We start from the raw sequence: 576,716 nt of genomic DNA on the forward strand, positions 1-576,716 counted from the left end.
TCAGTCGAAAAGTCCGTCAGAGTTCCTTCTGACGGAAAGTCTGCTCGTGTGTACACGGAATTAGTCGTGCACTCCACAAATCTGACCTTTATGGAAGAATGGAAAGAAGAAAGCCATTGTTAAATAAAGCCAGAAGTTCTATTTGCAGTTTTGTCGAGAAGCCATGTGGGGGACACAGCAAACATGTGGAAGAAGGTGCTCTGGTCAGATGAGACCAAAATTTAACTTTGGCCTAAAAGCAAAATGCTATGTGTGGCGGAAAATGAACACAGCACATCAACCTGAACACACCACCCCCACTGTGAAACATGGTGGTGGCAGCATCATGTTGTGGGGATGCCTTTCTTCAGCAGGGACAGGAAAGCTGGTCAGAGTTGATAGGAAGATGGATGGAGCCAAATACATGGCAATCTTAGATGATAACCTGTTATGCCGCGTACACACGACCGGACTTTCCGGCAGACTAGGTCCGACGGTCTTCCCGACTGACTTTTCAGCAGCGTTCCGACAGACTTCCAAATGAATGGACTTGGCCACACACAAACAGACTAAGTCCATTCGAAAGTTAGTTCGTTTTGAATGTGATGATGTAAGACGGGACTAAAAAAGGAAGTTCAGTAGCCAGTAGCCAATAGCTTCCCTTGCGCCGTATTTGGTCTGTCGGACCAGCATATAGACGAACAGTTTTCCCGATAGGAATTGAGTCCATCGGACAGATTTGAAACATGTTCTATTTCTAGGTCTGTCAGTTTTTTATAACAAAAAATGATCAGATTAGCCCACACACTATCGGATTGTCTGACGGACTGATCCCATCAGACCTAGTCTGCCGGAAAATCCGGTCGTGTGTATGCGGCATTAGAGTCTGCAAAAGACTTGGGACTGGGGTGGATTTTCACCTTCCAGCAGGACAACGACCCTAAACATACAGCCAGAGCTACAATGGAATGGTTTAGATCAAAGCATATTCATGTGTTAGAATGGCCCAGTCAAAGCTCAGACCTAAATCCAATTGAGAATCTGTGGCAAGACTTGCAAATTGCTGTTCAGACGCTCTCCATCCATTCTGACAGAGCTTGAGTTATTTTGCAAAGTAGAATGGGCAAAAATATCACTCTCTAGATGTGCAAAGCTAGTAGAGATATCCCCAAAAGACTTGCAGCTGGAATTGCAGCGAAAGGTGGTTCTACAAGGTATTGACTCAGGGGGGCTGAAGACAAATGCACGTCACACTTTTCAGATATTTATTTGTAAAAAATGTTGAAAACCATTTATCACGTTCCTTCCACTTCACAACTATGTGCCACTTTGTGTTGGTCTATCACATAAAATCCCAATAAAATACATTTATGTTTTTGGTTGTAACATGACAAAATGTGGAAAATATCAAGGGCATGAATACTTTTTCAAGGCATAAATCAAAAATGAAAGAAGAAAAAGTAAATTAAAATCATAATGCAAAATAATGGTGAAGTGATTAGAGGGGTTTAATCCATTTTACCTTTGCCAGCAAACATTGCTGGCGCAGTTTACTTTCACTTATAGCTAAATATAATCAGATTGGATACCTGTTTTCTGATTTCATCATGTTCTTGTGACCATCTGATATGATTTTTCAATTATGGTAAAATATCACTTTGGGTCCACATCACAATCACTTATTTTGCCAAGTACCAGTTCTTAAAGCATTTGTCAAGCCAAAAATACTTTTTTTAGAGCTCTCACAAATGAAGCTGGAAATACAGTCAATTAGGCACCACATTGCCTTATTCATATGAAAAAAAGGTTAAAAGGCAAGAAAAAAGAGTAGGACTTTTTCGATGCTGAACCTCTCAGGAGCGAATCACCAAATTAGCTAAAAAAGGATTTTTCATTATTTATTAAACAATAAAAACCTGAGATATAAAACCACACCCCATGCATAAATAGTATGTTGACATAGAGAACACAGTTGTGTATGCCAAAAAACTCATATATATATTCTCCCTGTTCTATAAATAATATTACAGGGGTTACAAGTATATAGCAGTTGTAATCATCTAGGTGTATACCAGGTATAACCAAGCTGTATACCCAGGTATAGTGATGAAATGCTATAGCCAAGCTGTCTAGTCAACCATGTATACTGATGAAATACTATAACCAAGCTGTATAACCAGGTATACTGATGAAATACTATAACCAATCTGTATGACTAGGTATACTGATGAAATACTATAACCAAGCTGTATAACCATGTATACTGATGAAATACTAAAACCAAGCTGTTTAAGTAACCATGTATACCAGGGGTCAAGTCCTGGGGATAAAAGTGTGGGAACTCCCACCCAAGATCCACTCCCCCACCAAAAAATAAATAAAAATGATACGCTCAGATGCACGAAAGTGGTATTTTTCATCCAATTTTCGTATTGTGTGTATGAAGCTTAACTGTTAGTACATAGTTAGTAAAAAACAATCCTCAATAAACATAAATACGGTAATTCTCTGAATAATCAGCATTCATTCAATTGTGCTTCCATGCAAATGTGAACATCATGTTCTGATCTGAGTGTTTATGTGGTGCGTTTTCACTTTTCATTGAACAGAGTTTGGATAACACAGGGTTAAATGGAAAGGTCATAAATTAACTGCACATTATCTGGACAGAATGCTTGGGGACATAGTGATGTGTTCCTACTTAGGAGATGTATGTTAGCTTGGGGGGCTGCAAACTCTGCAGGGCTCAAACACACACTCGCTGCTATTCCAACCCTTCACATATTTCCACATAAACTTCCCTCCTGGCATTAAACTTTGCCAGGTATTGTGCTCAGCTTACCACCCCAAACTGATGTTCCTCCCTCGGGTTACCTGTCTCCCTGCATGCCCTGTGAGCAGAATAGCTGTGCTCCTCCTCTGGCCTCTCTCATCATATGGATCATATGGCACTGAAGATAGAGGGGGGGGGGATTCAGTGGGACACACAGAGCAAGTATGCAGGAGACTGGGGGGGGGGGGAGATTAGGAGACAGAAAATCAGGAGAGGCTGGCAGGGAGGAGAGGTCTGACTAAATACAATCTCTTAGCAGCAGGGACCTGATCTACCCATCGGCTAGCTGTGATTGACAGGGAGATCGAAGCAGAAGCTGTCATGGGGCCCCCCTACTATGCCTGAATGGTCAGGTGTGTGGCACTTACTATTGCGAGCTGTGTCGGCAGCTGCTGGTGTAGCACCTGCCACACAGCTCGCATACTTCAAAGTCTTGCAGGACATGGCTGCTAACGGGAACTGAGTTTCTGTTGTGAAAAAAGTACAGGAACTCCGTTCCCATGCGTTCCCACAGGACTTGAGCCCTGATGTATACTGATTAAATATTATAGCCAAGCTGTCTAACCATGTATACTGATGAAATACTATAACCAAACTTTAAGGCAGGGCAAAAAGGACAGTTGCCCTGGGCCCTGTCATTGTTGTGGATTTCAAAGCTGCTGCCTCATATTTTCCATTTATACTGATGAAATACTATAACCAAGCTATATAACCAGGTATACTGATGAATTACTATAACCGAGCTGTATAACCAGGTATACTGATGATATACTATAACCAAGCTGTATGACCAGGTACATGGATGAAATACTATAATCAACCTGTATAACCAGGTATACTGATGAAATACTATAACCAAGCTGTCTAACCATGTATACTGATGAAATACTATAACCAAGCTGTCTAACCATGTATACTGAAGAAATGCTATAATCAAGCTGAATAACCAGGTAGACACAGGGCCATCTTTAAGGCAGTGCAAAAAGGGTCACTGGGCCCTGTCATTATTGTGGGATTCAAAGCAACTGCCTCATATTTTCCAACTATCCTGGTTTAAATTCCCTTGACCCTTGGAGCTTTAGCCCTGTGCTGTGTCCCGATACCTCAGTGTGAAGTGCTGCTACTAATGCTGCCCAGCTCTACCCTATTGTTGTGTACAGATGACTCACGTGTAGACCATGTGTTTACATGTAAATAATTTGGCATGTATATGTAAATAGTGTCTGCATTCATACAAAAGTCCTGCCTGCATGACCAGAGGAAGCAGGTAGAATTAATGGGGTGGACAGGGTTGAAGTGGAGAGGATGGGGGAGGTTTAGGGTGCTGAGATTAGCAGGAGTTTTAGGATGCAAAGGTGTACTGACAGGGTGGGTAAAGATGTAGGTCGTGTGTAGGGCAGCCCATTAATTTGAATGGCCTGCCCTATGTGCTAGAAATGCGTACGAAAGTCCCTAACCCTTTTTCAAAATCACACTGTGCTACAGCACATGTCAGCAGATGCCTGAGGGTTTTATTAACAATTGATGGTCCTGCTGTGTATCTGCTAAAGGGCAGCATATTTCTGTGGTGTCAAGAAAGCGATTTTCCATGCGTTCCAGACATACACAAATGTGAACACATGCTAAATGTCTCAGTTACATTGGTGGTCAGTGTAAATCTTCTCATTATAATGGGGCTTGGTGTAGAATCCTTTCATCCACACTAGAACTTTCATTCAATTAGAATCAGTGTCCTTAATTAACACCACTCCAGACTAGCAAGCAACAGGTTTCCTAATCATCGCCACACCTGTCCTAGTGTCACCAGACCAGTGTATGCCAGCAACAATGTTCCTTATCACCGCCACACCACTTGCAGAGTCACCACACCAGTGTAAGGCACCAACAGTATCCCTGATAATCATCACACTGGTCCCAGTGTCACTTGACCAGTACAAGTCAGCTGCAGTGTTTTTTGATTGCTGCCACACTAACCCCCAGTGTCACCAGACCAGTGTAAGCAAGCAACAGTGTTCTTGATCACTGCTATACCAGTGAAGTGTTGCCTCTGCCTGCTGCGTTTACTGACACTGGACTATTTATTGACCATGTTTCTGCCTGATGCCTGGGCTGATCATTTGCCTATTTGGTGACCATGTTTCAGCCTGCTCTCTGAACTGACCCATCTGCAGTTCCAACTGACTATGTTCCTGTGAGACACCAGTGCCAGCCATTTTCTCTGGATAACTGCCCTCCTGGAACCACAGTAACTCTTTGTTCTTCCTTCCTTTAGCCTCCAATGCTTCCTGGTCAGTGAACACTGCATTCTTGGTAGCAGCCATGTACCTGTAGGCTAGGCTTGATTTGCTTATAACAACTGGGACTGCTATAGGTGATACTACACTAAGCTCTCGTACAGAGGCTTTTGACCCAATAAGTTGATCTGTGTGATATACAAGATACAATGTCCTATTCAAAAATTAGTCCAGAGAGTGAAAAAGTCTCACAAATGTTGTATCACCATACTTAGGAGCAGTAGACAAATGCGTTTTGGGTTGTAATTCTAAATATTCACATGCTTTATGTACGAAATCGCTAAAGAAATTAACAATTTTGTGTTAAAAAAAAAAAATTTACATTTTCTTTTTGCATTACTTGTGGCAAAAAATTATATTTTCAAAAGACTCACCATGCCTCTTAAAGCATACCTTGAGTTATTTAGCCTTCAAAGTGTGGTAATTCTGTAGGTATTTCCACTGTTCTGGTGCTTCAGGACCTTCAAAAATGTGATAAGTAGACAAATTAGATGTGTAATTTATGCCCCTAGAAAGGCCCCTGAAGGCACTCCTTAGGTTTTGGGCCTCTGCCAGTTTAACGCCATATCGTTTTGTGTGCGTTACTGCCAGTTTAATGCCAGATAGTTTTTTGCATTACTGACAGTTTAACGACATTTACTTCTGTGTGCGTTACTGCCAGTTTAACATCATATTGTTTTGTGTGCGTTACTGCCAGCCAGTTTAACACCATATCATTTTGTGTGTGTTACTGCCAGTTTAATGCCATATAGTTTTGTGCATTACTGACAGTTTAACGCCACATAGTTCTGTGTGCGTTACTGCCAGTTTAACGGCATATAGTTTTGTGTGTGTTACTGCCAGTTTAACTCCATATAGTTCTATGTGCATTACTGCCAGTTTAACGCCATATCATTTTGTGTGCATTACTGGGAGTTTAATGCCATATAGTTCTGTGTGTGTTACTGCCAGTTTAACGCCATATAGTTTTGTGTGCGTCACTGCCAGTTTAACGCCATATAGTTCTGTGTGCATTACTGACAGTTTAACACTATATAGTTTTGTGTGCGTCACTGCCAGTTTAACGAAGAAGAAGATACAATCTCTTGAGGACATGTTAAAGAGGATTTTATTGAACATTTTTCCTGACTCCAGTAGGTTACAGTGTGGTGGAAAACATTGTTTTGAGTCTTCTGTTGGTCAAGAAAGGAACGTTGGAGAAGGTGTCCACCTAAGTGAGGCATTTCAGAATTTTTTTAATCCTCGCTGCCCAGAGCTGTCAGCTTCCACATCCCATCGGCATTGCCTGCATCACATGGTGGACAATTACCTCGGGGGCCAAAACAGAGATGGGGAGCTTTCCAGCTGATGATCCACTGATTTACCGGTCCATAAATGAGAATAGACCACTGGCCATAACTTGTCCAGTATGCTATTGAGTTGTTGGGCTGCCCTGCATCCAGCGTGCTTTCAGAATGGGCATTCAGTGCTGCAGGAGGTTTTGTTACTGATCATAGAACATGTCTGTCCACAGACTCCGTGGACCGTTTGACTTTTACAAAAATGAATCAGTCCTGGATTATCATCTATGAAGCCCCTGATGCCAATGTCACTGATTAAGTCTTTTGGGAATTTGGAATCTCTGCAGGACTTCCAGCCTGTCAAGCTTTGAGGGTGTTCAATGATTTCACCTGAAATAATGTTTTTGGTATAGGTTTCATGGGCACAATTAGACCAATTTTCTGCACCTGTTTGACAGGTGCATATCATTGCAATTTTTTACAGCAAGGCCAATTCTTGCTTTCATCAAGAGTACCTCTAATGGATCATGGTGGGAAGGCACCACCAATGTCAAAAGACCAATTTTTCTGCACCTGTTTGACAGGTTCATATCATTGCAATTTTTTACAGCAAGGCAAATTCTTGCTTTCATCAAGATTACCTCTATAGTGTTACGGTGGGAAGGCACCGCAACACCCAAAGACCATTTTTTACGCACCCATTACTTCTATCCAAAGTCAAACTGACACCAGAATGTATCCAAAAACTTGTTCCCAGTGCACTACATTGTGGCCCCATCACACACACTGACTCCCCAGCTTTTGCTGAGCAAAATAAAGGCAGCTTGCAGGGAAAATGTCATTTTTTGGGGATTTATAAATGCAATTATTGCTGCAGCAGATTCTAGATATGGTACAGATCTGCCATTTTACAGGTAGACTAAGCAGACCGCCCAGGCACTATATTGGAAAGGATTTTTTTATGTTTAAGCTTTCACTTTAAAATCAAAAAATCACTGCTCATTTAAAAATTATGTTTTTTACAAACGTTTTTTTTTATTGATACATGTCCCCCAGGGCAGGACCCGGACCCCAATGTATGCCCAATTACTTGCATACAAGCCTTCACAATTGGCACTTTTGATTTTTGACGTTCGGGTCTCATTGACTTTAATGGGATTCATTATTCGGGTCCGAACTTTCACACTGTTCAGAAGTTCTGGTGCGAACCAACAGGGGTCTGTTCGGCCCATCCATATACACAAGCCATACAGGGCCTGCACCCTCCCTGCAGCCCTAGCACACACACGCACACACATGGCTCCCAGTGGTGGTGGAGGGAAAGCAGTAAGGACAGTCACCTCATCATCCACCCATTTTTCATCATTGAAACCCAATTTGTAGTAAGCTGTAGCTGATGAAACATCACTGCCTCTTGCTGCTTCCTGCCTGATGTCCACTGACTGCTATGTGTGATCAAATATTTCCACTGATTGCTCATAGCCAGCTTGCAGGGCTATGGCAGGATGAGCAGAAGAAAAGCCAATAACACACCATGGGGAAAGGGGATGTGTGTCATTGTTACTGATGTGGAATAAAATGGGAGGCCACTCACAAATTTGCCTCTGCCTACCTGGTAGCCATGGAACACATGTATCAATGGAACATTTGAATCTTAAATACTTGTAAATTAATTAATTAATAGCTGCAAAATACTGTAATTATGAATATATTTAATTTAGCTTGTATCTATGGAGGGCGTGTAAAATAGCTTCACAGAAGTGTCTGTTAGACAGACAATTCGGGGCCTAAGCTTGTCTATACAAACAATGGGACCCAAACCTCATTGTTCTACACATACTCACTTCAAAGGATCCAATGTTTGAATATGCAATGAGGGGTGAATATGTAATCTACTTACAAGATTAAGTTTCCTGCTCAAAATAGTCTGGGACAAGAATTTGCATTAAAGGGGGTTGACTTATGTAAAGTATAGGGATTGGAGATGTAGCCAGTCCTTACCCAGGATTAGAGAGGCCCACCAATCAGAGCAATGCCATGCCAACCAATGAGGCATCAGGCTGTAATGATATACACAGACTAGATAGGAGGGAAACACACACTCTCTGGTGGAGTGGTCACCCGGATGGAATCTTTCTGGGTCATAGCCTGGTAACTATTGGAACTAAATATGTTTATCTTATGTCCTTTCTTTCCTACTGTTGGAAGATTAAGGTTTTAAGGAATATACTGTGTATTCCTTCATGTAATCCATGATTTATACCCTTTTCCTGTGTAATTAGATAGATTGCTGTGTATTTGTCTAGGTCTACTTTACTATATCTAAAATATATTATACAGTGCATTTCTTGGCCTTCTTCCACTTTCTCAGCGCTTGAATATATATCACAGGTTTCAGACAATCTTAAATCTTTCACAGTAGTAAACACTAAAATGTTAGAACTATATAATATTAATAAAAACAATGTAATATTAATGAAGAAAGCTGCCGCTTAAAATGCAAACACACAGAAACATCAAACAATTAGTAATAATAAAATTGCACAAGTCCAGACATCCAGACATAGTGCCTAAAATTATCATTATAGCAGCGCTACTGTCACAAAGTTTATGATCAGCTTTCATTTGAATAAGGTGCACACGAGTAATAAGAATAATCAAGTGATATTTCCACCCAGAAACCTCAGGTGGAAGAAAATATTTCTATGTAGTATCTCTTAAACACCCAACACTGCAGTCTGTGTATCACACTCCCCTTCATGGTTCAAACTCACCAAAGGGTTGAAAATATCAAGCATGGATAGATAATCCACAGCTCTCCTTAGCAGGGCAGCAGGTATCACAGCAAGATCCACTGGTTCTCAGGACAAGAAGAGAAACTCCAAATAGTGAAATTCAGTTTTTTCTCTACTGTAATGGAAGCAGCATTCACCACTCACTTCTTGGTGTGTCTTCCTAATAGTCGCGTAACGCACGCGTCATATCGGGTCATTAAGCCATGCCCTGACTAATTTCGTCCGAAGGTCTAGGAGGAAGTAGCAATGATGAAACTATACTTGACATTTTCAACCCTTTGGTGCGTTTGAACCCCGATGGGGAGTATGACATACAGACTGCAGTGTTGGGTGTTTAAGAGATACTACATAGCAATATTTGTTTCCACCTGAGGTTACTGCGACTCTCCTCACATCACTCGATTATTATTATTACTCGTGTGCACATTCACATGAAAGCTGATCATGAACTTTGTGACTTTACTATATAACAATATATTTTTGTTATTGTATTAAAACTTTCATTCATGGTCAAAGATCTCTCATTTAACCCAAATCATATCTGAGAGATATTACATGTCAAATATAATTGGTGATCACAAGGCAGTTGAGAATTTGAGACTCGGCCACAAGACCGCCAAGCAGGGTGATGGGGTAAGTGCTACTACCGACTGGGGGGGGGGGCGTCCCCCAAAAAAAATCAGCTGCCACTGCTTGTTATAATAACCCCCTTGTTGATATACGTGGAGAGCAGAAAATGGGATAGTGAATTTATTGAGATCTACATAGAGATTATATTATGCCATTCTGCAATATGATCTCTCACTAATTACCCCTTTTATGTTATATTATACTTTTAGATTTGTGATTAACTTAGAGGGAATCCTTCCAGGGCAATTTAGGTGTGGAAGGAAGGCTACTTACAGTCTGTTATACAGTGTTTTTCCCTTGCTCTATCAAAGGTGGACACTGATACATAAGGGTAACATTAAAGCAATATGCAGTTGAAACACACACACAACACACAACACACATGGTGAGGTAAGAACCAGGAGGTTTTATATACACTATATTACCAAAAGTATTGGGACACCTGCCTTTAAACAGACATGAACTTTAATGACATCCCAGTCTTAATCCATAGGGTTCAATATTTAGTTGGCCCACCCTTTGCAGCTATAACAGCTTCAACTCTTCTGGCAAGGTTGTCCACAAGGTTTAGGAGTGTGTCTATGGGAATATTTGACCATTCTTCCAGAAGCACATTTGTGAGGTCAGGCACTGATGTGGACGAAAAGGCCTGGCTTGCAGTCTCTGCTCTAATTCATCCCAAAGGTGTTCTATCTGGTTTAGGTCAGGACCTCACCTCACAAATGTGCTTCTGGAAGAATGGTCAAACATTCCCATAGGCACACTCCTAAACCTTCTAGACAGCCTTTCCAGAAGAGTTGATGCTATTATAGCTGCAAAGGGTGGGCCAAATTTATTTTGAATCCTACGGACTAAGACTGGGATGCGTATATATTTGAATTTCATATATGTACTTGGTTTTAATGTGTATTTTGTATAATAAAATTGTGGTTTTAATGAAACCTGTTTGATTAAGTTCTGCTTACAAGATTGATTAATAGATGTCCATATATGCACTGATAATTCATCACTATAAAGCCCTGGATACAGCCGTGTCTTTTTTTTTTTTTTAAACTGTTAAATGCAGAAACATTACGCTGCCAGACACAGCTGTGTAAATGGGTCCATGGCCTATACTGCAGCATACAGATGTATGCAAAACTATATGCTGTAAGCATCTGCGCGTCTTGAGTCATTAGGGTTTCGATTAATCTACAATCTCAAATACATATGTTTGGGACAACTAACATGCAAATCTGAAAAAGAAACCATAAAACAATACAAAATGTTGTATCTCCTAATTCTGATGATAACCTTTTATTGACTAGTCTGACAATAACAATACATATCTGTGGTCCTATTATCATTGGTTATGTCACTGTATATCCCGAAACATGATTAATTATGATTGAATCTGGAGCATACACAATTAACACAGTGAGCGTGTGCATACTCTTCACAGTTGCTTATGATGTATTAGACTTGTCACCCTAAGTGCCTTATTGTCCTGTAGCCCGTGACCTTACTGATCCTCTGTTACTTCTAATTAATTGCATTTCTTTAACTAACAAACAAACAAGAAGCTTCATTTAAATCTTTTAAACTAAAATGAAAACGGAAGAAAAAGACATAGGGCCTAAAGAGATTTTGTGCCACACACATTGATTTTGCATCTGTTGAAATTCTGATTGTAATTTTCTGTATTGTTTAGTGCTCGAAAGGCAAAAAGTAAAAAACAGAGATACATTTGTTTAACCACTACAATACAGGGCACTTTCGCCCCCTTCCTTCCCAGCCCAATTTTCAGCTTTCAGCGCTCTAGCGCTTTCAGTGACAATTGCGCGGTCATGCTACACTGTACCCAAATGAAATTGTTATCATTTTGTTCGCACAAATAGAGCTTTATTTTGGTGTTATTTATTCACGACTCCGTTTTTTTTTTTTTGCGATATAAGCGCAAAAATAGCGGAAATTTGGAAAAAAAACAATATTTTCTTTTTTCTATTTGAAAAGAAATCCAATAAAATCAAATTTTGTCATAAATTTAAGCCAAAATGTATTCTGCTACATGTTTTTGGTAAAAAAAATTCCATTAAGTGTATAATAATTGGTTTGTGTGATCACGGACATATGTACGCAAATGATCATGTACATATGTGTGCAGGTGATCACATACATATGTGTGCAGATAATCATTGGGACATGTGATTTTAGTGGGACATATGTGGGGGACATGTTTTTATTATTAGGGACATGTGTTTTTATTATTTGGGGACATGTATGTTTTGGGGACATGTGTGTTTTGGGGACATGTGTGGGGACTGTGAGTAAAAAGCTGTAAAAAACAGCCCATACTCACTGATCATCAACCGGCTGCAGCGTTCTGCTCTCCTCTCCTCAGCGGTGACTTCCGTGTGAGGAGAGGAGAGCCGATTGCCTAGCAACCGGCTGTTTGTTTACATCACATGACGGCCGTGATTGGACACGGCCGTCATGTGATCAGGAGGGCCAATCACAGAGCCCTCCTGCCGATCTGAGATGTGCCGTGTCCGGGTGACACGAGCACATCGGGATCGCGCCGCTGCGCGGGCGCGCGCGCGCGATCCCGCTACTCCTGAATGACGTTCCTGAACGTCCTATCAGGAGTAGACGGCTCCCACCCGGCCGTATATATGCATTGGCCGGGTGGGAAGTGGTTAAAAACATATGAAAAAAAAATATAAATAACACAATGAAAATGGAACCAATATTCAGTATACTGTATATACAATTATAAAATATATATATGTACAGCAGTGGTGTAATGGTGTAGGGGATATGTTCTTGGCATACTTTGGGCCCCTTAGTACTAATTGAGCATCGTTTACACTACAGCCTACCTGAGTTTTGTTGCTGACCATGGTCATCCCTTTATGACTACAGTGTACCCATCTTCTGATGGCTAGCTTCAGCAGGTTAATGCACCATGTCACAAAGCTCAGATCATCTCAAACTGGTTTCTTGAACATGACAATGAGGTCACTGTACTCCAATGGCCTCCACATTTACTACAGCCCAATCCAAAAGAGCACCTTTGGGATAAGGTTGAATGGAAAATTTGCATCATGAATGTGCAGCCGACAAATCTGCAGCAACTGAGTGATGCTATCATGTCAATATGGACCAAAATGGAGGAATGTTTCGAATACCTTGTTGAATCTATGCCATGAAGAATTAAGTTACCCATTTATTACTGGGATATTTTTCAGTTTCCCGTGTTGTGATAGTGCTAAATTCTCCACCATGCAACATTGTACCCAAATTCATTTTTTATCATTTTTCGAGACAAATAGAGCCTTCTTTTGGTGCTATTGCATAACCGTGTATAGTTTTAAAATTATTATTATTATTTTTATTATTATATAAAGAGAAAAGACAAAAAATGTGGAAAAAAAGTTTTCCCTTTCAGTTCCAAATAAAAATTTAACAAAAACGGGAGGGCAGTACAGCGGGGGGCTGTTAATTTTAAAACTATACACGGTTATGCAATAGCACCAAAAGAAGGCTCTATTTGTCTCGAAAAATGATAAAAAATGCATTTGAGTACAATGTTGCATGGTGGAGAATTTAGCACTATCACAACACGGGAAACTGAAAAATATCCCAGTAATAAATGGGTAACTTAATTCTTCATGGCATAATTCATCACCACCCCTGCCTCCTTTTTAGAAAGTAGACTCATAAAAATGTCCTCGATGTATGCCACAATTTTTTGGAACTGAAGAAATGTGCTGGTATTGAGGGGTTTATAACACTGCTTGGTAATGTGCACTAGATTCCGGGCATACAGGGGAAGGTGTAAATGTACAGGTCATATACAGACTGCTCTGTAAAAATATACGCTTGGCTCAGCTGGGCATATGTATAGACAGCTGCAGTCCTAGCTCATCTGCATGGTAATGAGAGCAATTAGACGCAGTCTTCAAACCTGTCTATATTACCCACTACAGAGAGGGCTGGGACTTTATACAGCACCTCACATGTGAGATGATTTGCAAATCATCAAAAAACAACCAGATCAATAGACGCCAATCTCATGTCTATGACCAGGTTAAGGTACAGGGAATAACTTCAGAGAAGCATAAATATCACCCATTCTTTATTTCAGTCTCCCAGTAAGTCTGTTTAGTTTTTAACACATTCGATTAAAAATGACAAAGATGGCAACAGTGGAAAGCCTCGCATGTTACATTCTTATTCCTGGCATCTGAGCAGTGATGGTGTGACTGAGAGGTGAGCAAGTAAATCTGCCAGCAGTGGGAATGTAATGAGGTCAGGCCCTTTCCGCTAGGAGGAAATTATCTGTAATCTCCAAAACTGAGGAAAGGGGGGATTCATTTTTAATAAGTAAAAGGTTTCATTTTCCAGCACCTAACAGAAATAGCTCAGTTATAATATTCAAGCAGATTGCATTTTATCGAGGTTAGGGGTCATTATGGAATGGCCCTGTACAGATTTTTTTTCATTTTGTTTCATTTTTGTTGAGATCCCGTATTTTACTGTACAAAATCACCAATGAGTTAAATGGCCATCATCTATGTTGTAAAGAGAACATTACCCATGTTTTTAAATTCCTGATTCCAACTTTCTAACACATCTGATAATACAAAGCTGCACATTGAAATTATACTGTTTGTATTGCCTGCATTGTTCCTTTATGCCTTTTCTGTTATGTTATTCCCAAAAAACAAACATGTAATATATTGCAGCTTATCAGTCTTCAATTTGGCATTTACATTTGTTTCCTTTTATTTGTTTCCCATTACTTTCATCTGGTGATCCTGCTAGTAACTGACTGATTCTGTTTACATCCTGGTGTATTTCCATTTGGTTATCAGTGAACCAGGTTCAGGACCTGACTTCATATTTAACTAGTCATGGAGTCTCCACGGGGAATCATCAGCTATAATTCTACTCATCAGATACCAATGACCTCAAGCTCCTGCTCACAGTGTCTACACATACAACTTGTGCCTCCCATTCACACCTACAGACCCTGCCTCAATATCAAGGGGTGCTTGGACTGGAACTGGGCAATAGGCCACCCTTGTCATCTATGTATGTTTTGCTTTCACAGTGTAACTGCTATGTCTGTGGATGTCTGCTTTTACAGCACAAGTCTTCTGCAAACAGAACAGAAAGTCTTCAGGACCATGGACAGCTTCTCATAAAAGCTAACGTTAGAAGCTGTTTTGTTACTATGCACAGTTGCACTAGATTCTGTGTGCACCCATTTTAGCATATCTCCCCCCAGTATGTGTCAACATTTTTCTTAAAAAGTGCATGAAGTATATACTAGACTAGACATTGCCACTGTGGATATATCTGTATTTGAGAACTGTGATACCACTGCCATTATTTATATCAGTATACACTTGTGTTTTGTTTCCTACATGAAATGCACATAAAAAATATCCCCTCGGGAGGTGCATGCGTGGTAGCTCAAGAGATGGCTGCATAATCTCGGAGCTCCATCCCGCTCTGGCCACATCTGACCCACTGAGGCTCTCAGATTGAGTGACTCCACTCCCATTATAGAGCAATTGATCCCTGGAGGGACCTAGGATCACCCCTATGTCAAGGGGATCAGCATGAAGGGTCTTAGCCCAGCAGCTTAGCTCCGGCTTTCCACCCCAGGAGAAATCCAAGATGGCGGCCACACAGCAGCACATGACCTGCACAGGAGGGGAGGAACATAGACCAACATGGACTCCTCAACTCCAGCAACCACAGCACCAATATATCCTGCAGTGAGTACCCTCCCCACAGCAATGGTGTCACCAGCCTCGACCAAAACTCTCATTGAGAGAACATTAGAGGACATTTGGCTTATTCCATTGAGGGAATTGGAAGCCTCACCAACAACCCTTGGTACCCAGGCCCAGCTTTCCCCGGCTAATCCCCTAGACTTTTCCTTTACGATGGCAACTTTTTCCAAGATGTTCTATCTATGATCTAGGGGCTTGGCACAAACAGTCACACAAATGAAATCTATCATACGTGGAGATTTACAAAACTTGGGCACTAGAATTGAAACAATAGAACTTGGATCAAACTGTGGATCAAACTGGACCAATCAGAACACTGCACACATACAGGATCTACAAGACCAGTTGGAAACTACCCTCTTCAAAATTGATGACCTGGAAGACAGGTCTAGGAGATATAATTTTCATATCAGGAGTTTGAAAGAATCCATTAAAGATGTCCACACAGTGGTACGCTCCTTTATAAAAGATCTATTCACAGATATCCCCGAACATCGCCTGGAGCTAGACAGAGCTCATAGAGCCCTCCAACTAGCCCGTTCTGATGGTCTTCCCAGGGATATAGTGGTAAAACCCCACTACTACCAGCTGCAAGAGGACATCATGCACATCTCTAGAGACAAAGATCAACTCACTATCCAGGGGCATCAGATCCAAGTGTTCACAGATTTTTCGCCTTCTACCATACAGAAGAGGCGCTCTCTTAAACCGTTATTGCTGGTCCTGTCACAGAAATCCATCAAATATTGGTGGACTTTTCCATTTCGTCAATCTTTCCTCTTCAAGAAGACACACAGATTTTCCTCCCTCCATGAGGGAGAATGCCTGATGCTCCAGTTGGGTTTTATCTCCCATGACTCATCCTCCTTATCATCCCACAAATCTCTTTGCTCCTCCAAAAGGCTGTCCCCAATGAGCCTGCTCACCAGTCTGCCAAAAAACAGCCCAAGAGATCTTGAGGCTCCCATCCTCCCTAATACTTGAGCTTTTTCTTTACTGGTTGGAGCCAACTATTTCTGTTTCACCATTATTGGTTTAAGGTGTGGGGTTCTCTTTGTGGATCCATCTGTTCATTCTACAGTCAAACTTATCTCCCTCACAAGTTTGCTATTTTATCCAAGTTTTTCAGAAACCATAGTTCCCCTCCCTCCCCAAATGTTGTTTCAGTCCTTCAGGCACTTTGAGGGGATAAATGACTAACTTTTTTAACACGTTTTTGGGCCTTATCTTTTAGGATCTCTAGAGTGCTTAATAGGGACCTTGTTTGTCCACCTCAGGACCGTGCCCTTTAATAAGTTACTCTATTATGTACTATGATTGTATTCCTCATGACCAGGAAAGTTTTGTTCTGGAGGTGCCAGCCGGTTCTATAGTAGCCTTCCAAGTTAGTTTGGCATTTCATGGTCTGGCTCTCGAGAGAATGGAATTCTTAAATCTTTGGGATCAAAAAGACTCTGGGGGGGCAATTTAGATGGTTATTAGACTGGAACGGATGCCATGCCCCTCCATCTGCCTTCACATTGTCGATGTTCCCTAATGCTGAGACAGATTTTTGTCCTCCTATCTGGTGGACATTTTTGTTACTCTGTAATGAAGTAGGAGTTGGCAAGTCCACTCCTACTTTAATGGGAGGAAAGCCGTATTTAATAATGATGTTTAACAGTTATCACTAGTTTCTCTCCCCTACAATTCTCTCTCTCATTCTTATCTCTCTCTTCCTCTTTTTTCTCTTCTCAAACACTGAGTCTCCTATGCCAATCAACACTCTCCAGATCATGTGTCATGGTTATGCAGTGATCTTCCTGTGTTTGCTTACCTCCCCTCATGTGTTCAGACTAAGAGGCCATCCACTTCCACCTGGTGGTTTTTATAACCTCTCCTCTAAGCATGGCTCCACCCTAGGCCCTATCAGGGAACCCTATATTAACCTGTGCACTGCAAGCCATCAGGGCTGATCAACCATTGTGTATTCATTGTGTGTTTGGCTTCCTGGTTCCTGCTTGCCGTGTGCTCTTCGTTTGTCTCTGTTACCGACCTTGGCGTGTTCTCAGCGATTCCTGTCTGCTTGTGACCTTGACCTTTTGGCATGTCCCTGACCATCCATGTCTGCCTGTGACCCTGAACCTTTGGCGTGTACTCTGTTGTTCCTGTCTGCTAGTTGCCCTGACCTCTGCCTTATCCTCTTACTATTCTTGTTGTTCCAGCCTGCTGCTTCCTTCTCCTGTAGTCTACTGTGAGTGTGAGCTGTGAGACCCTAGGGGCCGCGACCTGGAGCCAGACTGCAGCCAAGTCCATCCTCACCACTGGAGGCGCTGGTGAACACCTACTGGCTCTTAGACTCCGCACCCTGGGGAATCTATGCTCTAGCTCCTACTGAGATCTGTGTTAGTGATCCAGTAGACCTGTGTCCTGAATCTCCCTGGGTACAATCTGCAGCAGTCAGTCCTAAGGTCCACTACCTAGCGGTGCACTTCCGACTCCTACGGAGTGCATCTGTCACCTGGTCTCAGGTGACCTGACATCATGGTTGTCCAACTGTCCAGTTCATGTTCTATTTACGCCCTCCTGCTCTGAGATGGGTAAATTGTTGCTGTTACATGCGTTTGAACACCTCTCTGATTCACGACTCCACATAATGTTAACTCCCCTCCCTCCACGTAGTATCTAATAATGTTCAGGGAATGAACTCCCCCTTAAAGCAAACCTTTTTCAACATTACAGCTCCCAAAAAGCTGATGTGGTTCTCTTTCAGGAGATATATTTCCCCAGACAATACAACCCTTAATTTATTCATCATTTATTCATCAGAAACCCCCCCCATTGTATTTAGCAAATGCTGAGAACAAGATATATAGGGATATTTCTTTCAAAACAGACCTCTTTATCACTATCTAGAGAAATAAAAGACCCAGAGAGCAGATACCAACTTTTTTCAGACATGATTGATGGCTCACTTTACACGTTTGTCTCCTATTATGCTCTGAACAAGGGTCAAGCTTCCTTTTTTGACTCTATGTTGAGAAGCCTATCTTCAGATTTGGTAGGTACGGTGATCCTGGGAGGGGACTTCAACATTGCTTTGGATTAACTCATAGATATGTCAAAGGTTGGGAGATCCCGTCTCCTATACCCCCCTAAGCAAAGCCTTTGCATAGCTAAGATTCTACACTCTCATAGCCTGGTGGGTGTTTGGAGGGAATTTAACCCATCCTCTAGAGACTATACCCACTTTTTTCCCCCTCATCAAACCCATGCCAGAATAGATCATATCCTTACCACGCCCAGTGTTCTTCCTCTAGTCACAAAATCCTGTATTAACGACACGCAGATGTCAGACCACGCCATGGTTCTAATGACCCTCACTTGTCCTAGGGGACCGAAAGGACTCTTTAGGTGGCATATTATTAAAGCTCTACTTAGCGACCCAGTGCAGTGTACATGATTGGAAACAACACTTCGGGAATACCTTATGATAAATGACACAGGAGAAATTTCCATAGATAAATGCTCTGGGCAGCTCACAAGACAGTGAACAGGAGTAAGCTTCTCCAAATCGCCTCTCAACGTAAAAAAAACGTCAGGCAGAAATCACCAAACTTGAAGGAGAATTTCAAAAGCTCGCCAAAAAACATAAAAGGATTCCTACGGTCACTTCTCTCGTCAAATTGGATTAGACTAAACTGTCACTGAATCTCACCCTCACCACGGAGGCTGAAAAAGCCTTTGTTGGTCCAACATGTGATTTTACGTATACAAAGATAAAATAGGCCCCCAGGCTGACAGCCAGGTCGACTCCCAAACCATGCTAATTTTCCTACCCTAAAGTTTGCACATCTGATGGCTCCCTAACTCAGAATCCCCTTCACATTATGAAGAAGTTTCATAACTTCTCTTCCAATCTTTATAAAGGAGACAATTGGTCTCATCCCCCAATTTCTCTCAGAATTTCTGAATAACATCTCTCTTGCTCAATTATCACAATCTCATTGTTCTAATCTTGAGAAGTCTTTCTCTGATGTGGAGGGGATCAAAAATTGTAAAAGAGGCTCTAATCTGGGTCCAGATGGTCTTTTGAATTGTTATTACAAATCTTTTGGCTCCTTCCTATCTCCATATCTGACATGTTTCTTTAATTTAATTTGTAAGGGTACACCCATTGATAGCACATCAAATTTAGCCTTTATGTCAGTCATTCCCAAGCCAGGGAAAGAACCTGCAGAGGTTAGCAATTACAGACCCATTTCCTTGATCAACAACGACCTCAAGATCTTGACAAAAATATTAGCCAATAGAATGTTCACATTTATAAGTTCCTATGTGCATAATGATCAGGTGGGGTTTATCCCAGGTAGACAAGGTCCGGACCAGATCAGGAAGGCAATAGATGTGATTTCACACCTGCCCTCTTGATGTGATGGTAATACTTCTCAGGAAGGATTTTTACTTTCTGTTGATTTACAGAATGCTTTCGACACAGTAGAACGGCCATATCTATTTGAAGTTTTACAGAGGTGGGGCATTGGCCCCAACGTTCTGGGGACACTGCATGCTCTATACACTAATTCGAGCACATAGGTAAGGTTGCAGGGGTGCTACTTGGACCCCTTCCCCATTACTAAGGGGAAAAGTCAAGGGTGCCACCTCTCTCCCCTGATCTTTGCAATCGCAATTGAGACCCTATCAGAAATAACCCAGATATACATGGTGTAAGTTGTGGCCCCCAAAACCACAGGTGTGCCCTCTTCGTTGATCATTTCCTTCTTTTTGTCACATCTCCATTAATATCTACTCCCAATATTGTCAAAATCTTACAACATCTTGGGAAAGCATTGGGACTTCAGGTGAACATGTCCAAGTCAATAGCGCTGAATATCACCCCACCCCCAATCTGGTGGAGACGATAAAATCCAATTTCCCATTTGCATGGAGGTCATCTACAATCCCGATCTGGAGGTTAACCTGGCTTCCAATATAGACCAACTCCATATGGCTAATTAACCCCCACTGTATAAGAAGCTGACAGAGGACTTAGAACGAAGTGATATCTCATGGCTGGGCAGGGTCAACTCTATCAAAACAACCCTTCTGCCTAGATTATTGTACCTCTTTCGCTCACTACCTATACCAATCTTGAAAACATATCTAAATAAATTACAATCAAAAATCAGATGCTTTGGGCGACCAGAGGACACTGATGTCCAAAAAGTACACTTAATAGATTATGTATGCATGGAGGCGTCGTTACTTCCAAACCTATGGAAATATTATCAGGCCACTCAACTGTCACAGATTTCTATGGTTTACTCCTAAGGGGGTAAGCCAGACTGGGTCACCAGTCAGTACAACAATACACTTTTGATTTTCTTCTTTGTAGCCCTCCCAAGAATAGACCCCCGATCTTAGCTCCCACTATTTTTCACTCTATGACCTCTCACTGATAAACTTTATAAACTAGTATCAGTACTCAGACCATTAAGTCATATTTTTAACAACCCCCAATTCAATCCAGGGCTTAATATAGTATCTTTCAAATTGTGCCTGAACAATGGCCTATTTAGGATTGGGCACTTTCTTTTCTTCCAGTGGGCCACTTTCTGTGAGCCATTGCACAAGTTAGTTGGAAATACCCTCTTCTGAAAAGTTCAGACTCAAATTAGGCACTTTTTGTTCTCTATAAGAAAAAATAAGTTGGACCCCCCAGAGTTCCCTGCAAGCGGTGGCGTTCACAGATCATGGATCAGAGAGGAGTGATTTGTATTATATACACCTCTCTCATAGAAACTTCAGAGAAACCTTCCTATGCAGAGGGCTGGGAGCATGAACTGGACAATACCTGGGATCTGGATGAGTGGTACCAGGGCTTTCATAGATTCTTTAAAGAAATCACAAATATTTTGCTAATTGAAGCCAGTGTCAAAGTCATTACACGATGGTATCGTTTACCCTATTCGCCTTGCGGAGATCTACCCAGACACGTCTCCTCTATGCTTTAGAGGTTGCAACCACTTAGGTTCTCTCTTGCATACATGGTGGACCTGCCCCGCATAAGAGGTTATTGGAATAAATTCTTTTAGCACCTACACAGGGTCATAGGGTCTGCTATCCCCATAATACCACAGGTCACTTTGCTGAACGTTAGCTTTCCAAAAATACGCAGAAATTAGTACATTTTATTTTACTCAGCGCTAAGATCTCTGTTGCGTGTACTTGGAAGCATCCCTGTGTCTCCCTAACTACAGCTAAACAAAAGATATCATGGATAATGTGACATGAAAAGATGGCGAGCATTCTACAGGACACTGCTAAACAGTTTGAAGCAGTCTGGGATCCATGGTCCACCTACATCCACCTCCCCTGTAATTCACTGATGCAACACCAAAACAAATTCTCACCCCGGTGTTCGGTTTCTGACTGTTCTGACTCTAACTCTTTCCTTCCACTGCCATTCCTCTCTAGTTCTCTCTCTAGACTTGCCTTCTTAACCTGAATGTTACAAGACCTACTCGGTAGGCTATACTTAACTAGCAATGTGTTGATTTCAACTGTACTTGTTGCCCTCTAATATATGGTGGAGTTTGTCCCATCATCTCAGAGGCGTTTGTTGGGCCTCTGAGTGTCTCACACTACGGACCCTATCAATGGAATTTGTTACCCTGACTACAAAGGTGATGACAAATAAATAACACCACCTTTCTTCTTCAGAAGGGTGACCTCAGTCTCTCTGGTTCTCAAAAGGGTTATACCATGAGACTGCATTTGATGTTGGATAATGCTCCTCTGTATTTTGTTTCTAATGTAACTCCATGTGGGTTACTGTCCCAGTTTTAACTTTTTATTTGAAAATGAATAAACAGATTGAAAGTAAAAAAATCCCAACCCCAGTCAGACTGATCCAAAACCATTATAGAAAATCACATTTTTGTATCAGGCAAGTCGCCACTTGGTTTGCCTTGTCTACATACACTCCATAGCAAACATCACTTGTTAGTAAGTTCAGTATATAGGCTGTAGTCTGTGTGTGTGTGTCCCTGGACATTATGGGAATATAATGTGTAAGGGTAGGGTCCACAGATGAGAGAGTGTGGTGTATAAATGGGCACTTTATTAAATAAGGTCCTCTAAGTTTTAAGTGGAATCCAGACAAATATTAACTATACTTAAACCTGCCCCCACCCCAATTCTAAGCCCTATTCTAACCCTGGATAGGAGAGATGTCTATACTTATTTATTCTGATGGTGCTCTTGTCTGATCACATGATTGGCTCCCATGGCTGGCTTCAGTATAAAGAAGGGACAGGACAGAGGCAGCCTACAACAAATGCCCCATAGCAAGTCTATGGGTGTCACATTTAACCCAAATGCAGCTGGTCAGTCATCATTGCTGGCTACTGTGTTCTTCACCTATAGCAGCCTCCTTTTCCATAAGGCAAACAGGCCTACCTATACTCGGTTGCCCCCAGAACTTATACACATTGCGATAGTGCCTAGCTACAACTCCAGGGCATGCGGGAACTGAGCAAAGCAAACAGGTACTTGCAGTTGGCAGATAGGCAGAGTTCAAAGAATTGTCATTATCTGATTCAAGGTCATACACAGGGAAATTCAATCTAGCTGAGCAGACAAACAGGGAGCTTAGAAAACCTGTTACAAATCCTTATGGGTAGGGCTCCAAAGGGATGAAGCTAAGGGTAAAATAATACTAGGAGTATGCTATAGACCCCCTAACCTGAGAGAGGAAGGGGAGACATATCTCCTATCACAATTTGGATTAGCGACAAGGAAGAGAAGTGTTATCATAATGGGGGATTTTAATTATCCAGACACAGACTGGGCGGAGGGAACTGCGCATTCATCTAAGGCTCGCCAGTTCCTATCACGGATGTGGAAATACGGGGAAATTTATAGAACAGTGATCACAGGTCAATTGGCTTCAGTATAAATCACACAAATAGGAAAACATAAGGGGAATATAAAGACACTGAATTTCAAAAGAGCCAACTTCCCTAAACTACGAACCTTACTGGAAGGCATAAATTGGGATAAAATCTTAGGAACAAAGAATGCAGAGGAGAGATGAGTTTTAAGAGCATATTAAATAAGGGCATTAGCTAATGCATCCCATTGGGTAATACAAAAGAGTGAACAAAAGTCCTGGATGGCTTAACTCCAATGTAAAAGTGCATATAAAAGCAAAGGAGAAGTCCTTCAAAAAATACAAGGTTGAGGGATCATCATCAGCATTCAGACTTTATAAAGAATGCAACAAGATATGTAAGGGTGCAATAAGGACGGCTAAGATAGAACATGAAAGACACACAGCGGAGGAGAGCAAAAAAAATCCCAAGAAATTCTTTAAATATGTAAACAGTAAAAAAGGGAGGACAGGCCATATTGGCCCCATAAAGAATGAGGAAGGACATCTGGTTACAATGGATGGGGAGATGGCAAAGGTATTGAATTAATTCTTATCCTCAGTCTTCACGAGGGAATCGGGGGGCTTCAGTAACCAAAACAGCAATGTTTATCCTCATGACACATCACAAGAAGCACCTCCATGGTTAGCAGAGGACAGAATTAAAATTAGACTTGGGAAACTTAACATTAATAAATCACTGGGACCAGATGGCTTGCACCCGAGGGTACTTAGGGAACTCAGTTAAGTAATTGTCAGACCATTGTTCCTAATTTTTACTGACAGTCTACTATCTGGAATGGTACCAGCTGATTGGAGAAAAGCCAATGTAGCACCAATATTTAAAAAGGGCCCAAAATACATCCCTGGGAATTACAGACCAGTTAGCCTAACATCAAAAGTATGTAAACTCTTGGGGGGGTGATAAGGGACTATATACAAGATGTTAGTAATCGGTTAACACTTAGTTAGTAACGGTATCATTAGCACTAATCAGCATAGATTCATGAAGAATCGTTCTTGCCAAACCAATCTACTAACCTTCTATGAGGAAGTGAGTTGCCAGCTAGATAAAGGAAGGCCCATAGATGTGGTGTATCTGGATTTGCAAAAGCAGTTGACACAGTTCCCCATAAACATTTACTGTACAAAATAAGGTCCATTGGCATCTACCATAGGGTGAGTACATGGATTGAAAACTGGCTACAAAGGCGAGTGCAGAGGGTGGTGATAAATGGGGTGTACTCGGAATGGTCAGGGGTGGGTAGTGGGGTCCCCCAGGGTTCTGTGCTGGGACCAATCCTTTTTCATTTGTTCAGAAATGACCTGGAGGATGGGGATAACAGTTCATTCTCTGTATTTGCGGATGATACTAAGCTAAGCAGGTCAATAACTTCTCCGCAGGATGTGGAAACCTTGCAAAATGATCTGAACAAATTAATGGGGTGGGCAACTACATGGGAGATGAGGTTCAATGTAGAAAAAATTTAAATAATGCATTTGGGTGGCAAAAATATGAATGTAATCTATACACTGGGGGGAGAACCTCTGGGGGAATCTAGGATGGAAAAGGACCTGGGGGTCCTAGTAGATGATAGGCTAAGTAATGTCATGCAATGCCAAGCTGCTGCTAACAAAGCAAACAGAATATTGGCATGCATTAAAAAGGGGATCAACTCCAGAGATAAAACGATAATTCTCCCGCTCTACAATACTCTGGTCCGACCGCACCTAGAGTATACTGTCCAGTTCTGGGCCCCAGCACTCAGGAAGGATGTACTGGAAATAGCAGCGAGTACAAAGAAGGGCAACAAAGCTAATAAAGGGTCTGGAGGATATTAGTTATGAGGAAAGGTTGCAAGCACTGAACTTATTCTCTCGGGAGAAGAGACGCTTGAGAGGGGATATGATTTCAATTTACAAATACCATACTGGTGACCCCACAATAGAGATAAAAAAAATTCACAAATGGGAGTTTAACAAGACTCGTGGCCACTCATTAAAATTAGAAGAAAGGAGGTTTAACCTTAAACTACGTGGAGGGTTCTTTACTGTAAGAGCAGCAAGGATGTGGAATTGCCTTCCACAGGTGGTGGTCTCAGTGCAGGGGGGGGGGCATTGATAGTTTCTAGAAACTATTAGATAAGTACCTGAATGGCCACAACATACAGGGATATACAATGTAATACTGACATATAATCACACACATAGGTAGGACTTGATGGACTTGTGTCTTTTTTCAACCTCACCTACTATCTAACTATGCTATGTAACTCCAAAGTCAACATAATTTCCATCTGAGGAAGTTGTAACAGGAACTGGTGTCCCCACTGGATTTTTCCCATCACCTCTTACTCTGGTGACCATTTAAACTCTTTGGATTTCACTCACTTATTGTTTCAATGACAATGGTCACCTCAACAAATAGAAGGGTGTACCTTCCCTGCAGGGACACAACTGACAAGAGGGCCTAACCCTTTCACACTGTATCCAAAACTAAAAATATGTTTTCCTTTATTTAGACTTTATATTTGTAAACTAAATGCCAATGCCATATACTTTATTCATTATATATACATTTGTGCTCATAAGTTTACATATCCTGGCAGAATTTATGATTTCTTGGCCATTCTTCAGAGAATATGAATGATAACACAAAAGCTTTTCTTTCACTCATGGTTAGTGTTTGGCTGAAGCCATTTGTTATCAATGAACTGTGTTTACTCTTTTTAAATAATAATCAGCTGTATTTGTGAAATAATGTCAGCATAGCTAAAGAGACCATTTATTATAAAACCATCTGTTAAAAAAAACATAAAAAAATCCATTGTATTCTTGAATGTCATATAGATGTGCATTCTGTTATTGTGTCTCATCTCCAGATTATGTGTTTCTCCTCTTTAGTTTTATCTTGGTTGAGAAAATACCAAAGCATGAGATAAAATCTTCTTGATAAGGCCCAGGATTATCCTAAAATTAAAAACCTTTATCAAAAGAATCATATCTTATACTCTAAACGTACGGATCATTGAGAAATGCTACATGTGAAATGTATCTTAAAGCATAAATATAGGCAAATATGAAAGACTTAATTTAATAAAGTAAAATTAAATTTAAAGGCTACATTAACCTTTAGCAACATGTTACATGTTACACCCATATTTAGGGTGTAACACAAAACATGTTACTAGGCAGTACCCCCATCTCCCTCCCCAATCCCACACTGTGACAGCAGAGAGGGGTCCTTCTCTCTGTATCCTCTTTCACAATTTCAGCCAATGCAGCGGCATCATTCATTCACAGGAAACTGAGGAAAATGCAAGTCCCGTCTGTCCCCGCGGCAGATGGACTTACATAGTTACATAGTAGGTGAGGTTGAAAAAAGACACACGTCCATCAAGTCCAACCTATGTGTGTGATTATCTGTCAATATTATATTGTATATCCCTGTATGTTGTGAACCTTCAGGTGAGCATCTAATAGTTTTTTGAAACTATCAATGCTCCCCACTGAGACCACCACCTGTGGAAGGGAATGCCACATCCTTGCCGCTCTTACAGTAAAGAACCCTCTATGTAGTTTAAGGTTAAACCTCTTTTCTTCTCATTTTAATGAGTGGCCACGAGTCTTGTTAAACTCTCTTCAGCAAACATTTTATCCCTATTGTGGGGTCACCAGTATGGTATTTGTAAATTGAAATCATATCCCCTCTCAAGCGTCTCTTCTCCAGAGAGAATAAGTTCAGGGTTCGCAACATTCCTAATATCCTCCAGACCCTGTATTAGCTTTGTTGCCCTGCTTTGTACTCGCTCCATTTCCAGTACATCCTTCCTGAGGGCCGGTGCCCAGAACTGGACAGCATACTCTAGGTGCGGCCGGACCAGAGTCTTGTATCTCTGGAGTTGATCCCCTTTTTTGTTTACAAACATTTTTTTTTTTTTTTAATAATAATTTTTATTGAAAGGCTGGCATGGTACATAGAAGAAACTTACAGACAAACAACAGTCACAAGTAATTCCTTTACATCTTATAGTCTCCAACTAATTAGTACGAGTACATAAATCAACCCACTGAGATCCAGAGGGTTTGCAAGCCTCACATTTTACCTATATTAATACATTTGCATAAAAAGAATATAATAAATGAACACACACATTTGACGGTGATGTCAATTACACCGTAGCAGAACAAGAACCGAATGTATGAAAAACAGCTTAGAATATTTTCCTGAAGTCAGTCCAAGGGGCCCACTGTGCACCGAAACGCAAGTATCTACCTTCCATGTTGGCCATAATTTGCTCGTATTTGAAAGTCTCATCAACTCTTCTGACCAATTCACCTACATTAGGGGTACAAGAAGATTTCCAATGTTTAGCTACCATAAGCCTGGCTGTGGACAGTATCTGAACCACTATCATTCTAAAGTGGGGCGGGTACTGATCTATGTCCAAATTTAAAATTGCCGTTGCAGGTGAACCTGTTCTAAGAATGCCAGTAACTCTAGCAATCAGGGCAAATACCCCCCGCCAGAAGCTCCTGAGGTGAGGGCATTCCCATAACATGTGAAGAAGTGTCCCAACTCTTCCACATCCTCTCCAGCATGTATTGGAACTACCTTGGGCAAACTTTGCTGTAATAAAGGGCGTGTAGTACCATCTAAGTAATATTTTTTGGGAAACTTCCCATTGTGTAACTGATCTGATATATCTACTGTTGTTTCTGATGGCCTTTCCCCATTGCATGTCTGAAAACCGATTACACAATTCAGTCTCCCATTTGTGCAGGGGGGAAAGTTTCTTGAATACATTTTTGCTTTGTAAAAGACTGTAGAAGAGCGAAATTCCCCCTTTGATTTTCGAGTTGTCCCACCAGAACGCCCATGCTTGATGAGGGATTGCCACAAAAGTACCCCTATATTGAGATAAAAAGGACTGAATTCTCAGATAAGTGAAGTATTCCGAACTAGGAACACCAAATTTATCCACTATCGATGCAAATGAAATAAGTCTCCCGTTCTCCACTATGCTTGAGAACGTTAAAATTCCCTTCTCCACCCAAATATCCAAATCCAGGTCTTGAATACAAGAACTTATAGAAGTAAGTGGGATATCTATGTCAATAGAGTGACGTGACACTTCGACACTATTTAAGAAATATCTCCAAGTATTTAGTACGAGCTGTATGATAGGAAAGTCTGTTTTAGAGGTCTGTTTGACAAAGGTCGCGGCTAATAAGGTGGAAAGTGGCGTTCCAGGCAAAAGCCATGAGCTCTCAATTAGAGCCCACTGCTTCTCCACTGGAGGATTTATCCAATATTTCATTTGGTCCAACAAACTCGCCACATAGTAGTCTTTAAGAATAGGAAGACCCATGCCACCTATGTCCTTCTTTCTAAATAAATATGAATGAGAACATCTGGGTTTTTTATCCCCCCACACAAACCTATTTAACTGTGCTTGGGCAGATTTAAAAAATGACATAGGGATATGAATAGGTAGGGCCCTAAAATGGTATAACAACTTTGGAAGAATTAGCATTTTGTATGCTGCCAATCTGCCCATCCAAGACAAATAAAACTTCGCCAGTCTATTAAGTTCCTGTTGTAGCGAGGATAGAAGGGGCAAAAAATTGATTTTGAAGATATTAGCGCTTGGAGAAGCCAGAAAGATTCCTAGATATTGGATGGGTTTGTCAGACCAAGGGTAGGGAAATCGGGAGGCTAAGAGCGACCTAATGTTGTCACTAACTTTAATTGCTAAGATGTTGGATTTGGATGAGTTCACCTTGTAGTATGAAATTTTATTGAATTCTCCAAGGGTGTCGTGCACTGCTTGTAAGGAGGAGGTAGGGTTTTTTAAGGTTAAAATAACATCATCTGCAAATAGTGTAATGGAGTGTGAATGTTTAGGCGTCGAAATGCCGGAAATGCGAGGGTGGGTACGGATCGTTTCTGCCAGAGGTTCCATGAGGAGAGCAAAAATCAGGGGTGACATCGGGCACCCCTGGCGAGTGCCATTGGTGATGTGGAATGAATCAGAGAACATACCGTCGGTATAAACCATAGCCGAGGGATTGGAATAGAGAGCTGAAATGGCTGATTTAATGGTCCCCAAGAGACCGAATTTGGTAAGCACCTGATCCAGGTATCCCCAATGGACCCTATCAAAAGCCTTCTCTGCATCTAACGTGAGAAGCAGAGAAGGCTCCCCACATACTTCTGCCGCATGAATCAGATTTATAATCCTCCTAGTTGCATCGGGTGCCTGACGCCCCGGTATAAATCCCACTTGATCGTTTCCGACCAAGGAGGACATAACTTTCGACAATCTGTTAGCCAGAATTTTTGCAAAGACCCTTCAGGTCCACATTCAGTAACGAGATGGGCCTGAAGTTCTGCGGTCTGTCTGGAGGTTTGCCTGGCTTTGGTAGTGTAACTATGGTGGCAGCTAGCATTTCAGCTGGAAAAGAAGAGTCTGCTGTGGCTTTGTTAAAGGTTTCAAGGAGGTATTGACCTATATTTGGGTAGAATGCTCGATAATATTCCACCGAGAAACCGTCAGGACCCAGTGATTTGTTCAACGGCATAGCTAATATTGTTTTAGACAGTTCACTTAAGGAAATAGGAACATTTAGGGTGTCCAATTGGTCTTGGGAGATCCTGGGGAGGGAGATCTTTTCCAAAAATGAGCGAATCACATCTGCAGACGGTTGTGAAATATTTGAGTCATCTTTTAAATTGTAAAGGGCACTATAATAATCCCGGAAGGCATTAGCAATATCTCTAGGGTTGGACAATTTAGAGCCCGTAATTGGATGATAAATAAAGGGAATTCTCTGTTGGACAGATCTTTCCTTTATTTGTCTGGCTAGAAGTTTTCCCGCACGATTCCCCTGGTAGTAAAGTCGAGCTTTCCACTTTTTAAGTGCTCGATCTTGTTGTGATATCAGTAATAAACGCAGTTCGTGACGCAAATTGTCAAGTTTAGAGCTCGTGGCAGGATCGGGTAACGTTTTATTCGCTGACTCTAACTGATCTATTTGGGAAAGAAGCGTTTGAATCTTCAATGTAGACTGTTTTCTAGCCAAGCTACTCATTTTAATAAGAATGCCTCGTACAAAAGCTTTATGGGAGTTCCAAAGGGTGAAGGGGTCCGACACAGAACGGGCATTAATCTCAAAAAAACCTTTCAATTCAGAGGCAACTTCTTTACTAAATTTCGGGTTTGAAAAAAGAAAAGTGTCGTTTTTCCATCGATTGGCCCTGGTTTCCGTGCGCCACCCCTCCACCACGATGGAAATTGGTGCATGGTCTGACCATGATATGTTGTGAATAACTGAAGAGCTAATTTTTTGAAGCAGGAATTTATCAGTTAGAAAGACATCTATTCTCGAGTAGGAATTGTGCACTTTCAAATAATATGAGTAATCACGTTCTGTGGAGTGTTGACATCTCCACACGTCGAACAGATTTTCAGAGGACATGAAGCGCGCAAGGGTGACCCTGTCCCTGAATGCATTAGGACTCGGTGATACGTCTAAGGATTGGTTAGGTATGGCATTAAAATCGCCACACAATACCAGGTACCCCCTGCGCACCGCAACGACCCTCTTCCACAGCTTATGCAAAAAGGAAAGTTGCTTAGTATTAGGCAAGTAAAGATTTACAAAGGTGTATACAGTGTTATTGATTTCCCCTACCAGAATAATAAACCTTCCTGCCTGATCATTTTCAACATGAATGCAGTTAAATGAGATCGATTTCCCAAACAAAATAGCCACTCCTCTATGCTTCTTCTGTGCGTTTGAATAATAAACAGTAGGGAAATGGCTATTCTGAAGTTGAGGGTGTTTAGAAGCACAAAGATGAGTTTCTTGTAGACATAAGATGTCACTTTGCAATTTTTTCGCTTCTCTAAAAAGAAGACCACGTTTTTGTGGGCTATTTAGCCCTCTAACATTAAATGAGGTAATTTTAAAACCCATTATGCAAGTCACTAGGATAGAGTACTGTCCAATTGATCTGCTTTGAGACTAGAGATATCAAGACCAGTCTACTTACACCGTAGCAATTGTGGACAGGAAAATACCAATGTGGTATCAAACAGAAACAAAATAAAAAGTCAACAAGAAAAGAGGAAAAAAAAACAGTCCACCGATCAAACTGGACTCCACTGGTTGTGCCCGATAGACCTGTGTGAGTAGATTGTCCATCCCCTATCGATGCTCTTCTTAGTGGGGATCAATATTGTGCACGTGGGAGTGCGCAACAAAAGAGAAACAAAAACAGGAAACAAAAAACAAAACACGAAGAAAGAAAAAAATCGTAAAAACAGGCGATTCGATAGAATCTGTAGGGAATTGACCCTTAAATAATGGAGGGCTTAGAGAGAGCAAAGCATGTTCCACCATATCCCGGAGCTCTAAGAATAAGCAAAAAAATGATTACCTGGGCAGTCATTCTGAAATGGGTCTCGGCCAGGTATGGGAACCTGGAGGTGGAGATGAATCGGAAGAGTGCGCATTTTCTTCCCCGGCAAGAATGTTCCAGTCACGCAGAAGACGAATACCTTCTTCCACTGTCTTGATGGTGATTGTTCTCCCTTCTTTAGAAACCAGAAGTTTAGCTGGGTATGCCCATTTGTAGGGGATACGATGATTCCTCAAAGGCTTCGTAATAGTCGCCATGCTCCTTCTCCTCTACATCGTGAATGCCGATAAATCAGGGAAAAAGGACAAATTATGGGCTGACTCAGGTATGGATTCCGAATTCCTCATCTGGAGAAGGAACTTTTCTTTGGTTTGGAAAAAATGAATCCGCACAATAGTGTCTCTCGGCAGATGTTCAGGGATGTGCCTAGGTTTAGGCAATCTATGGATCCGGTCAATAGCAAGATCGGTTTCCGAGGCGTCAGGCAAAGCATCCTGCATGATTTTCTGAAAGTAAACTTGTAAGTCTGGAATTTTGACCGATTCTGGAATCCCTCTGATCTTTATATTATTTCTCCTCGAGCGGTCTTCAAGGTCTGCTAATTTTTCTTTCATGAAAGATACCTCATCGTCTCTTTCATTATGCGCGTCAATGACTTCATTAATGGTGCCTGCAAACTCGGACATTTTATGTTCTATATGAGAAACTCTGTCCCTTACTGCTTTGACTTCTTCTTTAAAGTTATTGGCAAGTGACATTATATCAGCATGCAACGTGCTGCGGAGGGACACCAGCATGTCCTTTAGAGTGGAATCAATCACTGGCTGGTTGCTAGTGGGGAAATCTAAAATGGAGTCCTGGAGCTCTCTGGTATCGTTCAGAGATGTATTGCTGAGGTCTGCCTCCTCTCCCCCTTGCAGATGTGGCTGCTTAGCCTTCACAGGACTAGAGGTGGAGGACGCTGTGGGAGACAGAAGCTTATTCTCTGGGGAGGAACCTGACCGGGGAAACGTGCGGTCGATATTAGGGGAATGTCTCTCTGTGTGCCCGCCAGGCTCCCTGACGTGTCCCTTACCAGCGCCATCTTGGGCCTGCATGCTGCGAGGTTGGCGGTAGAAATCCGTCATTTTATTCAGCCGCTTAGCTTCTTTCCTGCGGCGGGACATGTCCTCCACTGCTGCCCGACCTTGTTGAGGGAAAAACCGCCGAGATCTACCGCCCAGGTACGTCGTTATAAGCTCCGGTAACTCGCGGTGGACGGAGCTCCCTTACAACGCGGCCATTCTCCTCGGCTGCCGGCCACGCCCCCCTTTACAAACATTTTTTATTAGAGTTAAACATGAAAATAACAGAATATACCAGCATTAGAGAACATTAATTCGTACAAAACCTTTTGGTAATAGTACAGTTAGGGTTGAGTCAAGGTACACGCACAACTCTCAGACTTATTTATATTACAGTTGAACAGGTAGTGCATCCAAATAAACATGTGGTACATAAAGGTCCATAAAGAGACCACAATGAGGTAACTCTAAGAAAACCCGGAAAAAAAGTGTAAATAACAAGAACAAAGAAAAATCAAAACCTTTGATGCGTAAGCTTGATAACGTACCCCAGCAGTTATTGTGTCTATATTGCAGGAGAGCTAAGCCTTTAGGGCCAACTCTCCTCTCAACTGTGGAAGGAAACCCAATTCAGTGCTCCATATCGTCGTAGCAATTCCCAGGCTGAGTCAGTGCCCATTCACACTACCGCGACTTGTCAGGCGACTTGTCAGGCGACTTGTCAGGCGACTTAGCCGACTGACAAATCGCGTTCCGCTCTGTACTATGGAACCGTTCTAATAGGAGCGACTCAAGTCGCTCTGACTTAGAAAAAGGTTCCTGTACTATTTTTGGGGCAACTTAAGGCGACTTGCATTGACTTCTATACAGTAGTCGTTTTGCAAGTCGCTGCTGAAGTCGTGTGCAGGTCGCGTCTGTGAGACGCGCTGCAAGTCGTGTCGCCCCTGTGTGAACGGGCACTTAGGGATTTTCCAGCCCTGAGGTAAGCAAGAGGGCAATCCAACCACTCCACTTTCTATCATATATGTGCATGGAGTCCAGGAGAGTATGGTGAATTTGTTCCATTAGTCTGATGGACTCCATGCGGAGAAGAACCTGTGACCAGGGCACCGAAGGGCCCTTCCAGTTCAGTGCTATCGCCCACTGAATGGCACTGAAGAGGGTATGGATCAGCCTTTGTTGTGGGGAGATAACCTCTGGGAGTTCAGCATAAAAAATACACACTTTGTACGTAAGCATGACGGAGATAAGTGTGATCTTAATGATCAATGCGGAAGTGTTAGCCCAGATATGTGCTAAAGCTTTGCACTCCCAGAAGGTGTGTAGGAGTGTGCCCCTGTCCCGACATCCTCTATAACATGTGTCAGGAACCAGAGGGAACATCCTGTGCAGGCGGTCCAGGGTGTAATACCACCTAGTATGAAGCTTGAGGACCGTTTCTTTAGTGGATATGGCGTGCGTGCATTTATGCATATTGTCAACCATAGCCCTCCAATCTTCTGCTGGGAATACCTGAGCTACTTCTGCCTCCCAGCCCACCATTTCCACTGATTTGGGGGAAGTGTTGTAGTCGTTAAGGTACTTGTATAGGGTTGAAATAGTACCTTTATCCCGAGATGCCTCCTAACACAAACCCTCAAACAGCATCTTCCCACCCCCCATCAGTTCATGGAATGTGGTGGCATAGAAATTTCTTATCTGAAGAAACTGATAGTGTGCTGATCTATCTGGGTCATGTGTTTGCTGTAGGTATGCGAATGAGCAAAAAGAAGTGTTCTGTAGCAAGGATTCTAGGTTTGTTAGACCACGTTCTGTCCATCCCCGGAAGGATGTGCCCGAGTGAAAGGCCGGGGGGAAATGGGGCTCCCCTATAAATGAGGATAGGAGAGGAACATTAGATTTCAGCTGAAATTTCTGCCCATAGAGAGACCAAATTTAAAGGGACTGTCCCACTATGCCATTCAATGGGGCAATCTGATAGATGAGGAAGCTACAGGAGGTCCAACCAAGATTGTGGAGGAATGGGGGGGGGGGGGGAAGTGTGGGGCAGAGTATAACTTTTGATAGAAAGAGGTAAAGATTTGCAGAACTTCCCTAGGGTGAGAGGTATGGATTTGCTGTTTTAACTTACGGGCAAATAGAGTGGAGGCAGAATTGCTGTGCAGGGGGAAACGCGCTTTAGCCCATCTGAGGGATTTTTCAGCGTTTTCTGACAGAATGGTGTCAAGGGCTTTTCTTTTTTCATTTATCTGGTTCAACAGGTATGGGGATGGGGAGTGGCTATGTTTATGGTAGAGTTTACTAAGAGCAGAGGTGAGTTGCTGGGCTTCTTGTGTCTTTTGTCGCTTTCTATCGGTGGAAATCTCAATCAAGTAACCCCTCATGACAGCCTTATGGGACATCCAGAAGGTAGTCGGGGAGACATCCTCTATGTCATTGAGTCTGAAATATTCTGTGAGGCATTCAGTCAATTGTGTGTGCACTACTGGGTCTGTAAGGAGAGAGGCATTAATGCGCCAGGTTCTGTTGGCATAAGGTAAGCCTATGCAAGAGAGACGACAGGATACAATGTGATGATCCAACCATGGGCAAATGTGTATGTTGGAAGAAGTAGAGTTTGCAAGTAGAGTAGGCGTGCAAAATAGGTAATCTAGGCGGGAGTAGTTGTTATGGGGGTGGGAATAAAAGGTATATTCCCTGGAGCCTATATTGTGCGCCCTCCAAACGTCAGACAGTTGTTGTGTCTTAAGGGAATACTGGAGGGATTTGGGGAATGCATTGCAGGTCAGGTGAGTCACTAAATTGAAATCCCCCCTATTAACATGTTAGACGAGTGAAATTTTTCCAGGGTTTGGAAAAAAACTCTTTAAAAAGGTAGCCTGAGAGGCATTTGGGGCATACACTGAGGCTAGGGTCAGGGTTTTATCTTGTATAGAGCCCTGCACTATTACAAATCTGCTGTGCGGGTCAATGTAAGTTTGTCGTACCTGGAATAACACAGAGTTTTTTATGAATATGGCAGCCCCTCTAGACCTGGACTCAAAAGTAGAGTAAAAGCATTGTTTGTATGATTTATCAAAGTAGGAAGGATGGTTATTAGAGGAGAAATGTGTCTCCTGTAAAAGAAGAATCTCCGCTCCTAAGGACTTATACGTTCTAAACGCCTTCCTCCTCTTTTGTGGGGAGTTAAATCCCTTAACATTGTGTGTTATAATTTTAAGGCCCATGATCCATCAAGAGAGGAAAGCCGTAGGGTTGGGGAGAGTCCAAGCCAAGAGGGGCGCCCAGGTAACAAATCAGCAAGGTGGCCCAAAAGCATACAATGTAATTGGTATGGCTAGGTACAGCAAAATCTAAGTATGCATTCAGTGACAGTATAAGCTCTGCATTAGTATCATCTCTGAAGAAAGGCATCAAGGCATCAGAAACAGAAAAAGTAAAGAAATATAAACATAAGGAAAGTAGAAAACAATACACAAACAGCAATCTGTTAAATTGGCCAAAAAATGGCATTGTGAAAATATGGCTGAAAAACAACAGCTAGTAAACTCCGCGCCACTTATAAAAATGTGAAAAAAAGGAATAAACTAATAATCAGTGAATCAAATATACCAAGTGAAAACACTAATAGCTGCTCCCTAGAAACAAGAGAAAAAACTTGTAGTGCTGAAAATAGAGTGATAGTAGGGGCGCTGAAAAATTGTAAATATAAACGTCAATTTACAAATGTGAAAATTAGTAATCATAAAACACCTCAAGTGATAGTCACTATCACCATGAATTAAAAAACAAATATTTACAACGAAATGAATAATAATATAAAAAATAAAGTCCCACTTAGATACTAGAAAAACAAAAATATCCACAGTCCAAGACAGTGATTCATTCAGTGGAAAACTCCATCTAAATCCATATGCCAGAAGGTGGCTGAAATCTTCTACAAAGTTGTGACACGTCCCTTCACCAAACTTTTTTTGGACACAGAAAAACACACCAACTGTGAAGATAAAGTTGTCTTCTTACCAGATGCTGTTGACTACTTTACTTAAAAAGATAGTCAAATAGGCTTATGCAGGTGAATTCCCTGCTCACATGGAATATGCTGGACCTCTTATGGAAAAAACCTTCTCCTCATAGATTCAGACAGGTCATAAAAAAAGGAGAGCAAACAGAATCCATAGTGTGACACTGTTTAATAATAAAATAAATTAAAAAACATAAGGCCAAATGGCTGCTTACATATGCCGGTGCCTGACCTGGCACTGGGGCTGCTCGCTTAAAACAATCGTTTCGTAATTGATGCGTAGTTCCTCGTTGTGTAGGGCGTGCGTTCCACCAAGAAACAGCCGACAACCAAAAACGTCCGGAACTGTACGTGTACGAACGTGACTAGGTACCGCCTCGACGTACGTTTCGTTTGACACGTCATCAGGTAGCGTACCTAGTCACAGAGTCAACGTTCTTTATGGTGTCTCGATCGATCGAAGAGACCAATAGAGAAACACTTAATTTAGTACGCAGCCTCAGTCCCACTCAAAAAATGGCATTGCATAGTCTTGGGGTCAGGAGAGAAGAGCTCCCCTCAACCCAAAGAACAGATGTAATACGGACCATAGGATCCAAAACTCCTACCCCGCGAGTCCAGCAGTGCAACATCTTAGGCCGCGTACACACGCGGGGACTGTTCGCTCAACTTTGTTCATCAAACAGTTTCAGCGGACAGTCCGCTCAAAATTAGCATGGACGGACTTGCCCACACACGACGAACGAACAGTCCGCTGAAACCGTGCGCGATGAGGTGAACGGCATGTACGACGGGACTAGAAAACGACGTCCTATACACTGCAATGCAACCTTCGGCGTGTAAATTCTTTCTGAGCATGCGCGAGACTTAGTTTGACGAACAAGCCTACACACGGGCGGACTGTCCGCTCAAACCAAGTTTCAGCGGACAGTTTTTCGGAATTTCCGAAAAACTTTGTTCGTCACACTGTCCGCTGAAACTGTCCGCTGAAGCCCACACACGAGCGGACTGTCCGCCGAAACACTGTTCAGCGGACAAAGTTGAGCGAACAGTCCCCGCGTGTGTACGCGGCCTTAGTCAAGTCTCTATGAGATGTTACCTGCCAAAGGCCTTGCAGCCCTAACAGCGAAGAGCCTTGGGGAAGCCTGCAGGGCTCAACGGGTGTGGAGTCGGGGGGACAAGCTAGTGAGCGGAGCTGGGATTCGGCTTCCAGGCAGGAGACTTCCAGAGCTTGCAAGCATGGCGGGAGGGTCCATAGAGCAACAACCCGGAGGCCGACCAGGACCTAAGCGAGAAGGGAGAAAAGAAGAGAAAAAAAAGGGGGGCAAGCTTAGATCCATCTTCAGGTCCGGCGGTCCCTACTGGGAGGTGGGGTGACCCAGATGGCAGAGTGGCGTGGAGTAGATGGCATTCTCGGCAGTGCGGCAGCATCCAGGAGGCCCAACTTGACTAGGAGTTCTTTCCCTTAGGTAAGTGTGGTCACGGTGTAAGTTGTGCCCTTGTGAGGGATTTGTAGCTTAAAGGGGAACCCCCACCTATAGCAGACTGGAGCACGGTGGTGACCTCCTTCATTCTCCTGCGTTTATCCAACGTAGTGGGGGAGATATCCGGGTATATTTGGATAGGTGTATTTTCCAGTCGTAAGTTTGGGGTGTTTCTGGAGGCCCGAAGTACATCTTCCTTTACCAGAAAGTCCTTTAGGCATAGTACGATGTCCCTCAGAGGCTTCTCCGGGGGAGCGCAGGGCCCTGTGGATCCTGTCACAGGCAAAGGCCGTAAGCGGGGCCTCAGGAAGGAGAGATTGAAACAGCTTCTGGATAGTCGGCAACAGGTCCGTCACTGATTCGGGACCCCCCTCACCCTAAGATTGTTGCGCCTATAACTGTTGTCTAAATCTTTGATATGTGCCTGGAGTTGTGACACCGTCTCTGATAATGCCTCATGATCCTTTCGGAGGTCAGAACAAGCCAGGGTCAGTTCATCGTGCTTGGTCTCAATTAAATCCGTTCTGTTGCCCAGAGCCGCAATCTCCAGGGACAGAGTGTTCGTGGATTTGTGCAGCTCAGATTGAAATTTCTGGGCTAGTTTATCATACATCAGGGTGAGACTCTCATCTAAATTAGCCTTAGTCAATTGCAAAGAGTACTCACTGTCTGCCATGGAGTGTGCTGGGGAGGCAGCTGCAGCATGTGGAGGTGTCAGTGCCTGTTTCTTCTGGGGGCCATCTTGAGCCATCCCGCTCTGTTCCCTCACCCTCAGTAGGTAGGTCGTCAGGGACTTTTGGGCCGGTGTGCTACAGCGATGTTTAGGTCCCGGCATGCTCTGAGTGTTCCGCCGTGGGTGTGGAGTAAAATCAGGGGGAAAAACTGCGGTTATAGCCCCGGAGAAGTGCTTTTCGTCTCCGCTCTTCACGGACCTCTCAGCCTGTGTGTCCTACCTCGTTCGCGCCGCGCATGCGCCCCCTTGATCCCCTTTTTAATGCATGCCAATATTATGTTTGCTTTGTTAGCAGCAGCTTGGTGAGCCTATCATCTACTAGGACCCCCAGGTCCTTTTTCATCCTAGATTCCCCCAGAGGGTCTCCCCCCAGTGTATAGATTGCATTCATATTTTTGCCACCCAAATGCATTATTTTACATTTTTCTACATTAAACCTCATTTGCCTTGTAGTTGCCCACCCCATTAATTTGTTCAGATCTTTTGGAAGTTATTACCCTGCTTAGCTTAGTATTGCCCGCAAATACAGAGAATGAACTGTTTACGGTTGTTTATGAGCAAATTAAATAGGATTGGTCCCAGCACAGAACCTTGGGGGACCTGACTACCCACCCCTGACCATTCTGAGTGCTCCCCATTTATCACCACCTTCTGAAATCGCCCTTGTAGCCAGTTTTCAATCCATATACTCACCCTATGTTCCATGCCAATGGACCTTATTTTGTACAGTAAAAATTTATGGAGAACTGTGTCAAATGCTTTTGCAAAATCCAGATACACCACATCTATGGGCCTTCCTTTATCTAGCTGGCAACTCACCTCCTCATAGAAGGTTAGTAAATTGATTTGGTCTGTAATTCTCAGGGATGTATTTTGGGCCCTTTTTAAATATTGGTGCTACATTGGCTTTTTTCCAATCAACTGGTACCATTCCAGTCAGTAGACTGTCAGTAAAAATTAGGAACAATGGTCTGGCAATTACTTGACTGAGTAAGTACCCTCGGATGCAAGCCCTCTGGTCCCAGTGATTTATTAATGTTAAGTTTTCAAAGTCTAATTTTAATTCTGTCCTCCATTAACCATGGAGGTGCTTTCTGTGATGTGTCATGAGGATAAACACTGTAGTTTTGGTTACTGAAGCCCCCAGATTCCCTTGTGAAGACTGAGGAGAAGAATAAATTCAATACCTAGGCCATCTCCCCTTCCTTTGTAACCAGATGTTCTTCCTCATTCTTTATGGGGCCAATATGGTCTGTCCTCCCTTTTTTACTGTTTACATACTTCAAGAATTAATAGGGATTTATTTTGCTCTGCTCTGCTATGTGTCTTTCATGTTCTATCTTAGCCGCCCTAATTGCACCCTTACATTTCTTGTTGCTTTCTTTATAAAGTCTGAATGCTGAGGATAATCACTCAACCTTGCATTTTTTGAAGGCCTTCTCCTTAACTTTTATATGCATTTTTACACTGAAGTTAAGCCATCCAGGACTTTTTTTCCGCTCTTTTAAATTTATTACCCAATGGGATGCATTGGCTAATGCCCTTATTTAATATGCTTTTAAAGCAAACCCATCTCTCCTACATGTTCTTTGTTCCTAAGATTTTATCCCAATTTATGCCTTCTAGCAAGGTTAGTAGTTTAGGGAAGTTGGCTCTTTTGAAATTCAGTGTCTTTGTATTCCCCTTATGTTTTCTATTTGTGTGATTTATACTGAAGCCCATGGACCTGTGATCACTGTTTCCTAAATTGCCCCATATTTCCACATCCATAATCAGGTCTGTATTGTTGGTAATCAGTAGATGCAGTAATGCTTTATTTCTAGTTGCTGCATCTACCATCTGAACCATGAGATTGTCTTGCAAGACATTTAGGAACTGGCAAGCCTTATGCCCCATACACACGATCGGACTTTCCGCCAAGAAAACCATGGATTTTTTTTTGAAGGTTGTTGGCTCAAACTTGTCTTGCATACACACGGTCACACAAATGTTGGCCAACAATTACAAACGTGGGAAGGCGGTGACGTACAAGACATATGACGAGCCGAGAAAAAGGAAGTTCAATGGCCAGTGTGGCTCCTTCTGCTTGATTCTGAGCATGCGTGAACTTTTGTGCGCCGGACTTATGTACACACGATCTGGCTTTCCGACAACAAAGTCTTGTTGTTTGAAAATTTGAGAACCTGCTCTCAAACATTTGTTGGTGGAAAGTCCCACAGCAAATGTTCGATGGAGCATACACATGGTTGAACTTTCCGACCACAAGCTCACATCCAACATTTCCTGTTGACAAGTCCTACCGTGTGTATGTGGCATTAGACAAATGTGTGGATCCCTCCACCCAGTCTATATCTGGATAATTAAAATCCCCCATTATGATAACACTTCCCATCCTTGCTGCTAATCCAACTTGGGATAGGAGATCCGTCTCCCCCTCCTCCCTCAGGTTAAGGGGCCTATAGCATACTCCCAGTATTATTTTCCCCTTAGCTTCATCCCTCTTGAGCTCTACCCATAAGGATTCCACCTCCTCCTCCCTAGCTCCCTTAGTGATGTGATCTCTAACATTTACTTGTTCATTATTTTTGATATATAGGCATACCCCTCCCCCTTTTTTACCCTCTCTATCTCTGCGATAAAGGGTATACCCTTGAATGGTTGCCAGCCAATCATAAGAGCTGTTGAACCAGGTCTCTGAAATTCCCACAAAATCCAAATCCTCCTCCTACAACAGTATCCCTAGTTCACCCATCTTGTCCGCCAGGCTCCTGGCATTGGTGAACATGCCACGTAGTTTAGACCGGTTACATACTATCCTCTTATGGGTGTTCCGAGATTACAACTAGGACTTGTTACTATACTTACCTTGGGTTTATGTGCTTTAGTCAACCTACCACTAATGCCCCAATACTACTCTCTGGAATATGTTCTGCTCTGACTATATTTACCTCTGAGCCCTCCCCCGTCACCTAGTTTAAAAACCCATCTATCTTTTCGGCCATCTTCACTCCCAGCAGATCTGCACCCTCCCCATTTAGGTGCAGTCCGTCCCTTCTATAGTACAGGTGACTGACTGAGAAGTCGGCCCAGTCCCCCAGGAACCCAAACCCCTCCTTACTACACCAGCTCCTCAGCCACCTGTTTATGTCCCTAATCTCCGTCTGCCTTTCTGGTGTGGCTCAAGGTACCGGTAGTATTCCTGAGAATACTACCTTGGAGGTCCTTTTCCTCAATGAACTGCAAGTGTGCTGATCAGCATGATTGTAGTTAATTTACACTGTTTACAGCTCAGGAACTTTCTGCCTGTACAGAGGTACAGGCAGGGAGTTTTAGGCAGTGTGTGCAGGAGCATGATATTGCACCAACATTCCACTGATTAATAAAAATAAATTCACAATTTGTACCTGAAAAAATAAGTCCATTTCTTTTTTTCAAAAGCTGAATTTAGTCTTTAAATCGCACATTAGGCTGGCTTTGCACCAGCCTCCTGTAGTTCCCTGCACCCCGCACAACAACATTGAGATAAGGAGGTTGCAGATGGCAGGTGTGGGATGACATCACTCCCACACATGTGAAGGAGTCATTGTCCTGGAAATGTAAAAGCTGTGCATACATTTTGCAGAAGACTACAAGCAAGCAGATACAATTATTGCATGTCTCTTCTGCAATAAAGAGCCTGCATGTTCACAATTTGTTTTTGTTTTTTTTGTTTTGTTTTTAAAGGATAATGAGCCATTACATTCATTGACAGTGATCTGTGAATGTATGAACTACAATTCCTATCTTCCACCATGGAAGACAGCTTGTAGTTCTCAATGAACTATGAGGGCTCTGATCAGAACCCTTTTAGTTATTTGACTCTTCCTGCAGCTCATATAACTGTCTACCCGCATAGAGGTACAAGCAGATACCTATGAAGTGTCTGCAGCAGCCTAACATTGCATCTGCTATCCACTGATAGTTGGTGCAATACTTTGCAGCCTCCAGTAAAAATAATAATGATAATAATAATACCTGCATATTTTTACATGCAAAATCCCATGCATTTATTATTATTATTATTATTTTAAGGTGAACTGAGCCTTTAAATTATAAGTGGCATTCAGCAAACAGTGCAAGGTGCTAAAAACTAAGAGCTCATCCAGTTGTGCTGCAGCATCCATGTTTTGAGTTGATGCAGGTTGTGTTAGGCAGTCCATTCATTTAAAAAAAACTGTTAACGTGCTTAATTCATGAGAAATAGGTCCTGAACAATTTCTGTGCGTACTGTTAATATGTATTGGGTTGTTATTAACTTTAAATGGCAGTGCACCAGAATGCAAATCTACAGTGCATTGTGGTGTTACATCTTAGTGCTAAATGTAAGGTAAATTCACCCACAGCAGCCAACCAGAATGTATTTTGCTGCATTTAGCCCAAAAGAAGATGAAATCTAACTGGTGGCTATGATTACTGCCACTTGCATGTAATTTTCTTGATTTTATTGAATAAGACTAATAGTGACAATGGTTAAAAATAAATAGAAATAATAGATATAGATAAATAGAAATAAATAGAATTAATATCAAAAGTTTAGACACATTGTCGAAATGTCAGCTTTTGTTCATGCTGAAATGAAGGGAAAAAGGACAGACCGTATAACATTAAACAACATTTCAACAGACATTATTTAAGGGTGTTTTCAACAGGAAAACTGAAAACCTTTTCCATCATACCTTCTTATTTTGATCAACAGGAGTGCCTTAAGGCATACTGTGCAATTGTTGCAGAATTTTAAAAAGGTATGTAAAGGCTACTGGAGCACTCAGAGTTGAAATCTTTTGCTTTTGATGAGCTTTCGAACTGGAGCTGTGCTAAGCTGAAAAGTCTGAGTTGTTCAAAGACCTTTATCACATTTATATCTGGGTTTTTTATAACTTCAATTCAAATAAAGGTTTTTTTTGTTACATCTCTCAGGGCGTTTGGCGAGATCACCGCACATCTTTCCAGATCTGCACTCCATTAGGAAGGGTATTACTCTCCCCATTGAATTTACAATTTATTTTAGATTAAAGAGAATACAAAAGGAGAAACTGAAACACATGAATAAGAATACCCAGCACCCCAAGGTGAGCTGGAACAGTAAAGAGGAGATCCTCCAAATAGTATATCAAGAGATATAAGAAACCCTTTAGACTGGGTTCACACTATTGCGAATTGGATGCAGGTCTCACCGCATCCAATTCGCTTGTCAGGAGATTGTGACTCAAGTCTCAATGGAGCCGGTTCACACATCTCTGGAGTGGCTCCAGGACGAATTGCATGGGAGTTCTGTGTGTCTTCTGGTCCATTTCGGGTCCAAATTCACCCAAAAATGTGGACCGAAATCGGACCTGAACTGGCGAACAAGGATGCAGTGGACCCCTGTTGTAAGTTGGTCCGTACGGGAATGTGATCCCAGCCTTAAGAATTTATTCTCCTAGGCTTCAACAGCAAAATTTTAGTTTCAGGTAGACTGACCCTCTAAAATGTACCTGTGCCCAGACTATGAAAGTATTAACATATTTTACAGATTCTCAAAAGGCATTAAAAGTGCTTTAACACATTTAATGACCAGCATTTTTGAAGTTTTGGTGCCTAGACCAAGCAGCATCAGTAAGTATCATGTAACTTGACAAATTAGTCACTTGACTAATTTGTTTGACAGTGGGTCTTGGAACCTGCTGTAAGGCTGGCTTTGGGGATTTTCAGGCTGGATTGTGGGTTCCTCAGGAGACCCGGTTATTTATCGTTTTAGGTTCCCTACATGTAGGATGTACTGCCATTTTCTTCTTTGTACATGAGATGCTCTGACCCCTTGTCTGTTTTTTTGTCTGGGAGGTACCTCTCAATATTGAATAAGGAGTCCCGGTTGGTTGAGCCACTCGATGTTATGCACTTGGTGCAGAGACTGTATAATTACCAGTAGGATTCTGAGTGATTCACCATATCCAGATGTGAGGGCGCGCATTAAGTGTTCCCTGACTCAGCTGGGGGTCTTTCCCCTGTTTGTTGGTTGCCGAGAAGACGGTCTATCACTGGTCTCCCCTTAGCTAGAACATGCCAGACAATTTGAGCATACGTCTGAAGCCAGATTCTATGGAATGAAGCCCTGAAGAAGCGGCCTTTGTGTCAGAAAAAAATGTAGGCACGCTCCATATGAAACCCTCTGATGTTATGCTCTGACAAGCTTCATATAACACCTTTTTGATGTTATGTTGCCCATTTTGTGATTTTATCTATGTATGGGCTTTTTTTGGTAGCCCTTTTTCATTATACGTGTGTTTGTTTTTTGTATATACCTTAATAAACGTTTGTTTTAATGAATATATGTGTACGCTACATCATCAGGGAATCACCACTTAACGCCCATCCTTTCATATTCCTCCTTTTGTGCAATTATCTATTATTTAGGGCTGGTGTTCCCTGGTAGCCAACAAGCTGTTTGAGCTAAAGGCCTTGACTATATAATTTTACAGTACCTCATTTCAAGATTATTAACATTCTTTGGACATTCTGACCTAATAGACATATTGTGGTCACAAATCGGTTGAAACAAGCCCTCACGGATTTCCATAGCAGCAAATACTATGGAGTAACTAATCCTCAAGTATCACAACAGAGACTCTAAAGATGGTTTTCAGTCCTTTTCCAACAGCTTGTTTACATTAGAAGGCTAACAGGCTGTCATGACTTTGCTGCCAGAGAAAATAAGGGAGTAAGAGCTGTGGTTTCAGTGCCTCTATTATGAATGATTGAAGGATAAATTCTTAATAGTACCCATAGTTACAGAGGTCAACAAGGGCTTCTTTTAAGGTTAATTTTTTTTTAATTATCTGAGCACCTGGGCAGTGAACAAAATGAAAAGCTCAGGTGACAATACTCACCTTTACTTCAGAGCTGTCCCTTGCAGTATCTATTTTATGCCACAAGATGTCCTCAGCCTTTCAGGTTGAGAGATGTCCAATGTAATTCAACTCAGAAGACAAAGGACATACTATAAATGCAGGGCATCATGGACTATGGGGGCATCACCATATGATCCTTTCGTTGTTAGTGTAAAGCAGAGAGCAGCACTGACACTGTCAACTCTAAAGTCTGCCCCCAATGGAGCAGAGCGGGAAAGGTACGGGGACTTGCCATGTTACCAACCAGAAAACATTATGGGAAGGTAAGTCTTTGAAAAAATACTGGGGGCCTTGGTTTGCTTTGGAAGGAGAGAGCACAGAGCCTGAAGTTGGGCTTTAAGAATATCGAAATATATAAATTTTATAGGTGCACTTTATATTCTGGACAGCACAGATTCCAGCTGGGATAACCCATGATTTCACAATGGCCCATATTATAAGGATGAAGGTTTTTCCCAATTCTGGTTGAATTACAGAACCCCTTTAAGTAAAACTATTTTTTAATACTGTCAAACGATAAAATATAAACATAAAGTAATATGCCCTAAAACTACATCAGCTGAAATGGTTGTAATTGTGAGTGATGTCAGATAAGTGCTTCTATCTTCAGTTTTATCACTTTAATTATAGCTATTGTAAACTTTCACCAGAGTTCACCAAGTGTCTTATCTGGTATTGTGTCAGCATTTTAGTGACAATATCAGTTTAATTACCTCTCTCACTAACAGAAGCCATAATTTTATTGCTGTATCTCTGCAGAATATTCCTGTGTGGTTTTTGGTGCTGAGGTATCAAGGTCCCGTAAGGATCGAATAAAATATCTTCAATCTCATTGTTAAAATTTGCAGTTCAAGGCAGTGGTGAAATTCAAAGTCAGTACATGAATCCTTGGGAAAGAAAGCCATTCTTGGGGGAAAAGGGAGGGACACAGGTAGCAACTTGGTGATCAGATTATTTGTGGAAGCCTTCTATGCAAGGTCTTCTAATTAGTAAAAATAAAATTTTTGTAGAGTTAGAGACCCTGTCACCAACTTAAAAAATTGCAGGTAAAAGCACTGACATTTTTAATATTTGAAGTACTTATTTCTGGAATCTTTCCCTTTAATAAATTATTTTTTATTCAATTACAATATGCCATTGAACTCGCTAAAAAATGTTGACTACTCCAGGAAAGTCTATTCCCTAGCACAACCCTCTCCCTCCTTCCATGTCAGAGCCGTCTTCTCTTCTAGTGTCTAAGTACTCTTTGTGCTGTCCCACCATCTCCATTCATCTCTTCACTGTATTACAAAACCTTATACACTATTTAGTCAAAAGTATTGGGATGCCTACCTTTACACGCACATGAGCTTTAATGGCATCCCAGTCTGTAGTGTTTGATATTGAGTTTGCCCACCCTTTGAAGCTATAGCAGCTTCAACTCTTCTGGGAAGGCTGTCCACAAGGTTTAGGAGTGTGTCTATGGGAATGATTGACCATTCTTCCAGAAGCGCACTTGTGAGGTAAGGCACTAATGTTGGACAAGAAGGCCTGGCTCACAGTCTCCGCTCTAATTTATCTCAAAGGTGTTCTATGGGGTTGAGTTCAGGATGGTCAAGTTCCTCCACCCCAATCTCACTCATCCATGTCTTTATGGACCTTGCTTTGTGCACTCATTCGCAGTCATGTTGGAATAGAACGGGGACATCCCTAAACTGGTCCCACAAAGTTGAGATCATGAAATTGTCCAAAATGTTTTGGTATGCTGATGCCTTAAGTGTTCCCTTTACTGGAACTAAGACCAACCCCTGTAAAACAACCCCACACCATGATCCCCCTTCAGCAAATGATTTGGATCTCCCAGAAGAGTTGAAGCTGTTTTAACTGCAAAGGGTGGGCCAACTCAATAATGAACCCTTCAGACTAAGTCTGGGATGCCATTAAAGTTCATGTGCGCGTGAAGGCAGGTGTTCCAATACTTTTGACAATATAGTGTAAGTTGCTGCTAGGGAGGAGTGAAGGGGAATACTGTGGAGTGTCACTTGAATGACAGCTCTAAAGCTGGCCATTGATAAATCAAAATTTGGCTTGTCAGCAAGGTCTGGCCAAGTTTCAATCAGTGTGTGGCCACCCCTGTTCAACATAAGTTAATTTTTAGATTGAATTTTTGTTGAATGGACAAGTGGGAAAACCTTTTTTGATCAGATGCTGCAGTCAATTGGCTGAAGCCAGTAAGCAGTGTATTTTAATGCTGGCTGAACAAAGGAAAAATTATTCATCTATTGTCAGTTTAAGTCTGCTGACATCACATCCAAGATGGTGATGCCCAGCTTCAGCCTCTGTGCCTATTGATGTCTACGCAAGGTTTTTACAGGTTAATTAAATATACTAAATATGTTAAATGCACATGTGTTCTTATGTAACATTTTTGTTGAGATTAATGGTCAGAAGTCAACACATCATGTATACTAAACTAAAAACTCTACAATGTTATATTGGGGATTTTAATGCTGTTCTTGATCCTGTCATGGACCGCTTTAGGAGTGGGGGTAGACCCTACCCCTCTTTTAATTGACTGGACCCAGGTGTATGGTCTTACTGAGCTGTGGCGGTGGCAGCACCCAAAGAAGCGACATTGTTCTTACCACTCTAACTCATTCCACGCTATGTCACGTATAGATGTGGCATTCTCTACTGTTGAAGTACTCCCTATTGTGCTGGCGGCTTCCTTCCTTCCACCGAGGGGTGTCTGATCATGCTCCCCTTTCTGTGGATCTCTTCCTCCTGTCAAACTCGACCACTTTTGTCTGGAGTTTAACTCCCATTGGTTGGAGGATGAGATAGTACAGAATGACTGCAGGAAGAACATTGCAGATTATTGGCGTATGAATCAGGGCACTGCTGGTTCCTCAACTGTGCCCTCAACTGCCTGGAACACCCAGCAGTGCACTGATGATCTAGAAAATAAGATGGTAGCTGCAGAAGCAGCATATGCAGTGAATCTTGACCTGGCTACCAGGACTTCATGGCTACATAGTCATAGAGAATATGAGCTCCGCCTTTTGGACCTCACTAAAAAAAGTATGCTCTATGTCACTCAGAAGTCGTTTGAGCATGGCAATAAGGCGGGTCGTCTACTTGCATATTTAACTGGGCCGGACCGTACTCCCATCTCTATTCCTAGGATTCTAACTTCTCAGTATAGGGTTAGTGATGTCCCTCAGGAGATAACAGACGCCTCCCTTGCCTTCTATCCTGATTTATACACTACTAGGGCCCACTACTCATATGCCCAATTGGATGACTACTTGACCCAGACAGTGCTTCCCTGACTTCCTGACCAAGACTGGACTGAATTGGAAGAACCTTTCTCTGTTGAGGAGCTCTCCCTGGCAATTTCGCAGCTCCCAACCCATAAGACGCCAGGCTTGGATGGCTTTCCAGCTGAATGGTATGCACAATTTCAACACCTTTTGAGTCCCACCTTACTCAATACATATAATGAGGACATGAAAGATGGAGTGCTCCCCTCCTTCAATGAGAGAGGCTTTAATTATTTTGATACTCAAACCATGGAAAGATCCGCTCAAATGTGACTCTTATAGACCTATCTCTTTCATTAATGTGGATATTAAAATTCTGGCCAAGATCCTGGCCAATCGTCTGAATGGGGTTGTTGCGAAATTGGTTGGGATTGATCAAGGGGGATTCATACCAGGCCGTTCAACCAGAATGAATATTGGTAGATTGTTCCACAATTTGACCTATCCCCATGACTGTACCTCTACCCGTGTGATTGTGTCACTAGACACTTGTAAAGCATTCGACAGTGTAGAGTGGCCTTATCTATTTTGGGTATTGCAACTGTATGGGTTTGGCCCTCGAGTCATAACGTGGATACGGCTACTTTACACATCACTGCTTGCCCAACTGAGAATTAACTCTCAGGTCACTGAGCCCTTACAAATTACTAGAGGCATCAGGCAGGGGTGTCCCTTATCGCCCCTCCTGTTTGCTTTGGATATGGAGCCCCTTGCTGTAAGGATCCATAGCTCTCCCATTATTAAGGGTCTTCCTAAAAATCACATTGAATAGTGTATATCTCTCTATGCTGACGATACTATAGTCTATCTAGCAGACCCTCATACATCCCTTGATAAACTCTTGTCTGAAGTTAACACGTTTGGGGACTATTCTGGATTGTGGGTGAAATGGAATAAATCTCTCCAATTTTCACTACATCAAACTGTACTCCCGCTGATTCACTCAAATTCTAAACTGAAAGTCACTACCTCTTTTAGATATCTAGAGGTTATAGTTCAGTTATCACTGTCCTTGTATATTTCCAATAATCTATGCCCCCTACTTCTACAACTATAGACACAGACCAAACAATAGAAAGATCTGCCACTGGACCTCATGGGGAGAGCCAATGTCCTTAAAATTTGTTACTTACCTAAACTACTGTATGTTATGACTAATTCATCTTGCAAAATTCCAAAATCCATTTTTAAAAGCATTGACTCCATCTGTGTCAGGGATCCATCCGTTCTGTGCGAGCGGATCGCCGCACGCGCATGCGCACTCGCGCCGCGGGTTGGCGCGTGCACGCTCGCCGCCAGGCGCCTCAGGCGCACGCGGGTGCACGCCGTTCGCGCGCGCGGCACACCGTTCCCGCGCACGTGTGCGCGCTAGCGCGATTGGCGCCAGTGGCCCTTTTTAAAGGTACAGCTGCAGATGTTATGTGCTGTTCGTCTGCAGCTAGTACCTGAAGCAACCTGTTTTCCTGCCTGAAGTTTACCTGATTACCCGACCCGGCTCCTGTCTGACTCTGCTGCTCTCTCCTGCCCCGACCTCGGCTTGTTTGACCTATCTCGGACTGATTACCATTGCTGAACCTCTGCCTGTTGACGTTTCTTCTGCCTCTCCCCTGCTGGTTCCTGCTTGTTGTCGGTCCTGTTTATTCTCCTGCTCAGAGACCTTCCTGAACCTGCTACTGCCTCTCAAGGCCCGTGGACTGCCCATTCAGTCGCCACAGTCAGCTTGCCAACCATCATTGGCTGCCATCTGCTGCTGAAGTTCCTGCATCTGGAAGATCCCCATCTCATCAGCATCCGCTGCTGCATCTGGCCAGACGCTCCTACCCCGCTGTGCTCTTGTCCCTCTGTTCCCATTTCAGGGGGACTTGAACCAGAGCCGTATGAGAGGTCTCCTTCCACCAAGTCAGGCTCACCACCCAGGTACCTAACAATCTGTATTGTGTTCCTTTTGAATGGGCAGTCCCCTAGAGTTCATGAAATGAATATCCACGTATTACTCCACTCTCATGACAGGCACTAACCCTAGGTTTCGGAGGGTTCAAGAGGGGTGGGCCTCCTTTGATATCTCTATCACAGAAGAGGATTGGTCTGAGTTTGGTGATACGTTCAAAACCTCTGTTATCTCTTCGAGGGACAAGGTGACTCAACTAAAAATTTTCCATTAATCACACCTCACCCTTGCTAGACTGTATAAAATGGGACTTTCCCCCTCTGTTGACTGCTTCCGCGGTTGTGGACAAACTGCTGATTTTTTTCCACTGCTTTTGGACTTGTCTACTGGTACACAACTTCTGAGCTGACATAGGCTCCTTCATATCTTCTGCACTGGGTTTGCCAAATATAGTGCACCCTAAAAACTGTCTGCTGGGCATATTTGGTGACCTCGCTGTCCAGCCTGAGGCTAAGAAACTACTTTGCATCCTCTATTTCTATGTGGGGAATTCCCTCCTGCTGACATGGAAAGGGTCAGAGACCCCAACGCGTGATATGTGGCTGAAACTTGTCAATGATTCTCTGCCTCTATATAAACTTACCTTTCACATCCATCAGAGGACTAAAACATTCCACAAAATATGGGGCAGATGGCTGGCAAGCCCACTGACCCTCTCCCCTGTACTACCATGACAGGGATTCACCTTGTGAGTGTTGTATTAAACAGGAACTTCTGTTATGCCCAGGATGTTTAAAAACCATATCGCTTACTGCTCTGTTGAAGTTTATATCCACTGGCAAATGTAATATTTACTTTATTGTTGCACACTGCCCGGATTTTCATGATGTGCTGGGTTAGGAGCATTCTGTTATTGGTGTTGTAGTTTTTGTTTGTGCATTTTGTTTTATGTGTGTATGTCGTAAAACTGCAATAAAAATATCTTTAAATAAAAAAATAAAAACTCTATAATGTGATTCTTACATTTATCCCAAAGGGAAGAAAAATTATTGCTGCAACTGTTTAAAGGTAAGCTAAACCCTCCTATCTTTTACAGCCAAGGAAGCTGCCATCTTAGCCTTTCTTTGATCTGCAGTGGTCATGGTGCTGCACATGTGATCTGTTATGAAACCACCCGTGGCTTGACAGTTTGGCTAAACACACAAGCAGCTGTGATAGTTATCATTCATAGCATGTCTTGAATGTAACTGCTTTTGGAAAACATTAAATCAATGGGTTTAGTTCTGCTTTAAAAAATGTTATCTGGCATTCCACTTTAATTTAAGCAAGCCATACATTGTACAATATTCTTTCTTTCAACCACAGGTTGAAGAAAAGGAGATTGCTTGATTCCCCCATCAACACTAATGGTGTATTAATCCCTCCCGCTGAACTATTGTGTTCTGGGAAGTTTCATAGTCATCATAATACAATGATCACTGCTGGCAGCTATAGCTGGTGGCAGTGATCCCACAGAAACAATCCGACAGGCTGGTTGTACTGAAGTTGATCGATGGATCAACTTCGGTAAACCAGCCTGCCCAAAGAATGATCGAAATTCTCCCTCTTCCTGCTAAACTGGACACATTTTGATCGGTCTATAACTGACCTTAGTCAAGTCCACCTAAATCTGCTATTCATCCACACCACTCTCTCCCAGACTTGCAAATGCTGCTATCCAGAGGAGTCTCCATTACTTCCCAATTCAGTGGAAACACCCTAACAAAGAAAGTGTGTTACTGGTGAAAGTAAAGGAAAAAAAAAGCCTAAAAACAATCATTTTTAACAACATTTAGGGCCAATTCACACTGCAACGCACAGTAGCAGGAGCGATTCACTGTTCTGGCCACTCAGCATTGTCGACTGTGCTAGGGGGCAGTGTAGTGCACGATTTATCACATCAAACTGCTCCTTTTTTGTTTTGTATAAGCTTTATTTGAAGTGTACAAAATGTACACTTCATTCAGTACACTGTTCAGCAGCGCGCTGTGCTGCCTGACATCGCAGTGTGATTTGGGCCAGCATGCTGCAGCTCAGCGCTAGGCTGTGTTGTAGTGAATGGGACACATAGGAAATGAAAATTCCTGTGGGTCCGTGCAGTGACAGAAGTTTTACATTGTGAATTAACATTTAGGGATTGGTAAATTGCAATATATTATGTTTTATTTTTGGATTTAATACCTATTTATAAAATACAAATTCACATAGACAGGTAATTGCAGTTTGTCTTTTGTCTGGTGCTTCCCTTTAGTGTGAGAACATTTTAGCAAAGAACAAAGTAATAAGGATGTCTTGTTGTCATAGTGAGGAACCTGACAAAAAATCAAAGAATTTTCCTATACGTAGACACTAAAATGAATTACCCATCAGAAAAAAATCTACCTGAGGCTTTTATTTTCATTAAAAATTTATGTTGGTTTAGTTATTTTCGGCACATAAATAATGAACCCTTCGTTTACTGTGTTATATGGTTCTGTTGTTTTATTAACATTCAAAAGAAATGTATATACATATTTACAATATATAGAGATTTATACATAAAACAGCCCACATTGGTATAGTTTTGTGGTTTGTACAAGTTGTTCTCGTTCTATCAGGTGAACATTTCAGCTCTGTAGACATGACACCAAGCAGTGGGAGGAGCTTGATACAGAACCAGCCCCTCCTTTGGATGGGGGAAAAAATTCATCAATTGCATCACATATTGAGAAGTCCCCTCCCTGGTAATGAAAAGGGCCTAACATTTAATTATGGCACACAGAATGAACACATCATTGTGTACAAACCCAACAAAGCAGAGTTGTGCTACAATGTGTTTGCTTTACAAAATTTCTTGACAGCTATATACATCTCAGAACTCTTTTCACGAACAAGATGGAGTCACAAACACTATGTCACCGCAGCTGTGTCACAAAATATGTTGTTGTTTTCACACACAAACTCTGACATCTTTTCTATGAAAGAAAAGTGATTTTGTCACAACGATAAAACCCGGTAACATTCTTGTGTCATGGCTGCACCTATGGAATGAAAGAATGAATGAAAGAGACATTTCAAATAGGCTGAATTCCATTTCCATGTGAGTGGGTAGAAAACGCAACCTCTTAGGCATTGAACTTCAGACAACGAAGCACAGAGGCTTAGCTAAGAGCGAAGATATCCTTGAGCTTGATTAAAAATAAAAACCTTACGCAAATGCTTTAAAATGGGAGTAGTTCTGATCACGTGCTCTGTGGTTCTTATATTAAAAGACACGACTATCAATGCAGAATACAAATGCTAGATGGATTTATTGAATTTCTTGACAATATGGAGTGAAGGAGCAGTAGACTGAAGACTACAAGTCTCAGATGTGAGAACGAGGGGCAGTGCATTGTTTATTCAGAATTATGCAGAAATATTATGTATTCTAAGCTATTCATCGCGGTAGATGGGATCATTTAGTAGAAATAATTATTAGTAAAGGTATATGAATGGTTTAAAGGTGTGAAGTTCCATCTGTCAACTACTCATAGAAAAGTTGTGATGTACACCACTCCATAGATGATAAATATAGTTGTTGCTTAGGAATACCATAAAGTACTATCGTTGACTGTGTCCAACAATAATGATGGATGTTCTTTATGAGACAATGTGGGACAAGATCCTATGCACTAATCAGTCCAATACCATTTCCCGTAACATAGAAACACTTCGTCACTTGAAACCATTGTTGTTTACACAGACACATTCCACTACATTGTACCATCAAGAGTAATTCAGTTTAAAGAACTCTAACAGTGTGTAATGTGGCTTTGAGTTCACACTGATTTTATTTGTCCAAACACCTGTCCAAAGGCACCGTAGTCAGAAATCTAGACGTTTTTCCCACTGATATACATTGGGAAGAGATTATTATTCCCTGCAGTAGTTGTGTTATTGGAAGGTCAGCTGCAATCACAGCGTATACTGCTTCTGGTACAGCTCAGTACATCTCCTGCAGAGTATCAAGGACATGGTAAACTCCAAGCTGCTGTCAGATTTGCACATGAGTCCCTAGTGCCTGGAGATTCTGTATGCTGGAGAGGATTTTCTTCTGATGGCCAGCTAAGTTGATGCCAATTTTGCTGAGTTCACTGAAAGAACATAAGACAAGAAAAGTGAGTGTACATAAATCAAGCAAGAGGATCACTTTTTACATAGACGCATTTCACTATGTTCTACCCTAAAGTATGATAAAGATAACTTCAACTGAACAAGCCACAATGGAAAGACAGAGAGTGGTGTGTCGTCAAGCTGTGCATTTACGCAATATGGCCATCACACCTATATACGTTTATTGGGCATCCAATTCCAAAACCATAGATATTAATATTAAGTGCTCCTTTTGCAGCTATAAGAGCTTTTTTTTTTCTGAGAAAGGTTTTTACAATATATTGGAGTATGTGTGGAATTTGTGCCCATTCCTTTGAAAGAGCATTTTACCCAGTTATTGGACTCATCGGTGTTAAAACTAAACTTAACGACAGTGTTGAGGTCGAGGCTCTGTAAAGGCCATTCAAGTTCCAAAATTATCAAACACAATCAAACAAAATTGCTCATGGCTTTGTGCACAGAGCTCAGTCAAATAGCAAAAAAAAAAAAACAGACAGTTGTCTGAGGACCATTTGCATTGGCCTGCACTATCTATCTATCTATCTATCTATCTATCTATCTATCTATCTATCTATCTATCTATCTATCTATCTATCTATCTATCTATCTATCTAGCTATCTATCTATCTATCTATATATATATATATATATATATATATATACACATTATCTCATGAAAGTGAGTACACCCCTCACATTTCTGTAAATATTTTATTATATCCATTCATGTGACAACACTGAAGACATTACACTTTGCTACAATGTAAATTAATGAGTGTACAGCTTGTATAACAGTGCACATTTGCTTTCCCCTCAAAATAACTCAACACACACCCATTAATGTCTAAACCACTGGCAGCAAAAGTGAGTACACCCCTTCCCCTAACCCCTAAGTGTAAATGTTTAAATTGGGCCCAAAGTCTCAACATTTTGTGTGACCACCATTATTTTCTAACACTGTCCTAACCCTCTTGGGCATGGAATTCACCAGAGCTTCACAGGTTGCCACTGGATTCCTCTTCCACTCCTCTGACATCACATAGCGACCATGCGCTGCTCCACCTTCTCTTTGAAGATGCCCCACAGATGCTCAAATAGGTTTATGGTCTGGAGACCTGTTTGGATAGTCCATCACCTTTAATCTCAGCTTCTTTAGCAAGGCAGTGGTTGTCATGGAGATGTGTTTGGGGTTGTTATGTTGAAATACTGCCCTAAAGCCCAATCTCTGAAGGGAGGGGTTCATGCTCTGCTTCAGTATGTCACAGTACATGTTGGCATTCATGGTTCCCCCAATGAACTGTAGCTCCCCAGTGCTGGCAGCACTCATGCAGCCCCAGACCATGACACTCCCACCACCATGTTTGACTATAGGCAAGATACACTTGTCTTTGTACTCTGAGCTGGTTCTCGCCACACACGCTTCACACCTTCTGAACATAATACGTTTATCTTGGTCTTATCAGACCACAGGACATGGTTCCATTAATCCATGTCCTCAGTCTGCTTGTCTTCAGCAAACTGTTTGTGGGCTTTTTTGTGCATCATCTTTAGAAGAGGCTTCCTTCTGGGATGACAGCCATGCAGACCAATTTAATGCAGTGTGCGGCGTATGGTCTGAGCACTGACAGGCTGACCCCCCACCCCTTCAACCTCTGCAGCAATGCTGGCAGCACTCATACGTCTATTTCCCAAAGACAGCCTCTGGATATGATGCTGAGCATGTGCACTCAACTTCTTTGGTCGCCCATGGAGAGGCCTGTTCTGAGTGGAACATGTCCTGTTAAATCACTGTACAGTCTTTACCACCATGCTGCAGATCAGTTTCAGGGTCTTGGCAATCTTCCTATAGCCTATGCCATCTTTATGTAGAGCAACAATTCTTTTTTTCACATCCTCAGGGAGTCCTTTGCCATGAGGTGTCATGTTGAACTTCCAGTGACCAGTATGAGAGAGTGAGAGCTATAACACAGAATTTAACACACCTGTTCCCCATTCACACCTGAGACCTTGTAATACTAATGACTCACACGACACTAAAGAGGAAAAGTGGCTAATTTGGCCCAATTTGGACATTTTCACTTAGGGGTATACTCACTTTTGTTGCCAGTAGTTTAGACATTAATGGCTTTGTGTTGAGTTATTTTGAGCGGGCAGCAAATTTACATTGTTATACCAGCTGTACACTAACTACTTTACATTGTAGCAACGTGTAATTTCTTCAGTGTTGTCACATGAAAATATATAATAAAATATTTACAAAAATGTGGGGAGTTGTAATCACTTTTGTGAGATACTTTATATGTGACAAAGTAACACAATAGTGGGCCATTATTAGTTTACAAGCTTAAAGATGTAGATGCTGTATTTGTTTTATTTGGGGAAATTACATCAATTATAGGGTATTATGTATCCATCAATGCTTATATTACAGCAGCAATACATTAGATTGGCTCTTACCTGTTGCTTAGATATAGCACAGAGTCTAGGGTAACATATCCTGCCATTGTGAAGTGTTCTATATATTGGTTCATCTTGATGGCTTCTAACCACTCCTCCACACTGGTGACTGTAAATGAGTCAGTCATGCTTGGGTCCTGCCTGCAAAAAAGTCAACTGAAGTAAATCGATTGAATACATTTTAGAAGCTACAGTTTAAAGTAGAACTATAGGCAATTTTTTCCATTTTAGATAGATTAAGGGAGTGCTATATTCTGTCATTTTTTTTTGCCCATTCGTGTCCAATTGTGGAGATTTACCCTCACATACTGTCACATAGCCAAAACAGGAAGTGAGAGGAAATCCCTTGAGGCTTCCTAGGTCATCAGAACTAGTGCCCCTTTGGATAGTGAATGTAGCAGAATCTCTAATCTCTTCCAGTCTAATGAGAACCTTTGAGGCCACAGACTGTTGATATCCTTCAATATGTAGTGGGTTGTGAGGCTTAGTGGGTGCAAAGGTAGTAGAAGTCATTGGGCGCCAGACATTTCTTGGATGCAAAAGAAGTTTTATTTCTTTTAACAGTCCTTTTATATTTTGCAAGGGAAAGAGGGTTGGGGCCAGGACACCCTTTAAGTAGTTTCAATTTCAATAGGCAGGCACCAAGGCTTCAATAGGAGGACAGCCATACAGGGATAGGCCCCAGCAAGGTGCCACTTCTGCATGTGCAGGTTTGCTGTCCCCCATGGCTACAGTACTTAACAGTTCCTAATTCAAATGTAACAATTCTCTCAGCTTTACTACAACTTCTACTTGTAGTTCTTCAGCCCCTTGAGCTCCTGGTCTCTCACTGGACCCACTGATTCACTATGAATCCCATGAGCTCCTCAAGGCTTTTGCAGTGGTATCTCCTTCAAGCATCTCCCACACTTCCCTGCTGGGTCCCTAGCTTGGCACTTTCGATACCTTCAAGCTTCACCCCTGCTGATCGGCTCAGTCCCTAGCTTGACACACAAGGCTGCTCTGCAAGTTTCACCTTTGCTGGTTGGGTCCCTGACTTGATCACAGAATGATGTTTCCTGATTCTCCACCATGCCTGTTCAGTGAGAATGTTGCTCCAGTACTTGCTTCAGTTACTCACTGTGGTCCCTGGTAAAGGTGGTTGGTCCCTTAGTGGCAACAGCTTCCCTTCTACCCTTAACCATGACAGGTTCTCCGGCTGGCAGAACTGTCACCTACAACTGGACTGCAAGCCACAGTCCCAATTCCCCACCGCCCTCTTACTTCTGGATAGGCCCTCACACAGCCTGGCAGCCAGATGCCCCCCCGGGATAGGCCCAATCTCTGGCCTAGTAGCCTGAGGCAGACGACACATGTCCACCCAGATAGCAGTCCGAGTGGCACAGAACATAGATCACCTGACTCCACCCAAATATATAGCCTCTCCCAGCAGGCCGAAGGGATTCAAGAAAACCCCTGCCCATTAGATGAAATACCCCATATACCCATAACGTGACCTTGAGCTGTACTTCTCATATCTAGTACAACCAAGTGCCTGGTCCCCCAGTGAAGAGAAAAGTACAACAACGCCAAACTTAATTTAACTATGGTAGCTACCCGTGACAAGGAATTAGGTGAGGAGCTCCCTGATTAAACCCCAGGGCTCTTCATGAATGTAAAAGATTTTCTTTCACTTTCAATGACAAAGGTAAACAGGACAAATAGAGAGGGTGAATCTCCCTAATGGGGTCACAGACAGCAAAAAAAACAAAAAACAAAAAACATTACAGGTATTCTAGTCCAGCTCTACTCTATCCTAAACTATTAAAAAGCGTTTTCTTTAGTTATACTTTAGGAAATACATATATACTATATGCTATGTTTATCTAACACTTTTTTTATCATCAATGCTCATTCAACTTCAGTTGTAACGCCACCATACCCTAAAATGAAGAATCTTTCAGATTGTACCAAGTAAAAAAGAAGGGACATTATAGTTTGAACTGATTTCACCTCAAATTTAGGTACAGCTATACCTTTCTTCACCACTATAGGTCCAGTAGTGCTGCACACCACCTAATCCCTTTTAGTTACATATAAAAAATAACATAAAGGGGATTTCACAAGGGCATGTGATCTGCACCCTCCCTCCTATTGGGAAACTATAAAGTCAAAGCAGAGACAAATTAAGACAGAATGAGGCTAATGCCTTGTACACACGATTGGACTTTCCGACAATAAAACCGTGGAATTTTGTCTGGAGGGTGTTGGCTCAAACTTGTCTTGCATACACACATTCTTGCATGCACACAGTCACACAAATGTTGGCCAACAATTACGAACGTATTACTAGATGTACTACATGTTTTTTCAGCTCTTTAGCACCAGCCTTTGGGCTCCTGCTAATTTTGTGTTAGTAGAAGTTTGGTGAGTGTTGATTCGCGCTTTTCTTTTCGCGCTTTTCATTTTGACGTTTTCAGTTAGTTTCTGAACGGCCGTTCGTCAACCAGACATGTTGCGGAATCAGAGGAGATAACATGTTATTTATTATTGGCCTTGGAATTATTGCTTTGACAATATTTTTTTAGTTGAATAATGATTTAATTTGGTATATTTTCTATATTTTTGGATGCATAGAATGCACTTTTTGGTTAAGTTCTTTTGGCAGATAGCATGTCTATTTTTTATTTTTTATAATGCACAATAAAAAAAAGAATAATACTTGACTATGTGTTTTACTTCAAATGACAGTTTGGGAGTAGGCAGTTACATTTAAAAAAATACAATGTAAAATTGACAAGGGACACCAACATAGTTGTATCTTTAATCTTAAAAAATACGGGATAACGGTGTTGTGGTAACTTGCACAAAAAAACAACAACATAATAATATTCTTCTTGATACCAATAGAAAAAAAAAGACTTTGAAAATTTGTTTGCAATAACTTCATCAGTATCACCAGCAAAGCAGCTTCATTATTATCCCATTAAAGAAGAAGAGAAATGTGTGAGCTTTGCCCCCCATTCCTTTGACTAACATTGATAAGGACTCCAATAGGCACAGAGAAGCTTAGTTGCATTTTCTGTACTGCCCTGGCCATCTTATCGGACACTGATTGCCTACAAATGCATCCTTCCTTGCGAAGTGACAGGCAGGTACTCAGCTTTGCCCAACTGCACTATTCTCTTGGTTTTCTGCAGCATGAAGATTGAGGCTGGGCCTTGTTGATAACTATCAGTAGGGTTAAGGGGTCAATGCACCAAAACTGGAGCAGAAATTAAGCCATTACCCATAGCAGTCACATTTTATCATTCATTCATAAATTGTACCATTCTGTCACTGCAGAATGAAGAAATAGAAAATGAAGCAATTCAATACAGAAAGCAGTTTTCACTTGTGTGCCAGTTTTCTCCAGTTAAAGTGCTAGGTTAATATTGTCTTCAGGCCTTTCCCACAGTGAGTGGGTTTCTGCTAAGAAATACAAATGAATTTAACTAAGTGACACATTTGCATGTGCCCTTGTGAGGATATCTATAAAATGTGCATCGCTAGTGAAGCTCGAGGACAAGTTTGAATATCTATGTTACAAAAAATGGATTCTCAACACTTGCTTCAGTGACTTCCTACAGTGCAGTGCTTTCCATATCTCTTTATGGAATTACAGGGGAAATACTCAGTAGGCCTATTTTAAGGAATAAGTGTTTTGTATATATTTTCACTGGGACCAAAACAGGAAAATATATGTTTTCATTTGTTTAATTCAGAAAGTATCAAATATTGCATACGAACTGTTAAATGCATCTTTTGTAGCCAAAAATGAACTCTAAGCCACTTTTCCCTTTCTTACCAGGTTGCCTTTACAGGCTTGCTGTAAATTGCCTGTTTTGTTAACAGGTCCCAGCAGCAGAAGGTCAAATTACATATACAGCTCAAGGGTCAGAGGAAAGCCAATCAACTCCTCTGCTAATAACCATTCTCTGGATTTATAGTTACACTTGAAAATGAATGTGAATGGCTAGTGCCAGGCTTAAGAACACTCAGAATTAGTTAGGAAAAAAAATGGCCAGACTACGTACATTCTAATATTTACATATTATTAACAAACAGCAAATGCACTTTAAAAAAAATTCCTCATTGTAGCTGCAAGCACTGTTGAGGTATTCATTCTCAAGTTCACAACAGAAGCATAGATGTTCATCTCCCACTTCCGCCTCTCTGACAGAAGGGAATTGGCAGTCGGACAGCCTTCTCATATAAACAAACAGCAGGTGTTCACAAACTGACTGCAAGCTAATTTAAAAATGTCTGTGGTAATCTTTGAGGATAATTTACTCCACAGTGGCTGTAGCGATAGAAGCCAGTGAGAACTCTAAATCTCTTTTACTGCTTGTTAAGAAGAATATAGAAATGCTTAAGTCTAAGTTCATATCCCTGCAGATTGTGCCGCTGCAGAATCCGCACAAATACCATCAACCGCACCCACCCACACAGGGAAACGTGGGGCCCGTGGGCAGGTTCTGTTAATCTTCATGACACGCCGCCTGCACTGGAAATTGAAATCCTACTGGAAACCAAGATTCCTGTGCGGGCTGCAAATTCAAAAATAGTGTAGGGACTTTCCTGTGTGTCTCAGGGTATGGCAGCCCATTCAAATGAATGGGCCCTCATGCCCGCACAAACCAGGGCCCATGCAGCCACACAGGTGTGAACTTACTGTAAATATCCATAGTCAGGTCACAGGTACACTTTAAGAAAAAATGCTGTGTGACATTCAAAATAACAGAAGTTGTTTAAAATAAATCACCTAAATGGCAGTTATATTATTCATAAATGGTATTGTTTGCTTAGTTTTGCACAATGTGATCAGATAACTACTGTAGGTGCACAAAATCAGAATGACCCACTAGGGATTCTATTTTTGCATTGTGTATATACTTCTCTGTGACAATACCAGCAGTGGATAGTAGCAGTATAGTGAACAGTAATTAAATCTTACCATGTGGAGCTGTTGGCTAGCTCAGTCAGGCTACTTGGGTTGCGTATGAATTTGTCCAGAATGTTTACAATTTGTCCAAACTTAGGCCGGTCACTTCTACACTTCTGCCAGCAGTCCAGCATGAGCTGATGTAGCACTACAGGACAGTCCATAGGAGGGGGCAGGCGGTACCCTTCATCTATTGCTTTAATTACCTAGAAAAAAATACCAAATCCATTATTGTTCAGCCAGACTCATTAATTTCTCCTAGTATACAGAAGGCTTTAAATAGAGGGGATAATGCTCTTTCATGTTCATTTTCATGAAAGGGTGCAAACCTTTGAAGTGATTAGTAATTGTGCTGATGAATATAAACCTTTTTCTATACTGATTACAGATTTTCCCTGCATGTAAAATATAAATAGGAAACTACTTGACATGAAACATAAATATCCAAGCTCATTCTTTCATATAGAAAAAATAATAATAATATGCAATATCCCAATGAACCATTCCAAAATAATAATAAAGCTAATAATTATATAAGTGCAAGTTATTTATTAATACCAGCTTGTTTTATATGTGCTAATTCTTTATTTGAAATATTCCTTACTGTGGATGTAGATAATATCACAGAGTCAGTCTACGGGTGACGTTAGACGAATGATCCTGTCACCAGGTCAAACCCACAAATGTAAATTCAGTTCTTGTTTATTAGAAGGAGAATAGCAATCAGCAAATATAAGCAGGCTATGGTCATGGGCAAAACATGGGTTGCCTTTAAAGCCTATTTCCATGTTTCTTAAACAATATTAAAAGATAGAGCAGGAACAGAGTTTGTCTATTGGTCTAGTAAGGCAAAAGTATATGAGTATGTGTATGAACACAGTCGATCTGGAGTTCTGTAGCACTCAACCCCCCTATCAGTCCACCATCTTAAATTTATATTTTGGAAAATATATGACGATTGCACAAGTTTACTTCTAAGCACTTTGAAATGCATTGTCGCACTGGAAAGTTCATCTAGATTGCTGTATATTGTCAGAGATAATAACTACAAAGTAACTTGCAATGTGATCACACATTACTGCATGTAGCAGTTTTATTCCAGTTCTTGAAGGGTGCAGTAGAAGTAAGCAACATAGAAAAACAGATTGAGAGTTGCTAAACAACATGAGAGTTGTTTTTTCTATTTTTTCCTCAATTAAAAAAATAAATTGTAATATAGTATATTTAATTACATAACTCACATCTTGGTTAGACATTTCCCAGTAAGGTCTTTCTCCATACGATATCACCTCCCACATCACAATACCATAGCTCCATACATCACTCGCTGATGTAAATTTCCTGTAGGCAATGGCTTCTGGGGCTGTCCATCTGATGGGGATTTTACCTCCCTTTTGGAAAACAACATGAACCATCAATATAATACATAAACAAATAACCACATAACCAGATACCTATCACTTGTTCCTCCAATAATTTCTTATCTCCAGTATATTCCACAGTATTATACAGTCAGGAAACGGTACAGAATACAACAAACCAGTGCACCTGAACATAATTAGAATAACAAACAATAGGAAATGTAATACAGATTGCTAACAGTGGTTAGATAAGAATTCAAAACTCAACTAATACAGTTTATTTTATTTTATTTTATTTTTGTACTGGGAACAGCCAATATTTGAAACCCAACACTCTCTAGGCAGAACAGGAAAATCAGCTATTGAATAATGGGTGCTGCTTCAAAACAGCTAACCTATTGAATAATATAAGGGAGCGATGTTCATATACAGGGAAAAAAAATCTCAGCAAATGTAGATGAGTCAGTAGCATGATAAAACCAACCAAAATAATAATTTTTCTAATGTACTAACATGTTGCATTATGTAACTATTTTACACAGAAATACAGTTTAGCAGTATGCATGTACGAACAAAGAGGATCCGTATGTGAAATACAGTGTATACTATATAAATGAGCGCCATTCAGGAAGGAAGCAAGGGCATAACTATAGCCCAGGGAGGAAATGTGACTACCAGAACATACTGCTCTAAATACTTAATGACTTATTATGGGGAAAGAATTTGGGAAACACGTTAAGTATAATGAATATATCATGTAGGGCCTTATGCTTGAATTAGCAATCTGGAGCTACATTTCATAAGTGGGGGCAGGGGCTAAAGTGACTTTGCTACATGACTCATTGGCTTCCAATTTTACACATGAGGGGGCGATTAACTAAAACTGGTGCACTCAAAATCTGGCACAGCTGTGCATGGTAGCCAATCAGCTTCTAACTTGAGCTTGTTCGATTAAGCTTTGACAAAGAAAACCTGGAAGCTGATTGGTTTCTGCACAGCTGCACCAGATTCTTAGCGTACCAGTTTTTGTAAACCCCCCCCCAACCCCCCATGGTGAATTTGTATATATATATATATATATATATATATATATATATATATATATATATATATATATATATATATATATATACATATATATACATATATATTATAAATACTGTAGTGCTTAGCATAAATAAAACAATCAATTAATTATGTGTGCCTATAGACAAACTTAAATCATATGCATCATATATGTATCGCTCACATTTGTCTTTGCCACAACTGTGGTAGTCAAGGAAAATTGATTGCTGAGCCCTCGGGTGGCAATCAGAACACCCTACATAATAAATGTGCCACATCCTATATATAGATTTGAAATGTGGAAAAAGAAATGGACTTTCAGGGCACATATAAAAAACTATATAAATATTTTAATAATTCACAATGCTATTTATACAAACACACATTAAAGATAATGCAAATAAATTGGACTATACAAAAACAGAACACACAATAAAGAAAGAACAAAAACAGAAGGACCTATTATTCCGCCCAAACTGAGAGCACAACCACTAATGTACTTCCTGTGGGGTATTAATATCTGGATCAGATCACCTCCACTAAGATGTGGCATATGTTGATGGGGTTTTCATAGGTCCTGATAGTTAAAAAACTGAATGCTTAGGAATTACCCTTACAGCTAGAATAGACAGCCTATATTCGGCCAGAGACTAGAATCAGAGCTGAAGACCTGGGCCAACAAAGACCTATCCTGGCTGGTTAGGATCCACTCCATAAAAAATGACATTACTCCCCAGACTCTTATACCTATTTAGAGCTATTCTGATCAACCTTAGGAAAGACCACTTGCAGTCACTCCAAAGGAAAATTGTTAGGTTTATCTGGGGGGGGAGCGAGACACAGGTTGCCTAGAAACACTCTATTCTGACAGCGTAAACAGGGAGGACTAGGACTGCCAAGACTATTTTGGTACTACCAGGCGGTGAGACTTGCTCAGCTTTCTACAATATATTCCAGATCTGAAAAACCTGATTGGATCCAAATAGAGAGGCAGGCGGGACTCAACTATACCCCTGACTATTTACTATGGATCCCTCCAAGGAAAGACCCCCCATTCTCACTCCAATCCTTTCACAACCCCTATCCCTCTGGAATACTTTGAAACCAATACCTCCATATCCTCTGAATGCCATCCCTTGGCACACATTTTCAACAATCCTGACTTCGTTCCCGGCCTGGACATAAAATCCTTTAAGTGGTGGCTGGACAAGGGACTGTATCGGATCGGTCACATCTTCACTGCTACAGGCCCAATAACTACAAAATTCTGTGAGCAACAACTGGATATCCCGAGGGACGAGAAATTCAGATTTCACCAAATACAACACTTTCTTCACAAAATATGGAAAGGGAAACCAGTCCCACCTAGGTTCACTCCCTAAGAGTTATGGGCAGGACAAGCCGTGGATCAGGGGGGTAGAATCTCTGTCATATACCAAGCTCTAGCCCAGCAGGCAGACAAAACTCCTTAAATGTCAGCATGGGAAACTGATCTTCAAATTCAATGGGATCTGGATAAATGGCAGACATTCTTCTCCAGAGCCTATAAGGGGATAAAGAATATTTCCCTAGAATCTTAAGGTGTTGACTCGATGGTATCTCACACCTTCTAAATGAACCCTTATGTATCCTTCCGCAAACCATTTTCAGGGGATGCAAATTGAATGGTTCCATGGCACATATATGGTGGGAATGCCCCAAAATCAGGCCTTACTGGAGGAGGATGTTTAAACTAATCCAAAAAGTTACGGACTTCCAGATCCCAAGAGCCCCCACAGTAGCCCTTCTGAACGATAACATCCCAGGGGCTCCTAGGTGGAATTGCAAACTAATCCACTTTAATCTACTGGGTGCTAAGCTAACAAATGCCAAGGCCTGGAAACAGCCAGGAGTCTCTTTCTCAGCTGCCAAGCGTAAAATATCATGGCTGATGTCACAAGAGAAATTGACCAGTATTCTACTAGATTGCAAAGCACAGTTTGAGTCCACCTGGGAGCCTTGGGCCAAACATGTGGTTATTTCCCTCATCCCCGGGATATAAGCATAACAAGTAAGTCTCATCAATACCCCCTAACCGACTACCTGCTGGGCGGCTCCTAACTCCCCCCCCCCCCTTCCCCCCCTTTCTTCTCCCTCTCTCTCCCACTTATTTTTGCTTCCTAATTTGTAATTTTTTACTTACCTTCTCATGTTTTGTCAGACCTCCCTTACTTAGGCATTATGGGGTCCTTTACTATATATTACTTATTAGAAAAATACACATGCCTGCAGGCTTTTCAGTAGAGGAGCCCCCCATAGAAGACCTGTGGATGGGAGCTCATACCACCTCATCACAAGCGATGCTCGTTGCCCTACACTATAGGTAGCTACAACCTGGAGGTCCCGGGGAGGCTACCCCAGCACAGTCAGATACCTTTAGGGGTGCCAGGGGAGCTCCCTGAGTCAACTGGAACCAGACATATGACATTGTCTAACCCGCCTCAGATCTCGCTCGCAGAGCGATAGTTATTTGCTTTCCATAGTTATAAATGAGTCTGCCCATTCCAAGCGTTTGGGAGGTATTTAACGTTATGTTGCATTATACCTTTGTATGGATGTATAACCTGTAACTGATTCTTTTGAAAAATAAAAATGTTTGAAAGTAAAAAAAATGGAATACTTGACATGTTTCGCGATTTTCATATTATCGCTTCCTCAGGAGCTTCTGTTTAATTAAAAAAGAGATTTTTTTTTAGACAACATAAGAAGAATACAGTATACGATTGGAATGTATGTCTATATATATGCATCGATTGTAAACTCACCACACTTAGTATTTAAAAGTCTCAAGCCTGCCCAGCCCAGCCTGCCCCTGCCCAGCCGAAAAAGCAACACTGCTGCCACACCACAAGGCCCTCCTGATGGAAATGGGAGGGGGAGGGGGTGACGTAGAAAATCTGTGAGGTCCCCCAAAAAGGAACGAAATGGAGATCAAAGTGCAGATTGCAAGAACGGGGGAGCATCCAGTAACTAAAAAATAATAATAGAAATGCACATCATGTGTACATTTAAGCATCATATGTACATATATATGATTATTTTTTAGTTACCGGATGCACCCCCGTTCTTGCAATCTGCACTTTGATCTCCATTTCATTCCTTTTGGGGGGACTTCACAGATTTTTGAGGTCGCCCCCTCCCCTTTCCCATTTCCATCAGAAGGGCCTTGTGGTGTGGCAGCAGTGTTGCATTTTCAGCTGGGCAGGCTTGAGTCTTTTAAATACTAAGTGTGGTGAGTTTACACTTTGATGCATATATAGACACACATTCTAATTGTAAATTGTATTCTTCAAACTGTCAATTCTTATGTAGTCTAAAAAAATCTCTTTTTTAATTAAACAGAAGCTCCTGAGGAAGCGATAATATGAAAATCGTGAAACATGTCGAGCATTCCATTTTTTAATTTTCAGGATCTATGAACACCCCATCAACATATACCCCACAGGAAGTACATTATTGGTTGTGCTCTCAGTTTGGGCTGAATAATAGGTCCTTCTGTTTTTATTCTTTCTTTATTCTGTGTTCTGTTTTTGTATAGTCCAATTTATTTGCATTATCTTTATTGTGTGTTTGTATAAATAGCATTGTGAATTATTCAAATTTTGATATAGTTTTTTATATGTGCCTGGAAAGTCCATTTCTTTTTCCACATTTCACAGCTGTGGTAGTCACAGGTAAAATAATGAATTACGTAATTAATGCTAAGTGCTACAGTGATTAAAGTAATCTTTGCTACAAGTGTATATTGAGTTGGGGAAATTTTATGGAACAGTTGCATTAAGGGTTTTTGTTGACACTAATTAGTATACAGTTTTTAAGTATACAAATGGAATGAAGAAAGGAACTGTAAATTGAATGATAAATTATAAAGAAGTGAAAACAACACGTCTCATGTACATGAATGGTGAGAGGCTGAAAAATGCACTAGTGCGCCACCCAGAGAGCTGCAGCTGGCAGGAACAGCTGCCAATGTTTCTGTACATAAACAGGAATACCAATGTTTCTGCACATAACCGTTTGCATGCTTGTATAATGTATTTCCTACATTTTCCTACATTTTCCAGCCTATCACAAGATGTTTGCAACATGGAGCTCAGAGGCAAGCTTCCTTTGACCCTTTAGGTTTTGGCCTCCAAACAAGATACCAGAGAACCACTTTTATGGTATTTGCATGTTATTCTTTTTTTTTATTTATTGATTTTTGTTTCTTGGTGGGGGGTAGTTATGTCTATCGCAATTCAGAAACAGATCAAGGTTTGCTGTCTTCCCCCAACAATTTTACCTGGTCTTTACATGTGTGTGTGTGTGTGTGACAGTATGAGCAAAAAAAGAAAAGTTGGGGAAACCCTCAGATGGGGAGGTCCCAAAAAAACAAAGAGACTACCAAGGCAGCCAAAGGCAATACTTGGGTCTGAAAATATCATACAAAAATGTTTTATTTAATAAATACTCAGGTAAAATTGAATAGAATACACTGAAAAAAACAATTAATGTGTACACTGATAATTGTGTGTTAAGTTGCACACTGCAATATAGAAGTGTGCAGCTAACACAATGGACAAACAAACAAAGAGGTGCTAACAAAACATGAATAACAAGGTCCAGACACCAAATAATTGCACACAGGGACCGCCAGTGGTAAGAACCACATAAAAAAGGTGAAGCAAAATATGCAAAGGATCCTATTAGGCGGACTGTGTGTGCATGACCCCCACAGGGGTATTGAAGTGCAAGAAATATAGAATGTTAGTGAGTCTACTAAATGCTAAATGAAAATTGGCAAATACCGGAACTTGCGGTAAAGGATCTCATTCGGAAGTTCATTGCATGAATGTCCATATCTTCCAATACTGCAGAACGGTATGTCTGAGGAGCAGAGCGAATCTATATTTAAGAATGGCAGCTGTCACATGAAAAGATCCTACAGGGCAAAATTGTGAAAATAAATAGTAGTGGATGAACCCGAAAGGCTGCTGTTATAATCCACTGCTTATGTGAGCTAATGATGTACTGTAAACCTTCCACTGTATATTTTGGACAGGCTAATGGCTCTTAGAATGCATGTGGTGGTAGGTTTCAACATAGGATGTATTCACATATACAGTTCACCCAAGACAATTTTCCATTTGAATGGCTGCATTTGTCCATTGTGTTAGCTGCACACTTCTTTCTTGCAATGTGTAACTTAACACACAATTAACAGTGTGCACATTAATTGTTTTTTCAGTGTATGCTATTCAATTTTACCTGATTATTTATTAAATAGAACATTTTTGTATGATATTTCCAGACCCAAGTATTGCCTTTGGTCACTTGGTAGCCACTTTGTTTTTTTGGGACCTTCCTAGTTGAGGGTTTCCCCAACTTTTCTTTTTCTGTTTGGTATGCTTGGCTACGGCAGCAACACCCTCCATGGTTGAATGGCACGTGGTCTATATCAATTATTTATATGATAGAGGTGTTATTAGTGGACCCGTCACCTTCTTGTGTTGTGACAGTATGAGACCTATTCAAAGTCTTTCGGAACAGAGGCGGATTTGCATAGATTTTTCATTATCCAGAATGCTTTGTAATTTATATAATGGCATACGAATAAGAATGGAACAGTATAGTTAAAGCATAATCTGGAGATGTTAGAATTTATCAATTATTTGCGAACCAATCTGATTTAATAGTATGGTCATGAGGTTTTTGTATAACTTACCCTTGTGGTATACGCTGCTTCAGGGTCATCCTCGAGGACTCTGGAAAGACCAAAATCGGAGACTTTGCAGACTAAGTTGCTGTTGACTAATATGTTTCTGGCTGCCAAGTCTCTGTGGACGTAGTTCATATCTGATAAATATTTCATTCCAGAAGCTATGCCTCTCAGCATTCCTACTAACTGTATCACTGTGAACTGGCCATCATGTTTCTAGAAGATAGAAAATTGACATTGTTCTCAGTTCTTGGGGATAACCAACTCACACACCAAAAGGTTTTTACAACTTTAAAGATTTCAGGCACAATGTGTTTGTGGTCTGTAAGCCAAGTAACCTCATTTTTATTCCCTTTCCTCTTCTAGCGTTTATGGCTTGACTACACCTGAGTTTTTAAAGGAATGCATTATGGGTCTTAAAAGACTCTTTTACATATTAAAGACAGGTAGAGACAGCATGGTCAAAGATGCATGAACGGAAAAAAGGTAGGATCAGTTTTACCAATATACAAAATGTTATGGTTACATGTTTTAGAAAACCACATATATTATTAAGGAAAATTAGGATAACGAAGAATGCAGCTGTAGGCACATTAGTAAAGAAAAATGAAAATCATTTTTCATGGGACTTTAAATGAGGTACAACATTTGCATAATAATATGGAATATATTAAGGGGCAAGTAGAGGCAGTTTTTTCTCTTCCCCGTCCTGTTGGATCTGAAGTCATGTCTGGGATGATTACTCACTCACACATGTCAGCACTTGGTAACTACTCTTTTATGCATATTCCTGATTATTGTTTCACACGCTACCTATGGTATAAGCTTTATATTTTATCTGTGGTGGTTTACGCATGGTGTCCGCTGATTTGTTAGTGTCTTTATTAAATACTATACATTTTTCCTTATGGGTCACTGGTGATAGACACTATACCTCTGCTCTTTTTTCTTTTATTTTGGGGTAGATATAATATAATATAATATAATATAACATAATTATTTTTAGCAAGTAATTCCATTTGCTGATGCACATGGACATCATTTTCACTAGGAAAACACATTCTGGCACTCTCCCTCTTTTTTGCTGTGGGTTGCACTTTTTGGTCACTTTGTCTATGTTTAGTAGGCACTTGTTTTTGATGGGTAATAGGCTTTCTAATCCCATGCATACAGTTTCAGGTACTGCTCCTCAGTTATCCCATTCGGGTGCCATGTCTTCCCCCACAACTCCCAAGCCAGACATCTAGCGGTGGTTTCCATTTGGAGGTGTTATCTTAGATTGCTATATAGCTGATTTGTATGTATTGTTCTATTACATCTATATATATATATAAATATCACATCATCTCTACCCTCCCCCCTGTTTTGAGGGAATGTTTAAACATGTTCTATGAAGCTGTTCTTTAGTTTGAAGATTTTACAATGGGCATCTTCTCCTGAAGAAGTGAGTTTATTGTCGCGAAATGCACTGAGCTAGAGGATGTACCCATTATTATGTTTTGTGAAAAACTTGGAAGAGCGGAATTTGTATATTATTATATGAATAATATGTTGACTGTGTGGCAATACACGTTAGTATTTACAACAAACTTGCTGTTTTAAAAATCTTCTTACATGAAAGATTTTCATCTTTGCTCAATAAATATTTTTATGCAAATGTTATACTTCATTTAAAGTCCCACGAAAAATGATTTTTATATCTGCAAATTAGACATGTGCAGAGTAAAATATTTCGTTTCGGAATTTCGTTTTCGTCTGAAAACTTAATTTATTTAGTTACTCCCGAAATTCGTTTTTATTTATTTCATTTTTCGTTCAAAAATTGCATTCGTCCGAAAATCCACATGAATCACGGTCGAATCTGTCTTTGAAGGCTTATGGTGTCTGTCGAATGTATAAAGAAGATTCGACGGAGCTAGTATATAGCATACTTTAGAACCCTATTAAAATCTATGGGACTCCAACGTTCAAAATCTAAAGTGCTCATTTTAAAGGCTAATTTGCAAGTTACTGTCCTAAAAAGTGTTTGGGGACCTGGGTCCTGCCCCAGGGGACATGGATCAATGCAAAAAAAAGTTTTAAAAACGGCCGTTTTTTCGGGAGCAGTGATTTTAATAATGATTAAAGTGAAACAATAAAAGTGTAATATTCCTTTAAATTTCGTAGGGGGGGGTTGTCTATAGTATGCCTGTGAAGGGGCGCATGTTTCCCGTGCTTAGAATTGTCCCTGCACAAAGTGTCATTTATGCAGGAAAAAAAGTCCTTTAAAATCACTCGCAGCTATAATGAATTGTCGGCTCCCGTAATACAGAGAACACTCATTGAAAGTCATTGATAAAAAAATAAATAAATAAATAAATAAAAAAGCGTGGGGGTCCCCCAAATTCAATTACCAGGCCCTTCAGGTCTGGTATGGATATTAAGGGGAACCCTGCCTCAAATTTAAGAAAAAATTTGACGTGGGGTTCCCCCTAAATATCCATAACCAGACCCTTCAGGTCTGGTATGGATATTAAGGGGAACCCCGCGTCAAATTTAAAAAAAAATTGACGTGGGGTTCCCCCTAAAAATCCATACCAGACCCTTTATCCGAGCACGCAACCTGGCAGGCCGCAGGAAAAGAGGGGGGGACGAGAGAGCGGCCCCCCCTCCCTCCTGAACCGTACCAGGCCACATGCCCTCAACATTGGGAGGATGCTTTGGGGGTCTGTGACCCCTCAAAGCACCTTGTCCCCATGTTGATGAGGACAAGGGCCTCATCCCCACAACCCTGGCCGGTGGTTGTGGAGGTCTGCGGGCGGGGGGCTTATCAGAATCTGGAAGCCCCCTTTAACAAGGGGACCCCCAGATCCCGGCCCCCCCCCCTGTTTGAAATGGTAAGGGGGTACAAAAGTACCCCTACCATTTCACAAAGAAAGTGTAAAAAATGTTTAAATAAAACAAACACACTTTTGAAAAATTCCTTTATTAAAAATAAAAAAATAAAAAAAAGATTCCAGCGGCGGTAATCCACTCTTGCTATCCATCGACGGACGGTCATATCTCCAGCGATGTCTAATATCATCCAGCGCAGCGCAGCATCCTTCTTCTGTCTCCGTGGAGGAGACACTACAGACATTCCGGCGGCTGACGTTTGTTATATACGGAGGGCGGGGCCACCCGTCACCTGACCCCGCCCCCCTCTGACGCAAGGGGAAACCCGGGGTTCCCCGTGACGTAGGGGTGACCCCGCCCCCCTCTGATGTAACGGAAACCTGCCTGTGTTACATCAGAGGGGTGCGGGTCACCCCTACGTCACGGGGAACCCCGGGTTTCCCCTTGCGTCAGAGGGGGGCGGGGTCAGGTGACGGGTGGCCCCGCCCTCCGTATATAACAAACGTCAGCCGCCGGAATGCCTGTAGTGTCTCCTCCACGGAGACAGAAGAAGGATGCTGCGCTGCGCTGGATGATATTAGACATCGCTGGAGATATGACCGTCCGTCGATGGATAGCAAGAGTGGATTACCGCCGCTGGAATCTTTTTTTTATTTTTTTATTTTTAATAAAGGAATTTTTCAAAAGTGTGTTTGTTTTATTTAAACATTTTTTACACTTTCTTTGTGAAATGGTAGGGGTACTTTTGTACCCCCTTACCATTTCAAACAGGGGGGGGGGCCGGGATCTGGGGGTCCCCTTGTTAAAGGGGGCTTCCAGATTCTGATAAGCCCCCCGCCCGCAGACCTCCACAACCACCGGCCAGGGTTGTGGGGATGAGGCCCTTGTCTTCATCAACATGGGGACAAGGTGCTTTGAGGGGTCACAGACCCCCAAAGCATCCTCCCAATGTTGAGGGCATGTGGCCTGGTACGGTTCAGGAGGGAGGGGGGGCCGCTCTCTCGTCCCCCCCTCTTTTCCTGCGGCCTGCCAGGTTGCGTGCTCGGATAAAGGGTCTGGTATGGATTTTTAGGGGGAACCCCACGTCAATTTTTTTTTAAATTTGACGCGGGGTTCCCCTTAATATCCATACCAGACCTGAAGGGTCTGGTTATGGATATTTAGGGGGAACCCCACGTCAAATTTTTTCTTAAATTTGAGGCAGGGTTCCCCTTAATATCCATACCAGACCTGAAGGGCCTGGTAATTGAATTTGGGGGACCCCCACGCTTTTTTTTTTATTTATTTATTTATTTTTTTATCAATGACTTTCAATGAGTGTTCTCTGTATTACGGGAGCCGACAATTCATTATAGCTGCGAGTGATTTTAAAGGACTTTTTTTCCTGCATAAATGACACTTTGTGCAGGGACAGTTCTAAGCACGGGAAACATGCGCCCCTTCACAGGCATACTATAGACAACCCCCCCCCTACGAAATTTAAAGGAATATTACACTTTTATTGTTTCACTTTAATCATTATTAAAATCACTGCTCCCGAAAAAACGGCCGTTTTTAAAACTTTTTTTTGCATTGATACATGTCCCCTGGGGCAGGACCCGGGTCCCCAAACACTTTTTAGGACAGTATCTTGCAGAATCTTTTCTCTCTGTCAAATCTTTTTTCTCTGTCGAATATTTTCTCTATATAATCTTGGACTAATAGAGGTAAGGTTAGGCACATTCGAACACAGGTTCTATAGACACGTTGTCAGAGTCACGTCGAATCTCCTATTCTATATCGAACTGTTGTAACAATGAAAACGAAAATAAAGCATTTATTTATGTCGGATCTTTCGTTTTTCGGATTTTGTGCTTTCGTTATCGTTTGGCAAAACGAAAACGAAAATAGCTGAAATTCGGACGAAAATGCATTCGGACGAAAACGAATGCACATGTCTACTGCAAATAGGGGATGGAAGCATGACATTATAAGACACCAGCACACATTATTATTTATATGACACATTAATAAAAGCATAAAGAAAAGTTAAATTACTTTAATTAGTATTAGTGAGTGATGCCACCTCTTGCACTGTTTCTTTGAATTAAATTAAAGAGGAAAACCATTCACAGCAAAACGTCTGCCAGGAACTGACTCGTTTATATACAGGAGTCAATCTGGAAATACTTTTTTTGGTTAATGCTCTGATACCATGGCCTGCTCCTTTCAACCTAAAATTGGAACAATGGTTAAAAAAAAAATACATATTATACAATCTGACAATAGCATTAACATATTTCAATAAGCCTCCGGATCAGTAAGTAGCACCAGTGTGTCCCTATTTTATTAAGGCACTGCAGAGCAGGGTGACGCCAACCATACAGACCTGTTCAGGTATATCTTGCAAGACATATACTTACTGGAAATAGGAACACACTAGTGCTACTTACTGATCCGGAGCCTTATTGAAAGCTCTGACCAGCTACCTACCTTATTTCCCATACAGTGAACACTGTTCAGCTAAATTACTGGAATTCTTCTGCTGCTGTTCATCAGATTACCCACATACTGGGAACTTTTTGTTCCAAGATTTTACTACTGCTTGGTTAGTGTCCATCTACACCCCCACTGGCACAGTTGCTTCACCCATTTTCTTTATGGAATCATTTTGCATGAATAAAAACAAATTATGACTATATTTACCCTTATCCTATACTCCTGATGAAGGTGTATAACCAGAAATGTGACGGGTATTGGGGATTACTATTTCCAGGAGAGTATTATTATCTCTTTGTCATGTTATTCATGAAAATTGTTGTGTTTTGTTTTAGTTGTTTTGTCATATGTATGTATATTTTGTACAAACTTTGATGTTTTTTAACATCGATCATTCAGTTTGATCGTAGATTATTATGCATATCTAATAAACTATTTTTCATACCGCATCAGTGTATGTTGCCTTCAAAAGTTCCTTTGAAGGGGCAACTACATTGTTTCAACCTGATATGGTGAAATCTCTTTTTGCTATCCATTTCCTATAACAAGCCAAGCTGTTCAGGAAAAGTATCAATTTGTAGTTTGAACAAACCATATTACACTGGTGGGGAGTACTTACAATGGTCATCCTTTGTTGCTCCCCCCCCCCCCCAAAAAAATGCTGATACATCTGCTTAAAGCTAAATTGAAGGCATTGTTTCTATTGCATACTGTAGGTGCATTGGTCCAGCTTGGAACATGAAAGTATGCATATTCCATACCTGTGGAAACTGGAAATGACTGTAGTAGTCACTGCTACTACAATAAACTCCAAAGTCCTTTTAGTCACATGCTACCCTGCTGCACAATAACCCCAGGATGTTGTTTGTTCTCAATACAAAGCATTTTCTAAACAGACCAGCGGCAGATCCAGGGGGGGCAAAGGGGAAATTGCCCCCTCCGAGAATATGGCAGCGGGTGCCAACGCAGCTGGTTCCACGGCCGGTTCTACGGGTGCCAGCGTGGCCGGTTCCGCGGGTGCCAGTGCGTCCGGTTCCGCGGGTACCCGCGACCGGTTCTGCGGGTGCCAGCGCAGCCAGTTCCATGGGTGGGGGCAGCTGGGCGGCTTAGGAGGGCTGCTGGCCAATCAGGAAGACAGCGGGCAGGGGAGCAGGGAGATGACATCATCTCTCACTGCCCTGCATCCCTCTAGTTCCACCCTCACTGTGCGGGAAGCTGTGTGCAGCAGAGAGATTACATCATCTCTCTGCTGCCTATCTTCAATCTGGGACTCAACAAAAGAACACCTTAGCAGAAAAGTGACACAGTTGGTGACAATCCGCAATGTGTGGCAGGCTACATGGCAAGTGGCAATCCGCAATGTGTGGCAGGTGACGTGGCAAGTGACAATCCGCAATGTGTGGCAGGTGACGTGGCAAGTGACAATCAGCAATGTGTGGCAGGTGACGTGGCAAGTGGCTATCCGCAATGTGTGGCAGGCGATGTGGCAAGTGACAATCCGCAATGTGTGGCAGGCTACGTGGCAAGTGACAATCCACAATGTGTGGCAGGTGACGTGGCAATCCGCAATGTGTGGCAGGCGACGTGGCAAGTGACAACCCGCAATGTGTGGCAGGCTATGTGGCAATCCACATCTGGTGGCAGGTGACGTGGCAATCCGCAATGTGTGGCAGGTGAAGTGGAAAGTGACAATCCGCAATGTTTGGCAGGTTACGTGGCAAGTAACAATCCGCATTTGGTGACAAGTGGTGTGGCAAGTGACAATCCGCGTTTGGTGGCAGGCGACATGGTGAAAGACACCCTCAGGGCTCCCATTGATTCTGCATTATGGTGAGTTGAACCATTTAATTTTATATTACAATGTATTAATAGAAATAACACGCTTCAATCATCCTGACACCATAACAGCCATGGTGCCGTAATGATTGAAGTGCCAATACCAGCCATTTCCCATATAAATTGCCCCCCAAAAAACATATTTTATAGAAGTGCCCCTCCCGAGACTAGACTCTGGATCCACCCCTGAAACAGACAAGGTGGAGAGATGGGGTGGTGATGTCATGATCTCTGCGTTGATCATTTAGAAGCACTTTGCATTAAATGAGAAAATTATAAGGTCTCTGAATGGTGCCAGTGCAGTTACTTTGCAGCAGGGCAGCCATGTTTCACAGGTCCTGGATGACCAGGCAATTACTGTAGTAGCAGTGACAATTACAGTTATTTCCAACTTCCAGAGGGATCCCATAAGTATGGAATATGTATAATTGCATTGATCCAAGCTGGACCAATGTAGCTATACAATACAAACCATACCTAGAATTGAGTTTTAAAAGGTCTTACTTGAACTTGCTCTTTAACTTTTTACACTTACTTAAAGTCACCTTAAAGCCACATGTCCATTTAAGACTACCTTGTCCACAGGGTGACAATGCTGCTGTGTGATTTCATGAACAATGTTGTCTCCTCCTCAAAGAAGTGACAACATTATGGATTTGCTGGCAGTATCAATAGGCAATAACAGGTAGCAACTGGCCAAATAATATCAAGCACAGTGAGTAACTCAAGTTAAAGCCTTAAAAGAGAACTCCAGCCAAAAGCAAAGATATAGTTTAAGATAAAGTTCAAATTAAAAAGCAGCTTTTGTTTCATTATTTACTTTCAAACCTAAGCTCTTCCCTGTCATACTTCTCTTCCTCCACAATATGCCCTTTTTCTGCAACAGTGAACCTACTTCCTCTGAGCCCAGACTGTCCTTGGCTCCTGTTTCTTACTTCCACATTACAGCTCTGCTGTACATGGACTGCAAAAAGGCTCACAACAGGACGATATCCAGTATGTACTCTCCTTCATTGTGTAAATAATAATATATTTCAGAATATATTAATGATTACAGAGCTACATTAATTTGTATCTATGATTTCTGCATAGAGTTTAGCTTTAAGACAATATTTCTTCATTATATTTTAATTAATATTCAATTACAGCAACAGTGACCATGTATGTCAGTTTTATGGAAAATCATCTTGAAATGTGTTAATATTTTGTAGTTTTATCAAAATGTGCATGCTTTCCAAATCATCACCTATGCTTTTAAAAAAGCTAAAACAGTGAAGACACGTGGATTTATATAAGATGTGCTTGTTAGTTTAATTGTTGGGGAGGGGTATCTGAATCTGAGGGAAGTAACCCTTGGGATACATTAATCACAATTTCAGAAACCCTGCATCAATTTGTTTGCACAGCATTAGTGCTGCACAAACTTCACATTCAGATTTTTATTTAATAATAGAAAAGCCTCCTTGAAATCTAAGCCACATCATGATATGTTGATGTTTTGGATGGCACACGATGTTCTCCTCAGACCCTGACACTCTTGTCACTTATTCTCCATCTCACTAAGGAATCATTACCATCAGGCTCTGCGCACAGTACATTGATGGTATTATGAAAATATACAATGCATGAACTCCGAGCATAAAAGAATCTGCAGAGACCTAGCTCTGGGGGGAGAACAAAACTACGCACGAATAGAGCATGAATAGAGCATGAAGTCACAAAGTCAAGCTTTGTAACAAAGCAAAATGAGAACGGCACAAAGTAATATAGGGAATGAAGCAGTAAAAATGAATGCACCACATTGGGGAATAGACCCAATGTACAGAAAAATAACCAACCAAGTAGGTAGGGTGAATGATGCAATCTTTTTTTATAATGAATAGTAGTAAGAAACTGGTTATCTCATACCCTCGGCAGGTTTATCTTGCTCTGCCTTGTTGTATCGTGTAATATTAAATGCAAAAAGTAATAAACTGAACTGAAAACTGCTGATATAAGTAAATATCCCAAACACATTTGCTAAGATCAGTATCACATGAGGACAAAGCCAGATAACCTATCAGTACATTTTTGAGGATTGGACAAAAATTAAAGAGTGGCGTCTTGGCTCAGGCAAAATTATACCATGCAGTGTTAGAAGCTTGTATACCTTAGGGACAGCAACCATACTTAGACAAACAATCTCACATCTCTGCAGGGGCAGGTCCAGATGTGGTTAACCCCATGCCACCTTGTGCCAGGGGGTACAGTCATGTATGACAGTGGCACCAACCTGCTGCCTGCTTATCGAAAAGGAAAGTTTATGCATGCACTGTATTGTCATTGTTTGAGGAGGAAGCTGGAAAAATGACAATACAGGTATCAAAGTAAAAATTCCTCTGGTCTTCCTACTTGAGCAGACACTGTAAAAACTGTAGACAGGGCACTGGAGGCACATAAAAGGAGGAAGAGGAGAACTTCCTGGTGTCTCAAGGCCTGCTATATCCTGACACCATCCCTGTGATGCCTCAGCAGGTACAGAAGAAGCTTGAGGAGGAGGATATTTTCCACTGCAGTATTCAGGAGGAGGAGAAAGACATACAACAGACTTCCAGGGGTGGGTTTCATCCCTCATAAACCTCCCGATAGTTATAAGTGACTGAGGGGGAGGTAGCTGAAGACAATGTCATCCTCAATAACACCAAGGACTTAAGTTTCTCCCTCTCCGGTAACTTGTGGTGGATGAACAAGATGAGATTCTGTGCCTCAGATGTGTACAATGTTTACAATGTGGGGCTGATTGACTAAAACTGGAAAATGCAAAATCTGGTGAAGCCCTACAGAGAAACCAATCAGTTTCCAGTTTTTGTTTTGTTAAATCTTAACTGAAAAAGCTAAAGTTAGAAACAAATTGGCTACCATGCTACAACTGTATCAAATGTTGCACTCTCCCATTTCAGTAAATCAACCCTAGTGTCTCTGGACATAAAAAATATGCTCACTCTCTGCCTCCAAAACTCCATCATATCCTAAACAAAGTGATTCAGGTAACCAAATAATTCTGTTAAGCGAATCCATACAAATGATGTGGTGTCTTAAAAATATATATTTCGCACAAAATCTGTACAATGTTTATATTATGTCTATGCCAAGAATCTGTCTGATTGTATATTTATTGAAGAACTCTGTCTGCTCTATCTCTCAGAAATAAAGGTCTGATCCAAACAGGCGTTACAGCTGCATGTGAAATCACTTACATTTTTGTTTAAATAAAAAAAAATTGAATACATTTTCATGAGCTGTAAGCAGCCTGCTTACTACCTCAACAATATCTGCCTGTCCAAAAGGAGTGTTGAAAACTGTATATTGTTTCTCCTTTTTTGTCTGGGAATAAATATCAATTTTAAGAAGGTGCAATCTGCTTGTTGTGTTTTACTCTGTCAACATGCACTGGCTTAAAGCGGAGGTCCACCCTAAAGTGGACCTTCCGCTCATTGGATTCCTCCCCCCCTCCGGCGCCACAATTGGCACCTTTCAGGGGGGAGGGGGGTGCAGGTACCTGTACAGTACAGGTATCTGCACCCACTTCCGGGATAGCTCTCTGCGGAAAGGGGCGTAGATCCCAGAGGCAGCGGGTCCATCCTTATTGCGCAGCGCGACTCGCGCATGCACAGTAGGGAACCGGGAAATGAAGCCGAAAGGCTCCACTTCCTGATTCCCACACCCAAGATGGCGGCGGCAGCACCCGAGAGACGATCGAGAGATCAGCTCCGGGTGCCGACATCGCGGGATGTGCTGGACAGGTAAGTGTCACTATTTTAAAAGTCAGCAGCTGCAGTATTTGTAGCTGCTGGCTTTTAAAAAAAAAAAAAACGCGGACTCCCGGCGGACTCCCGCTTTAAATCATTCTTGGAAAAAAAAAATGCTTATTTCTAGCTGCATTTACTTGCTCTCTCCATCAGAAAATTCAGTTTGCCAGTAAAGGAGCACAAGCTTAGCAGCAAACCTGTTCATTTTTCTTTATTTTATCTGTAAAAAAGGAAGTCAATTTTTCTCTGGTGGATGCAGTCTGCTTACTCCTTCCCCCAGAGATTGTGGCCTTTTTCAATGAAGATTTGAAGTGTGGTGCAATTGTTCAGTGTTTATGTTTTCAATTGTACACAAAAAGAAAATACCAGTACTTTTTTTTGGTGCACACACAGCCGCTCAAAGATTTCAGCCTGCTTATACAGGATTGATATATGTGGTGTAAATCTCTAGCCTTTCCTATTTTCAGTCTCCAAAATAACACACAATTTTTTTTATCCTGATGTAATATGCTTGCCCTCTCCTTCAGAAATTGTGGCCTATCCAATAAAGGCTTGGTGCAAACTGCTTCATGTTTTATAGATTCAATATGGCACAAAACCACACTGATGTTTAAATTGAAGATGCAATATGCCAGCTCGGTCACTCAGAATCTGCAGCCTGACTATAAAAGCAGTGAAAATCTTTTTTCCTCTTTAGTGTCTCAAACAAATTTTGGTAATTCTACATTCAATGTGCCTGTCATCCCTCTCTCAGAAATTGTAGACTAAAAAATATATACTGTATATAGTGGCCTACAAAAAGACACATTTTTTTTTCTGGATACAATCAGTCTGTAAGAAATTGCGGCCTGTCCAAAATGACTTATAAAAGTAAACCTTTTCCCTCTTCAGTCCCTGAATCAAGACACACATTTTTTGTTTCCAGATACTGCCCGACACATCAGTTACTCTAATTTAGCTACGTACAACACCTGCCAAGTCTCTCCATCTTTCTTTGTGGCCTAATAAAAACACCTAAATGGTGTACAGAATATGCTGAATGTGACATAATGAAGTGATTTTTTTTTCAGAATCACATATGACTTATCTCTTTTTTTAACTTAGCTGCCAATTACAAATGCTTACTTAAAGTGTAGTAAGTCTATTATGGCTGCTGTCTTTGAAATTTCATACTCTGTTATTTCAAAGTATATACTTTGAAATTTAGCTGTATTGTAGCTGTATTGTGCCTGCTACGTTTAGTGCTCATTTATGGTCAATCACTGTAACACCAAACAATTATTGTCTTTTAAAATTATACTTATTAAAGCCCTTTCTTTAAATCAAACATATTGTGTTGCTACTGCTTTATGTAAGCCAATACATTCTTTTTTAAATAAACTAAAATATTACACATGCAATTTATGTGCTGCGAGTGTCACTAGTCTATTGCTGTCCTGGGAATCATAATGTTCTTGTAAAACCATGTACAGCTTTAAGCTATCCCCCCAAAATGTCATTTGATTTTTATATTTTCAATTTTGCTTTTTAACCACTTCCCACCAGGCCACTGCACATAAACGGCTGGGTGGGAGCTACTTCCTTCTGAGTGGACGTTCTTGAACGTCCTTCAGGAGTAGGATCATGAGGGTGTGCTCCCTCGCAGACACGAGATCTCGATGTGCGCGTGTCCCCCGCACACACCACATCTTGGAACGGCAGAAGGGCAATGTGATTTGCCCTCCTGATCCGCACGATGGCTGTGTCTAATAACAGCCATCGTAATGTAAACAGAGGGGGAGGGGTGGCATCTGACATGGGATCGCGCCTCTACGTGCCCGCGGAGTGGAATAATCCTGATCTGCCTGTTCCCCCCAGAGACAGGAGTGGTGTACAACACAGGAGGGCTCTGTGATTGGCCCTCCTCATCACATTATGACTGTGTCCAATCACAATTGTCATGTAATGTAAATAGAGAGCGGTTGTAACTGCTTTCATCTCTTCCTCTCCTCGCACAGAGCCTGTCAGTGAGGAGAGGAAGAGACAATCTGTGCTGCAGCTGGGAGATCAGTGTGTTTTATAGCTGTTTGTCTGCTGTTTACCCACTGATCACTCAGCTAGTGTCCCCAAAACAGTGAAAACACCTGTCATACAGTGAATATCTGCCCGTCAACAACTGGTACATCTGTCCGCCAACAGCTGGCACATCTGTCCACCAGCAGTGGGCACATCAGTCCGCCAACATCAGGCATATTTGCCACCCACCATCAGGCACATCTGCCGCCCACCATCATGCACATCTGCCACCCACCATCAGGCACATCTGACACCCACCATCAGGCACATCTGACACCCACCATCTGACACATCTGCCATCCACCAACATCAGGCACAGCTGCCCGCCAACATCAGGCACGGCCACCCAACATCTGGCACATCTGCCGCCTGCCATCTGGCACATCTGCCGCCTGCAATCTGACATCTGCCCGCCATCAGGCACATCTGCCCGCCAACATCAGACACATCTAGCCACCAACATCAGGAACATCTAGCTGCCCATCATCTGGCACATCGACCCACCATCTGGCACAGCCACCCACCATCTGGCACATCTGCTGCCCGCCACCTGACACAACTGCCGCCCGCCACCTGGCACATCTGCCTGCCAACATGACTAAAGATCACACAGTGCAGAGGAGGCTCTCCAGATACTCCAGAGTATGCTGTAAGAGAGTAACGGGGAACTCTCTCTGTCAGACTCGGATAGAGACTATGAGCCAGTGCCTCCAAGATGCAAACCGAGGAAGATAGAATCCCAACAAGGAGAATCATGAAAAATGAGCAGGCACAGACATCCACCAGCAGCGCAGTACTCCAGGGCATCCACCAGCAGCGTAGCACTCCAGGATGATATGCAGGCACCACCAGCAGTGCAGCACTCTAGGGCATCCACCAGCAGGCATCCACCAGAAGTGCAGCACTCCGGGATTGGCAAGCATCCACCAGCAGTTCTGCAACCTTCCTAGAGGATAAGCCAGATGCTAGAAACGGAGCATCCCATCAACGAGGGAGTGTCCATACTAGCCTCCCAGATATTCTACTGTATCCAACATGGCTGCCCCATATGTCAGCAGAACCTGTAATTCCTCTTTTACAGACCAGCCAGGCCCTCAGATACAGACGGAAAATGTAACCCCACTTTATTATTCTCACTTATTTTTTACCAATGATCGCCTAACCTACATTGTGGAGCAATGTAATCTATACGCCAGCCAACATATAGCCAACAATCCAAGTTCTATATGCCAGTCCTTTTGTTTGCAAACCCCTCACCGTGGAAGAATTAAAAATCTTCCTTGGCCTAACCCTCAACATGGGGCTGACAAAAAAAAAACTCCATTCCTACTGGTCTACCCAACCTATCCACCACATGCTGCTCTATTCGTCACTGATGCCCAGAACCCGTTAGGAGATGATTATGAGATCTTTACATTTCAACAACAATGCAAAATGCCTCCCTCAAAATCATCCCAGTTACGATAAATTATTCAAAATTCAGCCCCTAATCAATTTTTTTTGCACCAGCTTCAAGCAGATGTTTACCCCTGATATAAATATTTGTGTAGATGAATCCCTAATGCACTAGAATAAAGCAATACCTCCCCAGTAAAAGAGCCAGACGTGGGGTAAAATTTTATAAGGCGTGTGACAGGGCACGGGTTACACATATGACTTTATCATTTATGAGGGAAAAGACAGACAGCTAAGCCCCCCTGGATGCCCTACCTACATGGGAACAAGTGGCAAAAAAAAACATCAAATTGGTCTGAATGGCTTTGCATCATCTGAAAATCCAAAATAATTAAGGTCGAATCTGTCATTGAAGGCTTATGGTGTCTGTCGAATGTTCTAAAAAGATTGGACGGAGCAGCTAAACTGTATGACGCCGCACTCGTACATTTCCAGTTGAATGTTCCGCCTACAAGCTATAGTAGAATTCTAATGTTGTATGACACTAGTAATAATATATATATATATATATATATATATATATTTATTAATTATTATTACTAGTCAACCAACAGTAGAATTCTTCTATAGCCTATGGGCAGAGTATTTGACCATAAATGTCAGGTCACGGCGACTGTTTCGTCGAATCTTCATGTTGAATCTTTTCTCTCTATGTCGAATAATCTTGGACTAATAGAGTTAGGTTAGGCACATTTGAAATTTTTTGCTATTGTCTCTATAATGTTGAATCTTTTCTCTCTATATTGAATCTTTTCTCTCTATGTAGAATAATCTTGGACTAATAGAGCTAAGGTTAGGCACATTCGACCACAGGTTCGATGGACACAGATCGCTATTGTCACCGTCATGTCGAATCTCCTATCTATATCGAACTGTTGTCGCAATGAAGACAAAATAAAGCATTTGTTTATGTCGTATCTTTCGGTTTTTGGATTCTGCACGTTCGTTATCACTTGTTAAAATGATAACGAAAATACCCGAAATTCGGACGAAAATGCATTCGGACGAAAATGAATGCACATGTCTAGATGAGACCAATATAAACTTATATGGTTCAGATGGTGTCAAGCGTGTGTGGTGGCAACCAGGTACAAAGACAAGTGTGTCTTGCCTGCAGTCAAGCATGGAGGCGGGAGTGTCATGGTCTGGGGCTGCATGAGTGCTGCCGGCACTGGGAAGCTACAGTTCATTGAGGGAACCATGAATGCCAACATGCACTGTGACATATTGAAGCAGAGCATGAACCCCTCCCTTCGAGGACTGGGCCACAGAGCAGTATTCCAACATGATAATGACCCCAAGCACACCTCCAAAACAACCACTGCCTTGTTAAAGATGCTGAGGATAAAGGTGGTGGACTGGCCAAGCATGTCTCCAGACCTAAAATCTATTGAGCATCTGTGGGGCATCCTCAAGTGTAAGGTGGGTGAGCGCAAGGTCTCTAACATCCACCAGGTCCATGATGTCATCACAGAGGAGTGGAAGAGGATTCCAGTAGCAACCTGTGAAGCTCTGGTGAACTTCATGCCCAAGAGGGTTAAGGCAGTGCTGGAAAATAATATTGGCCACACAAAATATTGACACTTTGGGCCCAATTTGGACATTTTCACTTAGAGGTGTACTCACTTTTGATGCCAGCAGTACAGACATTAATGGCTGCGTGTTGAGCTATTTTGAGAGGACAGCAAATTTACATTGTTATACAAGCTGTACACTCACTAGTTTACATTGTAGCAAAGTGTAATTTCTTCAGTGTTGTGTAGAAATAATAAAATATTTTAAAAAATGTGAGGGTGAGATACTGTACATATATATATATATATGCGCACCATAAAAACATGAAACAGCCACTGTAGAATAATATCCCTGGCAAACATTAGAGCTGCCGCTCTGTTGATTTAATGCAAGAAGTGATAATCTACTATGACTGGGTGTTCAGCAGGAAAGAAGAATGAGGATGTGAGAGACTGAGGTCAGCAACACACAATTTATTTGCGCTGGCTTCTTTCAATGTCTTCTTGTAAATGCACAAAAAATAAAGTGTTGTATTCTGTGCTCATCCATGAATGAATGTTGTCTCTTCTCATAGTTTTATATGTTAAGAAGGATGAAGTATACAAAAGAAATGTAAGTAAAATTATTAACTTAACATATCATATATTATGATTCAGTTGTTCCAGATCACAACTTATGTGTATTGTATACTTATAAAGCTTTGAATGCCACCACTGAAAAAAGACCAGTTAGGTAAATTGGACGTTTTCCTCTGATCAATGTTAATTATACAGTATGTGCTCTGCTGGTGTAGCTTAGATGGGATGGCTCCCTAGTGCATTTGCAGGAACTCACCAATGTATGTGAATGCTATATGGAAAAAAAAAAGTCTTTGGATATGATCACATCACCTTGAATATGATCAGCCTTAGTCTGTGCCTTTAAATATCAGTGTCAGGACCATCATCACGTTTTACTGAATGCAAGAATTTTTTTTATCGTGCTCAGATACAGCCTGTCTGCAGTGACAGGTAAGCTCCCATGCCTGTCATTGTAATTTTTGAGGAATACCTGCTGATAATATTACAGCCTTTTATGTTTGCTCTTTAATTACAGTGACAGACAAGGTACCTAGCTTATCATTGTTCCTAGCTACTGTACAACATGAGATGAAGATGGCAGGAAACTAAGTTTTTCATTACCCATCTAGCCACAGAAAGTATAACCTTGACAATGAATTTAGGAAGTGCAAAATACTACTCTTCACTACAGAGAATAAAGGAAGGTCATTATCTGTCCGTTTCTTATGTGTATCCTAAAACCGCCAATGTACAAAAATAAGAAGAATCTTAAATTATTAGTTGCCAAACAGCTATTATTAACATTAACAAAAGTGTAAACGTTTGTTAGATAACTGCAGCAGCCTCCCTTAAATACCAAAGACACACAGGACGCACATATCCTAATACATACCTGCATCCTTGTGACATATATGGTAGCTTAGATTACGGCATTCTGCCTCCTGACATTTTCCCATGCATTGGACAAAGAATGTGGACATGGAGGCCAGGTATGATCCGTGGACCTGATGTATTTAAATAGGCTGTTGAAGGACCATAGTCAAGACCATGAGTAAACATGAGTAAGGTTATTTCTCAGACTTTACACGGATTTCAAATCTATTTACTCAGCTTGCTACACAATGCTCACCCTCAGCCCACAGATTCTACCCTGCTGCGTCTAAGTGTTCTGGATTGCCAGGTTGAAAATTGTTCTATACCTTCAAATGTTGGTGTGGATTGTCATCATCCCTAATGTATCAATGTATCAATATTTTTTTACAACCCTCTTGGGACTTTGTCGGCAACCATGCATTTAGAAATCTAAACACTTCCTTAAAAAGTACAAAAATAGTTTTCTTGTTTCTAGAAAACTACAGAAAACTACCGTATATACTCGAGTATAGGCCGACCCGAATATAAGCCGAGGCCCCCAATTTACCCCCAAAAAAACTGGCAAACTTATTGACTCGTGTATAAGCCGAGGGTGAGACATGCCTGTCCATCCCTGTGTGTGTGTCCGTCCATCCCTGTGTGTCCGTCCATCCCTGTGTGTCCGTCCATCCCTGTGTGTCCGTCCATCCATCCCTGTGTGTGTGTGTGTCCATCCATCCATCCATCCCTGTGTGTGTGTGTCTCCATCCATCCATCCATCCATCCCTGTGTGTGTGTGTCTCCATCCATCCATCCATCCATCCCTGTGTGTGTGTGTCTCCATCCATCCATCCATCCATCCATCCCTGTGTGTGTGTGTGTCTCCATCCATCCATCCATCCGTGTGTGTGTGTCTCCATCCGTGTGTGTGTGTGTGTGTGTGTGTGTGTGTGTGTGTGTGTGTGTGTGTGTGTGTGTGTGTCCAGCCTACCTGTGTCCCGAGCCTTTGTCCCGAGCCTCCGTCCCGTGTCGTGCCTTGCCTTCGTCCCGTCCCGTCCCGTCCCGTGCCGTGCCTTGCCTTGCCTCCGTCCCGTGCCCTCTTCGTCGGCGGCCATTGTAAAATTCAAAAGCCGCGCCTCCTCCTTCGCCTGTGATAGGCGGAACACTGAATTTCCCAGCAGCCTGTGTTCCGCCTATCACGGACGTCGTATCATCCTCGTCCGTAGTACGAGGATGAGCGGATGCCCGTGATAGGCGGAACACAGGCTGCTGGGAAATTCAGTGTTCCGCCTATCACAGGCGAAGGCGGAGCCGGAGGCGCGGCTTTTGAATCAGAATGGCCGCTGTCTGTCTGCTCGACACGCTGATCGAGCGGGCAGACAGCGATGACTCGAGTATAAGCCGAGGGGGGCACTTTCAGCCTCAAAAAAGAGGCTGAAAATCTCGGCTTATACTCGAGTATATACGGTATGTTTTTTTTTTAAGGAAGTGTTTATATTTTGATATGCATAGTTGCTGATAAAGTCCTAAGAGAGGTGTAAAAATTATGGATTGCCAGGTTAGCTTGTCCAGCCAATATTTGCTGATGAAAGCACCTATAAAAATATAGATAAGTGCATATCCCATTTTATTTTGATATTTGTTCTTGAGTTGGATTAATTATTGGGAAAAGAAACCCTGAAAATATACTCAGAAAGGTACTGAAGATGAAATGGGGGGGGGTTCTGGGAGAGACTATAGGGGAGATGAAGCATTGTGTGTCTATTGGAAGTTGAGGTAGGTCTCTAGCACAGTTGGGCCTGTGGCAAAATTGTTCTTGTTACATGTTAATGTATTATTTCGAAACTATTTATTTTGTTCAAGCAGTTTGCTTCAGTCAATCATTCCAAGAGCAATATATATATATATTTTTGTACTGAGGCTACTTCACTTTTCCATCTTAGTCTTGTTGTTCTCAGTACATTGACTGACTCCAAGGATATTCTTTCATTTTCTTAACTCCAGGTTCTCACCCTTCCCTAAACTTATATTACTAAGAGCCTTTCTCAGTCATCTTGCAAGAGCATTCAATCAATTAGAGCCCTGTTATTGTGCTGCGACTTCTGTTCTGGATCTCTCTTGAGTTCTTTTTTCAGCTTGTTGAGTATACATTAGCACAGTTATTTTTGTTCTGAGAGAAGCTCCTGCTGTGGATTCCATGGACTTTCATTGAATATAATGTGCCTCTTACTTTTTCTACACTGGATGTGAGTTTATTGGGCCGGTCACATAAAAAAACATGAGACAGCATCTTGAGAATTACACTTTCCTCATAACCCCATGGTTTTCACTACATTCTGCTGACACATTTTGACTTTCCTTCTAAACCCTTTCAATATGGACCAAAAAAATCTATCTGAAACAAAGAAAAAATCTGCATTATACTTTGCAGCCAGATTTTTTTTTTTTCTTCCATTTGTCTATTGCAGCTTAGAAAATGTATGGATAGCAAGAAATATATGATTGGCAGTTATTGGTAATAGGCTTTGTCTATTATATTTTTCAGTGAATGAAACTGCGGTGAAACTGCCATCAACCGTTATACTTTTTTACTTCTGCTATTAAAATCATATGTAAAAAAGATGAATGAAAAAAACTGTACTGGGAATTTAACAAACTGGAGCAGCATGATAACCAGTCAGCTTCTATCTTTCATTTTTAAAGTGTTTGTAAAGTTTCAGCTTTGTCATACTTGCCTGCTCTGTGCAATGGCTTTACAGAGAGCAGTCTCGATCTTCCTCTTCTCAGGTCCCCTGATGGACTCCAGCTTCCCCCCTTTCTGCTGAGTGCCCCCATATGAGACACATAGAACGGGGCTTGGCCCTGTCCCTTTCCTCACTGGCTGGGATTGAGAACAGCAATGCCAAAGGCTCCCGCTGCTGTGTCTCAACCAATGAGGAGGCAGAAACCCAGGAGAGCTTCTGCTCTTGTGCACATCGCTGGATTGGGATCAGGCTCATGTGTGTATAAAGGGGTACTGAGAGGGGAGCTGTACACTGAAGACTTTTTACCTTTATGCATAGAAACGTTCAGCCTTTAGAACCCCTTTAACGCTTAACTGAACAGACTGCAGATAAAAGCTGATTGGTTGTCATGTACAGCTGCTGTAGATTCTGTCCGCTCCAGTTTTAATATTGGTATTCTGTATTTTAAATGAAGTGTATTGAGATTCTTCTGATTTGCTTTGTTTTGTGTAGGTGGCTTTACAGTGTACCTGTGCTTATCCGTGCAGGGCACATCAACAGGGCCACTTTAAAGTCGGCCCTTTAGCATCCCATACTCACCTATGAATCTTCGTGTCGAAGTGTTTTAAAGCTTATTTATTGCTTGTTAAGAATATATTATATTTGAGTGTATATATGCCCACAGTTGTACTTAAAATCTGCAGCTCTCCTTCTGTTACTCTTTTACGGCAGACCTTACATTTAATGTGACCCCTTGTTTAAACATTGTATTAAAGTGAAAAAGGTTAGATATTATAGTTAGTTATACTGACTTTTTTTTTGGACTTCCATACCGTAGGGGGTGACAACATCTCCTGCCAATGAGATTCAATGGGAATGCTGAGTAGCAAAGTGCAGGATTGATGTTTGGAATACTTAACATCTTCTGAGATCAATGGGCAGAAACGAGGGAAAATATGTTTTCTAGCACCCCCTAACCGCTCGAGCACCCCCCCGCCGTGCGCACACACACACACCCACACACATATTTTGGGGAGGGAAAACACTTCCAATAAGCTTACCTTGTTACTAAACTTGCAATTACCCATCATAGCAAAGACTTCCAACCAGTTCTCTAGGTTGTCATTGCTAGACACCAAGAAGTAGCCACTGTGATCAGTATTGTTTTAGCTGTTCCTATATGTTTTTTTAAGGGCCCATTCCCATCTATGCCTTGCAGTACTTCATGCTGAAGCATGGTGTGGTATGTTAAGTTTCCATTTATTGCAAATAGCACCCCAACACACTAATATAGTAGTGGTCAATGCACATGTACTGAAATGTACCACAATGCATATGTCATATGTTGAGGTGGCTCAATTAAAAAAATGGTCATATATATTTTTGGTTGTCTTGTGGTGCATTGGCATCCATTAAAAATAAATAAATGCACCATACTACAACTCTAAGGTATAAATTGATCCCATAAGTACACCAAGCTACTGGACATAGCAAGATTTCAAGCAGCACATAGTTATGGCTAGTGGTACCTTCACTTATAGGAATTCTAACAATATACACACAGTTTCATTACAGCTGCAAAGTCAATAAACAACTTTATTTGGAGCTATCCTGGAGGAGAGTATTTAAGAACAAATAATTGTCTGGGCAGCTTGAGATTTACACCTATAATGGGTTTTTGGTTCTATCAGTAACAAGATGACCAGAACGCCCTCTTCGTAATTCCTATTTTCATTTCTATTTGATTAACCACCTGTAGCAAACACTTCTATTATTTTGCTATCTCTAAATCTTAAGCTGCCGGGAGTAACACAGGGGATTTTACAAACCCGACATCTTTCTTCTGCAGGAAATTTAAGGGGAGGACGTGAGCGAATGGTGAACTAATTACCAGGAATTGATTTTAGCATTAACCTGGATTTCAATCCCCGCTAGAGGAGGATAAGAGGGAAAAAAAAATCAAATGTTATTAAAAACACACAATAAAAAAGGAACAAGATGAAACACATCTTTAGGGTTCTGAGATTGCTAAACCTGACAATGGAAACAAAGGGAAGGTGAATGATATAGATACAGGCAATACTGAGGAAATCTGAGATATGGACATCTGAACACAAATAGTGAAGACAGTTATTTATTACAGTCCAGTGTCCAAAGTTTTGATGCATTTAAGTTAGAGATTTAACAAGACTGGGCTGATTTTGTAGTGAATCCTAAAGACCAAACACATTTCAAATGAGAGGTCCTTGTCTCAAAAGGTAAATGGATAGATTATTAACAAGTACATGTATTTCATTGGAAAGGCTTCAAAGGAGTCTAGACTTCGAACTGTAAAAAGTCACAGCTGTCTAATTATATCATGTCTAATCATATCAGAGCTTTCAGCTTCATCTTTGAGTTTTATAAACAGCCACTGAGGTTACCATAGAGCAGTGGTTCTCCACTCCTGTCCTCAGGACCCACTAACAGGCCAGATTTTAGGTATTACCTTGGGGAGATGCAGACTAGACTACTGCAATCACTGAGAAGCAAATGACATCACCTGTGATCAGGGGTCAAGTCCTGGAAAAAAAAGTGAGGGAACTCACCCAAGATTCCCCCACTCAGACTGCAAAAAAAGTACCTAAAATGGCTGTATTTGTTTTTTTTTCGTCCCGCAAGTGCACCGCCCCAGTGCGAAAGCACTTGGGCTTTCACACCAGGGTGGCACGACACAGGCGCTCTACAGGGGTGATTTATAGTGCTGAAATGCCTGAAGACTGTCTCGGTGTGAAAGGGGCCTTAAGCATGTTTCCAGAGATTGTGAGCTCTGAGGTGGAGAATGCATCAAAGGAATCCTCAGCAGGCTGTGATGCAGGAGCTGTAAGCTTCTGTGACCCTGTCTCCATATGTAGCGAATCTAGTGCTTCATCCTGGGAGTCCCTGTGTGGTCTGGATTTAGCAGGGCTCCTGATGAAAGGCGTAGAGGCTCCTGATAGCAATGGTCTGGTGTGTGGAGGGACTTGGAATCCTCTCTGTATGGGCTTGCCTGCTCCTCTCTTGCGGCCATCGCCATTTTGGTTAAGACCAGTAGAGGGACTGGAGAAAAATTCGGCCAGCTTACCCGGCCCCGGCTGGACCCAGCTCCTTTGTGGCAAAGTGTGGAGGAGCCCGCAGCTTGGGGGACCAAAAATGTCACGCTGTCGTGTGTAGGGGCTCTGTGGGAAGCAGAGATCCCCAGTGGCCAAGCGGCGCTCCTTCAAAGAGTGGCCATATCACAGCATGGTCGCCACGCCCCCAAGGAGGAATGCTGAGACATCGCTCTTTGGTGACATCACTTTTTGCTAGACGCCATGCGCCAGGCGCCTAGTAACCAGTTAGGGCGGTGAGCTAGCTGGTGCTGGATTCACGTAAAACCGTTCTCAGCCAGCCACGGAGTCCACTAGGACAAGAGACAGTGGCGATGTAGCGCTTATTTAGGTGGCATCAGGTCACGGCTGCTAACGGGAACAACGTTCCTGCTGTGGAAAAAGTGCAGGAACGTCGTTCCCATGCGTTCCCGCAGGACTCGAGCCCTGCCTGTGATTTATTTCAGTTATCTTGAAATCCTTGCCTGTTAGTGGGTCCTGAGGACAGGAGTCCTGCCATAGCGGTTTACTGACCCCTTATCTAATTAAGACACAAACCAAGTGTTTTGGGTCTTGATAACAGCGACAGTACCTGACTGTGAGATTGTGTTTCCAGCGTGATCTCATCATGCTGGTTCTCGGCGACAGGACATTGTACATGTCGCGCTGGCTGCAATAGGAAAATGCCACATTTTCCTATTGCAGCGAGCGCGAGAGAGAAGCAACAATGTCACCTCTCTAACAGAGCATGGCTTCCCCTCCAGGGGCATACCAGGTCCTTAGGTCTGGTATGGATTTTAAGGGGAACCCCCTATGCCAAAAAAATGCCATGGGTGTCCCCCCAGAATCCATACCAGACCGATATCTGAGCACGCAGCCCAGCCGGTCAGGAAAGGGGGTGGGGACAAGCGCTCTCTCCTTTCCTGACTGGCCGGGCTGCTCGGATAGGGGTCTGGTATGGATTTTGGGGGGACCCCTCACCATTTTTTCGGCATAGGGGGGTTCCCCTTTAAATCCATAAAAGACCTAAGGGCCTGGTATGCTCCTGAAGGGGAACCCATGCCGGTTTTTTATTTAAAATTTGGCGTGGAGTTCTCCCTAAAGATTCATACCAAACACAGTGCCTGGTATTGGCAGGAATACAAGTCAGATCCCCACACCAGTGTGAACCCAGCCTCAATGCTTGTCGCTCATTGGGAAAGGAAAATAAACATTTTTCCTTTCCCGAAACGGCTCTCCGCTGGCTCCCGCGACGGGGCTCGCAGGGTGTCAATCTCTCGCGTCGAGATTGACACAATATTGCGGTCACCTACTCTATATATAATGCAGCTGTAATGCAAGGAGCAACAAATAATGGAAGTTATACTCCCTCCAGAGGTGGTTCTGGCCTGCTCAGTAGATTGCTTTAAGAAAAGCCTAGATTCTTTCCGAAATGTACATAATATAACTGGCTACTGATATTTATAGGTAAAGTTGATCCAGGGAAAATCTGATTGCCTGTCGGGGGGTCAGCAAGGAATTTTCTACCCTGCTGTAGCAATTGGATCATGCTTTGCTGGAGTTTTTTGCCTTCCTCTGGGTCATTTGTGGGTATAGGATTGGGTATATGGGATTGTATGATATTATTTTTATTTATTTAATTTTATGGTTGAATTAGATGGACTTGTTTCTTTTTTCAACCTGAATAACTATGTAACTATGTGAAATGCAGGAGCCATGACATAGTATTAGCAATACAAAAGAAAAAGCCTTGGATGGTTGCTTAGTGGTTGGGGTTTTTGCTTTGCAGCACTGGGGTCCTGACTTAAAGTGGACACAGGAGCAAAATCAAAAATGACATACAGCAGTCAAAATAAGTATTGAACAAGTCACCATTTTTCTAGGTAAATATATTTCTAAATGTGCTATTGGCATGACATTTTCACCATATGTCAGTGACAACCCATGAAATCCATACATACAAACAAACCAAAACAAATAAATTCAGCAATTAAGTTGTGTTTAATAAAATGGCATCACACAGGGAAAAAGTATTGAACACATGAAGAAAGGGACCTCACTACGCAATAGTCTATTGCTGAAGAAAAGAGATGCTGAAGCTTGTTTAAAGTTTACTGCACAACATTTAGACAAGCCTGTGAAATACTGGGATAATATAGTCTGGTCAGATGAGACCAAAATTGAACTCTTTGGATGCCATAATACACACCATGTTTGGAGGTCAAATTGCACTGCACATTACCCCAAAAACACCATACCAACAGTGGAGTTTGGAGAGATCATTGTCTTGCTGCAATGTCCACCATCTTTTCATCTTCATCAAGGTGGAATATCATGGAACATCATGGTGTGGAGCTGTTTTCAGTATATGGCAAACTTCATATAACTGAAGGAAGGATGAATAGAAAAATGTACCAAGACATTCTTGATAAAAATCTGCTGCCAGGATGATGAAGATGAACATTGCAGCAAGACAATGATCCAAAAACACAAAGCCAATGAAACTCTCAATTGGTTCGAAAGAAAGACAATAAAACTGCTAGATTGGCCCAGACAATCACCTGGCTTGAATCTAATAGAAATTTTTCTAGAAGAAACTAAAGATTTATGGCATTTTTATTTTTTATTTTTACTAGTAATCGTTGCGATCTGCGATTTTTATCATGACTGCAACATTGCAGTGGACAGATCGGACACTTTTGACACTATTTTGGGACTATTGACATTTATACAGCCATCAGAGCTAAAAAATAGCCACTGATTACTGTATAGATGTGACTGGCATCTAAAGATCAGAATTCATAGAAGAGGCCCACGGAACCTTCAAGATTTGAAGAATGGACCAAAATCACACCTGAGTAATGAATTTCTCCACACATGAGGCGTCTTGAAGCTGTCATTACCAACAAATGTTTTTGTATGAAGTATTAAATAAATTTCAGTTAGCATGCTCAATACTTTTTCCCTGTGTCATTCCATTTTATTACACATCATTTAATTTCTGAACTGAAATTGAAACTTTTGGTTTCTTTGTATGTATGGATTGCATGGGTCGTTACCAACATGAGGTTAAAATGGCATGTCAATAGCACCTTAAGAAATATATTTACCTAGAAAAAGTGTGACATATTCAATAATTATGATACAAACTGTCAACACCAACACTGCAATGTTTTATTACCTGTTCATCCTACTGGGGCAGCTGATATTGAGCTGCCTAGTAGCAATGGCATCTGCCCAATGCCATCCACTGACAATCACAAGGGAGACATCCTAGTGACTCATTTTTAGGCTCATTCCTCTGCACAGCTCACTTCCTCAACCATGACAGGCACATCGGCCTGGTAGAGAGTTATGTTAGGTGGAGCCTAAGGTGAGCTTCACTGAGGAAGGAGAGTCCAGCCTTGGTGCTGGCCTCTATACAACAAATGCTTGTACTCGAATCTCTCGCATGCACCAACATGAACAAAACACACTTCTAAAGAGTGTCTATAACAGTCTTTATGAATTCCAGTGTTTGTATGATATCAAAAGAATAATATATATGATCTTTATTATACATAGGCATATACAGGTATATAATATTTGTACAAGGTTGAATCACTATAATCCGCACGTCTCTGTTGAATTAGCAAATAATATTTTGAATAGTATGTATTTAGGTATGTGATATCCTTGAAGAAAGTATTAATAATCTCCCTTTGTGTAATGTACAATGAAAACAATAATGAACTGTGAACAAAATAATAAAGTGTAAATGGCATACACAGTTAAGCACATACTCCCTAACATATATAGGCTGTAGTACAATATGGTGATACAAAAATGATGCAAAGTGAACGAGCATAAGTTGTGTAAAACCTGAAGAACTGGGATTCCCCCTTAAAAGAGCATTAAAATAAACATGTTAATTTGATGTATGGAGCATAAGATACATGTACCTTCTGCTCACTTTAACTCCACTGACAGAACACCTGGGAAAGACGCAATACTTCCTGTTTTTTAGAAAGGCATGAAAGTCCCTCTTTCTCCAGGTCTAAAAGCTATCATATGCGGGCGGGAACAATAATAATAATGTAAATGTATTTTATTGGGATTTTATGTGATAGACCAACACAAAGTGGCACATAATTGTTAAGTGGAAGGAAAATGATAAATGATTTTCAAGATGTTTTACAAATAAATATCTGAAAAGTGTGGTGTGCATTTGTATTCAGCATAAAGTTTCTTCCACAGTTTAGGCTGATATGTATGTATAAAATCGCAATAAGTGTATATTGATTGGTTTACACAAAAGTTATAGCTTCTACAAAATAGGGGATAGATTTATGGCATTTTTATTTTTATTTTTTATTTTTTTACTAGTAATGGTGGCGATCTGCGATTTTTATCATGACTGCGACATTTCAGTGGACAGATCGGACACTTTTGACACTATTTTGGGACTATTGACATTTATACAGCCATCAGAGCTAAAAAATAGCCACTGATTACTGTATAGATGTGACTGGCAGAGAAGGGGTTAAACACTAGAGGGCAATCAAGGAATTAAATGTGTTCCCTCAGTGTGTTCTAGCCATAGGGGGGATGGGCTCACTAGAACATGACAGAGGTCACTGCTCCCAATCACTGGGAGCAGTAGATCCCTGTCATGTTGCTAGGCAGACCAGGGAAATACCTTGTTTGCATCTCCCTGTTCTGCCTCTCCTCCTTGCAATCGTTGGCCACTAGCAAACATCGAGTCTGTGGGAATATGAAAAGGACGTACAGGTACGCCCTTTTCCGCACCCGTGCCATTCTGCCAGCATAAATTGGTGTACGGTAGTCGGCAAGTGGTTAAGCAGGGACAGGGAAGCTGGTCAGAGTTGATTAGAAGATGGATGGAGACAAATACAGGGCAATCTTAGAAGAAAACCTGTTAGGTTCTGCAAAAGGCTTGAGACTGGGGTGGAGGTTCACCTTCCAGCAGGACAACAAGCCTAAACATACAGCCAGAGCTACAATAGAATGGTTTAGATCAGACTTTCACAACCCAATTAACACGGCAACATGGGGGAACCCTTGAAATAACCTTTTGGTTTCAGAGAACCCCTGTTAAAAATGGCTATATTTACAATGCACGATACATTGGTGTAATGGTGAGTGGAAGAGTGCCCCTTACATCTGTGGTCTTGGGGAAGAATTTCCCCCTTACAGATAGCTAAAAAGATCATTGGTGTCACAGGGAACTTATCTGAGAGGCAAAATTGGTCATTGCTCAAGGAACACCTAGCAACCATTGGAGGAACCCTTGGATTCCACAGAAGCCTGGTTGAGAAACCCTGGTTTAGATCAAAGCATGTTCACATGTTAGAATGGCCCAGTCAAAGTCCAGACCTAAATTCAATTGAGAATCTGTGGCAAGACTTGATAATTGCTGTTCACAGATGCTATCCATCCAATCTGACAGAGTTTGAGCTATTTTGCAAAGAACAGTGGGCAGAAATGTCACTCTCTTGATTTGGAAAGCTAGTAGAGACAAACCCAAAAAGACTTGCAGCTCTAATTGCAGTGAAAGGTGGTGCTACAAAGGTATTGACTGAATACAAATGCACACTGTAACAATATCACGTACTGGATACAAAAAAATCTGTAGCTAGTGGCCATATTGTTTGAGAACCTTAGGGCAGCCATGACAACTTGGCTAACAGTTTAACATTGCAGTAGAAATCTGAACCCCCTCCCTCCTCTCTTATGTTCAGGAATTCATAGGCTTTATACTTTAAAAGGTGTTACCTTAACAGAGAAAGCAGAACCAGGCTAGGTCTGTAAAAACAGCTAATGTCGGCCTGGCAGGATGTCCAGTCGTAAATACCTTAGTGCACATAAAGCTTAAATAGTGGAATAATTATGACATTTCAGCATGTTCCAATAACTTCCAAAGAAATAATAGCACAGCCATAATATGGACAGATTTAGTTTCCTCAGATAATTTGTAACGTTTCAAGTCCAGACATCCCTATGTCAGGTCATATGGGAAACCACTGGCACCCCTTATGCCTTCTAGGTAAACTAGGCCTTGGAGACCTGGCATGTGTGGCACGCTGAACAATAATATGGATATTCACAATCTGTAAACAGTAAAGATGCAGAGATATGAATATGTATCACAAAGTGTACCTGGGACATGGTCAGGAGTGTAGACACCTCCCAGCAACCAACCCCTAAACAAGATGACCAGACAATTGATCACTGGTCACTATCAACACCTCTTTGAACTGACAGAAAAGAGGAGATGCCAAGACAATGGTCAGTTCTCCTTTTACCATCCAAGCAGGAACATCTGCTAAGTTTGAGAACCAATTACCCAGCTCATCAAACCCTCGGACATTAATTGCAAGTATTCTTCCTCCCCAATTCTACCTTATTTCTTTGTGGCTCTATATTGTCTTTATCTTTTTGAAACATCTTTCTGTAAATATTTTATGTGCACCAACTTTGACCTTTTCATATTAAACCCTTATGTTGAAAACTGTTAACCTTGTCTCTAAAGCTCTTAATGCAAGCTATAAACTAACCTGCCTCTCGAAGAGCGCGTCACACACAGCACACTTTTCAGATATTTATTTGTAAAAAATTGGAAAACTGTTTATCATTTTCCTTCCACTTCACAATTATTTGACACTTTGTGTTGGTCTATCACATAAAATCCCAATAAAGTACATAATGCATTTGGTTGTAACATGACAAAATGTGGAAAATTTCAAGGGGTGTGAATACTTTTTCAAGGCTCTGTATTAGGAAAGTACAGGCTCGCTTTAACATAAAGCTTCTTCTTTCAATTACTTTTTTGAGAGAATTAGCCTGCTTTTCAGCCTGAGCATGTGTTTTAGAACTGAGGGGGTTTTATAAATCTAGTCTTCCAGTCTAGTCTTTCTACAGATTTGAAAATATTCTGCCTTGTATTTACAATCCAACAACCCAAAAAGTGCAGCGCTACCATAAACTACAAAATAATAACACATAATACAACATGCAATGTAATCAATAAACGCAAATAAAATTAAATATCAGTAGTTGCATATAAATAAGTGGACCCAAACATAAAGTCCCATTTAAAGGAGAAGTATAGGCAAAGCTCGTTTGGCTGTACTTCTCCTATGTGACCCGTTTTCAGCAGAGAGCAGGCTCAATTCCGCTCTCTGCTGACATCACAGAAGACAGTCCAGGCTCCGCTTCATCACGAAAATAGAATCTGGATCCACCAGATCCCTGGACCTACACCCGGCTCAGCCTCTCAGCGAGCCGCTGAGAGCCTAAGCCGGCTGCTCCAGCCCCCTCCAAAACCCAGAGCTCCAATGAACGAGAAGGGAGCAGAGCAGAGAGCTGTGACTGACAGTCACCAGCTCTTGTCCCCAGCTCTCTGCTCGGGGAACTGTGAGAACCAAGCAATCGTTAGTATTCATTCGCTCGGTTCTCAGTGTAGAGGCGCCAGGGGCAAGGCCAATCAGCACTCTCCAGACAGTGGTCAGGGGTCATACAGCCTCATAGGACAGTCTGAGGAGAATGAAAACTCATTCTCGAAGCTTTAACCGATGCTCGGCCAGACACTGATAGAAGTCACAAGACTGTTATATACTGCTGATGAGAAAGGTATTTGGCAGTTTATGTTTGATCACTCTTCCAGAAGCATGTTTGTGAGGTCAGGCACTGATGAGAAGGCCTGGCTGACAGTCTCTAATTCATCCCAAAGGTGTTCTGTCGGGTTGAGGTCAGGAGCAAGCGCGTGTCTTCTGCAAAGCGGTTAAAATGGAGGTGGCTGAATGTCGGTCACTCCGAGCCATTCTGAGTCACCATCCCCATTAGCTGAGGTGGACAGGTCAACGGAGGCAACCCACAATGCGTCATCCGGCCTGCATTAACTCACGAGGCAAATGAGGCAAAAAAACTCACGAGGCAAAAATCCAGTGTGTTGGGAGCCTCGAGGCTCCCAACACACTGGATGCTCTATTTGCTTGATGATGACACTCTCCCTCTTTCGTGTTTATTTTTTTCACTAGATTTTCACTAGATTTGCCTCCTGAGTTCATGCTGACCGGATGATGCATTGTGTGTTGCTTCCGCTGACCTGTCCACCTCAGCTCCCGGGGGTGCCTCTGAATGGCTGGTGGCGACCGACATTCAGCCACCTCCATTTTAACCACTTTGCAGAAGACACGCACTTGCTCCTGACGAGTGGTACCTCAGCCACGAAACGCGTTGAGATACCAAATGTTGTGTTCATTACCAATTCTATGTAACTTTCCATATTTTTCATTAATGTTTTCTCTACTGGCTATCTGAGCTATTTGTCAGGCAGGCACTACTTTATATTTATGGTTTTACATCAATATCAATGTACTGTGGAAATGTCTTTGTGTTCATATCATTATGTATAGTTGTTTCATTATTTCTACTTTATTGTACATATCTATTCTCCTATGTAATTAATAATATTGTATGTATACTGTCTGTTTATTATTTAATTTATATGAACCAATCAATACATTTTCTCAATTGTTCACCAAGTTCTACTTTATTGCACTCACGCACTTCATGTAAAGTCCCACCCTTGTTGCTCTCCCCAATTGATCAATATAGAATCATATCATTACAAGTAGAAAGTAAAGTACTGCTGTTTTATGATTTTGGATTGCAACCCACTAGTTTGCAAAGTGCAGTGTATCCTGCTGATCCGTCAGCCTATTCTTATCATGCGATTAGTGATAATAAAATACATTTTGTATCAAGCGACAAAATATATTAATAAATTGTGGCATACTGTACATGTATCTACTGTTTTTAAAAGAGTTAATTCACCTTTATCAAAAATTGCTTCTATAGGTAAGGGTACTAAGGGGCCATTTAAGTACCATTCCATCATGCCTAGTTGCTAGGATGTTGCTAATCACAGGAGCAAACCGTCAAACCCTTTCATATGTGTGATCCATTATTTCCTCCATCGCAGCATCGCTGAGCTTAGAGTGACTGCAGCAGGAGACAGAGCACAAGTCAGGGGGTTGAACCGGCTGGAAGTGTTGGAAGTTCAGCTTTAAAAAAAAGTCCTTTTCATGTGTATGTATATGACTGTGAAACTGAAATTAGAATGTACTGTCCTGTGGGGCTGAGGCTAATTTTAAATAGATCTATGTACTTTGCTAAATTCTGCAGAATATGTCAGCAGGATACAAAATTAATATTTCAATTACGAATATAAGGATAAAATATTTGAATAAATTAACATAAATAAATTCAGTTCAATTATGGTTTCTATGTGAATACTGTTTAGTTAAAATAGAAACAGAAAAACAGAAAATAAAAGGCGGAAGTGATTAAAAAAACATTCAGCTCAAAATTATAGATTTGTTAAAGAGTATCTATCCTTTAGCCTGCAAATGCTCTCATTTCTTTTATAGATTAGTAATGCCTTTATCTGGTGTATAAGACAAGTATTTAGTGTATATATAATGCAAATTTTATGCAACTGTGATCAGTGATCCATGAGGCGCAAAGATAAAAATGGAAAGGGATCACCCATCTTTTAAAATGCAAACGATGTAACCAGACTTTATCATAAAGAACATCTAAAATAGGTGTGTAATTAAGCACTCATTTCGGGCATACTTAGCATTATGAAGCCTCTGCTGAAATGCTGACGCAGCAGCTTTCAGTCATTTTTTTTGTCCTTCAAAACTGTAATTGTTCCTGATTAAAACCGAGTTCTGCTCTCCCTTTTAGTACATGATGAATAATAGAGCTATACTTATGTTGTGTAACATTCATTCCACTTTTAAGGGCGCATTTAGCAAGGCTGCATAAAAAAAGAGTAACCCATAACAGCCAATCAGATATGATTAAAGTGGTTGTAAACTTCTGAATAGAAAAATGAACAAAGCATATCTTTCCATATTTTGTACTAACCTCAATCCCAAGCACCAAGTGTAATTTCTCTCTTCTGGCTAGTTCCTCTGTTTGCATGGCTCACCACTAAAAGGTTTTCCTGATTCCAGGAGATGGAGAGGGAAGAGGAGGGGAGTTCCAATACACAACCTGTGAGTGACAGCCTTAGCTGTGCATGTTTCCCTGTGTGCTGTGTTAAGGGGGATGTGTCTCCTCACTCCAACCAGGTCCCACCTTAAACAGAGCTCTCCTCTCTGAGCTGTACAGTGTGTGTGAGACATCAGCTCCCCACCCCCTGCCTCCTAGTGCTAAGAAATGATGTGTAAACTGTACAATTTAAATGGCTGTAGAGAAGGCGAACGGTTCGGCCCAAGCATAAGTTTGAGTCGAACTTTCGCTGTTCGGATGCTCGGTGAGCAGCCGATCAAACGGGACGTTTGAGCCTCTATTCAGCCCCCCCAACCGACCACAATGCATTGCGGCGCTGAGTAGTGCATTGCAAGCCCTGATTGGCTGAAGCAGTGAAAGCTTCAGCCAATCAGGGCACAGAGCACTATCAGAGTCATGACTGGACACTGTTATTATGACTTTATCCAATCATGGCTCATTCCCACCCCACAGTATAAAAGTGTTCTTTCAATGGCAGCCATTTTCAGTGTGATTTTGGCATAGAGAGAGATAGAACAGGGCTCTGTTCAGTGCTTTTAGTTATTTAGTGTGCTATAATGTGCTATTTTTCTTCAATCGGCAGTGTAGAATATTCGTTTTGTGTCAGTCTAGGGATAGTGTAGTGAGGAGGACCATCATTCAGCTTTGCATAGTGTGTAAGGGGGCCAGCAACAAATGTGTCCACAGGTAAAGGTGGACGTGGTGGTCAGTCCTCAGACAGGGCATCACTTCCACTGTTTAGTGAGTTTGCCCGTGCTATTCAGCCACAGCATGCAGAGGAGGTGGTGGACTGGCTTACTAAACCTTCCTCATCCTCCTCATCTTCTGTTATACAAGCAGAGATAAGTGTGCAGTCCCCTGCAGTTGCCAGAGGGGATAAATCTGCCTCCTTGTCCACATCTATTCCTGCCACAGCCCCAACATCAGCCATAGAGGAGTTATTTGACCACAGCGTCAGTCACTTGCTCCTTGACGATGCCCAGCCATTGCTGGATTCAGATGTTGGTTCTGAGGTTCATGTTCCCCAAGCCGCAGTGTATTGCCAAGTTGTCTCTAGTGGTAATGATGAAGATGGAGGTGATGGAGATGATGATGATGAGGTCACTGATGCGATTTGGGTGCCAGCAGAGCAGAGGAGGAAACTGAAGTTGATGCGGCACAACCCCAAGGAGGCTGACATCAGGAGAGTAGAGAGCAGCCACCCTATTCCATCACATTCTGCAGCTGTTATCTCCCAGCCCACTCCCCAAAGCTCAGCTGTCTGGGCCTTTTTCAACACATCTGCAGCAGATCCCACTGTTGCTATCTGCAAAATGTGTCTCAGGCACATCAAAGGTAGCAAAAACACCAATCATTTGGGTACCACGTGCTTAACAAGGCATTTAATGTCCAAGGTTAACTTCAGCCCGTTGGCAAGAGCATCTAAAAGCCACACAAAAAGAGCACAAATCTGTTTTTCCTCCTCATCCTCCCCCTTATCCACTACCCACTTCAGTCTGCCCCTCCTATACCGAGTCATTAACTCTCAGCAGCATCCACTGACAGAGATGATGGTATAGCACAGGGTGTCCTAGCAGCACATCTGCCAGTAGCACACCACCAGCTGTAGACGGTAGCCAGCAAATTTCGCTGCCCCATCTGCTGCAGCGGAAAAAAAAATATATAGTCCCTGCCACCTACATGTCCAGCGTCTAAATGCAAGCTTGTCAAAGCTGTTGGCTCTCCAACTACTGCCTTTCAGCCTGGTGGATTCTGCCCCCTTCCGTGAATTCCGACAATGTGCTGTACAACAATGGCAGGTTCCCAGCCACTACTACATTTCACAAAAGGCCATTCCATCTCTCTACCATCACGTGGAAGGGAATGTTCTGGCATCATTGGGAAAGACAGTCAGCCATAAAATCCACCTTACTGCTGACACGTGGTCCAACAAGCATGGACAGGGATAATATATTTCGTTCACAGCACACTGGGTAATGCTTCTTGCAACTTGAAAGGATGCAGGACTAAGCTCAGTGCTGCAGCTTGTTGTGCCCCCCATGTCTCCATACAGTTGGTGGGGATGATGCCAGACTTGTGAGCTCTACCCCTCCTTCTCCTCTTCCTCCTCTGCCACCTCCATGCCCTCCTCTGCAGAATTGTCCTATGAACATCAGGTACCCCCTAAGCATTTAAAGAGCTATTCCCATTGTCAGGCTAAAAGGTGTCATGCAGTGCCTCAGCTAGTGTGTTTAGGGAACAGGAACCACCCCGGAGCAGAGATTCTTGCAGCTCTGCAGGGACAGGCCTAGAGGTGGTTCACACCACACCAGCTGGAGCCAGGAATGGTGGTGTGCGATAATGGCTCAAACCTCCTGTCCACCCTTAGACAGGGAGAGTTCACACATGTGCCATGCCTGGCACATGTCCTTAATTTAGTGGTGCAGCTTTTCCTAAATACGAACCCAGGGTTGCAAGATGTGTTAAAGGTGGCCAGAAGAGTCTGTAGCCACTTTAGGCGGTCATGGGCAGCCAGTGCTCGGTTGGCTGAAATTCAGTGGGAAGTCCACCTGCCTGTAAACTGCCTGATTTGTGACATGCCCACCAGGTTATACTCAACTTTATCAATGCTGCATTGGCTATATATGCAGCAGAGGGCTATCAACGAGTACCTGTGTGAATATGAATATGGCACAACGACAGGCTCAGGTCACCTCTGCTTTTTTTCCCATGCCAATGGCTGATAATTAAGAATGCATGCACTGTCACCATTTGAGGAGGCCACAAGTATGGTGAGCCATGACAGTGCATGCATCAGTGACACAATCCCTGTTGTGTTCCTGCTGGAGCAGACTCTGCGTGGCATTATGGACAGGGCACTAGAGGCAGAGCAGCAGGGGGAAGAGGAGGACTGCCTTTCCTCTTAAGGCCCACTTTATCCAGACACCATCATTTCTATATCACAGAACACACAGGAGGGGAGAGAGGGGAGGAGGATGGAGTAGGAGGATTCTGGCACTTTCATAGGCTTCGAAGAAGAGGAAGACATGCGTCAATCTGTAAGCGATGGCTTACCAACCCCAGGACCCTTGAAAGTAGCACATGGCTGAGAGGAGGAAGTTCCAGATGCTGTCATCCTGAATGACCCCGAGGACTCTGCTTCCCCAGCCTCTGCAAATTTGAGGCGCATGGGCAACCTCATACTTCAAAGCCTGCGAAAGGACCCAAGAATACGTGGCATAAAGGAGAAGAATGATTACTGGATGGCCACCCTCCTTGACCACCGTTATGAGGGGAAGCTCTCAGAACTCATCCCATCCCCACAGAGAGTGCAGAAGATAAAATATCTTGAGAACGTCTTAAAGAGGATTGTATTGAATGTTTTTCCTGACTCCAGTAGGTTAAAGTGTCATGGAAAACATTATTTTGACTCTTCTGTTAGGCGTCTGCCTAAGTGAGGCATTTTGGAATTTTTTTAGTCCTCGCCGCCCAGGGCTGTGTCAGGGCTGGGCTCAGCCCTTCCTTCTCTGAGCTGGCCGCTCAGCTGTCGGCTAATTGCCAGTTCCTATCTCTCCACAGTGACTCACCTGTTCATGATATCCTGCTTGTCAGTCCTGTCTACTTAAGCCATCCAGCCAGGATGATCTCTGCCTTCGCCTTGGTCAACATCACAGAGACTATCTCCTGCGTTCCTGTTAAAGACTTGCTTGGCTGACATTCCTTCTGGCTCCAGATCTTGCTTGCTGTTCCACTATGCTGTTCCCTGGCTTCCTGACTTTCTGGCTTGTCTGACTATCTGTTCCTGTTACTGAATTTTGGCTATGTTTTCACTACATTTGTTCTATTTAATTTTATTACTAAACAAGTGTGACTTAACTGTAATTCTGACTCGGTCTGATTTATTGTTTCTGACAGGCTGTCAGCTTCCACATCCCATCGGCAGAGTCTGCATCCCATGGTGGACGATTAGCTTGGGGGCCAAAACAGAGATGGAGAGCTGATGATCCACTGACTTACTGGGTCATGAGAACAGACCACTGGACAGAACTTGCCCAGTATGCTATTGAGTTGTGGCTGCCCTGCATCCAGCGTGCTTTCAGAACGTTCATTCAGTGCTGCAGGAGGTTTCGTTACTGATCATAGAACGCGTCTGTCCTCAGACTCTGTGGACCGTTTGACTTTTATAAAAATGAATCAGTCATGGATTACCAGCTTTGAAGCCCCTGATGCCAATATCACTGATTAAGTCTGTGGAATTTCTGCAGGATTTCGAGGCTGCCTAGCTTTGAGGGTGTTCAATCATTTCATCTGGAAGAATGTTTTTGGTATAGGTTTCATGGGCACAATTAACACCCAAAGTCCAGATTTTCAGCACCTGTTTGACAGGTGCATATCATTTCAATTTTTTTTGCCTTTATCAAGAGGACCTCTATAGGGTTATGGTGGTAAGGCGCCCGGACACCCAAAAGAGTAATTTTTCTGCACCTGTTTGCAATTTTTTACAGCAAGGCCAATTCTTGCTTTCATCAAAAGTACCTCTATAGCAGTGATAGCAAACCTTGGCACCCCAGATGTTTTGGAACTACATTTCCCATGATGCTCATGTACTCTGCAGTGTAGTTGAGCATCATGAGAAATGTAGTTCCAAAAAATCTGGGGTGCCAAGGTTTGCCATCACTGCTCTATAGGGTTATGGTGGGAAGGCACCACTGACACCAGAATGTATCAAAAAAATCTTGTTCCCAGTGCACTACATTCTGGCCTCATCATACACACTGGCTCCCCAGCTGTTACTGAGCAAAATAAAGGTAGCCTGCAGGGAAAATGTATTTTTTTTTGGCTTTATAAATGCAATTATTGCTGCTGCAGATTCTAGACATGGTACAGATCTGACACTTTACAGGTAGACTAAGGGGACCCCCAGGCACTATATTGAATTTTTAATTTTTATGCTTATACTTTAAGTAAGAAAAATCACTGCTCATTTAAAAATTACGTCTTTCACAAACTTTTTTTTTTTATATTGATACATGTCCCCCAGGGCAGGACCCAGAGCCCTTTAACCATTGTATTCCCAATCACTTGCATATAAGCCTTCAAAATGGAATGTATTTTTGACGGCTTTTTGTCCCATTGATATTAATGGGGTTCGTTATTCGGGTCCAAACATTTGCGGTGTTCAAAAGTTCTGGTGCGAACTGAACAGGGGTCCATTTGGCCCATCCTTAAGTGTAAGTTCACCTTTACAAAAAACCTGTAAGGTGAACTTACATTGCATGGGTTGTCACTAACAATCAATGGCACTGCCACGCATCTTGTAAATGGCAGTGTATTTTTCTGAGTGTCAGGAAAGCGTGCAATTTTGCATACATTCCTGACATGCAAAGATCTGAACCTAGGTTAAAATGAAATCAATGTATTTTGTAACAAATGATTGAATTATTTAACATAATATGTATTTATTTTTGTGGCTCATGAGGCAGTTTTTCTTTGAGGGCAATGAATGAAGAATGGCTAGCTTATATTAGGGCCAGTCACTACAGCAATTTGCTATACCATCACTCATTTACTGCCATTTAAGCAGCAGCTAAAGCTGGTTACTACAAAGGATTATCTGTGATGCAAACTGAAATATCTGTAACCACAGATTTCTTGGCCATAATTGGAGAGCTTTGCCTGGCTGGGTACAGGCTCTGTTACTTTATGACTAGAACAGACTTGGAAGAGTAAATGCTCCACAAAAAGGTCTTCAATATCCACGTGTGCAGCACAATGAAATAAACCTGTCATTTTGTTGAGATGTAGAAGTAGACATGAGTGGAGTTCAGTACCCATGGACATAACTAAAAATCACATAAACTGTATTTGCGTCTTACCTTTAGAAAGGAATCTAAGGAACCGTTTTCCATGTATTCTGTAATTATCATGACCGGTTTGCCTGTAAAGTATAAGATAAATATTCAAATGGTTGTTATGTTACTATCTCTGCACCATACAACATAATTTTCTATCCAGACTAATGGCATCAGTCTAAATGGTTTGGAAGGTAAAGTGGTTACATTTTAAAGTGGTATTAAAGGTTTGGCTTAAAACAAATTTTTTTTTATACTTACCTGCTCTGTACAATGGTTTTGCACAGAGCAGCCCCGATCCTCTTATTCTCAGGTCCCCTGCCACCCCTTCCCCTTGACCAGTACCCCCAATAGCAAACTGCTTGTTATGGGGTCACTGGTGTGTGTGCCTGCTCCCGAGACCTGCCTTAAGCGTCCATAACACACATAGAGCCCCAGCTCTCTCCTCATTGGTGCACTGACTGTAAATGACAGCAGAGAGAGCCAATCACTCCAGCTACTGTCTCAGCCAATGAGGAGAAGGAGTCCAGGGACAGCTGAGGCTCTTGTGCACATCGCTGGATTGAGAGGGGGTTCAGGTGAGTATTATGGAGGGCTGTGGGGGGAGCAGCACACAGAAGATTTTTTACCTTCATGTATAGAATGCATAAGGTAAACAACTTTCAGCCTTTATAACATGGCTGCAACAGAACACATAAAATACATCACATCACAGCACACTCCAAGAAATATGGCAGTATATATATTTTAGAAACATATAAAGTGATTTCAAGAAAAAAATAACAGGTGGTCTATTGAGTCTGCCCCATTATTTATTTATTTTTTGCCTGAATATAGATCGATGTTTGTCCCAGGCACATTTGAACCTACTTTACTGTTGACTGACTCGCTACCTCTGCTGGAAGTCTATTCTCAGCATCAACTACTGTTTCAGTCAAATAATACATTTTTAAAATTAGTTTTGAACTTTCCTCCTGCTAGCCGGAGGCCATGTCCCTGTGTTCTTGATTTTGCTTTCATATTGAGAATCCGGCCCTCCTGAACCTTAGTCACACCCTTGATGTATTTAAAGGTTTCACTCATGTCTCACCTTTCCTTTCTTTCCTCCAGACTGTAGATATTAAGTTCATGAAGTCTCTCCTGATATGTTTTATACCCCAAACCATTCACCATTTGTGTTGTCTGTCTCTGGACCCCTTTTATTTTACCAATAAGTGAGATATCCAGAACTGGACACGGTATTCTAAATGAGGTTTCACTAAAGAACTATATACGGTAGGAGAATCAGAACCTCCTTTCTCCTGCTGGTGATCCCACTAGTGATGCATCCTAGGACACTGAGGTTTTACTACACAATTTCACCACTCTTTGCCTGTATTTTGTAGGATCCTCACAGTTCTGTTGAACATGCATGATTGGTGCAGGTGCATGTGTTCAGGATTCTTTGTGACTGTATCATTTAGATTATTTTATTTGCCAGCCACTATTCAGTTGTCAACCAATCTAGTAGATCTCTGGACTCTGATGAATGGGCATGACCCTGAAACTGTGGTATGTATTCAATCAAGCACAGTCCACAGAGAGCAGTTTCAAGCCATTGCTCCTCACCTTCCTGGAATGCTGGTTTAAGGTTTTAATACAATAATTTTCTACTCTTTGCCAGCATTTTGTAGGATCCTCTAGGATATGTTGGTCATGGATGATTGTTTCATGCAAATTTGTGTTCATGATTCTTTGTGAGTGTATCATTTAGATTATTTTATTTGCCTTTTGAATAAACAGTGTGATCTATGCAATGTGGTGTGCCTGTGTTTTGTGACTTGTGATGAGGAATGTAGCTGTTACTGTATGTCAGCATAGAAAAAATTGAGTGGGAGCACAGACAGCAGCATTATTAGTGTCATAAAAAAGTAATTTAAGGCATTTCTAAGAAAAAAAGGCACAACTTATAACATGTGGAGATATAGGACTATACAGGGATAAAAGATGTAAGACTTAATTTGGGCTTTTTAAGTTAGCCATAAACTTGAGATGATGTTTGGACATGATCGGAGTTCTAAATGGGTAATTTTTGTCTGCTAACTTTTGAGAATGCAGGAGAGTAGCAGGAATAAGGATGAGCTCAGGCGTGTTCGAATGGTCCACGTGCAGAGCCCGCCAGGAAGTCGGCACAGCGCTGCGCTAATCACAGGCAGTGAGACATTGCCCCAATGCGCGACTGCAGAGATCGGGCAATGTCTCACTGCCTGTGATTAGCGCAGCGCTGCGCCCACTTCCTGGCGGGCTCTGCACGTGGACCATGCAAACACGCCTGAGCTCATCCTTAAGCAGGAATGTGATCACTCTAAAATACTAAATCATACATCAACCCAATCCCTAGAAATAATTGGGTCAGGGGTGTCTGCTGCTAGCAGAGCAGTTATCAAGGGGTAGGGGAGGGTCATAAAATGTGCTTCACCCTAACATGCCTTTCATATAGCATTTCCTATGACTGATTTCATAACAAGGTTGCCAATCCATTATTGTCACAATGCCTTCTTGTATGGACAGTATCTGGTGCAAGTTATGACTGCTGCCCATAAATCATACAAATCCGTGCCCAGTCAAACTGATTGACAGGAAAATAGCCATCTAATTTCTATGGGCACTTTAAACACATCTGTGCGACAAGAGGCGATTCAGTTCGCATTGTGTGCTATACAAGTGTTTCATTCATTCATTCATTCAACCATAAAATGTCAAAATATACACAATATTTCCTTGTGGCTAAGGTATAATAACAGCTGGGCAATATCCTTTACATAATTTAAATCAACCCTATTGTCCACAAAGTGTATGACACTAAGCAGGGTTGTGCAATGGCTAAATTTCTTGCACTGGAAGATTCATCTGCATGGACAAAAGCAAGGCATTTGCTAGCTTATAGGCAACACTGTATGTGCGAAAGTAGCAATACCTGTTAATTGATCAGCCACTTCCCAGCAGCGTCCCGAACAGATGGAAAGATGGCTAATGGTTATGTGCTTTGTGTGAATAACGCTTAAGATTTTAGTAGCACATCAGCTCTGCAGTAAGATGCTTCTTTTAATGATTCCCATCAAGCTGAGGGTCTAATTACTGACATTAGGTTCAGACAATCATTGGGTATAGATTTCCCCCACTAATTGTAAAACAGATACCAAGATAGACACCCTCATTAGTCTGTGCAATCACTGTGCATGATAAAGGTTCATTTACATATCCAATTACCTAACCCTTCATCAAACTGTTAACCTGGATATGTACTTTTACATTTAAAGAATGCTGAAGTTTTAAAATTAGCAAACCTTTTAAAGGGAACATGTAGTGAAGTATAGAGACTGCTAGAGTTGACAGTTGATTCTGTAAATACTAGATCCATATCTGCCATAGTGACCTAGTGGCTTCAGGACTTGATGTGAAACAAGAATGAAACATTGCACTGATGTTCTGATGTTATTTACTAAAGTAAATAGGCTTTTCACTTTGCAAGGGAAGTTGCATTTTTCAAGAGAATGTCTTCCAGAGCTTAGTGAAAGCGGTGTCATTTCATGTTGCGAAGAATAGACAATCACGTGCAGGGAAAATAAAAAATACAGCATCTTTATTTGCACGTAATTGGATGATGGATGTTCGGAGAGCTTCACCAAATTCACCAAATTCACTAAAATGCTCTGAAGCAAATTCTTACAAAGTGCAACTTCCCTTGCAAAGTGAACAATCTTATTTGTCTTTAGTAAATCATCCCCCTCATATTGAAGGCAAAGGAAGTAGGCAACTATAGCATTTTTAGAATGAGGAAGGGAAAGGCATTCCTTGTTTTCCTCACTGCAGCTTTTTAATACAAAAATGTTGTGATGAAAAGAAGTTGTTCATATTTAAAGCATTATAAAAGGCACTAAAATTCAAATAACATGTTATACTCACCTGTCCGGGGCAATAGTATTGCACAGAGTGACCCCGAACCTCCTTTTCCCTGGTCCCCCACTGGTGCTCTTGGCTCTTCCTTTTCTGTGTCTACCCTCATACCAAGCGTTTGCTATGTGGGCATACTTGTGGGCTCATTTCCAAGCCAGGCTCTGTGTGAGTCAGCCAACCCCCTGCTCCCTCCCCACAGGATTTGATTGACAGCAGCAGGAGCCAATGGCTCGTGTTGCTGCCTTTGAGTCCTGTGAGGAGAGAGAGAATGGGAGCAGTGATGCTGCTTTTGGGCACAGTTCTGGATTGAAAGAGGAGCAAGGTAAGTATTTGGTGGAGGTGGGGGGTGCTGGTGGGAGTTGATACTGGCATGTTTTTTTTAATCTAAAGCATAGCATGTAAACGTTGAACCTTTAGAACTACTAGATCAAGAAGTCTTCCTGCTTAAATCTCCTTTTTTTAGACAGCAACAATTTTTGGACATATTTGTATAAGCAGGACTGCACAACGGAGAAGCACCACTCCTGTGGCAGCAAAAGCTTCATGTGAGGTGATATAAGGGCTTATTCACATCATTGTGGTTTTCTTCACACGCTGAAAAGCGATTTTTCACATTGCATTTTTATTCACTTAAATATACTTTATTTCGTTTTAGTTTTCATTTGATGTAACAGTTAACACGCTCTGCATTGTGTTGACAGGCATTAACATCAGCATTGATTGTGCTCAAAAAAAGTAGAGCATGTTGTGCTTTTTTCAGTGCAAATAAAAATGGTGCATGATATGAACTAACTTATTTGTGAAGCACAAAATTTCTAGTATCCAAGCTGTGGGAATGCATTAAACAATGCATCCCAATATATATGATGTGAATGGGCCCTAAGGGTTTTGTTTTGCATAACTTCCCAGTTTACAAATAGTACTGTCAGAAAATGTTCTTAGTCCCCCAGATTTTAACTTAAAGGGGTTGTAAAGGTAAATGTTTTTTCACCTTAATGCATTCTATGCATTAAGGTTACATAGTTACATAGTTAGTCAGGTTGAAAAAAGACACAAGTCCATCCAGTTTAACCAAAAAAGTGAAAAGGTGAAAAAACATCTGACAGTGCCGCCCCCCCCCCCCCGTTTTACTTACCTCACCCCTCGAAAGTCCTGCGCTCGTCCCCCAACGTCCTTTCCACCGTTCAGCCTGGCCGCTGATTGGCTGGAGTGGATGGATGGAAAGCAGCGCAGCCATTGGCTCGCGCTGCTGTCAATCACATCCACTGACACGGAGCACTGGGGGGCGGGGCCGTGCGATACAGCGAGCGGCTATAGCCGCCGGCTGTTTCACGGGAGCGCGCCCGCAGATGCTTCTCACCATGCGAGGGAGCTCGCATGAACGTGAGAAGCACCTGCGGGAGGAAGCAGAGACAGCCGCCGAGGGACCCCAGAAGAGCAGGTTCGGGGCCACTCTGTGCAAAATGAGCTGCACAGTGGAGGTAAGTATAACATGTTTGTTATTTAAAAAAAAAAAAATTCACTTTACAATCCCTTTAACCTCCCTAGCGGTAATCCCGAGTCTGGCTCGGGTTGGGATTTTCATTACAATAGCGGTAACCCCGAGCCAGACTCGGGTTTGCACCGCTCGATGCAGGGGAGGACACAGGGATCGTTACTTACCTTGTCCCCTGGATCCAGCGATGTCCGCCGCGCTGTGTGATCGAGCCGTCCTGCGCTCGATTCACAGTGCCGAACGCCACCGAGCTCCGTTCCCTGCGACGTTACGACGCACGGGAGCGGAGATCGGCGCCAAATTCAAAAAAGTAAAAACACACAAAACACACACAGCACTGTAATCTTACAGATTACAGTGCTGTAGTAAAAAATACACACCCCCTTTGTCCCTAGTGGTTTGTGCAATGCCCTGCATGCACTTTTATATTATAAATACTGTTTTTTACTGCTTGGAAATTGGAGATTGTCCATAGCAACCAAAACATGTCCCTTTTTCAGTTTTTTTTGGATTTGATTACATTATTGAATAATTTTTATTATTCTTTATTATATTATAAACTTTATCATACCCGGGATGTCCGCTAGACTCTGGTTTGAAGAGATTTCAGAGCGTTATTCCTAAGAATTACAGGACTACAAAATAAAAGCCAGATTTCCATGCAAAATAATTGTACCGCTTTCAGCACCTTATTCCAGACTGAATCATACCGCCAGGGAGGCTAAAGGAGAAGTCCGGCCTAAGCTTTTTAGGCTGGGCATCTCCTAAGGGTCACAGGAGTGCAATTTGTTTTGCACTCCTGTGACTCGTTTTTAGCGGAGAGCAGTCTGAAGTCTGAAGTCCGCTCTCCGCTGATGTCACTGCTATCAGTTGAGGCCGTGCGTCATCATGACTTCCAAGTCTGGATCCCCCAGCTGCCTTGACTGATGGCTGTCTCAGCCTCTCAGTGAGCTGCAGAGACACTGAGACGTCCACTCCCTGCCCCTCCACCGCTCATCGCTCCAATGAGCATGGAGGAGCAGTGCAGGAGAGATGCTGACTGACAGTCAGCATCTCTCTGCTCGGGGTGGTGAGAGAACCGAGCCATCATTCAGTTCTCAGTGCAGAGACGCCAGGGACAGATGCAGCATCAGACCGATAGGTGTCCCTTCCTGTTCTGTACAGGTCGGTACTGAGTTTAAGTTAACCACTTAAGCCCCGAACCATTTGGCTTGCCAAAGACCAGACCAGTTTTTGCGATTTGGCACTGCGTCGCTTTAACTGACAATTGCGCAGTCGTGCGACGTGGCTCCCAAACAAAATTGACATCCTTTTTCCCACAAATAGAGCTTTATTTTGGTGGTAATTGATAATCTCTGCGGTTTTTATTTTTTGCGCTATAAACAAAAAAAGAGCGTCAATTTTGAAAAAAAACGCATTTTTAACTTTTTGCTACAATAAATATCCCCCAAAAATATATAAAAAAAAGATCTGTCTGTTCACTGCTCAGAGAACCAGAAACTGTGTGTTTACACATACAGCTGCCGGTTCTCAGTGTGCCCCAAGCGATTGCGCGAGCCCGGCAGCGATCGAGACCGCAGGGCACTTACATCGGCTCAGGGAGCGAGGGGGGTCGCGTGCATGCCTCTGGTGGCCGTTTATGCTACCGATGTAGCATAACGGTGATTCGCGCAGCCGAGCCATGCTGCCTCAGTACAACTGTGGTGGCTGGTCGGCATGTGGTTAAAGAGATGCATTCTGAAAGCTACTGTTGTGCTCTCTGTTTAGGAAACCCAGAGTAATTTACCAAACGCAGTGGCAGCTGGTGCTCGATAATTTGGGGGGGGGGGGAACCAACACCACTCCCCCTCCTCAGCAGGAGACAGACATCAACTCCGGGAACAGCAGGAACTACCACTGCAGGGGGCCCTTTTTTATTTTTGTGGCGGTTTAGTACAGCTTTAAACATTTATTTTTGCTATTGCTGCTGTACTTGTGAAGAGGAAGGTTTGATTGCCTGAGACACAGCAGCAGCGCCATTGGATCCTGTGTCTGTCAATAAAAGTCAGTCTGCCAATCAGGGGATAAAGGAGGCGGGGTCAGGTTGGTTCTCCGTGTCAGAATGGACACACAGAGCTGTGACTCAGGTTCAGTGCCCCCATATGAAGCTGCTGACTGTAGGGGCACTCGATAGGATAGAGGGGCCAGGAGCAGCCAAGAGGGACCTGAGAAGAGGAGGATCTGGGCTGCTCTGTGCAAAACCAACTGCACAGAAGTGGTAAGTATAACATGTTTGTTATTTTTTATTTTTTTAAACAAGACTGTACAATCACTTTAAATATAAAAAAGTCTATTAAATCTGGATATACACTTGTGCGATGCGGGAACCAGCGTAATTTCTGTGCGGGTTCCCACATCGCACCTGCAAACAGCTGCGGGTGTCAATGTAAAGTTATTGACACCCCCAGATCGGTTCGTAGATTGCAGTAAACTGTAAAATGGTGCAGGAATCGGATTGCATAGGTTGTGAACACCCATGCGGTCCGATTCCAGTGCACGCCAAAAAAAGGCTCTTGCACCATTTTGTGGCGAATAAGTTTGCGATTTCAGCCATACAGTTTGTATGGCTGAATTGTCATTGCACAACATTGCATGTGATCTGCACAGCAATGCAGTGCGAATCACATGCAATGTCTGTGATCGCACTAGTGTGATCCCAGCCTAAAATATTAAAAAAAAACAGCTTTTGCTCTAATATAATATTCATTTTCGATTACTGTCAAAAAAAAAAAAAGTTTGGCTTTAGATTCAGGGGTCTGAAACTGGCGGCCCTCCAGCTTTTGCGAATCTACAAGTCTCATCATGCCTCTGGCCTGTAGGAGTCATGATTGTACCTGTCAGCATTGCAATACCTAATGAGACTTGTAGTTTTGCAACAGCTGGAGGGCCGTCAGTTTCAGACCCCTGCTTTAAGGGTTGCGTTAAGCGTAAAGGTTAACTGTTAAGGTGCATGATATATGGTAATTTACAGGGTTTGGTTAAGTGTTAGATTTTGGCTGACGGTTACTAATAAACAGGGGCAAGCAGTTCCATGGACTTATCTTTAAATTCTTGCATAGTCTCCATAAATTAGGGACCGCCGATAGCATTAAAAAGCATAAGAGGAATTTCATATGGCATTGCTGTAATTTTCTCACTTGCAGACTGTGCTCTGAAAGTGTGTTATAAGCTAATTTCATTCATTGCCAGCTCGTAATGAATTTTTACACTTACAGGAAAGATTAGCCATTTTATAACACTGCAGTTACATTTTTTTAACTTATAACAAAGACATAAGATTGCTAACCCATAAAAGAATAGGAACCTGACTACAATATACTGTACATAGGCATAAGCCAGGAACAGATATCACTTTAAAGTGGTTGTAAACCCTCACAGACCACTTTTTGCTACAAGCAAGCCTATAATTAGGCTTACCCATAGCTACCCAGAATATCTCCTAAACCTGCACAGTTTAGGAGATATCCCCTGTATTTGCATGTGCCAACGTCATTGGCACATGCGCACTGAAGCAAACTGAAGCAATGGCACGTACATGCCGCTTGATTCAGTGAGGGCGCTGTTACCGGCGGCTCCCGCACGCATGTGCGGGAGTGACGTCATCAACGGTCTGGCCAATTACAACACCGGAGCTGCGATACCCAGAAGTAACCTCCGGAAGTGATGCCCCCGCCCTGTGCTGTGTACAGGCAATGCAGCAAGGGCTTCGATCTCATGTGAGTTTTACATAATGAGCTAGTATGCTATGCCTTTGTTAAGCAGGTGTTAGTTTTTTTGTTTTGTTTTTTCAAAGTGGGTTTACAACCACTTTAAATGCTGTTAAATCACATACTGTATATTCTGATTGCCAGTTTGTTATACACAAACGTTTGGTAAAACTACATTGGAAATCCAGCTGAACATAAACTGTGTATCCAGTGATCAACAAAGGCCAATTTAGCGAGAAAGTACGGTGATATTGTAGAGATGTATAATGGATAGTGAGCTAACAGAACAACTTCATTAGTCTAAAAGCTTCAATCAGACTTCAATTCACGACCCTTTTAAATTTGTTTCCATAAAAAAAATAGCCCAGCTAAAACCTTGATTTATTTTTTTTGTCAAATAAGTAATAGCCCTCTAAAAGTGCAAACTGCCAGAAAAAAAGCAATCATTTGCTGTTTTCCGGTTCTATCTTTCTTTCAGGTTGCCTCTCGCCTCTTAGTAGAGACTGTTGGGCTAAGTAGGGGGCTTTATCATTTTACTTTTAGGTAAGCTGTCCCAAGAACTTCATTTGCCATGAACACCGGTAGGGATGTGTTTTTAAGAGCTTGGACCCAGCTAGCCTAATTCATTTGAAGAAGAAGCCAGTTGATGGCAGGAATTAGCAATGACAATGCTGCAAGGCACGTCTATGCTTTATGTCCTTAGCAGTCCAAGCAGTGGCTGGAAGGTGACAACATTGAAGTTATTTTACTTGACAGGTTAAAGTGACCTGAAAAGTCCCAGTATAATACTAACATATTCAGGAATTTGAGCAATAACAGCAAAGGATTTGGTTCCATTACACAACCCAACTCCAGGATTAAAAAAAAAAATCCAATCTTGAGGTGTGTGGGGGAGGGAAGGGTGGGGGAGAATAGAGTCTTTCACTTACCTGTTTCCAGGAACAGGTAAGTGAAAGACTCTATTCTTTCTGTGACCATAATCATTAAAACATATGCAGGCGCTGTGGGGAACCAGTCAGTGCTGGAAGATGCCAGATGAAGCAAGGAATTAGGTAAAGTTGGGTACACACAGATTTCAATTCAGTTTAGCAGGGAAACAACCAAATTCTGATCTCTGTGTAACCCTCAGTGTAGACAGAAGCCAATCATTAGACCAGCTTAGTATATTCATGCCATCCCACATACTGACTCCTACCACCTTGATTACTTCAAATCACTGAAGTGGTCATGGTGGTTAGAGTGTTCCTTTAATATCTCTCAGAAGAATGAAACCTGTGTAATCTGATTCCATTTCATTCGATCATCCTCTAGATGTGTTAAATGGAGGGGGGGGGGGGGGGGGGAACGGCATGAAGTGCTGTGCCACCTCCCTGAAATTAGTTTGTCACCACCCTGAAATGAGTTTTGTCAGGTTAGGATGTCTAAAGTGTTGCCACACTTTATTTGATTATTGTTGTAAATTGTGTTCTAATCATATTCATTTCTTCTTGCAATGTTTCTCTACCTTGATAATCTGCCTGATCAATAAAACTTTATGAAACAAAAAAAGTGCCAATCAGTGCCCACAGACACTGCCTACCACTGCCAGTGCCACCAGGGATGCCCATCAGTGCCTCATATCAGTGCAGTGTATCAGTGCCCATCAGTGCCATGTATCAATGCCCATTAGTGCCCAGCAGTGCTGCCTATCAGTGCCCAGCAGTGCCGCCTATTAGTGCCCAGCAGTGCCGCCTATCAGTGGCACCCATAAGTACCTATCTTTTCAGCCTTTCAGTGCCCATCAGTGTCACCTATCAGTGCCCATCAGTGCTCACCTGTGCCATCCATGAGTGCCCACCAGTGCCACCTATCAATGCCCATCAGTGCTGCATATCAGTGCCACCCATCAGTGCCACCTACCAGTGCCCATCAGTGCCGCATATCAGTGCCCGCTCATTGGTGCCACCTCATCGGTGCCACTTTGACAGTGCCCATCAGTGCCGCCTTATCAGTGCCCATCAGTGAAAGAGAAAACTTACTTATTTACACAATTTTATACCTGAAACAAAAGCAAAATCAATTTTTTTCAAAATTGTTGGTCTTTTTTTATTTGTAGCAAAAAATAAAAACGGCATTTTTTTTTGCAAAAAATAAAAACGGCAGAGGTGATCAAATACCACCAAAAGAAAGCTCTATTTGTGGGAACAAAATGATAAAAATTTTGTTTGTTAAAAGTTAATTTAGCACAATTGTCATTCAAAGTGTGACAGCGATGAAAGCTCAAAATTGTCCTGGGCAGGAAGGTGTATAGGTGCCCTGTATTTAATTGGTTAACCACTCTTTACAAACAATACATAGTCTAATAGCACACAATTGCCGATTACTTGACTTTTTTTCTAACTTTGACAAATTTTGTCTATCAGGATAAGGAGGCACCATCTTCAGTATGGTTTTCTCAGCCCATGTAGAATATAATTTCTGCCCTTTCATGTTTTCCTTCAACGTAACCTTGCGCATACGCAATGTGACATTACTGCGGTAACCGAGCACCGCCACCTGGTGCATTATTTATGTGCTTTATTAACAGGTAAATACCCGTTCTGGGTATATGCATGCCTGTTTGTTTTGCTGCAGCTGATCGCCGTGCTAGGATACAGAAGGTTTACTCCCCATGTGACGTCACGCGGTCACACGGGGAGTTCCAGGATGCTGGGAAACACTCTGCAGTGTCACGTGGTTTAACAGCTATGGTGCTGGAAGAGGAAATCCAATTCACAGGACCCTCTCAATAGATGAACTACACACAGAGTGTGCCGTGAATTAAGGGAAGGGAAGCGCCTGTGATGTCATTAAACAAAATGGGATGGATTACAGCAAAATGAAACAGGTAAGGAGACAGCTACAAGCAGTAATGATTTGTGTTTTTATGAGGATTTCAATACAGTAAAGTTGTGTGGGAGGGTTTACAACCACTTTAATCGCTTGCCGACTGCCTCATGGCAATATACGTTGGCAGAAGGTCTTGTAGAGGCAGAATCACATATCTGTACGTGGCCCTTTAAGAGGTGGCCAGCGGTTGTGCACGCACACCCGTGGCAAGCTCCGTGAGTCGTGTCGTGGGTCCCGCGGACTTGATCGCCGCAGGGATAACCGCAATCGCTTCACGGGGAGGAAGAATGTGAGATGCTAATGTAAACAAGTGACATGTCACATGTAGTCACGCCCCACCACAGTTAGAAACACACCCCAGGACACACTTAACCCTTACACTGCCCCCTAGTGGTTAACCCCTTCACTGCCAGTGTCATTTACACAGGAATCAGTGCATTTGTATAGCACTGATTGCTGTATAAATGACAATGGTCCCAAAAATGTGTCAAAAATTTCCGATGTGTCCACCATAATGTCGTAGTCATGATAAAAATTGCTGATCGCCGCCATTACTAGTAAAAAAAAAATAATAAAAATGCCATAAAACTATCCCCTATATTGTAAACGCTATAATGTTTGCGCAAACTAATCAATAAATGCTTATTGTGATTTTTTTGTAACCAAAAATATGTAGAAGAATACGTATCAGCCTAAACTGAGGAAAACTATTTTTTTTATATATATATTTTTGGAGGATATTTATTATTGCAAAATGTAAACAAATAATGTGTTTTTTTTCCAAAATTGTCGCCCTTTTTTTTTATAGCGCAAAAAATGCAGGGTTGATCAAATACCACCAAAAGAAAGCTGTATTTGTGGGGAAAAAAAGGACGTCAATTTTGTTTGGGAGCCACGTCACACGACCGCGCAATTGGCAGTTAAAGCGACGCAGTGCCGAATCGCAAAAAGTGCTCTGGTCAGGAAGGGGGTAAATTCTTCTGGGGCTGAAGTGGTTAAAGTCTGTATCACATTTGCATTTTTATGCTTTGCCCACTGATATATTTCCAGAAAAACATGTCAGAAGTATTACAAAAATGTATAGTATAATATAGAAAATTAACAATAATAGTAAATACTTAGCATTCACTGTTTTTGTTTATAATGAATAACCCTTATGTTGTGGTTTTAAATGGCATTTACAGATAATTTTAACATGACATTCAATAACATGATGAAATAGAATGTTGTAGCAATTAGCAATGTAATCAGGGCACTGACTTTAGCTTTATAGAGATTTTTCACATTAAGTGGCTGGATTTCAGGCATGTTTCTGAGGGAATAAGAATAATTCAGTCTTTGCTTCCTCCAGGTTAGTTTAATTTTAGTTTTATCTTGCAATTACTGCTCTTCCATCCTTTAGGTTTTACTAACAATTGCAAATGGAATGGAAAAGGTAAACATCTGTCTATTTCAGTAGAGGATTCGAACAGCATATTTACAGCATCTCAGTAAACACTGTGGACCAGGCTGTAGATGTATAGAAGCACGTGCATACTACCTACATACAGTATATAACTATGATTAATATGAGCGGTAATGTTAATGCAACATGCCTTGACGTCCACAGACCGCCCAGATCTGCATACACTGGACTGCACTGTGCAGAATGCATATGAGGAATTCCAAGCTATGAGCTGCAAAGTACACGTCAGATTTCCACATGCACAAACAGTGGTGGCCCGTCCATTAGTGGCATACAGGCGTGTCTCCCCATCCATGCATCTGGCCCCCTGATCTACATTCAAGGAGGTGGGCTTTGGAAGCAGAGCACTGTGTTTCGAGCCCACCCAGTTGTATGAAAATAGCGAATAAAAATTCGCTATTCTCACACTGATCCTCCTTCCGGCCAATTAGGAAGGACCCGTCACCCGATTGGCTGAAAGGACAGGTGATCCTATTGGATGCCTAGGAGGAGGAGGGAGGAGATGCGCGACGGTAGCCGTAATGATGCTGAGGAGGAGGGGCTGCCTGCCCGCCACCTGTCCGCCGCCTGTAGGAGCGCTACCCACCAGTAACATAGATGGGGTAATCCCGGGCAGGATGACCGACCGTCTGTGAGACCCCTGGTGGTGGGGGGGTGGGGGTGACTCGAATAAGCGGGAGCGTATTTTAGGGGGTTTGCTACCAGCCAACTTGGGGGGGTTGTTTGCCGCCTTCCTAAAAAAACACCAGCCGCTACTGTGCACAAACATATACCGACTTCTGCAGATAAACATTATCATCATCTTAATATAATGGTGCTGTCCAAAGGTTGTCCCCTGTGCTCATTCTTCCAGAGTGAGGGCACCCTAGTACAGGAAACGTGTTACTAGCCAGATCACTAAGTGAAAACAGAGGGAAAAATAAGAAAAAAGGAAACTGATGATGCCACCACATATAATAATTGGTAAGCTGCAATATATTACATTTTTTATTTTGGGTTTAATACCGCATAAAGAGAGCACATAAAAAAGGCTTGAGTTGCTTCTCCTTTCACAGTACAACCACAGGCTGGGTGAGGGGCAAGACATGCAAGTGTTACTTAACTGTAGCAGAAAAGATTTAGATCTTCTGCCCTTCCAGATGGAGCTATACTGTGTGGTAGAGATGTGTAAATCTCAGAACTGGGTGGACAGCAATACAAATCTTTTGGCAGGTAAAAAAAGAAACAAATTTATACAGTATGTATTTAGCCGTGTGCCTGGAGTTCAGCTTTCAAGTCAACTATACCATGAACAACCAAATGATGTGAACCTAAATGTATACACAAATGAAATTAATGCATGAATCTATCTGCAATAAATGATGATAAATATATTAAATTACAATAAAATAATATATATATATATATATATATATATTAGGGTTGCACCCCAAATGCTTGTACTCATGCAAATGTTCTGATACCTAAAACCGATACCTTTTTCGTCCGGAGCCCATGAAAAATGAATGGGCTGGCAGTCAACATACACTATTTGTTATAATTGCAAATGTTGGATTTATTTACTTTCTTTGAAATATTGCATAAAAATTATTGAAAAGGAAAATGAATGGGCTCAAATTGCATTGTAAAGAATCACATGTGATTTGAACAGGAATGCAGTGTGACTCCTGTCTGAATCACATGCAATTTCCCACACCACTTTTGTGTGAACCCAGGCCTGTCATAGTGACTTCAGCTGGAGTCCATACAGTAGAGGTGCATGAAAACCACATGTGATTCGGACAGGAGTCACACCGCATTCCTGTTCAAATCACATGCTATTCTTTGCAGTGCAATTTGAGCCCATGCATTTTGCATGGGCTCAAATCGCACCGCAGCAAAAATACAGGTATCATTAATTTGTATTGGGAAATACCTGAGGAAAAGTATCGGTACTCGTACTGAAAAAACAGGTATATATATATATATATATATATATATATATATATATATATATATATATATATATATATATATATATATATATATATATATATATATATATACATACTCTGCTCAGCATAAATGAATACAACCCAACAGATTTGGCAGAAAACCTTTAATTTCCTTTCAGAATCAACATTTTCTATGGGACACACTACTACAAAATACTCCCACATACGTGGGCCATAGATTGCAACCAGGATTTGTTCATTTGCACACACCAAAAAAAAGCTGTTTATAAAAGGGTGCTGCTTAACCGCTTTCTGACTGCTGCCTGTATATATACGTTGGCAGAATGGCACGGCCGGGCAAAGCAACGTACCCATACGTTACTTTGAATTTCCCGCTGTGCGCGCACACCTGTCGCGATCTCCATGACCGTGCCCACGGGACTCGCGGACTCGATGTCCGTGGGGATACCCATGATCGTGTCATGGAGCTGAAGAACGGGGAGATGCCAATGTAAACACAGCATCTCCCCGTTCTGCTTAGTGACACAACACTGATCGTCTGCTCCCTGTCATCGGGAGCAGCGATCAGTGTAGTGTCACTGCTTGCCTATCCCCCAGACAGTTAGAAACATGTCCCAGGACACACTTAACCGCTCCTCGCCTCCTAGTGGTTAACCCCTTCACTGCCAGTGACATTTTTACAGTAATCAATGCAATTTTATAGCATTGATCATTGTGTTAATGCTAATGGTCTCAAAAATGTGTCAAAATTGTCCGATGTGTCCGCCATAATGTTGCAGTCATGATAAAAATCGCTGATCATCGCCATTACTAGTAAAAAAAAAAATATTAATAAAAATTGCATAAATCTATCCCCTATTTTGTAGACGTTATAACTTTTGCGCAAACCAATCAATAAACGCTTATTGTGATTTTTGTTACCAAAAATATGTAGAAGAATACGTATCGGCCTAAACTGAGGCAAAAAAAAATGTTTTTTATATATTTTTGGGGGATTTATTATAGCAAAAAGTAAAAAATAATGCGTTTTTTTCAAAATTGGCGCTTTTTTTTGTTTATAGCTCAAAAAAATAAAAACCGCAGAGGTGATCAAATACCACTAAAAGAAATCTCTATTTTTGGGAAAAAAAGTACGACAATTTTGTTTGGGTACAACATCGCATGACCACACAATTGTCAGTTAAAACTATGCAGTGCCGAATCTATTTTACACAAGAAAGGTGAAGGCTACAAGAAGATCAGAAAAGCTTTACTTATTAGTCAGAATACTGTAGAAAAAGTGATACTAAAATTTAGCAAAGATGGAACTGCAACCATCTCACAGATACGTCCAGGCCATCCACAGAAGTTAACACCTCAATAGGAGTGTCTTCTGATGACAAGGGTTGAAGAAAATCGCCTTGCAAGTTCACTGCAGTTAGCTGAAGAAGTAGAAACTGAGGTGATTGTTTCCCATAATATGGCGTATACTGCAGAGGAATGGCATGCATGGGTGTCGTCCATGAAGGAAGTCTCTCCTACAGCCCTTGCACAAAAAAGCTCCCCTAGAATTTGCCAGGGTGCATGCTGAAATAAAGACTACTGCTACTCTGTACTCTGAAATGGTGAGACAAAGATAAATGTTTTTGTAACTGATGGCTTCAAAACTATATGGCTTCACAAAGGTGAGGAGTACAAAGAAAATTGCACGGTGCCTACAGTGAAACATGGTGGTGGCAGTGACATATACAGAATGGGAAAAAAATTTTGGTTTGCTTTCGGCTAGATTTGTTATGTTTCTAATTTTGTTATGGCGTTTGTTTAGTTTGGTTTCAGAATTTGTTTCGTTTCGCATTGTTTTCATAAAATTTTGTTGTGTTTATTAATTTTCTAATGTATTCCAACTTTTCAGAATGATTAGATTTCAGATCGGTCGAAAAACTATCGACCAATCCAAATTCTGTGTGAAGAATAGCTGGTTGTTAACAGCAGGCCAGGACCCATCATCTGTCAGCGGGCTGTCCCACTGACAGATGAATGTAAAGAAAACAATGCTGGCATCCCCACAACCATGGCCGGTGGATGTGGGGGTCTGTGGGCAGGGGCCTTATTGGAATCTGGAAGCCCCGTTCCCCACAAGTGCCCCCCCAGATCTCAGCCTCCCATGCGAATGAGTAAGGAGTGCCTAGTACCCCTACCCATTCACCAAAAAAGTATCAAAAAGTAAAAAAAACAAAAAACACTGAGACAGTTTTTGACAATTCCTTTATTAAAAACTAAATAATAGCAAACAGTGTCCCCCGATGTAAATCCATAATCCATTACGCCGCCCACCGCACCCGAAAAAGAGAAAAGGCTCCCGTCGACATGGGGTCGTCTGCCTACGGCAGGCTCCTCTGTTTGACAGTTCTTTTATAGGGAAGGGCAGGGCCACCTGTTGACGTCACCTGGTGACACTGCACCCCCCTTGCGACAACACGGACCGGTGCATGCTGGGTTGGCAACATCAAAAAGGGGCTGTGCCCCATGTCATACGTTTTTGTTTTTTTCAATTTTTGTATTTCCGGCATTCTTTTCTTTACATTCATGATGACTATTAAGGAAGCTTCCTGGCCCGCTGCTTAACAGCCAGCTATTCTTCACACAGAATTCAAATTGGTCGATCAATTTATGGCCGATTCCAATTCTAATCATTTTGAAAAGTTGGAATTTGTTAGAAAACTAATAAACAAAAAGAAGAAGAAAACCTATTTTGAAATGCGTTGGATGTCCTCCATCGTTACTCTCTGGTGATTTCTGTCTTGAGTACACCATATCTAGACAAATTACCCAACTCATTTTTAATACGTATTGTAATTTTTTGTACAGTTTTGTAATAATAATAATAAAGAGTTTGTAAACTTTTAAAACCTTTTCAACCTTTTTCTATTCACTTATATAATAACCTAGTGCCATTAAAGTAGCATCATGAGGGTTTCGTTCATGTACAAAACACCCATCTAAGACCACTGTTGCACTTCTGAAGAAGAACAGGGTGAAAGGGATTCAGTGGCCAAGTATGTCTTCTGATCTGAACCCAATGGAACACCAATGGGGGATTCTGAAGAGACAAATTGAGCATCACTCTCCATTCAGCATCCAGGCTCTAAAAGGAGTCGTTCTTGAAGAATGGATAAAGATAGATGGTGCAAAAAAATACTAGATGTAGTAGTTTTTGTTTTGGGGGTGTATTCATTTTTGCTTCAACTAATTTGAGCTAAACAGATGTTCTATACAACTCAGTTTTGTCAAAATTTTGGAAATTGTTCTTGTGTTCATTGAGGTATTGATTAAAATCTTACTTTTCAAAAGGGGTGTACTCATTTATGCTGAGAAATGTGTGTGTATATATATATATATATATATATATATATTTTTTTTTTTTTTTTTTTTTGCTTATTTTTAATTTAAGGCAATACTGTCTTGAATTCTTTTTGGGAGGAAAGGTCTTGTCTTAGTGTACGATTTTCTGAATGATACAGTAAATGAAGTGACTTTTTATGATTATTTGTTTTTTTAATTTTCGGCAGCAAGGCAAAGTCATTGTGTACTAGTAGTGATGATATCACCACTACAGGAAGCCCCAGCAAAGGAGTTCTTCAGGGAAACAGCAGATACATCCTTGAATACTGATATTATCAAAATCCTCTCATAATGACAGTTTATCTTGCAGCTACACAGGCTGACCTACTCAATACAGATACGCCTGTTAGATGTAATCTGTCCAGAAACTCAAATGAAAATCGATAATTAAAAGCTAAAAGGTTCCTTGTATGTCAATACAAACACAAAATAAAGATCTAGAGACTCTGGAGGGGATTCTACTCACAGCCTCTAATATAGCTGTGATTTTAAGTAACAACCAAAATCAAGGATACAGCTGTGGTTCTGGCGTGGCTCTAGTAGTTGAGCTCCGCGTAACTCCAGGAACCCCAGCTCTAGCTATAGCTACAGAGCTTCTCCATAAAAGACTGCTCCAGCTCAGTTACAGCTGGCAAAATATCAATGTACTACCTTACTTTTTCTTAACCACTTGCAGACCGGACCATTTTGCTGGTCAAAGACCAGACCACTTTTTGCGATTCGGCACTGCGTCGCTTTAACTGACAATTGCGCGGTCGTGCGACGTGGCTCCCAAACAAAATTGACGTCCTTTTTTTCCCACAAATAGAGCTTTCTTTTGGTGGTATTTGATCACCCCTGCGGTTTTTATTTTTTGCGCTATAAACAAAAATAGAGCGACAATTTTGAAAAAAACGCATAATTTTTTACTTTTTGTTATAATAAATATCCCCCAAAAATATATAAAAAAACATATTTTTCCCTCAATTTAGGCCGATACGTATTCTTCTACATATTTTTGGTAAAAAAAATCGCAATAAGCGATTATTGATTGGTTTGCGCAAAAGTTATAGCGTTTACAAAATAGGGATAGTTTTATAGCATTTTTATTAATAATTTTTTATTATTTTTTTTTTTACTAGTAATGGCGGCGATCTGCGATTTTTATTGTGACTGCGACATTGTCGGGGACCCATCGGACATTTTTGACACATTTTTGGGACCATTGTCATTTATACAGTAATCACTGCTATATAAATGCAGTGATTCCTGTGTAAATGACACTGGCAGTGAAAGGGTTAACCTGTGGGTGGCAGTGTAGGGGTTAAGTGTTCCTAGGGGCGTGTTACTAACTGTGGGGGGGTTGGGCTTTCATTTAGTGTACACTGATCTCTGCTCCAATCACATGGAGCAGAGATCAGCGTCACTAGTTGCTAGGCAGAATGAGAAAATGTTGTTTATACAGCATTTCCTCCATTCCGCCGCTCCGTGAGACGATCGCGGGGATGCCCGCGGCGATCGAGTCCGCGGGTCCCGCGACCGGACTCACGGAGGTCCCGACCAGCGCGGGAGCGCGCCGCCGGCGGCGCGCTCCCGATGGCACGGCGGCAACGAATATTGGACGTACATGTACGCCAATATGCCTGCCCGTGCCATGCTGTCGACGTACATCGTCGTGCGCTGGTCGGGAAGTGGTTAATTCTTAAAATAAAATCAAAATATTCATAGGTGCTTTGACGGCACTCTATGGATTATCATATACCATTACCATTTACCATTACTATTTTGGTGTTGAGTTATTCACTTTATGGTCATCACAGAGGTCAAGGGGGCCCTCTTTATGTCTGGAGGAAAAGAGATTTAATCTCCAAACATGTAAAGGCTTCTTCACAGTAAAAGTTGTGAAAATATGGTATAGACTCTCTCAAGAGCTAGTTCTGGCCAGCTCAGTAGATTGCTTTATGAAAGGCCTGGATTCTTTCCTAAATGTACATAATAAAACTGGATACTAATATTTATAGGTAAAGTTGATCCAGGGAACATCCGATTGCCTCTTGGGGGATCAGAAAGGAATTCTTCCCCCTGCTGGAGCAAATTGGATCATGCTTTATTGAAGTTTTTTTTTTTTTTATGCCTTCCTCTTGGTCAACTGTGGGGATAGGATTGTATATATAGGATTGTATCATTTTTCCCCTCTTCTGTTGGTTGGCCTGGATGGACTTATGTCTTTTTTCAACCCGACGAACTATGTAACAATATAAAAGCAAAGGTTATTTATAACTTCACTACAGGTTTACCTTTTTTAAACAAAAATCCTTTAAATCTGATTCAGATCAGCAACCAACGTTGCATAGATGTGAACCTGCATCATTTAAAACAATTGCTCACCTATTAACTTTTATTGTTGTGTGTTAAAACGTGTGCAACTGTGCATTAAAATGCGTACATTTGAATGGGTCCTAAAGGAATAGCAGTATTGATGCCAATCAAAACCATGCCCATCATATCCATCATTTCCTTAGTAAGATAATATCTGGATTGTAACTAGCAAACATGCATAATATGATAACTTCAAAATGCATCAATGTAACACAATAAAACCAGTGAAATGCAAATTAGCATAAATGACACAATAAATATGATAAAGTGCAGATGTGCTAAACAGGTGATTAAGGTGGAATATAAATAATATCTAAAATAATATAAAAAAAAATCATATTTATTGTGTTATTTATGTTAATGTACACTTCACTGGTTTTATTGTGCTAATTGATGCATTTTGAAGTTATCATTATATGCATTTGCAACTTATCGTATTCAAAAACTATTTTTTTTTTAGGAGCGCAACACCAACTATTGATTTATCTCTACTCTTTAGTGGGTAGTCTTTGACCCTCACGGCGTTTGCAGCACCTTTGGCTTTTTCATTTTATTTCCTAAAGTAACGCGGGAATATTTATTTTCTACAACTAGCAAACACAGACATCATCACTATCCTCATAAAGGAGCTCTAATATTTTGTTTAGTAAAAGTCATTGTGCTGCAAATGACAACATGTGCAACAAACATGATGGCTATTGAACTTGATAATTATGCCACAAATGTTTTTAGATCAAAAGATGTTTTTGATATTGGACAACAGGAAAATGTGTCCCAGATGAACAGTATTTCACATAATAAAACTGCACAATAGAAAAAGTGCCTCCGCTCTCCGCTTAGTGCTCAAACATTGCTCCAAGCTCTGTCTCTATTATGAAGTGAAAGGCAGCAGGTGTCTACAATACAAGCTTTTACGAGTTTTCCATTTATATTGCCAGATTAGACTGGGATTTACACAGCTAGATAAAAAGCTGTCAGGCATGATGAATGGTTCTCTTTACTGTGTGCTACACGTGCTGCTGTTTTCTGCAGGGCTGCTGGGTTCAGTGACCACTGCCTTAGTGAATCCAAAGTTACCTATGATTACCGTAGCCAGTACTGTTTTTATATGTAATACCAAAATTTGATGAAATGTATTTTACTGTTAAGGTGATGTCAGAACAACAATCCGATATGTTATTTCTGTCTTAATAGCAAAAATGTAGCTTTTCTAACCTTTAACCGACACAAAGCAGGTCAGCATAGGAATGAAAAGAGACATTCCTCCAAAAGCACAAGTATTGGGAAGGTAGGTTTATTCACAAAAATGCTAAATGCAATATTTATGGGAGCCATATCTCCCTGTCTCCAGGTTTGTCTTAGGCTGGATTCACACCTATGCAGTTTTGGTGCTTTTTGCATTTTGCAGATTTACAGTACATAATGTGTTCCATGGAAAACTATCTTAAATGGACTGTAGTGCAAATCTTCAAAATGCAAAAAGCACTAAAACTGCATAGGTGTGAATCCAGCCTTACTGAAAAGAGAAATATTTTTTAATAACTAGTCAGACAGAGCAGAAACAAAATGTAGTAGTTTTTTTTTTCAAAAAGTCATTTGCTGGGGGCCTGGCTGACTGCCATCCAAGATGACCACATAATGAGAGAGCTCCCTATTCTGATATTACTTTCTCTACTTACCTTTCAAACGTTACAATACAAGCTAGGAACAAAACTCCTAGCCATCACACAACAGCAACATATCATTGGTGTGAATACCCCGTCAAAAAAATTATTAATAGAAATGGTAATACCTATATGTAAATTCAATTGAAGTTGGTTAAATAGGAACTGCAGTCTGCTCACCTAATTTGTAATAAAAACATCTTTGCCATTCTGACGCTTCCCTCCAACCACTTGCATATTATTTTTATATATACTGTGATTCTGTACTTGCCAAATATGCTGCAGAGATCTCCTTCCACTAAATCTGGCTGTATCCATTTTAACTGTGGGCAGCTGAAGCTGCTGCCTGTTCACTTCCTGGATTTACACAGAGGCACACACACACACACACACACATATATATATATATATATATATATATATATATATATATATATATATATATATATATATATATATATATACAGGCAGACAGACTCACACCACTGCTCAATCAATACACATGGATCTCAATCACATGGATTAGTTTAGGCTAATGACCAGACAAGTGGGCTGTATAAGGTATTTACTGGCAGAAAAAAAAGTTCTACTATCCAAAGTTAAAACAACAAGAGCAGAATATTTAAAAGATGGAAAGATCCAAAAATTACTGAAGGTCCGCTTTAGGACTTAACAGCATCAGACCAGAGCAAAGACAATTCAGCCCCACTTGGCGAAATTTAAAAACAAATAGTAATAGTAAAAATAGTCATTTATATTCAGTGGTCTCTGAACATTTGGACTTTGCCATTGATGGGAGAATGTACATCTGGTGGATCTAAAGCTTACCATACAGGTTACAATCTGACCATACAAATACTTTCAACTATGAACTTTAGATTTACCAAAACTATGTAATATGAAGTCCATCTGTATCCAGTTAGTTATGCCCTTGCACTACATCAATTTTTGGTAGCTCTAAAGGAGAAGGTAACATGAGTCAGATTGTAAGATGTGTGTTATGCTTAAAGTAGAACTGAGCGCAAACTTTTTTCATTTATAGAGTAAGGGAGGATTATAACTTTTAGCCAAGGTGTGAACTGCTTGATAATACAAGCATATATATTATGAGGCTGATTTACTAAAAGAGTTGCAAATGTTCATACAATAAATTATTCACTTCAGTTATGCAAATCATGTTAAAATCCTTGCTTATGTATTGTACAATTGGATAATTGAAGTACATATTTAAACAATTCATTGTATAAAGATTGGCAAATTAGCTTAAATGTCTTCACCATACTGACACATACAGTTGATCATGGAACCTAATTCTATTTTTTCATTAAAACACCTTAAACAAGAAGCCTTCATTCCATTTTTACTGATGTGTTCTGTTTCTGGTAGACCAAGTACAGGTAGTATTTCATCCCATCTTCTTATGGGATCCCTAAGATTGGCTGAGAGATCAAACAGGGCACCCCTTCTCCCTCCATGCCCAACCAACAACTCAGCTAGCAAGGAGAAGGTTGCTTTGACAGATGGCTCTTTTCTCCATTTCCAAGCAAATGACAGAGAGAGGCATCTTACTACAAACTTGGGGGAGGAGAGTATTATGGCTAGATGTTTCAGGTATGTGGACAACTGCTTGGAGATAGATAAAGTGCCATCTGTTAAAGCAGCCATACCTTTGCCAGATGCGTTGTTGGACAGCTATGGAGGGAAGAAGGATGTCCCGTCTGACCTATGCCTCATCTGATCTGACAGCCAGCTCAAGACAGAACAAGATGGAACAAAGTACTACACATGCTTTGTTCCCTGGGGAACAGAACACATTAATAAAAAAGGAGTGAGATTTCTACAAATTCCAGACATGATTACTTTATCAGGTTTACAGCAGCAAAACATTCATTTCGCTCAGCAACAAATCCAGATGATGCAGGTATACTTCTACGTCCTTCAAATCAGTTTTAGGATTAGTACTGCTGTAGTATTTACTACTTAAGATCTAGGCACAGCAAGTCTTATAGAACTCAGCGTCGTGATCGTGTTTCCAGCTCTTCTCCTGGCTAATCACAAAACAAAGCCTGGGGTCCTGTGTTTTGTGACTGGTCAGTTGGAGAGGGAGGGGGGTGCAGATGCAGAGACAAAACCACAGTGCTGGGGTCCTTTAGACCTGCAGTGCTTACAACCCGGAGCAGTTTGGAATAGTCTGGGAGCTGTACTAATCCTGGTTTTTAAACAAACTGATTTGTATGACTTATAAGTACCGGTATGTCTGCACAATGTGGATGTGTAGCTATGAAGGAGTGTTTTGGTGCAGTACATACTGTATGCTATGGTAATCACGCCCGGAGTTGGAATTTAAGGCTGGTGTCACAATTATACCTATATTATGTTCATTTAGGAAAAAATAATTTATGCCCCGTACACATGAGCAGATTTTCCGTCGGAAAAAACTTGGATGGTTTTTCCGACGGAATTCAGCTCAAGCTTGGCTTGCATACATACGGTCACACAAAAGTTCACTGAACTTTCGACTGCCAAGAACGCAGTGATGTACAACACTACGACGAGCTGAGAAAATGAAGTTCAATGCTTCCAAGCATGTATCTAATTGTTTCCGAGCATGCATAGGAATTTTGCATGTCGGAATTTGTACAGACGATCGGAATTTCCGATCGGAACTTTTTTAGACCAAAAAATAGAGAACCTGCTCTCAATCTTTTGCTGCCTGGAATTCTGCCAGCAAAAGTCCGATGGAGCATACACACGGTCGAAATTTCTGACCAAAAGCTCACATCCGACTTTTGCTGGCTGAATTTCTGATCGTGTGTATGAGGCTTTAGTGATAGTCAGTCTGTTGGTTTGATTTAACAATATTTTGCACAATTCAAATGAACAGGAGTCAAATTTTCAGTAATTTGCTTGGTATTTAGCAGCATTTGAGAAATACAAAAATACAGCTAATCTTTTACTTGATGACATTGTAGCCCATAAGTGTGTTAATGTTTGGTATCCCTCAGCAGTTCTATGACTTCCATCAGTGAGGAATAAGCCCCTTGTTATGTTGTATAATTGATAAAAGTGAGTGACCACACATATTGTAAAATCTTTTTTGTTAATTTTTATAAAAATAGTAATGGCACACAAAGTGAAAATCCAGGCAAAATGTTTTGTCCATTTTGGACGGAATTGGTTAGAGCCCCTTTCAGGCCCTACTACTACTAATGTCATGTGAAATCACGTGAGTTACATAAAAAGCATATCCCTGTTCATTCTAAATACCCAACCATGTACAGATGAAATATGCTTTTCACATGATTGGATGAGTGATGTAAATACTCACAAAGTGCATTTTCTGAAAGTTCCCAACCCTTAGTAAATCATCCTTTATAAATTGTACATATTTCACATGAATTGTTTGAAGTGCCAGCAGTTATCCAAAGAGTTGTTATAAACAGACTTTTGGCCTTGGCATATTCAACAAAGAGGGACAAACAGCTAAACACTTTTTTCAGTTGTTCTGTCTGTAACCCAAGTGTCAGATAAACATTGATTTTGTAATATGCTTTCTAAGTACCTGGCATTATGCCATAGTGGTGAAGTATCTGAAGAGCTGTGTCCCTGCGTCTGAATGTGGATATTAGACAAATCACAGTTCTCTCCAATAATATGACAAAATCCTTGTTATAACAATATGCCAGAATTCCATGGTCATTAAAGCAGAACTACGTTGCACCTGAGCACTGCAAACCAAAAATGCTATTTCATTTTATTTTAATATTCAAGGCAAACTCATCAATCCATCCATGTCTCCATGCTTTATTTTGCTGGAAAATCAATTAAAAAACACCCCCCTAGCATTTCTGGCTGCGGACATTTTGAGTTAAGCCCCGTACATACGATTCCGACAACAAAACTGTGGAATTTTGTCTGAAGAGTGTTGGCTTAAACTTGTCTTGTTTACACACGGTCACACAAATGTTGGCCAACAATTACAAATGTAATATAAATGTACTAGACGTACTACGTGGTTTTCCAGCTCTTTAGTGCCACCCTTTGGGCTCCTTCTGCTAATTTCGTGTTAGTAGAAGTTTGGTGAGCATTGATTCGTACCTTTTCTTTTCGCGTTTTTCATTTAGTGCTTTTTAGTTCACGCTTTTTATTTCGTGCTTTTCAAAACGGCCATTCGTCAACCAGCCATGTTGGAGGAGATAACGTGTTATTTATTATTGGCCTCAGAGTTATTGATTTGGTTGAATAATGATTTGATTAGGTATATTTTCTATATTTTTGGATGTATAAAATGCACTTTTTGGTTAATTTCTATTGGCAGATAGCATGTCTAATTTTTTTTTTATTAGCTTTTTTTATCGCACAATAAAACAAATTGTGGAGAATAATACTTGGCTATGTGTTTTACTTCAAATGACAGTTTGGGAGTAGGCAGTTACATTTAAAAAAAATATAATGTAAAATTGACAAGGGACACCAACATAGTTGTGTCTTTGTTCTTATAAACTATGGAATTATTAATTTTGTTGTGGTAACTTGCACAAATAAAAAATAAATAAAAAAAATAATAATATTATTCTTGATATCACTAGAAAAAGAAAAGCCTTAGAAAATTTGTTTGCAATAACTCCATCAGTATCACCAGCAAAGCAGCTTCATTATTATCCCATTAAAGAAGAAGAGAATGTGCGCTGCATTTGGAGATTTCATAATTTGCCACATCACGAATGTTAATTCTCCATTACGAATGCTTTACAAGACCGACCGCTTCTGCTTCCGAGCATGTGTGTTTGTACTTTAGACTTTTGACCAACAGACTTGTGTACACACGATCGGAAAATCCGACAACACGCATTTGTTGGCGGAAAATTTGAAGACATGCTAGCCAACATTTGTTGGCAGAAAGTCCGACAACAAATGTCCAATGGAACAGGGTTTCAGGGAAGATCACTTATGTAGCGTTTGCTTTCTGGAATCCATTTGCCCTTAGCTCAAGCATGCAGGCAGGAGGGTGTGCTTAGCTAACAAAACCCCTTGTTCCCTCCTGATTATTTCTGGAATGTATGACATCATTTGCCTAGGCCTGGAAACCAGGAAGTAACTGAAGAAATAGGAAAAAAGTTTAAAATAAGTGCATATGGTATACTTTCCTATCTATTTACTAATGCTAGCAGCATAAGGATTATAAATAGTCAAAGTTGATTTAGAGAGTGAAGTTTAGCTTTAACCACTTGCCAACCTGCTCAGATATACTGCGGCAGCTAATCATGTTGATATAGGATTAAAGTGCAAACAACACGAGGATGTTTATAAAAACAAAACAAAAACAAAAAAAATGCTAGAACTCTGCTTAAAGCGGAGCTCCACCCTCCCCCTCCGGCGCCACAATTGGCACCTTTCAGGGGGGAGGGGGGTGCAGGTACCTGTACAGTACAGGTATCTGCACCCACTTCCGGCATAGATATCCGCAGAATCTGTGGATATTTAAGCCCCTTTCCGCAGGTCCCCCGCTGTCTGCTGGGAAACACACGGGACCATCCTTATTGCACAGCGCGACTCGCGCATTCGCAGTAGGGAACCGGGAAATGAAGCCGTAAGGCTCCACTTCCTGATTCCCATACCCAAGATGGCGGTGGCAGAACCCGAGAGACGATCGAGAGATCGGCTTCGGGTGCCGACATCGCGGGCACGCTGGGCAGGTAAGTGTCCTTATTTTAAAAGTCAGCAGCTGCAGTATTTGTAGCTGCTGGCTTTTTTTTTTTAAACGGCGGAACTCCCGCTTTAATGGCTTGAGCTACATAGGAGATTTTGGCTGCACAGTTGCAGGATCACAATTTAAAATGAACCTTTGCTGAGATCATGCACACTATAATATTTACATATTCTGAACATGCAGTAAAAGCACCTAACTAGTCCTTGTAAATCTCTATCTATAAGCATTGTGGAGAACAGGATGTTCAACGTTAACAACACAAGCACTGTGTTCTGTAAAAACAGATTTTGTCAGCTCTCTAATGTAAACACACAAGCTATTAGGCCTCTTTCATAGGGGTGATCTGATCAGGTCCATCTTCAATTCGAAGTTCAATGTTAGTCTATGAGCGTCCAAGTGTAAAATGACCTAGCTTTGTCCATTTAAAATCAATTAACTCCATGTCCATCTAGACACAAAAAAAAAAAACATAGAAAGTCTGCATCTTTTTCCATATTTTCAGATCTAAATATGACACATCTGAGGTAGTCTGATGTAAGTGAAAAAAACTACATCCATTCCATCTGACCACCCATAGATCTAAAATGGATCTAGAAAGCCTTGGGTTTGAAATGCAGCAAATGCAGCACAAAAGTGACATTGATTCAGTTCTGCTCTGATTCAGGAGGTAATCTTAGTGGATCCCCTTCTGATCTGACTTGACGGTGCCTTATAAGGGGCCTTACAAAAAAAATACTAAGATTGGACTCTGGAGTCTTTGTCTTGATCTTTGTTTTAAAGCTCTTGTACTCCTTGTTAGGAATCTGTATATAGTTTAAAGCGGTACTAAACCCAAAACTAAAAACATAAAAATTCCAGCTTACCAATCATTAGATGTGGTGGCTGCATTTGTTTTCTTTTTTTTAGGCTTTTTTTTCCCCTCTCTCTTACCCTGGTGATCTGGCCAGTAACACACCTCCTGTATAAGGCTAAGTTCACATTGGTGTGGGCCATGCATCCTGCATTTGCTCAGGCATGGCAGCCCATTAATTTGAATGGGCTGCTGTGCCACATGAACCGGACATAAAAGAGGCCGCAGGTAAACCACATAGTCTTTTGACCATGCAGGTTTCCCTGCAGTTCCCGCACTCATGATTGCGCTCTGATCTGACTTGACTGCGCTCTTTTTTAAGGGGCCTTACAAAAAAATACTAAGATTGGACTCTGGAGTCTTTGTCTTGATCTTTGAGAATCTAAAGAGGGTTTGTTTTAAAGCTCTTGTACTCCTTGTTAGGAATCTGTATATAGATATTTTGGTAAGCTGCAATTTTTAAATTTTTCGATTTGGGTTTAGTACAGCTTTAAACTATAACCTTGGCCTCTGTTTAATCTTCAACTGCCATGATGCTGCACATGTGATCAGTTATGACACCAGCCATTGGATGGTTTGACAGTTTGGTTGAGAGCACAACCAATGTGACAGTTAGCATTGCCAGCATGCCAGGAATATAACAGTTTTTTTCAACTATAATGCCCCATACACACAATCGAACATTCCGACCACAAAATCCGTCTGTATTTTTACAGACGGGTTATGGCCAAAATTTGCCTTGCATACACACGGTTGCACAAAGTTGTCGGAAAATCCGATCATTCAGAAGAAGGTGACGTAAACCACGTACGACGGGACTATAAAGAGGCCAGTAGCCAATAACTTTCGTCTCCAAATTTTTTCTGAGCACGCGTGGCACTTTGTGCGTCGGAATTCACTTGACACGATCATGAAAATTTTGATCGGATTTTGTTGTCGAAAAATTTTAGATCCAGTTCTCAAACTTTTTCCATCAGAAATTCCGACAGAAAAAGTCCGATAGAGCCTGCACACGATTGGATTTTCCGACAACATAATCCGATCAGACTTTTTCCGTCGGAATTTCCGACTGTGTGTATGGGGCATTAGATTGATGGGTTTCCTTCCGCTTTAATAAACAGACTTACTTGGCAGAAAATAAAGAAAAGAAAGTCCAAAAAAGAAAATGAAAAAAGAAGGCGCAGCCATCACATATAAGATTTTGTAAGCTGCAATATAAGAAATGCTGGCTTTTGGGTTTAATATGACTTTAATGTCTTTAGTCTGGGCTCAAGAGAACTTTAAGCAAGACTGTTACAGAATGCTGGCTAATTTACAATTAAGGTTTTTTTTTTTCAAAGGGGAAATTTAAACACTTAATTTCAACAAGTTCTTCTCTTCTTAGATTGTTATTTAATTCCTAAATTAATACAGGTTTATAAAACACACTGTAATGGTCATAGAGCAATATACTATTCCCAAAGGGGCATGCAATGCAGCCACTGCTCTCTCTTGTTCTGGGTCACTGCAACCTGATTCAGAATAACTTGTACGTGTGAGAAAACGTGTTAGCCGTCACAGGAGACTAGGGAATAATTGTAACAATAATACACTCACCCACATAAAAACTGTCATAATGACTATTTTTTTTTTTGCTCAGACAGACTCTGCTAGATTCACAGTTAGAAGCATAAAAGGTTCAGTAGAGCATTGAAGGGAGAGGCAGAGGAGCTTGGCCAGCATTAACAGTTGAGAACAGAAGACAGAAGAGGAGAGGTGCAAGAAGGAAGTTGGCTAGGTTAGCGAAATCACTTGTCCTTGAGTAGTCAAATTTTCTAGCAAAGGCACATTGAAAGTGAATAAAAATAACGTATATAATGAAAAACACTGCAAGTAAGCATTTTAAAGGAACACAGTCAGGCCCCTGACTTAAAATGATGTATTTTTCAATAATAAATTCTTTCCAAAAACACCTTTTATTGCAGCGTCGTTTGCTAAGAGTAGCTTTTTTTAGTTTTTGCATTACAGACTTCTCTCTCCTAAACATGATGTTGCCCCACTTGCCAATAAGAGTGGCGGTTCTTGATTAACAGTAAGTGGTTTGAATGACACTGGGCATTATTTAACTTAGGGGTAGGATAGTCACTGTATTACATAAGTGATTCAGTGGGGGACAGTGCTGGAGATACTGCAGTAAGAGCTGCTTTTTTTTTTTTTCCAAAGCTGAGGTTGAGCTTTAAAGTATATTGATTGATTGATTGATTGATTGGTGAAGGAATTCACTGGGCATTTTTCTACAATAAAGCTGAATTTTACAATAACCAAATTGTCCTACCTAAGTGACTAGCTTGAAAGGTTCTTTCCCTCCCCCTCTGTCATATGCTTGGTTCAGTCATGTGGACAACCCCAGATACGGCTATGTATTATATGTTGATGGGCTTATACAGTAAATACAGTATCAGTTAATAAATGTCTGTTATCTACCAAGCAGTTGATCCAGGTTGTATATTTTTATTTTTTATTTTTACCCGGTATAAGCTGGAATCACCTTTTAACATGGAAACAAACACCCAACAACCTATTTAATCCATTATTAACCACTTCATGTCCACACTATAGCTGAAAGATGGCTACAGAGTGGTTCTCTCATTTTGGGACCTCCTCCCAGAACCACATCCACTCCCTGCGTGCCCTCTGGGCCAATCACAGCGGCCCTTTACCATGTGATCAGCTGTGTCCTGTTTTCCACTTTTGTCTTCTAACAAATTCTAATTGGTATTTGGTTGTAGGTAGCAATGTAAAACCTTGTTTACTTCAAGTTACTCAACTGTGATCATTTCTCCACAACAAACACAACAACAAACAAACTAAGGGCTCATTCATTATTTAGGTCTTACTGCCAGCGATCTGCGGGGATCACTTTGCAAAGGGCCTTTGACAGGCAAAGAGATGGTGATATGTTGCCCTTCTCCCTGCCCTCTTTAACCCTCAAAATTCTTAACCATTGTGCCACTACCGCATGGTGATACTACCACCTGCGAAAAAAGTGACATGCTGTTTCATTTTTGCAGCTGCATTGCAGCAAAGCATTTTGGATACAGCCCTGAGCACCTGAAAACCCTAGTTTAGGTGAGGGATCGGGAGGGGGTAAAACCACTGCAAAACCACCTGATTTCAGTGCCCCCCAGCTGCCTGTGTGTATGAGCCCTCTAATCACACCTTTCAAGTTCAATTTGCTCTTTAAAAAAAAACCTCTTGGAATCTGAATACCTGCAATGCTTTACTCCTCAATTTCTCTGTTCTAGCATGTCTGAATGAGCCCTGGTTTATTATAACTAGTACATTTATACACCCTTCATGTAAATTCATATTTCCACCCTACTGCCAACAGCAAATGCAGTAGCCATCGGCAATGTAAAAGTGCACACTGCTCATCTGGCTAAGTTTGTATAAAATATTGTTCCTTGGAATTTTCTACCATGTTAGCGTAGCTTAGTTCTGCATCCCTCTAGGTTCTGAATGTCACAAGCCACTTTAAAGCCTAAGGGAGAAAAACATGGCGTCCCCTCCCATACAGAAGCATACAATTATATCTCTGCAATAAATTGTTGGAATGTATTTTCTCAAAGCAATAGCAGATCACTTTGTACATGACATGTTTTTGTTTTCTGGTTATACTGCATTAAAGAACAACTTCAGGCAACAAGTACAAAAAGTCAGTAAACTGCTAATGCAATCTAGGAAACAGTGAAAAATCAGATTGTCCATTTGATTAACCTTTAACAGAGTTTACGGGTTCTGTGCCATGTAACTGGCACTCTGATAGATGAAGAGAGGTTGTGTTCAGAGCCTGGGAATAACTAGCTTGCATTTTTGGAGGCTTCGAGTTAGAGCTATTCAGGAAATAAAGACACTGGTAGTAATTACTGATAGTGGCAGAAAGTTAAGGTGTAGTGCAAATTGCAGCATTGCGGCAGCTGTTTCTTGTAAATGTAAAATGTTCATGTCTCAATGTAGGCATAGTGCACTTTTTAGACCATGTTTCATATTGCATCCATATCTAAGACATTATTGCAATGGTAGTCAATGCACATCTTCCTCTAGCCATGTAACAGATGGCTTGTACCTCTATTGGGACCTGGGACTGGGAGTAAACAATGCTAGAGTCTGTGCACTGCACCTGTTCTGTAGGCCTGAATGCAAAAATGTAATAAATGCACTCTTTTCATTGTATTATTATTATTTAGTTATTTATTTTTAAGATGGTCTATGCCTTTAAGCTCTGTAGAAGATGTCAGTATACTACTATGAACAGTCAGGTGTAGCTATGCTCAGGAAATAAAATGTAGCTCTCTGGATGCATCTGTCTCTTTTCATAGTTCTAATATAACTAACCATCCTCTTCATTATTCTGCAGAGCATCTCTAGTTCTGTGGATTGCTCTAATCATAAAAACATCAATAAAGTGATACGATAAGGATGCTTTTAGACTTTCATGCGATGTGGAGGTGTCTATGATCAGAGACATTCACAGAGCTTATAGGTGGGAAATTGTTTCAATGATTACTGTAGTTGTGTAATGGCTGGCAATAACCGTAATCCAACCTTAGACAGATGTTTCTCCAGGAATTATGGCTGTTTGACACCTGCCCATTCTCAAAAGCATCCTCATGTCATTGCTACTTGTAACAATCATCTCTAAGACTTATCCTAAATTCCTTTTTGTCCTTAGAAAATCCATTTGCATCACTACTTATACCCTTAAAGGTTTTTCTAACAAGTTAGAAAGGCTTTGGATCAGGGGAAGGCTGGGGCGAGGAGCATTTCCCCTTGGGCCAGTGTTTATAATAACTGTTGGGCTGCAGAGCCCTAAAGGGATATACTTGACATTGCTCAGAGTGAAACGCACAGTCACACTTGGTGGGCCTTATATAACTAACCCACATTCAGATCTGCAATACCAGCCCCAGGCAGAGGGTGAGCCCTTGTACACACGGTCGGAGATTCCGACAGAATGTGTCCTATCAGACCATTTTGTCGGATAATCCGACTGTGTGTGGTCTCCATCGGACTGTTTCCGTCGGAGTATCCCACGGACCAAGTTTTCCAACTTGTCCGTAAAATTTTCCGACAAAATGCTCCGATCGGACATACTCCGATCATGTGTAGCCTACTCCGACGGAAAAAGTGCCACGCATGCTCAGATCAAATTCCTAGAGCAAAGCTATTGGCTACTAGCCTGAACATAGTCCCGTCGTAATGAAATAACGTCATCACATTATGTACAATCAGATTTTCCGCCAACTTTGTCTGACCGTGTGTATGCAACAGTTTCGGAAAAAAATCCGTTGGACAAAATCCAACGGATTTGGTTCTCAGAATGTCCGACCGTGTGTACAAGGGCTAATATTCCAACACAAACTTTCAGCTCTGAGATGTCATGTGACCTAATGCAGAGTCCTGCAAGGGAAGCAGATGCTGGATGATTAAAGCTGTGTGTTCCAATAATCCATGATCTTTACTAACACCCACCTTTCACCATGTCCACCAATTACTTTGACATTTTGGCACACTTTTCATGGTACACATTCTTAAGCCTTCAAAAATCCATCCTACCATGAAAAGGCCATTTTGTTGCATTTGTCCTCTATCTGTGTTAAAGGTTCCCTTGGTTGCTTTTGGTGAAATAAGTGATATATAATATCCTACATTCCACAATAAAAGAAAGTCACCCAGGGTCCGACCCTCACTTATCTCTTGTCATATATGTGTTCCAGGTAGATTTCATTATTTAAAAAGGTAACAAGCCATTGTGGAAGCCTGTGCTATCAGCATGTGCATACACTATTTCATTATCAAAAACTGCACTTACATTTGGTGACGACTCCTTCCAGTCGGATGATATTCGGGTGATCGAATTGCCCCATGATACTGGCTTCCCCTAAAAAGTCTCTCCTCTGTCTTTCAGCATAGCCAACTTTAAGGCTCTTAATTGCCACACAGATCTCCCTCTTGCTGGGTAATTTCAGCCATCCACTGCACACCTCTCCAAACTCACCTGTACAATAAAAAAGAGATAAAAGTCCATTACTTTTGAAACACATATGGCCTCACAATAAATGCATTGGTGTATGTAGATCTGATCTCAGCCATGTTTCTGCATACATTATGTGAAACCGGCATTTGAAAATCTGCATTAATGCATTATTGTACAACAATTAGCACAGGTACAATGGAAGAGGACAGAGAATGAATGGTATTCACTAAGCATATTATTTCACTGCCTTATAATGGCCATAAATGGCCCATTCTATTCAATCTTTACCTTCCTGCTTCTCACTTGCTGTTCCATTCATTGGTTCCTGCCCTGGATGCAAGTTCCTCAGAGAATTCAGTTTTAACTTTAACGTACAATTATCTCTGTCATTCTGCTCTTTTATATACTTCCCTGCTAATTGACAAATGTTGTCCCAATACCACATAATTTCTCCACATGACCTTCTCCTGTCCTCCACACTTAATCACTTTCATAAGCCGGTCATAAATGGTACAATTTGCTTTCCTGTCTTTACTTTCACAGCCAGTGTTGGTGAGGGAGTGCCTCCCATGGAGCTGTCATGTTCTGTCGGAGGAAAGGGGGGTGCTGGGAGAACATAGTAAATACTTCTAGTGGCTAAAGCCTCTGGCAGTAACTGTATTCTACAAATCTGACAAGCTGGTTGTACCCAAGTCAATCAATGGATCAACTTGGGTGCAATCATCTTGCCCTTACATGGTTCAAATCTTGACCCGTCCCTGCTGAACCGGTAGAGATTTCAGCTGTCTATGGCCAGCTTTATACAGCTGCATCCTGGACATCTCATCTGTCTCTGCCTTCTCTGGCATTGCCTCCCATGGCACTATCCACCCCTGAAACCGTTAGGTTCATTGTATTATCTACAGTAAAAGTTCAATCACTGCTTTTTCATTTGGCAAGATACACGCTGTTATTTCATATATAGCTTACTCACCTCCCCTACCTTTCAACCCCTTATCCCTTAAGAATAGGGCCCTCTCTTCTATTGTTTCATGTTATTGCTACATCTTAATAAACAACTGTACGCAATTCTCTTTGGAACGTGTTATGCACTACATTATATGTGAAACCACTTATTTTATATATTACAGAAGAGCAGTAGATGATATATTTAAAAGAATTATAGCATATGGGCAGACAATTCATGGTATTTATAGACAACAGATTAGCACCTCCTGATCCAGCTAGTATATTCCATGTCTATGGGCAGAAGAAGACCTTCACATTGTATATGATAATGTAGTAATGATAATAAACATAGTGCTGCCCTCATTTCTCATTTCATTTTATAATAAAACATTCAGATTTAAATCTCAAGATTTTGCTAGGCATTCATGGGAGGTAACATATTACAGTTCAGCTTGAAGACAAATGGACACAAAACAGATCAGCTAAAAGGAATGCAGAAAATACTTCCTATTAGGCAATGCTTTCAGAGAATTTCCATGTTGTAAATAGCCTGGCAGAGTAGTTTAAAGCAATGAACATTCATGGTCTTTTTTTTTTTTAACTATCAAAGGCCAACTCTGGTTTATACTCCATAATTTTGGCTGTAATGAAGTTACCTGGTTACACTAATATACAATACAATAAAATATTAATCAGTTAGACACCAACCATACCTACATAACAAAAAGCAGAAGGCTAATGAAACACATTAAAGTGATTGTAAAGCTTAAAATATATATATAAAAAAAATAACAAACATGTCATACTTACCTCCACTGTGCAGTTAGTTTTGCACAGAGTGGCCCCGAACACCGACTTCTGGGGTCCCTCGGCAGCCCTCCCGGCTCTCGCAGCTCCTCCCCCCATCAGATAACCCCCTAGGAGCTGGAGGGGGGTTACCTTTCGAGTCCAGCATTCAGCATCTATAGCCACTGAATTTATGACTCGCCCCTTTCCCCCGGTGCTCACATAATTGGATTTGATTGACAGCAGCAGGAGCCAATGGATGCATTAAGGTGAAAAAACACAAGGATTTACAACCTCTTTAAGGCCTACATTTTAAAAAAAAATCAGCACAAAAAACATATCTTACCATTACTCGGACGTGTCCCTTTTGCTGCTGGATCCTGCTTTACTTGAAATTCTCCTACTCCAAAGCCCCCCAACCTGGCTACCATAATCATCTGGTTTGGAGAGGTTAATAGTTGAGGGAGTTGTGACAGGCACTCATCAAGATTGCCCGACTATGCTCATCTTTGCGGCCCACCTCCTGTACTGAAACTTGAATGAATGAAACATAATTTATGAATAGATGAGGTGGACCTTTCCATCATCTGCCCATCCTCCATTTATGGAATCATAGATAACCATGGATCCTTCTCAGGGCTTTTTTTCCTCAAACAATAGGTGCTGGAACTTAACCAGACACAAAAACCCTCCCCCTACACACACCCTCCAAATTGCATCAAATAGTGGGTGAGTTCAGTCAAATTTCAAGAAAACATTAGGAGGGTCTTAAAGGGGCATTAAATACCAGGATTGCATTACATACACAGTGCAGAGCTGTCACTTGTAAACACAGAAGCCAGTGTTTTCAAGTGATTGTGGTGAGCAGGCATCAAAGGGTCTGAGCCAGAGGTGGTTGAACTGAGTTCCACCAACTTTCCCCTGAAAAAAAGCCCTGATCCTTCTATAGATACCATGGAGAAGTAAATGCAGACACAAAGGGAAGGGAAGTGGGCGATTCACAGTATTACCAAATATAAATAATAGAGAAAAGCCGGAAGAAGGAAAACGAATGCAGCCTCCACATCTAAGAACTTGCAAGCTGCAATATATACATTTTTGTTTTTGTAATTAGATATGCTTTAGACTTTAAGTGCATTTATGCACATAATTAGCAAATAATAAGCACATAATAAGCAAATAATAAACTCTAGCTAGCACAGCTGACATATTTAGTGGATGGACACCCAGCAGACGTGTCTTCAGGCTGATAAAATGTGACTGTACAATTTGTCATTCATGTGTGTCTACCTCTGAGTGTTGCCTTTCCTTTTTTAAAACAAGAATGTCCAGAGGGCAAGCATTTCAAAAGTGGAGCATCTCATCTATATGATCATCGTGGATCAAAAACTGCAAAAATGTTTCAGGCAAACTTAGTCCATCTATAGCACTTCTAGAAGTATTTAAATAAGTTAAAACACCTGATGAAGGTATAACCCTGCCTGAAACATTGTGCAGTTTTAGACTGGTTATAATAAAATAAGTGGGCTAGTCCTGGAATGGCAGTGATGCACTAATGCCGCGTAGACAAAACCAGACTTTCTGGCAGAGTAGCCCGGAAGGGATTAGTCCGTCGGACAATCCGATTGTGTGTGGGCTAGTCCGATCATTTTTCGAAAAAAAAAAATCAGACGGACCTAGAAATAAAACATGTTTCAAATCTATTCAACGGACTCAATTCTGACCTACTAAAATTGGGAAAACCGTTTGTCTATGACGCAAGGGAAGCTATTGGCTACTGGCTAGTTGAACTTCCTTGTTTAGTCCCGTTTACATCCTTACGTTCAAAACGAACGAACTTACGATCAGACTTAGTGTGTCTGAGTGTGGCCAAGTCTGTTCATTTGGAAAGTCCATCGGAACTCTGCTGAGAGTCCTGTCGGGAAGACCGTCGGACCTATTCTGCCAGAAAGTCCTGTCGTGTCTACGCGGCATTACAGTTTTTTTTTTTAACGGCTATTAACAAATTTGGAGCGGTTAGAACCCCTGAGCACCCCAGTGTGCAGTCAGTGATTACTGATAGCACATTACCTGAACACATTGTTTGTATTGCAGAGGGCAGTCAGTTCCTTTGTTACTTTTAATAGTCCTGCCCTAGTTAGGGAAACATTATGCAGACCTGTGAAAATGATAATCTAATTTTAGCACAAAGATATACTGATACTGAGTTAATTATATGCCATACCTCTGCAAATGTTAACATATTGTGTGATTGTGTGGAAGTTATAGGTCCATGGTAGTGGAATATTTCAGAAGCTAATATAATTACTATGAATTTTTACATACATTAGTAAAATGTGCTACAAAAAAAAATCTTTTCATGTGCGCAGATGATCAGCTCACTTTAAGGCAAACACTTGCGTCCTCTATCCGGACACACTAGACTGCCTCTCACACACAAGGGAAGAAATCTGGTTATACACAACTCTCCCCCCAGCTCTAAATACTGCAGAATAGGTATTTCTTCTGTTAGATTTTTTGTGTACTTTAAGTGGGCAGACTTTTATACTCCAGAGTACACCATTTTCAAGAGGGCAAGTTTCCTGCTTTTAGCTTTCCTGTGCAGAATTTAGATGCCTTACCATTAAAATGTTATTAGGGAGCTATTAGTATCAAAGTCACGGAGTTGAGACTTGTTCTTTTCCCACTTCAATGAGAAGAAACATCTCGGCAATGAATGGGTAATGGACAGAGCAGCAGTAATCAGGTCCGTACTCTCTACAAAAGTACTTAAGACCCTTCTATGGGAAGAAGACTCTAATGTGATTGGGGATGTTGCTGATCAAAAGCCCACTCTGAGCCCACTCTATGGAGGGATGATATGGTGTAGTAAGCTACTTGATAGGAGGATTTCTAATGGAACAGGGGATTTGGAGATCAAAAGCACCAAATGTCACACTGGCAAGCAAGAGAAAAATATGATTAGATAGATAGATAGATAGATAGATAGATAGATAGATAGATAGATAGATAGATAGATAGATAGATAGATAGATAGATAGATAGATTTGATTTTTGCATATTTAAACCTGCAGCTTTAATGCTTATGTAAATCCAATCAGATGTAAGCATCTTATTAACATCTTAATCTAACTTCAAAATAATTTTCAATATCTTTAAATCTGCAGCTTTCATAATACCAAGTAATAACTGCTTACAGAACTAAGTTGACAATGCTTCATTCCTGTTTCCTAGTAAGGATGAGCCGAACACCCCCCTGTTCGGTTCGCACCAGAACCTGCGAACAGACCTAAACTTCCTGTGAACTTTAGAACCCTATTATAGTCTATGGGACTCGAACGTTCAAAATTGAAAGTGCTAATTTTAAAGGCGAATATGCAAGTTACTGTCCTAAAAAGTGTTTGGGGACCTGGGTCCTGCCCCAGGGGACATGGATCAATGCAAAAAAAAGTTTTAAAAATGGCAGTTTTTTCAGGAGCATTGATTTTAATAATGATTAAAGTGAAACAATAAAGGTGTAATATTCCTTTAAATTTCGTACCTGGGAGGTGTCTATAGTATGCCTGTGAAAGGGCGCATGTTTTCCGTGCTTAGAACTGTCCCTGCACAAAGTGTCATTTCTGCAGGAATAACAGTCTTTTAAAATCACTTGCGGCTATAATGAATTGTTGGCTCCCGTAATACAGAGAACACTCAATGAGTGTTCTTTGTATTACGGGAGCCGACAATTGATTAATTGATAAAAATAAAAAAAAGTGTGGGGTTCCCCTAAATTCAATTACCCCATGTCAAAATTATTGACATGGGGGTCCCCCTAAAAATCCATACCAGACCCTTTATCTGAGCACGCAACCTGGCAGGCCGCAGGAAAAGAGGGGGGGGGGGCGAGAGAGCACCCCCCCTCCTGAACAGTACCAGGCCACATGCCCTCAACATTGGGAGGATGCTTTGGGGGTCTGTGACCCCTCAAAGCACCATGTCCCCATGTTGATGGGGACAAGGGCCTCATCCCCACAACCCTGGCCGGTGGTTGTGGGGGTCTGCAGGCAGGGGGCTTATCAGAATCTGGAAGCCCCCTTTAACAAGGGGACCCCCAGATCCCAGCCCCCCCTGTTTGAAATGGTAAGGGGGTACAAAAGTACCCCTACCATTTCACAAAGAAAGTGTAAAAAATGGTTAAATAAGACAAACACACTTTTGAAAAATTCCTTTATTAAAAATAAAAAAAAGATTCCAGCAGTGGTAATCCACTCTTGCTATCCAGCGACGGATGATCATCTCTCCAGGGTCCAGCGACGGGTGATTTTCAGTCCAGCGCAGTCCATCCATGCATCCATCTTCTGTCTCCACTGTCAGAGACACTGCGGGGATCCCAGTGCTGACGTTTGTTATATTAGGGCGGGGCCACCCGTCACCTGACCCTGCCCCCTCTGACGCTAGTGAGGGAAGCCAGGGGTTCCCCAATGACGTATGGGTGACCCCGCCCCCCTCTGATAAAACGGAAACCTGCGTTACATCAGAGGGGGGCGGGGCCACCCATACGTCATTGGGGAACTCCTGGCTTCCCTCACTAGCATCAGAGGGGGCAGGGTCAGGTGACGGGTGGCCCCGCCCTAATATAACAAACGTCAGCACTGGGATCCCCGCAGTGTCTCCTCAGTGGAGACAGAAGACGAATACATGGATGGACTGTGCTGGACTGAAAATCACCCTTTGCTGGATCAGATCAGACATCGCTGGACCCCAGAGAGATGATCATCCATCGCTGGATAGCAAGAGTGGATTAGCACCGCTGGAATCTTTTTTTTATTTTTTTTATTTTTAATAAAGGAATTTTTCAAAAGTGTGTTTGTCTTATTTAACCATTTTTTACACTTTCTTTGTGAAAATGGTAGGGGTACAAAACCCTTACCATTTTAAACAGGGGGGGCCGGGATCTGGGGGTCCCCTTGTTAAAGGGGGCTTCCAGATTCTGATAAGCCCCCTGCCCGCAGACCCCCACAACCACCGGCCAGGGTTGTGGGGATGAGGCCCTTGTCCCCATCAACATGGGGACATGGTGCTTTGAGGGGTCACAGACTCCTCCTCCCAACATTGAGGGCATGTGGCCTGGTACGGTTCAGGAGGGGGGGCACTCTCTCGTCCCCCCTCTTTTCCTGCGGCCTGCCAGGTTGCGTGCTCGGATAAAGGGTCGGGTATGGATTTTTAGGGGGACCCCCGCGTAAATTTTTTTTTTTTAATTTGACGCGGGGTTCCCCTTAATATCCATACTAGACCTGAAGGGCCTGGTAATTGAATTTAGGGGAACCCCATGCTTTTTTTTTTTATCAATGAATGAATTGTCGGCTCCGTAATACAGAGAACACTCATTGAGTCGACAATTCAAAGTGATTTTAAAATACTTTTTTTCCTTGCGAAATTACAATTTGTGCAGGGACAGTTCTAAGCACGGGAAACATGCACCCCTTCACAGGCATACTATAGACACCCCCCAGGTACGAAATTTAAAGGAATATTACACTTTTATTGTTTCACTTTAATCATTATTAAAATCACTGCTCCTGAAAAAACTGCAGTTTTTAAAACTTTTTTTGCATTGATCCATGTCCCCTGGGGCAGGACCCAGGTCCCCAAACACTTTTTAGGACAGTAACTTGCATATTAGCCTTTAAAATTAGCACTTTCGATTTCTCCCATAGACTTGTACAGGGTGTTTTCCGGCTTTTCGAATTTGCTGCGAACAGCCCAAATTGTTCACTGTTCGCTGAACAGGCGAACAGGCAATATTCGAGTCAAATATGAGTTTGACTCGAACTAGAGCTCATCCCTATTTCCTAGTTTGGATTCTGTATTGTCACATTGTCATATGGACCTCTTCTATTGTCTCTATCAGGAAATGTCCTGCCACCATAGCTGGAATTCATGCATTTAAACAACAGTTGCTGCAAAGAGGCTTCAGAGAATCAGCAACTTTGAAATGCAAGAAAAAAAAAAAAAAGATTAGCAGTTTCTGCCTCATCTACTTGTCATTGAGCAAATGTCAAATGTACTTAAAGTGATTATAAGGGTTTTTTATTTTATTTAAAAAAAAAAACATATCATATTTACCTCCACTTTGCTGCTCATTTTGCACAGAGTGGCCCCGACTCTGCACTTTTGGGGTCCCCCTGGCTGCTCTCGCAGCTCCTCCCTGCATCAGATAACCTTCTAGGGGAAGCACTTCTCTGAGGAGGTTACCTTGTGGGCATGCTCCAGAGTTCAGCATTTGCATCCATAGACACGAATGCCTGACCCAGCCCCTCCCCTGCTTCATTAGATTTGATTTACAGCAACAGGAGCCAATGGCTGCATTGCTATCAATCTAGCCAATCAAGATATGAGACACTGGCTAGAGCTGGTGTACTTGTCCCCAGCGCGAGAAAAAGAGGGTTCAGGTAAGTAAAACTTGGGCACTGGGGGGTTGCTGCACTGCAAGAAGTTTTCACCTCAATGCATAGAATGCATTGAGGTGAAAAAACACGAAGGTTTACAACCCCTTTAAGGCATCCTAACGGGTCCTGTTACACAGGTGGTCATTATCTTAAGAGGATGCAAGGTTTTAGGAATATAATTTTCCCTATAAAGCTACCTGCAAGTAACAGTACAGGCTGTACTGACTATAAGTCTCAAGCCTGGCACACACGAGCCGAATATCATCTGGTATTGGCCAGCCCAACAGAAACTGGACGATATTTGGCCCATGTGTACATCAGCTTGTCCGAATGGCTGGCTTCTGTCAAATGGACGTGCTGAAAAGCCAGTGTCCGACCAGCACTGACAGCCAATGACAATAGCTCAGCAGTAAGATCACTGTTCTAACTTAGCATAGTTAGTATAGCAAGCTCCTTCTGAGCTCCTCAGTAATTTTTCATTCAGCCCACTATCACCGTCTTCCTGAAGAAACTGAGGAAATCCATAAAGAGCATCCAACCATGAGTGTAATGCTTTGAGCCTGTAATGGAGGTGGTCATACTCATGTCGTTCAACCTTAAGACTTTATACTTTTTTTCTTTTTAACCAATCAAATATTTTTAATTTTGGATGCATAGAGAAGGGTATGAACCTCTGTAAGATTTTTATTGATGCCTGTATCACCGCTGGGGAGATTCACTCTTTATACTTGTCCAGATGACCCCACTGCATCTGGCCTAAAAGTGTTGTCTCTGGTACAAGGATGGATGGATCTTCCATTGTGGACACTTGTTCAGGATTTTATTTACATTGGAAAGATTTCCTCCAACTTCCTGATCTTATTTGCAAAGTAGGAAGTTAAGAAAAATCTCATAAATTTTATAGAGACAGCAATAAAAAAGATCTAATGGGAGTTTACCATTGCCTGCCCTTTCTAAAACCAACAAAAACAACACATTTCGACTTTAGATATATTTTGAATGACATTTTGTAACTGGCAATGTGCATTACCCTATAGAAGAAGCAAAGATACAATTTACCGTCATGCACATCTACAAATGTAACGTATAAATGCATAAGCTCCGCTTCTCTTACCTGCACCTATCACCCGCTCTATGCGGATATTGGAGGCATCAATCTCTTTGGCAAAGTCCCGTACAGCCTGGTTGGGATCCTCGTATGTGTGTGGGTGGATATAGGTTCTGCTCCCCGGCAGCTTCACTAGCAACACAAAAACAGGTAGGTTAAATGGAGCATACAGGCTTATATTATTCCTTACATAGGCAGAAAAACACCCCAACATTCGGTAGCTTATTACATACACCTTATTGAACCATGTCTTGAAAAAAGACACATGCCCTAGCCATGAGTGAAACCAACATTTTGTATGCCTCTAGCTTTCTTTATTACTAATTTTATGTACCTTAATTTTTAGATGGTACATGTTCAGATACAGATTACATGCACGTAGATTAGTACATATTTTATTCAGGACCGTGTTAACAGCAAGGCCTTTAAGACAACTGTTTTAGGCTCTAATACTGGGAAGGTTCCAGAAAGTGTGTTTTGTTTACGGGTTGTCTCTTTGGTTACGGAGTTGCAGGTGCCCTTTACTGCTCATTTTATCTAGGTGCAGCTGCGCCACATTTTCTGTCAACCATCAGGGAGAACCGGATCACTAATAAAAATGGAAAGGTCCTCAATAACAGTCTTGACAGCCATTTCTGAGAGGTCAACATCCTGATTACACAGGTTCTCTCACTTTTGGCATGCTCTTGCCCTTTTAGAGCAGATTGCTTGATGGCAGACAAACATCAATATAAGCAGCAGAAGCTGGCACTATTCTGACAGCACAGACTAAGCATAAACTGACACTAGAAGCTAACGTGATATTACTTACGGATACCTGAAAGTGGTACAGATATTTGCAGGCATTAGATGCTAGTTGTACGTGCAATGCTTCTAAACTGTGTTGTGCCAACGTATATTAACATATATAGAAGAGTTAACGGTATACCAATGTCAGTATAACAAAAAAAAGCAAAACAAAATTATTGAGTAAATCACTTTAATATAGTATTGGAGGAACATAGGTCATGACAAGACTGGTTATCAGTTATACTGTAAAGGTTTAAAATTTTACACACAAAAAATCTCCCTTAATAATATGGGTTCTAAGTAACATGGGAGAGAGAAGGCAGGTTATACAGGTAACTGAGTCCTTTTTTTCTTGTACATCATATGAGCCAGAAAGCTTTCCCAGAATCCTCTGCTGTTGCCAAGTGTACATTTTTTTTTATCTACACTGGGTGTTTATGCAAGCAATTCAATTGCTCTTATGAAAAGATGCATCCCCACACACAGCACTTTACCAATCTTATCTAATCACACACAAGAGTTCCAGTTTTCCAAAAGGTTCTGCAAAAATAATGTTGTCTCTTTTACACCTTCCAGTGTTTTCATCTGTGGAGAATGTGTATATTGCCAGCCATGAAACAAATAAAAGCTCTTTGAGATCAAAACTGGTTCTGCCCCTGTGACTCCTAATACGTGACACACAGCAAGGATCTAAGATGGTGCTTGAAGTGTTTCATCTGGTCTAAACAGCTTCCAAAAAAGAGAAAGAGATATGAAGTCCCCTTCTAGAGGAGAGATAAGACTTTCTTTCTCCTCTGACCTCCAGAGGAAGTCAATGCAGAGATAGCAGCCTTGGCTTTTTGTGAATTTTCAATAAGAGAAAAAAGTCCAAAAACAGTTTCAAAATACAATATTTCTTGCTTGACTTAATTTTATAGGTATTTTAATTACAAAAAATCCACTGATGAGTGCAAACTACACAGCATTCTCTCAGACATAAAAGTTCACAAATGTATGTATTCATACACTAGTATCTCTAAGGCTGATTCATCCAAAAATTGGTATTTTTATTTTACGTAAGTATTAGTGAGCTGAATACAATGGCATGGAGAATTTTCACTGCTGTAGTTAGTATATTTGAACCCTTCCACAAGGCCATAGCAATGTGCCACTCTTTGTTTGCATTGTTGCACAGAGCACATTAAGAGTTTGTGTCGATAGAGCTGTTACTGGCTATGGAAGAAGGGCAAAACTGGCAGAAATATCACATCGGCAAAGTCCTTCACAAACATAAGATGGCAGCCTGAGTTTCAACTTTCAAGCAACTACTCAAAACTCATTTGAAATACCAGTTTTTAAGACTGATCATAACTATTGATATTACACAGATTTGACGCTCTGTACATTACTTGGTGCTGTTGATGTAATAGGAACCTTTCTTTAATTTGAGAATGTATTTATTTACAACTTCTTTATTAATGTACACATTTATTTCTTTTACTTTCTTACTTATATTTTAAAGTGCTAAAAAAGTACTTAGGGGAAACATGATCAGTTAATTTATCATAGTATTTACAAGATCTTTATTAACAATTTATTGATTTCGGTAGCTAAATATAACATTTGGTCTTATTGTTATCAGAAAATTCAAAGGATTACTATGGGACATTAAACCACAAAGGCAGTTACACCATGTTTGTGTTAAAACACTACCACTGTTCATATGCTCACTTTATTTTAGAAAACTAGTTGATATTTGACTCCACTAAATTCAATAGTTTTCTAAGAAGTTTCCAGCTCATAGTAGTACCTTACCCCGGCTTCACTTCTCCTCTACCAAGGTTTAAACTGTCATCGTTATTTCTAAGCTAAGAATATCTGGCAAACAGCATTGATGAATACAGACTGTTGAAACCTAAAATAACTAATAATCATAATTGTTTAGAGCCATAAAAATGAAATAATAAATTCCTATATAAGGAATATATACAATCTTAAACTAGCCTAGTGGTATTTACTTTAGAATGCAGATAGAATGTGCACAAGTAATAGCTTTTAGAATACAAAATATATTTTAGCAACATTGGCATATCTGATTTTCTGCCACTGAGCTTATTGCTGACCATAAAGCAATTAATTATTGGTATTATTATCTAAAGTGCATCTTCCTCCTAAAGAAACACTTATTTTCACCTCCCCCTCACCCCCTCACACACACAATTAGATAATACGTAATTTGGAATTTTTTAAGGTTTCTAACTTTTCTTTTCTCCTAGGTGAGAATGTCATTAGCCCCCAATACTTCCTAGGATATCTATGGCGCATCACAGGGCGCAGTCTCAATAATGAGTGAATGCATGCCATTAGATGTACCACAGGGATTCAAGTCCTGGCAGAGCCCTGCTTCAGATTTCAGTCTGTCTGTGCCTGTATGGGAAATACCTGTATGAGCGCAGATGTGTCACAGGGTTCTGCTGGGAACGAAAGGCCTGTGCAAACCCCTTCAGCATATCTGAGCCACTGCCAGATTATCAAAGATGGTGGCATTGGTGGGAAAGAGGGCCAACATTACAGGGGACTGGAGTTCCTCTTAAAGGATCAAATGTTTAAAGAATCATATAGTTAACCTTGATCCCTTTGTTTGGAACCATGATATACTGTATATATGATACAGGTAACAAAAGTATAAGAGAACAGATGTCCACAATGTCTAAGTCTATATATTTGAATCCAATGGGTCTCTACTTTTATGTGAATATGGTAGATGACAATATAGGAAAAGTTATATAGATTTCTGGCCATCCCATTATCTGACAACAAGATACATGACAAGGAAGATTTGCACACATTCCACACAAAAATATTTCAAAAAGAAACTACACCACTCCTGACTCTTTGACCTTGTAGTTTAATGTTATTCACAATTACTGTACAACAACATCAAGGTACGATGGATACAGCGACAATCTCTATCAAAAGAGCTGGTTTCATAAATGTTTGACTTTTCCATACGGAACATGTGTCATTCAGCAAATAATACATATAGAACTGTACATTCATGTTCCCCTGTGTCTAGGTATACTACACTTTTTGCATGACCATGGAAACAACATTACAAAAGTACAAAGTCATAAAAATAACAACAGTTACATTAGGCCCTGTGCAGTTTCAGTCATAAAAACAGAACACACCATGATAAATTACATTAAGCAATGTGGTAGACGTTCTGTAAGCTATGTATACAAACAATTATTTCATGGAACAAATACATACAGAATCATGCCTGCTGTAGACAACATTACAGTATCTACAAATCTACATGTTGTAATAAAAAAGGTACAAATTTATACAAGTTGTTGAACTTTTTCACTAAAGTTCACAGCACCAGCTATATAAATGGTAAAAAAAAGAAAAAAATATAGCTACAGATTTGTTAATCTGAATATTCTAAAGCTCACACGAAAAACTGGCAACACCAAACGATGTATTGGTAAGTCCAGAACAAGAAAAGCTTTGCTCTAATCTGTCACGGAACCTAAAAACTCTGCCAGTATGGAAAACCTGTGGTAAAATGAAGAGCATCGGCCAAGTCTTTATAGTCCTTGAAGGTAATACACATTTGTACTTTGGAAAGTGCCAGCCAGAGGGCCCAGTCATTCTACAGAGACCATGTGGAGTCATTGAATAGCCAGTTCTTACCTCTTCCATGCTGGAAATGCATCTTATCTTCATCTGGGTCTTGCTTGGCTTTGATATAACCACAGTGCCTGTAAAACATGAATGATTGGTCTAAGCATTCAACTTAAATATGAACTCCAACTGAAATGAAAAGTGGGGTATGGTTTTAAAATGAGGATCTGCTGCAACCACAAAATATAACCCATTAATACTTTACTTACAAAAGTTTTTATTTTCCCATCCATTAAAGTGCTAAAGTATATGTAAACCTTAACAATAAACTTCTCTTGTTGGATCTCTTTTTGGATTGCTAACCCACCACAGCGGCCAGAGGGAGTCATAAGCATGCCGCTGCAAAAATTATACCCCATGTGTGTCCGGTGGAAGTACCATCGCCAAAAGCAAGCCATGCTAGCGAAAATGGCTGTGCCACAATTGCCCTGCAACTGATGGGGCATACGGTTGTTACATGGTGGTACAGGCTTTTCAGGGTTAAAGCAGGCACTGAGGAGAGGACATATTGCCTCACAGCCAGCTGTTGACCTCACTCTAAAAAGCTATTTAGAGGTGGCAAAGGCTGCCACATATGTAATTAAGTAAGAAAGAAATGCGTTGATCTTGCCAGAAATCTTGTCAGCTGATAGCTTTCTGTGCTCTTTGTGCATACTGGATGGAATCAATTACATTTCAGCCAACTCCCTCTATGCTATGGAGAATGGGGAAGGGCAGGGTTTGGTAGTCTTATTTTCTTTTGTCTTGATACAGAAGGATTTTGTCATCCTAGAACTGGAAGGGTGTTATTGTCAGAGTCCCCAGGTGAAAGTCAAAGGAAAAAAAGCCTTAAAAAGGTAAAATAATGCAACCGCCACATCTAGGGACTGACAAACTGAAATGTATTATATTTTAGTTTTTTGGGTTTAAAGACATTTTAAGCAATATGGACTAATAACATGTGTTATATTTAGCAAAGGTTGGAATCATATATTTTATCATAGGTGCTGACTTTTTTTTGTTCAGACCAACACTGCTATTACTTTCAAAGGTGAGCGTTTGTTTGTGAGGAGCCGGGGAAATATAACCAATGACATTATTTTCATTTTCATTTATAAATATAATGTGTATGTGTTGTACCAGTTATGATTTGGAATATGCACAGGACTCACACACTGCGCTATACACAACAAGGCTATAGTTAGATTAATTTACAAGTGCCATAATATAACTGGAGCTTCATTGCAACCAGATTCCTTATTTTATTTTTTGAATTAACGTACAATCCAGTATCTAATTGGTTGTTAATGGAAGCCATACTCACAATACACTTTGTTAATATCAATACTATATAGAGGTGTACAATACTGCCATTCAAAACTAATTAAAACAGTTTCTAGACATAAAATTATGCACATAAAACCTATAGAAAACATGAAAATCAAAGTCACTATTGAATCAATTACGATGTTCTAAACAGTACTAAACTTTAAAAAAAACAAATTCTGTTAACACTTTGTTACCCTTAGGCAGCCATTCTCACATTCTCAACCAGGCTTCCATGAAAAACTACTGTTCCTCCAGATGTTGCTATAGGTTCCTCCAGTTTTCAGTATGGAATGAATATACAAAGCTAATGTGCTTGATTTTTTTTTAAATGACAAGTTAATGCTATAGGGTACATTACTAGTCTACAAACTGTGGCTCCTGGGCTGGATGCAGCCTTTTGCCTTTTGGACTATTCCTGCTACTAACACTAACGATGGGGCAAAATTCCTCCTACCAACACTAATGATAGGGCCCTATTTTTTCCACTGACACCAACAGTAGGGCTTTATTCCTCTCACTGACATGATAGATATGGCTATTTCTCCCACTGATTTCATTGAGGGGGCAGCATTTCTCCCACTGATACCAACTATGGGGCACCATTCTTCCCACTGACAAAAACAATGGCGCTTTATTTTCTTCCCACTGATACCTACTATGGGGCACTAGTCCTCCCACTGACCACAGCAACAGGCACTATTTCTACCATTAATGTCAATAATGGGGGGCTATTTTTCCCACTAATACTAACGTTTGGGCTCTATTCCTACTCCCACTGACCACAGGCACTATGTAATTTTTTTTACTTTCACTGACCATGAAGCCTGAGACATTGTTTATTCCTACTAAACATGGGTCAATTTCTACTTACACTGGCCACAGGCCAGGCCCCCTAAAGTCTGAAGGACAGTAAACTGGCCCTTTGTTTAAAAGTTTGGAAACTCCTGCTATAGGGTTACCCACTATACCAGTTTTTCCCAGCACTCTATGCAGAATACCAACTAGCTCCTATATTCCGACTATGCTCCCCCTCCACGTGGGGTGAATGCAGTCACTCTGCACATTGAATCTGGGACACCTTCAAAACACCTCCCTTTGACTTGGTAACCTAGCCATACTCAGGGTCTCCGAACATGCAGACAAGGAATTGTGGAAAGACAAACTAGACCCAAATGTCAGGTAGCAGACTACTCATTGATTTATGATTATTTTTTTTTTTTTTTTATGCAAACCAGACAGCATAAAATATACTCACACATAAAATGCTGATGTTCCTGCAGTAAAACCTAAACCACAAAGATCTATGGTTATAGTGACAGTATAGTTAAGACAGTCTATAGGGGCCTATCATTAAAATCAAGTCAGAATGTGTGAGGAGTCATTTCTAATAAAATTACCTGCAGTTAACATCATATCATGTTGTGCTGACATCTATATAGCAAGTTTTTGCCCATCCTCAGAAATATCAGGAAGTCTTGTACTTTAATGGTACAGAATGATAAGTTACCCTTGACTGGTGTTTAATAAGCTGGGTCTAAGGATCTCGTCATCAATAACATGTTAATGCACACAACATATCTACAAACCTTTTCTATACTTCCCAGCTGCTCTATTAAACTCAGTAGAGTTTAAAACAGAGAGTGACTTTAGTGTTCAGCATGTGTTCTAATAGAGTGTCCTTACAGTCCCCAGATGCCACTAACTGCTGTGACACACGCAATAATACACGGCCTACAATTTTACACCGCAAGATTGGATTACTCCTAAATGGATGTTCCATAGCTGATAAGGTGATTGCAATAAAATAAGAAGCCTTTTTCCCCATGGGAATAGTGTTAACATGCTAGATTTACACAGTGGTAAATCTTCACTGAGCACCTCTGTGTATTATGTCAATAGCTGCAGAAATCTGCTGTCTCTGCATATTGCTCTGGCTAATTGTTTCTGCAACATACAACCCTTAAGATCACCATTATTTCATGGAACATAATTGTGGAGCATTTGAGCACATATAAATAATTTATAACGGCTGTGATATCACTGATCATTATAATAATAAAGCCTTCGAGAGACGGCAAACCTCTTATATACTGCTGTATTGCATTTTTTCAAAAATGTTTTTTTTTTTTTAAATGCTGCCAGGGCATTCTGTTTGCACATCACCCAGAAAGGAGGGGGGTATAATGGGAGCCAGGGATATCAGCAGGGAAATATGGGCACTGCAGAAACAGTAGACTCCAAATAGTAAATGTATGTAATATAAAATATATATAATCCACACTAAGGTCTAGAAAACTCCAGCAAGCAGCCTACACTATATACTGATACAAGATATACCAATAACAAAATACAAAATGTGGCGCTATAAAGCAAATATGCGATAATCCATATACGTAATATAAAAAAATATATAATTCACACTAAGGTCTAGAAAACTCTAGCATGTAGCAAATCAGCCTACACTATATACTGATACAAGATATACCAATATCGAAATACGAAATATATTATATGTATGTATTATGTGAGTATTATACTCCTCCTCTTCTCGGGTTCCTGTTCATGTCCCCTGGTCTCTCCATGTTGAGTGTCCCCACAGCAAGCAGCTTGCTATGGGGACACTCAAGCCCAGTCACAGCTCCCTGTGTTCACTCAGACACGGAGCCATGGCCCAGCCAGCCCTGCCCTCTTTTCTTCCTGATTGGCTAACTGATTTTGATTGACAACAGCGGGAGCCAATGGCACTGCACTGCTGTCACAGCCAATGAGGATAGGAGTCCCGGACAGCCGAGACAGAGGGGGGCTGCTGTACACAGAAGGCTTTTTATCTTAATGCAAAGAATGCATTAAGATAAAACAACCTTCTGACTTTACAACAAGTGCTCAAAAATAAAAACAAAAAAAGTCATACACCAACTGCCACTCAAAAAGTGCCTCCTGAATATTGCACTTGAAATAATAAAGAAAGATCTGAGAGCTGTGCTAATAAAACAAATCAACAAACTAATAATATTAAACAAAACACACTCCTTATGAAGCATGCCAAATTAAGTGCAACATTATACTCCCACAAGGGTATTAAATTATTTAAACTGCTATATGTGTACAATTTGTCCACGTATTGGCATTTTATGTGCAGCCACAATTCCACACTATTGTTGTTTTGCAATCTTCCTCCACCACTCCACTCTACCACATGGTCCTCAAAACAAGTGCACCAGAAGCCAAGCAACCTTTTTAGATATTAAAGGTCAATGAGTGCTTGATGCCACCATAACTCCTTCCACTACTGCCGAGATATGTAGGGATACATCTCCTCTCCCCCACATAAAAAGGAAACATACAAAATCCCAGAGAGAGGATTCCTATACCAGGTCACCCCACATCTCATCCAGCCTGGACAATCGTAAGTATGCATGTGCCATACCTGGCCGATTCCTATGGTTATCTGTTACAGTAACGTAGCCTACCAAAGTGCCCTCTTGAGTACAAAGACTGTGTTAAAGTACCACCAGCGTTGTTAAGAGCTGTTACACATGGGTTGCCTGTGATAGTGAGGCTCTATTGCCATAATGTTTGGAACTGTAAGTGAGTTCCTTGCTGCTGTCTTTAAAATGTGGTGGCACAGTGGTGTAGTGGTTAGCACTCTCACCTAGCAGTAAAAACAGTCACTGGTTCAAATCCCAACCATGACACTACCTGCCTGGAGTTTGCATGTTCTCCCTGTGCCTGCGTGAGTTTCCTCCCACACTCCAAAGACATGCAGGTAGGTTAATTGGCTTCTGTCCAAAATTGGCCCTAATATATGAATGTGGACCTTGGATTGTGGACTCCTTGAGGGTAAGGACCAATGTGAATGTGCAATGTACAGGGATAGGGACAATTGTAGACACTCACTCAGGATGGACTGGTGTCTTTATTCAACCTTACTAACTATGTGATTTGTTAATTCTGCTTTACCAAAAAAATAATTATGCCACCTTCTTGGCCTCTGTGTACTTTTACTCCATCTTGGGTACCAATCAACTGCCCCCCCCCCCCCCCCCTACACACAGACATGACCATACATAACCAATATAAAAATGTGTTGGTTATAGCTACTGAATATAATCCGGCTATTATTTTTCTATTGCAGAAGATACAGTTTAAAGCATAACTCAACTTTTATTGAGAAAAAACATTCCCCTCTGGGTGATCTATGTACATTGCAAGGATTTTAACAAACTTTGTTGCAGATTCCTTCCTTTTGTTATTCTGAATAAATCTCTGTTTGTTCCTCTGTGCCCATGTTCTGAGTCAGTCTAATTGGAGTGGTTTCATAATTACTCTAATGAGGAAAGTTGCAAAAAAATGACATTTTTGTTGCAGGTGATGCCAAAAATCTGACTTGTATCAGTGTGTATTGGAGAATGTTAGTGGTTAGGCAGTGTGGGCCATATTAGCACTATTTTTTAAACTATTTTTTTGTTCTGTGCATGCAATTGTTGAATCTTTGCTAGTTTGTGAATATCAAATAAAAAATCTTAGATATAGCACTTATGTGACTCTTAAAGTCCACTAAACATTAGTATCCTTTTTCTTGTATCAGTGTGGACTTCTTGGAAAATCAGTGAGCCAATCATAACAAGTAGGAAATTATGTTTCTGGGGGGCGTTTTGTACACATTCTATGTACAGAACACCTCCAGGTAGCCATATTGCAATGCACTTTACAGAAAATGACAGTGGCTGTAGATTGAAAAGGAAAAGTAATTTTTAATAACATTCAAATACAATATGACTTGTGTTGAAATTGTATATACTATATTATTCTATTTATTTTTTATTTTTTGCTATTTTTTTTTTTCCATGAAAGTGGAGTTACCCTTTAAGTACAGATGTGAATGGGACATGGAGACATTTTTCTCCAGTTTTGTTTGCTCAAACCTATTGTGCCTAGGTAATGACCCCGTATCCCTAAAGACAGCTTTCTGCTCCCCGTCTTCCTATAATCCAGCCCAACTATGCATGTTTGTTCTCCTATAAGCCAGTTTCCCAATTTATGAGGCTTGAATAAGTTTAATGCAGGTTTCTGATTGGTAATAGCTGCAGGATTATGCAGTGACCCATTACTTTGGACAACAAACCCTCATTATTCATGTTTACAGATATGTCACGGTAATTGCTCTGAACTGGTTCTCTTACATCGTTTCATCATATTATTAAGCACAATAACAGGATTAAGAATCTAGAAACAGAGTCGTGTGCTGTGTAGCTGAACTGCTCATAAAATATGTAAAGTAAGAGACTGAAATACAGAGCAACATAGATTTTGTTTTCCTAGAAATATAATGTAAAGTCACATTTCAAAACATCACTAAATAATTCAACATATTGTGCACTGAGAGATTTTTTTCATTAAACCTCCACATTTAGTTACTTCGCATAATTGTAGGATGAGCTCATAAATAAAGTAGTACATGAATTACGAACAAAAACAACATTTTTGTAATAACAGTGAGGTGATTATATGTATAGGAGCCAATAGCAAATTCCTTACTGGGCCTCTTGGCTCTCTTTTTACCCCAGCATTTTATATGCCTGCTGTACCATGCACTCATACGAGAAAGTATCCTGTTGCCTTTGTATTGCTTCTTTTGTGTGAAATCCCTGGTGTTCCTACCAGTCCCTCTGCTTTCCTATTAAAAGCTGACCACATTAAGCAGGAGAACACAGCATGGTCAGTTTTCTATTTATGCTGGGCACTCAACCTGCTCTCCTCCAATGTTTAGACTTGCCCTAACACGCCTCCCCGGCACAGCCTGTCACTTGGAAGATCAGTGTTCTGCTGCTTCTCCTCCCCCAGCTCTTATGCAACTGAGAACAGAAGGAAGAGAGGGAATGTGTCATGGTTATGCAGTGATCTTCCTCTGTTTGCTTACCTCCCCTCATGTGTTCTGACTAAGAGGCCAGCCACCTCCACCTGGTGGTTTCTATAACCTCTCCTCTAAGTGTGGCTCCCCCCCAGGTCCTATCAGGGAATCCTATATTAACCTGCGCACTGCAAGCCAGCGGTGCTGATCAACCATTGTGTACCACTGTGTGTTTGGCTTCCTGTTTCTTGCTTGCCGTGTGCTCTACGTTTGACTCTATTACCGACCTTGTCGTGTTCTCATCGATTCCTGTCTGCTTGTGACCTTGACCTTTTGCATGTCTCCAACCATCCCTGTCTGCCTGTGACCCTGAACCTTTGGCGTGTACTCTGTTGTTCCTGTCTGCTAGTTGCCCAGACCTCTGCCGTATCCCCTTACTATCCTTGTCGTTCCCGCCGGCTGCTTCCTTCTCCTGTAGTCGACTGTGAGCGTGAGCTGTGAGACCCTAGAGCCAGACTGCAGCGAAGTCCATCCTCACCACTGGAGGCTCTGGTGAACACCTGCTGGCTCTTAGACTCCGCGCCCTGGGGAATCTATGCTCCAGCTTCCATTGGGATCTATGTTAGTGATCCTGTAGACCTGTGTCCTGAATCTCCCTGGGTACAATCCGCAGCAGTCAGTCCTAAGGTCCACTACCTAGCGGTGCACTTCCGAATCCTACGGAGTGCATCTGTCACCTGGTCTCAGATGACCTGACAGAATGTGATCACTTATAAAAAAAGAAAAAAAAAGGTATCGCTTTATAGCTATACACAAATGTTTTGCCTTTCATTTCTATTTATAATCACTATAAAGGAGAAGTATGGTCAAAGCTTTTTTGGCAGTACTTCTCCTATGGAACACAGGAGTACTGTCCATTCTGCACTTCTGTGACCTGTTTTCAGCCAACAGTGGGCTAAATGTCACAGAGTCGGTCCAGGTTCTACAAAGATCCCGGGATAGATTGATCCACATGCGCTCAGCCTCTTAGTGAGCACCTGAGAGCCTGAGCCAGCCGCACCCATCCCCTTCATCGCCCAGAGCTTCAGTGAGTCTAGGAAAGGGGGGTGGCAGAGCAGAAATCTGGAGACTGACAATCACTAGCTCTCTGCAGCCTGACAGGTGTTGCATCTACTACGTGAGTATCATTTTGTTTTTTATGAATCCCATACTTCTCTTTTAATGAGATGTTTCATATCTAGCCTACGTGACAGACAAGCCATATACTCAGTATTTGTGTACATCAGACTTGTGACGAACCACACCAGGAGGAGCAACGTGCTGACGTCACTGCGCTGTTCAAGGTCCCGATAGGTCAGGTGTTTGTTATGTTGCCGGCTGGCTTACTGTCCATGTTGGATGAACCTTGCTTATATGTAAGTGATACTGTTTAATTTCAATAAACACTAGCCTGGTTTTACCTATGGTGAACCTTTCCTTTTTTTTTGACCTATATGAGTGAGGACCCTGTGACTATCAAAGTTTATCCACTCCTTAGTAGTGTTTGGAGGCTGTTGTGGTCGGATCTGCCATTTGTTTGCTAACCCCAGATGAAAAGGCCCTGGCTGGGTATTAGGCACAAGCGAGTCATATTGTGCAAGCTGGTAAGCATGCACTTCATGTGGTGGTTGAATCACACTTGTCTGTCAATGTGATTGTGATATTCGTAGGAGAAGGACTTTAAACACCTTGTATACTGTTTTTCATACATTATTTATCTCAAAGGATATATCTGCTTTAGTTCTATATACCATCATTGGGTGTCATATTTGCACTCACTAATTGTGCAATTTGTCGATTTATGTTCACTTTTGTCACTTTTGTGTCACTATGCAATATTTGTATTTTTCACTATATTAGATATTAGAACGCAGCTCCTAATTTATAAATGTTATCCTTTGTGTATATCTCACATTTGAGCTGTGGCTAAGTTTAGGGTTTAGGATACAACTCAGTTTTTTTTTCATCTAAACATATACTCAGTAGCCTGTACTGAGTGGTTGGAGTCGTGCTTCTTGTACCACTGTCAATAAGCAGTGCAGGATGAATCCCTAAACATCCCCACTCCTGTAACATGGTAGGACTCTCCTGGGTATGGGCAACACTCTCTAGTAACAAGCATAACCACCCATTCTTGACCAGGTAAAATTGCAATTGTTCACACTGAAATTTAGATTAAAAGGGAATGTATAGTGTTTTCAATTTTTGTGTAAACATAAAGATCAGCTTGATGTAAATTGTTTTATAAAGATGTTTTATTATTATATATATATATATATATATATATATATATATATTAAAACATCTTTATAAAAAAGTGTTATATATATATATATATATATATATATATATATATATATATATATATATATATATATATATATATATATATATATCGTATATCATTGGAAACAAACAGGTTCCAGAGTCCATCAGCTCACCTGTTCGATAGTAGTAATGGACAAATCCACAGGGTTTCTTAGATGTGGTGCTCTTCTGGCTACTTCAGTGCACTCTTCCTGCAGGGGTCTATTACAAGGTAGCACTGCTCACAGTGACACTCATCTGACCATCTCTGCTGGAGACAGGCAATAGATGATTGCAATCACAAGTGTGCCAACCCCTTGCTGCTTCACTGCCCAGAAGAAGAAGAATAAGAGAGGGAACCGGGGATCTGTGTGAAGCATGTATATACTGTAAACTCCACCAGCTCAAGGCTGAAATACAATGATGTTACAATGTTATTCTTTAATGTGCCCATTCTTTTATTGCTTTTTCTAAGTATGTCCCTCAGGTGCTAAAATGTAGCAACACCCATAGGGGGTTATTTACTAAAGGAAAATCCACTTTGCACTGCAAGTGCACTTGGAAGTGCAATCGCTGTAGATCCGAGGTGGACATGCAAGGAAAATAAAAAAAACTATTTTAGCTTGCACATGATTGGATGATAAAATCAGTAGAGCTTCCACTCATTTCAGATCTACCTCTTAGATTTAGAGCGACTTGCAGTGCAAAGTGGATTTGCCTTGCGTAAATAACCCCCATGGTGTCTTTCTCCCTCTACATTGTGAAGCAGGGGTGTGCTGGAAAACACCATACTTGGAACTGGCCTATCAATAGTTAGAGAAGGGTGTGCACGATGGAAAATTCACCAGATGATATAACAGGAGGTAAGCTATGATATTAACCACTTGGGATCCGCGCTATTGCCGAATGACGGCATTAGCGCGGACCTAGATTGCCGGGACTACGTCTATTGACGTCGTCCTGGTTACGAGCGGCCTGCGCGCCCCCTGAGGGGCGCGCGCGGCGCGCTCTGTGATCGGCGAGTCCGTGAGACTCGCCTGATCACCGATCTGTGTAAGGGGTCGATCCCGACCCCTTATCACGTGATCAGCTGTCAGCCAATGACAGCTGATCATGTGATAAAATGGAGCCGGTAATCGGCTAGTATTCCTCCTCGCGCTGACAGCGCGAGGAGAAAAAAAAAAGCCGATCGCCGGCGGCCGTGTTCGGGACATCAGTCCCGATCACGGCCAGCAATTCAAGCGGACACCTGCCCCCTGCCAGTGCCCACCTGCCACCCGCAGTGCCATCCTGAAATAAAGTAAGTGCCCCCCTGTCAGTGCCACCCAGCAGTGCCCATAGTGCCCACAGTGCCACCCAGCAGTGCCCACAGTGCCACCCAGCAGTGCCCACAGTGCCACCCACAGTGCCACCCAGCAGTGCCACCCACAGTGCCATCCAAAATCTGCACCCCAGTGCCGCCCATCAGTGCCCAGCAGTGCCGCCCACCAGTGCCCAGCAGTGCCGCCCATCAGTGCCCAGCAGTGCCACCTATCAGAGCCACCTATCAGTGCCACCTATCAGTGCCCATCAGTCCCATCTATCTGTGGTACCTATCAGTGCCCATCCGTGCCACCCATCCGTGCCACTTATCCGTGCCACCCATCCGTGCCATCTTATCTGTGCCCATCTTTGCCCATTAGTGCCGCCTTATCTGTGCCCATCGGTGCCGCCTTATCTGTGCCTATTAGTGCCGCCTTAACTATGCCTATCAGTGCCCACCAGTGCAGCCTATCAGTGCCCACCAATGCAGCCCATCAGTGCCCACCAATGCAGCCCATCAGTGCCCACCAATGCAGCCTATCAGTGCCGCCTAATCAGCGCACTTCAATGAAGGAGAAAAATGACCCGTTTGCAAAATTTTATAACAAACTATTAAAACATGATTTTTTTTTTTTTTTTTTTGCATCTTTTTTTGTTTGTTTAGCAAAAAATAAAACTCCGAGCTGTAACTAAATACCACCAAAAGAAAGCTCTATTTGTGGGAAAAAAATGATAAAAATTTCATTTGGGTACAGTGTTGTATGACCGCGTAATTGTCACTCAAAGTGCATCAGCGCTGAAAGCTGAAAATTGGTCTGGGACTGAGGGGGGTTTAAGTGCCCAGTAAGCAAGTGGTTAAGAATGTATGTATCAGTGAGCTCAGAGACATGGAGCAGTGCCCTTGGGAAATATTTACAAGCGCAATAGGACCTTCCGTTTTTTTTTTCCAAAGTGATTGATACTAACTAGGCATCTGCCAGGCAGAGGCTGCACATCTGTAGGGTAATGGTCACGGAGGCGCTTTACCATCTGGGTCTGCTGTGGAGGAAGAAGGTGCTCTTTAGAAAGTTATATCATTACATTGCATTAATGTTTAAGGCTCAAGGTCAGTTAAACTATTAAATGGAAAGGTGGACACTGTCACACCCATAGAAAACCTTCACCTACGGAACTTTCCAGGGTGGTCCCTCTAATGGATTAAAGTAGGATCACTATAGTTGATAGCTTCTAATTCCACTTCCTCTGCTCCTGTCTCTGGTGCATGAGAGAAAACAGTGCGGCTCGTTACCCCCCCCCCTCCCATTGTGTGTCTTTGAATTTTCATAGAAGATTGTTTCAGCAGACACACACTTTCTGTCTGGAATGCCCAGCCTCCTCCAGGACCTACTAACAATCCTAGACACAACCTCTAGTGTATAAGGAGTGTCAGTCACAGCTTCTGGGTCCTGTGAGGTGCATACAACTTCCATGGTTCCAGTTTCATCTGGATTAAAAAGAGTTAGGCCGGCCATAGAAGGTCCAATTTGGGGCGGTTCAGCAAGATTGATCAATTTGGGTACAACCAGCCTTCTGGATTCACTCTTGTGATTATTGCTAGCAGCTGCTATAGCTGCTAGCAATAATCACTGACTTCTCCTGAGGGTTTTGGGAGCAGACAATTGCTCAGCAGAAGGGATTCCCCGGTCAGCCCTGTTTGTGTTGATGGAGGAATTGTGCAAATTTCTTTCCTGCAACCTATGGTTACAGAAAATACATTTGCATCATCTATGGCCTGCCTTAGCTGCAATACCCACCTCTTCCATGTGCACAGTGAAGTGATGGATTCAATCATTTCTCCACAGTAGACAGTGTAATGTAAGTTATTGTATCATGCACAATGTGTTCCTTGTTGTATTCCGTAATAATACATGCTTTATCCACTTACACAGCAGTAGTAAGGCATGTAGAAGAGGAGCTTAGATTAATGTCTTATGCTATGCAGACATCAGATTTAGACTGGGTTCACACCATTGTGAATTGGAGACGGTTTACATATCTCTGCAGCAGGTTCGGTGCGATTTGCACAAAAACTCTGCGCGTCTCTTGGTTAGTTTCAGGCTCAAATTCAGGCCAAAATTTGGGCTGCAATTAGACCTGAAACTGTGAACCAGGTCACACCGGATCCCTTCTGTTAGCTGCATGTGGCTCATATGTGAACCCAGCCTTACTGTCAACTGCTGTTCACATTTGGACACATCTGTGTGTATTACCTTACATACACATACTGTATGTCCTGAAAAGCACGCGCTATGTGTTTTCAAAATTTAACTTTACCCAAACTACAGTTTGCTTTGGATCTATTTGTCTAAATTTGACTTCTGTGTCAGTCTGACTGGACTGTGAGATGTTTAGCCTGGCCGTAGGGGGCACTGTCTCTGGTGGCAGGCATGGAACTATGGTCTGGTCAGGCTCCTAAGTTACTCTCTTTCGGAGTCAGGTCAGTGGGAGTGGCCCTCTCGCTGTGTCCTCTGGGAGAGGGTATTTAAGATGCGGACATCACGTGCTTCGGGGGGTTCCGGTTGAGTATGAAGTGCTGATTACATGGTCTTGGTCCTCCTGACCAGCCCCCAGGAAGGCTATGTCCTGTGGTTCAGTTCCACCTGACTTTAATGCCTCGGGGCTGGCTAGCCCAAGGCATGGAATCTAAGGAAAGATTCTGAGGTGGATGGGTGCCGTCTCCGGTCTGATAGAGACCCACTGGACTTCAAGCATTCCAGGGAAGGACTCTTTAGAAGAACACCACGAGTGAGGTTGGTTTTCTTAACAAGAGCCTGGAACGGCTGAAGTAACCGAAAGAATCCCGTCTTGTGGATATCCCCAAGCAGGCTGAAAGATCCAGGTATCCTACAAGTGTTCTACAGCTTAGTTTCCTACATGTTCTGCAACAACGTCTGTGACAAACACTTTGTTCCTGAGTAAGCACCTTGTTGGCTGCTAGGCCTTGTGAAAGAGGGTCTGTCCAATCTGAGTGCTCATCCAGCTGCGAATGGCTATTATCTGGATGCAGTCAAAGTAAGCAAGTTCCTTAACGTTTATAGACTTTGACATTGAGAGTGCCTGAATTCCTTCCCCACCCTCTGATCCCAAGTTAAAGACTGTTCAGTGGTTGAAGTTTGCAAATAAAATCCATTCACGTGGATCTATTGTCAGTCTCAAGTTACTGGGCCATCTACCACGGGACATCCCCTAGACCTGCAACAAGAAGAAGCAGAAGGTAACGGTAAGCCCAAAAATAAACAGCAGCTCCTTCGGGGGTTAGTGCTATATATATATATATATATATATATATATATATATATATATATATATATATCGTGTGCAATTGCTACATGGACGTGTAATTATCCCCAGAAATGTTATATCTGCTTGTCCCAGAAGCCTGCACTAGGATATTAGTGAGATGTTAGGCATCCTTTCCAACAAAAAAATCATTTTTGATGGGATTCTCCCAAAGGGACACCAACACTGCAACATCCCTCATTAGAATACTGCAAGTGCATCATATGATTGATAATGAAAAAGTCCCTCCCATATATCCTCAGATTCACTCCGCAGACAACAAGCGGCCTTTGTTCAGAGCAGAAACTGGTAGGATTCTGCAACAAAGTTTGTTAAAACTCTTGCAATGTACATTGGTCACCTGTTTAATATTTTTACAAGCTGGTAAAAGAGAATGCTATTGAATTCAGCTGTCCCTGCTCAATATGTTTCCACTGACTATAACCTAAAAATTATTATGTTTTTCTATCCGTCTAGTTTGCTCTGCTATATTGTCAAGTTTAGGATTTTTCAATTTTACAACAGATTTATCATTGCTCCTTTACCAACATATTTCATTTTTTGTCTTTTTTTATAAAGATTTTAGCATGCTCCTCCGTAGTAAATAAGTACCAAACAATTAGAAAGCAGTGTCACTAATCCGCATTCATTATTTTGCAAGCATACGTGACACTAGTGCCTTTGTGAGCCAGACTACGATAATAGCTTTGCCTAGCACCATAAATTCCATGTGAAAACAGTCACCCTCTCTAACATTCCAATCAATGAAGAGGAAGCTGTAGCGTGGTAGAGGTGTGAAGGATGCCAGCTGAGGCAGCTTTATTAGCATACACATCATCATATCTGCATGTTAAAGTGTGTCTGCAGTCACAGCAGGACAGCTCAGAGGTGTTAATCAGTTTTCAACGCCTGTTAATGAGACTCATCTCTAGTGGGGAATTGATTTTTCTGTGCACACTTGTTCTGTTAAGACAGATCCTCTCAATGTTAAACAAGGCCGGTCATTAAACAGAACTCATTTACTAAAAAAAAAAAATGCTACATGTGGAACTTCAGGCCAGTGTTTATATTATTTTTTATTAGTGTTTATATTACCTATATTTTCAGAGGTATCATTAGGTATATTATTAGGATTACCTTGGAACATATGGGCGTTTACACTTGGATTAGCAGTGAAATATCTTCAACATTACCGAACAAGTCTATTTTAACAAGCTCAACTTCTATAAAGTTATTTTAATAAAACTTTAAAGCGGAATTTCACCCCTAAGGAAAAGTTAGTCCACTCTTCTGCCTCCTTTCCCCCCCTCTTCAAACTTTGGGACACTTTTTTGGGGAGCATGTACCTGGTTCTGACAGGTACCTGCTCCCATTTCTACCCAGATTGCCTAGACAATCCAAGCAAATGTTTGCCCTCACCCCCTGCTTGCTTGTTTGTGCCCCCCCCCCCCCCCACTTGGGGCCATTTACAAGGGTCAGGGCAGCTCATGCATGCACAGTGGGCAGCCTGCGGTGATGCTACAGTGGGTCTTTTCACGGTTATCATGATGGCGCTGGGGACCCAAGGACTGGTGAAGAACTGGTCCAAGTGAGGACAGTGCTGGATCCCTGGACATGAAAGTGTCCATTTATTAAAAAGCAGCTACAGTATGTGATCATTATTTTTTATTTTTTATGTATGTGCCACTGTTGAGCTGGTGGTACATAGACAGATGTATGACATACACAAGCTTGTGAAAACCCAATCTGTATAAAGGGTTACCAAACCTAAACATTCCATAACATGAGTTTTATTTCAGTATCACAGGAAAAATGGCAGTAAACATTTAAAGTGGACCTTTACTCAAAAAGTAAAGATTCGCTTTATTTATTTATTTATCATAGTGAAACTCTAGAAATGTTAAGTGTGCTTAATCATCTCCCTGAAAAACATTTTGTCTGTAATTCCTCCTGAAAAATAGCCAATTCCTGGTTTGTGAAAGTGCCTATGCACTCCTCCTGTGCATGCAGCCTCTTAGCTGTATATGTGCAGTTTGAGATTTAAGGCACTGCTGCTTCTGTATGCTAGTCTCAGGAAATTTGAAATTAGATTTGGTGATGTCACTGTTGTGCTGCCCAGTTTTTTCCTTGCTAAAGGCTTCAGGATGCAAAGCTGTGCCTCTACCAAGATAGCCTCTTCCATACAAAGTACAGAACCAGGGCATAGTAATTCAGTAATTGGGTAAGGATCAGCTGCAGGAAAACCACAGTCAGTACTGGCGACTAGTTCTCTCTGCCACTTTTGGGATCAGCTTCCAGAGTTCACCTTCTCTTTAAGTTGAGCAGTTATCCATTAAAATAATACAGCTGATATAGGTAGATCTTTATGGTAGGTAATCAGGTGTGCTCACTTTCTGGAAGAGAAAGTCCCCCAAGAGTGCTTGGAATACGTTCTCTTGAGGAAGGTGTGAGGACCCATATGTTTCCGGTTGTTTTAAAGAGACTCAGTGTATTGGTAACATAATAATAGAGCCCCCACAGACTGTACAGAGCCCTCAAAGGATTTTAAGGACAAGTTGTAGCATGCCATATTTTCTGTGAATGTAAAATACTCCCTGGAAATATTAGAAAAGATAATAGAGCTTCACTGTGCATTAAATCACCTAAAGTCATATCACATGTGGCAATGAGGCAGAACAATGTAACACTGTAAAATCTACAACTAATTCTACCTGCTGAATAAAAGTTAAATTGTAACGTTATAAATCAAACACATTGTTGATTTACAATGCCAGTTGCCCATCGTACTCCTTTTGAAGTGGTATGACCAGATCTATTGTTTTAAAATGAGTCAAAGTGAGGTATGTTCTATCTATGAAATTGAGAGTATGTTTTTAGGAGCATTCTGTGCATTTGCCTAAAGGCTGATATTGCCAAGTTTATCAAGCTTATTTGGTACAGCAAAGTGCAAAGTGCTGTGAGCTATAACAAACAAACTGAATTTAGCATTCCCTAATCTAAAGTGCACTTTACTATTTCCTTTATTGAAAAAAAACATCTCTTCTGTCTCCATATAAAAACATGTCGTTCATCCTTCTTCCAGAGGCAAAGCATTTACTTCACCACTTCAAAACCCTAAAAGAGCATTTATAATGCACTTTCTAGCTCAATTGAGGAGCCTGTTTTTGATTGTGCAGAAACTATATTGACCATCAAAAAAGTCCATTGAGGAAGACTACTTTGTCCCATATATTTCTCTACCACTTTTGTTCAATGATTTTATTGTTTTTGCATTTTTGTAAATATTATCTTTACTGCAATATCCATTTTTGGCTGTATGATGTCATGTTTATCAATAAGTCAATAAATGATCTTTTGTACATCCGGCTCCACTTTGTGCCTCACTCAAAGTCCCAAACGGCCCCCCTTCCTTATATTGAAACTAGGGATGGAGGCGCCTCTTGCTACGAGGTGCTTTATTTAAAGTCCCAACCTTCTTTTTGTTCTCAAATGTATCAGGGATGGAGGCACTTCTAGGTCCGGAAGGTAGTTATCACACGGGGGTCCCTTTTCACCCCATTGGGGCTCTGTTGTGTGATTCTCCAATTGCAAACTCTATTCATTTTTGCATTTTATCTGTTTCAGATTGTTTAGACTTTTTTATATATACATATCTTTTTACACACATACTCCCATGTTCTCTGGCGGGATCTGAGTGGCCTGGGGCTGTCCTTGCTCTTCTATGGTCCGGGAGCTGCAATGCGCTCTAGGCGCCCCGCCTTTCCCTCTTGCTAATTGGTCTGTGGGGGGATGGGGTGGGCTGGTCCCATTGCGCATCGGCACCACACATTGGGCCACCGTTGTGACGCCATTCCTTGGAGCTGCAGCATCGGTTGTTGTTTACCATCTGGCATTGGATGTGAGAGGTGTTTTGGTATGCCCCATGGTTGGCAGACACTGCTCGGGCGGGAATGCTCCTCCACTTACACCATGCCAGTATGACGCTGGTGGGAGGACCTTTGGGCGGAAGTGCAAGCTATTTATATCCCCGCTTGGCGTGTTTGTTTTTGCTGTTCGTGGCTGTTGGTTGTGGGTCGTGGCAGGTCTTCATACTTTGATACAGGATTCATACAGGTGCACTGCTTACACCATGTGATGTTTCAACCACTCTATCTTCATATTATTATTTTCTCCCAGTGGTTATGGGAGGTTATATGCAGCCTTATCTGTCCTGTTTTGTTTTTCTAATTTTCCCTGCACTTAGCCTTTTTGCCACATTAATTGCTAACATCTATCCACACACCTCGTTTCAACAACTGGCTCCTACTTGGTGTTATCATTATTTTTTACTAACATATAGATGGGTATTTTACCATATACTTATATTAGTCACATTTTTCATAGACAGTTTGGAGTCCGCACTTGATACCATCAGCCGCAACAGCGGGGATTTCCTTTCCTCCTTCAGGAGGTTTGGTGGTGCTCTGTCTTGGGGGGCCCCTCTTACCTCAGCTCCCGGTGGAGACATTTGTGATGCTCCCTGGCCTCTCGGTAATATGCAGTGAGTCGAGTTCGCTAAGTGAGTAGTGAGGATTAACATTTTGCCGTCCATGCCCCTATTCCCTGATTTAATTTTTTATTTTATTTTCGCTGTTGGGGTTAATATATGTTCAATGCTATATACTGTTTTCACAGAACTGTTATATGCATCAGCTCCTGGTGAGGCGATATTATTCCCCGAAATGCGTAGAGCTTGCAAAGATGCACACCCTAATAACGTTATCTGTGAGGACATTTATTCCTTTTTAAAGTTTTATATGAATTTATACATGGAGCAACAACGGGAATGTTATCATATACTGTCTATGTATAAATCAAGGCAAGATAAATAATTAGTACCCTACTACTGACAAGTCATTATATAAGCTAAGGGGCCATACATATGGGCCAAATATCGGGTGGTTTCGGCCATTTCAAAGGAAACTGTTCAACATTTGGCCTGTGTGTATGGCAGCCAGTCCAACAGAAGCTGGCTGAATTTTAGGCTTCTGTCAAAGTGGCATGACGGAAAAAGGTCTGCCAATCGGCATACGATGTGAGAGCCCACCCCCCTGTCAGAACACAATAGCTCATCGGATTGTTAATATAGGACCTTCTCCTGAGCATTTCAGTTTTTTTGTTCAGCGTTCTGGGTTGAACCAAAGAAAATTATTAGTGTATACCAGGCTTAAGTTAATTCCTGGGACTTTGAGTTTTTTGTCTTATCCTAAAGATACCCTATCACCAGTTCTGACCTTTTAATTAAAAACCCTTTATCCCTTTTAAATAATTAAAAAATAATACATATGCATGCTGAAACTATTTTTTTCTTTATTCATTAACTACTTCATTTTTTTTATTGTAGCCCTTGCAAAGTTAATAGGAAACTGACACTTTACCCACTGTCACCTTCCCCACTGTGATGTCACTGTTTCCTGCAAATCCTCACACTGATATTGACAGCAGGATCCAATTAGAGATAGTTAGCTGTGATGAAAGGTTTTTCAGCATGCAGTCTTGACAGCTACAGAAAGGCTTTCCCTTGAGCTGTCAGAGCCACATGATAGACGAAAAAAACCCCCAAAAAAACCTTCTTTGCAGCTAATTACAAGCGATACCCACTGTCAGTATTAGTGCCATAAGTATCAGCATTAAGCTTTGTAGGGAACTGCAGCTGTTTCTGCACACAAGTAGCTCCCAAGTCTCTGCAGGGCTGCCTACAGGCAGGCTGTAAGTAGGCTCCATAATGGTTACAGTGCCCTGACAGTGGGAGGTGCTTTAAGAGAAGCTTCGCAAGCAGTAGTGACAAAGCAGTGGAAGGACGGGATGGCAGTTGGTAGGATCTGACATTCCAGGAAGTGCCAGATTCGTATAAGCTTTTAAAAACAAAGTAGCTAATTGAACATTTTCAACACATAGATTTATTATTTATACTTAATTTTAAAAAGTGTTTATTTTAAAAAGACTGAACTGATGACAGGGTCACTTTAATGCTCATTCATATATACATTTGTAAAAAAAAAGGAGAAAAACACGTCACCCAAAACTGGTAAAGCTGCAAAAGAAGCTAAAGCAAGTACAGTCATAGCCAAAAATATTGACACCCTTGCATTTCTGTCAGATAATGCACCACTTCGCCCACAAAATTGTTGCAATTACAAATGTTTGGGCATTCTCATGTTTGTTTCTTTTGTTTGTATTGGTATGACACAAAAAACGTGGAGAAACAAAAAGCCAAATCTGACACATTCCACGCAAAATTGTAAAAATGGACTAGACAAAATTATTGGTACCTTCCCAAAATTGTAAGAAATAATAGCATTACAAGTTTGTGATGCTCCTGTAATTAAACTCATCTGTATCAATTAACAGGTGCTGACAAAATATAAATCACACCTGCAACCAGTTAAAATGGTGAAAAATTGACTCAACCTTTCTGTTGTGTGTCTTTGTGTGCCACACAGAGCATGGAGAAGAGAAAGAGCAGCAACGAATTGTCTGAGGATTTGAGAACAAAAATTGTGCAGTGAACAATCTTAAGGTTAAAAGTCCATCTCCAGAGATTTTAATGTTCCTGTGTTCACTGTGTGCAACATTGTCAAGAAGTTTACAGCCTATGGCACTGTAGGTAATAAGTTTACAGCCTATGGCACTATAGGTAATCTCCCTGGACGTGGACGAAAGAGAAAAATGTATCAAAGATTGCAATGAAGGATTGTTTGAATTGTGGATAAAGAACCTTGATCAACTTCCAGACAAATTCAAGCTGACCTTCAGGCACAGGCTACAACTGTGTCAGCTCACACTATATGTCACTATCTGAATGAAAAGGGATGCTATGGTAGGAGACCCAGGAGGACCCCACTGCTGACACAGAAACATAAAAAAGGCAGATTGGAGTTTGGCAAAACTTACCTGATGAAATCAAAATCTGTTTGGGGGAATGTGCTGTGGACAGACGAAACAAAATCACAGCTTTTTGGTAAAGCCCATCATTCTACTGTTTTCAGAAAACAAATTGAGGCCTTTAAAGAAAATAATACAGTCCCTACATTGAAACATGGTGGACGTTCTCTGATGTTTTAGGGTTCCTTTGCTGTTTCAGACACTGGATGTCTTAACTGTTTGTATGGCATTATGAAATTTGAAGACTACCAAAGAATTCTAGAGAGCAATGCAGGGCCCAGTGTCAGAAAGTTGAGTCTCCATCAGAGGTCATGGGTCTTACAGCAGAACAATGACCCAAAGCACACATCAAAAAGCACCCAGAAATGGTTGAAGACAAAGTGCTGGAGAGTACTGAACTGGCCAGCAATGAGTCCAGATCGAAATCCCATAGAGCACCTGTGGAGAGATCTCAGAACAGCAGTTGGGAAATAGAACTCTTCCAATCTAAGAGACCTGGAGCAGTTGGCGAAAGATGAATGGTCAAAAATTCCAGTAGAGAGGTATAAGAAACTCATTGATGGTTACAGGAAGCAATTGATTTCAGTTATTTCCAAGGGGTGTGCTACCAAATATTAAATTTAGGGTGCCAATTAATTTCTCCAGTCCATTTTTGGAGTTTTGCATGGAATGTGTCAGATTTGGCTTTTTGTTTTTCCTTTTTTTTCGTGTCATACCAATACAAACAAAATAAATAAACATGAGAATGCCTAAACATTTGTAATTGCAACACTTTTCTGGGCGAAGTGGTGCATTATCTGACAGAAATGCAGGGGAGCCAATATTTTTGGTCATGACTGTAGCTAAAACATGCAATGCACAGCAAGCAAACTCTAATGTAAACACTATATCTATAGATAGCAGTTCTATATTAGCATATATAAAATGGAATTGCAGAAATCTGACAGCTTATCAAGGGTGAACATATATCCCAGTGAAATCTCTTTTAAAGGCCTGCTGTGATAAATAAAACAGTTGACATGGTCACTGAATCCTGTTCACATTTCTGCTTTTTCTGCTTTTCACTCCACATAGGTTAATTAAGGACAAGTGCAGAGGAAGCTCTTAATAAATGTGCTTAGTTGACCGAAAGAAGGCTTGCTGAATTCCTTCAGAGATCACATTTCACAATAATGAATGTAGTATTATTTTGCAAATAATTATTACCTATTATTATATCATTGATAAGGAAGTCCCTCAAATTTGTCCATAATCTGGGGCTGATTTAGTAACGGTAAACACAGTTGCTCCAGAGCTTAGTAAATAGGGGAAGCTCTACTGACTTCCATCATCCAATCACGTGCAAGCAAAAATACTGTTTTTTTTTATTTATTTTCCTTGCATGTGATTGGGTACACTTTGCAAAGTGAAACTCCATCTTAATGATTAAGCTCTGGAGCAACTGCACTTGCAAAGTGCACAGCCTATTGACATTTAGTAAATCAACCCCATTGGGGTTTGTTTTACTAAAGGTCAATAGACTGTGCAGTTGCTCCAGAACTTAGTAAATTAGATAAATCTTCACCTTACAAAGAATACCCAATCACTATCACTGTACTATTTGCCTTTAATAAATCAGTGCCTTTGCGTCATAGAGAATGCATGGTTTTTAATTGTGACCTTAAAGAACAACTTCACTGTTGGCCAAATTGTCCTTTGATTAATTCCCCCTACTTTCCTGAGTGCAGCCCACTCGTTAACATACTCACCAACAGACCTGATTTTACTGCTATCTATGTCTCCTGCTTAGTGGGACTCCCCGGACCTGGCAAGGCTAAGGCTGGATTCAAACCTATGCATTTTTTGTGCTTTTTGTATTTTTCAGATTTGCACTATAGAACGTGTTCCATAGGAAACTATGATAAATGGACTGTAGTGCAAATCTGCAAAATGCAAAAAGCACTAAAAATGCATAGGTGTGAATCCAGCCTTAGTGGGATTTGAGAGAGAGCAACTGCATGTGGAATTTGTGCTGTTTCAGGCCTGGTTCACACCTATGCAGGTTGCAGTGGATACATACTCCAGGAGCATTTTGTGTTTTTCAATACGTTTTTGATCTATTGAAGTCTATAGAACAAAAACACAACCTGCTGGTTCCTGGCCCTTTCCATAAAATTTACAGATGTGAAAGTGACCCATAGAAAACTATGTTAAATGGACTGTAGTGTGTTTCTGCAAAACTGAAAAAACACTAAAAAATGCATAGGTGTGAACAAGGTGTAATACGGGGGCTCTGCTACAGTGTTCAAGTCTGCTGCGGAGACAGTCTCTCCCGTATTTGTGGTTCAGAAAAACAGTTCATTAGGCATATGTATTGACTACTGTGCCCTCAACAGAAGGATCATCCCTGACCTGTACACCACTGAAATGGAACTTCTGCTGTTGGGACCCCCCCCCCCCCCCCCTCCGGTGCCACATTTGGCACCTTTCAGGGGGGAAGAGATACCTGTGAAATCCAGGTGTTTGCTCCCACTTCCGGGGAAAATTGCCTCACATTATGTGGCAATCTACACAATGTCCGGCAAATCCTCCTTCCTCCTCTGCTGTCTTCTGGGAGACACACGGGTCCCAGAAGACACACGCATCCAATTCGCATATATGTGAACCCAGCCTAAGGAATTGGCATCTAAGAATCGGGTTCTCATCATGCTACAGTGTGCTATTGTTGCAGACATATTGCAGATGTAACTTCAACTCTGTGACTTTTACTGAGATGAGCACAAGGTCTCTGCAATATGGGTCAATCTGCATTACGTGAGCTGAACTAGCAGTAAAGCCTTAGAGGAAAAACAGAGTAAAGATCTTCCTAAACAAGAGGCAGCAATCATTATACAGCTCCCACCAATCAATAATGCAATCAGTGAAAATAAATAAATGCTGCAAGGTTACCTTGACTTAGATACACCAGGAGACAAAGAAATAGGAAACTGAACAATAACAAGGGGGACTGAGTCAGGGGTCAAGGTATTAAATAATCTGAAGCTAACGGAAAATACAACCACACAGATCAATCTTAAGTTTAACCTGTAAGCTTACTGTGCTACCCTAACGGAAAATGCTATACCACTAGTTGACAAAACATGGGCAACACTTACTTTTACAAATGGGACCAAGTATAAGCAAACATGTACTCATGCAAACAGAGAATTCATATGTGTTCAATATACATATATGTAGTCAAATAGAAAATAAAATAATAAATACAATAAAGTCACTAATACAAACTTTCCTTCCTTTTCCTTAACTTCCTTTTCTGCTGCTCAGAAAAGTCATTTTTTTCTCATAAAATGTAATTTCTTTTTCATTAGTCAACTGAACTTATTCTAGAGGTCAGGAGTCTCCACATTTTCTAAAAAAAGGGACAGTTTATTGTCCATTAGACTTTAGGTGGGCCAGACTATGACCAGTAGGAGTGGAAATTTTCCTGGCAACGTCGTCACATTTGGTATTAGGGGGAGGAATAGTACCCCATCATTGGTATCATTTGGAGGAATAGTGCCCTATAATGGGTGTCAGTGAAAGAAATGGTACCCCATTGTTGGTTTCGGTTGATAGAATAGTGTCTCGTATCAATGAGAGGAATAGTGCCCCAAGGGCCATATAAAGGCAAGCAAAGGGCCGCAGTTTGGAGACCAACTCTATGGGTTAATATAGCTGTTTAGAATTTGTTAGCAAACAAGAAGTAGCAGATGTCTCTAAAAGCATATCTAAACTCTAAAGTGTTACAAAATGCTAAAAAAAACTCTAAATGTTACATATTGCAGCTTACAATCTTCAAATGTCGTGGATGCATTTGTTTTTATTTTCAAAAATCATAGTAAAAATCCAGAATGCTTGTAACTTGGTGGGCACGAAACAGTAGAGGTGTTAAATATAATCGTAGCATCGATGCATCAGGATTTGGGTGTCCACGATGCTGCATCGATGCTATGACCGGCATAATCGATTGGCGGGTGATGTCATCCTGAGTTGCCCCACCCCTCCTGGGAAGAAGCACCCCCATCATACTCTACAAGTTTAAAAAATAACTATGTCTTAAGGAATCCCCTCTTATAATACATTAAGTGTCCCACTGTACAAGTGTACATGCCTTTTAAACAATATGTAGCGACATAAATCATATTTTAGAATGTTCCACGGCGCTCATGTGACTGCTACACAACAGCAACAGTGGGCGGGGCTGAGAATCCTCCGTTGAATGTGAGCCGAGAGGAGAGAGGAGAGCAGCAAGTGGCCAGTCGGGTAGAACAGTCTGAGTATGTGGTACATAAATAGCTACATATTTTTTAAAAGGCATTTACAGTGGGGCACTTAATGTACAATAAGAGGGTATTCGATAAAGCACAGTTAGCTTAACTAACAGGAGTGAGCAGAGTACATATAAGTGTACTCTGCTTACAACTTCTACTGACCTCATAGGAGAGTTCAGCTCCTTCTTTCCCGTTCACACATTCCACTATGTTAACTCCTAGTGTGCTGGAATGTGCAACAGGGGAGAGCTGAACTCAGCACTGAGAGATCTGTGAAGTTCACTATTCTGTTTATCAGCCGCAGATTCCATCACTTCTGTCCTCCCAGCAGCAGTGTGTTTTTCAACTATGTGAATGCCTGTACCCTGAGTGCTAGTGTCACTGATCCCACTATCCATCTACCTCATCTCATCATCCGTCTGCCTCCGCTCTCACCATCCAACTGCCTCCGATCCCACCATCCATCTGCCTCCAATCCCACAACCCGTCTACCTCTGATTCCACTCCGATGCCTCCAATTCCACCATCTCTCTGCCTCCAATCCCATCATCCCTCTGCCTCCGATCCCACCATCCGTCTGCCTCTGATTCCACCATCCGTCTGCCTGACCCATCTGTCTCTGATACCACCATCCATCTGCCTGATCCATATGCCTCCGATCCAATCCTCCATCTGCCTCCGATTCCACTCCGATGCCTCCGATTCCACCATCTCTCTGCCTCTGATCCCACCATCCCTCTGCCTCCAATCCCACCATCCGTATGCCTCCGATTCCACCATCCGTCTGCCTGATCCATCTGCCTCTGATACCATTATCCGTCTGCCTCTGATCCCACCATCCCTCTGCCTCTGATCTCACCATCCCTCTGCCTCTGATCCCACCATCTGTCTGCCTCCGATCCCACCATCTGTCTGCCTCCGATCCCACCATCTGTCTGCCTGATCCATCTGCCTTCAATTCCAACACCCCTCTGCCTCTGATACCACCATCCATCTTCCTGAATCCCTCTATTCCTCTGCCTCTGAGTCCAACACCTGTCTGCCTGATCCCATCTATCCCTCTGCCTGATCCCCTCTATCCCTCTGCCTCTGATCCCACCATCCATCTGCCTGATCCCATCTATCCCTCTGCCTCTGATCTCATCTATCCCTCATCCTCTGATCACACCATCACTCTGATCCCACCATCCCTCTAATCCCACCATCCCTCTGATCCCAACATCCCTCTGATCCCAACATCCCTCTGCCTCTGATCCCAACATTCTTCTGCCTCTGATCCCAACATCCCTGTGCCACTGGAGAAAAATGTAGTTTTTCTGACTGCTTAAATTTTTGGATAAAAAGTTTTTAACCATGCACTGTAATCATGATGCATCGTTATGCATCGCGCAATCAAATCAAATCGAATCGTGAGACCAGTGAAGATGTGCACCCCTACTAAACAGAAGACTTGTAACTCGATGTGCACTGAAATGTCACATAAATTTATTAGCTGTCACTATTTCTCTTCTGTAAACCACAGAACTCCTCTTCCTCCACCAAGTTACAGAGAAGAGGAGGGGATTATGTGGTTTGTAGACCTAATACGCTTCCTGTACTAGGGTGAAAGTGCTGCTCATCTATAGATACAGGCATGATCACCAGGTGAGAATAATTGAGAAAAAAGTGTGGAAACCCAGTCATAAAATATGAATTAAGCACATATATTTGCAGTGTTTACTTGTCTCTCTCCAAAGCTCTAAGTGTCGTTTCTCTCGGGTGCTTCGTTCCTCTGTTATCAGGGTCACTTCTGACAAGTTTTTCAGACACATGAGATAACATGAGCTAAAATTTGTTTCGTGGAGGGAAATAAGCAGAGAGCTTGTGTATTCAGAATACAGCTCTGCATGTTCCTTTGTTCCTCTGCATATGTCGAGAGGGGGTGTCCCTTTCCTCCAATCAGCTCTCACACAGTGTATAAGAGCTATAACTGCAGTTCTCCATCACCTCCTCTGTACACTGATATGCGGCACTTTTGGACACTGGTAGGCGGCACTGATATGCAGCACTGATGGGCATTGATAGGCAGCACTGGTGGGCACTCATGGGTGGCACAGGGAGCACTGGTGAGCACTGATGGGCACTGATAGGTCACACTGATGGGCACTGAAAGGCTGAAAAGATGGGTACTTATGAGTGGGACTGATAGGCAGCACTGCTGGGCACTGATAGGCAGCACTGCTGGGCACTGATGGGCATTGATACATGGCACTGATAGGCACTGATACACGGCACTGATATGAGGCACTGATGGGCATTGATACCTGGCACTGATGGGCACTGATACACGGCACTGATATAGGGCACTGATGGGCATCCCTGGTGGCACTGGAAGTGGTAGGCATTGTCAGTGGGCACTGATTGGCAGCTGCCTGGGCATTGATTAGCAGCTGCCTGGGCACAGATGTGCATTTCCCTGGGGGTCTAGGGGGGCATACCTGGTGGTCAAGTACAGATGGCCATCCTGGTGGTCCTGGGTGGCATGATGGTAGTCCTGGGTGGGATCCGAGGGGGGCGCTGCGCTGATAAACAATCATCACAGACCCCCCTGTCAGGAGAGCCACCGATCAGCTCTCCTCTATTCGTGTCTGTCAGACATGAGTGAGGAAAACTAATCACCGGCTCTTCCTATTTACATCGTGATCAGCCGTGATTGGACACGGCTGATCACGTGGTAAAGAGTCTCCATCAGAGACTCTTTACCTAAATCGATGTTGCGGGGTGGCTTAATATCCTGAGGACATCATATGACGCCCAGTCAGGATATTGAAGCCACTTTGCTCACGTCATTCTGCTATATGGCAGGCGGCAAGTGGTTAAATTACCTTCACTGATATTACTGGACTCTTATCACTGGATTGTTTAATCACTTATTGAGGACTATATATATTTTCCAATGGTACCCAGATTGTTTTTCATTCACGACGGGGGTATTCACTCACTGTTAAATTTTAGTATATTTTGCACAGCTTTTTCTTTCCCTTGAGCTGACAGGCAAGGAGGGGAGGGGGGAGTGGACGGGGGAGAGCAGAGAGGAGAGAGCAGATGACGGAGGCACTTAAAAACTGATCACAGTGTCAGGGCTTCATGATAAACCATGGTCAGTTTACAGGGGGGAGGGCATAGCCAGGCAGGATCAGCAAGGTTTTTTAGGGTATACAGGGGGCCAAATTACACAGCACAAGCACTGTGCTGTATAACATGCTTTAAGGGAACAAGATACATTTTTTTATTTTTTTTAAGGTTACAAACACTTTAAGAACAATGACACATGCATTCGTAGGAATACTACAAGTTCTTGAAAGATCTCTGACAAAGCCAACATTTAAAAAAAATAATAATAACCAAAATCCTTACAATTGTGTGTGCACTGTCCTCCAGTTCATGGACTGGGTCACTCGGCTTTTGAAGTCTTCTCTGGCAATGGGCATGTACTGTACATTGATGCATTTCACCATGCAGCTAATAGCTACATCATATCTAGTGTTATACAACCACATCCTAAGGTTTTCAACTAGAGGTGTGGATGGTGCAGATCTCCATTAAACAAAGAGGCCATATAATGTCAAAACAGTAATAATTTAAAACCAATTTAAAACCAGTAAAAAAATAGGAACACTGCAATCCTCTGTAGAAAAACAATTTATGAAGTCAACTTGCCGCTAACAGTCAGGCACATGTGGAATATTTAAAAAAAGTAGAACATGTCTCTGGTCACTCCTCCTTCTCAATTTGTCTTAAATGGGCATATCTGAACACAGAACATATGGCAATCTTATGGTGCAGTAAGACGTGCCCAATATTCTGGTCTATGTAAGCTGTTCTGTAAGTAAGATGTGCCCAATATTCTGGTCTATGTAAGCTGTTCTGTAAGTCATCATTATGCAGTATACTAATTTGCACATGACTGATATTCACTGTGAAAGATAAATCCTAGTTATTCATATCGTTTTTTTTATTCCTTTAGCAAGATAATGGTATTGCTAGCAATAGTGGTTAGTCACTCCACTATTTATATATGACTTATGTACACTTTAAAACTGCTTCTCGTCCAGCCCATTATAATATGAAGGACGAGCCCTGTTATCCTGGGAGGACAATCACAATAGTAAACAATGAATGGTTTTCATTCAGAAAAAAATGGTTCCTCATAACTGTAAAATTCACAGTTGTAAGCAATCGTAGTGTCTAAAAACAAACCCTGATCATATCCGCAAAGTAGTATAGTGTTACTATGGTAACATTGTATTGCACTGGTCACTGTATGAAAAAAATTTAATAATAAAGAAAAACATTTAAAAAAATGAAAAAGTATTATTTTTCTTTTTTACATACTGTCACTAGTCAGCGTCCCTTATCACTGCCAAACCAGTTATATGATGATGCTGTGCTGCAATGGTGACAGTATGTAAAAACATTTTTACAATTTTTTTTTACATTTCTTCATCTTCCAAAAAATTGTTACAAAAAAATTACAACTTCAAAAAACTTGCCATGCCTCTTACTAAATACCCTGGACTGTCCAATTTCCCAAAAAAATTTAATTTGGGGGCTATTTATACTGTCTTGGCATTTTCAAGTCTTAAGAAATGAGACATCAGGATTGATCTATTTTCTATATATAGATATAGATAGATATCTCTATCTATATCTATAGATATAGATATAGATATCTATATCTATATCTATATCTATATCTATATCTATATATATATATATATATATATATATATATATATATATATATATATATATATATATATATATATATATATATATCATAGTTTGCAGACAGACTATTTACAGATTCTTTTAAGGTTGTAATTTTTTCCTGGTGGCGGTATAGCTAGTTGTAGCTTGTCCCACTTATACCTGTTCTATAAAGTTGAGAAAATTTTAACATTACTCTAAGTAGCTTCTTCAGCTAGGTCTTTCAGAACAAATACAGCTGAATGTGACAGCTACTAACATTTTTTTTTTTTTTTAGATCTATCCATAGTTTTAAAAAATCTTTAGACGTATGCACCAGGGCTTTTTTTACATGTACTTTACCACTTGGTCTGCCAAAAGTTTCAAAACTTACAATTTTAAGAGCTCCTACTTAGCCACCATTAAAACCCAATGTGGAAACATCTTAATTAATAGCAAATAAATAATTAGTACCCAATTTCTATTAACCTAACAAGAGTAATGAATGACGTGAGATGACATGAGAAAATCATTTTAAACTGTAGACTTTCTTTTTTAAAGAAATACAATTTACCTTCCACTGACAAAGAAGCAGGTGACAAGGAAAATAAGAAGAATAATTCCACCAGCTACAGAAATGGCTAAAATAGTGATTTGATTGGGATCAGTAATGGCAATCATATCTGGAAAACAGAAATAGACACCAATCAATAAAAAACCCAAATTCTGAGGACTGCAGTATTAAGAGATATAACTAATTTCAGAATAAAATGAATACATTTTTTAACAGTACATCAGTAAACAGGGACAAGCAGATGATTTCAGTAAATATGATTTTGCTTAAAATTTATAATTTCACTGTCTGGAAAAATTTAGCGAAAAGTAAAAACTTTCAATATCACCTATTAAGCTGCTTAGGAAAAATTTTTTTTTTTTAAATTGTAAAGTGAACCTACTTTTTAGTTATTTCTTGTGTTATTTGACTGCAGATGTGGCTGTCAATGATGACCGTGCCTCCATAATAAAGGTGCTCATTACATTTAAGTTACAGTGACAATATTTTGGTGTCTGGAGCCACCTTCGGTATATATGTTCACTTTTCAAGTGCAAGTTTGGTAACTAAGGTTAACCTGTGTTCACTTTGAACACCTGATCATGTGCAAGGGAAATTGAAAAAAAACAAGACTTTTCTTAGCACGTGATTAGGTATTCAAATTTGGCAAAGTTTCATCTTATTTACTATTATTACATTTGCAATGTAAACATATTATTTGATATAGCACATGATTGGCTTATTGAACTGAATAAAACTACATCTTATTTACTAAACTAAACGAACATTCACTTTGTAAAGTGAACAATCTGTATTCATAAATCAACCCTCTTGTTTTTCATGTCAGTTAGTGGACTGCATGCTAGCTCCAACTGCAATGAAACGTGGAAAGGAGTCAACTTGTTGCATAAAAGGGAACAGCAAAAAAAAAAAAAAAAAAGTCCCTTTTGATTTACTACACGAAAGGGGCTCTATTTGTGAAAAACAAAATATTAAAAAAAAAAAAAAAAATATATATATATATATATATATATATATATATATATATATATATATATATACTTATTTATACTATATTATATATTGTATAATATATTATGTATAATATATTATTATACTTAAATATATATATACATACATATATATATATATATATATATATATATATATACCTAATTTATAAAAATCTCACCACAATAACTAATGAAAACAAACTTCATAAAACCTTGTATAAGAACGTCATTTTATTATAAAAAAAATATATAAAAAGAGAGAAAAAAATAAAAATAAACATTTAAAATTGAATTGGCTGTGCTCTACTTGTGTGAAGATTTGCTTCAATTATCCAATCGTGCCAGAAGAAAATTCCTGTTTATTCAATCTGTACATGATTATATAATTGAAAGAATTTTCCAAATTCCAAAATCCTTTAGTAAATTAACCTCATTGTTATTCATTTATTATTATGAATATTATATGTTCAACGGTTGCACAGTAAATGCAAGTGCATTTTTCTGGAAGACTCCCATGCGGAGTTGTTTATTATTTCAGCATTCAGCATACTGTCTAATAGTGTGAACTTAGAAAGGTACCACAGACACTTGCAAAGGGCTGTTGTTATAATAAGGTTTTACATGCTCATTACTTATTGTGGTATCTTTCTAGTAAGATATATATGCTTGCGTCACTGAAATAGGCTTGTCTTTGGTGGCTATTTTTGCAGTGATTTTCAGCCTTTTGAGCTCCCCTCATTTAGATAAATGAAGGCGTGGGGTGCACCCTATTTTGATACAAAATCTTTTAATTATCTTAATAAACATTGAATGATTGGTTTTGATTCTGCATAAAATGTGCATGCTTTTAAAGAAAACAACATAAACAGTTTTAAAATTAATTAAGGAAGAGTGCAAAGTTATTGCATAAGCTCACATCAATATATTCAAATTAGTGATTGCAGAAAAAGGTTAATTTACTACAAGTTAACCGGGAAAGTTTATATATTGATCATGATAAAGTTCTCTTTGTAAATGAAGTGCCACAATGCAGAAGAGATTAAAGGATGTTTTCCAAAATACTCCTGAGAGAATCCATTAATCCTCCACAAATCATGATAGACAAAGGCAAATCAGCCTGTATTTGGGATTAAATTCTGGATGTCACCAGATTACAAGGACATCCGCTGGGAACATTAATTCTTCCTAATAAAACCCTCATTATACATAACGGGGTGTGCTGGGAATAAGGGTGTTTATGGAAATTGGTAATTAGGTATACATAATGTATTACATTAGTACTCCATTTCCTCCTTGAACCAAGGGGCGCTATTTGTCCCATTCCTTATACAGTTTAATAACTCCTAATAAATGAATAATCTTCCTATTCATTTCTGATTAAAAAAAAACTTTTCTTGAAGAATATTAAGCTAAATATTCCCATGACCACTAAGGGCTATGTTAGATTGGTAATTTTTCACACTGCAGTTTTAAAAAAGAAAATATTGTGTGCCTTATCATCTAATCATAGACTCAAAAGAAATGATTCACCTCCGCTACACAAGTATCAGGAAGACTGATCCACTTCCAAAAGCACTGTGTGTAGTGTTGGCAAAGTCTGCAGCACTTAAAGTGGTAAACCTTAGACATGAAATATGAACAAAGCATATCCCTCTATATTTTGAATATTAAGAGCACTTGGTGTCACTTCAGACAACTTTTCCTGACACCAAGAGAAAAATGTTGATGGGGAGGAAGCTCCAGCTGATTGGCAGCCTCAGCTCAGCTCCTGTGTGCTGTGTAGAGGGGGTGTGTCTCTTTGCTCCAATCAGCTCTCAGAGCTCTCCTCACTGAGCTCTGCAGAGTGTAACTTCAGCTCTCCGCCCCCTTTTTTCTGAACTCTCACACAAGCTTTATAATTCAGCACTTTGAACAGATGTAGAGGAGAGAGGGCTGCAGATAGACAGGTATAATCTATGTAGGAGAGTTTTTATTTACCAGTTGAAGGATTTGTATTTCTGACTCTCTGGCCCTTAGATGTACAGCATTAAAGTAATACAGACTGTTCACCTCTCTGCCTTCAGCCTGGGAGTGGACAATAAAGGTGTAATGATGGTTTGATAAACACATCAATCCTTTTCTTTCCTCCTGTCAGCATGTTCCTTGTAACTACATTTGCATGCAGCACTCCAGATTGGCTCCTGGTGCTGTCCCTCCTTCGATACTAAGTTATGTTGTGCAAAGGGTTACAAGAGGCTAAGATCATGTTAAATTCATGTATTTTTACTAGCTACATTAATCAATGCAATTAGAACTAACCTCTGTCAGGCTTGTATTACTCTCTGTGACCCTGTTGGGGATATTTCCCCGACTTCCTGTCTTGCAGACACAACAGGAAGTGAAAGTAGATAGTAAATTCTACTTCTGACAGACATGTACACATTGGGAGATTTCTCCTTACCTACTGTTTCTGTGACAATTGTCAGTGATGGAATTGTCTTTTATTTGATATCAGCAGGAGAGGATTTAAGGTACTATAGTGATATTGAAAGCTAAATATAAAATAAAATAAAAAATAACATATACCTACCTGCTCTATACAATGATATTGCACAGATATATATATATATATATATATATATATATATATATATATATATATATATATATATATATATATAAAATCAGAGGAAGCTAATAACACTGCTGTTGTCTATAGCAAGCAGAACCACGAGTTGCTGGCATATGATTTATGGCAGAACTTTTGCTATTTAACATAAAAAGAAACCAAATTTAGAGTGAGATGACTTGCCTTCAGTGCTGGTCTCCAGCTCTATTTCACCACCATATATTCCTTGACCCCCAACCGTGTGAGCACGAACTCGAAAAATGTAGGTGGTTCCAGGTTTTAAACCATCTACAGTCATGAACGTAGATCGTGTTTTCAGGATTGTGTAATTTTGATCTTTGTGATTCTGGGGAAAGAAAATACAAACAACCTCTTGAATTTAAATGATGAACCTTTTCACGTTACATGGGTAAAATTTTCAATGAGAACAGCACACACAATATCTCACAAAAGTGAGCACACCCCTCCCATTTTTGTAAATATTTTATAATGTATTTTCATGTGACAACACTGAATAAATAACACTTTGCTACAATGCAAAGTAGTGAGTGTACAGCTTGTATAACAGTCTAAATTTGCTGTCCCCTCAAAATAACTCAACACACAGCCATTAATGTCCGCTGGCAACAAAAGTGAGTACACCCCTAAGTGAAAATGTTCAAATTGGGCCAAATTAGCCATTTTATCTCCCCGGTGTCATTTGACTCGTTGGTGTTACAAGATGTCAGATGTGAATGGGGAGCAGGTGTGTTAAATTTGGTGTTATCGCTCTCACTCTCTCATACTGGCCACTGGAAGTTCAACATGGCACCCCATGCCAAAGAACCTCTCTGAGGATTTGAAAAAAAAATGTTGCTATAAATAAAGATGGCCTAGGCTATAAGAAGATTTCCAAGACCCTGAAACTGAGCTGCAGCACGATGGCCAGGACCATACAGTGGTTTAACAGGACAGGTTTCACTCAGAACAGGCCACACCATGGTTGACTAAAGAAGTTGAGTGCACGTGCTCAGCATCATATCCAGAGGTTGTCTTTGGGAAATAGACGTATGAGTGCTGCCAGCATTGCTGCAGAGGTCGAAGGGGTGGGGGGGTCAGCCTGTCAGTGCTCAGACCTTACGCTGCACACTGCATCAGATTGGTCTGCATGTCTGTCATCCCAAAAGGAAGCCTCTTCTAAAGATGATGCGCAAGAAAGACTGCAAACAGTTTGCTGAAGACAAGCAACTAAGGACATGGATTACTGGAACCATGTACTGTTGTCTGATGAGACCATGAGTGCTGCCAGCACTGGGGAGCTACAGTTCATTGAGGGAACCATGAATGCCAACATTTACTGTGACATACTGAAGCAGAGCATGATCCCCCTCCCTTTGGAGACGAGGCCGCAGGGCAGTATTCCAACATGATAACGACCCCAAACACACCACCAAGACGACCACTGTCTTGCTAAAGAAGCTGAGGGTAAAGGTGATGGACTGGTCAAGCATGTCTTCAGACATAAAACCTATTGGGCTTCTGAAGGGCATCCTCAAATGGAAAGGGGTGAGCGCAAGGTCTTTAACATCCACCAGCTCTGTGATGTTGTCATGGAGGAGTGGAAGAGGACTCTAGTGACAACCTGTGAAGCTCTGGTGAAATATTGACACTTTGGGCCCAATTTGGACATTTTCACTTAGGAGTGTACTCACTTTTGTTGCCAGCGGTTTAGAAATTAATGGCTGTGTGGTGAGTTATTTTGAGGGGACAGAAAATGTACAAGCTGTACACTCTCTACTTTACATTGTAGAAAAGTATCATTTCTTCAGTGTTGTCACATGAAAAGATATACCTGTAATAAAATATTTATAAAAATGTGAGGGGGGTACTCACTTTTGGAAGATGCTGTATATATCTCCATTCCCTATATATTGTTTCCCCATTGTTCTGGTCGTCATCCTACGTAACTTAGAAGCTAAAGCGGAAATAAGTCTACAGAAAATTTAGGTACAGTATATTGCTTGGTAAACTTTTATGTTCACCTGTAAGTTCTCTGTATACATCTATGAAAAGCAGTGGGTCACAGAGGCAGTTGTCCGGGGTAATGATTCCTAAAATTGTTTGTGTATCAGTTAATTAGAATGTGTAAGTGAATAATATAAACCCACTATAGAGATTGCAGGTTAACATTATAGCCAGTAGCAGCTAATTTATTAGTGACCATTGTTTATAACATTCATGTATGGGTTACTAATCTTAAATTAGTAATTAAATATAATTTACACAATTGACAACTCTAAAAGAGATACCATTGCAGAAGGATATTGGTCACCATTCTGCAGACCACCCCTTCTGATATCACCCCCTTCTTTTGGCTTTTTTTCTGAAGCTATGTATACCCCTAATGCCTAGTACACATGGGCCAAATGACATTGGCTGGCTCAATAAAAATCGTTGACATTCCGCCTGTGTGTATGTCAGCTGGTCCAACAGAAGCCAGCAGTTTTGTCCACTTCTGTCAGACGGGCATGCTGGAAAACCAACAGCCAACTGGCTCCTGGTCAGCACTCTCAGCCAATGCCTGAGAGCACTACCTGAGAGCACTAAACTATTAGTGTGTACTAGGCTTAAGGCCCCATTCACACCTGAGCTTTTTGTAGCTTGAAGCTCCACAACGCTCAACAATGAAAAACCCAGAGCTGAGTGTAGTGTTAATTGAACCTTCTAGCTCTAGAAAGTACATGAGCTTCTTTTGATATACAAATTTCAAGCTTCAAGCATTTTTGGCCCCAATAAACTTCGATGGGAGCACCCAAAAAACACATAAATGTGTGAAAAAGTGAAAGAAAACCACTAGTAACAAGCCTTCCATTGGCTAGAAATAATAAAAAAAAGCTTAAGCCTTAAATGCATGCAAAAATTAGCAAAGCCTGTCTGCACAAGTCCTCAGAAGGCACTACCAAACACTAACCAAACATTACCTAAAACCTAGTACATTGTTTCCCATTACATTCAATGAAAGACCACCAAGTAGCTAATGCAGAAAGAAAAACAAACTTTAAATGCTGTTTGGTTGAGAGATGTGCCCTTTACTATATAAAGGTTAGCATTCTGAATATATACATCTCATAATATGCCAAATAAAAATGATGTGTGGATTTTTTCAGTACTGACCTTTTCATAATATATTACTTCATATTCCACCACTGCATCATTAGTTTTTTCTGGCCCTTGGAAAGCCAATGTGATGCTATCTTTACTTTTTCTTTCTTTTAGGATGACATTGACTGTGTGAAGAAGTTGAAAAATTATGTTGGTAAAGGCTATTGCCTCTTACAATGCAGTAGATCACATTTAAAATAAGCAAATATATATAAGTTAATGCTCCTTACCAACCCTGCTCTAAATAAACTTATTGACCTGGATGGGGTACAGTACAGAGTTGCTTTAAGAGATAGCACCATGATTTGAAGCATTACACCTAATTAACCACATAGCCTCCAACTGTCCCTGATTTGGAGGAACTGTCCATGATTTGGAGCAATGTCCCTCTCCCCCCTCATTTGTCCCTCATTTTGGTCTGATCCATATAGTTGTATATAAAATTCACTTTTTATCTTTCAAAAAGTGTTTCCCAGTACTAAACCTTTCATCCAAATTCTAAATTGCTGCATTTGTACATTTTAGAAGCCAATGTAAAGGAATAATAGTAGTAAAAAAAAGTCCTCGTGAATGTAATTAACCTTTTTTTTGGTCAATTCTCCTTTAAGGGGATGTGGCAGGGGGCATGTCCTATGCCAACATACATTTGTAAGTAGGTGTCCCTCATTCCCATCTCAAAATGTTGGGGGGTATGAAACCCTACATAACAAAATTATCTCTATCTTTCCTATATTGGTCTTATAATTCCTATCCATACTGACCAGCACTTTTTTAATATAATGACATAACATTTTAAAAGATTTAAAAGCCAACCTATCGACAATTTTGAATAGGTAAAATTAAAAGTCCAATCTTAAATATGGTGCCACAAAGTTTTACTAATTACCTTTAATATTTATTTTTGCTTCATTACAAGAGGTTTAGCTTTCCTGGCTTGTGGACTAATCTCAGTGCAGCTGCTACATCTCTACCCAATGAGAGAACCTCAGAGAGCATTAATGGAGATCTTATTGAACCAAAATTGAAGCAATGTGACACAGATACAGAGGGTTTCTGGGCAAGTTTTACATATCCAATATGCTCAATTTAAAGAGTTGATAAACCAATATACTCCATACAGTGCTAGTTTTGGTTATATGTAGAGCTGAATCTCTGGTTGCATTCTTATATTTCTGTGACTGGAGTGCAAAATCTAGTGCATCTGTTTTTCAGTTGAAGCTTAATTAAACAAGCTGAAATTAGAAGCTGATTGACTACCATTCACAACTGCTCCAGAATTTGCACGCTCCAGTTTTAGTAAATAATCCCCATAGGTCCTAGCTTTTAAACTGTTCACATTAGAATCTCAGTCCTTGTGCTGCAAAACAGCACTGTGGGGGAGATTTACTAAAACTGTTGTACTCAGAATCTGGTGCAGCTGTGCATGGTAGCCAATCGGCTTTTAACTTCAGCTTGTTCAATTCAGCTTTGACAATAAAACCTGGAAGCTGATTGGTTTCTATACAGAGCTGCACCAGATTTAGTAAATAATCCTCTGTGTCTGTAATAAATTCAAAATTCAACAAGGAGAGTAGGACCCCTCTTTTATAGCCCAGAAGATTTAGTACAAAGATCTTTGCAATGTAGAGATTAGTTTTGGGCAGACTCTTCCATCACTCTGAGAGTGCTTTGATCAAGGAGATCTGGGTTTGTACTAAACTTTTTAGACCATTTCCCCATCTTTTTTGGTAATAATGTTTGCGTAAAATTACATTTTGCAATTACTTTTGTCCTGTTTACATATTTTGAAATGCATCCCATACTATACATTTGCCAGACTAATTTTGACAAAGTCTGTATTTTGTATAATCAAGCAAAAAAGGTCTTCAACCAGTTCTGTAATTTCTTGAGCATCCCACAGCAAATTGTGGCGTTACTTTCACCACCCTCAAACCACTTGGGTTTTAGTTTGGATATAGACAAATTAATGTATTTTTCAGGACAAAGTATTTACCAAAGGCAAATCCACTTTGCACTGCAAGTGCACTTGAAAATGCACTGAAAGTGCACTTGGAAGTGCAGTCGCTCTGAATCTAAGGGGTAGATCTGAAATGAGTGGAAGCTCTTCTGATTTTATCATCCAATCATGTGCAAGCTAAAATGCTGTTTTTTATTTTGCTGGCATGTCACCCTCAGATCTTTAGCGACTTTACTTCCAAGTGCCCTTGCAGTGCAAAGTGGATTTTCCTTTAGTAAATAACCCCCAGTTTTTTTGAAAGCCTGTGGCGTGTAAAACACACTCAAAAACTTCACCTGGTGCATAAAAAATGTGCACACACATAAAGAGTGACACAAAAAAGTGCAGACAGGTACACAAGCCCTCTAAAATCCGAGGGCCTTGCCCTGAATTCCCCGGGGCGTTATGCTCCAGACAGGGACAAGGACACTTAAAACTTGGTCTTTCTGGCCGAAACCAGGCAGACCCTGTTCTTTGGAAGGGCTGCCGAAACAGACCCACCCAAATACTAGGTGAGGTTCCCCCGAAGGGAGACCCCAACCCTAAGAGAGAGGGCAAACTAAGCCAGAAGGCCATGTCCACCCCCTCCCCAGACTTTCAGGACAGGCCCTGGGACCTGTGACCCTACTCATCACAGCAAACATGCAAAGTGACAAAACAAAGACGTGACACACACAAAATAAATAAATAAATAAAGTAGGGAAGGGATTGTGGAGAGGAGAGTGAAAAGAGTGGCCATTGTGTGAAACAATGACCAGGATAACCCCCAGAAAGTCCTTTAAAAATACTACCAATTTTGTATGTCCACCAAGATATGTCATCAGTGTAGAAGCAACATAATCGGAGGTCTTACCTACTTGGCTTGTAGTGATATTGACAGAGATAAATTGTTTAGGTCCAGAGCTCATCTCAGAAACGCCATTCAAAGCCTCAATATCAAATGTGTAGTTGGTGTACGGAAGGAGATCAGTGATGAGGACACGGGCATGAGGCAGTCCAAACTGTCTAGGAATATAATGGATACCACTTCCACATGGGCTACATTTTTGTCCTTCTAATAGGCACCTTCTGCAGTGTACGTTATATGTGATGTCCATTCGGCCCCCTGAGTCTTCAGGGGGGCTCCACTCCATAATGACGGATGTTTCATTGACAGTAGAAATTGGATTATCTGGGGCAGATGGTGGACCTTAACAAAAGGATACAGGAGAGACATAAAAGAAGGAGTGACATTTAATTAGGAAGAGCAAATCAGAAGCAAGCATACCTGTTCATGGCATTGTCAGTTACACCGTAGTAGATAACCTTTTGTAGACAGGCACTATTTATCATAACAAGGCTTTTAGAGGGACACTATTAATCATCTCTTGATAGAAACACAGATTTTATGACAGCCACTGCTGGGAAGCTCAACCTCTGTCCCATTCATCCCAGTTTTCAGAGCATCTCATGTAATTCATCTTCCTGTCACAAAAGTGATCTAAGGGTTCCGTTATCAGACGCTTTAGAGCAAGTGAGTCTATCAGGTTTCTGACAAAAGACACTCCCTTGAGCAATCACACTGGATGCAAGCCAGGGACTGGCATAAGGAGTGTAATCAGAGTACTTGCCAAAAGGTTTCTTCTCAGAAACACAAAAAGAAAAAAAAGTTCACACTAGAATATGCTTGTCAACAAAAAACATATCAGAAAGGTGGGGAGAGGTCAGGAGGAAAATTCTCAAATTATTCATGTACAAAAATAAAGCTACCTCTTAATGAGTAAATGCTTTTATGGAAACCTGCAAGCCTGACGTACAAAATACGAATACCCTTTATATATTTTAATATATATATATATATATATATATATATATATAATACTATCTGAGTGCTAGACTGGGGATAGTCAGCAAGAGTGATCATTTATTGTCAGTGGTGTGGGAAGTTACACAGAGATAAGGTTAGAGGAGTTATAGTCTGCGATAGGCTAGTTCTTAAGGAAAAACAGTCATAGAACCCATTTCCCTTGCCTGCCCTACTGACAAAATACTGATCAAGCAAGCAATGTAGTGGGCTCTTACAAGCTGCAAAACAATAAACAAAGCTTGTGGATAGAAGCAGTACTGGCTTATATATTCTAGACCAATTTACAGCATACAGAATATGTCTGCAAATTTCCACTAAAGCATGTTCTTTTTAAATAGCTAACTGCAAATTTTCCAGACAAAGTAACATTAAAATGTTACAAAATCTAGTAAGTTTTTGCTTATTTTATCCGAATTTCTAAAAAAAATAAGTAACGCTAAAGTAGTATTTGGCAGTATTTTTTTTAGCTTAAAGGATAAGTTTGCTTAAAAAAACAAATAGTAAATACACATTTTTTTGCAGGTAAAAAAATTAGCATTTATTATATCTTTTCTTAGGAGCAGATCTTCAGAAGATCTTGGGTGCAATGTTGAGCTCCTGAAGACTGTCAGTACAGTCTTCTTTCTGTACCTCCCATAAGGGCAGACAGTTACTGAAGTATCCCATTGATGCCACAACTGCTGGTCATGAAAAAAGGAGCCTATTATATTTTTATAACTATGATGATTAGTATTGTTCAGGGCATAGTTGTAAATTCTTGATGGTGTATGGATATGTGCTAAATGGTTATGGTGGATTCACCCGCTTCTCTGATTGGTAGATGATAGTTAGCCTTATGAGCCAATGTCTGATTGGTATTATTTACCTGGTCCTTCATCAGTTAGAGTGGCTAGAGGTCATAACCTTAACACATAGATAGTGTATAAAACATGTAGTGTGCAGCAGACATTCTTCTCTGAAGAAGAGGGGGCACCCTTGGAACGCATCAACATTTGCAGGCCCTTGTGGCCTCTTCCCAGTCAATCAAGAGGGATGCACAGTGGTTCTGGTTGTTCTTTTTTTAAATATTTGTGATGAGCCTTTCTTATGTCTGTTTGTGAGTATAATCACCTGTAGTGGTACCCCCATAGGGGCTGCTAAGTGATGTGGCCCATCTGTCACCCTGCCCAGCTAGGCGTTCACCTCTCAGATACTCCAAGACAGAAAACAGTCCATGTGCTTGTTTTTATGTTTTATTGAGGGAATTAAACTTGGATAGGGTATAGGAACTATTGGATGGCCAGGGAATTCAGAACAAATAATTAATAATAAACAAATAAATAAATAAATAATTATATACACTCTGGTATATACAGGTCTCACTTCCTCCAGCACAACTCTTACTGCAGAGTATTACTCCTCAGCTGCTCCAGCACAACTCTTAATTGAGCTTCCAGGCACAGCTAGCATCGCATGGTTAGGCCTTAGCAACTGCCTTTTGCAGGCAGAGACCGTGGGCCCCTTTAGTGTAGCAACAAAAAGTTCTTGGTGCTAGCTACCCTAACTTTGGTTACTAAGCCCAGTAACCCATCTTCAGGCCCTGCCAGCCCTCTTGGCTGCAGCTGCCCCTCTCCACTGCCCATGATACCACAGTCCATACTGCTGGCTCTGCACCCATCCCAGGCTGCATGGTTCCAGTCTTCTCATGCATGCTTTTCTATTCCTCCTGACTGTGCATATCACTCTCCAGCCCTATCCTACCTGTGACCAGTTGTTCCTCACCCTGGAGACTTGCCTGACAATGCACTCTCCTGCTGCCCTCTCTTGCTCCTCCTGTGACTCCTGTCCAGTACCTTCATGCTTTCTTTAAGGGCTCTGTCTGCACCCAAGCTGCAGGCCCAAGGTCACCCCCCCCAGACTGAGGAGCTCCCTCAAAGGCTGCGACAGCCTAGCATTCCATCTCCAAGCTCTGAACAACTTCAACTTCTCCCCAGATGGGCAGACCCTGGGTACTTAAGGAGGCTGTCCACTGCCAATCCAAGTTGGGGATTGGTCAGGGTTCCTTAGAGTACCCCAGGCAGCTCCACCTCTCCTCTCCTCCTCTCCTTCCAGAACCATCCAGAAGGAAGAGGGAGGTCCTAGTGATGCTGCCTGTGAGTCACCAGCTGCTACTCTGAGCCACTCCCAGGCCACAATAAAAAATAAACAAACAGGCCTGATTGCCAGCCAGGCCTGCCTAAATTTACCTAACCTACCAAACTTCTCTCTCTAGCACCTACCTACCTAGGGGGTGCTACACACCTAATGTGTTTCTTTAAAATAAATAGTAGCATAGTTAATGCAGTAGACTGATGCACCCTCTTTCTGTCTTTATGCATGTAATGCCTATGGATCTACCTAGAGGGTGCTACATTCACCCCCCACCAAAATCCAGCCAGTCCTTTGGCTGGGAAAATTAAAAAATTGCTCCTTGGCCCAGGAGCAAGGGCATCCCATAAGATAAAGTAATCTTTACAAATAAATACTTACTAAAATATTTATATCAAAATATCTGTCAGGTATTTACATCATGTAAATATTAACACATTTCTATCTACAGGTCCCTTTAGCTAAAAGTCACATAGTATAATACAATTTCTGAGCCAGAGCATCTCTCCCTCAAGAGAGATACTGTGCTCGCAGGAACGTTGTCTCTGGCCGGAGGGGGATGGACAGCTGTCCCATCCCAGTAGATCCTAAAGTAAGCAAACAACAGCATCCTAAACTAAATCCTATCTACACACTTTGTACAATATTCTGCCAGTAGGGGATTATATATATGACAGAAATTAATTAATTAATACCACAAACTGCATTACTGCAGCATACATTTTTCTCTCTTGTTTTGTCAGGAGGGGGTTATATCCTGGTGACAGAAGCAAGTGGGGAAGAAAAAAAACATAAAGCATTGGTAGTGGACAGTTCTCTTCGGAGTTCCTGATGGGAGGGCCCCCTCCCTGGACTGACAGGCTATTTAAAAAAGGTCTCTCACGTGTAGAAATGTAGGTCAGGCAGTCTCTTCCTACCTCCCCTTTCCTCCCTGATTGAGACTGAATGGCTCTAAGTAGGCTGTCTTGCCTTCACGATAAGCACCGAGTCTTGATTAATTGCTCTTCCCTCTCCGGAGGATATAAGGGTAGCCCAGACCCCACTCCAAAGCAAACTTTCTGTGCACCTGCCCTTGGAATCTGGAAAACCTGGGCAGTTCTTTTGGCTTTTCTTTTCCAGGGAGGACACAAGCATCCTGGGACCTCACAAACCACTGCCTGTATGCAGGTGCTCTGATCTGGCTGGTGGAAGGTCTGTTCAAAAAGAGCTGTCTGCTGTTGACAAGGGCTCCTGCAGTGTCTTCAATTCCCAAAACTGGCTCTGACACATCTCCACCCTCGGACTGGACTGCCAGGACCTGGAAACCTCCTGTTTCCCATTCCTCCTCCAAGCTGCTGCTATGGCATGACCACTCTACCAGCCTCTCCAGAGACCCAAACTCTGCTTGCAATATAGGGAACCCCCAATCTATGGCCCTGCCCTTGCACTCCCCCTCTGGCTTACCTGAAGGCGCATCCCCTTCCAGCACTGGCTCCTTTCAGAAAGGATTAGCAATGGGCACTGGGGCAGCTGGTATTTTAGGCCATGGAAGACTCCTCTTCTCTCATTTCACAGATTTTTGCAAGGGAGTCACCAGGCTCCGACTCCGCTCCGCCTTTCAGGGGTAACTCCAGGCCCTCTCCAGCCTTCCCAGATGTCCACGGCTGCACACAACACAGTCTTGAGTGCAGGTCCATGTTGTAGTACTGTGGCTTCTGCTGGCTGGATGCAAGCTGGGTAAGCGGTTCGCCGCAATGGCCACACCGGATTCATACTGATCACTGTGGTCGGTATCCGGCATTCTGGGCAAAGCAGGCACAGTCGCTCTGCCCCCTCCACCATCCCTAGGGCGAATCCTACGCGATGCTCCAATCAGACACCAGTGTCCATCGGTGTCCGCACCCACAGATCAGGCAACCAGGTCAGCACAGGGTATACACGTCCAACCACAGCCATCTTGCTCCTCTGTCTCGTGGTGTCTGCTAGCAGAGAATGCTGGGTCTCCACTAGGGTGTGACACCACCCCCTCACTTCCACACAAGCTGGCATCTGTGAAACTGATAGGTATACCCCTCCCCTGATGTGCTGCTGTAACCCCTTGTTAAATGAACTGAAGTTTTCAGGCATGCAGATACTAGCAGAACTTGTCCAGGCATGTCGCTTGACTCTGCCAGAACAACTGGGAATTAATGACCGTTGACTTTTCCAGTGGTTGCCGGTAGCAACAATAAAGTTTGTAACCAATAGCTCTACTGAAGGGAACATTTGTAGCACAGTCCCACCCGCAGACACCCGCAGGCTGACCCACGATCACCCCGGGCAACATGCACACTTTACTGTTTAAAGCAGGAGTTTGAAGCATAAGTTCATAATGTCCAGTATCAGCAGAATGCTGGACATATTTGTAATCCAAGGGTAGGTGTCCAGTAATAGCAGAACGCTGGACGCATTTGTAATCCATGGGTGCAGTTATCCGTTGTGGTTTCCATGGGTGACAGTGCATGATAAACAGTTCCTGTGTTGCAGGACTGGCACAAGTGTCCACCCCAGCACCAGTTGGGGCAACTGGTAAGCAGGTAGCAATAATTGACAGCGGCTCCTGCTGGTTGCTATGGGCAATGGCACTCGTTATTGTAGTACTGAATAGCAGGCAGAGTGCACAAGTCTTTCCCCTGGGTTCAATTTCTCAATGGTGATGGAACAAAGCACAGTTCCCCTGCTCGCTCAACTTCCGTTGTTAGGGGCAATGGCTGGCAGGCTACCCCTAAACAGGCGGTCCTGGAATGAGGCCCCGAATGTAGTGGTACCCCCATAGGGCCTGCTAAGTGATGTGGCCCACCTGTCACCCTGCCCAGCCCGGCGTCCACTTCACAGATAATCCAAGACAGAAAACAGTCCATGTGCTTGTTTTTATGTTTTATTGAGGGGATTAAACTTGGATAGGGTATAGGAAGTATGGGCTAGCCAGGGAATTTAGAACAAATAATTGTGGTGACTTATATACACTGGCATATACAGGTCTCTCTTCCTTGAGCACCACTTTTACTGCAGACTACTACTCCTCAGCTCCTCCAGCACAACTCTTACTTGAGCTTCCAGGCACAGCTAGCACCACATGGTTAGGCCTGACACTGGCTCAGCCAGGCCTTAGAAACTGCCTTTTGCAGGCAGGGACAGAATACCCCTTTAGTGCAGCAACAAAAAGTTCTTGGTGCTAGTTGCCCTAACTTTGATTACTAAGTCCAGTAACCCATCTCCAGGCCTTGCCAGCCCTCCTGGCTGCAGCTGACCCTCTACACTGCCCATGATACCACAGTTCATACTGCTGGCTCTGCACTAAACCCAGACTGCATGCTCTCAGTCCTCTCAGGCGTTCCTCCCCAGCCCTCCTGACTGTGCATGTCACTTACAAGCCCTCTACTGGCTGCGACCAGTTTTTCCTCTCCCTGGAGACTTGCCCGGCAATGCTCTCTCCTGCTGTCCTCTCTTCCTCCTCCTGTGACTCCTGTCCAGAACCTTCACGCTTTCTTGAAGGGCTCTCTCCACACCCAAGCCCCAAGCCCAAGGTCACCCTCCCAAAACTGGGGAGCTGCCTCAAAGGCCCTGACAGCCTAGCATTCCATCTCCAAGGTCTGAACAACTCCAACTCCTCCCCCAGATGGGCTGACCCTAAGTACTTAAGGAGGCCTACCCCCCTGCCAATCCAAGTTGGGAATTGGTCAGGACTCCTTAGAGTACCCCAGGCAGCTCCACCTCTTCTCTCCTACTCTCCTTCCAGAACCCTCCAGAAGGAAGAGGGAGGTCCCAGTGATGCTGCCTGTGAGTCACCAGCTGCTACTCTGAGCCACTCCCAGCCCACAATAAAAAAATAAACAAACAGGCCTGATTGACAGCCAGGCCTGCCTAAATTTACCTAACCTACCAAACCTCTCTCTAGCACCTACCTACCTAGAGGGTGCTACACACCTAATGTGTTTCTTTAAAATAAATAGTAGCATAGTTAATGCAGTAGACTGATGCACCCTCTTTCTGTCTTTCTGCATGTAGTGCCTATGGATCACCCCTATTTGAGAAGGGCAGCAAGGCTCAGTAAATACTTGATACCTAAAGTTTTGTTGGTAGTCTCAAGATACCTAGAACAGAGAGTGTTCAAACACAATACTGGTACCATACTTGAGTGCAGAAGATTGTGTGTTTGTTCTTTGGCAGTGGTCACGGCACTAGCTTAAACTGGAACATAGTAAAATATAGAGGCTGCATACTCTCTAAGAGAGAGATTAACCTCCCTGGCGGTACGATTATTTCGGATTTTAGGTGCTAAAAGCGGTACCATTATTTTGCATGAAAATTTGGCGTTTTATATTGTAGTCCTGTAATTCTTAGGAATAACTCTCTTAAATCTGTCCAAACCAGAGTCTAGCAGACATCCCGGGTATAATAAAGTTTGAAAAATGAAATCATAAATTATAATATAATAAATAACTATAAATAATTGTACCAAATAATAATATAACAATAATAAAAATTATTCAATAATGTAATCAAATCAAAAACACAGCAATTTGCTCAGTTGCAGAATTGTCACTGTCATTACTTTTCAATATTTGATGATGGATCTCCCCACAAATCGCTATCCCTCAATTCTGCGAGTGATTCTAATTTATTATCATTGTTTTCTAGCTGGTCTAAAATCATTTTTGATGTAAAGGGACAGTTTTGGTTGCTATGGACAATCTCCAGTTTCCAGGCATAAAGAACAGTTTTTATAATATAAAACTGCATGCAGGACACTGGGCAGACCACTAGGGACAAAGGAGATTTGAAATAATTACATACAGCAATGTAATCTGTAATATTACATTATACTTTATGTATACTGTGTGTTTCACTTTTTGAATTTGGTGCCGATCTCCATCCCCATACGTCGCAACGCTCGTAGGGAACGGAGACCGGCTCCGTGATAGATCAAGCGAGACATGGCTCGCTCGTACAGCGGGGAGACAATGCTGGATCCGAGGGAGAAGGTAAGTAAGCGTCCTCCTGGATCCAGGGATGCAGTCCCGAGTCTGGCTCGGGGTTACCGCTTTTGGTACAAAAATTCCACCCTGAGCCAGACTCGGGAAGACCGTCAGGGGGGTTAAGTTAGCTGAAGAAAGTATTTAAAGTTGTTCTCTGCATGAAGGTAAAAAAACTTCAGTGTGCAGCCCCCCTAATACTTTCCTAAGCCTGATCTCTATCCAGTGATGTGCATGAGAGCAGCAGCTTTCCCGGGTCTCTCCCTTCTCAGTGGCTGAGAGGCAACAGCAGGAGCCATTGGCTTCCACTTCTCTCAATCATAGCCAGTGAGGAGGGAGCGGGTGGTGAGGTTGTGCCGCACTGTGTCTTATAGACAGAAAGAGCAGGGCTGCCATAGCAAGCGGCTTGCTATGGGGGCATTTGGCAGGGAGGATGGGCACAGAGTGCTGGCTGGGGACCTGAGAAGGGGAGGATCGGGGCTGCTGTGTAAAAAAACATTGTGCAGAGCAGAGCTGAGGAATAAGTGGACAGGCTTCAATACTATGAGTAAGTGCTGGAACGTAGCCTGTCAAAATGACATTGGGGTCTAACAATGGGGATTTTGAGGCTTTGGATGATCCTTTTTTTTTTTACAAAGCTTTTGTAAGACTAGTTTGTTGTTGTTGGGTAAAGTAGTAAAAAAATAAATAAAAAAAATAAAAGAAAACACGGGCCTTAACTCTGGATCACCCCCCTCAGGGAGGTTGCCAGACAAGTTAGACCTGCAGGGGGTGAAAGAAATAGCATTCACTGTCATGCATCTAAAAGTTCCAACATCCAAAATGCATAAAATTACATATTTGACAGTTAAGTAACTTGTTCAGAATAATGCTCAGTGTAAGGAAAAGAGGCATCAGACTGTTTTCATGCATTGGAAAATGCTGCTATGATATCTTGTTTAATAAATATCTTCTGTTCGTTTTTGTTTTGTTTTTTTAAACAAGCATGTTATACTTACCTGCTCTGTGCAGTGGTTTTGAACAGAGCAGCCCTGATCCTCCTCTTCTTGGGTCCAATGCCAGAACTCCAGGCCAATCCCACCTGTTTAGTGACCCCACAGAAAGAAGCTTGCTATGGGGGCACCAGAGCAGGCTCCTTTCTGAGCCTCCTCAATGGCTGTGATTGACAGTAGCAGGAGTCAATGGATACCACTGCTCTTTCAACCAATGAGTGGGGAGAAACCCAGGAGAGATGAGGCTCTTGCGCACAACATTGGATTGAGATCTGGCGCAGTCTGAGTGAAAAGGCCTGTATTCTTTACAGTGTTACCTTTCTCTATGTGGGTAAGCGGTAATCTTTCTGCAGAGAATCAGAGCTAGAGCTCCACCGTGAGCAGAAAGCACAATCTTTTTCTGATTGCAGAGCTATAGGTTTGACTCAGCAGGGAGGTACTGGACCTCTGCAGAGAGATCACTGTTTCACCACAGACAACAAATGTACCCCTCTGCAGTATGCTGGCAGAGGAAAGGCTTTTCTACTCAGGCTGTAGCTGCTTTAAAAAGAAAACAAACTGTAGGACATTGATCAACTTTTGTTTTGATGCACCTGGAATGTACTTGGCAGATGTTAACCCGAAAGTTAATCTGGGCTATAAATGTTATTTTCATTTCTTAACACTCCACATCTATGCATCTGGGCTTCCCTACCAGCAGAACACAGGGAAAGAAGATCAATTTCTCACTATCATGCCGCACCACAATGCATAGTGTTGCAGTACCATGCCGTTTGGCATATACATAAATGCACGCAGTTTGCTGATCCGTGGGGGTGCCATTAAGAATCAATTGCACCCCTGTGCATCTGCTAAAGATTAGCATGTTCAGTTGGCATGTTGGGAACACTATATTCTGGGCACGCAGTAATGTGAGCCTAGCCTAAAATTATGCAAAAGTGGAGATTATATAAAATAGGAAACATGTTACTTGTATCAGAAACTCATTCAGTCTTTAAAATTGCACAAAATGATTTGAAATACCATAAATGTGTGGCATGCCATTTAAGGACATTTGAACTACAAAGCAAATGACATTTTTCTATACTGTGCAATGAAGAATGTAGATCATTTGATATATTTTTTTTATTAAAAGCCTTTGCCGTGCACATGACAAATAAGATTTGGTCAGCAATGTGTTGACATATAGCTATTATAAAACGATTCAGGTAAATAGTGAACACGCTGGAAATATTTCAGCGGAATTGAACTCTGGTAGAAGATGGAAAGGATATACTTTAGCGCAATCAACCCCAGGCTGCAAATTATATAAATATGATCCTGCAGCTATAGCAAGCTTGACAAACAGACCACCACAGGTCAAATCTAAAAGTCTTATTCCATTCCCTTAAAGCAACCCTGTCAGAGGTAAAAAAAAATGATCCAAATAAGAGTGCTCTGCAAGAGAAGAGATATTATAGTATCCTCAATTTCAGTGCTGAAGCCCCTGTCGGCGCCTTCTACATTTGACACTTCCAGGAGTGTCAGATGTCTGTATCCCCAGTGCGCTTTGGAATCTTCATCTAACCCCCATGTCCCTACAGCAATACAGGGGTTGGAGGATGGACGTTGCTGTGTGCCAAGGGAAAACAGGTAAAAAGTTGGAGCTCTGCTTTAAATAAAACCATAGCAGTAGCTCTAATATGAGCTGTAAAACACAATGGGGGTTATTTACTAAAGGAAAATCCACTTTGCACTGAAAGTGCACTTGGAAGTAAAGTCACTGTAGATCTGAGGGGGACATGCAAGGGGAAAAAAACTTCATTTTAGCTTGCACATGATTGGCTGATAAAATCAGCAGAGCTTCCACTCATTTCAGATCTACACCTTACATTTAGAGCGACTGCACTTCCAAGTGCACTTGCAGTGCAAAAGTGGATTTGCCTTTTTGTAAATAACCCCCAATGTTAACTCCTCGCTGTATCCCAAACCCCTGACCTAACCCTTTAAAATTAAACCTGAACCCCCGTCCAGAATCCTAATGCTAAAGGGGTGTATTTATAAATGTTTTCACACAAGATTCATCCAAATTTCACTCAGGATTTAGACTTTTTCCAACTGATTCCAATTAGAAATTTTTTTTGAACCTGACTCTATGCATCTTGTGTAAAAGTAATTATAAATTGACCCCTTAAAGTGGTTGTAAAGGCGCAAGGTTTTTTGCCTTCATGCATTCTATGTATGAAGGAAAAAAGTCTTCAGGGCCCCCAGCCCTCCTCTAATACTTACCTGAGCCCCCTCTCAATTCGGCAATGTGCACGAGAGCAGTAGCTCTCCTGGGTCTCTTTCTCCATATTGGCTGAGACAATCACAGCCAGTGAGCCAATGAGGAGAGAGTGGGGGTGGGGCCAAGCCACACTCCATGTGTGAATGGACACACAGAGCAGTAACTCAGGAGTGAGCCTGCTCGGGTGCCCGCATAGCAAGCTGCTTGCTATGGGGGCACTCAGCAGGAGACAGGGCCAGGAGCATCAGCGGGAGACTCGAGAAGAGAAGGATCAGGGCTCCTCTGTTCAAAACCACTGCTCTAGCCCATAGCTCCCTGACCACTGGTAGCTCTTAAAATGTGTCTAAAGCCGACATTTTTTTAAATCTTTTTAGCTTTGGATAGAATGGTGAAGGGTTACAACCCCAACTGGTTTTTATTGCTGTCTGTGTATCCACTGGAAAAGGATAAAAAAAAATTGGGATTTAGCACATGGCACATGGTTTTCCCTCTATCTGCACCTGAATAATTGATATATGGCAGTGATACACATTTGCCTGTGTGTCCAGCAGAGGTGTCTCCAAATGTCCTTGTTTGTGCCCTTATAGGCTTAGGCGGAACCCAGCGGGCTTAACCTGGGTGCATAGACCCTTATTTTTAATATGTTTGACTGATTCAGTACAACTGTATACCCTCCACATGATCAACCACTTTACCCCCTGGGGAAAATTTGCATTGAAATACGTTGGATTACTATACATGAGCTTTACGTGAATGGGATATGACTTTTGTTCCATGTGGACAAATGAGTGGCTTAAAGCAGTCATAAACCACTGTCTTTTTTTTCTTTATATTTAAACCTGCGAGGCAATGTCATAATGTGCATACTAGCACATTATGTGAAACTTACCTTAGAACGAAGCCTTCCAGCGGGGAGCTGTCGCCTCTGAAGGTGCTTCCATCATCACCTGGTCTTCCATCCAGCTGTGTAAATGGCTGGAGCTGCGACAACTGCACTCCCGCATATGCGCACAGGAGCTGCTGTTTAAAGCGCAGGACTCTGAAGGAACGGCACGAGTATGTCATTCCTTCAGAGCGCAGGCACTCATGACGTCACAGGCTGCATCTAAAGTAAATATCTCCTAAACGGTGCACGTTTAGGAGATATTTACAGTACCTATAGGTAGACCTTATTATAGGCTTACCTATAGGTAAAAATCATGCATTGGAGTCTACGCCCACGTTAATAATATTGAGTGTTGTACATGAGGGATGCAGTACAATATGTCAACCAATGTATTGATTATTTCCCCCAAAAAAAAAAAAAAAAAAATATATATATATATATATATATATATATATATATATATATATATATATATATATATATATGATGTATATATAAAACCTTTTTTAAAGTGGTTAAGTGGTTGTAAATCCTAACATATACCCAGTGAGGTGACTGGCCTCAAGCGATACACAAAGATTAAACAAATCCTCCTACATCCTTTGTACCTGTTTATCTACCACCATATTTCCCTTATATCTATGCAAAGTGCAGAATTTACACAGGATCTCCCAGCGCTGAAAAGCATGGGGCAGAGAGCAGAAGTTATATCAGTGAGGAGAGCCCTAAGAGCTGATTGGAGGGAAGAGACACACCCCCTCCACACAGCACACAGGAACAGAGCTGAGGCTGTCAGTCTGAGAAGATCCCTCCCCTGTCACCATTTTTCACTTGGTGTCAGCAGGGATACTTTTCAGAAAAGATTCAGACTAATACCAGAGGAACGAAGCAGCAGACCTAGTGCTCCTAGTTGAGACAAGCACACTTTAGAAGGATATGCTATGTTCATATTTCATGTCCGAGGAGCACAACCACTTTAATTATGGTTTTTAAAAGCTATAAAGTTCACTTTGTAATGGTTTTATAAAAAGCAGATCTGACTGCTGTATTCTTTATTGACTATTGATAATAACTAAGAACCGTATATGTATAATGTATAATAGTGCAACAAGGTATATTTTTGAGCTGAATTTTTAATACATTCTGCCTTCAAACTCTATAGCACTTACTGTATGTTTTGGGATATTGCACAATTCTAATTTACATAATGTTCTGAGCATTACGTATACCAGCATCGTATATGAGCCGCGAGCAGTAAAATAAGTTAGACCACCCCGATTTCAGTCCTATGAGACTATGAAAATGGAGTAAGCTGCAGCCATTTTAGAAAAATAAAACCTCATAATGGACCCTGTGGGAGTAAACTCCCTTTTTTTATGGCACAAGGGAGCCATTTCAGCGTGATATATCTATATGTGGAGTTGTGCTTAAGTAAGACAACACAGCTGCTGAACATTAAAGCCAGAGAACGTACATGCATTTATATCACGTTTAACTTGCTCTTTATGAAGCATTGGCGAGTTATTATCTTCTTGCATTACTAAACAAAGGACTGAGCAGATGGAGGAGGCTAGGCTCTGCCTGATGGATCGGTACCATTACATTTCACATACACAACATGATTAGCACTTTAATACACAATTCTTGATTGCACCTTCAATAGATGACATTCAGAATTGCACAAGTGCACATTCCATTAAGGCATGTACGTCCCATTAAGATGTGGAACGTTTAGAGTTCCAATGTAATATAAGGCTGGTTAACGGTGTGTTGCTTCTTCAACTTGTAAGCAGTTTCCAAATTAACAAGGAGTTTTCTAGAGGGTAGATTGCACCAAGTTTTTATACTGTATGTCCAGAGAATGTATATGTTATTGGATTGGTTTTTATAATGCTATTTATTAGTGAAACAATAGGAACCAGGTCACTTTGTGTTACTAAAGGATCGTAATGTTACCTGAGCTGCAAACTATTGGTACCATTGGTGGCCTCCTCTATCTGGCTCCTGTCATCTATGTATCCTCATAGTAATGATAAAGCCTTCCTATGTTCACCAAAAGTAAAGCAGTGAAATTTACTAGCATATTAAGAAATATTAAATAGTTGTTATTGCACAAAGTGCAGTATAATGGAATAATCATATCTGTTTTTGAGAGACAATCCTCCTTCATCTAGCAAGTCCATCCAGTGAAAGTACATTTGTTCTGTGCAAACAGAGGACAAAAGCCAAATGGTATTAGGCTATTCCCTGTGTTGGTCGAATGTTTTCCCATTATTTAAATGGAAAATGCAGCAACTGGCCACTAGAGGGCATTAGGTATCATTCCTATCATACTTACCGCCATTTTGAAGCCAAATTAGGTAATTTCCATTTGGGATCAACAGGAAAAATTCAACTAGCACAGGAAATAGCTTAATAACATTTGTTTTTTACTCGTATATGTTGGTTTGCACCTGGAACCCACCCGGAGCTGGACGCAACCAGTTGGGCCAGAATAAGAAGCACTGAATTTATCTTATTCCATATATAGATTGTGAACGTTTGTAAAGCTGGATGATTGTTTAAAGACTTTGTACTATTCCTTTCCATTCCTGGTGGGGACATGTCTCCGATCTCTATGAAAATTTACCTGTCTAGGTTTGTGTGAAGACAGGAAAGGGCACTGCCTTTTAATTGGTAGGCTAGTAAGGGACAAATGTATGTTCATCCATTTGCATTTGTAGGTAAAAATATGTGTGGAAGTGATGGATTTGGATTGGAGTACTGGATAGCGCGGTGAGGAGTTTTTCAATTTTTTATTTCTGTCTGTCCTCGTTGGGAAGATACACCCCTTGGTTTGTCCCTGTGACCATTGTCACCAAGACAGAGACTGAGGCTAGATCCATATATTTTGAGCTGTCATTAGGGCAAGAGGTACGGGCAATTCAAAATCCTCCAATGTGGATCTCTGTTGCTATGACTGTTATTTTTCCAATCACCTTGGAGAGATTTTTGGAGTTACCCCTTAAATGTATGTTTATTTTTTATTCTTTTCATGGACTGGTCACGTGATATATAGATGAACGGAATTATACAGTATATTACTTACGTTAACGATTCATGTTATTTAAAGGGACACACTATTCAGACATTATTGTCCCATGTCATTTAAAGGGACAGTAACCACTTATTCACCTGGATTCTTCACTTGATATATTTATGTTTTGTGACATCATTTTTTCCAGAATTCGACCCTTCCTGACTAATGACACCACAAAGCAACTCATTCACTCCTTAATTATTTTCCGCCTTGACTACTGAAATTCTCTCCTTAATAGCCTACCTTTAATCAGGCTATCCCCCTTCAGTCTATTATGAATTCTGCTGCTAGACTAATACACCTCACTAATAGATCAGTGATTGCCGCCTCTCTCTGCCAATCCCTTCGCTGGATTCCCCTACCCCACCGTGTAACATTCAAAATGCTAACCATAACATACAAAGCCATCCACCACATCGCCACCATCTACATCACCAACCTCATCTGCAGATATCGCCCAAATCGCCCCCTCCGTTCCTCCCAGGAACTCCTTCTCTCTAGCTCCCTTGTTACCTCCTCCCATGCTCACATTCAGGACTTCTCCAGAGCCTCTCCCATCCTCTGGAACTCCCTGCCCCAGCCTGGGATCAGCCCCTACCCTGTCCACCTTTAGGAGATCCCTGAAAACTCATTTATTGAGGGAAGCTAATCCCACACCCACCTAACTACCATCCCGAGCCACCCCCATCAAATCATTCTCTGCAGCTATTACCTTTTGTATCACCACCCCCTCCCTTTAGAATGTGAGCCCTCCCGTACATTTTGTATTGAACTGTACTGTAATTGTGTTGTCCCCGCCAATACATTGTAAAGCGCTGCGTAAACTGTTGGCGCTATATAAATCATGTATAATAATAATAATTTATTGTTGTGTTTTAGCACAGCACTGTTTTTACTATTTTACTGGTAAGGTTTGGTTTATTGACCTTTTAGAGCTTGCTGCCCCTCCCTCCAAAAAGTGCCAAATATGGCAGCGAAGGGGGGAGGATGCAAACAAGCGGAACTTCCCCTTTTGGGTGACGTTCTGCTTTTAAGTAAGGGAGGATTATAACCCAAAAGATTTTTTTTTTTTTTGCCATTTGTATCCTGTTACGTAGATTTCCCTTCACTTCCTGTCACATAGCCAAATTAAATCCTTCCGAAGTGAGGGATCCCTAATTGTAGCCAGGGTTTCCAGAACTAGGCTCCCCATAGAAAGATTTCTCCTCTTTTCCTGTTCTGGTAACAACCAAAAATTTGTAATTTTCTTTCACTCTTGGTAATAACAGTATAAAGGATAAATAGGGTGAATATCCCTAACAGAGTAACAGACAGTAATAAAGTGTTATAATCCTTTTAATCCTTCTAATCAAAAAGCCTTGCCTTTAGTTAGACTTTAAGCACCACTACAGTGTTTCTTAAGGTGGTTGTAAACCTCAGGCATGCAATAGGAACAAAACATATCCCTCTATAGTGTTTACTTGTCTCAATTAAGATTCACTTCTGATGAGTTTTCCTGACACCAAGAGAAAAATGGTGACGGGGAGGGACCTCCAGTTGAGAGCTCTCACTGAGTTCTGCAGTGTGTTACTTTAGCTTTCCGCCCCCTTTTTTCTGAGCTCTCAGGCAAGTTTTAAAATTCAGCAATTTGAGCCGATGTAGAGAAGAAAGGGCTGCAGATAGACAGGTAGAACTTCTGTATGAGTATTTTTTTCATCGCTGTGTATCACCTGAGGCCCGTCACTTCACTGGGTATATGTAAGGGTTAACAACCACTTTAAATAGCTTAACCACTTAAGGACCGCACGTACCTGTACATTGCTTTTTAAGTGCCCAGCCATGGCGGCATGCTCCCGACCCGGTCCTGTGCTCCGTGACCTTGGCCGCGGAACCAGCGGACCCGATCGCCGCTGGTGTCCTGTGATCGGGTCACAGAGCTGAAGAACGAGGAGAGGACTGTGTAAACAAACCTCTCCCCGTGCTTCCCTGTGTGGCTGTCACCGATAGTCTCTTCCCATTTATAGGGAAGGACGATCAGTGATGTCACATGCCAGGCCACGCCCCTCTACAATAAAAAACCACATAACGTCATAAATAACACCTGCACTGCCCCCTAGTGGTTGACTCCTTCACTGCTAGTGTCATTTTTACAGGAATCAGTGCATTTAAATGGCACTGATTGCTGTATAAATGACAATGGTCCCAAAAATGTGTAAAAAATGTCCGATGTGTCTGCCATAATGTCGCAGTCACAATAAAAATCGCTGATCACTGCCATTACTAGTAAAAAAATTATATTAATAAAAATGCCATAAAACTATCCCCTATTTTGTAAACGTTATAACTTTTGCGCAAACCAATTAATAATCGCTAATTGCGATTTTTTTGCCAAAAATATGTAGAAGAATACGAATTGGCCTAAATTGAGGAGAAAAAATGTTTTTTTATATATTTTTTGGGGATATTTATTATAGCAAAAATTAAAAAATATTGCATTTTTTTCTAAATTGTCGCTCTATTTTTATTTATAGCGCCAAAAATAAAAACCACAGAGGTGATCAAATACCACCAAAATAAAGCTCTATTTATGGAAAAAAAAGGACGTCAATTTTGTTCGGGAGCCACGTCGCAGGACCGTGCAATTGTCAGTTAAAGCGACGCAGTGCCGAATCACAAAAAGGGGCTTGGTCCTTTGGCTGCAAATTGGTCCTGGGCTTAAGTGGTTAAGCAATTCATTGAGTGAGTTTTCTTGTTCTCTGTGGTTAAAAATTGCAAAGAAAGTAATAAAAACAATAATAATAATACCAATAATAATAACATTTAGGAAAGAAGAAGAAGCAAACTTACGGGTACATGCCATAGACTTGGGGTCGGACTTGGCTCTGTAGTAACCTCTCTCACATGTGCATTCAGCTGAACTGTCCTGCAGGGAGAAGCTGTGGGGTGGACACTTTGTACAGTACGAATCGGTCAGCAAAGCCTTGTATAACCCAGGACGACATGCTGAAACACAAAGAAGGCACATCAGGTGAATCTGTCATCTCTATCAACATCAATGAAAGCAGGCTCAGATGACAGCCTGCATCCAGTACCCCCTGTGTGCTAAGCTGGCAGTGACAGAAATAGGAAGTGGAAGTGAAATGGTCCATTTAACTGTTATTAGAGTCTGATGACAACCCCCTGCGGTTCTTGGAGAGGATTCTTAAGAGTACACATGCTGCATGTTTAATGAATTGCTGGATTTAAACTGATTTAATTAACATCCTAGTTCCATTGAAATATATAAGATTTGTTGAAATTTGCATAAGTTAGTATGGAGTTTTCTACATGACAAAAAATATTCCAATTACCCAATATATCTGAATGAACATACAGTATGTAATGACATTACCCAACAAATACTGCAACTTTTTTATTCAAAGTGTCTAATCACTATAAAACATGCTTTGCGATGTAGGGTCTTTTACACGGGGTGGACTTTACCTGCAATCCGCTTGCTCAACAGGGAATTTATCTGCTGATTGCCGCTGAGCAGGTGGGTGACATGTCCGTCTCTGCTTCGCTTATGTAGGGCGGGCACAGACACATCCCGCTCTCCTCTATGGACGGTTGGATGTAAACTGACTGCCTGTTTATTTACACACACTTGAAAGACAGACAGGCAGACCCGATCAAAACATTTGCATGAAAAGGGCCTTAAGTGCACATTAAAGTCCTCCTCTCCATTCCTCCTCTCCTCTACTACACAAACATTGTCTTTTCATTTTAATCCCCCCCCCCCCCATGCATGTCTCTCACCTTTGCCAATGACGCACACTGTGCTCCCCATGCCTCCTGGGTTATGCATATCACAAATCCCAGGAGGTATAACCTTTCACAAAGAAAAGGCTGAGGGGTGTGCCTAGCGGCATATCATCAGCAGATGAACTCAGAAGAGACGTCAACCTTCACCTCACACAAAAACATGGCGCAAGACCTGATCGGTGTCAGAAGGGAAGAGGATTCTGCAGGACAACGCAGAATCCACTGGGCAAGAGTATCTGAACTTTGCAGAACCCACAACCCAGCAAGCAGAGGTTTGAAAATAATGGGGGGGTGAAGTTCCATTTAAAATGTTATGGTACAAATATTTTTTTTTTCTTGAAATACCTTAAAATATCAGTAATATCTATCATGCTACAATAATGATCACTAGAATGCTGCAGGTTTAGTAAGGACAAAGAGGCACTATTACATGACACTATGTTATAGTAGGCTATACTTGGAGCACACAAGCACTCTTCCAAGTGGCACAGTGCACTTAACCATTCCCAGACAGGGTTTAGAACACTCACACTAAACAAACAAATCAGACCAAGGGGGTGAGGCGAGCCCCCGACCAGTTAAAACCGTCAGTATGAGTGCATCCTAAAAAGTCCTCTGTTGGTAATACAACACTATCACTGCGCAGAAGTAAATTCAGAGGAAATCTGTGATCATCAGCTTCTGACGAGGACACCAATGATACTACTCTCACCTAGTCAAACAGACCAGAAATCAGGGTCTCAAATTAGTATTTTTTTTTTCTAAGCCCTTGTACACATGGTCAGACATTCCGACAACAACTGATTTTTTCCGACGGATTTTGTCCGAAACTGGTGTTGCATACAAACAGTCGGACAAAGTTGACGTTATTTAGTTACGACGGCACTACGTTCAGGCTAGTAGCCAATAGCTTTGGTCTAGGAATTTGATCTGAGAATACGTGGCACTTTGTCCGATCGGAATTCTCTACAAACGATCAGACAAAGTCCGATCGGATCATGTTGTCGGAAAACTCTTATATCCAGCTCTCAAACTTTGTTAGTCGGCAATTCCGATGGAAAAAGTCAGATGAAGCCCACACACGGTCGGATTATCCGACAACACGGTCTGATCGGACATTTTCCTTCGGAATGTCCGACCGTGTGTACAAGGGCTTAGTCTTGGGATTTATGATGGGGAACTAGTATATAGGGATTATCTGTGGATTTCAAGGTCCTCTTTAAGTCTGAATAAGTAAGTATGGAACTGAAACTGACGGTCCCTGGCACTTCAGGGCCCAATTACTCCCCAGCCCACTTAGCCATACATGAGTTAACCCAGGCCAAGGACCCTAGTGCTATAAGGAAAGAGTGCAACTGCTTGGCCATTTTTTCTGCCTATGGCCATAAGGATTTACCTTTCTCGTTGGTCTTTATCTAGAAGAATATTTGAACAAAATGTTGATGTCTTTACATGAGCCAGGCTGGTATAATAGGGGAAACTTGCTACTTCTAGAGGGGGTATTCTGTCCCACCTTTATGTATTTTTCTATGTTGTTTTGAAGTGCATCAGGTTACTATTGTTCTGTAGTATGCTGACATCTAATGACAGTTTAGATACACTCGTTTACATGATTGGTATCTCCCTTTGTCCTCTTCTCCTGTTTAGTGCTAGTTTCAGTGCCTTGAAAATGTATTTATAGTATATAGTATACCCCTTGAAATTTTCCACATTTTGTCATGTTATAACCAAAAACATAAATTAATTTTATTTGGATTTTATGTGACAGGCCAACACAAAGTGGCACAAAATTGTGAAATGGAAGGAAAACAATAAATGGTTATCAAATTATTTTACAAATAAATACCTGCAAAGTGTCACATGCATTTGTATTCAACCCCCTTTACTGACACCCCTAACTGAAATCTAGTGGAACCAATTGTCTTCAGAAGTCACATAATTAGTAAATAGAGTCCACATGTGTGTAATTTAATCTCAGTATAAATGCAGCTGTTCTGTGAAGCCCTCAGATGTTAGAGAGCATTATTGAATAAATAGCATTGTGAAGGCCAAGGAAAACACCAGACAGGTCAGAGATAAAGTTATGGAGAAGTTTAAAGCAGGGTTTGGTTATAAAATATCCCAAGCTTTGAACATCTCACAGAACACTGTTAAATCCATCATCTGAAAATGAAAAGAGTATGGAACAACTGCAAACCTACCAAGACATGGCCGTTCACGTAAACTGACAAGCAGGACAAGGAGTCTATTAATCAGACAAGCAGCCACGAGGCCCATGGTAACATTGGAGGAGCTGCAGAGATCTACAGCTCAGGTGTGAGAATCTGTCCACAGGACAACTATTAGTCATACACTCCACAAATCTGGCCTTTATAGAAGAGTGGCAAGAAGAAAGCAATTGTTGAAAGAAAGCCATAAGAAATCCCATTTGCAGTTTGCAAGAAACCGTGTGGGGACACAGCAAACATGTAGAAGAAGGTGCTCTGGTCAGATGAGACTGAAATTGAACTTTTTGGCCTAAAAGCAAAATGCTATGTGTGGCAGAAAACTAACACTGCACATCACTCTGAATACACCATGTGCAGCATCATGTTGTGAGGCTGCTTTTCTTCAGCAGGGATAGGGAGGCTGGTCAGAGTTGTTGGGAGGATGAATGGAGCCAAATACAGGGTAATTTTAGAAGAAAAACCTGTTATGCCGCAAACACACAACCGGACTTTTTGACAGCAAAGGTCCGACGGAGGGAGTCCGTCAAACAATTCAATCGTGTTTGGGCTCCATTGGACCTTTGCTTGCCAAAAATCTGGTGGACTTTAGAAATGGAACATGTTTTAAATTTTCCCGCCGGACCGAGAAATCCGTTTGTGTGTATGCTAGTCCGACGGACAAAAACGGACGCTAGGGCAGCTATAGGCTGCTGGCTATAAACTTCCTTATTCTAGTTCGGTCGTACGACATCACGTTCAAATCTGTCGGACTTTGGTGTGATTGTGTGTGTCTAAGTCCGTTCATTCAGAAAGTCCACCGAAAGTACGTCGGGAAGACTGTCGGACCTAGTCTGTTGAAAAGTCCGGTCGTGTGTACACGGCATTAGAGTCTGCAAAAGACTTGAGGTTCACCTTCCAGCAGGTAAACGCCCCCAAACATACAGCCAGAGCTACAATGGGATGGTTTAGAGCAAAGCATATTCATGTATTAGAATGGCCCAGTCAAAGTCCGGACATAAATCCATTTGAGAATTTGTGACAAGACTTGAAAATTGCTGTTCACAGGCGCTCTCCATCCAATCTGACAGAGCCTGAGCTATTTTACAAAGAAGAATGGGCAAAAATGTCACTCTATAGATGTGCAAAGCTTGCAGCTGTAGTTGCAATGAAAGGTGGTTCTACAAAGTAATGACTCAGGGGTCTGAATACAAATTCACACCACACTTTTCACATATTTATTTATAAAAAATATTGAAAAACATTTATCCTTTTCCTTCCACTTCACAATTATGTGCCCCTTTTTCTTGGTCTATTACATAAAATCCCAATAAAATATTTACGTTTTTGGTTGTAGCATGGAAAATTTCAAGGGATATGAATACTTTTTCAAGGCACTATAGTTCAGTCCTATCTAAACCCGTGCTGTTTCTTCCATGTTCCCTCAGTCAGTGTTGGCACTTTGCAGAGAAAGCTATTCTTACACATCAAAATACTGGAAAACATCATCTGCACTGCAATTATCAAAAATAAAATTGCATTTTACTTAGTTTATGTGTCTTATTGAAGAGTTATGCTGCATGCAGATAGTGCCAAGCCAGTAGGTGACTATACTGTCCAGACAGCCTGATTCTAAGCAGGCATGTCAATGCATAAATCAGCATTTGAAACAAAACAAGGGAAGGGATGCTTAAGAACCTTAGTGATATAGTTAGAGGGAGCAGGTACATAGCACAGACTAGAGGAGCTAGGGATGTCTTATTGTGAGTCTGGGCTCAAAATAGAAAGAGGTTGCACTACTCCTTTTGCAGTGTGATCTAATTATTTGTCACAGATTTTCATTAGAATTGGTCACCAAAGTATATTTCCTCTTTCAGAATGAAGCAACCCATAGATGATTTGTCCTATATTGCAGACCTGACACATGACTCCTTAGATACAGGAGAAACTGCATCAATAAAACATTGTCTCCTTCTGCTTCAATTCACTGCAAATCAAGGACACATTTTTACTGCAAAGCTTCACTAAGCTCGCTGAAACAACTAGAAAGAGGGGTGAGTGGAGAGATGAATGCAGAATTTTGAAAGATGGATTCTGTGCACCAAAAAGACGTTTTTTTTCTTGTTTAGGAAGACTGTAACATAGGGATCTTTCGATTTTTCCCATAACAACCAATCAGATGTTAGCATCATTCTCTAACCTCCACTAAACAATGTTAAATATATTCTGAATGGTTGTTATGGGGCATCTAAACATGTTTATTTGCACTAGCAAGTACAGAGAAGAACAACCACAGCTGATTTATTAAAGTGGTTGTAAACCCTTTACAACCACTTTAACCTACAGGTAAGCCTAGATTAAGGCTTACCCGTAGGTGCTTGAAATATATCCGAGATCTGCACGGTCTAGGAGATATTTGCAAATCATTGCGTGGTGATTTTTTCTGCGCATGCGCCGAAGTTAGAAAGGGCACGCTGTGCCGTTTCTAGCTCGGGTCATGCCGTTAAAGGCGGCTCCTGCACGCATGTGCGCGAGTGACCTCACGTGACTCCGGCCAGTCACAGAGCCGGAGTTCGCGGCCCCAGAAGGAAGAGGGATGAAGGATGGGAGCTTGCTACTAGTGAGGAAGACGGGGACATTGTGGGCTTCTCCTGCAGGTAGGTGTCACATAATGGGCTACTATGTGATGCATAGTAGCCCATTACGTTTTTTAAAATAAAAAAAACAGTAAAGTTAGCCAATTTTTTTTGCATAATGTGAAAGATGATGTTACAAACATCATTTATACATACATACATATATCAAACATATACCTAACATGTCACGCTTCAAAATTACGCATGCTCGTGGAATGGCGCCAAATTTCAGAACTTAAAAATCCCCATAGGCGATGCTTTAAAAATTTTACAGGTTACATGTTTTGAGTTACAGAAGAGCTCTAGTGCTAGAATTATTTCTCTCACTCTAACGTTCGTGGCGATACCTCACATGTGTGGTTTGAACGTCATTTACATATGTGGGCATAACTTACGCATCAATTTGCTTCTGCGAGTGAGCACGCTGGGACAGGGCCGCTTTCATTTTTTTTTCTTTTATTGTTAATTTTACTTTTATTTTTCTAGTTTGATGCTTTCTTTTTACATTTTTTTTCCTTTTATTATTGCAAACATCCCTTGTAATAGGAATAGTGCGTGACAGGTCCTCTTTACAGTGAGATATGGGGTCACTAAGTCCCCAGGTCTCACCTCTAGGCTGGAAAGCCTGAAAAAAAAAAAAAGATCCTGGCTTCCCAGCCGATTATTACATCCAAAATTAGTAATAATATTATTTCACCAACATGATAGGAAAATACAAGAAAGGGGATCCTGATGTGAACTCTGCTAAGAAATGTATAAAAATGCAGTTTGCTGTTAAAATATTCCTATTATGAGAAGTATGCGGACCGCCATTGATGACCTTCTTTGGGAAATGTTAGTTTTTTTATTCCCTGTACACACGGTTGGATTTTCCGACTGAAAATGTTCGACGGGAGATTTTTGACAGAAATTCCGACCATGTATAGGCTCCATCAGACATTTTCCATCAGATTTTCCATCGCACAAAATTTGAAATCTGGTTCTCAAATTTTTGAACAACAAAATCCGTTGTCGGAAATTCTGATCGTGTGTACACAATTCTGACACAAGTTCCACGCATGCTCGGAATCAAGCAGAAGAGCCGCACTGGCTATTGAACTTAATTTTTCTCGGCTCGTTGTACGTCACTGCGTTCTTGATGTTTTCATGGATTTTGTTGTCGGAATGTTCCGATCAATGTCCAATCGTGTGTACGGGGCATTCACTGATCAGAAGTCAAAAAGAGTTATATGCATACTTGTTCCTAGTCAGTGGCTTACATTGACCCACATTGAATGACGAAGAACCAGATAGAGACGGCAACCCTGGAGTGGAGGTAGGAAACAACTGCCACTGTCATAGGGTTGTTTTCAACCAATGTAGCCAAAGGGTCAGTATGACAGCCAGGCACTAGAGTTTAAAGAGAGGAGAGAATTACAAGCCCCATATTTCTCTCATGGCAGGTTTCCATTTCTGCCAACTTTCACATCAAATGAAATGACATATTCCATCTTTTAGGTAACACATAAAGTATCACATTTCCTTCTGGCTTTATGGGTTCCAAAAGTCTCCATTGTTTACATTTTGGTTATTGACAAGAATAAACTGGAGGCCCATTTAAGTCTAGGAAACAACTTACACAGAGTTGCACCATACAGGCACATCTATCTGCTTTTTACATAACTTTCCCCAATGAGAATAATTTAAATAAATAAAGGCAAAACTTTTTTTTCTTTTGACTAGAGAGAGGGTTATAGACCCTGTCAGCGTTTTACTATCTGTGTCTCATTAGGGAAAATTCCCTTCACTTCCTGTAACAGAGCTAAAATGGGAAGTGAGAGAAAATCCCTGGTTGTCACCAGGGTCACCAGAACTGTCCACATTGGAGGATAGCCACACTATTCCTGTTCTGGGAAAACCCACCATTTTGGATTTTTTTCCCTTTCCTTTAACCTTCAGTGATAATGGTAAACAGGACTAATAGAGAAGGTGATTCTCCCTAATGGGGGCAAAAACAGCAATAAACTTGACAGGTGCTCTTTTCCCTTTTCCCTATCCAAAGCTAAAAAAAATGTTTTTGCCTTTAGTTATAATTTAACTCCTTCAGATCCACACTATAGCCGAATGAAGGCTACAGCGTGGATCTGCTTTGCCGGGAGTATGTCTCTGGAACTCCTCCCCTTTCAAAGCTGGCCATGCCCCCCTGAAGGGTGTGCGTGGGGCACGCTGTGATCAACAGAGTCAATGAGACTCAGGTGATCACAGATCCGAGTAAGGGGCTGGCCCCGACCCCTTACCACATGATCAGCTGTCAGCCAATAACAGCTGATCACGTGATATAAACAGAGGATCGGTAATAGTTTTTTTTTCCTTCTCATGCTGACAGCGTGAGGAGAAAAAAAGCCAATCACCAGCTTCTGTTTGCAGGGACATTGGTCCCGAAGAGGAACAGCCTGTTATATGAACACGAGTACTGCCTGCCAGTGCCACAAATCAGTGCCACAAATCAGTGCCCACGTTATTTAAGTGCCAGCAATCAGTGCCACCTATCAATGCCCACAAGTGGTGGCAATCAGTGCCTCATCAGTGCCAACTAGTAGTGCTGCTTATCAGTGTCACCTACCAGTGCCGACCAGTGCCGATCAGTGCCCATCACTACCACCCATAAGTGCCAGCAATCAGTGCCACCTATCAGTGCCCACAAGTGGTGGCAATCAGTGCCTCATCAGTGCCACCTAGTAGTGCTGCTTATCAGTGCTACCTACCAGTGCCACCTATCAATGCCCTTCAGTGCTGCCCATTAGTGCCACCCATCAGTTCCACCTCTCAGTTCCCACCAATGCCACCTATCAGTGCCCACCAGTGCCACCTATTAGTGCCCATCAGTTTCACCTTATCAGTGGCCATCAGTGTTGCCTTATCAATGCCCACCAATGCAGCCTATCGTGCCCATCAGTGCAGCCTATCGGTGCCAATCAGTGCAGCCTATCAGTGCCCATTAGCGTATATAAATGAAGGAGAAGAACTACCTGTTTGCAAAACTTATTAACAAAATATAAAACGTTTTTTAATTTTTTTTTATTATTCTGTCTTTTTACATTTTTTTAACAAAAAATGAAAACCCAGAGGTGATCAAATACCCCCAAAAGAAAGCTCTATTTGTTGGAAAAAAAATTATAAAAATGTAATTTGGGTACAGTGTTGTATGACTGCGCAATTGTCATTCAAAGCGTGACAGCGTTAAAAGCTGAAAATTGGTCTGGGCAGGAGGGGGGTTTAGGTGCCCAGTAAGCAAGTGGTTAAAGTGGTTGTAAACCCTTACAACTCACTTTAACTTACAGGTAAGCCTAGATTAAGGCTTACCTGTAGGTGCTGCAAATATCTCTTAAACCTACATGGTTTAGGAGATATTTACAATTCCCCATACGAGGATTCCTTCTACGTATGCACCAATGTACTCGGCGCATGCACACTTTAGAAGGGTCACGGCGTGCCGTTTTCATTAAAAGACATGTCGTGACTGGCCAGTCACAGAGCCGGAGTCCATGACCTCAGAAGGAAGATGGATGCTGCCAGCCAGCAAGGAAATCGGGGACATCGCTGGCACCTGTGTCAAGTAAGTGACACATGCTTTGCCTTTGCAGGGAAACAAAGAGGAAGTAAACCCATTAGGGTTTACTTCCTCTTTAAAGAGGAGCCCCAGGCTCCCCGAAAACATTAAAAGTCAGCAGCTACAAATACTGTAGCTGCTGACTTTAAATATTAGGGCACTTACCTTTCCAGGCATCCAGTGGTGCTGGTACCAACATCTTGACTAAGGGAAATCAACAGTGAAGCCGTGCGGCTTCACAGCTGGTTTTCTACTGCACATTTACCAACCTTGCAGCGCTCTGTGAAATGGCTGCAGTATTCTGGGACCTGTGAAGTGTCCAAGAAGGCTGCAGGGGAAGGATAGGGGCCAAACAGCCACAGCAAACTGAGCCAGAAGTGGGAGCAGGTAACTGTCTAAGCCAGGTACCCACTCCCCCCAAAAGGTGCCAAATGTGCCAGAGTGAAGGGGGGGGGGGGGGGCAGACAAGTGAAGCTTCTCCCTTTTTCACTGGGCTTTAAGAGTAAGTACAGTTGGGCCTGTTCAAACCAAACCGGGCAGTAGGAACTCATGGGACAGTCATTAGAATTTTGTGCACATTGTACCCAATGGTGATATCACAATAATGACTCACAATGTGTATTTCATCACCAAGGTAGAGTTGAGATGATTCATTGATAGGAAGTGTGTCAAACATGAAGAGAAACAAATACCCTCCAAGGAGAGATATACGGGACTATTTAATGATAAAACAGACAGACTCCAAAACGTGGATATATACTGTATATAAAAAAGGCATACAAATCTTTATTAAATGACAAAAATGAAATATGAATTTGTTAAAAGCACATAAGCGGCTGATACAAATGGACTAAACACAGTGGTAGCGTTATGAACATAACCTTGATCATACATATGATTTACAGAGACCTTCCATGCATTTCAATAGTAGAAATATCATGCTCTTCTTCAGGGTTGCTCATATAAAAACTGAAGGATGTTATATGATATACATCTAAGCCATCAGCTTGGATGGCTTGGACCATAGCAACCTGTTTTACCTCATTGTTTGCTATTCTGCAGCTTCACCATACTACAATTTATTTTTCTAATCATATTTACTTTTTCTTAAATTCTCAGAGGCCCTTTTTACAAGATCCCATTTGCCCCTTTAATACTGTTTTCTCTGCCCTAAGTGCCAGTGTTATGCCCTAGTGTAGCAACAGGCACACATTCAGCCGTAGATTCTTCAAATGATGTACAAGTTAGCTGGCAAGACAACATACATTTAACACAAAGCCACATCAGTCAGGTCATACCTTTAACTCAAGGTGCTGTCCTCCAACAAATGGATACAAATGATACTGGTACATAACTCAGTTTTGTTATTGAACAACACTATATACCGACAAACAATACTTTACCTATACTATGTTCATTTCTTCTAGAAGGCAAGATCCATCAATGTTCAGATAACACTCAACACTCACACTAACATTGTTCTTGATTAAGATGCTGACCTTGGGACAGGCCTGCTGTTAGAAATCAGACGGGCCCCATATAGCCTACCTGATAGGACCCCTCCCCGACCAGAAGTGACTGATGACATAGACGTATCAGTCCCTTTCTTTGCAGCTTTAGTTGCAAAGATGAATGAATAGGAAGCGCTCTAGAGCTTTTTGCTTATTCACAAACTGAAGCATAGTAAATGAAGAATATAATAATATCTATTATCTAGTATTCTTCTATCTCAAGGGCATTTCTGGATGAATAGCATTCCAACTTGTCAAAGTCTTTGTGTAAATATGTCTGTCATCTCTCCTAGTGGGTGTGTGAAGGAGAAGTATGTCTGTCTTTATCCAAGGCCGCATCTCCACTAAAATGTTAGGAATTTGTTTCATTCTAGAAATTGAAGAATCCTTAGTTCGTACAATACGTCAAGAAAAGTTGTTTATTCTTCATTAAGATAAGCAAAGACAAGCCTTACATAATGACAGCTGGTTACATTTGGTAAGGTGAAGGCTTCAAACGGAGGAAGAGGTATCAGATGTTACATTCTCTTCCATAGTGTAGGGTTCCTTCCCTCTCTTCCAGCCATTCAAGCCATTCAACCCTCTTGGATTCTTGTACTGTTTCATAATCTTATGTCAGCATTTCACTAGAGTGACACCCATTCTTGCATATACCCTGTTTCCCCTAAAATAAGACCTAGCCTGATTGTCGGTGTTGGCTGCAATATAAGCCTTACCACCCAAATAAGCCCTACTCTGTTTCCTCAAAAATAAGCCCTACCCTGAAAAGAAAACCTACAAGGACTTTAACTAGGGCTTATTTGGGGGGTAGGGCTTTTATTGCAGCTATCACCGACAATCACACTATGTCTTATTTTAGGGGAAACAGGGTATGCTTATATGGCTTCAGTCTATAGTTAAGTTGTATAACTCCACCCATTGTCCTGATATAGTAACTCAGAATAGAACTACCTACACAGCAAAATTACTTTTCTCTGTCACTGTCAGTAACCTTCAGAAACTAACATTACAATTACATTATAACATCCATGTGTTTCATATATTTTTCAGAAACTTTTATCACTTAAAATAGTAATACATTCAAAATCTCTAACAGTAAACACAGTTTACTATGCTTCAGTGATGAATGGACACCAAAATGATTGGTACCAATCACTCACTGTGCCCATTCAAGAAAAGAAGGGGTCAATAAATTCCCCCTGTGTGCCTACAGCAGCTGCTGGTAGGAGAGGAGAGGAGGGAAGCTGGAAGTGCTGTGTGGGAAAGGGGCTCACAGGGGGGCTTGGGCAGCAGATGGAAGGGGTGCATTTGCTAGAACATCTCCCCTGCAGTGTAGCCAGAAGGAGAAGTTGGCAGCATTGCAGGGCAAGGCAGAACAGGATTAGTGTCTGCAATAAGACAGTACAGCCAGCTTTCCTGCTTAGAAGGTGCCTACCCCCCCCCCCCTTTTGAACTGATAGGGCCCGGGCCCAGTACAGGGTGGCTGGCTGTACTGCCTTATCAATGGCACTGCCTGGGGATGAGGACATCATGGAAATCCTGAGTGCTGCCTGTCTGCTGGACCTCTCTTCCTACAACTTCCCAGATTCCCTGCATAATTTGAGGCTTCTCTTCCACTCATTCATATGTAAATGTGTGCAGTGGGGTCACTAGGGTTGGTGTCACCTGGTGCGGTAAAACTATTTCAGCAACTTTAACCACTTGCTTACTGGGCACTTAAACCCCTCTCCTGTCCAGACCAATTTTCAGCTTTCAGCGCTGATGCACTTTGAATAAAAGTCATGTGACGTTGTACCCAAATAAATTTTGATAATTTTTTTCCCCCCACAAATAGAGCTTTCTTTTGGTGGTATTTGATCACCTCTGCGTTTTTTTATTGTTTGCGCTATAAACAAAAAATAGCGTACATTTTGAAAAAAAAAACACAATATGTATTACTTTTTGCTATAATAAATATCCCATTTAAAAAAAAATATATATATTTTTCCCTCAGATTAGGCTGATACGTATTCTTCTACATATTTTTGTTAAAAAAAATCCCAGTAAGCGTTTATTGATTGCTTTGTGCAAAAGTTATAGCATCTACAAAATGGGGGATAGATTTGTCATTTTTATTATTATTTTATTTCTTTTTTACTACTAATGGCAGCGATCTGCGCTTTTTATCATGACTGTGACATTGCGGACACATCAGACACATTGGATACTTCTGACACTATTTTGGAACCATTCACATTTATAAAGCGATCAGTGCTATAAAAAATGAACAGATTACTGTATAAATGTGACTGGCAAGGAAGGGGTTAACACTAGGGTGCACTGCAGGGGTTAAATGTGTGTCCTAGGGAGTGAATCTAACTGTGGGGGGATGGGACTGATGAGGGGAGGAGACCAATCGGTGTTCCTCTGTACAAGGAACATCTGATCAGTTCTCCTCTCCCCTGACAGGACGTGGATCTGTGTGTTTACACACACAGATCCACGTCCTGGCAAGGTTACCGGGCAATTGCGGGTGCCCGGAGGACATTGAGGTCCCTGGCGATGCGGTGAGCGCACTCTCCACAATGCCAGGAAGCAGAGGACGTCATATGACGCCCACCAGAAGGGAGGAACAGTTCTTGCCGCCGTCATTTTACAATACGGCGGTAGGGAACTGGTTAATCACAGCTGGGATTTTTATTTTTTTCTAAGACGGAAAATGTTGAAAAACAAAAATCATGTTTCATAGTTTGTTTTGCAAGCAGTTAATTTTTCTCCTTCATTGATATGCACTGAGGAGGAATCACTGGGTGGCACTGATAGGCTGCACTGGTGGGTGGCACTGATGGGCACTGGTAGGTGACACTGATGGGCACTGGTAGGTGACACTGATGGGCAGCACTGTTGATGAGGAACTGATTGGTGACACTGATTGGTGACACTGTGGGCACTGATGGGTGGTACTGTGGGCACTGGTAGGCGGCACTGTTGTGCACTGGTAGATGGCACTGGCAGGTTGCACAGGTGAGCACACATGAGCTGGCGGCAGCTCTCCCTGATCGGGACTGATGTCCCTCTGAGAGCCGCGGCGATCAGCTTTTTTTAATCTCCTCACGCTATCAGTGCGAGGAGAAAAAATAGCCGATTACCAACTCTGTTTACATCAAATGATCAGTTGTCATTGGCTGACAGCTGAATATGTGGTAAGGGGTCGGGATTGACCCCTTACTCCCATCTGTAATCAGCCGAGTGTCATAGACTAGCTGATCACAGAGTGTCCTCGGGCACAGGAGGACATCTTTTGACGTACTCCCGGAAAAGTAGGTCCGCGCTGTAGCCGTCAGGCGGCTATAGTGCACATATGAAGAAGTTAAACACTATGCTAAAGTCTTAATCCACTAGAACCTGAAATAATTTACAGCATGCACCTTGTAATATTCCCAGCTTATCACTAGATAGCATAGCCTATATAACCCATTTATAATGTGCATGTACTGGCATTGTTGCTGGCTCAGTGCAGTAATAGGGATGCATATGAGATGCGATATAGTTTGCAAAATTAGAAAATCAGAACTGACAGAATGACGTTCACACCAAGCATTTCTTGTAAACACCATTTCATACAACAGAGATCCGTACAAAAGAATTAATTAGGAACATAATTAAATGCTGTTTCTCTTTTATTCTGGATCTGATATTGACGGATATTGATGGATTGGCCGGTTCATATAAGTTCATATTTGCACCGCTGCTTTTTAATGCATGAATTTATTGGAATGCAAAGAACATTTAAAGTGGAACTTTGTTCTCTTATTCAGCACATACTGTTTTTAATCCTTATCCTGCTGGCCTTATTAAATTGACCAGATATTGTATTAACTTTTTTTATTATTATTATTTTTACATTTCTTCAGTAGCTTCTTAGTTTCTGGCCTAGGCCAAAATGATATCATAGAGGAGACTTCAAGGACATCATTTTCTTTCATCTAGAGGACGAGAGGAGGGTCTTTCTACGTTTTCACAGTTAAGTGTTTCTACCCTGTTTCCCCGAAAATAAGACCTAGCGTGATTGTCGGTGATGGCTGCAATATAAGCCCTACCCCCCAAATAAGCCCTAGTTAAAGTCCTTGTAGGTCTTATTTTCAGGGTAGGGCTAATTTTAGGGGAAACAGGGTAGGGCTTATTTGGGGGGTAGGGCTTATATGGCAGCCCTCACTGACAATCACACTAGGTCTTATTTTCGGGGAAACAGGGTAAACCAACATCATAAAAAACTATCAATAAATGCAGTATTAAATGCTGTTCATACTCAGTCACTATGAGATTTGTTATCTGTATTCTGTAGACATGTGCAGTTTGTTTTTTGTTTCAAATTGAAATTCTGAGGAACTTTCATTTTTTTGGAAATTCGGATCTATTCGAATTTCCGAATTACAATAGTACCGAATTTAAACGAATCCGAAATAACAAACAAATTCAAATTCAAAATCGAATCGATTTGAATCGTTTTCTAATTCTAAAAGTTTTCAAATTCAAATAGTTTTTGCATTTGAATACTTTTCAAATTCAAAAAGTTTTGGAATTCGGATAGTTTTCCAATTTTGAAAGGGAATAAAATAGAATAGAAAATAAAGGAATATAATATAAAAAATAAATAGACTGCAATAGTAAAGGATATAACAGAAATAAAAAGAATAGAATATAATAGAGTAAAACAAAAAAAAATATAAAAAAAATCATCAACTTTCTTTTTTTGGAAATCTGGATGTATTTGAATTTCCGAATTACAATAGTACCGAATTTAAACAAATCCGAAATTACAAAAAAAATAGTTTTCAAATCAATTTTTAATAGTTTTCAAATTCAAAAAATTTTCAAATTCGAATCGTTTTTTGCATTTGAATACTTTTAAAATTTGAAAAGTTTTGGAATTCGAATAGTTTTCCAATTTAGAAAAAGAATAAAATAGAATAGAAAATAAAGGAATATAATATAAAAAATAAATAGAATAGAATAAAAAATGGTATAACAGAAATAAAATGAATAGAATATAATAGAATAAAAGAGAACAAAATATAAAATAACAGAATAGAAAATAAAAGAATATAATAGAATATAAAAGAGAAGATTAAAAAAAAAACGGAATAGAATAAAATAGAAAGATTTTAACCATTTCCCAACATTCAAATAGAATCAATTCAAATGTGAATAGAATAGAAAAGAATAGATAAGAATAAAATAGAAAATAACAGAATAAACAAAAAATAAATAAAAATAGACTAGAATAGAAAAAATATAACCATTTCTCGAAATTCAAATAGAAGTTGAATTTGAATAGAATAGAAACGATTAGATTAGCATAGGAATAGAGTTATATTATGTATATTCTAATCTATTCTGTTGTTTTTTTCTATACTATTCTGTTACTTTCTATTCTATTCTAATCTATTCTTTTCTAATCAAATTTCTATTCTATTTTATAGTTTTTTTGAATAATATTATTATCTATTCTATTCTTTTCTATTTGAATTTCAGAAGATGGTTATATTCTCTCTAGTTTATTATATTTTTTTATTCTATTCTATTCTATTTCATTTCTATTATATTCCCTTATATTCTGTCCTTTTGTTTTCTATTCTATTTTGTTCTGTTTTACTCTATTATATTCTATTATTTTATTTTCTGTTATATATTTTTTCTCTATTATAAATTTTTTGTATTCTATTCCATTATTTTCTATTCTATATTATTCTCTTTGGAAATTGGTAAACTATTTGAATTCGAAAACTATTCGAGTTTGAAAAACTTTTAGAATTTGAAAACGATTTGATTTTGAAAACTATTTGAATTCGAAAACTATTCGAAAATTAACTTGAAAAATATTCAAAACGATTCAAATTCAGAAAATTTTAATCAATTCAAATATGAATAAACTAAATAATTTCCAAAATGAATTAAACAGGTTAAACTAATTTAACTAAACAAATTTATGTATATAACGAATCAAAATAAAACAAAACACATTTTTGCAAAAAGTATTCTGCAAAAAAAACCTGGTTGATCCTACTGTTCTATATCTCCACCTTCTGTACATGTTCCCAATTCAGCTGTGGTAGCAACTCTGCACATGCTCAGTTTTCAGTGAGTTTCTATGCTGAGCATTTCCTGCCTATCACATCTGAGCAGCCCAGCACACATGTGGGCGTATACATAATGGTAAATGACAGCCCACTCCCTCCCTCCTCTTCCATGCCCACTAATCAGCTAATACAATGGGGGTGGGATATTACATGTAAATGAATGGAAGCTTCACCTCCCTCTTAGGCCCCTTTCACACTAACGTCCCGTTCAGGCCCGCCTGTCAGTTTTTCAGGCGGACCTGAACGGGTGCTCCATAGAGCTTTATGGAGCGTCGGATGTCAGCGGTGACATGTCCGCTGACATCCGACCCGCTCCGATCCGAAAAAGTGTGACGGAGGAAAAAGCTATTTTTCCATCCGTCTGCGGATCGGATCGGATGACGACGGGCACTGCGGTCCGTCGTCATCCGATCTCCCATAGGGGAGAGCGGCGCTGTGACAGGTCCGTCCCTGCACAGTGTGCGGAGACAGACCTGTCATCTCCCTGCTCAGCGGGGATCGGCGGAGTGATCCCCGCTGAGCAAACGGACATCCACGGGGCGGATCAGAACTGATCCGCCCCGTGTGAAAGGACCCTTACTCTAAAATACAAGCTGGAGGGGACTGTGACTGGCAGAAATCCATCCACATCATGTTATTGCTACAAAATAATAAAGATTTTATTTCAAATTTACTGTATATTTGTATGACAATTTAAAACAGTATATTGATAATAATTATTTATTTTTATTCTGTATCCCAAAGGCCGTTTGTTGTACTTTGAACATGTGACCAGCAGCAGTGGACTAGAAGCTATACCTGCTTATGTTTCCCTGCAGACAGGCTGGGTCACGTGACAGTTGTATATCGATTAGGAAAAAGATACTCAGTTTTTTTTAATGTTAAAATAATTACAGTGTCCTCATCCATATACAGAAATAGAAGGGACAATGTAAATTAAGCAGTGTGTGTTTAGTATCACTTTAAGCACGTCCTGCATGCCTGAGCTAAGGGCAGATGGATTTCAGGAAACAAATGCTACATAATTCATCTGCCCTTACTGAAGGTGGCCATAGCAATGCATGTTAGGGGGAGTGCTTTTCAAAGTGATTTCTCACAACAAAATAAAGCACGGAAACATGAATCCATAGTTTGCTTTGAAGATTAAAAATGAATTAAATAGCATTTTTGGTTTGTGGTGCTCAGATATAGTTAAAGAGGAACTGCAGTCTGCTCACATCATTTGTAATAAAAACATATTTTCCATTCTGAAGCTTCCCTCCAAGCACTTTGCATATTATTATTATTATTATTATACAGGATTTATATAGCGCCAACAATTTACGCAGCTCTTTACAATATAAGGAGACAATACAGTTACAATACAATAAAATACAAGCAGATTAAGAGGGCCTTGCTCAGAAGAGCTTACTATCTAATAGGGTGGGGCAGGTGGTACAAAAGGTTGTAACTGTGGGGAATGAGCTGATGGAAGTGGTAGGAGATTAGTTGGAGGCATGGTAGGCTTCCCTGAAGAGATGAGTTTTCAGGGATCGCCTGAAGGTAGCAAGAGTAGGGGATAGCCAGACCAGTGGAGGTAGCGAGTTCCAGAGGGTAGGAGAGGCTCTGGAGAAATCCTGGAGATGAGCATGAGATGAGGAGGTGAGAGAGCTTGAGGGTAGGAGGTCTTGAGAAGAATTAAAATTTTATATATTCTATGATTCTGTACTTGCCAAATATGCTGCAGAAATCTCCCTCCACTGAGTCTGTCTGCAATCATTTTAACTGTGGGCAGCTGAAGCTGCTGCTTGTTCACTTCCTGGATTTAGACAGACACACAAAGGTACACCTCCAGCTCTGCAGCTCTCATTGGCGCTCTTATGACTCACCCCCCCTCTCTTCCTGGCAAACTCTCAGGAGAGAGAGAGCTGTGCATGATGTCATAAGCCTAGGCTAACGACCAGACATGAAACAGGGAGTGGGCTGTATAAGGTATTTACTGGCAGAAAAAAATAATGTTTTACTATCCAAAGTTAAATTAACCAGCTCAGAGGATTTAATAGATGGAAAGATGAAAAAAATGACTGAAGTTCCACTTTAAGTCCTACTTTAAAGAGGAGGGCTGGTTTTAAAAACATTTTTTTAAAAGTCAGCAGCTACAAACACTGTAGCTGCTGACTTTTAATAAGCAGACTTACCTGTCCAGGGCGCCCGCGATGTCGGCCGCCCGAGGCTGACCCATCCCTCGGCTCTGGGGTCCCGGCGCCGCCATTTTGGCTAAGGGAAACAGGCAGTGAAGCCGAGTCGCACAGCGCTTTGTGAATGGGGCGCGCTGTGTTCTGGCACAGGAAGACGCCGCATGAAGGAGAGAAGATAGAAGATCTCCGCAGAAGAGGAAGAGGCAGATTAGGATGATGTGCCTAGCAACAGGCATTTCTGGTAAGTTAAAAAAAAAACATTTTTTTTTTCAGATTTTTTTTTAATTCTTAATGTATTTTTTTTTTCAGGGTGGCCCTCCACTTTAATTACATCTTCATGTAAGATCTTCTTGCAGATCTTTATTGGATAAAGCTGAATTGTGCTGTGAATGTGCTTGGACGGACAATGCATGAAATCCTTTGATTCTGATTTCTTGTAAATGCCAGAGCTGCCAGTTTGTTAGTCCATGTCAGGCTGTCGCTTCCCTATATGGAAAATCCGAATAGGATTTTTGGTTTTAGTGCCCTAAAGGTTGCTAAAGGTAAAGTAATTATTTTCAGGGCATCAACTGACCCCCAAACATATATATGTATATATATATATATATATATATATATATATATATATATATATATATATATATATATATACAGTGGTGTGAAAAAGTGTTTGCCCCCTTCCTCATTTCCTGTTCCTTTGCATGTTTGTCACACTTAAGTGTTTCGGAACATCAAACCAATTTAAACAATAGTCAAGGACAACACAAGTAAACACAAAATGCAATTTGTAAATGAAGGTGTTTATTATTAAAGGTGAAAAAAAATCCAAACCATCATGGCCCTGTGTGAAAAAGTGATTGCCCCCTAAACCTTATAACTGGTTGGGCCACCCTTAGCAGCAACAACTGCAACCAAGCGTTTGCGATAACGTGCAATGAGGCTTTTACAGCATCCTGGAGGAATTTTGGCCCACTCATCTTTGCAGAATTGTCCTAATTCAGTTACATTAGAGGGTTTTCGAGCATGAACGGCCTTTTTAAGGTCATACCACAACATCTCAATAGGATTCAGGTCAGGACTTTGGCTAGGCCACTCCAAAGTCTTCATTTTGTTTTTCTTCAGCCATTCGGTGGTGGACTTGCTGGTGTGTTTAGGATCATTGTCCTGCTGCAGAACCCAAGTTCGTTTCAGCTTGAGTACACGAACAGATGGTCGGACATTCTCCTTCAGGATCTCTTGGTAGACAGCAGAATTCATAGTTCCTTTTATCACGGCAAGTCTTCCTGGTCCTGAAGCAGCAAAACAGCCCCAGACCATCACACTACCACCACCATATTTTACTGTTGGTATAATGTTCTTTTTATGAAATGCAGTGTTCCTTCTACGCCAGATATACTTGGACACACACCTTCCAAAGAGTTCCACTTTTGTCTCATCGGTCCACAGAATGTTGTCTCAAAAGTCTTGGGGATCATCAAGATGTGTTGTGGAGAAATTGAGACGAGCTTTGATGTTCTTTTTGCTCAGCAGTGGTTTTCTCCTTGGAACTCTGCCATGCAGGCCATTTTTGCCCAGTCTTTTCCTGATGGTGGAGGCATGAACGCTGACCTTAACTGAGGCAAGTGAGGCCTGCAGTTCCTTGGACGTTGTTGTGGGGTCTTTTGTGACCTCTTGGATGAGTCGTCGCTGCGCTCTTGGGGTAATTTTGGGTGGCCGGCCACTCCTGGGAAGGTTCACCACTGTTCCATGTCTTCGCCATTTGTGGATAATGGCTCTCACTGTGGTTCGCTGGATTCCCAAAGCTTTGGAAATGGCTTTATAACCCTTTCCAGACTGATAGATCTCAATTACTTTCTTTCTCAATTGTTCCTGAATTTCTTTGGGTCTTGGCATGATGTGTAGCTTTTAAGGATCTTCTGGTGGACCTTACTGTGTCAAGCAGCTCGTATTTAAGTGATGCCTTGATTGTGAACAGGTGTGGCAATAATCAGGCCTGAGTGTGGCTAGAGAAATTGAACTCAGGTGTGGACAACCACAGTTATAGTATGTTTTAACAAGGGGGGCAATCACTTTTTCACACAGGGCCATGATGGTTTGGATTTTTTTTCACCTTTAATAATAAACACCTTCATTTACAAATTGCATTTTGTGTTTACTTGTGTTGTCCTTGACTATTGTTTAAATTGGTTTGATGTTCCGAAACACTTAAGTGTGACAAACATGCAAAGGAACAGGAAATTAGGAAGGGGGCAAACACTTTTTCACACCACTGTATATATGTATATATATATATATATATATATATATATATATATATATATATATATGCTGAATATAAGTGTAAATTTAAACAGCTTCCATGGTAACCAGGGCAACAGGAATTCCCTAACTGTTTAATATTTTAAAACGCAAATCTAGCAACTATTGTATATTTATTCCCATTATCGGCGCACAGCAGCCATACATCATTCTTAAATCATCCATTTTTAAAATACTCAGAGGAAAATATTTTTCTATAGAATTTCCACTGGGTTAGAGCTAAAGATCCACTATTCTTGCTCAACACAGATGCAATAAAGAATTAAATTATCTCTTGTTATCGTTTTTTTTTTTTTTTCTGTTTGACTTTTGCTGGAAGCTGGAAGACTTTGTGACCTGATTGAGGTGAAGCGCTTACCATGACACACGAGAGAACAGCTTCTAAGGGAAGTGAACAGCCCTTGAAAAACTGTATTATGTTTTTCCAAAAACTAGAGACCCCATGACAAAACTAGAGGCTAGCTGGCATTCTTTTGCTGCCGGATCATGCCCTGATTACCATCCATGGATGAACAAACTACAGGATGAGTAAAAACAAAAGGATCTGGCTGCTTTGAACACAGCCAGCCTCACAAATCAGCAATGCTATTAAATATTGAAGACTCTGACTCAGATCTGCTCTGTACAATCAATAGCTCTTAGATTTAATGCTCCCGGACACAGAGCCGGGGAATACGCATGTGTTTGGGAAGTCTGTAGCAGACTGAAGAATGTCGTCCCTTCCAGGTTTACAAGCCTACGTGACCTACATATAGGAATGCATAAGACTATGAGATATGGTGCTTATTAAAAGAGTAGACCCAAAGATATAGAACCCTACTCTGAAAAAATACTTATCAACTAAAAACGAATGCACCTACTTGACAATATACAACCATGTGGGGGCCACAGAAAACATGTGGAAGAAGGTGCTCTGGTCAGATGAGACCAACATTTTACTTTTTTTTGGCCTAAAAGCAAAACGCTATGTGTGGCTGAATACTAACACTGCACATCACCATGAACACACCATTTCCACTGTGAAACATGGTGGTGGCAGCATCATGTTGTGGGGATGCTTTTCTTCAGCAGGGACAGGGAAGCTGGTCAGAGTTGACGGGAAGATGGATGGAATCAAATACAGGGCAATCTTAGAAGAAAACCTGTTAAAGTCTGCAAAATACTTGAGACTGGGGTGGAGGTTCACCTTCCACTGGGACAACGACCCTAAACATACAGCCAGAGCTACAATGGATTGGTTTATACCATAGAACACTCTGGTTTGCCTACTGATTTTAATATTTTACAGTTATGCCGCATACACACAATAGGAATTTCGATCAGCAAAAGACCGATGAGAGCTTTTCATCGGAAAATGCAACCGTGTGAATTCTCCATCAGAATTTAGCTGGCCGCATTGCCAGCAAAAAATTGATATGTTCTCAATTTTTCCAATGTAAAAACTTTTGGAAATTCTGATCTTGTGTATGCAATTCCGACGCACAAAAACTCATGCATGCTCAGAGTCAACTACGAGATGGAAGCTATTGGCTACTGGGTATTGAACTTCCTTTTTCTAGTCCCGTCGTATGTGTTGTACGTCACCACGTTCTTGATGGTCAGAATTTGGTGTGACCGTGTCTATACAATACAGCTTGAGCGAAATCCCATCGGAATTCTGTCTGGAAAACCATCAGAGCTTTTTCTGACCAAAATTCCGATCGTGTGTACGTGGCATTAGCTGGTTTCTAAGCTGGTTAGGTGCTTCAAGAGTGTCACTCTTTATGGCCGAAAAACACTAATAATTGAAAGTACGAATAGAAAAAAAATGTTAGAGCCTAGGATACTGGACACATTTATTTTAAAATTGTTAATTTGTCTAAAGTATCATCTTCCCATGTGATTTTGAAGGTAATGATTTGCACCTATGAAATAACACAAGAAGAGTGGTGGCAGAACAAAGTTTTGTTTTTTGTTTTTGAGTATAGATCAATGTTGCCCCTTACATGATTGAATCTACTCCTGCCGCGTACACACGATCGGAATTCTCGTTGGAAAAAGCTCTGATGGTTTTCCCGTCGGAATTCCGACGGAATTTCACTCAAACTTTCTTACCTACACACGGTCACACCAAATTCCGACGGTCAATAACACCGCGACATACAACACATTCAACGGCACTATAAAAAGGAAAATTTAATGCTTTCGAGCATGTGTCAAATTGTTTCCGAGCATGCGTTGGAATTTTGCGTGTCGGAATTGCATACAAACGATTGAAAAATCTGATAGAAAGGTTTTTCGTCTGAAAAATTAAGAACAGGCTCTCAATCTAAAGACTGTCGGAAATGCCGACAGAAAAAGACCGAAGGGCGTACACACAGTTGGAAAATCCGATGAAAAGTTCCCATCGGACTGTTTCCAACGGAAATTCCGGCCGTGTGTACACGGCATTAGAGTTTACTGATTCACTGCCTCTGCTAGAAGAATCTATTCCAAGCATCAACTATTCTTTTAGTAAAATAATACTTTCTAAGGTTTGGAACTTTCCTAAGTTTAAGTCTCCATGTTCATGATCTTAGCCTCATATTGAAAATCCCGCCCTCCTGACCTTTTTTGCCATATATGTATGTAATGGTTTACTACCAGAAAAACATGGGTGAATACATAAAGCTGCACCCTGACATGGTTAGGGTGAAGATCTTAGATGTTCCTAGTAGTAATATAGGGCAATCAGAGTATAATGCCTGGTACACACAATGAGATTATCGTCCGTTTATTTATTTATTTATTTTTGCATGATAATCTTCGATTGAAACTGAAGGGTTTACTAAAGTCATGAATATTCTCGTAGGACAGAATAAAAATGTGGAAGTGATGTATCGTGTTGTAGTATATTTGTATTGCATTTTCAAACGACAACTGTACTGATTAAATGAAAATTGTACAATCTAGCATCGTCCAAAAATTTTTTTTGTGCATGTCCCATCAGATAATATCAAATGAACTATCATAATCAGCTCTTGAAAGCTCTGTACTAATAATCAGATTATTGCGTGATCAAATCGTGTGTATGGGGCTTTAAAGGTTAGATACCAACAAATAGACAATTAAACTGTTGACATGTAGAGATATGTCACCACTCCAAGCCTTTGTTAAAATCCTCCACCTCTTAAACTCTGCTGACCAAAGAGAGCCCAAGCATGCTCCACAAACTCTGCAGTAAAGCAAAATGTCGCACACTAATGATGTCAGAACTTTTATTCAGTATAAAATGCAACTTAATTCTTAGAGGGATGCATACCACATAAACATCATGCCACAAAATACTACAGAAAACTGATAGTAATTACATACCCCAAGACAAAATTCATTGTGTATCAAAACATTGTATGAATACCATAGTTAAAGTGTAAATCCAGGCAAAAACTAACTCTAAACCTGCTCTCTGCCATATTTTAAACCTAATCTATCTAGCCCTGTAAAGCAAAAATCGCTGTACTTACCTGTACTGCAGCCAATCTGGTCCAGTTTCCAGTGGCGGAAGCTGTATGGAGGAGAGAACCGTCAACGACTGTAAAATAGATGGGAGGTGACATCGCCCGTAGACTTACTATGGGGCTTCCGTTATCGGCTGCCTCTCCTGCACACGCCTAAAGCTGCCGCTGAGAGTTGATGCTGGGACCGGACCGGCTGCAAAATACCTAAGTAATGTATAGCAATTTTTGCTTTCAAGATTTAGATAAATAAGGTTTAGAATGTTGCAGGGAGCAGGTTTAACGTTAGTTAGGTTTTGCCTGAACTTCCACTTTAACATAAATACAAAAAAAATGTTTTTAAAAGGATTGCAGCCACACTGATGTAAGCTTTGCAGTATTTACATTGATGGATTATAGAAATAATGTAATATGAATTTTAAAATGATGCAAGGCACATACCAATATAAAAAATAATAGTGTTGTTCCCTTCATAAGTGTAAGGTCCTGAAGAAGCTATTCAGAAAAACATGTTGACCATTGCAAGCTGGACAAGATCACCTGGACTATACAGATTATTGTCATACCACCTTTATTTGACTATTTCAAAGTCTTTTATACAGAAGCTTTTAATATGTTTATAATAAAACATTCTTTTTTATATAAATGTGTATGTCTCATGACTTTAAAGTCCATCAATTAACCGTACAAGTATTTCTTGTCAGTATTTTTTTTTTAAAGTAAAAAAAAAAAACCAATGTGATAGAAAAAAACCTAGCCAAATGTATCGATAAGAGTAAACAGTATAATTATACAGTATACCTGTTCAATTTTATTGATCTACAAAAGATCAGAAGCTGAGTGATCTGAAATTTCTCCTTCTTTTAGGACTGTTCATTCATTCAGCTTCTGATCTTTTTGTAGGTCAATAAAACTGTATAGAGGTACAAAATGATACTGTCTGCCCTTATCCATGTTCTCTGTTTGGTTAGTATTTATTACACTGGTGTTTTTTTTTTACCTTTGTATTTGTTTTGAAGATTTTCAAAAAATGTTTAGGGTTTTGGGGCTTTTTTCGTTACTGATAGAATGTTTTAATGTGCAATAAGTTTTGTCCTGGGGTATGTAATTACAGCTTTATATTATGTTGTAATTTTACTAAAAGATTTACTAAAACTGGTGGAAGCAGAATCTGGCGCATCTGTGCATAGTAACCAAACAGCTTCTAATTCCTGCTTGTTCATATAGGCCCCTTTCACACAGGCTGTCCAATCAGGTCCGTCTGTCAGTTTTTCAGGCGAACCTGATCGGACCTTCCATTCACCTTTATGGAGCGGCAGATGTCAGCGGAGAAATGTCTGCTGACACCCACTGCTATCTGATCCAATCCTCTCTGCCAAGACTGGACGGATCAAGGTTCTATTTTCCATCCATCTGGTGGATCAGATCTAATGGGATCCAATTAAAACGGAAAAAGCAGTCCATTTTTATCCGATCTCCCCATAGCGTAGAGGAGGACTCTGTCCATCTCTGCTCTGCTTAGTGAGGACCTGTCATCTGCCTCCTAAGCAGGAATCAAGCAAGTGGACCTCAGAGAATGGTGGTGCCCATGTGAAAGGGGCCCAAAGCGTTGATAATAAAACCTGGAAGCTGATTGGTTTCTATACACAGCTGCACCAAATTTTGTTTGCACCAGTTTTAGTAAATCTCCCTCTAAATGTTGATATGGTATGCATCCCTTTAACCCCCCTGGCGGTATTCCCGAGTCTAGCTCGGGGTTAAAATTCAGTACCATTAGCAGTAACCCTGAGCCAGACTTGGGATCGCATCGCTGAATCCAGGATGAGTATGCTTACCTTGTCCCCTCAATGTCTCCCCTCAGTGTGAACGGCTCGTCCCTCCGCTCGATCTATCACAGAGCCGAGCTCCGTTCCCTGCGAGCGCTGCAACGCACGGGGACAGAGAACGGTGCCAAATTCAAAAAGTGAAACACACACATTACATACAGTATAATGTAATCTTACAGATTACATCACTGTATGTAATTATTTCACATCCCCTTTGTCCCTAATTTCTCCAGTGTCCTGCATGCAGTTTTATATTATAAAAACTGTTCTTTCTGCCTGGAAATTGGAGATTGTCCATAGCAACCAAAACTGTCCCTTTACATCAAAAGTGGTTTTAGACCAGCTAGAAAACAGCGATAATACAATTAGAATCACTAGCAGAATTGAGCGATTTGTGGGGAGATCTGTCATCAAATGCTGAAAGGTAATGACAGTGACAATTCTGCAACTGAGCAAATTTCAGTTTTTTTGATTTGATTACATTATTGAATAATTTTTATTATTATTATATTATTATTTGGTATAATTATTTATAGTTATTTATTATATTTTAATTTATTATTTGGTTTTTCAAACTTTATCATACCCTGGATGTCTACTTGACTCTGGTTTGGACAGATTTAAGTGAGTTATTCCTAAGAATTACAGACCTACAATATAAAACGCCAAATTTCCATGCAAAATAATTGTACTGCTTTCAGCACCTAAAATCCGACATAATCATACCACCAGGGAGGTTAAGACTTAAGTTGCATTGATTGTATACTGCATAGAAGAGCTTTTCTTCACTGCTCTCTCCATCTCTGTGATCAAGGAAAGGAGAGCGGTGGTCCTAGTGGGGTTGCAGTGTGCTTTGCCTAGCTTTAAAAGTTGGATGTAATCTGACATCATTGGTGTGCGGCTTCCTGTTTCCCTGCTGCCAAACTGTTGCTGGAGGAAATAAACTGATTGTTCTTTGGATTGTAAGAAGAAAAAATCAGTAAATGGTTGAGGTAATAAACACAGACTTCTCAAAGGAAAATAAAGCTAAAAAGTGTTGGCCCTCTTACACTAATGCTGCGTTCACACGATCGGAATTCTCGTCGGAAAAAGCTCTGATGGTTTTCCCGTCGGTATTCTGACGGAATTCCACTCAAACTGTCTTGCCTACACACAGTCACACCAAATTCCGACTGCCAAGAATGCGGTGACGTACAACATGTACGACAGGACTAGAAAAAGTCCAATACCTAGTAGCCAATAGCTTCCATCTCGTAGTTGAATCTGAGCATGCATGAGTTTTGGCGCGTCAGAATTGCATACACACGATCGGAATTTCCGATTGAACGTTTTTCCATCGGGAAAATTGAGAAAATGCTATCAAATTTTTGCTGGCGGGAATTCGTCAAGCTAAATTCCAATGGAGCATACAGACAGTTGCATTTTCCGATGAAAATCTCTCATCTCGGTCTTTTGCTGCTGGCCGAAATTCCGATCGTGTGTACGCAGCATAAGACTAACTAAAAAAGATGTTTGTGCTGAAAAAGTTAAAAAGAAAAAAGAAAAAGTTGGTCATAAAGAAGACAGATGGCATCACTACAGGGTAATAACCTGCCTAATGAAACAATCTAATGGAAAGTAAAAGACATTTTAAGCATCATATAGTTTTGCATTAGCACTGCTTATAAAACAGAACATATATGATGGCTTCAAGCACACCATATTTCAAAGAAAAACACCATAAAACAGAATGAATTCAAGCTTTAAATTTCATTATCTACTCGTTTGGGCACCTACATGCGATCTACTGTTGTTTTGTGAAGGGAGTAAATTATTAATGCTTTATTTAAATTACCAAGTCTTTAACAGCAATAAGAATGCACTGTACAGATGTGCTCAATAAAATTCTGATATTATTTCCCAATCATTAGTGTACAATTTGTAAAACCCCCATTTGTCAGACTGACAATGTTTTGGGATATCAAAAAATATCTTTTGGGTTTCAAAAAATATTACTGTAATACCTTTATTGTGAGGCGTAAAGAATAATTCCAGCTTAGACCAATGCCCCTGGAAGCCGGAAATCACTTCTGTGATCTGCATTTGTTTCCATGTCCCATGCCGAGCAGCTGGCCTGATGCATTGTAAAGGAGTTGGAATGCTCAGGACGGGCACCATTCAGACAATGTTTTGCATTTTCTGAATGAATACAAAGCATTCTCTGATTGGACAAGGCAGGGCAGTGATGTCATGCCCTCCACCTCACCAATATTCTTATTCTTGTATATATATATGAATTATAACATTTGATGGCATGGAGATATATGAATTCATAAATTTTTTCATATGTGTATACCTACCGCAATGGGAAATTATATGAGTCAAGATATATTTCTTACCTAGATTTGGTCAATTGCCTCATTTAACCACTTGCCGACCACCTACCGCATATTTACTGTGGCAGGTCGGCTCTATTTCGCGAAATCACGTACCTGTATGTCACTCGATGTAATAGCCACTGGGTGGCGATTGGGCACCGCCAGAGGCTCGATCACATGCTGATTGGACACAGGGGATGCTGATCAGCGGGTCCGGCGGACTCGATGTCCACTGTCCACCCATGATCGAATCCCCAGACGGGCAGAATGGCAATCTGCCAATGTAAACAAGGCAGATCGCCATTCTGACAGGGATGAAGATGGAGATCTTTTGTTCCTTCTAAGCAAGAACATCGATCTCTGTCTTTATCCAGTCACCCCCCACACACTTAGCAAGCACCAGCTAGGAGCGCATTTAACTTTTTGATTTTCCCTGAAGTTAACCCCTTTCCTGCCAGTGTCATTAGTACAGTAATTCCCTGATGAACTCACGTGGGCGTGACAATACATGTGGGGATTGAGCGTTAGGCAAAACTGGAAGTGACGCAGGAATACGAGCTCGTCGCTTGTGGATTGTTTTTATGCAATCTTTTTTTAAAAGTGAGTGTACCAGCTCTATGTTTTATTCTAATAAACCTGTTTCCAAACATTATAACACCATCTGGGATCTTTCTTCCACCTCTAATACTGGCACTAAGGTAACCATATAGGAGGTTGTATTTTTTTTAAGGAATTACTACTGGACCTATAGAAGAGGGACCCCTTGTGCTTCGGTTGGCACATTGGACATTCATTACATTGCTTTATATTTATTGCACTGTTTTAATCATTTGTTTCTTTGCACATCATGATTTTTATTAATTCACCTTATATTCATCATGTTTGTGATTCCTTTGCTTTATCATTTCATTTTATGTGGATCATATGCACAGTATTACTCTAGCACTTGCACTTTAAATTCAATTCAAGCATTTTGCACCTAGATATTAGTCACTTTACAGTGCAGCACCACCCTCCCTTATATACAGCATATTTACCATCATCTGCTATGGATCAGCTGAACAGTGTCTGTTGCAATAGGCTGTCTATTTTAGTTATCAAGTTCCAGCTGACAGCGCAAGAGTACTATTTTAATTTTTTTATTCATTTTGCCACCAAAAGAAAGCTCTATTTGGGGGAAAAAAGGGACATTTTTATTTGGGTAAAGCGTCGCACGGCCGCTCAATTGTCAGTTAAAATAACTGTAATATTGGGGGTTGTTTAACTCAAGTGTAGCACCCGCTAGCGAGACCAATCCACACCGGAAACTCAATTTCAGGGCTTTTTGACCCACTTTTATTAAAAAAAGAAAATGTCCATCAATAATTCCCACGCAGGGGTTTCAATTTCACCGCAGTAATAAACAAAAAAAAAATCAAGCCACCTGGCTCTATGGTCAGCAGTACTGCCGTTTAGGCTTTACCCTTCAGCCCTCTTGGCCATATAACTGAGATCACGAACCAGGACTGTACCTCTTTTAATCTCCCTTACTGCTCAGCCCACAGCTTTGGGCCCTCTGACTACACCATGCAGACATGCAGGCTTCTCCCTTGCTTGCCTGGACTCCTCAGAGAAATCCCTGGGCTCCAGATCCCAAAACAGAATTTAGTAAATAATGAGGAAACTGAAAAGTCAGTTTACTCCTAACATTGCAAGCTCCATGGAGCCCCTCAACCCGCCTGGTTGAAAATGCTCGGTCCATACAATGGCGGGGTACCACACTACCACATAACACAGTGCTGTTTCGCAAAAAATGGCCTGGTCATTAACGAGTTAAAACATTCCGGGGCTGAAGTAGGTAAAGTCCCAAAAACCCTCCCCTTTTTAATTCAGAGAACACTTTGCATTCACTTTGCAGTCGGGTATGTCACATACACTATATTGTCAAAAGTATTGGGATACCTGCCTTTACACATACAAGAACTTTCATGGCATCCCAGTCTTAGTCCGTAGAGTTCAATAATATAGGCCTTCTAATCCACATCAGTGCCTGACCTCACAAATGCGCTTCTGGAAGAATGGTCAAACACTCCCATAGACACACTTATGCCTCGTACACACGATCAAACAATCTGGTGGAAAAGTCCGGCGGACAATCCCCCCGTGTGTGGGCTCCGGCGTACTAAGAAAGTATTTTTGCACTCCAATCTGTCCGCTGGACTTGCATTTCGGCGGACAATCCGGCCGTGTGTGTGCCAGTCCGCCTTACTTTTGAAATGAACGGACTTTTCCCGTACGGAAAAAAGTCTGCTAATTTTGAGCGCGTCTTCAGGTAGCCGGGGCCAGAGAAGGAGGCGTCGCTGGCCCCGTCACCTGATATGGACTTAAAGGGTAATCCCTACGCTGAAAATCGGCATGGGGTCCCCCCTAGGTCCACATCAGACCCTTATCCGAGCACGCTACCCGGCCGGCCCCCCACCCCAAAGCACCTTGTCCCCATGTTGATGAGGACAAGGGCCTCTTCCCGACAACCCTGGCCATTGGTTGTCGGGGTCTGCGGGCGGGGGGCTTATCAGAATCTGGGAGCCCCCTTTAATAAGGGGCCCCCGGAAATAACGGCCCCCTACCCTATGTGAATGAGTATGGGGTACAATGTACCCCTACCCATTCACCTGTGGAAAAAAGTAAAAATAAAACACAACACACAAGGGTTAAAATAGTTTATTACACAGCTCCGGGGGTCTTCTGTCCGTCTTCGGGGGTCTTCTCGCCGGACTCCTTCGCTATCTTCTGCTAGCTCTTTTACTAGCGGAGGAGCCCGGCTTTCTTCTTCACCGCCGCCCTCTTCTTCCGACTTTGGGGGTCTTGTCCCCCTCTTCAGTTCTTCTGTCGCCGCTGTCGCCGTCTTCTGTTCTTCTGTTATTCTCTTCTTCTCTTCAGATGTTGCCTCGTCGCTCTCTCCGCTCACAATGCCGGGGACACGGTGCGCGGCGACTTATATAGGGACATCGCCGGATGATGTCCCCGCCCATTATGATGTCACAGTCCCAGAGGATGCAGAGGATGCTGGGACTGTGACATCATAATGGGCGGGGACATCATCCGGGATCTCCCTATATAAGTCGCTGCACGCCGCGTCCCTGTCATTATGAGCGGAGACAGCGACGAGGCAACATCTCCAGAAGAGAAGAAAAGAAGAGAAGAACAGAAGGCCAGAAGACAGCGGCGACAGAAGACCGGGCCCGGCAGAAGGCGCGGTGGCCCGGCAAGAAGAACTGAAGAGGGGGACAAGACCCCCGAAGTCGGAAGAAGAGGGCGGCAGCGAAGAAGAATGCCAGGCTCCTCCGCTAGTAAAAGAGCTAGCAGAAGATAGCGGAGGAGTCCGGTGAGAAGATGGAAGACCCCTGGAGCTGTGCAATAAACTATTTTAACCCTTGTGTGTTGTGTTTTTTTTGTACATTTTTTTTCACAGGTGAATGGGTAGGGGTACATTGTACCCCATACTCATTCACATAGGGTGGGGCTCCCAGATTCCGATAAGCCCCCCACCCGCAGACCTCGACAACCAACGGCCAGGGTTGTCGGGAAGAGGCCCTTGTCCTCATCAACATGGGGACAAGGTGCTTTGGGGTGGCACCCCCCCATGTTGAGGACACGCTGCCTGGTACGGCTCAGGAGGGGGAGGCGCTCGCTCGTCCCCACCCCCTTTCCTGGCCGGCCGGGTAGCGTGCTCGGACAAGGGTCTGATGTGGATCTAGGGGGGGACCCCCACGACGATTTTTCGGCGTAAGGATTCCCCTTTAAGTCCATACCAGGTGACGGGGCCAGCAACGCCTCCTTCGCTGGCCCCGGCTACCTAGATATGTGCTCAAAATGAGCGGATTTTCCTCCGCGCGTGTGGGCAAGTCTGTTCATTTCAAAAGTATAGCGGATAGTCCGGCGGACTTAGTACGCCGTATTAGTCCGCTGAAAAAGTGCCGTGTGTGGGTAAGTAGCTCGTTCGGAAAGTCCGGCGGACAGTCCGGCAGGGAGTCCGTCAGACTAAGTCCGCCGGATAGTTGGCTACGTGTGTACGCGGCATTAGAAACCTTGTGGACAGCCTTCCCAGAAGAGTTGAAGCTGTTATAGCTGCAAAGGGTAGGCCAACTCAATATTGAACCCTGCAGACTAAGGCCGCGTACACACGGGCGGATTGTCTGTCCAACTTAGTCCGCTGAACCGTGTTTCAGTGGACAATCTGCTCGTGTGTGGGCTTCAGCGGACTTTTTCAGCGGACTGTCTGACTAACAAAGTCTTACGGAATTTCCGTAATTTTGTCCGTTCAAACTTGGTTTTGTCCGTCCAAACTTGGTTTCAGCGGACAGTCCGCTCGTGGGTTGGCAAGTTGGACGGACTAAGTATGGCGCATGCTCAGAAAGGATTTACACGGCCGAAGGTTGCATTGCAGTGTATAGGACGTCGTTTTTCTAGTCCCGTCGTACGTGCTGTACACGTCATCACGCACGCTTTCAGCGGACTGTCTGCTCATCGTGTGTGGTCAAGTCCGTTCATTCAAATTTTGAACGGACTGTCTGTCGGATTGTCTGACGAACTTAGTTGGGCAGACAATCCGCCCGTGTGTACGCGGCCTCAGACTGGGATGCCAATAAAATTCATGTGTGTGTTAAGACAGGTGTCACAATTCTTTTGACAATATAGTGTAGCTACATTGGCCAAAGCTGGACCAGTGTAACTATATATAACATGCCAATGCCTGGCATTCTCGGCACATAAATGTAATTTAAAGCACACTTGTAATGACAAGAATAGTCCTTTGTCTATGATTTCTATAGGTAGAAAGAAATATTTCTTAATATGCCTGTGCAACCTTATTTTCCCTGTCTATGGACCTCATCTTTTCCTGAGGGTCCAGAGCTGTGTTTGTTGTAAAATGCTCAACTAAAAGGCTTGCAGGCAGTATCGTGAATTCACCTCAATATCAGTCACTCTACTCTTTGGCTCTCTAATGAATCTACTCTTGCTTTTGAACTCTCTGCTAAGCATTCAGAAATAAATAGACTGTAATCATGTAACATACAGATAAAACAAAATTGTAGCGTTTGCGCTCTAAAGTGTATATAAAACCCAGATACTAAAGTTGTGCAAATAGCTTCCGTTTTGCTTTGTAAATTATACAAGCTTTTTTTTTTTTGCTCCCTTTTTTTTTTTTTTATTGGTAAGAGCAAATGTTTCCTAAAAACACCTGTTGATCCTGCCAGTTGCTGCTCTCTGTCAAGCCCTTTTTTTTATTATCAAATATATTTTTATTAAGAGGTTTGAAGGTTTTACAAAAACACACATAAAAAAAAAACACAAAAACTAAAAAAAAAAAAAAAAAAAAAAAAGGACAGCATCATCACAAGACTTATTTTTAATAGGGAGATCCCCAGCTCACAAATTTGCAGGATGGTGATCTCCCTGTTCTTTTATCCAATTCACTGTAGTCAATGCTAGAGAGCTAGAAAATAGCACATAGCACAATCTAGTTTTCTTTAACAATTTAAACCCTTTCTGGCCTTGTTAAGCCCGTGTTGCCATTTGTTCTATAAATGGTGAGATTTCTCTGGAGAAAATATGAAAAGGTGGACGGGAAGCTAAAGTGTTCTACTGGCTCCCTGCTCAGCATGTCTTTATGCATATTGACCAGTGCATAGCATGACAATTAGATGTAATGTGACGTGCTAGTTTGCTTAAGAAGACTTTGAGACTATTTTAAGCCCACAAATAAAGGCTTGGAAGCCATTTCAAAGTATGCTGGACTTAATGTAGTTAATGATGAAAGGCTAAGCAATCAATAGAACATTAATAAATAATTCAGTGGTCTAGTGCTAAATGTTTCAGGAACACGTGGTTTGGTGGTTACTGCACTGTCTCTTCCACAAGCAGACTTGATCAAAAGAATAAACCTATAAATATAGATGAGAATAAAAGGTCTACTTATACTGGTATCTTAGTTTACCTTGCCAGCTAGTTCAGCAATCTGTCTTAACATACCAGATTTTCAAAATATCAATATTAATATGTTAGTAGTTTAATCCCAATTGGACACTCAGTTTAAATTAGCTAAATAAATTTTGCGTGCCTTAAAATAAAAGGTGTTTAATGTCTATAATTTGTTTTCTTTCTAAATCAGCAGTAGAAAAGCCCTTCCCCTGCCAGCAGTTGCAGAATGGGACCCTAGCTCTCTGTGGGGAAGCAGTAGTCTCATTGCAGAGATGAGACATGCCCCCTACTGAATAAGACCTATAGCTCTACAATCAGAAAAGTTTATTTTTCATTGATTTATTTGCCCCACCCATTGATTGGAGAGCAAGCGGGCAAATCAGACTTTTGCAAATAGATCACTGCTTCCCTACAGAGGTCCCATTCTGCAACTGCTGGCATGGGACAGGCTTTGCGACTCAGGCTGTAGCTACTTTCGAAAGAAAACAATCTAAGAAGACAAACTATAAGAGCTGGTTCACACAGGGGCGACTCGTCAGGCGACTTAGCCGCCTGACAAGACGCATCCCGCTCTGTGCAATGGAACCATTCAAGTCGCTCCGACTTAGAAAAAGGTTCCTGTATGACTTTTGGGGCGACTTGAGGCGACTTGCATTGACTTCAATACAGAAGTCATTTTGCAAGTCGCCGCAGTGGTCGCGTCCAGGTCGCCTGAGGCAGTCGCGCTGTTAGTCGTGCTGCCTCAGTGTGAACCGGACCTAAGGCTTAAACACCTTTTGTTTCAAAGCATCTGGAATACATTTAGCTTATTTAATCTGACGTTTTACCTGGGCTTTAAATAAGCAGGCAGAGTGTGCTACACTTTTATGCAACACTGTAGGAACCCAACATTCATTGGACATTATCAGAATACTTTTTTTTTTACTTTTTTACTGTACCAAACACATGCTTATAGGACACTAGGTAATTGCTGGACATGATTATATTAAAATTCTGTATCCCCCTGTAGATATGTAGCACTAAACCCTTTAATAAGACCTATACAACAAAGAACAACAAAATATGGAATGATAGATCATACAACGTGATATTTAAAACTCAATTTTATTAAAGTTTTAAATGATTATAAATTGGGTTGTGCGCCTACTCGCATATGTGTAACGGTGTGTGCCATGGCTATCCGTGATTGTGTACATACACTACACCATTATCCCATGACATGCATTATCTCATGACTACTGGACATCATCCTACTAATGGCCACCTTTTTGGTGGCCACCAAGGAATGGGGTTGAGAAACATGGACTTAAATGCTACACTTCCATTGCGACGTGGCTATTGGACATGATCAAAATTAAATTAAATTATACTTAACAATTTACACTTCATTTTCATTGTGGGCTCAACAATGGACATAAGTAAAGCATGTTTATGTTATTCTCAACCAAAACATAAAATGTTGCACCTAGAGCAATAATCCCTGATTGATTGTACCATATAAAGTTTCTGTAATTCAAATATGTTATACTTTTTAAAGAAACAGAACAACTGAATAACATGTCAATGTAGTTCTGCCATGCAGTGAACACATCTAAAGGGTTTAATGATGATATAGTGCCGTTAACTACCACAGGAAATGCCAACCCAAGACTTATTCAAATCAATCCTCCCCATATCTTTGCTCTGCAGTGCCATGTGTTATAGGAAGTGCACTCTACATACATTTTACTACTTCAAGGCCAACCGAGTCAAGAGTGTTTTGGACTAGTGATGGACGAACTTCCGACGGGACGTTTCGCGAACGCGAAACGCGAACGGACACAAACGTTCGCGAAAACGACCGTTCGCCGCGGGCTCCATTGACTTCAATGGGAGGCGAATTTCGCAAACCTTTAGGTCGAATTTGCGGCCACGGGGTAATTATTAGGGGGTAGCACGTAGTCCCACCACCTGGACAATAGCATAATACATGTATGAGGTGAATTTGGGATCGATAACTACAAGCATTTTTTTTTTATTTGGGAAATTGTTCTGACAATTCAGGACTATGGAGCTAATGAAGGCAATGGAGGAGAGGGAAGGTCAGGGACCAGGGTAGGCAAACAAGAGGGTGCAGGAGATACAGAGCACTGACAGCAGCACCGTAATACAGAGCACTGACATCAGCACCGTGACATACAGCGCTGACAGCAGCTCCGTGACATACAGCGCTGACAGCAGCTCCGTGACATACAGCGCTGACAGCAGCTCCGTGACATACAGCGCTGACAGCAGCTCCGTGACATACAGCGCTGACAGCAGCTCCGTGACATACAGCGCTGACAGCAGCACCGTGACATACAGCGCTGACAGCAGCTCCGTGACATACAGCGCTGACAGCAGCTCCGTGACATACAGCGCTGACAGCAGCTCCGTGACATACAGCACTGACAGCAGCTCCGTGACATACAGCGCTGACAGCAGCTCCGTGACATACAGCGCTGACAGCAGCACCGTGACATACAGCGCTGACAGCAGCTCCGTGACATACAGCGCTGACAGCAGCTCCGTGACATACAGCGCTGACAGCAGCTCCGTGACATACAGCGCTGACAGCAGCTCCGTGACATACAGCGCTGACAGCAGCTCCGTGACATACAGCGCTGACAGCAGCTCCGTGACATACAGCGCTGACAGCAGCTCCGTGACATACAGCGCTGACAGCAGCTCCGTGACATACAGCGCTGACAGCAGCTCCGTGACATACAGCGCTGACAGCAGCTCCGTGACATACAGCGCTGACAGCAGCACCGTAAGCAGCCCCAGGAGGAAGTCAGCACAGCACAGGGATGGTGTGATCCCCTCATAATAAGAACCCCCAGGAGGAAGTCAGCACAGCACAGGGATGGTGGGAGCCCCTCATAATAAGAACACCCAGGAGGAAGTCAGCACAGCACAGGGATGGTGGGAACCCCTCATAATAAGCAGCCCCAGTAGAAATATGACACCGCTCAACCTCTTCAAAGAGGAGGGTAGGGGCATATAGTACGGTGTGCTTTTTTGGGTCAGGGAAGTGAGCCAAATGAATTAAGAAGGTCTGTGTGCTTGATTCCAAAAATTGTTTATAGACATATACATGGTCTACTGATCACATGTGTTGAATTCCTCCGAGATCCATGCCTCATTCATTTTTAGAAATGTGAGGTAGTTAACACTGTGGTGAGCTAGGCGAGTACGCTTATCGGTCACAATCCCCCCTGCTGCGCTGAACGTCCTTTCGGACAGGACACTGGATGAGGGGCAAGCCAACAGTTCGATTGCAAATTGGGCAAGCTCTGGCCAGAGGTCAAGCCTGCCCACCCAGTAGTCTAGGGGTTCATCACTCCTCAGAGCGTCCACATCGGCCGTTAACCCAATGTAGTCGGACACCTGACGGTCTAGGCGTTCCCTGATGCTGGATCCGGATGACACCTGTCGATGGGTCGGCTGAAAGAATGACCTCATATCCGAAGTCACCAACACATCTTCAAACCGGCCTCTTCTTGCAGGCGCTGTTGGATTGGTACCCGCAAATCCTTCTCTGGGAGTGGGAATTGCTCCTCTGCCAGCGCACGCAAAAGCAGAATGCAGCATTTCTCGAAGCAAGGCCTGGAAGTGCTGCATTCTGACAGCCCTCTGCGACGGCGGTAACATTTCCGCCATTTTGTGTTTGTACCGGGGGTCTAAGTACGTTGCCACCCAGTACTGGTCCTTGACCCTCATGCTTTTTATACGGGGGTCCCTATTAAAACACTGGAGCATGAAGGCCCCCATTTGCACTAAAGTGGAAGCGGTGTGGTGGCCTGGCTCCTGCTCATCATCCAGGATAATGTCGTCCTCTTCATTCTCCTCTCCCCATCCTCGCACAACAGGGATCCCAGAAAGGTTTAAAGCATGCTCTTCTTGCTCCTGCTCATCCGCCCCGGCACCATCCTCCTCTGACTCCTCATCAGACTCCTGTTGTTGACTTGTCTCAGATAGAGTAGCCCCCCCTGGGAATTCATCCAGCATTGCGACTTCCTCATCTTCCCGCTCCTGCTCCTCCACAGCCTGATCAATGACACGACGCAATGCACGCTCCAGAAAGAAGGCATAAGGTACCATGTCACTGATGGCGCCATGGCTGCGACTGACCAGTTTGGTGATCTCCTCAAATGGCCGCAGAAGTCTGCATGTGTCGCGCATGAGCAGCCACTGGCGCGGTGAAAAAAAACCCAGCTCCCCAGAACCGTTTCTTTCGCAGAGTTCATACAGGTAGACGTTAACTGCACGTTTCTGCTGGAGCAGCCTATCAAGCATATAGAAGGTTGAGTTCCATCGCGTCGGGCAATCGCAAATAAGACGTCTGACCGGCAGATGGTGTCGCCGCTGAATGTCAGCAAGGCGAGCCATGGCCGTGTAAGATCTTCTGAAATGGGCCGAGATTTTCCTTGCCTGCCGCAAGATGTCCTGGACCCCAGGGTATTTGACAAGGAATCGCTGCACGACCAAGTTTAAGACGTGTGCCATGCACGGCACGTGCGTGATTTTGCCCTGTTTCAATGCGCTAAGCAGATTGGCACCGTTGTCACACACCACTTTACCAACTGTCAAATTGAGCGGTGTTAGCCACTCATCTGCCTGTGAACGCAAAGCTGAAAGGAGTGCCGGGCCAGTGTGGCTCTTTGCTTCCAGGCACAACAGACGCAGCACGGCATGGCAACGTCTCACCTGGCATGTGGAATAGGTTCTGGGGAGCTTGGGCGGTGCAGTGGAAGAGACGCTAGCAGCGGAAAAGGAGGAGGCAGCTGAGGAGGAGAGGGAGGAGGATGGAGTAGGAGGAGGAGAAGAAGAGTCAGGCCTGCATGCAATCCGTGGCGGTAAAACCAAATCTACACGGGTGCCACGGGTTACATGCTTGACGGCCGTCAGAAGGTTCACCCAGTGGGCAGTAAAACTGATATACCTTCCCTGCCCGTGTTTGCTAGACCACGTGTCTGTGGTCAGATGTATCTTGGCACCGACACTGTGTGCCAGAGATACATTCACTTGCCGCTGAACATGGCCATATAGCTCTGGGATGCCCTTCTCTGAGAAATACTTCCTTCCTGGGACCTTCCATTGTGGTGTTCCAATGGCCACAAATTTGCGAAAGGCCTCCGAGTCCACCAGTTTATATGGCAGTAGTTGGCGGGCTATGAGTTCTGACAAGCCAGCCGCCAACCGTTGGGCAAGAGGGTTATCCGGCGTCATCATTTTTTTACGCTCAAACATTAGGCCCACGGAAGCCTGCCTTTTTGCAGAAAAATGTGAGCTTGGCGTGATGGAAGGTGGAGTGGAGGACAATTGTGAGGAGAGAGGAGAAGGAGAAGTAGAAGACGAGGCTGGACGGTGAGAGCCTGCAGTGTGGCTTTGTGTGTTCCGTTGCTCCCACTGGGCTCGGTGATGGCTGCTCATGTGCCTTCTTAAGGCGGTCGTCCCTAGGTGAGTATTGGGCTTACCGCGACTAACGCGTTGACTGCAAAGATTGCAGATGGCAACGCTATTGTCAGCAGCGGACACGTTAAAAAAAGCCCACACTGCGGAGCCATGTGCCGGTGTCCTGGGAGCGCCAGATGTGACCGTACATGGTCGATGACTCGCTCCTGATACATTTGCAGTCTGCTTTGTCCCTGCTGTGCAATGTAAGTCATTGCTGCTTCTCCTCCCTATCTGCTGGTCCATATCTCCCTCTGAACTCCCCTCCTCTTCCTCTCTTGTGGGCACCCACGTGACATCACTAGACACGTCATCATCAACGTCACCTTCCCCACCGCTATAAGTAGAGTAGGCAGCAACACCGGGGACCAACCTCCTCCTTGGGCTGATCTGGGTACTGGCGTCAGACTGCTGAGTAGCGCTTGTTGCTACCTCCTCTTCCTGATCCAATACCAAGAGTGGCTGCGCATCAGAAATGTCCTCTTGATATGGATCGGAAAATAATTCCAGTGACTCAAGCGGAAGGTATGTGGTGGTGGTGGTGGTGGTCGTGTTGTTGGTGGTAGTGTCTTTGGGGGTGCACATAGCAGAGAGTGAAGAAGAGGGTGCAGATCGAGAGGATGAGGAGGGTGCAGAAGAGTAAGGCTGAGCGAGCCACTCAACCAAGTCTGGTGCATCCTTTAAAGTAATTGAACGCACCTTCTGCAACTTCCCACTTTGGCTCAAGCCTGTTGCTCCTGCCCTACCCCTACCACCCCTGCGGAAGGGCCTGCCTCTTCCTCTGCATGTCATTTTTTAAATGACCCTGTGACAAAACTCTTAGTCCCTATACCGCTGAAGGACTGCTGCAGTATAGGTGAGCGGTCAGCAGTGGTGCACGTCAACCCTATCTATTGTGGACCTATAGCGGTCCTTACAGAACAGCAGACTGTACCGCACTCAAGCCTATGTACCGTAGCACCCTATACCAAGTTACCAGTCCTTATAAGAACTTTTGTGGACCAAGCAGGTTGTGTATTAGTGTTTAGCAGACTGTACGTCAGTCCCTATACCGCTGAAGGACTGCTGCAGTATAGGGCAGCGGTCAGCAGTGGTGCACGTCAACCCTATCTATTGTGGACCGATAGCGGTCCTTACAGAACAGCAGACTGTACCGCACTCAAGCCTATGTACCGTAGCACCCTATACCAAGTTACCAGTCCTTATAAGAACTTTTGTGGACCAAGCAGGTTGTGTGTTAGTGTTTAGCAGACTGTGCGTCAGTCCCTATACCGCTGAAGGACTGCTGCAGTATAGGGCAGCGGTCAGCAGTAGTGCACGGCAACCCTATGTATTGTGGACCGATAGCGGTCCTTACAGAACAGCAGACTGTAACGCACTCAGGCCTATGTACCGTAGCACCCTATACCAAGTTACCAGTCCTTATAAGAACTTTTGTGGACCAAGCAGGTTGTGTGTTAGTGATTAGCAGACTGTACGTCAGTCCCTATACCAATGAAGGACTGCTGCAGTATAGGGCAGCGGTCAGCAGTAGTGCACGGCAACCCTATGTATTGTGGACCGATAGCGGTCCTTACAGAACAGCAGACTGTAACGCACTCAGGCCTATGTACCGTAGCACCCTATACCAAGTTACCAGTCCTTATAAAAACTTTTGTGGACCAAGCAGGTTGTGTGTTAGTGTTTAGCAGACTGTGCGTCAGTCCCTATACCGCTGAAGGACTGCTGCAGTATAGGGCAGCGGTCAGCAGTGGTGCACGTCAACCCTATCTATTGTGGACCGATAGCGGTCCTTACAGAACAGCAGACTGTACCGCACTCAAGCCTATGTACCGTAGCACCCTATACCAAGTTACCAGTCCTTATAAGAACTTTTGTGGACCAAGCAGGTTGTGTATTAGTGTTTAGCAGACTGTACGTCAGTCCCTATACCGCTGAAGGACTGCTGCAGTATAGGGCAGCGGTCAGCAGTGGTGCACGTCAACCCTATCTATTGTGGACCGATAGCGGTCCTTACAGAACAGCAGACTGTACCGCACTCAAGCCTATGTACCGTAGCACCCTATACCAAGTTACCAGTCCTTATAAGAACTTTTGTGGAACAAGCAGGTTGTGTGTTAGTGATTAGCAGACTGTACGTCAGTCCCTATACCAATGAAGGACTGCTGCAGTATAGGGCAGCGGTCAGCAGTAGTGCACGGCAACCCTATGTATTGTGGACCGATAGCGGTCCTTACAGAACAGCAGACTGTACTGCACTCAGGCCTATGTACCGTAGCACCCTATACCAAGTTACCAGTCCTTATAAGAACTTTTGTGGACCAAGCAGGTTGTGTGTTAGTGTTTAGCAGACTGTGCGTCAGTCCCTATACCGCTGAAGGACTGCTGCAGTATAGGGCAGCGGTCAGCAGTAGTGCACGGCAACCCTATGTATTGTGGACCGATAGCGGTCCTTACAGAACAGCAGACTGTAACGCACTCAGGCCTATGTACCGTAGCACCCTATACCAAGTTACCAGTCCTTATAAGAACTTTTGTGGACCAAGCAGGTTGTGTGTTAGTGATTAGCAGACTGTACGTCAGTCCCTATACCAATGAAGGACTGCTGCAGTATAGGGCAGCGGTCAGCAGTAGTGCACGGCAACCCTATGTATTGTGGACCGATAGCGGTCCTTACAGAACAGCAGACTGTAACGCACTCAGGCCTATGTACCGTAGCACCCTATACCAAGTTACCAGTCCTTATAAAAACTTTTGTGGACCAAGCAGGTTGTGTGTTAGTGTTTAGCAGACTGTGCGTCAGTCCCTATACCGCTGAAGGACTGCTGCAGTATAGGGCAGCGGTCAGCAGTGGTGCACGTCAACCCTATCTATTGTGGACCGATAGCGGTCCTTACAGAACAGCAGACTGTACCGCACTCAAGCCTATGTACCGTAGCACCCTATACCAAGTTACCAGTCCTTATAAGAACTTTTGTGGACCAAGCAGGTTGTGTATTAGTGTTTAGCAGACTGTACGTCAGTCCCTATACCGCTGAAGGACTGCTGCAGTATAGGGCAGCGGTCAGCAGTGGTGCACGTCAACCCTATCTATTGTGGACCGATAGCGGTCCTTACAGAACAGCAGACTGTACCGCACTCAAGCCTATGTACCGTAGCACCCTATACCAAGTTACCAGTCCTTATAAGAACTTTTGTGGAACAAGCAGGTTGTGTGTTAGTGATTAGCAGACTGTACGTCAGTCCCTATACCAATGAAGGACTGCTGCAGTATAGGGCAGCGGTCAGCAGTAGTGCACGGCAACCCTATGTATTGTGGACCGATAGCGGTCCTTACAGAACAGCAGACTGTAACGCACTCAGGCCTATGTACCGTAGCACCCTATACCAAGTTACCAGTCCTTATAAGAACTTTTGTGGACCAAGCAGGTTGTGTGTTAGTGATTAGCAGACTGTACGTCAGTCCCTATACCAATGAAGGACTGCTGCAGTATAGGGCAGCGGTCAGCAGTAGTGCACGGCAACCCTATGTATTGTGGACCGATAGCGGTCCTTACAGAACAGCAGACTGTACTGCACTCAGGCCTATGTACCGTAGCACCCTATACCAAGTTACCAGTCCTTATAAAAACTTTTGTGGACCAAGCAGGTTGTGTGTTAGTGTTTAGCAGACTGTGCGTCAGTCCCTATACCGCTGAAGGACTGCTGCAGTATAGGGCAGCGGTCAGCAGTAGTGCACGGCAACCCTATGTATTGTGGACCGATAGCGGTCCTTACAGAACAGCAGACTGTAACGCACTCAGGCCTATGTACCGTAGCACCCTATACCAAGTTACCAGTCCTTATAAGAACTTTTGTGGACCAAGCAGGTTGTGTGTTAGTGATTAGCAGACTGTACGTCAGTCCCTATACCAATGAAGGACTGCTGCAGTATAGGGCAGCGGTCAGCAGTAGTGCACGGCAACCCTATGTATTGTGGACCGATAGCGGTCCTTACAGAACAGCAGACTGTACCGCACCCAAGCCTATGTACCGTAGCACCCTAGACAGACCAAGTTACCAGTCCTGATAAAGAGCTTTGTGGAACAAGTGAGTTGTGAATGATTAGCAGACTGCAGCAGAAGGGCAGCAGTCAAGTATAATATTCTTTCTATATTTGGAAGAAAGAATATTATACGTGTACAAGCCTATTACCGTACCACTGATACCAGTCCTGAAAAGAACCTTTGTGGAACTAATAGTAACAGCAAGTCTTTAAAATTATCCTCACTGCCTGACACACTGCTTCCTGCCTGTCCCTATACAAATTGGCAAAAAAGAGTAGGCTGGAACGATTAGCTGGAACAGCTCTTTTGTGGACCTGATAGTAACAGCTAATGATGATGATGATGATGATGATGAAGAAAGACTAATCTGGCTGAGCTGTCCCTAAAATAGCAGCATACAGCGCTCTGTCCCTTTATCTAAACTGACAAAAGAAACTCAGGCTGCTGACCTAACACCTATACCAGTCCTGAAAAGAACTTTTGTGTACCAAATAGCTAGCGTTTTCTCTGTCCCTACTCCACACAGGATCCTTTCCCTACAGTGACAGAAGAAAGAATGTAAAATGGCCACCGGATCGGGTGTATTTATAGGTTAGGGGGAATGTCCAAGTGTCCATGAGCTGTCATGTCTCAATTGGTTGTCCTGTAACACATGATAAACGTGTCACGAAAGGTTAAAGTTCTTGTATACATTAAACACGTAAGTCCGCCGGGGCGAACGACGGAAAAAGGCGTTCGAACCCGCGGACGGCGAAAGTCGGAAATTCGCCGCGAAACGACCGCCGGGCGAACCGTTCGGCCATCACTATTTTGGACTTCCCTCTACTGGATGTATGGGAGTTGAAGACCACTATTTGGAATATATTTTAATGGGTAGACCGTGCTGCCATATATTTATTCTCTTTCAGTCCCTGCTTTTCTTTAGTAGTGTTTGTGTTTGCTACTGAGTTCTTGCATGTACCTCCATTCCAACATGCTTTGTCCGAGTGCCTTCCAGGTTCATAGGCTGGATTACTTTTAGCTACCTATGGCTGATAAGTATACAACTCTCACTGACTATGTAAGTGCTGGGACTCATACTCATTATGTTCTAACATGCAATGTATCGTTCTGTGAGATATTTATGATTTTTACACAACATATATATATATATATATATACCGTATATATATATATATATATATATATATATATATCATATAGATATAAAGGTCCATCTTTGCCCCTGATGAAGAAATACTAGAAATGTGTTGGACAAACTGCACTATCTTCTGCTACATCATAAGGACATTGAAATATATGTACCTGATTACATCTCGATGGACATGTTGATGAGGGTCGTTATTACTATCCAGTTAGTCATTGATTCTATTTATTTTATAACAAAATAATCCTTCGTTATTGTAGATGTTGTTGCCTTTAAAGTCTCAGATACCCAAAAACACGATTTCCATGCTCAAAATCAGCATTTTTCTTAAACACTATATTTTACACGTCTTCTCACCAAATTTGCATAATAAATGCTGAAAAGAGTGCTAATGCACACCCGTATGTTATGACAGTAATCACTAACAATGATTATATGATAATATAAATGCAGTCTATCCATACAAAGATCATTACATATAATCAATATGATATGAGTATTGAACATGATCACAAAATAGTATTATCATCCTTGACAGACTTGGCTACACACCCACACATAATCCAACCTCTTGACAGATTAAATTGGACAGTATTGTGTTGAATTCTAGTTATATTATTTTCAGTGAAGCTCAGAAAACAAAAGCAGAGATAGCTGTTGTGTTCTACGGTGACATTTTTCTTTTCTCCTCATTTTATAAATTAGCTCTCTTGTTCTATTTAATTCACAGTGACATGTCTGCTTTTATTGTTTTCTATAATAATTTTATATCACCTTCTAATCTATAAGTCCTACAGTATATCAAGCCTTAGTGTGCAAGGCTCCCATTCAGCCAGGAAGAAGGTTTATTATGAACGTTATGTAAATCATAAGACTGACAGTCATCCTCGTTAATGTAATATGATGAGCAGGACTGCAGGGCCAGACTCCTCTGTTTTATAACCATGTACTTTCTGGTTTATATGACAGCTGAAAATTCACAGCAAAGCAAATCTAAAAGACGCCACATATTTATTCTTAGTCCTGTTCCTGCTGATAAATCATTCATCAGGACTATATGAAATTAAAAAGAAATGTATGGACAGTTAATGTGAAGACCAAAACAATAACTTATAAGTGATGCATATGATGGATTCTGGTAATCAGTGAAATATTTAGGAGAAGATAAGTTATGAAAGTAATGCATAATACAAATGGATGTAAGTCATCCTTCCCTACATCCCTACATATGCAGACAGTCTAAGCTAAACTAATTAAAGATAGGGGATACTTCAGGAAGCTTTGGACTGTGAAGCAAATGTAGATGTTTTTTATAGGCAATTTTATGGTATGGGGGTCTATACATATATTTCTGTGGCTGCACAATCTCTTCTGTTTTTTGATGACAGGGTAGGTGGGTCGTTATTGTGGCCTTGTACCAGAACCTTTCTAGAAATCTTGGTACCCTCTGCTAGAGGTTGTGCTCATACTAGTGGCATTGAATGGTGCCGCACTGCACTGTTGTGCATGTGAACACCTATAGAGGGGAGAAAAATCCTCCTACCAAGTATTTTCTTTATCAGTAGCCAGGGTCCTATTCTACTCAAAAACGGAGCTCTAGGATACATATAGGGAACATCCAGACTAGACTCTAAAGCCAAACCTTTTTCTAATATTTCATATTTTTGCAGGTGCTTGTTCTGCTTCCCCCTTCTAAGCATTACCAGTGTGTTCTCTATAATCTAGTTGTGGTGAGATAGCTATAACTTTTCAATCTCAGCAGAATTTGCAAACAGTGACTCAATTCGAATGACATGTTGTGGATTGTAGAAAGCTTTCATTGAAAACGTGTGCAGATCTTCACAGATGAACATCAAATAGGTGAAAAAAATCATAGTATGCCTAACTTCAGCAATTACATGTGCTTAGAAGAGAAAATAAAGACACACTGAAAAAAGGGTGGGATCAGCTGTACAGAGCACCTCCTAGCTACGAAGTGAGGAAGGGGCAAAATTATTTACAGGCAAACAACAATGCATGTGTGAAATGATAGTGCTGGATGTAAAATCGGAGCATCCACTGACAGCCACTCACCATCAACCCCAACATATAGACTGGGATCAATGACCAACTACACTCCATGGACTGATAGATACAATATACAGTATACACATACAGTATCTTACCCCCTGTTCTGAATAATAATTTCAATTTTTAAATTAAAGTTAGGAACCACTTAATTATAGACATCTCCAAATCAGCATTTTGTATAGAATTGCCTTTGATGTCCTAAGACATTTTTATGACATAGGAAGTAAATGTATGAAACCTAAAGTGATATAAAACCCTTCATTTATTTCAGCAACTGATTTAATTAATTACTGAGCATGCATCTTCTTTATCTTTTAATATGATCCTATTTAAGCTGGTGTCATGACCGCTATTGCAGGTTTCCTGTTTTTAGCGTGGTTTCTTTCTCTTGTAGCACCCTATGGAGCCACCCTTGCATACAGCAACTAGAGCTTTGTCTCTCTACACTGTGCGCATCAATAAAAACACACATCCCCATAGCCTAGGATGGCAAGACACTCCCCTATTCCTCCCCCTCCCTCCAAACTAACAGGCGGGCTCAAGACTGCACTGTCCATTGCTAATTATTTCCTACAAAGACTGGAAGTTCAGGAAAGCAGCACTGAGAGAGCAGGAGCCAACAGGATTGAAAACATTGTAAATTGAAAGTACTGGGGTAAGAATTTTAACCGCTTGCCAATCGTATAACCTAGATGATGGCGAGGTGACTATCCTGCGCAAGATCATGTACCTAGTATGGGATCTGGCAGTTACGGGTGGGGGGGGGGGGGGCATGCAGACGAGACGACCCAGCTCATCTGTGATTTTACATAGTAAATGTTGATCGTCTGGGAAAACACACACAGGACAGGGCTCTGCCTATGTAAACAAGGCAGAGCTCTGTCCTGTCAGTGGGAAGTAATTTATTTTCTTTCCTTGCAAAGCAGGGAATGAAATCAATTACTTCCCCTAGTAAAAGCCCAACATACAGTACACATAAACACTGGCTAGGCACACATTTAATCCTTTGATCGCCCTAGATGTTGAACCCCTTCCTAGCCAGTGTCATTAGTACAATGACAGTGCATATTTTTTAGCACTGATTACTGTATTAGGCCCCTTTCACATGGATGGTCCATCTATCTGTTTTTCTTCCATCCGTCAATGGATGACAATGCATTCTTATGGCCAAACGGATGACCATCCATTAACCTCTGCTTCAGTTTTTATCTGTTTTTTTTTTTTAACGTACAAGACTACGCCCAGGTCCGTGAAAACGGATGTTAACTGACATTAAAGGACAATGTCAGTCAACGTCCGATCAGTTAAGATCCATTTTGAAGATATAATATTTTTTTTTATTTGTCTGTGAACTCGTGAACTTGTTTATCTATGACCCAGGCAATGCTTCTGGGTAATTTCCTTAAAGGCACAGAAACTGCTGTAAACGGATCAAAACTGATACAAAAACGGATGAAAAAATGGATGTAAACATGTATATTAACGGATTAAAACAGAGATTAATGGAACAGAAGATGGATGAAGCATCGGATAAGAATTGATCCATTTTTAATGTTGCTAAACTGACTGTCTGTGTGAATGAGGCCTTAGTGTCACAAGTTCCCAAAAAATGTCAAAAGTGTCCGTTTGTGTCAATGTCCGCTGCAATATCGCAGTCCCGCTATAAGTCACCACCATTCTTAGTAAATAAATAAATAAAAATATTGCATAGTTTGTAGACACAATAACTTTTGCACAAACCAATCAATATACGCTCATTGGGATTTCTTTTTACCAAAAAGATGTAGCAGAATACATATTGGTGTAAATTTATGAATAAATTAGATTTATTTTTTTATTGGATATATTTTATAGCAGAAAGTAAAAAATATTGTTTTTTTTGTTTGTTTGTTTGTTTTTTGCAAAATTATTTAAATTTTTTTTTGATAGTGCAAGAAATAAAAAAATGTAGAGGTTATCAAATACCACCAGAAGAAAGCTCTGTTTGTGGTAAAAAAAGCAAAACAATGTTAATTGGGTACAGTGTCGCACGACCGTGCAATTATCAGGTAGTAGCACAGCGCCATATCGCAAAAAATGGCCTTGTTATGAAGGGGGGGGGGTAAATCTTTTGGAGGTCAAGTGGTTAACAAATAGTTTACTGAGGAATGTTTATTGTTTTGTGCCCAATGGGGTAAGCCAAAAAATGCTGAAAATGTATACTACTTAAAAAAAAAAAAGTAAAAACAAAAACAAAATGATTTAAATAAACAACAACTAAGTAAATAAAATTACAACAGCATTTGGACTTTACACTGTTCGCTAAAGGGTTCATATTAAATTCAGACTTTATTCATCCTTCACTAAGATTAGTGTGTCTGGCAAAATTGCCTAATATTTAATCATAAATGAAATGGCTATACATAAAATAAGAGAAGAGCAGATATATTGATTAAGAAACTGGATATACTGAGACATGACATAAAAAAGAAAAATAAGCTTACACAGCTTCTCGCTCTAATTTCATTGAAATTAATAATAAATGATCTGCTTAGGCCGCGTACACACGGGCGGACTGTTCGCCCAACCTTGTTCGGCAAACAGTTTCATCAAACAGTCCGCTCAAAATTTGCATGAGCGGACTTGCCCACACACGAGCGGACTGTTTGACGAACAAGGTTGGGCAAACAGTTCGCTCAACTTTTGAAATGAACGGACTCGCCCACGTAAGGCGGAGGCAAGTCCGCCCATTTCGAGCGCGTGTACAGGTAGGCGGGGCCCGCGAAGGAGACGTCGCGGGCTCCGCCGCCTGGAATGGGCTTAAAGGGGAACCCCAACGCCGAAAAAAATCGGCGTGGGGGTTCCCCCCAAGTCCACACCAGACCCTTGTCCGAGCACGCTACCCGGCCGGCCAGGAAAGGGGGGCGAGCGAGCGCGCCCCCCCTCCTGAGCCGTACCAGGCCGCGTGCCCTCAACATGGGGGGGTGCCTTGGGGAAGGGGGGGCCGCGCGGCCCCCCCACCCCAAAGCACCTTGTCCCCATGTTGATGAGGACAAGGGCCTCTTCCCGACAACCCTGGCCGTTGGTTGTCGGGGTCTGCGGGCGGGGGGCTTATCGGAATCCGGGAGCCCCCTTTAAGAAGGGGGCCCCCGGATACCGGCCCCCCACCCTATGTGAATGAGTATGGGGTACAATGTACCCCTACCCATTCACCTGTGAAATAAAGTACAAATAAAAACACAACACAGGGGGAAAAAATATTTTATTGCACAGCCGGGGGTCTTCCGTCTTCGGGGGTCTTCTCGCCGGACTCCTCCGCTATGTGTGTGTAGCTCTTTTGCCAGCGGAGGAGTCCGGCTTTCTTCCTCCCCGCCGCCGGCCTCTTCTCCCGACTTCGGGGGTCTTGTCCCCCTCTTCGGTTCTTCTGCCGGGCCACCGCACCTGGTCCGGTGGCCCGGTCTTCTGTCGCCGTCTTCCGTTCTTCTGTCGCCGCCTTCGGTTCTTCTGCCGGGCCACCGCGCCTTCTTGTAGCTCTTTTACAGGCGGTGGCCCGGTCTTCTGTCGCCGTCGCCGCCTTCCGTTCGTGTTCTTCTTCTTGTTCTTCTTGTTCTTCTCCAGGCGATGTTGACACGTCGCTCCCTCCGGCCGGAATGCCGGGGACGCGCTGTGCGGTCACTTATATAGTGACAATGGGGCGGGGTCACATGGTATATGTCACATGGGTTGATGTCACATGGTGACCCCGCCCCCTTACGATGTCATAGTCCCCATGTGACATCAACCCATGTGACCAACCCATGTGACATATACCATGTGACCCCGCCCCATTGTCACTATATAAGTGACCGCACAGCGCGTCCCCGGCATTCCGGCCGGAGAGCTCGTCGAGTCAACATCTCCAGGAGAAGAACAAGAAGAACAAGAACGGAAGGCGGCGACGGCGACAGAAGACCGGGCCACCGCCTGTAAAAGAGCTACAAGAAGGCGCGGTGGCCCGGCAGAAGAACCGAAGGCGGCGACAGAAGAACGGAAGACGGCGACAGAAGACCGGGCCACCGGACCAGGCGCGGTGGCCCGGCAGAAGAACCGAAGAGGGGGACAAGACCCCCGAAGTCGGGAGAAGAGGCCGGCGGCGGGGAGGAAGAAAGCCGGACTCCTCCGCTGGCAAAAGAGCTACACACACATAGCGGAGGAGTCCGGCGAGAAGACCCCCGAAGACGGAAGACCCCCGGCTGTGCAATAAAATATTTTTTCCCCCTGTGTTGTGTTTTTATTTGTACTTTATTTCACAGGTGAATGGGTAGGGGTACATTGTACCCCATACTCATTCACATAGGGTGGGGGGCCGGTATCCGGGGGCCCCCTTCTTAAAGGGGGCTCCCGGATTCCGATAAGCCCCCCGCCCGCAGACCCCGACAACCAACGGCCAGGGTTGTCGGGAAGAGGCCCTTGTCCTCATCAACATGGGGACAAGGTGCTTTGGGGTGGGGGGGCCGCGCGGCCCCCCCCTTCCCCAAGGCACCCCCCATGTTGAGGGCACGCGGCCTGGTACGGCTCAGGAGGGGGGGCGCGCTCGCTCGCCCCCCTTTCCTGGCCGGCCGGGTAGCGTGCTCGGACAAGGGTCTGGTGTGGACTTGGGGGGAACCCCCACGCCGATTTTTTTCGGCGTTGGGGTTCCCCTTTAAGCCCATTCCAGGCGGCGGAGCCCGCGACGTCTCCTTCGCGGGCCCCGCCTACCTGTACACGCGCTCGAAATGGGCGGACTTTCCGAGCGGGAACAGTCCGCTCATTTCGAAAGTACAGCGGACAAGCCCACACACGGGCGGACTGTTCGCTCAAACACAGTTTCAGCGGACAGTTTTTCGGAATTTCCGAAAGACTTTGTCCGTCCAACTGTCCGCTGAAACTGTCCGCTGAAAGCCCACACACGAGCGGACTGTCCGCCCAAACACTGTTCAGCGGACAAGGTTGGGCGAACAGTCCGCCCGTGTGTACGCGGCCTTACTGACAAATTGATATCCAAAACATCTGGATTCATGGGAATGGTTTATTCAAGCACAATAATTTATTATAAGCACAACCAATGCCATACCCCTGTTTTGTCCACAAGTACAATATGATATATATTTGTGGAACACTACAACAACAAAAACTTGGATTATCTACAGTGGATATAGAAAACAAACAACCCCTTTAAAATAATCGAATTGTACTGCTTTGCAGCCAGAAATGAAGACAAACATATTTTTTGATTTATCCAGCTGAATTTACTATAACATCCAAGTGAAAGATATAACAGCAACAAAAAATAACCAAAAAAAACAAAATCGGAACCAAATAATTTGATTTTAGTCTCATCTGACCATAACACCTCTTTCCATGTGGCCTGCAAATCTTCAAGGTGTGTTTAAGGTTATCAGATAAGTCTAAATTTGAATTATTTGGCCTTAACACCCAACAATATGTCTGGTGGAAATCCAATTCAGCTCACCATCCAAATAACACCATTCCTACAGTAAAGCATGGGGGTGGTAATATCCTGTTATGGGGGTGTTTCTCTGCAGCAGGGTCTGGAGCACTTCTCAAGATAGAAGGAAAAATTTATGGGGCAAAATACCATCAAATTGTTGAGGAAAATCTGCTGCCCTCTGCCAGAAAGTTGTCAGTAGGAAGAAGGTTTACCTTCCAGCATGACAATGATCCAAAGCACACTGCAAAAATGGCCACACCATGGTTGGAAGGAGAAAAAGGTGAATGTCCTTGCAGAGTTCAGACTTAATCACTTAACCAGACTTAAAGCCCCAGAAGGATTTACCCCCTTAATGACCAGGCCATTTTTTGCGATAATGCACTGCGGCGCTTTAACTGACAATTGTGCGGTCATGCATAGTTGTACCCAAATAAAATGTATGTCCTTTTTCCCCCCACAAATAGAGCTTTCTTTTGGTAGTATTTGATCACCTCTGCAGTTTTTATTTTTTGCGCTAAAAACACTGACAATTTTGAAAAAAATAAATAATTTTTTTACATCCTGCTATAATACATATTAAAAAAACAAACAAATAATTTATTCATCAGTCAAACAAATTTAAAGAGATTTACAAGCTCAAACTTACCAACCAGCAAGCGACTAGCTAAACTGACTTGTCTAACAATTAGGTTGGTCGCTGGCTAGTTGGTAATTTTGAGCTTGGAAATCTCTTTATATTTGTTTGAAATACGTTGCCATTCTAGTGCTCCTTGCTACAAAGACCAGTTATAGGTGGGAGCAGTGGCCACTTTTTTGTACCTTGAATATATTGGTCAGGCAACGCACTGACGCCCTTGCTGCCATAGTGCTATGTGCTGGGTATTCAGTGTGACCCTGTACCTTTAAGGAGGGGTGGCTCCTTTCAGGCTCACCTGCCCCCTACCTATCCATTATAAATGCATGTGCTTCCAAGATGGAGACTTTCAGTAGTTAGGGACTGCAGGAAACAGGGTGCCTTAGAGGGGGCCTGCAACATGTATTTGCAAATGTGTGCAACTAAACCCATGTTCTAAACTCATATTGCTAGAAAGATCAATTCCATTGGTCGCTGGCTGGTTGGTAAGTTTGAGCTTGGAAATCTCTTTATATTTGTTTGACATACGTTGCCATTCCAGTGCTCCTTGCTACAAAGACCAGTTATAAGTGGGAGCACTGACCACTTTTTTGTAATTTATTCATCAGTTTAGGCCAATATGTATTCTGCTACATATTTTTGGTAAAAAATCGCAATAAGCGCATATTGATTGGTTTGCGAAAAATAGAGGAAACATTTAGGGACTTTTTATTTGTACATTGTTTTTTGCTAGTAATGTTGGGGATCAGCAGTTTTTAGCAGGACTGAGACATTGCAGCGGAACCAATACAGTCATCAGTGCTAAAAAAATGCACTAATCATTGTATAAATGGCACTGACAGGGAAGGGGTTAACACTAGGGGGTGCTCAAGGGGTTAAGTGTTCCCCAGGGGAGTGTTTATAACTGTCAGGGGGATGGACTGACTGGAAATAGAGAGAGATCACTGTTCCTGATCACTAGGAACAGCTGATCTCTATCTCCCCCCGTCAGAATGGGGTATCTGTCTTGTTTACATAGGCAGATCCCTGTTCTACCTCTTTTCACCGCGATCGCGGGTGGCCGGCACAACCGCAGTATCACCTGCACAGACAGTTTGCGCAGCCGAGCCACCTTGCTACAGTATATATGCAGAAGGTTGTCAGTAAGTGTTTAAGCCCCACTGAAAATCTGTGGAATGACCTGAAGACTGCAGTCCCCAAACGGTCACCATCAAATTTAACTGAACTTGAACAGTTCTGCAAAGAACAGTGAGCAAATAGTTCAAAGTCTAGATGTGCAAAGTGAGTAGAGACATATCCCAACAGACTATCCCAACATATCCCAACAGACATGCTGCTGTTATATCTTTCACTTGGATGTTATACGTTGCATTAGTAAATACAGCTGTATAAAACAAAAACTGTGTCTGACTTCATTTCAGGCTGCAAAGCAACATGTGATTATTTTAAAGGGGGTAATTATTTTCTATAACTACTGTATATTGATCATTGTTACCCTTTGTACCACCTGCAGGTGAAATCAACCAGTCTACAGGTCAAGTCAACAAGAGTTATTTACCTCCTGTAAAGATGTCCAAGAGGTTGAACTGTAACCAGATCATCTCACTACTGCACGCTGTTTGAACCTGTTAATGTCCCCTTTAGCCGAGCCCTTGTCTGTTTTATGAAAATTATGGGCTGCTCTAAGTATCCCATGACCTCCATTATTAAATGCAACATACCACATCTGTGATACTTATCTGTGGAAAGACAGAACTGTGTTATCAGTTTTTTTGCACAGCAGTGACCTTATCTATTCCACTTATGAAAACAAGAGGAAGGGACCCTTCCAACCTAGATAGGAGAAAAGAATATAACCAGCAATTGAGAATTCTGCTGTCACATGTCTGGATCCTTAAGGTGTGTGGATCGCCGCCAAACATGTCACATTATAGAGAGCTGTCCCTTTCATATTAGAGTGCAATCTCTCCCCACAGATCCCAGGCACGTTCAGCACTCCTCTTAGCACATGAATAACCAGCCTTCAGATTTCCAAACACAATTCACTGCCTCTATTAGACTTCTCATGTCCCTGCAGAGAAGAGAATAATAGGAGCTTGTCAAGATATCATGACAACTCAATAAGAGGAGGCAGGGAAGACGAAGGCTGACCGCTCTCGCTGATAACCTCCTGTTTTTTTTTTGTTAAGTATTTGGCTGTAATATAACTAGAGCATGTAGAGATTGGCCAGTAGAAGGGGTGATTTTTGTGAAATTACAATGTTATGCTTGACAATTATACTTTTAAAGCAAGGTTTTATTCTGCTGGGAAGAAAATTGTAAGCAAAATATAAGTACAGAATCGAAACCATTAGGACACAACTCTACAGGCAAGTCGCAGTCTGCTTACCTTTATGAAGATAAGACCACATATAAACTCTTTTGGGGAAGGAGGGGGGGTGTGCTATTATTACTCAAATACAGGTTAGCTAGGGCACATCTGTCATAAATACCAAGCCATTGAAACCTATTTAAATCACCGATGCAAGGTGAAGGGAATACTAAAAATATTACCTGTTGGGGTTACTTGCGGACTCAGGTTGGAAACCACAGTATACTGTAAGTAGTCTCATTCACCTACTGTATACCATATTACAGACATTGTAGAATTCATTTTTCTGTTTCCTATCGCATCCTAAAACATACTGCACCTAACAGTCCCATCATGTATGTGGAGGCTTGTATTGCATTGCACCACGTTAAAAAAATCTAGGAATTTAATAAAGTACAGGTGTCTTTTTGAAGCATTTATCATTCAGATATCCCATCCCAAAGTTGGGGCTTTGGCAGATGGCATGCAATTACTGAAAGGGGCCCTGTATTTAAACTCTGTAGTCACTAGGGCATCATGGCTCTTTCCTCTACCCAAACACATGAGCCATGCATTCCATTAATTTTAAATAAAATAAAATAAACTATTAATAAATTCTGTATTACATGCTATTCATACTCAGCCAGTCACTATGGGATCTGTTTTCTGTATTCTGCAAAAATCCTGACTGATCCTGATGTTTTCTATCCTCCCCTTGATCAAGTCCCCATGCAGTTCCATTAATTTTAAATAATAATAAAAAAAAAATCAATACATGCTGTTTTACATGCTATTCATACTCAGTCAGTCAACATGGGATCTGTTTTCTCTATTCTGCAAGAATCCTGACTGTTCCTGGTGTTCTCTATCTCCCCTTTTGATCAAGTCCCCAATGCAGTTGGGGGTTTTGCATGAGCAGTGTTGGCAGCTTCTGCACATGCACATTTTTCAGCCAGTTGCTATGCTGAGCATTTCCTCTCTAGCCTATCTGAGCAGCCTATGTGTCTATAGAGTCACACATGTGGGCGTATACACTCTGGTAAATAACAGCCCACTCCCTCCCTCCTTCTCCATGCCTACTAGCCAGCTAAATAGAATGAAGATAGATTGATGGAGGCTTCACATCCCTCTTATTCTAAAACACAGGCTGGATGGACATAACACAGCCTATGTTTGGCAGAAATCTGCCTACACCATGTTATTGCCAAACAAGAAGAAATATTTGATTTCACATATATATTAGTATGACAATTTAAAATAGTTAATTGATATTAGTAAAGTATGCTTTCTCTGTAGTCCAAAGGCTGTTGTTTTTTTTTGTTTTTTTGTTTTTTTGAACATGTGACCAGCAGCAGGGGACTAGAAGTTCCTCCTGCTTATTTTTTCCTGCAGACAGGCTGGGAAAGAGCTGGGTCATTATAAAAGCTGTATATCGATTAGGAAACAGGTACTCATTTTTTTTTCATTAAAATAATTATAGTGCCATCATCCACATACAGAAAGAGAAAGGATAATGGCAATTAAACAGTGTTTGGTATCACTTTAAGAAAAGGCCTTTCAGTATTTTCAGATCTTCCTTTGAAATGAATGGAAACTGCAGTGAGGACACCAGGTGGATAGATTTAGAAGAAAGTAGTGAAACTGTAAATGGTGCAAATCAAAGAAACCCAGTGAACATATGCTATTTGCCAAATTTTACCATAGGGATAGGGGTCCTGAAGAGTGAGGATCAGAGCCTTCAGCTTGTTTGATACCTTAGTGCAAAAGACTTTTGTGGTTTGACATTGAAGTGTCTCAATAAGAAAAAAAATATTAAAAACCCCTATCAGCTTTTAATTGCTGTTGTGTCCTTGCTGGGGAAAGTCATCATCTCTATTAGTCCTGCTGACAAGACCAAGAAGTAATGGGAAATCAAAAGTTATATGGTTTTTACTGGAACAGGAGATGGGGGAGATTTTCCAATAGGGACATATGTTCCAATGACATTTGTCTTAGATGGGATTTCCTCTCACTTCCTGCTCTTTCTCTTGAACAAAAAACGTAAAGTTCAAGTCCATGCTAAAACTAAAATCCCTGCATCTATAGACATCCAGGATCTAACACTAAACTATCTAGTCCTGTAAAGAAAAAAAAATGAGGATAAAAAACCTTTTCTGAAGCTGATCCAACCCGATCCCACACCGAGGTGTCAGCCACGGCTTCGCTGTGAAGGTGGGTGCATACCGTAGGGTTGACACATCATCCCTTTAATCCAGGACACACATTAATTACACAGGTTCTGTGGATGATTAAGGTGGTAATTAAACTCACTTGGTGCCTTATCTGCATTAAATCAGCCTCAGAACCTGTGTAATTCCTGTGTCCCGGATGAAAGGGATGATGTGGCAACCTACTGCAGAGGATACGTCTGACAACGGAAGCCCCATAGTATCTCTATGGGTGACGTCATTCTCCATTAATTTCACAGCCATCGTCGGCTGTGTCCTCTGCAGAGCTACCACCGCTGGAGATTGGGTCGGATTGGCAGATGTGGGTTATATATTCTGTATACTATAGACACTACTCAGTCATTAATTCCAAATCATGTGCGGTAAGTGTCTGCAGACTATACTGCTGCTACCAATTATGAGGAACCTTTTTACAGCTCTGCATGCTCTAAATCAACATTTCTCAGCCTTTTTAACATCGAGGAACCTTTTCATTTAATTCCCGGGACCCAGGGAACCCCACCTATTACCATATCTACTGTACAGCTCACAGTTCATTAGTGTGATGGTCACTGGGAAGGATGGTTGTTACATTTGTGGTCATTGGGAAAAATCCCCCCTTACAGCTAAAAGTATCATTGTTGTCAGTGGTATCTCATCTGAGAGACATACGTTGCTCATTGCTCAAGGAACCCCTAACAACCATTCGAGCGGAAATACCATTGGTTGATATTGGTCATTCCATTCTGCATAGCAATGTTTTGAGGCTGCTATATTACCTTAGTCCAACTGTCAATCAATTTTCTAAAAATAACCCTAGATCTTGAAATAGAGAAATGTTGTTGTAGTCCCATTTCCCAGATAATTTCTAGGCTCAGCTTCAACAGCATTCTTTGTGTTCTGAGTATACAGGATAAAACAAAAATCATTCATATCAGCACATTTATAGACCGTCTATAAATGTAATTTAGTAGGCTTTTGTACTGGGTAAATAAAAATGACAAAAGTATTATGTATCCAAACAAACATATAAACAACACATAACTGCAATTTACACTTCAAGAATTCAATGTCATCCACACTGTCTGAAAATAAAAGTGAAGTAATAATGCTGACAGGTCTGACACAATTTAAAACAACTGTAAATAAATGTGATATGGCCATTTGTACCGAACAACCCTTTCCTGCAACAAATATATATATAGTTGCAATGTGATATATATATATTATATATATATATATATATATATATATATATATATATATATATATATATCAGGGAAGCCAACCTGCTATGCACATCCGGGGGGCATATTTATAAAGCAATGGTCGTGACATCAATTTTAAGCACATGCTCTAGGAAGATGATAGGTGATTCTTACAATCACTACTTTAGAAGGATAGGTAGGATTCTTCCAGGCCAGCCACCTGAACCCTGGTCATAGGTAAAGCACCTCCCCAGCAGGGGCCCCTTGAGGGCCACCGACAGGCTCCCTCAGCACTGCATCTCCATCTTCCACCCGACTCCGTTGCTGGCATGGCTCATGTCTATTTAAGGGCACCTTTGTTCCCTGCCAGGCCCACTTCCTGTAGATTGGCCAAGGCCCCCCAAAATATGCAAGACAACCCTCCTAGCTTCCACCTACTAACTTTAAGGAATTTTTGTAACAGAACCATCCCACACTCCGCTTGAGTGCTTCCGTCAGTATATCGCTTCCTCCAGTCTGAACATAGATATCAGATATTATAGCCACATATTGCAACCAAGAACTAGGCAGGACTAATTTAGCTGCAGAACTGGAACTCTTTATTGAACAAGAATACAGGCTTTTTATACACTACACACTCAGGTGAGGCTGATCACATTATCATATGCAAACGCCCAAATGAGTCATCCAGCCCTGAACCTAATGAACCCTGACCCAGATTCCATGGCTCAGGCTTAGCCCTGAGCCACACTATACTTTACCTGCACTACCACTATTAACACACTAGATGGTGCTACACTTCTCTTCTGCAGTCTTCAGCTGTTTTATCAAAGGGTTTTCAGCGCATATGTAAACCCCCTTTTGGTTAATTCAGATTGCTGGGACACTGTCATTAAGCAGAAAGTCATCTATTACCTAAAACAATGCCAGAAATAAGCTAAAAATCCCTGTAAGTACAGGAGAGTCACAGCGATAGGTTCATGTAAAGTGCAGAATACAATGCCCCCCTGTGCTGTGCAAATTTTCCTGCTCATTTTTGATGTCAGGAAATTACCTTTGTTATTTAGGTTTCTGGTAGAATGTGTCTGTACTTAGTATGATCACATCTATTCACCAATAGGCATCTGCCTGATTTTTGCAGAGTTATGGCACAGCAGGGTGCCAATACAGCCAATAGGAAGAAAGCAGCTAGGCCAGCCAATAGCACAGTCAGGACTCATTTACACTTGCTTTGACTTCAATACACATTAATGCGTCTACCACTTCAACATGATTTTTTGATGTGCTTTTGATGTTTCGTGATGCTTCCGTGATGCTTCAGTGCAAGGCCAGGAGAAGGAGTGGGCAGGAGGGGCAGCTGCCCTGGGTGCAATGGTTTATTGCAAGGATGTGGGCAGCCTGACCCTAACCCTAAGGGAAGGGAGGGGCGCAGTTTGGCATCTTTGCCCTGGGCACTGGATGGCCTTGCCCTGGCACTGCTTCAGTGATACTTTTTTTAAGCTTTAAGGCCTGTTTCACATGGGCTTCAGCTAGTATAAGAGCAGTGTGAACATCAAGCTTTGACAAAGCATTTGGAGAGATTTCAACAAGCTTTGTTGGCACTTTTAAAGTACCATTCAACTCAATTTTTCCAGTATATGTTGAACACAGATTCTAATGTGAGTGTTGATTGCAAGCTTAGTAGCAAGCTCAGTCAGCTGATCCCTAGCTCCTTAGTACCCCTGTTCAGCATTGGTACCCTTGTTCAGCAAATTCCCAGCTGATTAGTATCCTTGTTAAACAGGTCCCTTGTTTAGTTGTACCCTCAGCTCTGTTGATGCCCCACTCAGTAGTACCCCCAGCTTTGCTGATCCTTAGCTCAGTAGTAACCCCCTGCTCTGCTGATCCCCCACTCTGTAAAGCATGGAGGTGGTAATATCCTGATATGGGGTGTTTCTCTGCAGCAGGGACTGGAGCACTTGTCAGGATAAAGGGAACAATGGATGGGGCAGAATACCATCAATTTATTTTCTGTTGCCCATTGCCAGAAAGTTGTCAATGGGAAGAAGGTTCATCTTCCAACATAATGACACAAAGCACACAGCAAAAATGGCCACATTGTGGTTGAAGAAAAAATGGTGAATGTCCTTGCATGGCCTTGTCAGTGCCCAGAGTTAAACTCCATTGAGAATCTGTGGAATGACTTAAAGACTGCATTCCACAAACGGTCACCATCAAATTTAACTGAACATAAACAGTTCTGCAAAGAAGAGTGGGAGGATATTGCAAAGTCTAGATGTGCAAGGGGGTAATCCTTTTTCCAACTTAGTGATTCTGTTTTTGAATTTTTGATTTTTTTTCTGATATGTTGAAGTTACATCTTTCACTTGGATGTTATAAATTGCATTAGTAAATACAGCTGGATGAAATAAAAATTGTACCTGTCTTCATTTCAGGCTGCAAAGCAACAAAATGTGAGTATTTTAAAGGGGGTTTATTCTTTTCTATACCCACTGTATATATAGTGATTTGTTTAAAGAAACTTCCCAGGCGATTTTCTTTTCGTATATAAATAAGGATACCAATAAGTATATCTGTGTATTTTTTCCTGCAGCCATTGTGTAAATACTCCCTTTCCTATGACAATACCCACACATGGGCATGTAGCCTGGTAGATAAACAATTTTTTAATGCAAATTTGCAAATGATTGACTACTGTATAGGGTATGAGTTGCTACACTCCTATTTATCATCTATATGTTGAGTTGAGTTGTGTGTATAAGCAAAATTGTTAAAGGCCACATCATTCAAGCCTAAATCAGGTCTGTGTGCTTTGACTTTTACATGAGAGATGTCAGGATGGAGGACTGATTTGGTTGCTGAAGGCTTATGCGATTGGGTATTTTAATCAAACGCTCCTGTTTGCAGCTAGTGGTTCTTACTGAGTGGGGGGGGTCAGCAGAGCAGGGGCTACTACTGAGACTTTATTTATTTTTCCTTTTTCCAACTCAGTGATTCTGTTTTTGAATTTTTATATATTTTTTTTCTGACAGATGTTATAACTTTCACTTGGATGTTATAAGTTGCACTAAGTAAATACAGCTGGATAAAACAAGAACTGTGTTTGTCTTCATTTCAGGCTGCAGAGCAACAGCATTTGATTATTTTAAAGGGGGAGTGATTCTTTTCTATACTCACTGTAAATGTCATACACAGTGGTGGAAGTAGAGGACACTTCTGGGGGAAATCATATTGAAAGCCCAAAGTCACTAAAAGGCTAGTTTGACTATAGTATAATTTCCCAATCCTCCCAATCTAATTTTTCAAGTTTTTATTCACCACTCATATGCCACCAGAATATTTAGGCACTCCACAAGGAGGCTTGCCTGCAATGCACTTATGGGCCAGCTGCGGAGCCCATGCTATACAGGCAAAGTCTGCCCCTGCAAATAAGCATGGTTATTTCTTACCTGTAGATATTTCGCTAGAGTATAGTCGTGTGATTTAGAGTAATCCATATTTAATAAAGATTAATGATTGCTGGTTACTAGGATAATGTATTACAAGGTTTATTTTTTTTCTTTTGGTTGTACTTACATAAATAAACTTAGAAATGCTGCACAATCACTAAATGGCTAAATGATACCCCACTTTTATTATTTCAGTAAGATATAAGACATTCAAGTCTTCAAAGGTCTCTACACCATGGGGTCCTAATACATTAATCAATGGGAAAGTCATTTTCTAGTTAAGATAATGGAGGTAGGAGTTCAATACCACATGAGCTGGAATTACATGGTGACTGGCCTGTTACTGTACTTTACTATCTTCTAAGAAGCTTCAGAAAATTACCTTGACATATAAGGGGTTTCATTACATTCAGAAAGGTTTGAGCCTAGAAGCATGTGTATGAGGGGGTAATCTACCAAAAGAAGAACAGCATGTATCAGTTGCAAATGTAGCACATATCTTATTTAACTGTATTTATCAAGGTGTCTGCAATTGTTTCTTTGTTTTTCTGGAAGGCTGGAAACTGATATGAAATATTTGTACATAACTTATCAATAAATGTATAGCTGTTTGTTTTTTTATTACAAACACATCATAAATCTGGGCAGAAGAAGCACTGACTGATTGATTTTATCCATACCAGGATTGGCATTAGATCAGACCATTCAGAAACAAGTGAAACGCTAATCTATCCAGCGAACCAATGAGCTTGCCCCCTTCCTGCCATATACAGTGTATCCGGAAAGTATTCACAACAGTTCCCTTTTTTCATATTTTGTTACAGCCTTTTTCCAAAATAGATAAAATTCATTATTTTCCTCAAAATTCTGCAAACAATACCCCATAATTACAACGTGAAAGAAGTTTGTTTGAAATCTTTGAAAATTGTACATACGTTTTCACAGCCTTTGCCATGACACTCAAAATTGTTTAGACTGATCGTCCTTAAGATGTTTCTACAACTTGATTGGAGTCCACCTGTGGTAAATTCAGTTGATTGGACATGATTTGGAAAGGCACACACCTGTATATATAAGCTCCCACAGTTAACAGTGCATGTCAGAGCACAAACCAAGCCATGAAGTCCAAGGAATTGTTTGAAAACCTCTGAGACAGGATTGTATCGAGGCACAGATCCAGGGAAGAGTACAGAATTAATTTTGCAGCATTGAAGGTCCTAATGAGCACAGTGGCCTCCATCAACTGTAAATGGAAGAAGATTGAAACCACAGGACTCTTCCTAGAGCGGGCCACCTGGACAAACTGAGCAATCAGGGAGAAGGGCCTTAGTCAGGTAGGTGACCAAGAACCTGATGGCCACTCCACAAATCAGGCCTGTATGGTAGAGTGGCCAGACGGAGGCCTCTCCTCAGTAAAAGGGACACGGCAGCCCACCTGGAGTTTGACAAAAGGCACCTAACGGACTCTCAGACCATGAGAAACAAAATTCTCTGGTCTAAAGAAACAAAGATTGAACTCTTTGGCCTGAATGGCAAGTGTCATGTCTGGAGGAAACCAGCCACCGTTCATCACCAGGTCAATACCATCCCTACAGTGAAGCATGGTGGTGGCAGCATAATGTCGTGGGGATGTTTTCCGTGGCAGGAACTGGGAGACTAGTCAGGATTGAGGGAAGGATGAATGCAGCAATGTACATAGACATCCTTGATGTAAACCTGCTCCAAAGCGCTCTGGACCTCAGACTAAGGTGAAGGTTTATCTTCCAACAGGACAATGACCATAAGCACACAGCCAAGATAACAAAGGAGTGGCTATGGGACAACTCTGTAAATGTCCTTGAGTGACCTAGCCAGAGCCCAGACTTAAACTGGAGTGAACTTCTCTGGAGAGATCTAAGAATGGCTGTGCACCGACGCTCCCCATCCAACCTAATGGAGCTTGAGAGGTCCTGCAAAGAATAGGAGAAACTGCCCAAAAGTAGGTGTGCCAAGCTTGTAGCATCATACTTAAAAGGATTTGAGGCTGCAATTGGCCAAAGGTGCTTCAACAAAGTATTGCGCAAAGGCTTTAAAAACTTATGTAAATGTAATTTATTTTGTTTTTTATTTTTAATACATTTTAAAAGATTTAAAACAAACTTCTTTCATGTTGTCATTATGGGGTATTGTAGAATTTTGAAGAAAATAATGAATTTAATACATTTTGGAATAAGGTTGTAACATAACAAAATATGGAAAAAGTGAAGTGCTGTGAATACTTTCCCGGATGCACTGTATGTGCATTCCCTTTTTGTGTCTGGAGTGTGCTCAATAATGCATCCCCAGCAATGTGACTGTGTTGCACCCAGTCACAGGGTGTTGATTGCGTGTCAGTAAGAGAGGACTGACCACATGGCCACTGTGACAGCCAATCATAGTGATGACATGATCAGGAAGACCATGAAACATACTACTGTTTTGCAGTAGTTACAAACAACAAATAATGCATATACGTGTGGTATCCTCATATATTTTAGGAGTAGGAGAATGTGGTTCGGGTTCATTTTTGAGGGTGGGTCATAATAATTGGAATGTAATTTGTATACCGTATATACTCGAGTATAGGTCGATCCGAATATAAGCCGAGGCCCCTAATTTACCACAAAAAAAATGGGAAAACTTATTGACTCGTGTATAAGCCGAGGGTGAGACATGCCTGTCCATCCCTGTGTGTCCGTCCATCCCTGTGTGTCCATCCATCCCTGTGTGTGCAGTCTTGTGTGTCCAGCCTACCTGTGTCCCGAGCCTGCGTCCCGAGCCTGCGTCCCGAGCCTGCGTCCCGAGCCTGCGTCCCGAGCCTGTGTGCTTCTGCACATACGGCGGCCATGCCAGGATCGCCGCACCTCTTCTCGTCTGACAGACGGCGGCCATTTCACTGTTCAAAAGCCGCGCATCCGTCTGTGATAGGCGGAACACTCAATTTCCCAGCAGTCTGTGTTCCGCCTATCACGGACATCCTCTCATCCTCGTCCGTAGTATGAGGATGAGCGGATGTCCGTGATAGGCAGACCACTGACTGCTGGGAAATTGAGTGTTCCGCCTATCACAGACAGGGAGGCGCGACTTTTGAATAGTTGAATGGCCGCCGTCTGTCTGCTCGACACGCTGATCGGGTAGACAGACGGCGGTGACTCGAGTATAAGCCGAGGGGGGCACTTTCAGCCTCAAAAAAGAGGCTGAAAATCTCGGCTTATACTCGAGTATATATGGTAGCTAAATTTGAAAAATTATATATTTTTTTACTATGTTGGGCCAGTTTAGCTTTGATCATGTAGATAACAAAATAATTATGCGCTCACTTCCACAAATTTTCTATTGTGTTCATACTTCCAGTAAAATTGTGTTTAAGTGATAAACACAACCATTCAAAGTGTTATTTAAAAAATGTTAAGTGAGTCTAAAAAATGCTGCAGTGGTTCCACACCAACAGTGACATTTAGTGTCTCCTCTTCACCACCAACATGCAAGCACACAAACCACTCACCGAAGCTTTTTGACCCCTATTACAGGCCGTCAAGAACAGCATTGGGTATCTGATATCTCTGCTTGCATTATGCAACTGTTCTAAATATTAAAGGAACATCTCAGGCTGGACCATCAGTAGCGGTGCTCCTGCGCCTTTAAACTCTCATGCCAGAACTTGCGCAAGGAGGGAGGTATAAAAGAAGCCACTCATAGTGCAGTATATCCAAATTGTATTTAAAATAAGTTAAAAACACACTTACAATGCCACAAGATGAATCACAGCATTCAAATCAACCTAGGAACACCAGTTTGCACTCCACCTGCGTTCCAAGATGGAGGAAGTGACATGTCCCAATGGTCCCACCCTACACATTTCGTCATCATGCATCTGACGTCATCAGGAGTCCTGATCCTCATCAAGCTTCATTTCATCTTTTGAAAAGAAATGTTGGCCAACCAATCTATATAAGCATTAAAAACACAGTTGTGTTTCAACCCGTGATCAGTGAATTATATAGGCTTTTTTTTTTTTCAGGATGCAGTCACCTGTGTTTTTATCCTGATTTCTGAATTTACTACCAAATGTGTCACTCACCTGGTGTGAGCATGCAGTCAGTGAGCTTGGTGCAGTTACACTAATATTGTACTGTATTCACCATTGCTAGCCCTTATACTCAAATGTCCCCCATCCAGCAAGATATCACCTACAAAGCTTGCCAAAATTTTCTGAGCCCGATAGCATTTTGATTGTAGAGACATACGTGCAACTTCAGAGTCTGACAGCCCCTGGATTTAATTTAATTTATAAATGTGATGAGAAATGATATTTTCTCACATTTATTGATGAATACTCAAGGTATACTGTGCTCTTAAAAAGTGTTACAACCCCGCAAGTTCATTCAATACTCTAATCTCAAAAAACCATCACAGTGCATGAAAACCCAACACAGTAGTGAATATCAGCAAGCGAATATCTAGTTATTGAAGATCATGGTGAAACACAGCCACAAAAAAGACCACATGTTTTGGCTGTTCAGGCCCTAATCATAACATACTGTGCCCTACCTGATATACAACACAGATGAAGTTCAAGATATACATGAACAATTTCTTGCCCAAGAAAGCAACACATTTGCCAAAATGTCTAAAATACAACTAGTAAAACATAAACTTTTCAGAGGAAGCGTGGGATCATGTTCCAGACTAGTGTATCCCAATTAGGGTGCCACAGCACCCTGGGGTGCTGAGAACATGGGACCTAAATAGAAGTATGTGTAAAGTATGTGTAAAGGAAATATAATCAAAACCAACATAACAATAAAAACTAAATAAAGGTGGTTTTACAAAGTATTGACTCATGGGGGCTGAATACAAAAGCACGCCACACTTTTCACATACAGTAAAACCTTGGTTTGAGAGTAACTTGGTTTGAGAGTTTTTTGCAAGACAAGCAAAGCTGTTTAATAAATTTTGACTTGATAAACAAGCGATGTCTTACTATACAATTAGCATCACGTCACAACTGAGTATAAAAGAGAAGAGAGGCTCCTATAAGTGTAGCAATATGGTTACATTTAATTAAGGTATAACATTTAGCAACTCACATGGTTTATGATTAAAACAGGCACATCTAAGTATGCAGACATCCGGGGTAAAGCTATCCACACAGACCATCATACCTTCCATGCTGTGCTCCACGAGTGCTTCAAGCCTTGCTTTCAGATCGCTGTATTGCAGAGTAGTCTTCCCGGTCATGATTTCAGACTGACAGCTGTGCAAGATGGTGGCGGGGAGGATGGTCTATGTGGAGAGCCTGTTTTAATCATCAACCATGTGAGTTGCTAATTGTTGCACCTTCATTAAATGTAACCATATTGCGTCTCTCTTCTCTTTTATACTCTGTAACTCCTGCTGTATTTTGCTTCCAATGCCCTTGTGGAGGCTTCCATTTGGACTTTGGACTCTTCATATACTGTAAGTCGTTCTAATTTCAGCATAAACTTGATTGTGAACATGGGTCCCAGTTTGGCCTGGATCAGCATCATGAGTCGTCAAGGTGTGGGTGGGCCAGCTACCAGCACCATAACAATCAGCCTGACCTGAAACCCATCAAAGTCTTTGAAAACCAAAGCATACATAAGCATTCTTAAAGGAAACCATACAAAATGGGAATGTTGTGATAAGAAAGGCTTATTTGTCATATATAGCAAGTTTCAAAGGGGCTACAGAATCCTGTACCCAAACACCAATATGGTAACAATCAGTAGAAATATAATTTTTAATGAAACACCTACAGTATGTGTCAAAGCCTTGCTGAAGTGACACAGTCGGCACTATATGAACAACAACTTCTGCAGGAAGCATCACCAGTACTGCAGGAAAAGGAACAGAACTTCATAGAAATAAGCATCAGTGGTTTATTCTCTGAAAAGGAAAAAGCTAAACCACCTGCAACCTCAGTCAGATAATCTAAGAGATAAAACTAGGGCATACCATCTAGATGCTGGTTTGCACAGCACCACAGAGTGCTCCAGTGTCATGGGAAGAGATACAAAAGCTACCTGGTCATGAAATGTAAATGTGGATTAAAGCAGCAGATGAATAGAGAAGTGACAGGTGCAATTCAAGAAGAAAGCAATGAGCAGGGGAAGGACTGGAGAACGGCTTCTTGGCCAGCAACTGGTTATCCTCAGCCTGAATAATGAGGTAGTAAATAAAACTGAATATTCATGCGTAATCAATAGGAAACATCTGAATTCTGGGCAGCAGACCAGGCGCCCTCCTTCCTTCCACTACACAAGTCAGATATTCAACAGATCAATACTCTCACTAATTGGTCTACTTTGTATGTCACCTGAGCTTTGCTCAATGACACTTTAACAGTATGGAGTGGTCAAAGCAGGTGATATCCAATCTGCAAATCAAAAGCAGACTGAAACCTTTTTCATTCCTATGTTGAAGTTAAGCTGTCACAAATCTGGCAATTCAAAATGAGGGAATTATTTTAAAAGAAAAGCTTAAATAGAGATTGCCTTTAGAGAAGCTGCATAGCAAAACAAACAAAAAAACATAGGCAGCGGAGGTTTTATGCAGATCTCAACTTTTTCCTGTAAAAAAATCAAACATGGTTCAGCCCTCCTGCTTGCCGAGCTTTTCTATTGGTCTTGTAATCACTTCCTTGCTGCCATACTTTTTAAGAGTGGCAGAGTGGAGAATGCATATTTCTTCAGTCTTTATACTTATATGTAAAGTGCTATGTGTTTAAGCCGATATGTGTATCATATTAAGAGGCTTGGCCACAATCTAAATCTCAAAAGTATCCATGCTTACATACAAACATGTCCAGTGCCGCAAAAAGACAAAGTGCTCAGTGCTGTGCCTCTTCCAAGCCACTATTCAATTTAACTTCCTGTTCACTCAGCAAAGCTCCATGATCCCCTAATTTTCAGTGGGACATTGAGCACTTGCATCCCTCAGGGATTAACCACTTGAGGACCAGCCACCTGAGGACAAACTAGGTTGGCTCCCCTGGGCAAGCCATCGTAGATGTACATCGGCCGCTTTAAGAGCAGTAGGGGTGTGCCCGTGGTGCGACAACGAAGACGATGCATGTGCCTGACAGTCGCGATGTCCGCCGGGCACCAGTGGTTGCTCCTGAGAGAGACAGAATGGACGTCTGTCAATGTAAACAGACATATCTCTGTTCTGTCAGGGGTGAGGAGACAGATCTGCTGTTCCTACTGCTTAGGAACAACGATTGGTCTCCTCCCCCAGGCAGTCCCATCCCCCTCAAAGATAGAAACACTCCCTAGGACACACACTTAACCTTTTGATCACCCCCTAGTGTTAACTCCCTTCCCTACCAGTTACATTTATACAGTAATTAGTGGCTATTTTAAGCTGTATAAATGTCACCGGTCCCAAAAAAGTGTCAAAAGTGTCTGATTTGTCCGTTGCAATGTCACAGTCCTGATAAAAATCTCAAATCGCCGCCATTACTAGTAAAAAATAAATAATAATAAAAATGCTATAAATCTATCCACTATTTTGTAGACGAGATAACTTTTCCTCAAACCAATATATGTTTATTGTGTTTTTTTATTTTACCAAAAATATGTAGAGGACATATCGGCCTAAACTGAGGAATATATTTGTTTTTAAAAAAATGTGGGGAATATTTATTATAGCAAAAAGTAAAACATATTGGGTTTGTTTGTTTATAGTGCAAAACATAAAAATCAGGTGATCAAATACCACCAAAAGAAAGCTTTATTTGTGGGGAAAAAAATACGTCAATTTTGTTTGGGTACAGCGTCGCACAACCGCACAATTGTCAGTTAAAGCGACACAGTGCCATATATCGCAAAAAATGGCCTGGTCATTAAGGGGGCAAATCTTCTGGGGCTTAACCATCCAGGGCCTCCTGCACTCCTCAGACAGTCATCATATGCCACAAGTATCATAAATAGGAAAGAAAAGCCCCCACAGTGTAAAACCATTTATTGATTAAAACATGCCCCTTAAAATCATATAAGATGCATCATATAATGCAAATGCCCTGCCTAAAAATATACTCAGCACAATCTCTTGAGGGGACCAGCTCCAATAGCTCCTGTGCGAGCCAAATTTCCTGATCTCAAACCTTACTTCCAGGTGTAAGAATGTCAGTTCCAGGAGTACTGTGCCAAATAAAATGTTTTAACGTCTCGTGTACATGAGGCCTAAGGGTTGTCTGTGCTCACCTTTGGGAGGACAGTTTTGTAGATGTATAAACCAGGCAACATTTTTCTCATTTGTTTATGGTGCCTTACCACTGCTCTGTTTTTGGCATATATAGGATATATATATATATATATATATATATATATATATATATATATATATATATATATATATATATATATATATATATATATATATATATATATATATATATATATATATATATATACGTATATATATATATATATATATATACACACATATATATATATATATGATAAGTATAAGATAAGGATTATAGGATAAATGCAATTATGAATTTTCTGGTGAAAGCATGTTACATTACTGACAAAACCTTAGAACTACTGAACCTAGAATAAAACGAAATGATTGCATCTGGTGTTCAAGATGCATTTCGTTTTGACAGGACAAATTTGAACCCAGAACCCAGGACCAATATATAGGCAGTTGGTAAAAAAAACTCTGCAATTACAGGGGTGTTCTGAGGCCTGATATACACAGACACTGGATGCAGGATTGTTTTTGGCTTCTGCATACGCTTGAACCATGTTTGTTTTAGCTTTCAATCTTGGCTTTGATCCACACTGGAGGGATAATGAAAATGCAAAGGTTTTGCAGCGTTTGGTGTTGCAAATACATTACAGGCAATTTGCTCTCAATTACAATACAACATAAATGCTGCAAAAAAATTGCTCAATGGCGTATCCATGTAAAACTATTCCTTATGCCACCCTTTAGGCCTGGCATCAGTGGGCAGGCATAAAGAATGTGTGCTGAGTGTCTCCTTTTTAAGCCTTATTATTATTTAAGGTACTTACATTAAGGTGAACAGATTTTTAAAACGAAATCCAGGGACATATTTTTTTTTTTTCACTAGTAATGGCAGCAATCAACGCTCTCTGCCCATCGCCGCTGCCGCCGGCCTCACGGCCTGTCAAGTCTTACTCTCCGGGCCCCGGCTACTACTGGGTGGGGAGCAGAGGAAAATCACTCTGCAAGGGAAAGCAAGGAGATAAGCAGGTAGGCGGCTGGCTGGGACTTGAGCCAAAGCAGAAGAACATGCAAGCAGAGCTGGATGGGCATGCACCCGAAACTGAAGAAATATTCCCTCCGCTCTGACCAGCACATGATCATCAGAAAGGGGCACAGATAATGGAAAAAAATACACTCCCCTGAGCTAGTAGGAGTGGCAGAGTGGGGGGGGGGGGGTGTAATTCAGATTTTTTTTTTTATTCTGCACTGACTGTCTTTGAAATTGCCCCAGCCCCTGTTCAAATCCAATCCGGGGACGAAACCGGGGACAGTGCCCTCAATCTGGGGACTGTCCGGTCACCCTAAATTGCATAGTGCCATCAATTTACGCAGTGCTTTACATCTACATTGTACATTCGCATCGGTCCCTACCCTCAAGAAGCTAAGGTCCCTAACTCACATACATATACAAGGGCCAATTTAGACAGAAGACAATTAACCTACCAGCATGTTTTTGGAGTGTGGAAGGAAATCCACACAGGCACAGGGAGAACACGCAAACTCCAGGCAGGTAGTGTAGTGGTTGGGATTTGAACCAGTGACCCTTTTTACTGCTAGGTGAAGGTGCTACCCACTACACCACTTCTAAACAAGGCCTAAATTGTCTTTTTTTATATATACTTTTTTCAATTTTACAAGTTCATAGATAAAAACTGAAAAAAACCTCTTCTTCTTGCATATAGCTAGGGATGGAGATGTGTGAGCCCACACACATCATTTAAAGTCCCAAACCCCTCTTTTTTGTTTTACAGATAAAAATTCAGTGGAATTTGCCTTCAAATCAGATTTTGAAACACAAAAAGAAAAGAAAATATAAATATTAGCTTAATAGAAGAACATTGTCAATGCCAGTATTAAACGCAAATCGGCATCAGTGTATTGCAATGGTGCGCCTGCTGGTCTAGCCATAACATAAGTGTTATCCAATTAATCTAGGCATCTTCTGCACTGTGTGTGCCTCCCAGACCGTTGTGCTACTTTACTATGTTTAATCCTGCAGTTAAAGTGCAGCGAGGCAGGTTTAATATCATCAGCTTTTAGCTGTAAGGTCACTGCTTCAGGCTTGAAGGTAGCGAATGCCACAGGGAATTCTCCGGACTCAACTTCAGTTTGCAATCTCAGTAAATTATTCATGGCTCAGAATCGGGACAGAGGAGGCTGCAGCGCTAGCAGCTGATAGAGGCTTGTCACTCGGCAAGCCAGAACAAATGCCCCTCTCTTTATTTTCTCCATGTACACATATCACCTCTTCATAATCAACCGGTACAAGATGTACATACTAGGAAGGGAAACACCCTGTGTGTAAAGGTATGAAGATGCTTTGAATACTCATAGCCCTAACTTGAGTCAGGGTAAAGAATATTTAACAAGGCAACTTTTTAGTCAAAGGATGCATTGGGGTTGATTTATTATAGGCAAATAGACTGTGTGCTTTGCAAAGTGCAGTTGCACCCTGCAAGAGCAGTTGCTCCAGGGCTTAGTAAATGAGCAGAAGCTCTGCTGACTTCCATCATCCAATCATGTGCAAGTAAAAATTGTGAATTCTTTACAAAGTGACGCTTTGGGGGTTATTTACGAAAGGTAAATCCACTTTGCACTACAAGTGCAAATTACAAGTGCAAAGTGCACTTGAAATTGCACTTAAAGTGCACTTGGAAGTGCAGTCACTGAAAATCTGAGGGGTAGATCTGAAATGAGGGGAAGCTCTGCTGATTTTATCATCCAGTCAGCAGCAAGCTAAAATTCTATTTTTTTTTCCTTGCATGTCCCCCTCGGATCTACAGCAACTTTACTTTCAAGTGCACTTTGCACTTGTAGTTTGCACTTGTAGTGCAAAGTGGATTTGCCTTTCGTAAATAACCGCCATAACCTCTGGAGCAACTGCTCTTTGCAAAGTACACAATTTATTTGCCTTTAGTAAATCAACCTCATTATTTTCTGTCCTCATGGAATGTCCCAAAGACATATTTTAATGTATTTATAGACACCTAAATACAGATCAATATATGGAACTTAATTGAGGAGCAGTTGAGGATGAAAGATGGACAAAGGAATTTGGGTTAAAAAGAGGGACTATCCATTAAAGACAGGGGTGTTTGGGATAGTCAATTTTTTGCTATATCACGTATCAGTCTTTTTGTGATGTTTTTGTGGCAAAACGTACATCAGCTTTAAGCTTAATATAATTGGGACATAAGAACAACAATAAAAATTTCAGATCCAAGAACAAATTGAGAATCTGTTATAAATGTTAACCACTTAAGCCCCGGACCATTTTGCTGGCCAAAGACAAGACCACTTTTTGCGATTCGGCACTTCGTCACTTTAACTGACAATTGCACGGTCGTGCGACGTGGCTTCCAAACAAAATTGACGTCCTTTTTTCCCCACAAATAGAGCTTTCTTTTGGTGGTATTTGAATATCTCTGCGTTTTTTTTTGCTCTATAAACAAAAAAAGAGCGACATTTTTGAAAAAAACGCATTCTTTTTTTACATTTTGTTATAATATCCCCCAAAAATATATTAAAAATAATTTTTTTCCTCAGTTTAGGCCGATGTGTATTCTTCTACATATTTTTGGTAAAAAAAATCACAATAAGCGTTTATTGATTGGTTTTTGCAAAAGTTATAGCGTTTACAAAAAAGGGGATAGTTTTATGGCATTTTTATTAATAATTCTTTTTTTTACTAGTAATAGCAGTGAGCAGTGATTTTTATCATGACTGCGACATTATGGCGGACACATCGAACATGTTTGACACATTTTTGGGACCATTCTCATTTATACAAATGCACTGATTCCTGTGTAAATGACACTGGCAGTGAAGGTGTTAACCACAAGGTGGCAGTGTAGGGGTTAAGTGTGTCCTGGGGCGTGTTTTTAACTGTGGGGGGGTGTGGCTGTGCATGACACGTCACTGATCTCTGCTCCCGATGACAGGGAACAGAGATCTCAGTGGGAGGAGTCTGATTGCTCAGTGAGGGAACTGTCCGCTGATCCCCACAGAACAGGCGGAGGGCTGGTCTGTCTCTGCTCTGCTTATACTGAGCAGACACAGACACAGACCACTCCTCTATAGGCAGTTGATGTTGTACATTTACATCTGACTGCCATCCGATCCACTAGATGCCGACCATCTGTTTTTAGCGGATCAGATCGGATTGGATTTAGGCAGGTGTAAACAAACACATGTCCACCCAATAGAGGGCAATTGGAGGGTCCGATCGGGTCTGCCTGAAAACCTGACAGGCAGACCTGATTAAACTGCTAGAGTGAAAGGGACTTAAAAGATCCAATGGGAGCAAGTAGGAGAAATTCATTGTTAGAATTGACATACACTTCAACTATTCCCTTTTCAACCAAAAATTTAAGAAAAAAAGTTTTGGATTTGTACATACTGTACTTTAAAGGCAAATATAATAATAACTGCAAAAAAATACACCATACTTCTTTAATCCCACAACCCTATGTAACTCTTTTGGTTCATCCTAGCCATCTTTCTGTTAAAACTCTTTAGAGAGTATACAGTTATGGACCATAGCAGCTAATTTCCAGTCGCAGATCGAGATGAAGAAAGCTCCACAATGTCTCAGTATTTTATTTTAAAAAAATGGCAAGATCTTCATTTCTGTTGCAGCTAAAATGATCCATACTTGGGTTAAATGTGAGCACCAAGGGGTATTCTGTAGTGGTTTAAAAAGTGTAATATGCTTTTTCCCGTCACTATCCTTCCAACCCACATTCTGTCCCTGAGTACTTCTTGAACTGAGCGTCTGAAGTGTGGAGGCCTGGTCTCCAATCACTTGTACATTATAATCTCTCGTAATGGATATGAGAATACAGCTACATTTAAAGCCCAATAAATCAATTGTTCCGAGAGCTCTTCCTGGCAGGTATCAATTACACCCTATTTCGAAATTAACTTTAGGCTTCATTTTATCCTGTTATTTACTGATTTTAGTACATTTTAAAAGAAAAGTTTTTCCCCAGCTACCATTCCGAGAATAATTCCTATTAATGTGTCAACGACGAATAGTTTAAATGGTAGGCTATTATAGGAAAATTAGATTTTTTTTCTACTTTATAAAGACTCCCAACAGAAATGAAGGTGCCTCTAATGGCATGGTCACATGCCAAGTCTAATGGTACACAACATAATATATGTACATTGTACGTTGTATATCATCATCATCATGAAATCAGATACTGGTATACCTTAACTCCTTCCTGCCCACTGCAGCGTCCCTTTAAACAGCTCAAAGGGGGGAGGGAAGGATCAGCGATCATAGGATCACTGTCACAGTGATCCCATGATCAGAGACCAGTCTTGACGGTTACCGATCTGTAGCCCGGACCAATGCTGTGTCTGATGGTACACAACTTTAGATGAACTTCACAGTCCCTACCAACATTGTGTTTTCCATTTCAAAGGAATTTTATATATAAGAAAATAGGGGTATTGCACTTAAAAACAGAGCACTGCAGACAGTTCTAACTAATAATAAATTCCTTTAAAATGGAGAACACTAGGTCTTTTGTGCTTTCTTCCATATGTACATCTGTTGCATCTGAAAATCTGTGTGCCTATATGTGGGCTAGAGTGAAGATTTACTATGTGATATCTGGAGTCACCATACCTGGAGGGTACAAAGTGTGTTATGATCTTTATGGTAATACAGGGCGTATTACATAGTTGTTAGGTGAGCGGCTAGTTTGAATGGGTGGTGGAGACACAAAGCATATCCTATTATTAAGTTCACATTGCTACACTGGTGATTGGATTATTGATGCTTGCTATATATTTGGAATAAATACTGTATACAGATAATGCTATACATTTTTTGATTTGCACATTTCATTTAATTTTTATGACCTTTTATTGCATTTTTTAGAGAAATTAGTATTTATTATCTGAGTTGCGCTGCACTAATTATTGTCATGAATATACAAATTATATTAAATAGTGTTTTTTTTGTAGCATTCAGATGCATTGAAGATCCGCTTTAATAATAGTCACATTGTATATCCTCATCATCATGAAATCAGATACTAGTAGACTTTAACCCCTCCTCACTTGTCCCGGCATCCATTTAAACAGTTTGGAATGCCTGGGGAGGCGAGAAGGATCAGCAATCATTGGACCAGTGTAACAGTGCCCAAATTTGCCCACGTTTTGGACCGTTCCACCAACAATATATCTCTGGGATCCGAAAATGGAACTACTATGTCAAAACCTGGACAATATGAAGTTGCTCATCTGGTCCAGGGCAACATTACAACATAAAGTGGTCTACAACAAAGATTACATAAGTAAACGAATGCTTGTAAATCCAGGGGGAATTTGTTTTCTAGTTTTCTATTATATCTTTTTATTAAGTTTCACAGTTTAAGTTTAAAAATATGTTGTTTGGGTTTACAAATTAGACTGTGAGTGTTTAAATCCTAACTCTGGATTATATATATATATATATATATTAGAAAAATCTAACTGGTGCTGTAAAAAAAAACAGTTAGTTCAGGCTGCAGTACTCACCTTCAATCCAGAGCTGCCCTCAGTTATTTGGGTTGAAAGACCCCCAATGTAACTTAACATGGAAGACTGAGAACAGTGTGAGTGCAGGTTGTGATGGGCCTGCCCCCGAAGAATGCCCTGTATTTGCTGTGTATTTGTGCAGAGATCAGCACTAATTTAATTACATCAGTGACACTCTCTGCATCACTGAGGACCTCCCAGCCCATAAAAGAGAAACAGGACCCTGTAGCATCACATAACCAGCCAAATCCATCAGGAAAATTGAGTAAAAAATTGCATAAAATACAACTTGGGAGACTTTCTGAAGGGAAGGGGAGGGACATTGCTAGGAAAATGTGGAGATCATAGTTGGGATTTAAAGCTTTATGTATCACTTATGCTTGCAGTAAGGATAAAACGTGACTTAGGGGTTTATTTACTAAATGCAAATCCACTTTGCACTACAAGTGCACTTGGAAGTGCAGTTGCTGTAGATCTGAGGGGGACATGCAACGGAAATAAAAACACAGCATTTTTGCTTGTACATGATTGGATGATAAAATCAGCAGAGATTCCCCTAATTTCAGATCTTCCCCTCAGATCTAAAGTGACTGCACTTCCAAGTGCACTTGCAGTGCAAAGTGGATTGACCTTTAGTAAATCAACCCTCAACATTTTTTATCTGCTCAGCAATTCCAGCAGAGAAGCAAACTTTGTGACATGTAATGTCTGTCTAAGAAAAAGTACACATTTTTTTATTAGTTAGTTGAAAAAATGATACTTTCACTGACATCAAGAGTGACTCCAGATAAACAGTAATAGACAATCACTAAAAAGAAAACACAATGTTGTTTCTTAACAGGAATAAAGAAGAGAACTTACGTTGGCAAGCATTCCTCTTCTCTTCAAAGCCTGGTTTGCAGGAACAGCGACCAATAGGTACCAGCCAACCACCATCAGCACTACAGTACATCTTAGGCACATCAAACTCCACTGAGTTATTGACACATGTTCCTTTTACTTCCACTAATGCTGAATCCCCTCCAGTAACGGTGTCCGGGAAGAGGGCCAAGTTACGGATGGTCATTGGACACTTTTTGTAAAAGACCCGTACTGATACTAAAGCAATACATGCCCCAACATCTTGAAAAGCCAAATAGAAACCTTTCTTGTACAAGTTGCTAATGTCTCTTACTTCCGTATTAAGTTTCATGACCCGGTCACCAACATCCACCTGGGTAAAACTTTCATCCGCAGCGATAGTGTCAATCTTAATGAACTGATTCTCATGAATGTGCCACAAGTTATTGTTGTCAGACTCATAATAGTACATGTTGAAGGTTTCTTTGCAGGTACCTGATACCCCTGGTAGACTATTGCAGTCTCTCAAGGTGAACTTGATTTCAATATATACACGTTGGGCCTCTCCTCTTGGGATCCAGCTGGTCCTCAACCAGTTATTTTGGTTGACTTCTAATACATTGCAGACTTGGTAAGTTCTCATGGGCGTGTTTCTTTCATCCATTACACTGATTTCTTCCCACTGGTATGAATGAACACAATGATAAATGAGTGTACAAAACAAACATGAATAGTTATTAGGCCTGGCATCAAACACCCTGCCAATTACAACTTACAGTAAAACCTTGGTTTGAGAGTAATTTGGTTTGAGAGCATTTTGCAAGACAAGCAACTGTTTAAAATACATTTTGACTTGATATACAAGCAATGTCTTGATATACAAGCAACGTCTTGATATACAAGTAGCGTCATATCACAGGTGACTATAAAAGAGAAGAGAGGCGCCTCTAATTGTAGCAATATGGTTACATTTAATGAAGGTACAACATTTAGCAACATATTGCTACACTTAGAGGCACCTCTCTTCTCTTTTATACTCTGTAGCTCCTGCTGGATTTTGCTTCTATTTCTCTTGTGGAGGCTTCCATTTGTGGATGGACATTTTATGGTTACACAACCTATCATATTCCTATAATCTTTTTATATGGACTATAAATGGTTGTGGAATGAATAATTTGAGTTTCCATTATTTCTTATGGGGAAATTTGCTTTGATATATGAGTGCTTTGGATGAGTGCTTTGGATTACAAGCATGTTTCTGGAAAGAATTATGCTCGCAATCCAAGGTTTTACTGTATATATTTTAGGGGGCTATGCAGAAAAAAATAAAAATAAATTACAGGATAGTGACAATGATGCTAATGATTAATATTCTACATTAGGATATATTTTTTCTCAGCATCGCATTATCACTTTACTTTTGGCAAAGTCGCTTCCAGCCTAGACTGACCCAAGAAAATGATAAATTAGTAAAGACATCAGAAGAGTCATCAAAGGGGACACACATAGTTTGGTTTCAGCACCATGGGTGTGTGTGTGTGTGTGGGGGGGGTTAACTGTCATTAAAACACTGTAAAAAATAGAAAACCCACTGTTCTGAAAGGCATTCGGGTTCGATATCAGCGTAGCAGGGGGGGTTGTACACTCACTATGGGCACACTCTAGCTGGTTAGTTCTGAGAGGTGGGGGCAGAATGTATCATTCACCCTTTCTCATATAAAGTGACTGTTATAGTAAGGACCTTTCTTTATTCAAGAACAAATGCTGCTGAGATGGCAAGTATCACTGGGTAAATCTTGGTAAAATTTCCACAAATTTGGCTTGATACATAAAGTGAATGTACACAGAAGAATTTTTGGGAAAATTATGGAAATTTTGGGTGATTATCAGATGAAATGATCATCAGATCCTTGATATACTCCTATGAAAATAGAACTCTAGGCAAACAGCTAACATAATTTGGCTGAAATGCATATATCTTTACTGTTTTGTCCTGACAAAATATTTGGTATTTTGGCTAGCTGATGTACGGTAAGTATATACGGTAAGTATGCTACCTGTATGACTGTGCAGTTTGAAAACTGAAGGGAAAGCATAAAATTGTTTGCATAGCAATACAAATCCTTAGGTGAGTAATTAAACATATGCTTGTGAACGAACTATGAGGCCGTTCATCGGTGACCATCAGTGACCTTTTAATGAAACCTGGAACATGAAATGGATTATCTGATTGGTTTCCATTATTTTTTAACTAATGCAAGTAAGCAATATATACACTATATTGTCAAAAGTATTTAGACGCCTGCCTTTACACTCCCAACTTTAATGGCATCCCAGTCTTGGTGGAGGGGGGATTATGGTGTGTGGTTGTTTTTCAGGGATATTGGGCTTGGTCCCTTAGTTCCAATGCAGGGAACTCTAAAGGTGTCAGTATACCAAGACATTTTGGACAATTTCATGCTCCCAACTTTGTGGGAACAGTTTGGGGTTGGCCCCTTCCTGTTGCCACAACATGACTGCGCATCAGTGCACAAAGCAAGATCCATGAAGACATGAATGAGCGAGTTTGGGGTGGAGGAACTTGACTGGCCTGCACAGAGTCCTGACCTCAACCTAATAGAACACCTTTGGGATGAATTAAAATGCAGACTGTTAGTCAGGCCTTCTCGTCCAAAATCAGCGCCTGACCTCACAAATGCACTTCTGGAAGAATGGCCAAACATTCCCATAGACACACTTCTAAACCCTGTGGACAGCTTTCCCAGAAGATTTGAAGCTGCTAAAGCTGAAAAGGGTGGGCCAACTCAATAGTGAATACTACGAATTCAATACTGGGGTGCCGTTAAAGTTAATGTGCATTTGAAGGTATGTCCCAATATTTTTGACAATATAGTGTATTTGTGAGTATATTAAGTAGATACATGCAGATTTGTACACATACCTATTCAAGTATAATTTATGTATATGCAGGGGTTCTCTTACTGGTGACGTGGATTTGTATTCTAAGTTTTACTGACTAGCATAAAAGAGATAATGTTAACGATAATTAAAGGATTCTCGATAAAACTGTACAATGCACTGAATATACTAACCCCTTCTGATGGATATGCCACCCATCCCAGGTCTCCAGCAGCAGACATAGAGTCAAGTAAGGTTACTGGAACAAAAACAGAAAGGAAACACTTAACATTTTGAGCTTAGGTTATGCAATGATGATACATACAAGACCTCATTCAATCACTGTTAGATTCTCATATGCTTAGATGTACATTACGGATGAAACAAAAATCCAGACCTCAGTTGGCACTGATATTGTATGTTTTCTGGATGTCTTCACAGAAAAGTAGATTAAATAATTAGTGCATGTAAGTCTTTTTCAAACAAGAAAATATTGATGTAAATTGTATTTCAATTCATCTTCAGAACCAATTTATTTCATAGAGCCAGATGCATTAACACCGTGGACTAATGTTCATTAAGTAAAGAAAAAGTCTCATATGCAGAATTTTTTTCTCTGTTGACTTAAATTAACATTCTCAAGTTCATGAATGTATTCTCCAATATGTGCAATGTGAGCTAACTCTTAAGCCTCGTACACACGATCGGACTTTCCGATGGGAAATGTTCAATTACAAGCTGTTGCCGGAAACCCCGACCGTGTGTATGCTCCATCGGACAGTTGTTGAAGGACTTTCCACCAACAAATGTTGGCTAACATGTCTTCAAATTTTCCACAAACAAATGTGTGTTTTCGGATTTTCCAATCGTGTGTACACAAGTCTGTCGGACAAAAGTTGACAGTACAAACACGCATGCTTGGAAGCAGAAGCGGTCGGTCTTGTAAACTAGAGTTTGTAATGAAGAATTAAGATTCGTGATGCGGCAAATTATGAAATCTCCAAATACAACGCACATTCTCTTCTTCTTTAACCTCCCTGGCGGTATGATTCAGTCTGGAATAAGGTGCTGAAAGCGGTACAATTATTTTGCATGGAAATCTGACTTTTATTTTGTAGTCCTGTAATTCTTAGGAATAACGCTCTGAAATCTCTTCAAACCAGAGTCTAGCGGACATCCCGGGTATGATAAAGTTTATAATATAATAAAGAATAATAAAAATTATTCAATAATGTAATCAAATCCAAAAAAAAAATGAAAAAGGGACATGTTTTGGTTGCTATGGACAATCTCCAAATTCCAAGCAGTAAAAAACAGTATTTATAATATAAAAGTGCATGCAGGGCATTGCACAAACCACTAGGGACAAAGGGGGTGTGTATTTTTTACTACAGCACTGTAATCTGTAAGATTACAGTGCTGTGTGTGTTTTGTGTGTTTTTACTTTTTTGAATTTGCCGCCGTTCTCCGCTCCCGTGCGTCGTAACGTCGCAGGGAACGGAGCTCGGCGGCATTCGGCACTGTGAATCGAGCGCAGGACGGCTCGATCACACAGCGCGGCGGACATCGCTGGATCCAGGGGACAAGGTAAGTAACGATCCCTGTGTCCTCCCCTGCATCGAGCGGTGCAAACCCGAGTCTGGCTCGGGGTTACCGCTATTGTAATGAAAATCCCAACCCGAGCCAGACTTGGGATTACCGCTAGGGAGGTTAATGGGGTAATAATAAAGCTGCTTTGCTGGTGATACTTATGGAGTTATTGAAAACAAATTTTCAAAGGCTTTTTTTTTCTAGTGATATCAAGAATAATATTATTATGTTTTTTTTTTTTTTATTTGGGCAAGTTACCACAACGCCATTATCCTGTAGTTCTTAAGAACAAAGATACAACTATACCAAAATATTACAAAATGTCCATATGGTAAATAAACACCGGTGACTGGACGACGTAAATTATTACGAAACGCGTAGGGCGGTGCGAACGTGTCGACGTCACCCCAGTCGTGTTCGTTCTTTTTAGACCAGGAAGGACGGGTTGGTCTCTGCGTTGGCGTGTGTCCGGCCGGTGCACGCTTCTGTTTTGAACCTGCTTTTAAAGTCTTTTATGTAAGTGTATACGTTCGTTTTTTGCAAATTAAAATCATTGGTTTTACACTATCTGGAGCCTATGTTTTTCCCTATGTGATACCACGTTGAGTTGGGAGTGATATGTGGAGCAACAGCCATAGCCCTATTGCGTGAAAGATTCGGGATCGCCTGAGGGGGAACCGTTACCCGGATATCCTTTGATTGTTTTTGCCTGTGGTGACCCTCTGTAACGGGGGGTCGCTTGGATCTGGTAAGGAGCCAATTCATTCATTCGGTGATGGGAAAAGCACATTATATTTCTGGAGAAGATTTTTAATTTGTGCACTTCTAATTCAGCTCTTCACATGAAGTTTTTCTTCACCGGTGTTTATTTACCATATGGACATTTTGTAATATTTTGGTATATAATTATATGGACAATATATAGAGTTTCTCAGAATACTTTTTTGATAATTTATTATATGTAAAAAAAACTGAAACCAAATAATTTTTTATTTTAGAAGTATATGCACAGAGTTCTACACAATTTGTACTGTGTTTGGGTAATTCACATTATTGACACGTATCTGTGTCCCATTTTTGTATTCAATTTTATTTATTTGTATATATAATAGTATGCATTATATCTTTGAGGTGGTCTTAGAGACAATAAGACACTAAGACTCATATTGTGGGTTTGGCACATACACATACCCCATTCACTTTGGGCATTTGAGGTTAGCGCAGTTCTTCTTTTTTTTCTTTTTCTGTTTTGTGTATTTTTGGTGTACATTTGAATTGCAGCTTCCGACCAATATCATTTTTATTCCGTAGCACAGTTTCTTCCTCTTTGCTTTTTTCCGAAGATACAACTATGTTGGTGTACTTTGTTAATTTTACATTGTGTTTTTTTAAATGTAACTGCCGGCTCCCAAAATGCCGTTTGAAGTAAAACCCATAGCCAAGTATTATTTTCCACAATTTTTTTATTGTGCATTAAAAAAAAAATAAAAAAAATAGACGTGCTATCTGCCAATAGAACTTAACAAAAAGTGCATTCTATATATCCAAAAATATAGAAAATATACCAAATCAAATCATTATTCAACTACAAAAAATAATGTCAAAGCAATAACTCCAAGGCCAATAATAAATAACACATTATCTCCTCCGATTCCGCAACATGTCTTGTTGACGAACGGCCATTCATAAACTAACAGAAAAGCGCAAAATGAAAAGCGATATATGAAAAACGTGAAAAGAAAAGCGCAAATCAATACTTCCTAAACTTCTACTAACATGAAATTAGCAGAAGGAGCCCAAAGGGTGGCGCTAAAGAGCTGAAAAACCACATACTACCTCTAGTACATCACTACATTCGTAATTGTTGGCCAACATTTGTGTGACCCTGTGTATACAAGACAAGTTTGAGCCAACACCCTTCAGACAAAATTCCATAAGTCTGAGGAGGTAAGAGCTAGAGGATGCTGGTCATTCCCTATCCAGGAAATAAGATGAGCTTTATCTGACTTATTGCAGTTTCTAATGCACACACTGTGAGAAGCTCACAGCATGCAGCAAAATCAGAGTAAGCTATTTTAGTACAAGAGACGCAAGGAGCTCCTGGTGATGTGCCCTCTGGGGGTGGAGTCCCAGGGTTGCACCACGCTATAGTGTTTTCACTGGCACTTGATCATGTCACTTAATGCTTTTTTTGCACAATGCCTCTTGAATGGGCCTTTTGGCCAGACAGGGCAATTTGTATACCGACCAAAAGACGACTGCTCTGTGTATAGCACATAGCACTTTTTTAGGGTTTTTTTTCACTCCTTATTCACTTACACTGCATGTATGTGTGCGTGTGTGTTTTGTTTTTTTTGTGTTTGCACAGAGACAAAGGATGTAGGTTATCAGGGGCCCAAACTGATGTAGACGGGAGAATCTGTGGCTTTCTGATCTTTTGCCTCTCCCCATCTGAAGGGGGTCTCTCTTTAGTAGAGCCCCTCTGCAAGTACTTGGTGGACTGGCTTTGGATAGTCCCTTAGAAGTGGAGTCCACCTGGCTTCAGCCTAGATAGACCATACTGCACAGGAGCCTTGTACCCTTTGGGGTTCAGGGTTACAGGCCCTTACTCTTCTGAGGTTTGGCTATTTCTGAACCCTCTGTGTACTTTTTTGTGTACTGTGATTTCATGGTTAACTTTTTTTGTTCACAGGGGTTTGACAAAGCAGCACTCCACGGAGATCCAGAAAAAAAGTATAAAAGAATCAGTATGAGAGAGGAGTCTCTAGAACTGTTCAAGACTGAAGGTAAGACTGGAGTTCAGATTAAAGAAATACGGATTCAGATTTAGATTTGAGATTCTAAAGTCTCACGTTTTATTTTTTTAAAACAAAAATAAGTTATACTTACCTGCTCTGTGCAATGGGTTTGCACAGAGCAACCCTAATCCTCCTCTTCTCACATCCCATATCAGTGATCCTGGTCCCTCCCGCTGCCAAGTGCCCCCATAGCAAGCTGCTTATTATAGGGGCACTCATGCATGCTTGCTCCTGAGCCAACTCTATATGTCCATTACACACATGGAGTGCGGTTTGACTCTGCCCCCTCCCTCCTTACTGGCTGTGATTGACAGCAGCAGGAGCCAATGGCTCCCACTGCTAAGTCTGAGCCTATGAGGAGAGAGAGAGTGTCAGGAAAACCTCTTGTGCACATCACTGGATCAAGATCAGGCTCAAGAAAGTATAAGGGGTGGCTGGTGAGGAGCGGCATGCAGAAGGTTTTTTATCTTAATGCAGACAATGCATTAAGGTTAAAAATAAAACCTTCTGCCTTTAGAACTACTTTAAGTAAATTAGGGGATTTTCATAGGTAGGAATAAAATGTAAATGGACTGAACTGACTAAATAAAAAAGAAGCAGTGTGGGCCAGTGAAAAAGAGAACAAAGGCCTATCTATAGTGAAACTTAAGCCTTGTACACATGATCGGATTTTCGTCAGGCAAAACCTCAGACTTTTGTCCTAAGGCATGTGCCTGGATTTTGTCTTGCATACAAACGGTACACAATTGTTGGCCAACAAACACGAATGTAGTGACCTAATAGACATACAACGAGATGATAAAGAGGAAGTTCAATTGTCAGGCGCCACCCTTTGGGCTCCTTCTGCTAATGTCATGTTAGTAGAAGTTTGGTGAGTGTTGATTCGTGCTTTTCATTTTGCTCTTTTCAGTTTGTTTCTGAACAGCCGTTCCTCAACCAGCCATGTTGCGGAATCGGAGGAGATAACGTGTTATTTATTATTGGCCTTGGAGTTATTGCTTTGACCCAAGTCCAGTCCAGAAACAGGAGGAGGAGGATTTCTTGGACCAAAAAATGGTTGCTTTATTGATCGTGACCAATTATGTCATATGCCTTTGATGCGGGAGATCCGGGAGAATAATCCAGATGATTTCTCTAATTATCTCCGGATGACGGACCCCTGCTTTCACCAACTCTTGACATTGTTGACCCCTATATTAAGAAGCAGGACAAATGCATGAGGCTTTTATTTTATTTTTTGGTGGAATAATAATGATTTGGTATATTTATTAAATTTGGATGCATTGAATGCACTTTTTGGTTAAGTTCTATTGGCAGATAGCATGTCTAATTTTATTTTTATTTTTTTAATGCACAATAAAAAAAATTGTGGAGAATACTACATATGTGTTTTACTTCAAATGACAATTTGGGAGTAGGCAGTTACATTTTAAAAAGCACAATGTAAAATTAACAAGGGACACCAACATAGTGGTATCTTTGATCTTAAAAACTACGGGATAATGTGGTGTTGTTGTAACTTTCCCCAAAAAATAAAAAATAAATAAATAGCAAGCATAATAACATTATTCTTGTAATCACAAAAAAAAAAAAAAAGCCCTTGAAAATTTATTTGCAATAGCTCCATCAGTATCACCAGCAAAGCAGCTTCATTATTATCCCATTAAAGAAGAAGAGAATTGAGTGCTGTATTTAGAGATTTCATAATTTGCCACATCACGAATGTTAATTCTTCATTACGAACGCTAGATTACAAGACTGACCGCTTCTGGCTCGTCCTTGCTTCCGAGCATGTGTGTTTGGACTTTGGACTTTTGTGTACACACGATTGGAAAATCCGACAACAGACATTTGTCCGGGGAAAATTTTAAAGCCTACCATCCAACATTTGTCCATGGAAAATCCGACAATTGTCCGATGGAGCGTACAAACGGTCAGATTTTCTGCCAACAGCTTGACATCACATATTTCCCGCCAGAAAATGTGATTGCATGTAAACGGCTTAAGAGTTGGAAGTCATTGTGACCTTTTTTGCTTATGGAGAAAATAGCTGCTTGCTTTAAAGGAGAACTCCAGGCAAACATCTATATCTATAGCATATATGGGAACTGTTTTACCTGCCAAATGATCCACCCATCGAGTCCTTGTCAGACATCAAAGCTTCCCTGGTCCCAGCATGAGATTTGACAGTGAGGTAGCAGCGGAAAACGAATGAGCTCATCCCTCTGCTCTCTACATCTGTCAGCATGTTGGGTGCAAGCACATGTGCATGCAGAAAGCATGGTTGGAGTGCTGCTCCTGTCTTGTCTAGTTGCACTGTCCAAGGATTAAAAGTGGTAGATGCAAAGTCATATTAAGGTAGTTGCACTAGTTGCATTTAAAATTAGAATTAGAATTTTTTTATGTATACATAACTGCATTATTGATATATTGATATAGTCTGTAAGTTCAGCTTTAAGGCTGGGTTCACACTGCTGCGGCAGCGAGAACCGGATGTGATTCGCACCGCATTGCAGTGCAAATCACATCCGATCTCTGTGCGATGCGAGTTCAGCCATACAGATGGTATGGCTGAATTCGCATCACACCCGCCCCAAACTCGCACAGGACCCTTTTTTTGGTCCGCAGCAGAATCGGATCACATGGATGTTCACACCATGCGATCCGATTCCTGTCCGAGTTTGCAGATCGCACTGCGATATGCGAACTGATCTGGGGGTGTCATTAACATTTCACTGACACTCCCAGCAGTTCGCATAGGGCAGTGTGAACTGCCGGCGGGAGGCATGCGATGCGGGAACCTGCCGCGAATTTGCAGCGTTCCCGCATCGCTGCAGTGTGAACCCAGCCTAAAGATATGTGTTACTTAAGCAAAGCTTGGAGTTCTGGTGTGTTGATTAAACACATGAACATCTTGTGAGCTTCTTGCACATTTCTACAACTGGAAGCATGATCATTTAAGGATGAAACATATTGCAAATGCTAAAAATAAATCATTCTACATTTATGACTTTCCAATTCTTACAACTGACACAGAAGTTCTAGAAATAGGTACTTTTTGCCACAAAAGCAATGCCTGTAATAATATATAATATTCTCAATACAGAGAGCAGTATGGAAAGAAATATTCTGAAAGCACCTACAGATAGCAGGTAAAAGAAAACAGTCTAATCTCCAAAAGTTTTTTCAGCGCAGACGGCTGGTCTTGGCACCCATTTCATCAAATTTTCCAAGCTAGCCAGCACACGTATAATTTGATTTTAGTGTTTCAATATTATCAGCTAAAGCAACCTGACCCCATACAATGCTAAACTACAGTATCACCTATTTGCATCAAACCTTCACATATCAGACAACAGGTCTCTAACATAAAGTGAATTGCATTCTCAAGCAAACATCCAAAGTCATATATCAAACACTCCTCACTATATACAGTATATATGTAGCACACCCCATGTAGGAGCTGCAGATGAACAGGGATCCCCAATTCATGCACAGCCAGGCACACCGAATCTTCACAAGCACCGAAAGTCAGAGAACCGCCTGTGGCTGTTTTTTTTGTTATTTATTAGAGGGTTAGCAACTTGGATATGGATGGGAGGTTATGGGACACCCACTTGACTTTAACAACTTTAGGGACAACTTCCTATATACATCTATATACATTCTCTTCTTCTCTTTCCTCCAGCACAAACACTTGCAGACCTCGGCTGAATCACTCTTGAGATGATCTGACAGACTGCCAGTCAGATTTTAGCATCAGCAGGAACTCACAGCCCCTTTAAGTGTAGCTCAGATAGTGAAACAGCACGTAGCTACTCCTCTGTGGCCATTGATCCCAGCACTACCTTTTCAGGCACTATCAACCCACCTGGCTACAGATGCCCCTTTCACCAGTCCACCTGGCTGACTCTTTGCCAGTCCACCCAGCTGACTCTCAGAAGGTCTGCCAGAGAAAGGCCTGAGGACTTAAAAGGGAAGTATGTTTTGTTTTTCCCATCATACTTACCTAGGTAGATGCACCATTGGTCCGAACCTGCATCTGTCACCTGACGTCTTTGCACTGAGAACCAAGCCATTGAACATCGCCGATGGCTCGGTTCTCTTGGCTCCCTGAGCAGAGAGCTGGTGCCTGTCAGTCAGCAGCTCTCCACTCTGCCCCCCGCGCTCACTGGAACGCTGAGCTGTAAAGGGGCGGGGGCGGCCATCTCAGACTCTCTTCGGCTCGCTGAGAGGCTGAGACAGGCATCAATCCAGGCATCTGGCGGAACCAGACTCCCAGAGTGGTGCCTGGACTGATTACAGTGACGTTACCAGAGAGTGGTTCTTCAGACTGCTCTCTGCTCAAAACAAGTCACAGGAGTGCAAAACAAATTACACTTCCTTGACCCATAGGAGAAGCCCAGCCAAACAAGCTCAGGCTGAACTCCTTTAGTCATACCGCTGTCTCCATGGGAGACTGGCTACGTGTCACAGTCTCCCCCTTTGTTAGTCCCCAACAGTGTTGACTACTCACTCTCTTCTCTCTTCCTCCTGTGCCTCCAGAAAAGACTTCCTCCGTGTGTTTTGGCAGAATCCTTCCAGCACCTGAGCCCCAGCTGAAGGCAAGACACCCCCCCTCCCCCGAGACTAGGGGGCACCCCTCAGGGCCACTGTCAGCCTCCTCAACACTGTATCTCCATATTCCACCAGAATGCCCCTGCATTGCCCATGTCTATTTATGGAGTTATTTCAGCCCAATGCTGGCCCACTGCTGGGGATTGGCCAAGGTTCCATAAATATTCAAGGCGGCTCCACCTAACCCCCACCCTCTAGTTTTAGAAGACTCTCCAACCTTCTAGACCAGGGGGAGGAAACAGAGAGCTGCCAGGATGAGTCACCCAGCCTTGAACTCTAATAAACCTTGACACAATGAAGACTCACTAGCTTAACTGTGAGTCAGAGTATGGTTTGCCTACACTCACCATCACTAGCACTAGAGGGTGCTACACACAGCGACGGCTTAACTGTTAATGTTTTAGAAAAAGTTAAACTTGCATAAGAGTAACAGTATTTGTTATTTTTCTTGGGTTGTATGTTTTAGGGAAAGAATGAGTACTTTGAAACAGTTGAAGGAAGAGATTGTGAAGGAAGCACTCACAATTTGGTAGAATAGAAAGGTTCACTTTAAGTGTTGTGATTTGGAATTGGGTCTATATAGGGCCATATTTCCATACTTAAAGCCACAACTACTGGTCCCAAAAGGATGTGATTCTGCTTTGATCCCCTCTTTCGTGCAAAACATTTTACTATGTTACTGTTCCTAACCTGCCTTAGAAAATGATGCCAATACCTAACTTTATATGAAATGACTATATTTCTACCAATGATGAAAAATATGCTGGGCCGACAATTATACAGCCATGCATTTGCTTATGCCTGGCCTACTGTGCTGGAGAGTAAAACGGTAAGTCTAATGGTATTGGTTATGTCACAAAGCTTCACCAGTGGTTCTAAAAAATCCAGTGAGACTGTAACAGGATCAAACTGGGAAAGGAAATAGTGCAGAAAAAAAGGGATGACATGGGTATCTCCACATACAAATAAAACATACTGGAGATGATTTCCTGACAGGAGCTAATTCTGGCCAGTAGACCCCATGGCCATATAGCATGCATATTTGAAAACCAGCAATAAGCATTAAACCTGTTTCTCTGCATAGGGGCCAATGAAAATGTAAGTTCCATGCTGTTTTAGTTTGCATTGAATAGAACAGGGAAGGGTTAGTACGATTCCCGGGCTTTCATTTCTGTCTGTGTCCTTTTTCATAATATTTCCCTTACTTCTTGTTAGAACACATTTTAACAGAATAATGTTGGGTTAGATCTTCTGGGAATATTTTAATGCTGTCTGTAAATTTCTGATCTAGTAGCAATTGCCCCCCCCCCCCCTATTTCTTGTGCTGGTGTCAGAATACGGGGAGAAATCTCCCCAATGAGCTCACAGACCACAATAAAACCTAACATAAATTTTTACTTTTCCTTATGAAAGAAAATCTGGCTTGAGATAGGCTTTAAACAGCAACTCCCAAAGCTGTAACAATGATGAAAATGCTAAGCCCCTAAGCCCCAAGTCAACACATTAAGCAAATAATGTCTACTATAAATCTAAAGGAAGAATGTTACTGTCACTATCACAGCTTCTTCATCTACTATATAGTTTTAGATAATAGTGTGAGTCATTTTTAATAGTGCTGTTCTCTGCAGATATTTTATAACTCTTCCAAGTTCAAATATATATATACAGGATCTCACAAAAGGGACTACACTCCTCACATTTTTGTAAATATTTTATTATATCTTTCCACGTGACAACACTGAATAAATTACACTTTGCTACAATGTAAAGTAGTGAGTGTACAGCTTGTATAACAGTGTAAATTAGCTGTCCCCTCAAAATAACTCAACACACAGCCATTAATGTCTAAACTGCTGGCAACAAAAGTGAGGACACCCCTAAGTGAAAATGTCCAAACTGGGCCCAAAATGTCAATATTTTTGTGTGGCCACCATTATTTTCCAGCACTGCCTTAACCCTCTTGGGCATGAAGTTCACCATCATGGATAATATCCTGATCTTGTTATTTCTCTCAGGATATTATCCGTATAGGTTGTTTACTGTATTTATACAGGGTTGCTCACCAGTGTCATAGATGTCTAGCATAACCACTTTGATCGGGGATCACTGGACCACTGAGTGGCGAGTGGAACCTCTTTTTAGCTCACATTTATCAGTAATATACATTTTAACATTTGTATACGTCCTAATATATGTTTTCTTTTGTTACAATAAAATTATACAAAATATTTTTCAATTATGCCCAAAAAGTCCATTCTTTCTTAATTTTTTAATCTTCTTAGTGTAAAGGTTAGCTTTAAGGCAAGGGTTGGCATTAGGGTTTTGGTTGGCATTAAGTTTAGTGTTAAATGATACTAGTTAATTTTTTTTCCTTAAAATAAAACAGATGTTATGATATTGCACAGAATGGACCCTTACATTTGGCAAATCCCCGCTGGCACTGTCTGCTCCTTCTTCCTCCAGGTAGCAATGCCAAACTGTGATTTTCCAAAGCGAGCAAACTCCTTTCTTGTATTAAGAGAGTTTTGGACTCCAGAGAGAGAGATATAATTTTGCCCCTGTACAAATCATTAGTAAGATCTCATCTGGAATATGCAGTTCAGTTTTGGGCACCAGTTCTCAAAAAGGATATCGGGGAACTGGAGAAAGTGCAGAGAAGGGCAACCAAACTGATAAGAGGCATGGAAGAGCTCAGCTATGAGGAAAGATTAGAGGAACTGAATTTATTCTCTCTTGAGAAGAGGGGATTAAGGGGGGATATGACCAAAATGTATAAATACATAGGTGGTCCATATAGTGAACTTGGTGTTGAGTTATATGGTCATATCAGAGGACAAGGGGGCACTCTTTATGTCTAGAAGAAAAGAGATTTAATCTCCAAATCTCAAGAGGTGGTTCTGGCCAGCTCAGTAGATTGCTTTAAAAAAAACTGTATTCTTTCCTAAATGTACATAATATAACCGGATACTAATATTTATAGGTAAAGTTGTTCCAGGAAATATTTGTTTGCCTCTCAGGGGATCAGGAAGGAATTTTTTCCCTGCTGCAGAAAATTGTTTTTTTTTCGCCCTTCCTCTGGATCAACTGTGGGTATAGGGTTGTGTATATGGGATTGTATGATTTTTTTTTTTTTATTGATTGAACTAGATGTACTGTCTTTTTTCAACCTGACTAACTATGTAGCTATGAGAAACAATTAATGGTTGAAGCTAGGGCGGTTTTGTTTATCAATAAAGCCATTGATCACACTGTCAGGGATAGCCTAATAATAAAATGACTTTACCAGAAAATAAAGCCATGTGATTTTTTTTTTTTTTAACACATTTCACCTGAACAGTTCACATAGCAAAATGTAAGGATTGGCAAAATGGGTACTTTCATGGCTAAACCAATTTTGCCAACAATTTTGACCCCACACGCCATCTCCCCGTTTATGAGTGTGTGCAAGGGAAGGTGTAGATGACCACTGGGAAGACCATGTAAGCTACATATGGATCAGGAGCAGCCTCTTCTCTTCTATTTATAGGGCTCATTATGTGAAAGCACACTTGGCAGTTTTGTTGTATTTAGTTTAATGTACCTTAATACAACCATGGCCTACTGAGATCATGTACTCTGTAAAACTGACCCCATCTGTAGGAACCAATAGAGTTGGGGCTCAGACAGACTCTTGACCAGTCCTCTTATTTTCAGTACATGCCCTAATAGTATATGTTGTGTGGATTTCTCTTATAAGACTTTGCCATAGGGCAATGTTATGCACCCTCAGAGATGGGAAGAAGGTGCTTGAGGTGAGATATTTAACAGGAAAGCACCTCTGACTCCTGACTTCCAAAATGGCTCTCCCCTAGAAATCTGTGACAATGAAGATTATGCAATAAAGAGCTTAAAGCAGTCTCTACACACAATAAATATTTGATTGGGTAGCATAAATAACAATAATATATTTAACAATACCCTGTTTGATATAGCTTACAAATGGGGCATTAATGAAAATGTACTTGGTTGGTGAATGAGGTGACACTGTGATGTCATCCAATCATGTTTGACCAACTATCCTACTGTGTTTTTTTTCTTTGCAAATGACTGGATATTCTTTGCAAAGTGAATTTTCACTTAGCTTCAGTTTATTCACCAAGCTAAGTGAACATTAATTTCCCAAAGGCAAAATTGCAACGTGAACACATTTCCTTAGTAAGGATAGGCATATATGGTTCAAATCTCAGCCAGCTCAGCAGACACTGGCCAAGATTTAAACCATTAATGGGCAGGCTGAATGTACCAAGTTGATAAATCGATCAACTTGGGTACAACCAGCCTGCCGGATTCTCTTGCGATTATCGCTAGCAGCTGCTATAGCCATTAGCAATAATCACTGTCTTCCCTTGTCAACATTGCCTGTGTTGATGGGGGAATCGTTACAGGAAAGAAATGTATACAGTGTATGGCCTGCCTAAGCCAACCCCATTGTCTTATCTCTGAAATTTGAATAAAAATGAATTGTAGGCTGGAACCAGTCAGAAATTTCAAGCCTACCAAAATTAATTTTTTCACCTAACCCTATTACCCTGCAGTTATTTGTTGTGATTCTCCATATTCCATATATGATTTAGCATGTTGCAGCACATGTTTTAACTATGTGGACCTGACTTACTAAAGGTAAACAGGCTGTTCACTTTGGAAGGGAATGTTCCCTTAGTTTAGTAAATATAGTGAAAATGTACTTTACAATGCATATCCAATCACATGCAAGAAAAAAAAAATTACTTTTGTTTGCACATCACTGGATGATGGAAGCCAACAGAGCTTCACCTCATTCCCTTAACCACTTACAGACCGGACCATTTTGCTGGTCAAAGACCAGACCACTTTTTGCGATTCGGCACTGCGTCGCTTTAACTGATAATTGCGCGGTCGTGTGACGTGGCTCCCAAACAAAATTGACGTCCTTTTTTCTCACAAATAGAGCTTTCTTTTGGTGGTATTTGATCACCCCTGCGGTTTTTATTTTTTGCGCTATAAACAAAAATTTTGAAAAAAACGCATTATTTTTTACTTTTTGTTATAACAAATATCCCCCAAAAATATATAAAAAAAAAATGTTTTTCCCTCAGCTTAGGCCGATACGTATTCTTCTACATATTTTTGGTAAAAAAAATCGCAATAAGCGATTATTGATTGGTTTGCGCAAAAGTTATAGCGTTTACAAAATAGGGGATAGTTTTATAGCATTTTTATTAATAATTTTTTATTATTTTTTTTTTACTAGTAATGGCGGCGATCAGCGATTTTTATTGTGACTGCGACATTGTGGGGGACCCATCGGACATTTTTGACACATTTTTGGGACCATTGTCATTTATACAGTAATCACTGCTATATAAATGCAGTGATTCCTGTGTAAATGACACTGGCAGTGAAAGGGTTAACCAGTGGGTGGCAGTGTAGGGGTTAAGTGTTCCTAGGGGTGTGTTACTAACTGTGGGGGGGCTGGGCTTTCATTTAGTGAACACTGATCTCTGCTCCAATCACATGGAGCAGAGATCAGCGTCCCTAGTTGCTAGGCAGAATGGAGAAATGCTGTTTACACGGCATTTCCTCCATTCAGCCGTCCCGTGAGACGATCGCGGGTATGCCCGCGGCGATCGAGTCCGCGGGTCCCGCGACCGGACTCACGGGGGTCCCGACCAGTGCGGGAGCGCGCCGGCGGCGGCACGCTCCCGATGGCAGGGCGGCATTGAAGATTGGACGTACATGTACGCCAATATGTCTGCCCGTGCCATTCTGTCGACGTACATCGTCGTGCGCTGGTCGGGAAGTGGTTAAAGAGGAACTGCAGTCTGCTCACATAATTTGTAATAAAATATCTTTGCCATTCTGAAGCTTCCCTCCAACCACTTTGCATATTATTTTATATATACTGTGATTATCTACTTGCCAAATATGCATACATCTCCCTTCACTGAGTCTGGCTGCAACAATTTTAACTGTGGGCAGCTGAAACTGCTGCCTGTTTACTTCCTGCATTTACACAGAGGCACAGCTCTGCAGCTCTCATTGGCCCTCTTATGACTCATCCCCCTTCCCCTCCTGGCAAACTCTCACAAGAGTGAGATAGAGAGCTGTGCATGATGTCATAAGCCTAGGCATTTTACTAGACTAGAAACAGGAAGTGGGCTGTATAAGGTATTTACTACCAGAAAAAATGTGTTTTACTATCCAAAATTAAAACAACAAGGGCAAAGAATTTAATAGATAAAAAGATGACTGAAGTTCCACTTTAAGTAAAAATTCTCTTGCAAAGTGAACAGACAATGTGTCTTTAGTAAATCAACCCATTTGTGCAAATGCCTTAATAAACTGTGCAGTATCAATGTTATAACTCTGACAGTGGGTATACATTGTTAATGGACATGGACACAAATGACAACATGTACATATATGTAGACAGATCCTGGGTTCAGTTATGACAGACGTATGACCACTATGTGATGGCATGTCTACACGAGTGCCTCTCACCTGTACATGATGTAAGAACACAGGGGTGCAGTGCATCAGACGGCAGTACTGTATTAAGAAAAACAAAGAAATGTCATTTCCCTGCAAAATGTCAGAAATGGAGGACTTTACATGCCTCCTTTTTTATAACATACTTATACTTTTGGGCTGACCCACCTTTTTACCTTCCAGACCAGTGGTCTTACTCAATAAAAAGCAGTGGAAATGTGAAAACTCATAAAGACCAATCTAATCTTTTAAGATTTTAAGGGTTGTTTAATACAACATCTCTGAATGGTTGGTGTGGATTACTTAAAGTGGTTGTAACCCTAAAATGATCCTGTTCCTTTAAGGCATGGTCTATGTCACAGAGCTTGTGCTGTGTAATTTGTCCATTTTTATGTTGTAAAATACCTGGTTGATCCTGCCTGTTCCTGTGTCCCCTGTTCTGACCACGCTAACAACGGCTGCTGATCCATGCTACCGTGGTCAGGTAAGCCACACATCCTGCTGTGTGTTCTCAGTCCCCCCCCCCCCTATCCCTGCCTGTCAGTGTGAGAGCAATCTCCTTCCAGCCCCTCCTGATGCTAATTCACAACATTATGTCGCAAAAATACTTGTATCTCCTCTGGTTTATACAGACATACAGCGTGTGTGTGTTTTTAATTTTTTTAAATGAGAATGCTAAAGACCTTTTCTCACACCGGCCCTCTGCTGGCTTGCTGAAATCAGAGGGCAATCTCAGACCCTCCCACACCTTTCCTTAGATTGGGGAAGGAGAGCGGAGGGGGAATCACGTAACCGCACAGCGGTGATGTGAGAAAACATTGTTAGTGTTATCATTTAAAAAAAACAAAAAACAAAAAAAACACACACTGTAGCCTATGTCTTAATAAACCAGAGTGTATACCAGCAAAGTCACAACCACTTTAACATATTCCTTACTGTTAACTTTAACATCAATTTTTATTTTGCAAGTATTTTGGAGCATTCATATTTAAGGATATTGTTGAATTATGCAAATCTATTAGTCACAGTTAGTTGTAGTGGGATTTATTCAAGACAAGTAATGCAAATAGATAGATTTGTTTAAGAGTAGTAAACCCAAAAGTAAACATTTTTTATATTGTAGCTCACCCATTCTTGAATGTTATGGCTGCTTTAGTTTTTTTTTTATACTTTATTGATCTATTTGTAGCTGATAAGCCAGCCAGGTCTATTACTTTTCAAAAGAACAAGCTTGGTTGCAGATGTAGCAGTTAGAGGGATGAGACTAATTTTTCAACACTGACAGGGGTGCTTACAATGGTTAGCTTTTACTCATTTATGTAAAACTCCCAAACCAAAAAAACTAAAAACTGTTTGGTGTATCTAAATCTGCTAGTACATCTAAAGGCCCATACACACGATCTGACTTTTTGACAACAAATACGCAAATTAGCTGTTTTAAGGCAACATCCAACCGTGTGTACATTTCATTGGACAAACTTTTTGGGTTTTCATCTGAATTTTGTTGGCTGTGCGAATAGACAAACTTTCCGGCAACAAAAGTCCGATGGAGCAAAGTCTGATCGTGTGTACAGAAAACCATCAGACTTTTGTACTAAGTACAAACACGCATGCTCAGAACCAATGCAAAAGATCAGACAACAATACAGAAGTTGACCAAAGGTGGTGGTAGAGAGCAGAAAACCACGTGATTTGGTGAAAGTTGGCTGAAAAAGCCGAGTGTATGCAATACAAGTTCACGGCCGACGCCCTTTGTGCAAAAATCCACAGGAAAGTTTGTACAAAGACACTGTAATGTTACTGGCCAAATCACCAGATGAAAACAGAGGGGAAAAAGTCTAAAAAAAGAAAACTAATGCAGGCACCACATTGAATGGTTGTTAAGCTGCAATTTATTACATTTTTGGTTTTGGATTCAATAACACTTTATACATTGAAAGCATTCAAAATCGTGTTTTATTTTTTTTTATTCTGTAAAATTTTTTAAATAAGTTCTCAAAACAACTCTGCAATTTTTCATATATGCTAGTTTCCATAAAAGTTCACGTTCCTTCCACTGTCAGATTTTATATTTGACATTTTTCTATTTAAAGAGAACATATCATTAAATCTGCAAGTCAGCATGGAGCAATCAAGCGCCTGTCAACATCAATAAATACAATGTTTTGCTATGAAAGTGACATCATCATCTGCCCTTATTTATCTCCTCTGCTACTATTTCCATGTAATGATGCATTGATCTCCTATGTCCTTCACCAACAGATACATAGTTGCTTCGCTATGTTTTAAAAAAAAAAAAAAGATAAAATCAGCTACAAAGGTACACAGTTGGTAAGGTTGAATAAAGACACCAGTCCATCCAGTTCAGCCTGAGTGTGTGTGTATGTGCTTATGTAAGCATGTATGAATAGCCGAAAACTATCACAAATTGAATGCGTATCTAAAGCCAAAATCAGCATATTGTAGCTTATCAGTGTGTGGTGGCTGCATTTGTTTTCTTTTTTTAGGATTTTTTCCTTTATTTTTACTCGATGATCCTGCCAGTAACATGCTTTCTTTCCTAGAGTGACAAAACTCAAACTCACTAACTGCACTTTATCTATTAAGGGCCGGTTCACACTGCAGGCGATGCGAGGCGACACCGACTTGCCTCGCCGCGACCTGCCGCGACCTCAGCGGCAACTTGCAGATGACTTCTGTATAGAAGTCAATGCAAGTCGCCCCGAGGTCGCCCGAAAGTAGTACAGGAACCTTTTTTCTGAGTCGGAGCGACTCGAGTCGCTCCTCTCAGAACGGTTCCATTGTACAGAACGGGGGCGACTTGTCAGATCGAGGCGAGGCGAGTCGTGTCGCCTCGCATCGCCCGCAGTGTGAACCGGCCCTAAGGCATAACGTTGTCACCCTGGATTGCTCTTTTGCTTTGTGCTACAAACACCTCCCCCTCATCTCTAGTGCATAGAGGGGAGTTGTTTTGTAGTTCCCAGAGCACAACTATGAAGGCTGATAACATTAAGAATTCAGTTCAATGTATTGGAAGTAATAGGGGTTTTTATGTTTCTATACTTGCAGAAAAGTACTTGAAAAAAGAAAATGCTGCATCTAAGGTCTTGTACGCTGACATATATGGGTTGGATATACTTTTATGCTCTAAATTAATTATGACAGTTTTAAAGTATAACTAATTAGTAATTATAGTAGTAGTATATGATAGTACATGAAGAAATAGTATTGAGATGCACTAGTCTACTGAAGCATACTGTATATATTATATATGCACTTTGTTCATATAAAATTGTAATAAAGTGTTAAATAAAATGTTATATACATACATTAAATTAATATAGTTTTGTTTGCCATCTTAATATATTTGTAGCATGAATGGTGGAATTACCGAGCAATTTCTTTTACAGTAAAGTTATGTGAAACCATAATAAGGGATATACCATAAGTAATTTAATAATAAGATAACTGCAAAAATAACTGGTATTTTAAGGCATGCTTAGTGTGGGGCTTTATGGCAATTGCTGCTTTCTTGAGAAGTTAGAAAGCAAAAAATGTACCCATTTATGCCAGCATAAACACTAAGCCTTTTTTTTTTTTTAGACATTTTAGAGAAAATCTGAGCATATTGCAGCCAATCAAAAGCAATTCTTTACAGTTACAGTTGTAATTAGTTGTCCTATAAACATGTCCCAGATTAGTTCACACTGCTTTTACTTATTTTAGGGATCTACCTAAGTGCCCGTTCACACTACCGCAACTTGTCAGGCGACTTAGCCGCCTGACAAGTCGCGCTCCGTTCTGTACTACGGAACCGTTCTAATAGGAGCGACTCAAGTCGCTCCGACTTAGAAAAAGGTTCCTGTACTATTTTCGGGGCGACTTCAGGCGACTTGCATTGACTTCTATACAGAAGTCATTTTTCAAGTCACCGCTGAAGTCGTGTGCAGGTCGCGTCTGTGAGTCGCGCTGCAAGTCGCGTCGCCCCTGTGTGAACGGGCACTAAGGGTGTCATACAGACAACAATCTAATTTATAGATCTTTTTTTATTATAGATATTTTTATGGTGCAGACAATGTATATACTGTAGTGCTTTATATACTGTACATTTACATCAGTCCCTGCCACATTTGGCCCCTTTCGGGGAGGGGGGTACCTGGTTTTGACAGGTACCCGCTCCCAGGGCTTTTTTTCTCAGAGAATAGGTATAGGAACTCCCCCTTTACAAGTCACTCCTTGTCCATGCCCCTTACCCACCTCCGAGCACCATTCCTTGGTTCCACCCCATACCCACCTGCTAGTACTGCCCCTTTTAGAGAATACAGAACCAAGTAACATTTGTGGTATTTAGTAATTTGTATGAGATTTGATAATGATAACAAGAAAAGCATCTAAATAGATCCCCTGCAGCAAGAAACAATAGACCCCCACTTCCCCAGCAACAATAGACCCCCCCACTTCCCCAGCAACAATAGACCCCCCACTTCTCCAGCAACAATAGACCCCCCACTTCTCCAGCAACAATAGACCCCCCCCCACTTCCCCAGCAACAATAGACCCCCCACTTCCCCAGCAACAATAGACCCCCACTTCCCAGTCAACAATAGACCCCCACTTCCCCAGCAACAATAGACCCCCCCACTTCCCCAGCAACAATAGACCCCCCATTTCCCCAGCAATAATAGATCCTCCCAGCAATAGTGGATCACCCACAACAAAATACCCACCAAGCTACAATAGACTCCTGGCAGCAACAACCAATCTACCGGCAGCCAGAATCAATAGACCCCTCTCTCAACAGTAGATCCATCCCAGCAACAACTGACCCCCAGATTCCCCACCAGCAACAATAGACCTCCCCAGCAAACATACCCCCCCCCCCCGCAAAAATAGATCCCTTCCAGCGACAATAGATCTCCCAGCAGCCAGCATCAATAGACCCTGAAGCATACATTCAGTGTTGGAGGTGCTGGAACTGCATTCCCCCATGGTCCTGCTGAAAAAAAGCCCTGCCCACTTCCAGCTGACTTCGCTGCAGTGATCTCAGCTGGAAGTTCGTCTTCCCTCCTCCTTCCCCGCCACCGGGCCATTCAAAAAGTGCAGCACGCTTCATACAGGGCAGAAGCTACATACTTAAGCTGAAAATAATTACAAAATGAATCTGCGCTAGGTACAAACCATAAAAAAAATAATAATAATAATAATAATTTGCAGGATAAAGCTGCAGCTATACAATAATGATACCAATTGTGACAAATCAAAAAGAAATTTAGAGAGAAGTGCTAAACCCACCGCCATTAGACAGTAAAGTGCATAAATATAGTGCTTAAATACAATAAAATAAAAACTTCAAAAAAGTGATATTACTATCCATAAACACACATAACGGCAATTAAAAATTGTATGACATATGTTAGAAAAATACTGTGCAAATATTAATAAAAGTAGTAATAATAATCCAAATAAGTGCATATAGACATTGACTGTTCATGCGTTGATTTGATGTGCCTTAAACTTAGTTAGCAGGGTGCTTCTACCGCCATGTGTCACCACTCAGAGAAGTCTCTTACAAGATCCTGACAACCATAACAGTTTAAATGGTCAGACACGCTCAGATTAAAGCCACATCCAATGGAATCCTGGACAAAACTGGATAGAGCACCCCCTCCTCCAGATATCACTGCAAAAAGGAAACATACAGGTCTATAGTGAATATGTTAAAAAAAAGAAAACTCTTTATTTAAAAAAACGCAGATAGTCTTACATATAAAAGTATCCAAAAGGCTTATGGATACCTCAATCCATTACTTCCATGATAGCAGGCTGATCGTACCTGTGTACTTGCAGGATCTGGCTTTTCTAAGTGGTGAGACATGGGGTGGACGCACACTGCTAACTAAGTTTAAGTCACATCGAATCAACGCATGAACCTTGTCGTCATTGTCTTTATGCCCTTATTTGGACTTTTATTTTCTAACACATATCAAATATTTTTTAATTGTCATTATATGTGCGTTTATTAATATTGATATAATTTTTTTGCATGTATTGATTGTTTAAGCATTATGTTTAGGCACTTCTAATTCTAACTTCTCATCTAATAGAGGTGGGTTTAGCGCTGCTCTTTCTTTTTTGGTTTGTCACAATTGGTAGGATACCTAAGCTGGTCATACATGGCCCAGCATTTTTCGATCAGCCAGTGGGCTGAATGAAAAAAACAAACTAATTTCAAATCCACACATTAGAAGTGGATGCGTGAATCCTCCCTGCTGTGTCATTGTATTCTGACAGCGGGACTACCCCCCATTATTAGAATACCGCACTGCAGTCGATTGGCTCCATGAGCTGAGCAAAGCAAAAGTTTACAACCAGCCCGCTCATGTGAAGCCAATCGTTAGATGTTTATTGGTTGAACTAGATGGACTTGTGTCTTTTTTCGACCAGACTAACTACTGTATGTAACTATGAACAGGAACAGTGAAAGATGGATTGAACTTTGGCCAATCCCTACTGAACTTGTCAAATTTCAATCCATCTGTGGCCATCTTTAGACTGGTCTTGGTCAATTGTGATGTTACTGCTGCCACAAGAAGACCAGACAGGGTGTGATTTTATTTCCTGTACATGTGATAGCTAGTGCGATAACAGCATTGACTCACTTGGGAGCATGGGCGTCTGCGGAACTTTTTTCGGGGGTGGCATCATTTTAAGGTCATGTATTGCAATTTGCAATATAAAAAGATGTACACAGTAAGTACAGGTAAGTATAACTGAGGGCTCAGGGAGGGGGGCTGCTGAGGGACAGAAGGTTTTTGCCCTTAATGCATAGAATTCATTTAGGCGAAAAACCTTGAGGGTTTACAACCCCTTTAATGTAATAAAATGTAAGAGTTGCTGCATCTCAAAAGAAGTCTACCTACATTTGACAAGCAATTGCCACTTATCCCCCACTAACCACCTAGGCAGCTCAGTGAGCATATTTGAGAGTTTCCCTGGCTATTTGGTTTGGTTGTTGGCCATTTTGCCTAAACCACTCCAGTCATTCCTACTGACCACTGAAGTACACTATGTAGCTCCCATGAATTGGACATCTCTAAGACCTCTCAATTACTGCATGCAAAGTTCCAATAAATGCAAACTCTTCTTTCAATATAGGTCTCCAACCACCTCTCATACATGATAACACTAGGACCTCAGGAATATATTCCTCTAATTCTTTTTCTGAATCTCCATATGAACATAGCCAATGAAGACCTGGGAATTGTTACATGCTCTATACTAGAATGAAACAGTACTTAAACATTGCTGGCACTGTTCCATAGCAGTCTATTGAATGCATTATTGTAATCCTACTCAAGTAAACATCATTGGCTGCTTCTGATAATTTTAACAATGGCAAATATGCAAATGAGTATGTTTCTCTATTCTGTAAAGATGGTGAAATGGTTACGTATATGCTAATGCGGAGCAAAATAGAATGCCTATACAAAGTGCAAATCTATCCTCCACATTGACAAAGGCATTCTCTTCCATATTGAAGCATCATTTGAGTGTCTCTTTAATACACAATAGAGAATCTGGTAACATCTGTCACAAACAGAACACAGCAGAAAAAATACATTTATTTTTATTGAAGAATAAAAGTGATAAAGCCTCAACATTATAAGACATTTTTTTCCTGATGCTCTTTATGATGCAAATTATATGAATTCACATGATAAGACTTTGTGCCCCAAATTAAAGATGAAGAGTTTGCCTAATATAAAAGATATTGAATCATTATATTCTCATTTGTACCCCGCAGTCTAATGTCCTTTTCACAGGTTAGTGGTTCATTCCAATTTTCACATTCCTGACATTTTATCTAGAATGCTTACATTAATGCCCTTTACATAGGAAACTAGCGATTTTCGAACACAGTCAGAAAAGAGTTCTCTAATGGATTCATTTCCTTTTAGTGGAAGCTGTGGCCTTATTAGATGTTTTTACTTAATCAACATTTTTCACTTAAAACAGACATTCACCTTCCCTCTGCATATGTAAGAAACCGTCAATTTTTTAAAAATCGTTTCAACCTCTTGTGATAGTAGATATATAAGGCAGCATCGGCTCCCATGGAGGAGCAGGAGAAGACACGGCTGCCATGTTATTGCTCCTGTAAGAGCCCAGAAGAGCCAGCCAGTTCCCTGTTGACATCAAAGAAGAAGATGGAGGTGATGTATTCGGCGGCAAGCAGCCCGTTGTACCAGAACAATGCTGGATTCCTTGGATGGGTTAAAATGTTAACTCAGGACAACCCAGGCAGGCAGGTAAGAGCCGTTAAAAAAGAAAAATGGGGCTCCTCTTGTTCTCGCATTATTCAGACAGGGGCATAAGCCCAAAAAGTGTGAATAGCAGGGGCATAAGCCCGAACAGTGTGAATAAGGCATTTGTTTATGCACCCGGCATTATCCGGAGCAGATGGTGTGCATTCAAGGCTGTGCATCTGCCTCAAACTCAACCATGCAGATGAGTCCCTACAGCAGCTGCATCTGCATTTACTTACATACTGTAGACTGCCTGAATGGAGCTTAGTATAATAGACTACATGGGACTGATATCAAGTCACATTTTGATCTGTACACTACTTGCAGCTGTAAAAATAATATAATAATTATAGCCCTTTGGTAATCTTTGCCTTTTATATCTGCCCGGTGTTCTGGAGGTCATCTTTAAAGTAATTATTTAAAAATGAACCAGGCAGAGGCACCCTTAGATAAGGATAACACGCTATTATCAAAAACTGTAAATGTAAAAGTTTCAATTTCTTTGTTGGTGGCATGTGTTCTTTAACCCCTTCAGCCTTGGAAGATTTGATTACTCAATTACCAGGCCATTTTTTACGATACAGCACTATGTCAATTTAACTGACAATTGCGCGGTCGCGCAACACTGTTCCCAAACAAAATTGAAGTCCTTTTTCCCCCACAAATTGAGCTTTCTTTTGGTGGTAGTTGATCACCTCTGCGCTTTTTATTTTTTGAGCTATAAGAAAAATAAGAGCGACAATTTTGAAAAAAACACAATGGGGGTTATTTACAAAAGGCAAATCCACTTTGCAGTACAAGTGCACTTGGATGTGCAGTCGATGTAAATCCGAGGGTGACAGGATAGGAAAATAATAAAACAGTAGCTTGCACATGATTGGATGATAAAATCATCATAGCTTCCCCTCATTTCAGATCTACCTCTTAAATTCACAGCGACTGCACTTCCAAGTGCACTTGCAGTGCACTTGTAGTGCAAAGTGGATTTACCTTTCGTAAATAACCCCCAATATCTTTTACTTTTTGCTGTAAAAAATATCCCACATTTTTTATCAAAAAAAAAAAATTTCCTCAGTTTATTCCGATATGTATTCTTCTACATATTTTTGTTAAAAACATCGCAATAAACGTATATTGATTGGTTTGCGCAAAAGTTATAACGTGTACAAAATAGGGGATAGATTTATGGCATTTTATTATTATTTTTTTTGCTAGTAATGGCGGCAATCTGTGATTTTTATCACGACTGCGATATTGCAGCGGACAAATTAGACACTTTTGACACATTTTTGGGACCATTGACAATTATACAGCGATCAGTGCTATAAAAATGCACTGATTACTGTATAGATATCACTGGCAGGGAAGGGAATGTGTTAACCCTAGGGGGCGATCAAGGTTTTAACTGTGTTCCCTAGGTGTGTTCTAACTGTAGGGGGGATGGAAGGAGAGAGAGATCGGTGTTCATACATAGTGTGAACACACAATCTATCTCTACTCCCCTGAGAGAACCTGGATCTGTGTATTTACACACACAGATCCTGGTTCTCGCTCTGTCACGAGCGATCGCAGGAGCCAATTGGTCAGCGCGCCCGCCAGGCACTCGCATCGACTCTGGGCACATGCTGCCTAATGGGCAAAAGGCAAAGCGGTATAAGGTAACGTCATTTCGCCCAGCCGTGCCATTCTGCCACAGTAAAGCTGCGTGACTGGTTGGCAAGTGGTGAAAGTGATTGTAAATCCTTTTTATTTGTTAAAGTTTAACTGATGGCAAAACTTTTCTTCTTTTTTACAATTTGGATTATGTAAGCGATTATGTAAGCGAGGGCTGCATCTTCTTCCACCTGTGTCCTTTTGGGGAGATTCCCTCTCACTTCCTATTCCATAGCCAAAACAGGAAGTGAGAGGAAATCCTTCCAAATTGAGGGAATCCAGGGTGTCACCAGGGTTACCAGAACTATTGGCCACATTGAAAGATTTCCCCTCTATTAGTGTTCTGATGTCAACCCAAAAAGTGGGATTTTCTTTTACTTTCTCTTTTGATGATAACAGTAAACAGGACAAATATAGAGGGGGGATCTACAGTACTTAACAAGGGCACAGGCAGCAATAGAATATGACAAAAGAAGTACAAAAAAACAAATTTTCCAAACCAAAAACCCTTCAACCCTTATACCCCTTTCCCCTCCCTCCCTTCCTCCCCTCCTCTCCCTTCCTCCCCTCCTCTCCCTTCCCTTTTCCGATTCCTATTCCTATTCATCACCCTGAATGTGCCCCATCTCGTCGTCTAAACTGATAGGGCTTCTAATCCCTCTCCGCTCTATCCAAAACTAAAAAAAAGTTTAGCCTTTAGTTATACTTTAAAATAATGGATTTTGCACTGAGCGGTCCCTTAGCTCCCCTTCTAGAGTTCCCAAATGGCGCTGTCCACTCTTCTTCTCCTGCATGTGCGGCTTGCTATGAGGACATATGAAAGTAGGAGATACGAAACCGCTGCCCACTCCCTCATCACTGTGAGACTAGGGAGAGGGGAGAGAAGAAGCACTGGTTCGGGAGAGTTAAATATTTGGGGGGGGGGGGGGGCACAAAATGTGGAATGCATAAAGGTATAAAAAAAATTATCTTTAGGACCACTTTAATAAAACATAATTGACTTAAATTTATCATCAAAACTATGCAACCACACTCAGCTGAGAGTTCCTGTATATTTTCCAAATACTTATCATAGTGGCTGCCAATCTCTTTGAGCGTTGGCTACCACACCGAGAAGTATTGAATATTTCTGGGAAAGATAGACTACACCTAAGTCATTGGGCTTTATTTATGAAAGGCAAATAGTGTTCACTTTTCAAGGGGATATTCCTCAGAGGTTAGTGAATAATGTGAAGCCCCACTGACTTCGATCATCCAATCATGCATGTGATTTGGTATCCTTTGCAAAGTATAACTTCCCTTGCAAAGTGAACAGCCAATTTGCCATTAGTAAATCAACCTCTATTGGCTAGAATTTTTTACCTTTAAAAATGTCTATAAATAGCCATTATTCTTGGCCATTTTTAAAAACTACACATATAATTTTGTTTTCGCTTTTGCCAAGCATTTACATGTACATCTCTTCAATTAGCCTTATTTTCCAACTTTAGGATATTATCAATCCCCTTCCCACCACTGCCAAATTGCTGGTGTGAAAAATAAAAAGCCATGGTCACATGAAATCCCTTCTCTCTATTTCTTTTTACCTCCAGGGGTTCTTCTTCTGGTATCTGCATAACCCTTCCTATTGGTGCAGGTGGAATTTCCAGTAGCCAGGTCCTCTCCCATAGGCTCCAGAGGCAAGAAAATTCATGGGAGGGAGGGGAGGGGGGTGAGGGGACCAAGCCAGTGTCCAAGAGTATAACAAACAGGGAAACATGACTGTCTCTTAGGGCAGGACATTAGCTTGGCTCTTTGATCAATTATACTGCAGGCTGGCTTAGGAAGAGGTGTTTGCAATCAAAACTGAGGAGTCGGGTAATTGATGCACAATGCACTATTTAAATGTCATTTTTTGACTGAAGTTTGGCTTCAACATTCTTTTAATTTAGCAGAAACATCTTTTATTTTCACCTATGGGGTCTCTCTGTAGACTTGTATGAAGAATATGCTCAAAAAGAATTATTTTAAATAACTAACTGTATCACAGACGTTCCTCTGATACACACACATATTGTGTGTGTGTGTGTGTGTAAATAGATAGCTAAAGAAGCTAACCAAGTTGTGTTGGTCTCAAGGCTTGTAGGCCAGATGAAACGAAAAACCTGTAATTTATTATACAGCATTGCACGGCTGTGTGCAATCAATCATACATTAAAATGTTCATGTTGACTAATCCATACATAACTTAAAAATATGTGTATTCCATAGCAGGCAGTTGCACAAATGGCCAATCTCTCCCTCAGTACAACTATCCATCCATTAAAACATTTTTGCCTAAATTAACTCTATTTACTTGAAATCAGTACTTTACACTGATCAGCCATAACATGACCACCCACCATAATATGACCACTCATCTAATATTGAGTAGGTCTCCATTTGCTGCCCAAACAGCCCTGAACCAGTGAGGCATGGACTCCACTATACCTCTGAATGCATGCCATGGTATCTGGCACCAAACCCTCAGTAGCAGATCCTTTAAATCTTGTAAGTTGCAAGGTGGGGCCTCCGTGTATCGGATTTATTTTTCCAGGACATCCCAGAGATGCTCAGTGAAATGAAACCAGGAGAATTTGCAGGCAAAGTGAACATTTCAAAGATGCCTTCTTCTTCGTTATTGCTCTGAGGCCCAGTTATAAAGCTCACATGCCCATTGTAGATGCCTTTGGCTGTGGACAAGTCAGCATGGGCACCCTGACCGGCCTGTGTCTACGCAGACCCATAAACAACAAACTCTGACCCGGCACAACCTGAGTAAGCCTCTTTAAATGATAGGTCCACATTAGTTATGTGTTTGCTAACCAGTTGTGCCTCTGTATAGCAATGTTCTATTAGCCACGACTAGGGATGAGCTTCGTGTTCGAGTCGAACATATGTTTGACTCGAACATCGGCTGTTTGCCCGTTCGGCGAATTCCGAACGTTATGGGCCGTTCGCGCCAAATTCGTGTGGCGCTCACGGCCCACAATGCACTGCGTCATCGCAGTGCATTGCTGGCTCATGATTGGCCAAGCATGCACTGTGACCCCGCATGCTTGGCCAATCACAGCGCCAGCAGCGAAGAGAGCCATGATTGGCCACAGGCAGGATGCCTGTGGCCAATCATAGCTCAGGCTGTGTAGTACACACCCAACACTATATAAGGCCGCCAGCGCGGCGGCCTAGTGTAGTGTGTTGGCGTCTGAAGCAGTTAGTGGGTGTTCTGTGTACCTTCAACACAGTACACACCGATCGTTTTCGGCCGATTTTCGATCTTGCTGTTGTGTAGTGGTTGTTGTCTGTGTGCCCTGACCGCAGTATACACCGCTATATTCACCTCACCTATATAGCTAGTGATCTATCTTTTATAATAGAGCTTGCAGTCAGTAGTGTTAGGAGCTTGTGCGTGCTGTCTGCGTACTCTGTACCCAGTACACACCGCTATATCTACCTACATAGCTCTTCTCTATTTGAGCCCACTTGCCTTCTGCAGGAGTTATTGGAAGTTGTGTGTGCCTCCAGCACAGCACAGCATACATCTGTATATACCCCTTTATCTCTGGTGTTCTATAAAAAAGGCATCTGCAGGAGTTAGTGGGTTTTTTGTGCCTCCAGCACAATATACACCTGTATCTACCCTTTATTGCTGTTCTCTAATAGAGCCATCTGCAGGGCTTAGTGGGTGTTGTGTGACTCAATTACAGTATACCCCTTTATCTCTGGTGTTCTATAATAAAGGCATCTGCAGGAGTTAGTGGGTGTTGTGTGACTCCAGCACAATATACACCTGTATCTACCGTTTATTGCTGTTCTCTAATAGAGCCATCTGCATGGCTTAGTGGGTGTTGTGTGACTCCATTACACTGCTGTTTTACCCAACTCCCTTCAGGCCATTACCATGTCTGGAAGGCCAGCAAGGAGAGGCAGACAGGCGCGAGCCGATAAAAGAGGGCAAGCAGGCTCTGTGTCTAGAGACAACAGTGCTGGTCGTGGACGCGGTGCATTGTCATCAGCACGTGGCCATGGGACACGCTTGTCCTTCTTTTCGGCAGCTGGACATGTTGAACCGCAACATGCCAACGACTTGGTAGAGTGGATGACCAAGCCCTCTTCATCCTCCTCATCCTCTCTCACCCAGTCTCAGGGTACTAGCAAAGCAGCTGACAACGCATCGTCTTCCCTCCTCTCAATGTCATCATCAGTGACTCCTTCCCTAGACCCACCACGTCCTCCTGAGGAGTCTCCTGAACTCTTTGAGCACAGTGTTGGGTACATGCTCCAGGAGGATGCCCAGTGTTTTGTGGGCTCTGATGATGACACTCAGCTAGAGGAAGGCAGTAGCGTGAGCGCAGAGAGAGGGGATGCTCAAGAAGGACAGCAATCTGGCAGTCATGTTCCACAAGCTGCAGCATACTGCCAGGTTTGCTACAGCGATGAAGAGGGAGGGGATGATGAGGGCACTGACTCCACGTGGGTGCCTGGAAGGAGAGAGGAGGAGGAGGAGGAGGAGGAGGAGGAGGAGACACATGTCCAACGAGGCAGGATGCCCTCCGGGGGCCAGTTTAGGGGCAGCACACCGACTGAATCACACCGCAGAGCTCCGCCTGTGCAGGGCGCTGCCTCTGCGCGTTATTCTAAAAGTTCTTTGGTGTGGGCCTTTTTTGAGACGAGTGCATCAGATCGCACCGCTGCTATTTGCAACATATGCGTGGCCAAAACATCAGCCGCTTGGGCACCACATGCTTGACCAGACATATGTTGACCTGCCATGCAGCTCGTTGGCAAGCGTACCTCAAAGACCCACACCAAAGAACAAAGCGGACCTCTCCTTGCTCCTCATCAGCTGGCATCTCCAACCCCACTAGACCTTCAGTCCTCTCTGAAACCTGCTCTGAGAGGAATGAAGGTGTAGAATTAGGTGTGTCACAGCCAAGTGCTTCCGGGAACTCTGCTAGCGGTACACCCACGTCCGATTATAGCAGGCAAATGTCCCTGCCCCAGCTGCTGGACCGGCGAAAGAAGTTCACTCCCAGCCATCCACATGCCCAGCGGTTGAATGCTAGCTTGGCTAAATTGCTAGCACTTCAACTGCTGCCTTTTCAGTTGGTAGACTCGGCCCCCTTCCGTGAGTTTGTACAATGTGCGGTTCCTTAGTGGCAGGTCCCCAAACGCCACTTTTTCTCACGGAAAGCGATTCCGGCTCTCTACCGGCAGGTGGAAGGCAATGTCCTTGCCTCGCTGGACAGGGCGGTCAGCGGTAAGGTGCATATTACCGCTGACTCATGGTCCAGCAGGCATGGACAGGGACGTTACCTGTCTTTCACGGCCCATTGGGTCACTCTTCTGGCAGCTGGGAAGGATGCAGGACAAGGTGCAGTAGTGTTGGAGGTTGTTCCGCCACCACGGCTCCAAAATGCTACTATTGGTTGTGACACACCTCTCTCCTCCACCCCCTCCTCTTCTTCTTCCTCCATGGCCTCTTCCAGTGCTCTGTTCTCAGAACCAGCGGTGCTCCGTAGGCGTTCCAGGGGCTATGCAAGTACGCAGGCAAAACTATTCCATGCCGTGCTTGCGCTGGTTTGTTTGGGGGACAGGAGCCAATTTTTCTGCCCTTGTTTAACAGGGGCGTTTAATTACAATTTTTGATGCAATGCTTTGCAGCAGGGCTAATTCCTGCAATAAAACAAGAGTATATGGCAGAGGTTGCAGTGTGGTGGCACCAGCACCAGTGCCTAAGGCCCAATTTTTCTGCCCCTGTTTAACAGGGGCGTTTAATTACAATTTTTGATGCAATGCTTTGCAGCAGGGCTAATTCCTGCAATAAAACTAGAGTATATGGCAGAGGTTGCAGTGTGGTGGCACCAGCACCAGTGCCTAAGGCCAAATTTTTCTGCCCCTGTTTAACAGGGACATGTAATTACAATTCTTGATATAATATTTAACAGGAGGGCCCCTTCCTGTGCCCACCCAGAGTAACGGTGAGGACTTATAGTGTTGTGGCACCAGCACCACAACCACCAAAGGTCAATTTTTCTACCACTGTTCAACAATGGCATGTAATTACAATTCTTGATATAATCGTTCACAGCAGGGTGCTCCAGCGCCCACCAAGAGTCACTTTGAGGGCTTACAATGTTGTGGCAAAACCAACACCTTGTTCCGCCATTTCTGCAGAGCATATAGGGCAGGCCCCTACTTTCAAACATCCAACTTACAAACATCTCCTACTTGCAAACGGAAGGAGACAACAGCAAGTGAGATGAAAAAAGATGGACGACAAAAAAAATTATACAGGGGTGATAACCCTTCCCTATGTTTTCCAAAAAGCTTAAAAATAGTTTTTTTGACTGGAGCTACACTTTAAAAATGTACCAGTTGAAAATTACAAACAGATTCAACTTAACAAAACAAACCTACACAGTCCCTGTCATGTTTGCACCGCCTGTATACTGCTGTTCTGAGTATATAGGGCCTGGGGGCCACACGCATTTCCTTTTTTTAATATGGGTACAGGGTTCCCCTTAATATGCGTACAAGACCCAAATAGGCTGGTAATGGGCAGGGAGGGCTACCCATGCCATTTTTCTCAATGATTTTCAACCATATTGCAGGAACCAGATATAACATTAAAACCGCAAGCAGTTTTAAATGGTGTTATTTCCGTTTAATGTCATTTTGTGCAGGGACTGTTCTAAACACGGGAAACACGTGGCACTTCACAGGCATACTACAGACACCCCCCAGGCACCATATTTAAAGGAATATTTCACTTTTTTTTTTCACTTTAATCGTCATTAAAATCAGTGCTCCCGCCAAAACGGCCGTTTTTAAAACTTTTTTTTGCATTGACCCATGTCCCCTGGGGCAGGAGCCAGGTCCCCAAACCTTTTTTAGGACAGTATCTTGCATATTAGCCGTTAAAATTAGCACTTTTAATTTCGAACGTTCGAGTCCCATAGACTTCAATGGGGTTCTAAAGTTCGTACGAATTTGGGGTCCGTTCGAAAGTTCTGGTGCGAACCGAACCGGGGGGTGTTCAGCTCATCCCTAGCCACGACCAATGTAAACAGGGTAATAGCGTTGTCTGTATTGCGAATAGATAAGGTCGTGACAGCACTTTGTGTTTATGATGCTTCTCTGATTTACACATTTGTATGTCTTGCATTTTTTCAATAAAATCTTTTATGGAAAAAAAACAACAACAAACTCTGATGCATTGTGTTCTGAAAACTTTCTAGCAGAACAAGCATTAACTTTTTCAAGTGTAAGTTCACCTTTATAAAAAATCCGTAAGGTGAACTTACACTGGTTCTCCCCGGGTCCCGTTGCACCTTAGTCCCATGATAACCCATTCTGAGACATCAGGTCACCGCATTACCGGTCCAGGGATTTGAAATCCCTGTGGCTTTCTCTCCTTTTCTGCAGCACTGACAGAAAAGGCTAGGTGGGTCCTGATTGGTTGGTGCCGGCAATGGCGCTAACCAATTGGAGTGCCTCCTATACGAATGTTTACAAGGTATGTTTAGGAGATTAAACCATGGGGATTTCAAACTCCCTGACCTGTAAAGTAACGACCTGATGTCTCACAACAGGTGATCGCGGGACTCAGGTACAGTGGGACTGGAGGGGATGGGGAGGGGGTCCAGTGTAAATTCACCTTACAGATTTTGTATAAAGGTGAACTTATCCTTTAACCTCCCTGGCGGTACGATTATTTCGGATTTTAGGTGCTAAAAGCGGTACCATTATTTTGCATGAAAATTTGGCGTTTTATATTGTAGTCCTGCAATTCTTAGGAATAACTCTCTTAAATCTGTCCAAACCAGAGTCTAGCAGACATCCCGGGTATGATAAAGTTTGAAAAATTAAATCATAAATTATAATATAATAAATAATTATAAATAATTGTACCAAATAATAATATAACAATAATAAAAATTATTCAATAATGTAATCAAATCAAAAACACTGAAATTTGCTCAGTTGCAGAATTGTCACTGTCATTACTTTTCAGTATTTGATGACGGATCTCCCCACAAATCGCTATCGCTCAATTCTGCGAGTGATTCTAATTTATTATCGCTGTTTTCTAGCTGGTCTAAAATCATTTTTGATGTACAGTGACAGTTTTGGTTGCTATGGACAATCTCCAGTTTCCAGGCATAAAGAACAGTTTTTATTATATAAAACTGCATGCAGGACACTGGGCAGACCACTAGGGACAACGGGGATGTGAAATATTTACATACAGCAATGTAATCTGTAAGATTACATTATACTGTATGTTTACTGTTTGTTTCACTTTTTGAATTTGGCGCCGATCTCCGTGCCCGTGCGTCGCAACGCTCACAGGGCACGGAGATCGGCGGTGTGATGCATCGAGCGAGACACGGCTCGCTCGTACAGCGGGGAGACATCGCTGGATCCGAAGGAGAAGGTAAGTAAACCTCCTCCTGGATCCAGCGACGCTGTCCCGAGTCTGACTCGGGGATACCGCTCTTGGTATAAAAAATCCACCCCGAGTCAGACTCGGGAATACCGTCAGGGGGGTTAAGCTACAGTAGCTCCTTTATTGGACTGGACGGCATGGGCCAGCCTTCATTCTCCACTGTATCAATGAGCCTTGGCTGCCCATGACCCTATCAACAGTTCAATGGTTTTCCTTCCTTGGACCATTTTGGTCCAAGAAAGAAAACTTTGGTAGGTCCTGACCACTGCAGGAGTATCCTGCAAGAGCTGTGGTTTTGGAGTTGCTCTGATCCAGTCATCTAGCCATTACAATTTGTCCCTTTATCCAATCAATCAACTCTTTAAGCACGCCCATATCCTATAAGGTTTTTGATATCATCTTCAGGAATATGTTCACTTGTTGCCAAATATATCCCACCCACTAAAGCCTGGTATACATTAGCAACCTGCTGGGTTGCACAAAATAAAACACTGTCAGCTGCGGTCAGAGCAACTGTTGTAACCATCTGACATTAGTACAGCGATCTCTACTCGCTGAGTTGTTGTGTTCTGACAAGGGGGACAGCCCCCCGCCAGAACACTCCGATCAGTGCTCTCAGACAATGGCTGAGTTGGTTGGCTGCTTCTGTTGGACAGACTGACATACACATGGGCCGAATGGTTTTTTTTGTTTGTTTTTTTGAAATGGCAAATGTCTCCTGACATTCGGCCTGTGTGTACCCAGCTTTATAGATGCCATTGTAATGAGATAATCAATTGTTATTCATTTTACTTGTCAGTGGTCATAATGATATGGCTGATCTGTGTTTGTAAAAAGATGTACATGTTATTGTTGAAATATTGGTCCAAAACAGTTCTTCTAGGTCTTCTGAAAAAAATAAAAATAAATTGTGAATTGGAAATATGACTTTAAGACTCCCATTTTTTTTTAATACTCCCATTTTTTACAGCCTTCTACCTCTTTATAACCCCTATGAAATATGGTCTTAGAGAGGTATTAGTTATTAACTAGTTCATTTAAATACATTTTAAACCACTGCTTGTTGATCCCTGGGGACTTGCCCGGGATCCTTTTATGTAAGGCTCAAGCTGCTTACATGGAGCGTTCTCTTCTCTGTGTGTATTTCATTTTCTGTTCCATTCCAGCTACTGCCTTAAATTCAGCATGTGCCTGGAGTATCACCACACTAAAGGTTACAAGTAATAGCAGACTGCTGTCTGTCACAGCTTGTGTTTGCTTAAATAACAGACTACTATTGACTCTTCTACTCCATACATGTACATTTTCTGCATGCGGCAACAGCTTTTCATCCTCGCCGGCGAAGGTAATTTACACTTTCTCCTTGACCTTAAGCCTCAGATCCCTGGAGATCTCTGGGTTTAATAAGCTCCCCAGCTAGAGGCTAATTGCGGAACAAATCGTTTGTTCAACAAAGTGTGAATCAAGGCAAACCTGGAACTCTATAAGACTTGTTCAGAATATACAAGCTCTGATCCTCTGGTGCTTTTTTTGTGTAGGGAGTCAAGGAAGCTAGAACACATTTAGCAGATGAAGATATAGTTTTATTTCACAGGGTTTAGGGAGAAAGTACTGAGTTAAACAAATGAAAACGTACTTATTTTTTATGGAATCAGCAATACTAGCAGATTGATGCTCCTATACTAAGGTCCCAGATACGTTTCCATTCTCCTGTAGTAAAGCGCATGCTATTTATTGCACAAAAATGTATTTCAAGTTGAAATCTCTTTCATTTGGTAAGTTGGCAAGGTAATGCAAAAACAGCTTGAAGCAGGTCAAATGAAAGTCAGAAAGAGGCCAATGGAATCAGCAATAACAGCGGGTTGATGCTTCCCTACTAAGAATCATCAGTTTTTTTAACTTGGGATCAATCCAATGCCCATCCTCTATATTTAAAATAGCAAATATTTTATTCTTTTAAATACCTTTTTTCCTTGTAGTATGGGGTACTTCTTGCACCAGCAGCCTAAGCAATGACGTAACTAGGTGATTCCAATGGACTCCTGGAATATCGGCATCATCTATTCCAGGTGTTCATGAGAATCGCCTAAAACCGAAATCTTGCGTGATTTCCAGTCTTTGAAATTATGCAAGATTTTCTTTGGTTGACAGGTTGCTAAAGCAACGGGGCGAGAACTTCCGCTGACGACCACCTTTGCTATAGCATATAAATATGATAGTAGCGCGCTGCCAGCTAGTGATAGAAATTAAAAATTACAGGGTACAGCCGCTGCAATCACCAAATGTGTTCCTATATCCGCATGAAATCACTGCTACGATGTGTGATCGTGTTGCCTCTAAATCAAGATAAAATAATAACTAAAAATTTACAAGAAATTACTAAATAGGTACCGTATATACTCGAGTATAAGCCGAGATTTTCAGCCTCTTTTTTGAGGCTGAAAGTGCCCCCCTCGGCTTATACTCGAGTCATCGGCTGTCTGCCCGCTCGATCAGCGTGTCGAGCAGACAGACAGCGGCCATTCTATTCAAAAGCCGCGCCTCCGGCTCCGCCTTCGCCTGTGATAGGCGGAACACTGAATTTCCCAGCAGCCTGTGTTCCGCCTATCACGGACATCGTATCATCCTCGTACTACGGACGAGGATGATACGACGTCAGTGATAGGCGGAACACAGGCTGCTGGGAAATTCAGTGTTCCGCCTATCACAGGCGAAGGAGGAGGCGCGGCTTTTGAATTTTACAATGGCCGCCGAAGAGGGCACGGGACGGAGGCAAGGCAAGGCAAGGCAAGGCACGGCACGGCACGGGACGGGACGGGACGGGACGGGACGGAGGCAAGGCAAGGCACGACACGACGGCAAGGCACGGCACGGCACGGGACGGCACGGGACGGAACGGAGGCAAGGAGGCAAGGCACGGGACGGAGGCTCGGGACAAAGGTAGGCTGGACACACACACACACACACACACACACACACACACACACACACACACACACACACACATGGATACACACACACACAGGGATGGGTGGATGGATGGAGACACACACAGGGATGGGTGGATGGATGGAGACACACACAGGGATGGATGGATGGATGGAGACACACACACACAGGGATGGATGGATGGATGGAGACACACACACACAGGGATGGATGGATGGATGGACACACACACACACAGGGATGGATGGACGGACACACAGGGATGGACGGACACACAGGGATGGACGGACACACAGGGATGGACGGACACACACACAGGGATGGACAGGCATGTCTCACCCTCGGCTTATACACGAGTCAATAAGTTTGCCAGTTTTTTTGGGGGTAAATTGGGGGCCTCGGCTTATATTCGGGTCGGCCTATACTCGAGTATATACGGTAAGTGTTGCATATATATATATATATATATAATGTGCCAGTGCAAATTAATGTTATAAACAAACACATAATACAAAAAAAGATAATTTAATAAATAATAAAACGTCTTTTAAATTGTGCAATCAAAAAAGCCTCTGTCTGATAAGGGGCTTCGTAGAGATGACACCACAGTGTAACGTCAATTTTCCACTCATGCTCCTTTCACCAGGTGAAGGGTGAAGTGCAAGCTCCATTCTAGACCCGTAAATGTCAACAAAGCATGTACGCAGATCAATCTGATGGACCGAACTCTGGTGTTCAGGTTCCTTTAAGCCCTTGTACACACGGTCGGAGATTCCGACGGAATGTGTCCTATCGGACCGTTTTGTCAGATATTCCGACTGTATGTGGTATCCATCGGACTGTTTCCGTCTGAATATCCGACGGACCAACTTTTCCAACTTGCCGGTAAAATTTTCCGACAAAATCCTCCGATCGGACATACTCCGATCATGTGTAGCCTACTCCGACGGACAAAGTGCCACGCATGCTCAGATCAAATTCTTAGACCAAAGCTATTGGCTACTAGCCTGAACGTAGTCCCGTCGTAACTAAATAACGTCATCACGTTATGTACAATCGGATTTTCCGACAACTTTGTCCGACCATGTGTATGCAACATCACTTCCGGACCTCTTCCGGAATTAATCCGTCGGAATTACTCTGACGGATTTGGTTGTCGGAATCTCTGACCGTGTGTACAAGGGCTAAGAAAGGAATGGAATTCCCTCTCCAAGATGGCTCCACACAGCTCACACATAGTTCATATGCAACAAACAGAAAAACAATCCCCAATAGTGCAGTACCTGGGTTATTAGGCTCAACACACTGCACAGAAACTACTTCATAAAATGCACTCACATGTATTTGATAAAAACAAGCATATAATAAAATACAGCATCTTACGTAATCCAGTGAAAACTCCCACCGGTAGGCTCAACCTCTACGCATTACACCACCAACGCACGTGGCTCTATCTGGAGAGCCTCCAAATGAAGCCGTGTGCGTTGGTGTCGTAACGCATAGAGGTTGAGCCTGGCAGTGGGAGTGTTCACTGTATTACGTGAGATACTGGATTTTATTATATGCTTGTTTTTTACACAATATTTGTGAGTGCATTTTTTGAAGTGGGTTCTGTGCAGTCTGTTGAGCCTAATAACCGAGGTACTGCACTACTGGAGGTTGTTTTTCTGTTTGTTGCCTATGACATATGTGTGAGCTGTGTGGAGCCATCTTGGAGAGGGAATTTCATCATTCTTAAAGGATCTTGCAGTTCACCTGGTGGAAGGAACAAAAGTGGAAAATGTATGTTACACTGTGGTGCCATCTCTATAAAGCACCTTATCAGTGCTATAGTCATTGCTATAGCAACGTGGAAGGATGAAAGCGTGCCGCACAGTGGCAATACTGTGCACGTGTGAGATCGGGAGGTGCATGCTGGGTAGCCAGCGTCACCGAATCCCAGAAGTAAATACAAGAGAGCTTCAGATGCCCACAGCAGATATGGACCCTGCCTGCTCATGAGATCAGGTTTGTTTTTAACCATTTAAACATTAACTAAAAGGACAGCATTAATATCATTATCTAAATTTTGCACTTAAAGTGGACCCAATTGAGGCAGAATTTGGGGACTGCGCTTTAATTGCATAATAAATGCATTTCAAGTAGAAAACCCTTTTATCAGAGTTGCGTTATTTGCATTGTAACTGCTTTTCTACCCAAATAATTCAATGGGAATACAAAAACAGATGGAAGCAGGTCAAATGCAAGATAGAAGGAGGCCAACTGCAGGTTGATACATTTTGAATGATTTCAAAAGGGTCTCAAATTTAAGTCAAATGCACACTGCATTTGACACAAGCCCAGGGTAAAAAATAGTACCTAATAATGATGACATAGCTGTCAACCTAAACTAGCAAAAAGCAACTGTATATGAGGAGGCTCACAAAGGACAAAAGGTGTAATTCTAATAATAACATATAAGTCACGGTCCACATAGAAGTGTCTCTACACCTACATGCCACCGTTTTAAAGTGCTAGTAAACCGCTAACCTTTTTTTTTTTAGGAACCTGCAAAGTAAAGGCATAATGTACTAGCATGCATTGCATACTAGCACATTATGTTACACTTACCTTAAAATTAAGCCCTCCCATGCCAAGAAGTCAGCGCTGCAGGCGCTCTCATTTTCACCAGTCTTGCTTTAAGGTTTGTGGACTCCAGCTCTGTGACTGGCCAGAATCGCAATGACGTCAGGGCACATGGTTCCTGAAGGAACCACATGGCTGGCTGTTCCTTCACAGTACATGCACCAGTGATGTCACTGGCTATATGTAATGTAAATATCTCCTGAACGGTGCACATTACCTATAGGTAAGCCTTATTATAGGCTTACCTATAGGTAAAAGCAAAAGATGGAAGGTTAGTTCCTCTTTAACAAACACATGACAACGTCTTTGGACCCACATTGTTATACATTGTTATACATTGCCAGATGCTTTTGCCCCAGGGCAGAATCACTGTGAATTTCAGGTATATTGCTAATTAAATTCCTCCACTGCAATAGTGGAATTGATACCTGTACGTTACGTGAACTTGAGGCTGGGTTCATCCATATGTGATTTGGATACGGGTTTCCCTGCATACAATTTGCATGACAGGCAAGTGTGATTGGCTCTCAAAAGAGCCAGTTCACACATGTCCGAGGTGGTCGCAGTCCTGATTGAAAAAGGGTCCAATGCGTCTTTGGGTCCAGTTCAGTTGCGAATTCCAGCTAAAATTTCAACCTGAATTGCACCTGAACTGGTTTACAGGAATGCACTGGAACCCAGGCACAAACCTTTGGCCACACATGTGTGAACCCAGCCTTAGTTTCCTTGAGTACTGGGTATTTAGCCCTGGTGCATGAGGCTCCAGATTTAGGTGTGGGGGCCTAGGTGAACCATCCAGTCGTGCTGCTGGCAGCCTGTTGTACTCTATGAAAGACTGACAAGCTGCAGCGGCAGGATGGGGGTTAGATGGTACACCTAGTGGTACTAACGTTTAGGGCAGTATGAACCCAGGAACAAATGCCCAGAACTCTGCATTCAGAGAATTTATCCCTGGGCGCATACAGTACTGCTTTAAAGCCTGAAAAACGAAAAAACAACGAATGCAGCCAACGCATCTAAGGACTGGTCAACTGCAATATATTACATTTTAGCTTTTCAGTCTAGATACACTTTAAATAGCACAGCTAATTCATTATTTAATGTATCATTCTTTTGTTCAATAATATAGATGAATCCATTCCTCTTGTAGAATATTATATATTTTTGAATTCCTAGATGTTTGCTTATCCCCACTCATAGCTTATATTGCAGGAGTTCAGTGACCCGTGAATGGCAAATGGTGATTAGGCCTTGGCTGTAATTATTCAGGGTGAGATTCCCTTTAATACACATCTTACACATCCATTGATCTATTAGATTTTCTGATGCCCTCATCTTGCAGTGTTACACTGCAGCACAGATATTTGTAGTATAGTTTTGTTTGTGCTTGGGGAGTAATAATACATAATGCACATGGTGCCGGTACAAGATGATGCTGACAGTCTTCATACAGCATCGTCTCCAGCATTTGGCTTCAAGTACATTAGTTCATTGTACTGTTCTATGTACTGCTGTTATATGAGCACTTCACATGTAAAACTGAATTATTAAAGCTGAATTCCAGGATAAGCAAATATTGTTTTAAAAAAAGGGGGCATGCGTATTCTTACTTTTGGCATGCTTTATATATTTCTTCCAGATCTATGCAGTAATCCAGACTCTGTGCAGGGGCCTCCTGTTATAAAGACCAGTCACTGCTGCTCTCTCTCCTTGTGCAGGGTGACTGGTCTTGTCTCCACCCATCCAGTAGTTTTCAGCAGTCAGCCTGTAAAGGGTAGGCTCCTGGACCTCTCCCACAGTTCTAATCTTTTATTTGGTGATATCTGGATTTGTAAATGTATTTAAGAACACACCGAGAATTTGCCGTATAGACTGTAAAATCCCAATAAAATCCCAATAAAATACATTTACATTTTTGGTTGTAACAGGACAAAATGTGGTCAATTTCAAGGGGTATGAATACTTTTTTTAAAGGCCCTGTGTCACCGTCTGTGACTTTCAGAAGAATACTTAAATGAAACCTTCTGTGCCCTGGAATTTAGCTCCAAAACAGGAGAAAAGGAAATCTGAGTGGGTTGGCCATTGTTACCGATCATATTTACACTACTATAAAGGCTCAATATATACAAGATTGGAAAAGAAAATATTGTTAGCAATGGTCATTTTACCATAGAACTGGTGGCAAATCAAATCCCCTTTTTTTACGAGTGACTCCTAATAGGGAAGATTTCAGCTGTAAGATGTGAGATTGTGGGAGGCTGTAGCTGTGAATTTCAGATAATTCTGGGGAGGGTGTTTTTTTTAGACAACCTAGCATGCCTAATGTTACTTCTCAAAGTCTTTTAATGCCCCCAAACCCCTGAAACCAAAGCAGTCTGAAATGCAAATTCTGACTTCCCTACTGCAGACTCAGTAACCAATAATGACAGCAGGAGGGGAAGGCCAGTAATTAACTTTTCAGTTTCTTGGTTGGATGTTGGAGGTCCTGGCAGAGTCAAGAAGGTAAAAAAAAGGTATATGCGTGTAGGTAATAATTCACACAATCAGGTGCAATAGTAAACTTGTATTAAAGTAATTCAGCAACAGTTCAGTGGAAACACTGCCCAACCAGGTGCACTCGCAGTTTCAAAAAAGGGAACAGAGTGGTTTTCAGTGAGAATGACAGTGTCTGTAGAGAGGGGCAGAATGCCATTTGGCCGCCTTGTGCCAGTGGGGAAGTTGTACAGAAGAGATGTGACCCTACGCTTTTCCTCCTTGTCAGGAACCTTTCCCTACCACTAGTACTGTGCCTAACAGACGAGTACCTTTCCCTGCACTACCAACATGCGTAAACCATGTCAAACCTGGGAGCCAGGGCCTTAAATAGACTCTGCCTGACCCAAGATGGCTCCCAGAGTTACATGGGGCACCAGCATCCATCCAGATTGCTTCCCCAGTGACCAAGGAAATGACAGAGGAACCAGGTCCCTCCTGACTTTCTGTCCAGCTGCAGTCCCTGCAGTTGAGCACCACTGCACCTGCCTGTATGCAGGTCCTAGCTTACTTTACGTTGCCATCTGATTTTTATGTTATAACATTTTTATATTATATAGATCATCATTCTTAAAGTGGTTGTATAGTAAATTTTTTTACTTTTACCTACAGGAAAGCCTATAATAAGGCTTACCTGTAGGTAAAAAAAACATAAAGGTTTAGGAGATATTCCCCTCGGTATGCTCCGCTGACTGCAGCGGTGCATGTATACAAGGGGATTCTCGGCTGAAAGCCCGGCAGTCGCCGGACCCTGCCGGGATGAAATCTCCCATGCACATATCGTGCTATACCCGGAAGAAACGCAGAGGGAGCATGTCAGCTGTTGGGGCCTCGTTCTAAGGTAAGTATTTCATAATGAGCTAGTATGCGGTGCATAATAGCTCATTATGCCTTTTCCTTTGCAGGTGGCAAAAAAAAAAAAAACATTAGCGGGTATACAACCGCTTTAAATGCAATAAATGGAAAGGCCTGTGTTGTGTTTATTTTTAAAATAAATGTATGACATAGGTGCTAAGCAATGGACTTTGCACTGTTTTATGCTAACTACGAAATTGGCAAGCATGCAGTGTTTTATGCTAGTTACAAAATTGCAAGTTTGAGTAGATACTACCTGATTATTTAATGCAGTCACTGATGGCCATTTTTCACCAGTGATTTGAAGCTACAACTCTATTGCCAGCTAAAAACTAGCAGAGAAAAGAAACTGGGAGATTTGTAGCTTCTACAGATCTCAGCTACAAAGTTGTTGGTTGGCCATGGCTCAACATGGCCCAGTCTGAATAAGGAATGTTGGCAACTCCAGCACATGAGAAAACTTTTCAATAGTGGAATAACTGCCAGCTCAGTCAAAAAAAGTACAGAGTATATGAACCTCTGTGAACTGTGTCCCATTGCAACACTACAAATATTATACAGAAAACAGCAGAATTGCCAGACTGCCAGCTTGTTGTAAATTTGATCATAAGGAAGATTTTTTTTCTCTTTTTGACACCAGACATTCTGTCAATAATTTTACAAAGGCCTTCAGCATACGTGAAGCCCTACCGTGAGCTTGATGGATTGTCTGATAGCCCACATAAAGAGGAAATGATTTGAAGTGTAGATAAACCTAACAATGAGCTTCTCTTATTTGGTAATGTTTGGTCTGTTAAATATACCATTGTAGAATACCATTACCATATACCATTATGAATTTGCTCTATCATTATAAATTATGGCTTTCCATTGAACAATAAATATTCAATCATGATTAAAACTCACCTCCACTATCCAAGTGCTTCATTTAAAGTCCCAAACCTCCCTTTCTATACATATCAAATTACAGGGATGGAGGCATGTATCCACGCCTCATTTAAAGTCCCAAAAAACTCCCCCCCTTACTTGCATACAATTCGGGATGGAAGCATTTGGATACATGGGATTGGTAGTGTTCCCCTACCCTCCCTGTGTGAGGTATATTTAAAAAATGTTGTTGATATTTTCCATATTCCTGGCTCAATGCACTTACAATTTCTATTTTACTTTGTATATTGCCAGTATTCATCGACACTGTATAGGTACCCCACATGGATTTTTAACTATTAGGGCCCCTTTTTGCACGCTCACTAGCCGGCTGATGCTGCCCTGTGTGTGGTTGTTGAGTGTTTGGGCGTTGTTGGGCTCTTTCTCCTCCCCGTGGGAACTGCGATGCGCCAGCGCTTCCTCCCTGCCTCCCCTATCACTTTCTGATCGGGATGCTCCGGTGGATTTTGCTTTGCGCATCGGCGCCACGCAGCCCACGCTGTGCGTGTGACGTCAGCTTCTCACGTCATCGCGCCGGCGCTTGGTATTTCCTTCTCCGTGTAGCCTCTGGGAGGGCACGGCACACCTGTTGTCTGGCTGTCAATCCAGGCCAGGCGTGGCCCCTCCCTGTGTGTTCTCACGTGCGTGGCGTTGGCGGCATATTTAAACCCCACTCGGAGCCAGCTGTATGTTGCCGCTGGTCTCTGTATGGGGTTTATACACACTAACCTTTTGGTTTGTTGGTGCTATCTTTGGAGCGACTTTCTGGTAAAAACTCTGTCCCTTTCTTTATTTAATCATCACATTTGAGTTCATGGGCAATTTTACTTTTCTCCCCTGTTTATTCTATGATACACACATCACATCCCTATTTATTTTCATTCACCTCAATTTATGCACCTATACTTCCATGCATACACGCATGTTATTCCCTTAAATTAGTGTATCACATAAAATGACATCCCTTTTCACACAAATAGAACACAGCACCATTTGGTCAATCTGTTCATCCCCTCTTTTGGGTTTCATTGGGATTCACTATTCACTCCTATAACAATTTGTCAGTATTACATTACATTATTGAATATACTCACATTTCACACCTTGTCCCTAGATTTAATGGGTTCAATTATCATTACACTTTTATTTTAGACACATCTTTTTGCTGGTGCTCCCCTTGTCTTGCCCGAAGTCGCATCCATCTTCCAGCCGCCTCAGTTCCCGGGGAGATAGTATGTGCCTAGCCCACCCAGCATCCACCGGCACACACAGCGCTTACCGCCGGAACTGGTGAGTCTGCTCTGGCCAAAACCATCTACATGTATCAAATCTTCACCATCAGGCTTGGTACATTATTTTTATTTTTTGATCTTTTATTTCACAGGAATTTTGTAACAACATCAGCTCCTGATGAGTGGGGAGATACCCACGAAACGCGTCGAGCTTTACTGATCATATGTCCCAGTTATTTGTTATATGGAATCATGTCTATTGTGCCATGAGTTGATGAACTTAAATATATATCAATCATTCTTATTGGATGTGAATCCACCATGTGGGTATACCTATCGATGCCGGGCTTGCTGTCATAGGCATTAATATGCCACTTCATTTATATTATGTACATCATTTTTGTCAAGTATTGTTATGTGGATACCATATATTGTGTTTTAATGTATTGATATTTATATATATTATGAATTTGCTCTATCATTATAAATTATGGCTTTCCATTGAACAATAAATATTCAATCATGATTAAAACTCACCTCCACTATCCAAGTGCTTCATTTAAAGTCCCAAACCTCCCTTTCTATACATACCATTGTAGACATTTTGTTATATCTGTTAGATAAGATTAAAAAAAAAAAAAAAAAACTGTTGATCTTGTCTGAAATTAAAATGTATACCGACTGTGAGTTGCTATGCTATTGTTGCTCGTGGTGGTAAACACTAGCTGGAATTTCAACTGTTGTCCTCCCTGTGTCGCCATTCAACACATACCATGGCCGCCATACCCTCCACACTCCTCTTATACATATACCACCCATTGTCATACCCTACACATTCCTCTTATACACATACTACCTGCCTGCATACTCTCCACCCTTCTCTTATACATAAATAAGCTGCCTCCATACTCTCAACCCCTCTCTTATTCATAAACAACCTGCCTCCATACTCTCCACCCTTCACTTATACATAAACAACCTGCCTCCATACTCACCACATTCCTTTTTTACACATACCACACACCGTCATACCCTTCATACTCCTTTTATACGTGTAGCGGCCTTAACTCTCAATGGGGCGGCCTTGACTTTTGGGCTTACCGGTTACCTCCGCTTGGCTTGTTCTTCCAGGTCTAGGGGTTCCCAGGGTTAGTACCCAACGACTTTGGATGCTGACACCATAAAAGTCCTTTAGACCCCTTTCACACTGAGGCGTTTTTCAGGTTTTTAAAAAAAGCATCTTGAAAGAAGCCTCTTCTGCAATCCCAATGTGAAAGCCCAAATGCTTTAAGAGCTCTTTTACACTGCCAGCACCCGAAAAATGCTCGTAGTTTAAGCGGTGCTTTACCAGCGTTTTTCGTGTGCTAGTGGGGTGCTTTTAACACTAGTGGCCAAATAAAGGGTTAAAAGTGCCCACAAAGCGCCACTGCCAAAAGCGTTCCTTGGCAGTACTAGAAAAGCATGAATTCGTTAGTGTCCTTGACAACCCAGCAACCAGGCACTTCTTGGGATGCCAGCTTGTTGGCCCTCCTCCGAAGAGTCCTCCTCTGGTCGCTTACACGAGCTGCAGTGCCCCTCCAAGCTGAGAGCACACCCGGAAGCCTTGAATCCTCCCTCAGTTACTGCGCCTCGAACCAGCCCGTTCCGAGACTCGGGAACCGATGGATCCTTGCCCCAGACCATGCGGGTCTATTGGGGCTAGTCAAGCTGACCATGTTGCGGAGCAGCACATGCTCCCATGACCGGGACCCCTCGCGGGGCTACCCCGGTCCAGATTCAGGAACAGGCAGCTCTGGCCTGAAGAACGAACCACGAACACGTGACTTCAACCTCTTAAGTACCCTTCCCCAGACTCCTCAGTGGGGCCAGACGCACCCACTGATTGGCTCCAGGGAACACTGATACCCAAAGCATCCAACCAGGCCTAGTTCTGGTCCTGTCATGTGCACCTAACTGTACACATGACCAGGCAGAACCCTAACACAGCCCAGCTAAACTGAGGCCAAAGTTAAACCTGCACAATCAACCCTCAGAACCCCTTTACTGTTCTGAGGAAAAAATGAAATTTGTACATAGCGGACACCTTGTCAAAAGTGTCGCCGCTACATACACATAACACCCATTAACTTATCCTCCACACGCCTTTTTTTATGCTACCACCTACTGCCACATCCTCCACACTTCTCTTAGACACATACCACATTGTTATAGCGGTACAATGTATGATGTGTAATTATATGTGTACACAAAGGCAGCCATATTTACTTATTACGTATGCAAGCTTTGAAGTACTACAAAAATAGCTTTGCTTCACTGGAGCAAGCTGACTCATGGAAACCGGTGCACTATGTGATGCCCCGTACACACGAGAGGGATTAAGTCTGACAGACCTCCAAAGGAGTTCCGCCAGAGTTCCGACGGAGTTCTGGCGGATTTTTCGACCGAACGGACTTGACCACACACCATCACACCAAACTCCGACGGAGTCGAACGTGATGACGTACGACTGGATTCGACGTAGGAAGTTCATAGACAGTAGCCAATAGCTGCCCTAGCGTCGGTATTAGTCCGTCGGAGTAGCACACACACGAGCGAATTTTTCGAAGGGGACCGGGTCCGGCGGAGTTCCGACGGGAAAATTTAAAGCATGCTTCATTTCTAAAGTCCGTCAGACTTTGGCGAATCAAAAGTCCGTTGCAGCCCACACACGATCGGATAGTCTGACGGACTCGGTCCGTCGGAGTTTGGATGTCGAAAAGTCCGCTCGTGTGTACGGGGCATAACAGATATCTTATATCAACAACTGGTATGCAGGGAGATTGAATGAGGTTGAGTCAAATGCAAAGTCTTCTCTAGTGGTTAAATAGTAGCTATGCATTAAGTAAAGAAGAGTCTAACTGCACCCCCTTGCTCTCTCCACCCTGTATTCACCCCCCTACCAACCTCCTCAACCTGCACAGGCTTGCCAGGCTCTTGTGTTCTCATCTATGGACTTGCAGGACTCAAAGCAGAATGAAATGGCGCGCTTATCCCCCACTAGTGTTTTCCAGGTATTTAGGGCCTTGCAGAGACCAGTAATGAAATCACTACATAGAGGTATTTGCTTGTGCAACACACTACCTGTGTTCATTACATCTGTGCATGTGCACTACTTTATGCTAATAGCCAGAAAAGCTGCTTAAAGCTGCCTTCACCATTAATGTCCAAGGGCGGCTGTACACAGCCTTAGGACATCCCGAGCACCAGAACTACGCAGTGTATTTACGTTGCACGGGGAAATGCACCAATGTGCATGAAGCCTGACATAATCACAAGTAAAATCTGCATGAAAAAGAAGCTCATAACTGACTTTTAATTAACCGCAATCGGATTCTTACAGCAAAATCTCTAATTTATCACAGTACGATTAATCATAGAGGTACGTATGTATAATGGCCTGAAGAACTTAACTTGATGCATTTGTTAGCATGTATCAACCTTAATGAAAGGGTTCCACCGTCTTGTAAAATTAAATAATAATGTGGATATCAGAAATGAGCAGATTTTTTCCTTTGCTGATAGATTAGCTGCTAATGTGGAATCTAGAAACAGGCTGGGGAGCTTTTATCTGTGTGATCAGTCAGCTAACTAGACCACAGATAACAAACAGCTTGGGAAGAAGCCTAAGCTCGTATGGAAAGGGTTAAGGAAGCTGAGCTGAACAGGTCCCTGAGAGACACTTTGGAATTATCTGCCTGCAGCCAACTCATCTGTACGTCAGCGGCAGCAGTAGTTCAATCCCCATTGCTGAGAACATTCCCAGAGAGGAGGTCATGTACATGTGATAGAGAAGAGGAGGAAGATGAGGTCTATGAAGTGACAATGAGAAATTGGCTTTACTTAAAATGCCCTCAGATGGTGAGTTCATTCCTGTCATTCCCAAATCTAAGCGAGCCGGAGCTGCGGGAGGTTTGCTCCTCATTGTTGCAACATAAAAATGGGCAGAGGACATAGCTTTCTGTTGAGCTAAAAGCACTGCAAAGAGCATAAATATGTTCTGACAACACAATCCACAAATATAATACAAAGAAGCAACTAAAGGTGAAACGCGCCTATCGGAAGTGTTGTAGTCAAAAGAGGTATTGATTGTTACTAGGGCCTAGAAACCTTGGTGTCATCATATGCATGGCTTTATTTAGATATTTAATATTTACACTCTATAAGGTCCATTCAAAGCCAAATGAAGAAAACATATAGAAATATAATCATTGTACATTACATATTGGAGGCAGCAAAAATAATGTCCACAGTAGATAGAAATGTCATGGTTTGTTAGATGCTGGATTGTCAAACCATCTAAGCCTCAGTTCACATCTGTGCGTGTTGCATACATGGAGACATAGAGGTTTATTTACTAATGCTGCAAAGTGCAAAATCAGGATCACTTCTGCATAGAAACCAATCAGCTTCCAGGTTTTATTGCCAAAGCTGAACAAGCTGAGGTTAGAAACTGATTGGTTTCTATGCTGAAGTGAGTCTGATTTTGCACTCTCCAGCTTTAGTAAATAAACTCCAAAGGCTTTTATTGAGTTGAGTTTAGGAGCTCTGCCAAAAAAACGCCAAAAGCTCCTAAACTTACGTTTAGGAGCTGCTAGTGTACATGAAGCCTAAGCCCCTGTACACACGGTCGGAGATTTCCACAACCAAATCCGTCGGATTTTGCCCGTCGGATTTTGTCCGTCGGATCTTGTCCGAAACTGTTGCATACACACGGTCGGACAAAGTTGGCGAAAAATCCGATCTTTCAGAACGTGATGAGGTAATTTCGTTACGATGGGACTATATTCAGGCTAGTAGCCAATAGCTTTGATGTAGGAATTTGATCTGAGCATGCGTGGCACTTGGTCCGATCAAAATTCTCTACACATGATCGGAGTATGTCCGATCGGCCCAGTTGGTCCGGAAATATTTTCAACATGTTGGAAAATTGGGTCCGACGGATATTCCGACGGATATTCCGACGGAATCAGTCCGATGCATACCACACACAGTCGAATTATCCGATGACACAGTCCGATAGGACACATTCCGACGGATTCTACGACCGTGTGTACAAGGGCTTAAGCGGTATTAAACTCAAAAAACTTAATATTCTTAGATGCTGCATCAGTTTTCATTTTTTAGCTTTTCTTTTCCTATTTTTTCACCTTTTATTCCAAAAGAAAAAACTGTTACTGTATCTGCGTAAAAAGTGTTAAGTAGAATTTGGCTTTCATTTGTTAGTCAAGTCAATCTAAATCTGCTTTTCTAACACTGCCCTCTCCCTATATTGGCATGGCTGCTGTCCAAAGGTGACTCTATTGCTCCCTCAGTGAAGTAGAGACACCCTAAGGCCTATTCAGCGGAGACCGCCAGCTCAGCGGGGAATTGCTCCGTTGATATACGCTGAGCCAGCAGATGACAGGTCCATCTCTGCTGTCAGAGCACCACAGAGTGGCCTGTCAGAGCACCACTGATTCCTATGGAGAGATTGGAGCATGTCCATTTTCATCAGATCTCATCCGATCTGATGCACCAAGACGGATGGCGAACGTATCGCCATACATTGGTTTTTAGCCGATCGGATTGCAGACGGGTGTCAGCGGACGCATCTCCGCTGACATCCGTCTCCCCATAGGAGTCAATGGATGGCCCTTGACTTGTCATGTGAAAGGGGCCTAACAGACAAAATGTGTTACAGGCTAGATTACCAGGTGAAATAAAGGGGAACAAAGCCTAAAAATAGCAAATGCAAGATTCAAAATATTACATTTTTGTTTTTCTTTTAATACAGATTTAAAGAGGAAGTAAAGGGAAAAAAATTAAAAACACACCCTGCAAGGTAAAGGCATAATGAGCTAGTATGCATAGCATACTAGCTCATTATGAATAACTTACCTGAGAATGAAGCCCCCAAAACAGTCCTCCGTCTTCCTCTTCGCCGCTGCCATGGATCCTGGAGTGACTTCCGGGTCTCACGGCTCCGGCGCTGTGATTCACAGCGCCGGAGCCGCGATGACGTCACTCACGTCATATTGCCGCGATCTGCGGCCTGCCCAGTGCATGCGCCGTAGACAGCGGTGGCTGTCTTCGGGTAAATATCTCCTAAACCATATAGGTTTAGGAGATATTTCTTGGACCTGCAGGTAAGCCTTAATCTAGGCTTACCTGTAGGTCAAAGTGGTTTGTAAGGGTTTACAACCACTTTAAGTAGAAATGCATGTCTAGGTAAATAACATGCACAGAGGGGGCAGGCCTGGTGTTTTTTACAAAAAAAAAGCCTGATTTCTGAAGTGGCGGAGAGAAGAGGTGTATGGGAGGCAACATGCCCTGGAGGGTGAAGTTCACTTTAAAATACAAATCCCAAAAGGCGACTGTGCAGTGGGAGGAGGGGAAAGATGATATTTTTTTTTAAACTGCCCGGGAAAGTGAGAGAGAGCACCTCTGTTTGGATATTCCTCTGCCAGCCCAAAACCATACCAGCAGAGATCTGAGCTTGAGATTTGGGGCACCTGCACCACTGCAGCAAAGGGACTGGAATGTTCACTTACCCTCTTTTTTCCACCACTGATCACCAGAGGGTTTCAGGGAGATATTGAGAGGAAATTTTTTCTACAACGAGAGGTCAGCGCAGGTTCCCAGGGACTGGTGAGAGGGTTATTCACCCATTACTGATACTGCACCTATACCAGCACAATATCACATTATACCAACCCTTTACTGCATCTGAACCACATCTACCTTGCACCTGTGCTGAGACTATACCGTACCTAACATGCATTCTAACTGGAACTGTCGTTAAGTGCAAGTACAGTATGCTCTTAAAGTGCCCTAACGATAGCCGGCAGAAGAGTATCCCCTCCTGACCCTTTTCCCTACCATCCTTCTTTACTTGGTGCTACCCACTCGGTCTTGGACTAGCATCGCCGCCATAAATGCACTTTGGCAGTATAGTTCCAGCACTCAATGGATTGAACTTTTCTGCTCCTCACTGCTACACTTGAGCTGGCCTTGCTACAATTAATCCTGATCTGGATTTCTCTTATGGGTGATAATATAAAAATTTCCTTTATTACCTGGTTTGTTTCCTTTCATATAGCCTACTATTGGGTACTAAGTATTACTTCCAGTGATTTCCTGCGATATCGTATGTTTGTACTCTCAACCCAGTGTGCCAGAGGGCTGAGGTTCTTGAGAAGGTCGATACCAAAAACAGAGGACCTATCCTATCCAGTGGCACCTACAGGGGTAGCCCAACAAATGCATGTTAACATGTGTGCTTATTGTACCATAACAATGTAAATCCAACCATAGATTTTATATAAAAGCTACACACTGACTAGACATATGTGATATTAAATATGCATAATCCACTGAAATAACCATATAATACCATAATGACATAATTATGTATTTTATGATCAAAGACACTTGAATAATCAGTGGAAGACATTATAGGTTTGCATAATAGACTTTACCAGCATCATATCTAGCAAAAAAGTTATGATTTTTAAAAGTCCAAAACATTGCCTGTCTAAACAAAGCTACTGTGCAGGTCCCCAAAGGGGCAAGGGAGGGTACCAGGTTAGCTTTTAGGGGTTCAGGTCATCAGGATAGAACACATTTCTACCTTCCACCTTCTGTAGGGGATCAGACCCAAGAAGTGGAATAATTAATGGTTTTATCTTTCTAATGAAGACAAGGGGGTAGTAGTGAGACTTTGCATAGGCAAACTGGTCTGTCATACCTATGCCAAACTAGCATAGTGAGTTCAGGGTCCTGGCTAAGTGGCAGCTTGGTAGAAGGAAGGACATGGGTATGCAAAGTTGTGATAATCAACGTCAAAAGGAATCAAGTAGCATGAAGCCCTTTTAACTCTTTTATAAGCCTACCGCCAGTCTGACACCTGGACCACCCCCCACCTCTATTCTTTTTTTTTTAAATGTATAATTATTTCATTATAACACTCCTAAACTGAAACGTATAGCATTATCCAACAGGCATTTAACAGTGCCGAACTCTCTGACCTTCTTATCCCCATGCACTTTGTCACATCAAAAAACTATAATTGGATGCAGCCCAAAAGCCCTTGTCACATCACAGGAAAATGAGCAGACTAAATGAGTAAATCAAATCCATCTGCCATTAATTTTCATAATTCTATGTTTATCAGTCTAGTTACACCTGCAGCTGTGACATATTTGCCAACACTATAATATAATTTCAAGAGGCACATTGCTGTTCATTATGTGTGTTCATGCCTGCATATTGTGTACAGAGAACAACGCAGATCTTGTTTATCAAAGTATCTGAAAAAGAAAATGTCTCTGTTTTCCCACAGCAACCAATGTGGTTCGAATCTAAGCATCGACCCCTTTTTATGATTACAAACCCTGTAATCACACTGAGCATTGGATTGCCCAATATGTTTACATACCTCCTTCGCCAAACTGTCAGAATTATTATGACCAGCCCAGGGCCCTTTCACACCTGCAAATGGGCCCAATCATTTTTACCTATGGGAGTTTCAGAGGGTTCCCTGTAAATAACTGTGAATAGGAAGCCTTCCTCAATGCAGTGGAAGGCTGACAGCACACAGCTATTTAGGGCCCTTCTCATGTAAGCAATCATTCCGCTAATACCTATGGATGATCACTTGGCATAAACTCATTGCATGCAGCGCTGTTCAACTACAAAAAAAATCACAGCATGACCTTACCATCTCTCAGCCACTTCCCCTTAATCTGCGAAGGCTGCGGGCAGGGATGTACACATGCTGAGGTCTTGATTTTTGCATTGCAGAGTGACATCAATTATGCCCCCTGTTTTACTCTGTGCCACTACTGGCCACCAAATGCGACTCATTCATTTGAATTGGGCTGTGCCACAACTGCCTGCCACTTCCTTCTCACACCCTCCAAAGAGTGAACCACTGTAGACTACTCTTCAGAGGGTTGATGCAAGTATAAACAGGTCTTATGGACGTTATAGAATTTATTTTTATAAAAATGACATCTTATAAATACACAAACTAGAAACAAATCACCCAATCCTCCATGTGCAAGATGTAATAGGGATGTAGGGGGCCTAATTCATTTGTTATGGAGATGTCCGAAATTGCATCAATATTGGAACTCGATTGTCACAACAGTGAACACTGCCCTCCGGGTCTCCATTCACTTGGACCCTAAACATGGCGCTATAATCTCTGACAGATACGCCAAAGAGGCAGCTACTAGGGTCTTGTTTCAGGCTTGCAGACTTATTTTACTGCATTAGGCCTCTCACACTCCCCTAATGCCACAGATGTGGATTGACCAAATGGGTTCAGTGTTAAGGATGGAAAAGCTGATATACAGTGCCTAAAAAAAGTATTCATACCCCTTGAAATTTTTTCACATTTTGTCATGTTACAGCCAAAAACATATATGTATTTTCTTGGGATTTTATATGATAGACCAACACAAAATGTGGCACAAAATTGTGAAGTGAAAAGAAAATGATAAATGGTTTTCACAATTATTTACAAATAAATATCTAAAAAGTGTGGTGTGCATTTGTATTCAGCTCCCTTTACTCTGATACCCCTAACTGAAATCTAGTGGAACCAATTACCTTCAGAAGTCACCTAATTAGTAAATAGTTCCACCTGTGTGTAATTTAATCACAGTATAAATACAGCTGTTCTGCGAAGCTCTCAGAGGTTTGTTAGAGAACCTTAGTGAAAAAACAGCATTATGAAGGCCAAGGAACACACCAGACAGGTCAGGGATAAAGTTGTGGAGAAGTTTAAAGCAGGGTTAGGTTATAAAAAAATATCCCAAGCTTTGAACATCTCACGGAGCACTGTTCAATCCTTCATCTAAAAATGGAAACAATATGGCACAACTGCAAACCTACCAAGACATGGCCGTCCACCTGAACTGACAGGCCGGGCAAGGAGAACATTAATCAGAGAAGCAGCTAAGAGGCCTATGGTAACCCTGGAGGAGCTGCAGAGATCCACACGTCTGGTGGGAGAATATGTCCACACTCCACAGGACAACTATTAGTTGTGCACTCCACAAATCTGGCCTTTATGGAAGAGTGGCAAGAAGAAAGCCATTGTTGAAAGAAAGACATAAGAAGTCCCATTTGCAGTTTGTGAGAAGCCATGTGGGGGACACAGCAAACATGTGGAAGAAGGTTCTCTGGTCAGATAAGACCAAAATTTTACTTTTTTTGGCCTAAAAGTAAAATGCTATATGTGGCAGAAAACTAACACTGCCCATCACCCTGAACACACCATCTCCACCGTGAAACATGGTGGTGGCAGCATCATGTTGTGGGGGTGCTTTTTTGGGGGGGAATCTGTGTAGAGTTGATGGGAAGATGGATGAAACCAAATACAGGGAAATCTTAGAAGAAAACCTGTTATGCCACGTACACACGACCGTTTTTTCCGTCATAAAATAAACTCTGACAGTTCTTCTGATGAAGTTCTGACGGAGTTCCACTGAAACGGACTTGCCTACACACAATCACACCAAAATCCGATAGTTTAGAATGCGGTCGCATACAACACATAGGAAGGGACTAGAAAAAGGAAGTTAAATAGCCAGTAGCCAATAGCTGACCTTGCGTCGTTTTTGGTCGGTCGGAACAATATATAGACGAACAGTTTTCCCGATAGGAATTGATTAAAACATGTTCAATTTCTAGGTCCATCAGAATTTTTTCTTTTAAAAAGGCAGCTGAAGTCCGCACATGATTGGAATATCCAATGAAATTATTTCGTCAGACTTTTTCTGCGGGAAAGTCCGGCCGCTTGTACACGGCATTAGAGTCTGCAAAATACGTGAGATTGGGGTGGAGGTTCCCCTTTGATCGGGATAATGACCCTAAACATAATGCCAGAGCTAAAATGGAATGGTTTAGATCAAAGCATATTCATGTGTTAGCCCTTGTACACACGGTCGGAGATTCCGACGGAATGTGTCCTATCGGACCGTTTTGTCGGATAATCCGACTTTGTGTGGTATGCATCGGACTGTTTCCGTCGGAATATCCGTCGGACCCAATTTTCCAACTTGTTGGAAATATTTTCCGACAAACTGGTCCTATCGGACATACTCCATTCATGTGTAGAGAATTTTGATCGGACAAAGTGCCACTCATGCTCAGATCAAATTCCTACACCAAAGCTATTGGCTACTAGCGTGAACGTAGTCCCGTTGTAACGAAATAACGCCATCACGTTCTGAACGATCGGATTTTCCGACAACTTGGTTCGACCGTGTGTATGCAACAGTTTCGGACACAATCCGTCGGACAAAATCCGTCAGGCAAAATCCAACGGATTTGGTTGGCAGAATGTCCGACCGTGTGTACAAGGGCTTAGAATGGCCCAGACAAATTGCTGTTCACAGACACTCTCCATCCAATCTGACAGAGCTTGAGCTGTTTTGCAAAGAAGAATGGGCAAAAACGTCACTTTCTAGATGTGCAAAGCTGGTAGAGACATCCCCAAAAAGACTTGCAACTGTAATTGCAGTGAAAGGTGGTTCTACAAAGTATTGACTCAGGGGGACTGAATACAAATACATGCCACACTTTTCACATATGTATTTGTAAAAAAATTTGCAAACTATTTATCATTTTCCTTCCACTTCATAATTATCTGAAACTTTGTGTTGGTCTATCACATAAAATCCCAATAAAATGTGGCTGTAACATGACAAAATGTAGAACATTTCACTGGGTATGAATACTTTTTCAATGCACTGTATCAGCATAGAGGCAGCTTCTAAAAATTTGAGAAGGTTTTGGGAAGTTGGCTGGCTTCTTCAGGACTGGCCCCACCTGATTTAGTAATGGACAGGCAATTACTGTAAAATGTGGTATAATCAATCTCTATATATGTGCACTGTAGATGGTATAGCTGCTAACCGAATACTTATTTGGATAAGTAGTATCCAACCACAACCAAGTTGGATGGTTGTGCTATGGATGCTCCAGAAGATATGGGATCAATTTCTGGCCCTAACTAATAATACCATTGCGCAATGCATCTAATGACATCTGAATTGTAGCTCTGATACGTTGACTGGTTTTGTGAGGTGAATTGTTTGTACTTTTGTATTGCAACTGGCTGTATGTAATTTGTGTGAGATCTCAATAAATCTTTACCTGATTAAAAAAAAAAAAAAATAAATAAAATACAAATAATAGTCATTTGTTTTCCTGCAATCAATATATGGGACCAAGTTACAGTTACTGACAATGTTACTCGAACATCATCTGATACATCAGATCAATTTCTCTGGTTTGATTTTAGGTTCAATAATGCAAAGAATCCTATTTCAATTTGCCTAAAGTGTACTAAACCCCTAAAATAAACATGTAATATATTGCAGATCCTTGGATGTAATGGCTACATTCTATTTTTCTTTATTCTGGCTTAATTTTATTAATTTTATTAATTTTAACTTGATAATCATGCAAATAGCACACTATGTATCTCTTTGGAGTTTATTTACTAAGCCCCCATTCACACGTAATCTGACTTTGAAATAGTGCGGATTCACTTGAAATCACACGATTTCAAAGCCGCAGGTCAGTGCGACTTCAGGTGCGACTTGGCTGATATTTTTGGGACTTCATGCACAGATGTCTATGCAAGTGGCACCTGAAATTGCAAAATATAGTGCAGGAACCTTCATTTCAAATCAGTGCGGCACCGCAAAGTCGCCATCGTACGGATTTGAACAGTTCCATTGCTGACAATAGGGTGCGACATGTAATGCGATTTAGACTTGTCAAATCACAATGCAAGCTGCGCATGTATGAACGGGGGTTAAATGCAAATAGGCTATTAAGAAATGTGGTGATTGAATACTCAAGTGCTGCTAAGTGTATACTGTAAGTGAACAATGAGGAAAAAAACGGAACAGCTGCACCATTTAAAATGGTCTAGAGCATTTAAAAAGTGGATGGTTAAATAACGGTGCGTTTATTCCACAAAAACGTGACACAAAATATGAATGGTTGAAAATAAGCGAATGAATAAATAAATAGATATATGAAGTGAATAAATAATTAAATAAATGAATGTGCAAAGTCCCACAGATAAAAATATTAGTATTGTTGATACTAAACGTAACTTCTTAATGTGTTCATAAAGTGCTCCTCCAACAAAACTGATAACTTGTGACGCATGCCACAACTTCCATCACCAGATACAATGCCCGCTCACCTCAGGGAGCGACCCCCTTGGGTCAAATCGATCTCTCAAATAATGAGTTAAGGGCGGTCTAACCTGGGGCGTGCTGCTGTTAATGTTTGGGTATTTCACAGTGTCTTTATATGTATATACTCCTCTCTTTTCTGGAGTGACTCAGGGTAAAAAGGAGAAAAAACTTTAATTGTGCAACAATGTAAATAAGCCGTGGATTTATTGCGTGTAACAACTTCCCACTCACATAATAATTCATCTCGTATATTGCGTAAAATATTTGTAAGACAAATCAGGAATATAGACAGCTCTCCTCCTCACTGCTACAACCAGGAAGTTGGGACACCGGAAGTGACGTCACCGACTAATGCTGACGCGTTGTGTCACAGATCACGTATCTTCTTCAAGCGATAAGCCCTTGAATAAGTCACGTGATCTGTGACGCAACTCATTAGGAGGAGCATTGGAAGGAGTTGTGATGTCACGTTCGGTGTCTCAACTACCTGGCTGTAGCGGTGAGGAAGAGAGCTGTGTATCTCCCTGATCTGCCTTACAAATATTTTATGCAATATACAAGACAATTTATCATGTGAGTGGGAAGTTATTACATGCAATAAATCCACGGCTGCAATGAAAGTTTTTTCTCCTTTTTACCCCGAATCACTCCAGAGAACAGAGGCGTATATACATATAAAGACACTGTGAAACACCCAAACATTAACAGCAGCACGCTCCAGGTTGGACCGTCCTTAACTCATTATTTGAGAGTTCGATTTGACACAAGAGATCGATCCCTGAGGTGAGCGGGCATTGCGGTGATGGAAGTGGTGGCATGAGTCACAAATGATCTGTTTTGTTGGAGGAGCACGTTTATTATCAACATTATCAACATTACTAATATATTTATCTGCGGGACTTTGTACATTCATTTATTTAATTCTTTTTTTATTCACTTCAAATATCTATCTATTTATTTATTCAATCATTTATATATTTTGTCATATTTTTGTGGAATAAGCGCACCATTATTTAACCATCTGCTTTGTAAAGAAACATTCCGACAGAGCTTAGTGAATGTGGTGAATTTTCACTTTGCAAAGCATACCCAAATCATGCGCAAGGAAAATTAAAAAAAAAATGAATATTTTTCGGTTTTCACATGATTGGATAATGGAAGTCAGCAGAGCTTCATCTTATTCACTAAGCTCTGGAGAACAATTTTGGGTTTAGAAATGCTTTAAATAATTCAACTCCAGTCCCATACCCCTGTCATTTGTTTTTTATACCCACAAGGGTACCGTAGCCCAAGTTAGGAACACTTGCTATAGAAGCAAGATATTGCTTGTTGCCAATACAGTAAAAATTGAGACCAAAATCGGCATGATCTAAGGAAAATAAAAGGCATAAATTAGACAGCAGTACTTTCCATTATTGGAGCCTGCAGACACACAGCCTTAGCATCACCACCATTAAACAAAGAGTTTTCTTGGTTTTTAGTTTTTTGATCTAGTTCAGCAGATTTTAACAACGTTTAAATAAGCCTAAATTAGAGCTCTCTTGTAATAATAATAATGGTTAAAAGATGTTGGAGAGTTTTAGCTCTCTAGTAAATTAAAAATACTTTCTTATTTCTTATGTAGCTTAAAAAATCACATTACTGAGATATACGGTATTATGCTCCTGAGTCTAGGCACCTAGTATGACCATTGTCAGGGGGACAGCTCTCCTTGTTGGATTTTTTTATTTATTTTCTATAAAGAAGATACATGTTGGAACACACAAAGTTAGGAAGGAATGCAAAAAATTAGAACAGTAAGCAATTATGGCAGGCAGATTTCACTCTTGGAAACATAAATAAGCCAAGAACTGGCTCATCTCAGCAGGTCAGAGTGTATGGACTCTTTATATCAACTGCATGGTTGATGCCAAGAACAGTTTTCTATCTTGGTGATCCCATAGTCAAACAGCTGCTTAATAAGTAGCTTCTTACATTATACTGACATAAGATGAATTTTTACTTTCTGTCTCTGTATAATCGAAACAACTATATGCCTTGTTGTTTGAGGGAAGCAAACGTAATTCTCCAGTAAGTAAGATGTTAATGGTTTCCAATGTGCGCACAGGCCTACTCTGCTGGTTATTCCCCTCAGACTGGAAGTCCCGTGTCCCTGGACATGTTTCCATTTCACGTCATTGTGAGCTCAGCTGTTAAAGTCAACAGGGGAGAACAGCATCACTCTTTCCCTACCATACAGTGAGAGACATTTGTAAAGTTTGCAAAAAAAAAAGTTTGTGCACAATGTAAACATGCAATTTCTTTGTGTACTGTGTGGAATTCTGGACACTAAAGCTAACTACTCTTAAAACTGCTCACACCCCCCTTCTAACACCTATACTAACTACCATGAGGAAGAAAGATGTATATACTTACTTTTTTTCAAGCTGCTCCAGTCTGGCCATGTAATCTCACCTGTGTCAGCCAGAACCGGCTACATGGAGAGAAGAGAGCACTCGACAATGGCTGTTATGCCTGAGTGGTGACATCACTCATTGGGGTTGATTTACTAAAGGCAAATCCACTTTGCACTCTAAGTGCACTTGGAAGTGCAGTCGCTTTAGATCTGAGGGGAGGATCTGAAATGAGGGGAAGCTCTGCTGATTTTATCATCCAATCATGTGCAAGCAAAAATGCTGTGTTTTTATTTACCCCCCTCAGATCTACAGCAACTACACTTCCAAGTGCTCTTGTAGTGCAAAGTGGATTTGCCTTTAGTAAATAAACCCCATAGGCTCATTATGAGCAATGCGATGCTGGTACTCCCTCCTCTCCCTTGAAGCCACTGCTAAATGACACAGTGGAGATAATAACCAGTTTGGACCAGAGAGGGCTAAAAAAAAAGGTAAATATACATAACTTCTACAGAGTAGTATGTGTAGGTGTTAGAAGGGGGGTGGAGGCAGTTTTAAGACTAGTTAGCTTTAGCTTAGCCCAGAATTCTACTTTAAAATATATGTTTCGCACTGAATAAATTGGAGAAGGACTAGAACCCTTGTCAGTGGGGAAGTAGGGGAAAATCTACAACAGAGACACAACAACTCTGCAACAAATGTTATTTCTGTCTGTGTCTTTGTTGTTTGCAGAATTACCAATGTTTTTTCTGGTCAAATCATTGCAAGTAGGACCAAGTACTGGGGAAGCATGCAACTATCTCCCAATGCATGGGCCTCCATAGCCTATTGCCAGACCTGAACACCGTCACTCAGCTTCAGTTGGCTTCTCTTGAACGGTTATGCTGGTAAATCTGCATTCAACCAGCATTTGCAGCCAATGCAGTGCTGACTTATGTATTCTGGGGGGAGGGAGTCCCCGCAGTCAGAAAACAAGAGTACAATAGCGCACATTGTGTGGATGCGGCAATCTGTGAGTTTTTTTTTGCATTACAACCCACGGGGTTGAATGAAACAAAAAACTTAAGGTGCATACCCTGCTTTATTTTCTAGTCATTCAGCCTCCCTTCTTAAGGACTGTTGAGAGCAGATATCAGATAAACAGGGAGTGCATTGTTTTCAACAAGTCAACCGGCTCATAGACTTGTATTGTGAGCAGAAGCAGTAAAACGCATATGCAAGGGGAAAATATGGCCACTCCCATGTACACCCATAATTACAAGTTATACTTTTAAACAAGGTTTTTTTCACTCTTCAACAAAAACTGAAACATTATTTTCAGAAAGCAGAATTCTTTTACATGTATACTGAAGAAATCAATTGAAAAGACCAAACACTTCTCTTAAAGAAGATTTCATAATGACGTATACTATACACTTATCGGAAAAACCCTCTCACCGGAGAGGTGCCAGTCCCATGTGCTGATGTTCCCTCAGCTACGACATGGCTCATAGTCGGAAACTACAGTCATGTAATGGAGTGAAACTGATATCACAATGGAATTCAACAATAGTACATAACTTTATAATTTACTAATAATAAACAAGAGCCTTTACGTACTGAGAGTTTCAGAGTTTCTAAATTTTCCAGTGATAACAACAACTGAAATCAGTGTGCTTTTTATAATCGGTACATGTGTCCCATAAGGACCAAGATCTCTTCAAATAGATGCCGCACGTGGATGCTAATTTGTCTCGTCAGCTGATAACAGGGTGAGGTTGCTAAACACTCGCTATGTTGTGGAAATCTAGCTGTCTCAGATATTCTCAGAGTATTTTACACAATTTAGCAACTGTGATGGAATGGATTTTTCCAGTGTCTATAGATAGATAACATTACTTTTCCTAGCATTGTTTTAATTCTTAACATCTTTGGGGTTTTCCATTTGCAGATAAAGAGTTGGAAATCCCCAACTTTTAGAACAATGCAGAATGGAGAGATCTCCCACCCAAATCAACGATCTGTTTAGTATTCAGCTACTCATCCTATTTCAGTGCAAAGTAGCTCCAAGTTGGAGTTTAATATTGCGCTGGCCTAAACATAAGCGATCTGGAAGCCCAGGGGCTGCTTTTATATACATCTGCATAAAAGCCATTAAGTGAAGTTTTTAAGTAGGAAGTTGGCATGCCACATGGCAAGAGAAAAGTAAACTGTAAATGCCCTGTTTATGTGGATCCCTTCCTTGTAGTAATATAGACTAGGGATGAGCTGAACGGACTCCTGTTTGGTTCACACCAGAACTTCCGAACAACGCGAAAGTTCAGACCCGAATAACGAACCCCATTAAAGTCAATGAGACCCAAACGTCAGAAATGAAAAGTGCCAATTTTGAAGGCTTATATGCAAGTAATTGGGTATACAATGGTTATAGGGGTCCGGGTCCTGCCCTGAAGACATGTATTAATAACAAAAAGTTTGTGAAAAACGTCATTTTTAAATGAGCAGTTATTTTTTGATTTTTAAAGTGAAAGCATAAAAATGTAAAAATTCATTCCAATATAGTGCCAGGGGGGTCCCCTTAGTCTTCCTGTAAAGCGGCAGATCTGTACCATGTCTAGAATCTGCTGCAGCAATAATTGTATTTATAAAGCCCAAAAAAATATGACATTTCCCCTGCAAGATGCCTTTATTTTGCTCAGCAACAGCTGGGGAGCCAGTGTGTGTGATGAGGCCACAATGTAGTGCACTGGGAACAAGATTAGAGATGTTTTGGATACATTCTGGTGTACTTTGACTTTGGATAGAAGTAATGGGTGCGTAAAAATTGGTCTTTGGGTGTCGTGGCGCCTTCCCACCATAACCCTATAGAGGTAATCTTAATGAAAGCAAGAATTGGCCTTGCTGTAAAAACTTGCAATGAACAGGTGCAGAAACATTTCTCTTTGTGGACCAGAAGGCAAGTTTATTCACTCTGGCAACTGCAGGGGACTGCACACTTGGCTTGTGTGACAGAGGAGGAGGAGTTTTTGTGCAGTAACGCACAAAACTATATGGCGTTAAACTTGCAGTGACGCACACAGAAGTAAATGGCGTTAAACTGGCAGTGACACACACAGAAGTAAATGGCGTTAAACTTGCAATAACGCACAAAACTTTATGGTGTTAAACTGGCAGTAATGCATAACAAACCGATATGGCCTTAAACTGGTAGTAACGCACACAGAACTATATGGATGTTAAACTGGCAGTAACGCATACAGAACTATATGGCTTTAAATGGCAGTAACGCACACAAAACTCCTCACTGCACTCGCACTATCCATGACACTAAACTAATATTCTACACTGACAACTGAAGCAAAATAGCACAGTATAGCATACTAACTAACTAATAGCACTGAACAGAGCCCTGTTCTATCTCTCTCCATGCCGAAATCACACTGAAAATGGCTGCCATTGAAAGAATACTTTTATACTGTGGGGCGGGAATGAGCCATGATTGGATAAAGTCATGATGACAGTGTCCAATCATTGCTCTGACAGTGCTCTGTGCCTTGATTGGCTGAAGCAATGCACTGTTCATCGCCACAATGCAGTGTGGTCGGTTGGGGGGGGGCGAACAAGCGGTCAAACGACCCGTTTACTTATGCTCAGGCCGAACCGTTCGCCCATCTCTAATATAGACCCCCCACCCCCAACAACTATCTGGTTTTCTCTTGTAAGGCTGCGTACACACGGGCGGACTGTTCGCCCAACTTTGTTCGTCAAACAATCCGACAAACAGTCCGCTCAAAATTTGCATGAACGGACTTGACCACACACGATGAACGAACAGTCCACTGAAAGCGTGCGCGATGACGTGAACGGCACGTACGACGGGACGAGAAATTCGACGTCCAATACACTGCAATGCAACCTTCGCCGTGTAAATCCTTTCTGAGCATGCGTGAAACTTAGTTTGTCGAACAAGCCTATACACGAGCGGACTGTCCGCTGAAACCAAGTTTCAGCGGACTGTCTTACAGAAATTCCGAAAAACTTTGTTCGTCAGACTGTCCGCTGAAGCCCACACACAAGTGGACTGTCCGCTGAAACACTGTTCAGCGGACAAAGTTGGGTGAACAGTCCGCCCGTGTGTACGCGGCCTCAGAGAGCTATGCATTGTTTTCATCTGCCACTAGATATGCTGGTAAAAAATTTTTATTTCTCCATGACCTTAAAATCCAGCAGTCCAACCTCTGTTATAAGGAACAGTTGCATGGGAGGAAGAATATGATAGGTGGGGATCTAAATGTTACTATCCAAAGGGCCTGTCTAATGTCTTTGTATTTTTCCATCTAAAATACCCTTACTTATGTATGTGTAAAGATCAGCGATAATGTTTTACATGTAGCATGTCTTAACAACCAATCCGATTTCACTTTGGGGTTGATTTACTAATGGCAAATAGACAGTGGGGTTGATTTACTAAAACTGGAGAGTGTACAATCTGGTGCAGCTGTGCATGGTAGTCAATCAGCTTCTAACTTCAGCTTGTTTAATTCATTTTCTTTACAAAAATCCTGTTAACTGATTGGTTTCTCTGTACAGCTGCACCAGATTTTGCACTCTCCAGTTTTAGTAAATCAACCCCTGTGCACTTTGTAAAGTGCACTTGCACTCTGCAAGTAAAGTTGCTCTAGGACTTATACGTAAATGAGGTTAAGCTTCACTTTGCAAAGAATACCCAATCACATGCAAGTAAAATAAAATAAAAAACGGCATTCTTGCTTGCACATGATTGGATGATGGAAGTAGCAGAGCCTCTGCTCATTTACTAAGCTCTGGTGCAACTGCTCTTGCAGAATGCAACTGCATTTTGCAAATTGCATAGTCTATTTGCCTTTAGTAAATCAACCTTTTTGTGTTCGGATTCAGAACAGAGAAATATTATTATTATTTCTGATTGGCTGTTTGGCTTACTACATATTGCATTTTGTTTGTATTAAAAAAATCTGAATCCTTACAGTGTGGATGCCTGACATCACATTACAAAGATCACCCACAAGGCTGACAATATTTATCAGAATATGTGCACAGCTTTATAGAAGGTTCTGAAACAGATGACTTGTCATGCCGCTTTATTGTGTATCTTGTAAGCAGGACAGATAAAATATAGACCACCAACAGGGTGAGTAACCCTATGGGAAACCGCAGTACATCTGCTTCCCTCACATCCACCCTCCTGTTCATACACCAAGGACGCGTTTCCTAGAAGCAGCTGGTGCCCGCACTTCTACAGAGGACATGATATAAGAAATATGTTTCCCACAGGGGATAATCCTGTCCATAAAATAAATATGTCTTTCAGGTGTAAGCTGGTGTTTAAGATGACAAGACACATGGCCACAAGAAAAACACAAAGCTGACTTTCGGTGTGATCTGTGGGGACAGTCGGGCTGAACTCATAAGGCATATCAATGAGAAGCTGACTGTAAAAAATATGAAATGATATCAATTTAAAAAATTGTGTTTCTTCTACTATTAATAGTATTCCATCATAGCCACTGTTTATAGAGCTTTTTATTTTACACTTTGAGATATTTTTGATTTAAAACACATCACACAGCATACATTACTTTCATAAATTAGAGATTAATTTATCTCTATTGCACAACCATTGGTCCTTCCACACTTCAGGGTGCTGGGTGTAATCCTTGACTCTGACCTCTCCTTCAGCCCCCACATCCAGTCACTGGCTAAATCCTGCCGCCTTAACCTCTGCAAAATCTCCAGAATTCGACCCTTCCTAACACCAAAAAGCAACTTATTAACTCCTTGATTATTTCCCGCCTTGACTACTGCAACTGTCTCCTTAATGGCCTACCCTTACACAGGCTACCCCCTTTCTGTCTACTATGAATGCTGCTGCTAGACTAATAAACCTCATTAACCGATCCGTGACTGCTGCCCCTCTCTGCCAATCCCTTCACTGGCTTCTCCTATCCCACCATATAAAATTCAAAATGCTAACTATAACATACAAGGCCATCCACAACATCGCCCCCATCTACATCACCAACCTCATCTGCAGATATCGCCCAAACCGTCCCCTCTGCTCCTCCCAGGACCTCCTGCTTTCTAGCTCCCTTATTACCTCCTCTCATGCTCGCCTTCAGGACTTCTCCGGAGCCTCTTCCATCCTCTGGAACTCCCTGCACCAGTATATCAGATCAGCCCCTAACCTGTCCACCTTTAGGAGATCCCTGAAAACTCACTTATTCTGGGAAGTCTATCCCACACCCACCTAACAACAGTCCCTGAGCCACCCCCATCAAATCATTCCCCGCATCTATTACTTTTTGTACCACCACCCCCTCCCTTTAGAATGTAAGCTCCATGAGCAGGGCCCTTCTTTCCCTTCTGTACTGTAATTGTGCTGTCCCCCCTCTACATTGTAAAGAGCTGCATAAACTGTTGATGCTATATAAATCGTGTATAATAATATAATAATAGTTAATAATAACCAGGTTACTGCAAGAAACATAACACTATCTCGATGCAATTGAAAAATGATCTGTCCTGACCAACAAATCTGGTTAATACCTAGGAACCCTGCGAACTTGTCAAAGGTTTCAGAGTTAACCTTCCCTCCACTACATTGCACAATAAGACAAGACATCACCATGTATTTTGTTTATCTTATGTAATGTATTAATAAAAAATGAATGAATTACCCAAACCCCTAATGTATTCTATATTCAGCTTCATATGAGGACATTATGGGAAGTCTGTAGTTTATGCTTGGCATTCCAGCTTGGACTTTTGGAGAAAATCCCAATTCTGCCATTTTTCAGTTTGCTTTTGCATACTTATCCCAACTTTTGAAGAGATATATCAAGGAAGAGGTATAGTGAGGAGAATCCTGAATACAACTCACCCTTTGCATCATGGTGTATCTCCAGTGCTCTCCTTTATTCAAAAATTGGAAAGAGACCTAAATCTTACTTTCTTGGAAGAACAAAGCAACAGAATACTTTTGTTTTCCCAACAAACCTTGATCAGTTACAAATACCATTGCATAAATTTCAAGTTAATGACCAAGTGGTACAGGTTGTTGAGAAGATCTCCACACAGGTAGATGATACCTGTTTTTGTGGCCACACCGCCAAAGGGTCTGTCCATTTTCGGTGGCAAGTTACAACTATCATACACCGACTTATGAATATTTCCCTGTCAAACAACCCAAAAGTGCTTCTTCTTCATCTAACTCCTCCATGAGAAATTACAGGAAGTCTTTATTCATACATCTCCTAAATGCAGCAAATATGTGCATTTCCTAATAGTTGGAAACAGTCCAAACCACAATGGTTTGCCAAGGCAGGTGATCCTAAGGCCATGTAAAATGTTACCTCCCACCTTAGAGATATGACTAAAGAGTTTATAAAATATTGTTCTGCTTGATCCAAAAGAGAAAAGAAAAATAAGTAAGGGATGGGAGGGTCATCTGTCCTGCATAAGTAGCCATTTTAGCTCTGAAGCACATTTGACTAACATTGCCAACAGGGTGACTGAATGGCTATCTTTTTTGCCTTGCATACCGTATTTGCTTTTTCACCATGAAGCTTCAGGTTTCCTTTTAGAAACTAAGGAAACTACTGGTAAATGAACTGGCTTCTGTTAAATGTTATCTCTAAATTGTATATGTGCTTGGTGAAGGAGGTTTCACCAGAGGATGTTGTATCAATGGAGTCCAACATAATATGTGAATGCTATACAAATATGGAAAAGTAAAAGTAGTACAGGCATACCCCGCTTTTAAGTACACAATGGGGTTTATTTACTAAAGCTGGAAAGTGCAAAATCAGGCTCACTTGTACATAGAAACCAATGATCTTCCAGGTTTTATTACCAAACCTTAATTGAACAAGCTGGAGTTAGAAGTTCATTGGTTTCTATGCAGAAGGGAGCCTGATTTTGCACTTTTCAGCTTTAGTAAATAAACTCCAATGTGTACTTAAAAGTTGGGTATGCCTGTAAAGATTGTATGTATATATATATATATATATATACACCTCATACAACCATTGATACATTGATGAGTGCCAGAAGCCTCTTCAGATATCTGGATAACCTCACTGAGATGCTTTCTTTCTTTCTTTAAAATAAAGTTCTGTTTTCTAATATACATAGCATACATGAATACAGTAAAAATGAACAGTTAGTCAACATAAGAGAAAATTAACCTTCAGAATGGATTTGGCATGAAACAAAAGTAATAAAAAATTGTTAAACAGTCCTTATAGTCTAGTCATACTGCTTATTAGCACACCTTATGCACCAATGCCTTTCTGTCTCCTGTCTCTCCCTTCTCCTCCAACTGTTTCACAGCAATGGATCAATGGAACTATATAAGGACTGAAACTGCATTAACGTTACCGAACAAGTGTAGAAGAGAGACTTCAACAAGTCAAGATTCATCAATAAACCAAACATTCAGACCTTCAAGGCATAGCGAAATGTGCGTTTTACTGGTATTTTTTTAACTGTTCTTGTTCATTTGCATATTTGGTCCTTTAGTTTCCATTTTTATGAATGTGGTAATTTGGTACCCATGGCAATTGACATTGTTGCAATGCATCACTTGGGTCCTGAGTTCATTTCTGACCTTGTCCCTATCTGCGACTTGAGCCTGCTGCTTATTGTTCATGTGAGTTTCCTCTGGGTGTTCAAGATAGACCGATGGTATACATTTGTACCCTCCCTTCCCCCTATTTTATAATTGCATATTCCTGTTAATGGCCCCCAAGGAATGGTTTAGATAATACTGTCGGCAGTAGTGTATATGATTCAGTTACAGCTCCTGTTTAGGACTATTATATAGAAAAGGCACTAAAAAGGCCAATACAGAACCATACATGGCAATGAAAGCCAGACATAGCATTATTATATGCACTTATTTTATGTCTTGTTTGCAAATTTCATGGAGGGATAGGTAGAAATAGGATTTTATCCTAGGAATAAATAGGGTAGTTTTTCACTTTGCTCTACAACAAATCAATAAAATATATTGACACTGAGTCGGCAAACCAACTGTATTTCTGCACTTATGAGTGGGAATTCCAAATCTATGCAGGGATACATTTAAAAAGAATTCAGTAACATCTATGACTCACTGAAAACTGACTCTAAAATTGGCAACAAACAGTTGGGATTCCCATTAGTTTTAATCTGTCAGATTAAAACATTTTAGGGCCTCCCTAAACAATCAATTTAAGTTGGTCCAATCAGGTAACCCTTCATCTTATAAACCTGCTGGGAAATCGTGTTGATCTAATAAATCAAATTCCATCCACTTTTACTGTGTTGGTGAAATATGAAAACTCTTTTAACTCCCTATTATACATTTCTAAAACAACTATCAAACCAAGGTGAATACAAACAGTTCTAAAGCTCTCTCTTTTTTTCTCTCTTGTTTCTCTTTAACTGTCCCCTGCCACTGGCCAGAGATTAAGTCCTCTCTCTGAAAGCAACAGTCTTCATTGAGTGGACCTACCCCTAAACAGTCAGAACTACTTTTCTCCATTCTACTGGAAACATGGGATCCCCTGATTGAAGAATAGCTCTGACTGTGCAGTGGGTGGGTTGGCCCTGCAAAAAGCACTCAATGCAAAGCAGTCCTTGGGGTGACTTAGGCATTTTGGTAGAACAGATACCCTAGTGTTGAAATTATTGCCCAGATAATCCAAGTAATGAACAACAAATCTATTTGTTCCTTGTACTGATTGCATACATTTTTTAACATGTTAAATTATTTTATTATTTATAAATATTATACGTTTTCAATGCCCTAAATTTTATGTGTGTCTTCATCATTTGCTTGTTTCAACAGCATTCAAAGCATTTCAGTATGAACAAGATTCTTATTGGATACTGAATGAACAATAACTTGCTGAATAGGTAATCTCTGTGCTCTCCCATACAATCAGCAAGATGAATTTGCTAGATTTACAACACTGAAACCCTGATTGGTTTACAGGGTTCTCTCTTCCTTTTTCAATCTGGATGCTGATATACAGGACATTAAGAGAGAGCTAAAGTGGGGGATGCTTAAGCATTGGAGGGTAATTGTAGCTGAGAATGTGGCACTAACAACTACCAGCATCAACCCGTCATCATCAAGAACCTATGCTCCAAACATGCAAAAACCACAATTCAATGGTGCTTCTCTCAGTGAGAAGGAGGTCAATTATTAAGGAGCTTGTACCTACATAATCAGATATTCAGTGACCTGCAAGATATATTCATTAATTGAGGGGCTACATTGCTACACCTAAACACCACCAGTATATCTCGCACAAAATCACAAGTGGTCCCTGAACATCAATGTGGGTGGTCAAATCTGCTAAAGATCAGGTCTCTTACTTTCAGGAAAGATAAGTCTTGGGTGACCTAGAACTAACAGCCTATCTACTGAGAGTATGAATTAATTTTTACTTTCATTGACTGTATTTTGCTCCCCTCAACCATTGCAGGTGTCCAAGTGTGTGAATACCTGGTGAATACCTGGTCCTCCTGCCACACGCTGTAGTTTCTCCTACCAGCTTGTGCATCACTATAGGATGCATGAGCTGGTGGGAATAACCATTGCTTGTAGGAGGGGAGGGGTGGGGAGTATTCAAAGCATTTGACTAGTGGAGAGCATTGAAGCAGCAGTTTTTTTAAAAGTGCCCCTTTTTTTTATATAGTTGGTCTTTTTCTGTAAGTGGCACTATAGTGACGGAGTCACTTCTTTGGTTATTTGAAACCATTGATAGACTTGAGGGCCTAAAATCTAAATTTTGGATTTGTTTAAAAAGGTGATTTTTGGATCATAATTCATTTTTGCTTATGTAATTGTTTATTTATATTTTTGGCTATCACATTAGATTTTTTTCCATGTGATTTCAGTTTACCCATACAATTTACAGCCATATTCAATCATTACATATGCAGGCCCTGCTTCATTAATGTGTTGCACATTGCTTTGTCATGCTGATCTGCTTTTCTAACTGCAAATCTACCAGGTGGGTTCTGTCTAACTAAAAACAAGACACCCACAACACTCCTGGTATTCAGGGTTTGGGTACTCTATGAACTTTTACCTAAGCCTTAGATCACATGAGACAGCTTGAGAGTAGAAGTTTTTATTTTATGAATGGCAAGATATAGGTCTGTGTGTACTCAGAGATAATAAGGTCCTTTTGAAAATATATAAGTATACAGTGTATTGTTTATTGTATTGCAATGTAGGGTTTTCCATGCTGGATATCGTTCATTATAGTGAAATTTATGGTCTTCCATGTTGGATATTGTTCATTATAATGAAAAGTATGGCTTTCTATGTTGGATATCGTTCATTACAGTGCAATGTATGGTTTTCCATGGTAGATATCATTCATTAAAGTATAATATGTGGTTTCCATGCTGGATATCGCCCAATACAGTGAAATTTATGTGTTTTCATGTTAGATAAATCCAGTCCCTTATGTGTCCATATATATATATATATATATATATATATATATATATATATATATATATATATATATATACCGATATAAATATCTATATCTATATAGATGAGATGTAGGCAAGGTGCTATAGGCTTCAGTATTGTTTGACTTCCGTTTGCTCTTTAGCTAGTATAATACATCTTTTTTTAAGGGGTTACCTGTAATGCGTATGTTAAATGTTCATCTGATTGTTGTAGTTGTGGTCTGCTGTGGATGTATCAGTGGAGATCTGCACAGTATTTGCATCAATGTTTGTATCATTGTTTTTCCTGAACATGTCCTGAGGTTACAGGAAATTAGATGGGGACATTACAGACTGGCAGCTACAAAAGACAATGGCACCAGTAACCCTTACTTTGTCTTTACCTTGCACGATACTGTTTTTTTTTTTGCTTCACACACACCAGATGCCTGTTTATTCTTATATTTAAGCAATGAAATGTATAACAAGAAGTTCCCTACATTAAAGCATCATTAATCAGCATCCAGATGAGGCAGCATCAGGTTATACAGCAACATCACAACTGTATGCTGGAGGCCTTTAATATGCTGTAAACAGATGTTTTATTGAATTATAACACTTGTCTCCACACATTTGTTCATCGGTAAATGTGACAAGCCCTTCCAGAGTACCTATGCCCGCAATGAATATTTAATAAGGAACATGCATGAGGAAGTATAAAACAGAAATAGTGATTAATATACCCATTCATATATTCATATATTAGCTGTAGTAGCTATCGCCCTAAATGTCTATATGTATTAAGGATATAGGTAAAAGAATTAGATTCTGGTCTTAATGGGTCACCAAACCAGTGAGAGTGGAATTTAGATTTGATTGGTTCTTATTATGGGGTACAGAGATTTTTAAAGGCATAGTCATAGATTATACATAGACACAATTGTGTTGTTTTGCTTTTTACTAATCAGTAGCTGTTCAATTAGAAAAGCAAATAATAATAATAAATACAACGTACTTTGCATACCCAATCATATGTGAGGGAATGTTTTTAAAAAGTGGATTTGTGCTAGCACACGACTGATTGATTGTTTGATTGATGTTTCATCTTATTTACTAAGCTGAATGAACACCCACTTTGCTAAGTGATCAGCAGCTACTGCTTTAGTAAATAAGTCCCAGTGGGTTGGCAATGAGCGCAGATGGATCTTTTCTACAAAGTTCAGGAATTACAGTCAAAGCATATTTCCGGCAAGTTTGAATACTTTTGCCAACATGTATGGCATACCACTCATCAGCTGCAGGACTTAATCTCTCTGAGAACTTTTAATGGGAAAATACTGTAAGCATCCAGCACATGGTGTAAGGTTGCGTAAGTTGGGATTCACAGTAGGCATCTCTCTAATTGCTCAACTGGTCCACAAGACACAAAGACACTGGCTGCTTATGGGACTCTCTCACAGACAGTTTAATTGCCTTTCAGATAAGCATCACTAGACTGGCAGTGCCCTTACCCCCTCTGATATGAGTCTTCTGCTACTGTTTACAGGCAGCCACATTCACAATGCATATCAATAATACAAAAAAAACTCCCTCCATATCCACATCAATGGCATCTAATGGCAAAGTAGACCATAGCAACTATTTAAAATGAATAAAAAAGATTAAAGCAAGAGATGTACATGGATAAAAAAACAATTAAAAAAATAAACCATAGCAACCCACCAGCATTTTTTTTTGCTCTTACTGTTCCAAACTGATGAATAGGGAAAAATAACTAATCAAGTATGGATTACTGCTCTTTTAATTTTTGCTATGAAACAAGCTCACCTACAACAGCAGGCTTGTGTCATACAGAACAAATACATAGGGTGGGACACATAATAATAATATGTATTCAACTCATATTGAATTGAACTGAGTATTCCGTCAGTAATTATATTCTTCTGGTAATACAGAAGTAACGTAGGCAATTGAATGACATGCACCATGATCATACCCTGTGTGGCTTGCAACAGTGTGCTTTTATTGGTAAAAATGATTTGCACTTACATTCACAGGACTGTTATCCCCTAGCCTGATTCAATAATGATAGTATGTAACACCACCGATGTGAAGACACAGAGCCTCCATAAAATTCTAATCCACATTGACTGACTATGCCTCTCCTTATCCTTGGTCAATACACAAGATATAGCTGATATATACTAATAAATCACCTAGCTAATATTCGGGAAATTTTTGGGAAACCGAATATTAGCCACTATAACGTATCCTACTGGGACTACCTGCTATACAGGACTACCTGCTGCATAAAACACATTTTCTAAAATGTGCACCTTGACACCCCTATTTTATGTTGTTGCATAGGTGAAATCAAGATATGTTTATTTTATTGGGATAAAAGGAGAAACATGCACCACACTTAGTCTAGCAACTCATACTTACATCCTTTTATTGGAAAAATAAATGTTAAAACTTTATAAAAAAAATTTAAGATAATGTGAACAGTACACGTGCTGCTTACAAGTCTACTGTACCATTGTGCACGATACACATGGCTTTGGAGTATTTAGCCATCACCAGCACAATCTTGCTATAGTTTCCCAGTAAACTATCTATCGTTTCATGGGTGAGAAGTGCACAGCTTGATAAACATTTTGGCTAATAACAGTGTATCAAAGGAAGTTTTAAAGGTTAGAAAAATGTAATTAGATAGATAGATAGATAGATAGATAGATAGATAGATAGATAGATAGATAGGTAGATAGATGGCTGACAGAGACATGGATGCATAAGATGCAGGTGTGTAGTCAATCTTGCATCCACAAACTGGTACCCAGTTTAGATAAGGTGTGTTAGAGCTCCCCTACCTTCATTGGATGGGTACGTCCTCAGAGCCTGGCAGTAAAACAGGGTGCAGAAAGTGAGAAAAGCAGGATAAATCCACCAGAAAGACATATCGAGGCTCTGTGTACAACCAGCAAAGTTACAGAGCTATAGAGAGAGCAAGCTAGAGAGAGAGAGAGAGAGAGGGTGAGGGAGGAGGCATGAGATACAGAGCAGTAAGGAGGGCAGGCTTCAAAGCACACAGCTTGGATGGGAATTCTGCTCCCATAACCCCTCCCTGTGTCTTATTCTCCTATTGTATAAAGGCTGCTTGGGTTTTACAGCTGAACAGAGGGTGCCTGCATGAAGAATCCTTCAATGAAGCTTATATATGGTGCCTTGCTACAAGCGAAACTCTGCTAATTGCTATATACAATATCTGGAGCTGAACCAGAATACCTGGTTTTACACAACTTACCAGCAGATGGCTACCACATACTATGGAAGTGCACAATTGAAATACAGTTACTTGTACATTTCACATTGCTTTATCATCATGCAGCATGTGTGGGATGACTGAGATGTGTGGGGGTGATTTTAATGCTGCAATACGTTTAGAGCACTGATGTGTGAGTGCAGAACCATGGCTTATTATAGCACTGATATGTGCATGGAGAATGGACATGTGGATGCAGTATACACGCTTTGAAATAAAACTAGCACTGTTGTATAGTAAAGCTGCACTGATGTATAGCACTGTGCATAAATTGCATCTTTATTATAACACTGATATGTGAAGTCAGAATTAAATTCCACTATAACTCTGGGGTGTGCATGCAGAATAGAAGCTTTAAAATAGCACTGGAGTATGGCACTGTTTACTATGGCATGTGTTGATAGAGAATTGCAGCTTTACTATAGCACTGATGTGTAAGTATAGGATCCTGGCTCCGTACCAGAGTGGAGACTCGCAATTAATAACAATCAGCCATTATTACTCTTCTTGTACATACTCCTAATTTGCTCCCTAAAGATGAAAAAAAATTTTTTGGCCCATCTTGAACATTTGCAATAGGGAAATATTAAAGTACTTTCCGCTGTCTTCCAATCAGCAATTACTATTCAGTTTTTGGCTGGATTAGGAGACAATCTAATGTTTATTGGGCAACCAAATGTACACCACAAACCGAAGTTCATCAGGGGGAGAACTTTTGTGTTTTACCCCTTTGCCCTTTCCTTAGACTAAATGTGAAGAGTTCCACAATTTGTGTTTAGGTACCCAACAGCCAGAGAGAATGCTTGAGAGAGGTCAGATCATGCTTGCACATACAACCACTCTATGATGTGTATGTCAGCTTTAGTTAAAGGTTGATCCTTCTCAATCTGGTCTTTCATCTCTATAATCAACACGTTGAAATGAGTAAATGTTTGAAAGTCTGATCTTGTTCAGCTTGCAGGCATACAATTTGTTCTCTGCAATGTGTGGACCTAAGGAGAATGTAAAGTGTGCAGCTTACAAGGAAAGGAAAAGTAAAAAACAGCCAATGAACAGGTATCAAGCAAATATTTAATCTGTTCTAAATTTGTCTTTCAAGTCATTCGTTGTTGCCAGCTTTGTTAGGATTTTATGAACGGCTACAGAAAAAAGATCCTCCATAAGTGCTTATGGAGGATTTACAATAGCATAGCAACACAAGTAGCTTAGCTGTAAACTTGTAATGGCTATGTCAAGTGTGGGGAATTTCCTACACAGAAGCCTAAAGCCCCATACACACTATCATATTTTCTGCTGATTTTTGTCTTCAGATTTACCAAAACCATGTAATGCAAGGGCCTGTGTGATTGCATACAAACTCCTATGGTTTGAAATCATATTATATGGTTTTTTAACTCTGAAGACAAAAATCAGCAGAAAATCTGATAGTGTGTATGGGGCTTAAATCTGGTGAACTCTACATCAACTAAAATTTAACAAACTGACTTGAGGGCTCACACTCTACAACTTTGTCATTGTCTTGTAATGTTTTATGAAGGACCATGATCTAGTACTTTTTCATTGTCTAAGCCCTTGTACACACGGTCGGAGATTCCGTCGGAATGTTTCCTATCGGATCGTTTTGTCGGATATTCCGACTGTGTGTGGTCTGCATCGGACTGTTTCCGTTGAAATATCCGACGGACCAAGTTTTCCAACTTGCTGGTAAAATTTTCCGACAAAATGCTCCTATCGGACATACTCCGATCATGTGTAGCCTACTCCGACGGACAAAGTGCCACGCATGCTCAGATCAAATTCCTAGACCAAAGCTATTGGCTACTAGCCTGAACGTAGTCCCGTCGTAACGAAATAACATCATCACATTATGTACAATCGGATTTTCCGACAACTTAGTCCGACCGTGTGTATGCAATATCACTTCCGGACCTCTTCCGGAATTAATCCGTCGGAATTACTCCGACGGATTTGGTTGTCGGAATCTCCGACCATGTGTACAAGGGCTTATAACATTTTAGGTAGTGGAAATATATATAGAGTAAAACCTTGGATTGTGAGCATAATTAGTTCCAGAAACATGCTTGTAATCCAAAGCACTCATATATCAAAGCAAATTACCAGCAAAATCCAGCAGGAGCTGCAGAGTATAAAAGAGAAGAGAGGTGCCTCTAAGTGTAGCAGTATGGTCACATTTAATTAAGCTACAACATTTAGCAACACACATGGTTGATGATTAAAAAGGGCACATCTATGTATACAGGCATCCAGGGTAGAGCTGTCCACATAGACTATTCTCCACACCACCGGCTCGCACTGCTGTCAGTCTGCCATCGTGACCAGGAAAACTACCCTGCAGTAGAGCGATCTGAAAGCGAGGCTTGAATCGCTTGTGGAGCAGCACAGCCTGGAAGGCATGACATCGATGGCAGTGCAAAGGATGGTCTATGTGGATGGCTTTACCCCGGATGCCTGCATACTTAGATGTGCCTGTTTTAATCATCAACCATGTGAGTTGGTAAATGTTGCAACTTCCTTAAATGTAACCATATTGCTACACTTAGAGGCACCTCGCTTCTCTTTTATACTCAGCTTTGAGGTGACGCTACGTGTATATCAAGACATTGCTCATTTATCAAACGTCACTCCCTCAGCCTCTAAGAGTTTGCTCTTTCCTGGTTCTTTTCCTACCTATTTAAGTGCTCCTAAAACTCTACACTTCTTCCTGTTTACATAGGGGCCTTTCAAAGCACAGTCCACAGACCCCCTCTCTTCATGATCGTCAACTCTTCTATTTGTCAGTTATTACCCTTCCATAGCTTCCAATACCATGTCTGTGTCTGACACCCAAATCTTTCACACAACTCTTCATCTCACCCCTTCAGTCTCCTCATAGTTCACTAATTTACTGACATATTAGTATGGATGTCATACTACTTTCTACAACTCAATCTTTCCAAAACTGAGCACATAATATAATATTCCCATGCACCTCAACCACCCCCCCTCCCCCCTTCCCTTTACCTCCATCCTTGACTTCTATCACAAACACTGGCACAACTATCCTTACCTCCCCTTATGCCAGGGTGCTAGGTGTAATCCTGGACTCTGAGCTCTCCTTCCAGCCTCACATCCAGTCACTGTCCAAATCTTCTCGACAACCTCATAACATTTCCAAAGTACAGCCCTTCTTAACCAATGACACCACCAATATACTAATTTACTAATTCAAATCCTTGTTATCTCTCACCTTGATTATTTTAACTCCTTCCTCATTGGCCTATATTTATACAGAGCCCCCCCCCCCCTTCAGTTTATTAGGAATACAGCTGCCCGAGTCATCCACCTTCTTCACCCAACATTTAGTGTCTGCTGCCCTACTTTGCTAATCCCTTAGGTTCGAAATACTAACAACAACATACATTATAGGACACCCTACAAGCTTCTAATAAACAAAGTCCATTAGTAAAAATGTCCATAACAGTCCATAAAAAGGTGACTTAACAGCATTAGTGGCAACACCAAATAGAGTGAAGCAACAACTCTGTAGAGATACAAAAAAAAAGACAAGGGGGTGTCAGACTAAGTGCTGTATAAAGACCACCTATATTTATTAAAAAGTCAGTAAGAAACTCATATATGTATTGAACAAATAGGCGTATCTAGCAATCTATGGCGTGGTGTTAGACGTCTCCCATGGTGGTCCTGATGTAGTGCAGCACTCCAAAGTGTGCTCAAGAGATGGCAGAGGACTGTGTCCGAAAGCTGCTGTAAACTGCATACTACTTAATTGATGGGTATTCAAGTCTAACGTCTATCTTTTCACCCACAAAGTGGAAATTACATGGTCCAGTAATAACTTCTCCTGAAGTCACTCCTTCCAATCCACCTCCAGCATCACCTACATTATATCACAGCAGCATTGGGCATGGAGAGCGCTGAAGCTACTCAGGAAGGGAAGACTCAAGAAATACCATTATAACACAGAACAGATTGTAGACCTGCTTAACTCTCTTGTCACTTCCTCCCATGATCATCTTCTCCCATCCTCCAAAACTCCTTACCCCAATCTCTGAGCTTCTCCCCTCAAAGTTATCATTTGCTTCTCCCATTTATAATGTAAGCTCTGATGAGCAAGGCCCTCCTTTTCTAGAACTGCATTATAACAGAACTGTTTCCCTTTATTTTGTAAAGCATTGCACAAACTGTTGCCGCTATATAAATCCTGTATAATAAAAATAATAACATGACTTTTGCCAATTTCATTACATCTTTTGGCACAGTGATGTACTTTTAAAGCCTGAGCTTATCGTGTCACAGAAAATCAATACACAGAAATAACACTTGAAAAACAACATAGTGCCCAAAAACTATCCTTGGCATTAGTCTTTTCTTTCACAGCCCAGGAATAGTATGAACTGACCATTTACTCTGTCTGCCATATATAATTATGTGCCGCCCACCTGCCAGGAGTCAAGATGTGCTCTAATGTCTGCGGATGGTTCCCCCTGGGCTCATATTCATGCAGCAATACATCTGCTCCATCCCAAGATCAGCTTAGAAAGATGCTGAAAAAAAAAACCACATCAACTGTAATCCAGCCAAAGCTCTAGTACTATATGGTATAAAATTTAAGAAATGGATTCTGGACAGCCGCACTCCGATAAAAGCCTTTATTGTAATGAATAGTCAACGTTCATGTGACACCAGAAGCAGGACAAACAGCTAAGCGTTTCACCCATTTGTTTTTTTTACTATATGTTACAAAGTAAATTATTCTATACAAACGCCTTGTTTATGCTGTGAGCTTCCCTTTATGCTGTTAAATAACAGAACAATAAAAGAAAATGTAGTCATATAGTATAAAAAACCACAGAGAAGACAACTTTGAAGTGAAAAAATAGAAGAATACAGAATGGGAATATTTCTTCAACACAAATAATTTATTCAGTGTAAAAAAGATGTAGGTTCCTTCAAGCAACATCTCCTTATTTTTTTGTTGGAATGTTTACCACCACATATTATTTCTCCTTTGTTTACTGTGCAATTTTTCAGTTTGTAAAATGATACAGAGTATGTTGGCACTGTTCAAATGAATACGTATATACTGTATACATACGTACAGTATATAAATAAATAAATTACTTAATTTAAACTAATTGAAATTAATTTAATAACAACTTTATAAAAATAGAACAAGCCTATAGGAGAACTGTCCTTTTAACCCCTTCGTGCCTAAGGGTAAAACACATTTAAATGCCTAAGTACAATTTTGCAACTTTGAAATGTATTAGTTAAACCGTACATATCATCACAACTACTTTGTGCATTCAAGTGGATTTTACCTTGTTTTTTTTTCAGGACACATTGGGCTTTTATTTGGTGGTAAATGGTAATGGATATCTCCAGATTTTTTATTTTTTTTTCAAAGGAAAACTGTCCCAAAATAGTAAAAAAAAAAAAAAAAATTTAATTTAGGTGTATATTTCTTGGTACTACCATAACCTTCCACCAAAGAACAACCCAAAATAAAGTTTCCTGCTCCTGATGGCCACAGCTTATTTTTATCCTGTCAAAAAAAAAAAACTGACCTTGACCTTTGTCCCTGACCTTGACCCAAACACTAACCTTAGCCCCGACCTAGATCAAACCTTGATCTAGGTATTTTTTTTTTTATTATTATTATTATTATCATTATTTTTTACACATAATTTTTTTTCTCTGCAAGGAGAGGAAGAGAGATATAATGTATCTCTCTCCTCCATTCACAGAGAAAGAAAAAACAAGGGCTGGTTTCCAAAATCCAATAAAGAGAGTAAAAATCAGGTACCAGAATGTTTTGGCATAGAAAATTCATATCGTCATTTAATCCATTGAACCATAAAAAGTAATTCAATTCCTAAAGATTGACGCGTTTCAGCCTCCTACATAGGCTTTAGTCATCTATGATTTTTTTTAATATGCAGCATCCATTACAATAATATTTGGTGACCCAGCTATTAAAGTAAATGTTCAGGAACTTCCTGTTATGGGGTTATGATGTTCTTGCCTTGTCATCCTGTTTCTAGGAAGAAAGAAAACAGAGAATGAAAACCTGGCAGACCACTGAGCGAAGAGAAATGAGTGGCAGGTACAGTAGCTGGTAGACTTGCAGTAGTTTATTCTAAAGCCCTGTACACACGGGTCAAATATATCTGTCGAAATGAGCCGGTATCGTAGAAACTGGCCAGCATTTGGCCATTGTGTACCGGTTCTTGTTTGACGGAAGCCAATCTCATGATCAAATTGCTGAAAAACCAGCAGCTGACTGGCATCCGTTCAGCGCTCTCAGCCTATGGTACGGAGCACTGACCTTGTGTTTTGGTGAGGGGGGCCCTCCTGTGAGAACACAATAGCTCAGTGGGGAGATAACAAAACATTGTTAGTACAGCAAGCTTTACACAAGTTCTTCAGTATTTTTTTTCATCCCACTGGGTTGAACACAATGGAAAAAAAACGAATAGTGTGCAGCGGGCTTTAATTCGTGTAGATCAGAACAGTTCGGGATAAAAGTGCAATGATTCTTCTGTGTACTGCCTATCAAGTCACAATTATGGGGAGAGTAAAGCCCCATACACACTATCAGATGTTCTGCTGATTTTTTCCTTCAGATTTACCAAAACCATATAATATGAGGTCAAACCTTAGGAGTTTCAATTTGTATGCAATCAGACAGGCCTTTGCACTACATGGTTTTTGGAAATTTGAAGACAAAAATCAGCAGAAAATCTGATAGTGTGTATGGGGCTTTAGGCTACCCATACACTATACAATTTTCTTGTTCAATTTTCTTTAGATTTACCTTCAACTATGTAGTGCAAGGGCCTGCCTGACTGCAAACACATTGAAAATGTTTAGGTTTGACCTCATATTATATGGAAAATTATATGGAAAATGTAATAAGAGAATTGTATAATGTATGTCCAGCCTTACTAAAACCAGTGCACATAGACTCTGGTACAACTGTGTATAAAAAAAAACAATCAGCTTCTAGGTTTTATTGGCAAAGCTTAATTGAATAGGCTAAAGCTAGAAACGGATTGATTACTATGGAGAGCTGCACCAGATTCTGTGAGCTCCAGTTTTAGCAAATCTACAACAAAAGCCTCATACATACTACAGTTTTTTTTTCCATGCAACCTGCTGGGTTGAAAAACTGACAACTCCAGTCAGAGCTGCTGCACTAACCATGCAAGGTTTGTCCAGTAATCTCCCCCGCTGAGCTGTTGTGTTTTGACAGGGGGCAGCCCCCCACCAGAAAACTCCAATCAGAGCCTTTTGCCATTGGCTGAGAGTAATGATCAGGAGTCGGTTGGCTGCTGGTTTTACAGCATGCATGTCCAACAGAAGCCAGCCAAACAGCTGGCTTCTGACGGACAGATCGACATACACATGGGCAGAATGTCGGCCATTTTTTTTTAACCGGCAAATGTCTCCTGACCTTCTGCCTGTGTGTACGGGCTTTAGTGTCAGATCATATTATTTAGGGGCTTATTTACAAAGAGTATGACTCTACCAGGGCAGCAAAATTGCATAGGATTTATTTTCCTTTACCCAGAAATGGGCTTGTTACAAGAAAAAAATAAGGGGGAGATAAATACAACCATACTATGCATTATATGAGACATTGGGGTTGATTTACTAAAACTAGAGAGTGCAAAATCTGGGGCAGTCCTGAATAGAAACTTAACCACTTCAGCCCGGGCCATTTTGCTGGCCAAAGATCAGACCACTTTTTGCAATTTGGCACTGCGTTGCTTTAACTGACAATTGCGTGGTCGTGCGACGTGGCTCCCAAACAAAATTGATGTCCTTTTTTTCGCATAAATAGAGATTTCTTTTGGTGGTATTTGATCACCCCTGCGTTTTTTATTTTTTGCGCTATAAACAAAAATAGAGGGACAATTTCGAAAAAAACGCATTATTTTAAACTTTTTGTTATAATAAATATCCCCAAAAATATATAAAAAAAATTTTTTTTCCCTCAGTTTAGGCCGATACGTATTCTTCTACTTATTTTTGGTTAAAAAAAATCGCAATACGCGATTATTGATTGGTTTGCGCAAAAGTTATAGCGTTTACAAAATAGGGGATAATTTTATGGCATTTTTATTAATATTTTTTGTTTTACTAGTAATGACGGCGATCAGCGATTTTTATTGTGACTGCGACATTATGGCGGACACATCGGACATTATTGACACATTTTTGGGACCATTGTGATTTATACAGCAATCACTGCTATATAAATGCAGTGATTCCTGTGTAAATGACACTGGCAGTGAAGGGGGTTAACCAGTGGGTGGCAGTGTAGGGGTTAAGTGTTCCTAGCGGTGTGTTACTAACTGTTGGGGGCTGGGCTTTCATTTAGTGAACACTGATCTCTGCTCCAATCACATGGAGCAGAGATCAGCGTCACTAGTTGCTAGGCAGAACGGGGGGATGCTGTTTACAACGGCATTTCTCTGTTCAGCCGCCCCGTGAGATGATCGCGGGTATGCCGGCGGAGATCGAGTCCACGGGACCCGTGACCGGACTCACGGGGGTCCCGACCGGCACGCGAGCACGCCGGCAGCGGCACGCTTGCGATGGCAGGGGGAGGCAAATTTAAAGGGACGTACAAGTACGCCCATTTGCCTGCCCCTTCCATTCCGCCGAGGTACATCGGCGTGAGCTTGTCGGCAACCGGTGAATTGAACAAGCTGAAATTAGAAGGTAATTGACTACCATGTACAGCTGAACCAGATTCTGCAAGCTCCAGTTATGGTAAGTAAAACCCACAGCATAGAGCACTGTATTTATTGGCTTATAACGCGCACTTTTTCCCCCTGAAAATAGGGGGCAAATTGTGCTTGCGTGTTATACGCCGACATGCTGCATCGGAGGGGAAGGAGGGGACAAGCGCCGCCCGATTAGACAGAGCCGGGATCTCCTGTGTACTCGTCTCAGCTTGGTTCACAGTCACACCCAGTCCCGCCTCCTGGATGGCTCCTAGCATGTCACATGTCCTGGATTGTTAGCCGAGTGCCGAGCTGAGCCACATACACGGGAGATGAATGAGCAAAGTTACAGTCTCTCTCTAAGCATTAAGGTATGATGCAACTGGTATAATAAATATGCACTGATTCCTCGAAAATGTATTAAAGTGTAAGCAGAGGCTTTTCTAGCCTTATTGTATATACAACATAAATTGCCCATAAATTCAAGATAGCACGAGGTGTAAAAAAGTCTGCACTGGGCCTTATATTGCTGAGGATTTAGAAATGCAGTCATCATTTATTTATGATACAGAATATTTCATCACACTGGCAATAGCATGGCTGCAGATGGGCACTGAGCAGGCTACAATGATGGGAAATGGCAAGGCTGCAGATGGGCAATGGCGGGGGCTGCAAATGGGCACTGATCAGGCTTCATTAATGGGCAATGGTGAGGCTGCAGATGGGCACTGATCAGGCTGTATTGATGGGCACTGACCCTTATTTTGCTTCGAAGTCCGTTATTTAAAAATGTACGTTTTTTTACTGAAACATCCTTCTTAAAATTAGGGAGCGTGTTATACGTCGATAAATACAGTAATTAATGACATATCCTGTAAAAGGTGTGAAGGAATATCCATTGACTGTTATAAATATCCCCCATAGAAATGATGCATTCTACCAGGTCCAAGTGTTCTGGAACAAATATCACATTTACTTATTTGCTTCTGAGCCATTCAATAAACATTGTATGGTCATTACTACTATAATACATACCTAAAACCCCAAACAACCAAATGTTTTACCAGAGTTAAACAGACAGCATAGGTACAATGTTGTAGAACACAGTTAAATATTGCTCAGTTTCATCCAGACATTCAGTCTCTTTAGGTCTGTATTTGGCTTGGCCACATTAGAAAAAATGTTAGGCTCTCCTTCTGAAGGTCAGATACCTGGAAGAAACATTGATCTGCACACAGATCAGTAAGACCATAGGATTAGAAGACCGGAGCAGTATCCATCTGTGAGATTCAATAGCTATTTACTTAAGGCTCTCCTGCCAAGGCAAACAGCAATAAACTGAACTAAAGCCATGCCTATCATAGAAGTCACAGCACATCATTTATTTGTAATACCATTATCAGCTATAGGAGGTTAGGAGAACTCTAACACACCTCATTTTTGCCAAGCACCCAACTGTGGAGGGAGAATTGGCATTATATTATCTAATGTCTTCTTAATTTAGTAAAGAGTTCATAAGAAAAAAAAATCATAAAATTGACCAAAGCCAAGTAAAGATTTGCTATGTTATTGAAAACATGGTAATTGTGCCTAAGCAGCACCTTGAAAAACGTATATGTTTGTTACTTAAGGGAGAAGTCCAACCTGAGCTTTTTAAGCTGGGCTTCTCCTGTGGGTCACAGGAGTGCAATTCGTTTTCAGAAGAGGGCGTTCTGAAGTCCGCTCTCCACTGACTTCACTGCCATCAGTTGAGGTAGCGCATCATCTTGACTTCCCAAGTCTGGATCCACCAGCTGCCTTGATTGATGGCAGTCTCAGCGTCTCAGTGAGCCGCTGACACGCTGAGATGCCCTGTCCCTGCCTCTCGACAGCTCATCACTCCAATGAGTGTGGAGAAGCAGACCAGGAGGGATGCTGACTGAAAGTCAGCATCGCTCTGCTCAGGGTGGAGTGAGAACCAAGCCATCAGTGGTGTTCAGTGGCTCGGTTCTCAAAGCAGAGACGCCAGGGACAGCTGCAGCATCGGACCAATGCTCCATCCACCGAGGTAAGTACGATTAGCAAGAAAAAAAAACATGCTTCTCATTTAAAGCGGAGCCCCACTCAAAAGGGGAACGTATGCTTGTCTGCCTCCTCCCCCCTCTACTGCCACATTTGGTACCTTTTGGGGGGAAGGGGTGGAGCAGGTACCTGTCCCCTCTCTTCCTTCCCCTGCTGTCAGCCCAATCAGAGAGCGCAGCAAGCTTTGTGCATGCATAGTAAGGAAACGGCTGTGAAGCCTTCACTGTCAGCTTTCCCCAGCAGAGATGGCGGCGGCAGCAGCACCTGATAGCCGATGGAAAATCAGTTCAGGTGAAGACACCACTGGATTCATGGACAGGTATCCTAATAATAAAAGTCAGCAACTACAGTATTTGTTGCTGCTGACTTTGAATTTTTTCTGCAGGAGCCTGCAGCACTCCTCAAAACAGTGAGCTTCCTGGAACATAAAGCTGCTTAGGCACTCCTGAGTCTACAGCCTCAAGGCTATATACCTGCAGTAAGATCATCTAACACTGGATACATATGGGCCGGAGAGCGGGCGAAAACAATCGGCTCAGCAAGAACTGGCTGACCTTCTGCCCATGTGTACAGCTAAGCTCCATGTCTGACAGAAAACACTCTTATGACTGTCTTCTGTCAAACAGGCATGTTGGAAAACCAGCATCCAATCATCAGCATCAGTGTCTTCTGGCGGGGAGGGCAGTCACGCCCACATCAGCTCTAAGACCGAGAACTGAGTGATCATATGACTGCTGATCTCCCAGTTCTCAGTCTACTCTGAGCAGAGAACAGTGACTGTCAGCCATTGCTCTCCACTCTACTCCCGCAGTGTTCAATGGAGCACTGGGCTGCGGGGGGGGGGACAGGAGTGGCTGGCTCCTCTTCTCTGCTGCAAGCTGAAGGGCAAAGCCAGCAGTCCATTTAGGCAGCAAAGTGCATCCCAAAAATGTTGTTTTCTTTCCGGTGTTTGAAGAAACTCATCAGCTGATAGTGGGCAATAGGTCACAGGAGAGCAAAAGTAAGTATACTCCTGTGACCTACAAAAAAATCTTTGGCCATGCTTCTCTTTTAAGATAGACCAGATCAATATGGATTCTGATTGGCTGTTATGGGTTACTACTCTTAATTTCAACTCGTTATTGAAAAATGATCAAATCTTCATATATCCACCTCTCTTTGCTGCCCACTGCAAAAGAAGCCTTTGCAGAACATCCTACATATAAGAAATGTTATTACTAGCTTTTGTAGCCTCTGGAAACGATGTATTTAACTACAATTGCAAGGTTACTACTATTATTATGCTATGGTAATAGCAAGCACAGCATCATTAATAATGTTTTTGGCATAAGCGTAGGTTATACAACATTAACCCACATGCAGATGCCCTTCTAATGGTTTGCAATAGGCTGTTCTTCTGCATAACCAACAACAGGTTAAACTGACACCATGCCATCGATCCTGACCCTGGGAAGGCCGGTTCAGCTAATTACAGACTTTGTCACTGTCATCAGAATTAAAATCAATGGCTTATTCACAAACAGTCAGCGTCCTGCTCACTAGGACAGTTCTGCATGCAGTGTGTTTTCTCAGAAAAGATTGGTTTCAGAGCTGCTGTTAGATGCAGACTACCACAGTGTACATGTATACAATAAATGGATGTATACATTAAATAGGATCTACCAGGGGTGTGCAGACAATTCTTCAGGGGCAGGTGTTTAAAAGGAAAAAAAAAGGTGTCCCAATGTCTCTACAATAATGTATTTGTCGTATCTCTGCACACGACAATTATAAAACACAAGCAATAACTAAGTTATTTTAGAACAGGAATATAAGCCAGTCGGGAACAAGCGGTTTGTATGGTAGACTGTAGAGATATTGTTTGCTACAGGGCTACGGTAGCTTTTCATCATAATAACAGTTTCCTAGTTAAAACCTTTCTTTTCTGATGAGTCATTTTTTCCAAAGGGTTTGCAGAGAAAATTCTACATGTGTATGGTGCCTTGCTCACCTATGGTGCTGGCACTGCATTGTAGCTTTATTAATAGTCCACCCAGCCAGGCACAGGGGTAACTATGTGTCTTGGGGCCCCTAAAATGTGAGGGCTGTAGCTAAAGTAATGGGAGGTGTGTACTGACTACTATTTAAAATCAGTGTATGCGTGAGGGCTGTACCTGAAGTAACGCAAAAGTATAGCTGCCTTTCTTTTATTAAGTTGCCTTCAAATATTACATGTTGGCAAATTAACTCTCCCTCTATAGCAGGGATATGCAATTAGTGGACCTCCAGCTGTTGCAAAACTCCAAGTCCCATCATGCCTCTGCCTCTGGGTATCATGCTTGTGGCTCTCAGAATCTTGCTATGCCTCATGGGACTTGTAGTTTTGCAACAGCTGAAGGTCCGCTAATTGCATATCCATGCTCTATAGTAACCCCTCCTCTTTTTCTTTTTTTTTTCATTGAAGGTACCACCATTGAGTTCTTCACAATAGAAGGGTACAGGTTGTCTGACATTGATGGTCTCCCACTTCATGGTTTGTCTTCAGTGCTGTTTTCCCCTTCTTTAAACTTTTTCATCCATCTGTGCCCATTGCTCTTGTCAATGTGTCATCTCCAAAAACATTCTGTAGATGTCAGATAGCCTGCACCACTCCTTTGTCAAGAACTCAATGACCGCACATTTCTTTTTTAGAATTTAGAATCCGATTGTTAGGGCATCTCCTGTGCACTCTTCATATCACCCAACAGATTTTCAATTGGATTCAGGTCTAGTCTTTGTCAGGGTCATTCCAAAACATTGATCTTCTTCTGGTAAAGCTATTCTTTTGTTGATTTGAAGGTATGCTTTGGGTCATTGTCATGCTGAAAGATTACATTCATCTTCATCTTCTGCTTTTTAGCAGAGGATTGAAGATTTTGTGCCCACATTTACTTATATTTGGAACTGTCCATGAGTCCCTCCACATTGACTAAAATCCCATGTCATACTGAAGAAAAATAGCACCAAAGCATAATGCTGCCATTAGCATGCTTCACTGTGGGTATGGTGTTTTTTTTTGGTGATGCAAAGTGTTGGTTTTGTTCAAAACACACTTTTTGGAATTATGTCAAGATTGTTTAACCATACATCAGCCCATAGCACATTTCCTCACATGCTTTTGGCAGACTTGATGTAGGTTTTTGAAAAAAGTACCAGGCGTGAATGTTTTTCTAAAGGCTTCCGTCTTGCAACTCTATCCCACAGCCCAGACAGCTGAAAAATAAGGAAGATTGTTGTCACGTGTAGTACGCAACCTGTGCTTGCCAGAAATTTTGTCTGCTCCTTAAATTTTGCAACCCCCCGGATCTTCTTCTGGTGAAGCTATTCTTTTCTTGATTTGAAGGTATGCTTTGGGTCATTGTCATGCTGAAAGATGAAATTCATCTTCTTCTTCGGCTTTTTAGCAGAGGATCGAAGGTTTTGTGCCAACATTTACTTATATTTGGAACTGTCCATGAGTCCCTCCACATTGACTAAAACCCCATGTCATACTGAAGAAAAATAGCACCAAAGCATAATGGTGCCACCAGCATGCTTCACTGTGTGTATGGTGTTTTTTTTTTTTTTTTGGTGATGCAAAGTGTTGGTTTTGTTCAAAACATACTTTTTGGAATTATGTCCAGATCGTTCAACCATACATCAGCCCAGTGGCGGAACTACCGCCATAGCGGCACATGCAGCCGCTATGGGGCCCGCAGCTGAGAGGGGCCCGTGGGAAGGATGAGGAATGCATACTGTGGAGGGGGGCATCACCTCCCGCATGTTCCCCCAGCCAGCGGAAGCGAGGAGAGGAAGAGGCAAGCTGTCTGTACGAGCAGAGAGCTGTAATAGCTTTCATTTGAATGTCCTGTGTTCCCGGGGCTCACCGTCACATAGCCCCACCTCTTGGCCCGGCGTCTTTGATAGACAGAACACCGGTCCAATGCGGGACATGTGACATCATCAAAGGCTGCAGGCCAAGAGGTGGGGCTATGTGACGGTGAGCCCCGGGAACACAGGACATTCAAATGAAAGCTATTACAGCTCTCTGCTCGTACAGACAGCTTGCCTCTTCCTCTCCTCGCTTCCGCTGGCTGGGGGACCGTGCGGACGGTGCTCGCCCCCCCCCCCCCCACTCTGAGTCAGCCCCACACTTGCCCACAGCCATTTGAGGGCTCCATACTGGACTGCACTCCACATCCTCCCCGGTAGTTCTGCCACTGGCTCGCCTCTTCCTCTGCACAGGTGAGGCTGCAATTGTGACTGCACATTCATTCAGCATTTCTCTAGTTGTTCTAATTCTAACATTAGTCATTGGTTACATAAAGGAAAATTACAATTGCTGATCTTTTAATTCGTGTTATATGGTAATTTTTTGAATTTGAATTGGCAAAGGAAACTAATGTTTGAAAAATAATTTATGTCTAAAGAACATGTAATGTACAGTGCATTTTTGCATGTAGGAATTTTCTTTACTACATATTTCTGATTTTTTTTTTTTTTTTCTTTTTTTTTTTTTTTTTTTACAGCTATAAAGTTAACAGTATTAGTGTTTGCATTTTTAACCACTTTCAGACCGGACCAATTTGCTGGTCAAAGACCAGACCACTTTTTGCGATTCGGCACTGCGTCGCTTTAACTGACAATTGCGCGGTCGTGCGACGTGGCTCCCAAACAAAATTGACGTCCTTTTTTTCCCACAAATAGAGATTTATTTTGGTGGTATTTGATCACCTCTGCGGTTTTTATTTTTTGCGCTATAAACAAAAATAGAGCGACAATTTTGAAAAAAACGCATTATTTTTTACTTTTTGTTATAATAAATATCCCCCAAAAATATATAAAAAAACATATATTTTTTTCCCTCAATTTAGGCCGATACGTATTCTTGTACATATTTTTGGTAAAAAAAAATCGCAATAAGCGATTATTGATTGGTTTGCGCAAAAGTTATAGCGTTTACAAAATAGGGATAGTTTTATAGCATTTTTTTTAATTTTTTATTATTTTTTTTTTACTAGTAATGGCGGCGATCTGCGATTTTTATTGTGACTGCGATATTGTGGGGGACCCATCGGACATTTTTGACACATTTTTGGGACCATTGTCATTTATACAGTAATCACTGCTATATAAATGCAGTGATTCCTGTGTAAATGACACTGGCAGTAAAAAGGGTTAACCAGTGGGTGGCAGTGTAGGGGTTAAGTGTTCCTAGGGGTGTGTTACTAACTGTGGGGGGGTTGGGCTTTCATTTAGTGTACACTGATCTCTGCTCCAATCACATGGAGCAGAGATCAGCGTCACTAGTTGCTAGGCAGAATGGGAAAATGTTGTTTATACAGCATTTCCTCCATTCGGCCGCTCCGTGAGACGATCGCGGGGATGCCCGCGGCGATCGAGTCCGCGGGTTCCGCGACCGGATTCACGGGGGTCCCGACGAGCGCGGTCAGCACGTCCTGAGTAAAGTCATTCAGGAGGGATCCAGGCCAGGTGTCGGTGAGTGGAAATCACAGTGGAAAGCTCTGGAAGAGACATGCCAGGAGTTGGATGTAGAGCCAGAGCCCCCCCACTGTGAGGCAGCCCCACACTTGCCAGCAGCCATTTGAGGGCTCCAGTATGCATTCCTCATCCTCCCCGGTAGTTCCGCCACTGGCTCGCCTCTCCCTCTGCACAGGTGAGGCTGCATTGTGCTCGGGTCACGCTGCATTGGGCACAGGTGAGGCTGTATTGGGCACGGGTCACGATGCATTGGGCATAGGGGAGGCTGCATTGGGCACAGGTGAGGCTGTATTGGGCACGGGTCACGATGCATTGGGCATAGGGGAGGCTGCATTGGGCACAGGTGAGGCTGTATTGGGCACAGGCAGGCCACGCTGCATTGGGCACAGGTGAGACCACATTGGGCACAGGCAGGTCAGGCTACATTGGGCACAGGGGAGGGTGCTTTGGGCACAGGCCACACTGCATTGGGCATAGGTAAGGCTGTATTGGGCACTGGACAGGCTGCATTGGGCACAAGTGGGCACAGGTGAGGCAGTATTGGGCATGGGCAGGCCATGCTGCATTGGGAACAGGCAGGCCACATTGGGTACAGGTGAGGATTATTGAAGCGCTAACACCAGCTGTTTGGAGTATCTTTATCTGTTGATTGTTAAACGTTCTGGAATATGTATATTGCTATTGTGGTGTAGGATCTGGGCCTGTTGTCCCTCCATCCCTTTTCTTTGCTTCCTTCCTTCTTTCCTCCTTCATCTCAGACTCGAACCACACCCCCTTTGAGCCACGCATTTTAAACCACGCCCACTATTTAATTTAAGCCCCGCCATTTTTTTGTGGGGGGGGGGGGCTGTTTGAAGGGGGGGCCCCATACAACATTTTGCTATGGGGCCCTGTGATTTCTAGTTACGCCCCTGCATCAGCCCATAACACATTTTCCCACATGCTTTTGGCAGACTTGATGTAGGTTTTTGAAAAAAGTACCAGGCTTGAATGTTTTTCTAAAAGCTTCCATCTTCCAACTCTATCCCTCAGCCCAGACATCTGAAAAATCCGGAAGATTTTTGTCATGTGTAGTACACAACCAGTGCTTGCCAGAAATTTTGGGGGCTCCTTAAATTTTGCAATCCCCTGGACCAGTTTTTTTTTTATCAATTTTGGAGGAAAGTCCAGATGAAACATCCCAGCTATATGCAACCTGTCTGCACCATGTGTGGGGTAAGTAGCCCCCCCCCCCCCCCCCCGGTTGTGAACGTAACATGAACTTACAGTGTTTCTAGGAACATTTATTCTTTTGAATACAGCTTTTTTTCAAAATTCCGTTTAATTACAAAAAACTATTAATGGGATAAGATCACCATTTCCTTTCATTAGATTGGGACTTTGGGATTACCATTTTATAGATTTCTTTTATATTTTTTAAGCTGAACTCTAAGAAAATGGGTAAGTGCACAGTTTAAATACATAAAAGAAAATAGTTTTTTTTTAGCTGACCAATGATTTGAAATTATGTTCAGCCACTCTCGAAATTTACACAGCCCGACCAATCAGTACAGCCAGATTGAGTTACTGTAGTAAATCAGTACAACATGATATACCCTCGTGGATCCACTAGATGGAACCAAAATCATTATACTGTTTACTAGTTTGTCAAAGTTATTTATATATGTTAGAAATCTACCTTCTGAGATGCACTTCTCCATTCATTTCTTTGCCTCCAACCTCTCCCTTCCAACTTGTCTGGTCCAGAACCTGAACATTTCTTTTTACACACATCATTCAATTAATTGATGGCCAAACTCCACCTGAAAATTTACATCCACAAGAAAAGTTTACTTAAAAAAATATATATAAATGCACATTTTTTTGCAGGTAAATTTTATTTATTTATTTATTGGAGCCTATAAAGCATTGCACCAGCGATCAGAAGATCTCTAGTGCGATGCAGGTCTCCTGCAGACCTTTCAGTGTATTTGAGTGCTACTTTTTTTTGTGTTTTTTTTTTATTTTATTTATTTACATACTGTCATTGCTGCAGCACAGCATCATCATATGATTGATGTGGCAGTGATCAGGGATATGGACTGGTGACAGTATGTAAAAACAAGTTTTACATATACTGTGGCAGGTTGGCTCCCCTGCACGAGCTGTACGCTGGCTCTTTAAAGAGGAAGTAAACTCTCCCACTCTGATGCTTCTTTTCATTTAGTCCATTATAATAAGTAATTATCAGACTATAGCCACTGTAATCCAGCCCAAATTGCATATTACTGTTTAACCACTTGCAGACCGGACCATTTTGCTGGTCAAAGACCAGACCACTTTTTGCGATTCGGCACTGCGTCGCTTTAACTGACAATTGCGCGGTCGTGCGACGTGGCTCCCAAAGAAAATTGACGTCCTTTTTTTCCCACAAATAGAGCTTTCTTTTGGTGGTATTTGATCACCCCTGCGGTTTTTATTTTTTGCGCTATAAACAAAAGTAGAGTGACAATTTTGAAAAAAACGCATTATTTTTTACTTTTTGTTATAATAAATATCCCCCAAAAATATATAAATAAAAAATTTTTTCCCTCAGTTTAGGCCGATACATATTCTTCTACATACGCAATAAGCAATTATTGATTGGTTTGCGCAAAAGTTATAGCGTTTACAAAATAGGGATAGTTTTATAGCATTTTTATTAATAATTTTTTATTATTTTTTATTTATTTTTTTACTAGTAATGGCGGCGATCAGCGATTTTTATTGTGACTGGGACATTGTGGGGGACCCATCGGACATTTTTGACACATTTTTGGGACCATTGTCATTTATACAGTAATCACTGCTATATAAATGCAGTGATTCCTGTGTAAATGACACTGGCAGTGAAGGGGTTAACCAGTGGGTGGCAGTGTAGGGGTTAAGTGTTCCTAGGGGTGTGTTACTAACTGTGGGGGGTTGGGCTTTCATTTAGTGAACACTGATCTCTGCTCCAATCACATGGAGCAGAGATCAGCGTCACTAGTTGCTAGGCAGAATGGAGAAATGCTGTTTACTCGGCATTTCCTCCATTCGGCCGCTCCGTGAGATGATCGTGGGGATGCCCGCGGCGATCGAGTCCGCGGGTCCTGCGACCGGACTCACGGGGGTCCCGACCAGCACGGGAGCGCGCCGGCGGGGCGGCATTGAATATTGGACGTACCTGTACGCCAATATGCCTGCCCGTGCCATTCTGTTGACGTACATCGTTGTGCGCTGGTCGGGAAGTGGTTAAAGAAACTTTAAAAAACTTGTTTCCAGGGGTTAGGCAGCGCCATCTTAAGTATTGTTTTCTGAGTTCATAGTGGAGTGTATTTCTGCCCTTACATTGAGCACTTCCTGTACTGATAACCAAGCCTCCTTCTCAATCCAACGTTTCTATGTCAACCCTGCTTCCCTGTTCATAGCTGACTTGTTTTATTTCATAGTATTTACTTGTGCTGATTATCTAGTGTTTGCCTTTGTGAGTCCTATCAACTTCAGCTGATAAGACTGAAGTAATACTGTCCCATGCCCTGCTTTACACTGCATGTGATGTCACGTGGTCATATGGGGTGTAGGAGGAAGCTCTGAATGATTCTGCAGCCTCCTGGGAGTTAAGTGTTGTGCGGTAGGAAGTCCTGATAACAGATAGACAAGCACATAGAGAGTGTGCCGTAAATCAGGGGAGATCTGGGCATGCTCAGTCACATCATTCTAAAGAACAAAAAGGATTACAATACTAAGCAAGTAAGGAGGTATCTACAAGCAGTGTTCATTAGGGTTTTTTATGCTGATTTACATTACAAAGTTGTGGGAGAGGGTTTACAAACACTTTAAGATGCTTTATCAGGTGCACGCGCACTGACATCGTGTCCCCGGGAGCCGTTGTGCATGCTCGGCGGGCACGATCACCACCAGGCATCCACAATCATTTGTGACAGAGGGAGAACCGGGATCTGTGTGTGTAAACACACAAATCCCAGTTCTCTCAGCCGAGTAGAGACAGATCGTGTGCTCCTACTAAGTAGCAACACTGAATGGTCTCCTCCCCTAGTCAGTCCCATCCCCCCCCCACAATTAGAACACACCTAGGGAGCACAGTTACCCCCTTGATCAGCCCCTAGTGTTAACTCCTTCCCTGCCAATGACATTTATGCAGTAGTCAATGGCTATTTTTAGCTCTGATCACTGTATAAATGTCACTGATACCAAAAAAGTGTCCGATCTGTCCGTCGTAATGTCACAGTCACGATAAAAATCAGAGATCGCCGCCACTACTAGTAAAAAATAAATAAATAAATAATAAAAAAGGACATAAATCTATCCCCTATTTTGTAGAAGCTATAACTTTTGCGCAAACCAAACAATATGCGCTTATTGTGATTTTTTTTTACCAAAAATATGTAGAAGAATAAATCTAGGCCTAAACTAAAGAAAAAATGTTTTTTTTTTTATTTTGGGATATTTATTATAGCAAAAAATACAAAATATTGTGTTCTTTTCAAAATTGCCGGTCTTTTTTTGTTTATAGCGCAAAAAATAAAAACCGCAGAGGTGATCAAATACCACCAAAAGAAAGATCTATTTGTGGGGAAAAAAGAACATTCATTTTGTTTGGGTACAACATTGCATTATTGTCAGTTAAAGTGACTCAGTGCCGTATGGAAAAAAAATGGTTTGGTCAGGAAGGGGGTATATTCTTCTGGGGCTGAAGTGGTTAAACAATGTTTTTCTTTTTTTTTCTAAAATGTTACATTTTTGTACATACTCTCATCAGAGTAGTTCACTGTTGCCATAGTGACACTGTACTACTCTTAAGGGGGTAATCAGGGACTTTTCTTTTTTTTTAACGCTGTGATTGCTTGTTACAGTGAAGATCACTGTAACAGCAATCATTTGAACTGCCATGGATGGCTTTCATTAACTACTCATTGTTAACTATTGTGATGCTGTGATTGGCCACAGCTATCACATGGTACATGGTGCTGTGATTGGCCCAGGTACCATGTGATCACTGGTGACCAATCACAGGTCACACACAGTAGTAAATAATGATTTAATGAATGGATTCCTTTCATTACTGTTATTTACTAGGTGCCATGTGATCACATAGCCAGGGCCGGTGCTACCACCAGCCGCCACTCCCTATGCACATAGTGTCAGAGGTGCTGTGGCAGCGGAGTACTGTGTCTGTGTCCTGACTCCCGAATGAATGGAAGCAAGCAAACATTCATTGATGGGCACTGGTAGGCTGAATTTGATGGGTGGTGGTGAGGCTGGGTGCTGGTGAGGCTGCATTTGATGGGTGCTGGAAGGCTGCATTGATGGGCCCTGGTGAGGCTGCATTTGATGGGTGCTTTGTTAAAAAGGTGGGGTTTACATGGGCAGGACAAGGGGGTGGAGTCAGGGGTGGAGCCAAAGGGGAAGCAAAATTAGGTTTCGCCTAGGGTGCCAAAAATCCTTGCACCAGCCCTGCACATAGCCCAGTGCACACGAGTGAGGCAACGTACGGGCATGTCGTGGTGCCTGCTCAAGCTGCCAGCCAGCAGTAAGGTTAAGAAGCATATTTGAAAAGCAGTAAATGATCTATTAATGGATCAAACCCCGTTTTGCATCATCTAATGTATGTTGCATTAAACACCTTTTTTGTCTACATTCGCCAGTGTGTTTGCCTGGTCCAGTTACATTTTATACCATTTCAATTCAATTGTTTGTTGTCAAATTCCAATCTCAGTAACGCTGGCTGTGTTAAAATCATAGCTAACATTACTGGAACAAATCTCTTTCAAACATTTTAAAAAGACACAAGCTACTTGCGGACCGCCCACCATACATATACTGCGGCAGGGCGGCCGCTCTGTGTCAGATCACGTACCTAGTAAGTGATTTATGGCTTCTGGGTCTGATGAGTGCACATACTGCCGCTGGCCCACTCCCGCTGTGATCATACCCAGTGGGAGTTGATCGGCGGGCATGGACACTGGTTCCTCAGTACACATCTAAACAAGGTAGATTGCCATTCTGTCAGTACAGAAGGCATAGATCCTGAGTTCCTGTAAAGCAGGAACACCAATTCATGACTTCCACTAGTAAAATCACCTCCCCCAATACACTGAATCACAGGCTAGGCACACAGTTAACCCTTTGATTGCCCTGGATGTTTAACCCCTTCCTAGCCAGTGTCATTAGTACAGTGACAGTGCATATTTTTTAGCAATGCTCAATGTATTAGTATCTTTGGTCCCCAAAATGTGTCAAAAGTGTCAGTTAGTGTCCTATTTGCCCACCGCAATATTGCAGTCCCGCTATAAGTCGCTGATCACTGCCATTACTAGTAAAAAAACGAATTTAAAAAAACAAATAAAAATATCCTATAGTTTGTAGATGCTATAACTTTTGCACAAACTAATCAATACACAAAAAATAAAAACCACAGAGGTGATCAAATACCACCAAAAGAAAGCTCTATTTGTGGGAAAAAAAGAACAAACATTTAATTTGGGTGCAGTGTTGTATGACCACACAATTGGTAAATCTTCCAGAGGTGAAGTGGCTAGTGATTCCCCATGGTGACCTGCCATGCATTAATCTGTCAATACTCGTCACACATTTAATACACTGCAAATTAGTGTTTTAGCTTAAAATCCGTATTTGTTTATGTGGTTTCTTTCCTCTCCATCTGCCAACCTTTTTTTCATTTTTAGATGGAGTATTGAATAGTAAAGATCTTCTATTTTTGCTATCTGTAGCCTGTCAGGGAAATTTTACTTTGGTTCCTGTCCCAGAGACACAACAGGAAGTCAGAAAATCTCTCCAAAGGGAATGCAAATCCATTTAGACATTTATCATGGCAACAAGTGCTGGAAGCATTCACCTTACCTCCTGTTCTTGTAACAGCTCTAACATTTTGGATCAGCCATCACTTTGTGTACCAGAGAGCGGTCACCAAGGTAAACATAGTGGGTGGACAAACCTCCGAACCATTCTGGATTGCCCAGGATAGTCTTGCCTCTGGGAGGTCTGTCCCGAGTCCCGGGCACCTTCATTCTGGGACAATACTGTGTCCCGGAGTTGCCCCCTGGGCCAATCTGATGCCCCCTAAAATTGCCACCACATTGCCGCTGTCACTCACTGTCCTGTACTCTGGCTGAGATCCGCGGCCCGCCCGGCATCTAGCAACCAGTAACATCATGAGAAGGAGGAGAGTGGCACTGGAGGAGGATTTAACTTCCTCCTCTTTGCGCCTAGTAGTTCCACCCATCTCCTCCCTGTATGTTCTCCAGTAGCATGACTGCAGGTCATGAAAGATTGTGACTGCTGAGAGGACAGTCGGGATTCAGCAGATATGCTGGCAGAAGAGAGGACACTGACAGATGACATGACACCCTCGGAGAGATGGGAAGAGTACACATCCTGGGATATTAGGGCAGGGTTAATGCCGGAATTTGTAGTCCTTCTCTTTTGGGGACATGGCCCCCCCCAAAAGTGAAGGACTACAGGTCCCAGCATGAACCCTGCCCTGATATCTAAGGATGTGCCCCCCCCCAATTAGTGTGGAACTACAGGTCCCAGTCTGACCCCGTGACATCTATGGTGTCACACCCTTAATTCTCAGGGATTCATACTGGGACTTGTAGTCCTTAAATTTTTTGGGGGGGTCACATCCTTAGATATCAGGGGTTCATGCAGGGGCTTGTAGTTTTACACTCCCCAAAAGTGAAGGACTACAGGTCCCAGCATGAACCCCTCAGAGCTGAAGATGTGACACCCTCCCCCCCGGGCCATGGTCACATCAGCAGCCAGCTGCGGGAGGGGCGATCACTTTCATGGGGCTCCAGGGTGTCGGACTGGTGGCATGCAAAGGGTGGCAAGTGGCACGCTGCATCTGGTGGCGGGCAATGGTGGCAAGTGACACGCTGCATCTGGCGGCAGGTAACAGTGGCAAGTGACAGACTGCAACTGGTGGCAGGCAACAGTTGCAATTGACACGCTGCATCTGGTGGCATACGATGGTGGCAAGTAACACGCTGCATCTGGTGGCAGGCGATGGTGGCAAGTGACATGCTGCATCTGGCTGCAGGCGATGGTGGCAAGTTACACGCTGCATCTGGTGGCAGGCAATGGTGGAAGGTGACATGCTGCAACTGGTGGTAGGCACCGGTGGCAAGTGCCACGCTACATCTGGTGGCATACAATGGTGGTAAGTGACAAGCTGCATCTGACAGCAGGCAACAGTGGCAAGTAACACGCTGCATTTGGCAGCAGGCGACAGTGGCAAGTGACTTGCTGCATCTGGCGGCAGGCAATGGTGGCAAGTAACAAGCTCAAGGTTCCCACTGATTCTGCATTATGGTAAGTTGAACTATTTAACTATATATTATAATCTAGTACAACACCAGCCATTTGCCCGATAAATCACTCCCTCATCCCAGAACCCTTACACTTACATAGCTCATTCCAGAAACCTGCACTCTGTACGTAGCTCATCCTAGAACCCTGCACTCTGTATATAGTTCATCCCAGAACCCTCCACTCTGTACGCAGCTTATCCCAGAATCCTGCACTCTGTACACAGCTCATTTCAGATCCCTGCACTCTGTATATAGCAAGCTCATCCCAGAACCCTGCACACTGTATATAGCTCATCCCAGAACCCTGAACCCTGTATGTAGCTCATCCCAGAACCCTGCACCCTGTATATAGCTCATCCCAGAACCCTGCACCCTGTATATAGCTCATCCCAGAACCCTGCACCCTGTATATAGCTCATCCCAGAACCCTGCACCCTATATATAGCTCATCCCAGAACCCTACACTCTGTACAGAGCTCATCTCATAACCCTGCACTCTGTACGCAGCTCATTCCAGAACCCTGCACTCTGTACGCAGCTCATCCTAGAACCCTGCACCCTGTATATAATGCACTCCAAAACCCTGCATTCTTGTATCCTTTTTTTTATAAATGAATATGCTGGGGTTTGCATGTATCCATGAGACTCTTGCTTGTGGAACAATAATAAAAGCATATTTTATAGGTACAAGGAAGCCCGACATTTGTTTAATGATGCCCCTTAAGCTCCTCCCTTCCTCAGAAGTTTCACCATGCCCACAATGGCTAGGGTTGCCACCTTTTCTTCAAACCAAACCGGACAACTTTTGCGGCACAGCATTTTTTATTTTATTTTTGTAGTGTGACTATGCATATATTTTGTTATTAAATAATAAATCATATGGAGTTAATCCCCATCATTCACAATTTTTTTTCACATATAAATTAATAGAATTATAGGTGGAGGTTGCACTCCATTTTTAAAATTTTTATGAGGTAAGGGAACACATATCAGTGCTAGCAGCAACCCAACAGTGAGTTTATTTACCGAGTCTTTTAACCTAAATAGTACAGGGAGTGCTGATAACGGGGATCTCTCATCTAATGCAGCACCCCTCCCCTACAGACATCCCATTAGATCAGAGTCTCCTTTTATCAGCACCCCCTAGGAAGGAGGGTGCTTATATAAGATGTTTCTGATATAATGGGGGTCTTTAAGAGGAGATGCTGATATAAAGAGACTCTGATCAAATGGAGTGCATGGAGGGGAGGGGTGCTGCCTGCTGATCTAATGATCACCAGCGATTAGATCAGCAGCCAGCACCCATTAGAGACCCTCATTAGCTCATATCAGTGCCCCTCCTTCCTTAGAGACCTCCATTAGATGAGAGATCCCCCCTAGCAGGGCCGCTGTTAGAAATCATGGGGTCCCACAGCCTACCTGACGAGGCCCCTTTGACCCCACCTCTGGCCCTGCTCTCAAACACACAATGTACAGAATTCCAGGATTGTGCTATGTACACAGCACAGAGTTGAGGAGTGCATTACACATGGACTGCAGAGTTTGAGAAGTGTGCTGCGAACAGAGTACAGTGTTGAAGAGTGCACTACGTACAAAGTGAAGAATTCAGTGATGCACTATGTACAGAGTGCAGAGTTGAGGAGTGCGTTACATTCAGAGTGCAGGGTTCAGGAGTGTGTTACATTTAGAGTGCAGGGTTCAGGATTGCGTTACATTCAGCGTGCGGGGTTCAGGATTGCTTACATTCAGAGTGTGGGGTTCAGGAGTGTGTTACATTCAGAGTGCGGGATTCAGGAGTGTTTTACATTCATAGTGCGTTGTTCCGGAGTGCATTATATTCAGAGTGCGGGGTTCTGGAGTGCATTACATTCAAAGTGCAGGGTTCACGAGTGCATTACTTTCAGAGTGCAGGGTTCAGGAGTGCACTACAATCAGAGTTAGGGGTTCAGGAGTGCATTACATGCAGAGTGTGGGGTTCAGGATTGCTTATGTACAAAGTGCAGGTGTGCATAAATACCAGCGAGTTTATACCCCCCAGCTCTCTCCCCAAATTTCTGTCCCCTCCCCCAGTGCAGGATTGCTTAATTACAGAGTGTGGGGTTCAAAAGTGCATTCCATTCAGAGTGCGGGGTTCAGAAGCATGTTACATTCAGAGTGCGGGGTCCGGGAGAGTGTTACATTTAGAGTGCAGGGTTCAGGAGTGTGTTAAATTCAGAGTGCAGGGTTCAGGAGTGCATTAATTCGGAGTGCGGGGTTCAGGAGTGCATTAAAGTCAGAGTGTGCGGTTTAGGATTGTGTTATATGCAGAGTTACGGGGTTCAGGATTGCTTATGTACAGAGTACGGGGTTCGGGAGTGTGTTACATTCAGAGTGCGGGGGTTCAGGAGTGTGTTACATTCAGAATGCGGGGTTCAGGAGTGCATTACATTCAGGGTGCGGAGTTCAGGATTGCTTAAGTACAGCGTACGGGGTTCAGGAGTGCATTACATTCAGAGTGCGGGGTTCAGGACTGTATTACATTCAGAGTACGGGGTTCAGGAGTGCATTACATTCAGAATGCGGGATTCAGGAGTGCATTACTTTCAGAGTATGGGGTTCAGGAGTGCATTACATTCAGAGTGCGGTGTTCAGGAGTGCATTACAGTCAGAGTGTGGGGTTCAGGAGTGCGTTGCATTCAGAGTGCAGGGTTCAGGACTGCAGTGCATTCAGAGTGCGGGGTTCAGGAGTGCATTACATTCATAATGCGGGGTTCAGGAGTGCGTTACATTCAGAGTGCGGGGTTCAGGAGTGCATTATATTCAGAGTGCGGGGTTCAGGAGTGTGTTACATTCAGAGTGCGGGGTTCAGGAGTGTGCTACATTCAGAGTGCGGGGTTCAGGAGTGCGTTACATTCAGAGTGCAGGGTACAGGATTGCATTACATTCAGAGTGTGGGGTTCAGGAGTGCATTACATTCAGAGCGTGGGGTTCAGGAGTGCATTACAGTCAGAGCACGGGGTTCAGGAGTGTGTTACATTCAGAGTGCAGGATTCAGGAGTGCACTAAATTCAGAGTGCGGGTTTCAGGAGTGCATTACATTCAGAGTGCGGGGGTTCAGGAGTGCACTAAATTCAGAGTGCGGGTTTCAGGAGTGTGTTACATTCAGAGTGTGGGGGTTCAGGAGTGCATTACATTCAGAGTACGGGGGCTCAGGAGGAAGTGCATTGCATGCATAGTGTGGGGTTCATGAGTGCATTACATTCAGAGTGCGGGGTTCAGGAGTGCATTACAATTAAAGTGCGGGGTTCAGGAGTGCATTACATGCAGAGTGCGAGGTTCAGGAGAGTGTTACATTCAGCGTGCGGGGTTCAGGATTGCTTATGTACAGAGTGCGGGGTTCAGGAATGTGTTACATTCAGAGCACAGGGTTCAGTAGTGTGTTACATTCAGAGTGTGGGGTTCAGGAGTGTGTTACATTCAGAGTGCGGGATTCAGGAGTGTGTTACATTCATAGTTCGTTGTTCAGGAGTGCATTACATTCAGAGTGCGGGGTTCTGGAGTGCATTACATTCAGAGTGTGGGGTTGAGGAGTGCACTACAATCAGAGTGTGGGGTTCAGGATTGCTTATGTACAGAGTGCAGGTGTGCATAAATACCAGCGAGTTTATACCCCCAGCTCTCTCCCCAAATTTCTGTCCCCTCCCCCAGTGCAGGATTGCTTAAGTACAGAGTGTGGGGTTCAAAAGCGCATTCCATTCAGAGGAGTGCGGGGTTCAGAAGCATGTTACATTTAGAGTGCGGGGTCCAGGAGAGTGTTACATTCAGAGTGCAGGGTTCAGGCGTGCATTAATTCGGAGTGCGGGGTTCAGGAGTGCATTACAGTCAGAGTGAGGGGTTTAGGATTGTGTTATATGCAGAGTTACGGGGTTCAGGATTGCTTATGTACAGAGTACGGGGTTCGGGAGTGCGTTACATTCAGAGTGCGTGGTTCAGGAGTGTGTTACATTCAGAGTGTGGGGTTCAGGAGTGCATTACATTCAGAGTGCGGGGTTCAGGAGTGCAATACATTCAGAGTGTGGGGTTCAGGATTGTGTTACATACAGGGTGCGGAGTTCAGGATTGCTTAAGTACAGCGTACGGGGTTCAGGAGTGCGTTACATTCAGAGTGCGGGTTTCAGGAGAGTGTTACATTCAGAGTGCGGGGTTCCGGAGTGTGCTACATTCAGAGTACGGGGTTCAGGACTGTGTTACATTCAGAGTATGGGGTTCAAAAGTGCATTACATTCAGAGTGCGGGGTTCAGGAGTGCATTACTTTCAGAGTGTGGGGTTCAGGAGTGCATTACATTCAGAGTGCGGTGTTCAGGAGTGCATTACAGTCAGAGTGTGGGGTTCAGGAGTGCGTTACATTCAGAGTGCATGGTTCAGGATTGCAGTACATTCAGAGTGCGGGGTTCAGGAGTGCATTACATTCAGAGTGCAGGGTTCAGGAGTGCGTTACATTCAGAGTGCGGGGTTCAGGAGCGTGTTACATTCAGAGTGCAGGGTTCAGGAGTGTACTACATTCAGAGTGCGGGGTTCAGGAGTACGTTACATTCAGAGTGCAGGGTTCAGGATTGCATTACATTCAGAGAGCGGGGTTCAGGAGTGCATTACATTCAGAGTGTGGGGTTCAGGAATGTGTTACATTCAGAGTGCGGGGTTCAGGAGTGCATTACAGTCAGAGCACAGGGTTCAGGAGTGCACTAAATTCAGAGTGTGGGTTTCAGGAGTGCGTTACATTCATAGTGCGGGGGTTCAGGAGTGCACTAGATTCAGAGTGCGGGTTTCAGTAGTGTGTTACATTCAGAGTGCGGAGGTTCAGGAGTGCATTACATTCAGAGTGCGGGGGTTCAGGAGTGCATTACATTCAGAGTGCGGGGGTTCAGGAGTGCATTACATTCAGAGTGCGGGGGTTCAGGAGGGAGTGCATTGCATGCAGAGTGTGGGGTTCATGAGTGCATTACATTCAGAGTGCGGGGTTCAGGAGTGCATTATAATTAGAGTGCGGGGTTCAGGAGTGCATTATAATTAGAGTGCGGGGTTCAGGAGTGCATTACAATAAGAGTGCGGGGTTCAGGAGTGCATTACATGCAGAGTACAGGGTTCAGGATTGCTTATGTACAGAGTGCAAGTATGCATAAATAGCGCATTCCATTCAGAGGAGTGCGGGGTTCAGAAGCATGTTACATTTAGAGTGCGGGGTCCAGGAGAGTGTTGCATTCAGAGTGCAGGGTTCAGGCGTGCATTAATTTGGAGTGCGGGGTTCAGGAGTGCATTACAGTCAGAGTGAGGGGTTTAGGATTGTGTTATATGCAGAGTTACGGGGTTCAGGATTGCTTATGTACAGAGTACGGGGTTCGGGAGTGCGTTACATTCAGAGTGCGTGGTTCAGGAGTGTGTTACATTCAGAGTGCGGGGTTCAGGAGTGCATTACATTCAGAGTGCGGGGTTCAGGAGTGCAATACATTCAGAGTGTGGGGTTCAGGATTGTGTTACATACAGGGTGCGGAGTTCAGGATTGCTTAAGTACAGCGTACGGGGTTCAGGAGTGCGTTACATTCAGAGTGCGGGTTTCAGGAGAGTGTTACATTCAGAGTGCGGGGTTCAGGAGTGTGCTACATTCAGAGTGCGGGGTTCAGGACTGTGTTACATTCAGAGTATGGGGTTCAAAAGTGCATTACATTCAGAGTGCGGGGTTCAGGAGTGCATTACTTTCAGAGTGTGGGGTTCAGGAGTGCATTACATTCAGAGTGCGGTGTTCAGGAGTGCATTACAGTCAGAGTGTGGGGTTCAGGAGTGCGTTACATTCAGAGTGCATGGTTCAGGATTGCAGTACATTCAGAGTGCGGGGTTCAGGAGTGCATTACATTCAGAGTGCAGGGTTCAGGAGTGCGTTACATTCAGAGTGCGGGGTTCAGGAGCGTGTTACATTCAGAGTGCAGGGTTCAGGAGTGTACTACATTCAGAGTGCGGGGTTCAGGAGTACGTTACATTCAGAGTGCAGGGTTCAGGATTGCATTACATTCAGAGAGCGGGGTTCAGGAGTGCATTACATTCAGAGTGTGGGGTTCAGGAATGCGTTACATTCAGAGTGCGGGGTTCAGGAGTGCATTACAGTCAGAGCACAGGGTTCAGGAGTGCACTAAATTCAGAGTGTGGGTTTCAGGAGGGCGTTACATTCATAGTGCGGGGGTTCAGGAGTGCACTAGATTCAGAGTGCGGGTTTCAGTAGTGTGTTACATTCAGAGTGCGGAGGTTCAGGAGTGCATTACATTCAGAGTGTGGGGGTTCAGGAGTGCATTACATTCAGAGTGCGGGGGTTCAGGAGTGCATTACATTCAGAGTGCGGGGGTTCAGGAGGGAGTGCATTGCATGCAGAGTGTGGGGTTCATGAGTGCATTACATTCAGAGTGCGGGGTTCAGGAGTGCATTATAATTAGAGTGCGGGGTTCAGGAGTGCATTATAATTAGAGTGCGGGGTTCAGGAGTGCATTACAATTAGAGTGCGGGGTTCAGGAGTGCATTACATGCAGAGTACAGGATTCAGGATTGCTTATGTACAGAGTGCAAGTATGCATAAATACTGGCCAGTTTCTACCCCCCCCCCCCCCCCCCGGCCAGCTCTCTCCCCAAATTTCTGTCCCCTCCCCCCAGTTCAGAGCGCCTCTCTCTCTTCCAGACCTTTCCTCTTCTCTCTGTCCAGTGCACAGCACTTCTATTACCCACAGAAGAGAAGTACCATACCTTAAGCAAATCAGGCTGCCATTGCAGGCTTCTGAAGTTGCTGCAGGAATGAGACCTGGAGTGTATATACCCTGCCCCCTTCTTCTTCTCCTCTGTAGCTGCAGGGTGAGCAGGGAGGGTTGTGTGTGCCGCCAGGAGAGAAGCCGCAGCCGCTGCAAGCAAGACTTTCACTGGGAGTCGGGGGTTAGGGGGTGGAGATGGGGCAGCTTTTTTCGATTGTTAGGACACAGACTTCAAGGCAATCATTGTGGCGGCTGGAGGGGGGGCAGAGTAAAGACAAGCGCTGTGCAGTGCAGCCGAAAAATAAGCCCTCCCTGGATTGGCACTGGCTCCATCCCCACAACAGATGTCAGTGACTGTTGGTATGCTGTGTGTCCGGGATTGAAGTGGAGGCAAACCCGGGCATAAGTGTCAAAACCCAGACTGCACGGGTCAGTCCCGTACAGGTGGCAACCCTAGCTGTGGCGCACTATCCAAGGTTACTTCCTTCCTCAAGTGTCTGAAGTTCAAAAGTTGGGAGGTATGGGTGGAATCCTTCAATGATATTAAAAACATAACAGAGGTTTTAACACTTCCCCAACTGCAAAACTTTGAAAAAAATGTATCTTTACATTTATTTTAACTGACATGAATCTTGGTGACCAGTGGACAGCAGCTGCAAGAGGTTATAGGAATTTTGACCTGGGTTTGTATGCCCTACTTTGATCGATTCCCCCACTCTGATCAATGTTGTTCCTGAGTGAAGCTGCTTCAATATATACAGTAGTGTGAAGAAATAATTATTGGTTTATCCACTAGGTGGCATTAGCGTACAATATGTAATTTCACCTCTGTTTTAATGAGTAATTTATGAAGTGCTTTACACACACATATACACACACACATATATATTTCATGTGCACATCTAAAAATAAATTTTTATATATATATATATATATATATATATATATATATATATATATATATATATATATAGCTCCTCTTTAATCCTTGTTTAAAAAAAATCCCAAACCCCAATTTAAATGACTGTGCATCCAGGAAAAGATCATGTGAGGGCATGATAAAGTTGTAGAATTCATATGAACTGTTTTTCCATGATTTCCAATCAAGTGAGCCCACCCTCATGGTAGTCAGGGGGCAGAAACTCCTATCTGAGTGGACAGGGTCACTGCTCTTCTCAATATGAACGTGTCAGAGCAGGGAACATGGCCACAGCTCGTGAACCAAAGTGGAGTTCTTGAACCGGAGCAAATTTTTGTGAACTCTTCTGTTCTTGAACTGAGTTGTTTGAACCAAGGTATCACTGAATATATATATATATATATAAATAAATAAATATAGTATCTCACAAAAGTTTATTTACATTTTTGTAAATATTTTATTCTATCTTTTCATGTGACAACAGTGAAGAAATTACACTTGTAAAGTAGTGAGTGTACAGCTTGTATAACAGTGTAAATTTGCTGTCCACTCAAAATATCTCAACACCGCCATTAATGTCTAAACCGCTGGCAACAAAAGTGAGTACACCCCTAAGTGAAAATGTCCAAATTGGGCTCAATTAGCCATTTTCCCTCCCCGGTGCCATGTGACTCGTCAGTGTTACAAGGTCTCAGATGTGAATAGGGAGCAGATGTGTTAAATTTGGTGTTATTGCTCTCACTCTCTCATACTGGTCACTGGAAGTTCAACATTTCACCTCATGGCAAAGAACTCTCTGAGAATCTGAAAAAAAGAATTGTTGCTCTACGTAAAGATGGCCTAGGCTATAAGAAGATTGCCGAGATTGAAAACGTCCAAATTGAGCCCAAAATGTCAATATTTTGTTATCACTATTACTTTCCAGCACTACCTTAACCCTCTTGGGCATGGAGTTCACCAGAGCTTCACAGGTTGCCACCAGGGTCCTCGTCCACTCCTCCATGATGACATTAGATACTATATATATATATATATATATATATATATATATATATATATATATATATATATATATATATATATACATATATACATACATACATGCTGTATATTGTGCATTCACATCAGCCCCTGCTCTCAGGGAGCTTACAATCTAAGGTACCTAACACACATTCATACATACATATATTAGCTCCAATTTAGCATGTCTTTGATGTGTAGGAGGAAACCAGAGTAATTACAGGAAACTAACATAGGCACTGGGAGAGCATGCAAACTGCATGCAGGTATGGTTGTGGCTAGGATTTGAACAACGACCCCAGTGCTACCAGGCAGAGGCGCTAACCACTAAGCTACTGTACTGGTGATTACTGATAGCAAAACTGCCCTGGTTTGGTTCACCAAGATTTAGGCGCATCTTGTGGGGGCATGTATTAATGAAAAATAAATGTTTGTACAGCGGGGAGAGGGTCTTTGTCATGCAGTTTCAAGGACAAGATCCTTTAAATAATATAATTGGGGGATGCTTTAAATCTGTGTTACATCTGTTCGTGTACTCAAGCTGAAACGAACTTGGGTTCTGCAGCAGGACAATGATCCTAAACACACCAGCAAGTCCACCACCGAATGGCTGAAGAAAAACAAAATGAAGACTTTGGAGTGGCCTAGCCAAAGTCCTGACCTGAATCCTATTGAGATGTTGTGGTATGACCTTAAAAAGGCCATTCATGCTCGAAAACCCTCTAATGTAACTGAATTAGGACACTTTTGCAAAGATGAGTGGGCCAAAATTCCTCCAGGACGCTGTAAAAGCCTCATTGCACGTTATCGCAAACGCTTGGTTGCAGTTGTTGCTGCTAAGGGTGGTCCAACCAGTTATTAGGTTTAGGGGGCAATCACTTTTTCACACAGGGCCATGATGGTTTGGATTTTTTTTCACCTTTAATAATAAACACCTTAATTTACAAATTGCATTTTGTGTTTACTTGTGTTGTCCTTGACTATTGTTTAAATTGGTTTGATGTTCCGAAACACTTAAGTGTGACAAACATGCAAAGGAACAGGAAATGAGGAAGGGGGCAAACACTTTTTCACACCACTGTAAAACACCTGCAGGAAACACATTTAACCCTTTGATCGCCCCTGATGTTAAACCCTTCCCTGCCAGTGTCATTAGTACAATAACAGTGCATATTTTTAGCATTGATTACTGTAATAATGTCATTGGTTCCCAAAAAAGTGTAAAAAATGTCTGTTAGGTGTCCGATCTGTCCGCCGCAATGCTGAAGTCCCAGTAAAAATCACTGATCAACGCCATTACTAATAAAAGAAAGAAAATGATACAATTGCCATAAGTCTATCCCTTATTTTGTAGATAGTAAAACATTTGCACAAACCAATCAAATCAAAATCAAATAGATTTTTTTTGGAAATGTTTTATAGCAGAAAGTAAAAAAAATATTATTGTTTTTTCAAAATTGTTGCACTTTTTTTGTTTATAGTAATAATAATAGTAATAATAGTAATAATAATGCATGAGGGCCACTAGATGGAGCTGATGGTCAAAAGGGATTAAATACTGATTTATTGTGATCGTCAGCTCCATCTAGGGGCCATTCTGCAGCATTTCTCTGATTCACTCTATGAAGAACATTTGACTTAGGGAGAAACTAGTCTAATAATATCCAATTTTCCCCCTCCTTGCACAGAACAAATGCACATGCAGTTTCACAGTACAAATAGCTCTACATTTTTTTATAAGCCCTTGGAGCCGTTGCCTGTCAGTCCCTTAAGGGGTTCAGAATTCCTGGAGGCAGGAAGGGGCTTAAGATCATGTGACTGCCATGATTGGCTTTCCATTAATCACCAGTAAGTGTGCCAGGAGCTTGCAGGGCGCGCCCAATTTGGACATTTTCGCTTAGAGGTGTACACACTTTTGTTGCCAGCGGTTTAGACATTAATGGCTGTGTGTTGATTTCTTTTGAGTGGACAGCAAATTTATATATGTTATACAAGCTGTACACTCACTACTTTACATTGTAGCAAAGTGTCATTTCTTCAGTGTTGTCACATGAAAAGATATAATAAAATATTTACAAAAATGTGAGGGGTGTACTCACTTTTGTTAGATACTGTGAATATATAAGTTAAAATATAATCAGTCAGGGTTATTTTAGACCAAAAACGTATTTTAAGGGGTTCCACAGTGGCATAAAAGTTAAAGAAGACTTTGAATACTTACCTTTCTGGTGGACCCCGAGACGGAACTCCTGTGTCTTCCAGCGCTGCAACCTCCATACTTTACAGGACTCAGCAGTAATGTAGGGGCCAGCAAGAGGAATGGAACACAGATGGGGTGCATCTTTTTAACCCTTCAAAAAGCCCCAAATGTTAAAGAATTTGACTGGGGCTGCAGCATTGAAAGCCAGAGACCTACCCCCCTCAGAAAGGTAAGTTTTCACATTCTTTTATTCCAAGAAGCAATTATTTACATTTTTTATAGGTAACGACAGAGTTACTTTAAGAAAGAGACTGGTGATAAGGGATGGACATTTTTACTTCTATATCTATTTCTTTTAGTATGTTGCATTCCAGGCTTATCCATGTTGATGTTTGTTATTATCTATTAAAAAGTATTTTCACAATGTGCAACACTTCAAATAATTAGTAGAAATAAGCTAAATATAGTTGCAGTGACAACCAAGGTAGTAATCAATGTGACAGATTGTATATATACGAGTCTTCAGATGAAGAAACTGTTGATGAAGGTATTTCATCAGTGCAAAGAAGTTCCTTTTTCATCAGTACAGGATTTCCGCGTCATGCATGAACAATTATTTTTATGTTGATTGTATTATTTTACACTGTCCTGTAAAAAGGTTATATCAACATAGGAGTACCTTATAATATAATATAATGTAAATCAGTATACTCTACTGCTTCCCTGACAGCTATTTTAGGTGTGATATTAGAAAAATTTTGAAGGAATGAATGGTACACTGTTCCATGATACATACTATAATATCTGACGTGCATGGTACAATGCCCATACAAGGGGATTTTACTGGCTGTCAGCTGCCATCTACTGTCTGTCTTGTAAATTGCAAGGCCCCGGACAGGTCTTGCCTCAAAGAAGATCTTAACCCTAGAAACAAAAAATGAATACTGTAGCTGCTGACTTTTAATAAAAGGACACTTATCATTTGATTTTTTTATGGACGTTATATGGACAACATCTGCACAATGCACTGTAACATTTATTATATTGTTTGATTTAAATAAGAACACATTTGCATAATTCACTTTATTTATATATTGTTTATTGTATGCACTATATATCCCTCAGGGGATTCTTTGTACTTAGCGCTGCACTTATTTTGGTTTTAACAAAAAGCCTGGGCTTTTGGGATTTTACAACCGACCCAAAATTGTGTTAGGACCAGTTCACATCAAAGGTGTGCTTTTGGTATTTTTTTACACATGCTTTAGGTGCCCTACCATTGAATGCTATAGAACGCACATTTTGATCACAGCGCATCAAAGATGTAGCAAGCAGGAATTAATCATCAAAACATGTGCTCTAATAGCGTTCAGTCGTAAAAACATGCATAAAAGGCAGCCAATACCAATATTTAAAAAATAAACACATTTAAAATGTGGACATTAATTATGAAGCCATATACAGTTTTTGTTGAATTAATAGTCCATTTATTTATACATAATCTGTACTTCAGAGCTAAAAGAGGTATGTCTGTAGGAAAGACAGACAGACAGACAGAGAGCTTTGGATACCATAGAGTGCCCATCTCAGATGGAAGCTTTGGTGATGGATAAAAGCTTCCTGTACTTTTTCAACTCCTGAATGGAGCCATCTACAGCCTTTTCTTTATATGAAATCTATCTTATTTGCATTGACCCAGTCTCCTGAGTTCATTGATCAAAATCAATTTCCCTTCACTGGCCCTTGGATACAAACTACATCACTGACAGGATGTCACTGAAGCATCTAGCCAATATTTGGAGGTGAGCATCTGTTGGGGTGGCTCGTCTCTTCATCGACATCTAAAGATTTCCTGCGGCAGTCAAGCAGAGCTGGGAGCAGACAAGAACTGACAGGTGGAAGGTTGGAACCTGCTAGGCCAACAGTCAAGGTACACACCGAGGAATGCTTCTTCACCATTGACAGGAAAATCATTTGGTTTTTATGAAGAATAACAAGCAAACGGAATATGAGCTTTAATGCCTAGTGCCATCTAACTGACCGTATCCTATAAGGCAAGGCAAAGGAAATAAGAAATATGTTAGAATGCTTATCTTCAGCATACTTGTACAGGATCTTCATTTATTTATTATATCTTATTGAAAAAGTTTAGTTATTTTCATTAGTGATGATTAGTCCTTCTAACATCTGCTTTAGATGCCAGTCCAGCCTATTATCTATCTATCTATCTATCTATCTATCTATCTATCTATCTATCTATCTATCTATCTATCTATCTATCTATCTATCTATCTATTTTTATCTACTATATATAGTTAGAAAAAATGCCCTTGTTTTGGTGGCCAATGGGAAGAATGGCACCCTTATAGACAGCTAAAAATGTCATTAGTGTCACATGATGCTGGCTCTACCAAGTGACGTTGGCCCCAGAATCCAAGAAACCCATAACAATCACTGGAGAAACCCCAGGGTTCCACAGAAACCTGGTTGAGATAGATATAGGCTGGTCTATCTATCTATCTACCTATCTATCTATCTATCTATCTATCTATCTATCTATCTATCTATCTATCTATCTATCTATCTATCTATCTATCTATCTCTCTATCCATCTATACTTTATTCTACATGTTTAAAAATAGATAACATCTGTTTTTATACTATCATGAAAAAAGTTATGCTATATTAAGGGACATAATATTAAGGGTCACAAAAATGCAAGTGTATCTAAAATTTGTCTGGAAGATTTGGAAATCTGTTATTCGATAAATGTGTATGTATATATATGCGACCAACCCAGTACACAGCTGCCTGCAGAGGAACGGGCATTTTATGTATTTTTGGTCATACAGAGCCACCTGCTGGACAACAAACAGATTACAGACTGAATGTTGCAACTTGGTTAAAGTGTTAAAGGCGAAACTGTTTTTCTAGTTTTGGATAGAGTGGAGAGCTCTGTCAGTTTGTATTGCTGTCTGGGCCTTTGTTCAGGAGATTTACCCTCTATATTTGTCCTGTTTACCTTTATCATGGAGCCCAGGTTAAAACTTGTGCGAACACAGGCATCGCATGTGATTCGCACCCGCACTGTGGTGTCAATCGCATGCGTATCTGTGCAATGCAAGTTCAGCCATACAGTTGTATGGCTGAACTCACATTGTATTTGAAGGAAAATAGTGCAAGGACAATTTTTTCCTGCACTGGAATCCTATGCGAGTTCACAGTTCGCAATGCAATCTGTGAACCAATCTGGGGGTGTCATTAACATTGTATTGATTTACACCTGCAGCGGTTCGCAGAGGGCAGTGTGAACTGTGTGACCTGCCTGCGGAAGGGATGCGATGTGGGAATCGGCAATGTGATCGTGCCGATTCCTGCATCGTTACAGTGTGAATCTAGGCTGAAAGTGAAAGTAAAAGAAAATCGCAAATTTTGGGTTGTCCCCAGAAAAGTAACAGAGGGGAAATCTTCCAATGGTGATACTAGTTCTGGTGACCTGGTGGTCCCCAAGGAATTCCCTTATTTTGTAGGGATTTCCTCTTACTTCCTGTTTGGCAAAGGGAAAGGAGGTGAAGAGAAATCTCCATAATGGGACACAGATGGTGATACAAATATCTATAATATCTCAAATCTAAAATATCTATCCAAAATGAAAAAAAGGAAGAAAAAAAAAGTTTTGTTTATAGTTCTACATTAAATGGTAACTCCACTTTCATAGAAAGAATAATAGCAAATAAAAATGCAAGTCATATTATAATTGTTTTTAAAAAATGACCTTTCCGTTTCAATCTGCAGCTCTGTAATTGTCTGTGAAATACAATCCAATATGGCTACCTGGAGGTTTTCTATACATAGTTAGTCAGGTTGAAAAAAGACACAAGTCCATCTAAAAAACAAAAAAAAAATAAGAAATACAATCCCTTATTGTGTATATGTGATTGTATTTTTGTTTTTTGGTTGAACTGGATGGACTGTGTCTTTTTTCAACCTGACTAATTATGTTATTCCATGCTCACAAAACCCTCAGCAAACCATGCTCCAGTTTGCTACAGCAGGAGAAAAAAAATCCTTCCTGATCCCAGAGAGGCAATTAGATTTTACCTGGATCAACTTTACCTATAAATGTCAGTACCCAGTTATATTATGTACATTTAGGAAAAAATCCGGGACTTTTTTAAAGCAATCTACTGAGCTGGCCAGAACCACCTCTGAAGGGAGTCTATTCCACATTTTCAAGCTCTTACTGTGAAGAAACCTTTCCAGATTTGGAGATTCAATCTTTTTTTCCTATAGAGGTAAAGAGTGCCCCCTTGTCCTCTGTGATGGCCTTAAAGTGACTAACTCAACACCAAGGTCACTATATGGGCCCCTTATATATTTGTTGATAATATCCCCCCCTAAATCTCCTCTTCTCAAGAGTGAATACATTCAGTTCCTCTAATATTTCCTCATAGCTGAGCTCCTTCATGCGTCTTATCAGTTTGGTTGCCCTTCTCTGCACTTTCTCTAGTTCCCTGATATCCTTTTTGAGAACTGGTGCCCAAAACTGACCTGCGTACTCCAGATGAGATCTTACTAATGATTTGTACAGGGGAAAAATGATATATATCTCTCTGGAGTCCATACCTCTCTTAATACAAGAAAGGAACTTGCTGGCTTTGGAAACCACAGCTTGGCATTGCATGCTATTATTGAGCTTATAATCTACCAAAACCCCCAGATCATTCACCACTATGGATTATCCCAGCTGTTCTCCCTCTAGTATGTATGATGCATGCATATTCTTAACCCCCAAGTGCATAATTTTACATTTATCAATATTAAACCTTATTTGCCACTTAGTTGCCCAATTAGATTGTATTGAGGTCGGCTTGTAAATTGGTGACATCCTGTAAGGATGTTATTGCGCTGCATAGCTTGGTGTCATCTGAAAAGATAGAAATGGTACTTTTAATCCCAGACCCAATATAATTTATAACACTGAACCTTGGAGTACACCACTGATAACCTTAGACTATTCAGAGTAAGAATCATTAACCACTACTCTCTGAATTCTGTCTTTTATGCCTTGGACACACAGTCGGACATTCCGACAACAAAATCCATCTGATTTTTTCAGACAGATTTTGTCCTAAACTTTTGTTGCATACACATGGTCGGACAAAGTTGTCGGAAAATACAATCATTCGGAACATGATGATGTTCGTTCATTATGACGGGACTACATTGAGGCTACTAGCCAATAGCTTTGGTCTCGTAATTTGATCTGAGCATGCGTGGCACTTTGTCCGATCGGATATCTCTACAAACGAGTTTTGTTGTTGGAAAATTTGAGATCCTGTTCTCAATTTTTTTCTGTTGGAATTTCCGACAGAAAAAGTCCGATAGAGCCCACACACGATCGGATTTTCCGACCAAATCACCCACTCTAGATTATTTTGTAAAGGGCCTACATGCTCAGACCTGACCTTTTTACTGTTAATATAATTGAGGGTTTTTGTTGGGATTTGTCCTACTATCTTTTGCAATCTGTCGTTTGTTTAGAATTTTCGCATCCTTGATTTCCTTTTTACATATTCTGTTATATTCTTTGTAGCATTTATACAATGATAGTGTTCCTTCATTTTTATATTTTTGTAAAGTTTTTTTTTCTTATTTATAGCCATTTTAACTTTGCCCGTGAGCCATATAGGTTTTATTTTTAGCCTTTTAAACGTATTGCCCATGGGAATATACATTGCAGTGAGTTTGCATACAGTCTTTTTTGAAGAATTACCATTTCTGTTCTGTGTCCATTGATGCCAATATTCCCTCCCAGTCTAAGTCTTGGAAAGCAGCCCTCCTCCTTGGAAAATGTGTTCTCTTCAAGTTAAGTGTTTTTATTTTCCCACATGTGTTTGTTGCTTACAGATAACATTAAATGAAATCATGTTATGGTAACTGCTACCCAGATGTTCATTTATATGAATATTGGTAATAAACTCTGCATGGTTTGAGAGTACCAGGCCCAGAAGAGCGTCATTCCTAGTCGGGTCCTCAATAAACTGGACCATAACATTGTCTTGTAATAAGTTTATACATTTTTGCCCTTTAACTGTCCCAGCAGTGCCATTACTCCAGTCAATTTCTGGGTAGTTAAAATCCTCCATTATTATCACTGTCCCAGCCCTTGCAGCCCTTTCTATCTGTGCAAGGAGCTGAGTCTCCACCCACCTCCTCATTAACACTGGGAGGTCTATAATAAATTCCAATGAAAACCTTTGTAGTATGCACATCGCTGTACAGTTTCACCCATAATGCTTCAGACTCAACACACTCTCCATTAACTAGGTCCTCTTTCACACTTGCTTTGAGATTACTTCTCACATAGAGACAGACACCACCATCCCTCCGTTTATCAACCCGGTCCACCACATGCCGAACTCTGGCAACAGGGGGAAAGCGAACTATGTCGTTGAGGCAATCCTGGCGACAAATTATTCTATCAGTCCTTCCGATTATAGAATCCCCTATTAACACCAACTGCCTAGGCCTACCTGCACTCCCCTCACCACCTGTACTAGATGGGCTGCTCTCCTGGCTGTTGGGGGAGCAGTGACATCTAGGGCTGCCACTTCTGAGCTTAAAACACCCACATATTCACCCAACTTGGCAAACCTTTCCTTTTCAATCTGCAGCTCTGTAATGTTCTGTGAAATGCAATGCAATATAGCTACCTGGAGGTGTTCTGTACATAGAATGTGTACAGAACGCCCGCCAGAAACTAAGTTTACACTAAGATACAAGTCAGATATCAAGCATCCCCTGCAACAAAAATGTAATTTTTGGTGAGATACTCCCTTTAAGAAATCCCATCTAAAGGGATGCACACCCTGTAATTTTTCTCTTTAGAGCCCTGCAGGTGCAGCAGATGCTTGATAATTATGAAGCCACTTCCATTAGACTCACTTCTGAACAGGGGCAATGCCTAAGACACCGGGATTTTTCAGAATAACAAAAGGTAGGAATCTGCAACAACGTTTTTCAAAATCCTTGTAATATACATAGATCACCCAGAGGAGAATGTTTTTTTCTCAACAAAAGTGGAGTAACTCTTTAAGCCTAAGACTGAGGATCCATTTACACCAGCGGGCACATGTTATGCTCTGTATAACATGCACCCACTGGTGTGTGTTGTATAGGGGTGACACAATGCTTTTTTTACAACACATCCCATTATTTACTTCTATTTCTTTTCTTTTTTTTCTTTTTCTTTTTTTTTTATTAAAATGTCAAAAAAATTACAATGCATTGAACTTTATGTACTGCATTGTAGCAACCTGTCCTACACTTTTCAACTGCAACAATAGGACATACGGTGAATTGCCTTATCTATGTGTTAGGACTGTGCTGAGCAATGTTGCCCAACACAGTGCAATGGGGCTGGCATGAAGGAGACCTGAAACTATTACATCATTGTATTTCTATAGCTAATTCCATGTATCAGCATGTCATTTCTGGAAAATACATTTCCTAACTTTTCTGCAAACTGCTTAATTAGCAGACTGTTTTGTAAAATAAATTTTTCTTTAAAGTGAACCTGTGATGTCCACCAAAGTGTATGAAGTAACATTATTGGTAAAATGGAAATCAAAGAGAAGCTGAGGCCTTGTAAACATTCTGAGGATATAGACCAGTGTTCCCCCAGGCACAACGGAAGGGAGCTGAAGACAAGAACAGGTGCTTTAGCAATAGTGTTAGTTTATATGATGTACTTTGGTGGACATGTCAGGTTCATTTAAAGAGGTTGTAACCCGAAAAAAAAAGAAAAAAAAGAAAAAGAGATCCTGTTCCCTTATACCAGATTAGACAACACAGTGCTTGTGCTATCTAATCTGTCCTTCTCTAAGCTGTAAAAAAAACTGGTTGATCCTGCCTGTTCTTGTGACCCCCTGGGTGTGCTGACCACGATCATCATGGCTGCTGATCCATGATACCGTGGTCAGGTTATGTGCCTCCATCATTCCACTGCTTCCCCCCCCCCCCCACTCCCTCCTTGTCTGTCAGCTCCTTTTTTTGTGAGCCACCCCCTCTCTTGCCGCTATTAGTAGCTGGCAGTAAAGGTAAAGAAATATTACTGCCAGCCCCTCTATTCTATCAATCTATCCTACATGGTTTAAATGTTTTTATAAAATGATACCTTATCTCGTATCTTTTACGGCAGGTCACATGACCTCTGACCGCTCTCCTCCTCATCTAAGGGTTACAGCGGAAGGGGCTGAGCAGCCAGCACAGTGGTCATGTGACCTCCCCGACTGCTGTCAGAGGGGATCCCGGCGGCTCCCACTGTAGCCCTTAGATCAGAGGAGGAGTGTGGTCGTAGGTCACGTGACCGACCATAAAAGATCTGAGATAAGGTATTTAGTGGCATGGTTTTAAAAAAAACATTTAGACAGTGTTGGATAGATTGATAGAACAGAGGGGCTGGCAGATATTCTGCTTTACCTTTACAACCACTTATGGATCCATGCACTGTGGGCTTAAAAATTGCTGCTTCTAGAGAAATTTAGCATTTTCCTGTAGAAGCAACTAAAGTTATCCTATGTGTTCATGCACATTAGGATGAATACAGACAAATTTTAAGCTCAGCGTTTAGAGGCAGATAAAAAAACCTTTCTGGTTTGCGTTTTTGAGAGGAGTTTTCTGGCAGAAAAAAACTCTCATAAACACATGTAAAAAAAACAGTCACAGCATTGACCTTTTTTTTTTACCTATTTAATTCACTGGCACCAATGAAGGGGCATCGTTTCTCCCAATGACACCAACAATTGGGCCCAATGACACCAATGATGGCGGACTATTCCTCCCAAAGGCACCAGAATGGGGCACAATTCCTGCCAATGACACCAACGATGGTGCACAATTTCTCTCATCACTTTGCTGAAACTGAGGAGCCTTTATATAGTGAATAAATATGGCCAACACAAGGACAAAACAGTACATGTTCATGAGCATTCAACTTCAAATGTTTGCTTCTGATGTACTTCACACTCATTTGTATAAGGAAAAAAGCATTTAGACTGGAAATGCCTTTGTAGACAATCCTTTATTTTCACTGCAATATAGTAAAGAAATGAGCCTTGGTACACTGAGTTTCTATGGTACTGCACTTTCATTTTACAAAAAAATCTGAATTTGATTCAGTAGTTGCATATCCACTTGGCCCATTTGTTTTATGGGAGTAATGCACGGTAATGCACGGTTTATTTAATAGGGCCAAGCAAAGGACTATAATAAAATGCAACCTCCAGTGACTCCAACCAATTCATGACATCATTTTTCTATAGCCAGCAAATAATCAGTTCTGATTGGCTGCACTTGTAGTCAGAGTAGTCCCCTTTAATTGTAGCTCCTCCTTGGAGGTGGAGTTGTGATGTTGGGGTGACCTTTTTTAAAAAGGTGGGAAGAGTCGAAATGGAGGAGTGAAGCTAGGGACAAGAGAGGAGAGTTCATCTGGCGTGTTTGGGTGCTCAACCCGGAGGGGAAGGGGCTGTAAACAAACAAATGGCCCCTGCTCCCAAGTAGAACTAGATTTTGCAACCAAAAGCCTCTGTGTGATGTTCTAATGAGAATGGTGTGTTAGGTAAAGCCAATGCATGGGGAGAAGAGTTATATGATTTATTGGTGTAAACCCGGTCGGCTCAGGATTGGGTGGTGAATGGTGATAGAGGAAAAGGAGTCCTCCACCTCATGGTGAGAGAAAACTCAGGTGGTTGGTGGAACTTCCGGAGCTCCTAATTGAACCATGTAAAGCATGGGCCTACATGAGAGCATTCCAAGCGTGAAGGGGTTAATGTGAACTGTGGCAAAAGGGATGTGACCGGGAAGTGTAGGACTTGCATCCATGTACAGGACAGGTTTGCTCGGAGTGTGGTCATGATGCCCTGACGACCCTGTATATAGGTGGGCCCAGCTGCATGTGATGGCAAAATCAAACCTGACACACTGGTACCTGGCTGTACTGTATAATGTTGTCCTTGCTTTACTGATTAGGACTGTTTGTGTTTTTGCTTTGAGCATGCATGTGTCAAGAGAAAAAGGCTCTTTCAACACATGATTATCTCATATTTCATTACTTCCAGTCACGAGAAGTTACATTTCCCTTTTTTCTTCCAGTGTACTGCTTGTTTTTATCTTATCTTTTTTTATCCTGTTTTGCATGAAAGATAGATTCATGATATATTGTATGATCTGCTGTTTTGATAGTGCTTGTGCCATTATTTTTCTTTCTGTTTATTAACCACTGAAGCCCCGGACCATTTTGCTGGCCAAAGACCAGAGCACTTTTTGCGATTCGGCACTGCGTCGCTTTAACTGATAATTGCAAGGTCGTGCGACGTGGCTCCCAAACAAAATTGTCCTTTTTTTCCCCACAAATAGAGATTTCTTTGGGTGGTATTTGGTGACCTCTGCGGTTTTTATTTTTTGCACTATAAACAAAAAAAGAGCGACAATTTTGAAAAAAAAGACATTATTTTTTACATTTTGCTATAATAAATAGCTCATTATACCTTTGTCTTGCAGGTTGTTTTTTTGTTTTTGTGGGTTTACAACCACTTTAATAGTGCAGTATATTTCTAGAGACTATTATTTTTAAGGGCCCATTCATACTAGGAACTGCCTGTGAAACGCCAGCAATGAAAAATATTGCTAGCTGACATTTGCAACGTTGTGGGCTCGGGGCACTAACACATAAGATGAGGGGCACATTCCTTGGATGCCCAGCACCATTTATACCCCTGCTTACATTGCTTGTTTTGAAAAAATACTCTTAACAGTGTTTTAATTAATACTTATGCCCCATAAACACGATCAAACATTCCGACCACAAAATCCGTCGGGTTTTTTCCGATGGATTCTGGCTGAAACTTGTGTTGCATACACACGGTCGCACAAAGTTGTCGGAAAATCCGATCGTTCTGAATGAGGTGACGTCAAACACGTATGTCGGGACTATAAACGGGCCATTAACCAATAGCTTTCGTCTCTTCGTTTATTCTGAGCATGCGTGGCACTTTGTCCATCGGAATTGTCTACACATGATCAGAGTTTATGCGATCGGATTTTGTTGTCGGAAAATTTTAGATCCTGCTCTCAAACTTTGTGTGTCGGAAAATCCGATGGAAAAAGTCAGATGGAGCCAACACGCGGTCTGATTTTGGGAAAATCCGACCATGTGTATGGAGCATTACAACATACCCTGTACATCTGCCTGAAATTTAGCTTTAATCGCTGTAAGCTGCACTTTAATTGATATAAACAATATCCTTGGGGGGGGGGGGGGCGGAGAGGAGGTTGGTGCCATTGTCGCAAGCCACCATTCCTGGCGTCAACCACCTCTCGGCCTGCCCCTGCAGAGCTGACAAAACATCCGCCCCAGTGTGGCTCCTGTCCCCCAAACAAACCAGCGCAAGCACGGCATGGCATCGTTTTGCCTGCGTACTTGCGTAGCCCCTGGAACGCCTACGGAGCACCGCTGGTTCTGAGGACAGAGCACTGGAAGAGGCCATGGAGGAAGAAGAAGAGGAGGGGGTGGAGGAGAGAGATGTGCCACAACCAATAGTAGCATTTTGGAGGTGTGGTGGCGGAACAACCTCCAACACTACTGCACCTTGTCCTGCATCCTTCCCAGCTGCCAGAAGAGTGACCCAATGGGCCGTGAAAGACAGGTAACGTCCCTGTCCATGCCTGCTGGACCATGAGTCAGCGGTAATATGCGCCTTACCGCTGACCGCCCTGTCCAGCGAGGCAAGGACATTGCCTTTCACATGCCGGTAGAGAGCCGGAATCGCCTTCCGTGAGAAAAAGTGGCGTTTGGGGACCTGCCACTGAGGAACCGCACATTGTACAAACTCTTGGAAGGGGGCCGAGTCTACAAACTGAAAAGGCAGCACTTGAAGTGCTAGCAATTTAGCCAAGCTAGCATTCAACCGCTGGGCATGTGGATGGCTGGGAGTGAACTTCTTTTGCCAGTCCAGCAGCTGGGGCAGGGACATTTGCCTGCTATAATCGGACGTGGGTGTACTGCTAGCAGAGTGCCCGGAAGCACTTGGCTGTGACACACCTAATTCTACACCTTCATTCCTCTCAGAGCAGGTTTCAGAGAGGACTGAAGGTCTAGTGGGGTTGGAGATGCCAGCTGATGAGGAGCAAGGAGAGGGCCGCTTTGTTCTTTGGTGTGGGTCTTTGAGGTACGCTTGCCAACGAGCTGCATGGCAGGTCAACATATGTCTGGTCAAGCATGTGGTGCCCAAGCGGCTGATGTTTTGGCCACGCGAGATACGCTTGGCAATCAAGATACTACTCAAGATGCGTAAAGGAAATAGAGACATTGCCCTATGGGGGAATCTTACCTGAAGCACTATAATCCACCCTACCTACCTGGAAGTACATTATTGGACCACCATCTCTGAAGAAGACCCCCTTTGGGGTTGAAACGCGTTAGTTTTATGCTCTCACTGTTATCTACCCATACAGTGTAACATAGCTGTGTCTGTTATTTTACTTCCATGTGACATTATATGTACTTTATATACATGATTTTGTCTGTTATTCAAGTGTTCAGGTGAAGCTCATGTTTGTTTTTACCAATTAATATTAAAATACCTTCTATACTACTTCTATTGGCTTCTATTACTGTCTCTTGCTGCCTAAAAACCCCGTTTGTGGGGGAACTAGTTCTATTCGCGAGATACGCTTGAGACATATGTTGCAAATAGCAGCGGTGCGATCTGATGCACTCGTCTCAAAAAAGGCCCACACCAAAGAACTTTTAGAATAACGTGCAGAGGCAGCGCCCGGCACAGGCGGAGCTCTGCGGTGTGATTCAGTCGGTGTGCTGCCCCTAAGCTGGCCCCCGGAGGGCATCCTGCCTCATTGGACATGTGCCTCCTCCTCCTTCTCCTCCTCTCTCCTACCAGGCACCCACGTCGAGTCAGTGCCCTCATCATCCCCTCCCTCTTCATCGCTGTAGCAAACCTGGCAGTATGCTGCAGCTTGTGGAACATGACTGCCAGATTGCTGTCCTTCTTGAGCATCCCCTCTCTCTGCATTCACGCTACTGCCGTCTTCTAGCTGAGTGTCATCATCAGAGGCTACAAAACACTGGGCATCCTCCTGGAGCATGTACCCAACACTGTGCTCAAAGAGTTCAGGAGACTCCTCAGGAGGACGTGGTGGTTCTAGGGAAGGAGTCACTGATGATGACATTGAGAGGAGGGAAGACGATGCGTTGGCAGCTGCTTTGCTAGTACCGGGTGAGAGAGGATGAGGAGGATGAAGAGGGCTTGGTCATCCACTCTACCAAGTCATTGGCATGTTGCAGCTCAACATGTCCAGCTGCCGAAAAGAAGGACATGCGTGTCCCATGGCCACGTGCTGATGACAATGCACCGCGTCCACGACCAGCACTGTTGTCTCTAGACACAGAGCCTGCTTGCCCTCTTTTATCGGCTCGCGCCTGTCTGCCTCTCCTTGCTGGCCTTCCAGACATGGTAATAGCCTGAAGGGAGTTGGGTAAAAAAGCAGTTGGGTAGTTTATATTGTGCTAGAGGCACACAACACCCACTAACTCCTGCAGATGCCTTTATTATAGAACACCAGAGATAAAGGGGTATATACAGATGTATACTGTGCTGTGCTGGAGGCACACACAACTTCCAATAACTCCTGCAGATGGCAAGTGGGCTCAAATAGAGAAGAGCTATGTAGGTGGAAATAGCGGTATGTACTGGGTATAGAGCACGCAGACAGCACGCACAAGCTCCTAACACTACTGACTGCAAGCTCTATTATAAAAGATAGATCACTAGCTATATAGGTGAGGTGAATATAGCGGTGTATACTGCGGTCAGGGCACGCAGACAACAACCACTACACAACAGCAAGATCGAAAATCGTCCGAAAACGATCGGTGTGTACTGTGTTGAAGGTACACAGAACACCCACTAACTCCTGCAGATGCCTTTATTATAGAACACCAGAGATAAAGGGGTATATACAGATGTATACTGTGCTGTGCTGGAGGCACACACAACTTCCAATAACTCCTGCAGATGGCAAGTGGGCTCAAATAGAGAAGAGCTATGTAGGTGGATATAGCGGTATGTACTGGGTACAGAGCACGCAGACAGCACGCACAAGCTCCTAACACTACTGACTGCAAGCTCTATTATAAAAGATAGATCACTAGCTGTATAGGTGAGGTGAATATAGCGGTGTATACTGCGGTCAGGGCACGCAGACAACAACCACTACACAACAGCAAGATCGAAAATCGGCCGAAAACGATCGGTGTGTACTGTGTTGAAGGTACACAGAACACCCACTGCTTCAGATGCCAACACACTACACAAGGCCGCCGCACTGGCGGCCTTATATAGTGTGGGGGGGCACTACACAGCCTGAGCTATGATTGGCCACAAGCATCCTGCCTGTGGCCAATCATGGCTCTCCTCGCTGCTGGCGCTGCGATTGGCCAAGCATGCGGGGTCACAGTGCATGCTTGGCCAATCATGAGCCAGCAATGCACTGCGCCATCGCAGTGCATTGTGGGCCGTGAGCGCCACACGAATTTGGCGCGAACGGACCAAAACGTTCGGACTTCGCCGAACGGGCGAACAGCCGATGTTCGAGTCGAACGTATGTTCGACTCGAACACAAAGCTCATCCCTACTTTCTATTTACAATAGGAAAATAATGAATTGGACGTTTTGTCTTCTATACACAATAAATGACTTGGGCATACAGTACAGTATATAATAGAGGACTTGGCTGATCTTCTCCAACTTCTAGTCTTCTAGAAAGCCTGCTATACAGGGCTCAAGTCCTGCGGGAACGCATGGGAATGGAGTTCCTGTACTTTTTCCACAACAGGAACTCCCGTTAGCAGCCGCGTCCTGCAAGACTTTGAAGTATGCGAGCTGTGTGGCAGGGGCTACACCAGCAGCTGCCGACACAGCTCTCAATAGTAAGTGCCGCACACCTGACCATTCAGGCATTGCCAGTAGGGGGCCCCATGACAGCTTCCTCTCCGATCTACCTGTCAATCACAGCTAGCTGATGGGTAGATCAGGTCCCTGCTGCTAAAAGATTGTATTTAGTCAGACCTCTCGTGATGTGCACCTCCCCACTGGCATCTCCTGATTTTCTGTCTCCTCATCTCCCCCCCTCTCCTGCATACTTGCTCTGTGTGTCCCGCTGAATCCCCCCCTCCTCTATCTTCAGTGCCATATGATGAGAGAACATCAGTTTGGGGAAGTAAGCTGAGCACAATATCTGGCAAAGTTTAATGCCAGGAGGGAAGTTTATGTGGAAATATGTGAAGGGTTGGAATAGCAGCGAGTGTGTGTTGGAGCCCTGCAGAGTTTGCAGCCCCCCAAGCTATCATACATCTCCTAAGCAGGAACACATCACTATCTCCCCAAGAATTCTGTCCAGATAATGTGCAGTTAATTTATGACCTTTACGTTTAACCCTGTGTTATCCAACCTCTGTTCAATGTAAAGTGTAAACTCACCACACTCTATATACAATAAAATTCCCCAATAAAGTTTAGAACATGATGTTCACATTTGCATGGAAGCACAATTGAATGAATGCCGATTATTCAGAGAATTACTGTATTTATGTTTATTGAGGATTGTTTTTTTTTTATGTACTAACAGTTAAGCTTCATACACACAATACGAAAATTGGATGAAAAATGCCACTTTTGAAGCGTTCGTGCATATGAGCGTATCTTTTTTTTGGTGGGCGAGTGGATCTTGGGTGGGAGTTCCCACACTTTTTTCCCCAGGACTTGACCCCTGCTGCTATATCTTTTGTGTGTTTTTTTTTTTTTTTTTAGCTGGCTCCTTAATGATATGATATCAGATCTAGATCTTGCACATGCACAAAGGAAGAGCATTTTCCTCAATACATAGGGTATTCAACTCTCATCTATGCAGTAGCAAAATATGAAACTGTTTTAGGGAAAAACAGCCTTCTGGGATCCCAGGAATCTGTAGATCAACACCGCAAAAAAACAGGAAGTGGGAGTCCAGAAATCTAATAACAAAAATTGGTATTTCCATTTAATAAAATTCAGCGATTTTGTAGGAAAGAGCAGACAGAAGAAACATAAGAACTTGTTAAATTTATCATGAAAAATCAGCTTTAGTTAAATACATGTATACATTTGTTATATATTTAATGCCTTAACATTTATCAAGGTTTTGCTTTGTTTATGTATGAAGACTGCGTAATGTTTATTTGATGTGTAACTATAAGAATTTTATTATGGCACCTTTCCCATGTAGTCATGCTATTCAGATCTCTAAAAGAATTATTACAATTAATTAATTTTAATTGCTTTGCTCTGTAAAGTTCATGCAGAATCCACTTTGGCAAAATGTCATATTTTGTTTTTGTTTTTTGCCTCAATATTCTCAAGGGTGGGAAACTGTTCCGTACTGATTAAAATGTATGTAAAGTCAAACCCTATTTTTTTTTTTCTTCATTTTGGATAATGTTACCTGCTAATTTAATTTCTGACTCCGCTGAGAGGAATCAACCTCTTTATTTGTCTTAGTGACCATTATCTATGGTATAGAATCTGATGGGAAATCAAGAAAATAACAGTTGTAATAACAGAAGGTGAGGGTAACACTTCCAGTTCTGGTAACAGATGACTGAGAAGGGATTTTAACTTTGTAAAGAATTTCTTCTCATTTCTTTTGTGTCTCTGCAGGATATGAAGGCAAATCTACCCCAAAGGGGCACAGCCAAAAAAGAAAGAAAAGATGGTTTCACATTTTACAGAAAGTGATTTAAAGGAACGTTTTTAAAAATCAACCTGCAAAAAAAGGTTTACGATGTTTACTTGTCTAGCTAGTAGTAACTCCCATCTTTGCTCTGTTGAAGAGCTACAGCCACTGAAGGAGCATCAGCATTTCACAGAATTTGGGGTGTGCAAATAGTGATATAATAGCCTACTGGTGTAACAATAACATAAGGGAAATGTGTTAAATGCTGAAAATTTCTTTGGCAGCCACAGCTCCTCAGAGTGAAGATAGAAGTGACTTTTTGCAGGACAGGAAAGTTATTCTTTAAAAAAAAATCATGGTAACAGCATTACTTGATGGATGGCCCTTCCTAATCCAACATGACTGTGCACGAGTGCACAAAGCAAGCCCCTTAAAGCCATGGATGAGTGAGTTTGGGGTGGAGGAACTTGACTGGCCTGCACCTCAACCTGAACACCTTTGGGATGAATTAAAGTGGAGATTGTGAGCCAGGCCTTCTTGTCCACATCAATGCCTGACCTCACAAATGCCCTTCTGGAAGAATGGGCAAACATACCCATAGACATACACCTAAACCTTGTGGACAGCCTTCTCAGAAGAGTTGAAGCTGTTATAGCTGCAAAGAGTGGGCCAACTCAATATTGAATTCTATGGACTGAGGCCGCGTACACACGCGCGGACTGTTTGCCCAACCTTGTTCGGCAAACAGTTTCATCAAACAGTCCGCTCAAAATTTGCATGAGCGGACTTGCCCACACACGAGCGGACTGTTTGACGAACAAGGTTGGGCAAACAGTTCGCTCAAGAACAAGAACGGAAGGCGGCGGCGGCGGCGGCGACGACAGCGGCGACAGAAGACCGGGCCACCGCCTGTAAAAGAGCTACAAGAAGGCGCGGTGGCCCGGCAGAAGAACCGAAGGCGGCGACAGAAGAACGGAAGACGGCGACAGAAGACCGGGCCACCGGACCAGGCGCGGTGGCCCGGCAGAAGAACCGAAGAGGGGGACAAGACCCCCGAAGTCGGGAGAAGAGGCCGGCGGGCCGGAGGAAGAAAGCCGGACTCCTCCGCTAGCAAAAGAGCTACACACACATAGCGGAGGAGTCCGGCGAGAAGACCCCCGAAGACGGAAGACCCCCGGAGCTGTGCAATAAATTATTTTTTCTCTGTGTTGTGTTTTTTATTGTACTTTAGTTCACAGGTGAATGGGTAGGGGTACATTGTACCCCATACTCATTCACATAGGGTGGGGGGCCGGTATCCGGGGGCCCCCTTCTTAAAGGGGGCTCCCGGATTCCGATAAGCCCCCCGCCCGCAGACCCCGACAACCAACGGCCAGGGTTGTCGGGAAGAGGCCCTTGTCCTCATCAACATGGGGACAAGGTGCTTTGGGGTGGGGGGGCCGCGCGGCCCCCCCTTCCCCAAGGCACCCCCCATGTTGAGGGCACGCGGCCTGGTACGGCTCAGGAGGGGGGGCGCGCTCGCTCGCCCCCCTTTCCTGGCCGGCCGGGTAGCGTGCTCGGACAAGGGTCTGGTGTGGACTTGGGGGGAACCCCCACGCCGATTTTTTTCGGCGTTGGGGTTCCCCTTTAAGCCCATTCCAGGCGGCGGAGCCCGCGACGTCTCCTTCGCGGGCCCCGCCTACCTGTACACGCGCTCGAAATGGGCGAACAGTCCGCTCATTTCGAAAGTACAGCGGACAAGCCCACACACGGGCGGACTGTTCGCTCAAACACAGTTTCAGCGGACAGTTTTTCGGAATTTCCGAAAGACTTTGTCCGTCCAACTGTCCGCTGAAACTGTCCGCTGAAAGCCCACACACGAGCGGACTGTCCGCCCAAACACTGTTCAGCGGACAAGGTTGGGCGAACAGTCCGCCCGTGTGTACGCGGCCTAAGACTGGGATGCCATTAAAGTTCATATGTGTGTAAAGGCAGACATCCCAATACATTATAGTGTGTGTTCTTACTGAATTTAGATACAAATGTCCAGCAGTTTCCAGAGGACACAATCAATTACAGTAAACGTTATCACAATCAGTACACTTTGAGGTTTGGTGTTGCCCCACACCCTTTACCCTGCTGCCCTATGCACTGACCCCTGAGTGCCATTAGGGTAAATACAGCTCTATTTTTATTATTTCTGATTCCATAATAGCCTTTAATTATGGGTTCCTCTAGTTCCCCAATTCTGAAGATGTCTGTTCAAGCCTATAAACATTCTGCAGAATTATAATTTGGGTCTGTTGCTATGTAAACCTTGGCACTGTTTAGGGCATCTAAGGCAATTGTTTTGTATGTAACAGAGATTGGAGATTCCCTGCACATTTCGTGTTGTGTAATTCTAATAAACATCCTTTTTTTCTGTTGGTTTTGGAATTCCCATGTTTACTTCATATCCTCTCATTCATAAGTATATGTACTGTACAATTTTCTTTCATAAAGTCTAATCTGTATAGGTTGCTATGGCTACAGATACATTTATACCATCTTAGTTATTTTTCATACCTGAAAATTGTATATTTTTCTAGATATGTTTAGTAATACAATTGTAACTTTTAAATATCCCTTTTTTTTACTAAAGTATAGGGTGGAGAGGGGGGAAATTAACAATTACCCTGGCCTTTCCAGTAAGTATGCTACATTAAAGAGAAACTTTCATTTGTTTGGCATAACATGGGAGAGGAATAAAATCTAGCCAAACTGGCAGCTGCTTGGATACATTATTAACCAGCAAAAGGAAAGGTGCAATGCCATGAACAATGCAAAATCTCCTATCACACTCACCGGCTATGTAGCACAAATAACCTAAATAATTTCTTTCAACAATTTAGGTTACAATACGGGTTTTATTGCATATATGTTGATATTTATGTGAAGCATCTCTGCAAAATGTGGTCCTTCATTTAAAAAAGAAAAATCCTCCCTAAAGGTACAGTAGCACAGTAGAAGCCCAAATTTACTCAAGCTGAGGACCACAAATCCAACAAAGCAAAAATTGCATCTGCTGAATTTATAACCAGCAAAAGAAGCTCTATTGGGTTTTTATTGCTGTCTGTGTCCCCACTTGGAAAATGTCCCCCAACTTCCTGTACTGGTTCAGAGGTTCAGAAGGAAGGCTGAGACAGAAACATGAAACATTTTCTCATTAGTGGGGAAATGTTAGACCTTCTAGGTGATTTTTATTGCTGTCTGCAGCTTTAAGTCCCAGGTACCTTAAGGGCCCTTTTTGGTGCATTTTCTGGATTCCTGAAACTTGAAACTTGGACATGCAACACATGTAACATGCAAAACACATGAAAATGCACTGCAGGATTTGTATGTGTTTTTTTTATGCATTTTTTTTATGCATTTTCCATTTATTTCAATGAGGAAGTGCATTTTTGGTTTACATTTTAACCATGCACCAAAAATGTGGAAGGCAGGACTTTAAAAAATGAACCACACCTGCAACGCATTGGTGTAAAGCGTTTCATGGGATTTAAAGGGATATATTTTTCATGCATTTTTTTTCTGGCTTTTAAACATCAAAGATGCATCAAAACTGATCAGTGTGAAAGGGTCCTTAGTCCCTTTACATTTTGGGCTGGTATCACAGGTAAAGGTGTGTGTGTGTGTGTGTGTGTGTGTGGGGGGGGGGGGGTAATTTCTGCAGTAGAATCACAGAAAGAAAGAAATACGCCAGAAAAGCTAATAACTCTTTCTTAGTTTAAAACCTAAAGTAAAACTTTAGCGTACATTTAAAAATATGCAAGAAGGAAGGTTTTGGCTGGAAGTCATTAAATTTAATGTGAGCTTTGCACATACAAAGTGGATTTGTGTTATGTAAACTCCTAATCACAATTTGGGACTTCCACATGTGACAGAACAGGGCTAATCACAAGCATCTGTGCTGTCACATGGGAGGAAAGGGAATAAGTCACATGCTCCCCCATACCAGGAAGTACCATATATTTCTCATCACTTCCAGCAGCCACACAGAGCAATGAACAGCAGGGTCGGGAGAACGCATAGGCAGAAGGGGCAGCTTCCCTGGGCACAATGATCTACTGTAGGGATGGGGGTGCCTTCCTATTGTTCCAAGTATTGACAGCAACAGTGATTTTGACAAGCCAGAGACTGCTGGGCGTAGGGTTCACTTCCTGAAATCAAATAGAGGACTTTTTTTAGGAGTTTGTGCTCTCTTTCTGAACTAGTATCAGTTTCCTCTGGGTGCCTTGGCTTCTTCCCACAAGCCACAAAGCATCAGCATCGGCATATGGCAGTGTGTAGAAGTTTGGGTGAAGTAATTTTTGGTGATTATTCATAGTAAAAGGGGGTTTACGCAATGTTTGCAATAGAAAAATGTAAATTTGACTTCTACAAATTATAATGCACACTTTTTAGCTTTTATTTTTATTAACAGAGTGAAAAAAATATATAACATGGGTGAGTGTTTAGGCCTCCTTTCAGTCATTTTTTTGTAACATGTTGTTTTTTTTTTTTTTACATTTTTATTTACATCCAGCTAACAGTTTCTCTATAATATTCTTGCTTTACGATTCCTTTTTCCTAGGAAAATAGAGTGCCATTTGGTTTCAATAGAAAGAAAACAAACCCCATATCATCAGTGGGATAATTTTAGTGGGAAATAAGTAATTCTCATGCAAATACTGATTTAAATACTGAATAATGAAATTCTGATGCAAATACTGATTCAAATACTGAATACTGAAATTCTGATGAAAATACTGAATCCCATCTGTAAGCCCTTGTACACACGGTCGGACATTCCGACCACAAAATCCGTCGGATTTTTTCAGACAGATTTTGTCCGAAACTGATGTTGCATACACACGGTTGGACAAAGTTGTCGGAAAATCAGTAACGACGGGACTACATTCAGGCTAGTAGCCAATAGCTTTGGTCTCGTAATTTGATCTGAGCATGCATGGCACTTTGTCCGATCGGAATTCTCTACAATTGGATCATGTTGTCGGAAAATTTTATATCCAGCTCTCAAACTTTGTTGGTGGGACATTCCGACGGAAAAAGTCAGATGGAGCCCACACACGGTCGGATTATCCGACAACACGGTCCAATCGGGCATTTTCTGTCGGAATGTCCAACCGTGTGTACAAGGGCTAAGAGTAGTGGATTCTAAGACAAAGCAGTTTTGTTTCCATAAGAGGTTTTGTATGAGTTTATAAGAAAATATGTTTATTCTGTGAAGTTTTAGAACATGGCAAAGAAGAAAACCTTTACGTACTGGAGCATAAAGTACCTTGTCAGAAGAATGTCCCACGCGGGTCCGGATTTTTGGTGCTCCATATAACACAATATGCTTCCTGTCTGTGGACACTGCTCCTTTGGACGAGTAACTTTAGGCTTAAGAATCAATAACTCTAACAGAATTTCAGAAAATATTGCAGAACTTCAGAATCAGCACACTGCATGTGCAGCAAGTCCACTAAAATAAAGGAAGGTAGCTGCGCTGACAGTGACACCCCTATTTTTTAATCAGAGGTAAATAATTAAATAGATTGATATGCAAACAATCAGATGTGAAATACCACCAACCAACAATGTGCAAATAAATAGAAATTATATTGTGAGTGATAATAAAAAATTAGATACAAAAAATCTAATATTAGTCCAAGTAATAAATAAATAAGTGGATATGATGAATTCATGCAGTCTTCCGTCACCAATAAGTGTCAACCGACTTGCAATCAACACCCATAGGGTCCCAATGGCAGATCCGTATGGTAAATAAAAAAAAAGCAGGTCAGGAACACAAAGTTGTCGCCCATAGTGTAAACCTGCAAGGCAGACTTTTTCCTTCCAGTAAGCTGGCTATAGGTGCCTATAGTACTGTAGAGCAGTGTTTTTTAACAGTTGAAAAACACTGCTCCAAAGTACTGTAGGCCTTGGGGTTGGAATTGCAGGGCTAGCTAGTGGTAGGAGACCTTAGGGTAACCCATTGTGAGTCTGAGATTGGTGCCAAAAACTACGAGTGCCAATGGTTATTGTGTACATTACACCAATTTTGGAAATCTTTATTATCTCTCTCACTTTACAATCTTTCTGTGGCTGAGGTTCATTTTCTTTTTTAGAAAATATATAATTATGTACCTGTATGTGTATTAAAATGTATTCACTTTCTGAGCTTGGTCAAATTATTGCTGTAGGTCCATTAGTGCAGCAATTGGTGTGAATAATGGAAATGGCCTTCCAGCATCAATATTTAGATATCTTCACAAAGTTGTCCAAAAAGTAGGATCCTGGTGAATATTTAGGGTTACACAACTACGTTTATGTATATGACCTGAGATGGGAGAGGTGTTACTAAGCATTCACTCTTCATACAATGATTACACTTGGCAGTATATGCAGGCTGGATAAAGTCGTCACCTGCTCCTTCTTTGGAAAAGAGAAAACTGGACACTATTAGATTAATTTGATAGTATCAGTTTAGGATCACTGATTATATCAGTAAGCAGATGGAGATGGAACATAATGAAATACTATGCCTCGCAAGCCATTTATCAAACGCCGAAGACTGACACACTTTGTATTGAGCAGAACAACAAATCCACAAAACTCTGTCAAATAAAAAGATTTGTCTCATACGTCATGGTTTTCTTTGTTTCATTCCATTCTAATGGCATCAGTCTAAATGACATTTATTCTATAATTACACATGTAATGTCCTGTATATGGTATGCATCATGGAAACATGGCCAGCGCGTTTCAGTATTTTTGTACAAAGTATGTCAGACCAGCTGTAATGGAGACAGCGAAGTGTCTCTATACATATTAAAAATAAACATATTAATCATAGATTACTTTTGGGCTTTGGGAATAAAATACTCAAGACTTGTTTAAGAGACAAAAGTATTGACAGTTTGACTGTGGTTCCTTTCGGATAGCAAGACAGCACGCTCTGTATGATGTTTATTCCAAAAGATAGGCTTTGAATCACCATTATTACTTTCTATTTCTTATGTTAAAAACAATAAATTGTAATGTATACAAGTCTTATATAATCTGTTTTATGGCCTGTTGTAAATGTATTCTTTAATGCATAGCAGCTGAATCTTGGGCTAAGCTAACCACAGCTTGTAAATCATTTTAATCCAAAGGAAAATTATAGTTATCATTCCTGACATGAAAGAGAAAAAAAAACATTTTTTAACAAAGATATTGTTGAACTGCATCTCAATGAAGCATTAGTGAATGAGCACACTTGTGCAATCAACATGTCTCTTGAAGATTAATTTCCGTGAGTGCTCCCATGATGCTTGTTTTTTGTCGCTAGCATTCTGCTTCACCTGTTGGGCAAAAATTATACCTGCAATCAATGTCGGGATATGAACTAAATAACAGAGGCACTTATTTATCTTTTATGGAGAGCTTCTGAAGTATCCTGATGTCAAATTTCCTGCTACTTAAACAACAGGTTTAAAAACGTGCTTAAAAATGAATACTTCTTAACTTAAAAGTGCCTATAGTAACAACAAGCGCCTTGTCTGTGTTAGTCCTTAAAGCAGGACTAAAGGCAAAGCTTTTTTTCTGTTTGTAAAGAGTAAAGGGGGTTTAGTTTTATTTTTTTTGCCCTCTGTATCCCAATGGGAAGATTTCCACATCACTTGCACATCACTTCCTGTCCCAAAACCAATATAGGAAGTGAGAGGAAATCCCTTCAATGTAAGGGAAGTCCTGGTTGTCACCAGATCGAGTGTCCCCTTTGAAAGATGTTCCATCTATTCCTGTTCTGGGGACAATCCAAAATGTGAGTTTGTCTTTCCCACTCACTTTTGGTGATAATGGTCACCAGAACAAATAGAAAGGATACATCTCTCTATCAAGGGCACAGACAAAAATAAAAACCCAGGTGTTCTGAACTCTCTTCAGTATATCCAAAACGAAAGAAAAAGTTTTGCCTTTAGTTACAGTTTAAATTGATCCCTTTTTACAATTGGAGCCCCTTGGATACTAAAAGGAGGTTATGCAAAGAGCCTGGACTTCTCTCCGAGTTGAGTTTAAGCCCCATGACCCAATTGACACAAAGCCTCACTGCTGTAATGCAGCTGGCAAATAGCAGAACATGGCAAGCCCACTCATTGACAGCTGAAAAACAGAGTGCAGGACTTGAAGCGTATCTAAATCTAAAAATAAAAATGTTATATATTGCAGCTTACTAATTAAAGTAGCATTAAACCTTATCTTTTTTTTTTTTTTTACATTAAAATAACAAGCATGGTATACTTACCTGCTCTGTGCAATGGTTTTCCACAGAGAAGCCCTGATCCTCCTTTTCTGGGGTCCCCAGCCAGCACTTCATGCCCTTCCTCTTCGACGAGTGCCCCCCAATGGCTCCTGCTGCTATCAATCTGGCCAATGAGGAGGGAGACAGCAGCCGTTGCTCTTGTGCACATCGCTGGATCGGATGGGGCTTAGGCAAGAATAGGGGGGGGGGGGCTGGGGGGAATCCTACAGCAGAGGTTTTTTACCTTAATGCATAGAATTCATTAAGGTAAAAAAGCTTGAGGCTTTAGAACCACTTTATGTTTAGATCCTATGTACAGCTTGGGTTAGGAGTCTAAAGCTGGCTACACATTATACAATTGTCTTACACAATTTTCTTTAGATTTACCAAAACCATATAATATGAGGTCAAACCTAAACAATTTAGAATTGTGTGCAATCAGACAGGCCCTTGCACTACAAAGTTGAAAGTAAATATATAGGAAATGGAACAAGTGAATTTACAAATGTGTAGCCAGCTTAAGAGGATCCAGACAGATGTGACATGAGACGAATAAAAAGGCAGAACTAAACCTGTTGGCAGGCGTAGTGTCATTTTAGGTTTACCACTCCCCTGGTGATGTTAGTGGATGGAGTTCATGCTCTTTAGTAACATCAGTAGGTGAAGCCCTGGGCAGAGGAGAGCATGGGAATTGATCACCCCTGACCAACATCATGTAGGTCTGTGATCAGAGGGGGTTGGACTATCAAGAGGCCAAAGGTGAGGACCTATGTCAGAGGAACTTACAAGAGAGAAGGTAAGAAGATTTCATCCACCCTTGACCCACATCTCGCACGTCTATAAACTGAAGTGTGGAAGCCTTCTAGGCCTGGATTCAGCAGTAGTACTCAATGAGGGACCTATGGCTGAGGAACAAATGAGGGATTGCTTGGGAAGGTGGCTGCTGTTCAATAAAGCATATAGTATTTGATGAAACTGTTGTTCCGAGCTGTGTAATAGGGGAGCTTGGCAGGAGTGTGTCCTTTACCTAAATACTTTGTGTCCCTCTCTCCTATCCATGTACATTGGGAGCCATGTTCCTAAAGTATATGTAGCAGATGACATTTTGGACAACATGTCATACACATGTAAATTTAGTTTTTTCTTCAGAACAGTAGGGGTTCTGAGGGTTAATTACGTAGGTTGGCCTTGACATCAGTCTGGCCGGGCTGTGTTGGAAGTTCTGCCTGGTCATGTGAGCAGTGAGGTGCACGACAGGCCAGAACCAGGCCTGGTTGGATGTTTTGAGTATCAACCTTCTCGGAACCAATCAATGGGAGTGCCGTGCCCTGCTGGGGAGTCTGGGAAGGGGTACTTAAGATGTGTGGGTCACATGTTGGGAAGAGAGGAGTTTGTGAGGCCCGTGTGGTCTGTACTGATTCCAGAACTGGGGTAGTACAGGGTGTTCGACATCCCGCAACATGTTCCTGCTAGAGGCCCCTAATAGACCTGCCTGGTCTGGGGTAGGGATCCGTCTGTTCCCGAGTCTCGGAACCTGCTGGTTTGAGGCGCAGTAACTGAGGGAGGATTCAAGGTGTCTCTCAGCTTGGAGAGGCGCCACAGCTCGTGGAAGTGACCGGGGGAGGACTCTTCGGAGGAGGGCCGACAAGTGACATCCTGAGAAGTGCCTGGTTACCAAGTTGGAAGGACATTGACAAATTCACGTTTTTCCAGTACCATTGAGGAGACGGAGAACGTTCCAGGTACTGAGGAAAAAGGTTCCTGTTCACCCTTAGTTACAACTTGTACACGTTCATAGGATTGCTTCAAGTTTTGAGTCAACGTGCTGACTGCCATGATCTCTGGCTAGAGATCTGTTCAGCCTTGAAGTACCCAGCTGCAAGTGGCTACTCTCTGGGTGGAATTAGAGACTTTGCTAGACCTGCAGTTCAAGGTGCCTGAGTTATTCACCCGTACCCTCTGTTCCCATGAGAAACTGTGTTATTGGATGTTACTGCTGCAAAATAAAACCTTTTAAAAAGGACTTTATCCGTGTCAGTGTTCAAGTCGTTGGGTATCAACACTGGAAACCCCTAGATGTGGAAGAGCAGGCCAAGAGAAGGTAACTGGTAAGCCCAATAAGTCAAGGCCACCCTGCAAGGGTTATGGCCGCTACATATATGAATATCTGGCTATTAGGACAAGAACAATTATCTACAATATTTAAAGCTTAAGGGTTTTTTTTTTCAAAAATAACAAGCATGTTGAAATTACCTGAACCAGAACCATTGCACTGAGCCACCCCAAACTTTCTCTTCTGGGGACCCTGCTGGTACTCTAGGCCCCTCCTCTTCTTGGTGCACCAACTATGGGGGCGCACATGTGGGCTCACTCCTGGGCACTCCTGTGTGCATCCACACCCTTCCCATAGGATTTGATTAACAGCAGCAGGAGCCAATGTAGAGATAGGAGAGAGAAAAGGAGTAGTGCTTCTGTACTCAGGCACAGTGTTGGATTGAGAGAGGACTCAGGTAAGCATTTATGAAGGTAAGGGGGTGATACAAACACTGGGACATTTTTTTACCTTAATGCAGGGAATGCATAAGGTTAAAACATTCCCTGCCTTTAGAAACGCTTTAAATGTGACCAGTGGTTAGTAAGAAGGTGGATACCCTGTGGAACTAATATGTGTAACCGCTATAATTGCTTGGGATAGCTATTTCATAATCAGCATATCTGGGAACCTGCCAGAATAGACCCAGATATGCCAGAATTTTGATCTGGTTGCCTGGTCATTACTGGAATCATTATAATCTCTAGAATTCCTGTTCCAGAGGTTTAAAAAAAGTGCAGTGTGTATGGTGTCTTTCTGCATTGCTGCATTGTGAGTTATTTCCTTAGCACAGAGATATAAGCAGGGTTCCAAGATGTGCAGGTGCCAGCCTGGTGGGGATTCAAGAGCGGGAGCAGAGAGGTGGGCAGGGCACAATGTTCTTGCAGCTGAGCGGGGACAGATTACATGAGTTTGCTTGGAATAAATACTGTACAGTTTGTTCATGCATTGCATTCTGCTACTCACTCTGACAGACTACAGAGTGGCAAAACTTCAGATGATGATGATAATGAAATGTTTGTGAGACTGGCACAGGGATTTTTTGTTGAGGAACTGAGCGACTTGCCTGTGGTGGGCAGATGGGTGGCAGTGTCTTCTGTACTGCCTGTGCTGGCTGCTGCAGGGGGCAGGGAAGTGGCTTTTAGGTTTAAGGGAACAGATGGCGTTAGTGTCTGGCAATGAGCCTTGTGGGCACAGTGGCTATGGCAAAGGCAGAATTTTTTATATAAAGTATATTTTTATAAATAATCAAATCAATTGAGGGTGCACATTGTTAAAAATGCATATTTTTATGTAGGTTACATTTGACTAAACTTGTACTGTTTTGATGTAATAAGGAGTAAGTGCCTGGAAGAAAACGTTCTGCTCTGCTGCTGCTAACTGATATTCACCATCAGAAGTAGCAACGTCGCTGCTCACTACATCTCATTGTCATCCATCAATGATAAGTATTGGTCTGACCTCAGCACCATGAGCAGACTTCTTTGTTCCATGTTTTTGGAGACTTCTGCATTCCAGCAATACTTTATATGTCCATGCATGGGTAAACACCATGCACATCCATTCACTTCTATGGTCAGTTGTATGCACCTTGGGCACGGGAAACCACTGAGAATTTTACACTAGGCATATTTTATACTTGTAAACATATGGGTGCATGAGGCCTTAGGCAGCTAAGTCATCAGTGAGGCTACTACTCTGAGAATTAAATGGAAACAGCTGTTTATTTTTCTTATTTACAATGTACTTGCTCACTCTAGATTCAGGAGATATCCAATAAATTCCTTCTTGAAGCAAGAAAATCTGCCATAGTCCACTAATTCTACCACCATGGGCATTCATGAAGTCAAAGTGTATGTACAGCCACTCCGTAAAATGGTGTCTCGCCCGCTTAATTCGCACAGCCACGCAAAACTGAGATATACTTCCACAAATGTTATGTGTCAGGAAACAAATGTGGATGGATGCTCATAAGAACCCTAAGAAAGCAGAGGGACTCTATGCATGTCCATTAATTATAATCTGCTACTGGAGACATGGTCACACATCTAAAATAGCATCTATATTCCATGATACAGTAAAATCTTGGATTGCGAGCATAATCCATTCCAGGAACATGCTTGTACTCCAAAACACATGTATATCAAAGTAAATTTTCCCATAAGAAACAATGGGAAGGTCAGATGATTTTCCTGTACTGTATATCAAAGCAAATTTCCCCATAAGAAATAATGGGAAACTCAGATGATTCAATCCAAAACCATCTATTCATAAGTCCTTCAGTTTATAGTCCTTATTAAAATATTATAGTAATGTGATTGATTTTAAGGTTGTGTACCTATACAATGTATAAAATATTTTTGAATACTTGAAGTTGATCTCCCTGTGCTCACCTCCACACGTAAAATCAAGTTGGACAACCTTATAACATCTGCAGAACTTGATGTTACTATTAAAGAACTCCCTAGCGGTAAAAGCCCAGGCCCTGATGTTTACACAAACGCATATTTTTGGAAGTTTCTACCTTTATTTTCCTCTCCACTTTGTATGGTAACTATTTTAATTCTGCATCCCCAGGGAAGTGCTCCTGGCTGGTACTGCCCAAGGAGGGGAAGAACCACACTTTTCCACAAAATTACAGCCTAAGCCCCTTCCTAAATACAGATATAAAAATATTGGCTAAGATGTTGGACGGCTGGCTCGAACATCTTATGCCTGCTAGTATACATCCAGATCAAACAGGGTATATCAAAGGTAGGAACTTAAGGGACAATTCTAATATAATAATTTAAACTATCCATTGGGTACATGTCCAATAAAGAATTTTGGAACTAGCCGTGGTGTGCAGCCATTTTTTCATGCATTGCTACATACAGAGGCGGGCACCCATGTGTAGTATCCGTTAGGCTTCTTTGCCTCGCCTGGAGTGGCAGGTTGTCTTCATTCATATGGGTATACGTCGAAACTGACCATTCACCCTGTCTTTTGCTGTCTATTGATGCAGAAAAGGCATTTGACAGGGTGGATTGACTCTGAGGGTGGCCTCAGGCTACATATGCTCCAGTAGATCAGGGCTCTGTATGGCCTCGCTGGAGGCCCAAGTTAAGGTTAATGGCGCCCTTTCTCAGCCTTTCCCTATTAGGAATGGGACGAGACCAGGGTGTCCATTGTCACCTCTCATTTGCGCCCGCATTCTAGAGCCCCTGCTCCGTAAAATCAGACTAAATCCCAACATTCATAGTATTCAGATCAAGCATTTGGCCTTGGCAGACAATATTTTATTCTATGTACCAGATCTGCTCGTTTTACTCCCTTACATTTTGGCAGAATTGAAGGTGTTCAATCAGATATCTAACTTTAAGATTAGGGATGAGCCCCATGTTCGACTGGAACTTCGGGTGTTCGCCTGTTCGCCGTATAGTGAACAATTTGGGGTGTTTGCGGCAAATTCGAAAGCCACGGAACACCCTTTAAAAGTCTATGGGAGAAATCAAAAGTGCTAATTTTTAAGGCTCATATGCATGATATTGTCATAAAAAGTGTTTCGGGACCTGGGTCCTGCCCCAGGGGACATGTATCAATGCAAATAAAAGTTTTAAAAACTTACGTTTTTCGGGAGCAGTGATTTTAATAATGCTTAAAGTGGAAAAAATAAAAGTGAAATATTCCTTTAAATTTCATACCTGGGGGGTGTCTGTGGCCTGTAAAGTGGTGCATGTTTCCCGTGTTTAGAACAGTCCAAGAGCAAAACGACATTTCTAAAGGAAAAAAGGTAATTTAAAAGTACTCGTGGCTATAATGAATTGTCGGTCCAGCAACATAAAAGTCATTGAAAAAAACGGCATGGGATTCCTCCACAGTCCATTACCAGACCCTTTGGATCTGATATGAATATTAAGGGGAACCCCGAACTAGAATTAAAAAAAAATGGTGTGGGGGTCCCCCCAAAATCCATACTAGACCCTTATCCAAGCATGCAATCTGGCAGGCCGCAGGAAAAGAGGGGGGACAAGAGAGTGCCCCCCCTCCTGAACCATACCGGCCCACATGCCCTCAACATGGGGAAGGTGCTTTGGAGTAGCCCCCAAAGCACAGTGTCCCTATGTTGAAGGGGACAAGGGCCTCACCCCCACAACCCTTGCCCGGTGGTGGTGGGGGTCTGCAGCAGCAGGGGGCTTATCGGAATCTGGAAGCCCCCTTTAACAAGGGGGCCCCCAGATCCCGGCCTCCCCCCTGTGTGAAATGGTAACAGGGTACAAATGTACCCCTCCCATTTCACAAAAAAAGTGTGAAAATGGTAAAAAGGACATGACACGGCTTGGACAAGTCCGTTATTAAAAAATAAAAAAATAAAAATGTCCCACAAAGTCTTCTTCTCTCACTCTGCTGACAGACCGAAAAAGAAAAAAAAAACATGACTAACCCACCTCCATGGAAGACACCCTCTTCGCTTTGTCACTTTGACAGTTCTTTTATAACTGAGGGCAGGGCCACACCGTGATGTTCCCGGGTGATCCGGCCCCCCTCTGAGGCACAGGGACTTCCCTATGGCTTCCCCATAGTTAGAGGGGGTGGGGTCACTGGTTATGTAAATGGGAGGCCCTGTCCCCCTCTGAAGCCCCAGGGAAGCCATTGGGATTATTAAGGAATAAGGAATATTTGACTTTTATTGTTTCACTTTAAGCATTATAAAAATCACTGCTCCTGAAAAAATGGCAGTTTGTAAAACTTTTTTTTAATTGGTACATGTCCCCTGGGGCAGGACCCAGGTCCCCGCACACTTTTTAGGACAATAACTTTCATATAAGCCTTTAAAATTAGCACTTTTGATTATTCATGTTCGTGTCCCATAGACTTTAACGGTGTTCGCATGTTCAAATTTTTTGCCTGTTCTGCTGCAAACCGAACTGGGGGGTGTACGGCTCATTCCTATTTAAGATCAATTATAGTAAGTATGAAATCTTAGTGATACTATTCCCCAAACCTTAATTACCCATGTGCAACAAGCCTTTCCTTCCTCATGGAGCCAAGAATCCTTAAAATATTTGGGCATTCAAATCTCTAGTCATTACAATTAGTTATATACTCATAATTATGAAGTATACAGGAAACATAATAAATATAATAGAGCCTCTTTCACCTGGCCTGGTCATGCTAATATTTTGAAAATGACTGTACTTCCCAGGATCCTGTTCAAATAATATCCATATTGCTTCCTAGGATGTTGTTTTCTATGTCTTACTAGCTTATTTATACGCTTTGGAGTATCAAAAGATAATTTTTTCATTCTAAAAAAGCTTAAAGCTAAACTCCAACTTTCTTTCCACTAGATTTGAATGGAATGATCAGTCCCAGCATAGATCATACCTCTGTACCATGTTGCTCTGTTGTCTGCAGATCCTATGCAATTTTGGATTTAATTGTGCCTTTGTACCAGTCTGTATAGCCTGATGTAGACTGAGTCTCTTCCATAGCCACTTCCTGTAGCATCTCTAGCCTAAAACACACCTCTCTGTAGTCTTTCAGACTTTGCAAATGATGTAACTTTCTTCACAGCTCTGATGGTGGGTGGGTATGAGTACATCCTAATTACATCCAGTCCCACCCAGTCACACATACAGGAAGAGTGATTGTTTGACCTGGTCTACTCAAGGTTTCACAGACTGGGAATTTGATTGTTTCCCCATCTCTGGAAGAAGCTTATAGAGCTTAGGATGTTTGTTCTCCCTAGTAAGGTTCCAGAGCCTGAGGGATCTGGTGTGGAGAAGGACTGTCACACTCACTGGACCATATCTGCAGGAAGCTGAAAAGTGGATGCTGTCCTGGGGACTTGCGTGTAAACATCGTAAACTGGACTTTGTCCTGTTCTGAAGATTGCAGTACCGCAGTTGTGCATCAGCATAGGGCAGGGATATGCAATTCGCAAAGTGGACCTCCAGCTGTTGCAGAACTACAATTCCCATGAGGCATAGCAAGTCTCTGGCAGCCACAAGCATGACACCAAATGCAGAGGCATCATGGGATTTGTAGTTTTGCAACAGCTGGAGGTCCACTAATTGCATATCCCTGGCATAGGGTAACCAGGTTCCAAAGAAACTTGCCTCATGGACTCCAGCAGTCAGGCATTAGGCTATTCCTCAATTCCTCAAGGTGAAGATTTTCCCCATATTGCTATGTGCTAATCGTTTTGGAGTATCCCATGCCCTAACCGCCTCTCCTGTTAAAGTTTCTCAAGCAATAAATTATAAAAGACATCACCTAGACTGATTAATTGGAGCCAGAGTGTATGGACTATTAGGGAAGATTTGGCTGCTACCAGCGGCACCTACTGGGGTAATGCTACACTACTTTCATCCACAGACCCTTAGTGTTCATATAAACAAATGGAAAAAAAGATTTGAGCTATACGTTATCTGAATCTTAGCTGCCCTATTTATACCACTTGACCCACTCGAGCTCTGTTCAAACTAAAATGCAGGAAAACAGCTATAAACTGCTCACCTAGTGGTATTGGGTTCCCTCTAAAGATTAAAGGCCCATATTAAATCTGTCTTAGATATGGATATACCCAACTCTCTCCGATACACATACCTACTTTTTTCATCAGCCACTACAAAAAATGTGTGTTGCCACATCTTTTAAATGCTTCTAGATGTTTGATTACAGTTTACTGGAACAAAACTCAAGTACCTAGCAGGGCAGATCAGATTTAGAAAGTAACAGTTATAATGAAGGCTGAGGAATGGATTTCTATGTGCAAAGAATGGTATAATACATTTTATGCCGTATGGGCTACATAGATTCATTATAGTTCCAAGACTACAACTGCACTCAATACTTTTTAAATATGCCTGCTCCTTCCCCAACAGTTGTTGACCATTGCAATTCTGTATGAATTCAGAACATGTCTTACTTACTAAGTAATCCTAATGGCATATTTGTTGTATTACTAGCTAAGTTCTGTCCAGCCTAAGGAAGGGCCTGCATCCTACTTGATTTGTGTGCATGTGTTTTTTTTTTCTATTCTGACACCTGTGAAATCCTACTATCTAGTTTTACTAACTTTCTCTGTTTTTTCTCCCCTTCTTTCCTTGCAGAAATTTTGTATGCCATGCATGTCTGGAAATTGCATTCAAGCTCTTTTACTTACACATTTGACTTCCTGTGAGTTACTCAGCTTTTGCTGAGCATATCTCTATCACCATTGGTAGTGCTTTCATATGTTTGTTTTTTGACCTGGTTATGTGGATGACAATGGTGATTTCATATATGGCTATATTCTATTGTGAAATTTTATTGTGTGCATTGACCGCACTGATTTTCTTGACTTTGTACTGGAAGTCTCTGGTCTAGACTCTGGTTAAGACATAGGGATAAATTACAGATTATTTTTTGCAGCCTCTGCGTCTTAAAATCAGAGAGGGAGACTGATGTTATAAGCAAATTTCCAGAAATTCACCATGTTAGCTGTTCAGCAGAGTGAACACTTAAATTCCCTTTAGAGTTCAGATACTTGAGATCCCTCTGACTTATAGGAAACTAATGTAGCACCGGCTCCTGAAGAGCATGCGCTATGTGTTTTTCTCTATTTAAAGTTCCTAGAACCACAGTTTGGTTTTGGGTTTAATTATACCAAATTATGGTTTCAGTACCAGTCTAGCTAGATAGCACTGTGTTCTGCTTGGCCACAGGTGGTGCTGTCATCACTGGCAAGTGTGAGAACGCAGTTCAACTAGGCGCATTGAGTGTCACTTTTCTCGGAACCAGCCCAGTGGGCGTGTCATCCCGCTGTGCATTCTGGGAGAGTGTACTTAAGGTACTGACATCACGTGCTTCTGGGTTCTGGTCCAGAAGGTCTTTCTGTCTGTTTGGTCCTGGTCCTCCTGACCAGCCCCCAGGGCCCTCATGGCCTGGGGTGCGGATCCATCCAATTCCGAGTCCCGGGGCTGGCTAGCCCAAGGCAAAGTAACTGGAAGGAGGATTCGGAGTGGTCCGGTGCTGTCTCATCTGTGGAGAGGCCCAGCAACTGAGGAAGCAACCAGGGAAGGACTCTTTGGGAGAAGGCCACGCTGAAGGCTGGTTTCTCAGAAAGAGCCTGGAGGCTTAGTTGAAAGACCCCAAGTTAATCTACACTTGTACGGTATCGCCGGGCCAGCTGCAAGATACTGGTACCGTATGATGGCTCTTTAAATTGGTCTACACCCTTCAGTTACAAGTGTTCTACAACAAGTCTATGGCAGAGACTTTACTACAAGTTTTCTACAACAAGTCTGTGGCAGAGACTTTATTCAGCCATTCCATATGCAAGTCTGTGGCAGAGGCTTCGCTTTATCTGAACACTCTATCAGCTGCTAGGCCTAGAGAAGGTCTATCCAGTAGCTGTGAGAATCCAGTTGTGAGTGGCTATTCTCTGGATTTCTATAGTGAGAGACTTCCTATTTTGAGTAGTTCCAAGAGTACCTGGACTTTCTACCTAACCCTCTAACCCTCCTTGAAAGACTGTGTTTTGTCTACCCTTTTTGCAAATAAAAATCCCAAAAGCGGATCCAGTGTCAGTTTATACAATTCTTTGGGCCATCTACCTTCGGGAAACCCCTAGACATACACGAGACCAAGAAGGTAACGGTAAGCCCAGCAAATCAGCCCTCCTTCGGGGGTCAGTGCTACACTAATAAAGGGGTTCACTGGATCTCTAGTTCATAGGAGTAATATGCCTTCCATCCCAGTTATAGGTGTAATCTGATCTGCTTCAGCACAACAGCTGGAAGATTCTGAACTTGCTTAACGCTCACCTCCTACTGGCGGCAAGTGGAAACTACCTGTATGTATTTTTATCTAAATTAAAGTGTTACTACTGTAAAGTCAGATTTTTTTTTTATTATTGAAATAACAAATATGTTATCCTTACCTGCTCTGTGCAGTAGTATTACACAGAGTAGCCCCGATCCTCCTCTTCTCGGGTCCCTGAAAGCGATCTTGGCTCCATCTCTTCTTTTTATGACCACCATACCCAGCTGCTTGCTATGGGGAGAAACATAGTCTGTGCGCTCCCGACCTGTGTGTTTATAGACTTACACAGTGGGACTAGGCCCGTCCCCCACTTCCTATTCACTGCATTTGATAGACAGCAGCAAGAGCAAATGGCTCCTGCTGCTTCTCGAATGCTGTCTGAAGAGGAAATGAGGTGAGAATAGATGCAGCAGAGCACAGTACTCCCTTTCTTACTCTTCACACAGGGGAAGAGGCGCACAGGAAAATTAAAACATTTTTTCCTTAATGAAAACAATGCATTTAAGTAAAATATATTAAATTTTTTTATGTTGTAGAGAAGATTGCCAATATTTTTTAAATATCTTCTCTGTCCCACTTTAAAAAAGGTGCCAATAGCTGGTCCCTTTGAGTGCCTGCATAATGCACCTGAAAGTCTACATAGTGATTTTGCATTCCTGGAATTCTAAACCCACCCGATGCATCTTACTGTGGGCTCAACACAAATAGGCAGTCTCATTAAAGTGGGAGTCCACCGGGACTCCGCGTTTTTTTTTTTTTTAAAAAGCCAGCAGCTACAAATACTGTCTGTAGCTGCTGACTTTTAAAATAGTGACACTTACCTGTCCAGCGCGCCCGCGATGTCGGCACCCGAAGCCGATCTCTAGATCGTCTTTCGGGTGCTGCCGCCGCCATCTTGGGTATGGGAATCAGGAAATGGAGCCTTTCGGCTTCATTTCCCGGTTCCCTACTGCGCATGTGCGAGTCGCGCTGCGCAATAAGGACGGTCCCCACTGCCTCTGGGATCTGTGTGTTTCCCAGCAGGCAGCGGGGCACTTGCGGAAAGGGGCGAGCACTTGCGGAAAGGGGCGTAATCTACGCCCCTTTCCGCAGAGAGCTATCCCGGAAGTGGGTGCAGATACCTGTACTGTACAGGTATCTGCACCCAAGTGGACCTTCCGCTCATCGGAACCCTCCTCCCCTCCGGCGCCACAATTGGCACCTTTCAGGGGGGTGCAGATACCTGTAGATTTCCGCAAGTGCCCGCCCCTTTCCGCAAGTGCCCCGCTGCCTGCTGGGAAACACACAGACCCCAGAGGCAGCGGGGACTGTCCTTATTGCGCAGCGCGACTCGCGCATGCGCAGTAGGGAACCGGGAAATGAAGCCGAAAGGCTCCATTTCCTGATTCCCATACCCAAGATGGCGGCGGCAGCACCCGAGAGACAATCTAGAGATCGGTTTCGGGTGCCGACATCGCGGGCACGCTGGACAGGTAAGTGTCACTATTTTAAAAGTCAGCAGCTGCAGTATTTGTAGCTGCTGGCTTTTAAAAAAAAAAAAATACGCGGAGTCCCGGTGGACTCCCGCTTTAAGGTGCATTCACACAGAAGTGACCAATCTGGCATTTTGTTTCTTATTCAATTCAACAGATTTCAGACCTTCAAAAATGCACAACCAAAAGTAAAAGTCAGCTCATTGTAATGCCATACTGCATTTGATTTAAATCTCATGCTGCATGAATGAGCACTAACTAGTAGTTAGCAAAGTGAGAAAATGTGTCGCTCAATCTAAAATTAGAGCAAACATGTCTAACTTATGTGCATCACTGCCTTGCTCAGTGAAACCATTGATAAATCCCTGTCTCTGTTAACAAGAAGTGATTGGCAATACTATTTTTTTCCTTTTGTAGGGCCAGATTTCACATGATGTTTTACAATTCCAACCAGCCAGGATATCAAATAGATATAAAATACATGTTTAACATAAGTAAAAAATAATAATTTATTGTAATATGTTTATAAAAAAACACACATTTAAAAACGATAAATACAGACTGAATATAGGAATGTGTCATTTACACTTACAATATTCTAATATAAACCCTTACAAAATAAAAGTTTTTAGAAGCCTAGTTTTAGAAAGTAGTCCATGCCCTAATTAAAAGATATTTCTATTATTCTGGATTCTTCTACAGTTACTTGACATTCCACCAAGTACAACTTGCAATGCCACTTGACTGACTGCATATGTGAAACTTGCTTACTTTTGGTAAATAGGAAAACCTGTTGTAGGAAAAATATGCCATTCCTAAAAATGTACCTGGCTGTCATGCTTTCCCTTCCTTTAGTACTTTGAATCAATAAGGTTCAAAAGATATTCGGGTAAGGACTTTTGGCTTTCATTATTTGCATACAGGCTCCAAGTCACTGACCGTGAAATAATTAATTCCATTGGGCCAGCATGGACGGCAATAATGATAGCTCCTACATTTTGTAGCACTTAAGGAAAAGAAACTCTTAGCCCTTGTACACACGGTCGGAGATTCCGACGGAATGTGTCCGATTGAACCGTTTTGTCGGATATTCCGACTGTGTGTGGTCTACATCGGACAGTATCCGACGGACCAAGTTTTCCAACTTGTTGGTAAAATTTTCCGACAAAATGCTCCGATCGGACATACTCCGATCACGTGTAGAGAATTCCGATCGGACAAAGTGCCACGCATGCTCAGATCAAGTTCCTACACCAAAGCTATTGGCTACTAGCGTGAACGTAGTGCGGTCGTAACGAAATAACGTAATCACGTCGGATTTTCCGACAACTTTGTCCGACCGTGTGTATGCAACAGTTTCGGACAAAATCCGACGGATTTGGTTGTCGGAATCTCCGACCGTGTGTACAAGGGCTTAGAAACATCTCTAAATGAAATGATGCTCATTCATTTGATTTTACCAAACGTGAAGTTTATCTCCCAGCAAGATACATATTGAAAACTATAGCAGAAACATCAGTGGATTGAGGAGAATAATCACCCCATCCCCACCCCCATCAAATCATTCTCTGCAGCTATTACCTTTTTTACCACCACCCCCTCCCTTTAGAATGTAAGCTCTACGAGCAGGGCCCTCCAGTACCTTTTATATTGTACTGCAATTGTGTTGTCCCCCCTAAACATTGTAAAGCGCTGTTGGCGCTATATAAATTGTGTATAATAATAATAATAATATAATAATATTCATACTTCATTCACTTTCAAATTAATGAATCAAACAAAATGATTGGCAACAGCCCCCCTTTGGTTTTCAATTTTCCTGAACAGCCTCCATAGGCTTTATCAGAATCACAAGTCACCTTCACTCATGAAGCTAGTTAATCACTTTTGCCCCAGGGTGGAGACAGTCATTTAACAGGTAATTTAAAGATTTATTAATTACATGGCATAAAAAATGTATGAATATGTTTATCCACATGTAGGTATGTAGGTATGATACAGTATACAGATGTTTCCGCTGTATGCCATACATTTTTTAAATTAAGCTTCAAAATGTCCCCAGCAGCTTTTTTGGTTTTTAATAAGGTTAATGTTAAATATTGAGAAACAAGGAATACATAAGTTGAAAGTTCTATCTATGTGATCTTCTTTTTATTACAAAAACACGAACTATCTTAAGATTTCACAACAGAACTTATTGCAGTGGGAGTAGCCTTGTTGGACTTCGCTTGAGGTACCCTTTTCACATTTTTATTTTTGTTTTGATTATTTTTCTGCTTTCTCTGTTTATTCTTGTCAGCTCTCTTTTTGGTGTTGGTTGTTTTCTTGCTGTTTAGTTGGGTTTTGGCTCTTCTATCAAGGGCAGCAACAGCTTTTATGACCCAAGGCATGCTGGGATCTGCACATAACTCTTTACCTTTTCTTGTTACAAACCTATAGAAATAACCAAGAAAGATATATAAGTAGGTCACGTCAGGTAGTGTGAATTCCTAAAAAAAAAGAGTCATCTGTACTTAGTTCCATTCTATGTAGAGCTACTATATATTAATCACAAACATTAAATTACCCCTGTGTTCAAATTTAAAAGTGATCTGACAGGTTTGAGATTTTCTGCAAAATGGCAGATCATACCAGAAAAATACTCTTCAGATTCTCCTAAGTGTGTGCCAAAACACCTAATTTTCAGAGAACCACAATTCATATACAGTATTACTGAAAATTATAGTCTATAATATTCTTTGCAGAACCAGAAGTTTGGCATGGACATATACATAGGAACCCGAGAATTTAAAAATCCAATCTTGTGCAATTGTTATTGCTGCCTTCACCCTTTTAGAAACTCAGTACATGACATGTTTAAAAGTTATAAAAACTACTAACAGTCCAGAGATAATATTGGTGTGTGGGAAAAAAACGTAATGATCAGTGCTCAAAGGACTGAAAACGCAAGCCACGCTGCTCTGCTCACGTAGACCATCCACCAACATGCAAAATTAATTAATAAATATTGCGGGGGGGGGGGGGCTTAATTTTTGTGAGTGGGATTATCAAATCTGACTTAGCATGTAGTGATGGACGAACTTCCGACGGGACGTTTCGCGAACGCGAAACGCGAACGGACACAAACGTTCGCGAAAACGACCGTTCGCCGCGGGCTCCATTGACTTCAATGGGAGGCGAATTTCGCAAACCTTTAGGTCGAATTTGCGGCCACGGGGTAATTATTAGGGGGTAGCACGTAGTCCCACCACCTGGACAATAGCATAATACATGTATGAGGTGAATTTGGGATCGATAACTACAAGCATTTTTTTTTTATTTGGGAAATTGTTCTGACAATTCAGGACTATGGAGCTAATGAAGGCAATGGAGGAGAGGGAAGGTCAGGGACCAGGGTAGGCAAACAAGAGGGTGCAGGAGATACAGAGCACTGACAGCAGCACCGTAATACAGAGCACTGACATCAGCACCGTGACATACAGCGCTGACAGCAGCTCCGTGACATACAGCGCTGACAGCAGCTCCGTGACATACAGCGCTGACAGCAGCTCCGTGACATACAGCGCTGACAGCAGCTCCGTGACATACAGCGCTGACAGCAGCTCCGTGACATACAGCGCTGACAGCAGCACCGTGACATACAGCGCTGACAGCAGCTCCGTGACATACAGCGCTGACAGCAGCTCCGTGACATACAGCGCTGACAGCAGCTCCGTGACATACAGCACTGACAGCAGCTCCGTGACATACAGCGCTGACAGCAGCTCCGTGACATACAGCGCTGACAGCAGCACCGTGACATACAGCGCTGACAGCAGCTCCGTGACATACAGCGCTGACAGCAGCTCCGTGACATACAGCGCTGACAGCAGCTCCGTGACATACAGCGCTGACAGCAGCTCCGTGACATACAGCGCTGACAGCAGCTCCGTGACATACAGCGCTGACAGCAGCTCCGTGACATACAGCGCTGACAGCAGCTCCGTGACATACAGCGCTGACAGCAGCTCCGTGACATACAGCGCTGACAGCAGCTCCGTGACATACAGCGCTGACAGCAGCTCCGTGACATACAGCGCTGACAGCAGCTCCGTGACATACAGCGCTGACAGCAGCTCCGTGACATACAGCGCTGACAGCAGCTCCGTGACATACAGCGCTGACAGCAGCTCCGTGACATACAGCGCTGACAGCAGCACCGTAAGCAGCCCCAGGAGGAAGTCAGCACAGCACAGGGATGGTGTGATCCCCTCATAATAAGAACCCCCAGGAGGAAGTCAGCACAGCACAGGGATGGTGGGAGCCCCTCATAATAAGAACCCCCAGGAGGAAGTCAGCACAGCACAGGGATGGTGGGAACCCCTCATAATAAGCAGCCCCAGTAGAAATATGACACCGCTCAACCTCTTCAAAGAGGAGGGTAGGGGCATATAGTACGGTGTGCTTTTTTGGGTCAGGGAAGTGAGCCAAATGAATTAAGAAGGTCTGTGTGCTTGATTCCAAAAATTGTTTATAGACATATACATGGTCTACTGATCACATGTGTTGAATTCCTCCGAGATCCATGCCTCATTCATTTTTAGAAATGTGAGGTAGTTAACACTGTGGTGAGCTAGGCGAGTACGCTTATCGGTCACAATCCCCCCTGCTGCGCTGAACGTCCTTTCGGACAGGACACTGGATGAGGGGCAAGCCAACAGTTCGATTGCAAATTGGGCAAGCTCTGGCCAGAGGTCAAGCCTGCCCACCCAGTAGTCTAGGGGTTCATCACTCCTCAGAGCGTCCACATCGGCCGTTAACCCAATGTAGTCGGACACCTGACGGTCTAGGCGTTCCCTGATGCTGGATCCGGATGACACCTGTCGATGGGTCGGCTGAAAGAATGACCTCATATCCGAAGTCACCAACACATCTTCAAACCGGCCTCTTCTTGCAGGCGCTGTTGGATTGGTACCCGCAAATCCTTCTCTGGGAGTGGGAATTGCTCCTCTGCCAGCGCACGCAAAAGCAGAATGCAGCATTTCTCGAAGCAAGGCCTGGAAGTGCTGCATTCTGACAGCCCTCTGCGACGGCGGTAACATTTCCGCCATTTTGTGTTTGTACCGGGGGTCTAAGTACGTTGCCACCCAGTACTGGTCCTTGACCCTCATGCTTTTTATACGGGGGTCCCTATTAAAACACTGGAGCATGAAGGCCCCCATTTGCACTAAAGTGGAAGCGGTGTGGTGGCCTGGCTCCTGCTCATCATCCAGGATAATGTCGTCCTCTTCATTCTCCTCTCCCCATCCTCGCACAACAGGGATCCCAGAAAGGTTTAAAGCATGCTCTTCTTGCTCCTGCTCATCCGCCCCGGCACCATCCTCCTCTGACTCCTCATCAGACTCCTGTTGTTGACTTGTCTCAGATAGAGTAGCCCCCCCTGGGAATTCATCCAGCATTGCGACTTCCTCATCTTCCCGCTCCTGCTCCTCCACAGCCTGATCAATGACACGACGCAATGCACGCTCCAGAAAGAAGGCATAAGGTACCATGTCACTGATGGCGCCATGGCTGCGACTGACCAGTTTGGTGATCTCCTCAAATGGCCGCAGAAGTCTGCATGTGTCGCGCATGAGCAGCCACTGGCGCGGTGAAAAAAAACCCAGCTCCCCAGAACCGTTTCTTTCGCAGAGTTCATACAGGTAGACGTTAACTGCACGTTTCTGCTGGAGCAGCCTATCAAGCATATAGAAGGTTGAGTTCCATCGCGTCGGGCAATCGCAAATAAGACGTCTGACCGGCAGATGGTGTCGCCGCTGAATGTCAGCAAGGCGAGCCATGGCCGTGTAAGATCTTCTGAAATGGGCCGAGATTTTCCTTGCCTGCCGCAAGATGTCCTGGACCCCAGGGTATTTGACAAGGAATCGCTGCACGACCAAGTTTAAGACGTGTGCCATGCACGGCACGTGCGTGATTTTGCCCTGTTTCAATGCGCTAAGCAGATTGGCACCGTTGTCACACACCACTTTACCAACTGTCAAATTGAGCGGTGTTAGCCACTCATCTGCCTGTGAACGCAAAGCTGAAAGGAGTGCCGGGCCAGTGTGGCTCTTTGCTTCCAGGCACAACAGACGCAGCACGGCATGGCAACGTCTCACCTGGCATGTGGAATAGGTTCTGGGGAGCTTGGGCGGTGCAGTGGAAGAGACGCTAGCAGCGGAAAAGGAGGAGGCAGCTGAGGAGGAGAGGGAGGAGGATGGAGTAGGAGGAGGAGAAGAAGAGTCAGGCCTGCATGCAATCCGTGGCGGTAAAACCAAATCTACACGGGTGCCACGGGTTACATGCTTGACGGCCGTCAGAAGGTTCACCCAGTGGGCAGTAAAACTGATATACCTTCCCTGCCCGTGTTTGCTAGACCACGTGTCTGTGGTCAGATGTATCTTGGCACCGACACTGTGTGCCAGAGATACATTCACTTGCCGCTGAACATGGCCATATAGCTCTGGGATGCCCTTCTCTGAGAAATACTTCCTTCCTGGGACCTTCCATTGTGGTGTTCCAATGGCCACAAATTTGCGAAAGGCCTCCGAGTCCACCAGTTTATATGGCAGTAGTTGGCGGGCTATGAGTTCTGACAAGCCAGCCGCCAACCGTTGGGCAAGAGGGTTATCCGGCGTCATCATTTTTTTACGCTCAAACATTAGGCCCACGGAAGCCTGCCTTTTTGCAGAAAAATGTGAGCTTGGCGTGATGGAAGGTGGAGTGGAGGACAATTGTGAGGAGAGAGGAGAAGGAGAAGTAGAAGACGAGGCTGGACGGTGAGAGCCTGCAGTGTGGCTTTGTGTGTTCCGTTGCTCCCACTGGGCTCGGTGATGGCTGCTCATGTGCCTTCTTAAGGCGGTCGTCCCTAGGTGAGTATTGGGCTTACCGCGACTAACGCGTTGACTGCAAAGATTGCAGATGGCAACGCTATTGTCAGCAGCGGACACGTTAAAAAAAGCCCACACTGCGGAGCCATGTGCCGGTGTCCTGGGAGCGCCAGATGTGACCGTACATGGTCGATGACTCGCTCCTGATACATTTGCAGTCTGCTTTGTCCCTGCTGTGCAATGTAAGTCATTGCTGCTTCTCCTCCCTATCTGCTGGTCCATATCTCCCTCTGAACTCCCCTCCTCTTCCTCTCTTGTGGGCACCCACGTGACATCACTAGACACGTCATCATCAACGTCACCTTCCCCACCGCTATAAGTAGAGTAGGCAGCAACACCGGGGACCAACCTCCTCCTTGGGCTGATCTGGGTACTGGCGTCAGACTGCTGAGTAGCGCTTGTTGCTACCTCCTCTTCCTGATCCAATACCAAGAGTGGCTGCGCATCAGAAATGTCCTCTTGATATGGATCGGAAAATAATTCCAGTGACTCAAGCGGAAGGTATGTGGTGGTGGTGGTGGTGGTCGTGTTGTTGGTGGTAGTGTCTTTGGGGGTGCACATAGCAGAGAGTGAAGAAGAGGGTGCAGATCGAGAGGATGAGGAGGGTGCAGAAGAGTAAGGCTGAGCGAGCCACTCAACCAAGTCTGGTGCATCCTTTAAAGTAATTGAACGCACCTTCTGCAACTTCCCACTTTGGCTCAAGCCTGTTGCTCCTGCCCTACCCCTACCACCCCTGCGGAAGGGCCTGCCTCTTCCTCTGCATGTCATTTTTTAAATGACCCTGTGACAAAACTCTTAGTCCCTATACCGCTGAAGGACTGCTGCAGTATAGGTGAGCGGTCAGCAGTGGTGCACGTCAACCCTATCTATTGTGGACCTATAGCGGTCCTTACAGAACAGCAGACTGTACCGCACTCAAGCCTATGTACCGTAGCACCCTATACCAAGTTACCAGTCCTTATAAGAACTTTTGTGGACCAAGCAGGTTGTGTATTAGTGTTTAGCAGACTGTACGTCAGTCCCTATACCGCTGAAGGACTGCTGCAGTATAGGGCAGCGGTCAGCAGTGGTGCACGTCAACCCTATCTATTGTGGACCGATAGCGGTCCTTACAGAACAGCAGACTGTACCGCACTCAAGCCTATGTACCGTAGCACCCTATACCAAGTTACCAGTCCTTATAAGAACTTTTGTGGACCAAGCAGGTTGTGTATTAGTGTTTAGCAGACTGTACGTCAGTCCCTATACCGCTGAAGGACTGCTGCAGTATAGGGCAGCGGTCAGCAGTGGTGCACGTCAACCCTATCTATTGTGGACCGATAGCGGTCCTTACAGAACAGCAGACTGTATCGCACTCAAGCCTATGTACCGTAGCACCCTATACCAAGTTACCAGTCCTTATAAGAACTTTTGTGGACCAAGCAGGTTGTGTATTAGTGTTTAGCAGACTGTACGTCAGTCCCTATACCGCTGAAGGACTGCTGCAGTATAGGGCAGCGGTCAGCAGTGGTGCACGTCAACCCTATCTATTGTGGACCGATAGCGGTCCTTACAGAACAGCAGACTGTACCGCACTCAAGCCTATGTACCGTAGCACCCTATACCAAGTTACCAGTCCTTATAAGAACTTTTGTGGAACAAGCAGGTTGTGTGTTAGTGATTAGCAGACTGTACGTCAGTCCCTATACCGCTGAAGGACTGCTGCAGTATAGGGCAGCGGTCAGCAGTAGTGCACGTCAACCCTATGTATTGTGGACCGATAGCGGTCCTTACAGAACAGCAGACTGTAACGCACTCAGGCCTATGTACCGTAGCACCCTATACCAAGTTACCAGTCCTTATAAGAACTTTTGTGGACCAAGCAGGTTGTGTATTAGTGTTTAGCAGACTGTGCGTCAGTCCCTATACCGCTGAAGGACTGCTGCAGTATAGGGCAGCGGTCAGCAGTAGTGCACGTCAACCCTATGTATTGTGGACCGATAGCGGTCCTTACAGAACAGCAGACTGTACCGCACTCAAGCCTATGTACCGTAGCACCCTATACCAAGTTACCAGTCCTTATAAGAACTTTTGTGGAACAAGCAGGTTGTGTGTTAGTGATTAGCAGACTGTACGTCAGTCCCTATACCGCTGAAGGACTGCTGCAGTATAGGGCAGCGGTCAGCAGTAGTGCACGTCAACCCTATGTATTGTGGACCGATAGCGGTCCTTACAGAACAGCAGACTGTAACGCACTCAGGCCTATGTACCGTAGCACCCTATACCAAGTTACCAGTCCTTATAAGAACTTTTGTGGACCAAGCAGGTTGTGTATTAGTGTTTAGCAGACTGTGCGTCAGTCCCTATACCGCTGAAGGACTGCTGCAGTATAGGGCAGCAGTCAGCAGTAGTGCACGTCAACCCTATGTATTGTGGACCGATAGCGGTCCTTACAGAACAGCAGACTGTAACGCACTCAGGCCTATGTACCGTAGCACCCTATACCAAGTTACCAGTCCTTATAAGAACTTTTGTGGACCAAGCAGGTTGTGTATTAGTGTTTAGCAGACTGTGCGTCAGTCCCTATACCGCTGAAGGACTGCTGCAGTATAGGGCAGCGGTCAGCAGTAGTGCACGTCAACCCTATGTATTGTGGACCGATAGCGGTCCTTACAGAACAGCAGACTGTAACGCACTCAGGCCTATGTACCGTAGCACCCTATACCAAGTTACCAGTCCTTATAAGAACTTTTGTGGACCAAGCAGGTTGTGTATTAGTGTTTAGCAGACTGTGCGTCAGTCCCTATACCGCTGAAGGACTGCTGCAGTATAGGGCAGCGGTCAGCAGTAGTGCACGTCAACCCTATGTATTGTGGACCGATAGCGGTCCTTACAGAACAGCAGACTGTAACGCACTCAGGCCTATGTACCGTAGCACCCTATACCAAGTTACCAGTCCTTATAAGAACTTTTGTGGACCAAGCAGGTTGTGTATTAGTGTTTAGCAGACTGTGCGTCAGTCCCTATACCGCTGAAGGACTGCTGCAGTATAGGGCAGCGGTCAGCAGTAGTGCACGTCAACCCTATGTATTGTGGACCGATAGCGGTCCTTACAGAACAGCAGACTGTAACGCACTCAGGCCTATGTACCGTAGCACCCTATACCAAGTTACCAGTCCTTATAAGAACTTTTGTGGACCAAGCAGGTTGTGTATTAGTGTTTAGCAGACTGTGCGTCAGTCCCTATACCGCTGAAGGACTGCTGCAGTATAGGGCAGCGGTCAGCAGTAGTGCACGTCAACCCTATGTATTGTGGACCGATAGCGGTCCTTACAGAACAGCAGACTGTACCGCACTCAAGCCTATGTACCGTAGCACCCTATACCAAGTTACCAGTCCTTATAAGAACTTTTGTGGAACAAGCAGGTTGTGTGTTAGTGATTAGCAGACTGTACGTCAGTCCCTATACCGCTGAAGGACTGCTGCAGTATAGGGCAGCGGTCAGCAGTAGTGCACGTCAACCCTATGTATTGTGGACCGATAGCGGTCCTTACAGAACAGCAGACTGTAACGCACTCAGGCCTATGTACCGTAGCACCCTATACCAAGTTACCAGTCCTTATAAGAACTTTTGTGGACCAAGCAGGTTGTGTATTAGTGTTTAGCAGACTGTGCGTCAGTCCCTATACCGCTGAAGGACTGCTGCAGTATAGGGCAGCAGTCAGCAGTAGTGCACGTCAACCCTATGTATTGTGGACCGATAGCGGTCCTTACAGAACAGCAGACTGTAACGCACTCAGGCCTATGTACCGTAGCACCCTATACCAAGTTACCAGTCCTTATAAGAACTTTTGTGGACCAAGCAGGTTGTGTATTAGTGTTTAGCAGACTGTGCGTCAGTCCCTATACCGCTGAAGGACTGCTGCAGTATAGGGCAGCGGTCAGCAGTAGTGCACGTCAACCCTATGTATTGTGGACCGATAGCGGTCCTTACAGAACAGCAGACTGTAACGCACTCAGGCCTATGTACCGTAGCACCCTATACCAAGTTACCAGTCCTTATAAAAACTTTTGTGGACCAAGCAGGTTGTGTGTTAGTGTTTAGCAGACTGTGCGTCAGTCCCTATACCGCTGAAGGACTGCTGCAGTATAGGGCAGCGGTCAGCAGTAGTGCACGTCAACCCTATGTATTGTGGACCGATAGCGGTCCTTACAGAACAGCAGACTGTAACGCACTCAGGCCTATGTACCGTAGCACCCTATACCAAGTTACCAGTCCTTATAAGAACTTTTGTGGACCAAGCAGGTTGTGTATTAGTGTTTAGCAGACTGTGCGTCAGTCCCTATACCGCTGAAGGACTGCTGCAGTATAGGGCAGCGGTCAGCAGTAGTGCACGTCAACCCTATGTATTGTGGACCGATAGCGGTCCTTACAGAACAGCAGACTGTAACGCACTCAGGCCTATGTACCGTAGCACCCTATACCAAGTTACCAGTCCTTATAAGAACTTTTGTGGACCAAGCAGGTTGTGTATTAGTGTTTAGCAGACTGTGCGTCAGTCCCTATACCGCTGAAGGACTGCTGCAGTATAGGGCAGCGGTCAGCAGTAGTGCACGTCAACCCTATGTATTGTGGACCGATAGCGGTCCTTACAGAACAGCAGACTGTAACGCACTCAGGCCTATGTACCGTAGCACCCTATACCAAGTTACCAGTCCTTATAAGAACTTTTGTGGACCAAGCAGGTTGTGTATTAGTGTTTAGCAGACTGTGCGTCAGTCCCTATACCGCTGAAGGACTGCTGCAGTATAGGGCAGCGGTCAGCAGTAGTGCACGTCAACCCTATGTATTGTGGACCGATAGCGGTCCTTACAGAACAGCAGACTGTAACGCACTCAGGCCTATGTACCGTAGCACCCTATACCAAGTTACCAGTCCTTATAAGAACTTTTGTGGACCAAGCAGGTTGTGTATTAGTGTTTAGCAGACTGTGCGTCAGTCCCTATACCGCTGAAGGACTGCTGCAGTATAGGGCAGCGGTCAGCAGTAGTGCACGTCAACCCTATGTATTGTGGACCGATAGCGGTCCTTACAGAACAGCAGACTGTAACGCACTCAGGCCTATGTACCGTAGCACCCTATACCAAGTTACCAGTCCTTATAAAAACTTTTGTGGACCAAGCAGGTTGTGTGTTAGTGTTTAGCAGACTGTGCGTCAGTCCCTATACCGCTGAAGGACTGCTGCAGTATAGGGCAGCGGTCAGCAGTAGTGCACGTCAACCCTATGTATTGTGGACCGATAGCGGTCCTTACAGAACAGCAGACTGTAACGCACTCAGGCCTATGTACCGTAGCACCCTATACCAAGTTACCAGTCCTTATAAGAACTTTTGTGGACCAAGCAGGTTGTGTATTAGTGTTTAGCAGACTGTGCGTCAGTCCCTATACCGCTGAAGGACTGCTGCAGTATAGGGCAGCGGTCAGCAGTAGTGCACGTCAACCCTATGTATTGTGGACCGATAGCGGTCCTTACAGAACAGCAGACTGTAACGCACTCAGGCCTATGTACCGTAGCACCCTATACCAAGTTACCAGTCCTTATAAGAACTTTTGTGGACCAAGCAGGTTGTGTATTAGTGTTTAGCAGACTGTGCGTCAGTCCCTATACCGCTGAAGGACTGCTGCAGTATAGGGCAGCGGTCAGCAGTAGTGCACGTCAACCCTATGTATTGTGGACCGATAGCGGTCCTTACAGAACAGCAGACTGTAACGCACTCAGGCCTATGTACCGTAGCACCCTATACCAAGTTACCAGTCCTTATAAGAACTTTTGTGGACCAAGCAGGTTGTGTATTAGTGTTTAGCAGACTGTGCGTCAGTCCCTATACCGCTGAAGGACTGCTGCAGTATAGGGCAGCGGTCAGCAGTAGTGCACGTCAACCCTATGTATTGTGGACCGATAGCGGTCCTTACAGAACAGCAGACTGTAACGCACTCAGGCCTATGTACCGTAGCACCCTATACCAAGTTACCAGTCCTTATAAGAACTTTTGTGGACCAAGCAGGTTGTGTATTAGTGTTTAGCAGACTGTGCGTCAGTCCCTATACCGCTGAAGGACTGCTGCAGTATAGGGCAGCGGTCAGCAGTAGTGCACGTCAACCCTATGTATTGTGGACCGATAGCGGTCCTTACAGAACAGCAGACTGTAACGCACTCAGGCCTATGTACCGTAGCACCCTATACCAAGTTACCAGTCCTTATAAGAACTTTTGTGGACCAAGCAGGTTGTGTATTAGTGTTTAGCAGACTGTGCGTCAGTCCCTATACCGCTGAAGGACTGCTGCAGTATAGGGCAGCGGTCAGCAGTAGTGCACGTCAACCCTATGTATTGTGGACCGATAGCGGTCCTTACAGAACAGCAGACTGTAACGCACTCAGGCCTATGTACCGTAGCACCCTATACCAAGTTACCAGTCCTTATAAGAACTTTTGTGGACCAAGCAGGTTGTGTATTAGTGTTTAGCAGACTGTGCGTCAGTCCCTATACCGCTGAAGGACTGCTGCAGTATAGGGCAGCGGTCAGCAGTAGTGCACGGCAACCCTATGTATTGTGGACCGATAGCGGTCCTTACAGAACAGCAGACTGTACCGCACCCAAGCCTATGTACCGTAGCACCCTAGACAGACCAAGTTACCAGTCCTGATAAAGAGCTTTGTGGAACAAGTGAGTTGTGAATGATTAGCAGACTGCAGCAGAAGGGCAGCAGTCAAGTATAATATTCTTTCTATATTTGGAAGAAAGAATATTATACGTGTACAAGCCTATTACCGTACCACTGATACCAGTCCTGAAAAGAACCTTTGTGGAACTAATAGTAACAGCAAGTCTTTAAAATTATCCTCACTGCCTGACACACTGCTTCCTGCCTGTCCCTATACAAATTGGCAAAAAAGAGTAGGCTGGAACGATTAGCTGGAATAGCTCTTTTGTGGACCTGATAGTAACAGCTAATGATGATGATGATGATGATGATGATGAAGAAAGACTAATCTGGCTGAGCTGTCCCTAAAATAGCAGCATACAGCGCTCTGTCCCTTTATCTAAACTGACAAAAGAAACTCAGGCTGCTGACCTAACACCTATACCAGTCCTGAAAAGAACTTTTGTGTACCAAATAGCTAGCGTTTTCTCTGTCCCTACTCCACACAGGATCCTTTCCCTACAGTGACAGAAGAAAGAATGTAAAATGGCCACCGGATCGGGTGTATTTATAGGTTAGGGGGAATGTCCAAGTGTCCATGAGCTGTCATGTCTCAATTGGTTGTCCTGTAACACATGATAAACGTGTCACGAAAGGTTAAAGTTCTTGTATACATTAAACACGTAAGTCCGCCGGGGCGAACGACGGAAAAAGGCGTTCGAACCCGCGGACGGCGAAAGTCGGAAATTCGCCGCGAAACGACCGCCGGGCGAACCGTTCGGCCATCACTATTAGCATGTCCATTTTTTAATTATGAAGATGTCCAAGGAAAAAATGGGCTAAACTATGTGTAAAAATACAAAACCTATAGCCATTTTTTTTTTCTTTTTCAGTTTTGAATAACGTAAAGAAGGGTTGCATCCGCTGTCAATTTACTTTTTTCTGTCTATGGCCCATTGGGGAGATTTCCCTTCATGTTTTGTGCCAGAGATATAACAGGGAGTGAGAGGAAATCTCTGCAGTTAGGGGAATTCCCCTCTACAAATGTTGCTGGAACAAATTTCACATCACCCCCTGTTCTGGTGACAGCTGTAAAATGTGGTTCTCCCAGTATGATATTGGTCATCAGGATAATCATAGAAGATAAATATACCTACTAGGGACACAGAAAGCAATAAAACTTAACAGGGGTTTTAATCCTTCCACCCTATCCAAAAAACAAAAAGATCTATCTATACCAGGGGTCTCCAAACTTTCTAAACAAAGGGCTGGTTTACTGCCCTTCCATCTTTTGGGGGGAGGGGGGGCAGAGTGTCCAGTGGAAGTAGAAAATGCCCCAGCGTCAGTGGGAGTAAAAAAAAATTACATAGTGCCTGTAGTTAGTAGAAGGAGGAATAGTGCCCCATCACTGGCTGTTATTAGTGGGAGAAATAATGCCCCTCTGCTGGTGTCATTGGGAGGAATAGTGCCCCATTGCTGGTGTCAGTGGAGGAAAAATGGCCCATTGTTGATGTTGATAAGAGGAATGGTTCCCCACTGTTGGTGTCAGTGCGGGGAATGGTTCCCCACTGTTGGTGTCAGTGAGAGGAATGGTTCCCCACTGTTGGTGTCAGTGAGAGGAATGGATCCCCACTGTTGGTGTCAGTGAGAGGAATAGTTCCTCACTGTTGGTGTCAGTGAGAGGAATGGTTCCCCACTGTTGGTGTCAGTGAGAGGAATGGTTCCCCACTGTTGGTGTCAGTGCGAGGAATGGTTTCCCACTGTTGGTGTCAGTGTGAGGAATGGTTCCCCACTGTTGATGTCAGTGAGAGGAATGGTTCCCCACTGTTGGTGTCAGTGAGAGGAATGGTTCCCCACTGTTGGTGTCAATGGAAGGAATGATGCCCCCTTGTTGATGGCAGTGGGAGGAATGGTGGCCAGAGGACCAGATAAAGGCAAGCTAAGGGCCACATTCGGCACATGGGCCACAGTTTGGAGGCCGCTGGTCTATACCAAAACTTCAAGGCTAGTCCATCACTTTTACACTTTGTATACATTAATATACTTACAAAATTGCTTCCTTCGGAATATTTTGTTTAGTGTAACTCCTCAGCTGGTTAAGGCGAACTTCCTTCTGTTGCAAATTGAGACAGGTACTCTTGTCGACAAATTCAATTCCAAGTCCTAAACAAAGTAATAAAACATTACAATTTACTGTTTTAGTTATAATGGAGATAGCAATACAATTTTCTGGCTTCTACAGGTTTAATAGACATTAGATGGTTATAGCCCAATCCTTTGAAAATCAATAGGATCAGCAGTGTTTAAAATGAAGAGTACAGCAAACCTCACCAGATTATTTTCCCTCTTGAAGCAAGAAGGGTGGCAGGTCTATGTACATGCCAGGAATTAATGGACAGAAATACAAACTATCTATCTGTCCATTGAGCAGTTTGCCTGGAGTTCTGGTTTAACTGACTGAAATCAACAGTGACCAACCTGGCCAACCTCTTCACCTCTGAGAATGTTTGGCCAGTGAATAGGTGGAGGGTTGAGGATGGCATATAGAGATAAGATCACTACTCAATCTGACTAAATGGCTAGATCAAGAGTGCATTCTCTTATGCCTGTAGGTAGCTTAAAGGGTTGGTTAATGTTTCCTGCACAAAACCCCCCATGAATTCCAGCATCCCCAGCTCATTAACCAGTGCCCAGCTTTTTGGTGCTCCTTTTCCTCTCCATTATTATTGGTCTCCAGGCAGCCAAACCCCCTTTGTCGCACCTAAACTACAAGACAGACTGGAGCATAGAGATACACCCCCAGCGGGAGCTACGGCTCACTCAAACTACGTAAATGTGCAGTGCGCCCTCTCCCTTTATAACATGGAGCACAGCAGCTGTTGTTAAAAGGAGAGAGAGCACACCACACCACAAATATGAGACAAAGCACCCACTGGGGTGCATGTCTAACTTCCAGCCAGTCCTGTTTAGAAAAAATGGAAAAGATTTAGTTAATTTTTCTTTATAGGTCGTGTACAGAATTACAGAGGATAAACTGATTAGTGGTATGTAATAAGCTGGGAACATTGAAGTGTATCTAGGGTATGTTTACAAATGTGCAGGAAAGGTCAACCACACAACCACACCTACACAAACTGGTACAGGAAGAGTTTGTACAGCACAGAATCATGTGACAACAGACAGCAATTTTAAAGTGACAATAAACCATATCCTTTTTCCCCGAAAAATAATTCATCCACTACTTGATGGCCCAGCAATCCATTTTTCATAATATTGTTTCATATTGTAATTTTCTGCCTCCTTGTAATGTCCTCTGTGAGTCCCCAAACCTTTCCTTTTCCCCACTCACTTACGTTCAGAAGTGCACATTAGTTGAGGGTACAGGTACTGCTCTATACACACTAAATCCCATAATCCATGGTCCATAGTCCATCTCGGGAGCGAGCAAGAGAGGGTAGCCATGTCCCTACATACGTTGGGACCATTGAAAATGACCATAGCCACCCTCTAACTAAAAGTCACAGCAAAAAAATTAAATGGATGAAAGGCATTTGAAGATTTAGAGGAGGCCGAGAGCAATAGAAGGAACTTTTTGAGTTAAGACTTGAATATAATTTTTTTATTTTTTAAACCAAAGTTTAGTGTCATTTAAACTAAAAGCCCTGAGAGAAGACTAATGAATCATATTACGAATCTAGAGTTGCTCTTTGAACATTAGAATTCTTTAAAAATGTATATAAAATGTTGAAACATTCTGCCGGTTATAACCACACATACGTGAACTTACTTAGTAACTTTTTTTAGCACTTTCTCCATCAATATTTCACAGTTCTTGCAAACACATCAGACATGTGTACTTCACCACAAATGTTATTTCATACTGCACTAGAGTGATATGTGACTAGGTGCAAGCTGCTAAACCTTCACATTTGTGTGGTCGCAGTATTCATTTCAGAAGACTTTTATTGTTTCTATGGGGGTTCTACCTACCTTCAGTCAACTGTACAAAATCCCACGTGTGCCATTTTATAAACGCAATGGGCTTTCCAAGTCAGCTAACAATGAACAGCAACAATACATTTTTTGCTTAAGCTCATACTTAATCTTCAGAGATAAATATTATTCATTTAGGTTTAGTACATATTCATTTTCCTTTATACATCATGGAATTGTTATGTGCACAAATTGAGTTATAAATAGGGTGTTAATAGTATCAATATGTCATATGACTATTTGTGGTCCCATGGAGACCATAGGCTGCTGCAGAATGTTGTTATTCCCACTATGTTCCCCACTTTACTTATAAGTTAAGTTAAAGTGGTATTAAACAAAATCAAAAATTTTGTGTTATACAGCTTACTAATTCTAAGCCCCTGTACACACGGTCGGAGATTTCGACAACCAAATGCGTCGGATTTTGTCCGTCGGATTTTGTCTGTCGGATCTTGTCCGTCGGATCTTGTCCGAAACTGTTGCATACACACGGTCGGACTAAGTTGTCGAAAAATCCGATCATTCAGAACATGATGATGTAATTTCGTTACGATGGGACTACGTTCAGGCTAGTAGCCAATAGCTTTGATGTAGGAATTTGATCTGAGCATGCGTGGCACTTGGTCCGATCAAAATTCTCTACACATGATCGGAGTATGTCCGATCGAACCAGTTGGTCGGAAAATATTTCCAACAAGTTGGAAAATTGGGTCCGACGGATATTCCGACGGAATCAGTCCGATGCATACCACACACAGTCAGATTATCCGACAACACGGTCCGATAGGACACATTCCGACGGATTCTCCGACCGTGTGTACATCGGACATACTCCGATCATGTGTAGAGAATTTTGATCGGACCAAGTGCCACGCATGCTCAGATCAAATTCCTACATCAAAGCTATTGGCTACTAGCCTGAACGTAGTCCCATCGTAACAAAATTATGTCATCACGTTCTGAAAGATCGGATTTTTCGACAACTTAGTCCGACCGTGTGTATGCAACAGTTTCGGACAAGATCCGACGGACAAAATCCGACGGATTTGGTTGTCGAAATCTCCGACCATGTGTACAGGGGCTTAGATGTGATGGCTGCATTTGTTTTCTTTTTCAGACTTTCTTTCCTCTATTTTCATCTGGTGATCCAAGCAGCAAGCCTGCTGTTTTTCAAAACAACAATATCTCTTCTAGATGTATCAGTTTACAGGGATGAGACAAACCATTTAACACTGGCATTGCTTACAATGATCAGCTTTTATTTATTTATGTAAAACCTTCATCCCTAAAGAAAAAAAAAACTGTCTGCTGTAACTGAGTACACAGTGTGATCTGAAGTTTGGCTTCAATTTGTTTGTGTATTTAAATCTGATATATCTAACGCCCCCCCCCCTTTCCAAAGAATCCTTCTGTCTGCTGTGCCCCCTGTGCTCATTCATCCAGTGTGGGGGCACTCTAATACAGGATTGATACTACTGGCCAGATCCCCACGTGAAAACAAAGGGGAATAAGCCTAAAAGAAGAAAACAAATGCAGCCATCACATCTAAGGATTGGCAAGCTGCAATATATTACACTTTTGGTTTTAATACTGCTTTAATTTTACTGTGAAGTACTTAGGCTTTCAAGCTATTAAAAAGCTGTTTGTGATTTTGGCAGGTGGAATTTTGCTATGCGGTATTGAGATCTGCTAGCTGAACGACTGCAAATGAAGCTGTTATTAGGTTAGTGAATGTGCCAGCTGAAACCTGTCATATTTACAAATGTGTCTAAAACTTTGGCTATACTGTATATGAATAATCCTACACACCTTTTACCAGGGGCGAAATAACACTTGTGTGTTGATTGGATGATAAGGGCAATTACCAGTGGAATTTCAAAGCATGTTTTTAGATTTGAATAGCCTGATAAAAGTTTAAGCCCTTGTACACACGGTCGGAGATTCCGAAGGAATGTGTCCTATCGGACCGTTTTGTCGGATATTCCGACTGTGTGTGGTCTGCATCGGACTGTTTCCGTCTGAATATCCGACGGACCAAGTTTTCCAACTTGCCGGTAAAATTTTCCGGCAAAATGCTCCTATCGGACATACTCCGATCATGTGTAGCCTACTCCGACGGACAAAGTGCCACGTATGCTCAGATCAAATTCCTAGACCAAAGCTATTGGCTACTAGCCTGAACGTAGTCCCGTCATAACGAAATAACGTCATCATGTTATGTACAATCAGATTTTCCGACAACCGTGTGTATGCAACATCACTTCCAGACCTCTTATGGAATTAATCCGTCAGAATTACTCCGACGGATTTGGTTGTCGGAATCTCCAACCGTGTGTACAAGGGCTAAGACTTCTGTCAGGTTTCTATTGGTGAACGTGTCCTAACTGGAGAAACTTTCTGGCCCCACTAATAAGTTTTAACAATTATCTAAGGGGATTTTCTGGATTTATATGTTTTTATATACGGAATAATGATATTATTACAATATATAACATTACAATAGTGATAGTGATGTGATGAATAGTGAAAGTGATATTGTACTGTAGTTTTCCCTTTTCTTAGCAATAATAACTGGAGAGTAGGTTAATCCTTAACGACATAGTAAGGCCTTGTTTATATGGGCAGTTGGGGAGTAGGGGGGTAAATATGTGCGATTGAGGTTGAATTAAAGAGGAAGTAAACCCTGATGGGTTTACTTCCTCTTTTTTTCCCTGCAAAGGTAAAGCATAATGGACTACTATGCATCGCATAGTAGCTCATTATGTGTCACTTACCTGACACAGGAGCCAGCGAAGTCGCCGCTGTCCCCTGTAGTCCGCCGCATCCATGTTGCTGGTGGCGTCTCGCAGCTCCGACGAATCACAGCGGCGCAGCCGCGATGACGTCACTCCCGCGCATGCGCACGGGAGTCGCGTCTCGCAGCTCCGCCGCTGCCATTCGGCGAAGCCGCGATGACGTCACTCCCACGCATGCGCACGGGAGTCGACAAATTAGGCAAATCCATTCTTGGACTTGCCGCATTTAGTGCGCCTGCGCGCCGCTGTCTACGGCGCATGCGCCGTAGACAGCGGTGCCCATTTTCGGGCAAATATCTCCTAAACCATATAGGTTTAGGAGATATTGCTTGGACCTACAGGTAAGCCTTAATCTAGGCTTACATGTAGGTCCAAGTTGTTTGGAAGGGTTTACTTCCTCTTTAAGTATTCACCTCGCTGGTCTCAAGTGAGAAAAGGTGAATTCTGGTTGGTTGCTTTCGATTAGTGTACTTATCACTTAAAGATGAACTCCAGGTACACATGTATAAATACATAAAAGCTTTTAACCCCCGATGGCGGGTGGAAAACAGGTTAAAAGAGCAGATTTGCAGGTGGTGTCCATTAATTTCAATGGCAGGGGCGATAGAGGAGTGGTGTACTAATTAGTGATCTAGTTACAGTGCTATTCTGAAACAGCATGACAGTTGCAAAAACATGAAGTACAATTTAACAGAAGATCCAGGATACAGTTTGAAGGTTTTGTTGAGTCATAAGTCAGACCAAGAGTCAGTTCCTCAACACATGTCTTCATTACTGAATCACATCCCCGTGACTCCCCAGTCAAGACAGAGAAATTTAAGAAAGGGAATCCTGTATAAGAGTGCAAGCCCTGACATGTCAGGGAAGCCAGTATATAGAAACATCAGTGATTTCATTGTAGACATTGACAAGTATTCTCATAAATCTTGAGTAAGCTATCTGCTGTCATGGGGCTACGGTGTGATTCATGTCTACCTCACCTTGTGTTTTTTTGCAATCGGAATTCTGAATGTATAAATAAATTAAACTCACAACAAAACCAGTGTGGAATATCAAGTATGGCAAGGGACTACTAGATGTCTGCTTAAAAAAGTCTTGTGATAGTTCATATGAGCAATAGTCATAGGATCAATAGGCAATTTCACTCTGAGATATGATATTGGCTGTATTTAGTTATGACCTTTCTTTAAAAATAAACTTCAGAAAAACGTGATCATTTTTTAGTTCCAGTGACCTAGCTTACAAAAACCTATTTCCATTAAGATCAATGAACGCTTTCACACTGGGGCGGTAAGAGGTCCTGCAAACAGTATCCTTGGAGCATGTTTGGAGCACTTAAAAAAGCAGCTCAAAATGCCGCTGTCCATTGAAATAAATGGGAAGTGCCTCAAAAGCGCCGCAAAATGGTTCTTTTAAGTCATGTGATCGTAAAAAAAAAAAACGCTCCGCTAACGCAGCAAAAGCCCTGGAAAAAAGCCAAAAGTATGAGCACCTCAATGTGAAAGGGGTCTAAATGAACGTACAGTCATTTTTTTAAAGCCCTTCACTGGAGACACGCAAACTAAAGAAACCTGGAAGAGATATCTCCGTTCCTTCGCTTTACCGAAAAAATTAGTTATCTCCGTTCCTTCGCTTTACCGAAAAAATTAGTTATCTCCGTTCCTTCGCTTTACCGAAAAAAAGAGTTATCTCCGTTCCTTCGCTTTACCGAAAAAAAGAGTTATCTCCATTCCTTCACTTTACCGAAAAAAGAGTTATCTCCGTTCCTTCACTTTACCGAAAAAAAGAGTTATCTCCATTCCTTCGCTTTACAAAAAAAAAAGAGTTATCTCTGTTCCTTCGCTTTACCGAAAATAAGAGTTATCTCCGTTCCTTCGCTTTACCGTTTCTGTATTTTTATCACTATCATTCTGTGTTCCTGCTGAAGGGATGTTCCTCTACTTCTTATCAAGCCCAAAAAAGTGCAAGCGCCATCTTTTTGAACTTGAGTGGAAATCTCTCCGAAGGAGACCATTGTCACTGAAACAAGTCACTATTGGAAGATTCCCTCTATACTCCTATTCTGATGACAACTGCGATATTTGAATTTTCTCTCACATCCAGTCCTGGTGACAATGGTCATCATGGCAATTAGAGAGAGTGAAAGTGCTCAGCAGAAATATAGACAAAAAAAACTGACTAACCCTTCATGAATCTATCATGAATGTTTGAATTTAGATACACTTAAACACAAAAATCTGGTACATTGTTCATAAAATATAACTAAATGCATATTTTTTTGTTGTAAACAAACAATTATGTAAGTATAGTCTCTTATTTAAGTAGAACTTACCTTTACCTATATTAGAACAGAGAAATATTCCCAACAAAATAAGAGGTGTAATATGGATAATATTCATGTTTAGCCTGGTGTGGAGAGGGCTAGAAGAACTCTGGAGGGAGTCTGGCATTCAAATGTACAGAAAGGTGACTGGGCTGACTATAAACTGAGAGGTGGTAGGTGGAAATTTACACTTCCTCCGGGTGGGCATCAACACTCCCCCTGATCTGAAGCCCCTCTAAAGTGGAATGTTTCAGAGCAGTGGACAAGTACATATAAGGTAACGGAAACCTCAAACCTCTAAGCCTCCGTTATAGTGGAAAGTTACAGGTTCTCATTCTTTCATCTTGGTTCTGGTTTGGTCTTCCTGTGAGAGTACAATAGAAAGTATGAGTAGTTTATGTATGTTAACCACTGCTTAAGATAGAAAGCAATGTGTGTATTTAGCATCACAGCTATAAAAAAATATATAATGATCTAACTAACTCAAAATAAATATAAACTATCATATTTTCCAGGATGGCTTGGCATTCTGTGTTTTCACAGTTCATATTAATAATATATATATTAATAATGAATTAAGAACTTATTTACTGAGTGACTGAGGTTTGCAGCCCGGTGTCCAGTGCATTCCTGTTCACCGGATCAGGTACGATTCAAATGTTTTGCCTGAATTCACACCTGAACCGGACCAAAAAACACACAGGACCCTGTGTGAAACCAAACCATGGCCACCCCGGACATGCGTGAATTGGCTCCATTGAAAGCCGACCACATTCACATGTCATACGAATTGGATGCAGTTTAAAACACATCCAATTCGCATATATGTGAACCTAGCCTAAATTTAAAGTTGGTTAATGAAGGTTATGACAGTTAAATATATATAGTGTATGGGATATACAGTGGGGGAAATAAGTATTTGATCCCCTACAGATTTTGTAAGTTTGCCCAGTTGCAAAGAAATGAAAGGGTCTATAATTTTATCATAGGTGTATTTTAAATAATAGAGACAGAATGTCAACCAAAAACCCAGAAAAAATACAAAACACAAATGCTATAAATTAAGTTGCAGTTCAGTGAGCGAAATAAGTATTTGATCCCCAAGCAAAACATGACTTAGTACTTGGTGGAGAAACCAATGTTGGCAAGCACAGAGGTAATATGTTTCATATCGTTGGTCACCAGGTTTGCACACATCTCAGGAGGGATTTTGGTCCACTCTTCTTTACAGATCTTCTATAAATCCTTATAGGTTTCTTGGCTGTAATTTGGCAACTCAAAGTTTCAGCTCCCTCCATACATTTTCTATAGGATTAAGGTCTGCAGACTGACTAGGCCACTCCATGACCTTAATGTGCTTCTTCTTGAGCCGCTCCTGTGTTGCCTAGGTTGTTGGTTTTTGGTCATTGTCATGTTGGAAGATCCATCCATGACCCATCTTCAGTGTTCTGACAGAGGGAAGAAGGTTCTCATGCTGTATTTTACAATACACGACCCTTCCATTGACCCCTCAATACGGCAATGTTGGTTTATAGCTTCAGCAGAGAAACAGCCCCAAAAAAGAATGTTTCCACCTGTGTGCTTGACTGTAGGGACGGTGTTTGTAGGGTCATAGTAAGCATTTTTCTTCCTCCAAACACGACGAGTCCCCCTTCTCAAGACGGCACATGTACAGTCATGCCAATGAACATCTAATTATTCAGAGAAGGATTGGAAGAAAGTGTTGTGGTCAGATGAGGACAAAATTGAGGTCTTTGGCTTTAACTCGACTCGCCATGTTTAGAGGAACAAAAATGCTGACTATGAGCCTAAGAACACCATCCCTACAGTCAAATATGGAGGTGGAAACATTATGCTTTGGGGCTGTTTCTCTGCTAAAGGTACAGACCGAATTTGCCGCATTGAGGGGCTAATGGATGGGGCCATGTATTATAAAAAAAAATTATGATAACCTTGTTCTCTCTGCCAGAACACTGAAGATGGGTCATGGATAGGTCTTCCAGCATGACAATGACCCAAAACATACCACCAAGGCAACAAAGGAGTGGCTCAAGAAGAAGCATATTAATGTCATGGAGTGGCCTAGCCAGTCTCCAGACCTTCATACTATTGGAAATTTATGGAGGAATCTGAAACTGTGCGTTGCCAAGCGACAGCCAAGAAACATTAAGGATTTAGAGAAGATCTGTAAAAACCATGGACCAATATCCCTCCTGGTCACCAACTACAAGAAACATCTTACCTCTGTGTTTGTCAACAAAGGTTTGACACCAAGTACGAAGTCATGTTTTGCTAGGGGATGAAATACTTATTTCACTCACTGAACTGCAATTTAATTTATAGCATTTGTATCTTGTGTTTTTTTTCTGGATTTTTGGTTGATATTTAGACCTTTTATTTCTTTGTAAGTGGGCAAACTTACAAAATCGACAGGAGATCAAATACTTATTTCCTTCACTGTATCATATATAGCTGGTGGCTTGTCTTACATAAGAGGTACCAACTGTTACTTTCATGTCCCTCCCCCTTTAGCCCAAAGGGCCGTACACTTGGGCCAAATATTAGGTGACATCAGCTGGTTCAAAAGAAGCCGGTCGATATTCAGCCATGTGTACAGCAGCTGGTCCGGTAGAAGCCAATGTTCGGCAAAACAGCATAACCGAATAAGGTCAGACGATCAGCATCTAATCTGGTGTGTTCTGTCGAGGGGTCGCCCCTCACCCCCCATAAGAACACAACAGCTCAGTGGGAAAGATCGCTGTACTAACATCATGCATACGATGCCTTGAAAAAGTATTCACACCCCTTGACATGTTCCACATGTTGTCATGTTACAACTAAAAATGTAAATGTATGTTATTGAAATTTTATGTGATAGACCAACACAAAGTGGCACATAATTGGGAAGTGGAAGAAAAATGATAAATGGTTTTGCAATTTAAAAAATAATTATCTAAAAAGTGTGGCGTGCATTTGTATTCAGCCCCCTTTACTCTGATACTCCTAACTAAAATCTAGTGCAACCAATTGCCTTCAGAAGTCATCTAATTAGTAAATAGATTCCACCTGTGTGTAATTTAATGTTAATATAAATACAGCTGTTCTGTGAAGCCCTCAGAGGTTTGTTGGAGTTCCTTAGTCAACAAACACCTTTACGAAGGCCAAGGAACACACAAGATAGGTCAGGCACAAAGTTGTGGAGAAGTTTAAAGCAGGGTTAGGCTATAAAATAAACAAGCTTTGAATATCTCACGGAGTAATATTTTATCCATCATCCAAAAATGGAAAGAGTATGGCACAAATGCAAACCTTCCAAGACATGGAGAGCATTAATCAGAGAAGCAGCTAAGAGGTCCATAATAACTCTGGAGGAGCTGCAGAGATCCACAGCAAAGGTGGGACAATATGTCCACAGGATAACTGTTACTCGTGCATCCATAAATATGGCCTTTATGGAAGAGTGGCAGGAAGAAAACCATTGTTGAAAGAAAGACATAAGAAGTCCCATTTGCAGTTTTCAAAAAGCCATGTGAGGGACACAGAAAAGATGTGGAAGAAGGTGCTCTGGTCAGATGAGACCAAAATTTGAACTTTTTGGCTTAAAAGTGAAATGCTATGTGTGGCATCGTGAACACACCACATCCACCGTGAAACATGGTAGCAGCAACATTATGTTGTGGGGATGCTTTTCTTCAGAAGGGACAGGGAAGCTGGTCAAAGTTGATAGGAAGATGGATGGAGGCAAATACAGGAAAATTTTAGAAGAAAACGTTTCTGAAAAAGATTTGGGGCAGAGGTTCACCTTTCAGCAGGACAATGGCCCTAAACATACAATCAGAGCAACAAGGGAATGGCTTAGATCAAAGCATATTCATGTGTTAAAGTGGCCCAGTCAAAGTCCAGACCTAAATCCAATTGAGAATCTGTGGCCAGACTTGAAAATTGCTGTTCACAGATGCTCTCCATCCAATCTGACAGAGCTTGAGCTATTTTAAAGAGAAGAATGGGCAAAAATGTCACTCTCTACATCTGCAAAGTTGGTAGAGATATACCCAAAAATATTTGGAGCGATAATTGCAGCTAAAGGTGATTCTAGAAAGTATTGACTCAGGGGGGCTGAATACAAATGCAAGACACACTTTTCAGATATTTATTTGTAAAGAATTTTGAAAGACATTTATCATTTTCCTCCCACTTCACAATTATGTGGCACTTTGCATTGGTCTATCACATAAAATCCCAATAAAATACATTCACGTTTATAGTTGTAACACGACAAAATGTGGAACATTTCAAGGGGTATAAATAGTTTTTCAAGGCACTGTAGTTAATACAGTGGCTCCTCCTGAACTGTCAGCTTCTTTTCGTTCAGCCCTCTGGATTGAATGAAAAAAAAAAAGAGAATAGTGTGTATTTGGTTTAAATTACACCTATGCCCTGACGATTGACATTAACCACTTCAATACCAGGCACTTAAACACCTTCCTGCCCAGACCAATTTTGAGCTTTCAGCGCTGTCGCACTTTGAATGACAATTGCGCGGTCATGCTACACTGTACCCAAATTAAATTTTTATCATTTTTTTCCCACAAATAGAGCTTTCTTTTGGTGGTATTTGATCACCTCTGCGGTTTTTATTTTTTGCTAAACAAATAAAAAAATACAGAAAATTTTGAAAAAAATATGTTTTTTTTGTTTCAGTTTCAAAACGTTGTAAATAAGTACGTTTTCTCCTTCACTGATGGGCACTGACGGGGTTACACTGATGGGCAATGATAAGGCAGCACTGATGGGCACCGATGAGGTGGCACCAATGAAGTGGCACTGATGAGGTGGCATTGATGGAAACTGATAGGTGGCACTGATGGGCACTGATAGGCGGCACTGATGGGTGGCACTGATGGGCGACACGGATGGGCACTGATAGGTGGCACAAATTGGCACTGATAGCTGTCACGGATTGGCATGGATGGGCATGGATAGGTGGCACAGGTGGGCATGGGTAGGCGGCACAGGTGGGCATGGATGGGCACTGATAGGTGGCATGGATGGGCACTGATAGGTGGCACGGATGGGAACTGATAGGCGGCATTGTATTATAATATACTGTACTAATGGATGCCAATCAGTGCCAAACAATAATGCATGCCAATCAGTGATGCCCATTGTGGGCACTGATTGGCATCCATTATGGGCACTGATTGGCATTCATTGTGGCACTGACTGGAATCCCTGGTGGTCTAGGGTGGCATACCTTGTCCTGGGCATCCCTGGTGGTCTGGTGGCGTCCCTGATGGTCCAGTGTGGGCATCCTTGGGGGGGCTGTGCTAATAATCGATCAGCACAGGCCCCCCCCCCCCCGTCAGAGGAGCAGCCGACCGGCTCTCCTCTACTCGTGTCTGACAGACGCGAGTGAGGAAAAGCCGATCACCGGCTCTTCCTACTTACACTGTGATCAGCCGTGATTGGACACGGCTGATCACGTGGTAAAGAGTCTCCGTCGGAGACTCTTTACCGAGATCGTAGTTGTAGGGTGTCAGGCTGACGCCCCGCAACAACGATCGCCGCGATGCGCACCCCCGGGGGCGCGCAGCGGCTCATAATCCTGATCACGTCATATGACGTCCGATCAGGATTATGAAACCACTTTGCTACCGTCATTTTGTTATAGGGCGGGTGGCAAGTGGTTAAACTATTTACATATTCCTGGCAAACAGTAAAAGAGCTTCAAAAAGCATTTGACCTCTATATCTGCTTTTATTGTGAAGTTATTCATTCTCAAAGATCACAACAAAGACTCTAGAGTCGGTTTCAATAATTTCTAGGCAAAGATTTAAAAGCATTCACAGGTCATCAATTGCAAGTTAACACTAAACAGTAAATGATGATCCTAGAATAATTGCTTTCATTCTGTGGCAGTAACTAATATGCATGGACAATCTTGGCTTTCATACGCATGTGCACTTGATAAGCACGTTTTTTTGTTTGTCTGTGCTGGTTAAGATCCATTAAGCATATGCCGACATGGTCCACTAAATCCCGTAAGCCGCCTTTACTCTTGTTGGTGGTGACACCTTTCACAGTGGTGACTCCTGCTTACTCTTGATGGATCAATCTATCATCCCAATTTCGGATTACCCTGGTGATTTTCTTATCACATAATTTTGGACTCTTTTCACCTTTTTCTATATATCACATTTTTGAGCACAGTTATTTCATTGTGGATATATGACTTTTCCATATGTCCTGAGGGCACTTATGCTATTAACACCACTGTATATGTTACTTGTATTATACATATAATTTCATAAATGCCCTCAAGAAGCTTACAATCTAAGGTCCCTAACTCACATTCATGTTAGGGCTAATTTAGACCGATGCCAATTAACCTATCAGCATGTCTTTAAAATGTGGGAGGAAACCAGAGCACCCCGAAGGAGACCCACGCAGGCACAGGGAGAACATGCAAACTCTGTGCAGGTAGTGCCATGGTTGGGATTCAAAGAGATGACCCTAGTGTTGCTAGGTGGAAGTGCTAACTACACACTTGCTACTGTGCTGCCCAATTTAATGGAGCCATTCCTAATTTTATCTTACACTCTAGTAAGCTAAAGAAATCCCTACAGTTTATCACATGGTGTAAATTTGTCATCTACTGTCCGCTTTCCAATTGTTAAATGCACATCTAACCCCGGCATGAAATGAGGATTAGAAATCAAAACATTTCTGTGTTTTCCACAATGTGTCCCATGCCTTCAGAGTATATTTACTTAATGAGGCCAAGTTTCTGAACTGTCTCTGTAGTCAAAGCATATTGCTAAAATATTGGCCTGTTAAGAACCACTTTCTATCCACTGCCTCTTACAGTAATTTTCCTGTAGTGCCAATTCAATGTTTTACTACTTGGTGAAGAACTGGACGAACCTAGCCCCCAGAGTCCTATTGAACATCTTAATACTTTAATCAAAATATCCATAAATAACAATAACCTGAAAGTGCCAAATGTTCCTTTAGCTATATTGTGGTAGCTGTGCCTGTCTCTCACAATGCAGAAAACTCGTGGTCCTGGGCTGACTAATGTTGGTTGGAGAAGGGGAAGGAAGCATTTGGGCAAGGTGTTTCTTCAACATGCTAATATGGTAAGTTCCAAGAGGAAAGGAAAATACTGAAATTCCAAGTGATAATTAGGTAAAGCCGGTACTGTGTGAGAACACAGCTGTTACTGCAGTGGCAGTTCAGTTAGTCAATACTGAGAACCTCCAGTGCGGACTCCACATATCCAAATGGGCAACCCAATAGATTTATTTTTTACTTTTAAAGGCAGAATAAAAAAAAAAAAAAAAAAAAAAAAAGGACAATAGTTCTTTCAGCTGGCAGAGCTGTATGCCCCTTGTAGTGTTAAAAGACAATTTTGTTTTTTTTGTGTGTTGTATTTGTATATAAGTTAATGTAAAATTATAAAACTATAATCAGCACTAAAACACCCAAAAAATCAAATCTGCGTGCAATATAGGCTGATATACGAACACCAAATTCTAGATATTATAAATTGCAGCACTTATAAATAAATAAAAATATCATGTGACCAAACACAACATAAATATTGTAATAAATTCCACCAAAAGTAATTATCTTTTCACAATGTTTTGTCGATTGTAGTTTTTTGTTTACATTTAGCATGGTATTCCTTACTATATAATAGATGTAATAAATTACATTGTTATTTTGGGGTTCAGTACTACTTAAATTTTTTTTACAGCATTTGAAAAAGAATTTTAGGTGGACATAGGCTTTAAAGTGGCTTTAAAGTGGTTGTAAACCCTTACAAACCACTTTGACTTACAGGTGAGCCTAGATTAAGGCTTACCTGTAGGTCCAAGAAATATCTCCCAAACCTATACGGTTTAGGAGATATTTGCCCGAAGACGGGCACCGCTGTCTACGGCACATGCGCCGCAGAGAGCGGCACGCGCAGGCGCACTGAGCGTAGCATCGTCGATGACTAAGATGCCGCGCAATGCCGTGCATCCATTATGCTTTGCTTTTGCAGGGAATGAAAGAGGATGTAAACCCATCAGGGTTAAACCTCTGACATTAAATATTAACAAGGCATATCCCTATAGTGTGTACTTGTCTCTATCCAAAGCTCAGAGTGTCATTTCTGTCTGCTGCTTCCTTCCTCTGGTATCAGCATGAGTCCCTTCTGAAAATTTTCCTGCTACTAAGAGGTAAAAAGGTAACGGGGAGGGAGCTCAAGCTCACAGCCTGTGGCTGACAGCCTCAGCTCTGTACTTATGTGTTATGTGAAGGGGGGTGTATGCCTTCCCTCTAGTCAGTTCTGCAGGATCAAGTTCAGTGAGGTGGTATAGCTTGTCCCAGCACACAAAGATAGGCAGGTATGCCCAAAACTCCCAGGTGGACAGGATTAGGGTAAAGAACTATGGCACATGGTTGAAGTATCCAAGATGTACAAGAAGCCAAGGATTGACTCAGAGCATTAAGCTGCATGTACATCTAAAGGATTACTTTTGGGTGGATTGACCATTTAGCAAAGTGCAGAAATCACATAAACTGCACAGGAAAAGTGTAACTAAAACATAAAAGTATAAAAAAAAAAAAAAACGATGCTACAATTATTTGGTTTGATAATTTACTGTTACTACTATGCAGTGTGGGCTAAATGGCAAGAAAGATAGCAAGATATTAGAAGAAGAAGAGGAAAGGATGTCCATTTAGCTGCTTTATTAACAGTTTTTTGCATTTTTTTTTTCCTATAGCTTGCTGCTATGTGCTCCTTTTATTGCCAGACTGCCTGCTATACTATACTATACTATACTATACTATACTATACTATACTATACTATAATATATATACATTATTTATAATTCAACCAATTGCATTGCCTTATGAATTTTGAACTTTTAGATTCCACTGAAAAAGGTTTATGTATGTTGTCAATGAATCTAGAGTTTATTGGGTACATAGCAAAATTGTTATGCTGATAATATTTTTCTGAGGAAATTAAGAGAGAAAGATTAACAGAGAGGGTGCATATGATACCTTTGCTGACTATTGGTCTGTTCTTTGAATGCATGCTGTCACATTTCCTTCCTGAAGTTGCTGGCTTAGCTCAGCTACCACAGGCAGAAAGTTTAGGTTCTATATCAAGCACCATTATAATACATACCTCCCAACATTTTGAGATGGGAATGAGGGACATCTACTAACAAATGTATGTAGGCATTAGACACGTCTCCTGTCACACCCTCTTTTAACCAAACAAAAAGGTTAATTAAATCCACAAGGACTTATTTTACCACTATTATTCCTTTATATTGGCTTTTAAAATGTACAAATGCAGGAATTTAGAAATTAGATGAAAGGTTTAGCACTGGGAGAATCTTTTTGAAAGATAAAAAGTGCATTTTATATACAACTATATGGATCCGACCAAAATGAGGGGCAAATGAGGGGGAAAGAGGGACAGGGGGGCATTCAGGGACAGTCCCTCGAAACCAGGGACAGTTGGGATCTATGATAACTACAGCCAAGTAAAAGGACAACACAGCTAAGATATTACAACCTCTCTCTATTCTGCTAATATTTTATCAAGCTGATATATATTTTTAGGTTGCTTGCCTCAGAACCCTGTCACAGGTATTTGATGACCAATTTGCAAGCCATAACATGAAACACCATGCACACCTCACCTTTTATAGTGCTCCTGGATGCAAAGGAAACATGTTATTGTTGGTAGATGTTAAAGCGGTTGTAAACCCGCTGAAGTGTTTTGTTTTTTTCCCACCCTCAAAGGAAAAGGCACAATGAGCGAGTATGCACCGTATACTAGCTCATTATGAAATACTTACCTTAGAACGAGGCCCCGACATCTGGCCCGATCCACGCCGAGGGAGCTGACATGTTCCCTCTGCGTTTCTTCCCGGCAGGGTCCGGCATCTGCCGGGCTTTCAGCCGAGAATCTCCTGTGCGCATGCAGTCAGCGGCACATTGCGAGGGAAATATCTCCTAAACCGTACAGGTTTAGGAGATATTTTTTTTACCTACAGGTAAGGCTTATTATAAGCTTTCCTGTAGGTAAAAGTCCCAAAAAATGACTATACAACCGCTTTAAGTCCTTCCACATGTACCTCATTTTAAAAGTTAGTTATAAATTGGGGTGGTTTCCATTGTTATATAACTTGGTGGTAGGACCCATCCTGCACATAGAGGTTCCATCTTGCATATAGAGGTTCAGGACAGGGGGTAACGGAGCTCCTAAAAAAAGGAAAAAAAGAAACAGCAATGAGGAAGTATGGTGCTCTCAGCCCAACACCTTGGGGCTAGGTGATCTGTACCATCTAAGTATATTTTCCTCTGTTGTTGTATTAAGCTATATCAAATTATTATTGTTCTAAAGTATGCTGATATGTAGTGGAGGTTTTTGGCCACTACAACTTGTTTAATTTGTGTACTTTGGTATCTCCCTCTGTCCTTGTCCCCTATTTAATGCTTTTTAGTCTTAGCTAAACTCATCCTGTTTCTATTATGTTCCTTCAGTCAGTGTTCTTTGCAAAGACAGGGATTATAAAAGTCATTGTCTTCTTACACTTCAAATGACAGGAAAAAACATCTGTACTGCACTTGTGTGAAGCTAAATTGTGTTTTATTCAACTCCTGTCTTATTTGTCATATTGAAGAGTTAGGCTGCCTGCAGATGGTGCTCAGTTAGCAGATGACAATACTGTCCAGACAGACTGGGTCTATAGAAAGACATCACTGCAAAAAAGGGCATTTTAAACAGAACACCAGGGCCCACGAACATTCCTATGATCTGTGTTTTACTTTGTTTCTAAGGATTCATTGTTTATGCTTTCATACAAAAGCCCTGCTGTCCCAGGCATATGGTCATTTATGAACTTCCTTTCCAATGAGAGGGGCCCTACTGGTCACTTAGATGTTCTAACCAGAGAGAGGAACAGCCAGGGTGGAGCTTAGATATGGGGGGGGGGGGGGCACAGAGAAAAGGATTTTCTGGCTAACGAGGGTAATAGCCAAAGTCTGGTGAGACCTTCTCTCAGACAAGATGTTAAAAAATGAATGGCTGACAAATTTGCTTCTAATAATTGAAAAGGGTTGTGTGCAGATATTAAGTTAACCGTGGGGGCAGTACAAGGTTTTTTGTTTCCTTTTTTTGGTTCTTATTATGTTGGTAATTGAGCTAAAAGCAGCTTCAGAGCACACTGTTAAAGCATTTGTTAACCCCCCCCCCCAAAAAAATTGATCATGCTCCTTTAGAGCATGTTATGACACAGTGCTTGTCCTGTGTCATTCGGCCCCCTGTAACACCTAAAAAACCTGGCTGATCCTGCCAGTTTCTCCCCACCCCTCTGTGAACTGACCACGTGGTATCATGGCTGCTGAGACCAGACACTGTGGTCAGTTTACATGCCTCTGTCATTAGCAGTCTGCTATTTGCTGTCCTGTCTCCGCTCCTGTGTCCTCTTCCCCCTCCTCTCTCTGTCTGTGTGTGAGCCTCCCCTCCTACTGCTCTAATAACACTAACCTGTATACACCATCAGCAGTGCCTCCTAGTGCAGTGTCCCCCTCTGTCCATGATTTATAAATAAATAAAAGGATAAAATACTGCGCCAACACAACAATAAGACTAATGGTAAAAGTGTGTATAGATAAATGTGTAGCGCTAAAAGTGTTATCGTGACAACCTGAGAATTATTCCAGGCAGGTGATTATCCATTCAAACACTATGAGTGAATAACCAAGAATGCAAATCTGTGTGTGAAAAGGAAAGATAGGCAATCTAAATGACACAGTGACGTGTGGCTGATACCAAATACATACAAATGTGTGCTAAAAAGACATGTGAATATTGAAAGCACACAGCCAAATGTTGAAGTCCGCATAAAAATATAATGTGCAAAAACATAAATCAAGAGATGTTATATCTCAATAAAAAAAAAAAAATCTAAGTGAATAATATAGTGTGAAAAAAAGTGATCAGTCTACAGGTTAACCACTTTCAGACCAGACCATTTTGCTGGTAAATGACCAGAGGTCTTTTTACACTTTGGCACTGCGCTGCTTTAACTGGTAATTGCGCGGTCATGCAATGTTGTACCCAAACAAAATTTGCGTCCTTTTCTTCCCACAAATAGAGCTTTCTTTTGATGGTATTTGATTGCCTCTGCGATTTTTATTTTTTGCGATATAAACGTAAAAAGACCGCAAATTTTGAAAAAAAATGATATTTTCTACTTTTTGTTATTAGAAAAATCCAATAAACTCAATTTTAGTCATACATTTAGGCCAAAATGTATTCAGCCACATGTCTTTGGTAAAAAAAAAGTCAATAATTGTATATTTATTGGTTTGCGCAAAAGTTGTCACATCTACAAACTAAGGTACGTTTTCTGGAATTTACGCAGCTTTTAGTTTACGACTGCCTATCTCATTTCTTGAGGTGCTAAAATGGCAGGGCAGTACAAAACCCCCCCAAATGACCCCATTTTGGAAAGTAGACCCCCTAAGGAAATTGATAAGAGGCATGTTGAGCCCATTGAATATTTTATTTTTTTGCCTCTAGCGATTGAATAATGACAAAAAAAAATTTTTTTATTTTTTTTTTACACAAAGTTGTCACTAAATGATATATTGCTCACACATGCTATGGGCGTATGTGAAATGACACCCCAAAATAAATTCTGCTGCTTCTCCTGAGTACGGGGATACCACATATGTGGGACTTTTTGGGAGCCTAGCCGCGTACGGGGCCCCGAAAACCAAGCACCGCCTTCAGGCTTTCTAAGGGCGTAAATTTTTGAGTTCACTTCTCACTACCTATTACAGTTTTGAAGGCCATAAAATGCCAAGATGGCACAAAACCCCCACAAATGACCCCATTTTAGAAAGTAGACACCCCAAGCTATTTGCTGAGAGGCATGTTGAGTTCATGGAATATTTTATATTTTGCCACAAGTTGCGGGAAAATTACAAACTTTTTTTTTTTTTTTCACAAAGTTGTCACTAAATGATATATTGCTCACACATGCCATGGGCATATGTGAAATGACACCCCAAAATAAATTCTGCTGCTTCTCCTGAGTACGGGGATACCACATATGTGGGACTTTTTGGGAGCCTAGCCGCGTACGGGGCCCCGAAAACCAAGCACCGCCTTCAGGCTTTCTAAGGGCGTAAATTTTTGAGTTCACTTCTCACTACCTATTACAGTTTTGAAGGCCATAAAATGCCAAGATGGCACAAAACCCCCACAAATGACCCCATTTTAGAAAGTAGACACCCCAAGCTATTTGCTGAGAGGCATGTTGAGTCCATGGAATATTTTATATTTTGCCACAAGTTGCGGGAAAATTACAAACTTTTTTTTTTTTTTTTTTTTTTCACAAAGTTGTCACTAAATGATATATTGCTCACGCATGCCATGGGCATATGTGAAATGACACCCCAAAATAAATTCTGCTGCTTCTCCTGAGTACGGGGATACCACATATGTGGGACTTTTTGGGAGCCTAGCCGCGTACGGGGCCCCGAAAACCAAGCACCGCCTTCAGGCTTTCTAAGGGCGTTACAGTTTTGAAGGCCATAAAATGCCAAGATGGCACAAACCCCCCCCAAATGACCCCATTTTGGAAAGTAGACACCCCTAAATTTAGGGGTACACTAGTGAGACTAGGTAATAAATGGCGGGTGCCCTGAAACTATAAAAAAATAACTAACCAACCAGCGTCACCTGTAACAGTTATCATGCGATACCATGCGATTCGATTCTGCTGCGGGCCAAAAAAAGGGTCCCGTGCGAATTTGCGGCGGGTGCGGCGGGTGCGGCGAATGGCTGAACTCGAATCGCACAGAGATCGGATGTGATTTGCACTGCAGTGCGGTGCGAATCACATCCGTTCTCAAACCGCTGCAATGTGAACCCAGCCTTAGTGACACTGGCGACGGGGGGTGATCACGGGGTTAAACCTTTATTGGGGGGGTTAGGGGGGTACCTTAGAACTAAAGGGGGCTAACCCTAACTGCCCTAACAGTTATTAGTCACAAATGACACCCGCCGGGTGATCAGGGGGTTAAACCTTTATTAGGTAATAAATGGCGGGTGCCCTGAAACTATAAAAAAATAACTAACCAACCAGCGTCACCTGTAACAGTTATATGGTGATCACAGGTGAAAGGGTTAACTAGGGGGCAATCAGGGGGCTTTATGCGGTAGTATATGGGGGTCCCTGGCGCTATAAAAAGCTGCGGCGAACCTAAATACCTACCTGCCTAACTAGCGTCACCTGTGACACTAATACGGCGATCAGAAAAATGATCGCTTATTAGGCTGGGTTCACACTGGAGCGATGCGGAAACGCCGCGAATCCGCGGCGGGTTCCCGCATCGCATGCCTCCCGGCGGCAGTTCACACTGCCCTATGCGAACTGCTGGGAGTGTCAGTGAAATGTTACTGACACCCCCAGATCAGTTCGCATATCGCAGTGCGATCTGCAAACTCGGATCGCATGGTGTGAACACCCATGCGATCCGATTCTGCTGCGGGCCAAAAAAAGGGTCCCGTGCGAATTTGCGGCGGGTGCGGCGGGTGCGGCGGGTGCAGCGAATGGCTGAACTCGAATCGCACAGAGATCGGATGTGATTTGCACTGCAGTGCGGTGCGAATCACATTCGTTCTCATAAACCGCTGCAATGTGAACCCAGCCTTAGTGACACTGGCGACGGGGGGTGATCACGGGGTTAAACCTTTATTGGGGGGGTTAGGGGGGTACATTAGAACTAAAGGGGGCTAACTCTAACTGCCCTAACAGTTATTACAGTCACAAATGACACCAATGCAAAAAAAATGACATTGGTGTCACTGTGACTGGGGGGCAGGGGTAATTGGGGGGGTGATCGGGGGGTAAAGGGGGGGTGTGAGTGTGCCTGGCATGTTCTACTGTGTGTATAGAGTGTTGGTGCAACTCACCGATCCGCTCTCCTCCGTGTCGGAACGAAAAATACCGACACGGAGGAGAGAATACATCACTTCCTCTCCTGTGTTTACATTACAGGAGAGGAAGTGATGTCACGGGGGATTTCCATTCGTCGAGAGCGATCGCGAGGGGGTGGCCATGAATGAATGGCCGCCCCCTCATCCCGGATCGCTCTCGAAGGAATGCCGACCGCCGCAGGCACCGGGGGGGGGGCCCGATCGGGCCCCCCACCCGCGGGCAGGCAGGGACTTATATATACGCCCATATGCCTGCCCGTGCCATTCTGCCGACGTATATCGTCGTGCGGCGGTCGGCAAGTGGTTAAAAGACCAACTAATGAAAGAAATGAAATGGTAAGTCCATATATAGGATCTCAATGCAATCTCAAAATGAAATGACAATGCTTCACTTGGATGTTTGGTGATCAGAACATTCAAGCAATTCAGCAATACCAGGGATTGTGCCTCCACCGTCTAGGGATAAGGGGGATTCATTACTCTTACCCTGTGCATCCACTCGCCAGCGGTGGTGAATCGTACAAGCATGGATACAAACAGGGATTGCAGGTGTTGAACTTCAATGGGGACTTTATCCAGGTCCTTCTCTGATGGTCATCAGGAGTAAAAATCAGGAATGTCTGCAGTCACCAACCACGCTCTCCAAGCAATAATGCAAACGGCAATTGTTTAGGATGAGAAAGATAAAAAAAAGCCTCCACCGTCTAGGGATAAGGGGGATTCATTACTCTTACCCTGTGCATCCACTCGCCAGCGGTGGTGAATCGTACAAGCATGTGCCTCCACCGTCTAGGGATAAGGGGGATTCATTACTCTTACCCTGTGCATCCACTCGCCAGCGGTGGTGAATCGTACAAGCATGGATACAAACAGGGATTGCAGGTGTTGAACTTCAATGGGGACTTTATCCAGGTCCTTCTCTGATGGTCATCAGGAGTAAAAATCAGGAATGTCTGCAGTCACCAACCACGCTCTCCAAGCAATAATGCAAACGGCAATTGTTTAGGATGAGAAAGATAAAAAAAAGCCTCCACATGGCATAGATCAAAAATGATGAGGTTTACTTAGTTAAAAAGTACTACATCAAACAGATGGGTACTGTGAAAAAGTGATCACATGAATGTGTAAAAAATGGGCAGTAGATAGAGCTTGTGGAAGCTTTGAAATCTGATGCCTTTCGTCCCCATGGACTTCAACTGGGGCATAAGATTGCTTGCTACCACTGCGCTATATATAATAAAAGCATAATTAATTGATTGAATGGATGTTAGCAGATTAGGCTGGCATGACGACAACATCCAGGATTGAGCCGCGTGTGTCCCACGGCTTGTGGGTGTCTGCAAATCTAAAGATAATTGAGTGTGGTATACGCAAGCACATAGGTCAACGAGCATCTCAAGCCTAGCTCTCGATAGTCAATCATAAAGGGAGGTACCCGACACTTGACCAAGGCGCTACGTGCGAGGCACGCCATACGTAATAGCCAAGAAGCCGGCGACTTGTGCTCCATGCTTTGCTATGGCTGGCCAATCATAGAGGTGCTACCCGGATGACGTATCACACACATGACCCGCTAAATAAAAAATCACCAATCACCGGTCTGATAAACGTCAGGTGACCCATGGCTGGCCTGACGGGAAGTGTAACAAACACCTTCATCACACTGTGATAGACAGGTTATACGGAAATATGCCCACAAGGAGAATGTTCCCTCACATGGGATATATGTCCAAAGGGACTCACGTACACTAGGCATCACTATGCTTAGCCTCAGTCACCCCGTAGACTCCATAGGCTGGATCATACTGAGGTAAAACATGATCAGTACCGCAAAGACACATTCTACAGTCAATGTCCTCAAATAAAAACAATAATAAAAGGAAGAAATGTAGGTGCTTACAGTAATCTAAATAGGAATCATATCTCATAATGTACCATTTGGTCCCTAGCTAGGGACCGGAAATATTATTATATATTATTTTATTTACTAGAAAACCAGAGAAGAAGGAATATATATAGAACAGTTGTCAGAACCTTTAGGCTCTGGCTTTAGATTAACGAAGGCATTAATGTCCCAATCTATATTTAACCCATAGGTTGAATATGATTTTAATTGATGGATCCAGAATGTCTCAAGCCTTGAAATGCCCTTCCAGTGGGGGATGAATTTGTCTATGATCTGAAACTTGGTGCCTGTAGGGTTTTCATTTTTATTGTGGTGGTGATGGAAATGGCTAGGCACGCTGTGATTAATGTGGCCTTTTTTGATGCTTGTTATGTGTTCATTTACCCTTATAGAGAAGGTATGTATAGTTCGTATAGTTTGTCCTACGTACTGCTTCTTACAAAGGCAGGTGATTAAGTAAACAATATAGTGGGTGGGACATGTAGTGAAGTGTTTCATTTGGTATTCATGAGATGTTGTAGTTGACACAAAAGTTTCTGATTTTCTTCATTCGCAAGTGTTGTGTAAGCAAACATTACACTTTCGGCACAGATAATAACCCTTCAAGTTGTGAAAAAATGTGGGTAAGGTGGGAGGGTCAACCACATTTGGTGCAATCAGTCCTCCCAAAGGTAAAGCTCCCCTATAGTTGACACCCACACTTTCAGGGAGTGATCATTTTTCAAAATCTTCCAGTTCTGATTAAAGATATCCTTTATTTGTTTGTGCTGTACAGAGAAAGAAGTGATAAAGGACCATCTGTATTTAGAATCCTGAACCCGTTTGGGGTGATCCAGCAACAATGTGTTTCTGGCTATCAATGATACTTTATTAATATCTTCATCAATATTGGAAGGCTGATACACCTTGTCTACAAATCTTGACTTTGAATCATGGCCTGATGATGAAAATCAGATAAATCGGTGCAGTTGCGTCTAATACGCAGCAATTGGCCGCATGGTACTGACTTCAATCATGTTTCATGGTGGCAACTATCGACTGGAATGTAACCATTCCGGTTGGTAGGTTTGAAAGTTTTACCAGTTGATGATTAGCAATTGAAATTTCTAGGTCCAAGATATGTATATTTGAAAATCTGGCTTCATAGGACAACTTAATGCCCATGTTGTTAGTGTTCAAGATGGACATGAATTTTATTTTCCATAGGAGGAGGATGTTGTCTATGTAAAGGGCCCAAAGAACCAATTCTGGTCTATCAAGGGACGACATGCTCCTCCCATTACGCCATGATGAGGTTAGCTAAGCTGGGGGCAAATTTAGCCCCCATAGCAACATCCTTCTGCTGCAAATAAAAGTTGTTGTTGAACCAAAAATAGTTTTGCTTTGTTGCAAAACAAAGTAACTCCATAATAAAACTCTGTTGGATTCTGAGAATATGGTTGCTCCTAGATAGAATTCTACAGCTGACAGACTGAGGTTGTGTGGTATACATTTTTATAAAGCAGCAACATCGGCAGTTACTAGCAAAAGGTCTTCACTGTAGTTGACCTGCTGCAACAAGGCAATGGTATCCTTAGTATCTTTAAGATAGGAAGGGATGGATTTCACTAAGGGTTGCAAGTGGAAGTCAATATAGCGTCCTATACGGGAGGTCACAGAGTCAAGTCCACTTATTATGGGGTGTCCGGGAGGATTTATAGCATCTTTATGAACCTTTGGGAGGTAGTAAATTATAGGGATATGTGGAGCCAGGGCCACAAAGTAACGTCTCTCCTTTTTTGTTGAGGATTGCCAACTGCAATCCTTTGTCAACAAGATCAACCAGTGCTTTTTTGTAATGCAAAGTGTTTTTTTTTTTTGATAGGGGTCTATAGGTTTCCACATCACTCAAGATTCTGGACATCTCTAGGTGGTAGTCACTCTTATCAAGAATGATGATACCACATCCCTTATCAGCCGGGTGAATGGTAAGATCTTTGCGTTCGCAAAGTTGTTTGAGACCTACTTTAATGTTGGGATCACTATGTATTCTCTTTTTAGGTAACTAGCTCAAATCCTTAAGTACAAAATTATGAAAAACTCGAATAGAGGGTGCAGTGGGGCATGGAGGATTAAAAAGGGATGGATTGGAGAGACCTGAATGGACTGTGCTTGCCCTAATATCCGGAAGGGTTGGTTTCATGGGGTTAGTAATAAAGTATCTTTGGATATTTAATTTGCATACATATTTCTGCACATCAATAAAGGTGGCAAAGTTGTTTCATTTTTGGGGGGGAACAAACTTAAATCCCTTATCTTCTGTTATTGTTCGGCATTTGTAAATGGGGCCTGACTTAGATTGAAAATACTGTTATCTTTTACATTTGCTTTCTTTTTCCTAGCATGCCGCCCGCCTCTGAAGCCACGTTTTATTCTGGGCCTCGTTTGTAGCTTTCTGACTCCGTGGAAAAAACCCCAGTATAGGAGGGTCCGGGATCGGTTTGGTTATAATTGAAGGGAGATCTATTTTAATGATTTTCTTCTCTATCCATATACGAATAGTGAGAATTGTAAGTTTCACGTGGATGCTCCTCTCTTAACCCTTGTACACACGGTCGGACAATCCAACAACAAAATTCATCTGATTTTTTCAGACGGATTTTGGCCGAAACTGGTGTTGCATACACATGGTCCGCCTAAGTTGTCGGAAAATCCGATCATTTGGAACGTGATGACGTTCGTTCGTTGCGACGGGACTACTATCAGAACCTACATACCTGACCGGAGAGTCCACTTGGGTGGATGGTGGTCTCTCTTACGTGTCCGACTCGCGGCCCCTGGTAGAGAAGACAGGTGGCTCAGGAGTGCGGAGGAGTATGAGAGCCTGGTTGGTGATTCCTGATGCTGGAAGAAAAGGGTCTTCAGGCAGCTAGGTGGAGAGCAGGAATGCAGGCAGCGGATACTGAGCAGGAGCCGATAAGGTAAGTCCAGGTACAGTCCGGGTTCAGCAATGGGCAGGCAGAGAGGTACAAGGGAGCAAGGTGCGAGGAGCAAGGTCGAAAACAAGCCACAGGTCAGGTGCGGGCGGATATCCAGGAAGGTCAGAAGAGCAAGCCGAGTCAATAGGTAATCAAGCCGGTACGCTTGTGTGTACGCCAACGAGCACAAACCCGCACAAGTGCGCACCCGAGCACCCGCGCGCGCACCAGCGCCCCCAGAAGCACATGAGTCGATGCCCACAGGAACGCACGTGCCAATGCACATCCACGCGGTCGGACAAAGTCTGATTGGATCATGTTGTCAGAAAATGTTATATCCAGCTCTCAAAATTTGATGGTAGGACAATCCGACAGAAAAAGATCGATGGAGCCCACACACGTTTGGATTAACCAACAACACGGTCCGATCGTACATTTCCCATCAGAATGTCCGACCGTGTGTACAAGGGCTAAGAGGTGAGAATCTATTATAAGTATGGATAGGTGTTCTCTATTGGTAGTGGTGGTCTTGATGGTAATCACTTTGGCTGCCTTGTCTTCCATAAGGTGATGATTTCTAAATATAAAATCTGTAAATACCTAATTTAAGAGCCGAGATTGTGGTCACATGACCAGCCAGCTATCTCCCCATCTCCTTCTCTCCTCCAGACTGACATCAGCAGAGGAATCTCAGCTCCACCCACTGCATCTCTCAGAGGAGTAAAGGAAAAAGTTGGCTGGCCATGTGATCGCAATATCGACAGTGAAATTAGGTATTTGCAGCATTTATTTTTATAAATCACACACAGGGCGGAATACTACAATAGGGGGCAGTGCTGATGGTGTATACAGGTTAGAGTGGCTTAACAACCACTTTAACCACTTGCTGCCCGCCATATAGCAAAATGACGGTGGCAAAATGGTTTCAATATCCTGACCAGACCTCATATGACGTCGCCAGGATATTAAGCAGTTGTGCGCCCCCCGGGGGCACGCTTCGCTGCGATCCTTGTTGTGGTGCATTAGTCTGACACACCACAACTCTGTTCTAGATAAAGAGTTTCTGGCGGAGACTCTTTACCACATGATCAGCCGTGTCCAACCGCAGCTGATCATGTTGAAAACAGGAAGAGCCGTTGATCGTCTTTTCCTCACTCGCGTCTGTAGGACGTGAATAGAAAAGAGCCGATGGACTGCTCCTCTGACAGGGGGGTTTGTGCTGATCGATTATCAGTGCAGCCCCCCTGAGGATGGCCACACTGGACCACTAGGGATGCCACTAGGACCACCAGGGATGTCACCACCAGGTATGCCACCCTAGACCACCAGGGATGTCAATCAGTTCCCACAATGGGCATCACTGATTGGCAGGCATTATTGTTTGGCACTGATTGGTATCCATCAGTACCATACATTACAGTACATCAGTGCCACCTATCAGTGCCCATCCATGCCCATCCGTGCCACCTATCAGTCTTTTGGTGGTAGTTGATCTCCACTGGGTTTTTTATTTTTTATTATATAAATGAAAAAAGACTGACATTTCTTTTACTTTCTGCTATAAAACGTAATATCCAATGAAAAAAAAAATCTAATATCTTCATAAATTTTATCCAAGATATATTCTCCTGTAAATATATTGGAATCTTTATTTATTTATTTTATACTACTAATGGTGGTGATCAGTGACTTAAAATGGGACTAGGATAGTTTGGTGGACAATCTGACACAAACAGACCCGGGGAGGGGGGGGCTGACTGATTGTCACTGGCATCACCAGTTATACTAATACAGTGATAAGTGCTAATAATGTACACTGTCACTGTACTAATGACACTGGCTGGGAAGGGGTTAACATCTAAGGGCGATCAAGGGGTTAAATGTGTACCAATGTATAATGTGTGCTGATTTTACTAACAGATTTATTTTTTCTGTCCCATCTCTGTGTAAAGAGCCCTGTTTGTCAACGCCACGGGACGGTGAAGTCACAAGGGGGCAGGGTCTCCGGATGACCGTGCCCCTGTCTACAAAAGAACTGCATAAAAATAACAAGGGGTGCCTGGATCTACCACAAAATGTAATTAATTAATTCAATATATAGTGTTTAAATAATGCACGTTCTTTCATTCACAGAATACTTATTAATGTGTTTCAGGTGACCCAATTTGCATAAAGAAAAAATAGGAGAATAGATATCTGTGCTCTTTAAGAAACCGACGGCAATGGTCGGGGTGACATCAGCACACTACAACAGAACTGCGCGCTGTTTGACCCGAAGCTCTCTGTATGCAGCATTGGCGATGGACGGCTTGTAGTTCTATCAGAGGTGGATTGCTGACATATAAGGACGTAAAGAGCTGAGTTTACAGCGCTCCTCTTCTATAAAGAAAGTCATCTTTAGCGGCAATCTAAGGATATAACAAACCGGGAAGCAGTTGTTTCTATTTGGAGACACCACAGGGCAGAGGAATGCGCCCGAAGGATGGAAGCGTAACACAGCGGAGCTGGTGAGAGTATCATGATATGTACCCAAAAAACGGGTCCCTAAAGATTGGTGACCCAAAGAAAAGTGAGGCTCGCTGAGGAACAGACCACCAATAATCTTCACAAAAAATATATCTAATTTATTAAAGATTGTAGAAAACTTCAATTGAATTAACTGCCAAGCGTGTTTTAGTGATTTATAGGTGCATTTTGGATATCATTTGTATATCATAGTATAAATTCAGTATTATGATTCTAGGGATGGTGACTGTGGCATGAGTGTGATGAATGCAGCCGCGGTCCCGTATGTTTGTTTTTAAACTAATTTGACAACGTTGTCAATGTTTTTAAATGAGTCTGTGGTTTTCACATATAAATCCCCTTTCCTTTAATGTTGTATGAATTAAAGTAATTGGTAATTTTTTGTAATAAAACTAATTTTACAAAAGAACTGGCAGAAAGCAGAGCTCACATAACTGCAGGAGCTAGTGTCGGAAAAGAGAAGAAGAACCGGAGGAATAGAGGAAGAAACTGCAGAGGAAGAAGACATCAGCGCAGCGAGAAGAACCAGAGGAAGAGGACATCAGAGGGAGAAGAGACACTGGAGCTGCTTTAATAAAGGAGTGCTGGTTTTATTTCTTTGACACTTTTTTGGGGTGAATGGGTAGGGGTACAATTTACTCAATACTCTTTCACATAGTGTGGGGGACTGGGATCTGGGGGCCTCCTTGTTAAAGGGGGCTTCCAGATTTAGATAAGCTCCCCCCCCCCCGCCTGCAGACCCGACAACTACCGCCCAGGGTTGTCGAGAAGCGGCCGTTGTCCCCATCAGCATGAGAACAAGGTGATTTGGGGTGGGGAACACAGAGCCCGCCCCAAAGCACCCACCCCTCCCATGTTGAGTACGTGTGGCCTGGTATGGTCCAGGAGGGGGGGTTTGCTCTCCTCCCGCTTTTTTGACCCGCCGGATCTGGCATGGATTTTGAAGCGGTCCCACGCTTTATTGGGTTTTTTTTTTCGACGTGGCTGGTTCCCTTAAAAATTCATACCAGACTGTAGGGTCTGGTATGGTCTTGGGGGGGGGGGGGGGCAGTTCCATGCAGTTTTTTTTTTTTTTTATCGTGGGGTTCCCCTCAAGATCCATACCAGACTTAAAGGGCATGGTACTGTCTGGATCAAAGTCGGATCCTGTTCTTTGAAGTCAGATAAAGTCAAACAGGAGCTTTTCATTGTATATTCTGATCATGTGTATGCCCCATCGAACTTTTTACGTCGTTAATTCTGACGGACCTAGAAAGAGAACATGTTCTAAATTTTTGCAACGGAACCAATTCCTATCGGGACAACTGCTCGTCTGTATGCTGTTCCAATGTACCAAAAAGGACGCATGCTTAAAAGAAAGTTGGCTACTGGCTATTGAACTTCCTTTTTCTAGTCCCGTCGTACATGTTGTATGTCACCGTGTTCTTGGCAGTCGGACTTTGGTGTGACCGTGTGTATACAAGACAGCTTGAGCGGAATTCCGTAGGAGAAACCTTCAGAGTTTATTCCGATGGAAAAAAACGCTTGTGTATACACGGCATAAGGCTCCAATCACACTGCAGTGACTTGTGATCCGACTTGTTAGACTCCAAGTCGAATGACATGTGAAATCCCATTTTAGTCAATGAGAGCTGTCTTAATTAGCACTCCTGAAGTTGCTCCAACTTTAGAAAAGGCTCCTGTACTACTTCAAGCTCATATTCAACTTGTGTCCATAGATTTTAATGAAAGTCACCTCCAAGTCGGATCCTTATCTACAGTATATTGATGCAATTTGGATCCAACATTACAGAAAGATTACCCAGGCATTCCCTGCAATATAGCCCCTCACTCACTTCAAAGTTGCATCAAGTTAGTACTCAAGCCACATCAAGTCACCAGCAAATTGGCAGGAAGTCACCTAACAAAGTCACACCAAAAATTGCGCAAGTTTCAGGTCACAGTAGTGTGAACCGAGCCTTAGGCCTGGTTCACACCTATGCATTTTAAGTTTTGCAGAGACACACTGCTGTCCATTTAACATGGTTTCCTATGGGTCATGTTCACATCTGTGCATTTTATGGAAAGGGCCAGTGACTTTTTTCTGTTTTTTTGGTTCCACAGACGTCAATGGTTTAATAACGTGTATTGAAAAATGAAAAATGCACCTGGAATATGCAAACTGCAACCTGTGTAGGTGTAAACCTTGCCTCATAGAAGACATGCAAATGGTAGACACTATTTGGGCTACGCGGAACCCATACAGCACAGAGAACATCAGTTTTTCCTCTGTTTTCACTGGATGATCTGGCCAGTAACACACATCCTGTTTTAAAACACCTACACTCTAGATCATGGATATGCAATTAGTGGACCTCCAGCTGTTTCAGAACTACAAGTCCCATGAGACATAGCAAGACTCTGACAGCCACAAGCATGACACCCAGAGGCAGAGCATGATGGGATTTGTAGTTTTGTAACAGCTGGAGGTCTGCTAATTCTAGATGAAGGAGCAACATAGAGACCTTTGGACAGCAGCACTGTTAATCTGGGGGGACGGTAGTGTTTGATGCACTAGCACTTTTAGATACACTGAACAAATTAAAGTTGACCTCCAACTAAAGCTAAAGTCACAGTCGTGTTCCATTTGTGATGAAAGTTTTACATAAATAAATAAAAGCTGATCATTATAAGCACGCCAGTCACTGTTAAAAGCAATGTTTGCTTTTGGGTTTAATAAACTTTACACTTTTATACAAAGCAAAGAAGGGCCCTCGGGAAATCATCTTCCAGAATGACAATCAATGACACCACTACTCTCATACCTAAATGTGGAATCTTTCACACTTGGAAATCACTGGTTTCCTCTTTCATACAATTCTTAGTTTGGTACCGGATACAAACCGGATACAAGAAACCAGTTCCCTTTTACATAAAAGCACTTAGGGAAGCTCCTTTCATTTGTCATGTAATTTCATTATTACTGGCAATGTATTGTGTTCTAAAAAAAGTATTACAATCAGGCATTAAAATGTATATTTTGGCAGTAATTTTCATATCTACAGCTTTAAAAATTAATGTGTAAATGTGTCCCATCATCATTCTCACAATGTAAGTAGGGACACGGTACGAAATATTTTGCTTTTGTTTGTTGGTTTTGAAATTGTATGTGCAAAACCAATGTCATAGCTATACTTGGGTAGTAACTGCTTGGTTTATTGTTAAGGTCAAGTGTACAGGTTAGGCTGGAAAAAAGGATGAAGGGTAAAAAATAAAAAGTAGGTTTTGGGATTAAAGAGGAGGTCCAGCCTGCTTCAGAAATAATTAACAGACAGCAGCTACAAATGCTGTAGCTGCTGACTTTTAATATTAGGACACTTTCCTGTCCAGGGATCCCGCAATGTTTTAACCCCAGATCATTTTTCCATTGGTTCTCTGGTGCTACCGCCACCATTGCTTAGGAGGGAAACTGGCAGTGAAGCCAATTCCCTACTGCACATGCATGAAGTGCGCTGCTCTTTGTGAATAGCCCAGTGGCGATGGAAGGGGGAGGTGGGATAATGTATCTGTCAAAAACAGGTACCCACTCCCCCTCCCCTCAAAAAGTGCCAAATGTGGCACCGCAGGGGGGGAGGTGGCAGATAAGCGGAGCTTCCACTTTTGGGTGGAACTCCACTTTAAATTGTCAAAGGTTGTATTTAACCACTTAAGGACCGCCTCACGCCGATATACGTTGGCAGAATGGCACGGCTGGGCACAAGCACGTACAGGTACGTTGCCCTTTAAGAGCCCAGCCGTGCGTCGCGTGCGAGCCGGCGCACTTGCGACCCGGTCCTGAGCTCCGTGACCGTGGCCGCGGGACCCGATCGCCGCCTGTGTCCCGCAATCGGGTCACAGAGCTGAAGAATGGGGAGAGGTAAGTGTAAACAAACCTCTCCCCGTGCTTCCTAGTGAGGCTGTCACCGATCATCTGTTCTCTGTCATAGGGAAAGACGATCAGTGATGTCACAGGCCAAGCCATGCACCTACAATAAAAAAAAACATTAGGTCACACTTAACCCCTACACTGCCCCCTAGTGGTTAACCCCTTACTGCCAGTGAAATTTTTACAGTAGTCAATGCATTTTTAATCGCACTGATCGCTGTATTAATGCCAATGGTCCCAAAAATGTGTCAAAATTGTCCGACGTATTCGCCATAATGTCGCAGTCACAATAAAAATCGCTGATTACCGCCATTTCTAGTAAAAAAAAAAAAAATATTAATAAAAATTGCATAAATCTATCCCCTATTTTGTAGACGCTATAACTTTTGCGCAAACCAATCAATAAACACTTATTGCTAATTTTTATTTTTTTTACCAAAAAGATGTCGAAGTATACGCATTGGCCTAAACTGAGGAAAACATTTTTTTCTCACGACTGTGCAATTTTCAGTTAAAGCGACGCAGTGCCGAATCGCAAAAAGGGACCTGGTCCTTTAGCTGCAAAATGGTCCTGGGCTTAAGTGGTTAAACTGAGGTTTAGACATTAAAGGGTATGTAAACCCTAACACTAAACTTTTCATATTTGAATCCATTTAGTTTGGTAAATATATAATTTAAAGGATTTTGTTATATCCGTTTGATAAGTACAAAATACTTCTTGATCCTGAATAAATCTTGTCAGCTGATAACTTTCTGCGTTCTCTGTCTGTGTTGAGCATTTATCAGTAACTTTGTGCTCAGTTATCTTTGTAACATCAGAATCTCTCCTGGTAAGGAGTAGAGGAGAAAGTGATTATAGCCCTGTCCTAAGGTGAAAGCACCGCTCTTTCACAGATACAGTGCAGTCTCCACAGAAGGTTAGGGCCAAACTCAGCTGGTTTTGGACCTGCGGGAAAATGTCACATTGTAAAAGGCCACCGGCCCAATCAGCTGCAGCCATGGAATTTGCCACCTTGCAGTCGCAGGGCTGCTTTTGCCATCATTGACCTAATATAGCCACATTGATATATTTGGTCTATGACTTTGTCCATTGACTATTTCTTCACCATTTTTTGTCCAGGTATTGGCTCTGGCTGGAAACCGCCAAACATTTTCCAATTTCCAATTTTCATAAGGAAACCAGCAATGAGACCCTCCATATTTCTCTTAATACATCATAACTTTAAAAAGGATAAGAAGATAAGGAGGAAAGGGGAAAAAGTATCAGGTTGAAGTTTTTTAACTGGTTGAATGTGGATAACTCAATAAGACAAAAAAAGTAACTGTTAGGCCTCATGCACACGAGACGCAGTTAAACGCGCGTTCAGATGCAGTTGGACAGTTTTTTAAACTGCCCCTGAACTCATTCAATGTTATCCTATGTGTCCATGCACACAGTCTCGTTTTTTCCCGTTTTTATGCAGTTGCGTTTAATCTCGTTTTTCCAGAAGCAAAAAAAATGCATTCAGAAGCAAAAATTTCCACGTTTCAGACGCAAAACGCGGCTTAACGCGGCTAAACGCGGCACCCGCGTTTAGCCGCGTTTGCGTTTATATGTGTTTTTAAAGGTGACCTTTTTTTTTACATTAAAAATCTCAAAAATGATTGCAAATGATGAAAAACCATTAGAAAAATATTTTAAACAATTGCAATTGCAAGTGGACAATCCACAACTTGTGGCAAGTGACATGGCAGGTGGCAAGTGACGTGGCAAGTGGACAATCCACAACTTGTGGCAAGTGACATGGCAGGTGGCAAGTGATGTGGCAAGTGGACAATCCACAACTTGTGACAGGTGACGTGGCAAGTGATGTGGCAGGTGATGTGGCAAGTCACGTGGCAAGTGGAAATCCACAACTTGTGGCAGGTGATGTGGCTGGTGACGTGGCAAGTGGACAATCCACAACTTGTGGCAGGTGGCATGGCAGGTGACATGGAAAGTGGACAATCCACATCTTGTGGCAAGTGGCGTGGCAGGTGATGTGGCAGGTATTGGCTACCAGCCTGAACGTAGTCCCGTCATAACTAAATAACGTCATCACGTTCTGAACGATCGGATTTTCCGACAACTTTGTCTGACCGTGTGTATGCAACACCAGTTTCGGACAAAATCTGTCAGACAAAATCCGACGGATTTGGTTGTCGGAATTTTTCCGACCGTGTGTACAAGAGCTTATAGTGGTGACAGTTGAGGATCACAAGGAAGTATAAACTGCAGATGCAAGGAATGGAGGGATCAAAAAAGGGTAGCTACTGGTGTATACTGTGCTGGAGGCACACAACACCCACTTTAACTCCTGCAGATGCCTGTATTAGTGAACACCAGCAATAAAGGGTAGATACAGGTGTATACTGTGCTGGAGGCACACAATACCCACTTTAACTCCTGCAGATGCCTGAGAAAATAACACACTATCCCTGCCTATCCTTCTCTCCCTGCACGCCAGAACACGCTGCACAAGGCCACCTCGCTGGCGGCCTTATATAGTGTGGGGCGTGTACTAAACCCCCTGAGCTATAATTGGCCTCATGCAATTATGGCTCTTCTCACTACCGACGCTGTGATTGGCCAAGCATGCGGGTCACAGTGCATGCTTGGCCAATCATGAGCCAGCAATGCACTGCGATGGTGCAGTGCATTGTGGGCTGTGAGCGGCACACGAATTTGGCGCGAATGGCCCATAACGTTTGGGAATTCACTGAACGCGTGAACAGCCGGTGTTCGAGTTGAACATGCATTCCAAAACATCTAGAGTGCCAGGGTTCGCCATCACTGGTATAGGGAATAGAATGGGGGTGGAAGCAGTTTTATATTTAGATAGTATTAGCCTGGATTTCTAGTTTAACTCCTTGTCGCCAGCCACAGGCAAATATGTAACCTCTTGTCAGCCGGGTTTTGGCACCGAGCAGCCACATATTTGCTTGCATTAGTGCTAATGGCACTGTGTGCCGAAAGCACGCACCCTGCGTGCTCCTGTCACGCTTACCGCCAGCTAACGGAAAACTCCAGATCGCTGCTGGCAATCAGGAGCTTTCTGATCATGTGACTGTCGTGACAGCCTCCTGCCATGTAAAACCCCTTAAGGGGCCGACAGGTGCCAGCTTCAAGGAGTTAAGCACATGCAACATTTTATGTGTCACGTACCTAGTGGATGAGCCCGAACTGCAAAGGAAGGCCTCTCTTACACCTCTGACTTGAGGCCCCTGAAGGAGTAAACAGGAGGCACAGGAGTGTAGAGTAGTACGAGTGCCTGGCCGGACCAACAGTGAGGACGAGGAGGACAGTCCGGAACTCCAGATGGCACTGTGCAGGGAGGTCAGCAGACTGGAACAACAGGCAATATGTGAGAGAACTAGGCCTTTTGTGTGCATAGAAAATTTGTAGCTCATCAAGTTCAGCTCATGATAAATAGGGGCAAACACAAAAGTGTTTTGCGTTTATAATTTTATATACATACATACACAGTATATATACACACATATATATCTTTATGCTCATGCTTTACTCTTCCACTTAGATCCATTAGTATTTTTTTTTTTTTGTATGAGCTGAACAATTATTTGTCTTGTTAGGTCATAAGAAGGTAATACAATTTTGACTTTTGGAAATAGGCTCTATAGATCAAAAAAAAAAGTACTCATTGCTTTTTTCTTTCCTGTTGCAGAATTTCTATCACTTCCTGTCCCATAAAACTGTTCTTAGCAGGACGGAACGTGAGCGCTTGTGGGAGTAGTGTGTAAATCTCAGGGTTGGATGAACAGAAAAACACATCCTTTGGCAGGTAAAACCATTGCACTAAATAACCCCAGCACTGGTACCTGTTCACCTTCTCCTGCACAAGGAGCCTCTACACCAATTGCACACAGCACTGCATAAACTGATGCAACCTTTATTTTTATATGGCTCTATCTTTTTAAATGGCATGCTTATATCTGAAGTTTCTGTGTAAAGTATTTCATATCTTATACATGTTCTCTGACTTTACATAAGTGCAGTCATTTCAGTCAGCCACACATGAATCATTTTCTTACATGTGGTGGAAAATCAAAATGTTAATCCTCCCTCCAGTAACACTTACTGTTGGTGACTTGTACTGTAAGGGAACAATTTTTGTGACCTTCACATGCTGAGGTTAGCTGTAGGCAAGAGTGGAGGTGATGTGATGTCTTGTTTCTGAAAATAGCAACGGTAGCCAAGCTATATTCCACTAGATTGTACTGACAAGATTGAAGGGACTGTTATAAGTAGACACAGGAGAGGCAGCATATGTCACTAAAGACAGTAGTGGACACAAAATGAACAAAGAAGTATATTGTCTTACCCTTAGATTCTAATTGCTGTTATACTGTACCACTTTAAGGGTCATACTTATAAAGCAGTGGATATAACTTTCACCAAATATTCACTGGTGGTGTATCATTCACTGTCATTTAAAACACATGTACCTTGAAAAATTATCTGCAGAGTGGTGTGTCCAGAAGTGTTAAGCTCCACAGTTCCCATAACTCTCACCGGTTCCTCCATCTAACCTTCTTCAGGAGAAACCAGTGATGGCGCGTACACACGATCTGAATTATGGTCGGAAAAAGCTCTGATGGTTTTCCCGACGGAATTCCGTTCAAGCTGTCTTGCCTACACATGGTCACACCAAATTCCGACTGTCAAGAACACGGTAACGTACAACACAACGACGAGCCGAGAAAAAAATCAAGTTCAATGCTTCCAAGCATGTGTCGAATTTTGCGCATCGGAATTGCTACAAACGATCGTAATTTCAGATTGAAACTTTTTCCGGTGGAAAAATTGAGAACATGCGTTCAAAGTTTTGCTGAAGGGAAATTTCGATGGAGCCTACACACGGTTGCATTTTCCGATGAAAAGCTCTCATTGGTCTTTTGCTGGTCAAAATTACAATCGTGTGTACGTGGCAGGAGAGTTACACAAGGCCATGGAGATCAATACTCCCCAAAGTGACGATTTCCCAGCAGACTTTGGAGGATGAGAGCATGTGTACATAGCAGTGTTTAACAGTGCAGGTATCAGTAAAGGTTACAGATTACATATCCTTTATTATTTTATTTATTATACTATCAATTTCTTTATGCTTGCGTACCCTTCCAGCAATTGGGGTCAATTGCAGGAACCTGCTTGGCTGCTCGGAGACACCCGCTGGTGGTCACTGGAACTACAGCTTTCAGCCCAGAGACCCACAGTGCCACCAACAGGTGAACCAGGTCCTGAAATGCACTCTGTGTTACACTCTTTTGACCCCTGCACTCTGCATGTTACATTCTCCTGAGTCCTGCACGATAAACATTGTGTACATTTCATGCTTCTGACCACTATACTCTGTATGCTGGGCTTTATACAGTATGTCTCACTCCTGACCACTGCAATCTAAGTACATTATATGCTCCTGAAGCATATGTACTACAGCTTTCAGCCAAGAGCCAGCAGCTAGTGAACCAGGTCATGACAGTTCCCCCACCTTAAGGAGTGCAGGCGGACGCTCTACTGTGCCCCACCACCGGGGTCTGGAAGCTGACTGATTATCCTGCCTCTGGGGTCTGAAAGTTGTCTGGGTTCCCTGCTGCTCAGATCCCTGAGGAGGCGTAACAAAGATAGCTTACAATTGCTGCAGCATACATCCCAATGCTGGGAGTCTGATGGCAACCTGAACAGGCTGGACCCCATCGACATGCATAAAGGCAGGCTGGACCTTTAGGTAAGCTTTGAGTCAGGTTTAACCCCCATCAGCAGGCAGCATGGAGAAGGAATGGACCCCATCAGCAGGAAGCATGGAGAAGAAATGCAACACATCAGCAGGCAGCATGGAAAAGGAATGGACCCCATCAGCAGGAGCATGGAGAAGGAATGGACCCCATCAGCAGGCAGCATGGGGAAGGAATGGACCCCATCAGCAATATGTATGGAGAAGAAATGGACCCCATCAGCAAGATGTATGGAGAAGAAATGGACCCCATCAGTAGGCAGCATGGAAAAGGAATGAACCCCATCAGCAGGCAGCATGGAGAAGGAATGGACCCTATTAGCAGCCAGCATGGAAAAGGAATGGACCCCATCAGCAGGCAGCATGGGGAAGGAATGGACCCCATCAGCAATATGTATGGAGAAGAAATGGACCCCATCAGCAAGATGTATGGAGAAGAAATGGACTCCATCAGTAGGCAGCATGGAAAAGGAATGAACCCCATCAGCAGGCAGCAAGGAGAAGGAATGGACCCTATTAGCAGCCAGCATGGAAAAGGAATGGACCCCATCAGCAGGCAGCATGGAGGAGGAATGGACCCCATTAGCAGGCAGCATGGATAGTGGCAGAGTTGTATGAGCAGAAGAAACATTATGTTTCTTTTTTGGCTGAGATACTGGAGTCCTGAAAGTAATTGCATGGTGCTGACCAGACGTACTGCTGATGCAAAGGTAGTACCAGTATTGGGGGGGGGCAAAGGGGGAGGAGTAACAAAGGTACAGCAAGAGATATGAGAAGTTGCTATGGGTAACAGTACTACGAGGGAACCTTCAATGAATTATATGTAAAGGAAGAGCGGTTACTGATAGCAGGATGTAAAGAACACTCAGCAGCTGTTTTTGCTAAAGGTAACAAAGGAAGAGATTCTTGATGTTTAATGGCAGATCTAACTTTGTGTGATACTTCTAACACTGGGGATAGGATCTCTGACTAGGCTTGGAGCAGAGGCTGAATTAAGTTCAGTTTGCATTTCCCTTGCTCAACCAAAGAGTACACAGCGGCAACTCAACCCAACAGCACCTGTTGTGACTAAGCTGAATATTGCTGGAGAAAGTAACCTGTACAATATTTCAACAGCCATCCCAGAAATTCCACCTGAAGCATACTTAAGGGAGGAATGAAAACATCATGGCCCTGGGAGGTAAGTGGCAATAACAATTCAGAACAGACCTGAAACAAAGGCTGTATTTCACAAATTCAAAACCTGCCCTCTTCAACCAAAGCATGTGCTGTCAGAATGCTTCTCAACAGTTCCTCACCAGTGAGATCCTGCCAAAATGAGCATCAAGAAAATAAATTTCCTAATGCAAGTTGCACACAACAAATAACCTGCACTTGACAAAAAAGAATGCAAATATTCAAAGCAAATGCTCTGAGTTCCCAGGTGTAGCTGATCTGGTCATTAGTAGCACCAGTGTTATGTCTGGAGTTTGCGCAGGAGATGAGCAGATATACATAGCTACACAAAGAATTTGGGACCAGACCATATGCATATATCTTTTAAGGGAAATTTAGCCCTGGTTCACGTTGATGCTACTTTGAAATCGCACTACTTCACTTGAAGTAGCGCAATTTCAAAGTAGCAAGGTCAGTGCGATTTCAGGTGCTACTTGATAGAAATCTGTGTGGCTTCATGCACAAATTCTATTGAAGTCGTGCCTGAAATCAGCGAAAGTAGTTGCGGAACTACTTTTGAAAATCGCTGTGACGCCGATTGGAACAGTGCCATTGCCGCCAATAGGCTGGGACTTGTCATGTAATTTGATCTATCAAATCGCATGACAAATCGCTCCAATGTGAACCTAGGCTTATTTACAGTGCAACAAAAGTCAATCACACACCAGAAAACAGTAAACTTGAACAAACATCAGGGACAATACGCTTAATAGAGACCTAACAACTTACTATATACAAAATATATACAGAATGAGGGACACGGGTAACAGAGAATACTAGGGATGCAAAGAAGAGGGGCATCAAGACTGGGTACAGGAACAGGGAGCAGGAGTAAGCAGCAGGGTACAGGATGCAAGGCTAGCTCAGGAGCAGGATAAACAGGCATAAGGATCTGGCAGCAATGATGGCAATTAAAATACTGACGCAAGTTGCAATAGTAGAGGTGGGACTTAACCACTTCCCGCCAGCCACATAACAGAACGGTTTAATTATAATGATGCCCACATGGGCGCACAGCAAGGCGATCGGTGGTGTGGTGAGTCAGTCAATAAAGAGCCTCGGACATAAGCTATTTACCATGTGATCGGCTGTGTCCAATTACAGCTGATCATAGTGTAAACGTAAGAGCCATTTATGACAGGCGCGAGTAGAGGAGAGCCAATCGGCTGCTTTGACAGGGGGTCTGCGCTGATAATTAGCGCATTGATTATCAGTGCAGATCCACCGAGGATGCCCACCCATGCCCATCAGGGATTTCCACCCATGACCACCAGGGATGCCAATCAGTGCCCATTATAGGTGCCAATCAGTGCCCATCAGTAATGCCTGCCAGAGCCTCCTCATCATTGCTGCCTATCAGTACCCATCAGTGTTAACCATCAGTGCTGCCTATAAGTGCCCATCAGTGCCACCTATGAGTGTCCATCAGTGCTGCCTTCCAATGCCCATCAGTGTCATCTTCCCATGTCCATCAGTGCCGCCTATCAGTGCCTATCAGTGCTGTATATTAGTGCTTCATCGTTAGTGCCCATCACTGCCACCTCATCAGTGCCCGTCAGTGGAGCCTCATCAGTGCCCATCAGTGAAGGAGAAAACTTACTTATTTACAAAATGTTATCATTGAAACATAGAAAAACTTTTTTTTCAAAATGTTCTGTCTTTTTTTATTGGTTAACAAAAAATAAAAAACCCCAGTGGTGATCAAATACCACCAAAAGAAAGCTGTATTTGTGGGAACAAAATGATAAACATTTTGTTTGGGTACAGTGTTGCATAACCTCGCAATTGTCATTTAAAATGTGACAGCACTGAAAGCTGAACATTGGCTTGGGCAGGAAGGAGGGAAAGTGCCCTGTATTCAAGTGGTTAATGACCCTCCTAGCAGCTGGAGCCAGGTGGATCTGATTGCAAGAACCTGCTGGCTGCTGGGAGACACCCACTGGTGGTCACTAGAACTACAGCTTTCAGCCCAGAGACCCACAGTGCCACCACCAGGAAAACCAGGTCCTGACGTGTTACACTCCTTGACCCCTGCGCTCTGCATGTTACACTCTCCTGAGCCCTGCACGATAAACATTGTGTACATTTAATGCTCCTGACCACTGCACTCTAAGTGTGCAAAACACATATGAAATTGAAGAGTTTCATTTTTTTTAATTAGTATGCTGAGGTTTGTACATTTCTGTTAAGCTCTTGTTTGTGGCACAGCCACAGACAGGACAGTTGCATGTGTGTGCACAGTACTCAGCAGAAAGGTGTCAAATAATATTTTCAAAATAGTTTATGCCAAATTTGTGTGCAGTGTGTCGTTTTTCACTGTATTCTCTGCAAGAGCTTTTGGGTTTGTCAGTGTATCTTTGAACCACACCTAAATGGTCATGCCACCTTTCTCACACCCATTTTATGCAATGGTGAACTATGCACACTGCATTCCTCCAATTTCAAATTGTCCTTCTTTGTCAGGTTCAAAACTTAGGAGATATGCAGACACCCTGGGTACTTTGATGATGTCTTTTGGGAACATGTAGCACATCCTGTGTCGTAAGGTGAAAGTAAGGTGAAACCTAGAAGCTCCTTCAGAACCCACATGGCAGCATCTCATATATATGCAGCTCTTTTTCTATGTGCAACTGCCTGCTGTGTCCATTCCCTCTTCTTTTTTTTACAAGTGAAGTCTTCTGTTCCCTGTTACCATTCACTATTCCGTTCCCTCCAGCTGTGACCACACTAGCATGACCGAAAACCACCACTTCCTTCTGCTCCAGTAGCAACCAATATCCCATACCCACCATCCTTCAACTGCTTTTACAAGTTTTATTTCCTCATTAATTCTTAGTTGTCTTTTTAAAAAGCAAATGCAATAATCACACTCATGTAAATGGCTTTGAAGCATTTTACGTAAATGTTTATTTTTTGCGTTTAGCATTTCTATCTTGGCTGCTTGTTTGACAACCGAAGGCAATACTTACTAGTGAGGGGCAATAGTTGGTTCAGACACTATATGGCTGATAATTAGAGGGTTATATTTTTTCGGTAGGCCTCCTGGTGGGGAGCATGGTGGCTGAGATTCACATGCACATAACATTTTTTATTTAGGACTTTTACACAGCTTCATTCATTATTCATCAATTTTTCACGTGTTATGTTTTTGTTTTTTTATACAGTATATGTTATGGCATATATTGTTGTCTCTTTTTAAGGAATTGATCATTTTATTACTTGTTTAAATATTGGAAAAAAAAGTTTACATTTTTCTTTGAGCACTTTGATGATTGGTTTTTTGTCCCATGTACTTGATGATTAGAGCATCACTCTTTGTATAGTATAGAACAGCCTTTCTCAACCAGGGTGCCTCCAGAGATCCTCAGGGACTCATGGTAGAGAAAGGCTGTCAGATGAGCCTGAGCTCCCGATCCCCAGCTGAACCGTTCATCGACACTGGGAGGGAGCTCAGTATGGTTGGCACCTCATCCCTTTAAACCCAAACACGTATTAATTACACAGGTTCTGTGGCTGATTAGGTGGTAATTAAACTCACGTGGTGCCTTATCTGCATTTAATTAACCTCAGAACCTGTGTAATTCAAGTTTAAAGGGATGAGGTGGCAACTCTAGAGCCCGGTCAGACTCAGTAGATTCCCCCTACAGTGAAGTACCCGGCTGTGTGAAGGAAGGTACTGTACTAGGACTTTTTAAAGGGCTTAATACATGTGTTTGTGTGTGCGTGTGTCCACTTATATGTATGTGTGTATGTATGTTACTTTTAATCTTGACCCCCTATTCCTATACCACATAACTGCTTTTTAGGGCTTGTTTAAAATAGCAGCAAGGACTGCTGCTCCTCTAAAAAAATTTCAGAGACATTTGGCAGGCGGTAAAGAGGCAATATGTCTCCTCTTTACCATCTGTTTTAACCCCATAAATGCAGCATCACCGCACCATAACCACCGTAGTGCAACCCCATTCACCCCTGGGTATATCTCCAGCTGCAGCCACAGAATGTATACTCCCCTGGTTGCTGCCTCGGCAGCTAAATGGGAAGCAGTTGGGGGTGGTAAAAACAGTTCAACACAAGCTGCCCTACCTGCAGAAATGCAGGGAAAGAACCCCTGAAGAGCAGAGCATTTGTCTGTGTGTCAGAAACAAGCGTAATTTTCCACATGGTAACGTGAACCAAGCCTTGGACAGGGGTGCCTCAAGACTGAAAATACTCTTAGGGCGCCCTTAGAAAATACTCTAAGGGCGCCCGACTGGAAAAAGGTTGAGAAACACTGGTATAAAGGGGTGTTACTAGTTGGTGGCTATTGGGGCTATAGCCCCAAATCTGGGGCCCATAGCCCCAAGTCTCTTGCTGCAGGGTCCCTGCCTAAGCAGCAGGTTGTGGCAGCTGTGGCGGATGAGCTGGCTGCATGAGAGAGGCAGAGGAGAGGAGAGAAGCGAGCGGGCAGATGAGCAGAAATTATATCTCTCTCTACCCATTCCACATCAGCGCTCTTCACAGCCAGGTCTCTTCAGTTTGGGAGCGAGGTGTGGTGAGGAGCAGAGAGATGACATCATCTCTCACTGCCTGCCACACATCAGTGCTCTTCCGCCCTCACAGCACGGTGGAGTGGAAGTCACGTGCTTACTGTCATCATGGAGTTCCACTTTGCAGCCAGACCCCCTTGCTTCAATGTCAGAGGTGTGGCGGTTAGCAGCGAGATGACATCAGCTCTCACTGCCTGCCTCACATCACCACTCTCCTGCTCTCACTAAATGGACCAGTGCTGTCAGTCTGCCACCAATGCAGTGTCAAAGCACATCTGGTGGCCGGTGACGTGGCAAGTGACAATCTGAAAATGGTGGCAGGAGATGTGGCAATCTGCAAATGGAGCCAAGAGACGTGGCAAGTGACAATCTACAAATGGTGGCAGGTGACGTGCCAAGTGACAATCAGCAAATGGTGGCAAGACATGTGGCAATCTGCAAATGGTGGCAGGTGACATGGCAAGTGACAATCCACATTTAGTGGCAGGTGACAGTGGCAAGTAACACACTGCATCTGGTGACAGGTGACGATGGCAAGTGACACACTGCATCTGGTGGCAGGAGATGTGGCAAGTGACATGCCCAGGGCTCCCACTGATTCTGCAGTTAGGTGAGTTGAACCACTTCATTATATATTAGAACGTAACAATAGAAGTAATGCACTTCAAGTACCCTGACACCATATCAATCATGGTGCCATGTTGATTGAAGCGCCAACACCAGCCATATCCCCTGAAAAATTGCTTACCACAGGTCTCCCCCCACGAGCATGCAAAAAGGTTGGTGTCTGCTGCTATGGGCTCTAGCCCCAGATCTTTTACAGACCTAGCAATGCCCGTGCTGGTACAGAATATAAATTAAGCAGTTGAATTAAGCTGAGGTTGAGAGAATACACAAGAATGGAAGGGATCAAAATCTCACACATAAGAAACATATTAGGCTGAATGTGTGTTTACATCTGAAAAGATGTCTGGATCTTTTGTATATATTTAAAAGTTTATTTTTTGAGTCGTCTCCCCTATATATTATAAACTACAGGGGCATTTTATAATCTATACAACAAATGACATGTAAAAAAAATCCTCAAATATGTACAGATTAATCTGTGTGTCTGGATGTGTAAACACATTCACTTAAATCAAATTGGAGCACTGGGCATGACATGAACAGGAGAAGACGCCATCCTTCCTTGAACAAAACCATTGCACAGTGCAGATAAGTGTAACATGTTTGTTATTTTATTGAAAAAAATACCTTTACAATAATTTTAAACAACCTTCATATATGTTTTTTTAATTGTTTATTTAGCTGTTTGCTTGGTTAACACCAGTGCACGGTGTGAGATTGCATTTCATAAAGAGTACTTTAACACTTGCGTTTTGCATGAAATCTGTTAGAAGTGTAAAAATAAAAACCAAGAACTATCACTCAGGAATTTCCAGATTCTTATTTAGTACCATACAGTCATTTTAACTGAGGTCTGAATTTGGCAATACTCTTTTTTTTTTTTTTGTAAAATCCACATATTTGCCTACAATTTATATTTTTGCTTCCGGTTGTGTTTTGGTGTATTGGTCATTACAAAAGATGCTTCCTTCTATTTCATCATCATCATTGTCCATCATGTGGCTCTTAGTCTCTTCCACATGGAGGCCACTTTTTCTCTAAAATGTAAACTGTTGCCTATAGAAAGGACCCCGTTTTTCATAATTATGTAAATATTCTGTATGTTATGTAGTAATGCATTTCATGTATTTTTGCTCATTTCCTAATGCCCATAAAAGGATAAAACATACATACTGTATATGAATATTGTAAACAGGGAGCTGCATGTTGCTCTGGGCAAAAATAACACAAAAAGAGAAATAATAATCCAAGTCAAAAGTATCTGTACAGTTTGCCTTGAACAATTGCATAAGTTGCAGTTCTGGGGGTCCACTCACTTTTGCAAGTTAAAATGTTCAATATTAAGGATACAATTGCCTACTATCATTGTTGCATGTACCTGATCTCCCTATTCTATGACATTTCCCTTATGCCGCGTACGCACGATTGGAACTCTGGCCAGAAAAAGAGTGATGAGAGCTTTTCATCGGAAAATGCGACCATGTGTATGCTCCATTGGAATTTAGTTGTCCGAATTTCCGCCAGCCAAAAATGTTCTTAATTTTCGAGACGGAAAAACTTTCTATCGGAAATTCCTATCGTGTGTATGCAATTCCGAAACGCCAAAAATCCAGCATGCTCAGATTCAACTATGAGACAGAAGCTATTGGCTACTGGCTATTGAACTTCCTTTTTCTAGTCCCGTTGTGCGTGTTGTACGTCACCACGTTCTAAACGATCGGAATTTGGTGTGGCCATGTGTAGGCAAGACAGCTTGAACGGGAATTCCGTTGGAATTCCGTAGGGAAAACCATCAGAGCTTCTTCCGACTATAATTCCGATCGTGTGTACGCGGCATAAGAAGAGACACTGTAATGGCCCGGACACACGATCGGACTTTCTGCCAACAAAACCGTGGATTTTTATTTGAAGGAAGTTGGCTCAAACTTGTCTTGCATACACACGTTCACACAAATGTTGGCCAACAATTAGGAATGTGGGAACGTGGTGACGTACAAGACGTACAACGAGCCGAGAAAAGGGAAGTTCAATAGCCAGTGGGGCTCCTTCTGCTTGATTCCGAGCATGCATGAACTTTTGTGCGTCGCACTTGTGTACACACGATCGGAATTTCCAACAACAAGGTTTTGTTGGCGGAAAATTTGAGAACCTGATATCAAACATTTCTTGGCGGAAAGTCCAACAACAAATGTTTGATGGAGCATACACACAGTGGGACTTTCAGCCAACAAGCACACATCCAATATTCGTTGTCGGAAAATCTGATCGTGTGTACGGGGCATAATATTGACCTTAGATTTTATGATAATCAATGAAATACCTAAATTTAAGAGAGGTAGTGATCGGTTTCCTTTACTCAATAAAAAGGTGCGGTGATACATTTATTATCAGCATTACATGCTTCAAAGCCATTGACATGCATTTATCTTGTAACATGTCCTACAGTACTGAGATCCACCAGCAGGTGTCTCCTGGCAGTTTGTAACTGTTAGGGGAGACTTTCCCTGTTGGTGTTATGTCATCATTGGGCCGCAGTACTGGCATCCACCAGCAGTCTTATAAATACCCAACAAGCCCTCACATGCTTGCCTTGGTATCTCTCTCCCTGTGCCCTGGCCTTGTTGCCTATATTCTGACCTTGAGCCTGCATCTGACCCGACCTGATTGATCCTGATCCCATCCTGGACATTTCCCTCCTGTCTCCTGTTTGCCTTGGATCCCTGCTCTGCAGCCCATTCATCCATCCTCTCCCTGTCCTGTTGGTTTGCCATCCTTACCCATCTACTGACCCCCTGTATATGACCTCAGCCTGACTTTTGTTATGACTTCGGTATTTCCCATTTATTTGTATATACCATTTGTTTGGGGTTGGTTGTGCACTGTTATATTCACCTATGTAAATAAACACCATTATTATTCACTTACATGTGTTTCTGGTTTCCTCTATGCAGTCCACACAGTCTGGTCTACTAATTCCCTGACAGATAATGATAGTTTTTTCCTTTTACTTTTCTAATTCATAGGATGATTGGGCTGAACACTGAGTAGTCATTTGAAGTTTTGCTGTTATCTCATTGTCCTTAAAATACTTTGTAATGATTTTGTTCCTGGAATTTATTCATAAAGTGTGGTGTGTGAGGGTTCCCAGAGAGTTACTTTCTGTCTAATTTGTATTGTTTATTTTGTAAGGTCATTACCGAGGACAAGGGGGCACTCTTTACGCCTAGAGGAAAAAAGATTTAATGTCAAAATACGGAAAGGTTTCTTCACAGTAAGAGCTGTAAAAACGTGGAATAGACTTCCTCCAGAGGTGGTTCTGGCCAGCTCGGTAGATTGCTTTAAAGAAGGCCTGGCTTCTTTTCTAAATTTACATAGTATAACTGGTTACTGACATTTATAGGTAAAGTTGATCCAAGGAAAATCCGATTGCCTCTCGGGGGATCAGGAGGGAATTATATTCCCTGCTATAGCGAATTGGAGCATGCTCTGCTGGGGTATTTCGCCTCTGGATCAACTGTGGGTATAGGATTGAATTTATTTTTTTTTTTGGTTGAACTAGATGGACTTGTGTCTTTTTTCAACCTGATTATGTATCCATTAGGATGCCAAACTTCCTGTTCCCTGGTACTTAATTATTTTGCTTGCAGTTTCTGTGTACTGTGTTTTACATATTTTCACAGAGTACTGTGTTTTACATATTTTTTTTATTTGATGAGGAGGATCAAAATACTCTAATATAAATGATATCAAGGGCCAGTTCACACTGCCCTGAACAGCTGCTGTACACTAAACCACAGCGGTTTAGTGTGCGGCACCTGTCTGATCCCGTTGCAGTAGCTGGCAGTAGGGGGCAGTGTAATGAGTGTTTTGGTGCATCACACAGTTCCCTTTTTTATACTAACTTTATTTGAAGTGCACATAAGTGGCACTTCATTCATGTCACTGTACAGAAGCGAGGTGAGCTTCACTACAGTGATATGCAATCCTATCCTGTACACTGTGATAAAATGCAGCATGTCTGCATTTAATTGCAAAATACTGCACCACACTTTGTGGGCATGTTGCAAAGTAAATAGGCCACATAGAAAAAAATTATGTTCTGTGTGTCTTAGTGGTGACCTGTGTTCACCCAGTATGATAAATCCGAAAAACACTGCACTATGGGGTTGATTTACTAAAGGAAAATATACTGTGCACTGCAAGTGCAATTGCTCCAGAGCTTAGGAAATGAGGTAAAGCTTCACTTGTCAATCACATGCAAGAAAAATTAAAAAAACTACTTTTTGATTGCATAGATTTGATGATAGAAATCAGCAGAGATTCCCCTCATTTCAGAACTTCCCCTCAGATCTAGTCACGTGGTTCTGGTTTCCGGTACAGAAGTATGTTCTGACTCCATGGTCCTGGTCCTCCTGACCAGCCCCCAGGGGCCCTCATGGCCTGGGATGCAGATCCATCCGTTTCTGAGCCTCAGAACTGGCTAGTCTAAGGTGTAGTAACTGGAAGGAGGATTCTAAGGTGTTCCGGGGTCGGCTCGGGTTTGGAGAGGCCCAGCAACTCTACATGCGGCCAGGGGAGGACTCTTCGGTAAGAGAGCCATGCACGAGGCTGGCTGCTCAGCAAGAGCCTGGAAGCTGAGCTGCCATGGACATTGATTGAATCCACATTTCTTACGGTATCGCCAGACCGGCTGAAAGATTCTGGTACAGTGAGAAAAGTTCTTACTTCTATCCTTCCGGTTACAAATACGTTTTTCAACCAAGTCTGTGTGAGAGACTTTGCAAAGCTAGAATTACCTGTTGGCTGCTAAATCCAAGCACAAGGATTTATCCGACAGTTAAAGAGTCCAGTTGCGAGTGGCTATTCCCTGGATTATGTACAGAGAGAGACTTTTATTGAAGTCAGCAGTTCCAAGCACCTGAGCTAAACTTTATCCTGATACCCTCTTTTCCCAACTTAGAGACTGAGTTTGTGCAACTGTTTTATGCAAAATAAAAATCCTAACAAGGAATTCAAGTGTCGGTCTCTACAATTACTGGGTTATCAACCCAGGGAACCCCTAGACAAGGACAAGGAGTACGAGCTGGTGGAGGTAATCGGTAAGCCCAGAAAAATTCAGCCACTCCTTCGTCGGTAAGTGCTACAACAGCATGTACGTTACAATGCAATTATCATTTTGCAATGTTTGAAAACAAATGCTATACATCAGATATCTTTGATATTTTCTTTTCCAATATTTTTTTAATAAAGGAGTTTTAGACGCTGTAAAAAAGTACTGAGATATAAAGACAAATATCAAATAGTGGTTCGCTATCAAACAAAGTCAAAACCCAGCATGTCCTAGTCATAGAAAAAGTAAACAATGTAGGGACAGCAATACACGGCATAATAGGCCCAAACAAATAGAGAACTTCTCATCAAAAAGTTAGAACAAAAATTAAAGGTGCCCAAATACATAAAACAATGTGGTATCAGGGTATCGCAATATCATACTGTAAGTCTATTCCATGTGTGCTACTCCAAATGGGTAACAGCGTACGGTACTATAAGAGAATGTAACGTTTCAAATACCAAAAAGTGGGATATTATGCTCACATAAATGACCTAGACTAAAAAAGGCCCTAGGGCCCGCACCTAATCAGCCATATAGATAAGGGGGGGGGGGGGGGGAAAGCATAGGGAAAGAGAGAAAGAAAGAAAGAAGTGGACCTACCCGATCCCAGACACTCTACACCAAGAACACGAGTAAACGAGTAACTCAGGGGATTGAAAATATCTGATCCAGGGGTTCCAAACTTTTTTGAAACTAGATTGTTTATCCCACAGGATACTTGCCAGTCTTTCGTGAAGCATGATCCATGATATTTTGTGTTTGACCAGTGCAACATTAACCACCTGGGATTTCCATGCTCGCGTTATTCTAATTTTTTTTTATTATTTTTATTTTTTTTACGTATAACTCTTTATTCAAAGATTTTTCCAAATATAAACAATCATGTACAAAAAGAAGACAAACCAAGAAATAAACCTATTGCAAGATCAACTTTGCAAAGCATATACATTTAATAGGCCAACATTTGCACTTATTAAATTTATAAACTAAAGATAGGAGATTAATGCAGAATATAAATGAATACGCCACCTTAATGCAAATTCACTTCGAATCAAATAATAACCTCCAAAATATTGTTATTCTAATTTCAAAAATGTGAGGGTTCTAAGATGTCTGGGGATCTCGTCCAACAGATCGGTAAATAGTGCTGTCTTGACATTTTTCAGCATAATCGCTGATTTCTTCTTTATTTAACATGGTTCAATAATTAAAGACAAATTAAATAAAATGTAAAACTATTTTCTAGACAAGTAAGTATAAAATACTGTATAGTAATATAATGAAGTCTGCCAGCCAGTAGAAGGAGCTGTAGTTTTTTTCATATTTTCAGCTGTGCTGAAAAAGCCTCTTGTTCACAAGAGTGAAAGAGGGACATTTATTATTTTCAAATGTCACACCAATGTGTACAAATCATTTAAAGCTCTGATTCCATTTGTGGCCGAACATTGACGAAGTGCCACACCTTTTCCTGTTTTACAAATTTTTCTCCTTTTTCTTTCCAAATTTGCAGGAGCTTTTTAGATTGTGGCAGGCTTAACACAGTATAGTTAGGAAGTGATGTGGACCGCTTTTTCAGTTATCTGAAAACTAAATGCTTGACTGAGAAAAAATTTTAGGCAAATTGTGATAACTTGGAGAATCTGCCACACTTTCGCATTATCCAATAAAACAATGGTTGCAAAGCAATACCACACTTTTATTCCATAAATGCAACATTATATGTATGCGGCATCTCTACAAGATTAGCAAACTGCGGCACAATAATGGACATAATGGCAACAGTTTTATTGCCAAATGCTTCCAATAAGTCATCACAGCACTGACTCGGCCATTATCAGACAGCTGACTCAAAGGTTTCAATCAAACAAAAGCAGCCTCAAAGAAAAATCATGTTTACTGATTCTGGATATACTGTAATGCAAGAGTCCCTGATTTACAGTGCACGCAAACACGGTTTCAGTTCCTGTACAATTCACTTGTTCTTAGAAGTGGATTTGTGGATTTTCACATTGAGATTAAGTTAACTTCATTCATGAGTTTCACTGTAGTCATTCACAAATCTTGGGTCTTTAGAGTCAATAATCTTTGTGTTCTCTGTATCAGCAAGTTTCTAGAGAAAAGGCTTTTTCGGCTTTTCACTTTGTGTGTCAGCAGATTTGCATTGAGTCATTCTAAAAGTCAGAATATGAAGTTTTATTTTTAAAACATCCTGAGGCCGGATCTCCAAGGATAGGAAGCTTAACATCTGACATACTGTATATCAAAGGTATTGCAAAACAAGCATCCTATTTTATGTCCTATTTTAAATTCAAAGATTCCACAATGTAGATTAATTACAGAGACATGGTGGTTTGGAATTGTAATGAAAATGCAGGTTTCCAGTTATCATGGAATTATATAAGCTTAGTGATCTAGAGATAAAAGGCTTAAAGCCCAACTCCAGGCACAAGTTTTCCCATACAGTCGGGCTGTGCCCGCACTGCACAGGTCAACTACCCCTTTTTGTCTAGGAGAGTGGAGAAACCTTACATTCACTCGATCTTCACCTGCAAACCATGCTCCCCGGTAATCCAGCAGTGAACTGTTTCTAACGTTCTCATATCCAGAGCAGGTCTATGGGTGTTATGACTTCAGGAACAGTCCATGCACAAGACCACTATACCACGTGGAATTGACAGAAGCCACAGGGAGGAAAGGAGCAAAGGATTAGGTACACAAAAAGGAGCAGTTGACCTGTGCAGTGCAGGCACAGCCCACTGCATGGGAAAATGTTTTTTTCCCCGAAATTCAGCTCTAAGGTACATCTAGAGAAAAATCTTTTTTTTTCTAGATAGAGTAAGCAATGGTTAAAAGGATAAGGGTCCGTTCACACAGGGGCAACACGACTTTGAGCAAGACTTTGGGAGGCAACTTGGACACGACTTGAGTATGAATCACAGCACGACTTGAGGCAACTTACAAGGCAACTTGAAGTTTCTTCCAGGAGAGGAGACTTTACCAGTGGCCAATTACATAATAATCAGCTCTGTGGGAGGGAGGGGTTTGCCTAGAAAACTATTTTTACTTCCTAGAAAGTTGCTTCAGTTAAGACAGGGGATCAGACTTGGAGGCAACTTATATTGAAATCAATGGGTACAAGTTGCCTAGAAGTCAGATTGAAGTAGTAAAGGAACCTTTTCTGAAGTCGGAGCGACTTCAGTAGTGTACATTAAGACAGCTCTCATTCACTTACATTGATTTTATCATGTTGCGTGACTTGAGGCAACTTGGGACGACTTCAAGTCGGATCCAAAGTTGCTCCTGTGTGAATGGACTCTAAAGGATGTGCGTTTTTTTTTTTCCCCCAGTGTGGGTACTCTTGGAGGAGATTTCCCCTCACATCCTCTCTCAAAAACAAACCAGGGAGTGAGAGAAAATAATTTTATTGCTGTCTGTGTCCCTATTATTAAAATGATACTAAGGTTGCAAACAAATATTGAAACAATGATACTAAGACTTCACTCCCCCCAATCCCTGCCTGCCTTCCTATTCAGACAGTTTCTTACGTTTCAGTCAAGGGGATAGAGTCTATAGGCAAAAAAATTTCACTTTGCTCTAGCCCACAATGCATCTTGTATTCAATTTTTATTTGGAAAATAAATATGTTGGGGAAATTGGTCATGTGACATGTGCTCAAATAAAGTTCATCTAATGCCTTGTACACACGTGCGGTTTTTCTGTCGGAATAAACTCTGAAGGTTTCTCAGACGGAATTCAAGCTGTCTTGCATACACACAATCACACCAAAGTCCGACCGTCAAGAATGCGGTGACGGACAACATGTACGACTAGAGGCGATTCAGTTCGCATTGTGCGCTATATAAGTATTTCATTCATTCATTCATTCATACGACGGGACTAGAAAAAGGAAGTTCAATAGCCAGTAGCCAATAGCTTCCATCTTGTACTTGCTTCAGAGCATGTGTTGTTTTTGGTACATTGGAACAGCATACAGATGGGCAATTTTCCCAATAGGAATTGGTTCAATCGAAAAAATTTAGAACATGTTCTCTTTCTAGGTCCGTCAGAATTTTTGACGTAAAAAGTCAGATGGGGCATACACATGATCGGAATATACAATGAAAAGCTCAAACTTAGAATCTGGTGCTGTTGTGCATAGTAGCCAATCAGCTTCTAACTTAAGCTTATTCAGTTAGGCTTTGGCAATAAAACCTGAAAACTGATTGCTTTCTACTCAGAGGTGCACCAGATTTCGGATGCTACGCTTTTAGTAAATCTACCCCTTTGTGTGTGTGTGTGTGTGTGTGTGTGTGTGTGTGTGTGTGTGTGTGTGTGTATGTGTGTGTGTTTGTGTGTATTTATGGTACATACAGCTGATCCTCCTCCCCTCAGCTATCCAGTTACATTTACTGGAAATTTTCAGCTGTAGTTTTGACAGATGAGATTTGTTTTATTTATACAGGGGCAGAGAGAGCACACAACTACTCTAACAGTGTTGCTTTGTCACTGGCTAATCCCGCTCCATGTAATAACTCAGCAAGAGAATGCCCTGTTTAATACCGAAGAATGTTCATCTTAGACACAAAGATGATACGGTATGTGACACCAACCACACATTTGCACTCTCAGAATGGAGAAAACCCGCAACTGACAGGTGATGTTGAAGTAAAGCTAATTCTGCTTAATCTGCTAACAAATAGCCTAGAGAGTTCAAGTTAAACAAAGCATGATTAGGTGTTCTTACTGCAGCCTCTGCACTTCCCACCTCCATTTCACTAATGACATAGAAAATGTATGTCTGCCGCTCAGGTTCAGTAGGGAGGGAGTATATAGTTAGGGCATCGGCAGCTGCTGCTAGAGTGCTGCCAGGGAATGGAGCCCATTCTGGCTCCTGCAAGAATTCAAGAAAATAAATGAAACCCCTGTAAATTTCACATCTATGTTGTCCTACTGAGATTAATAGGTTGGCAACCTCAGCCTGGAATCCGACCAGGCCATGCCCCCAATGTGTTTCACTCTGCCCCCCATGACTAAGCTCCAGGGGCTGAATGAAATGGGTTGGGGACGTGGCCTAGTCAGAGTTCCAGCTGAGGTTGCCACACTATATCTCAGTAGGACAACATAGATGTGTGACTTCCAGGGATTTCTCTTCTGTCCATCTCACTGATATTGGGAATCTGGAAGAAAGCTTAGCAAAAAATCTCATCTGCACCTATCAGATATGGCTATAGTTGAGGTTCTATTCAGAAAAGACACCTGTACCTTCTGGAGAACTATGTTTCTGACTTAATTTTAAATCTAAAAAGAGATAAGCCAGGCTGCTGCAGGGCCATAAGAATTGCATGTAGATGTAAGTACAGAAATAATAATCAGTGGAGTGTTAAATTAAGAGATTGACTGATGTCTTAGAACAAACCCCAATGTGAGTATTAGAAGAACTTTCCCACCTACAAGCTGGGTTTTGCTGCTCCGAAATGGACAGTGATAAACAAGCTAAAAGATTACTCACTGCAACCTGTTATATGCTTTTGGTGCCGATCATAGTATAGGCGAAAGCATATGCCAGAACATGGCTTGCAGGCTTATCCTAATGTCAATCCAGAATGCTAATAAACGTAAAGAAAGGATCACTGCTACTCCAAATCAGCAAAGGTGCATAAATGATAAGGATCAGCTTCAGCCTACATGTCTCCACCAAACCACACACCCTGAAGCGTTTTGCTCCACCCATGACTAAGCCCTGGTGAGCAGGGCGAAATGCTTTAGGATGTGTGGTTTGGTGGAGACACGTAGGTTGAGGCAGCTCCTTATTGTTTATTTACCTGCCAGTGATCCCTTCCTCTTTACAAGCTAAAAGATTACTTGTATGGGGCATCATCTGAAGTTAAGACCAACAATATTCCACTCTCTTACTGTACATCTAAATAGCTGACATATTAGTTGCCACAAGGCATCAGTGGCTAGTTGCTCTGCTTGGATTCCATTTCATCCTAATGTACTGACCAGAGGTTGGGAATAGAGATGCTGATACTCTATCTTGTAGAACATATAATGTGGAATCTCCGGAGGAGGAATGGCCCAACTGATTTGCAGGTTACTTGCTCCACTGACCAGTAGTAAGAATTGTCCTAAGCATTCTAGATAAAGCCACATTGCAATTTGCATTGCTTTATTATTCAATGATATGCTCTGGAAAGGCCAATTTACAAAGGGGATGAACCCTGTTTGCTTATTTACTTAGTTGTATCTTTTTTTGTTATGGTAATTACTACCATGATAATCATGTTGCTGTCAGATTTGTCTAATCAGTGTTCTATTTTCAGGGTTAGTGCCAACCCAAAATAAAATTCTTTGTATCACTATTGGTTCATCGGTCTTGAATGTCAGGTCCAGTTTAAGGGGGTCACCACTGGAAACAGTAGGAGAACCCATCATTTTAATTTGCTCCCTAGGGATTCATCACTACAACAGGATCACTAATGATGGCAGTTATTAAGGCACCCAACTAACCATAATATTTAAGAACTGCTACAATTCCCCAGGAGAATAAAATATGAAACCTGACTGGTTGTGATTGGCAATACGTCTAACACATCACAGCGCCAAGGTGCAGAAAACAAAATGTGTTTGTCTATAGCCCTGGTGTCCAGCTAAAGTCAGCAGTGGGAATTGGAGTACTTGTTTGTAAAGGGGATATACAGTAATGTCAGGGCTGAGCTCTCAGACCTTTCTTCTCTGTGCTCAGGTTGCTCAGCTGTCGGTTAATTGCCAGTACTCATCGTTCCCCAGTGGCTCACCTGTTGATCAGTCAAGCCCACAGCCAGCCCCTTCTGGCTATTTAAACGTATTTATTCATTTCATCAATTGCCTTCACCTTGGTCAACATATCTAGAGACTCTCTATTGTGTTCCTGTTGAAGACTTTCCTGGCTGACGTCCCTTCTGGTTCCTGATCCTGTCTGCTGCCTCTGACTTCTTTGATCACTGGCTTCCTGATTTCCTGGCTTGTTCTGACTACCTTATTTGGCTACTGAAGCCTGGCTATGTTTAGACTACGTTTACCAGCTGTACCATTTTTACCATTTTATTAAAAGGTGTGATATTTTTTTTTTCTGCATTTTCTGTTTCTGTCTGTTTCATGGTTCCTGGCAGTAGGCGAAGGCCATGAATTTAGAAGATGCAGGCAGTCCACCTAGTGGTAATATTTTTTCCAGGTTGAATGAGCAGGATCACCACATGGATCAGTTTGCCATATTGTTACAGATGCTCCTAATTCACACTGCTCACCTGGATGCTCCCACTGTGTCTGTTCCGGTAGAATCTGTGTTGCAGACTGTCCCTGCTGCTACTCCAGTGTCTGTGCAGGCACCCGCCTTGAACATTACCTCTGTAAGAGGTATGTCTGGTTCCGCTCTGCTTCCCCAGAAATTTGGGGGCAATCCAGTTCAATGCAGAGGGTTTTGCAACCAGGTTGGGATATACTTTTAGACGCTGCCCCAGGCATTCCCCCATGGACAGAAGCAAAGTAGGTTTCATCATTTCTTTGCTTTCTGATAGAGTCTTGGCCTGAGCAAACCCTCTATGGGAGATGCAAAAACCCATTGTCCTGCGTTACCCAGCATTTGTGGCTTTCTTTAAATGGGTATTTGATGTTCCCACACATTCCACTTTTGCTACCAAGAGCCTCATGTCCATCAAACAAAGTACGAGAACTTTTGCCAATTACGCCATTGAATTCCGTACTCTGGAAGCAATGGTCGCTTGAAACAATGAGGTCCTCTTGGCTGCTTTTTCTCATGGTCTCTCAGATAACATCAAAGATGAGATAGCAGCCCGAGACATACCTACAGATCTGGAGAAGTTGATCACGTTTGCCATTCTCATGGACTCCAGACTCTGAGAGAGACCTTCCTTTAACCATTTCAATATCAGACACTTGGACGCCTTCCTGCCCAAGCCAATTTTCAGCTTTCAGCGCTGTAGCAATTTGAATGACAATTGGGCGGTCATTCAACACTGTGCCTAAACAAATTTTTTATCATTTTGTTCCCACAAATAGAGATTTCTTTTGGTGGTATTTGTTCACCTCTGCGATTTTTATTTTGTGCGTAAAAAATAAAAAATAAAACGAAAAGTTTGAAAAAAAAAGTTTTTCTTTGTTTCTGTTAATTTTTTTGTAAATAAGTACATTTTCTTCTTCAGTGATGAGCACTGATATGGCTGCACTGACGGGCACTGGTAAGGCGGCACTGATGGGCACTGATGAGGTGGCACTGACAGGCACTGATGATGGGCACTGAGAGGCGGCACTGATAGGTGGCACTGGTATGCGGCACTGATAGGCACTAATAGGCAGCACTGATGGGCACTTATGGGTGGCACTGGGTACATATGGGTGGCACTGATTGGTGGCACAGATGGGCAATGATAGGTACGGATGGGCACTGATAGGTGGCACTGCTGGACACTGATGGGTGGCACTGATGACACTGATGGGTGGCATTGCTGGGCATCACAATTTGTTATGATGGTGCCAGTCAGTGCCCATATTTGGGCAGTAATTGGCACAGATTGGGCTGTTGTTTGCACATGTGGATGGCCATGGTGTACATACCTGCCAATCCACATGTTTCCCCATTCCCTGGTGGTTCTCGCGGCTCTCCTGGTGGTCTAGTGTGGGCATCCGAGGGGGCTACGCTGATACACAATCAACGCAGGCCCCCCCCCCCCCCCGTCAGGAGAGCCTCCGATCGGCTCTCCTCTACTCTGTCAGCACTGGCTTCTTCTTTGTGAAAAAGAGTGGTGAACTGAAACCTTGTATCGATTATAGGAGTCTCAATCATATCAAGATTAGGAACGCCTACCCGAATCTGTTGATTACTGAATTATTTGACCGCCTCAAGGGAGTAACGGTTTTCACAAAGCTTGATCTGAGAGGGGCATATACTCTTGTGAGGCTCAAGGAGGGTGGCAAATAGAAAACTGCGTTTAACGACAGGACATTACGAATACCTCGTAATTGCATTTGGTCTTTGCAAAGTTTTTTTAGGAGTATATCAATAATCTCCTCTGAGATATGTTGCAGCAATGTGTGGTGGTTTACCTCAATGATATTCTCATATATTCTAAATCCCTAGAGAGCCACCACACAGATGTCTCCCATGTGCTAAAGAGGCTGAGAGATAATAACCTGTATTGTAAGTTGGAGAAGTGCGAGTTCCATCGTGAACAGGTTAAATTTCTGGGTTATGACATTTCTATTGTCGGTTCCATGGACCCAGAGAAATAATCTGCAGTTCTACAGTGGGCTCAAACCGTAGGTCTATGTCCATTAATAATTGGCAAAGCCAATAAAACGTTAACGGAACTTCTCTTCTCTGGTCAAACCCCTGATTGATATGACCAGAAAGGACAGCAACCCACAGAATTGGTCTCCAGATTCCATTAAAGCCTAAATCTCTCAAGGCTGCCTTTTTTTCAGCTCCTCTGTTGGCACATCCTGATCCTACGCTACCCTTCATTCTTGAGGTTAATGTATATGAGACTGGAGTGGGCACCCTCCTGTCTCAACGTCCTACCTCTAAGAGCGCTATGCATCCAGGTGGCTACTTTTCTAATGCCGCGTACACACGATCGGAATTCCGGCCAGAAAAAGACCGATGAGAGCTTTTCATCAGAAAATGCGACCGTGTGTATGCTCCATCGGAATTTAGCTGTCTGAATTTCCGCCAGCCAAAAATTGATAGCATGGTCTAAATTTTCCCGACGGAAAAACTTTCTATCTGTAATTCTGATCGTGTGTATGCAATTCTGACACGCCAAAAATCACACATGCTCAGATTCAACTATGAGACAGAAGTTATTGGCTACTGGCTATTGAACTTCCTTTTTCTAGTCGTGTCGTATGTGTTGTACGTCACCGCGTTATAAACGATCGGAATTTGGTGTTAGCGTGTGTAGGCAAGCCAGCTTGCTGGTTAACTGGGACTGTCATTAAGTCCACAGATGCTCCTAAAGGGCCCAAACAATAGCCGGCAGAAGAACATCTCAAAGGACTGCCTCTCCCGTAATAAATATTCTGTAGGTCCCCTTTGTTCCCCTGCCTCCCTACACTACCATCCTTTCTTTTGGACAGTGCCTACCCATTTTGTCTTGGGGTGGCCTTGCTACTGTTCATGCTTCTCTGAAAACCAAATGTCATCTTTTTGCCTAGTACTCACTGTTAATCATGTATGCTAAATTATGTTATTTCCATCTTTAATTCATTGTATGCTTGCCTATTCATCAACCATATTGGGTGACAATATTTTAAGTCGGCCTTTACAACCTGGTTTGGTGCCTGTTTTCTTTGATAAAGCACTATTATTCAGGACTAATTATTAGTTTCTGTGATTTTCAGTGATATTGTATGTTTTTACACTCAACCTGATGCGTCACAGGGGCCTTGTGAAGGGTCCTTCAGAAGGTCGAGGCAAAAAACAGAGAACCCATGCAACTCCGTGGCAGTGCTACTTATATTATTCACAGGTTTGTACAGAGCCATAGACAAGGGTTGACAACAGGCAAACCTTTTTTCCAGGTTTTAGGCCAGTCATACATGGAACACATTTTTTTCCTTCAAGAAATTCCTGCCTCCTAGCGATAATCATAGGTAAAACCAATCATGCTGATTGTACCCCAGTTGATCAATCGATCAACCTAGAACAATCAGTCTGTCCATACATGGTTTAAATTTTGGCTGGGTTCTGCTGAACCAGCCGAGATTCAAACTGTGTATGGCCTGCCTTAGAGTGGAACACTGCTCATTTGGTGCCCAGGGTTCAAATGCCAAACTGCGAGTAGAGGGTGGGGCTAATAGCAGTGCATGCTGCACCAAGCTGAAACATATGTAATGCTTGTGGCATGAGCTAAAATAATGCCAATTGTTGTGGCACACCTCAGTGAACTAAAGAGGTTATTAGAGATTGCACACGGTAAAATATGGGCTAACAGTGGCAAAGGAAGAAATGCCCTGGCATTATTGTAAGTAAAAAATGTCCGTGTCATTAGGGTCACCAGAAGGAAAAAGTACCCCTATGTCTGTAAGCAAAAAATGATGGTGCTGCGCTTCCAGAAAATTGGAACCTTACAAGAAAACGCTAGAGAGCTAATTATTAAGATGGAGATATATCAGATGGTATGTATTCAAACTAATATGGTAAAGGAGAACTCTTCTCCCGGTGTGAAAATTATTCAATCGAGAGTGCTTGCAGCAGTGTGTACACAATGATAACTGTCACAATACAAAGTGCAACTTATATCTCTACAGCATAATAATAGCGCTAAGTGCAATAATACATATAAAACCACATCCAGTGGTCTGACTATAAATCAGACTTATACGGCAAAAAAGTGCTGAGTGCATCACAACAGAACCAAAGTGGCTAAAAATAAATAATTATTGACTATAAAATAAATAATTACTGACTAAATAGACGCAAACTAGTGGCCATAATAAAGTGCAAAAAAAATTGCAAGCAAAGTGCTAAGTGTAACACAAAATATCAAAACCACATACAATAATCAGAATATAGATCAAAACTCTATAAACAGAAAGTGCTGAGTGCAGATGAATATTTACCCCTATGTCTGTGGTATCAATGGATGGAAAAAAGTTCCCTTATGTCTGTGATGTCACTGGAAGCAGAAAGTATGCTGCCTCAGTGTTGGTAGGAAAGGAAATGCTACTGTGTAGGGAAAAAAAATACAGCTGCTTTAGTGATGGCAGTCTGAGCAGGACTAATTTTGGCATCTGTGTCAATGGGATAAAGAAAAAAGAGGGGAGCTGGGAGAGTGGGGAAAGGGGTCATTATGGGTTCTTTTAACAAAACAATCCCATTCCTAGACAGTCTACCTCCATTAGCCTTGTCTGTCCAACCTTAACCCTAGACAGCTTCCTTGCAACATTAACCCCATTCCAGCCTGCTAATGGAAGAGAGTGCTTACAGTAGTCTTCGTTCCTGGCCAGGTTAAAATACCATGCCGATGAAAGAGAGTTGGCTGGTGAAAGGAACAGGTAGAGGGTGTTACTTTGCATCATAACATGGTTGTGAAGGAGTGTGGAAGGCAGAGCATTTGCATCAGTGAGTAGGACAAGTGTACCAAATAAGAGGTGCATGTTTAGTGGGCACCTTGCTCTTTTCCACCCACAGTAGGCTGCTGTTGGAGGGAGTAGAGTGCATCCTCTCTCCAGCAGCTATTGAGGCCCCTGCTCTTCGTCTTGACCTGGAGGAAAAGCAGTCTTTCCTGACAGTGGTGGCACAGCTCGTCACTCATATTAATAAGACAGCTAAAGAATGGCGTAGTCACAAGCTCCCGGTAAGAGTTCCCCCTCTACATAACAACATTGCACCCAGGGCACATATCCCCCCCCCCCCCTCCCAGTAGTAGAAAATGGTTAAAGTCTCTGCTTTTTATCTATGCCTCTTTTGAGGAGAAAAGTCACAAACTCTTCTATAAATTTTATTCTGGGTCACTTTCATCTTTGCTCACTGTAGTTGTTTCCAGGAAAGTGTGATACTTAGAATAAAGTGATCATTTTGTCTACAGGATGCTGAGACACATGATGTTGCTTCCTCTATGTTGCAGCAGTCTGTAGCTGCACGGATTATTTTGTATTTTTGGACAAACCTGAGATGCATTAGTAAATGGTTAATAGCTACAGTGCCTTGAAAAAGTATTCATACCCCTTGACATTTTCCCCATTTTGTCACGTTACAAAAAAAACTTGTCTTGGGGTGTATGTATGTAAATCTATTGCATTGGGATTATATGTGATAGACCAACACAAAGTGGCACATATCTGAAAAGTGTGGCGTGCATTTGTAATCAGACTCCTTTACCCTGATACTCCTAACTAAAATCTAGTGGAACCAATTGCCTTCAGATGTCATCTAATTAGCAAATAGAGTCCACCTCTGTGTAATTTAATCTCAGTATAAATGTAGCTGTTCTGTGAAGCCCTCAGAGCTTTGTTAGAGAACCTTAGTGAAAAACAGCATCAAGAAACTCAAGGAACACACCAGACTGATCGGGGAAAAAGTTGTGAAGTTTAAAGCAGGGTTAGGTATTAAAAAAAATATCCCGGGGGCGTGGCTAGCCACGGAGCAAGATGGATGCTTGATCACTGAGCTCCACTCCACAGCAGGCTTCCTCAGCTACACCAGCGCAACTGACTGACCCTCTCTCGCACAACAGAGCCGGGAAGTCGTGGGACACTCGGCGGCATGCCCGGACGCCGCCATCCTCCGCCGCAACCGTGCCGAATGACTGAATACTTCGGCCGCATGGAGAACGGAGGGAGCCAAGATGGCGCCGACCAGGCCGCTCTGCACACGGGCTCCGCGCCGCACAATCCACAGCCGCTCGATCCACATTGTGACCGGCCCAGCACAGACAGGGATGGCGGAGGAGACCATGAGGAGATGGACAGTCTGCCCCATACACCGCTATACACAGGGGATACTCCGCAAGAGAGAGGTAAGAGACTAGCCTCTTCCCCCTGTAACTCTCCTCACAAAGCGCCCACCGCTAAAAAGCACCATGGCCCTGACTCTGGCCCTTCTCATACCACCTCAACCCCCTTATCTACCTTGGCTACTATACCGGTAACTGACAACCCTGTGTCTGAAAGTATGTTAAAATCTATGCTGCTCACTCTGTAGAAAGACCTCCACAGGGAGCTGCAGCTCTCCCTATCCCAGGAGCATGACAGGCTAGACTGTCTGGAAGATAGAGCAGACATGATGGAGGACCACCTTTCAGACATGAGCAGGGCTCACAATGAACTCCTCAACGCACACGACCACCACACGGATGAGATTCAAAAGATAAAGCTGAAGCTCGCAGACCTCGAGGACAGGTCCAGACGTAACAATATAAAATTTAGAGGTATCCCTGAAACCGTATTGCCTAACGAGCTGCCGAAGTACCTGCACCATTTCTTCCTCACTCTTCTTCCTGACCTCACACCTCATGATATGACCATCGACCGAGCGCATAGAATTGCGAAACCGGACCATCTCCCGGATGACACACCCCGAGATGTTCTAGCAAGGATCCACTTTTATCAGGTCAAGGAACAACTCCTTCGCGCGGCCAGGAACTTGAGACCCCTTCCAGCTCCTTACAGCAAAGTGTCACTTTTTGCGGACCTGTCCCCTGCAACCATGGAGTTCCGCAGGGCATTCTCACCGGTTACGTCCCTACTCCAAGAGCACAATATTGTTTATCGCTGGGGATTCCCCACCAAGCTCCTAGTCACCTACCAACAAAAAGTGGTTCCAATCTTGTCACCCAAGGACGGCTACAAGAAACGAACTAACTGGGGCCTACTTCCTCTCAGACCGAAGTCACACAACTCAGCAAATCACCTGAAAGACTCTCCGCCTCCTCCTCGGCGACCATCGCACAAATCCAACAAAACCTGATGCCCTCTACGACAAGCGCTGTCCCAGATACATGAAGCCTGCCTGGACGTCTTCTTCAGTTTCACACCCCCGTTGAATTACAGTGTGCTAAGCACACATTGTTAGGTGCCTTCCTATTCCACAAAGGTAACCTGCTCTGTTATTACTTTTGGATATTTTTTTTTGATTTCCCAGTTTTTTGCTTTTGCTCTTTTACTGTTTTGGTTCTTATTTTCCTCCCGGCCCTTGTTTCACCACCTTGTTAACCACTGGTGCCCAACAATTCTTGTAAGAACCACCAGTCCCTGAAGCCAGTCGCTTCCTCGACATACCGACATCTTTAAACCCATCTGAACTATCTCTTTTATTGTAATCTTAATGATCACAGATTTTATAAGATGTAAATCGCAACTGTCAACGTAGATTGTTGTACTGTATAAAATTGTAATACACTGTCTTATTCTGCCTGTGGTCGCGCTCAACATCTGTGCAACTCTATTTCATAATTGACCACCATGCCAATTAAAATAGTCTCCCTTAACGCCAAAGGTCTTAACTCCCCCTTCAAAAGAAACCTCCTCTGGAAGGAAGCATGTAAGCAAAAAGCTGACATAATATGTGTGCAAGAAACGCACTTTGCGCAACATAATCCACCCAAATGTACACATAAAAATTATTCACACTACTTTTTCTCTAACCACACTAAAAAGAAATGTGGAGTAATGATAGCTGTTAGCTCCGATCTATCTTTTAACCCACATCAAATTGACACGGATGAGGAGGGAAGGTTTATCATTCTAAATGCAACGATCGATAACCAAATCTTAACGTTAGTGAATGTCTACGCGCCCAACACCTCTCAAAAGAAGTTTTTTAAACGCCTCAGGTCCAAATTACAATTGGTTCAACATGACTCCCTAATCATATGCAGGGACTTTAATGATATCCCTGACCCTTTGCTAGACACAACCAACCCCAGTAGGAAGGACTCCTCCGCCCTTTCCACGTTTATGACCAATGAAAATCTATACGACCCATGGAGGTGCACACACGATGTTGAGCGCGATTACACTTTTTACTCCTACCCGGGCAACTCCTACTCTTGGATCGACCTCTTTCTCACAAACAAAAAAGCTTTATTGTCCACCTCAGAAGCCCATATTGGCACGATTACATGGTCAGATCACGCACCAATCTCCTTAACCCTATTTCCTCCTCAATGCCCCACTAATCACTCTGTGTGGCGAATGAATGCATCCCTATTAACCAATATTACTTACGCAAAGGAAATAGAATCCGAGATTGGGAGTTTCTTTGAGCGCAACTGTGCATCGGTAGACAACCAAGCTACAGTATGGTTAGCACACAAAGCCTCACTACGGGGGCTTTTTATGAAATTGGGAGCCAGAGAACGCAAAAGACGAGACGCAGAGGTAGACCAGTTGTTACAACGCATTAAATCCCTGGAACTGGCCCATAAATCCAACCCCACTACTGTACTGCTAGACTCCCTTTGTGACTATAGAAAACAACTTACTGAATTATTGAACCACAAATTTGACTACTACATCAAGCGACTAAAACTGAACTCATATGCCTTCAGCAACAAATCTGGAGCCTTTTTGGCTAAACAAATTAAAAAACAACAACGCAAGGCCAAAATCCCATTCCTCCTAAACTCCAAAGGTACACGTATGACCAGCCCTCTTGACATAGCCAACACATTTGCAGCTTTCTATTCGGACCTATATAACCTACAAACGACGATGTCAGATCCCCCGATAACTACCGACTCTATTAACGCTTTCCTTTCTTCAGTTCAACTACCAGTATTGACACCGACTCAACTGCAAGACTTATCCACCCCCTTTTCGCACGCCGAAGTACAATCAGCTATCAAATCGCTCCCACTACATAAAGCACCAGGCCCCAATGGATTTGTTAATGAATATTATAAGCACTACAATGACATCCTTTCCCCTCATCTCTGTAATGCCTTCAATCAATATGCCTCCTCTGGCATAATGCCAAAGGAGTGTCTGAATGCCCTTATAGCAACCCTACCCAAACCGGGCAAACCCTCGGATACTCCAGGAAACTTTAGACCTATTTCACTCTTAAATACGGACACCAAATTATACGCTAAACTGCTGGCTCTTAGACTATCCACGGTGATGACTCAACTGATCCATATAGACCAGGTGGGCTTCATCCCTGGAAGACAAACCTCGGACGGTACTCGTCGCTTTATTGACATTATTCAGTGGGCAGAACACACCAAAATGCCTTCTTCCTTTCCCTGGATGCAGAGAAGGCGTTTGACAGAGTTCATTGGCTTTATCTGGAAGCTGTGCTACGTAAATTTGGCATATCCGACAAACTATTACAAGCCATCTTGTGCCTTTATTCGTCCCCTAGTGCAAGGGTATGGACATCTGGAGTCATCTCGGATCCCTTTTCTATCACTAATGGCACACGCCAGGGGTGTCCCCTTTCCCCTCTAATTTTCGCTATGATCATGGAACCACTAGCCCAACACATTCGTTCCAACCCAGACATTAAAGGTGTCACAATAGGCCAAGTAGAACATAAAATAGGATTATACGCAGACGATGTAATTATCTCGCTCTCCGATCCGCAACAGTCCTTGGGGGTAGTTCAACAAATCTTGGGTCAATTCAGTGCTATCTCTCTTTATAAGGTGAACCACAGCAAATCTTTGATGCTAGCCCTAGGTCTTGACAAATCGACGGTCCAACATATATCCACAGTCTCACCCTTTTCCTGGTCTACTTCTGCGTCTCTGACTTATTTGGGAATTAAATTAACTGTCTCCAGTACACAACTACTACGGTCTAATTACTCGGCCCTCACAGAGAGGCTCAATCAACTATCACATGGGATGAATCATCCGTTTGTCTCATGGGCTGGCAGGATTGCACTAGTTAAGATGTTTCTGCTCCCCCACATCTTATACATTTTCCACACTCTCCCGATACCGTTCCTACCGGTGCATTTGAGATCTCTTCAAGCCATTCTCCATGCCTTTATCTGGCAAGGTAAAAAACCCAGGATTAATAGGAAATTCCTAACAACTCCAATCTGTAAAGGAGGTATGGGAGTCCCCAATGTCACTCTATACTACAAAGCAGTTATCCTAGAGCAACTTAAGGTTTGGTGGAACTCAACTAGCCCATCTAATTGGGCACAGATAGAAACAGAAATACTATCTACCAAACCCAAACTACTTTTATCTGCCTATATTCTCGCACCTGGCACTCGACATTATGCGCTGGACACTGTATCTGCCTCCATTAGTGTATGGTCCTCCCTTTCACAAATGTCGAAAGGTATACCACATTCTATAATGCCCCTTATTCCTACTCAATCATTGACCCTCATTCTACCTGACCTCCCCATACAACCGTGGGTTGAAGCGGGCATCTCGGATCTAGGAAAATTATTCTCCACCTCACGTCTAAAGTCTTTTGCGGAGCTCCAATCCACTTATCTAATCTCTCACAAATCCTTCTATATATATTTAAGGGTTAGGTCCTTACTCAACAAACTCAAATGGACTCATCACCGCGGGGTATTGCATGCCACGGTAGCATATTTCACCTCAAACGATCTTGCATGCAGGGGCATATCGTACTTATACAAAGAGCTTTCCCGATCCTCAGATGATCCGCTACAAGCTCATATTTTAAAGTGGTCTAAACACATCCCAACCAGCCCACCTAACCATGTATGGCTCCAAGCTCTCTCCCTTCCTGCCAAGCTCTCACGCTGTACAACACACTGGGAAACACTACAAAAATATTTTCCATCACTGGTATTACACGCCCGACAGACTTGCACGGTTCTTTCCAGATGTATCTCCTCTATGCTGGAGGGGATGCGGTTCCATAGGAACGCCTTTTCATATCTGGTGGGAATGCCCATCACTAAAGGACTTTTGGTCCCATATTCGAAACACGCTCCAAATAATTAACTGTGCTACTTCAAATCTGACACCCTTAGATATCCTTCTAGGACTAACAATTCCATCTTGGCCCAAAAAGCTACAAACGATAGCCACCCACATATTAATAGCCGCAAGACTGGCTATCGCCCGTAAATGGAAATCCTTACAACCTCCGGACTTCCGAGAAGTGATATCCATTCTAAACTCCAATTTCGAATTGGAACACAATTTCTCCAAAGCTCATCTCTCAAAGAATAAATTCCTCAGGGACTGGGAACCTTGGATCACTGATCCGAGGAGTACTCGACTGACATGACCTCTAGCACCAAACTCGCTCAACGTAAAACTCTGATATGTGCTATACTCTAACTGTCTTACTATACGTTAAAATTGGCTATACACAACCCTTATAACTGTTTTACATAACGTATGTATCTTGTGTTATACCCAGATGAGTTGGCCACTCGGCCTATCAAGTGCATTTGTATCTATGTTACCTCATGTTCACCTGGTATATTAGTACTGTTGCTGTTAGACCTGCTATCAATCGCTGTTAACGCAAGTGGTTACGTACCCAAACTCTTCTCCTCTGTTTTTTTTTCTTCTACACGAGGAATTGCAACTACATCTTTTTTTTTTTGTAATGCATGTATAAGCCTTTGTACTATGAAAACTATTAATAAAAATCTAAGTTTAAAAAAAAAATATCCCAAGCTTTGAGCATCTCATGGCTCACTGTACAATCCATCATCTGAATATGGAAAGTGTATGGCACAACTGCAAACCTATCAAGACATGGTTGTCCACCTAAACTGACAGGTCCGGGCAAAGAGCATTAATCAGAAAAGCAACCAAGAAGCCCATGGCAACTCTGGAGGAGCTGCAGAGATCCACAGCTCAGGTGGGAGAATCTGTCCACAGGACAACTATTATGCCCCGTACACATGGTCGGACTGGTCGAAAATATGCGATCAGAGCTTGTTGTAGGCTCCATCTGACTTTTTCCATCGGAATTTCCGACACAAAGTTTGAGAGCTGGATCTAAAATTTTTCCGACAACAAAATCCATTCACATAAATTCCGATCGTGTGTAAACAATTATGACGCACAAAGTGCCACGGATGCTCAGAATAAATTACGAGACGGAAGTGCTCGGTCTGGTAAAACTAGCATTCATAATGGATATAGCACATTCTACACGCTGCGATGTTTAAAATTGTTTAATGCAGCGAATTCTCTTTTTCTTTATAATACTAGAAGAATTAATTGTTTTGCTGCTCATGTTCACACATATTCACAGACTTCTTTCTTTATTATTTCTCGTGATTTCGTGAATATAATATTTTTATTCGCCAGATCTCCCGAAAAAATTTTTTTTTTATGTTTTAATATTTTTTATTATTTTGTGATTGTTTTTTTTAATCAAGATCTCCTGTTTTTTTTGGGGGGGGGGAGGTTTTGGTGATCTCCATAATTTTGTGGGTTTTGTGTGTCAAGTTACCACAGCACCATTATTATCTTATCTATTATCTATTATATCTATTTTTTTTAATCTCAAGGAGGTTGTTTGGTGTTGTGGTCCCTTGTTATTTTGAGTTTGTATTTTTGAAATGTACCTGCCTACTCCCAAACAAACTGCCCTTTTTGAAGTAAAACACATAGGCAAGTACTTCTTTAACAAAAAAAACCTTAATTAGGGGTCATAACCAAATAAAGAGGAAGGCAACGCTGGAGAAACTGCTGAAATTGGCAAAGCCTTTGGCCCCCAGGGCACACATCAACTCTTTTAAGGCAAAATTGGTGGCCTGAGGAGTCCATATATACAGTCATGGCTAAAATTGTTGGCACCCCAGAAATTTTTCCAGAGAATCAAGTATTTCCCACAGAAAATTATTGCAGTAACACATGTTTTGCTATACACATGTTTATTCCCTTTGTGTGTATTGGAACAAAACAAAAACAGGGAGGAAAAAAAGCAAATTGGACATAATGTCACACAAAACTCCAAAAATGGGCTGGTCAAAATTCTTGGCACCATTAACTTAATATTTGGTTGCACACCCTTTTGGAAAAAATAACTGAAATCAGTCACTTCCTATAACCATCAATAAGCTTCTTACGCCTCTCACCCAGAATTTTGGACCACTCTTCCTTTGCAAACTGCTCCAGGTCTCTCTTATTTGAAGGGAGCCTTTTACCAACAGCAATTTTAAGATTTCTCCACAGGTGTTCAATGGGACTTAGATCTAGACTCATTGCTGGTCACTTTAGAACTCTCCAGCACTTTGTTGCCATCCATTTCTGGATGCTTTTTGACGTATGTTTGAGGTCATCGTCCAGCTGAAAAACCCAAGATCTCAGACGCAAACCCAGCTTTCTGACACTGGGCTCTACAGTGTGACCCAAAATCCTTTGGTAATTCTCAGATTTCATGATGCCTTGCACACATGCAAGGCACCCAGTGCCAGAGGCAGCAAAACAACCCCAAAACATCATTGAAGCTCCACCATATCTCCCTGTAGGTACTGTGTTCTTTTCTTTGTAGGCCTCATTCCGTTTTCGGTAAGCAGTAGAATGATGTGCTTTACCAAAAAGCTCTATCTTGGTCCCATCTTTCCACAAGATGTTTTCCCGGATGGATTTTGGCTTACTCAAGTACATTTTGGCAAACTGTAGTCTTGCTTTTTTATGTCTCTGTGTCAGCAGTGGGGTCCTCCTGGGTCTCCTGTCATATCGTTTCATTTCATTTAAATGATGATGGATAGTTTGCGCTGACACTGATGTTCCCTGAGCCTGCAGGACAGCTTGAATTTCTTTGGAACTTGTTTGGGGCTGCTTATCCACCATCCGAACTATCCTGCGTTGCAACCTTTCATCAATTTTTCTCTTCCATCCACGCCCAGAGAGATTAGCTACAGTGCCATGGGTTGCAACCTTCTGGATAATGTTGTGCACTGTGGACAAAGGCAAATCTAGATCTCTGGAGATGGACTTGTAACCTTGAGATTGTTGATATTTTTCCACAATTTTGGTTCTCAAGTCCTCAGACAGTTCTCTTCTCCTCTTTCTGTTGTCCATGCTTAGTGTGGCACACACAGACACACAATGCAAAGACTAAGTGAACTTCTCTCCTTTTTATCTGCTTTCAGGTGTGATTTTTATATTGCCGACACCTGTTACTTGCCCCAGGTGAGTTTAAAGGAGCATCACATGCTTGAAACAATCTTATTTATCCACAATTTTGAAAGGGTGCCAAGAATTTTGGCCAGCTCATTTTTGGAAACATTATGTCCAATTTGCTTTTTTTCCTCCCTTTTTTTAGTTTTGTTACAACACACACAAAGGGAATAAACATGTGTATAGAAAAACATGTGTTACTGCAATAATTTTCTGTGAGAAATACTTGATTTCTGGAAAAATGTCTGGGGTGCCAACAATTTCGGCCATGACTTTAAGGGAGTAAAATCTGGTCCAGAAGTCCAGGAGATCAGGAACAGCAGCAGATGACATATATGTCCCCAGGCTGTGGTCATACAAGAGCCTGCATCTTTTGTCAGACCAGACTGAACCCAGGCCATCACTATCTTGTCTTCCTTCCACGCTTCCTTCCAGGCTGTGGCTGTGGTGTTGGAGGTGTGGCAGGAGGAGGAGGAGGAGGTGGAGGATGGTCCAACTCACACAGGTGGGTTTTGTTGGTGAGTTGTCCCATCAACCCCTTATTTAGTGTGTGGTACATGATTTCCTCACACATATACTTTGCCCCTCTTCCATGTCCTGCAGTTTGCATGCAGCCTCAAATATGTCCTTTGTAGAGATGGTGGAGATGGTGGACATCTTGAAGAGGGCTAACTATGATGGGAATTATGGACCTTACCCAAACCCAAATGTGAGAAAGGCCAAGAAAATGACTAAAGTTGTGAAGAGTCTGCAGAAGAATTTTGGGGTACGACGATCCAAGGATCAATTGAGGAAATGCTTCTCAGACCTGAAATTTGGGGAGCACAATCAGTACAGAAAGATAAAGCGAGTTCTTCAAAAAAGTAAGTGTTTGTTGTGTGTTCATATTATTATTAGTATTATTATTATTATTATTATTATTATTACTTGCATACTGCTCCATGTGCTTTTCTTTACTGTTGTACAGTTTAAAATGGCAACTTTCATGTTCATGGGTTCAATCAGTTGTAGGAAACATTGTTTGTTCGCCCACTAAAATACAATGTTTTGGGAAGTTGCAGTTAACTACATTTGTTCTATTAAAATAAGTTTGTTGTCTAGATGGGTTTGTAACTAGAATGAAATGCAAACTTTATTCAGTATAAAGGAGAGGACACTCAACAGCTGTTTACACATCTGGACTATACACTGGAGCAGGTGTGTGGGACACCAGAACATCCTTTTTATTAGGGTGTCCCACACACGTGCTCCAGTGGACACTATAGGGGTATCTCCATCTATGAAACTTGCACAAAACAGGTAAGTATTCCAGCTTTAGAAAGTGTAACAAACAATGTTTTCAGCTTGGAACTCTGCTAAAAAATACAATTGTACGACACTTCCAAGCAATGTTTCATATTCCTATTTCTGCCCTCAAATATCTGTGTGCATTGTATACCTTTTTTTAATTCTCATAGTGGAGAAGAGACTTGGGACGTGTGAAGACACCAGGAACCCCACATCTCTGAAAGAAGGGGAAATCCCAAAACCACAAACAGAGGAGGAGGAGGTGGGAGAAGTTTTTGAAATTGGCAAAATTGTCACCACAACAGATGAGAGTCTGAGACCACAGCTTCAGGTAATAGATGTATGCCTGTATTTTTATAATACATGGTGTGTTTTTTTGTTTCTTTTTAGGTGATGTGGATGTTGTGGAAGAAGAATCTCATTTCACAAGTGAAGTTCCCAGATCCTCATCAGGAAGATAATGGGGTGCAATAGCGATTTAGAAAATCTAAGGGAAAACATCAATGATGTTCAACAAAAAATGAAGAACATCACTGATGTTTAAGGGAGAATATAAAACACACAAAAATACCTAAATTTTTAAGCATCGATTTGTATTTTTAAAAACAAGTTTAAAAGTTTTTTAAAAGCCAAATTTTGAAGATGTGCACAGTGTGTCAACATGTGCTATCTGCCATCATGAGAGATCAATGTACACATCTTGTGGATGCAACCTCATGTTGACATTAGGCATGGGATCAGGAGGGAAATCCCCAGTTTGAATCCCAATTTGTGTGCATCTTCAAAATTTGGCTTTTACAGGGGTAACATCACCTCATCTGATGAAGGCAATATCAACACAGTTTTGACATACTCATGTCTGATATTGCCTTCACTTTTCAAAGTTTAACGTGTATGTTATGCTTTGAAAAATGCCTGTTTTTTTTAAAAAAAGGCTAGTTACAATTAATGTGACAAAAAATAATGTTATACACCAAAGATGTTGGTTTGTTCAAAAACTCTTTTATAAACGCACATGTGAATGTGCTTTTAGTAAAAAGTTTTATCATCAACAATGTGTGGCTTCTTCTTTCAATGCTCAAAAGCAGTTTTGTAGAAAAGTTGGTGTTTTCAGTGACAGTGGGGGTTATTTACTAAAGGAAACTCCACTTTGCATTACAAGTGCAGTTTCAAGTGCACTTTTGCAGTGCACTTGTATTGCAAAGTGGATTTGCCTTTAGTAAATAACACCCACGGTGCTTTATAATTTGCCCCAATCATGCCATTTTCATGACTCCCCAAATTTCTGTCATGGTGCTGAAAATTATGAATATTTTTGTCAGTAATGCATTACATACTATTACATTACATTAACAACAAAAACAAGGTGTGTGTGTAGCAGACCCACAACATAATAATAATACTAGCCGAAGAAGAGATTGTCACCTCATGTCTCAAAGAAATTTGATTTGCACTGTTGAAGAAAAAGGCCCCAAAAAATAAAACAAAAGATAACCTAGGAGACAGCTAAAAGAAACCCAAGCAGTAAATCAAAGCAAATATTAGTCATTATGTATTATATACATTTCCTGACAGGCTCCATGGCAGCAACGTGTGGGTTAAGTCACACCTCCATTACCCTATAGGACAATACTCCCATAAATCTTTGCTCCCTGCCCCTGGCCGTGTTCTTTTTTTGTCCTCCTCCGGAGGACCCAGAGGTGGTCTTTCTACCTGAAGATCTGTCATGCCCATGATCAAGGTCAGCCGATCTGCGACTCTGGATCTGGAAAATCGCATTACTCCGCTAAGCCCTAGCTATTAGCAGAGTATGGAGTGGGCAGTGGAAGAGGCACTGAGAAGAAGCCCGTGTCCTGGCCACTGGCAGGCTGTCTGTGCACTGGTCAGATAGCCAGCTATTAGCAGGTGACCTTTTTGCCCCCTGGCAAGTCCGGTGTCATCTTATCTGCAATAAAGTGGGGAGTTGGGACTTTAGGTGAGGCACTTCATGTGATGTGCCTCCATCCCGGGTTCAATAAATCAAGACAGGAGGTTGGGACTTTAAATGAGGTGGTTGATTCGTGTAGATTGTATCAAATGTATTTATTGTTAGAATACAAAGTATATAAGTACATAACAATGATATAATTCATGTAAGAGAGCCAATGAGTAAATATTAACACATCTGTGCATGTGCACAGCAATGATAACGTCATATTTACAGTTATATACATAATTGGCACATAACAGCAATAAAATGGTAAAGAATGTTTAAAACAATCACAAGGTTGATTCACATAGCAATTGGCAGCCTTGGTGGTACAAAAAATATGACATGTCCATATGTATATCCTAGTAGGGCAAATAACTATATCCTTAAAGACCGACGCATTTCTGTGTAAAGACACTTCTTCAGGGGGGATATTATAAGGTATCTGTAGAAACATGTAATGTGAAAATTAGTCCTGTTGTTGAAGTAAATACAACAGGACAAACCATGGTTATTGGCCCTAAGTACTTACGTGCCAACAGATAGCAACGACAAGCACCATGAACAGAACAAGGGCCACAAGAGTAGTCCATCCCGGGAGCTGTATAACTCATGTCCATAGGGGAACACAAACAGGCCCCCCAGATGAGCGCAGGTACCTTTTCTCCAAATTGTGTCCAAAATAAGGAAAAGAGGATTGTTGTGTGACCTGTAGTGAGTGAATGAAATGACCGTTAATTGGTGCAATGGATTAAAAGGGTTTAACATAATATGAAAAGATGTGTGTGAAGTGAAAAGAAAATATATAAACATTTGTAAAAATGTGTAAAACATGTGAAAAAGTGAGAACAATATGTAGTGTAAAGGATGTGTAAGACAGGTGGTGATGTGAACCACCGAAAGTGTACTATGATAAGTACTAGGAAAAATCGCATTAACCAATGCAATAGAAAGACTAGGAAAAGAAAAGAGAGCATATTAAAAACCACTGTCACTGGGTCGTGGATGAGTTTACCTTAAATACAAAACGTGGCAGTAAAGGAGCATTCAAAAAGTAAGCGTGCTAACATGTCTGTGAGGAGAGGGGAACTGCGCTTTGGGAGTGACCTTAAGTACGTCCCAGGAGGAGGGACTACCACCAACGTCACGCACGCAGCAGGTGAGAGAAGGGGCCTGCACGTGCATGGCAAACGCCGCCCATGACTCAGCACCAAAGAGCCCCACCTAGCGGCTGGATGGAAGCAAAAGACTGCTCCACTGCAGTGCCATAGTATGACGCCAGACAGGGAGCCGCTGTGCATGATGCCGATCCGCTGTGAACACCCACCCCTCATCCCCAACCCTCCCGACAAAGCAGAGAGGGAAGGGGGGCAGGGGGAGCGCGCAAGAGCGCATTGCAGCTCCTGGGAATCAGACAAAGCCGGGCCCAAGACTGGCATGCTGACATTACCAACGGAGCTGCTGGCGTAGTACCTGGCTGGTGCCAAATGCATGAACGTAGGTAAACACTGTCTGACCACTAGTACAAAAACTACACATAGATGGCAGGGGAACACTGCCAATCAAAAATCAACCACCTCAATCCCGAATGCATATGCAATAAAGTGGGGAGTTGGGACTTTAGGTGAGGCACTTCATGTGATGTGCCTCCATCCCGGGTTCAATAAATCAAGACAGGAGGTTGGGACTTTAAATGAGGTGGTTGATTCGTGTAGATTGTATCAAATGTATTTATTGTTAGAATACAAAGTATATAAGTACCTAACAATGATATAATTCATGTAAGAGAGCCAATGAGTAAATATTAACACATCTGTGCATGTGCACAGCAATGATAACGTCATATTTACAGTTATATACATAATTGGCACATACCAGTAATAAAATGGTAAAGAATGTTTAAAACAATCACAAGGTTGATTCACATAGCAATTGGCAGCCTCGGTGGTACAAAAAATATGACATGTCCAAATGTATATCCTAGTAGGGCAAATAACTATATCCTTTAAAGCCCTACACGTTTCTGTGTAAAGACACTTCTTCATGGGCGGATATTATAAGATATCTGTAGAAACATGTAATGTGAAAATTAGTCTTGATGTTGACGTAAATACAACCGGACAAACCGTGGTTATTGGCCCTAAGTACTTACGTGCCAACAGATAGCGATGGCAAGCACCATGAACAGAACAAGGGCCACAAGAGTAGTCCATCCCGGGAGCTGAGGTGGCAGTATACCTCATGTCCATAGGGGCACACAAACAGGCCCCCCAGATGAGCGCAGGTACCTTTTCTCCAAAGTGTGTCCAAATGACGTCGGTGTGACGAAACTAGTAGGGCATGGCCACGGGACGTGAACCATTCACTATCAGCTGTAACAGGACGTGGTTTATGTTATGGGCAGTTTTATCTCATGTTAAATGTGAGTATAACTCTGTTATTTAATAAAGCACTTTTTATTGAAACGATTTACACTATGGAGACTCCTCTTTTCTGTGGAGAACCAAAACGAAGTACCCCCAGCGGATGACAAACGAACCCCCAGAGATCCACATAGCGGCACAGGGGCTCACACTGTGGAGGCTATACCACCCCTGCAGGGGCAGGGTATCTAGTGAGGGCATTACCAATTTTTTTTCACGTACACTGGGAAGAACTTCACTATTTAACCTCACATCTCCTGCACAAATCATCTGTACAATCTTTTGGGACTCTGTGGAAACTTTTAGTGCTTCCTTGCACCTGTATATCTGAGGACTTAATGATTGCCTATGGGATGTTTTCACAGGTTGCACTTTTTTGATATATTGATTGTATTGTCACAAACAAATTTTTCGTAAGCACTTTTGCGTAAGGATTGTATATTGTGTCTGCAAAAGATATACACACAGATACACACACACACATTTTCTTTTTTTTTCGTGTATCGTTACATAATTTTTCACGTACACATTTCTACTAATATCTTATTAACCAACATGTCTCTATGAAAGATTAATTTATTTAAACTTCACATTTATTTAATCACATTTTTTCACTAATTAGGAGTATATATTTTTTGATATGATTTGACTATAGGTGAACTAATAGAAATATATTTTTTTCTTTTCTCTACTCTGTATCAGCTTTTGCATTTTTAATTCTTAAAGGTATAGCACTAGATCTGCTTTTCTTTGTACATACAATATATTTCCATCCAAGGGGTGGTGATATTAGGCAGAGGCAGCTCATACCATTAATATACTGTCTCTATCCATAGTGAAACCCCCCCCCCCCCCCATTTTTTATTATTTTTTTCAAGAAAAATTCCATGTTGTCTAAAATTTGAAAACTCTATCCTTTCAAGGAGGAAGAGGTGAAGCATTTGGAGTCAGCCCTTCGGTGGACGCAGCAGTCATAAGGCTGGTGAAACATGAGACACTTCCCTTAGAGCAGGGATATGCAATTAGCGGACCTCCAGCTGTTGCAGAACTACAAGTCCCATGAGGCATAGCAAGACTCTGACAGCCCCAAGCATGGCACCCAGAGGCATGGGCATGATGTGACTTGTAGTTTTGCAACAGCTGGGGGTCCGCTAATTGCATATCCCTGCCTTAGAGGATACTGTTTCTTTTAAGGATGTTCTGGACAGGCAAATTGATGCCGATCTGAAGAGAGTGTATCTTACAGCAGGAATGGCCTATAAGCCAGTGTTAGCTCTGGCCTCTATGTCCAAAGCAATGGAGGTATGGACGGATAATGTAGACGAGACGCTCAGGAATATCTCGGAAGATACAGCCAAGAGCTCGCCTATCCAAGAGTTAAGGCTGGCCTCTGCCTTTCTTGGGGAGGCCTCTATTGACATCATACGCTTGGTGGCTCGGGTAATGCTTTCTTCTGTCACGGCCAAGCGGGCTCTGTGGCTCCGCCCCTGGCTGGCTGACCCAGCTTAGAAACAAGTATGGTGCTGTATCCCCTTTGAGGGGTCCTCCCTTTTCGGCAATAAGTTAAATTAAGCTATTACCCGAGCCACTGGTGGAAAGTCAGGGTTCCTTCCCCAAGACCGGAGTTTGCAAGGCCAGAGAAGGTCTTTCCCAAAGAGACAGTACCAGGAACGAGCTAGGCAGAAGCTCGCAGTTACAGACGGGGCCGTGAATTCTCCAGGACCTGGAAGTCAAGACAATCGTCTTTTAAAAAATCTGCAAAAAGCACTTCAAAAGGAGAGAGGGAGCCGGACAAATCCTTTTGAGGTTGGGTTTGCTTAGACAGGTCAGGTGGGGGCTCGTCTGTTGCACTTTTCATCATGTCTGGACGGCCTCGATTGAAGACTTTTGGACCGTCAAGACGGTCTCTTCAGGACATGTTTGGACCTTCAAGGAATCTCCCAGGCTCAGATGGGTCCCCACTTCTCTTCCGGATACAGAAGAAAAAAAGTGAATTCTTCTAGTCTATGCGGAATCTTTGTTGGCTCAAGGCGCCGTTACCCATGTTCCAGTCAACCAGCGAGGCATGGGAATCTTCTCTCCTCTTTTTATGGTCCAAAAGAAGAGTGGGGCCTGGAGGCCAGTTATAGATCTAACTCACTTGAACCGTTTTATCAAAAAAGAAAAGTTCAAGATGGAAACATTATCCACAATTTAACAGTCTGTTCAAGCAGGGGACTGGATGTTCTCCATAGACCTCAAAGATGCCTATTTTCATGTTCCCGTTGAAGAAAATTTTCAGCAGTTTCTGCGCTTCTCCGTGGGCGAGCTCCATTTTCAATTCACGTGCCTTCCCTTGGGGCTATCAACTTCTCCGCGTGTATTTTCAAAAGTACTGTTGGCAGTGGTGGCTCTTCTGAGGACCAAAGGGATTCATCTACATCACTATTTAGACGACCTTCTGCTGTTGGCTCAAGACAAGGAACAACTTCTAGTACACAGAGAGCAGGTCATCTCCACCCTACAGGAGTTCGGGTGGATCTTGAACATGGAGAAGAGTCAGCTAGACACGTCTCGGTACCTGGTGTTCTTAGGGGCCCTATTCAACACAGTCAGAGGCACCATCTCGTTACCAGAAGAGAAGATGTCAGTAGTCAGGGACAGAATCCGTCCGGCCCTCTCTGCCTCTCATCTCCAGGCTCTCCAGTGCTTGAAAATTATAGGCACTATGGTAGCAACAATTCCAATGGTGAGGTGGGTGCAGGCCCTTTCATAAGGAGTTCCTTCGTCAATGGTCAGGTGGTCAGGCAGCAAAATCCAGCTGATTCGGATCACCTCATCTATGAGGAATTTCCTTCCATGGTGGCTCCAATGGGAAAGTCTTTGCAACTGCCATTCCATTCTTCCCATCTCATGGGTAACTATAACGATGGATGCTAGCAACAGAGGCTGGGGTGCCCACTGCCTGGCGGAAGTGGCTCGGGCCACCTGGGTTCTTCCCTCCAGAAGAACGGTGTCAAACATCTTGGAGTTAAGAGCAGACTTTCGGCATCGGATTTCAGGAGCCTCGGTCCTACTCAGGCTAGACAATACCACAGCAGTGGCATACATAAGAAGGCAAGGGGGTACTCAAAGTATATCCCTTCTCCAGGAGGTGGAACCGATCATAACCTGGGCTCAGAGGAACCTGAAGGATCTGACAGCAACATATGTTCCGGGGGTTCAGAATGTCCAGGCAGACTTCCTTTCCCGAATACTTCTAGACAACAACGAGTGGTCTCTTCACGAGGAAGTATTCAATTGGATCTTGACGTTGGGGCTCTCCCTGGAAGTCGACCTGTTTGCTTCCCCCTGCAACAAGAAACTGGAGAGGTACTATTCAAGTTACAGGGATCCTCAAGCCTACGGGGTGGATGCCTTGATGGAGAAATGGTGGTTCTACAGGGCCTATGCCTTCCCACCGACTCCTATCATTCTTCAGTTCCTGAGGAGAATCAGGTCAGAGACAGCAGAAGTGATAGCAATAATCCCTTATTGGCCCAACAGGCCTTGGTTTCCGCTTTTGATGCTCCTCAGTGTCAGGGATCCGATTCCTTTACCATCCAGACCAGACCTTCTGTCTCAGGGGTCGAGATTACATCCTTGCCCGGATCAACTGCACCTAAAGGCTTGGTTTTTGAAAGGGGATGGTTGGAGGTGTTAGGCTGCCCTGAAGAGATTATTCCCACTCTCCTTAGTGCACGTAGAAGTAGTACCAATCGGGTATATGAGAGAATTTGGGCGAAGTTTACAAGTCACTTGTCTTCAAGGTCTAGTTCCTGTAATACACTGACAGTCCGGGACGTTTTAAGCTTCTTACAGTCAGGATTGGATATCTCTCTTCCGGTTAGTTTTCTCCGGGTCCAGGTGTCAGCAATTTCAGCATTTTCTGCAGTTGCATGGAGTCCCAATCATCCTTTGGTCCAACAATTCTTCAATGGGGCAGTCAGGCTTAGGCCACAGAGGAAGCCTAGATTTCCCAAATGGGATCTTCCATTGGTTCTGGATTTCTTCTCTCAACTCGACAAATCTCTATCATCAGGGAATTATCCCTTAAAACCTCTTTCCTGGTAGCCATAACTTCGGCGAAGAGAATCTCCGAAATTCAATCTCAAGGTGCAAAGGAACCCTTTCTCACCTTCTTTCCAGATAGGGTGGTCCTAATTCCGATGTTAGGAACAAATCGCAAGGTTACCTATGTTTTCCATGAAAACCAGGAAATCACACTTCCTACCTTCAATTCTGCTGGGAGTCTGGATCCACATCCCCTTGATTTGGGAGTTACTCTAAGGCAGTATCTGGATGTTACAGCTTCCTTTCATCAAACTGACTTTCTCTTCATTTTTTTAGACGGAAAAAATAAAGGCTCTAAGGCTTCCGTCAGATCCATCGCTGCTTGGGTGGCCCAGGCAATCCAATGGGCCTATAGAGAGAAGGGCTTGGCTCCTCCTGAGGCGGTTACTGTCCACTCTACCAGAAGTCTCTCAACCTCATGGGTGGCCTCTCATCGCGTTGCGCTTGAAGTAATCTGCAGAGCGGCCTCCTGGTCTTCAATTCATACTTTCATGTCTCACTATTGTGTTGAGCCAGCATCCTTATCTTCTGTTGATTTTGGTTTGAAAGTTCTGTCGTCTGACAGCGTTAAATACATTTTTTTGTTCAGCATTTTGCCCACCTGGGTGTGTTTGGTGAGTTATTTCCCACACGTTGCTGCCATGGAGTCTGTCAGGAAAATGGAAAATTCTTATCAAAATATTTACCGTAATTTTCCTTTCCTGATGGACTCCATGGCAGCAGGAGTTCCCTCCCAAATGGCTGGAGTAGGCTAGTTACCGAACATGGCCAGGGGCAGGGAGCAAAGATTTATGGGAGTAGTGTCCTATAGGGTAATGGAGGTGGGACTTAACCCACATGTTGCTGCCATGGAGTCCATCAGGAAAGGAAAATTACAGTAAGTATTTTGATAGGGATTTTCCATTTTATTTAAAAAATGTCTCAGACATTGTCTGGCATGTCAATGGCCCCCCTACCCACAAAGTATTCCATGGATTTTATTCTGACTTCACGGGTGATTTGGTGGGGCAAGCCAGGGCAGCCAGCTTCAAGAGCCATCAGGGTTGAAGGATCTGGAAAGTTGGCCTCAGGCCCAACTGAGGGCACATAGTTTGTAGCATTTTTTTCTAGGAAAATTGTGCAGAATGCAGCAGGCAAACACAATATGGTTCAGTTTATATTCCCGCCATGTGGATTGGTGTCAAAAATAGGCAGAACTGGCTGGCCATTATCCCAAAATTGTTATCCACCACTCTTCTGGCTCTGGCCATCTGGTAATTAAAATCCCTCTGATCCAGGGTGAGGGCCCTCATAGGGAATAGCTGCATAAAATGGTCCCCCGGCGCAAATGATTCATTTGTGATGAAGACGAATGGGAGTCCTTCCACATTTTCCTTTAGGTGGCAAGCCCAAGCTGCCATTCTGGAGCCATCAGTAAAACTCTGTCTGGGCGATGACTCCACCATCCGACATCCAGCCATTTTTCCCCACGTCTACATAGAGGAACCCATAAGTAGCTGACACCACCGCCAACATCACAATACTATTAAACCCCTTGTAATTATAATAGTATGACCTCAAGTTGGTGGGTGGGACTATGTGGACATGTTTCCCATCAATTCCCCCTCCACATTTGGGAAAGTCCCAACGGGTGGCAAACTGGAAGGCCACAGTCTGCCATTCCTGTGGCGTTGAAGGAAACTGTGGAGTCAAACAAGAAAAAAAAAAATAGTAATTTTGCACATAAACATAGCAAGCAGATTATACACAAACATTCTTGGACAACATAAGTATAACATTTATTGAAATTAGTATTTAAAGACAAAATTATAAGGTCCGCTTATCAGATTCCTCACCCAATCTGATGGCCCTTTGAAAAAATGTTTTGGACAGGTAACCCTCTCCACTTCATTGAGAACTGAATGCATAAATAATGTGTGTTAACTTTGGCCAGCCCCTCCTTACTTACACTATTGGCAGCCCACTGGACAGGTAAGAACTGTCATAATAAAAAAATAAAAATACACACTGATGGAGTCTTGCTTTTCACAGATTTTTAAGAGTAAACTCAGCTTATTTAGTGAAATTCTGTATTTAGAAGTTTGTCTGACTGCTTTGATGTTTAATTTTAAAAGACTCCAGTGGGTGTATAAAGATGTCCACTTGCCGACTTTTAACTCTTGGCTTAAAGCGGACGAGTGCAGGTGTATCAAGATGACCGCGATACAACCTCACTTCGGCTGCATATTCTGATGGGCAGCAGCTTTCTGATAGAACACCGGCTCTTAGCATCACAATTGCAACCAGAGACAATCCCTTTGCTGTGCCCTGTGTGCACCTTATCCCAGAAAAGAGACCTAGTGGTCTTCACATAACCAGAAGCAAAGGAAAGACAGGTTAGTTAAAAAAAAAAAAAACAGGAAATACAGTGGTGGTTTTATTTACATCATCTTTTATAAAATGAGATTAATAACAGCAGAATTGGTGCCTTTTTAAGAAAAAATCAAAAAAATGTGTGTGGAATTCCACTTGAATATATCTTGCAAAGAAAAATGGGCAAAAATACTTGTAGCTGTAATTGCAGTGAAAGGTGGTTCTACAAAGTATTGACTTGGTCTGAATACAAATGCATGCCACACTTTTCATATATTTCATATATTTGTAAAAAATTTGGAAAACCATTTATCATTTTCCTTCCACTTTACAATGATGTGCCACATTGTGTTGGTCTGTCACATAAAATAAAAAATACATTTACATTTTTGGTGGTAACATGACAAAATGTGCAAAGTTTTAAGGGGTATAAATACTTTTTCAAGGCATTGTATACAACAATGTTGCTCATATTCCCAAATATAAGAAAACAATTACAATATTCTTTAATGGTATTTAAAAAAATATATCTGTTACCACTTATACCAGTGATGGCGAACCTTGGCACCCCAGATGTTTTGGAACTACATTTCCCATGATGCTCAACTACACTGCAGAGTGCATGAGCATCATGGGAAATGTAGTTCCAAAACATCTGGGGTGCCAAGGTTCACCATCACTGACTTATACTGACTTGCCCATAGTTCTTTACAGCTCAAAATTTAGTGATTTAGCATTTGGGTTAAAGGGGTTGTAAAGTTAATTTATTTTTTTTAAATAACAAGCATGTTATACTTACCTCCACTGTGCAGCTCGTTTTGCACAGAGTGGCCCCGAACCTGGTCTTCTGGGGTCCCTCGGCAGCTGTCTCGGCTCTCCCCCGCAAGTACGTCTCACGTTCATGCGAGCTCGCTCGCATGGTGAGAAGCACTTGCGGGTGTGCTCCCGTGATACAGCTGGCAGCTATAGCTGCTCACTGTATCACTCGGCCCTGCCCCCCGGCGCGCCGCGTCATTGGATGTGATTGACAGCAGCGCGAGCCAGTGGCTGCCCTGCTTTCAATCCATCCACTCTAGCCAGTCAACGGCCAGGCTGAGCTGCGAAGAGGACGTTGGGGCGAGCGCGGGACTTTCAAGAGGTCAGGAAAGTAAAACGGGGGGGCTGGGGGGGCCAGCACTGTCAGATGTTTTTTTCACCTTAATGCATAGAATGCATTAAGGTGAAAAAATGTTTACCTTTACAACCCCTTTAAACTAACTGTGCTGGACAAGCAGTTATAAAACTCTACTCATTTTGGAGGGACTATATCTTTTTTGCATCAAAATAATTTTATTCAGCCTTAAATGTATTGCATATCTTATTTTGCAAGGTCATTACAGAGGAAAAGTAGTGGCGACAAAAGCAGTTCGGAATTTAAACAATACTTTTCTACATATTGATTCTTCCTTGTCCATATAACTGGAAGCGTGACAGAGTCCTTTGTCTACATACTTTTTTGCTAAAAAGTGTCCCTCTTTATAATCTTAGAAAGCTATGTATGTAGTACATCTGGACATGCATGGGACTCTTGCTCCTACTACAGCAAATGCACAGGCGGGTACCTGAAATCCAAGTGTTAGGTTTTAGCATTCTCTCTGTGGGGCAAAAGGAGAATCCTTAGCCATGTGAAATGCCCTAGCCTGATCTTATATTTCCCACATGAAGGCAAGCCAGAGGAAATAAATCTTTGCTTTGCAGTATTGTGGTACAATCCCCATTTTCACATTTTAGAGACCTACCATTTACATATCTGAACCATCTGTGCATTGCATGTGTGACATTGTGGGAAAAAAAGTGCAGGTCCAGTCTACCTGGTTGTACATTGAAAGCCTATTCAAAATGAATAGTTGCATTACCACAATAGATAGTATAACACAACACACGTTAACACAGTAAAGCACGAAAACAGTGTGAATCCAACCTAAATGTTTTTGGAGGGGGTAAGCTGTCAAATTCGACCTTGTCACCCTTGGAAAAATGAGCAATGTATGAGTTCACTTTAACTTTCCAAGATATAGAATATACAGTAGAGGACAGTGCATATTGTGTAATGTGGTTGGGGAGATTTTAAAATCTTTGTGTAAACTGGGTTCAGGATTCAAAAACTCTCCATTAGCAACTGAGAGATTAGAAGACTATCATATAATGGCTTAAAGGGACAGTCTGTGGTACAAAATAGCTCCAAACTGTCCCTCATTTGAAAGGGCAGTCCTTCTTTTGAGACCAAATCTGTCCCTTGAGTAGCCTTTGTTGTCCCTCTTTTTGGGCTGATGTGTACATTTCTACACAAAATTTTACTACCAAAAGTGTTATGCTGCACTATACATTTTTTAAAACATATATATTACTGCATTTATTATTTTGAAAATTCAAAAGAACAGAGGTGAAGAAAGCACTTCATATTAGATCTTTTGTGGTCCATGTAAGCGTGGCTGTAGCAGGGAAATGTCCTTTGCCTACATACTGTGTGTTTAAAAGTTGTCCCTCTGTACCATTTCTCAGAAAATTGGGAGATATGGGGACAATAAAAGGTCAAAATAAGTGCACTGACTTCATTACTGCATCACTGTCACTTAGCAATGCCATAGACAAAAGACAAAATAAAAGAATTTCAGTTCCTCTATCCACTGTTCATTGCCAAGAAAAAGTTTCACTCCCATATTTCTCATGAATTCTAGTTTGACATGGCAACATCGCTGTCATTACTGTGTTCTTATTAATCAATGTGCTGAAGAAGAAGCTGAGATTTAGAAAGTGATAAATGTGACCTATATTAAATCTGGCTATGAGTAAAAAGTTTAACCACTTTCAGACCGGACCATTTTGCTGGTCAATGACCAGAGGTCTTTTTACAATTTGGCACTGCGCTGCTTTAACTGGTAATTGCGCGGTCATGCAATGTTGTACCCAAAAAAAATTTGCGTCCTTTTCTTCCCACAAATAGAGCTTTCTTTTGATGGTATTTGATTGCCTCTGCGATTTTTATTTTTTGCGATATAAACGTAAAAAGACCGCAAATTTTGAAAAAAAAAGATATTTTCTACTTTTTGTTATTAGAAAAATCCAATAAACTCAATTTTAGTCATACATTTAGGCCAAAATGTATTCAGCCATATGTCTTTGGTAAAAAAAAAGTCAATAACTGTATATTTATTGGTTTGCGCAAAAGTTGTCACATCTACAAACTAAGGTACGTTTTCTGGAATTTACGCAGCTTTTAGTTTACGACTGCCTATCTCATTTCTTGAGGTGCTAAAATGGCAGGGCAGTACAAAACCCCCCCAAATGACCCCATTTTGGAAAGTAGACCCCCTAAGGAAATTGATAAGTGGCATGTTGAGCCCATTGAATATTTTATTTTTTTGCCTCAAGCGATTGAATAATGACAAAAAAAAAAATTTTTTTTTTTTTTTACACAAAGTTGTCACTAAATGATATATTGCTCACACATGCTATGGGCATATGTGAAATGACACCTCAAAATAAATTCTGCTGCTTCCCCTGAGTACGGGGATACCACATATGTGGGACTTTTTGGGAGCCTAGCCGCGTACGGGGCCCCGAAAACCAAGCACCGCCTTCAGGCTTTCTAAGGGCGTAAATTTTTGATTTCACTTCTCACTACCTATTACAGTTTTGAAGGCCATAAAATGCCAAGATGGCACAAAACCCCCACAAATGACCCCATTTTAGAAAGTAGACACCCCAAGCTATTTGCTGAGAGGCATGTTGAGTCCATGGAATATTTTATATTTTGCCACAAGTTGCGGGAAAATTACAAACTTTAATTTTTTTTTTTTTTTTTTTCACAAAGTTGTCACTAAATGATATATTGCTCACACATGCCATGGGCATATGTGAAATGACACCCCAAAATAAATTCTGATGCTTCTCCTGAGTACGGGGATACCACATGTGTGGGATTTTTTGGGAGCCTAGCCGCGTACGGGGCCCCGAAAGCCAAGAACCGCCTTCAGGTTTTCTAAGGGCGTAAATATTTGACTTCACTCCTCACTACCTATTACAGTTTTGAAGGCCATAAAATGCCAAGATGGCACAAAACCCCCACAAATGACCCCATTTTAGAAAGTAGACACCCCAAGCTATTTGCTGAGAGGCATGTTGAGTCCATGGAATATTTTATATTTTGCCACAAGTTGCGGGAAAATTACAAACTTTTTATTTTTATTTTTTTTTTTCACAAAGTTGTCACTAAATGATATATTGCTCACGCATGCCATGGGCATATGTGAAATGACACCCCAAAATAAATTCTGCTGCTTCTCCTGAGTACGGGGATACCACATATGTGGGACTTTTTGGGAGCCTAGCCACGTACGGGGCCCCGAAAACCAAGCACCGCCTTCAGGCTTTCTAAGGGCGTTACAGTTTTGAAGGCCATAAAATGCCAAGATGGCACAAACCCCCCCCAAATGACCCTATTTTGGAAAGTAGACACCCCTAAATTTAGGGGTACACTAGTGAGACTAGGTAATAAATGGCGAGTGCCCTGAAACAATAAAAAAATAACTAACCAACCAGCGTCACCTGTAACAGTTATATGGTGATCACTGGTGAAAGGGTTAACTAGGGGGCAATCAGGGGGCTTTATGCGGTAGTATATGGGGGTCCCTGGCGCTATAAAAAGCTGCGGCGAACCTAAATACCTACTTGCCTAACTAGCGTCACCTGTGACACTAATACAGCGATCAGAAAAACGATCGCTTATTAGGCTGGGTTCACACTGGAGCGATGCAGGAACGCCACGAATCCGCGGCGGGTTCCCGCATCGCATGCATCCTGGCGGCAGTTCACACTGCCCTATGCGAACTGCTGGGAGTGTCAGTGAAATGTTAATGACACCCCCAGATCAGTTCGCATATCACAGTGCGATCTGCAAACTCGGATCGCATGGTGTGAACACCCATGCGATCCGATTCTGCTGCGGACCAAAAAAAGGGTCCCGTGCGAGTTTGCGGCGGGTGCGGCGGGTGCGACACGAATTCAGCCATACTATCTGTATGGCTGAACTCGAATCGCACAGAGATCGGATGTGATTTGCACTGCAGTGCGGTGCGAATCACATCCGTTCTCATAAACCGCTGCAATGTGAACCCAGCCTTAGTGACACTGGCGACGGGGGGTGATCACGGGGTTAAACCTTTATTGGGGGGGTTAGGGGGGTACCTTAGAACTAAAGGGGGCTAACTCTAACTGCCCTAACAGTTATTACAGTCACAAATGACACCCGCGTGATCAGGGGGTTAAACCTTTATTAGGTAATAAATGGCGGGTGCCCTGAAACTATAAAAAAATAACTAACCAACCAGCGTCACCTGTAACAGTTATATGGTGATCACTGGTGAAAGGGTTAACTAGGGGGCAATCAGGGGGCTTTATGCGGTAGTATATGGGGGTCCCTGGCGCTATAAAAAGCTGCGGCGAACCTAAATACCTACCTGCCTAACTAGCGTCACCTGTGACACTAATACAGCGATCAGAAAAATGATCGCTTATTAGGCTGGGTTCACACTGGAGCGATGCGGGAACGCCACAAATCCGCGGCGGGTTCCCGCATCGCATGCCTCCCGGCGGCAGTTCACACTGCCCTATGCGAACTGCTGGGAGTGTCAGTGAAATGTTAATGACACCCCCATATCAGTTCGCATATCGCAGTGCGATCTGCAAACTCGGATCGCATGGTGTGAACACCCATGCGATCCGATTCTGCTGCGGACCAAAAAAAGGGTCCCGTGCGAATTTGCGGCGGGTGCGGCGGGTGCGGCGGGTGCGGCGCGAATTCAGCCATACTATCTGTATGGCTGAACTCGAATCGCACAGAGATCGGATGTGATTTGCACTGCAGTGCGGTGCGAATCACATTCGTTCTCATAAACCGCTGCAATGTGAACCCAGCCTTAGTGACACTGGCGACGGGGGGGTGATCACGGGGTTAAACCTTTATTGGGGGGGTTAGGGGGGTACATTAGAACTAAAGGGGGCTAACCCTAACTGCCCTAACAGTTATTACAGTCACAAATGACACCAATGCAAAAAAAAAAAAAAATGCAATTGGTGTCACTGTGACTGGGGGGGCAGGGGTAATTGGGGGGGTGATCGGGGGGTGAAGGGGGGGTGTGAGTGTGCCTGGCATGTTCTACTGTGTAGTGTTGTGTTGGTGCAACTCACCGATCCTCTCTCCTCGGTGCCGGAACGAAAAATACCGACAGGGAGGAGAGATTACATCACTTCCTCTCCTGTGTTTACATTACAGGAGAGGAAGTGATGTCACGGAGCATTTCTATTCGTCGGGAGCGATCGCGAGGGGGTGGCCATGAATGAATGGCCGCCCCCTCATCCCGGATCGCTCCCGAACGAATACCGACCGCCGCAGGCACGGGGGGGGGGCCTGATCGGGCCCCCCACCCGCGGGAAGGCAGGGACGTATATATACGCCCATATGCCTGCCCGTGCCATTCTGTCGACGTATATCGTCGTGCGGCGGTCGGCAATTGGTTAAACAGCAGTAAACTGGAAGTAGTAGACATGTGCACTGCTGGAAAATGTGTTTGTTTTTCCTTTTTCATTTTTTCAATTTTTTTTTCATTATGATCGCAATTTGTAAATTTGTAAATTCAAAAATTTGTAAATTCAAAAATGAAAAAAATAACTAATAATAACTAACTATGAATAAATGATAGGTATTGGAATTTCCTTTCAAGTTTGGCTGTTAGGAACATAATGAATACGAATTATCCAAAATAATGAATGCCGCATCTATTCAAATAGATCGGAACAAATTAATAATATATAATAATAAAACATTTTTTTATCTATTATTATTAATTTGTTACGTTCCATTTGTTTAGATACAGCATTCAGATCATTTGTAACTTCGGATAAATTTGTATTCATTACGTTCACTAACAGCCAAATTTGAAAGGAAATTCCAATACCTATCATTTAGTAATAGTAAACTTAATATTAGTTTGTTGATTTTCGGACTTTCAAATTTACGAATTTCAACGTTTTCGAATTTACAAATTTTTTCAAATATTCGAATTTACGAATATTCTGAAATTTATTAAATGGGTTTTTGTCTAAATTTGTTAAAAAAAACTAATTCGGAATGAAACAAATTGCACATGTCTAAAGTAGTCTTTTTTCACGTGTTTGACTGACTTACACTAGTGAAAGTTCAGTAAGGATTCATATGGTCACTTTGCATACTTGCTCCAGTATTACTAAGGAAGTTACATTTGTGTTATGTAGTAACTTTTAAAAAAAATCCAAATAACGTAAATGTTGGTAGGATCAGAACAGCCTTTACAGATCTCACCTGACGGCAAGGATAAGCATTGCAGCACTAGTGCAGCCCACCCATGAAGACCATTATGTCTTACAAAACAACATGTACAACTGTAACAACATTAAAACAAAATTTTATACATTTTCAGAGTCACAACTAGTTCCATTCCAACCTAAATACACAGTAAAACCATTTTGGCTCCTTTTTTGAACTTATTCACACTAAAATGATTTTTCAAGTCAGTATACCATGCAAGGGTAAATGTGACAATGCTATATCAATCATTTAAGTTATAGTCTGGCAAATGTCAGTGATGAATAGGGATGAGCCAAACACCCCCCGTTTGGTTCGCACCAGAACCTGCGAACAGACCTAAACTTTGTGTGAACTTTAGAACCCTATTAACCACTTTCAGATCGGACCAATTTGCTGGTCAAAGACCAGACCACTTTTTGCGATTCGGCACTGCGTCGCTTTAACTGACAATTGCACGGTCCTGCGACGTGGCTCCCAAACAAAATTGACGTCCTTTTTTTCCCACAAATAGAGCTTTCTTTTGGTGGTATTTGATCACCCCTGCAGTTTTTATTTTTTGCGCTATAAACAAAAATAGAGTGACAATTTTGAAAAAAACGCATTATTTTTTACTTTTTGTTATAATAAATATCCCCCAAAAATATATAAAAAAACATTTTTTTTCCTCAGTTTAGGCCGATACGTATTCTACATATTTTTGGTAAAAAAAATCGCAATAAGCGATTATTGATTGGTTTGCGCAAAAGTTATAGCGTTTACAAAATAGGGATAGTTTTATAGCATTTTTAATGATAATTTTTTATTATTTTTTTTTTTACTAGTAATGGCGGCGATCAGCGATTTTTATTGTGACTGCGACATTGTGGGGGACCCATCTGACATTTTTGACACATTTTTTGGGACCATTGTCATTTATACAGTAATCACTGCTATATAAATGCAGTGATTCCTGTGTAAATGACACTGGCAGTGAAGGGGTTAACCAGTGGGTGGCAGTGTAGGGGTTAAGTGTTCCTAGGGGTGTGTTACTAACTGTGGGGGGGTTGGGCTTTCATTTAGTGAACACTGATCTCTGCTCCAATCACATAGAGCAGAGATCAGCGTCACTAGTTGCTAGGCAGAATGGAGAAATGCTGTTTACTCGGCATTTCCTCCATTCGGCCGCTCAGTGAGACGATCGCGGGGATGCCCGCGGCGATCGAGTCCGCGGGTCCCGCGAACGGACTCACGGGGGTCCCGACCAGCGCGGCAGGGCGGCATTGAATATTGGACGTACCTGTACGCCAATATGCCTGCCCGTGCCATTCTGTCGACGTACATCGTCGTGCGCTGGTCAGGAAGTGGTTAAAGTCTATGGGACTCGAACGTTCACAATCTAAAGTGCTCATTTTAAAGGGTAATATGCAAGTTACTGTCCTAAAAAGTGTTTGGGGACCTGGGTCCTGCCCCAGGGGACATGGATCAATGCAAAAAAAAGTTTTAAAAACGGCCGTTTTTTCAGGAGCACTGATTTTAATAATGATTAAAGTGAAACAATAAAAGTGTAATATTCCTTTAAATGTGGTACCTGGGGGGTATCTATAGTATACCTGTGAAGGGGCGCATGTTTCTGGTGCTTAGAACTGTCCCTGCACAAAGTGTCATTTGTGCAGGAAAAAAAGTCTTTTAAAATCACTTGCGGCTATATTGTCGGCTCCCCGTAATACAGAGAACACTCAATGAGTGTTCTCTGTATTAGCCGACAATTCATTCATTCATTGATAAAAAAAAAAGCGTGGGGGTTCCCCTAAATTCAATTACCAGGCCCTTCAGGTCTGACATGGATATTAAGGGGAATCCCGTGTCAAATTTAAAAAAAAAAATTGACGTGGGGGTCCCCCTAAATATCCATATCAGACCCTTCAGGTCTGATATGGATATTAAGGGGAACCCCGCATCAAATTAAAAAAAAATTGACGTGGGGGTCCCCCTAAAAATCCATACCAGACCCTTTATCCGAGCAGGCAACCTGGCAGGCCACAGGAAAAGAGGGGGGGAAGAGAGAGCGCCCCCCCCTCCCTCCTGAACCGTACCAGGCCACTTACCCTCAACATTGGGAGGATGCTTTGGGGGTCTGTGACCCCTCAAAGCACCTTGTCCCCATGTTGATGAGGACAAGGGCCTCATCCTCATAACCCTGGCCGGTGGTTGTGAGGGTCTGCGGGCGGGGGGCTTATCAGAATCTGGTTTCCGTTACATCAGAGGGGGCGGGGTCACCCATACGTCACTGGGGAACCCCTGGCTCCCCTTACCAGCGTCAGAGGGGGCGGGGTCAGGTGACGGGTGGCCCCGCTCTCCTAATATAAGAAACGTCAGCGCTGGGATCTCCGCAGTGTCTCCGCAGTGGAGACAGAAGACGAATATATGGACAGCGCTGGACTGAGAGATCCCCCGTCGCTGGATATGATCATCCATCGCTGGACCCCGGAGATTCGTCGCTGGATAGCAAGAGTGGATTAGCACCGCTGGAATCTTTTTTTTTAATTTTTTTTATTTTTAATAAAGGAATTTTTCAAAAGTGTGTTTGTCTTATTTAACCATTTTTACACTTTCTTTGTGAAATGGTAGGGGTACTTTTGTACCCCCTTACCATTTCAAACGGGGGGGCGGGATCTGGGGGTCCCCTTGTTAAAGGGGGCTTCCAGATTCTGATAAGCCCCCTGCCCGCAGACCCTCACAACCACCGGCCAGGGTTGTGAGGATGAGGCCCTTGTCCTCATCAACATGGGGACAAGGTGCTTTGAGGGGTCACAGACCCCCAAAGCATCCTCCCAATGTTGAGGGCATGTGGCCTGGTACGGTTCAGGAGGGAGGGGGCCGCTCTCTCGTCCCCCCCTCTTTTCCTGCAGCCTGCCAGGTTGCGTGCTCGGATAAAGGGTCTGGTATGGATTTTTAGGGGGACCCCCACGTCAATTTTTTTTAAAATTTGATGCGGGGTTCCCCTTAATATCCATATCAGACCTGAAGGGTCTGGTATTGATATTTAGGGGGACCCCCACGTCAATTTTTTTTTTAATTTGACACGGGGGTTCCCCTTAATATCCATGTCAGACCTGAAGGGCCTGGTAATTGAATTTAGGGGAACCCCCAAGCTTTTTTTTTTTTTTTATCAATGAATGAATGAATTGTCGGCTAATACAGAGAACACTCATTGAGTGTTCTCTGTATTACGGGGAGCCGACAATATAGCTGCAAGTGATTTTAAAAGACTTTTTTTCCTGCACAAATGACACTTTGTGCAGGGACAGTTCTAAGCACCAGAAACATGCGCCCCTTCACAGGTATACTATAGATACCCCCCAGCTACGAAATTTAAAGGAATATTACACTTTTATTGTTTCACTTTAATCATTATTAAAATCACTGCTCCTGAAAAAACGGCCATTTTTAAAACTTTTTTTTGCATTGATCCATGTCCCCTGGGGCAGGACCCGGGTCCCCAAACACTTTTTAGGACAGTAACCTTCATATTACCCTTTAAAATTAGCACTTTAGATTTCTCCCATAGACTTGTATAGGGTGTTCCGGCTTTTCGAATTTGCCGCGAACAGCCCAAATTGTTCACTGTTCGCTGAACAGGCGAACAGGCAATGTTCGAGTCGAACATGAGTTCGACTCGAACTCGAAGCTCATCCCTAGTGATGAATTATGGAGGAATAGCAGGATGTGATAACCCATGACCTAACTATTGTTGATTTAAACTGTTACAAAATGTTTAAATCATGGTTTGTTTCATATTAACAGCAATAACCACAACACCAGCTGTTGTGTTGGATACCCAAGTTTTAAATTGGTTGTGTTCTGAAAGATACAGAATGCAGCTTATAGTCATCATGACAAAATAATATATATGAATATCATGTGAGATGGGTCATGGGAAGTCACAGTGCATTAGGATATATTCAGTATTACTTGACTACTTCTTCCTAGATAGACATTAAAGCATTATTCTATTCTAAGCATCAATTGTAGACTTTCTAAAACATCTTAAGCACTTTGGTTTAAAATGTCATCTTCCTTGTCTTCTGTCCACCAAAGTGGGAGGGTCTTAATTGCTACAAAGAGGAGCAACATGTAATGACATTAATGTCATTGTATGCAAAATTCTATGAAGTGTCCATCTGTGACAATACACCCCTAGGGGGGCAGCCTCTACTGTCCGAGAAGACTTAATGAGAGGGACAGAGCTTGGATATGATTTTATTGCAGAAAATGTTGTTTTTTTATCATTTCAGTGGATTTTTTATTTATTTTTATTAATCTGGAGTTAGGCTTTAGGGCTACCTGGCTTATAATATGCTATGCAGAACTAGTAACACATTAATAGAAGTGTTTTTTTGCAAAGTATCCAAATGGCTGGTTTCTGTCTTTGGCAGGGCCTATGTCCACTATATTACCAAAAGTATTGGGACACCTGTCTTTACGCGCACATGAACTTTAATGATATATCAGTCTTAGTCCATAGGATTCAGTATTTGAGTTGGCCCACCCTTTGTAGCTATAATAGCTTCAACTCTTCTGGGAAGGCTGTCCACAAGGTTTAGGAAACTGTCTATGGGAATGTTTGACAATTCCATAAGTGCATTTGTGAGGTCAGGCACAGGTGAGAAAGCTTGGCTCGCAGTCTCTGCGCTAGTTCATCCCAAAGATGTTCTAATGGGTTGAGGTCGGGATTCTGCACAGGCCAGGCAAGTTCTTCCACCCCAAACTCGTTCATTCCTGTCTTTATGGACCTTGCTTTGTGCTCAGGTCCAAATCATTTGGTGGATGGGGGATTATGGTGTGGGGTTGTTTTTCAGGGGTTGGGCTTGGCCCCTTAGTTCCAGTAAAGATAATTCTTAAGGTGTCAGCATACCAGGATATTTTGGACAATTTCATACTCCTAACTTTGTGGTAACAGTTTGAGGATGACCCCTTCCTGCTCCAACATGACCATGACTGCGCACCAGTGCACAAACAAGGTTTCCCTTCATTCATTCCTTTCTGGGATGACACATCAGTGCCTGACTTCACAAATGCACTTTTGGAAGTATGATCAAACATTCCTATAGGCACACCTCTAAACCTTGTGGACATCTTTCCTAGAAGAAGTGAAGCTGTTATAGCTGCAAAGGGTGGGCCAACTCACTACTGAACCCTACGGACTAAGACTAGGATGCCAGTAAAGTTCATGTGCATGTAAAGGCAGGCGTCCAAATACTTTTGGTAATATAGTGTAGCTTATTGCATTGAGAGCATTTCTCCACCATGCCTCCCTGCCAGGTCCCTCCACTCACTGCCTATCTGTGCCAGGCAAGTGTTGTTTTTTTCATGGTATCAGTTCTCACATGTTGTCTTGTGTTGATGTTGGTTTTACTGCCATTGCCTAACACTGGTGACTCCACTCTTTCTTACCTCCTCTCAGAAACAACAGGAGGAGTTCTTCACTGCCAAACAGGCTAATGTGGCATGCAGCAGTGGGAACAAGTGGCAAATCTTTTAAAGGAGGAGATCTTACTCACTATACAAGGCATCATTATATTGAAAAATGAAAAATAAAATTGGAGCTAAACTAGTGTGTGTGTGTGTTTGTGTATATACAGTTTATATACAGTGCCTTGCAAAAGTATTCACCCCTTTGGTTTTTACCTATTTTGTTTACATTACAGCCTTTGTTTCAATTTTTTTTAATCTGAATTATATGTGATGGATCAGAACACAATAGTCTAAGTTGGTGAAGTAAAATTATATATTTTTCTACATAAAACAATTTTTCAGAAATTAAAAACTGATAATTGGCATGTGCATATGTATTCGCCCCCTTTGTTATGAAGCCAATAAAAAACTCTGGTGCAACCAATTACCTTCAGAAGTTACACAATTAGTAAAAGATTGCACACAGGTGGACATCATAAGTGTCACATGATCTGTCATTACATATACACACCTTTTTGTAAGGCCCCAGAAGCTGCAACACCTAAGCAAGAGGCGCCATTAACCAAACACTGCCATAAAAACCAAGGAACTCTCCAAACAAGTAAGGGATAATGCTGCTGAGAAGTACAAGTCAGGGTTGGGTTATAAAAAAAAAATCCAAATCTTTGATAATCCCTAGGAGCACCGTCAAATCTATCATAACCAAATGGAAAGAACATGGCACAACAGCAAACCTGCCAAGTGATGGCTGCATGCCAAAAGTCACGGACAAGGAGGGCATTAATCAGAGAGGCAGCAGAGAGATCTAAGGTAATCCTGGAGGAGTTTCAAAGTTCCACAGTAGAGACTGGAGTATCTGTACATAGGACGACAATAAGCCGTACGCTCTATAGATTTAGGCTTTATGGGAGAGTGGCCAGAAGAAAGCCATTACTTTCAGAAAAAAACAAAATGGCACATTTTGAGTTTGCGAAAAGACATGTGGCAGGCTCCCAAAATGAATGCAGGAAAGTGCTCTGGTGTGATGAGACTGAAATTAAAATTTTTGGCCATCAAAGAAAATGCTGTGTCTGGCGCAAACCTAACATATCACATCACCCAAAGAACACCATCCCCACAGTGAAACATGGTGGTGGCAGCATTCGGAACTGGGAAATTGGTCAGAGTTGAGGGAAAGATGGATGGTGCTAAACACAGGGATATTCTTGAGCAAAACCTCTACCACTCTGTGTGTGATTTGAGGCTACGATGGAGGTTCACCTTGCAGCAAAACAATGACCCCAAACATACTGCTAAAGCAACACTTGGGTGGTTTAAGGGGAAACATGTATATGTGTTGGAATGGCCTAGTCAAAGCCCAGACCTCAATCCAATAGAAAATCTGTGGTCAGACTTAAAGATTGATGTTCACAAGCCCAAAACATCCAACTTGAAGGAGCTGGAGCAGTTTTGCAAGGAGGAAAAAATCCCAGTGGTAAGATGTGGCAAGTTCATAGAGTTTTATCCAAAGCAACTTGGAGCTGTGATAGCTGCAAAAGGTGGCTCTACAAAGTATTGACTTTAGGAGGGTGAATAATTATGCACATTGACTTTTTCTGTTATTTTGTCCTATTTGTTTGCTTCACAATAATAAAAAAAAAAAAACATCTTCGAAGTTCCGAGCATGTTCTGTAAATTAAATGATGCAAATCCTCAAACAATCCATGTTAATTCCAGGTTGTGAGGCAACAAACACAAAAAATGCCAAGGGGGTGAGCACTTTTGCAAGGCACTAGTAAGTCCATCAGAAAATACTATCTCTCTTTAACATCAGTGACACCAGTTTTGTAACTGAATTTCTAATTCTACTTATTGTCCATGAAAAATTTAATAAACCAGAGAGTTGGGTAAACTGACCTTTTATCAACATCATAACTATTATCATAATAATGTTTATGTGATAGGCAGCTCTATAACAATTATTCTTTCTTTTTTATTTTCAACTCTTCTGTACTATATAAAAAAGATTTTTCATCTTCGGTTTCACCTGCAAGTGCTGATGCTGTAATCACTGCTTGGAAAAATCTGCATCATTTCCTTCTGCCTTCGTAAAGTTCCTCTTTTTTTGGTCTTTAAAAGAAGATGGCTCCATGTGGGTATCACAGTGCTCAGCAGCTCTGCATAAAGGAGAAGACACGAGCCCTAAAGATCAAAGACAACCCAGCATCATGAGCTCTATGAAGATCATGCTGTGTATGGCACTCATCGCTGCAGTGGCAGTAGTCAAGGCATCTGGTAAGTGACAACAGTAGAAAAGATAGTAAGCGTATAGGTATAAAGAAGGTAAAGGCATGTATGGTGACATGTGAACTGATTTCTGGGAGATTTCAATTTCAGCCTCTAATGTGCACTATGTAGACTAAAATAGGTCAATGAGAGGACTCTGTGGGCAAATCTACAATTTGAATCATTTTTATAAAAATTCTCAAATATATTTTGCAATAGTTAATGAGAGTAAAACACAATACAATGTTATAACTTTATTTATTGCACACTGTTTTCCCTATTTGTTTCTGCATCCAATGTTCTATTAATCCATTTTCCCATATTTTTGGCAACACCAAATAAATATAATCATGCAAGCCTTATGACCATTTTTATGATTGGCTGCTATAGAATACTCAGACCCTCTTGTGAATTTTTTTTATATTCAGATTTCCCACTATTTAATTTTAAAAGGCAACCTCACCATTAGTAAAATATACCCTCCAAATTCCAGATTTTCTCCAACTGGCATAACCACTACACAGCTAAAGGGATGTATCATGTTATGTAGTGGATTCTTCATTTAGAAGAACAAACAAATAGCTGGGGAATCTGGTTGTAAGAGAGTGACACCTCCTTTATGGGCTTGTTGTTCTACATTAAGGCACAAATGTGCTACAGGGAATTAATGCTCTTTGAGTTAGGGAAAGATTCTAGAAGCCAGATTTGTGATTTACCTTGTTGGCACCAACCCAAAAGCTGAATTAGTGCATCTGTTTTGGGAGTAATTAACCTATAAAAATTTTTTACGTTTGGTGGAAATATTCCCTTATGAAATATCAAATGATTTATATGTGTATATAAATAATGTGTGTGTATATGTATGTGTATATCATTTCACAAGATAGGTAATGCTCTACTCATGTTATTATTTGCAGACCCTGGCAAATTTAGCTCCTGCTGTACCAAGGTCTCCTCAGCCAAACCCAAAGTTCATTTAGTGGACTTCCTCCGACAGAAAGCAGATCCTCCTTGTGTTGAAGCAGTGATGTGAGTATTAAGATTAGAATAGCAGAGACTGGGGGACTCAAAATTATACATGAATGGAGATAATTGCACCCCGTGTAATAGCACTGGATCCTGGTGACAGGCTACAGAGGTCCTAAGTGCTGCATTGTGGGGAGGGCAAGTGCTCTGCTTCATGCTGTAGCCATACAGTATTTTTATCTGCAGGCTTTTCATAATTAACTGTTAACAAATATTTACATTGTTATGAGCAAAGTTAGTGATTCAATGCATAGCTGTGATTTATAACTTAATGTTAATAAAAACGTATGAAGTGTTCTCAAATACTATGTATTTCTTCCAGGTTTATCGGAGAAGATGGCTCAATTCGTTGCTCCAAACCTAACTTGCCCTGGGTTATTCAGAAGATGAAGGAGATCATGTAGGTTAAGACTATTTAAACTTCAGATTCAAATGATAAATTAAGTATTAAAAAAAAATATTGTATATGCAGATTGTCAAAGAGAGAGCTCACTAGGCCCTCTACCTTTAACTGGCCTGTTTGTAGGCCAATAACTGCTTTTCCAGGGCAAGAGCTAGCCATGCAGATACAGATGATTAGTAAATAATTTATGGTTAGAGGGCATCCAAACCTTCTGATCAAATGTGGACTCTTTGTAGCCTCCTGGCTTGCCTATATCTCCCTAACATGGCCATTACCATGAATGTCCAAATCTGTTCCACACCGAGCACCTGTAGCCTAGAAGAAAGTCATGTGGCCCAATATGCATGCTGACCAAAGTGTTGCCCAAATTCATATTATACACCAATTCCAAGACTTCTGTAGTGAGAGAAAATAAGGCTAATCTAAACTGTCTAACGCACTGTAATTATAAATATCTTTCAAACATGCCCTTTACAAACATGTCTTTCACAAACAGGTCTCACTGAGATGCATTATCTCATATTTATATTTTTTTCTTTGTTTGTTTCTTTTTTTTTTTTTTTTTTTTTTAGTCACAGTAAAGAAGCACTACGGAATGAAAGCAATGCCTAAAGATGACAATGACAGGAACACTGGACACTTCCATGGCTAATTAGCATTAACAAATCTAAGGAAAATCTCAATGACAAAAATTGTGTCACTAGTTAAACTATGTGGGGTTCGATTTATGGTTATTTAATTTTAATTCTAGTAATTTATTTGTGTAATGGTTTAAATTAATTAATGTGTGTAATAGTTTAAAACACACAAAGAAACTAGCATTTTACTTATTTATTAATTGTATACAGGTGTAGTTAGGGTTGTGATTTATAAATGTGTATTTCTGTATCATGTACTGTAAACAGTTATCATAGTCCTCACATATAAAAAATGTGTGTCACCCAGAGAAACTTCAGCGGCATTGAAATATGAAAATATAAATCCCTTTTTGAGGATTGTTTTTTTTTGTTTGTTTTTTTTTTTTTTTTTTATAAATGAGAGCATTGTACTTACATTTTTGTAATTTTTGCTTCTGGTAATAATGATTCCTGAGAAGTTTGCTCATCCATAATATTATTAAACCTGTTAATTTAGTAGTGAAATTCATTTAGTTTTGGTATATGGTGGAAAGAGTTTGGTAAGATATGAATTTCTTCCTGAACATGTCACTTGGCATGATGCTGCAAGTTAAAATAAACTTTTTGCACCATTGTAAAGCATAATGTGGTGTAATTTGCATCCACGCTTGGATTGTAATTTTAGGGTACTGTATACATTCTGTATGCAAATGTAATTCCTTGCTCAATTTTTTGAGTTTTTTTTTTTGTTTAATGAATGTATGTATTTTGTCATATCTATAAAGCACATCCCTTCTACACTGAAATAATATAAAATTTGATTATTTATTAATAATTTAATGGAAAGTAGAGAAAAAAAAAAAAATGAAGTTATGCTATTTCAGTTTTTTCATTCTATAAGATGAATTGTTACATACTGTACAGTAAAACAATGACTCAATAAAATATTTATTACTTACTTTGATTTCAGTTTAATTATTAGGTCATTTGAAATGTTTGAGTTACACCAGGGGTAGGCAACCCCCGGCACGCGTGCCAAAAGCGGCACATGAAGCCCCTTTTGCCGGCACTCGACTGCCCCCCCCATCAGCAGGGCAGCGCAGGAAAGTGTCGGTGAGACACTAATGCATTCCAATTTCAGAATTCCCCACACTGCACCTGCACTGAGGGGGAGGCACTGTGCCCCCACACATTGTAAAAGATGGGAAACGTTGTTTTGTTCTCTAGCTTTGCTGTAGCTGCGATCGCCAGGTTTTGATTTTGGGAAGAGATTGGGTGAAGTTCTGCTAGGGTGGCGGTTCCTGTTTCCAGGAAGAGGAGAACTGAAAATGGCCACTGCTAATGCCAATCACAGTCCTGCTAGCTCCGCCCACATCTGGAGGAAGATGTATTGCTTGGTTGCCACTAGCAATCTCAGAAAGAAGGGAATTGACTGTGATTGAGAAAACCATAATCAGGTGACAGGAATTACTGTTGAGCTTCTGGGAACTCTGATTAAATTATTCCTGAACTTTTGCATTACTACTGAACCCCTGCTGCACTCTGTGTCCTTTTAAGCCAGAGCCAGTATTCAGTGCAATGACAATTACACCCAACCGCCACACTTTTTCTCAGCTGTGGGGGCCCAACTTATGATCTTGCACACAGGCCCACTGCTTTCAGAAAATGACCCTGACCTGAGTTTATCATTGCGCATCCATTCCAGATGCTAGTATGTGACCTCACATACAAGCACGTGGGCTGGATGTGAGAGTTGGATCAGCAGGATGAGTATGCCAGGACAGGTAGAAGTGTCTCATCTCTGCTTCCTTTCACCACTCTGCATATCACACATATCATAGATGAGAAGAGGGTACAGCGGTGGAGCAGATGAGCAGGAGGGATTCAGTGGTGGGACAGAACAACAGAAGGGTACAGGAGTAGGGAAGATGTGCAGGGGGTGCAGGGTTAGAAGAGATGAGAAGGGGGTTCAGCAGTGATACAGAAGAGCAGGGGGGTACAGTGATGGGACTGGTGAGTGGGGGGTTACAGTGGTAGGACATATGAGCAGGGGGGGTTTAGTGTTGGGCCAGATGAGAAGGGGGTTCAGCAGTGGGACAGAAAAGTGGGGGAGTGGGGCAGATGTGAAAGGAGGTGCACTGGTCGGATAGATGAGCAGGGGGTTACAGTGGTGTGGAAGGTGCGCAGGGGAAACAGTGGTGGGGCAGAAGAGAACGGGGGTATAGAGGTGAAACAGATGTGCAGGCAGTACATTGTTGGGGCAGATGAGAAAGGGGGTTACAGTGGTTGGGCAGATGAGCAGATGGGTTCAGTGTTAGGACAGATGAGAAGGTGAATCAGTAGTGGGAGAGAAGAGTATGGGGATATGGCGGTGGTGCAGATGTGCAGGGAGGTACAGTGGTGGGGCAGATGAGAAAAGGGGTACACTGATGAAGCAGATGAACAGGGGTATTACAGTAGTGGGACAGAAGAGCAAGGGGGTACAGTGCTGGGACAGATATGCAGGATGGTACAGTGGTGAGGCACATATGCAGGGGGTTACAGTGGTGGGACAGATGAGCAGGGGGATACAGAGGTGGGGCAGATGTGCAGGAGGTACAGTGGTGGGAGAGATGAGAAGGGGGTTCCACGTTGGGACAGAAGAGCAGGGGGGTTCAGTGTTGGGACAGAAGAGCAGGGGGGTTCAGCGTTGGGGCAGATGTGGTGGGAGGGATAAGAAGCGGGTTCAGCGGTGAGACCGAAAAGCAGGAGGAGGTTCAGTCTTGGGCCAGATGAGAAGGAGGATACAGTGATGGGAAAGATGAGCAGGGGGTTAAGTGTTGGAGCAGATGAGAAAGGGGTTCAGCTGTGGGACAGAAAAGAAGATGGATACAACAGTGGGGCAGATGTGAAAGGTGGTGCATTAGTGGGACAGATGAGCAGGGGGTTACAGTGGTTTGGCAGAAGAGCAGGGGGTACAGAGTTGGGGCAAATCTACAGGGGGATACAGTGGCAGGGCAGAGGAGAAAGGAGGTACATTGGTGGGACAGATGAGCGGGGGTTACATTGGTGGGGCAGAGGAGCAAAGATGGGGCAGATGTGCAGAGGAGAAAAGAAGTACATCGGTGGGACACATGAGCAGGGGGTACAGTGGTGGGGCAGAAGAGAAAGGGGGTTACAGTAGTGGGGCAGATGGGTTCAGTGTTAGGACAGATGAGAAGGTGGCTCAGTGGTGAAACAGAAGAGCATGGGGGTATGGCGGTGGAGCAGATGGGCAGGGAGGTACAATGGTGAGGTAGATGAGAAAGGGGGTACATTGGTGGGGCAGATGAGCAGGGGGTTACAGTGGTGGGACAGAAGAGCAGGGAGGTACAGTGGCGGGGTATATGTGCAGGGGGTTACAGGGGTGGGGCAGAATAGCAGGGTGGTACAGTGGTGTGGCAGATGTGCAGGGGGGTACAATCGTGGGGCAGATGTGCAGGGGGGATAGTGGTGGGGCAGATGTGCAGGGGGGTATAGTGGTGGGGCAGATGTGCAGGGGGGTACAGTGGTGGGACAGAAGAGAAGGGAGTACAGTGGTGGGACAGATGTGCCGGGGGGGTACAGTGGTGGGGAAAGATGCGCAGGGGGTACAGTGGTGGAGCAGATGTGCAGGGGGGACAGTGATCTGAGGTTTGAAGGTGCATCAATTGAGGCTGATATGAGGACTGGAGTTGCAGGAATTGGGGCAGGAGGAAGTAGTTTACTTAGCAAAGTAGCATTTACTTTATACATTTTTTTTTCGTGATTGAGAGTGTGAAGCTGAAATGTTGTTGTTATAAAATCGGCACGCTCAATTTCTTTGAAAAAAAAATTCGGCACACTGTGCTCAAAAGGTTGTCTACCCCTGAGTTACACTGTTGATTGGTATAACACAAACGTTTTTGGGAAGCTACAAATTTGTTAAAGCTACAGCCTCTAGGACCTGTGTAAGAAAAAAATTAGATTTGTGTCCTAAATAGAGATGTAACATTTCCAGAAATGTGAAGCCATGAGAAAAAAATGTTTTTCCCTGTTTTGTTTTTCTCAATAAAATAAATAAATTTGTGGGAAAATTGAAAAAAAAAAAATAGTGTGGGGTAGTTCTACAAATTGAAAGTCATTCTGTTACACTGGAAAGGTGAAATGCAGTGTATATAAAAGTATTATGCTTGAAATATTCAGTAAATAAACTAAACTTGCTTTTTACAAAAAAATTTTTTATATATATTACGTACTGTATAAGTTAGGCCCCTTTCATACGATTGGCCCGATCGGATCTGCCTGTCCATTTTTCAGGTGGGTTGCCACCCATTGAGGCAAAAAGGAAGTTCTGGACAGCCGCACTCTGGAATATAGCCTTTATTTGTAAAAAGACCAACAGATACAAGCCACAACAAAAAAATGGGACAAATGAGCTGACGCTTTTCACACTTAACAGTGCTTAATCATAGCTTAATCATGAACCACCCATTGACTTCTATGGGCAGGCAGATGTCAGCAGCTATATGTCCACTAACACTCGCCTGCCATGCGATCTGACAAGATCCACTGAAAATAGATATGTTTGTCATCCATCCATCGGGTTGGATTAGATGGGATCGGATGAAAATGGGCAGGCTTTTTCATCCGATCTCCCCACAGTGAACAGCGGGGCTCTGACAGGTCTGTCTCAGCACAGTGAGCAGAGACGGACCTTGTCATCCGCCTGCTCAGCGACGATCAACAGAATGATCTCCCGCTAAGCAAGCGGAGTCCGTCCAGGGGATCCGCCCCGTGTGAAAGGGGCCTTAAGAACATTTCAACTATACATGAGAACAGGTACCACTCTCATTTCCTCCATAATAATTGATAAGCTTCCTGTCAATATGCATTGTCGGACATCAAGAATGCTCATCCAGAAGAATATATTGTGAGCTTGATCAATGTTCTCCTGATTTTCAGGTGCCATTTTATCTAAAAATTAAGGTATTGTGGTTTTTGGGAGGCCATGGTTTGTAACACTTCCTTATGCGAAGATGCTGCTGGTGAAAAAACACTTTGTGATGATCCAGAAGCAACAGAATGTTTCTGGAATGAGAACTTTGGAGGGAAAAGCTACTTGCACTTTCATTCTGGTCCTCATTATGTCATTACGTAAAGTATTTGTTAATGTCTTTAGGGCACCTCTGGCATGCCAGGATAGGTTTTGTTATCCTTGTAGCATTTGGAAAAAAATATTTCTTCTCATAATATTTGCAAATTGCAGCTTTGCTCTCTGTTGGTTTCACCATTTTAAGAGGAGAGAAAGAGAAACCAGTTTACTGACCACACTATAGGTAAGCATTTTGCTGTGATAGTGGAGAACGTTAAATGGAATCATTAAAAGGTTAAAAAAGATTAACTAATTTGTCAATGTTTAGGCTGTGGTTGAGTGGTTGTGAGTGCGAAAACAGCAGTGATTCCCGCACCTATAACCACCTGCAATAGTGTGAACCTGGCTTAGGACTTTTCATATATTTATATTATTTATATATTTTTCTTTTTTTTCCAGCCCTTCCCATCTCTAGTTCTAACATCTTACGGGAAAATTGTATTCAATAAACCAAAACAAGGAGAAACGCAATACATACAATTTGCAACTCGTAACTGGTAGCTTGTGTTGTTCTGACTTTAGTCATTTTAAAGTGTCACTAAACCACATCATAACAAAAAACTATCAACGAATGATATATTACATGCTGATCATACTTGTCACTATGAGATTAATTTTCTGTATTTTGCAAAAAAAATGGTTGATCCTGCTGCTCTCTATTTCTCTCCCCAATTCAGCTAGGGATTTTGCAGCAGTGGGAGCGACTCTGCACATGCTCAGTTTTTAGTGAGTTTCTATGCTGGCATTTGCTCCTTATTACATCTAAGAAGCTCATGTGACTATAAAGCCACACATGTGGGTACATACACAGTGGTAAATGACAGCCCACTCCTTCCCTCCTCCTCCATGCCCACTAACCAGCTAAACACAATGGGGGTGGGATATTGCATGTATATTAATAGAGGCTTCACCTTCCCCTTATTCTAAGACACAGACTGGATGGGCATGACACAGCCTGTGACATGCAGAAATCTGCCCACACCTTGCTATTGCCAAAAAATAATCACTGCCGTCTGATGCATTGCGTCACATGAGGGCTGATGAAGTCATGGGTCATGTGACGCAACACATCAGAATGGTAGCAGGCGACATCACTTCCTGTCCAGACCAGAAGTTGGCCATATTGGTACTCCTTGTGCTGTTTCATTAAGTCTGATGTTACATACACCCATGCTCTCTCTATCTCCCCTCTCTCTCTTTCCCCCTTCTCACTTCCCCCTCTCTCTCTCCCCTCTATCTCTCCCCCCTCTCTCTATCTCCCCTCTCTCTTCCCCCTCTCTCTATCTCCCCTCTCTCTTCCCCCTCTCTCTCTTCCCACCCTCTCTCTCTCTCTCCCCCTCTCTCTCTTTCCTCTCTCTCTCTTTCCTCTCTCTCTTTCCTCTCTCTCTCTCTCTCTCTCTCTCTCTCTCTCTCTCTCTCCCTCTCTCTCTTCCCCCCTCTCTTTTCCCCCTCTATCTCTCCCCCCTCTCTCTCTCCTCCCTCTCTCTCCCCCTCCCCCTCTCTCTTCTCCCCCCCTCTCTCTCTCTTCCCCCTCTCTCTCTCCCCATCTCTCTCTCTCCCCCCTCTCTCTCTCTTCCCCCTCTCTCTGCCCCCTTTATTCTCTCCTCCCCTTTCTCTCCCTCTTCATCCTCACCCCTCTCTGTCCCCCCTTTCTCCTCTCTGTCCCCCCTTTATCCTCTCTGCCCCCCTTTATCCTCTCTGTTCCCCCTCTCTCTCCGCTGCCCCTCTTCCTCCCCTGCTCCTCTCTCCTCCCCCTTCTCCTCTACCCTCCCTCTCAGCCTCTATCTTCTCTCCTCCCCCTTTCTCTCCCATCTCCCCCTCTCTTCTCTCTCTCTCTCTCCCCCCTCTCTTTCCTTTCTCTCCACTCCTCCCTCTCTTTGTCTTATGCTCCCCTTTTCTCTCTCTGTCTGCCTCTGTCTTTCTATCTCTGTCTCCCTCTCGGTCTCTGTCTCTCTCTCTGTTTCTCTCTGTCTCTCTCTGTCTCTCTGTCTCTCTGTGTCTCTCTCTGTCTGTCTCTGTCTCTCTCTCTCTGTCTCCCTCTCTCTGTCTCTCTCTCTGTCTCTCTCTCTCTCTGTCTCTCTCTTTCCTGGGCCAAAAGTTGCCAGTCGGCCCCCGGCTTTCATTTTTTTTTACACTACTTTGCCTTTTCCTGACACTGCAGTACAGAGAAATGCAGCAGGTGCTTTTCTGTATTCAAGTTCACTGACCATTGGTAATGCATTGGCTCCACAACAGGTATGGGGCATAGGTTTAGACAATGTGAAATTTAGGCATAACATAGAGCTATCTAGTAAGTGACATCCACTATACAGGGAGCTTGTGTTGCAGTACATATCCTGGTGTGATATGATCCAATGACATACTGGAATCCTTGAGGACTGGCCACGGGTGAATTGCCATCAGTTCATTGTACACTGTACAATGCAATGTATTCATTTTTATTGCTTGAATTATTTTTATTATTATGAGTGGAGCCTCAAGTCTAAGTTTTGCCTAAGGCCTCACAAAGCCTAGAGCCACCTCTGTTCCCCGCATGACCTGTGTCTTCAGCAGCTCATCAGGGTCCCCCTCTCCTGCTCCATGCAGCGCCGCTCAGTCCAGTGTCTGTTCTCCCCAGCCAGAGCTCTGCCCCCTGAGTCCAGCTCACACTGCACTGCATGCTTCTCCCAGGCAAACAATCTTTAAGCACACAGATGCCGTGCAGCCCTATGAGAGCCGGCTCCCTGAAGGATACCGCAAGCTTGTCTGCCAGCCCCCCCCCCCCCGCCCTCCACCCCATCATACACAGATGATGACAGATCTTTCTGGGTGATATGCTGATCGCCCATCCAGCACGCGGGAGGGAGATCAGGCCACCATGGATGAGTACCCAGCCTGCAATTTGGTCATGGTAAGTGAGATGACCCCACACACCATCACATACCCCCCTCCATCTCCCCTGGGGACAGAGATCCCTTCTCACGTGGGGACAGAGACCCCATCTCCCCTGTGGGCAGAGACACCATCTCCCCTGGGGACAGAGACCACATCTCCCTAAGGACTAGGACCCCATCTCCCCTGGGGACAAGGACCCCATCTCCCCTAAGGACAGGGACCCCATCTCCCCTGGGGACAGGGTCCCCTTCTCACCTGGGGACAGGGACCTCTTCTCACCTGGGGACAGGGACCCCTTTGCACCTGGGGACAGGGAGGCCTTCTCACCTGGGGACAGGGACTCCATCGCCCCTGAGGACAGGGACCTCTTCTCATCTGAGGGCAGGGACCCCTTCTCACCTGGGGACAGGGTACTCTTCTCACCTGGGGACAGGGACCCCATCCCTCAAGGGGACAGGGACCCCATCTCCCACAGGGACAGGGCCCATTTCTCCCCAGAGGATAGGGACCCCATTTCCCTTGAGGACAGGGACCCCTTCTCACCTGGGGACGGGGACCCATCCTGCCTAGGGACAGGAACCCCATCTCTCAAGGGGACAGGGAGCCCATCTCCCACAGGGACAGGGCCCATTTCTCCCCAGAGGATAGGGACCCCATTTCCCTTGAGGACAGGGACCCCTTCTCACCTGGGGACGGGGACCCATCCTGCCTAGGGACAGGAACCCCATCTCCCCTAGCAATGGGGACTCCATCTTACCTAGGGACCCCATCTTCTCTGGGGACCTGCATCCCACCTCCTCTAAGAACAGGAACCCCATCTACAGACCATGTTGGATGGCTGGCAGGCAGGGCTGGTGTCAGCCACCTTGGTGCTAGGATGGAGGAGGGGCAGAACACACAGAGGAAATAGGAATTCCAAGCCATTTGGGGGGTTTACCAGCAGGGGTCACCGGACACAAGAGAGGTACAGCAGTACCAGTGTGGGGAGGTTGGAGGACAGAAATGGGTCAAGCAGTACCAGTGTGCAGTGACCGGAGGATGGGGGGGTACAGCAGTACAAGTGTGGGGTCAATGGAGATGGGGATGGGTACAGCAGTACCAGCGTGGGGGTCACTAGAGATGGGGGTGGGTACAGCAGTACCAGCAAGGTATGCTGGAAAAAGCACAAAGGGCTGGCCCTGTGTGCTCTTTCCCGGACCCCCTCGTTGGCTCTGCCAGGTTCCCCCATCTCCTCTCCTGCTGGTTGCTGCTGAGAATCTTGTCAGGACGGAGACTGTGAAATGGGCTGGTAACTGTGTGATCTGTACCGATCATTGACTCTGTCCATTCATAACTGGGGCATATACTAAACTGCGTTTACTGTGCTGTACAGAGCTATTCATGTCCATTCATTCTATGTAGCTGAGGCTGTAGAGAAGGAGATTGGAGCCTGTGTCCTCAGTCTTCATCTTTGTCTCAAAGGTGGGACATCATAGGTCTGTTTGGACCTCTGATTTCTCACCAAAGTCCCACAACGGGCTCCTAATAAATTGTAAAAAATAATAAAACAAAACTACTGACGGCAGAACTACAGGGCTCACAAAGGTCGTACCTGTGACCAGGCCCTGGAGTTCCACCACCAGACTCGGAGGAAAGGTCCCTGGCTGGGGTTCAGGGGGGCCCTTCATGGTTTCTTGCACCAGGGCCCTGAAGGTTCTAGTTACACCACTGTATCATGGGTAGGGAGACTGGCAGCTTTCAAGATGACCAACTTCCCCAAAAACCATACATATTTCGGGTACTACCCGTTCACATACCAAATAAACACCTCAAACCCTGTCGAGTCTCCTATGAACCTTTCTATGGGACAACAAGAGGGAAAGATGTCAACAAGCTAACTTGATAAAACACAAATCAGTCGGCGGAGCAGGGGTGGTAGACATCCATGACTATTTTTGGGCGGTCCATATGGATCAACTTAAATTTTGGTTCAGAGAAAAGGACATTTCACTTTGGACAGAAATAGCCTTCAATAACATGCATAATATCACCTCCCAATCCAAAATTGTCACTCCCCAATATTGGCATAGATCTTTACCCAAATTCGGATAGAATTGTGGTTACACATATATTGCTTGCAGCCCGTTCAACCATTCTCAGAAAATGGAAATCTGATATCTCTCCCAACCTTTGGGACCTCTTTAGTACAACAAAATTACACCTATGAACACATACTAGCCATCAACTCCCTCAATAGTGCAAAATTAAAGCGGTTCTCCACCCTAAAGGGGAAGTTCCGCTAATCTGATCCCCCCCCCTCCGGTGCCACAATCGGCACCTTTCAGAGGGGAGGGGGGTGCAGTTACCTGGATAATCCAGGTATCTGCACCCACATTCGGGGGCAGACTGCCGCAGATGCCCCCCCCCCCCGTTGTGTTCTTGGAAACACACAGTTCCCAGGACACAGCGGGGACCAGAAGAGACGCGCAGCGCGACTCGCGCATGCGCAGTAGGGAACCGGGCAGTGAAGCCGCAACGCTTCACTTCCCGATTCCCTGACAGAGGATGGCGGCGGGGGCAGCAGAGAGGCGAGCGATCGCTCGTCATCTGCCGCCGACATCACTGGTTCCTGGGACAGGTAAGTGTCCATTTATTAAAAGTCAGCAGCTGCAATATTAGTAGCTGCTGGCTTTTAATATTTTTTTTTTAGGTGCAGAACCGCTTTAAATAAACAATGGGAAACATGGACGTGTAGGTATATGAACCAACCGTCGCATAGCTAGGCCAACTAACCCGTTAAAACTCACTTCAATACCAGGTCTTCCCGGTATTAAACCATGGTCATTTATACAATTTAAAGTGCTATTGACAAACTCTGCACTGTATGCTCATAATTCCAGTATTTACTACTGGCAGTCCACTGTGTACCAATAAGTAAAGATTGTACCAATACCCAACAGTTGCACTGAGAACTTACAATCTGTACTAATTTCTAAACATATGTCCCATACCACCACCAAAAAGCTTACACCATTACCTATTCTACATGAATGCCTAAATGTTTGTACCCCTTGTGTACCATATCTTTATATCCCTTTATACCTTTGTATTTTCTTGTATACAGTTTTGTATACTTTTTTCTTTTGTGTATTATTTCCAATATACCAATAAAAAACTATTGATCCAAAAAAAAAAATCTCCAAAGGTTACCAATTTTAAGTTACAGAGAAGGTCTTATTTGTCTCACTCTAACGATCACGGCGATACCTCACATGTGTGAACAATGTTCGCGACTTACGTATGCGTTCGCTTTTATGCGCGAGCTCGGCGGGGCGCTTTCAAATTTTTTTTCTTATTTATTTTACTTTTTATTCATTTTTTTACACTGTCCTTCTAAAAAAAAAAAAAATGTGGGGTCACATTTATTCCTATTATGTAGACATCCCTTGTAATAGTTTTTCATTACAGAATCTCTTAAATGTGAGATCTGGGGTCAAAAAGACCCCAGATCTCCCATTTACACTTAAATACAATAAAAAA

At 42.1% G+C, this 576,716-nt stretch overlaps 3 protein-coding genes across 5 annotated transcripts; 1 reads left to right on the forward strand and 2 right to left on the reverse strand.

The window, feature by feature from the left end:
* Nucleotides 1-53,851: 53,851 nt before the first annotated feature.
* On the reverse strand, nt 53,852-374,900 carry LOC143988804 (ephrin type-A receptor 3-like). 2 transcript variants are annotated; one of them, XM_077488667.1, is made up of 18 exons: nt 374,605-374,900; nt 315,083-315,130; nt 299,753-299,817; nt 296,682-297,342; nt 217,843-217,998; nt 199,680-200,015; nt 196,843-196,955; nt 193,873-194,035; nt 190,090-190,198; nt 159,459-159,526; nt 154,998-155,123; nt 145,554-145,739; nt 110,299-110,360; nt 71,121-71,330; nt 64,193-64,342; nt 62,964-63,157; nt 57,989-58,129; nt 53,852-55,512 (listed from the first exon to the last, which is right to left on the reverse strand). In XM_077488667.1, the coding sequence occupies exons 1-18, from the start codon at nt 374,690-374,692 to the stop codon at nt 55,413-55,415; spliced, it is 2,976 nt and encodes a 991-aa protein (XP_077344793.1). In that variant the 5' UTR covers nt 374,693-374,900; the 3' UTR covers nt 53,852-55,412. The 2 variants fall into 2 exon arrangements, with proteins under 2 accessions (XP_077344793.1, XP_077344794.1); XM_077488668.1 differs by lacking the exon at nt 315,083-315,130.
* A 73,645-nt stretch (nt 374,901-448,545) lies between these two features.
* LOC143988805 (lymphotactin-like) lies at nt 448,546-470,984 on the reverse strand. 2 transcript variants are annotated; one of them, XM_077488670.1, is made up of 3 exons: nt 470,772-470,984; nt 463,694-463,808; nt 448,546-450,488 (listed from the first exon to the last, which is right to left on the reverse strand). In XM_077488670.1, the coding sequence occupies exons 1-3, from the start codon at nt 470,881-470,883 to the stop codon at nt 450,230-450,232; spliced, it is 486 nt and encodes a 161-aa protein (XP_077344796.1). In that variant the 5' UTR covers nt 470,884-470,984; the 3' UTR covers nt 448,546-450,229. The 2 variants fall into 2 exon arrangements, with proteins under 2 accessions (XP_077344796.1, XP_077344795.1); XM_077488669.1 differs by having other exon boundaries at nt 470,766-470,984.
* A 92,018-nt stretch (nt 470,985-563,002) lies between these two features.
* Nucleotides 563,003-566,150, forward strand: LOC143988806 (uncharacterized). The gene is made up of 4 exons (XM_077488671.1): nt 563,003-563,155; nt 564,064-564,175; nt 564,495-564,572; nt 565,148-566,150. The coding sequence occupies exons 1-4, from the start codon at nt 563,011-563,013 to the stop codon at nt 565,185-565,187; spliced, it is 375 nt and encodes a 124-aa protein (XP_077344797.1). The 5' UTR covers nt 563,003-563,010; the 3' UTR covers nt 565,188-566,150.
* Nucleotides 566,151-576,716: the final 10,566 nt, after the last annotated feature.

Source organism: Lithobates pipiens, unplaced genomic scaffold (assembly GCF_037356315.1).
Source record: "Lithobates pipiens isolate NorthernLeopardFrog02 unplaced genomic scaffold, aLitPip1_a1.2 Scaffold_18, whole genome shotgun sequence".
Taxonomy (NCBI): Eukaryota; Metazoa; Chordata; class Amphibia; order Anura; family Ranidae; genus Lithobates; species Lithobates pipiens.

Bases quoted from the DNA above. Each gene is read 5' to 3' on its own strand.
- LOC143988804 (XM_077488667.1), bottom strand. From the start codon at position 374,692: ATGTCTTTCTGGTGGATTTATCCTGCTTTTCTCACTTTCTGCACCCTG. The intron at 200,016-217,842 runs GTAAGTTTGCTT...CCTTTTGTTAAG, and splicing joins CAAGTCTATGGCATGTACCC to GTCCACCATCTGCCCCAGAT. The intron at 145,740-154,997 runs GTAAGAGAAGCG...TTTATTGTACAG, and splicing joins AGAGCGGGTGATAGGTGCAG to GTGAGTTTGGAGAGGTGTGC.
- LOC143988806 (XM_077488671.1), top strand. From the start codon at position 563,011: ATGTGGGTATCACAGTGCTCAGCAGCTCTGCATAAAGGAGAAGACACG. The intron at 564,176-564,494 runs GTGAGTATTAAG...TATTTCTTCCAG, and splicing joins CCTTGTGTTGAAGCAGTGAT to GTTTATCGGAGAAGATGGCT. The intron at 564,573-565,147 runs GTAGGTTAAGAC...TTTTTTTTTTAG, and splicing joins CAGAAGATGAAGGAGATCAT to TCACAGTAAAGAAGCACTAC.
- LOC143988805 (XM_077488669.1), bottom strand. From the start codon at position 470,883: ATGCCAGACTCCCTCCAGAGTTCTTCTAGCCCTCTCCACACCAGGCTA. The intron at 463,809-470,765 runs GTAAGTTCTACT...TACTTTGTTTAG, and splicing joins CTGTTCTAATATAGGTAAAG to GACTTGGAATTGAATTTGTC. The intron at 450,489-463,693 runs GTAAGTATATTA...TTATTTCTATAG, and splicing joins ATTCCGAAGGAAGCAATTTT to GTTTGTAACAAGAAAAGGTA.